Source organism: Lemur catta, chromosome 24 (genome assembly GCF_020740605.2).
Source record: "Lemur catta isolate mLemCat1 chromosome 24, mLemCat1.pri, whole genome shotgun sequence".
Taxonomy (NCBI): domain Eukaryota; kingdom Metazoa; phylum Chordata; class Mammalia; order Primates; family Lemuridae; genus Lemur; species Lemur catta.
The window spans coordinates 13,918,494-14,495,209 of NC_059151.1; the positions used below are offsets into that span (position 1 = coordinate 13,918,494).

Genomic DNA, 576,716 nt, shown 5'->3' on the forward strand with positions numbered 1-576,716 from the left:
CCGCGGATGAAAGTTCCGAGTAACTGTCGCATAACCGGAGAGTTGACTTCCCCAGAACCGGCCTATGTCCATACTTCAGTTGACAGCAGTCAGTTCTGATACTGAGATTCCGGTTTAATCTGTGGCGAGACTGGAGTGTCACCGAGACAGTTAAGTGGACTCTACAGATGGGGTTTATTTTTGTATCTGGCCTGCCTGGACCCGCGCCGGGCCCTCCTGCCTCCGGCCTGCCCGCAGGGGACGGGCCCGGCTCCACGGGGCGCAGCCGCCGCCCCCGCGCCCCCCAGGCCCCGCAGCGCTGCCCGGGGCGCCCGCGCCGCTCCGGCCCTCGGGCTCCGGGAGCCCCGCGGGGGACCGCGGCCACCGGCCGCCTGGCCCAGCGCCTCGCCCAGCGCCCCGGAGGGGCCCGCGAGCGGGGCCGGCGGCGAGGCCGAGCGCCGGGCGCCCCCAGAAGCGCGGGCTTCCCCCGCCCCCGGCGGCGACCCCACCTCCCGCCCCCGCCGCGCGCGCGTGTCCGTCTGTCTGTCCGCTGTCTCGACGTCAGCGGGAATTTCCAGCCAGGAAGTGAGAGAGTGAGCGAGAGAGACGGAGAGAGAAGTGCAGCGGCGCGCCGCGCAGGAAGAGGAGGTTTCGCCACCGGAGCGGCCGGCGACGCGCTGACAGCTTCCCCCGTCCCGCCCGTCCGTCGGGCCTCCAGCGCCGCCGCCGCCCCGGGAGCCAGCGCGGCCGAGGGGGAGCCGCCCGGCCACCGCGCGCCCCGCGCTTGCCTCGCCCGCGCTGGGGACATGGCGCGGCGCTGACCCTCCCGGCCGCCCGCCCCGCGCCCGCCCCGCACCGGACCCGCACCCGGCCCGCCCGGGCTCCGGCCGGCCGCCGCCTCTTCCTCCCGCGGCCCGCAGGCCCGCACCGCCCCGGAGGCCGGACGCGCGCTCGCCACCACGGTAAGCCGCACTCGGGCAAGCGGGGGCCCCGCCGGGGACGCCTCGCACCCCTCGCAGCCCCCGTTCCAGCCCCGCGGACTTCCTCATTCCTGCGCCGGCCGCGGGGCCAGACCGCGGGAGGCGGCCGGCAGGGCTTGGGAGGCACATGGAGCTGGCGACAGGGAGAGAGGCACATCCGGACTGCGCCGGGCTGGCCGGCCGAGGGCCGCGGCCGCCCGGGCGGTTATTTGTCCTCGCGTCCCTCCCGGCGGGAACGCGAATCCGAGGGGAACTCTTGCAAACTTTCTCCGTCCCCGCGCCCGGCCCCCGCGGAGGGGCGGCGAGGGCTGGGGGCGCGCTGCGTGGCGGGGCCAGAGCGAAGGCGGCTGGCGCAGTGCGGGACCAGATTGCACCGAAGGGCGGTCCGCGAAGTGAAAGCAGAAGTGCCTGTCAGTCCCTGGGCTGGGAAAGCCCTCCCGGCTCCGCAGAACTGGACGGGGAGCCTGCGCCTCCCCCTCGACTTCTAGAACCCCCCACTCCTCTCTCTCTCTCTCTCCCTCTCTCTCTCTCTCTCTCTCACACTCACACACACGCACACACGCACACACACACGCGCGAGAGACACAATATATTCACCTGCTGTAGGACTCGTACGTTCATTTTCAAAAAATAAAGTGGGCTCGATAGTCCACAGGGCCTGGCATTTGAATTACCTACTTAGAGCACCTTTTGGACACTTGATTACGTAAAACTCTTGAACAATGGCACCATGCATGGTGCATGACCTCTAAGACAACAATAATGGTAGAAGCCAGGCCTATCCTAAATGTAAGTTTCTAAATGGTCTTTTAAGATAGACACCAGTGGAGGTGTTTGCCCTGATTGATGGGTCTGTCCTGAAAATTAAATGGGACCTGATACAGGATTTGATGATGAAGATTTAAGAAATTGTCATGAACTTAAGTGGAGGTTTTCAGCATTGCAGATTGTGAAATAACCATATTTAACTCAGAGATTTTGTTATAAAGCTCAATGGCATTACTAAAACATTTAATAGTTCTGGCATCAAAATATTCTTCTACAAAGGGATGATCTTTGGTAAATACTAAAGATTTTATTTTAAAGATCACCATGTTGGGTATTTTTCTAGAAGAATTCCTCAACTGAATATTCTTGAGCAGTTTAAACTGCATTAGTGTTTGTTAAAACTTTAAAAGGAAAATTTAATTAAAGCTCTTAGCTGAAGTATGATGTGTTCCTCATTTTAATAGTATGCTTCCTGGAGATGAATCTTTTTACTGTTTGATGCATTATAGAAATTATGTAAATAATTTAAAGCAAAGTACTTTTTTGAGCTTATGAACTAGGGTAGACAGGAAATAAAAAGATATTTGTTTCCTATAGCATTTAACATTTATCATGTAATTGAATTGCTAAAATGAAACAAAATATATATGATAAATGGAAACATGAAATCTGAAGCCATTCATTCATATTGATATGCCAGGCAACTCCTAACTGTCCTCCCTTACTTGTTCAGGTAAAATGTCTTCCTGGGCTGTAGCCTACTGGACAAATTTAAATACAAAGGAAGGCTCGTTATATGTAGATTTAATGCTGGAACTGAAATACTGCTTGCTGTGAAAAGCAAGCCATTTCTAAACTGTTTGAAAGACTTTTTAAAGGAAATAGTATAATCCTATTATGAGTTGGTGGCAATTTGAAAATCTATTATCTTTGTTTTGGAATTTCAATTTTATCATATGTTCTGCAGTTGGCACTCACTTAGGCAGAGTATACCCCCCTGTTTTTCAAACCCAGTTAGTAAATACTGGAGTATACATACAAAAATAGTTGTTCCTCTTTGTAAGCCCTGCTTTGATCTTTGCACTTCCTTTTTGCTTCTACCTCTTAAACAAGATCATCTGTGATGCTTGAGTTGCAGTTGGTTAAAGCTCAGTCTGAAATACGCAGAATTTCAGGTTTAGTGATCATATTCCTTACATTTCTCTTGTTGTTCCTTGAAAGAAATTGAAGCTAGTGTGAGAAACATATTCATGCAGGTTGTTTTTACTACACTCTTAGGCTTCCAGATATCTGATGAGGCCAGTTACTGCCTTGGCTTTCAGGGGTTGCTCACTGTGGTAGATGGATCTAGATAAGGAATTGGCAGCTACATGGATCTTGGGGTATCATTAAATCAGTAAGCCCTTATTTTCACCTAATTTATGAGAGGTATTCCCCTGTTCAAAAGAGGTGAAAGTTCTGGCTTCTGGGGGGAAGTGGTTACTTCATAACCTTCAATTGGTTTGAACTCGAGAGAAGCAAGAAAAATCCTTGACATTTTAAAACAATAAGTTAAAATAAGTCTACCTGTGTTGTCGTGTGGATTTTTGATAAAGTACACAAAATATCATCTATTCCACCTTCAGGACTTAGTAGATGAGATGTGCTGTCCCGAGCATGGAGCTGACTGCAGCAGGAAGTGTCTCTGGAGAGGCACCATACTGCAGTTTCACCAGTACAGTAAACATTTGGATGTGCTCTTCTAGTCTACAGATTCAGCAGAAATCACATTAGCAGAAATGGATGTGTATGCAAAGTTCTCATTAATTTGTCATACTTTTAGTAGGAGGGTGGTTTTATTTGGTTGGTTCTTGGTTTTCTGTTTCCAATATGAACTGTAATGCGATTGTAATAGTAGAAGAAAAGGAGAAGGAAGAACAGAATGTTAGTGCTAGGAGATACTTTGTGTTCTGCTCCTACATCTACATTTATGTCTGATCAGCATTAACTGATAATTGCTTGTTGGTGACAGTGAGCCACAACAGAGCAATTTACTCTGCTATCTGGGAATTAATTCTCATTTGCTTCTCTTGCACCTTCCATAAATGCTGAACTCACCTGGAGTGTTCTTGGAAGTGAGCAAGCAAGTCATCAGGAACATCTAGATCCCTTTGACTTGATTCTGTCACTGCTCAGGAGACCCTGGGGGTTTTAGAGGACTAGAGATACTCAGCCTCAGGGAGGAATGTGTGACATTTTGGCATAGTCCTGCAAGTCAGTTTGGCTTCTTGTCTGATTTTTTTTTTTTTATCAAAAAAGGTTAATGTTTAAAACCATATAATTTGGTACAGTTAATAGTTATGGTGACATAACCAAGCCTCTTATCTTTGTAATATTTCGTTAGTGAGTGCCTAACTGTTAGAAGAAGAAAAAAAGAAAAAAGCGGTAGCGTTTCATGATAATGAAATTGCTTCACATCTTTGGCCTCTACTATATTAGAGAGTGTTCCTGGGTGCAAATTAATATGCTGTCTTTCAGATTTCCCTATGAGGTTGGTAAATCTGGCTTTGAAGATCAGCTGATAGTTTAGAAAATAAGTTGTGAAAATCACATTGTTTCACCACAAATGATTTAAACCCTGACAGTTTTATGTAAATAAAAGTAATATGTGATTTGTTAAAGATTATGGAAACCTCAGGAGAATAGATTATGGATGAAATATTTGTTTAATTTATAGTATCAATCATAAAGATATTATATTTTAAATTTTAAAAAGAAATCAGTTGTTATTCTCTCCTTATGTTTTCTGTAGTAATTAACACAGATTTAATTACCAGTAAAACAAACTGCATCTTTTAATTTGTTGCCTGTTTTTGAAATTAGAATTATGATATGTATGGTTTAATTATCCATTACAAATTGGCTTATTACATTTCATTTATCTTTTACCATTAGGCCCAAAACCTTATAACTAGCTTTTATTCTGACCCATGCTGTCAACAGGTATTTATAGATTTAAACTATCTGTAGATCCTCTTTGTTTAAACTGTGAAAAAATTTTTGAATTATAGAGTTTTAAAGAAGAATGTAAATATTCTACATGGCTTACTATTTAAAAGAGCCAAATTTATACAAAATGAAATAGAAAGGAAAAGCTATTTGAAAGAACCAAATCTTATAGTTCTAGCTAAAAAGAAATAATATCTACTCTATAGTGACAAAAAAGGTTAAAAAAACTGATGTTTATCATTGTGCTTGTTAAATGAATGAATGAAATTAATTTTTTTTAATGGGCTGCCTTCTTCTATAGGGAACAAAAATTATACTATTTTGCCTTACCTTCTGGGAAGAAAGAAGCCAGAAACACAGTTCTTGCTTCCTAGATGTTATTTTCTAATCTAAAGAGCACTTGAAGTTTACTAGCAAGTAATGTATTAAAAGGTGCCTGGTGCCTTCCAGAAAGGGAGCATTTCATGTGCAAGAGTTTATGAACTAGAAAAAAAAATGCTTTTTAGTTTCAATGTTTTAGAGGCACTTGTCAAGCATAGTAAAAAAGTAATTGAAATGATAAAAGATGCTTGTACAAGTGAAAAATGTAACTTTTTGGCTAAATTAGAATTTCTTCACACTCCATTGAAATTGTAATTTCAACTCTGGTATCTCCAAAAAAGGAAACAATGCTACAAGCACTACTTCGTAATCCAAGGATTGTTAATGCCTATCTAAATGAATCCATCAATAAGTAAAAACAAAATATGTTATGACCTCTAGAATGAAATACTTATCACCCATAAATCTGTGACTGTTCAAAGTTACTAGATGGCAAACCTCAGGAACAAGCAGGCAGTTAGCAGGGCTTACTGTACTTTCCACTTTCTTATTTTAATGATTTTGTAACACTATAAAACCTGGGTCCTCATCTTGGCAGGGTTTGTTCATTATTTCTCAGTTGTAGCATTTTCAGAAATTTGACCTTGAAGCTCTAAATCTAACCATTGATTCTTTGTGGACAAAATTTATGAAATGAAGTATACTATCCAGACTAGAAAAGAGCGAAATGCCAACATTCCCGTCGGAGGTCCCAGTGTCATTGTGCCCCCAGGAATCCCTAAGGCAGTCTTTGTTGGAAGACAGAACCTTTCTATCGGATGCTGCTGCTCACTTCAGTCCACTCTGCTTTGCTGCCCACTTAATCCTGGCTCTGACCCTGACCTCTCTTCACGTCCCTTACAAACATACATTCAAGTGTAAGAAATTAATTGAATAGTTACAAAAATTTCTATGTATAATATTTTTAGTTGGCAACAAACTGAGGAAGAAATTAAATGTTTACATATGTAACAAGTGTATTGTAACGCTATCATTGTCGATAAGTACTCTGAAGGGGAATAGCAGCAGGGTTTGTTAGCTAAAATAATAAAATAATCCAAGCACTCTGCCTGTGGCTCCCCTCTGTTCCTACATGAGCAGTTCAGTCTGCAGCTTCCAGGCATGAAGAAAAACATAAACAAAACAAAGATAAAACTTTGTCCTACTTCTTACCGTACTAGTCAAAAATGTATGGACAACTCATAGATTTCATCTCGGGAAATAAAGCTATTGGATTGTTTTGAGATGAGCCATTTTGATAAATGAGGCTCACTAGAGTTTCTAGAATAGATTTACATTTTGTTTATTTGAACTAAAGAAAGTGCAAGATCTGCGTAAAGTTAAGCATACCTCTATAGAAAGAGTTTAACATTTTTAAAAATTTGATTATTTTAATGAATTTTATTTGTTAAAATAGCAGTTATTTCAAAAAATTATTATTTTTATTATTATTTATCATGTGATTTGGACTAAACATATTATACCATATTTTAGTATTAAGGCATATCTATCCTTTTTATCCCAGATACTAATTCTACCATATATCAAGTGTGCAAAGAAGAAAAATTAAAAATGATGACAGACTACATAATTAACCTCTTTATTGGTTCTATGCCCAAACCTGTAATTCTTTTAAATAATGAAAATAAATTACTTAATTGTCTTAGGAATTATGCCTTCCACGACAAGAATTTTAGGAATGAGAAAATGACTATTTTTGGATGTTTTAACACAGATTCCTGACTCATGTTTTATTGATATTTGCTGAATTTCTTCATTTACTAGTTCTTAACTTAGGTATATTTTTATTTTGTAGAGTTTAACCATTTATTGGTGTTTGACCATTAAGACTTAATTTATAAACTTCAGTATCTTTTCTTTTAAATAGAGTGTGGACTTGGTACTGAAGCCAAAGGAGAAGAATCCTTTGAAATTTATGGGATCTAGTACAATGCTCTGCATAGAAATACAAGCATCTTTACAACTTATAAAATTAAAATGATAATGATATGGAAGGATGGAAGAAGTATAGGTGGCTGTTCATCTAGAGGAAATTTGAAGTAGAAGGGAAAAAGTGTGAAGTTAAGAATAAAAATTAAATTAAACTTAGTTTTTTTGCTCTGTTAGAAGTTCAGGAAAGTACTTAAGGGAATTTATATAAAATCAAAACTGAAAACTGAATATAAAATGTAGGAAGTAGGAAAGTTTTTTTTTTTTTTAAATGCACTCACACTGCTAATTTAAAACTAATCAGAAAGTCTAGGAAAATACCTTTTGGAGAAGATTGATTAAAATGATCCAAAAATATAGTCAGTGCCACACCCTACTCATTTAATTCATTCATTTATTATGCTGGTAATACATAGGAAGGTATATATGTCAAGTATTATATCTGTGTACGTGTGGGTATTTTTAAACCTAAGAGTCCTTTGAAAGATTTGATCAAAACAAAGGGTAATGAAAGCACAGAGCAAGGTTTAGGGAGACAGTTCTCTATAAAATTAATTCTCAAACTTTATTATTGACTTGAATGTGAAGATAAAGGAAATAATCTAGAAAGTGAATCAGAATTCCAGAGGAAAAGATAAATTCCATATCTCATGGTTGAGAAAGGGAGGGGTCATAATGAGAGGAGCGAGAGAGTTTGCCCTTGGATAGAATATTTTTGCTGGCATTTCACGGTGGATCATCCTATTTTTGATAAATTGAAAACAATGTACATTTTTCCCACATTCTGAAAACATGTTAGAAGTCAATTGTAGTTAAGCAAATATGAGTACACCTGGAAAATTAAAATTAAAACATGGTATCTGACAATAATTTTAAATGTATTTTCTTGCTCTCATGCCATATGCCAGCATTCATTTGACATCCTGTCTTTATAGTTTCTCTCCATGTGTTTACCCAATTTCACATTTAAGACATTTAACCAAATTTAACAAGCACACCTTGGAGACTTTTAAATATTTCCTGACTCTTTTAAAACATTACATTATCAGTCATTTACCCTGCAGTTACAGTTCTTTTTTATGATGGGTGGGGAAGCTATCCTGTTCCTATTAGAAAGTCTACTTGTAATAGCCAAATAGGAGTTAGTCTGAATTGTTCAGAGAGGTAGTTGAACCCTGTGCTGAAATAGATGGGGTGATTTTTTGGAGTAATTGTGCTATATTTACTAAATATCCGTTAAATGGAAGGAGTGCAGTCATTAGAAGCAAGTCACAGAAAATAGTAATTTTATTGCTGAAGCACTTAAACGTCTTTGCATAGCTTTCCCCATAAAATGCCAGTATTAAACTTATCCTCCCTGACCCCAGGTTGCACGCCCATCAGGGAACGCGGTTGCTGGCCCCGCTTGTGGCCCATTCGGCAGGTTTCCCACGCCAGAAACCTGGCACCTTCCTTCTTACACACTCACTTCCACTTTCAGCTGATCACCAAGTTCTGTCAAGTCAGCCTCCTCCTCCTCTCCAGAATCCATCCCTTCCTCATTGAATTTCTGGCTTTTATTGTTGCGTTGTCTCCTGGTACATTGTCTCTTGCTTCTATTCCGTCTTCATTCTAGCATAATGGTCAGCTTTCTAACGCACAAGCCTGATCATGTCATTCTCTTTGTATTTCTGAAGTCACTCTCGGCTGTCTTCACAAGCCGATTCCTGTGCACCTCCCACCCTTGCTCCTCCCTCATCCCCTAATCTCAAATCCTCCACGTCAGCTTTCAGTTCCTTATCCACAGTTTTCTCACTCTGAATGCCTTTGCCTGGGCTCTCCCTGTCTGAGGAGTGCCTTTCCTCCCAAGCATCCTGCTGCAGACCCGGCCTTCAGCCCTGGCACCACCGTTTCTCCTGCCCGCCTTTCTCTTTCCTCCCCAGCCTCTCCAGAAAGAGTTATGTGTCCTCGTTCTGTATTCTCCTGACTTCTATGTGCGCTAGAAAAGAACATCTTGAGGGCAGGGATTTTGTCTTACTTTTTATTTGCACAGCACCTGGTAAGTTTGCTGAATGAATAAGTAAATAAACAAGATGTCAGGAGACCGTGCTGCCGATTAAACTGTGTGGCTCTGGGCAAGTTAATTAACTTCTCTGGGTCTCCTTTTCTCTCTGTAAAGAAATGAGAGGGTTGGACTAAATGGGCATCTACCTCTAAAATTATTTGTTTCTTTGATATAATCATATTAATTGGAAGACTTCAGATTTTCTTGCCATATTGAGATAGGGCAATTTAAGGAAAATGCATGTGAGTAGGTGTGAAACAAATTCTCGATTGTCAACATGATAATGTGAAGCACTGTACGTTTTGTGGGTGATGAGTTATGATTTTTGGTCCCAGTGTAGTTTCTTCCTGACATCCAGATGCTTCTGGGCTTGCATCATTTCGTTGTTAGTCAGTCTCTCACATTCATAAATCTCCAAAGAAATTAATGGCGAACTTGAGACAGAAATTGAATATAAAATTCAATATTTGAGTTCTAAATTGATCCGAGCTGTCACTAATTATAACTATATGTGAAGGAGGGAGAGTGGGAGGTGGCAGTAGTGTGAGCCGGGTCCTCTTCTGTTGTAGAAGGAACACAGTGTCCTAAATCAAGAAAAAAAGATATAAGTATACCCCTGGAGATAAGAAAAGAACCACTAGGTAAACAAAAAGAGAAGAGTGCTGAAAAGTCTCTCTGAAAAGGAGGATTGGAGGCTTGGAGGGTGGTAGGGGAACCTTGGCTTATTTATGTAAGCTCCTCCATCTTTGCATAGTAGGATTTTATTATTCCTCCTTGCCAGTTTTATTATGGTACAATTGGCAAATGAAATTGCATGTATTTATGGTGTACAACATGATGTTTTGATATACACATACATTGTGAAATGATCGAATCAAACTAATGAACATAAGTCAGATTTTATTTTTCTAACAGTAATTCATTTGAACATACATTGAGTCCTTTCTATGTGCCAGACACAATTCTAAGTGCCGGGAATACGGTGCTGAGCAAGGTAGGAATCCAGAACTTGGTGGAGCCTAAATCATGTCATCTTTTCAGTTTTAAACATTTGCTTTTTACATTGGCCTTTTTTGAGTTGAAAAACCTCATAACTAAGAAAAGTGCACAAATCAGAAGGGTGCAGCTTTGATGATCTGTCTCACAGTGAACCCACTTGCTCTAGGCGGTGGGAGGAGGCAGAACGTGGCCGGCACCACAGTTGCCCCTTTCTGCCCCTTCTTAGCGGGGACCCCCCACTCTCACTTAAAAGGCCTCACTGATGACTTCCGGGCCGCGTGTGCAGCCAGGGCTCGTGCTCGCCCAGAAAGACAACTGGCGGCTGGGAGCGGACCGAGTGCATTCGTTGCTCCGCGGTGCCCGCAACAAGCTTCGCCCAGGCGAGAGCGCGGCTGCGGTGAAAGGCCCTGAGGTCATTTCATTTCGGCTTTTCCTCACTGAGCAAAAGTTTTTTTTCCCCTAAGATGTTAGTAAAAATATAAAACAAATCACATTCTTATATTAACTTACCATTTATGATTTTAAGAGTGAATACCTTGTTTATTGCCAGGTAGTCAGGTTCACTGACTGTGAGACGCGGGAGAAAGATGTCTTTGCATCTGACGCTGCTGGACCTGGAAGAGAGAGTGCGATTCGCCTCTTGCTTCCCGCTCACCATGCACGGTGACATCTGCGAACCTTACAGGGTTCATCTGTCTGGGTGATCAATGGGGAAAGGGCCTCCTGGGGCCTGATTCCGATGCCGGCAAATCGTATTGATGTGTCACTGGAAGGTCTTTGCTGTGATTGTTTTTCTAAGGGGACCTTTTCCTCCCTCCGGGCTGATTGTAGACATAGAACCGAATGTCGCTGGTTCACATGATGCATCCTTTTCTTTTGAAACATAAAAGACTTATTTTTAGGGATTTTTGATGATCAATGGAATGAAAATCTAAAATAAGCCAAGTCATATTCCGATTCAATTTCTCTGTATTGGATCAGTTTCTCTGTATTTGAACAAAAGAATATTAATCTCTAATTCATAATCCATGAGCTCTGCTGTCTCCTCAATCTGCAGATATAAATACTCCAAAATGGTACTCAAAGCAAAGGCCAGACATCAAAGTTAAAATTCTGTCATACTGTATTTTTAGGGAAGAAGAAATGCGTAGCATTAGAAATGTAGAAGGAAAAGGTCAGAAAAAAATTCACTAAGTCAAATCTCTCTCTCTCTCTTTTTTTTTTTTTTTTTTTTTTGAGACAGAGTCTCACTCTGCAGCCCAGGTAGAATGCCGTGGCATTAACGTAGCTCACAGCCTCAAACTCCTGGGCTCAAGTGATCCTCCTGCCTCAGCCTCCCCACTACAGGCACATGCCACCACACCTGGCTACTTTTTCTGTTTTTTTGAAGGGCCTCTTGCTCTTGCTCAGGCTGATCTTAAACTCCTGGCCTCAATCAAACCTCCCACCTCGGCATTCCAACGTGCTAGGATTACAGACATGAGCCACCTCACCAAGCCCAAATCACTTTTTAATGCCACCTGAATGAAAGACCTCAAACCATGAGCAGATGTATTAAGTCAGTTTTTATGTGGAAATGGAAAGCAGCAATATCTCAGGAGTGACTAATTATAGTGTGTAAAGTTTTATCTAATTTATTATAATCTTTATAGAACTTCTGTAAAGATTATAGTAAATTATATAGTAAATTCTCTAGCTTTATAAATTTATTCTTGGCAGATTTCGTCCTACTATAGTATTGATAAAAATAAATTTTACTTACTTAGAATGGAGTCTGCCATTTGATATAATGACACATAATTATAATATGTTTAAAATGTGTTGGTGGGGCATGGTGACTCACTCCTGTAATCCTAGCACTCTGGGAGGCTGAGGCAGGAGGATCGCTCGAGCCCAGGAGTTTGAGGTTGCTGTGAGCTATGATGATGCCACGGCGCTCTAGCCCAGGCAGCAGAGGGACACTGTCTCAAAAAAACAAAAAAAGAAAGAAACAAAGAAAGAAAATCCCTGTCCCTGTCCCCCCTGGTTATAATGAACATGATACAGCAAGAATTTAGATGGTGCTTTTATACAGGGGAATGAGGTTAAGTTTACTAGGTTTTATTGAGCCTAAGAGGTAATTTTTTTCTCCCACAGTTTAACAGCTTAATTACATATATTTGAGGAATGTCTTGGTATTTTTCTGTTACTGGTTTCTGATTTAGTTTAATTGTGTTTGGTTAACATACTGTGCCTGTTTTCACTTCTTTGAAATTTACTGAGAATCGCTTTGTGGCCCAGCATGTGGTCTATCATGGTGCACGTTCCATGGGCACTGGAAAGAAAACGTAATCTGCAGCCATTGGGTGGCGTGTTCTGTCATGCGCTGAGGTTCATCTGATTGGTGGTGTTGTTCCTAAATCTTCTATATCCTTACTGCTCTGGTGTGAATAGGTCCCCTCCAAAATGCAGGTGCTGAAATTTAAGGGCCAGTGTGGAGGTGTTAAGTGGTAGGGCCTTTGAGAGCTGATTAGGTCCTGCAGGCTTCTCCCTTCATGGACAGGATTAGATGCCCTCTTCTAGGACGGCTTGCTGGAGGGAATGTCCCCTCTTGCCCTTTGGCCTTCCGCCAGGAGGGGACACAGTGCTCCTCCCCTCTGGAGGAGGCAGCCCTCACCAGACAGCAAATGCTGTTTCCTTAATCTTAGACTTCCAGCCTCCAGAACTGGGAGAAATAAATTTCTGTTCTTTAGGAATTACTCAGTGTCTGGTATTCTGGTATAGCAGCATGAACAGACTAAGATACCTCCTGATGTTGTTGATTTGCTTTTATGAATTTCTGAAAGAGGAGTGTTAAAATCTTAACTATAATTATGAGTTCGTCATTTCTTCCTTTAATTCTGCCACCTTTTGCTTCATGTGTTTTGAAGCTCTGTTAGTAGGTACGTGCACATTAAAATCATTATTTCTCCTTGATGAGTTAACCCTTTCATTCTTATGCAGTGTTCTTTGTCCCTGGTAATATTTCTTCTCTTTAAGTCTACTTTATCTGATAGTTTAATATAGCTTGCTCTCTTATATTTGGTATTTTTATGGTGTAACTAGCACAGTTTTCCATCCTTATATGTTTAAACTCTCTTTAATATTAAAGTATAATTCTTATGAAAAGCGTATACTTGGATCTTGCTTTTCTTTAATCCAAATAGACCATCTCTATTTTCTATAGGTGAGTTTAGTTCATTTACATTTAATATAATTATTGATTTGTTGGGTTTAAGTCTTCTATCTTGGTAATTATTATCTATTTGCGCCATCTCTTCTGTATTCATTTTTCCTCTTTTTCTGCCATCCTTTGAATACATCAAGGTTAGGGTTTTTTTAAATTCCATTTTATCTCCTTTATTGGTTATTTTCTGAAGTGGTTACTTCACCACTTTAAAAGTATTGTTTATTACAATATTTATTCTTGAGTCTACAATGAATTAGTATTATAACATTTACATATACTGTAAGAACTTAACAGTGGTATACTTCTTTTGTTCTTCTGTGTTATTATTGTTAGACATTTTACTTCTGCATATGTTATAAACCACAAAATATATTGTATTTGTTTGCTCTGAACAATCAATTGTCTAAGAAATTAAGAAACAAAAAATCAAAATCTCATGCTTACCCACAAATTTATCATTTTTGGTGCTTTTCGTTCTTTCATCTAGGTCCAAGTTTCTATTGTTTCCCTTCAGCATGAAGGGCTTTCTTTAGCAGATCTACTGGTGTTGAATATTCTTTGCTCTAGTTTATATGAAAATGTCAGTTTCGCCTTTATTTTTAAAGGATATATTAAATATTTGCTTAATATAGACTTATAGGCTGATCTTTTTTTTCTTTCATCACCTTAAAGGTACTTTTACGTAGCCTTCTAGCTTGTGTTATTTCTGATGAGAAGTCAGCCCCATGCTGATAAGTGTACACTCGCGCCCCCGTATGTGATATGTCCTTTCTTGTCCGTTGCTGCTTTTAGGATTTTTTTCATTAGCATTAGTTTTTAACAGTTTGGCTGTAATATGCCTAAGCATGGTTTTATTTGTCTTTATCCATCGTGGGAATCTTTGAGATTTTTGGCACTATGGGTTGAAATTTTTAAAAATCAAATTTGGAAAATTCTTGACTATTATTTCTTCAGACATTTTTCTATCTTTTCTCTCTTTCTGAGACTCTAAATTACAAATATGTAAGCTTGCTTGATATTGTTCCAATGGTCACTGAAGCTGTCTTCACTTCTTTTTCTCTTCACCTTTTTTTGTCTGTGCTTCAGTTTGGGTAGTTTTTATTGACCTTTCTTCTAGTTTATTGGTACTTTGTTTTATAATATTCAATATACTGATAAGTCCATCTGGTGAAATTTCATTTCAGTTCTAGAGTTTCCATTTGGTTCTTTTTAAAAGTGTTTGCATTTCTCTGCTGAGGGTCCCTGTTTGTTCACTCGTTATATCCATGTTTTCCTTTACATTATTGAACATATTTCTGTTAGCTGTTTTAAAGTCATTGGTCGCTAATTCCCTCATTTGTGTCATTTTCTTCTGGATCTTATTTTCCTGCTTTCTTGTAGGCTTCGTTAATTTTTATTGTATATAGTGGACATTACATTGTGCAGAGTTTTCATTTTTGTCTTCTTTTAAAGAGTGTTGAATTTTGTTGTAACAGGCAATAAATTTATTGGTGGATCATCTGGCTTCATTAAGGTAGGTTTAGAGTAGTCCTTATTTTAGGGTATGTCCCTAACTCTGATTGCATGATCTTCCTGGAGTCACAGCTGAGTGCTCAGAATGTTCAGTGATGTCTCTGCACCCTGGATGATTGCAACTTCAGTGTCTCTCAGAGCTGTACGACCTGTGGAATCTCCATTTGGCTCTTAGATCGCCAGCAGCTGTTTTCTAGCAGGCTTTGCAGGGTCTTGTCCTGCACTGTCACAACTTAGTATTTGGCCAATGACCAGAGGCGATCCCTATGCAGATTTCTGAGGCTCTTGCTGCTTCTGTAAATCCTTTTTCTCTGATACCCTGCGCAATGAGATTGCCACTCTCTTTTGGGGTTCTACTTTATTGTGTCAGCATGGTTTGGAAAGTGCTCTCAGTCAAAAAATGAGGGTGAAAGTGGAGCATCCCTCAAGTGCACAGCCTTAATGATGTACAGCCCAATGATATTTTCCAGCATCTTATTGCTCTAAGTATTTTTTTTATTTTCATAGATTTAGGGGGTACTAATCAATGGTTTTTGTTATGTGGATGAATTGCATAGTAAAGAAGTCTAGGCTTTTAGTGTATCTGTCACCTGAATAGTGTGCATTGTGCTCAACAGGTAATTTTTGATCCCTTACCCCCATTCCACACTCCCCCTTCTGAGTCTCCAGTGTCCATTGTGTGACTCTGTATGTACACACTCATTGCTTAGCTCCCACTTATAAGTAAGAAAATGTGGTATTTGGTTTCTTTATCCCCTGGGTTACTTCGCTTAGGATAATGGCCTTCACTTGATCCCAGTTGCTGCAAAAGACATTATTTCATTCTTGTTTGTGGCTCAGTAGTATTCCATGGTGTGTGTGTGTGTGTGTGTGTGTGTGTGTGTGTGTACACATGCTCCTCATTTTCTTTATCCCCTCATCTGTTGATGGGTGCTTAGGTTGGTTCTATATCTTTGCAATTATGAATTGTGCTGCGATAAACATACAGATGCAGGTGTCTTTTTAATAAAAATGACTTCTTTTCCTTTGAGTAGAACTCCAGTAGTGGGATTTCTGGATTGAATGATAAATCTACTTTTAGTTTTTTGGGAAATCTCCATACTGTTTTCCATAGCGGTTGCACTAATTTGCATTCCCACCAACAGTGTATAAGCGTTCTTTTTTCACTGCATCTGTGTGAACATCTGTTGTTTATTGACTTTTTAATTATGGCCATTCTGACAGGAGTAAGGTGGTGCCTCATTGTGGTTTTAGTTTGCATTTCCTTGATGATTAGTGATGTTGAGCATTTTTTTTTTTTGTATGTTTGTTGGCCACATTTCTCTTCTTTTGAAAAGTGTCTGTTCATGTCTTTTGTCCAGTTTTTAATGCAGTTATTTTTTTTCTTGCTGATTTGTTTGAGTTCCTTATAGATTCTGGATGTATAGCTTACGATATTTTCTCTCATTCCATAGATTGTCTATTTATTCTATTGATTATTTCCTTTACTGTGCGGAAGCTTTTTAGTTTAATTAAGTCTCATTTATTTATTTTTGTTTTTTGTTGTATTTGCTCTGGGGGTCTTAGTCATAAATTCTTTACCTAGGCCAATATTGAGGATAGTTTTTCCAAGGTTTCCTCTAATATTGCTTTAAGTATTTTGTATAGTTTCACAGTTGAGTATGGCAAGGAGGGAAGTTCAAACAACTGTAAAGGTCATGACTGAAACCAGAAGTGTATGTTTTGGCAAATCTGAAATTGCAATGCTTCTTACATAATGCAATGTCAACAAAAAAACTTGTGTTTACCAATTTGGCAATACAAAAAAGCAAAACTCCTGTATCTACTTTTTGAATACTTATATCCATTTAAGAAGATGATAAATATATAGGTAAAGTTAAATTGTGGTAGAACAGTATACGCTGTCCAGTATAAAATCACCAGTACGTATAAGTGTTGTAGATCTTACGTGGACTCCAGGGCTGTAGGTTACAGGGAAAATATAGGGTTTCATGGCAGAGATTGCATTTAACTAGAGCCTTGAAGAGTGGGTGATATTTAGGTAGGAAAGATGGCATTTCAGGATTCAGGGCATACTGTGAAGAAATGAACAAGATAGAAATGAGCAAAGCATTTTGAATGATCAGTCTACCTGTCCTAGTGGGTTTGGGTTACAACATGGTAATAGGTAATGCTTATAATAGGCTTATACTATAATATAATATCATTAAATAAAATAGTATAATATGCTGGGTAGTTGAGGTATGTGAAAGATCCTGAAGGAAGACGCAGCACTGCAGTAAAGGGGACAGTAGGAGGCCGTTGTCATTCAGGGGTGAGGCAGTAAAAGTCTGACCGAGGGCATGACAGTGGAGAGGGAAGGAAGGGGCAGATACAAGAAACAGCACAAAGAAAAGAACAGCAGAAATTGGTTATTGACTGGATATGTGTGAGAATGATATATTGGCAGAAACTGGAAAGTCAAGAATGGGGCTCACTGTACCAGCAGTGATGAAATCAGTTTTAGATATTAGAGAGTAGAAGGGATTTAAAACATTATTATAATAACTTTTATAATTGTGAACAAAAGTTCTGTGAAAAGGAATTTGGAAGAAAGAGACTTTATTCCAGTGAACACTTTGCAAACTGGGGAGAGCCTTTGGTGTCAAACAAAGGTACATTCCAGAGAACAAAGAGAGAATTCAGGTTTTATAGCAAACGGTGCAGCCCAGGTTCCCAATCAGGTTTGTTTATGCAAATGAAGGATTCAGACTTGCTTAGTTCCGATTGGTTGATGCCCGTGAGTTCTGATAGATACAGCTGAGCCCTGATTGGTTGATACTGCTGAGCCCTGATTGGGTGAGCTCCAATTGATTGGTTCAGGTGATCTCTGAAAGTCTCAAAGTCAAAAAAGTGTGAGTTTGCAAGGAACTCGGGTACATGTGAGACCTCTAGTCTGCAAATGGTCACTTGGCTCTATTTTAAATTTAGGCCCAGTTAGCCACTTGGGATCCGTCTTGAAGGATTGGCTCTTTTAGGTTCACGTTTGTTCACATAATGGTATCACTGCCTGAGGCTAACAGTGATTTATTAATATTTGCACTTTGAGAGTTTTAACTGTTCTGATTTTCTGTTTACATGGCAATGTTTTTAGCTACTGTACTTGCTGCTTTTGTTCAGTTTGGAACTGAATAAGTAATAGAGTAAAAACTGAGTACAAAGAGGGGCTCTGACGAGGACTCTAACAAAGAAAGTGTAATTCCTGAATTACCAAGATAATTAACCCATGCCCCACATACCCTCTGTATCCCATGGCACTTACTATGTTGCAACGTTTTTGCCTGGCTTCCTACTTACTAAACTATTGTATTAATTAGCTTTTGTTGCATTAAAAAAAATCACCACAAAGCAAATTAAAATAAACATTCATTATTTCCTCCAAGTCGGTGGGCTGTCCAGGTCATCTGGTCTGGGCTGGCTTGGCTAATCTCTGAACACTTTTGGCGATGCAGCTAGTGCTCTTGGCAGCTACTGAGCTGGTGCTAGGGGACTGCCCCTCTCTGCTGCCCGTGGTCTTTCGTTTCCCGGTGGGCTGGCCCAGGCTCCTTCCCACGGCAGCAGTGTCCCAAGAGAGCACAGGGGTCGTTGCGAGGCCTCGTGAACCTGGGTTCAGAACTTGTATTTCTACCTTATTCTTTTGGTCAGAGCAAGACACAGGCCTGTCGAGACTCGAGGCATGGAGAAATAGATATTTCCTCTTGTTGGGTGGGGTATCAAATAATTTGTGGCCATTGTTTTCAGTTTACCACAGCTGTAAGCTCTGTAAGTACAGGAACCGCGTCACTCTTGTGCACTTTGGTGTATGTGGTACCTAACATAGCGGGCATAAATATTTTTTAACGAATGACTAAATTAGTGAAAGAAGGAAAACATTCAGGTAGCATTTCAATATGCTGTAGTTTTAAATGTGTGTGTGTATGTATATGTGTGTATATGTATATGTGTACACACACACACACACACACACACACACACACACACCACGCTTTTATCATACCGTCAGTGAGTATGGTGTTTCCTATAGACATAATTCAGGGAGAATCTCTTTATTAGCCTTCTGGCTTCTGAAATTGACCAAAGGGAAAAAAAAAATTTTTTTTAAAAAGCAACTATCGCTTGAGTTAGCATTGTTTGATATTTTTACCTTCACATATCATTGTCTTATGAAGAACTCGTGTGAGTTTTGTGCACTGTCAGAATCCTATGCTGCGTTTCAGGCTGTGCTATGGGGAGACGGGCTCCGACCAGACCACTTGGGGGACATGGAGCAAAGGTGCTATATTAAAATGAATGATGTTTTAAGTCAAGGAGTAAAATCACTGCTGCCTCTTAAACAATTGAAAGAACCATAGGCTGCAGAGTCAGATTAGCCAGCATTGCACTGTCAAGCTGAGCAAATGACTTACTGTCTCCAGACCTGTTTCTTATCTGGGGCAGTATTTCTCAGGACTGATGTGAGAGCTACGTGAAACATGTGAAGCGCTAACTATAGTTTCTTACTCATGAGAGGTAGTGAGTGTAGATTCTTCTCCACTGCGAAGCACTGTCATGATGCAATGGCATTAATCAGGATTTCTCATCCTTAGCATTATGGACATTCAGGGTTGGATATTTGTTTATTGTGAGGGGCTGTCCTGTGCATCAGAGGATGTCTAGCAGCATCTCTGGCCTCCACACACTGGGTGCCAGTAGGACCACCCACCCAGCTGTGCTAGCCTAATGTCCACAGACACTGCCAATTTCCCCTGGGGGCAAAATGCAAACATTTTATCCAGCAGTGACACAAAACCACCTTAGAGAATGTGGCAATGTACCCATAAAAGTAGAAAGGGAAAGAAATAAAATACTTTATTCTTCTTAGAATGCCTAAAACTTTTGCTGTCTTTATTCTTCTTCCCGTGACTTACCGTAAACGTATTGTTTATTACACTATCTAATAAAATGACTAACATTTGCTATGGATCACTCACTGTGCTAGTAAGCTTTGCATGAATTGACTAGCTAAATGTGTATGTGTCTGCCATCCCTGGTAGATTGGCATTCCATTGTGAACAGGGCCTTTATCTTTATAAGCTCCAAACATGATTTATTTGTATTTACTATTAATAGGTAGCTATTCTACATGTTAATTGGTCACGTTGCACCCAAATGAAACAATATGGATATGAAAATGGAAGAAGTGTTAAAACATGGAAAATTAGTTTATATAAATCTAAATGTAGCGGCACATAAATATTAATTCCTTTTAAAAAACTTTCAGAAATCAGCTCTTCTGAAATAAGTAACTAATCCCACTGTCAACTTTTCTTTTATCAATGCTAAGCCAATATATTATCAGAAAGGTATAAACCAATAGCTCTTTTAAAGTTAATTTTTTTCTATTATATTTCCTACAAAGAAGATTCCAGTAGTGCTTAGAACTTTTTGACTCATTTTTATTTCATGTTTTATTCATTGTGTTATTAAAGATGTCAGTTAAGCTTTAAATTCAGAAGAGTTTTCAATTTCTCTTTTTTCTATTAAAAATATATTTCTAATTATATAATTGAGTTAGAAAATTAAAATGTAGAAATGTATAACATAGTGAGTAAAAGTTTCCATTTACTATATATAGACCTTAATTATTTTTAACAGTTGTATAATATTTAGCTTATGAATGTAGGATAATTATCATTAAACAATCTGCTATCAAAGGACATTTAGATTGTTTCCCGGTTTTTTTGCTGCAGGGATTATCCTTATACTTATTTTTTACACACTTGCTTTGGTAATTTTTTAGTACAAATTTCTGAAAGTGGAATTGTGGAATCAAAAGATAGTCTCATTTGGATGTTTCATATTATGTGTGGTGTACATATGCATACACGTTATTATATCACGTTTCCTCCAAAAAATTCCTCTATGGAAAGAGGCTTCAGCACATTCTTTCTCTTTATCAATTTATTATCTCACAGAGAAATGATGAAAGGCCACCCTTTTTCCTATAGTGTCATCTCATTGCTATCCAAGATGAGGTATTAAAATTATACCTAAGTGGTGTCTGTTGTGGCTGAATATAATCTTGAAAATAGACACTTCTCTCTCATTCTCAACTGTACCCTCTGGATGGCACCTAAAATTCTGTTTTTCAAACTGAAAATTGTTATCCCTAGTGGGTCAGTAATCAGTTTAATCAGTTTGAAAAGTTTTTTTTTTTTAATGAAGTCTAATAGAATAGAAAGAATATATTTTCTTATAGTGGGTAATAGTCAAAAAGTGTGAACGTCTCTGATCCTAGAAAGTTTCCCCAGTGACAAGGACAAGAGTGCCTCCACTCTGTCTGTAATGTTCAGAGCTTTAAAGTTAACCCACTCAGTGCTGGCTGCCTTCACCAAGAAGCTCATGTGCTGGACTGCGGTGTTAGTAGGGACTTGTCACAGATGGGCAGAAAATAACCCATTAGCATATCATAGAACTCTTCATGTATTCGGAACAGAGCTAGTTGTAACATTATGCTTTTCATGAAAAAAACAAAAAATTCACTGGGTATTTTATTTGTTGCTATCTAGCTACATTTTCTATTTTTCCTTCCATGGTGTGAAAATATTCCTAAAAATTCAGTGTTGGGGGACAGAGCTGCAGAGGCTGCCCCCAGTCAACTCAGCATCTCTCTTTCTGTTTCAAGATCCTTCCTCAAAAGCACAGAAGTGAACGAGGGAAAGTGAGGGGAAGGGCTGGGGGAGTAGGGAGGGGGAAGGGGTTTTCCCTGGTCTTTTCTAAACCTGAGGTTCCAAAGGCTTAGTTAGAGTTAGTGTTTCAACATTTTACAAATAAAACCTGCTTTTATAATTAATGCAAATATCACTCAGTGATTCATCCTTTCCAAATAATTCTTGGTTCCTTTTGACATTTTATTTTTAAATGATGAACTAACATTGACATCACCATTGGGTTGCTGTTACCTCAGCTTTTCACAGTGAACTTAACTGTCTCGACGAGGCTGTAGAAGTTCAGATTTTAACCTCACCAGAGTGTCCCTTGGGCTGCTGTTGGGCTTTTGAAACTTTGATCTTTTGGCACACGTTACTGCATAAATCATGGAGCAGGCATTGGAGGGAAGACTGTGTGTCTTTTGCCGGTTTGTCCATTGTCTACAATTTAGAGGTCTTCATTAAGATTTTAGCTACAGTAGTGATCATGATAATAACCCTGCATCAGATCTAATAAATCAGGTTTAGTTTGAGTTGTAAAAATTAGGGTGAGGGCTGCTTTATAAGTTTATACATTTAAAGATCTGCGAAACCATCCATAGGTTTAAACATATACAATCAATGTAATAGAGGTACCGAATGGGTTCTGCCAGTTTTAATAAGTCAACAATCTCACCTCTGCTTGTTTTTTTTTTTAAGGAGACCTTAGAGACAAGGTCTCTCTCTCGTCTGAGTTGGAGTGCAGTGGTGTGATCATAGCTCACTGCAGCTTCCAGCTGCTGGCTTCCAGCCATCCTCCCACCTCAGACTACTAGCATATACCACCACACCAGCTAATTTTTAAAATTTTTTTGTAGAGGTGGGGTCTCACTGTGTTGCCCAGGCTGATCTTGAACATCTGGCCTAATGCAACCCACCAGCCTAGGCCTCCCCAAGTGCTGTGATTACAGGGGTGAGCCACTGTGCCCAGTTTTTACCTCTGCTTTTGAAGACCATGGGTTGAGATTATTTGAGAAGATTCAGGAGATCAGCGCAGATTAATGGAAAGTCTAAAGGCAAAAAGATGATTTTAATGTCTTTCTTGGAAGTTCGGACTTCTGTGATGTTCTAAGGATAGGAATTTTCATATAGATTGTTGTAAATGATACTAGCACTGTATTTCAGTGTAACATTTTTTATTAGTATTCTTCATATAATCTGAAAATTATGCTAATGGTTATTTATTGGGAATGTTGGGTAGGCATTTATTAGCTAACATATTCGAAGCTCAGCAAAATTCCATTCTTTTCAAAAGTCTGTCCCACAAACAAAGGCCACAGTGAGCTTAGTTAATGTACAAGGTCACACACCCAGCAGTGGCAGAACACTTGAATTTTGAATGACTTAATTCCTTTTTACTGGATCAGGTCAATTTTCCCTTTTTAAACTGCCTGTCTTAATTGAGATTTGCTCCACTGTGGCTGTTTGTATACCTTCAATCGATAGTTCCTTGTCTTAGGCAAATGCCTCCCTGCAGCTCTGCGTGAACTTCATGTTCTGTAGAACTCAGGGCTGCCCTTGCCCTTTGGTTACACCTGGACGCTGCTCTGTGTCGCCTTAGGGATGCGTGGAGCTTCCTGGCTGTTGACCAGCCACGCAGCGCTGCGGCGGGAGAGGACTCCGGTGGAAACCAGGCTCCTCTTCAGAGGCTTTTGTGTTTATTGGAGTGTCAGGCAATGCATTCATCAGAGTGAGGGCTGACGTGTTAACAAAAAAAAAAAACAACCCAACAGCACATTGGGTTAAAGAGCAAAGTTTCTTTCTTTCTCACGTGGCCACCAGCAGGAGCTGCCTGGACGGGCAGAGCAGCCCTGTCCCATGGTGTTCAGGGACCCAGTTTCCTTCCACCGTGTTCATCTGCCCTCCTCTGGGCCGTTCATACCTGTGCGGTACAGCCAGGTCTCCTCCAAGTCTGGGTTTATCCAGCGGAAAAGAGAAAAAACACACAACCTGGAGGAAGTGTGACAAGGGCCTTAAAGCCAGACCTGGACGGGGCACAGGACAGGCTGACGTTGCCCGAGTCAGGCGGGTCAGGTGGGCAGGTGGCCGCCGCCAGCTCCAGGACGCGCGGGCACACGCCCGCCGGGCAGTCGCGTTCCCAGCCACGGCACTGTCGCTGTGCAAGAAGGGAACACGTCTTGGTGGACAGCTACGCTCTCATCTGCAGTCCACATTGTCCTTGAGTGGTTTACAGACTTCACGGAAAAAATGAGAAATTTGCCTCCGCAATTATATTTGCTTTCAGACTTTTTTTTTGAATCATCTCATTTTCATGTCACATATCTAAAATTTGATCTAAATAAATTTAAATAAAATTAACCTATATTTAATATAATAATAAGACTATTTCTTATTAAAGTAAATCCTAAATGATATGCGGTTTTAAATACCATCTTTATGTAACCACATGGTTCTTCACTTTTTGCCAGGGCCACTGGGTAACAGAAGATTGCTAGGGCCTGCAGTGTGCTAATGTCTGTCTGGGGTTGAGTGAATCTGAGACCTATAGCCTTGATGATAAGGGCTTTTATTTTTGTATTTTCTCTTTCACTTTCAACATTACAGAATTTCTATGCCCCTTTGACAGTGGCAGGACAAAGGCTTGCTTCCCTGGAGCCCCTTGGAGGACAGAGCATGGGGACATGGTAGCAGTCGTCTCCTGTGCTATGCAGAGCACTGATGAGCCCTTCTGAGCTTCTTAAGCTTGTAGAAAACTGGAAGACAGTTTTAGAGCCATCCCAGAATTCATGAAGGGGTGGAAAATAATGTACTTAGGGAGCTAAGACTATTAATCCTTAATGTCTAGAGGGTGGTAAAAAGAAATGGCCTCTAAGAATCCCAGTATACATGATTTTTTGTGCAGAGCATAAAGACCAGCTGTTCCAAACTCAGGACTCTGTTATGAGCTTAGATCATACGTAAGTGGTAATTCCTTGATTATGCAATCTCCCTGCTGTTAGGTTTAGATACCAAAAAGGAACTACACCATGTCCTCCTTCTGTGGTCTTTAAAAAAGGATTATGTTTGGTCTTACTGAAATAATACAGTTTACTCCTGCATGAATTCCATGGTGATAGAATTTTTAAGGTTCATTCTAGCGTTACAGTTTTGTTTTGCTTTGTTTTAATATACAGCTCCAGAATGGCAGAAGACGACCCCTACTTGGGAGGGCATGAACAAGTAAGTGTTATAATCTCACTGATCATTTTATTTAAATGTATTCATATTTCAAAATATGTAGAGGCAATATTAGTAATTCAATATCAGGGAAACTCTAAAATTAGTAACAATTAAAAAAATTTTTTTTCTAGTTTCTCTGTGTCTCCATGTGAGGTTAAAGAGGGCAAGACATGTAAAATAAGAATTTAAACCCTGCTATCCCACATAGTGTTGCATGAAAATTGTATGTGCTGCAGGTCAAATGGCAGACACTGTATTAGTTCCCTAGGGCTGATGGCACGAGTTACCACACCCCTGGTGGCTCAAAGCAACGGGGTGTATTCTCTCACGGTCCTGGTGGCTGGAAGTCTGAAGTCAAGTGTTGACAAGGTGGTTCCTTCTGGAATTCTGATGGAGAATCTGTTCCACGCCTCTCTCCCAGTTGCCGGCAAAATCCTTGGCCTTCCCCGGCCTGTAGCTGCATCACTCTAGTCTCTGCCGCTGCCGTCCAATGCCTTCTTCCCTGTGTCTTCGCTGTGTCTCTGTACCCAAATCTTCTCTTTTTTCCCATAAAGGCATCAGTCATTGGATTTAGGGCCCACTCTTATCCAATGTGACTTTGTCTTAACTTGCTTACATCTGCAAAGACCGTATTTCCAAATAAGATCCTATTCATAGGTACCAAGGATTAGGACTTAAATGTATCTTTTTGGGAGGGAACACAGTTCAACCCATTACAGCCCCTTAAAATATTTATTTAAAATTCATCTTTCCTTGGAGCAGACACAAAAACAAAACGAAACAAGGAAACCAAACTCATCTAATGAGGAGGCAGATCAGTGTAGTAAAAAGACCTTTGAACTTAGAATTTGAAAATCTTTATGTAACTGCTGACTGCTACTGATCAGCTCTTCAGACTTGAGGAATCATTTAGCCCCTTTAATCCTTACTTTTCTCATTTGCAAAATAGAAATGCTAGCAAATTTCTACACTCACACTCACAGAGGTGTTGAAAATACTCAGTTGGTAATGAATGTGCTTTGGGAGCGTAAAACTGTTCATTATGGTTATGTTAGCAGTTGTGAAAGCCTACCGCTGTACTTTTCTTTTTCTTTTTCTTTTTCTGCTAGCTCTTTAGTTTTGAAAAATGTCAAGCCTATGGAAATGTCGAATAGTCCAACAGATCCCCATGTTGGTTATTAACATTTTGTTCCTCCCACCTCCGCCCCCACATAGAATCATCTGAAACCAATTTTCAGATTCTGGAGTAACTGCAATGGCAATATTAAATATTTAAAATTTTTCCTTAAAAGATATGTTGGTGATTTTTTTAGAGAACATAAATAATGATTCTAAGAAGTATTTAAAACACTGAGATTTATTTATGCATCAGCTATTTATTGAAATATTACTGTATAGTAGAACATTGTTTTAGTAGGGATACAAAAATAAGTGATATATAGACTCCCATTTCAGGAAGCTGCCATTTTGACAGGAAGGACAGAGACGCCGTTTGCATTTGGTGAAAATGCTATAGTGGTCTGCACAGGGTGGGGCAGAGATGTTGAGAGAGATCATGGGTGCTTCCTTGGGGGGAGAGCAGAGTGATGGAGGACTTTCCAAAAGGAGTCTCTGTAAGCTCGATTTGAAAGATGTAGTTTTCTAGGCTAGACAAGGTGAGGGAACACCAGGCATCAGGACACTCTGGTCCACGATTCATTAACATTTTATTCATTTAAATTTTAGTGTCAACTGTTTGAAACAACGGATTTCCCAAATTTACACATACGAAGAATCAGCCAGAAAAATAAAACCAAAAGCAAAATACTTTTTAAGAGATCTAGTATCGTTTCTATGAATAAACTAGACATAGAGCATTCGCTGCCATTGGTAATGTTATGGTTAATTTAGAAAGAGTGGATATGCATTGTTTTTCACATTAAGATTCTCCTTTCTAGTTTTATTGTAAAAATGGTGATATAAGATAAATCTAGGAAAATTTTCTTTGATGGCAGTGTGACAAACATTTGGCTATTCATTCATCAAAACGCTTTATTTTGCCTTTCACTTTTAATATGCCATCTCTAACAATTAAAGGCAGCCCAAGCAGCATGAGGGTTGTTTCTGCTTGATTTTAAACCATGCCTTCCTGTCTGTGTGCAGGAAATCTTATCAACAAGAGATGGTGCTTTATGCCACACAAGAGTAAAACCTGCTGAAAACATTCATTTTGAAAGTTTTTGTCATGTGGGCATTTTTGTGATCAGCAACAGTGCTTGGGTGTGTTCTGATATTTCCATTTTTGAGGGGAGAGGTCCTTGAAATTTTTTTTCTTGTCTCGAGCTTAATGATACATATTTCCCAAAGTTTACATGTCCTCCTGGTATATCCTCAGTGTTTTAGTGTAGGCAGGAATTTGCTCTCCACCATGACCTGATGAACAATGCAAACTGCGTACAACAGCTGCTCTTCGTTGTCTAAGGCAGGGTTTGTATCTCTCCCCTAAGGTGGGTGCTTGTGCCCACTCTCCAGTCGTTTTAGCCACCTGCAAGACCACAGGAAAGGAGATTTCTCTGGCTAGGTTGTCTCTTTTGCTCTGAGACTGGCAAATAACCCTTGCAAGGTGAGGCCCATTTTTGCAGAACATTTCTCATTCCTGTATTTCCTTTTCAGCAAACAATGAAGAGCATCAATGAACTTTATCCTGAAGCATTGAAGGGGAACAGTTTTTTGTTCCTCAACTGAAACTTTGCATCCATCACAACTGGATCTGAAGTGTTCTTTATTTAAATGCTGTTTTTCTTCCTCTTGATTTAACTAGGCATACTAGATTCTTAGGTACCCAAGAACCTCTAATAAGTTACTAAGCATGACAAGAGACAAGTTGTAACACTAGCTACATAAAAACTATACTAGTTCCAGCACACTCACTGACCAGCCTATCGTAAAAAGTAAAAGACGGCTGTTTCTATGCTGACCGCAGACATTTCAAGCAGGTGCCTTCTTCAGGCTAAAACAAATAGCAAGCTCAGAAATATGAATGTAAAGTTCTGAATGAATGAACTGGGAGAAAACTTTTTGCCTTGGGATAAGTAATCAAAAGTGTTTTATCAGGATAGAATTTAATTCCAGCAAAATATATTACATGCCCACTGTGTTAGTTTTCTGTGTTAGTTTTCTTTGCTGCTGTGACAAATTATCACAAACTTATGGCTTAAAACACTAATTTATTTTCCTAAGTGTGGAGGTCATAAGTCTAAATCCTTCTGCTGCAGGGCTGCATTCGTTCTAGAGGTTCTAGAAGTTCTAGAGGCTCATTTCTGAGCCTTTCTGAGCTTCTAGAGGCTGCCCACATTCCTTGGCGTGTGCACCCCCCATCCCTCCAGCCTCCTGCTCCCAATGTCACTCCTCCCACTGCTCACTTTGCTCTCCCGAATCCCTCTTATGGAGCCACCTGGACAAGTCAGGGCCATCTTGTCATCTTAATCTCCTTACCTTAACGACATTTGCAAAATCCCTTTGGGATATAAGTAACATTCAAAGGTTCTGAGGATTAGGACGTGGACATATGTGGGGGGCCATTATTCAGCCTAAAACACCCACCAAATTCCAGATATTTTGTATTATGCTAAGAAAATAAAGGTAAAAAAAAATGAGTGTGCTCATTGCTTAGTTATCTGCTCTTTGGACTGTAAGTTAATTTTCAATTATTCTGTAAATAGTTCCAGAGCTGCTGTCTATAATTTGAGGCCTTGAAATTGGGTAGCTAGATTAGGAATGTATTTACCGCTATAATAGAAATAGAGATCTCTAGGATTATATTCTAATATTTATAAGAGAGTATAAGCTTCAAATCATTTGTCCGACAAATATTTATTAAGTATCTACTCTGTGATCAGCATACACTTGGCCCTGAAAATGTACTAGTAAGAAGGCCATACCAGGTCCTTGCTTCTGGAGACCTTATAGCTAGGTTATTCTTCTCAAATCCTTTTGTTACATAAATGTAGTCCGACCCTATACAAAATTTCATACACGTGAGAACTTAACTAGATCTCGTGAAGGTATTTTAAAATCCCGATATAAAATGTTTTCAGCTTTTTGTTTTTGGCTTTAGATTTCATTCCTGTTATTAAGTTTTAGGTGTCCCAGCTGCAAATTTTTAATATTATGTTGGAAAAATGATTGAAAGATTTAAATTTGCTTCTTTACAGATGTTTCCTTTGAATCCTTTGAATCATACAATATTTAATCCAGAATTATTTCAACCAGAGATGGCGCTGCCAACAGGTAAGGGAACTCATTCCTGTTGCCTGTTATTTTGCTTTCACGTTTTTTAAAGTTCAGTATTTGCTGATAGTTTCTTTTAGAAATTCAGTGATGTACCTAGAAAGGAAATGGTGATTTATATTTTAAAAACCAATCTTTCAATATACTTTCTTGAAATATGTTTGCACAAAACTGTTTCACCTCAGTTACTCCTTGTATGGCTTACTGCGGTTGTTAATATCCGCCAGGACAACGCAGAAGGAATTTCTTCACTCGATGTAATGATTTTCCTTTTCACCCAATCATATCATCTCTGCGTCCGTTTTCAGTCCTCTGTGCCTTGTTCCGGACACACAGGAGGCAGTCTCAACACCTCAGTTCTGTCCAAAGCGTGAATCTGAGGGTCTGCTGTGTGCCAGCCAGTGTGCCCAGCACTGGGCAACAGTGTGCAGAAATCACAAAAATCATCTCCATAGAAAAATCATGGGAAACATTTAGCTTTCCATTCTGACCAGTTGGATAAAACAATAATAATCCTTCCTTCTAACATGACAGTATTAATTATCCCCCATCAGCATTTGGTTAATCTCATATGGGTAACCAATTTAAAAATCAGCTCCTTAGCCTCTTTTTTTCAATTGATAGATTTGCATGGAAGCTCGATGTGATGGCTCTTTTTATGTTCTGTTTTGCTCTTGACATCAGTAGTTTAACATGTTCAAAAGCAGGGGGAGTGGACCATGGGGGTTCTGTACAAGACAGAGTTTGGTGATCACTGGCGTGGGCATCAGCTCTTTTATTTGCCATGGATGGACTTGCCTGTCTTCACTGGGAGACTTTACCCAATTTGTATCATTCTCATTATTATGGTTACTCTAGTACTTCCTTTTCATTTTTTAGATCAGGATGTTTTGATGCATTTATATCTTTAATATTTCTAGGAGTTCATGGGAGGGGAAGAGAGATCTGCCACAGTTTTACCTTCACTAGTGAAGCTGTGTTGCACAGGCCTTTCTCTCCTTACCTTATAAAACATATTTTTTAGGCTCCTGTGTCTGAGATCTTGTGAAGAGCTGTCCAATTTGAGCTCTAGGTCAGCTTCCTGTGAATAAGCAAATGTCTTGGTAGCGCCTGTGTTTCCTGTGAACTTTTTTGTTCTGAGGTTCAAAGTATTTTTCTTAGTATTAATGTATTACTAAAATTGTAAGAACTTGATTCTGTCCTCAAGAAATATACACGTTTCCGTTTCATGCCTTGTGAATACCAAACAGTTATCTGAAGGCAGACGTTTTCTTGATTTTTTTGTTTTTCTTCAGGTTTATAGGCACAGAAGTAAGATTATCAAAAGAACCATCTCAGTAAATATTCTGTGGTCAGAGCTTCATATTGTAGAAATTATTTTGCCATAATATTAGAAAAACTTTTAAAATTATACCTAACAATCTTATTTTCCAGTTGTTAATCCTCCTTCGTTTTTATCCGTATATTTTTCCCTCTGTTGCAGTTGGCATAGTCCAATTTTTAGAGTCCAAGATGTATGGCATGTTTCATTCAGATTTTAAAGGGATAGACAGATTATCTAAACCAACATTAATTTGCAAATCTAAGCTATTATAATTTGTAATTTTCATATAGATTTTTTAATCTTTTAGATTTCTTGAAATCTAAACCCATCAGTAGCTCTGCTACTTGCTGGAAACCGTGGGATATGGTGCCAGTTAGGTCTATGATACTATGCTGCAACTTAAATTCCTCTCCACAGGGCGATGTCACTTTTCATGGCACATTAATGTGGCCAAAAGAAGTTTGGCCTTAAAACAAACCATATGCATATGCACATCAAATCGAATTTTCTGGTTGATTTAGCTTTTGAATATGTTCCCGGAAAGTGAAAAATGGCTCCATTGACATGAAATTTCACATATTTAAAGGAAATTAAATCCTAAAGGAAAAATAATAGCAAAACTGTAAATATTTTTAGAAGAGTTAATAAAAGTGAGAGACTTTGAAGTTTAATGTAAATGTGCTCCCAACTCTTCTATATTTTTCATGACGTCTTATCCAAATGTTGCTTTCTGAGAAGTCTATCTTCTTGATAGTGTCTTTTAGTATTCTAGAGGGAATGTTTTTATATTTGTTACATTGTTATACAGGCTATATATAAATAATGTGAAAATATTTCTATTTCTAATTAGTTTTACTTCTTTAATCAAAATTAAATTCTAGCCATTTTTTGGATTTTAAAATTGCAATGACATTTCTAAAAGTAGTTTGAAATGTCAAGAGATGAATTTCATACATAAAAAAGAATATAATTTACTACATTACTACATTGGCCAGTGACTTCCCATTTTTCTTTTCTTGTGTATGTTTCACTTCAAATGCAGTCATTTTTCAACTAGCTTCCTTGTAAATTTCTTGAATAATAACAGGAAATAACTCTACCTTTGTTTTCTGCAGTTCTTTACTCTTATCCTGATTCATCATAATACTGAGAAGATAAAAATAAGTTCTCTTTTAAGTTATAGTTTATTTTTAATTTCAACCTGAAATTTTATCTCTTCTTCACAAATTTGTTTATCCATAATACTAGGTCTTGAGCTTCTAGCTGAGAGACAATGAAGATTTAAATCGACACAGAAATGTTCTCCTAGAATATTTTTATGCCAAACATCGTAATTTATATTCAAACAGATGAGAAACACCATATGCCTTACTTGTTGCAGAGCTATGGGTTATTGTAGTGTTCACATAAAAACCAGCACGGGGGCTCAGGGACTTTTCATACTGAATACATTGTATTTGTGCTGTCAGAGGATCTGATTTTCCTTTGAATGTTCAAGTCAGATACAGTTAGGGTAGGTATTAAGCCTGTAGTTTTCTATATGTTTTTACAGTAATTAATTTGCATGCGCCTATCTTCAATTAAATTATTTTCAGGATTTTATAAAATGCCTGAGCTGTTCTAGAACAGAGTTTATATGCCAGCACAATATTAAGAAATTTTGCATAAGCGTCAAGTCTACAGATTAATAAGAAAAGTTCACAATGTCTGATAGACCAAATTAAATTGAAAGGTGGGGAGGAGAAGGGAAACAAGCTAACCGGTTAGGAAATGAAGGGTAGTGCTCCTGGATTCAGATAAGGAAAGGAACAGAAAACTTAGTGTCAGGGAAACATAGTCCAAGATCACTATCTGTGTACCTCACACATGTAGGTTGCGAGCTCAATCTCTTTTAATTTCATGTTAAGCACATTCTCTTTGAAGAATGAAAGTCAGTGTCTAATGATGTGAAAGCAAAAGAAAATGTCATAGTGCCCAGGAAGTGGTTGCTGCTTTAAATTGGTATTTGTCATTTTAAGATGCTTTGTGAGGAGAGAGAAGATTGTGAAGGCTGCTGACATGGTTTGCCGGCCCTCCTGCGTGGTGCTGGGTTGGGCAGTGTGCCATCACCATCCGACCCACACTCATTTATTGTGGCTCCCTAAAACTGTGAAACTATTTTTAATATAAGGGTAAATTTAATATTTCAAACAAGGAAGAAAAATTATATCTTTGTGGAATTTTAGCTAAGGTTGATTTGAAATCTCTATATAAAAACATAATTTGAATTTTTGAATTGCTTTGCATTTTATACCGTATTTGAAGCCTCACAGTTTCTTTTGGTTTCTGTTTGTTGTTTTTGTTTTTAGCAGATGGTCCATATCTTCAAATATTAGAGCAACCTAAACAGGTAAGAAGACTAAAGGGGTGGTACTTTTTCTTTAAATGTTAGATTCCTATGTCTAATATTGAGATCTCAAGCACTGAAGAATAGTAAACAAATTTTATGAAAGAAGAAGCTTGCCTGGAAGACCAACAACCTGTCAAATTATGTAACAACTTTATTCGTTCACTTTACAGTTCTCTTGGCCATTCTTCAAACTGTCTCAAGCCTTAGTACTTAGTTCTGTAAAACTCCATTTAGTTGTAGATCCTTGGTATTCTTCTATCTCTCCCAGCTTAGCTTACCAGCTACTCCCAGGACAGGCACGGGTTATTTCTATTTATTTTTATTTACAAGGAAATACACATGCATGCGGTTCACATACACGGAATTACATCCATCAATTATGTTTGTGCACGTGTAATACTTCTTAGCCTTGCTCCTTCCTTTAGTAGCACCAGCCTTTCCTATTCTGTCTTTGGACACGTAACCTAAGCTACTAGGAGTACCTGTGGGAGGCAAAGTGTTAGAACGGACTGTTGAGTTCCCTTTGCTCTGCTGTCAGCTTTAGCCTCAGCCCCTGTGGAGTAAGGAGAGGAGTGTTTTCTTACCAGGCTCTTCCTCTTACCACTAGACTCTGCAGGGGCTTGAACTGTAATGGCCTCCTCACCATCTCCCAACTCTGTGAATGAATATTTGTTGGAAATTGAATGGGACCAGGGCTGTGAAAGAGGAGGAAAGAGAATCTTTAATTCTGCCTATAGGAGATTTTAGTTATTAAGGGATGGAAGTAATGACGTAGTCCCTCACAGAGTGAGGACAGTCAGTAAATGTCTGAATGGATGTTCTTATCACATTTGTGTGAGACTGAGGATACATATACCTGCCCTCTTACGGTTATGTTACCCAATACCTTTCATTCTTCTTATTAGCTCAGGTGAGCGTAACACCTTTGCACTATGTAACATTTAATCAATGCTAACTAGGTCATGAACCTAAATAAGGCATCCACTGCATTGTGGTTTCCAGAATATATATGTATTAGATTTGGTCAGCATTTAAAGGATATAAATATCTTAATAATTACCAAACAGACTATCCCTCTAAGGTCAAAATTAGATAACAGTTTTTATTGTGGGGACAGGAATGCCACATGAGACTTTGGGGCATTGTTCTAATTGCCTGCAGTTGGCACATCCTGACCCCACAGGCTGCCAATCAAACTTTACTCTGCTTCTGTGTCCAACTCTGTAGCAGTGATATCTCACAAGAGCTCAGCAATCCTTTTAAAGACCCTCTCACTGGAATTTTATCCCTTGAAATTTTATGCAGTGATCTGGCATCCTGAAAGATTTCCCAGCTTGTAAGATCTGGGTAATTGATGAAATTGAGAAATCAACTAAAATATTTGTCTGCATACTGGATAAAATATTTTTTCCAACATCCATTTTCATAAGTATAGCACTACATTAAGAATTCTGAAATGTGGCCAGGTGCGGTGGCTCACGCCTGTAATCCCAGCACTCTGGGAGGCCGAGGCGGGTGGATCGCTCGAGGTCAGGAGTTCCAGACCAGCCTGAGCAAGAGTGAGACCCCGTCTCTACCAAAAATAGAAAGAAATGATTTGGACAGCTAAAAATCTATACAGAAAAAATTGGCCGGGCATGGTGGCGCATGCCTGTAGTCCCAGCTACTCGGGAGGCTGAGGCAGGAGGATCGCTTAAGCCCAGGAGTTTGAGGTTGCTGTGAGCGAGGCTGATGCCATGGCACTCACTCTAGCCCGGGCAACAAAGCGAGACTCTGTCTCAAAAAAAAAAAAAAAAAAAAGAATTCTGAAATGCAATTTCTTTATCATGGGCCCAACAATCATAAGGAAAAATTGACATTTATGATTTACCTGAAGGATTAATGTAGTTCCAGAATTCATAATTTAGTTCAGTATATGTATATGCATAAAAGCGTATGTGTGTAAAACAATGTGTTTACCTAACTGATATTATTTTGACATCTGAATTCAGTGAAAGTAACAAGGTCGTATTAAGTCAGACTTTCTGATTGGATGGAGGTAGCCTTGCCTTTGAGGTTGATGACTCATTTTCAGCAAATGGAGTTACTGAGATGAATGGCTGTGTGGATTGGCAAACCTTTAATCTCAGAAAGTTAGAATCGGCAATGCGTCCAGACAATGCATTTGAAGATATCTTATCTTCCTGAAAGAAAAGTTAAAAATTTCCATCCTCAGGTTAAAAATTTGTGTAGAACTTTAGATACTCTTGTGTAGCCATGAGTAATATCTATCAAGTGTTTTTCAAACTGTAAAAAAGCTAAGACATGCTACTTACTTATAATTCATTGGACATCACTCCTAATAAGATATAAACATATACGTGAATATATTTGTCTACTATCCCAAAGGAATTTTGTGATTAAAGCAATTCATTAATTGCTTTATTAATTTTTAAGGTAGAAAAATGTTCTTTTTCTTCAGGGCCTCTTTGCCACAGATTTTCCCTAAGTCTGACAGAGATGGGTCATAGCATAGACTACTAATTTTTAGACCAGCCAGTTCTGTTGTGTGTTATTCAGTGTTGATTATCTAATATTGTGTAAAAACTGAAGTGGTGTTTAAATTTATTAGCAGTCAAGTAAATCTCTATGTTTAGCTAATTCTGGAGGCTAACTGTTGCACATGTGTTGCTTTGTCACCCTTTTAGAAATTTCATTGTTATTTAAAATAAACCAATAGGTGTTGCTTACAAAAGGTATAGGGCTAAATTTGTAACTTACTTTTTTAATTTGAGTTTTGTGAGAAGCAAAACAAAGGAATTGCCCCTAAAACCTCACCTCAGAAAGCTTCCCTGGCGTGTAAGTTTGGAATCTCCTGAGGAGCCAGGTGCAGGAGTTATTTTGGGTCTCACTTTGATGAGTTGATCGTACACTGAAGATCCTTGTGTGCCTGGAGGAACGTTCCCAGACTAGGGAGTTTGCGTCATGCCCTACTCATCTGGTGATGTATGCTTTAGGACTGATCTTTGGAAATCAGGAATTCCTCAGAGAATACGGGACAGTTCCAGATGTTTCCCAGAGATTTAAAGGATTGTTCAAGGCATCTGGACGCTCAAGACTGCAAAACCATAGTAGTAATAATGAAATGTAGTCAGTCTAAGGAGGGCAAAAATTTCACGTTGGTCCATGAGCTCAAAGCTGCGAAGACCTTCATGTTGTCAGCATTCCAAACTTGGATGAGCAAGGGGGAGAGCCCCACCAGCAATTAGTGGGTGTGGGAGCTCCTGATGGCCCGATGATTAGTCCTGTTTATGTGAAGTCAGCCCCACAGGAAAAATAAATGAAAGGTGAGGATTTTCCTTCAAGTATATTAACATATTGTTCTTTTCACCAAAGAGTGAATTTGAAAAAACGAAAACCATCTGCTCACCAACAGTTATAAACTGCTAATACTACCACAAATTGATTGACATCATTATAAAGTTGAGTCTTTCAGGAAATTCAGTGAAAATCCCTTAATACGATGGTGAGGTCCATTTGCATTATTATCCTTGTTTTAGTCTGTGTATACAAATATGCTTAATTATAATGAAGCTAGCTTTCTAAATCATAAAATGTTAGAACTGGAATAAACCTTAAAGAGGATCTGGTATAATCTTCTTATTTATGCAGATGAAAAAACATGGTGTTTATCAGCCCCTAGTAGTTTAGATATTAATAGTAAAGGCTTCTAGCTAACTCTTTGTTGATTAACTATGTCTATAAAATTCCTGGTCAGATAATATTTAAGGGAACTATCTGGTTTGGGATTCATTCGGGTCAGTTAATATTCAAGCTTGAGCTGGATCATATCAATAATTATAAAATCAAAACCTTATCCTCTGAACTGTCGAGAGAAGCTCACCAGATGCAGGGTGTAGCGTGGGGCGTGCTCCACAACACCAGTGTGGCATGTTTGAAAAGACACTGCTGTAGTTCCTCCTGCGCCAGCTGTAATCAGAGTAGATAAAGGAATTCCTTTAAGTAAGAGTCAAAGAAGCATAACGTTTGGTAATATGGCAAAGTTTGGAGCGTGGCAGCTGCCACTGGAGACAGGGAAGCTCCGGTCACACAAGCCACAAGCTCCGGTCACACAAGCCACGGCAAGTCGAGTCTGAAGGCCTCAGCCCTGCAGCAGTTTGCTCTGCTCCCGTGCACGGTGTGAGAGCTTGCGCAGGCCTGGTGCCTGGCTTCCCAGCCTCGTCTCGCTGTGCAAATGTTAATGAATATCGTTTCCAGGAAAAGACTGTGGGGAAAAGTGATTCTCATTGACAGAGTCCTCTTTCACAGTTTCACGTTTTTCTTCTCTCATTTAGTACACATAAGATTTAAAAATTGGTGTGTAACTTTGTCACAATAATTTTTAATAAGCATTTCTCTAACTTGCTGGCTCAATGTTCACCTTTGCAGAGAGGATTTCGCTTCCGTTATGTATGTGAAGGCCCATCCCACGGTGGACTACCTGGTGCATCTAGTGAAAAGAACAAGAAGTCCTACCCTCAGGTCAAAGTAAGTCTGTGGTATCCTTCTCTGAATTCTGGAAAATTGGATTTCCTAGGATTTCCAAGGAATTGCTTTAAATTAGTGCAATTTGCTTTTGCCCCTAAGCTGAAGTGTTCATATGATTATTATAACTTTTAAATAGAAATGTGTCTCTTAGCAATAGAAGTGACAGATATTAAAACTTTGCTAACATTCCCATTTAGTAAAAATGTTTTTAACATTAGCTGACAAACTTTTACTATTTCTTGATCACCTTAAAGGTTTTTAAATTGCATACTTCCTGAAACTTTAAGAAGTCTTTAAAAGAAAGGTTTGATTTTGGCTCTTTGGAGATTTAGTGAAAAAAACAAAACAAAACAGATGACTGAGTGTGTGGATTATATAGTATATTAAATATTTAAGATCATGAATTCAGATCCAGTTTCTGTTATTAGCTGTGTGGCTTTGAGTAGGTTTTCCAACACTTCTAAACCTTAGTATCCTAATGTGTAACATGGATAAAATGCAGAAATGTGAATAATATATACTTCATAAGGTCTTTTAGAGATTAAATGAGAAAATGTACGTAAGTGCTCCATAGAGAACCTGGAAGCACACTAGGGCCACTACCTGAGCAGGTGAGCAGCCACTGCGCTGTCGGTCCCTCTTGGAAGGAGCCGCCTCGTGACATGGTGGTGCTGTGTTTGGTTGCACCTTTTACCATCCTCAGGTTCTTCTTTTGTTTGTTGATTTTATTGGGAATATCTTTCTCTAAATTGATCTGAGTTTTTTTATTTTCATAATATTGTACCGTGTTTCATAGACCGATAATAAACAGACTGATACAGTTTTGCAGATAAGCCAGTCAACAACTGTAATTTAAACATTTATAAAAGTTTTTATTTGCTCAGTCATTCAAAGCTTGGACAAAACAGTTCCCACTATGTGTGTGTGCCCCGCAGGATGTAACATACTTTTGGCCTCAGTCTTTTTGTTGGTTTGTTTCAGTGAACAGGTGAAGGTCGATAGAGCAGGCTCTCAGGAAAATTGTGACATAAGGAAATTTGTCTTCGGTTTTTCCAGCATTGCATTTTGTTTCTTCTCTTTCCTCATATCCCAATTCTAGGCCCAGGCCTTTTTTAATTTTTTAGCCTTGTTCTAAAACAAAAGACAAAATGCTGTAATGTCATTCTTTACCTTTCAAGTGAAACTCACCCATATTACATAGCATGATCCTGCTAGTCATATTGGCATTTTAAGTGTCTGAACTCTAGTTGTGGAAGGAAAGATGTTTTTCCTGTTAAAGGTAACTAGGCAGATAAATAAGATGTCGTTGGTCCACAGAAGCAGACCACAGTCTAATGGCCTCAAGTCCCTTAGAGCCTGGATGAGGAATGAGGAACAGCAATAAAGAAGCTAATTAGCATCTATTAAACATCAAATATTTGCTAAGCGCTTTATATACATTAACTCTTTTAATCCTCGTAACAACTACAGTCAGCAGACTGTTGCTCACTGAACCTCTCAGGTAGAGTGTGTGCATTTGGGGTGCTGGGGTCAGGGAGATGAGGGGACAGGACATCAGAGGCCAGGGGTGCAGTAGGGCACAGAGACTAACTCTGGGGAGCAAGGGGCAGAGAGAGAGGCTGAGGTATCGGGGAGTCAGATCCAGCCCTTTTAACACAAGTGTCTGTCTGTCACATGTACAGATATGTGTATTTCTCTGTGTGTATATTTGTGAGGAGGAGAACTGAAAGACACATGTGATCAGCGTTGACACTGATTATGACAACTGAAGAATTAATTTTAAGTGAAAAACTGGAAGTTTTTTCTGGACTGGTTCTATATAAAAAAATATAAATTATGATAATTTTCATGAGCTGTTTCCTTCTCTTGCTCTAGTATTTTGTGGCTAAGTAACAGTTGTTGATACTAACTGATACAAGGCATTCATTTTGTTGTGAATCTATTGGCTAATGAAAAACTTTACATACCCTTTCATGCCCAGTCTTCGTACATCCTTCTCGAGTAAAGGGTCGCTTACTCAAAAACATATTGCCGCCTCACAGTCACCGAATAATTCAGAAATGAAACAACTTCATGGACATTAGATGTTCTTGTGGAATGACAATTTCTATATCAAGGAGTTTAATACTTAGTGGGAATTACAGACATGTGAATAACTAATAGAAAAGCAACTCAAAATATAAATGTGGAACATTGGTCATTATTAAACTTCATCTACAACCACATCATTTTACCCAATCAGTTGTTTTGTATTCACTAATTCAGTATATATTTATAAAACATTTAATCAAGCTGTAAGCAAAGGAGGAACTTGGGGTTCAGAGAATCTGACTGTTACAAGCCGTCATTGTTCCCTTAGCCTGTCATTGTTCACTGAGAGTTTAAATGGCTCTGCTGTTCCTAACAGTTAAAGGAAGTAATTTTATTTATCCTAGAAACTCTTAATCAGAAGGATGGGGAAGAGGGAAAGAAAGAGACAACTACCAGGTATTTTTTTTTTTTTTTCAGAGCTCTTCTCCTAATATCCCTTCTAATAGTCTTTTCCATAAAGGAGAGATGAGGGTGACTTTTAACTTTACAAAGGGATTTTAAATCCCTTTTCCTTGTAAAATTTAGACAGAGGGAAGGATTGCTCTCAGTGTATCTCTTTTATCAGGAAGGCTTAACAACTGTATGTGTCTTTCCTGTAGTAGTTTACTAAGCACCAAGTCTGTGTGAGGCTGTAAGAGAAACAATGAGAGCAATACATCTAGAGTGTCTCAGACTTGGCACGATTGACATTTTGGGCCAGAAAACGCTTTGTCTGGGGAGGCTGTCCAGTGCATTATATTAATAGAATATTTAGCAGCATCCCTGGCCTCTACTCATTAGGTGCCCTACGATGGTGACAACCAAAAATGTCTCCAGACACTGCCAAATGTCCCCTGGGGCGCAAAGTCAGCCCTGTGGGAGAACTGCTGATCTAAATGCAACAGTGGAATCAATCTTAGTTTTACTCCTTTTCATACTTTTCTACTATAAAGTCGTATCACATAGATTATATAGAATTGTCCAAGAATAGTATTTTTATAAGCATGTGCTTTTCCTGATTATTAATAGATATTTGTTTTCAAAATGATGATCGTGGTGTCTTTATCTCTCCTAGAATCTCTGAATTAGTGTATCTGGATATTAAGGAGACAGACAAAAAAGAGAAAAAATATACCTGAAACGTTCGCTGTTCTATGATAACTGCATACCTAGAAGTTAACGTAGGGGTTCTGTTGACTGCTGTCATTGCAGAAGAGAAAGTGAAAGTGGAGACAGGGCTTCCGTCCCGCAGTGTGTGAACAGTGGCAGCGTCTGTGAATGATGCTTCCAGGTGGGCAGAGGCATCGGGACGGTGCCCCACGCTCAGCCCCAGAATCCATTCCAGCAGGAACTTAGAGGGAGGGCCGCCACATTTCCTGGAAAGAAATGATGCTGCTGAACCTTACATTTGCTACGTATTTATTAAGTGCATTTGTTCAGGCTTAAAAATAAAACGTGGGCTCTGCCTTTTCCTTACCTACAGCCTCTCCTCCTCCATCCTCACTCCCTGTCTCCTTGCCCTGCCTGAGAGCTCCGCCAGGCTGCTGTCCTGGAGAGGCCCGTGAAAGGCTGGTAGCTCAGTGCGTGCTCAGTCATAAGGGGACACAGCATAGGGTCAGGTGCCAGCCTGAAAGCTTTGCGTGCTGACTGTGGTTTGGTGGCTGCAGACACAAAACTGTACTTATAGAACGTGTAAACCTATAACCTGTTTGAGTTACTCTCCTACTGACTGTCCTGATTTGTTGCCTCAAGTTAAATCATTTTAAAACCAACTCTAGGAGTCTACGCAAATCCTGAATTTTCTACTGGAATGGTGTTGCATTCATAAAAATCTATTTCAGATAGATGTAGGCTAGGCTTACACATCCCTCCCCGTGTTGGTATTATTTCTAGAACTTGGGCCACTGAGCCATTGGTGCTCTGCATGTTTCTTTCACATAGCTGAGAAGAAAGAATTTCTTTTAACTTTCTAATATTTTGCTGTGCAAGTCTTCATATACTTTTTTAAAAAATTAAATTATAAAATATTTCAAGCATTTAGAAAGTTTAAACATTGATATAATAGATACCATGTACCACAATGTAAATTTAATAGATCTTAAAATTTTACCATATTTGCTTTTGATCTCTCTCTCTCCTCTCAAATAAAACATAGTTACAGCTGAAGCCCCACCCATCCATCACTTTGTCCTCCTTCCTTCCTCACAGGTAAACCACTGCTCTGAGCTTCCATTCTCTGAGATGTTTCTATATTTTTACTGTGTAGGTATGCATCTGTAAATACTGGCATTTTTCAAGAAAATTCATTTTTACTAGCTTCAACCCCAATTTTCAGTTATATATCATGGCCCCTCTCCAGGGGCAATGAGGGGTAGGACTGGGCTCCACTGAAGATTAAGTGGTGCTCTTTAATCCTGTTGACTCCTCTTTACTATCTAGATAAAAATTTATTCACGTACAATGTGGAGTTTCTACTGACTCATAGGAAAATATCATATTCAGAGAAAAATCTAAGGAAAATAAATATATAGACTCTTATGTCTTGTTCTTTTTTTAAAAAAAAGTTCTTCTGTTGTTAAACACTTAATAATCTATTATACTGTCCTATAAAATTTCCCTTTAAAGTTTTCTCAGTTCTCATTTCATCGTGGAGCTCCTAATGGGAGAGGTTGGCTGAAAAGCACAAGAACCTTCCTCCAGGCCAAGCTTGTCCCTGCCTGTTTTTGACTCAGCAAGGAGTGCCCGGGAAGGCTCACTTCCCTCTGTTTCCCGAAAGTCATGCATGAATTTTTTTTTTAATCATATTGCCTTCCTCTTCACAGAGGTGTTAAAAGGAGAGGCTCCCTGGGACTCGGAAACCCTCCCCGATTCTCCTCTAGAGTGACCAGAAAGCACCCTCTCCCATCCTCAGCTGGCGTGACTTTCTTCCCTGTGGCCCACTCTGTGCAAAACAGAAATAAACAAGCACAACTTTGATTCTAGCTTGCCTGCTAGTATTCTTATTTTCTCTTTAGTTATAAATATCAGATGCAAGGGACTTGAAACACAGCTGATGTCAGGGTAACTACTACTAATCAGAGTGTAAGTATAACTCTTCTGGAAGCCAGTTCTCTCATACGCTTTCTTTCCTGAGTGTGGATGTTGAGCATGTGTGGAAATGTTCAGGTCAAAAACAGCTCTTTCGTTGTCCCCTCCCCGCTACTGATTTAAAACAAAACAAAAAGTCTCCACTCTTGGTGCCTTTCACTTAAAAATCCTAAATGTGAAGTTTCTGTCAAGGTCGAGTAAAGACTGACCTGCTGTGGCATTTGAGGCTATCGCATATCCTTGCATCACCTCCCTGTCCTCTGTATAGACTTGTCGGATTCAGAAGGGCTGCCGTTCTAAGGATCTAATTGGAATACCGATTTTGAATAATTTAATCTGACTCAGTTACTTAAAACCACAGGGGAGAAGATTAGCGATAACCATTTAGGCTTGCATATGGAACCTAGTTCATTTATTAGAATTTCCATGGACACCCCTAAGCCTGTGGTCCCCAATCTTTCTGGCACCAGACACTGGTTTCATGGAAGACAGTTTTTCCACGTAGGGGGACAGGTGAAGCTTCACGCTTTGCTCACCCGCGGCCCACCGCCTGCTGTGTGTCCCGGTTCCCACGTAGCAGGGAGGATAGTTTTTCCACGGGCCGGGCTGGGGGCAGGGGCGGAGCTCGGGCTGCCGTGTGCCAGGTCCCTAAAGTCCACGGGTCCCTAATAGCCCACGGACCGGTACCGGTACCGCAGCCCTGAGCTATTCGTTGTGCACATATGTTAAGGGAAAATAACCAAATCCCCCTGGTACATCATACCCTGAGCTCGATAACCACGAGAAAAGCTGCTTGTTGACAAGAAGGGCTTTGTAACCTGGGGTCCATGGATCCCTTTTGCTGGTTTCAGAGGGTTTTTGGACTCCTATATTTATATGCAGAATTTTACGTGTATATTTGTGCATTTCTCTGGGGAAATGAGTGTAACTTTTTATCAGTTTCAAAGGGAAAGAGTCGACTATGGTAAAGAGCCATGCTGTAGCTTATGTCACATTAACCTTTGGATAGCAGCTAATTAAAAAAAAAACAACTGGTATATGTAATGTCTTTTTAATGTTTTCCCCTTTTTATTTTTGCATTTAAAAATTTTTACACCTAAATGTTTTGTGTTTTTTAATCCATTTTAAATGAAGTGAAATGCTTTAGGTTACTCAACACTTTGCCAGTAAAGTCTTCCTTTAGTTTTCCCTTAGACGAAAGAGAGGTGAGACCTTGTATCAACAGCCAAAAGAGTTAAATAGGCTTCACTGCTTTTTCTCACTTGCTCTTCCGTGCAGTTGCTGATTAAGCATGAATCTAACCATTAGCAGTTGAAGCCAAAGAGAGGAAGCAATTTATTTCATAAATATTCATTGAGCACTATGTGTCAGGTACTGGTCTAGGCAACAGACAACACAACTCCTGTGTGTTGACAGTCCTCCCACTGTGGTTACAATCTAGACTTCCAGATAATTTTTCTTGCAAGTAGTTCAGAAGTCTTGTATTTGGTCCTAGAACAAAATACTGCCTGTAGAATGTTTTAAAACATAGCCCTCTAAATCCACTATATGTATTAATATATTCAAAGTCACCATTTTAAACTGGAGAAAGCTACTCATTGGAAGAAACTTGTAGCACAGATAATATTAAATAGCTGTGAAACGTAACCCTTGGAAATTATCAGGAGAGCCATATGCTTCTTGAATTCACAAATTGTCTGTTTTACGTTTTGTTTTGTCAGTTCTGTCTTGGTGATCTTCCTGCATTGGCCAGTCCCATTTTTCTGCCCTCTACTCTTCCCTACATATGTGATTATTCCTGGGAATATTGTTCAATCTGAAGCAAACCTCTGATGGTTTCTTCTAAACCCAGTGATCTCAGTCTGAGGATGAGATAGCATTTCCCTATTCCATTCAGGAATCCTGGCCTCATCAAGTCACACGCTGGTAATTCCTGATAAGATGAAGTGAATATGCTGAAGCACTGTGGTCCCCACCTGTGTACCGACCGCTGCCTCCTCCACAGACAAGTTGTCTTCAACCTGTCTGCAGGTCTACAGGTGAAGCTGTAAGCTCCCCTCCAGCCTCAGTTTCTTTTCTCTACCCTCCAGGTGGATTCCAAATCAGAACCCTCCAGTCCGCCCTCCCCTCGCTGAGGTCTCGTGGAGGAGGCTGGAGAGCACATGCAGACATGCACAGACAATGCTGTTCACCTTCCTGTCCCCATCCATCCAAAAGAATGATTATAAGAATGGCTTGCTGTACTTGCTTGCATCATCTCATTTAATCATCACAATAATCCACTGAGGTAGGATCCTCATTTATAAATGAGGAGATTGAGCCTAGAGAAATTAAGAAGCTTGGTTGGTCCCAGATCTTTTAGGGATGGAACCCAAGATTTCAGTCCAAGCTGTTTGATTTAAGAGTCCACACTCTTAGTCATCATGGGATGCTATTAATTGTAATATTAAGGATCTGCTTCTGCTCACAGAGGTCCTTCAGATCTGTGGTTCTCAGTCATGGGTTGGCATCAGAATCACCCAAAAACGTGCTCACCACAGAGATGCCTGGGACCCACACCACGCTTGTTAAATCACGCTGCATCATGTAGCCAATCTGAGATTCTATGATAATTCTATGATAATTTCTGAGGACACATGTCATTCTATAATGACAACATGTAACACAAATGATGGAATGGGCAAATCATGGTATAGCAGTGGAATAGAATATTATGCCACTGTTGTTTAAAAAAGTGATAATTATGAGGACTATGTACAACATGAAAAACTGCTTATACTCTATTATTCAGAAAAAAGCAGGTTCCCAGATTATTCCTACCCACTGATTGCAAATATTAGCCTCTTTTTACAAATCTTAGGCTGAATCATGTGAGTGAATTTTTAGCTTTATTTATTCATAACTTAAACTAGGTTGGCTGACACCTGACTTCACCTGAGTAGCAGGATGTTGGATTTAAGGAAGAAAAATAGACTCACATAGTGCAATTTCCAGCATGTTTTGGTTGAAGATAAGCGATGATGAAAACATGGAGCAATATTAATAAAGTTCCTCAGGAGGTCCATGGGAGAGAGTGCAATGTGGTTCTCAAACTTTCCTATGGATAAAAACCTCCTTCAAAACTTACCTAAAATTTCAATTTTCTTCTATTTCCAAAGCCTGGTAGAAGTAGATAATCCTGCCACTGCAACTACTTAGAAATGCTAGAACAAAAACATTACAAACATTTTCTCTACTTTATAATTTCTCTAACGTATCTTAGAAAGTTTGTCTAATATATAGTTTATCTAATGTGTATTGGAAAGTATGAGAAGTACTCAGGAGCCATGAAACAAAAGAGCAATTTGGGAAAACACCATAGGATATGGGGCCACAGCTACCCTAGAAATATTTGCTGACCTGGATAGTTGAGAGCTTGTTTTTAGCAGCTTCCCAGAGACGCAAGATAAGGCCTTGGGCCTTTCCAATCTGAGGAATTAGAACTTTGATTCCCCACTTAACTTGGGACTGTGGTAGGGCGATAGTTTCTGTTGACAGGCGTTCTTCCTGCAAGGAGGTGACAAGGACTTTGCATGTCTCTGCCTGGGCTCTGGGGAATCGGGAGAGATAGTGCCTCTCCTGAGAATCAGTAACTGCAGGCCCAACTTGATTCACAGATTCAGAGTTCAAGCTTATGCTCTCTGCTTAGACTAGGAAACCCCAAGTTCAGAAATTAATGTGAAGTGGTTACAGATGGGTGGTACCCTTGGAGCCTGGCAGAAGCAACCAAAAAGTATAGCTCAAACAAACATGAGCTCCTGATCAAAAATTAGAAAACATGTCGGCAAAAAAGCCACTATGATTAAGAATCAGCAGAACAATGAAAAGCAGAATTTAATCCCCAGAACCTTAGATAATTGGATTATCAATTGTTTGATATAGCGATATAAAATAAATTTGTTTACATCAGAGAAATAAAATATGGAATCAAAAATAGGCCAGGCAGAATGAAAAGAAAACCAAGTAGAATTTTCAAAATTAAATATGTAATCATTGAAATGATTTAACATAGTGAATGAGTTAAAAGCAAGGTTAGATATAGTGGAAAAAAGGATTATCAAATGGAAAAAATGATCTAAAGAAATTTCCTAGAAGGTAGCATACAGAGACTTGGAGAATCTGAAAGAAAGGATGAGCTGGAGGGTACAAGAGAAGGAGTAGCTGGGGTCTAGTTGAATTCCCGGAAGGAGGTAGTACAACTGCAGATTTCTGGTTCTAGATCTGGAGTGAGGTTGAGGTGGTTGTGGACCACACTTTTAGGGTTTAAAGCGTTGGCTCTGAAGTCAGTTGTTCAGGGCTGGGCATGATGTTGATTCCTAGTTTTGCCACTTACTAGCAGTGTGATTTAACTTGACTAAGCCTCATCTGTAGAATGGAAAAAATAATACCTACTTCAGAGGATATATGCGTAAATTGAGTTGTTCAGTGCATGGTGCATGGTAAGCACTTAACAATGATAGTTGCTGCTATTTTTATATAACTGAATACACTAATGTGAATATTGGATGCTAACTTTGCTGATTCATGGAGCTACATGAAAGCTTCACCAGTCTATTAATTTATTTTCAGTACAACCTCACTAATCAGTAATGCGTCCACTCTATTTATACCATGTCCTTCCTTCTAGCTGGAATTATTAAGGTAGGAGACTGAAATCAGATGCTGTTGTCAAAAGTTTACTTTTAGATATAACATGTGATTTCTTATGCAAATCTCATAGGTAGGAGGTCAAGAAAGGAATTTATTAAATTCTTGTTAGGCTCCTTAACTGTGTTCTCTTAGGCACTGTGCATATACTAATTTGCATGAGTATTGTACTAGTTTCCTGGACTGTGTTTCAACACATTAACTGCCGTGTGAGTCGTATTTAACTCTTGCTAGTTTTGAGCCCGGAGCCTCATGAAGCACATATAACTCACACGTTTCCTTACCGTGGGAGCCGCGTGGTGCGCAGGCAACTCACACTGCCGTGCTGTGGCACACACGTCACGTGATGGGCAGCCCCCTGGGCAAAACCCTGCAATTGGGTCATAAAAATCTTACTGATTGATGTTCTTATTGTTACAATTAATATTGACAGTTTAATTGTACATAACTCACGCACAGAAAACAGTAAAAAAAAAAAAAACAAAGTTTTCATTAAATTAGAAAGGATCATTTTGTTTTTGAACTTTTTATTCTGTTTTCATAGTAAAACACCATGGCCCCAAGGAAAAATTGTTTTTGTAGTGTGGCAGTCAATGTGTTAATTTAGGATACTTAGGATGGAGAGCATTCCTTCAATAATTAGCAGAGACGCAAGATGGAAACGGGGATTTTATTACTTAACAGGTCCTGGGGGGTCCTCTGCACACCAGGCGGGCACACACGGGGACATCAGGGAGCACGTGGAGAGAGAAAGGGACCCGTGGACCAGTCCCTTTACTGCGTCCAGGGCATTATCCAAACAGGTTTCGCAGGGGAAGTTTTCATGGGTGGATTTAAAGCAGGTAGGCATGAGTTCCAGGAGGTCACACAGTGACTGGGAGGCGTTGCTGTGACATGTGTGCACAGTCCGTGTGGGACCTGAGGGTCAGCGGGGCCAGTCAAGGCTGCAGCGAGCTGTCCCAGAGAGGTGGTCACCAGGTGGCAGTTGTAAGGTGATGGCTGGATCTGCCACACAAGCAAACAGGAAGGAGTAGAACGGGAAACTGCGTCGAGGGTGAGCCCCGCTTTTGGTGTGGGAAAGTCCAGCTTACATTCAAAATGAATGAAAAGGCAGAATAAAATTATAAGCATTCATTATAGGCTGCTGTAACAAATTACCACATGATTTAAAGTAACAGAAATTTATTCTTTCACAGTTCGGGAGGCTAGAAGTCCAATGTCAAGTTGTCAGCAGGGCCATACTTCCTCTGAAAGCTGTAGGGAAGAACCTTTCCTTGCCTGCTCCTAGCTTGCGGTTACTGGCAATCAATCCATGGCCGTCTTTGGCTTGTGGCTACATCACACCAATTTCTGCCTCTGTCCTCACCTGGCTGTCTTCCCTCTGGGTCTCTATATACAAACCTCCCTCTCCTTTCTCTTATAAAAGATACCAGTCATTGTGTTTAGGGCCCCCCATAATCCAATATGAACTCGTCTTAACTAATTATATCTGCAAATACCCCATTTCCAGATAAGGTCATGTTCTGAAGTTCTGGATGGACATGAATTTTGGGGGGACACCATTCAGCCCACAACAAATACATTATGACATTGAGCTTATAAACCAGCAGTCTTGAGAGTGTGGGATAGTGTCCGTTTCAGCCCAATGATGCATTCAGAAATTTACATATATCCATGGTGTTCCCTTATATATCATTTTTGTATGTTAATATTTAGGGAGTAGTACAAAATCTTTCAAGTTGGAGAAATTTGCCAGTGTTGTGAATAATTTATTTAAGAAAGAGAAATTCCTACGATAATTCCCCATTGAGTAGAAGATGGGCATGCTAGTAAATGTTTAACAAATGCTGTCAGGAGAAACAAAGCAAAACACCCTGATCCTGATTTGTAGCATTTGCCAATTTCCTTGGTGTAAATATTCACTGTGGTCAATTTCAAGCTACCAACGTGAAATCAGCTGGTTTGTAAAACATCTGAAAATTTAGCAGTCAATTATTGTCAGCTGGTCAGGCCAACTCCAACATACCGCTGCAAGATTTCACAAAGAAAACAGATATGAGATCACATCCTAGGTATTAACCCAATGAGCAACAGTCAGATTAAGAGAAAGTTATAAGTTGCTTTGTATAAGGCTCTTCACTCATGTGTTGCATAACAGAATTACCAAGGGCTTTGTAGGATCTGAGTAAACCCATTAAGTTACTCAAATCTCCATCTGCTACATAAAGGTTAAATAGAGATGTCATTTAATGAGCAAAACAACATACTGGAAAGCGAAAGCTAGATTTTACATCAGATTGTGCTCCTTATAGATGGTGTGATCTTCAACAAGTTGCTTAATCCCTTCAAACTTTATTGTCCTCATTTATAAGATGAAAATACAAATATCTATGTTGCAAGAATAGTGTGGGGATAAATGAAATAATTGATATAAAAGCACCTAGCGTAGTCCCTGGCACATCTATAGCATTAAATGTTGATTCAGGATGTGCTTATGTTTTTAATACAAAATCATGAAAAAGGCCAGTAATGAGATCGTTGGTTCCATGAGGACAGGGATTTTGGTCTGTGTTGTTCACTGCTATATCTCCAGCACCTGGAACAATATCTGGTATACGGCAGGTGGCCAGTCATTATTTGCATAATGAGTGAATGGTCAGCGTGCAGAAAGCTGCTAAAAGCATCTTCCTGAAGGGAACACTAGAACTATCATGATGCAGCTAAAAAGAAAGAGGTAGCATAACGTTACAATAGGTTGATACTGGAAACAGCAAGAATCCTCAGCCAGCCCTCAGGGCCCCCCCACCGCTGCTCAGTCTTGTTCTTCCATCTCACCATCTTCTTTCCCATTTGCTCCCAGCCTCACCTGACGTCAGGAGACCCGTGTCCTGGTCCCAACTCAGACACTGTAACGTAGATCTTAGGCATGTCACACAACTTTTCTGGTTGAAATGAGCTTTTCTGCCTCAGTTTCTCCATCCATTGGGATCTTCCCGTGGCAAGTGAGAAAGAAAGCCAACTAAAACAGCCTTAAGCAAAAATGGAGAGTTATTTGTTTAACACACTGAAAACTCCAAGGGAAGAGCTAGTGAACTTCAAACTCCGCTGGATTCAGAGCTGAGGCTGTGCGGTGTGTCCGTCTTCTCTCTCAGCTCTGACTCTGCTGTGTGGGTCCCATCGTCAGTGCCAGAAGGTGGCCCTGGCAGCAGCTTCAGGGTCAGTCTGGGGGGGAACCCAGCCCTGAAACAGCGTCCCCAGATCCCAGACTGGAGGCGTCTAGTCCTGGTTGGTCTGAGTGTTTCTTGGCCACCCCTGAAGATAATCGTGGGGACAGGGAGTGTGGGAGAGAGTGACTGTGTTAGCAGTTAGTCCCAAGCTCCGCTCCTGCATCTGGACGTGGAGTTAGCTTCACTGCGACACGTGGGCTGAACTGGTCACCAAGCGAAGACGTGTGTACTGGTGACATTCAGAGAGGGAGCAAAAATGACAGACACCAATTAATTTCTGCCTCCTATGTCAGAGTGAGACTTCTAAACTCCCTTCATTGCTGACATTGTGTGATCCTGTGTGCTCCCTCTCTAGAGAATGTCTGTGCCATTCCCAATGTGTAACTTTTATTTAAAAAAAATTAAAAACTAGTTTTTATTTATTTAAAAAGTATCACATGCAGTCAATAAAAATTCACTCTACATGCATAGTGAAAAGTCAGCTCTCCTTCTGTCCAAAATCCCTCTCCAACTCAGAGAGAAGCACTGTTAATAAATTTCTTGGGGAGGCTTCCAGAAAATTCCATGCATATACAAGCTTACATGTATATGTTTATGTCTGCAAGCACATATATATTTATACATCCAGTTGCATATGAAACATAAGCTATGAAGCATATGATTTATACACACACATTCTATTAATCTATAAAATACACTATCTCTTGCTTTTTTTCACTTGATGAGTCTTGGGCTTTCTTCAGCAGCTGATAGACCTCCAGGGAGGAGAGAGAGCAAAGGGATAACAGCAGATTCTTGAGTAGGCTACCCTGGGTTCAAATCCAGCCCTGTCTCTTATTAGCTCTGTAACCTCATGCAAGTTGGTTAACCCCTCTGTGCCTCTGTAAAATTGGGATAAAGCAGCTCCTCCCTCACAGCATTGTTGGGAAGATTGAAGGAATTAGCGTATGTAAACAGCCATGCCTGCCATGAGGTGAGTGCTCTGGTGGGCTAGAGCATCTCCCTCCTTCTTTGCAAAGACTCTGTGATATTTCAGTGTTCACATGCAGCTTCTCATTGCTGCTCTGGTACACACTGTCTTTTCTAGCTTCTGACTCTAATTTCCTTTCTTCTTTTCAAAGACAAACTCAAAAGACCTGCCTTGATAAGTCTGTTTGATCCGGATTTCTCCCTTATACTGAATTCTTTTAGAATGTGTTTTGTCATTGAGCTGCCTTGTGATGGCCGTGAAGTTTTCTTTTTATAAATGTTCTTTATTTCTGATGAACCGTGGGGTTGTTGTCCTGACTTTTTTCAGCTCTTTGTCATAGCATTTATTTCTATGTGTTTTTCTGACGTATTTTTCGGGGTGACCGCTCCTTCAGAAAGCCTGCCCGAGCCACCCCGATTCACCCAGCCGGGGGGGGGGGGGTGACCTCGTAGGGTCCCTCCTGAGTGGGCCCATAATATCCTTGCATGTCTTTATTTCCGCACCTCATATTGTTTCACTGTATTTCTTGAGGACAGGGACCATGTCTTACTCTTTATTGTATGTTCCCCTTTTGGCAGATGTACAATAAATGTTTGCGGAATTAAACTGAATTCCTTTTCATTCTTTGGGCACTCACTTGCTGCCTCAGTTAATCATAGAAATACACACTTAGTATAGAAATAACAAGAAAAGTGTAATGTTATTCTCACCTGTCATTTACTGAGTTCTTACTATGTATCAGTTATTGTGCCTCTGTAAGAGAGCTGGCATCGTCCCATTTTTTAGTTGAAGAAACTGAGGCTTAATAAGTAACTTGACCAAGAACAGCTTTTCTTTCTCATTTCCTTGCTCTCATGGGTTTAAATGTACATATGCACATGTTGCTGACTCCCACATTCTTCTCTGCAGCCTAGACTTCTACTCTGAAGTCCAGGCTCAGCTCTGGTTGACATCATCCTCTGGATGTCTAGTCCGAAGCTGAATCCCAATCTTCCCCACCAATGCACTCCTCCTAAGAGCTTTCACTTCTCAGAAAGTGCTTACCCCATCCTTCCCGTTGTTCAGGCTGAAAACCTTGGCATTATCCTTGCCTCCTTTCTTCCTCTCAAGCCCCGTGTGTAATCTGCCAGGTAGTCCTGTTGCCTGGGCCTTCAGAGCTTTTCCAGAAGCTGATCGCTTCTCACCACCCGCTCTGCCGACACCCAGGGACAGGCCGCCATCCTCAGCATCTTTCCCTTAATGGTTTTAGCATCCATGGATAGTTCTCTGCTAAATCAATTGTGATCAGTAATTAATTTGTGATTTTCTCTGTCATTCCTTTTACTTTGTGTTAGTTGACATTTTTCTGTTTTTTTAAAAAAGGTTTCTTTTCTCCGTATTCCTTTGAAAAAATTTTTAGCATCAGTACGCACTCGTGGATTCCCGTTTTATTCAGCACACTATGAACCACGCCTGTCGTCATTCATTCTGATACTTACGTCTTCCTAGTCTTTTCCAGTGGGGGTCTTTCTTGCTCGCTCCCGTGTCCTTTTGACATGTCCCCACCCACTTTTTGACCCTTCCTGATTTCTGACATTGTGAGATGTTCTAGGTTCACCCTATACCTTCCCTGCCCGAGTCCTGGGATTATCTGTCCCTCCAGGAAGCCCTCGTTCCTTTTAGCAGGGAAATTTTTTCTACACTCAATCGGGCAGAGCTAGAAAATTGGTTCTTTAAAAAATCTTGAATTCCTACTCTAATTCATACCCCTCATTCCGATCCAGCAGCACCGGCCTCTTCCTCCCCTCCCATCATCCCACACTCCTGTCTCCTCTGTCCAGTAATGACAGTCCTCGTTGCCAATGGCAGCGCGGTGCTTTCTCATTCTGCGCCATCGTGTATACACATACACCTTTGTAGAGAAATGGTTTTAGAATTGCTGCCATATCACTACTAGCTATTAGTACAAACTTCCTAAGTGCAGCTCAAAATTTCTCTGCAATTCTTTTGACTAAATACATTCAAGAGAAGGTATTCAGAATACTATGTTCAGAAGTTACTTGAATTAAATTTTTTCTTTCTGTGTAGTTACGTTACCATTGGGCTATAGAATTAGAATAATAGTTTTTGTTTGTTTGTATTCAACTTTAGGGGATTTCCAATCCCTATTGATTTAATTTTATTTTTTTAATATCAGTATGTATCAATCTCATATAATCTTTCATTTACATGAGATTAACTAGACCCTTCAGAAAGCATCGTAAATATTGTTTTATTACTTTTTAAAATAAGAATATAAAAATCAAAGGGATCAATCAGACCCTTGATTTGAAGTGCGTTCTAAATTATTTCAGAAATCTGAACCCATCTAAACCCAGAACATTCCATTTATTTGTAGGTTTCAGAGCCTTCTTGGCCTTTCTCCATTCCTTGCAGTCGTGTAGCATGTGTTTCTCCAGGACACACCACCTCCCAGGCACAGCGCTGGGCTCTGTGGTCCCCCAAGTTACATGGCACAGCCAGAAATAGAGACATGTGGGAAGGTAGGTAGGGTGTTGCCCAAGATTTCTTGGAGGAGAGCCTCTTCAGCAGGTGCTCTGCAGTGGGGTGTGTGTGTGTGTGGGGGTGTGGACTGGGGGAAAATGCACCTTATTTGAGAAGACCCGGCTAGATAGTCCCTCCTTCCTCTGCTTGTGGTGGAATGCTGATGGAATTTGATAGCTGTGCTTCTCAGACTAGAGATGAGAGAGCTGGATAGACATCTCAGACACCTAGGACAGATCACACCAAATCTACCTCCCTGTCTTCTTTGACAGGGTCTCTAAAATGGTAAGATAGTGAGGTGCTGGAGATCCCTGTTTTGGTAATTCAGGGACTAACAGCATTTCCCATAGTGATGATGGCAATCTGGAAAGAGATTTCCAGGCACAAGCTCCAGGGGTCTTTTCCCTAGCCACTTTAGTATATCTTATCAGTGTCTTGAATGGAGCCCTGGAAGATTCTTATCAAATTTGCAGGTGACATGAAGTGATAGATAGGAAATAGTTTGAATTCAAATTAATTTTGAAAGCCATGACAAAGGACCAAATTCTTAAGCAGTGATTTTTTTTTTTTTTTTTTTTGAGACAGAGTCTCGCTCTGTTGCCCGGGCTAGAGTGAGTGCCGTGGCGTCAGCCTAGCTCACAGCAACCTCAAACTCCTGGGCTCAAGCGATCCTCCTGCCTCAGCCTCCCGAGTAGCTGGGACTACAGGCATGCGCCACCATGCCTGGCTAATTTTTTCTATATATATTTTTAGTTGGCCAGATAATTTCTTTCTATTTTTAGTAGAGACAGGGTCTCATTCTTGCTCAGGCTGGTCTCGAAGTCCTGACATTGAGTGATCCTCCCGCCTCGGGCTCCCAGAGTGCTAGGATTACAGGCGTGAGCCACCGCGCCCGGCCAAGCAGTGATATTTAATAGAGATAAATGCATCCAGAAGACAAATTACTGACATACAGGGTGAGAGAGAGATGACTTAGTATCGGTGCATGTAAAGAGATCTAGGAATTTTGGTTAGTAACAGACTCAACATGAGCCAGCTGTGCCATGTGACTGTCACACAAGTCACTCTCCATCAGGCTGCATCGGTAGAAGCCTGGTGCACGAGACCAGGGAAGTGGTGTCTCCTTCCCCTCTCTGCTGAAAGGCTGCACCCGGAATGCTCTGCTCGCTGCTGGGCACCACATCTGTAGAGAAATAGAAAACAAACTGAGTGCGATCAGAGAAGATTGGTGATAGACTTCAGACTCTTTTCCAATGGAGAATAGTGACTGAGCCTGAGAATATTTGTAGCCTAGAGGATTTGGTTGTCTTCAAATAGTTGAATGGCTGTCATGGGAAAGAAGTATGAAATGTGTCCTGTCTGTCATAAGAGGGTGAAGTAAGGAGCAGTGACTGGAAGCCCCAGGAGAGAGAATTTTCAGTTGTTGCTGAGAGTCGGCGTTGCCGGAGGGTGGAATGTAGCATCGCAGGACGAAGTGAGTTCATGGTCAAGGGAAGACCCCGGGCAGGAAAGCTCACGTGTGTTAAGACCCTTTACAATCAGCAAATTTAATCTGTGTGCCTGTAGAAAGATATTTACTTAATAAACCATGACTTCATAACGAGGGGTAATCAAGATTTGGTTATAGGGCAATTATCATTTTCTGACAGATGCCCTAAAATAACAGAAACTAATAGCTTGCAGACTGTTTTATCCAAGCTGCAAAGTGTATGACTTATGTCGTATACTTTGTGTTTTAGTCTATTTATACAGGTTGGATGATACAAAGTTATGATGTTAAATGTCTCCTTGCAGGGTTAGAGTACTACTGTTTTCCAAATTACTGGCTGATGTTATCCTGGAACTTGTACTTTTCTTTACATCTTGGTGCGTAGAGGGCACGATGTGTTGGTTAACCTCAGTCTGACGCGTAGATTGTGTTTTCTCCTCTGCCGTATGCGTGTCTGGGTTGTCCAGTGAATAAAGTGGCACCAAGAAATCAGACAGAGAAAATTTCCCAGTTCTGCTCACTTGTAATTCTCCTCATTTAGCAGGGGTTTTCCACAGGAAATCACAGCAGAATAGTTGAAATGCTCTTTATCTCGTGTACTTTCCTTCTGAAGAAAGAAACAGTTAATTATCTTCTTCCCAAAGTGGTCCCACTTCTTGTATAGAGCAGCTGTATTTACTGTAGTACAAACAAAATCCTGCACAGAATGACGTCTCTAAGCACTTTCCCCCGGCAAGAGCCCAAGTGCTTCTCTGACCAGCAGGTTTCAGTGAAGGTGATGGATCAGATTTTCTAAGCAAGAAAAATACCTCGTGAGGGTGACTCTATGCCTTTAAGAGGAAAGAAATCAGTGATATTTAATCTCAAGTAAATTTGTATGTCACAGAGTCAGAGATATTCTTAATTATCTCCAATTAAGTTTGAGTACACAAAATGGGTTGAGAGACTTTAAAATCATTTAAAAGGAATGTTAGAAATTTACATTAATAATTTCTATTTTCAAAGAATAAATAAATCAGAAACCTAAAATTTTTATTTTGGACATACTTCAATCATACCTAATAGGTGTTCTAATCCCTCAAATTATTCTTACGTTATATATAAGAATTTGAAAAAAAAAACATTTTAGATGAAAATTTCTCAGTATGTCTTTGTTTGCTTGCCTGTTTTTCTCTCCCCTCTTGTGCAATTGAAGCATTTCCGACATATCCCCAGAATAGACAATTCTTTATTGTTAGGACTTAACTACCCAGGTCAGGGCCCTCCTTGGATTTACTGAAAACAAACACTTTGGGTACTCAATCTCAGTTTTAATGACACAAGTTGAAATCTTTGCCTAACATAAAGGTTTTTCTTTGTCTCTAAATTTTGATTTTCCATGCTATCAGAGGCCCCATTGAAACAGGTAATTTGAGTGTTGATTGTATGTTTTCTCAGTCTGTAATTGTGGTGAAATGTATTTAAAATGTTGACAATTTTAAAATTAAGTGTAAGGTTCCTTCCAACTCAGAAATTCTATGACGTTAAACATTTTTTTTTTAGTTTGAGAATGTGATCTTTGGGTATTGTCCTGTGTGTGCTGTGCATATATGACTAGGAATCATAGAATTTTAGAGCTGGAAGACACGGCAGATGCCATCTCATGGTGCTGCAAGTGAAAGCAGAGGCCCACCCTGCTCGGTGACTCACCAAGGTCATGGCAGCAACCGGTGACTAGAACTCTGGCACCAACTGGAGCACTAAAAATTAGCCCGAATGTTTTTATCTGAAAATCTGCAGACTTCAGGCCAGTCCTCTAAATAAATACATAAGAAGTGAAAAATTTTTGAGTAAGGGTAAGCTTCATATGCCATATTCAGGGAAAGACGTGCCCGACACAAATATATTTGGTGTAGCGGAGAACATTCTCCCATTGAACCAAAATGGGGAGTTTGATCATTCTCAAACTTTGAGAATTTTGAGGCATTTATATTAAGCACAGTTTATTCAGGCTCTTTATAAACCGTGCTATCACATCTATTGTTTTCTCCAAACCCAGAATCATACCTAAAAATAAATTACACTTTTGGGTAGTTTAACATTTCCCATTTTCGCACTCTCGGGATACTTTTCAGTGACTCAGAAGCACAAACTGAGGCTGTGAGGTGAGGCCTGTGTCCCAGCGGGAGGGTGACAGCGAGTCTGCGGACGCTGGTGGGGAAAGGCAGCTTGCGCGGCTGTCCTGCCGTCCGCCTGGCTGGTGACGGTGCGAGGGCAGTTGTCCCGACCGCGGGGCAGCAGCCAGGGCCCTCGGCTCCCCTCCCAGCCTCCCTCTGTCCCACCTGGATCCCGCCCGGCCGTTTTCCCCACTCTACGGCCTCGGCCACTCTCCGGCACAACTCTCTGCCTGGGAGTTGGATGTGTAAGCATCAAAGATATTTAACATCTCTGCAGCCAGTCTCTCTACAAATGAAAATTAATACTTTTCTAAGTGGAAAAGCCTGGGGGAGTACAAAGGCTTCAAAAAATAATCCTCCTAGAAATAAGAATGGTGCCAGGGTTAGGCGTTCCTAACTGTGATGTCTAGCAAAGGAGTTAGTAAAATTTCACAAGTTCATTGGCTTCACTTCCCTCTGCCTAGGACTTTTCAGAAACTGCTCAGGAGTCCCTCAGGGTTAGATAGTGAGACCAGCCCTGCCATGTGACAGGCCCTAATGTAAGGCGAGGTGGGCCCCACTCTCAGCATCTTTCCACTGCCTGGAGTGGCCTGGAGCAGTGATTTATTCATTCACTAGTTCTTTTAACAAATGCTGATTAAGTAAGTAGTGGTTCTGTTCTGCAGGTTGGGAAAATAGAAAAAATTACTAATAGATAGTGCTTTTGTCCTCAAGAATCAATTGAATAGAGGAATTAAGATATGCCCTGAATATCTGAAATATGGTGATATCCTAGTTTTAATCACCGCTGCATGACCAGCACGTGTGGCTGCCAGCTGGGAATTGCTGAATATTTTTTGAATGAAAGAATAAGTGACCCAATTGTTCTAAGGTAAAGATAAACTTCTAATAGTCAGCTAGCTGGGGTGACCATAGGATTCAAGGGAGGGATTGCATCTGGCCTGCATCTCGAGGGAAAGGCAGACATTCGAGAGCATAGATGTAACCAGACAAAATAGCACAAGCAGAAAAATTAGCAGCAAAGTCTCAAAAGTAGAAATCTCTGAGACTGAGTGGAGAATAGTGAATAATTCTGCAGGAATGAAGGGTACGTAAAAGGGAAAGGCGGCAGTAAAGCTGGAGAGGTGTGATGGGGCGAAATCGTGCAAGAATTTAGACAGTTTTTTAAGGAAATGAGCATGCAGTAGAAGTTTGCTGTAGGACTGGCGTATCATGACCAGCATTGTGCCTTAGGGATATAAATCTGGTAGCAACTACTAAAGGCTATTGGAAGGCAAAGGCCCTGGGAAACCATTCAGAAGAATTGTAGTGATTCTTCATGAGTTAAACTAAGAGTTTAAGCTGAGATGGACAAACGAAGGCAATGAGAATGGAGGAAAGGGAGAATGCTGTGCCGCTTGGCTGAAATTTGGCAACCAATTAAACGTAGGAGACAAGAAACAGCGGAGTCCAAGAGGATAGGAGGGTTTGTGTGCAATTGCTTGGAAAGCGGTGGTTCTATTTCACAGGAAGTGGAGGAGCTCTGAGCAGGAAGGTGATTAGTTCAGTCTTGGGCACGTTGAGTGGCAAAGGTGTTAGGAAGATGTCCCGCAAGGAGCTGGAAATGTTGAATGTGCTTAAAAGGAGGGTGAGGTCATGAGACTTAAATGTAGGCGTCATCGCGGGGAGCAGACGATGAAGTCCAGGAGACTAGATGAGTGTCAAAGGAGTGATCATGGTAAAGATCAGAAACGGTCTGAAGACCCAACTCTGCTCAAACGTCTCTTTGGGGCAGAGAGAGAGCGCCTTTGCCAACGCGGCCAGTGCAGTGGGAGGGAGAGCAGGCCCCCACCCCAGGCTTCAGAGAGGCCAAGGGAAGTGGAGTCAGTCATGACCTTTATGCACTTTTTTCATGTCAAGGATGGGGGAATTAGTTCCATTTGCAAAGGGCTCCAGATTAACTAGGTGGTTCAGCAGTAGTGATTAGAGATTTTCGTGCATACATGTTAGGGAGAGAGAATGGCATTCAAGCAGGTATAAGTTCCTCCTAAGAGCCTTGCTCACCGGCGTGTGGAGAAGAGCAAATGGAAGAGCAGTTCTGCATTTCTTGGTGTGGCGCCTGGCCCCTGCTAGCCTGTACGGTTGTCATCATCGTTATCAGGAAAGGGCTTTCTCTAGAATAAGGAAGACAAGTGGCCAACTGTAGAGGAAAGGAAGGAATCCTTTAAAGAGGGAGGGGAGGGTAATTCGGGGAGGTCTGGAATAAACATTGAGGGTAAAAACAGAGTGGTCAGGCCTGGAAAAGGGAACACACCTGCGTTTCTCTGAATTGGGAGGTGACATGTGAGGTGACAGGGACGTTCGGAGCCTCGGTAACAGGAGGGAGGAGAGATGGTGAGGGAGCTCGCACGCGAGGGCTTCCACCTTCTCACTGCAGCAGAGGAAATCTCAACTGCAGATAACTGCTTACGGCAGGAAGAGATAAATAAGCATTGCTGTCATTTATTTGGTGCCTGCTATGTGTCAAGAACGGTAGTAGACACTTCACATTATCTCCTTTAATCCTCATGAAGATTCAGAGATTATGGATTTGTATTCACATTTTACAAATGAAAAACAAATCAAGGATTAAATAACTTGCCCAGCGCCAGCCAGCGAGCGATGGGCGCAGGACAGAGCCAGGCGTGCCTGTCTCCGAAGCCTGAGCTCCTCCTTGCAGAGAGTCGTCAGGTTGAGACCTTGGAGGCACAGCCCTGCCCTACAGCACGCCAGGCTCTGTGGAGTGCCTACTCCTGCCAGTCCCCAGGGTGAGCGTCACAGAGGGGCCCCCTCATTTAAGGAGTAAGGGGCTGTGAAATTGGGGTGGGCCTGGATCCCCGAGGGAAATAAGACAAGGTACAGAAGAAATATTTCAGGCAGGTGCTAAGACTCAGTCCAAGAGGGAGAAGGGGCGACAGCAGTTAGGTGGGAAGAGAGAAGTCCAAGGGGGTGTCTTGAGGTTTAAGAGGAGAGTTGCTGTCTTGGTTTTCCAGGGGGGACAATTCAAGAGTTGCCTTCCCTTCCCTTTCCCACAACTTCTGGAATTCCTGCCTCCCAGTGGTTAGATCCCTCTTACCAAACTGCAGGTCCAGTGTAGCAGCCAGAGCCCCAGCCAGAAACCCGTCTACCAGCTAAGCTAGTAGTCCTCTCTGGTGTTCAACAGTCATGTTCTAATTTAACTGTCCTATGGAGATGCTACACTGGGATCTAGCTGTTTTTTTTAAAAGATAAAAATAACAGAATATAGTCACCTTAATCCCCCCACCACCTAATACAACTCTTTATAAATTGCCTTTCATAAATAACATTTTAATTGTCTTAATTATTTAATTATGCATTCATTAATGAACTAATTATCAAATGCCCACAGTATGACAAGCACTGTTCCAAGCACTGAGGATACAGCAGGGAAGAAATGAATGTCCCCAATCTTATAGAGCCTCAATTCTAATGGAGAAGATAGGCAATAATCAAAATACGTAAGATGTGATACTTAATTTGTAGAGAAAAATAAAGCAGGAAGAGGAGCAAGGAATGCGGGGATGGGAGTGATAACTGTTTGGGAGGGGTACGGTGGTCAGTGAAAGCCTCCCTGAGAGACGGCACTTGGGCAAAGCCTGAAGGTAGGTAGGAAATTTGCAGAGGTCCAGGTATCCCTGGAAAGAACACAGCAAGTCCAACGGCTCTCAGGTGCGAGCTCACCTGGCAAGTTCAAGAAGAGCAAGAGCCCGATGTGGGGGCTGCACAGGAGTAGTAAGAAAGAAGTCAGAGAGGAAACGAGGTGGCTGGATCACTAGGGCCCTGTAAACTGTGGTACAGACTTTGGCTTTTAAGATGGAGAAACTTTGAAGGGGGTGTTTGTTTTTTAACTTCTTAACATGGAAATTTTTCATCCTGTACATACAGAATAGTAGGATAGCCCCCTGTACTAATCACTCAGCTTCAACAACTTTCACTTTCGGAGTTTTGAGCAGAGGAGTGACAAGGCTTGACCTGCCCTAACTGGATGGATTGTGGGTAGGGGGGACAAGGACAGGAAACACAGGAGCAAAACTTATGAGACAGATGATGAAATGATGGTGGCTGGACACCAAGGAGCAGCGCTGACAGTGGTGAGAAGTGGTCAGAGTCAGGATACATTTTGAAGATCTGACTTATATATATGATACTTTGCTCAGAAGAAGAATTGAGAATGCTTGTAGGGTAGTAAGGAGAGCAAGGAATATGGAAGAGAAACGGTACGGGAACACTGCTGTTTGAAACTTTATTTTCTGTTTAAGAATGCGCCCAAGTGGCAGAAAGATGACGTATACATGAACATTTTGTAAGACAGTTCATCCATAAATCACAAACCATCTACCTCTCCCATATTCTTTTGCAATCAGGGATGATTAGGCTGTGCAAAGGTAAGGATTTATTTGTAATTTGTTAATGAGGTAATGACACCTATTGAGGCACAAGTCCCTAACAATTCTCAGAGTTAGCAGTGGTGTGTTATTTGATTTTCTGAAAGAAGCATGATTTATAAGCAGCTGTATCCGATGTGATAAAACTGAAAATTAAAGTAAAATGAAAAAGGAAATCCTAGGTCAAAGTATGATTAAAAAATCAAACTTTCAAAGCAGAGTGATATGCAGACAGATTTTGTTCATCTCCTCCGTGTAGTTGATGAGACCCTCTTGGCCTATTGTACTTGGTGAAGTGGAAGTTTGCTCTTCTAATCGCAGCCTAATATCTGGAGCCGTGTGTTCCACTGATCATTCAAGGTCATTAAACAAGGTGAAGGAGTGTCGGTGAATCACTGGAAATGCACGAACAGTACTGTCATTAGTTATGAGTGGGTCAGAAGGGATATTTCCCTGTCGTCCCACACCTTACTGAGAACACCACACTAACAGTCAGAAGACTGGGGAAGAATCCAACGTCCTCTGTGTCTTGGCTCTCTGACACTGGGTTATGTCACTTGTTACCCAATCTGTCTGAACTTCTGTTTTCTTATCTGCAAAGTGGGAATAATAGTACCAACGCTGCCTGCCTCACAGGGTCTTCGAGAGACCCAGGGGGGTCTTTGCAAATAAAAAAGAAGGAAAGAAACTGGCCCATCCGTGGGACCTGCCGTGTACCAGGCACTGCACAGTCCTTGCGGCCCGTGGACTCCTCGTTATTGGCCCATTTTGTAGATGTGGAGCTTGAGTGTCAGAGAGGTTATCTAACTTGTCTAGGGCCACAAAGCCAGGAGGGGGGGAAGCTACGATTTGACCCCAGATTGGATCAACTTGAAACCCCTTGCCTTAGAGAGAAGCAAGAGACTAAGGTTACCCGGCGTCCTTGCGTGCCTAATGCCATGTTAGACGTGGTTCGTGCTGTCTCGCTTAGGAGAGGTTACTCTGTCCTTCCAGGTGGCTTAACAAATCATGAACAATAAAACCTATTTTTCATCTCTGAGAAAACATACATCATTAAAATAATATATCTTTTCTTTCTTTCTTTCCCTTTTTTCCCTTTATAATCTGACTTGTAACCTAATAGAAAAGAATAAATGCATGGTTTAATAATGTCCATGGCATGATTGTTTTATGAAGGAGCCTTGCAAGGGGACAGGTGCACTTCTGCCACCTCTCACCGCCTCTGGGACCTCTTTTCTCACAGCAAAGCCGAACCAACAGGTTTGTCAGGATAACTGTCATCAGCCAACACGGTGGTGGTAGGCAAAGCAGAGCCATAAAACACTGAGGCTACTGGAAACACACAAGAGAAAACACGATCACGCCAATAGCAGCACAATGTAATGGAAAATGTGAGTGGACTTTGGAGGGGACAGACCCGAGTTCAAAGACTTGCCCGATCGCTGCATTTATAGGAACTGTGCCAATTCCCTTTATCTTTCTGAGTGTCAGTTCCTCCAGCTGTGGCACGGGGCTCCCCGCCGAGCCCTCAGGCTGTGGGGGGATTGGCTGAGTTAGTCTGCCCCTCCCTTCCATAAAACAGTCAGTTAGGAAGCTAGATTCGCAGCTCTGGAAATTCAGCAAGGAAGAGAAGTACGACAGTAACCCTTTATTTGCCAGTAGGTTTTACCATCTTCTTATTGTGATAGATTGCATGTGATTTTCCTACATTGTCCCTCCAATCACATTCCAGAAAAAAGGGACAGTAGTGGAGCTCTGTGGGCCTAAGTGGTGAGGAGAGTGTTGCGGAAGACTGAGATTTAGGCCTTCCCCTTGAAGAGTGGGTGGTTCTCTACAGGGGAGAGAAGGGACTGGCCAGGGGTGTGGTAGGGTGAGCTGGGAAACCCTTGGAGAAGGGGCAGTCAGGGTTTGAGGAGGTCACAGGCAGTTCTCGCACCGCAGAGCCTTTGCACTTGCTGTTCCTGCGCCGGGAACATTCTCTCCAGCTCCCCACCCCCCCAACCTTCTCTGCTCTTCTTTCAGATCTCAGCCCTCGTTACTCTCAGGAAGCTTTCTCTGACTTCCTGACCAGGTCAAATCTCTATTAAATATCTCCTTTGTAAGCTCTTCCCGGTTATGCTTCTACATTTATTTGTGAGATTATTTGATTGGTATCAGTCCCACTGGCTAGTTCCCATAAGAGCAAGGGTTGTCTGTTCCACCCTCCACCACGATCGCCGCCCTGACTTACTGCAGTGCATAGAACAGAGAAAGGGCTTCGTAAATACTCATTAGATGAGTGGGCAGATTTTGGTTATCAGTGAGGTAATAGACTCAGCGGGAGGGAAGATTTATATTTGAGATCGCTAATCCCACATGGTGCCAAGCACTGTATTATCTCATTTAATCCTGAAAACAACCCTGTGAAATCAAGTGTATTATTCCTTTAATTTTAAAGATGGAGAAACTAACCTCCATCTCTCCCTGTTGACACAGCTAAGTGGCAACAGGTGCCCTTGAGCCTGGCAGTCTGGCTCTGCGGGACCTAACCACAGGTTCTGCCACTTCGTGCAGTGCAGGACAAAGTCAGGTGCCTAGGTCAAGTCAGGATAGATTTGTCTGAAAATTGTGGATTTTTTCCCCTCCTCTTCTTTATTATTATTATCATCATCACTTCACAAGGAGAGCTGAGCAGAAAAGAACTACTTCATCTGTCACATCTTACATTCAGGTTGACTCTACGTCCCCCCAAAGTGATTTGGCCAAATTTACCCAGAGAGCAAACTGGACGTTTGAAGTGATGATTCCTAGAAAATCCTAGACTGCTTCTTTTACCACCTTTGAAGCCCCAGCACGTACTTTGCCAAAGTGTGACAGAGTTGTTTTCAGTAAACGGAGGTGATTTGACTAAGTTTGGTATGATTTGAGACCCTGGCCTTCTACGTCTTATTCAAAAAGCACATCTAGCCTTTGATCAGCAGGTGTTGAGTCATAAAGTTCCTGGAAGAAAGTCTTAAATTTCATCGAGGGAGGGAAGAAATCCTGAGTATCCTCAAGAATAATAGCTGTTTCTATAACAGCATGATTATTACTAGAAAATTAACAAAGACCAATAAAATATGGCACTCTGGAAAAAAGACTTACCCTAGGAATAGAAGCAACCCGAATCAGTCACTTATTCCAGCCACCTGCTTTTAGACAAGATTTTTAAAAAATAATCTCAGGACAGGTGTATTACTTATAGATCTCTAGGTAGAAGAGCATGTTACTGTAATAAATAATAGGTAATGCTTGTATGCTGATATTATTTGCCAGACACTGTTCTAAATACATTTACATGCGTAGTGTATTTAGTCTGGACAATTACCCTTTGAGCTACTATTATTATCCCCATTTTACAGATGAGGAAAACTGAGCACTGCCAAAGTCACACAGCTGGTAAATGGAACTGTCCTCAAACCCAGCTGGGTTTGCGCTTACACTGTCCCTGGGTAGCCAGTTACTCAGCTTTGTCACCTTTGTCTCCTTGACTCTAATTGAAGGCTTCATTTGTGTTTAAGCCATTAATGTGTGTTAAGAGCCTGCCATGTTCAGGCTCTGAGAAAACCCTTTCTAACAGATACAGTTGCTCTCTATAAACTTAATTTTCAGGGGAACCACTATTCAGGGAAGCAACAGGAAGGCTGGATAAAAAGAATTAAATTCTCCATAGAACAAACGAATTTCTGAATTGCTTGCAAACAGTTGTCAGTCCTCGTGGCATTTTGTGAAGCATGGTCTTCTCCATGCTACAGTGCCAGTGTCTTCGTGTGCCATGTAGCTGGCAAACAGTGTCACCTTTTTCAGTTCCCACACGTCAGCTTTCTTCTTTCAGTATTCTGGAAAGTCCACAAAACCCAGGGGCCTCCCTGCCTTTTGCCCTGTGGTCTGTGTAAAAACCAGATGATGCCATGCTGACTTGGGCGCTTTCAAATGGATCAAACAGCACATTAGTCACTGGCAAATTTTTCAGCTCCTGTGCCTCAGAGAATACCCAGTTCCTCATTCTCGCCACCCGTCGGTCATGAAATAATGGCACGAAAAATGCGTGGGTCCTTTCTCAGGACACCCCCCCACTCTGTCCCTCAGTGCCAGCGACTGAGTCCCCCGTGGCGGTGACGCCGAGGGGTCGAAGCGTCCGAGGGATTGGGCTCTGGCCACAGACTGCTCCTGCCACCCGGCTGAAGTGGATCCACGTGCAGCGCTGCCTCCCGCCTCCCCTGCTGCATTCCTGTGCTCATCATCACTTAAACGTGTACTTGCATGGTTTATTTAGTGCTGTTCCGCTGTTCATTTATTGCTGAGGAAGCCCCTGTGGGATATGTCATCATAACAAAGACTGATGTCAGATGTCGACACCAAGACGCAGAACTGGCATTAGCAACCCCGGGAGAATCTAGGGACAGCAGCCAACTTTGGAGCAAACCCAGAGCTTTTGTTCCCCATCCTGTGCTTAAGGGCAAAGGCTTTGTGCCTGGTGGAAAGGGAAGCTAAGTCCATAATTAGCTTTATATCTAGAGAAGTTTTTTTTTTAAGTGCTATACCTGTTTAAGTAATTCTTTTTTTTTTTTTTTTTTTGAGACAGAGTCTCACTGTGTTGCCCAGGCTAGAGTGAGTGCCGTGGCGTCAGCCTGGCTCACAGCAACCTCAAACTCCTGGGCTCAAGCGATCCTCCTGCCTCAGCCTCCCAAGTAGCTGGGACTACAGGCATGCACCACCATGCCCGGCTCATTTTTTCTATATATATTTTTTAGTTGGCCAGATAATTTCTTTCTATTTTTAGTAGAGACAGGGTCTCGCTCTTGCTCAGGCTGGTCTCGAACTCCTGACCTCGAGCGATCCTCCCACCTCGGCCTCCCAGAGTGCTAGGATTATAGGCGTGAGCCACCGCGCCCAGCCTAAGTAATTCTTTATTTGTGATTTGAAGTAGTCAAAAATCAAATTCAGTCCTAAACCCTCTTTGGGATTAGCTTGCTCTGCAAGGACTGGAGGCCCCTCCTGCTGGTGGCCCTGCTCCTAGGGAGGGGAAGGGGACTAGAGGGTGCGGAAGTAACCCTTTGCAGCCGCTCGGAGCCACGGGTAGGCATAGAGGCCCTGTGGTTCCCAGCTAAGCTGCGCAGTTGATTGGAGGGGAGTCAGCCCCGTGTTCAGGGGTGAAACTTCTCTCTTCTCAAACCCTCTGGGGAATAATGCCAAGTCTGATCAGCTTCTCAACTCTTGTGATGAAAGATTGCATTGGGAAAAAAATCCGTATTAAGAAAATTCTATCAGAACTTTCCTTCAATGATGATGTTTATCATAAAAGAAGTCTGGTTTAAAAGGATTATGTCTCTTTCCAAGAAGTTGTATTGGCAGGTTAAGGTTCTTCCTCAAATTTCTATCAGAAGGACTTCCATCAAAGAGCCATCTGTAGGTGTGATTCCCAAATACTGTCTTTTTTTTTTTTTTTTTGAGCTGTGGGCTCCTTGTGCAGATTTATGCATATCTAATGATTGTATATTTGGGAGATCCTGGATTTCGGTCATGCATTTCCTCAAAAAGTACAATATGAGCTAATGAGACAGGGTGACCAACTCATCTAGATTTGGTTCTGAAAGTCCTGTGTCCAAAAATCCCCCTTAGTGCCAGGCAAACCAGGACCGTTAGTCACCTTTCGAGGAGGTCTGGTGCATTTCCAGCTATTTGGTTGAATTTGTCACAGGGTTCTGACTTAACAGGATTCAGGAGGGTTAATATAAAGCCATTGGTCTTTTCTGTTAGTGTGGTTTTAGTCTTAGGGATTTCTTGAGGAAGGAATTTGGTCTGCTACAGGGGGCTAAGATGACCAACTAGAGAAGAAAGAGTGTCCAAATTCTCTTTGCTTAAAATGTCATTTTCTCCATGATATTTCCTTTTTATTGCTGTTGTCATTTTAAAGATATACCAATAAAAAAGATACATTACTTGAAATGGAAAAACCTGATTTTATAACTGGTGACATCTAAAGATTTGCACTTAGGAAGTGCACTTTTTGGATTTAAGAAACTTACTATGACCTGAGCGTGTGTAATTCCATTATCAGGACTCATTGCAGAGAGGGCTGCTACAGGATCACATATCCTGCGGGTGATTTGCGTGTCCACAGCGAACCTGAGAGCCAGGTCCCCGGACAAGAGTCAGGCTGTGTTGTTGCTGCTCATCTCCCTCCTTCCCTGACGCCCATCAGTCACCAGTCCCCTTCTCACCAGTCACTTATCCAGCTTTTGTGACCAGAAACTGGGCAGAGGAAAACAGGTTCTTGGCCAGTAGAAAGGGGAGGTTTCACGCAACGCGTCCTCCGAGGTGTGCAGTCCCAGCTTTAGCCATGCGTGCTGTGTTTTCAATGGCCTGCTTCCTAGAGTGTCTCTTCCCATGACACAAAACAGCCACCACGAACATTTTAATGTATTTCCATCCTGTCATTGATTCATCGTATACTTTTAAAAACAGAGCTGTGATCATATATATATATATATGGAAAATTTTATATCATACTTTTTATACTTACTGGCTTATCATAGACATTGTTCAGTGTTGCTATTAGTATGTGGTCAGATGTGCTAACTTGTGAAATGTGCTTCTTACGTAGATCTGCAACTATATGGGACCAGCAAGGGTTATTGTTCAGTTGGTCACCAATGGCAAAAGCGTCCACCTGCACGCCCACAGCCTGGTGGGAAAGCACTGTGAGGACGGGATCTGCACCGTGAACGCCGGGCCCAAGGACATGGTGGTCGGGTGAGTGAGGGCGCGTGACGCTGTGGACGGTGGGAGCAGACAGCGCGTGGGACGCAGGGACTTGGAGTGACAAGGCCCTTTTCATCAGGGACCTTTCTGAGACCCTCATCTGGCCTCAAAAAAAAAAAAAAGCCATGAAAACCTGTGTTCTTCCTTGGACTCCAGGGAGTGAAGTGACCACATGTCTGAATTTGCCTGAAACAGCCCAGTTTGCAGCTGGCTATTTATTCATGACACCCTCTTCCCCTCGCAAGGGTGGCCCCGTGGGATGATCACTCATATATGGTCCCTTGACCTAGGAGGCATTTGTGCCGCTGTCGATAATATTTTACTTCTTCTAGAAATAAAGATAAGGACAAATTAGAAGCAATCTAACTATAGCAAAAATCGATACTGTATGGATGGATTTACATTCTTGATGAGTCCTTTAATGGATTTATAGTGTGAACGTTTGGGGCATGAAGTGGATAAATAAATATTGCTTCAGCTTTGTGCCGTTGGGGAGTGTGAACAGAAAAGAAGCCATGGAACGCAAATGTATGTTGGCATTCGTTAGACTTGAAATGTACATACAAAGTGACATATTCATTTAAAGATTGGTCAGATACAACAAGCAATTTTTAATGAATGAAGTTTCATAGAAATAACTTCAATCCAAAAAATTAAGACATGTTTTCAACAAGACATTTATTATTCTAAAGAACAAATTGCATTTGTTATTTTCCCAAAACACTAAAATAGCACACAGCATAGTCGTTTAGCACCCAATGTAAACTGATACATGCAATCAATAATCTTAAAAATGGTTGTTTTAAGTCTTGCTTTGGGATACCTTAAAAACAGAAGAAGTAAGAAATTTTTAATTAATTTTGTTTGATTTTTAAAAATATTTTTCAGGGCTTTCTAATCCTGGTTTAAATAGATTGTGCTAAAATCCCAGTTAATCTGGGCTATTCACTCAAAAGAAGGGATTGTTTAAATCAACTATCATAAAGCTGATGGTTGCATTTTGGGCTTTGAGTTCTGATCAAGTTTCAAGTTGGTTGTTATTGGGGAGGTAGAGCTTTCATGTTCCTAGGTATTTCTTTGTTTGACTGTAAAAATATTTAAGTGTGAAAAACCTAGAGAGAGGGCTTTAAGTCACTAAAATCTGATTCTTTTGATGTTCAAAAAAAATCTCGAGATTGAAGGAAGAAGCTTACATTGATTTGAAAAATTCGATTGTGCTTTATATGAGGTTGTTTCAACATCCTCTTGATAGATTGGCCTGTTTGCTGCTGTGGGTCACAGTGGGTTTGCCATGCATTTTGGAATACCCTTCCAGTTCCTGGTGGGCCTAGGAGAGCTTTGAAATGCAGGGCAATTTTCACAGTTTGAGACTAATTGATCACTTAGCATTTCTGCAGATTTACTTCAGTAGACTCCTGTCAGTTTGAAGTGTTTATTTTCTTTGGTCTTATTTAATCTGTGTGATAATCATATCCTTTAGAAGAAACTATAGGTGAAGTTTTCAACTAATAATATTTGTTATTGTGAAACTTCCAGTATGTTGTCTGTAATTTGATTTCTGTGGTTTGGTTTAGTAATCTTTCAGGATTTTAGAGAGAACTAATGGTTATTTAATTTGGGACCTAGGTCCAGGAGTAGAAGTAAATGCTCTGTCTCCAAGGAAGTGAGGGGTTCCTTTGCTCTCTTGTAGTGCAGCGGGATGTGGGGTTCAGTAGTCGGGAAAACCCCTCATTGCTTCATTCGTTTAACAAACATTTTGAGCATGTCAACTCCTAAGTTTGATCATTATGATGTCTGTTTGGTTGTAGTGCTGTGAGATTTTCTATACTTACACAATTTCACTGGGAAATTTAATCAAGAAGATGCCACTTGAGGGTTACGATAGATGCTAATCTTTCTTGTTCAGATTGTTCTATGAATCATTGGTACTCCCTTTCTGATTTTTAGCTGAGAAATTTTTGCTTACAGTGTTTTCGAAGATACACTGTTACCTTCATAATTCATTTGTCTCTCTGTATCTCTTTATTTTTTAAGTTTCCAATGTCAAAACCTATTACATTCTTGTAGAAAGAACATCATGCTAGCAGTCTGGAAACCAGAATTCTATTTCCAATTCTATCACTCTCAACAGTAGGACCAGGGGCAAGTCACATGACTTCTTGGGGACCTTCGTCTCTTCCCTCATAAAATGAGCGGGTTGGGCTACATAGTACTTCTTTAGGCCCTATACGTCTCCCAAATTCTAGACTGAACTAACATTAGCTAATATGAAATAACATGAGCAAACTTGCCACATACATATTTATGATATGACATCGATTATTGTTTAGTTCTGACTTGTAGGCAAGAATATCACAGAGAGAAATTTAGGCAAATAGCCAAAGTTATTCCTTAGACTTGTCAATACTAGAAATGGAACCAAGATAACCTGTTTTCAATCATACAGATTAGGCTAAGAATATAAGGGCACTGATCCAACATGTCAAAAAAGATGTGCAAAAACTGACACCAAGAAGATAAATAATTTTTGAGTGAGCAAAACAAAAAGAAGAAACTTTTCTTTGGAGTGTTTCCCTTCACCTTTCTGTGAGCTTGAATTCTCAATAAACTTAGTTTCTATTTTCAAAAGTATTTTATCTATATCATAAATAGTCATATTTTAAATAACCAAGCCTTGGTTACAGGCTTGATTGCTTTAATTTGGGAGATTTGTCTTTTTAATGTTTTTTAAAGTTAGCTTTAATTTTGTCTTTTTAACTTCTTATTCATTTGTATAGTTAGTGTTTACTACCTTTCTTGACAAAAAATAATCTTAGTTTGGTATTTTATTTTAGATACTGAATATCAGTAATTTGTTTCAACATTTTAGTTCTTTGAAATCGTCATTGAGTGGAAAATATCTATATTACTTGACTTTGCTTTAGGCCACTTTCCTCACCAACAATCACCACACCCTCTGTTTGCTTCCTGGCAACCCTGATTTAGAGAGATATGTAGTCTTTTTTTCTTTCCCAACTAAAATATATAGTACATACCAACTGGTAAACACTAGGGATAGATACATAAATATAAAAATACAAAGGAGAAACAGAGCTAGTGTAGACCATATTAAGTTGCTGTTTTTATAGGTCCAAAAGCAATTAATTATTGGTGCTTTCATATGGTTGAACCTTAATACACAGCAAAGGAGCTGATTGGAGAAAATCGGTGAAGTGTGATCTGAGGTTGGAAATATCCAGCTTCCAAATTAGAGTGTGCATGGTGAGTCAGAGGTCGCTTTGAACCCTGTGAAATCAGTGTTTGAGCCCTGAGAGGAAGAAAGGCCAGATAGAGGGGCTGCTTTCGAATCCCAACCCAACGGGGATTCAAACGCAGCAGCCAGGGGACAGCAGCAGGTCCCAGACGGGTGTGGTGATGGGGACACCTGGCGCAGTGCGGAGGGCGACCGCTGGCTGCTGGCACCCCTGGGTCGCTGTGTAAAACCGCTGCTGCTCCCGGAGATCCTGGTCTCCTTGGGTGGAGCAGCGTGGGGCGGTAGTTCTCCAACTTCAGCAGGCATCAGAATCACCTGGAGGGTTTCTTAAAACATGGATTGCTGAGCCCAACCCCCAGAGTTTCTGATTCATTGGCTGGGGGGGATGTGTGTGCAAAATTTGTATTTTAATGTAATGCTGATGCGGCTGGTTCGGAAAACCACTTGTGTAGGAGAATATAGCATTTTGAGGTAGTCCCAGTCCCATTACTAGCTATGATAACCATCCTTTTGTAGAATTTTTGTTGTTTATTGAAGTATAATTTAAATACTATTAAAACTTAGCCCTTTAAAGCATGCAGTTCTATGAGTTTAGACAAATACTCGTATAACCACCACAATGAACATACAGAATTACTCCACGACCCTCGGAATCCTGTGTGCCCCTTTATAGTGAACTCCCCCTGCCTTCGGGGTCCTGGCAACTACTGCTCTGTTTTCTGCCCCTAAAGTTTTGCGTTTTCCAGAATGACAGATAATTGGAGTCATACAATATGTAGCCTTGTTGAGTCTGTCTTTCACGTACCACAGGGCAGTTGAGATTCCTCCATGTTGTTATATGTGTCAGTTTATTCCTTCTAGTCACTATGTAGTATTACCTTCTATTGATGTACTGGTTTGTTTATTTATTCACTTGTTGAAGGACATTTATGAAATGGCACTCTTTCATCTTTATATTCAAAGTAAATATATACTGCATATATTAAATAATTGGATCTTGCCCTCTGACTTAAAGGGGATGTTTAGGCCATTTATATTTAATATTATTGTTGTGGCTGTGTTTCAATCTGCCATCTTGCTATCTTTTTTCTACTTATCACACCTGTTCTTTGTTCCTCCTTTTCTCTTTTTCCTCCTTGTTATGGATTAATTGATTATTTGGTTGATGTCATTTTGTCTCCTTTTTGTTTTATACCTCTTTGTATATTTTAGCAGTTGTTTTAGGATGTATACTGTACGTCTTTGATTGTTACAGTCTACCTTTAAGTAACATTATGCCTCTTCATGTGTAGTATATGAGCCCCAGAGCAACATACTTGCGTTTCCCTCCCCCCACACCATTGTGCTATTATGTCATATATTTTGTATCTATATATGTCATAAATCCCATAATATATTATTTTCTATTTTTGCTTTAAATAGTCAATTATCTTTTAAGGAAAAAAATATTTTATAGATATTTTATATTTACCCACATATTTACCACTTGCAGTGCTCTTCATTTTGTTTTGTAGGTCAAGATTTCTAACCAGTGTCATTTTCTTCTGCCTGAAGCACTTCCTTTAACTTTTCTCATACTGCTGATCTGATACTGGTGAATTCTTTCAGATATTGTATGTTTTAAAAGTCTTTATTTTATCTTTGTTTTTCAGAGATCATTTTGAAGAGCGTAGAATTGTAGGTTGACAATATTATTCTTTCAGGTCCTCAGAGTATGTTGCTCCACTGTCTTTGAGCTCGCTTTGTTTCCAGCAGGAAGTCTCCTGTTAATCTTGTCTTTGTTCCTTGGTACATAAGGCGTCTTTTTGTTTTATCTCATAGCTTTTCAGATTTTCTTTTCAGGGCTAGTTTTAAGCAATTTGATTATGGTGGACTTTAGTATAGTTTTCTTCATGTTGCTTGTGGCTGGGGTTCATTGAGATTCTTGGATCTCTAGATTTATAGTTTCAGCTATTATTTTTTCAAACATTTTTTCTGTCCATTCCTATTTTTTTCTTCTTTTGGAACCCCAGGTACACATATATTTGGCCACTTGAAATTGTCCCACAGCTCACTGATGATCTGTTCTTTCTTCATCTTTTTTCTATGTGTTTCCTTTTAGATACTTTTATTACTATATCAAGTTCACTACTGTTTTTGTTTGTAGTGTCTAATATTCTTAATTCTATCTAGTGTATTTTTTCTTCTCAGACTTTGGGATTTTCATCTCTACAGTTTTGTTTGGGGTCATTTTTTATATCTGCCATGTTTCTCCTTAACATACTAATGCTTTCTATCTTTTTGATCATATGGAGTATATCTTATTTCAATGTACTTGTCTACAAATTCTGTCTTCTGGCTCATTTCTGGATCTGTTTCTATTGATTTTTTATCCTAATTATGAATTATGTTTTTCTAATTCTTCCCATGCCTGGTAATTTTTTATTGGATGACAGACATTTTGAATTTTGTATTGCTGAGTGCTGGATTTTTTTTTTTTTTTGCCTTTAAGTATTTTTGAGGATTGGGATAAAGTTACATGTGGGAACAGTTTGATCCTTTCTAGTCTTACTTTGAAGCTTTGTTAGGGAGACCAGAGAAGCCTTTACTCCAGGGCTGATTTGACATCATGACTAAGGTGGTACCTTTGTGGATATTCAACCTACTGCTGCAGGTATTGGAGGCTTCTTGAGCTGCTCCGGCCGTGTGTGAGCTGCAGGGATTGTTCTGCCTGTTCCTTTACAATAGTTCTTTCCCGGCTTTGGGTAGTTTCCTTACATACGTGCTCTGATCATTCAGCTGAAGACTCGAGTAGATCTCTGAGTGCCTCTCTGTGTGCAGCTCTTTCCTCTCTGCTTCTCTGGTTCCAGCCTCCTTTGCCTCCCAAATGTTCCACTGTGTCCCCTTAACCTCAGGGAGGTTGCTGGGCTCTGCTGGGGCTCCCCCTTCCTGCGCTGCACCCTAGAACTCTCTCTAGGCATTAAGCCAGAGTAATTGTAGGATCCTTATTTATTTCCCTTTTCTTAAGGATCGCTATTTTGCACTGCTCATTGTCTAGTGTCTGAACACTGTTTTTTCATATGATTTTTAGTTCTTAAAGGTTCAATCCAGTCTATGTTACTCCATCATTACCTGACACAGAAAACTGACTTCTGTATTGTTTCATTTATTACCAGAATAAATCATTATTCATATAATAGATTAATATGGGTGATGTCTTTCTCACAGGGGCTAAATTAGGTAATATACACAAAAAACATGCCATAGGTGGTAAAGTGTACAGTGCTGCACAGATATCTGTCATTGCCCTGCCTGGGAGAGCCCCGTTTCCCTGTCGCTGTGGATGTTCTGTGTAGGAGTAAGGCCGGAGCAGCCAAAGGATGGAGGCATTGCTTCCGAAAACCTGCCTGCACCTCCATGCGCATCGGTGTGTCGTTTTCCATATATTTCTGTGCCTTATTAATTCATGCATTTGTTCACTCAACAGACATGCATTAAACACCCGTATGTCGGGCACCATTTTAGGCCCTAGGAAGCCCTGCCCTCGAAGAGCTCGTGTCCTAGTGGCGTATTTCCTCCTGCGCGTGTCTCAGCCGTCCTCGCCCTTTCAGTCTCTGTGTGCAGACGTGACTCGCTCCGTCTGCGGGCTCCGTGTGAGTGCGTGTTTCAGTCTGCCTTCACCGCTTCTGTTTTCCTTCCCGCGTTCGTCTGACCCTTCCACATTAGCTTGATCCCTATTTCATTCAGTCTTGTTGTTATGATATCGCTTTCTTTCCTCCAGTTACCATTCATTTTTCCTTTCTGAGTAAAAGAAAAGCCCTTATAAAAGCTTACACGGTGCTTACAAGTCTTGAAAAGATCCAGGCCCCCTGCTTCCCTCTTTGCACTCTGCCCATCACTGACCCCTCGTGCACTTCACTCCAGCCACGATGGCCCCTGGCCGGTGTTATCTTTGCAAAACACCAGCGTGGTCCTGCCTCAGGGTCTTTGCACTTGCAGTTCCTTCTGCCGCGAATGTTCTTCACTCACACGCCCGCGTCTTCCCCCTCACTTCTGCCACCCTTTGCTCAGGACTCGTCTTTGCACTGAGGGTCCGTCCCGGCCTGTCCCTGCTCTAAAGCGCTGTGCCTTTTCCTGCTGCTGCTCCCGTTCCCCGCTCCCACCTTTCCTTTCTTGGTGATGATTATTACCTTCTAAATTATATTGGATAATTTAGTCCTTTCTTTTTTCCTCTCTGTTGTCATACTAGCATGTAAATTCTATGGAGGCAGAGATTCTTTTACTGCTGACAGAAGCAGCCAGGATGCTGCCTGGCCCAGATAAGAATCTGCGTAAATGTTTCTTGAACAAATGAGTCTCCTTGGTGAAGTCCTTCTTGTATATTTACTGAATATACATCTTTGCTCCATGCACTTTATTTAAAAAACGAATGGCTGGAGCATTTTGTATATTTTCTTAAAATCCCTTCAATTGTTCTATTTACCTTATTAACATATTTGATTCTACAAGTGTGTAGCCTTCCCAATAAAAGGTTCTCCATCTCTAATTACATGTCTACTTAGCTGACAATTCTCATGGTCATAAATAATTCCCACAACCTTACAGATAACCCAGGAGGAAGGGGGATTCCAGGTAGACTTTAAATCCCGTTCAGAAACCCAAGTGTGATTCAAAAGAAAAAATCCGCCCACATATAACATTCCTCTTATTCTTTAAAAAAAAAAAAAGGTTAATACCGTATTTGGAATTTTAAATTTTTTATACAAATTCCATAGAAAATACTTTAAAATGAGTCCAGGTAAAATTTCTTATTAAGATACACACACACACACACACACACACACACACATCCATATATCTCCACTCTCTTAATCACAATTTGGAAATCTAATGAGCTCTGAAAAACCAAAAGTTTCTTCGAGGTTTACTACAGACTCATTTGGTAGTAAACCCAAACTGACTGGATGGGTAGCTTTTATTGTCTTTATTTTTCCATTTGGTGAGGCTAGTTATGTTTCACTACAGAAATATTAGGGCATTTGATTAGATTGTGTGCCCAGACCCGCTGAGAGTGTTATTCAATGCGCAGTATATGCCATATATTACCTTTCTAACATGGAAAAAAAAACCCTTGACTTCTGAAATGCATCTAGCCCCAAGGGGTTTGAATGAGACTTTGAGGACCTATGTGTTTTTTTAAAATCCACTTTATTAAAGTGAAGCCAGACTCTCTGGTCATTCACTGACTGCCTAACTTTTGGTTGTTGTTGCTGCTGTTACTGTTTTTTCTCCAGCTTTGCAAACCTGGGTATACTTCACGTGACAAAGAAAAAAGTATTTGAAACACTGGAAGCACGCATGACAGACGCGTGTATAAGGGGCTACAATCCTGGACTCCTGGTGCACCCTGACCTTGCCTATTTGCAAGCGGAAGGTGGAGGGGACCGCCAGCTCACAGGTGAGCATCGCTCTCCCAGCCTTGCTCCTCCGAGAAGCCCAGGCTTCGGTTTTCTCGTGTGCGGACTGTGCTCATCTGCATGCCTCCTAGTCTAGCCCTTGACACTCCCGAAACCTCTGATGGCATCCTGCCACTCCCACAGCGACACCTGCACCTCCGCAGCCTGGTGCATAAAGCCCTCCCAGTCAGCTCCAGCTCCTTCCCGGCCTCCTCCAGCCCACTCTGCACCCACCCCTCGCCATCATGGCTCTCCGAACACCTGGTGCAGATTTGTGCCTTTGTGTGCGTCTTCCTCTACCTAAAACGCCCCACCCTTCCCTTTGCAACCTGTCAAAACTGATGCATAGTTCCAGACTCAGTCTAAAGCACACCTCTGTTATACCTCCCCCAGCCCACCACGTTGTAATGCAGCAGAAGAGGCATTTGCTCTGTATCTTGAAGGAATGGTAGAATTCGAGCATATTCGTATAAGAGAGTGGATAAGGTATTGAGAAATGTAAAAATTAATTATTTAGATCTGCCCAGAGCTGGCCCAGTCTGCATTTCCAACGCTGTTTCCCACCATGCCCCTTCGTGTGGAAGTGAGTTACTCTGTAGGGGCACCGTGATTTCTCACGTCCCTGCCTGGGCACAGTCTTTCTATTCCTGCTGTCTCCTCTTCCTGGAAGGCCCTTCTCCACCCTCTTGCATGAATATGCTGAAATTCTACCACTCCTTCAAGATACAGAGCAAAGGCCTCTTCGGCTGCAAAGTCTCCAGGCTCTGCCCTCCTTTGAAATTCCATATTGCTTCCTCTATAGCTCTCTTGTGGTACTTATCAAGTACTTATTACCTTTTATGGTATTATAAATTAAGTATGACTATAGCCATCAGCAAGAAAACTCCAGCAGGAGGGAAGGAGCCAAACATAATTGAGCTATTCAATTCCTTCAAAAGTACTTTTTGAGCACCTACTATGTACCAGGCTCTATGCTTGGCACTGAAACGAGCACAGGCCCTGTGCTCAACAAGCTTTCAGAATAATTAATTTTTGCATTTCTCATGCAAATCTAAACTACCATGAGATATCACTTGTCCCCAGTGAGAATGGCCTTTATCAAAAAGTCAGTGTGGATGCGGAGAGACAGGAACACTCATACAGTGCTGGTGGGACTGCAAACTAGTGCAACCTCTGTGGAAAGTAGTATGGAGATACCTCTAAGCGATACAAGTAGACCTACTGTTTGATCCAGCAATCCCATTATTGGGCATCTACCCAAAAGAACAAAAGACATTCTATAAAAAAGACATACGCACTCGAATGTTTATAGCAGCACAATTCACAATTGCAAAGATGTGGAAACAACCCAAGTGCCCCTCAATACATGAGTGGATTAATAAAATGTGGTATATGTATACCATGGAGTTCTACTCAGCCACAAAAACAGTGGAGATCTAGCACCTCTTGTATTATCCTGGATAGAGCTGGAGCCCGTTCTACTAAGTGAAGTATCCCAAGAATGGAAAAACAAGCACCCATGTACTCACCAGCAAATTGATATTAACTGATCGACACTTAAGTGCACATATAGTCGTAACATTCATTGGGTGTCGGGCAGGTGGGAGGGGAGAGAAGGGGATGGGTATATACCCACCTAATGGGTGCGGTGAGCACCATCTGGGGATGGACACGCTTGAAGCAGTGACTTGGGTGGGGCAAAGACAATATACGTAACCTAAACATTTATACCCCTGTAATATGCTGAAATAAAAGCACAATGAAAAAAATTTGCATTTCTCAGCACAGCTGGTGCTTACTGAACTTATCACACCCCATTCTGTCACATCCTTTGTGCCTTTAACTCCTATTGCAGAGAGAAAAGGGAGAGGTGGGGGGAGCGTGGGATGGGAGAGGGCAAGTCTCACATGTGGAAGACAGTGTTTACTATAATCCAGAGCAAATGCAGGTCTTCTTTGATGCCTTTAATTTTGGATGACAGAAGTGAGATTGTTTTTTAACATTTTGCTAGCAATATGAAGAGGAAAAAAAATGAGTTTTAATTGTAAGGTTTTTTTTTTGTTTTTTTTTTGGTTTTTTTTGAGACAGGGTCTCGCTGTGTTGCCCAGGCTAGAGTGAGTGCCGTGGCGTCAGCCTAGCTCACAGCAACCTCAAACTCCTGGGCTTAAGTGATCCTCCTGCCTCAGCCTCCCCAGTAGCTGGGACTACAGGCATGCACCACCACGCCCGGCTAATTTTTTTCTGTATATATATTTTAGTTGGCCAGATAATTTCTTTCTATTTTTTAGTAGAGACGGGTCTCGCTCTTGCTCAGGCTGGTCTTGAACTCCTGACCTCGAGCAATCCACCCGCCTCGGCCTCCCAGAGTGCTAGGATTACAAGCGTGAGCCACCGCGCCCGGCCTTAATTGTAAGTTTTTATACTTATAAAAAGTGTGCTATTTTCAATGTTCTCCCTGTCTGCTTTCCCCGCCTGTGAATGGCACGTGCCGTGTGGTCCTAGACCGGGAGAAGGAGCTCATCCGCCAGGCGGCTCTGCAGCAGACCAAGGAGATGGACCTCAGCGTGGTGCGGCTCATGTTCACGGCTTTCCTCCCGGACAGCACCGGCAGCTTCACCAGGCGCCTGGAGCCCGTGGTGTCCGACGCCATCTACGACAGCAGTGAGTACTGGACTTCCCGCAGGACGCAGCGTGGTATGGTGCCAGGAGCAGACTTGCAGCCCTGCCCCACGTTTGCTTGCCAGCTCCGAGTCCCCGGGAGGGGACCTGAGTCGCTTTGAGCCTCGGGCTTATCCTCTACAGAATGTGAGCACTAAAACCTAGCTTGAGAGGTGGACGTCCAGATTAAATGAGATATTTTAAGAGGTGCTCAATAAAGGTAATCGTCTTTCCTCAGATGTGCATTTTCTAGTCTTTTACACGCAATACCGAATCTCTTATTATTTGTGAACACATTGCTATACAGATGCATTATTGGTACTCTTAGAAGGGAAAAGTATGCCAATATTTTTCTTTGGGGCTCTGAAGAGAAGTTAATAAAAGACAAGTATAATTTTTATCCATCTTCATTCCTGCATGTTACCAGCTTTATCAAGATAGGAACTGTAGGCTAATTGAATGAGTAGTATAGATAATACGTGACTTTAAATTTCTGTTTCAGTTTATAGTTCCCAGAACTTTTTACATGTTTTATGATCATCTTCAGCACTTCCCATGCAACTTTCTTGCTTGGTATGCATGGGATTTATTAAACAGATATTTCCAAAAAGCCTGCAAGTACAGTACTTGGGCTCATTGAAAGTTTATATAGTATTTGGTATAAGTAGAAAAATCCACGCTCTAAGTACAACAACTATTTCTCTAATTTAAACGAGTTTGAAGGGAAGTGAAAATGTTATAAAATGATACAGACTCATGTACCACAGATCACCTTCAAATGCAGCTGGTTAGAGCAAAAAAAAAAAAAAGGAAACTTTATACTATCACCTCATGAAACTTTTGCCTCTTCCCCACACTGAATCCTAATTTAGTTTGGGAAAAAGAAATGTAACATCTCCATATTTCTTCTTTTTAGAATAAATTAATGGCTAGTAAAAGGAAATTGTGCTTTTCCTAAATTTTTTAGGACTTTTATAAATGATATAGCAGTATCATGAAAACAGGTTTGGGGTTAAAGTCCTCGACCTAACTGAAATCCCAGAAATCCATTGGCTTGGTACTTCCTGAAACATCAGAAAAACTCTCTGTATCAGTCTCTCTTTCTGTGTGGGAGGAGAAACAAATACTTGTTCGTTTCTACCTCATCTGTTTTGATGACAGAGAACGATCCATGCCTAAGAAGTGCTCTGAGAACTTTGGATGCCATTCTTATTTTATCTGTGTCTTTATATTTTGTTTTATTTGTTTCATCTTGTAATATGAGTAGAAGCATCTCTTTAAACTCTGGGGAGTGTGTGCTCAGGGCAGACTTGTGAAGCTGAGGTTAAACCAGAATATTGGATGTTTTTCCCCTGTGAACAGAAGCTCCCAATGCATCCAACCTGAAAATTGTGCGAATGGACAGGACAGCTGGCTGTGTGACCGGAGGGGAAGAAATCTATCTTCTCTGTGACAAAGTTCAGAAAGGTAGGTATCTGCTCTGATCTCAAGATGCGAGATACAATTCTGAGTGCGTTTGTGAGTCATAGTTTTGGCAGCAGACCAGAAGTGTCCCCATTTTGCCACAGAATGCCTTAAAAACATTTAAATTTTACCTCTTCCAAATGTAAGTGGTCTGTGTTATTTTTTTGAAACCCAACCAATTCATTTCTAAATTTCCCACAAAAGTAAAGAGAAATAAGAAAATAGTGATAATTACAATCCATGATTTTCAGGTTTTTTATACTTTAAACATTGATATCTGATATCTGTGCTCAATTAAACTAAATGAGTATTAGCCCATGCTTGACACACAAACACAGAGAGAGAATAAATAATAAGTTTTACATAGTGTAAAATTGTTTGAGTCTGTTTATTTTGCAAGGCTTTGTTCTAACACTTGGAAGCTTCTCGAAGCACTTCCATTTGACACTGTAATGTCAGCTGAGAAAAGGAAAGAGAAAAAGGAACATGAGGAAATTCCCAGAGCACATTTCTCTCACAGTTTTCACTCTGAGAAAAGGGTCTTGGCATTTATCTCTTATTAGATATAAGATTGAATAATTAGTAAAAGCTGGAGAAAATTATGTGTCATTTTCTCAAACTTCACTCATTTTTTAAATAAAATGATAGAAGGAAACTACACTATAATAAAGATCTATTTACTACAAAGTGAGCATTTTTAAAGTAAGCAGAAGCCTTGCTGGAAATATAAATAAAATAAATAAATAAAGGAAGTATGGCTATTCAAAAAATTCTCATTTGAGGTTAAATGCTCTGAGGTATAAAGTTAGAAAAAATGGGATCATATTTTAAAGTAAAGATATATATTTTTTATCCAAAAAAGTTTACAATTCCTCTTACACTGGTGTTGGCCTTCTTCCAACCCACTCTATCCAAGCAATAGGCGTTTCCAGGTTCTTGGGTGTGTGTACTATGAGTGAGCAGGATCTGTGTGCCTTTTGTTGTAAATGCAGTTCTTAGTCATTATTACAGTGGAATGGCTTGATGAGAAAAGCCTTGTACTTGGCCTAAAGAATCTGAAGAACTAGGTTGAGGGCAGTCCTCCCTGAAGGCAAAGGAATGCACTGGGAGTGATGAGATTGTTTTAGCCATCCCTAATATTTCCAAAATTCTATTTAAATAGAAATACAAACTTTGTTTCATAAGTCATTAGTAAGCTCCCTCCTATGAAATGGAAACTGAAGCCAGGGAGATGCCAGACTGCCATCTTTCTGCAGAAGTAGCGTCCATGACTAGAGTGTGAAATGTACACATTCTAATTTAAACAGAAGGGACCTGGTCATCACAGTATTTTGACCAGTTACTCATTATGGACTAATAAAGTATTATAAGGAGGCAATACGGTAGAGTGTTTAAGAGCCTAGATGCTGAAATTATAAGGTTTGTGTTCAAATCCTGGTTCCTTCACTTATGCACAGTTCAACTTTAGATAAGTTCTGTAGCTTTTTTGGGCCCTAGTTTCTCTTCTGCAAAATGAGAATAATAAGAGTACATTGCAGGGTTGTTGTGAGAATTAAATAAGTTGATATATACAAATAAAGCAATTAGAATAGCATCTTCCATATAGTATACCATATATAAATTCATTGTTATATGCATCTATATATTGAGTTGAACCACCTTTGGGGATTCTAATATGCCTCCACCATCCTTCGTGTTTCTCAGGATTGAATTTTTTTTTTTTTTTTTTTTTGAGACAGAGTCTTGCTCTGTTGCCCGGGCTAGAGTGAGTGCCGTGGCATCAGCCTAGCTCACAGCAACCTCAAACTCCTGGGATCAAGCGATCCTCCTGCCTCAGCCTCCCGAGTAGCTGGGACTACAGGCATGTGCCACCATGCCCGGCTAATTTTTTCTATATATATTTTTAGTTGGCCAGATAATTTCTTTCTATTTTTTTTTTAGTAGAGACGGGGTCTCACTCTTGCTGAGGCTGGTCTCAAACTCCTGACCTCGAGCGATCCACCCACCTTGGCCTCCCAGAGTGCTAGGGTTATAGGTGTGAGCCACCGCGCCCGGCCAGGATTGAATATTTTTTTAACAATGAAGAAGTGGTTAGGTCAAAGATTAGGAAAAGATTCAGATTGATTAGGTAAATCTAGTATTCTGTCATTGTAAGTTAAACTTGGGGCTCATTCCTGTGGCAAATAATAAAAAAAAATCAGTGATTTGTGAAAACTCTAAATGACTCTAACATCTATTTCATATTTTTTTAAAGTTTAAGTAGATAATAGGTAGAATCTTGAACCAGCTTTATTTTCCAGCGTGTTTATAACTATTATTACACTATGTGGAATGTGACTGTTTGCAGATGACATCCAGATTCGCTTTTATGAAGAGGAGGAAAATGGTGGAGTTTGGGAAGGATTTGGAGATTTTTCCCCCACAGACGTTCATAGACAAGTAAGTAGATTATTATCATTATCATTTTATATTTTCTGCCTTGTTGAAATTCAGTACTTAGTTTCCGTATATGAAAAAGAAAAAATCATAACTATCTATTGAACTTTCATAATACAGTACTGTTTTTAAGACTCTGGCAGATCATCCAGAAAAGTTGCCCACTGTGAAATTGTGGACAAGATTTCATTAGACTGTTGGCTCTGAGATGTTGGCAAGACACTTCGTCTGGTGTCTGATCCCCTCGCCCATAAGACAGGGGCCCCAAGGTCCTTTTGTGAAAATGTTCTAAATGTTCTACCAGAGTAATTATGGTGAGACCTGTTAAAAGGGGATTCTAAGTGTTGAAGGTGTTGAAAGCAGGAGTCTTCTAATTGAAGCTAAAGTCATCCTCATAAATTAAGATTTCCCAGTGACAATTGATTATATGACTAAGAGATGACAACACTGAACCCCCACCTTAATGGTTACTCTCCTGTTCATGAGTGATTAAGGCATACTGTTTTCACAAAAAAATTGGGAAAGATCCAAATGTTCATCATTAAGTGGTCGGTTAAATAAATTATGGTATAACTAGTTGATGGAATATTGCATAGTTATTAAAAATAATGAGTACTCTGCAAACTAATATAGAAAGGCCTCAAAGATATGTTAAAATATTTTAAAAGACAGGTATGGAACAAAGTGTATATGAAAATGGTTCTATGTTCATATTTGCATATGCATAAGGGAACTCTGGAAGGACACAGACATAAGTAATTAACAACAGTGTTTACCTCTGATGAACTTGCACACTGTAGGAACTGCATGAATGGGGGTCAGGGATGGCAGGGAGAATCATCCACGTTTACCATTCCATACTTTTTAATATTTTACAAAATCTTCATCCCTGTGAATATATTGCATAGTCCAAAAATCAAACTAAAAATGTTAAAATGCCTAACTATTCTAGCACCACCAGGAATTAATGTGGTACAATGATTTAGTTTCCTCTTCCTATCACCAGCCTTCAGCCATCTCTCGCTTTGCATACCCAGTCCCTCTGATGTTACTATAAACAACCTTGCAGGCCGTTCAGGCTTATTTGGAAGAGAAGAAAGAAGTGTAAACAGTGAATTTTATATGCATGATATTTACAACTAGAAGACATTTGAAATATTAGACAAATGAAATAATAAATATTTGCAATACATTAGCGTAGTGTTGTATTTCAGTTTCACAGTGACAATTTAATAAAAATGTATGGGTATAGAATTCTGAGTTTGGAACTTTCTCCAGGGTGCTGTGTTTTGTAGTACACTGGATATAAAGAAAAGCATAAGGAATTTGTTTAATGAGTAGCATTGCTACAAAAAAAAAAAAACAATGTAGTCCTACATCAACATTTGGCTCTTTGTATCCTGCAGTTTGCCATTGTCTTCAAGACTCCCAAGTACAAAGATGTCAACATTACAAAACCAGCCTCTGTGTTTGTCCAGCTTCGAAGGAAATCTGATCTGGAAACCAGCGAACCAAAACCTTTTCTCTACTATCCTGAAATCAAAGGTAACTTGGTTGTTTACACTCTTGTGCTTACTCTCTTTTTTTTTTTTCCAAAATATTAAGGGGTACAAATGTTTTTGTTACATGGATTGCTTTTGTACTCTTTTAGTCACAGCTACAAGTGTGCCCGTCACCTGAATAGTGCTTGTTCTGGTAAGAGGACAAGCTGACGAGAAAAGATCAATTAGTCACCTTTTTTGAACAGCTTCCTAGTAATTGGCTCCTGAATCCGTGATACTCATTTTTTAGAGACGAGACAGGCAATAGACTATTTTGAGGTCATAACACTAGTCTAGCCTTTTAAAATAGTGTTATTTTCCACCAAACTTACATGAGATTTAGACATTTGATCATTTGAATCTGAGAGTCTAACATTTATCGAGTAACTCAGGGTTCAGGGAGTTGAGATAAAAAGGTCAGGCTTGATGTTTAGGAGAATTAGCCCCTTAGCCAGCCTCAGGCAGCTCAACAGAAAACTCAGCCGCTGTGCAGTGCAGAACTGTCAAAATGAGTAAGACGTCATTCTTTCCTCCACAGCAGGAACTTTAAGAAAGGGAGTGATGACCTCCTTAAATAGTTATCATGCAAATCATGATTTTAATAAATACCAAACGTGAAGCATCCATAAGCACATCTGAGAATGTTGAGAAGAGAGCCCCTGACCCTCGATTCTGAAGAAGGCTTCTCCAATGAGCTGTCACTTGGTGCTTATGAATGGGGGTGTGTTTGAGCAGCTGGGTATGAAACAGAGAGGCTCAGGTCACTTGAGGAGCCCAAGGACAGAGGTAGGCAGAGTCCGTGTGTATTCGGAGAGAAGTGAGCATTATGGGCGCTGGGATGGACTCATGAAGGCCAGGGCAGGTAAGGAAGGCTGTGAGTGGCAGCTCAAGAATTCCGTATTGATGCTGGGGAGGGGTGGCCAGGCCTGCCTGGGCTGGGAATGGCGGCGCTGACTTCTGTATGTTGGGAGGCAGACGAGGAGTGAGAAGAGTGCGGCAAGAATCCAGGTGAGGAATGGTGAGGTCAGGACAGGTGTCAGTGCTAGGAGTGGCAGGAGACGCTGGGCTCGAGAGACAGCGCAGGGCCGGTGTCGAGAGGCCCTGGGCTCTGGCTGAGGTGGGAGGTTTGGGAGAGACCAGGAGTCACGGGTGGCTCTGAGATTCCTGGTCTAGGAAGCTTGTGATGTGTCTGAGTCGATGCAGGGAACAAGGGAGCAGAAGTAGGTTTGGGTGGGCACAGAGGGAGCTCCGTGTAAAACATGCTGCATTTCAGGTTCCTGCAAGAAATTCAAGTGCAAGTTCCTCACAGGCCGATCAAAAGGGAGGACTAGCACTTAGGAGAGGGCAGGTGGCAAATTCAGCGTTGAGAATCACCCTAGAGTGCGACGTAACAGGCACCCAAACTGGGTAATCGTTCCAAGGTGTTTCCTAACCTAGGAGTCCACGGATGGAAATGTACTTTAATATCATTAGCTTCTTCTGCAATCCCATTTTGTATTCTGTGTGTTAAACACCATGATTCTGAGAAGAGATCCGTGGAGTCCTCCAGGCTGCCTCAGGGGCTGTGGCACCAACGAAATTAGAAACCCCTGGAGGAGAAGGAAGTGAGACTAGCGAGGGGTCAGGCAAACGAGGGTCACGGCTGTCAGGGGCACCCAGGTCCTGGCTGAGGTTGCAAACCACAAAGGTGCGGCGGCCGCGAGCTGCAGGGGCTGGGTCCTGGGAGAGCGAGATGTGTGCCGGGGATCTTTGAAGAGGTTTTGCCTTTCCTCGAATTCATGCTGCGGCAGAAGTGTCTAGAAAACGGTTTCTGTGAGTTCTTGTTTCTTTTCTGAGATTGTGACCTTCCACTGCTGGGTCAGATGTGTGGTGCGTTCTCAACGCTGGACGGTCGAAAACACTGTCGGCTCAAGAGACGTGTCGCCCTCGACATGAATGTCATGCACAATCCCAGCGTGCGGACGAGGTGGCTCTGGTGGGGGCCCTGTCCCCTCAGCCCCCTGCCTCCTCTCCCCTCCCTGCCCAGGGGCCGCCCGGGCTCTTCTGGACGCTTCTGCCTGCACAAAACCATGTGAAAATCAGAGCTTTGGTTTAAATTTCCTTTTTTAAAAGTAGATACAGAAGAGAAATGTGGCTAATTTGGGGGGACTTTCTGAGGAAAAAAAATATTTTTTTCTCCTGAAATGTATCTTCAAAATAATGTCAATTTTTGCTAACACCGAGATTCATAAAAAAAAAGACAACACATGTATGAACCTGAGACATTCAAAGCTTGGTTTCTAAGGCTGCTGGTGTACCTTGCCCAGTGGTATCGGTGCATCAGAAAAAGTACGACATAGCAGGGCTGTGTGCGGATGATTGCTTTCATTGCCAACCCACCATAGTGGGAGATCTCTCACACTGGGATTAGAGAATGGCGCTTCCTGAAAGTTCAGAATCACACCTGTGTACTTCAAGCACACACCTTCCAGGCTATCATTAGTTAAAAGCTTCAACAGTGTAAGAACCATGTCCAAAAGTAGCAGAGTGAGCCACTGAGCTCCAAAGAAAGAATGGCCAACACATGTGTATTGTGACTGAGTCATTACGAGAATATAACTGTTTTATTGAGGATAACAAATTACCTTGCTCTATAAAACCTTCTGGATTATAAAAACTCAAAGTAATAGGCCCAAGGAGAAATAATGTCACCAGGCACTGTGACGGGTCAGAAAAGTAGCAGGACATTTAGCATTAGAGAAAATATATGGCAGTGAATCCAAACTACACAACCCAGGGAATCATTGTGCACACTTCTGAGAAGTCATTGAACACCCGTTCCACTACCCCTCGTCCCTGCAGGCACTCCCTGTCTTGTTGCCTAATTTTATGTTAGTTATTATTTTTATCAATATGTAAAATTAGCTACTTACTTATCTATTGTCTTCCTCCTACCCCAGTAGGAAGAATCTTCTTTAGGTCCCAGACTTGGTCATTTCTGTTCACTGCTATTGTTTTTAGCATCTAGAGCAATGTATGTCCTTACATAGTAGATGCTCATTAAATATCTGTGGACTGACTTATTGGTTGTCCAGCCAAGTTACCACCTTCATCCATAAGGTGAGTGGCATGTCGGGCACCATCAAGTAAGGCATTAGACATAGATATAAAATACTCTCCTCTCATTATACAGAATCATTCAGCCCTGAATCTATGGTCACTGGCATTGTACCTCACAAAAACTTCACGGAGATGGTTGGGTCCGGGGGTACAATTAAAATCATCAAGAGAAGGAGCATTGGCAAGGGAAGAAGGTAGTTGAGGAGCTGTTATGTGAAAGCACAGAAAGATCATGATGATTTTCAAGTCTAAAAAGATGGAGAATAGGAAGAGACACAATCATAATCTTTAAATCATGGAAGGTATGGTCAGGACAAATGCAGCATCTTTACTGGTCAACTAGGACTGGAAGAGGGAGAAGGAGGTACTTTTAAGCTACCTCCTTAAAGTACATGCACAAGAAAACATGGTAGAAGCTAAAAGTTTATCTGCATTTGTGAATTAAACTATTATCTAAAGTCATTAATTATTTAAAGTCATTGATTATTATTGTACAAAGCCATTTGGGAATGTTTCCCAAAGAACGACAGCCTCACACGGTGGAAAGATCACTAGTCTTTGGATCTGCTTTTCACTCCGCCCTGACCTCGGAGGTCACGTAACCACCCTAACTTCAGTTTCCTCTTCTGTAAAAGAGAACTTGTAGCGAGAAGCCACTTAGGTCCCTTCTAAAATAGGTTGATGTTTCGCTGCACATTCCACAGTGCCACTCCCAACGGCAGACCACAGGGGTAAATGAACCCAGTGTGGAAAGCTCCACGTTCAATTCCACGGAGATCCGGACTCCAGGTTCTTTCATACAGCTCATGTGGAATTTTCTGTCTGTTTCTTGTCGTTGAAATATTACTGGCTGTATTATACTTAATATTTTTGAAAACTCACCCTTAAAAATTCCCACTGTACAGTGAAATATAACCAGTGGACATCTCTCTGCTTTAAAAGGCAAAAGGAGTGCCTGGAAGATACTGATTGGTCTCTGTGCCAGAAACCATGTTAAATAGATAATATTTTTCTGAAGATGAAGAAGTTATCTGCTTCCCTCTTGGGTTCCATATTTCTATAGTGAACTATTTTATGTGAGAGCAACAGTTTATAGGATGAGTAATGATTATAGCTATTAATTAGTTATGATATAACTGACATAGAAATTTCATAAATCTGTCCAAAAATCTTTGCTAAGGAAATTGTTTGAAGTTTCTCCACTTCAAGGTCATTGCCTTCTAAGTGGAAGCATATTTTTCTCAAAATCTGCCCACTTTGGCTTTTTTCTTCCTAAGAAGTCTGGACACGCTCGGTTTTTGAATGATTAGTTAAGTGTGCTTTGTTAGCCTACTTCCCCTGCTTTATCTTTCCACTGCAATTAGATGATCTTGAGATAACCAGTAAATAGTGGCCTTTCACCTAGCCCTACGATGACTGCGACAACCGTAGCATTAGACATAAGTGAAGAGGCCGGGTGCGGTGGCTCACGCCTGTAATCCTAGCACTCTGGGAGGCCGAGGTGGGAGGATCACTCAAGGACAGGAGTTTCAGACCAACCTGAGCAAGAGCGAGACCCCGTCTCTACTAAAAATAGAAAGAAATTATCTGGCCAACTAAAATATATATATAGAAAAAATTAGCCGGGCATGGTGGCGCATGCCTGTAGTCCCAGCTACTCAGGAGGCTGAGGCAGGAGGATCTCTTGAGCCCAGGAGTTTGAGGTTGCTGTGAGCGAGGCTGACACCACGGCACTCTAGCCCAGGCGACAGAGCGAGACTCTATTCTCAAAAAAAAGAAAAGAAAAGAAATAAGTGAAGATCTTTCTGAACTTAAACAATGATAAAAACTGAATTGAAGATTCAGAAATAGGAAAGCTGTTAAGTTTTGGGCTGCTGATTGTAAAAAGAATACCACATTGACTGTGTATTTAATTAAAAAAAAAAAAAAAAACCTTCTTTCTTCCTCTAGCCCAAAAGATATGGGAGAAAAATCATAGAAGAGAAAGAAAGGGAAACAGAGAAGTAAGAACACACAGTGGGCCACAAAGGCAGAGACAGGACTCGGAGGGGACACTGGGCCTGGCAAGAAGCAGAGATGGTGGGAAGCAAAATAGAAACAGCAGCCGTGTGAGGTAATGAGGGAGAGTGGCCCGAACAGCACCTAGACCCGGACCACCGAGAGACCCGGAGGGCCTCGCTGTATTTCAGTCAAGTGGAGGTCTCAGAATTGGAGCCCTCCGTATCTCAGCAGAGGCTGCGGGTCCCTCTTTCCCTGTGTTTCTGGGGTCCACCCCATTGTTATTATCGTGGTGACCACTCAGGAACAGGCCTCTGTGACCTCGTGTCTTCACTGTCTTTCCTCTCACTTTGAGCCTTTAGTGTGTCCTACACACAAGTGACATATGACCCTTCCTCAAATGCCACCCTGTGCACATTATTCCCCTGTTCAGAAACACTCAGCAGCTCTCCTGTCTGTGCGTTGAATTGCTCGGGTTCGTATTTCAGGTGCTGCATGGTGTGGTCCTAATCGCACCCATTTCTCCAGGTTTCTTATACAGACATACCCCTTCTATTGCACTTCGCAGATGCCACATTTTTTTTACAAATTAAAGGTCGTGGCAACTCTGCGTGGAGCCAGTCTGCTGGTGTCATTTCTCCAAGAGCATGTGCTCACTTCATTGTCTCTGTGTCATACTTTGGTAATTTCCTCAGTATTTCAGATGTTTTCATTATTATTGTATCTGTTATGGTGCTCTTTGACCAGGGATGTTACTATCGTAGTTGTCTGGGGGCACCATGAATGCACCCTCCTAAGATGACGAACTTAGTCAGTAGGTGGGTGTGTTCTGACTACTCCACCAGCCGGCCAGTCCTCCATCTCTCCGTCCCCTCAGGCCTCCCTGTTACCTGAAACACACCAATATTGGAATTAGCCCAGTTAATAACCCTACAGTGGCCTCTAACTGTTCAAGTGAAAAGAAGAGTCACGTCTCTCACTTTAACTCAAAGGCTAGAAATGATTAAGCTCATGAGGAAGGCATGTCAAAAGCAGAGACAGGCTGAAATCTAGGCCTCTAGCACCAAACAGTTACCCAAGAATGCAAAGAAAAACTTCTTGAAGGAAATTAAAAGTGCTACTCTAGTGAACACACACATGATAAGAAAGTGAAACAGCCTTATTGCTGATATGAGGAAAGTTTTAGTGATCTGGATAGAAGATGAAATCAGCCACAACGTTCCCTTAAGCCAAACCTAATCCAGAGCAAGGACCCGACTCTCTTTAGTTTTATGAAGGCTGAGAGAGGCGAAGAAGCTGCAGAAGAAAAGCTGGAAGCTAACAGAGGTTGGTCCACGAGGTATAAGGAAAGAAGCCGTCTTCATGACATAAAAGAGCAAGGTGAAGCAGCCAGGGCTGATGTGGAAGCTGCAGCAAGTTCTCCAGAGGGTCTAGCTAAGGTAATCGGTGAAGGTAGTGACATTAAACAACAGATTTTCAGTGTCAGTGAAGCAACCTTCTGTTGGAAGAAGATGCCATCTAAGACTCCACAGCTAGAGAAGAGAAGTCAATGCCTGGCTTCAAAGCTTCAAAATACAGGCTGACTGTACTGTTAGAGGCTAATGCAGAGGGTGACTTAAGTTGAAGCCACTGATCATCTACCATTCCAAAAATCCTAGGCCCTTAAGAATTATGCCTGATCTACCCTGCCTATGGTCTATAAATGGAACAACAATAAACCTAGATGACAGCACATCTGTTTATAACGTGATTTAATGAATATTTTAAACCCACTGTTGAGACCTACTACTCAGAAAACAAGATTCCTTTCCAAATATTACTGCTCACTGACAATGCACTTGGGCACCCAAGAGCTCCGATGGAAATGTACAAGGAGATTAATGTTGTTTTCATGCCTGCTACAACATCCATTCTGTAGCCCATGGGCCAAGGAGTAATTTTTACTCGAAAGTCTTATTATTTAAGAAGTACATCCCACAGGGCTGTTATGGCAGTGATAGTGATTCCTCTGGTGGATCTGGGCCAAGTAAGTTGAAACCTTCTGGAAAGGATTCACCATTCTAGATGTCATTAAGAACATTCATGATTCATGGGAGGAGGTCAACATATCCACATTAACAGGAGTTTGGAAGAAGGTGATTCCAACCCTCCTGTTTGAGTTGAAGGAGTTCAAGACTTCAGTGGAGGATGTAACTGCAGATGTGAGGGAAATAGAATGAGAACGAGAATGAGAAGTGGAGCCTGAGAATGTGACTGAATTGCTGTAGTCTCATGATCAAACTTTAATGATGAGGAGCTGCTTCTTATGGATGAGCAAAGAAAGTGGTTTCTTGAGATGGAATCTACTCCTGGTGAAGACGCTGTGAACGTTGTGGAAATGACAACAAAGGATTTAGAATATTACATGAACTCGGTTGATAAAGCAGCAGCAGGATTTGAGAGGATTGACTCCAGTTTTGAGAGAAGTTCTACTGTGGGTAAAATGCTATCAAGCAGCATCGCATCCTATAGAGAAATCTTTCATGAAAGGAAGAGTTCGTTGGTGCGGCAAACTTCACTGTTGTCTTATTTTAAGAAATTACTACAACTATCCCAATCAGCCATGAACATCAAGGCAAGACCCTCCACCAGCAAAACATTATGACTTGCCAAAGATGATCGTTACAATTTTTTAGCAATAAAGTATTTTTAAATTAAGATGTGTACCTTGTTTTTTAAACATAATGCGATTGCACACTTAATAGACTACAGTATGGTATAGACATAACTTTTAGATATACTGAGAAACCAAAAAAGTTCATGAGACTCCCCTCACTGCAGTGTTCCAGAACTGAAGCTGCGATCTCTCGGAGCTATGCCTGTGCTAAAGTTTCGCTTTAGCCAAACCGACCTACTGCTTTTCTCCGAAGCTCTCCATACACATCTGTCCTTCATTACTGCGTTCCCTCCGTATCGCCTTTCCAGAACACCCTCCTTTTCCCTCTTCTTATATGAAAGTGAATCTGAGAAGCCTTGTCTGAATTTCCCAGCCCTGAGACCCCCTAGAAGTCCTTCCTTGAACTCCTAGAACACCGGTCTCCACCATGAACTTGACATAGTGTCACAGCTAAGTCTTCCCCCCGCTACGTTGGATTATGCTGAAGGGCCCTTGATAGAAAAGACGTTCATCATGTTTCTCTTTATTTCCAGCATGCATCTCATTGTGAGTGCATGATAAATGTGAGCTGATTAGTAATACGCAGTTGTTCTATGTGGCCAAGGAACAGGGCTCAATAATTTTTTTTTATTCTGTATCTTCAGTATCTTAATTTTTGACAGGCAAACTAATCTCTCACTAATTTTAACAACATCTGGGACTTGAGAAACTGTTGCAGGGTGGATTTGGGTGTGTACGGCTCTGTGGTCTCCCCGAGGCCAGTGCTCGGTCTTCGTAGCCCGTGGAATAAACACAATGCTTCTTGAAATTGGGCATCTCTTCCTCCTTGAGTGCTTTCTGTTTCCCTCTAAGACGTTTAAAAATACCATCAGAATCAATAGTTGTATCTGTGGCCGGTGGTGGAACCGAATCAATCTTTTCTCCTCTGGTTTCTCTTCCTTTAAATGCAGATAAAGAGGAAGTGCAAAGGAAACGGCAGAAGCTCATGCCCAATTTCTCGGACAGTTTCGGCGGCGGCGGCGGCGGCGCGGGCGCGGGAGGCGGAGGCGTGTTCGGCGGCGGCGGCGGCGGCGGCGGCGGAGCTGGCGGCGCGGGTCCAGGTACGGAGGGTCCGTTCCTCCTGAAGCTCGTTCACCCTGGAAGGGGCAGCATTTTCTTTTTCCTAGGTTTCTGAGCATGCCTGCGGGTTGAGCGACCGTGACATTTTTTTAGTATATTAATTAAAATTTCTTGACAAATTTAAATTTATTTTTGGAAGAAATGCCTGTTCATTTTACAGTATGAACATAATCCTGAAAACTGTAAGAAGAAAAAAAGTCACCCAAGGCCACTTATCGAAAGAATACCTCCCTAAACATTTTGGTGTATTTTCCCCTTTACTTTTCTTTTCTTTCTTTTTTTTTTTTTTGATATAGTTGTCATGTTCTTTGGAAACATTGAAAAGATTTTATATTATATATACTTCATTGTAGGTATATATTATACCACTCTATCTACTACATTGTAGAAAATTTGAAAATACATAAAATTCTGCCATCAAAGGTTAACTATCTCTAATTCTTTTCATGTATTCATTATAGTAGATATTTATGAATTTCCTCTGAATATGTCTGTGATCATCATTACACATATTACTTTTTTTTTTTTTTTGAAGATAGAGTTTTGCTCTGTTGCCCGGGCTAGAGTGAGTGCCGTGGCATCAGCCTAGCTCACAGCAACCTCAAACTCCTGGGCTCAAGCAATCCTCCTGCCTCAGCCTCCCGAGTAGCTGGGACTACAGGCATGCGCCACCATGCACGGCTAATTTTATATATATATATTTTTTTAGTTGTCCAGTTAATTTCTTTCTATTTTTTAGTAGAGACGGGGTCTTGCTCTTGCTCAGGCTGGTCTCGAACTCCTGATGTCAAGCAATCCTCCTGCCTTGGCCTGCCAGAGTGCTAGGATTACAGGCGTGAGCCACCGTGCCCAGCCTATTATGCATATTACTTTAATCCATTAATTTGTGTTAGTTTTTTATTATCATTGCACCATGACTGTCTACAAAAAGTCATGTATGCCACTGTTACCTAATGTGTTAATGTAAGCATTTCTCCATGGTAATGTAAACTTTATGTGAGCATTATTTCTAAGCATCATTTTAATGACTTATAATATTTCATCAAGTGAACAAATCATGAGGTAGCTTACTTGAATGTTTCCTGTTTTCTGTATAAAATGCTGTACTGAACTCCTATCCATATCACTTTTCTTTTATTCTAGATTATGTTTATAATCTAGATTCTTTGAAGTAAAATGACTGTGTCAGAGGGTAGGACTTATAACGCCAGCTGCGTCCCCAGAGAGTTTTAGCCAGTCTGTGCTTCCACCAGAAATGCGTAAGAATGAAAAATGGGGGCCATTTTCCACTGAGGAGTCAGTATGTTTTTCTGTGATGTGTTTAGTTCATGTTTTCCCTCCAGAGGTTATTTTAGTGTCTTCTACGTAAGCCAGTCTGAGTTTGAGTGGTGACGGCTCAAGGTCAGCCTCTTCCCTTCACGCGGAGTGGTGACTTTCTCCATCACAGTTCCTCTCCCAGTCTGGGCACTGTCTGAGCTGCCAAAATGTGAACTTGGCCACAGTGGAATCATGACTGCCCCAGGGCCCCCAGATGTGCCCTGCTAACTCTCAGCGGAAGCGCCGCGAGGGGGCACAGCACTGTCCCCCCACACCTGCACCTGTGCCCACGTGAGGGCCGTGCACTAAGGCTTGCTGCGTCTTTGCAAAACATCTGCATGATGTTTCCTTGCTGTGCTTGCTATTTCAGGGTACGGCTTCCCAAACTATGGATTTCCTACCTACGGTGGAATTACCTTCCATCCTGGAGCCACTAAATCTAACGCCGGGATGAAACATGGTAAGTCATGCTTTTCTTAATACTAAGGTGAGAAAAAAAGTTCATGCCAAAAAAGGGTTTTTTAATCATTACTTATCACAACAACGTTTTCATCTTGAAAAAACTGATAAATGCAAATAAACTAAGAAGGTACTTTTCCAAAAAGATATTATTTCCCGTGGATGGTGTAAACTCTATTTCTGAAACTTGTTCATATTTATATATTTACTTTGTAAGTGGCATCGAATAGGGGAAAGAAAAGAGCATTAAAAAGAGACAGAGAGACCTGACCGTTCAAACATTAAAAAATCACCAAACTTATCCATCGTCTGTCTTTTTTCTTCAAGTACTACACTTTTGAAATCATTCTGAGTTTTGCAAGGTTGGTCTTTTCCTGTCCAATGCCTGCCCTGAGTAGCGGTTGTTAGACATGTGTCCCTAGTTTCTACGGCGCGTCCATTCTAGTGTTTCCAGCAAAGAAATGCTACTGCAGAGTCTTCCCATGTCCTGAATGCCCGCTTCGTGCCAGGTGCTTTCGCATGTCTTAACTGTAATCTTCGTGACTGCTCTCTAAGGAAAATGTTAGTATCTCTATTTCATGAACGGAAGGCATCGAGATTCAGAAAGGTCCGTTCACTCAGTAACGGCGCATGGCCGTAAGTGACAGAGCCAGAACTGGAAGCAGGGCCAGGTCCCCTACTTAGTACCCGTCACACAACGTGGCTGGGCCTGAAAGAGCAGGGTCGGGACTAGCGCAGTGGGTGTAGCTCCCTCATGCGCCCTGTGCGTCGAGAGCGTGTCTTTAGGACTTGCTCTGTTAATGAGGGTTAGGGAAAAAAATAACTGCTCTGCTTTCAAGAACTTAAAAAATTCCACATGCCTACAATTCACAGAAGCGCTTTATTTCACTCTTCTCCTTTACAAATAAGCAAATGAGACACTTAAGGTTTTGGAAGTATATTAAAAGAACACTTTTTAGAAGTGAGAGTTTAAAATAGCTCCAAAACATGTCATTTATGATACTGTGATGTGGCCATTTTAAACATCATTTTAAATTCTTGTTTTTCTTTTCCCTTTGCAGTAAATTTGCCTCTTACATTTATCTGACCTACAATGCAACAGTGATTTATAACTTAGTAGATTTTACTAAGAAAAAGGTGATGTTTTTTGCGTTTACCTTAGGAACCTTAGACGCTGAATCTAAAAATGACCCTGAAGGTTGTGACAAGAGTGATGACAGAGAGACTGTAAATCTCCCTGGGAAAGTCACGGGACCCACAGAACAAGGCCAGGAGTCCCACCAGCCCAGCAATGGGAGTGACGAGGCTGCTCCAACGCACACAGCGGGAGTGAAGGCCGAGAGTGCTGGTAGGTTCCAGGGTGAGCGGGCACACAGGTGACGACTGCATTGCATCGGTGGGCCGCCGAGGGGTCAGTTGTGGGTACGGAAAGCAGCTTCCAAAAGACATGTTTACCTTCTGCTAACCTAAAGACGATGTGTCAGTATCTAGTTCAATATGTTCTTCAAAGTCCTGTACATCTCTTGAAAAGCATATGTCCAGTCATTTTATTCACACTGGTGTTTTCATTTTCCCTCTGTTGTCTTAGCATATAAAGTACAGAAATTCACATCTCCAGTCATCATCATGTAGTTTTATGGTATGGTGAGAGATAATCACCTCTTTTTTCTGGTTCCACAGATAATAGAGAACAGTTTCCATAAGCTTAATTGTCACTCTGCTCTAGAATCTAGCTTAACTGTCATATTGAAGGGGGACTTTGCTTGAAAATAGGAACTTGTTTTTATCCTGTTGCCCTCTTTGAAGAAGTAGGATTAGGAGGAAATGTACTTTTGTGTTTACTTTGAACCAGCACTCACTAGTGAATGTGTCATGATTCTAGGACATCCTAGACTGTTCTTGGAAAACTCCTTCTATAAAAGGAAAGGTAGTAAATGTTTAAACTTGGTGGCCACACACAGTTTCTATCACCATTCTTTTTCTTTTTTAATACCCCTTTAAAAATGTGCAAACCATGCTTAGCTAGGGAGCTACATAAAAACAGATCATCATGCAAGAGGTTTGGCCTGAAGGCCACAATTTGCCATCTCTTGAAACTAACAAACACCATGGCTCAGGGACATTGATGTACCTATGGCAGACATGTGTTTATTGACACGTTGCCTAGCAAGGTAGTTGTTAAAGATTCCAGTGAAGGATTATTTCACCAAGAGATTGCTTGTTTAAAATTATGGCAAAATCCAACATTGCTTTAGGATTGATCGTTCCCCTTAAAGTAACAGACATTTTTGAACTTTTTCCCCCAGCAAACCACAGGTTCTTTTAGATCAATCTCTGACCATATTTTTCATTGAGCCAGTGTCCAGTTGTGCTTTTTCTAGTGAACATAACCCCAAGCACCAAAAGAAGCCTTTTTAACTAAAATGCTGTGTACTGATCCATCAGAACACATGCTGGTGGTTGGGACCCGAGCAAGCCCCGCCTGCAGAGCGAGTGTGCGAAGCTACGACTGTGCTCATTGCCTTGCAGATAACCTCTTCCTGGAGAAGGCCATGCAGCTTGCCAAGAGACATGCCAACGCCCTCTTTGACTACGCGGTGACAGGGGATGTGAAGATGCTGCTGGCTGTCCAGCGCCATCTCACCTTGGCGCAGGATGAGAACGGGGACAGGTAAATCAGGACTTTGTGCGCCAGGGGTTGTTTTAGGGTAGGAGAGAGGAAAGCATTGTGCAAAGCATACAGGCTAGGGATCAAAAGAATTGCTCAAAGCTATCGGGTCCTGTAGCTAGAACACTCTCCCAAGGACAATAGCGTGTCAAGAAGGTCGAGTAGCACAACTTGCTTCTATTGCCGTCCCCTGTGGGACTCCAGGGAGCTGAAACGCTCATCTCTCTGGGCGAGAAAACTAATGTGCTTGTAGGTAGTGGTGCTTTTTGAAAATCCTTGCTTCATTTATTAAAATAATATTTGGAGACTTGTTGAGTCCTACCAAATCCCTGAAGCATGTTTATCCCAACTGCATTTTATAATGATACCATACTCGAAAAGAAGCCCGATAAAGGCAGCAGCAGCAGCAAAATGATTGAGACAATTGTCATTTTTTCCCAGTTACTGGTTTCTTCTCTACTGCCTGTTAATGGTCACCAGCCTGTGCCTGGCTCATACTCTTGTGACTGTTCCAACCCATGTTGTGTGGGAGTCTAACATTCCAGACACGATGCCTCCCATTCCTGCTACTTACTGAGATTATATTTGCAAAGCCACCTGGCTTCTTTCTAAAACTGTCCTCTTAGTCCTTTCATTGAGACTTCTAAAACGATCTCAAAAGCCTGTAAAAATAACAAGAGGCAGAAGCCATCAGATTCGAGTCAAGTGCCTTATCTGAAACCTTCCCAGAATAGCATCGGCACTGAGAAGTCCCTTTCTGTGGAAGAGCTCTTGGGTGCTGTGTTTTAAACCTCAGTTTAAAAACTGAACCGAACGCTGTAGGAAAGTGCCAACCTCAGGGTTTCAAGCAGAGACCTTTGTTCTCCTTCCTTGCAGTGTAACCGAGGATGTGGTATAACCACTGGCCTTGTTATACAGTGGGAGAGGAACCGGTACAGCCTTCTTTGTCTAGGCCATGAGCAGCAGAATGTTTTCTCAGGGTTCAGTAATCCAGTTAGCATTCACTAGCGTATAGCCCCAAGAAAAAGCAGGTAACCGAGACAGGTCAGCAGTGTTGTAAGCGATGTTTTTAGGGACCTGCTGAACTGCTGAGTCCAAGGGGAGACGAGCATGTGCAAGTTAGAGAGGGGACGCCGATGCCCGAGGGGCTCGTGGAAAGGTGTGCAGGGCACGTGAGTCCCCCTGCTGCGTTGAGGGCGAAGCAGGGAGCCATGTAAGGACCCTGAATGTACACTGGCTGAGGAGGTGGCCTTCCTTATTAAAGCGGGAAATGAATGATTAGAATCCCCTTCTAGAACCCAAAGACACTCGCACACACTGGCTCAGGGAAGCCAAAGAGCTGGGACGTGGGGAGACCGGAGAGGAGCCCTTGTCAGAGCGTAGGCAAATCGCAGCTTTCGGCCATCACAGCTCAGACCTGTTTTCACCGAGCGTGTCACATGTGGGCAATAGTCTGAATCCTGTGGCCATTAGTCATCACAGAAAATACAATAAAGAAAAAAAAAAACTAAAACCTTCTGGTATTGGGGAAATTCCCATCAGGGTGTGAGGATTTGAGAGGGAGGGGACTGTCCTTCGGCTGCGAAGTGCTGATCTGCACGTGGGAATTTTTAGGCCGGTTTTGAAGTGTGCCCTGTTTCTTGGTACGTGTGCATCACGGCCGTGCCGACGCCCGCCCGTGGCAGGAGTCTCCTCCAGCATCAGCTTTCAAGGGGCGACGGTGAAATCATCCACTTAGAAATCTCTCTCAACTAGTCAAATCACGATTTAGCTTTTTAGGCCCTTCTGTGCCTAAAATAATCCCAAATAAAATGTGCTTGCTGTTGCTGAGAGAGAGGCCTGAGTAAGTGGCACCCGACACTCCCTGAGGATGTCACGTGCCGATGCCGTGCCACCGCGCGGTGCCCGTGTGCTCTGCCACACTCTGAAGGCGTCACCCCCGGGTGTCCGTCTGCAGCTCCAAGGAGCAGGGCACGTGTCCCTCACTCGGGACAGTTTAAGACAGCGACGGCTTTGGAGGAACACAGGCCTGGGCCGAATCCAGCGTCACCACTTGCTGCCCGTGTGGCCTCGATCGAGTTGTGTTGCACCTGTAGGTCTCAGTTTCATCATCCCAAGAGCGAGGATGATGCTACCTGCCTCAGAGGGGGGTTGTCATGGTAAATAAGACAATGCCTGCCAGGTGCTTACCAGAGTCTGGTAAATAGCAGCTCCTAACAAATAGTAGCTACTTTTATTATTGTTGAGTCATTTCAAATTAGTTTTAATAATAACTTTTTTAATAATTACAAATATTATCTTCTTAGGAATGATGTTTTGGCCCCTAGGTTTCTTCTGCCATTTTTATTTCCCTGCCTGTCCTGCATGCTAGGGCTGCAAAGCCGACTGAGACACAGAACTTGCCAGAGAGGGAGAAAGACGTATAGAAAAAGTTGCATAGCCACACAGTAGATTCGAGAGGGACACCTCCCGCAGCCCGGAGAGCTGAGACAGTGTCCTCTGAGGACGTAAGGGCTGGGCTGGGTCGTCAGGGATGACAATGGTCGTCATTCCATTGTCTAGGCAGAGAAAAGGAGCAAAACCACTGCGGGCAGGGTGGGTGTTTGCCAAGTGCCGGGTGATGGGGAATATGATTACTTTGTGTCTTCAGAAGTTTGCTTCAAGAATTTTCTTCCAATAGTTAAAAGCCCGACTCTATTTTTCCCTCTGGGGATCTTGGAAGATTTTTTAAAAGCCACCACACAGTGTTTTGGAGGAGGGTAGCAGGGCCAGGTGAGGGTACTAAAATTTTTCTGAACAATTAACAGTGCCAGGCATTCATTTTACACACATCATCTGTTTGTTAGGGAAAGTCCAGGAAAAGGTAAAGGAGAAAGCACCTGAAATCATGGTACAGAGGTAGAATTGGGATTCGAACTTGGGTCTGTCTGGTGTGGAAGCTGGGCCCCTTTACATTTCAAAGGAGCAAACACCACAGGGAAGCCTAGCAGCCTTGGGTGGGCCAGCCTCAGAGGGGCAGGTCCTCTGGAGGTAGCAGCCCCCTCAAATTCCAGACATTGTATAGGTTCAAAACATTTTGGGGTCAAATAAAACTCGGTATGAGAGCCAGATTCGGTGTGTAGGTCTAACCGTATCTTGGGTCTCTTTCTTTTTCATTAACATTTTAGTTGATTATTGCCACTGTATTTTCATTCCAGTGTCTTACACTTAGCAATCATCCACCTTCATGCCCAGCTTGTGAGGGACCTGCTAGAAGTCACATCTGGTCTGATTTCCGATGAAATTATCAACATGAGAAATGACCTGTACCAGGTAAGCAGAAATCTCCAGGAGTCAACTGAAGGAAAATCCTTGGTGTCTTTTTTCTGTACACGTGGGTGCATGTTATTTTAAGTAATGTTAACAGCAGTAAAAATAAAACAAACCCTTTTGTAGGTAATATCCTAAAAGCTCATTAGTTGAGAATATTATTTGATCCGTGAGGATCCTTTGATCCGTGAGTGTGGATGGCAATCAAGCCACAGCGAAATTCAGCAACCTGCTGGTGGAAAGCAAACTTTAACCTTTAGAAATGTAAGAGCTGATCCATTTTAGAGGGAGAACCTAGAGTAAAAATGTCACTTCTGTCAAGAAAAATAAAGTCGAAAAAAATGAAGTTAGAAAAGCCAATAAGAACGTTGAAGTCTACTGAAACATACTTTGGCAACATCCAGATTAAATGCCCGTCAAATAAAAATGCTGACGTCCGAACACAGAAAGGGAAAGGTTGCTTGAGGAGGAAAAGGTGTCTTTCAAAAACAGAGTGACAGCTCAAAGTGAGGGAAACCGGGAGTGCCGGAGTTCTGCCCAGGCAGGCTCAGGTGGGCTGACAGCCCGCTGAGGACGCTGCGGAGAGAGGGTGGCTGGGGGCTCAGCAAGGCCCCTGCTGGCACATGTGGGCTACGGGGCAGTCGGGGGGACACAGGTCGCTTGGACAGAAGCAAAGCCCGGCGCCCTCACAGCCTCGCTGGCCAAGGGACTGCAGTGGCGCTGCCAGGCTGGGGTCCTTCCTCTTCCGTCCCTCTGTCCCCGCCCCACTGCCCAGCTGTGTGAGCCTCCTGGTTCTGCCCCGTCTCAGCTTTCCGCCTTTCCCCTTCCCGTCACCTGACCCAGAGTGTCCTCCCTGTCCTTCACTCAGACCCTGACTCAGACACATCTCACTCCAGATACGGGGCCAAGATTTTCTGTAACTATTTACTTGCCAAAGGTGCCTGTTCCAGCTCTCAATTTTTACAGCAGGTAATATGAACCATTTTTATTTCCTCACTTTAAAGGAAACTTCTAAAAATTACTTTAAAGAAATCAATTTTTGCTGGGGACGGTGGCTCACGCCTGTAATCCTAGCACTCTGGGAGGCTGAGGCAGGAGGATCACTCGAGGTCAGGAGTTCAAAACCAGCCTGAGCAAGAGCGAAATCCCCGTCTCTACTAAAAATAGAAAGAAATTAGCTTGACAACTAAAAAAATATATATAGAAAAAATTAGCCATGGTGATGCATGCCTGTAGTCCCAGCTACTTGGGAGGTTGAGGCAGGAGAATCTCTTGAGCCCAGGAGTTTGAGGTTGCTGTGAGCTAGGCAGATGCCATGGCACTGTAGCCTGCGCAACAGAGTGAGACTGTGTCTCAAAAAAAAAAAAAAAAAAAATCAATTTTTAATTTTCTTTAATAATAAAACTTAATTTCCTTTAATTTTAAAGGAAACTATTAAATTATTCATTTGCTTATTTTTATTTCCACACTTTAAAATATGCTTTATAATACATTTAAAGCAAAAGTACTAAAATGTTTCTCTGTAGCTCTTGATAGATTTTTACTTGTGAACAGGTAAAAAGTAACAGGCTTTCTGATAGGGAGAAATAACCATTTCCCATTCAGTACAAGCCATTACCCTTCTTCTTTGGGTGTCCTGCTTAATGCCAAAGTAAAAATAAATTTAGAGACTTTTCACTGACTCATAATATAAAATGATTAGGATGAAGTCTGATTTTAGGTTTATATCTAAAAGATATCTTTGCAAACTTTCATATCATTTGGGGGGGTTGTTGATATTTGGAAAGTCATTTGGCCCATAAAGCTTGATTCTCTCAGACTTTTGGACTGGTCGTTCCTTGTAACCATCACGAGTATATGAATAAAACTAGGAATGGGACATTGTAGCTTCTCAGTCCTCCTTTCAAACACTGTTTAACTCCATTGCCTGTAGGTCAGATTAAAGGAATTACTTGTTTTTCTGTTTATAAATAGCATCTGCAAAGGACACAGCGCAACAGGATTAGCAGCTGTGTGGGGTTTTTTTAATGCACTTAAACTCTTTAGTGCATCATTTGGTTACATATATTGAGACTCGCCAATGTACTAGAGACAAAAGTCCTCAAGCCACCACCATTGACACTTCTGCCCCTCCTGATCTGGGGGCTCTCAGAAAGATCCAGGCCCGTTTTTCCCTGCCCTACCTCCACTCTCGTTAATGGACAGGGGTGCTAGATTCCCCAGTGTGCCTTCCCTGTCTCCAACATGCACCCGGTGGCAATTTTAATTGAGAACTAGAAACTTACAGATTTGAACTCTCGATTATCTCATTGTTAAGGTTCTCTGATAACTGTTCTTGATGGAAAATTATACAGTTCTCTAAGTAATTTGGATTATTTGGCAATTATTTTAAACATTCTCCCCAAATACCTTTCACTAATCTTAGTACATTGCTGTGACCATCTGTCATGATCAAATCCTTCTGCCCACGCACCCTCTAGAAACACACTCAAAATAGTCCAAGTGCACAGAGTTAGGAGTTTTCTGAAAATACTCTCTTTAAACCTTTCTCTCCTCTCCCATTCTCCTTCCCCCAACATAGACAACATTCCAGTGTGTTTCGTATGGATCTTTTTGCGTATGTTCCCATAAAATATTATTGGGGGCTGTTTTGCATGTATTTTTCTTTTATGTTTTTGAGTATTATAAATATATATTTATAGTTTTTAAAATGGTATAGAAGGATATGCAGTAGACAGTTGCCCTCCCTAGCTGCACAAGTTCGCTAGCCCAAATGTAACTAGTGCATTCGTAGGTGTTTTTCCAGGTATTGGCTACATATACACATGTAGCTGAAATACATAGATATTTTAGTACACTCTCACATACAATCCACATCATATTATACATATTTCTCCTGCTTGCATTAACCTTTTTCTTTAATGTTTAATTTGATATAATTATAGATTCATAGGAGGTTGCAGAAGTGTACCAGGAAGTCCTAGGATGTTTACTGGGAGGGAACTGGAGATTCCTTCACCCAGTTTCCTCCAGTGGTGACAACGTCCTGCATAATTACAGTACAGTATCCAAACCAGGAAACTGACGTTGGTGCAATCCACAGATCTGAATCAGATTTCACTAGTCTCGTATCCACTCATTTGTGTGTATCTATGTAGTTCTTCATGTAATTTTTTTTTTTGAGACAGAATGTCACTTTGTTGCCCGGGCTAGAGTGAGTGCCGTGGCATCAGCCTCGCTCACAGCAACCTCAAACTCCTGGGCTTAAGCGATCCTACTGCCTCAGCCTCCCAAGTAGCTGGGACTACAGGCATGTGCCATCATGCCCGGCTAATTTTTTCTATATATATTTTTAGTTGTCCAGATAGTTTATTTCTATTTTTAGTAGAGACGGGGTCTCGCTCAGGCTGGTCTCGAACTCCTGACCTTGAGTGATCCACCCGCCTTGGCCTCCCAGAGGGCTAGGATTACAGGCGTGAGCCACCGCGCCTGGCCTTCATGTAATTTTTAAGTGCATGAGTGGCATTGTGCTACATGTCACTATATTTCTGCCTTTGCTATGTATAGGATCTATTCATGCAGTTATGTGTACTGCTAGTTTGTTTCTCTGCTGCTGAAGAGAGTTCAGTAGTGTGCATCTTCTGTCCGTAAAGTACTTGTTTCCCATTAGTAGACACTTAACCAACTTCGGACTTCCTGCCTCAGTAGATGGTCCTGCAGCGAGTGTCCTTACCCGGGTCCCCTTGTGGATTTGTGTCAGAGCTTCACTCAGATATATTAGCATGTGAGGAGCTGGTTTACTGGCATGTGCAGTCCTGGCTCTCTCTCACGCCCACCAGCACAGCATGAAGGTTCCTGGATCCCCACGTGGTGTAATTGCTGAAGATACAATCCTGGGGGTTAAGATCTAGAAGGCTGGAATATCCCAGAGAACTTTTGATTGGATTGTGGGAGAAAACTTTTTTTAAAAAAAATCTCTCTTACTCATGATGAAAGATTTTGTATGATATGCAAAAAAATTAAAACTGTAGATAATTCCTAATTCCTGAATGGTATGCTGTCTTATGATTTCAGATCCTCCTTTTTCAATCTCATTCTCTCTCCTTTTCCCATCTCCCCAAATAGCGTCTCCAAAAACACAGATTAGTACGCACAGCCTTTTTTGACTTAGTTATTTTTTGAGAGGAAGGCTCGTGGCAGCAGCACGTAAAGTTTTGAGCATATCATTTAAGCCCGGTGATAGTCCTAAAAAATGAAAGAAATAAGGGAGAGTGATAATTCGGCAAAAAAAAAAAACAATCCTATCTTGTTTCTGCTTTATTAAATAACCACTGGAATTGAGATTTAAACAACCCGCCAGTTGTCGTGTGCTGTGGTCGCCTACACCAGCTGGATGTCGGTGGCCCACCTGCTGCCGCTGCCACAGCCAGGAGCTGCTCGCTGCAAGGGACTGTAGGCAGATCATGGCCACACGGGCTGCATCTCACAGTTAGACTCCTGTGCAGTAGATTTGTGCAAAGATATATTGCTGTTCTCCATCAGCGATCTCAGTTCTTCGAAAGTTATTTTTGTGGTTGTGTTTGTTTTGCTCATCTTTGAAAACACACAATTTTCACAACAGCTGATTTGTATTTGCTAGTCAAATGGACTACTTAAATACCTATCAGGTATCCACAACTCGGCTTTTTGGTTCGTCTGAGATAGCTGTAGTATCCCGGTTATGTCATTGAAAACCCTTTTATGAAATGAAATGAAAGTAGGAAAGTTATATTGATTGTTTTCATGGAGCCGGTCCATGGAATGGTATTTTTTAATTTAGTAAATTTATTTTCCGAGTCAATATAGGCTCATGGCACCTTTGTTAATTGGTTTCTGTTGAGTAGTAGCTTAAACTTCTACAGTGAAACCATAGCCTTGATTTTTTAACATCTGGAATTATCCGCTGAAGACAGATCCCTACTAGAAATTTAAGAAAGATAAGTTTGCTACTAAACGAATTCAAAAATTAACAGTCAGTAGACTGTGGTGAGAAACAAGAGAGCTATTAAGAGTTGTAAATATAAAAATAATCCCCCACAAAGAAATGATAAGTCTGTGAGGTGATGGATTTGCTAATTAGCCTGATTTAGTCATTCCACGTTGTGAGCATATATCAAAACGTTCCATTTTACTGCATAAATACATACAATTATTATTTGTCAATTAAAAACAAATTAATTAAATAATAAAAACAATCCAGATTGTTCAGTAGCTAAATGTTGGTTCAGTACACACACGTTATTAGCATGTGGTGTGGAACAGGGAGTAACATGTGTACAAAGGTCAGGCATTACTCTGGGGTTGAGAAATGGCCCTGCCCTTCGACCCCCACCTGGTGCAGTGACAGCTCCCAGGCTGTGGGTGATAGGCGCTCACTGCTGACCGCCTAATCCCCTGCCCTTGTCCCCGTCCCAGACGCCCCTGCACCTGGCAGTGATCACCAAGCAGGAAGAAGTGGTGGAGGATCTGCTGAGGGCCGGGGCCGACCTGAGCCTTCTGGACCGCCTGGGTAACTCTGTCTTGCACCTCGCCGCCAAGGAGGGACACGATAAAATTCTCAGCATCTTGCTCAAGCACAAAAAGGCAGCGCTACTGATCAACCACCCCAACGGGGAAGGTGAGCAGCATCACAAGTCATGGGTATAACCTTCTCTATCCACTTTCTAAATAAGGACTAGGCATTTCATAATGTGTGTTATTTGATTTAGCCCCTGAAGTGCTTTCCTTCGTCTGCCGGAGTTCGTCGTCTCTTGTGGGTATTTCTGTTGCTCACCATAGCGAGTTCCTTTAAAGATGATTTGGAATAGTTCGTTAGGAGGAGGGAAAAGCAGAGGCCTGAGCCAACACGGGTCTTGAAGTGGGAAAAGCATCATTTATTTGGAGAATGCTTATCTACCCTCCGTGTCTCCTGAGCACACAGTAGGAGACTGTGGGTTTTAAAGGCAGAAAAACAGACTCAGAGTGGCTTGAAAGCGTGTCTTGCGTAGAGAGAGACTCAGCACCAGAAGTGCTGAGTCCTGGCAGCTCCCCCTCCCTATGATTCGTGTGTTTTGCCATTTCCCTCAGCTCCCCCAGGCCCGTCTGTGCGCAGCCTCCCCCCGTGACTGTCCCTGTGCTTGGCCGTAGGTCTGAGTGCCATCCACCTGGCCATGGTGAGCAACAGCCTGCCGTGCCTGCTGCAGCTGCTGGCCGCGGGGGCGGACGTCAACGCGCAGGAGCAGAAGTCGGGGCGCACGGCGCTGCACCTGGCCGCCGAGCACGACAACATCTCCCTGGCCGGCTGCCTGCTGCTGGAGGTGAGGCACGTGCGCTCCTGCCTTCGCGCCACGTCCCAGGGAGGGTTGAGGGAGCCTTCCCGAAGAGTGAAGTCAGCAGCAGCTCTTCTCCCTGCAGTCGCTCTGTGTGTGCAGCACCGTGCAAGGCCGCGGACGGCACCGCTCGGCCTGCCTCCCTCCCCTCGCCCAGCATCTCGAGCTGGGGATTCCTCCAGGGACAGAGCCAGCCCAGAGAGGCAACACAGCTAGTCATGTGACCGAGGGGGCGGGCAGACAGCAGGGGGTGGGAACAGACGGGCAAGGGAACCTCCCACTAACCCCTCCCTCTGTGGCGGAGTTTAGGGTGATGCCCACGTGGACAGTACCACCTATGATGGGACCACGCCCCTGCACATAGCGGCTGGGAGGGGGTCCACCAGGCTGGTGGCTCTTCTCAAAGCAGCAGGTAAGGTGGCCGGTGTGGCTGGTGGACAAAAGTCATCAGGAAAGCAAACCCAGCGTCAGCAGAGCAGCCCTGTCGCCTTGGGCTGGAGAGCATGGACGAGTAAGAATCACGGGGCCAATCACGTTTAAGTGCCGCAAAGGCCTGTTGGAGCCAGTAATCCGGCTCCACTCGGATAGTACTGTCAGATTCCACTCTCGGAGTCATCTCTTTGTTTTGGGTTTTATGCTTTTTTTAATTTTTTTTTTATTTCTATTTTTTTTGAGACAGAGTCTCACTGTGTCACCCAGGCTAGAGTGAGTGCCGTGGCGTCAGCCTAGCTCACAGCAACCTCAAACTCCTGGGCTCAAGCGATCCTCCTGCCTCAGCCTCCCGAGTAGCTGGGACTACTCGCGCCACCATGCCTGGCTAATTTTTTCTCTATATTTTCAGTTGTCCAGATAATTTCTTTCTATTTTTAGTAGAGACAGGGTCTTGCTCTTGCTCAGGCTGGTCTTGAACTCCTGAGCTCAAATGATCTACCCGCCTGGGCCTCCCAGAGTGCTAGGATTACAGGCATGAGCCACCGCGCCCCGCCTGTTTTGGATTTTGACTGTTTAGCTTGACCCCCATGACAAGGGATCTTCTTAAAGTTTAATTCCTTATAGAATTCTGAGTGGTACCATTCTCAGATCACATCAGAAGTCCCCAGAAGAAAAAGATTATTAATTTTTCTTTTTTAAGAGACAGGGTGTTGCTCTGTTGCCCAGGCTGGAGTGCAGTGGCCTAATCATAGCTCACAGCAGCCTCCAACTCCTGGGCTCAGGCGACCCTCCTGCCTCAGCCCCCCAAGTAGCTGGGACTACTTGGTTAATTTTTGTTGTTGTCGTTACTTTTTGAAGAGATAGGGTCTTACTGTGTTGCCCAGGCTGGTCTTAAACTCCAGGTCTCAAGCAATCCTTCCTGCCTTGGCCTAAGAAAAAGATTATTGGTATAAGAAATAATTTAAATACTTCCTTTTGAAAAGAGGTCTCTTAGCAGTTGAAGCAGTAGGAAAAGGCAAATGGACCATGTATTCAGTCCTATCATGTGCAAGGCTCTGACAATTGTGGGCATTTTTGACCTCACTATATACCAGGCACTGTGCTGGGCATACTTTACATGCACTGCCTCATTTAATCTCTTCTAATCCCCAATAGCGCTTTGGGACAAGTACCATTATTATTATAACCATCTTATAGTCAAGGAAACTGACTAGAGAGACCACCTGGTCCCCCTTCAGGGTCCCTGTAAGTGGCAGAGCTATGAATCACCCCTTGGCAGTCTAAACTTCCAGACCTTATTCTCTCTACTGTGTTTCTCTCCCCTGCTTTGCTCATGGGCTTGCAGGTGTTAATCCATTTAATTCTCTAGTCCTGCGAAGTACAGAAAATCACTCGTCATCTCTGAATTTCCAGTACCTTACATGCTTAGGACCTCAAAAATTGCTTAATGAAATTGGTATCTCAAGCCTGCCCTGACATACCTTATTTACTTTAGAGGTTATTAAAGAATTTAGAAGGTAAATGCTTTATAAATTCAAGATAACAGAGCAGGTTAAAGTATCATCTTAAAAGTATAGGAACTTTTTCTTCAGGGGCACCGTACTTTTCTGACAAGCAACATCCTATCCCAAACAAGCAGCAGCCTTTTCTTTTCTCCTTTGTCAAACCAAACTATTTCTTGAACAATAGACTCTGTTTGCAGTGTGTATGGGTAGTTTTGGAAGTCACTGCTTATAATTAAGAAATGCCTTCAGACAGGAAGCTACAACGCTTTCAGAAATGCTTTCTCTTGAATTCTCAGAATCCCATGAAAGGTGTAGCAAGTAACAGTTTCTCTGATATATGAAGGAATAAACTCTGATAAAAAACCTGTCCTGGGCTCACAGTCATGAAAAAGGTCACTTATAGCGAGGCCCCTCCAGCCTTTGCTCCTGTAAATTATTCATCTTAATTTGTCCGTTGTTTTCATGGTCGGGTTACGATCACTGCCTCATGGATCAGGCTAGGACTGGGGGAGTGAAAATCAAGAAATAGCATGAAGATTCTTCCTTGGCCATCATAGCACTGTCTTATTATCGAAGCTGGCCCAAATCTAATGTTCTTCCAGCAAGACAAAAACAGGTCCCTCCTCCCAAAAGGTGTGCTGGGCTGACTATTGCTCACCAGACATCAGCCTATACCCTTCATACAGAATCTCTAAGCCTTTGGGAAGTAACTCTAGCTCTAATCTTTGAGTTACTTTTGGTGGCTTTTTTCCCCTGGAAGCTAAAGAACAAACTAGATTTCCCAAATTCGTTAGCCCCAAATTTTTCAATAACTACACATGCTAATAATAGAAGCATTTTGTTTGTTTGTTTGTTTTGGAGGGCTGTTTTGATGTTTGGTTTTTTGTTTGTTTGTTTGTTTGCTTTGAGACAAAGTCTCACTCTGTCGCCCGGGCTAGAGTGAGTGCCGAGGCGTCAGCCTCGCTCACAGCAACCTCAAACTCCTGGGCTTAAGCGATCCTCCTGCCTCAGCCTCCCGAGTAGCTGGGACTACAGGCATGCGCCACCATGCCCAGCTAATTTTTTCTATATATATTTTTAGTTGTCCAGATAATTTCTTTCTATTTTTAGTGGAGACGGGGTCTCGCTCTTGCTCAGGCTGGTCTTGAACTCCTGATGTTGAGCGATCCTCCAGCCTCGGCCTCCTAGAGTGCTAGGATTACAGGCGTGAGCCACCGCGCCCGACCTTTTGATGATTTTTATTTAAGGATCAGGGCCCTGGCATTGCTGTGCCCAGGAATAAAACTGACCATTCTGTCGTTAGACATCAAACATCTTTTGCTCTTGTGAGCATGTGAGAAAAGAGCTGAGAGAAACGCATCGGCAGGCATAAGCGTAACGATTTAGGACCTTAATCCGGAGGGTGCACCGTAGTGTCTGTAAGCTGCTGTCCATTCGTCCTCAGATTAAAGATGTGTCATTCTATTGAGAACTATCCTAATAGGAGCTAAATGTGAAAGTCAGTATTTGGAGTCTGTTGTTTTCAGTTGTATCTTTGGCTCTATAGGATATCATAAGACACCTTTGCAATCAAAGTAAATTAAAACTTGGAAAGAATGTCTCTGGATATTTCAGTAGAAACATGTTTTATGCATTAAAAGTTATCCAGGTGATTGCCTCTAGCAGCCCCTGTGCTCTGGGAACCTGAGCCCTGCAGGCAGCTGGAAGCCGACAAGATCTGGGTTTCCCTAACGCTGTGTAACCTGACCTCACAGGCGCGGACCCCCTGGTGGAGAACTTCGAGCCCCTCTACGACCTGGATGACTCTTGGGAAAGTGCCGGAGAGGATGAGGGCGTCGTGCCCGGAACCACTCCTCTGGACATGGCCGCCAGCTGGCAGGTGCGTGCCGCTCCGTCTGTCCGGGCTGCTCCTGCCGGAGCCACGGGTCAGGGACGTGCGGACAGGTGGCCTTCCTGGTGCTTCATTCCCCCCAGAACACGCCTTTTGTTTTTAAGAACGTCTGTTTGTCAAGAGGCATATTTATCTTGAAAACCCCTATCTGTGAAAGATCTAGGTCAGCTGAGTTCTGAGTGCAAAAGTGTGCGCCTAATCAGATCCGAGCTGAGATGGGAGACAGGGTCAGGAAAACACAAAATGCACACAGAACTTACCCATTCCGAGCTCGCACCGGAATCGTGCCATCTTGATTTCTGAAGCTAAGGTAAGTGTTATTGTTTGCTTGGAACTTAGGAAAGTGATTTCTTTTTCTTTTTTTTTTTTGAGACAGAGTCTCTCTCTGTCGCCCGGGCTAGAGTGAGTGCCGTGGCATCAGCCTAGCTCACAGCAACCTCAGACTCCTGGGCTCAAGCGATCCTCCTGCCTCAGCCTCCCGGGTAGCTGGGACTTACAGGCATGCGCCACCATGCCCGGCTAATTTTTTCTATATATATTTTTAGCTGTCCAGATAATTTCTTTCTATTTTTAGTAGAGACGAGGTCTCACTGTTGCTCAGACTGGTCTCGAACTCCTGAGCTCCAGCGATCTGCCCATCTCAGCCTCCCAGAGTGCTGGGCTTACAGGCGTGAGCCACCGCTCCTGGCCAGGAAAGCAATTTCTGAATGTAAAAATAAACTAGGAATTTTCCTGAGAGTTTCAGCAAATGTAAGCAGCGTCAATAGATTGAAAGCCTCCCCAGACTCCACTGACCTGAGGTCTGAAGGGAAAGCAGCTACCGGGGAAGAACGGAGCGAGGACGCGGGCGGCACGCAGGGTTTCCGGCATGACAAAGTGGACATTTGCAGAGGCGAGAGCTGCCCTGCTTCTAGAAACTTCCCCTCTGCCTCCTCGCAGCCCCTTACGTTGAGCTGGGTGACCCTGGCCGAGACCCGTGGTCCTAGTTACGTGAGCTCCCCATTTCCGCAGACGGCCGCAGAGCAGAGACAGACAGCCCCTGCAGTGGCCCCGTGCTGCCCTTGGCCAGGTCGGCCGCAGCAGAGGGACTGCAGGGAACCCCCGAAAGGCCTCCATGGCCGCAGAGGTGATTTCTTTTAACTGGAGACATTTCTGGACTCTCGGTTAAAGTGGAAATGGTGCCAGAAGGTTAACACCAAGCCTGTGAGCATGTATACACCTCAGTTTGAGCAGGCTTACGAAATTCATTCTCACAGCCTTTTGCCAGGGAGGAGGGGACAGCCAGGGGACACAGCTTCCCAGCGCTGAGTGAGCTCTGCCCTCGCCTTGGGTCTCTGACCGAGAGGTGGCTGACTCGGTGGCCTGGACTGCCGTGTCCCGCAGGAAGGCTGTGACTGTCAGTGTCTGCGTGGTCGGGCTGGGTGTCCTGGGCGCCAGGCCCCGGCGCCAGAGTCCCTGGCTGCTCGCGCCTCGAAGGGCACCGCATGCCCGGGGGACAGTCTTGACGCCTCTTGCCTTTGCCCCGTCTCTGAGGTCCTGGGCCTTGCTGAGGAGGACGTGCTCCGTCGTGGTCCCCTCAGTGTATAACATGTTCCGTGTTTTCTTCCCAACAGGTATTTGACATCTTAAATGGGAAACCGTATGAGCCAGAGTTTACATCTGAGGATTTACTGGCGCCAGGTGGGTCGCGGTGGAGCCAGGCTCTCCTAGCCGCTGGTAGCCTCAGCCTGTCACATAGAGGGAGAGGGGACAGCAAGGGTTCCCCGGGTCCACTGGGAAAGGCACAGTTCTTGTGTCAGAATCAAAAGACGCAGGAGGTGTGAGAAGGAGAATACCCGGTCTCATCCACCGTGGATCCGCCTGTGGCTTGGTTGGTGTCACCGGCCGGCAGGCAGGGTCGCCGGCTGCTTCCGCGGGAGCCGGAGGACAGGCGGGGTGGCGTGGCCGGGCCCCCCCCCCAGAGTGTCTCTCTCCGGGGGGGTTAGGACAGTCGCGTTCCCTCTTCGTTGCCTTCAGGGGACATGAAGCGGCTGACCGAAGAGGCGAAGTCGCAGCTGTACGAGTTGCTGGAAAGTCCCGATCCCGACAAGAACTGGGCGGCCCTGGCCCGGAGGCTGGGGCTGGGGGTGCTGAGCGGCGCCTTCCGGCTGAGCCCCGCGCCGCCCAGGACGCTGCTGGACAACTACGAGGTACCGCGTGCCGCCCACGGGGACGCTGTGCCCTGGGCTGCCCGGCCACACCACTGGCCGGACGCTGTGCCCTGGGCTGCCCGGCCACACCGCTGGCCGGACGCTGTGCCCTGGGCTGCCCGGCCACACCGCTGGCCGGACGCTCTGCCCTGGGCTGCCCGGCCACACCGCTGGCCGGACGCTGTGCCCTGGGCTGCCCGGCCACACCGCTGGCCGGACGCTGTGCCCTGGGCTGCCCGGCCACACCGCTGGCCGGACGCTGTGCCCTGGGCTGCCCGGCCACACCGCTGGCCGGACGCTCTGCCCTGGGCTGCCCGGCCACACCGCTGCCGGACACTCTGCCCTGGGCTGCCCGGCCACACCGCTGGCCGGACGCTCTGCCCTGGGCTGCCCGGCCACACCGCTGGCCGGACGCTCTGCCCTGGGCTGCCCGGCCACACCCTGGCCGGACACTCTGCCCTGGGCTGCCCGGCCACACCCTGGCCGGACGCTCTGCCCTGGGCTGCCCGGCCACACCCTGGCCAGACACTCTGCCCTGGGCTGCCCGGCCACACCCTGGCCAGACACTCTGCCCTGGGCTGCCCGGCCACACCCTGGCCAGACACTCTGCCCTGGGCTGCCCGGCCACACCCTGGCCGGACGCTCTGCCCTGGGCTGCCCGGCCACACCCTGGCCAGACACTCTGCCCTGGGCTGCCCGGCCACACCGCTGCCGGACGCTCTGCCCTGGGCTGCCCGGCCACACCGCTGCCGGACACTCTGCCCTGGGCTGCCCGGCCACACCGCTGCCGGACGCCGGCTCGGCTCCGTCCCTCTACTCGGAGGGCAAAAACCAGTCGTTGCCCGAGGCCTGGGAGGGTGACCCGGGCCGAGATGGAAGCCCATTTTCCTGAGAATGCTGTTTGCAGATACCTTGAGGTTTTCTGTTTTCAAACACCTGGAGACTCTTGCTGTAAAAATGCGACTTCGAGGGTCAGGATTGTCACAGAACTTTAATCCCCCTGAGCAAAGGACAGACGGTGATCAACACGCGCCTGTCTTCAGGGCCGGGAACACGCCTTGATCCCGTGCCAGCGTGAGGTCGCGCTCCGTGGGCCGGCTCACGTGCGGGGGGGTTCTGTGCTGCTGAAAATGTCACCGTTAGCTGTCACTTCTCTGTGGGTCTCAGAGCGTCATCTCACGCAAGGAGACCGTGTAGACGTCACTCCAGGCAGCGGCCCACTGCCTCAGTACCTCTCTCCCTCTGTCTCCCTCCCTCCCTCCCTCCCTCTCTCCCTCTCTCCCTCTCTCCCTCCCTCTCTTTCTCTCTCTCTCTCTCTCTCTGCCTGTTTACTACATGCTGCTTCTCTGTGATTTCCTGAGTGGTCTTTGAGGTGAAGCAGGAAACCTGATCCAAAGACCGTGTATTTTGTTGTTGTTGTTGTCACCTTCTCCGCCCTTCCCGGGACCAGCGGCGCTCTCTGACTCTCCGAGCGGAGGGGGCCGTGTGGCAGGGGCTGGGTGCCCTGGGCCGGCACACGGACCCCACACACAGGGACCCCCCACACAGGGACCCGCACACACACAGGGACCCCCCACACAGGGACCCCCCACAGGGACCCCCCACACAGGGACCCCCCACACAGGGACCCCACACACAAGGACCCCACACACAGGGACCCCCCACAGGGACCCCCCACACAGGGACCCCCCCACAGGGACCCCCCACACACAGGGACCCCCCACACAGGGACCCCCCACACACAGGGACCCACACACACAGGGACCCCACACACAGGGACCCCACACACACAGGGACCCACACACAGGGACCCACACACAGGGATCCCCACACACAGGGACCCCCCACACACAGGGACCCACACACACACACAGGGACCCCACACACAGGGACCCCCCCACACAGGGATCCCCACACACAGGGACCCCCCACACACAGGGACCCACACACACAGGGACCCACACACAGGGACCCACACACAGGGACCCACACACACAGGGACCCCACACACAGGGACCCCACACACACAGGGACCCACACACAGGGACCCACACACAGGGATCCCCACACACAGGGACCCCCCACACACAGGGACCCACACACACACACAGGGACCCCCCACACAGGGACCCCACACACAGGGACCCCCCACACACACAGGGACCCACACACAGGGACCCACACACAGGGACCCACACACAGGGATCCCCCACACACAGGGACCCACACACACACACAGGGACCCACACACAGGGATCCCCCACACACAGGGACCCACACACAGGGATCCCCCACACACAGGGACCCACACACACACACAGGGACCCACACACAGGGATCCCCCACACACAGGGACCCACACACAGGGACCCACACACAGGGACCCCCCACACACAGGGACCCACACACACACACAGGGACCCCACACACACAGGGACCCACACACAGGGATCCCCACACACAGGGACCCCCCCCACACAGGGACCCCACACACACAGGGACCCACACACAGGGACCCCCCCCACAGGGACCCCACACACAGGGACCCACACACAGGGATCCCCACACACAGGGACCCACACACACACACAGGGACCCCACACACAGGGACCCACACACAGGGACCCCCCACACACAGGGACCCACACACACACACAGGGACCCCACACACAGGGACCCCCCACACACAGGGACCCACACACACACACAGGGACCCCACACACACAGGGACCCCACACACAGGGACCCCACACAGACCCTGTCGCCCTTCCCTTCTTCCCGCAGGTGTCGGGGGGGACGGTCCGGGAGCTGCTGGAGGCGCTGCGGCAGATGGGCTACACGGAAGCCATCGAGGTGATCCAGGCGGCCTGCGGCCCGGGGAAGGCCACCGCCCGGGCCCCCTCGCCGCCGCTGTCGCCTCCCCCCACGAGGCCGCAAATAGGTAAAGAAAACGGGCAGGAAACGCGGCGGGGAGGTTCGCCCGCCGCCCGCTGGGTCTTCAGCTCGCCCTTTCCTCCGTCATCTTCTCCGCGTGTCTTCCCGGGTGTCTGTCTGCCCGCTCCCCTGTCCCCCCGGCACTGCCACTCGGCTGAGGGCGCCCACCCGGACCCCAGGCCGGCCACACCCGCCGGAAGCACAGCCCTCCTGCAGGACGCTAAGATGCAATGTAGGAACGCCCCGCGGTGCTTCCGCGCTCATCGCCTCTGCCAAGTGCCCCTCTCGCGACAGCCACCAAGTCCAGTCCGCCTCCCGCCCCGCCGAGACCCCGCAGTGCCTCCTCACCAGTGTCCCCCGTCCTTCCCGCCTGCCTCCCTCCCGTCTCTCTGCCCGACACACGGCACAGTCCTTCCTAAACTCAGGGAGAGTCTGTGACGCCTGCTGTATACTCTCCGCTTCTTTCACTCAGCCAGCGAATCCTCATCCAGCCCGCACTGCGTGCCTGGCCACGTCCCTGCTTCACCATTCTCTCTTCTCTCTTTTCGAGACAGACTCTCGCTCTGTCACCCTGGCTAGAGTGCCGTGGCGTCAGCCTCGCTCACAGCAACCTCCAACTCCTGGGCTCCAGCCATCCTCCTGCCTCAGCCTCCCGAGTAGCTGGGACTGCAGATGTGTGCCACTACACCTGGCTAACTTTTTTTATTTTTTAGTAGAAACGGGGTCTCGCTCTTGCTCAGGCTGGTCTCAAACTCCTGACCTCGAGTGATCCTCCCGCCTCGGCCTCCCAGAGTGCTGGGATGACAGGCGTGAGCCACCGCGCCCGGCCAGTTAGCATTTTGATTGATGTTTATTACACATCTGTTTCCGTGGTCATTGTCTCTCTATAGGAAATAGTTCGCCCTGGCTGGATCCCTAAGGATGCTTCTCAGTAAGGAGTATTCAACCTAATTTTCCAGTATAGACTCATTTCCATCAAAATCACCTTACATTTTTGTTACCAAAAATGTTTTCGAGACAGTGTATGCTGTTTAATAGCACAGGAGGCCCAGAGAGCGATCTCCGCTTTAGTTCCTCCTTCTGCTACCAATTTATCTTGCCTAGGTCCAGCAATTTCTGCAGCTATAAAATAAGTCACAGAGTGGTTGGAAAAAAGACAGCTGATTTCTAAGGGGAAAATAGGTGCACTATGAGTCAAGAGAATTCAGAAAGGATTCTCATAAACACAGGATTGCAAGAGAAAAATGTGAAAGCATTTGGCCAAATCCGATGTCCTCAGTCTGTACGTTAGGCAGACCTCCTGCCCCTGTCCCCACCGTGAGCAGTGGTGGCGGGGCAGCGTGGGCGGGCCGTGATGGCCAGTGGATGCCAGTGGGCAGGAGTCGTCCACAGAGCGGGTCTCAGAGCCCTCAGGGCCAAGCTCGGAGCCCGGCTGGGGCGGACGGTGTGCGAGAGCGAAGTCTTTGCCTAGCCCCGGCAGGGCCCATGAATCTCTGCTTTGTCCCCACAGACGAGCTCCGAGAGGACAGCATCTGTGACAGCGGCGTGGAGACGTCCTTCCGCAAACTCAGCTTCATGGAGTCCCTGACCAGCAGCAGCCCCTTGCTAACCCTTAACAAAGTGCCCCCCGATTACGGGCAGGAGGGACCTCTCGAAGGCAAGATCTAGCCGGCTGGCGGTCCCCACGCCGCGTAAACCAAAGCCCTGAAATTCCACTGCGCTGCCCGAAGGAAGGAAGGTAAAGTGCGTCCAGAGGTGCTCAGAGGAAAGCCGGCCGGCCTGGATCATTCTCGATTTAACGCAAGGCCTGGACACTTGGCTTCCTTCCTTGGCCCACAGCTGGGTTTAGTCTGGTTCACTCGCAGCCAGCACCTGGCAGTCGCCGCCGGCCGGGCCGCTGTCTGGGATGGGGTGGCTGATTGAGCTTCGCTGGCTGCTCCGGATCTCGGTTGCTTCTGTTGTTGCTGCTGCCCCTGCTGCCTCCTGCTGTCATTAAACGGTGTCACTGTCCCCACTCTGTTCTCTCTAGCCATCCACAACATTCAGCTTAAGGATAAGAAACGGGATATTTTAAAATGAGAGTCACTTGGTGTGCAATAAAAAAGGCTTATTGCTTTTCCTAAGGTGATTTAAGAAAAGAGAACATGTATTTGTCAATATTTAAACATGGTTACAATCAGTGCTGAAAATGGTATTTTCCCCTTTTTCTGCATTTTGCTATTGTAAATATGTTTTTTAGATCAAGACTTTAAAGAAAAAATGTTGGATTTATAAATGCTATTTTTATTTTACTTTTATAATAAAAGGAAAAGCAAACTGATGACCTCGCCTTGTCTGATCTCTGCAAGCACTTTTTCTACGACGATGCCTTCTAACCGTGGGATCATTCCATAGCCTGGTGATCACGCTCCCGTTTTCATTAGAGTCAATTTTTTTATCTAGAAATGAACAAAAAAATTGTCAAAAGAAATGTGTTTTCCCCTAAGATGAAAGCTCTGAGCGGGTGAAAGCCTTGCCCGGCCCGGCCCGTTCCCACAGCGTCCCCTCACGTCCCCTGCCCCGTGCCGCAGTGCACCTGCCGGCGTCTGCGCCGTGTCCCCGTGTCCCCGGGACGCACGGAGCGCCGACATTGCCACGCACCGGGGGGACAAGGAGCCGTCCAGCTTGACGCTCTGCCGAACTGCTCTCCACTCAGAGTTGAAGAAAAGGAAGAGGAAAAAGCAAAAGTCTCTTAACGGGGTGCTGCGGGGAGCAGCGTGGTGTGCGGCCGAGACCCCTCTCGACAAAGGTCGCGTCTGCTCGGAGCGGGGACCCCCCCTCCCCCCGCCGCGGAGCCACCTCCCCGGGCCACGCCCATTTCCGCGGTGGCCCGTGCAGCGCTAACCGAGGTGGCACCTGCGAGCCTGTGTCACGCGGGGCGACGCTGAAGCGCTGCGTGAGCTTCGGTGTCCCGGGAGGCCGCGCCGCGCCCGCCTTGTCCCTCTGCCCAGCCCGGCCCCGTCGCGGCCTCCCGGGGAGCCCCGCCTGCGTGGGTGCTGGGGACCCGCTGGGCGACTCCGTGCATCGTGTTAAGTCATTAACCTCGAGCACAGCCCAGTGGGGTCTGAGATATTCCTTCTCCATTTACGGAGAGGGAAACTGAGGCTTGGAGTCCCGGCAGGCCACACCGGCTCTGTCTCTGAACCGTGAGCTGGGGCAGCATCTCGGGACGATAAGCAAGTGGGTAACAGTAATCAATGGAGTCCACCAGTGGAACCCAAGTCATACGGGAACTTCGTGTATGGTAAAATTACAAATCGGGGAGGAAAGATGATTATTTAATAAACAGATGTTCCAGCTTGGAAAAAACGCGATCTGAACCCCAGTCTCGCTGTTCATCAAAATCATTTCCAGATGTATCCAAAATGAAACCTAAAAAATACTAGAAATCGTAGGTGAATATTCTTGAAGTAGGGAAAGGCTTTCTAAGCAAGACTTCATCCTCTGGTATAAAAACAGTTTGAGTCGTTCCGGCTACGAGGGAGGCTGAGGCAGGAGGATCACTGGAGCCCAGGAGTTCAAGACCAGCCTGGGCAACATTGTGAGACCCTGTCTCTAAAAGTTCAAATAAAATAAAATAAATAGTTTGGGTTCTTCATTTTACAGTGTGTCCCAAATTAATAAAATCTTTTCTAAAAAAAAATTCTACTTGTTTTCTGTCCCAATGCTGTTCCTTCACCCCTATCCACCGCCAATACTCCAGTTTTCAAAAACTGTGTAAAGTGGAAAAATACAACTCTGACTGTCCTTAATTATCAAATCAGCCGCACGTGCCTCCCTTCCTCCGCCAGTTCCGCTCTTGGAAGACGGTTGTCGTCCAGCTGGCGACAAGCTCACCCATCTTACGTGATGCTGGCTCCCCCCCCACTGAAGGGAGGGACGTGTGTTCTTGCTCTAAGGGTGGCAGAGATGCCAAATGACTTCCAAGGTTGGGTCGTAAAATGTAATGCAACTTCTGCCCGGTCACCCCGGTCACTCCATGCAGAGAAATCAGGTGCAGGTGTCTGGACAGCAGCCTGCTCTGAGATCCCAGCCGGCGCCAGCGTCAGCTGCAAGGTGTGGAAGGGAGATTACACGTCTTCAGAAGATTCTAGTGCTCGGCCATGGAGTCACCCCATTTAGCCTTCACACTGTCGCAGCCCACGCTCCAGAATGGAGACAAACCACTGGCTGGGCCCTGCCTGAACTGCAGATCCGTGAGCGAGTTAAATATCGGCTGAGGTTGAAGCCCTAGGCATGGGGCGGACTGTCCCCATTCTTCAGGTCTCTGGCGTGGCAGCCCCAACACCGGTGTTCCTGGGCCAGAGACGCTGACTCGAGGAGGAGCAACCGAGTGACTCGTGCTGAGTTAGAACATAAGGTCCCTCTTACCGTGTAAGAAGCCCCATTTCTCTGCCGTCCCAGAAATTACTCTTCCTCCTCCCAGTGCTGGTCACGCTGGCACAGGACGGGCGCTGGGCAAGGAGTGTCTTCGTGCTGTACCAGCAGATGGGGACAAAGGACAGACCGAGAGGAATGCAGAGACCAGGTGGAAAGCTACAATAGGCCTGAAATAAACCTTCCCAGAAAGCGTGTGTCACAGCAGGGGGCCGTTTAAAAATAGCTTCCTCAGAAGTTTAGTCATCCTCTGAGGTTTCCGTGCTGTGCGGGCAGAGCCCAGACCTGTTCGGGATCAGCGGTCTTTGCTCTCAGCAGGAGGGGCCCTGCCCGCGTCCCCGAGGGGCTTGGGTGTGGCACAGACACTCTGGGTCACCGCAGTGTGCAGCCCCACAAACCGGACCTTGTGAATTTCAGCACGAGGAAGGAGGAGGCAGAAGAGCCAGCCAGACTGGGGCATCTGTCACCTGCCCCTGGGATGGATGATGTCTGATGACAGCTCTCAAGACATCCGTGGGAGGCTTGTGTCTGACCCCGCACACAGCAAGGAAACATGACTGAAGCTTAAATAACTCACCCAGATTCAAACCCAGGCCTGTCTGATCTCAAAGACTTTTCTGTAGGACGTCTGTAGTCTTTGACAAAAAGATGCTTTATTTAAAAGAGAAAGAAAAAATGCATACAGATCTGTACAAAGAGGATGGTACCATGGACCCACCCAAAATGCAAAACGACCCCAAGGGATCCCTAAGAGGACATACTGCTTGGTTAAAATGACTTGATTTCCCCTCCCTCTGCCAGCAACAGGCGAAGATGCTTAAACGTGAATTATTCATTGACTGGAGGTTGTTGCGTCTCTTTCTACTTCCTATTTTGCGCTTTTGGGGTGAATTTTCTTTCTGATCTGATTTGTACTTCCCCACGTAATGGACATGGGGAGGCCCAGGAGTCAAGAGAGGATGAAAACAAAATTGTTTATCTTCTTAAAGATCACAGAACTTAGGGTTGAATAAGATCTCAAAGATCACCTACCTGGACAGATCATTGGGACTTTTGTCTTCGTATAAACACCGGCAAGGTGGGAGCTCCTCCTCCCTGCTGGCCTCCCTGGAGCTGCTGCTGCTTGGAAACGCCCGTCTCGGGGACTGCAGTTCCTGTCCCTCGGTTTCCCAGGCTCGTCGTTTGGCTTTGCCACTGGGGGAGACACTGGAGAGGGGATTGACATTAAATGAATGGCATTCCGTTACTATGGATTCCATTATGTGTACAACAGCCTCCTTCTGTGACCCCGGACAAGTGAGTATTTTTCCACAAGTTGTTCAACCTTAGCATGAGAGGGAGGAAGGGGCTGAGATAGCATCTTCTTGCTTCTGTCAACAAGTTCTTTCGTGTTGATACCTCTCTCCAAAATAACTATTTCATTGAAATAATCAACAACAACCTGCAAGGAATGAAGATGCGTATTCGACCAAGATTTCTTGGGCATCTTTTGCGTGCCAGACGCCACAATGGGTAGTCATCATTCGGCAGCGCTTATTACTTGCTCAAAAAACCTGAGGGACGTGTTCCGCCCCTGTTTTACAAATGAGGAAACTGAGGCACATAGGAAGCATCACTGCAGGATCTCCTGACGTCAGTAAGTGTTTTAGTACAGCACTCTTGCGGGGGGCAGGAGGCTGAGCTGTCGCCCACGTGGCCATGCCGGGGGGCCAGGCTGACAGTCACTCTCCCTCCAGCACTCGGCTCCCAGGTCTGGCTGGGGGGAAGGCCGCAGCTGGCTGGAAGGGAAGCACCGTGACAGAAGTGCACGTGGGAGTCAGGGGTGTGTTCCTTCCTCTCGTGTTGTGCCAGAGAAAACTTCAGTCCCACGACCACACTCGGTAGAGGGTCTACTTTTGTTCCCGATATTAAGGGGCTCTTGATTTTGGCGACACAGACCATAATCCCTTCCCTGAGTGAGGCTGCACCCTGAGGTTCTGTCCGGCTCTAGCTCATATGCAGGCGTGCGCTCTGAACGTCCCCTGCGGTCGTGGTAGACGCCATCGCCAATGCAAGGCCGTTTCTCAGGGTTAGGCACGAAGGATGCACTGTAAGGGCAAGGTCACGGTTAATCTTAAGGAAACCCTCTTAGGTGACCAAGGGCATGAGGGAGGGGAGGGTGGGGACAGTCAGAGCAGCGCAGTCCCCTTGTCCCTGCCCCAACTCACGAGACTCCTGCCGCCCCACCCTGGCGCCTCCTGAGCACATCACCTGCCCTGTGAGTTGTACTTAACTCACGCCAGTTTTGAGCCCGGGGCCTTTTGCGAAGCAGACGACAACTCAATTCTCCGAAACAAATGCAGTACGTATGTCGTGAGTCACGTGCAACTCAAGTGCTGGGTGTGCAAACGTGGATTCTAGCGTCGCCCGAGCTGCATGTAAGCCATGCACAGCAAACAATAAAAAAACAGATTTTTCGTTAAGTTAGAATCGTTTTGTTTTCGAAGTTTTTATTCTATTTTCGTCATAAAACATCGTGCCCCCCCGTGGAAAAAAACTTTTTATTCTAGCTGGGCAGTGAGTGTGTGACACGCTGCCCAAGAAGCCTTGGCAACGCCGGTGCCACCGTGAACCGTCCTCGAGAGGCCACAAGGGGTGGGCACGTGCATCTTTGCTGTGGTCTGCAGAGCATCGGCCTGACCTTGGCTTCCAGGTGACATTGGAGAAAGGAGGAGACGCTGGGGCTTGGGGAAATAACACTCTCTTTAGGGCAGACGCGTAGCAGACAGAACCGAACTCTGGAAACTCCTTCACCCAGGATTCCTTCCTGGCACCCAGGAAACCGGGTGGACGGTGAGGACAGTGAGCTGGATCCGTGAGGAGCACGATGGCGCGTCAGACGGGGGAGGCTGCACGTCGATGCCGAGAGACAGCCGGGTGACCCACCGGGTCTGCGCCCTGGCAAATAAAGAGGGATTTGCTTCATTTCAAAACTGTTCTCCAGTTCCCTGGCCCTTTCCTAAGGCGACAGTGCACAACTTGAGTTATTTTTTGTTAAAAAAATTTGAATGAAAAACTTCATGCCATGTATCCCCCCATCTGCAGTAGCCCTGCTCACCGCCGTGTGCAAATGCGAATGTTCAGGCCACGAGGTGGCTCAGGCCTGTAATCCCAGCACTCTGGGAGGCCGAGGTGGGAGGATTGCTTGAGCCCAGAAGTTTGAGACCAGCCTGACCAAGAGCAAGACCCTGTCTCTACTAAAAATAGAAAGAAATTATCTGGACAACAAAAAACATATATAGAAAATATTAGCCAGGCATGATGGCGCATGCCTGTAGTCCCAGCTACTTGGGAGGCTGAGGCAGGAGGATCGCTTGAGCCCAGGAGTTGGAGGTTGATGTGAGCAAGGCTGATGCCACGGCACTCTAGCCCGGGCAAGAGTGAGACTCTGTCTCCAAAACAACAACAACAAAACAAAAAATGCAAATGTTCCCTTATGCTTTTGAAATACATTTTTTTTGTAATTTTGAAAAAATAAACTTGCAAAACAACAACAACTTTAACTGAGTGCTTTCATTTACAAAATATTTCCCAATGTTTATGCTGATGACAATCTGAGAAGTAGCCAGGCAGGGGTTTTAACTCCTGCCACTGTCCACAGAAGGACAGAGGGCTGATGTGCCCAGAGGTCCCTGGTCTAGTGTGAAGGGCAAGCGCCAGGCAGGACGCGGCCTTCACCCCCCACACTGTGCTCCCGGCCTCGCCTCGCTCTGCAGCGGGTCAGGAGCTCACGGTGGCTCCCAGGAGAGGGACGGAGAAGCTTGCTGGTGCCCTGTCCCCAGCAGCTCGAGCCGGGGCCTCCAGAGAGCCACCCACGGGCAGCCCTGTTGATGTAGGATCCTGCCTCACCGTGGAAGCAGAGGCTGGACCAGAGAGGCCAAAAAGGACCAGAAATGACATCCTGGTGAAGACCCACTGCAGCTCCACAGGCAGGTCCTGCCACCAGAGCAGGGCTGCCAAAAAGAAACATTCTTTTTTTTTTTTTTTTTTGAGACAGAGTCTCACTCTGTTGCCTGGGCTAAAGTGCTGTGGCATCAGCCTAGCTCACAGCAACCTGAAATTCCTGGGCTCAAGTGATCCTCCTGCCTCAGCCTCCTGAGGAGCTGGGACTACAGGCATGCACCACCATGCCCGGCTAATGTTTTCTATATATTTTTTGTTGTGCAGCTAATTTCTTTCTAATTTTAGTAGAGACAGGGTCTCGCTCTTGCTCAGACTGGTCTTGAACTCCTGAGCACAAATGATCCTCCCACCTCGGCCTCCCAGAGTGCTGGGATGACAGGTGTGAGCCACCACGCCCGGCCAAAGAAACATTCTTATCTGGTCTTCAAGGCCCCACAGCCCCCGCCCCTCCCAGCACCGCCTGGTCCGCAGTAGCCGAGGTCACTCTGAAACTGTGTGTGCTCAGAAACTGTGTGTGCTCATGGACGCGTCGGCCTCGCAGCCCGGTGGAGACGCAGTCTTAGCACCCTTCTCCACCCTAATTTTGATCTGGAAAGGTCAAAGCCACCATGTGGCCCTGCCTCCCTTGCCGCCTGGCCAAGTGCACATCTTGAGTGAGGAACGGCATACGCACACCGATGTGGGCCGGGGACCGTTCTGGTCCCCTCCGTCAGCGGAATGCTGGTCCTGCCCCCAGAGCATGCCCGTCACTCAGTTTCGGTCCTTCCCTGATTGCTTTGTTACTGTGCCTTTTAGCAGCTCATCCGACTTCTCCCCCATCAATCATCCAGTCCGAGGCTTGGTGCCAAGTGTCTGTAGATCCACAGTGACTAAACTGGAATTCGAAAGCATCCAGATGCCACCTTTCTGCCAAGGTAGCAAGGACAATGGACACGCAGGACACGTGCTCCTCGCCTGACGGGGAGGTTACGTCCTGACACACCCATGCAAGTGAAAAATATCCCAAGTTGAAATGCGTTTAATAAACCCATCGTGGAGTTGAAAAACCAGAAAATCGTAAGCCCGGGCTCATCCTTCAACTAAAAAGCAGAGAGCAGAAACAGCTGCTGTGTGTGTCTGTCTGCACCTCGGATCAGCCAGCGCTGCCCGGCTGTGAGCCCGGAGCTCAGTCAGGGGAGCTGCCCCCCTTCCTCTTCCCCCCACTCCTCCTCTCCCCTCCTTCCCCTTCTCTCTCCCTTCCCTCTGTCCCTTTCTCTTTCACTCTTTCTTCTTTCTCTTTCTGTCTCCCCCTTTCTCTCTCTCCCTCCCCACTGTCTACCTTCATCCTTCCCTTTTTCCCTCTTTCTTTAAAGTAGTGCCAGAGTCACACATTCCAGGGCTCTGGCATCCCAGAAGGAGAGAGGGGCCGGGGGCCCTGCAAGCTCTTGCTCAGCCAGCCCGGCCAGGGCTGTCCCTCCACCGCCCCGGCCTCATTTCCTGTGCACAGGAGGCCTCTGCTGGAGGAAGCAGAACTTTGCACAGTCACCCAACAGCTGGCGTGTCTCTGCTACTTTAGTTTTCTTTTTCTTTTTCTTTTTTCTTTTTTTTTTGCTTCTATAAAATTGCAAAGAACCTTACAAAAAAGGAATTAGAAACTTCTTCAGCTGTGTCTGAATTTTTCTCCTTCGACTCAGGTCATGAAGCCCGGTGATTATTTTCCCGTAGCAGAGAAGCCCTGCATTGCGCTTCCACTTTGGCACCCCCAGGCCTGATCATCCCAGCCGCCGCCAGCCTCGCCCTCCGCGGAGCTGGCCCTCAGCCCGGCGCGCCCTGGCCTCTGAGTCGCCTTCAGACTTGCTCCTCCCCGCGTCGCTGTGAGACAGGTGTCGCCATCAGCTTCACCCTTGAGAGCAGGAAGCTGAGGCTCAGAGGTTAGCGCCGGGCCCAAGGCCGGTGCATACGTGTTGGAGCCTGAATATCGGAGGTTCACTGTCAGAGCACGCGCCTGTGGCCACCGCTCCATGCACACACATGTGCACGCACACATGCACACACACACATGCACACACACACGATTTGGATCTTTTTTTTTTTTTTGAGACAGAGTCTCGTTCTGTTCCCCAGGCTAGAGTGCCGTGGCGTCAGCCTAGCTCACAGCAACCTCAAACTCCTGGGCTCAAGCGATCCTCCTGCCTCAGCCTCCCGAGTAGCTGGAACTACAGGCATGCGCCACCATGCCCGGCTAATGTTTTCTATATATATATTTTTAGTTGTCCATATAATTTCTTTCTATTTTTAGTAGAGACGGGGTCTTGCTCTTGCTCAGGCTGGTCTCCAACTCCTCCTGACCTCAAACGATCCACCCGCCTCGGCCTCCCAGAGTGCTAGGATTACAGGCGTGAGCCACCGCGCCCAGCCCCAATTTGAATCTTTGACCAGGCAAAATCTCATTCGTTATGTTTGCAAGTTGACCAGTTAAAAATCTTTTAGTTCAACTATCAAAACTGTGGCTCGGGGAGCGTGCCAGTCACCCAGCTGTGGCTTGAGATCTCATTATAAAAGAGCCTGGGTCCTTCCTTACCCCACCGTGGCAAGGACTGTCCCCACAGCCGTCCTTACCAGAGACACCGTGGCCACTGCACCATCCCGGTGCAGGGACGCAGGTGACCCGGCCCCTTGGCTGGGAGGAAACCCAGGTGCCCTCACTGCCCAGGTGTCTCACCTCAGAGCCCCGGGCCCCAGCTGGGGGGCTGCCTTTGGTTACAAAGTGACAATACCTGACAGCGATGGGCAAACAAAGGCTTTAAAAAAACATCATCATAAGAACACCAGCGCTAGACTGATAGTTTATATGACACCTGCCCCTATTTAAATGTTAGCATGCAATTCAACTTTTTTTTGAGATAGAAAAAATTTGTATTACTAAAAATAAAATAAATGGAAATATCACTGAAAAAAGGGTTATAGACTGTCTGATTCCATTTATACACTATTCTTGATGTGACAAAATCATACTGGTGAACAGATCTCTGATTGCCAGGAGTTAGATTTGGGGGTAGGATGCGACCATCAAGGTGTAACTCAAGGGAGTTTCACTGTGGTGATAAAACGGTTCTGCATCCTGACCGTGGTGATGGTTGCGCGGGTCATAGAACTATAAACACACACACACATACACACACATGCACACACACACATACCACATGAACACACATGCACATGCACACGCATACACACAGGCACACACATGAACACACATGTACACACATACACACATGCATACACATACACACATGCATACACATACATGCATACACATGCACACATACACACATATACCACATGCACACATGCACACACATGCACACACATACACACACACACGCACACACATGCACACATGCACACACATGCACACACATGCACACTCACACACACATGCACACACATACACATACATGCATGCACACACATGCACACATACATACACACATGCACACACACACACATGCACATACCACAAAAGAAGTCCACGTAAAACCTGGTGAAATCTGAGTAAGACGTGTGCCTTGGAATGTATCATACCATTGTCCGTTTCCTGGTTTTGACAATGTTCTCTGGTTGCCTAAGATACTATCAGCAGCAGCAATTGGGTGAGGGGACAAGGGACCTGTCTGTACTATTTTTGGAATTTCTTGAGTGAGTCTAAAACCATTTCACAATAAGAAGTTATAATTTTTAAAAATCAGTTGTAACAAATTTTAAAAAACGTCCTAGTCTCCAGCCTGTCTGACGTCAGAGCCAGACCCCATGACGGCCACACGGCTCCAGGGGGAAGCGCCCGTGTCCCGGCACAAACGAGGGGCTCTTGCAGCCACTGGAGATTCCTTCTGTCTCCTTAGACCCGAGAAGGAAAAAACACAAAGCAAGAAACAGCTGATTAAGATAACTGTGACATTTGAGGTGGGATAGTTGTAACAGATTTTATATACTGTTTCAACTCTTTTAGGATAAATCCCACTTGTTTTTTGTGTAATGGTCCCAAAACACATTAAGAATTCTCCTTGCTAGACTTTTACATCTGTATTCAGACATCACCTTTTTAAAACGCAGTTTGGGGCATGATTTGCTGGCGAAATAGGACCTACATCTTCAAGATGCCCAGGCAGGTGGAGGGGACCCAGGTCCCCGCCTCCCCTTCCTGGCACTTGTCCCCAGCTCCCTGGCAGGGCCTGGTCACAGCCACCACCAGTGCTGCGCAGGCTCAGCTCTGCCACCTCGAGAGGCGCTTTGATGGCTTAACACGGAGGCCACGACGATTGTAGTCGTAATAGCTCACATCTGCTGAGTGGTGAGTGTGTGCTGGCAATAATCTTCCCGATTAACCTGTGAGGCCGGTACTGTTATCACCCGCACCTTTTACAGACCGACTGCGCGTGAGTTGTGTTTAACTCAGGCTAGTTTTGAGCCCGGGGCCTGGGGAAGCAAAACCCTGCAGTTGATGTGTGCAAACCTTACTTGTTGATATTCTTATTGGTACAATTAATATCAACAATTTAATTCTAAAAATGTGGATCGCATTGCATACAACTCACATACAGAAAACAATAAAAAATAACACATTGGAAAGGATCGTTTTAATAAAACACCGTGGCCCTAAGAAAAAAAAATTTTTGTAGTGTGGCTGTCAGTGTGTTAAAGAAACTGAGACACAGACTCAGGGACTTGTATCCCATGTAGCCCCCCAGGGGTGGATCTGGGACTCAAACACGAGTGAAAGGGGTGGGTGGTCTTGTCGTCTTCTTGCCCGGGGCCTTTTTGAGTAACCCTGGAACAACTCTTCTGTAGCGGCAGCCACTGTTTGAGAAGCTTTTGTCCTTCTGTTCTCAGGCTGCGTCAGTCCCGCTGTCCTCTTCCTCTCACCTCTCCCCCCCGCCCCCCCACCGCTCCCCGCGGTCATCAGAGACCTTCAAGGCCAGGTATAAAGTGCGGCTTGTGGAGTCTGAGGCCCCTTTTCAAGTTTCCGGAGTTTATGCGGAATATTGGGGCCGACTGGGAGATGAAGTGTTAGGATGGATCGTCCCTTTCCTGGGATCAAGATCGAAATTAGTAAAGAGGCGAAAAGTTTCAGACAGTTGCAGAAGAAAAAAGCGCTGGATTTTCATCTTGGCTGCGAGTGAGTTACGCCTTCTGGCCCCGCAGCCTTCCAGAAGGTGTGCAGGCGGGAGGGGCTTCTGGAACAGCCGGCCACGGCGAGACAGAGAAGAGGAAGGAGGAACCGGAAATCCGAAAGAGAAACATCTGGAAAGGGAAGGCCATGGGAGAGCCGGGGGAAGGAGTGGCATGAGGCAGGCAGGGAGAAGACCAGAAAGTCCAGCAAGTTTAGAGAAGCTTGAAAGTGGAGGACGTGAGACCCTTTGCCGGCCAGCGGGGACAGGGTCCGAGCAGTGGGGTCATGATCAAGCGATCCATTCTCGGGCCAAATTTCCTGGTTGTGTAACTTACTAAACATTTGGATTGTTGGTCAGTGAGTCCCAAAGTTCCAAACAAATGTTGCCCATGTATTCACCGAACGTTTGGGATGGGGTCAGCGAGTCCCCAAGTTCTGACTGCAGGTTGAAAAGGATGCTTTGGGGGTGGTCATATGTTCCTGTGTCACTCTGGGAGGGCGTCCCCAACTCAGATGACTGCTGGAGTTCTGATCGGCCCTCAGGCGTCCCCAGAAACCTGAGTCAGACCAGAACCTAGTGATCTGGGCCAGAGAGGGGCGTCCCCAACCTCTGACTCGGACTGTGTCCTTGAAGTCTTCCCCAGAGCGGGCGTCCCTGGGTCTGGATGAGGACCGAGGGGGACAGTGTCCCCGGGAGAGGGTCAGGCCGCGCCCCTCACGCCGCCCTCCCGAGTGCCGGACTCCGCGCTGGTTCCCCTTGACCAGAGCTTCGACTCTCCGCCTTGCGCCTGTGACCAGTCCCAGAGTTGCCAGAGACCAAGTGTGACTCACCGAACGCCACGGTTTGAAGGCACCAAGAGGGACGTCCTGGGAACTGCAGAGGGAGCAGTTTCAGGACTGAAGCAGCTCCCCGTCCAGGGGCAGAAACATGAGAGACTGAGACTGTCCCGCACGGGCGGAAGGTGACGTCTCCCTGTGTGGGGGCAAAGTGCTCCTGCGGCCACCAGTCCCCGCTGTCCTCCCCCCTCTGCCCCCCTTTCGCTCTCTCACTCTGTCCTTCCGAGGGGATGAACTTTTTTCACTTTTCTGTATCTCAATCTCTGAGTGAGAAACCTTTCCACCTGCCGGGCTCTCCACCCTAACAAGTGTCTGGCTGCCAGCCCTGCACTGTGACTGCAGGGTCATTGAGGACGCTTTTTTTTTTTTTTTTTTTTTGAGACAGAGTCTCATTCTGTCACCCTGGCTAGAGTGAGTGCCGTGGCGTCAGCCTAGCTCACAGCAATCTCAGACTCCTGGGCTCAAGCGATCCTCCTGCCTCAGCCTCCCGAGTAGCTGGAACTACAGGCATGCGCCACCATGCCCGGCTCATTTTTTCTATATATATTTTTAGTTGACCAGCTAATTTTTTCTATTTTTAGTAGAGACAGGGTCTTGCTCTTGCTCAGGCTGGTCTCGAACTCCTGACCTCGAGCGATCCTCCCGCCTCGGCCTCCCAGAGTGCTAGGATTACAGGCGTGAGCCACCGCGCCTGGCCAAGGATGCTTTGGATGTAAAATCAGAACACCTGGTTACAAGTGCATTAAACAAACAGGGCTTTTTTTTTCCCCGCACATTATAAGCCCAAAGTTGGACGGCTGCAGGGTTAGTTTAGCAGCTCAGGGTTTCTGACATTCCCTGTGTGTCGACAATGTTTCTTCAAGGTCACAAAAGGCGAGTAGCAGGTCCTCGGACAGCGGCGTCTGCACTTCCCCCGACGGCAGAGGGTGGCTCAGCAGGTCCGTCTCGGCCCGGCAGGGAAACCTTCCTGCAGAGACGCCGTGCTGGCCGCCAGCTCATGTTGCATTGCCCGAACCCTGTCCCAGGCCCAGCCCCACGCCGACCACGGGCGGAGGGGCACAGGGTCAGTGTACAGGCCCTGACGCAGTCCCCAAGGCCGGACACGGCCACCTCCGTGCGCAGAGCAGGGTCTGGCCAGCAGGCGGCCGCAGGGAGGTGCCCACCCCAACTACCGAGGGTGTGGGGACCCCCGCCCAGGACCCTACAGAAGCCATGGTGAGTAACAATAACAAAACAGGAATAAGAGTGTTGTTCCCACATATGTTATGAGGCAGGAATGAGTACTAGTTCTCAAACAGAAATGTCTGTGTTCCAGAATGTTCCATTTCCTGAGAACTCCAGGTGACTTGGGTATGACTGCGTCATTGTACTCACTCACTGCGGAGCGGGATGTGGCACCGGGGGCACTCGGTCATCTTGCTGAAAGGCTGAGACCGACCTCAGGGGTGAAGCTGCATTACGCTGGCACCTTTCCTGTCATGGCAGGAGGGACGTCTGTGGGACACGGGACAGTGACGCCAGGCCCTTAGCCCCCCCGTCCAGTGGGGACCGCCCAGGCTGAGCCAGCCTGGCTGGGGCACTGTCCCCTGCTTCTCCTTCCTTATGTGTTAGACACAATGAAGGTCTTCAAAGACTCGTTTCTCAACTGAAAAAAGTTTTTCATTTATTAACATAAACTTTCCAAAAAGACTCTCCTGAAGTGTTGAATGCAGTGGCCTTATCTAGCGCAGCTCCCGACACTGTCACCTCAACCTTGCAGGACTCATCACCAGCCGGAATCGCCCTATTTGTTCACCTCCTTGTCTCTCTCCCTACAGCAGACGGTCCACGAGAGCAAGGACTCGTCTGCCGTCCTCACTGCCATTCCCCGGTGACAAGGACAGTACCTGTAGGACAGTGGCCCGCAGTAAACGCTGGATACACGGATGAATAAATCCTTGTTAGAACATAAATGCATCTTAACACCTGTCTTACCTGTGATTCTTAGGGTTTTGTGCATCACTCTGGCTCCTACTTCTGATGAACCAATTAAGAAACAAGAATCCCCTCATTCACTTTTCTGCCAAATGCTTTTGATTTCGTGTGTTTATTGAATTGCTAAGATGGCATTCAGTCTCTGGGAATATTTTCAAATGCTAAGAATCTCCCACACAAACAATGCCTACTTGTTTTTCCTCCTTGAATCTTACACGATAGGGAATAAGTTTCATATCTGAGAGCCAGAGGTAGCCCAAGAGAACATTCTTTCTGTCTTCAGGTCTTTGTCCCTTTAGGAATGTTTGGGAAACATCTTTATTTCTCCTGCACTCTAGTTCACCTTCATTCCAACAGAGGACAGAATCTATTTATTTTCCAAGTGACTTCTAGGTTGAAAATATCTCACAATGAAAAGTCAAGTAAGAAAAAAAAAAAAGAGAAAAAATCAAGAGTTTTAGTGTACGTGAATGAGAAATGACCACTTCTGTTGTTCTCTCGGTTCTAAAACAGGCAGAGACAGTCCTGTGAACTGACCCCTTCCTCTCTCTGCAATGTGCTTTGCAAGAGACCTGCAGAGGACCCGATCCTGGTCTTTCCGTTCTCTCTGTTGTTTGCACAACTACGAACAGAAAAACCTCAGAAACCGCAAGCTAAGAGCAAGTGTATCAGACTCCAGTCCGGTAAATGTGGCAAAATAAATCTATTACGGTGGTAGAAATGATTAATGTCACTGCCACACAGGGACTGTGGGGAGCGTTTTGACTGGGGTCCTACAGCAATACTAACGTGCGTGCACAGCACAGCCCTCTCGTTTTATAACTTGTTGTCAGCATATATTTATGTTCATTCATTAATTTATTCTTCCTCTACACATTATTCCTTTCTGATCTCTTTTTCAGAAAGAATTTGCCCTTCAGACTTTATCATTTGCCTGTATTTGCTTCACTTTTACTGTTGCTTTCAGGCACTAAATCGGTGATGATGATGATGTTAAAAATACAACCACCACTGATTGAGCATTTGTTTTGTTCCACACCCTATTTGTTTAGTCCTCACAACGACCTTTGAAGGTGAGAGATTGTCATCTCCATTTCATAGCAATTTATAATTAAATAATATAAATAAAATGATTTAAGCTCAAGCTCACGGGAGTGCACCTTGCTGCCAGGATCAACAGGTTAAATCCAGTTCGTGGGCTTTGAATGAGGAAGCTCATCCGCTCCGCCCAGATCTGACGCCCACACCATCACAGGTGATGACGCCCCAAAACCTCCAAACTGACCACACTGACGTCCATTTCCATGTGAGCTTAGTTTTCAAAGAAGGATCACTCAGACAGCCTTTTAAAAAAGTTGTTATTGCTTAAAGAATATTTTATAACAAAGCCCACAAATGAAAAAAGAATCCGACTCAAAAAAGTAATCAAATGGCAACAATCAACCCCCCCAAACTGCCAGCGTGGCCACCACCCAGAAACTGCCATCGTGCAATTTGAGCCTCCTTTCCCTCCAGAAATAACAAAGCCCTTCATTTTAGTATTCAGCATCTCTCCAAGCTCACGACGGAAGGCCCACGTCACCTTAAAAACCTTCCATCTGGTTCCGCAGATCCTGCCACGGCCACATGCCCGTGACTCCCTGAAGGGCCCTCTGGTGACAGTGGGTTCGTGGGCTGCTGATGCGGGAGGTCCCGGCACAGATGCGAGAAGGCCCGGGCACAGGCTTGCTGAGGACGTGCCCTGCAGACACAGCCGTCCCCGGACGTGCTCACGGCTCGGATGCGTGGCCACGAGCGTGCGGGCCTCTCGGCCTCTCCAGCCTGTCCCCGGTTGTCCTCCTCTCCCGCCAGGGCTGTGGCAGTGGCTCATCCCAGCGCCCCCGGACACGCAGCCTGGGGTCCCTCAGTACAGGTCCGCCAGGGAGGTCACCTGGAAAGACCGCTCCAGCTCACGCTTGCTGGTGGGCCCCCAGGGGTAAAACGACACGCGCCGCGTCTTCTCAGTCATGAGGAAACCGTTGTCGCTGAATCTCCCTGGGACGCTTCCCACATCCAACCAAACAAAGGGAGCGACCGCTGAGGTTTCCAGATCAAAAACAAACGTGTCGCCTTGCCGGGAGATGGTGGCCTGAAAGAAAGAGAAGCGAGGGCTGAGGGAAGAGCTGAGGCGTCGGCGGATGTCACCTGCCAGCGGTCACGTGGCACGTGAAGGACGCGCTTCCCGCAGCTGTGACTCTGCGGCTGCCGACCCCACGGATTCCCCGCAGCCCTGCAGGGCCGAACACCGCACGGAAAACGATCACACGCGTGGAAAACGACCATATTGTAGTCTCAAGCCAAGGACGTATCTGGTCTCCGATTATTAAGGAGAACATTGCACAAGGAGCCCAAAGCTTGCTCTCCTTTACGGTTTTTCTCCGAGTATCATCGAGACAGGGACATTTTGCAAAGGGCTGGGTGGATTCAACGACTTTCTAAGGCTCCGTCTGGACGCAGCTGCAAAGCGCAAGGGCGGAACTTGCATCCGCGGCTCCTGAGAAGCTCCAGCCATCTAGAAAGAGCCGGCCAGGCGTCTGCAAAGCTCTGCTGGGACAGCGTCCCTTTTGTTACACAGCCCAACAGTCACATCGTTGGCAGTTTCAGCCTGTGCAAACCCACGCAGCATCGGCAGCAAGCGGGCGCGCAGTTGAGACCAGAGAGTCCCCGCTCCACGAGTGACCGCGGGCCAGCACCCTGGCCTGCCACACCCTGCACACGCCACGCCACGCGGCTCCCGACCCAGACGCCACCCCGTGGGGCTCACCGTGTGCGTTACGTGTGACATGAAGAGTTTCAAAGGGCAGTTTTTACTATCTATAATTTAGCCTTGCACACTTGTATGTTTATCATTCAGGACTCTGAGTTATAAACAAGAAAACCTGTATTGCTAGAAGAAGAAAAGAAACTTAATAGAGTGTATCAGGTAGCTCTTGAGGGTCAGAGACCCGAGCTTGAGGTCAGACGTCGAATCACACCACCCCGCTGTTCCAGCGAGGACCCCAAAGCAGCCACACGCGTGAGGCTCATGTGGTTCACCCCGGGATGCTGATCAAGCAGCCTCAGCTGCTGCTACTCCAAGGTCAAGGCCAGAAAGGACTCTTTGGAGTGGAAATCTCATCTTGTACGTGTAACTGCAGAGCCCAGGGTTTAAGTTTGTACTCCCCGGCTTCAGGGAGACAGGCAGAGCAAGTTTCTGGCATCTCTTTTGGGATAGTATAGCAGGTACCCAGCACCTATTAAGCCCAAAATAAACGTTAACTGACATTATTATTACTATTATATCTCATTAATAACAAATCTCATTGAAACCCAAATGAGGTAAAACAAAGAAAGAAGCCATACTTCTCTCCCACCTCCAACTATCTTGAGGTAATGAAGGGCTAATTTAAGGGGAAAAAATTGTTTTTAGACAGGTGTGGTGGCTCACACTTGTGATCCTAGTATTTTGGGAGACCAAGGCGGTAAGATTACTTGAGCTCAGGAGTTTGAGACCAGTCTGAGCAACAGCGAGACCCTGTCTCTACAAAAAATAGAAAAACTAGCCGGGCATGGTGGCACACAATATTGTCCCAGCTACTTGGGAGGCTAAGGCAGAAGAATCACTTGAGCCCAGGAGTTTGAGGTTGCAGTGAGCTACGATGATGCTATGGCACTCTAGCCTGGGTGACATAGCAAGACCCTATCTCAAAAAAAAAAATTTGTTTTCAAAATCCTAAGTTTAGAGACCACACATTTCTCCAGTACATTTTTCTGGAAAAAAAAATACATGTTAGTGTATGTCATTTCCTTCAAATCTGTTCTATATCAGTTGTTACAGATAACAGATTTTTATTATATGACTATTTGGCTATTAATTTGGAAAAAACATAAGGTTTCAGTTGCTAGGCTTCTTTCTAATAAAATGCCAGGATTAGGTGTGTTTATATGATTACGTCAAAAGTAAATGTAGAAAATCTTTTTCAATGCAGTAAAAGTTTAAAACAAATTTTAAATTTGCTAAAAACAGGGAATGAAACTTCATAAAAAAAAATTTCCCATTACTGTGTGCAGAGGGAAAAGGAAGGAAAGGTTTTCAATCAGCTAGACAAATTTCAGATTCTCTGGCTACACAATGTTTATAACAACACGTGCTGGTCGTCCCAGTTTTTTCCCAGCAAGCATAAGGAGAGTTGGTGGTTGAAGCAATAAAGCAAAGCAAGCAGAGTGAGTGTCAACAGACCCGACTGAATCAGAGGCAGATGCTTGTGCCGTGCGCAGGTGACCCGGCTATGGGGACTGGGGCTCAGCGCTTACTGTCCCGCACGGGTCCTCAGGCTGCGATGCCCCAGGCTTGCTGTGGAAATCGGGGACTACTCAGCGCAGCACCTAGAACAGAACCTGCCCCCAGGTGAGGTGCAGTCCGTGGTGACCCGCCACTGTGCCAGCCACCAGTGAGGGGGTGGTGGGCAGACGAGTGGCAGCCCCTGAAAATGCTCACAAATCCTACATTAGCAATAAAAACCATGTGGTCTTTGCCTTTAGTGGGAAAGAAGCCAGTCTTCCCCAGGCTCGGGTAAGCTCAGTGCCGGGGGAAATGCGTGCAGGGCAGGGTGCGGGGAGCCGCCCCAGGGGCAGGGGGGCTCCGGGAAGCCGCAACTGCAGCCGCCCCCCGCCCTGCGCTTACCGTGATATTGGCCTTGCGGAGCCCCGAAGCCTCCTTCAGGGAGGACAGGAAGTGGTAGTTGACTGGGCTCAAGAGTTGAAGGTCAGCTGAAAGGTAAAAGGCAAGCACGCATCTTTCTCGCGTGCAATTCCCGCATCTCAGCAGTGTAGACACGGGCTCCTTATAGAGGACAACAGCCTGCCCGGCCGGAATCACAAGGCGTTTGGTCACACGAGAGCACAGAGGCTGCAGGGAGCTCCACGCGTGGACTCTCACCTGGGGAGAAACAAGACAGAGTAAAAACAGACATTCTCGGCGACTATTTGTTTTAGAGAATAATAGTAGCAATAATAGCCGAAGTGGTGACGAGACCATGAAACCCGAGTTTTAATCCTGGCCCCACGGTTCTGTGACCGCATTAATCCACTTCCCCGTTTCCATTGCTCCGTACTGAGAACGAGGACAGTAACAGCATTAATTGCACAGGCTGCTGTGAGAATTTAAACTAATAATCCGTGGAAGGTGCGGCCCCTTGTACACGGTAATCATTCTAGAAATGCGCCCTATTTTCAGTGTTATTCGTGTCTTCCAAACTGTAGCCACCAAAGACTTTGAGTTTCTACTCTTTCTTTTTACTTAAATTTGTTTCAAATACAAGTTTATTCGTCCACATCCCCATTCTGAATAGTTTTACTGACTTAGACTTTAACATACCATTTTGCATCATTTCTTTTTGCAAACTTTGGACCCCTTCCAGCCTCCCATAATTACAAATAACCTTACATTTAAGTGGTACCTTACAGTTTATCTAATTTGCTGGCATCTATTTTATTCGCTATGCATAGAAATCCTTTAAAAAGGTAGGCTGCTATCATTTCACAGAGGAAGAAATGGAATTGCCAAGACATTAAGGGTTTTGCTGAAGGCCACATAACAAACAGCAAGAGCTCTAACCTGAACGTATGGATTCTGGCTGCAAATGGATGTCTCTGTTATTTTTCCCAGATGAAATATAACCAAACAACTGAGGAAATAATCTAAAAGTCTCCCCCTATTGTAGATAAAAAAAGATCCAAGGAACTTACCGTGAGTGTCACTGTGCGGTCAGAGTGAAGGTCTGACACGCCGTAGACATAGAACACACTTTGATCCTCAAAGCCCACTGGCAACAGGGGAGCAAAGAAATGGCGAGCAAAGTAATGCAGCATTTTCCACTTTCCTCCGTACTCTGCAAATGATCGGGAGCGTTAGGAGCCGGCCGGGGCCAAGCGGTCAGAGGGCCCACGTGGCCCAGCGGGATCCGCGCGCGGCTGTCATGATTCCAGGGAGCGAGCAACAGTGGGACGCACCCGCGTTTGTCAAGGGCTCTCAGCGTTCTGGACACTGTGTCCACCCCAGCAGGGTGGGGCAGGCACCAACAGCCCACTTGACACGGGAGGAAATGGAGGCAGTTGGTTCCGACATGCTGGAGGCAGGATTTTGAGTCCAGATCCGACTCCTACTAGCCTTTCCCAAACGCGATTCTGCTTTCAGGAGCTCAACACACCAAGGTTCCTTTTTACTGCACATGCATGAGGCAGGAAACCGGCAGCGGTAGCACCAGCAGGGAACACTTGTGCCAGACGTCCATTCACAGGACTGACTTAGAACTCAGAGCTGCCTTTTCCCACAGGCGTCAAACCCTCTGAGCAAACCACAGCAGCCACTGTGCAAGCACGGCTGGCAAGGTCAGATGGAGGAAACCATGGAAACCAATGACAACGACAGTTCCACAAATACAGTTAGAAGTTGTCAAGAATCTGTAAAATTCTGTGTCTTACTGACACATCTAGTGTGCTAGACCCATTAACTTAAAAATCTTTCAACATCTCCTTTTCTCAACATTTCCTCTATTTCAAAATGATCCTTCCCCACAAAGCACGGCATCACCAAGTAACTCCCCAGAGAGAGAGAGGCAGAGAGAAAAGGGGAGGGAGGTGCCAGAATGCATCGTGCAAGTTGCTGAGATAGAGGAACGTACTTTTGAAGTTCAGATAAAACTAATTTCTTTAGAGTTTTGCAAAATACCAACTCTCGGCACTTCAATCCCAACCCTCAGGACTTCCTCAAACGACGACGGGGCTGTGATGTGGTGTGGGGAGGCCTTTCCCACTGGATCTACACAGCGAACTAGAACTTGCATTTCGGAAATTTTCTCATAAATGGAAGACGGCTCAGGCCTGAGGTGACTTACACACCCACACGTGTGACGGCCCATGACGGGAGGAGACTTCAGACGTGTGGTTCCGGAGGTCAAGGCCACAAACAGAATACACTCCAGTGAACAGGAATGGAAGCAAAAGGTCTCCCTGACACATACCTGCTATGGTTTGAATGTCTCCTCCAAGACTCGCGTTGACATGTAACAGCCATCGTGATGGTGTTGAGAGGTGGGGACCCATTCAGAGGCGCTTAGGCCATGAGGGCTCCACCCTCCTGTAAATGGATTAATGTCCTCTTTGCGAGAGCAGGCTCATTATGAGGAGAGTGGCTTGTTATAAAAGCAAGCTCCGCCCTGTCTTACTGTCTGACTCCCTCAAGCTCTCTTGCCTTCCGCCTTCTACCACGGGCCAGTCAGTGGGTGCCCTCACCAGAGCCAGCGCCATGTTCTTGGACCTCCCAGATTCCAGAACCATTAGCCACATCAATTTCTGTTCGTTGTCAATGAACCAGTCTGTGGTATTCTGTTATAGCAATGGAAAACAGACTGGAACACCAACCTAAGGTAGTAATCAATAATAAAGTTGGGATACCAACAGAATACTCTTCATAACAGGCTAAAAATATCACGTGATTTCTGGCTTTACCATTAGCTCTGTAACTGTCCAAGTTTACAAACCAAGCAACATTCCCAGGTGGGCTTTTGTATTTGCAAAATTATAACCATAAACTTAGACTAATTTTTAAAAATAAAATACTGTCATGTGTCCCTGCTTAACAACAGGGATACATTCTGAAACATGCATTCTGAGGCAATTCTGTCACTGTGCAAACATCACAGAGTGTGCTTACATGAACCAAGACAGTCTAGCCTACTCCATACCTAGGCTACAGCCCATTGCTCCCAGGCTACAAACCTGCACGGCATGTTACCATACTGGATGCTGTAGGCAACTGTAACACCATGGTAAGTGTTTATGTAGCTAAATATATTTAAACATAGAAAATATACAGCAAAAACAATGCCATTGGCCAGGCGAGGTGGCTCACACCTGTAATCCTAGCACTCTGGGAGGCCGAGGCGGGAGGATTTCTCGAGGTCAGGAGTTCAAGACCAGCCTGAGCAAAAGTGAGACCTCGTCTCTACTAAAAATAGAAAGAAATGATTTGGACAGCTAAAAATATATATAGAAAAAAATTAGCTGGGCATGGTGGCACATGCTTGTAGTCCCAGCTACTCAGGAGGCTGAGGCAGTAGGATTGCTTAAGCCCAGGATTTTGACATTGCTGTGAGCTAGGCTGACGCCACGGCACTCACTCTAGCCCGGGCAACAGAGTGAGACTCTGTCTCAAAAAAAAAAAAAACACAAAACAAACAAACAAAAAAAAAACAATGGCATTATAATTTCAGGAGACCACCGTCATATATGTGGCCTAGCATCGGCTGAATGTTACGCGGTGCACGAGTGTATATGAGAGCTTACGGATTCTAAGTAGCTACTGATCTTGCTGCTATCACCATTTCCGGTGATAAGAGATGGCACATACCGCCCTCACCTGCACACACTGGAAGCAGTGGATTTATTCAGCCAATTAAACAGGCTACCTAGGGACTATGAGGCTGCCCAGAGCAGGAGCAGCTACAGCGTAACTTGTCACCGCTTCTCCCTGGTTCCTGCTCTCTAGTAAGTACAGGGAGCTGGTGACCCTCCGTGTGCAGCCAGGGTCCTGCCAGAGTTGAGAAAATGGCCAAACTCTCGATCTGCCGTCATGCCTTTATGCTGGGGTCTGCCTACAGTGATATTATGATATATACTGGGTTTTGTCCAGGGTTCCTGGCTCGTAACTCCCATTGCCCTTGCTACAGTCTTTTGTTATAACGTCGAGGCACTTAAGCAGGAGTCAGAAAACACAATCTGCCTCTCTGACCTTCTCCCTCCCTCCTTTCCCCTGCCCAAGGCAGGATTCTCATCTGATTACGGTCCTCAGAGTCTCATTTCAGAAGAGCTCCTGCCCCGTACCCTAGAGGAACAAACGCTGCACAGAGAGGCCAAGAAGAATCTGAGCAGACAGGACTTGCCAAGTTTCTCCGCTCAGCTGTCAGCATTACACCACACCCCTTCTGTGCAATCACGTTTCCACACAGCTGTCCCTCAGGCCTATCCAATGACGCCTCCATACAAGGCCCAAGAGACAGGGTTCGGAGAGTTTCTGGACAGCTTCACAGGGGAGGCCGGCAGGAGGGGGAGCAAGAAGTCACCCGCAGGCCCGGAGGGCAGCACCCCAACTCCACTGCGCTCAGGGCCCTGCCAGTCCTCACCCTCCATCTCTCTCCATCTGGCTTTTCACATGTATCTTCTAAAACACCTTTGTAAGAAGCTGGTAAACCTAAGTGTTTCTCTGAGTCCTGTGAGCCGCTCTAGCAAACAGTGGAACCCAAAGACGGGGCTGTGGGAACCCCAACTTGCAGCTGCCCGTGAGAAGTTCCGGAGCCCCTACTGGGAACTGCCGTCGGGGAGGCGAGTGCTGCCTCGTGGGACAGAGCGCTCAGCCTGCGGATCTGCCGTCCCCCGGGGGACAGCGTGGGCTGGAATTGGAGGACACCCGGCTGGTGTCACTGCAGAACTGCCCGCCTGACAGTGGCGCGAGACCCTCACACACTTGGCCACAGGGACCTTCTGTGTTGATTACTGTCGTGGAGTAAGGGGACACAAAAAGCACTTTGAGTTTGAGAGGTTTTTCCACAGACCTACCCTTCTGCAAAACTCATTAGAATAATCTGTTAAGTGCCTGCAACCATTTAAAGGAAGATCGACAAAAATTGGGCCCCTCCAATTTCTTGAATCAAACTTAGCTGCAAAGATCCAGAACTTCATCCACAGACAGAAAGCAGGGTCGGTCTCCAGGGGTCTCTGAGCAGTGTCTCCGGCACCCCGGGCGGCTTGTCCCCACAGCCCACCCCGATTCTTACTCGGTGCTCTTGCGTCTGCTTGGTGCAAAGAGCTCGGTCAGAGAAACTCGAGCACAGTCCGACGCCCGTAAGAGTCGCCCATTTGGCACCAGCGAAAGCACGTCTGGAATGAGCTCCTCTGGGTTTGCATTCGCAGCTGGTTTAAGAGCAAAATGGCCTTTTACTTTATGGCCTTGCCTCATTTTTGACTCAAACTATTGCTTATATTATATTATTAACTGAGCTTTGCTTCAGATAAGCTGTAGTGAAGGCCAAAAACTAATTATTATTCCTGAAATTTTTTTTTTTTTTTTTTGAGACAGAGTCTCGCTCTGTTCCCTGGGCTAGAGTGCATCAGCCTAGAGTGGCATCAGCCTAGCTCACAGCAACCTCAAACTCCTGGGCTCAAGCAATCCTCCTGCCTCAGCCTCCCGAGTAGCTGGGACTACAGGCATGTGTCACCATGCCCGGCTAATTTTTTCTATAGATATAATTTTAGCTGTCCAGATCATTTCTTTCTATGTTTAGTAGAAACAAGGTCTCGCTCTTGCTCAGGCTGGTCTCGAACTCCTGACCTCGAGCAATCCTCCCGTCTCAGTCTCCCAGAGTGCTAGGATTAAAGGCATGAGCCACCGCGCCCAGCCCTGAAATATTTTTTAATGTGCCAAAACAGATGGGATCAGTGAAATGCAAGCTCCACGCCAGCATCTCGCCTGCGGCTGAACTGGTTCAGCAGGTAACCTTTCCCAGTTGGGTTCTGACGCTCCTACCTGTCCTCCCAAAGCTAAATGGGCATCATAGAGGTGACCTCAGGGACTTCAAGGGGAGTCAGAGAAGGGGCGTGCACACTGAGCCGGGCTAACCTGCGCGGTTGGATTCTCCAACACAAAACAAGGGATGCTTAATCCATAATCCTTGGCCCTGGAAAGTCCTCTGAAATATTCAGACTTCTACGCAGTCATAGCAAGATGCATGGCTGATACCTTTGTGCATGAATCTATCCCCTTCCTTGCCTGCGGCTGTGACTCTGCACAGCACTGAACTGGTACTGGGCATCTCTTGGGCTCACGGGAAGACAGTCGGGTGGGCGGGTGGCCGCGGCTGCAGACGGGCTGTCCGACCCCAGGCCCTGTGCTCCTAAGCCCTGTCCCCGCCGCCATCGCCTGCTCTAGCTCGCACATGACGCTGAACACTCACCGAGAGAGGCCCAGGAAGGAGCCTGCCAGATGTCATTCAACTGCCAGTACAGCGCCCCCATGGTGCGCCCTCGCCCGGCCACCACCTCGCTTCGACTGCGCAGGTAGAACTCGGTCTCGGCCTTGACACACTGGGCCTGCACCACCTGGGTGGGGGACACAGTCACACACAGGCGTCACTGTTTGCTGGTCTAGAGCTGAGAAAGTCACAGGCTTGAGTTCTTTTAAAAAAACCAGTCTGATAAATTAGGGAATTTGACGAGCATTAGGAACATCGTTATTATACTAGATTTGTAACTGGCTCATTAGCGGATGGGAACCGGTTGTCTGTGACAGCGGGCTTGTCCAGGAGGCTTGGCGTTGCATTTGTTGTAACAGTGAGTGACAAAGGAAACACGACGGGGTGACAGGTAGTGCAGGCAATGAAGAAAAACAAGGATTATTATTCCAGAGCAGATGCTATGTGTAGTCAGACACTAAGTTTTTTCAATGATGGATTTTGCTAAAACATTCATAGCTATTTAAAAAACTTTTATTAGAAAAATTCTGCAGGAAAAATAACATTATTATTATGAATCTGATGTTATCCAATCCCTGACCCCTTTTTTCTAATCAAACAATTGTTTTTAGATCATGATTTCTGGTAATGTAAGATTTCTCATAAATGCAAATCCTTCATTATAGCAGGACAGATGGTAAACTGTAGCAATGAGACAGGGAAATTTAGTTCTTATTAAAGAGGCACTAAAGAACTTTACGCAGGACCCTTAATTACTGTCGTCATCACTGAAAAACCAGTCTCTTTTACTGCTGCTGTTCTGACACTGTACGTGTCACGTGCTCTTAGCTTGGCGTCGCACTTGGGAGGGTCTCGTGCACGGGCCACTGGGGAGCCCTGAGGAGGTGGCCAGAGGGGCAGGGATTTCAGCTGGAGGGCAGGCTGGCCTCAGAGTGGGCACAAATAAACTCAACTGTCAACAGGAACAGCACTAAGGAGAGGAGCGCCGTGTTAAGCGTCCACAGAGTAGGGAGTGGCCTGGCTGAGGAGTGAGGACTGGCCTAAAGGAAGAGGAAAGAGCAAAACAGAGAGGGCAGAACCTTCCAGCCAGGAAGGACGAGGTGGGGTGAGAGGAGACTGCGGGGCCGGCTGAGCACTAAGCAAGGCCCAGAGAGCCTGGCCCGGGCGGCCGGGAGCGACGGAAGAGACCCGGGGTGGGGGGGCCTTGGAGGCCACGCAAGGCTGGTAAAGGTGTCCCTGTGCATCCTAAAGGCAACTGCACGTCACAGAGAGCTTTTCAGCTGAAGGGTGATGTGGCCAGATTTGCATTTCCAAAAGCTGACTGGGACCACTGAGTGGGAGTGGACTGGAGGGGCTGCAGTGGGTGCAGGGAGACCACCTGACAGTATTAAAATCTTCCAGGCAAGAGGTGACATTAGCAGGTCGAGAGACGCTGTCTGGCTCAGGAACGCGACCGCTGGCACCACGGCGATGCCAGCTGCAAAGCAGCCCTGCAGAAAGCCAGATTCCCACGAGGCCAGAGGCAGAGCTGCCAGCTCAGAGTGACCACAGGACACGGCCCGAATGGGTCAGTCCAAAACCTGCGTCAGGGGGATGAAACAGGGAAGCAGACCTAAGAGCTGTTCTCTGGGGCAGTCAAGCTGATGCCAGCCAGACTCGGGACCTCCAGCCAGGCCCTTGTTAGAGCGCCAGCCTTGTCTGAACTGAACCAGAGAAGAGAGAGACGTATCTACTTCTAGGCCCAGACAGGTAGGCACAGAGCAATTCAATCCCTCGAGTAAGAACTCACATTTTGTTGAGTTGTACCAATAAGTGTTGTAGAGCAACTTCTAGAAAGTTCAGTGAAGATGAGGCAGCCAAGCAGCGAAATCTCAGTAGAGACAGATCTGGAGACTACACTGATTTTCAATCTGTGCCCCCTAGAGAGGTTCACCTCACATGGGCACGGGAAGTTACCCACTTATTTGTTTGGAAGATGTGATAGCATCTGGACTCATTTAAATCACCCCGAGCCTTCCAATCATGCCCCATCAGCCAAGCTAAAGGTGGCCTCTGGGCACAAAATCAAGCCAGGAAACCGTGCCAACCCAGCGCATACCCCCAAAGCTCCGAGGAACTGGAAATCTCTGTTCTCTCCCAGGATTCCTTCCTGGACAGTGAGCCACTGCTGCAGGGACCGTGTGTGACGGGCTCACTGGGGAAGAGCCAGGGCACCCCGCTGCGCTGATGAGGAAGAGGAGGGCAGTGAGGACTCTGGTCACCACACAGGGAGCGCTGCCGACCCAGCCCGGACAGGCCCGGACAGGCAACAAACGGCAACCACCACAACACCTGCTCTGGCTGCCAGCCCACATTCCGGAACTCCCAGGGCCCAAAATACCCCCAGAGTTGGGCCATTCCTGGTACACAAAAGAGGCCAGAGAACCTGCGACTTTTTGATATGACCCCTGGGGAACTAGGTTCAGCTCCGACTCGCGGGGGGCATGGAAGGAGGGCTCACTCAGTCTGCGACTGCAGGCACCTGCCCTGGATCCAGGTTTATAAAGCAGGGTGAGTAGGAGAAAAGCAAAAACCGGAATTCTGATGTGGGGACAAAATATCAGTGTATATCAGAGCAGGTCACGAAGTCATCTCTTTCAGGCAAAAATGAAAACTTCTAGGACAAAGTCACAACCTGTCGATAAAGTCATGCCTGTGCTAATCCGAGAGACAACTACATGCTTTACTGATGGCCTTAGAGGAACCAGCATTTTCTTCCTCTTCCTGGTAAACTTAATCTACTTTTCAGGGAAAAAACAATCTGATGAGCACCAAATCATCTGCATCACTCTAAATCCTGTTCCAATCTTTGTTAACACACATTATAATTCATATGCATTTATTATTTTGCATTTATTATTTATTATATTCCAGGTTTTTTCTTTAAATACAAGCACTAAGAACATTTTCTGTGCATATTAACTTTTTTCCCTCTGTGTTGTTTTCTTGTTTATTTGTTTGGTAAGAGTATATGGCAAAGCTTAAAGTCCTTGTTGCATATTTCCATGTCACGTTCCAGTCAAGCAAGCAGTTGCCAGAAACTGGAAGCCCCCAGGCTGAACTGGGCCCCACACTGGTTTTAACTGGCCCACACAGTGGACGCTTTTTGTTTCTTGTTGACGTGGTTGTTATTTATCGTCTTAAGTCAGGGCCAGGATGCTTCATTTGCCAGAACCCCAAGGAATCATCCTCATCATCCTCTCGTCTATTTAAATTACTTGCCTGGCCCCCCATAAACATTTGAGATTTCATTTCTCTAAACCACACCAATTTTCAGAATCTGGAAGATATAAATGTTTATTTCTGTATTTCCCCTCTAACATTAATCTCCTCACTGTAACTTATCTTTTCTGGTTTAACAGGTAAAAACTATTAATCCCTTAAAGTTTTCAAACTTTAAAAAATGTTTAAAAAGCAAAAGGACTCCTAACCCTCACTAGCAAAGAAAGAAGAAGGGCACTAGGTTGGCTCTATCTAGTTGCCTCTCTTACCTGAAATTAGCATGTAGGAGGATGACCAGCCTCCAGCACAGCACGGCACCCCCCCACAGACAGACAGCACCACGCCCAGCACGTGGCTGAGTCTATCCCAACCTGGGGTACCAGTCAAGGCTAATGGATGACACCTTTGTTCATAAAATGCACAAGGCTATTGCCCACTGCACTTTTTAAAGAGGTGTTGTACAATCCTAGTTCCCTGGGGGAAAATCTCTAGAACTGCCCCTTTCCCTTTAAAAACTGTACCTATATTTACACACCCACGCATCCTTTCCTAAAGAGGGCAATCTTTACATAGAAGAGGGACAAATGCGTGGTTATTTCCTAGGTTACTCGGTATCACTGTTAGTAGACAAATATTATTTCAGTTTTAAAAATATGCCTAGGCCGGGCGCGGTGGCTGGCCCTCTGGGAGGCTGAGGTGGGAGGATTGCTTGAGGTCAGGAGTCCGAGACCAGCCTGACCAAGAGCGAGACCCCGTCCCTACTAAAAATAGAAAGAAATTATCTGGACAGCTAAAAATACATGTAGAAAAAAAATTAGCCAGACATGGTGGTGCATGCCTGTAGTCCCAGCTACTCGGGAGGCTGAGGCAGGAGGATCGCTTGAGCCTAGGAATTTGAGGGTTGCTGTGAGCTAGGCTGATGCCACGGCACTCTAGCCCAGGCTAGAGAGTGAGACTCTGTCTCAAAAAAAATTAAAAAAAATATGCCTATTCTCAGCAGCTTGCTTGATTGCACTTAGGAAATCAGGCTCCTTAGAGGGACAGAGAGTGTGGTGAAAGGAAACTGACCCCGACACCAAGACCTACGTCCCAGTTCCAGCTTTGCCACTGGCGGCTGCTGGCTGTCTTCCAAAACCCCCATCCCCTTCTCCAGCGTGATGGAGTTCTAGCTGAGCTACGTTTTCCAGAAACACACCCCTCACCCTTGAAAGTAGGAGTAGCCATGTGACTAAGTTCTCCCAATATCTATATATTTTACTTACGTAAATTATCCTGACAATAAGAATCTCCCAATGAAGCCATTTTTGAAACTGGGATATAATTCACTTGCCATACAATTCACCCGTTTAGAGGTTATAATTCATTGGTTTTTAGTATGGTCACAGGGTTGTGCAACCTTCTTCACTATCTAATTCCACAATATTTCCATCACCCCAAAATGAAACGCCATACTAATTACCAGTCACTCCCCATTCTCCCCTCTCCCCAGTTTGTGGAAACCACGAATTTACTTCCTATTGCTATGGATTTGCCTATTCAGGACATTTCATACAAATGGTATGACACAATATGTGGTTTTTGTGACTGGCTGCCTTCACATTTTTCAAGGTGATTTGTTTTCAACAAATGGTGCTGGAAGAACTGGATATCCACATGAGAAAGAATAAATTGAGACCACTACCTCATACCATAGACAGAAATTAGTTCAAAATGGATCAAAGATCTAAATGTAAGAGCTAAAACTATAAAACTCTTAGATATAAAACATAGGTATAGATCTTATGACTTTTGATCTCACTTATATGTAGAATCTACAAAAGTCAAAGGTTCCTCCAAGCACATATCAGTACCTCATCCCTCTTTATGTCTGAATAATATTTCATTGTATGGATATGCTACATTTTGTTTATTCATTTGTCAGGTGATAAACATTTCGGTTGTTCCCACCTTTTGGCTACTATGGAAAATGCTATGAACATCTGTGTACAAGTTTTTGTGTGAATAGGTTTTCAGTTTTCTTGAGTATATATATGTAAGAATAGAATTGTTGGATCATATGGTAACTCTATGTCTAACTTTTTGAGGAAATGACAAACTGTTTTTCACAGCCGCTGGACCATTTTGTATTCCCATCAGCAACATATCAGGGTTCCAATTTCTCCTCATTCTTGCCAATACTTTTTATTTTTCTTTAAAAAAAATTGTAGATATCCTAGTGGTGGTATCTCGCTGTGGTTTTGACTTGCATTTCCCTAATGACTAATGATGTTGAGCATATTTTCATGTGTTTAATGGCCATTTTCTTTAAAGAAATGTCTATTAAAGTCTTTACCAATTGTTTGAGTTGTTTGTCTTTCTCATTATTGAATTCTAAGAGCTCTTTATATATTCTGGATACTAGATTCCTATCAGATATATGATTTGTAAATTTTGTTCTCCCATTCTGTGGATTATCTTTTCACTCTCCTGATAGTGTCCTTTGCCATACAAAGTTTTTATTTGATGAAGTACAATTTATCTATTTTTCTTCGGTTGCTTGTTCTTTAGGTGTCAAATTTAAGAAACTGTTGCCCAAACAAAAGTCATAAGATTTACACCTATGTTTTGCATCTAAGAGTTGTATAGTTTTAGCTCTTACATTTAGATCTTTGATCCATTTTGAGTTAACTTTTGTCTATGGTATGAGGTAGTGCTCCCAATTTATTCTTTTGCATGTGTATATCCAGTTATTCCAGCACCATTTGTTGAAAACACTATTATTTCACCCCATTTTATTGTCTTAACTACTGGGAAGGTAAATTAATTCAGCTATTATAAAAGTATAACAGTATAGAGGCTCCTCAAAAAATTAGAAGTAGAACTACTGTATGATCCAGGAATCCCAGTACTGGGTATACATCCAAAGGAAATGAAATCAGAATGTTGAAGAGATATCTGCACTCTCATGTACATTGCAGCATTATTTGCAACTTCCAAGATGTGGAATCCACTTAAGTGTCCATCAACAGATGAACAGATAAAGAAAATGTGGTATATATACATAACGGAATACTGTTCAGCCTTAAAACTGAAGGAAATTCTGTCACTTGCAAAACATGGCTGAACCTGAAGGACATTTTGTTAAGTGAAATAAGCCAGGTACAGAAAGAAAAATACTACATGGTCTCACTTATATGTACAATCTACAAAAGTCAAACTCATAGAAGCAAAGAGTAGAACAGTGGTTACCAGGGGCTGGGGCGGCTTGGGGCAGGGAGAATTGGAGAGATACTGGTGAAAAGATACGAAATTTCAGTAAGATGGGAACAACAAGGTATCTATTGTACAAAATGGTGACTATAATTAAAACAGTGTATTGTATACTTAAAATTTGCTAAGAGTAGATTTAACTGTTTTCACTACAAAAAAAAAAAAACTATGTGAGGTAATGCATGTGTTAAATGGCTTAATTTAGCCATTCCATAATGTATATATGTCAAAATATCATATTGTAATCATAAATATACAATTTTCATTTGTCAATTAAAAGAAAATAAATACTTAAAATTTGTTTAAAAAGAAAAGAAAAAGGAAAGCAATTGATCATAAATGTGTTTATTTCTAGACTCTCAATTCTACTGAATCAATCTATATGTCTAGCCTTTTGTCAGGACCACACTATCTTGATTATTGTAGCTTTGTAGTAAGTTTTGAAACTGGAAGCATGAGTTCTCCAACTTTATTCTCCGTTTCCAAGATTACTTTGACTATTCTGAGTGTCTTGTATTTCCATATGAATTTTTTTTTTTTTTTGAGACAGAGTCTCACTCTGTTGCCCACAGGCTACAGTGTCGTGGCATCACCTTAGCTCACAGCAACCTCAAACTCCTGGGCTCAAGCCATCCTCCTGCCTCAGCCTCCCGAGTAGCTGGGACTACAGGCATGTGCCACCATGCCTGGCTAATTTTTTCTATATATATCTTTAGCTGTCCATGTAATTTCTTTCTATTTTTAGTAGAGACGGGGTCTCGCTCTTGCTCAGGCTGGTCTTGAACTCCTGAGCTCAAACAATCTGCCTGCCTTGGCCTCCCAGAGTGCTAGGATTACAGGCGTGAGCCACTGCACCCAGCCTCCATATGAATTTTAGAATCAGCTTGCCCATTTCTGCAAAAAAAGGCAGTAGGAATTTTGATATAATTACATTAAATCTGTAGATCAATTTGGGGAGTACTGCTATCTTTAAGTCTTCCAATCCATGAACACAAAATGTCTTTCCATTTTTTTAAATCCCTTCAACAATGTTTCATAGTTTTCAGTGTGAAAAAGTCTTGCACCTCTTTGGTTAAATATATTCCTATTTTATTCTTTTTGATACTATTGTAAGTGGCATTATTTACTTAATTTCATTTTCAGATTGTTCATTGCTAGTGCAGAAAAATACAACTGATATTTTTATATTGATCTTATATCCTGCAACCTTGCAGAATTCATTTATTAGCTCTTAATAGTTTTTTTGTGGATTCTTTATGGTTTTCTATATATAAGATCATGTCATTGGCAGATAGAGATAGGTTTACTTTCTCCTTTCCAATCTGAATGTCTTTTATTTCATTTTCTTGCCTAATTACCCTGGCTAGGACCTCCAATACAATACTGAATAGAAGTGGCAAGAGAGGGCATCTTTGTCTTGTTCCTGATCTTCAGGGGAAACCTTTCTGTCTTTTCCTATTAAATATATGATGTTACCTGTGAGTTTTTCAAAAATTCCCTTTATCAGGCTGAGGAATATCCCTTCTATTTTTAGTTTGTTGAGTTTTTTTTTTAATTATTATGAAAGGATGTTGGATTTTGTCAAATGCTTTTTCTTCATCTATTTAGATGATCATGTGATTATTTTTCCTTCATCCCACTAATATGGTGTATGACATTGATTGGATTTCGTATGTTGAACCAATCTTGCATTCCTGGGATAAATCCCAGTTGGTTACGGTGTATAATCCATTTTATATGCTGCTGGCTTTGGATTGCTAGTATTTTATTGAAGATTTTTTTCCATCTATATTCCTAAAGGATATTCATCTATGGATTGCTTTTCTTGAAATATCTTTGGTTTTGGTATCAAAGTAATATTTGCTTCACAGAAGAAGTTAGGAATTATTTCCTCCTCTTCCATTTTTTTGAAGAGTTAATGAAGAATTTGTATTAGTTATTTAAACATTTTTAGAATTCACTAGTGAAGTTGTATGTTCCTGGACTGTTCTTTGTAGGGCAAGTTTTTTGATTACTAACTCAGTCTCTTTACTTGTTATAGGTCTATTCCGATGTTCTATTTTTTTCTTGAGTCAATTTTCACAGGTTGTCTCTCTAGGAATTCACCCATTTCATCTAGTTTATCTGATTTGTTGCCATACAATTGTTTATAGTACTCCCTTATTGCCATATTTATTTCTGTAAGGTGAGTAGCAATATTACTTCTTTCATTTCTGTTTTTAGTAATTTCAGTCTTCTCTCTTTTTGTTCTTGGCCGGTTTAGCTAGTTTTGTTAATTTTGTTGATCTTTTCAAAGAAATAACTTTTGGCCTCACTGGTTTTCTCCAGTGTTCCAATAAGGCCTTTATTTAATGTGCCAAATTTCTGATGCTTGCTTTACTTAATTGCTGAAAATTAATGTTATAATTCAACCGAACACCTCAGTAGTTATGGAACTTCTCTTAACTGTGGGATGATAGAATACTATAGCTTAATAAGCAGAAACCCTGCTCGCTCCATTCATTGCCCTGAGTCCTTGGGCAAAATAGTTAACCTTTCTGAGCCTCTGTATCCTCATATATAAAATGGAAATAGCCATAAGGGCGTCTGGAGATATTGGAGAATCACATGAGAAGGTACACAAAGCACTGCACGGCCAGGGCCGGGCATTTAGCAGACCCCCAAGGAATGTTGACTGTCTGCTTGACATCATACGCATGACGTCTATACAGGCTTCTAATATCTAACCTATGATATTAGCAATCACTCCTTCATTCTCCTCCTGTGCCTGCCCTACCCCCATCTTAAAAGCTCAGTATGGTTCAAATCTTCCTCATGTCTCATGCTGCTTACTACACAAATAACTAGTCGGGGGCCTACAGCACAGCCTACCCCTTTTCCTGAGTTTTTTCAAGTTGCTTTCAGCATGGGGAGATAAAATGGGCCCCTAAATAGTATGTTTCTCAAGGATATCCCCAAGCAATCATTAGATGCTCAATGAATACATGAAGGATAAACAAAAGCACTAGAGAGGAATGTAAGCTAAGGAGCTGGCAGTGAATGTCACTAGCCTGGCTTCCTCTCTAAGTGGACAGTAAGAGGCCACGCTGGTGGGCAAGTCACTTAAAGGTTAGTTTAGACGTGATAGTCCTTAAACTAGGGAGTGAAACCTGTGTGGCCCAGCTTAGGGGAGCGTGCCTAGCGTATGGGCTATTTGGAATATGACAGACTGGGATGGGGCAGAAGGGAAGGTGCAGCAAGATTATGCGGGAATGTAAGGAGGGTTAGAGAGGGAGAGCCTGGCAGGGCGCCTTTGTGGCGATAAGATAAAGAGAAGACAGGGAAGGATCTAAGCACAAGAAACCTATGCGCAGCTTTGTCAGCCAAGACCTTTCCAACAGCTGCAAAAGTTGCTTAATTAATCAAGTGACTAAAGAGTGGCCCACGGGCGAGCACCCTGTTCTTCAGAACTGCACGAGAGACCACGAGAAAAAGAACAGGGGGTGGGCGTGGGAACAGAGAAAATGGACCAGAGAAGGATTTTCTTCTAACACAAGGATGATTGGTCTAATATCAAAGCAATAAGGGGAAAAAAAAAAACCCTTTTTTACCCTAACATTTCCTGTCTGTACTTCAGTTAAGAAAATCTGACGCTAAAAACAAAATAAAACAATCGTAATTCTGATTTCTTTTATCACAGATGCCATCTAGTACGCTAGAAAGCGCCCAGGTAGAAAATAACAAGCCGCACAAGGACACGTCCAGTTCTGGGCCAAAGACTGACAGGCCGCCAGTGCAAAGTTGTCGGACAACACCCGGCACCCACAAAAACCGGCAGCAACTAACCCCACTTGTGTGCCCAGCTCCCAGCTGTGGACCTCGAATGCTGATGAGTTCGGGAAAGAACAATTATTTCTGTCAGTTCTTTGAATGTGATTTTGAGGAAAAGAATAAAGTAATAAAATGAACACCTGGAAGGAGGAGGGCCAGCGTGAAAAACAGTAGCTGAAAAGGTTTGCACGCACAAACACACACACACATGAATAAGGATCAGTGTATTTTACGTATCAAAACACTCTAACAGAATATTGGATATGAGAATATTAAAAGATGAGCTGCAATACTTTAAGACAGTGTCCCCAACCTTTTTGGCACCAGGAACTGGTTTCATGGAAGACAATTTTTCCACAGACAGGGGATGGGGGTGGGGAGGATGGTTTCGAGATGATTCAAGCACACTGCGTTTATTGTGCAGTCAGACCTCTCTGCTGATGGTCATCTGCATTTGCAGCCGCTCCCCAGCGCTAGCATCACCGCCTCAGCTCCACCTCGGGTCATCATTGGATTCTCATAAGGAGCCGCAACCTGGATCCTTCCATGCACAGTTTACAGCAGGGTTCACGCTCCCACGAGAATCCAATGCCACCGCTGATGAGACGGGAGGCGGAGCTTATGTGGTGATGCAAGTGACAAGGAGCGGCTGTAAATACAGATGAAGCTTCGCTGGCTCACGGCGACTGACGTCCGGCTGCAGCTGGTTCCCAACAGGCTGTGGATGGGTATCGGTCTGCAGCCAGGGGGTGGGGACCACAGCTTAAAGGGACAGATATCAACATTACCTTTAACCTTGTGTTCGGCTAAGTTCATGAGTTACACATCACACTGGCAAAACTTTCCTAACTTATAAGCTTATAGTTGAAAACATTAAAATTCTCAATCATTTCCTCACCGTCTAAAAAAGATTATCCTTTCAGCTTACAGTTGTCTGCTTCAGCTTCTATTCAGGGGTTTGTGTTTTCATACAGAAGGAAACTGATGAAAGCGAGCATGAGTTTGGATAAAAACTGTTACATTTTTAGATGCTAAGATAGGAAAACTTAAGTGAGATCATGTTTAAACAAAAACTCCTCATCTATTTCAGATCAACTCACACGGTCGGGATTAGGTTTCTACCTTCTCTTTCAGAACTTGAAACAAGTATGACAAAAATATCAGGTAAATTAGCAGTGGCCTTAATATAGTTTTGAGTGTGTGTGTAGTCACAGGTTTATGAAATAAAATAAGCCCAAAAAATTAAAATGGAAACATTAAGATGAAAATATTATCTAAAATTCAGTTTGGCAGTGTCTTAAAAAGATGAACATAAATTTGCTGTACAACTCAGCAATTCCATTTGTATATTGCTACTCCTGAAAAAGAAAATATATGTTCATACAAAGATTCATGAGTATTCATAACAGCATTATTCACAACAGTCAAAAAAAAAAAAAAACCGAAAAGCGTGGAAACAATCCAAATGTCCAACTGATGAATGGGTAAACAAAACGTGTATACCCATACAACAGAATGCTATTTGGCAAGAAAAAGGAATGAAGTACAGATACATGCTATGACACGGATGGGAGTCAAGAATCTTACTCTAGATACAAGCAGGCATGGTGGCTCACGCCCGTAATCCCAGCACCCTCCAAGGCTGAGGTGGGAGGATCACTTGAGCCCAGCAGTTCAAGATCAGTCTGGGCAGCATAGCAAGACCCTGTCCCTACAAAAAAAAAAACGAAAAAAGAAGCCAGATGCAAAAGAAGACTATGTAGTGTATGAATCTATAGAGACAGAAAATAGATTTATGTTTTCCTGGGGCTGGAGGCAGGAAGGAGTGACTGCAGATGGGCACGAGGGATCTTTCTGGGGTGACAGAACTATCCTGAAATTGGCCCATTTTGATGGTTGCACAGCTCTATAAATATACTAAAAATCATTTAATTGTATATTTAAAATGAGTGAATTTTCTGGTATGTCAATCATATCTCAATAGAACTATTTTTAAAACACACCCTATAAGGTGCATGCTGCAACTTATGCAAATTTCAATACAAATTCCAATAGGAAAGGAATCGATACAGTATGTGCCCTTTTATGTCTGGTTTCTTTTGTTACTGAACATAGCGTCTGTGAGACTCGTCCGAGTTGATATTGATATCAGTAGTTTATTCTTTTTTGTTGCTGTGGAGTATTCCATTGTATGACCATACCTCAATTTGTTTATAAATTCTCCTGTTAAAGGACATTTAGGCTGTTTCTCATTTGGAGCTATTATGAATCATGCTACCGTGTATTTTAAATGTTTGCAGTAGGACATATGCACTCATTTTTCTTAGGTACACAGCTAGGAGTAGAAATGCTGATTCAAAAGGGAAGCAAGTATTTAGCTTAGAAACTGCCATAAGGCCGGGCATGGTGGCTCACGCCTGTAATCCTAGCACTCTGGGAGGCCAAGGCGAGTGGATCGCTCGAGGTCAGGAGTTCGAGACCAGCCTGAGCAAGAGTGAGACCCCGTCTCTACTAAAAATAGAAAGAAATTATCTGGCCAACTAAAATATATATAGAAAAAATTAGCCGGGCATGGTGGCACATGCCTGTAGTCCCAGCTACTCAGGAGGCTGAGGCAGGAGGATTGCTTGAGCCCAGGAGTGTGAGGTTGCTGTGAGCTAGGCTGACACCACGGCACTCACTCTAGCCCGGGCAACAGAGCGAGACTCTGTCTCAAAAAAAAAAAAAAGAAACTGCCATAAAATTTTCCAAAATGTTAAACAAATTTACACTCCTACTACCAATGTCTAAAATTTCCAGCTGTCTCACAATACAACTGACAACAGTTGGCATCATCAATCTTTTTAATTTTAGCCATTCTGCTGGGTGTGCAGAGATGTCCTGGCATGGCTTTAATTTGCATGTCCCTAGAAATGAGATTGAGCACATTTTCATATATTTATTGACCCTTTGGATATCTTCTTTGGTGAAATGCCTGTTCAAGATTTCTGTCCATTTCTTGACAGGCTGCCTATATTTTTCTTATTGCTTATAGAAGTTCTTTATTCTGGATGTAAATCTTTTATCTGATATATGAATTACAGCTACTGGCCCCCAATCTGTGGCTTGCCTTTTCTCTCCCTTAGTGGTGTTTTAGTTATTTGAAAGTCCATAATTTTAATAAAGTATAATTAATCTTTACATTTTCTTTTATAGTTTGGTCTTTTTATGTTCTGTTTAAGAACTCTTTGCCTATCCCAAGATCATGAAGACACTCTCCTGTGTTTTCACCCCGAAGCTTTATTGTACTACCTTTCACATTCGAGTCTTTCACCATTGATCAAATTAATATTTATCTATGGAGTCAAGGTTCATTTATTTTCCCAGAAAGGCATCCACTTTTACAGCACTGTTTATTGATAAAACTGTCTTTTTCACACTGAACTGTGTTGGTACTATGACCATGAATCAGGTGAGCATTTTACGCATGAGCCATTTCTGGACTGTCTCGTGTTCCATTGCTCTGTTTTATCCTAGGGAAACGCCACTGCCTAAATTACTGAACCTTTATAGTAATCTTGAAGTAAGGAAGATTTGAATGTACAATTTATTTTAGAACTTTCTGAGCTGCTCTTGTAAGAGAAGCAAATGCCAAAAACTAACTACTTTAAGTCTTACATGTCATCATATATGTAGTTCAAAGAAAAGAAATTCCTTAAGCAATAGAATAAAAACCTGAACATTTTTCCCCACATAAGGCCTGCAAAACCTGCATGATTTCTTATGTTTTTTTTTTGGTTTTTTGTTTTGTTTTTTTTTTGAGACAGAGTCTCACTCTGTTGCCCGGGCTAGAGTGAGTGCCGTGGCGTCAGCCTCGCTCACAGCAACCTCAAACTCCTGGGCTTAAACGATCCTCCTGCCTCAGCCTCCCAAGTAGCTGGGACTACAGGCATGCGCCACCATGCCCGGCTAATTTTTCTGTATATATTTTTAGCTGTCCAGATAATTTTTTCTATTTTTAGTAGAGACGGGGTCTCGCTCTTGATCAAGCTGGTCTCAAACTCCTGAGCTCAAACGATCCTCCCTTCTCGGCCGATCTCTTATGTTAACTGCAGGGAGCTGTTCAGCTCTGGACCGAAAACGACTCACCTGCGTAAGGTAGATGGTGTCTTTAAACGTGCGCACGGGGTCTGTGCTCTGGGGGAGTTTGAAGTGAAGTCTGGCCTGATGGAGCATCTGACTGTTACCATCTGGATGATGTTGGCGGTGGCGTGAAAATTTGCTATTGAAAGACCAGTCCTCTTTAGATGAGACCTTTTGAATAAAGAACAAGAGTTATAAATTTGAAAGTTGGCAGTAAAACTACTTTTCTGTAAGTTCCTGACCAACCTGGAAAGTACATACTGGAAAAGAGCTCAAGGCTTGTTCTGTGGCCCTAATTTCATAAATGTTTTGCCATCGTGCTTGTTACTGACAACTTGTGAAAAGTTAAAACAGAAAACCAGGATTCGGCACCTATATCCTTCCTTATTCAAACCAAGAAAGTTACATTTTGGTGTTTGTCTAAAAAGCCTTGCCTTATCAAAATGTACTCCTAGCTTTTAAAACACTCATTATGTGTATTTTAAAATATCATTTTATCTGTTTAGGTAAATGTCATTTTACCTGTTATTAGTTGGTCAAAACCGAATAATATAATGCAATCAACATTCTTTTAAAACTGTCATAATTCTTAAATAGGAACAAAACACCACTATTAAAAGCCATTGCTTCAGAGCTTGCTCATACTGCTCAATTGTTTCTCAGCGACTACTGAACACGCTTGATAAACGTATGTTTAATTTTTATATAGCTGAAGACGCAAACCAAATAATGATAGTCCTCTCCCCTAAGGACCAATCTTTTTTTTAGAGCCAAGAACACTTTATAGGATCTTTATTTTATCCCTTTTATTCTAATTTATAAGATCTTTTTTTTATCATCAGTTCAAAGTAAAAGAGTAAAAAATTCACACATGTGGGAGTGTACCTTTTACAAAAAAAAAAAAAAGCAACAATTCAGGCTTCTAGGCCTATAATTTAATACAGTGTTAATGTATGAGAAAGCTGTAAGACGATTGCTGGCTATGTCTCAGAATATCTGGAGTTTTAATCCAAATTACACAGAGACTTTGAAAAAACTTACTCTGCACCCCCCACCCCAAAAATCTGAAACTTCAAAAGCTTAATCCCTGTTCATAAAATATGACCGATTCCCAGTAATCAGGCAACACACAGGCCAATCGCCTTAAAAGGAAAAAGTTACTCTTTGGGAATTGATTCATACCAAAATATAAGAAATGTACATTAGCCACATTTAATTTGGAAGTTTTTCCATGTTATATCTATTTTCCCAAACTGCCACCATTTAAAGAACACTACTCCTATTATCTATTTAAAAGAGGCATTCACATTTATAATCATCTTGTACACGTTTTGGATACACACACCTTTACCAATAGTCTTCTTTCTGTTCTTCCTCCTTTTTATTTATTTACTTTTATTACTTCTAATTGACACAATAATTGTACATATTTACGGGTTACAGTGTGACACTTGGATGCTTGTGTACAATGTGTAATGATCAAATCAGGCTACTCAGCACAGCCATCACCTCACACATTTACCATTTCTTTGTGTTGGGAACATTCAAAATCTTCTCTTCTAGCTATTTGAAAATATACAGTAAGTTATCATTAACCATAGTCGCCCACAGCGCTATAGAACACTAACGCTTCTTCCTCCTGTCTAGCTGTAATTTTTCATCTGTTACCCAACGCTTCCGTACCACGCCTTCACCCTTCCCACCCTCTAGTAACCCTGTTCTACTCCCTATTTATATGAGCTCAACTTTTTTAGCTTCCACATTAAGTGTGCTTCTTCCTTTTTAAAGTCTGAAACAGCTTTGGGCCTCTCAGCCCTCTGGTTGGTAATGATTTGAATCTGTCCCATTATCAGTAAACCTGATCTTTAGTTATATGGGCAGCTCTCCACCTTCTTATAACTATGGTTTGGAAGTCTGTTAAATTTCAGCTATAACAGCGTTACCAGAAAGAATTGGAAAGGGCTGTGCCAAGCTCTAATTGCTTTAAGAATATTAATTCATGACAACTCATAACAACTCTATGGGTAGGTACTATTATCTCCCCATTTTAGAGATGTGAAAACCAGGCACAGAGAGGTTAAGCAACTTGCCCAATGTCCCACGTTACTTAGTGCAGTCTAGCTCTGGCCCTTAATTCACTAAACCTAGAAGGATGTGAAGAAAACACAACTTTCATGCAAATCATATGGCTAGAATGCATTACTTTAACGGGCTCTCAATATGTGTCAGGAGCCGTGCTAAGTGCTTCAGTGGATTAATTAATTAATCTCCACACACGAGCACACCCACACATGCACACACACCCCCTATGCGGTATTTACTATTAACCCCAATTTACAGATGATGAAACTGAAATTCAAGAGATTAAATAATTTGTCCAAGGTGATACAGCTGGTGCGTGGCAGTTCTCATATTCAACCCAGTTCTGTTTATTCCAAAGCCCAGATTTTTAGTCACTGTGCAATATTATTATTTTACAAAAAAGTAATGTATCACAAATTAAAGAGAGACATTTTAATAGATGTGTCAAATACATGAAAAAACTTCTAAATAAAAGAGCCAAAGTTTTATGTAAAGTCATTGTTTTGGTTTCTTTTATTTTCCCAATTACCTATTTAAATTCCCAGCTAAGAAGTGTAGCTTGAAAAGAGGTGATTAAATCAAGAGATAACAGACGTTCATAATGAGCAGCACTTACCTTCCTTCCCGGTTTCCTATTTTAAAATACAGTTTTTGTATCCCTGAACATCAGCAGGCATCTCACAAAAGCATGCTAATTCCATTATTTAAAGGAGGTGAATAGAAATGTTCATAGAAAAGGTTGAATAATTTCTAACACTGACCTTTCTAAAGTATAGTGAAAAGAAAATCTATCAGCTTTGGAGGCAGACGGTAAGTGTGAATCCAGACATGTACCTGCTACCTGGGCCCGAGGACGGAGCTCCCACCCTGCAGGGCTTCAGGGTCCCCCTGGGCCTCAGTCAAAGGGGAGGGGTGGATTATTGTTTAAAAAAAAAAAAAACGGGTACCTAGTCCAGAGCACAGGCTCAGTAAATATTCTTGCTTCCTCCCCATTCTCAACCCCTATTCCTACCTAAGTCAGGACACTGACCTTCATCTTCCTTCATTTTGACAAAACAGAATATCTAAAAGATTGGCCCCATAATTTTGGAGCAATAAAACAGACAAGTGGTACGGGCATTCCACAATGCATATATGTTTCAAAACAGCATGTTGTACACAATAAATATATGCAATTTTATTTATTAATTAAAAACAAAAAAAAATTTAAAGTTTAAAAAACAAAGGGCAGAACTAAGGTTAGGATATTATTTACTAAAGTTAAAAGTATAGGCTGGGCACGGTGGCTCACACTTGTAATCCTAGCACTCTGGGAGGCCGAGGTGGGTGGATCGCTCTAGGTCAGGAGTTCGAGACCAGCCTGAGCAAGAGCGAGACCCTGTCTCTACTAAAAATAGAAAGAAATTATCTGGCCAACTAAAAATATATATAGAAAAAATTAGCTGGGCATGGTGGTGCATGCCTGTAGTCCCAGCTACTTGGGAGGCTGAGGCAGGAGGACTGCCTGAGCCCAGGAGTTTGAGGTTGCTGTGAGCGAGGCTGACGCCATGTCACTCACTCTAGCCTGGGCAAACAGTGAGACTCTGTCTCAAAAAAAAAAAAAAGTACAATATAACTTCAAAGTGTAGAAGCAAATATAGTTGTGTTAAGGTGGTAAAATTGAGGAAGATTTTGAAATTGTCTTAAAATATTTCTGTGGTTACTTTACACAAGTGATGGGGAGGAGCAAACCCACATAATCATTTCAGTAGAGGAAGAAAAAGCATTTGACAAAATCCAACATTCTTTCATGATATAAGCACTCAACAAACTAGAAACAAAAGGGTATTTCCTCAACCTTAAAAAGGGCATCTACAAAAAAACCTATAGTTAACATCATACTATAGTTACAAAACCTACAGTTCACATCAGATAGTAAAAGACTTGAGTTTCTCCCTGAGATTTAAAAGAACAAGTCAAGGATGTCTTTTCCCACCACTTCTTTTCTACATCGTCCTGGAGGGTCTAGCCAGGGCAATTAAGCAAGAAAATGAAATAAAAGACATTCAGATTGGAAAGGAGAAAGTAAACCTATCTCTATCCGCAGATGACATGATCTTATATATAGCAAACCCTAAAGATCCCCCCCAATACTATTAGAGCTAATAAATTAGTTCAGGCCAGGCGCGGTGGCTCACGCCTGTAATCCTAGCACTTTGGGAGGCCGAGGCGGGTGGATCGCTCAAGGTCAGAAGTTCGAGACCAGCCTGAGCAAGAGCGAGACCCCGTCTCTACTAAAAATAGAAAGAAATTATATAGACAACTAAAAATATATAGAAAAAATGAGCCAGGCATGGTGGCGCATGCCTGTAGTCCCAGCTACTCAGGAGGCTGAGGCAGGAGGATTGCTTGAGTCCAGGAGTTTGAGGTTGCTGTGAGCTAGGCTGACGCCACGGCACTCTAGCCTGGGCAACAGAGTGAGACTCTATCTTCAAAAAAATAAAATAGGCCGGGCGCGGTGACTCACGCCTGTAATCCTAGCTCTGGGAGGCCGAGGCGGGTGGATCGCTCGAGTTCAGGAGTTCGAGACCAGCCTGAGCAAGAGTGAGACCCCGTCTCTACTAAAAACAGAAAGAAATTATCTGGCCAACTAAAAATATATATACAAAAAAAAAAAAATTAGCCGGGCATGGTGGCTCATGCCTGCAGTCCCAGCTACTCGGGAGGCTGAGGCAGTAGGATCGCTTAAGCCCAGGAGTCTGAGGTTGCTGTGAGCTAGGCTGATGCCACGGCACTCACTCTAGCCCAGGCAAGAAAGTGAGACTCTGTCTCAAAAAAAAAAAAAATAAAATAAAATAAAATAAAATAAATTAAATTAAAAAAAGTAAATTAGTTCAGCCACTTTGTGGGATACAAGCTCAATATGTAAAAATCAATTGTGTTTTTATACATTAACAATGAACAATATAGAAATGAAATTAAGACAATAGTTCCATTTACGATAGCACCAAAAAAAATAAAACACTTAGGAGTATGTTAACCAAAGAAGTGTAAGACTTGTACGCTGAAAACTATAAAACAGTGTTGAAAGAAATTAGACATCCCACAATCATGGACAAGAAAACAATCTTGTTAAAATAGCCAATACTCACAAAATGATCTACAGATTGAGCAATCTCTCTCAAAATCCCAGCTAGCATTTTTGCAGAAACTGGCAGGCTGAACCCAAAACATGTGGAACTACAAGGCACCCAGGGTATTCAAAACAATCTTGAAAAGAACAAAGTTGGTGGACTCACACTTCCTGATTTCAAAACGTACTACAAAGTTACAGCAATCAAGACAGTGCATAGTGGCATAAAATACGCCACTGGAACAGAATTGAAAATTCAAAAACAAACCCTAACTTTTATGGTCAATTGATTTTGGGGGCAAAGAGAATTCAATGAAGGAAGAAACAGTGTCCTCAATACATGGTCTTGGAACAACTGGCTATTCACATGAGGAAGAATGAACCTGGACTCTTATCTCACAATATACATAAAAAACAACTAAAATGATTCATAAACCTAAACACAACAGCTAAACCTATAAAATTCTTAGAAGCCAACATAGGAGTAAGCCTTTGTCATTTGGGGTTAGGCAATGATTTCTTAGATACGACAACAAAAACACAAGAAATAAGAGATTTTCTAAGTAGGACTTCATCAAAATTAAAAATTTTGGGGAGCCGGGCACGGTGGCTCACGCCTGTAATCCTAGCACTCTGGGAAACCGAGGAGGGTGGATCGCTCGAGGTCAGGAGTTCGAGACCAGCCTGAGCAAGAGTGAGACCCCGTCTCTACTAAAAATAGAAAGAAATTATCTGGCCAGCTAAAATATATATATATTAAAAAATAATTAGCTGGGCATGGTGGCGCATGCCTGTAGTCCCAGCTACTCGGGAGGCTGAGGCAGTAGGATGGCTTGAGCCCAGGAGTTTGAGGTTGCTGTGAGCTAGGCTGACGCCACAGCACTCATTCTAGCCAGGGCAACAAAGCAACACTCTGTCTCAAAAAAAATAAAATAAAAAATTTGTTTGGGCCGGGCGCAGTGTTTCACGCCTGTAATCCTAACACTCTGGGAGGCCGAGGCAGGAGGATCGCTCAAGGTCAGAAGTTCGAGACCAGCCTGAGCAAGAGCGAGACCCTGTCTCTACTAAAAAAACAGAAAGACTTTAGCTGGACAACTAAATATATATATATATATATATATATATATATATATAAAATTAACCAGGCATGGTGGTGCATGCCTGTAGTCCCAGCTACTCGGGAAGCTGAGGCAGGAGGATCGCTTGAGCCCAGGAGTTTGAGGTTGCTGTGAGCTAGGCTGATGCCATGGCACTCTAGCCCGGGCAAGAGAGCAAAACTGTCTCAAAAAAAAAAAAAAAAAGATTGGGAGAAAATATTTGCAAAGCATTTATCTCTGATAAAATCTTATACCCAGAACATATTTTAAAAACCTTACAACTCAATAATAAAAAGACAAATAACTCAATTTAAAAATGGACAAAAGATTTGAATAGACATTTCACAAAGAAGTTATACAAATGGTCGATAAGTACATGAAAAGATGCTCAACACAATTAGCCATCAAGAAAACATAAATTTCCTGTAAATGTAAATTTCCAGGGAAATAAAAAAAAATGGAAAATAACAGGTGCTGTCAAAGATGGTAGAGAAATTGGAACCCTCATACAAAATCATGCAGTCACTACCGAAAACAATTTGACAGTTCCTCAGAATGTTAAACACCGAGTGACCACACAGCCAGCAATTCCACTCCTGGGTATACATGCAGTAAAACTGGGAGCACATGTGCACACAGAAACATGTACACAAATGTTCACAGCAGCATTATTCATAACAGTCAAAAAGCAGAAATAACACAATGTCCATCAACTGATAAACGGATAAACAAAATATGCGGCCATGCAACAGAATATCACTCAGCAATAAAAAGGAATAATAAAAATACATGGCACAACATGGCTGAACTTTGAAGACATGCTAAGTCAGAGAAGCCAGTCTGGAAAGGCCACATATTGTATTATTCCAATCGTGGAAATGTGCAGAATAGGCAAATCTACAGACACAACAAGTAGCTTAGGAGTGCCCAGGGCTGGAGCAGGAGGCACGGGTGGGCAGGGAGTGACTGCTTGTGAGTTCAGGGTCTCTCTTGAGTGATAAAAATGTTCTAAAATCAGACTGTGGCGATGTTTGCACAACTTGGAACATACTGAAGACAGCTGAATTGTACACATTAAATGGGTGCATTGCATGGCAAATGAATTATATCTCAACAAATCTATTTTAAAAAGAATACACACAATGCTGAAACTGAATCTTTAGGAATGAAGAGAGTGAAAATCCACACTGAAAATCAAATGCACCAACATCAAGAAAAAGGAGGAGGAGGAGAAGCAGATGGAGGAGAGGGAAGAGGAAAGAGAAGGAGAGACACTGTCACATTAGACAAAGGTTTATTTATCTCCCTTACTGTGGTGAATACCCAGCTCGGAATACCCGCAGATGGCAACACAGTTGCAAGATGTACAAAAACCAGCAAGTTAAGAGTTACTTTCATGTGTGATAATAGGCCAGGCCTAGGCGACCACTGGCTCCCATTTCATCTGTAAACGCTTCTGAAGAAACGCAATTAAAAGCAATATAGAAGAGTTATAATCCCCAAAATAATGATTACAAGAACTTAGCTCCCCAAAGTTTAAAGGGAAAAAAAGTTCTTTCCTTTCACCTTCTTCTCAAATCTTCATTTAAGTAAGTAGATGTCCCTGGACTTTCTGAGCCACTGCTCGGAAGTAACATGTGCCCGCAGTGGGACGTTGCGAACCCTGCAGAACCAAACAGCGTCTTACCTTTTCTAAGGTGCTGAAGGAAGGCCAGGACTGGTATCCATACTCAGACGCAAATCGAGCTTTTGGGAAAACTTTCCAATTCCAGCAATCACTGCTATAGTCATAAAAATGTACATCTCCGAAATAATTGCTAAGAGGGTTCTTAGAGAGCCAGCCTTCTGCAATGGTTTCCGCCCCATTTGTAGGACTGGACGGAATAAAAGGACGACTCTGATCGCTCTGGAACCAGAAATAAAATGATTTAGAGGAAAATATTTTCATACAGTACAGTACATATCTTTCACTTCTTTAAAAGTACTAACGAGGCCTAGAAATGCGAAGAAGCTGAGAGAAAATTAGTAGGATCATTTACCTCTCCCTGTTCAACAACCACCAGCACCTTTCTGCTCCTCGCTGTATCTTACCTCTTAATTAACACTTAGCTCACCCCTGTTCCTGATCGCCCCAGTCCTGTTTCGCCTCCACTCCCATCCATCATGGGTAGCGCACAGTTGAGGCCAGAGTTTCTGGCCCCATGGCCATCGGGGGCTGGGTACGTTTTTGGTGGTGGTGGTGGTTGTCTACTGCAGTGTAGGACATCTGGCAGCATCCCTGGGCTCAGGGACCCCCTAGATGCCAGCTGTCCCCTCACCTGGAAGATGCCTGCAGACATTACCAAATGTTCACTGGGGACAAAATCACCTCCACTGGAGAGCCTCAGATCTAGTGGGTAAGAACAGAAGCTCCTGAGTTAAATCCCAAATCAGAAGCTTAGTATTTAGGAATAAGCCTAGGTAGTCTTATCTGTAAAATGAGGAGAATAACAAGCACTTTTTCACAGTGGTATTGCAACTAGTAATGACTCATAGGCGGAGTAGATGGTGCCGTGTCCACCAAAATCCATGTTCCCATTTCCATAATATAGAGCTGTCCCCAGAAGTGGCTTCCCAGCCCTGTGTGGGGCCATGTGCCTCGTTCTCGCCCTTTCCCCCATGGGGGGGTGAGGGCCCGGGACAGCCGTGGCTGGAACGTGGAAGGAGCCCACGGTTCTGCAAGGAGACCAGGAACAGCCGTTGTGTAGCATCAGCAAGAAGTGAAGTCTCTCATGCAAACCGCAGAAACAGTGTGGTTTACTTGTTCCAGCCGCTAGCACGGAAGTACTTAATGCAGTGCCTCGCACACAGGCAGAACTCAAAATGTTGTCACTTTTGTCATCTGGATACATGAGCTCACTTCCTATTTCATCGAGAAGATTCATCACTTAGCAAGGGCATTTTCAGCACTGCAGAGAGCGGCGGTTGGGGGATCCGCGACCTCGTCCAGCACTCACTCATCCGACCTGAGAGGAGACTGCAAACCAGGCACATGACCCCCACCCCCCCACCCCTGTCTGTGTCCCAGAAGCTCAGGGAACAGACAGATACGGGACCGGCCATGAGAGAGAGAGAGAGTGGCTTGCAATCCAGCGGGGAAACCATACAGGGGACAAGTCATTGTAAGTGTGACGAATGTTTTTAAGGAAATGTACCGGGCTCTTTGGGAAGGTCAAACATATTATAAGAAGGCCAGGAAGGCTTCTCTGAGAAACCGAATAGACTTGCAGAGAATAATTTTTTCAACTTTTCCCCATTAGGTTTCACTTTTTCTTTTTTTTTGAGACACAGTCTTGCTCTGTCACCTGGGCTGGGATGCTGTGGCGTCAGCCTCACTCACAGCAACCTCAAACTCCTGGGCTCAAGCGATCCTCCTGCCTCAGCCTCCCGAGTGGCTGGGACCACAGGCGCACACCCTGATGCCCGGCTAGTTTTTCTGTTTTTAGTACAGACAAGGTCTTGCTCTTGCTCAGGCTGGTCTCGAACTACTGAGCTCAGTGATCCTCCCGTCTCAGCCTCCCAGAGTGCTGGGATCACAGACATGCGCCACCGCGCCCGGCCAGGATGCCCCTCAATCTAATGAAAGTTCCCTGGACCCCTTGCACTCCATCAGATTTCTTTACCACCCACTCATTTCTCAGGCCCTGACATTCAATTCCCGAACATTCTGCTCCACTGAAGTATTCTTCAAAAACTACCCATGGACTTCTATTAACCAAATAAAGCAATTCTTTCAGTGCCCACCGCTTCCCTCTCTGGTGTGCAATAAGGACCCTATTTACACTTTGCCGCAAAACTCTACTCCGCCTTTAAGGTTTGGTGTGACTGTCACCTTTCATTTGCAAGCCTTCTCAGATTCTTCCAGTTAAAATTAATGGCTCTTCCACAGTTTCTAACACTTTGGAACTACATTGTTAAAGCACTTCTTTCACTGCCCTGTAGAACTGGTAACTCTGTCCGTGTTTCGCTCTGACAGCAGAACGTAGCCCCACGAGGACAGCAGTGTCTTCACAGCCTCCAGAGCAAGGCTTTGCTCTGGGTAATGCTACGCAGTACATGCTGGTTGCATTTCAAAACATTAAAAATCCCGGTGAGATTATAGGTAATCTTAAATTTAAAAAAAATACTCTGTTATAATGGCTTTGAAGTAAAATGGGAAGAGAAACCCAATCAATTGGCCCCAATGGATCAAGCTTAATCAATTTCCCTCTGTTCCTCCAGGATCTTGAACAATTCGGTAAGCTCAATCAATCAGTAAATTACTAACGAGTCTATGCCTAAAAACATCTACCCTGGATGATGCATTACAGTTTCTAGATTTATCAATCATTTATTCTTGAGCTCTAGTTTTTATTAATAGTTAACAATCTCACAGACGGCCTTTTTCCAGGTCGTGACCTTCAATACTTTTTTAGACCGAGAGAAACCGTAAGGTGAACCAAGAGAACAGCCACCAAAAGAAAGCGTGAATTGCAGTGAGAAACCAGTCATTACAGTTAGGGTGTAGACGGATCAATTTATGCTTCCCTTACTGCCTTATGCTTTGGCAGAAATAACAACAGTAGTGATTATTTAATACTATCCATCTTCAAAGAAATTTCCAAACGTCAATTATTGCTCACAGCTCATTTTAAGATAAACAGATCCCTTGTGAGAAAGGCGTATTTCCACTTCCGAGATGGAGAAGAAGTGGCACAAAGAAGCTAATTTTTTTTAAGTTCAAGAATATAATGTTAAAATTGGTGATCAATCTGTGTTAAGTATCTGAATACCTACCTTGCTGAATAAAGCCAACAAGGATGGTGATGAGGACTAGCATGAATTAAGCGGTTCCCGTGTGCTGTCTGTATCATGTACCTTCCACCCAGTGTCTCACCTAGTCCACATACAACTCCTGAAAGGTAGTTCCTATTTTTAACCCAGTTTTATAGATGGGAAAATGGAGATTAAGTAACTTGCCCAAGATTACAGACAGGAAGTGGTCCAGCCAGGATTTTAACTCATGAGCACTTAACCACTATGCTATGAAATTAAAATCCTCAGATATTAAAATTCATTTCTTAAATCCATCAGATATGAAAAGCATAATACAGTGAGTAAAAAGATTATAAAATAAACATTCTATAAATATTAATTAAAGCTTATTCCGTCACATTTTGTGAATAGAAAAATTCTTCATGACACATGACTTAGTATAGGGTAAGCTATAAATATGAACCCGTGTTTTTCATGAATTCTCAGTGAAGTTATTCTCATAAATGGGAACAGTATCATCAACTGGGCATGTTTAGGTGCCAATACCATGTACTATTTTTAAAAATGTATCCCTTTGCAAATTGCTTCCAAATATGTCAAGATATTTAAAACATCTAATTACAGATATAAAATTGTAAAGACAACCAGATTATTGAATTACATGTTAAACATTAAAATATTTTAAAAGTTAAATCTTTTGAAGGTGCTACTGAAAAAAAATGTTACTTCTCACAAAAAAGGCGAGTTTATATTAATGTATGTCTGTCTAATATGCCTATCAGAAAAACAGTGGTGCCAAGAGAACTGCCATAGAGGAAGAGCCCTAAGGTGGAGCTGGGGGTGAGCTCCCCTCCTCCCCTTATCCCTTCAATCACATACCAGCACATTCATGTATGATATGCATAACATTCTACTTCAGCACTTAGCATGACAGCATTGCCAAGGGGCGTAGCAATAAATCACCTAATCTAGAGAGTCTAAACCTTTGGGGATCCACAGATGGACTTCGAGGAGCGTGTGACAACCTGCAGCTGCAGCACAGCACCGGTGCGTGTGTGGGGAGCCCCACAGAGCAGGTGGTTCTCCAGGCTACAAGCCATGACCCTCTGCCGTGCCCCTGCATGGCCACGCAATGCCCTGTGTTCAGACGATCCCGTGCAAGACGGCCCTAACACGGGGCGTAAAATACGCTACACCAATATTCAAACTTACCCATTTTAAAGACACTTTCTTAAATTCCACTGCATTAAAAATCATTACTTACTGCCAAGACCATCTCTCTGATGTTTTTCACGTAGAGTGTCACATAGTCATCGATGTAGGTTTGCAGGTCGGTAACATTGACATGAAACCAATCCATGCTCAGTGCTGCTTCATTTTCGTTATTGCCACTCCATATGATCACAGAGGGATGAGATTTCAGTCTCCTGATCTGAAATTTAAGAAAATATAAAACAATCCCAAATATTAATACTTAATATTAAAAAAATCAAGACCTATAATTATTCATAAAATTATAACCATTGCATTTCTGCACATAAATTCTTTCTTTTCATTTCAGAGTATTATGGGGATACCAATGTTTTTGGTTACTTGGATTGCTTTTGTAATGCTCGAGTCAGGCTTAGACATGTGCCCGTCACCCAGATAGGGTTCATAATGTGCCAAAAAACTCATTGGAAAATGGCCTAGTCACATTAGCTATGGGAATTTTAAGCAATCTCCAAGATTGTTTATAGCTAGATTTTATAAATACCAATAAGATAGGGATTCTCTTCTCTACTGTATAAAAACTGAAGAAAATGTTATATAGTCCCTTTTTATAAAAAAGAAAGTAAGAAAAAGAAATCAACCTTATCACTATCTGAATTGACACAAAAAGATTCCACTACAAAAAGATTGCAAGAAATACAAAAGGCAGGAGCCATTACAATACAGGGGTTAGTTCCCAAGAGCAAGCTGGAGTTTTACGTGACGAAACAAATGAGGCAGAGCAAATGCTCCCACTGGAAGGGGGATCGAGGTTGCCATGCAGTCTCCACTGAGATCAGAAACCCAGAGGGAGAACTAGAGAAGGTTTTACAAAGCGAGTGAGGGCTAGAGGTACGCTGGAAGCTACAGACAAACGTGGAATAGTCTACAGGAAAACTGATTACGGAAATGCAAACGGTGTCTCCTGAAATAGCTATCAATGTCATGTCCCGAGAAACCCATCAATGTTATGTAAGTTACTGAATATATCTAAACATAAAAGAGGAAATTAGAGAATCTACCTGAAAACCATGCCACGTGAGGCCAACATGAACTGGGCTCACCTGGGCCTGCCCAGCATAAAGGCACTGGTTGTGTTATGCAGGGGACAGCCTCAAACACGGCTCCTTCTTCTGACACACTGGGGTGTGGGCCCCGCAGAGGAGTGTGGTGTGATGCAAAGTGTGTCCCTGGAAGACGACTTGGGCAGCTCTCCTGAGTGCGCACTCATCGTGGAAGATCAATTAGAAAACAAATGCAAGGGCCGAGGGGAGAGAAAATGAGGGTCGGAACTAGTGTAGCAAGTACAGGGACGGGAAGGTAAGTACAAATAACAAGCAACATCGGTATCAAAAAATTGGCTGGGCCAGGCGAGGTGGCTCACGCCTGTAATCCTAGCACTTGGGAGGCCGAGGCAGGTGGATCGCTCGAGGTCAGGAGTTCAGACCAGCCTGAGCAAGAGAGAGACCCTGTCTCTACTAAAAATAGAAAGAAATGATCTGGCCAACTAAAAATATATATAGAAAAAAAAATTAGCCAGGCATGGTGGCGCATGCCTGTAGTCCCAGCTACTCAGGAGGCTGAGGCAGGAGGATCACTTGAGCCCAGGAGTTTGAGGTTGCTGTGAGCTAGGCTGATGCCACGGCACTCATTCTAGCCCGGGCAACAAAGTGAGATTCTGTCTCAAAAAAAAAAAAAAAAAAAATTGGCTGGACTTTAAAACCAGGTGGATGTGGGAGATGAGAAAGAAGTAGCAAAGATGACTCTCAATTTCCCAGCAAGACGAGAAACGTTGGAAGAGTGCATTGGCTGAAAGATAAAGGACTTACTTCCAAGACATGCCAAGTTAGTGGTGCTAGTGGGACAGTTAGTATTGGTTAGTGTTTCTTTTGTGTTGCTTACGTGGATGGTCCTGATACACCTTCAGAACAGCTTCGTGAGAGGAGCAAGGTCACACCAGTTCTACAGACAGAGAAACTGCAGCTCAAGAGGTAAAGCAGCCTGACTCGGGGGTCAGACTCAGCGTTCAAGAAGAAATCAACACTGTCTGTCAACACTGCAAACAATCTGACAGACAGATGGGTACGAGAAACTGAGATCAGGGTGTTAGGAATAATTCGCATAATGGCTTTACCTGAAGTTACCAAGAAAATGAATTTGTTCCCTTCTTTGACATGTTGCAGGACAGTATAAAATCTACTCAATGTGTCTACACAGTCTTGCAAACTCTAGAAAGCAGGGATGATCTTCTGGTCCAGCAATCATTTCTAATGATTACTAATGAGCTACTCCAATGAATGTCTCAGTATTTTGCTAACATGTGATACATTCACGAGTTAGTTCCTAAACTGTATTTTAGGAGTTCATCATGATTCAGCATTTTCTTATATTGCCAAAAATGCCTCTCTGGTTCTACGTGGAAACCCATGCCATACACTTAAGATGTTGGGGGATGGATAATGTAATACAACCTGCATTTCAAAGCACAATCACCCCCTAAACAGACCTTCCTGCAAAAATAAGTATATTCAGTACATAGCTGATAAGCCTTAGATCTGTGAATGAAGCTATCAGTTGATGATTTTATAATAAACACTATTAGTATTTTTAAAAAAAAAAAATATTCCAGGATCATCTAATAAAATTTCTATCCCAGATCTCGAATCAGTCATTCTCTAAGAAACTTTTCTCTTAATGGGAAAAATTATTTCAATATAAGGATACTCAATACTACCCGGTTGGCCATTATTCCTAGGCCTTTTCAGTGGACAGAGATAGCATATAATCACTTTCATGCGTTTTTATATCTATGAATATAAATACAAATGTGACTATGTGGAATGCAAAAGAAATCAAGGAATCAAGACTCGACTGAAAATTTTGTCCTGAGCAATTCAAAGAGCGGTGCCGCTAAGGTGGGCAAAACAGCAGGAGAAGCAAGATTGGGGGGGGTAACGTCGGTTTGGTGCGTACATGTCACATGTGAGACGCCTGTTAAACCTCCCGGCAGAGGCTCCAGGCAGGCAGTGGGACACAGGAAGGGGGAAGTCGGCAGAGAAGTCAGGACATCGCTGGTATTAAAGCCATGACATGTGGAACCGCCTGCAGTGTCAACTACCTGACAGTGTAATTCCATTTTTCATGAAATTTGGTAGAAAACAACAAAAAGAAAGGCGGAGAGATTTACCAAAAGGTAAAACTACAACATATGCATTTTCTGTCTTGGAATGTCAGTAGCATACCTGGTTAGCAACTTCTGCTCTCACCGACTCAATGAAGCCTTGATCGGTGGGATAGAGGGCACAGGCGAACATAAAATCCTGCCACACCTGCCAAACCAAACAAAAAGCAACAAAGCACTTCCATAAGGTTGACCGCACAGAAAGTCCTCATTCTGAGCTCATTTGAGCGCCACTACTCGCAAAGGCGCTCCCAGACCCAGCACTTCCCAGAACTACACAAAACTCTATGGAAACCTGAGAAGTGAAAATGTTAGGTAGGAAAGAAAGGGAAGAAAGGAGAATTCACGAAGGGAAAGATGAGCATAGCGAGGGAAAACAAAGTAAAGCTTCCCCCAGGCCCTCCTCACTCCTAAGTCAGTGGAAGTTCCACCAGGCTGTTAAGAATCATATTTCATTTACAAAGGCATGAACTTCTCATGGCCACAAGGATTACTACATGCACGTTGTAGTAATGAGGCCATGGGAGTCGCCGCCCAGGGAGGCTGCGCGACGCGGGGAGCAGAGCACAGCCCCCCAGAGCCTGCCGGGTCGGGGTCTTGATCCTGTGTGAGTTGGGGCCAGGTATGTGGCCTCTCCGTGTGCCAGTTTCCTTATCTGTCAGTGGGGATAGAGGACAATGGCAACGACCTCATTAGACGGGCAAGAAGAGAACATAAAATACGCAGAGCACCTAGAACAAGGCCTGGCACTCAGGGACTAGTGTAGAATGTTGTCATCCGTGTGACCATCAGCGTCGTCATTATTGTAATTCCTACTCTTCTGTGGCACTCTGTATTTTAGAACTGTACTGTATATTTCCTTTGCTTAATCCTCACCATTGCAAAACGTGTTGCAAGTACTTAAAAACAACATTAAGCACACCTTTTCTTCACTTAATTTTATTATTTTTCTTCTCTGTAGGTTTTGTCAGAGCTCCTTCAAGTTAAATTTTTTTAAATATGTTATCTTCTTTTTTTATACAGACCAACGTATCACAAAGAAAATTCCAAGGAAAAGTAGGCAGATAGATACTTAGATATAACTAATATGTAGAATGTCTATCATTTAAAAATCATGAAATAATTATGGCAGTTGCTATCGACCATGGCTCTGGGTTACAAGATGCCGTTTATTGCTTTAGCTAAAAACAGAGCATCATTCCTGGCTCTGAGCAAAGAGGTGAGGAGCAATATCATCCACTCAGAACATGGGAGGTCAAACTGAGGATATAGGAACTTAGCCGGATATAAAATGCTACCAACTACTCACCATTATTCCTAGTTCATCACAAAGTTCATAAAACTCATCCTGCTCATAGATTCCTCCTCCCCAGACCCGGAGCGTATTCATGTTGGCATCCACGACAGACTGCAAAAGGAGCCGCAAGCTACAGAAGAAATTGTACAAACAAATGCTGGTTTGAAAATTTTGGAATTTCTATTAAAAGATTTTAAAAAACAGATTGTGATACATAAACACATTTCTTTTTTTGGGGGGGGGACAGAGTTTCACTTTGTTGCCCAGGCTAGGGTGCTGTGGCGTCAGCCTAGCTCACAGCAATCTCCAACTCCTGGGCTCAAGCAATCCTCCTGCCTCAGCCTCCCGAGTAGCTGGGACTACAGGCATGCACCACCATGCCTGGCTAATTTTTTCTATATATTTGTAGTTGTCCAGATAATTTCTTTCTATTTTTAGTAGAGACGGGGTCTCGCTCTTGCTCAGGCTGGTCTCGAACTCCTGACCTTGAGTGATCCTCCCACCTTGGCCTCCCAGAGTGCTAGGATTACAGGCGTGAGCCACTGCGCCCGGCCAATAAACACATTTCAAATCTCTGTTAGAAAAACACATTTTAAAATTATGATGGTTTCCATATAATGCAAATTAAAGAAAGTGAGATGAAATTATACATACATTAACTGTAACCACATAAAACAAATAGAAAAATTATGGGTGATATCTTTTGTCTGCTTTCTAAATTTTCAGTAATATTATACTACTTTTTCTTCATTTTTGTTTTTAATTATTATGGGTACAATACTGTACTATTTTTAAACTAAATTTTTGTTTTATGCTCATTCCTATGGAACAATACAGTGGTAAGCCTTGGAAAGAATGCGCCAGTTTTATATAACCATTTCAGTACTTCTTTCTCAAGTAAACTTCCTTTCCACACATTCCAATTCCTATTCACATCGCCCTTGGGGTAATCTAGAAATGTGCAGGCAGTTTGAGGACATGGACCCTCCCTGCACCCCCAGGCCATGCCTAGGAATGAATTATGGAGCTGCATAAGGGGCTGGTGGGGACCCAGAGCACTTGGTCTCACCAACTGCTCCAACTGCACCGGCCACGGCCAACCCAGCCCGAGGGAAGAAGAGCATTCGAAAAGGAAAAGATAGAGCAACTCATCCTGCCTCTGTGTCTGGACAATTGCATTTTCTTATAAAATCTAAAAGAATATGTACATTGTGAAGTAAAAAGGAAATGACTACAACTTTTGGCAAAATGAGGGTTTAGTTACTAACCACATTTATATAATACACACCAAATAATATATGACAATGCATAGTTTTACATTTGTAAATGAGTTAAAATGTCATTTAACTTTAAGGATAAATAAGTTAAAATATGTTTATTTTTCAATTCACAGTTTAGTTTCACTCTCACAAAGATAAAAATGTATAAACCCAATTAGTAAATATTATTTTCTTCTAAAGTTCTATTCTCAAAGCCTCAGAAAAATACTTTTTTTTTCCTGGATCTAGAATTTTCAAGAGTTTATCTTGTTTTTAAATAAATGTTATTGTGTATATTTAAGGTATACGGTATGATGTTATGGTAAAAAGTTTACTATGGTGAACCAAATTAACATATTCATCATCTCACATAGTTACCCTTTTTGTTGTTGTTTCTGTGGCAAGAATAGCTCAAATCTACTCATTTAGCATGAATCTCATATACAGTACAATTTCTTACAGTCCTCATGTTGAACCTTAGATTTCTAATACATCTGCTACTTTGTAGCCTGTGACCTACTTCTCCCTCATCCACGTTTTTTTTTCTTTCCACCTATTTTTTGTGGGAGAAAAAGGCTTTTTTTAGTTCTTTAGTTAAGGTAAAAATAAAAGAATATGCAGGCTGGGCACGGTGGCTCATGCCTGTAATCCTAGCACTCTGGGAGGCCGAGGCGGGAGGATCGCTCAAGGTCAGGAGTTCGAGACCAGCCTGAGCAAGAGTAAGACCCCGTCGCTACTAAAAAATAGAAAGAAATTATCTGGACAACTAAAAATATATAGAAAAAATGAGCCGGGCATGGTAGCACATGCCTGTAGTCCCAGCTACTCGGGAGGCTGAGGCAAGAGGATTGCTTGAGCCCAGGAGTTTGAGGTTGCTGTGAGTGAGGCTGACGCCACGGCACTCTGGCCAGGGTGACAGAGTGAGACTCTGTCTCAAAAATATATATATATATGCAAATATCTTAGCATAAAAAGGTAAAAATGTATTCCCATCTTTTAAAACCATGCTCAAAAATATCTAAGGTACTCTCTGAAAAACTGAAAAAAGTTTAATAACATTTTTTTTCCAGGAACCAACTATCTGAAATATGAATTAGTCATTTCCTTATTTCTTCAGGGTAAATATATAATAGTTTTCTGAAAACTGGATAGCTCCAGCAATCTCAAATAGTTTGGCTGTAAGACCGTCTATATAGCCCAGGAGAATGGAATATATGATTTTAAAATTCTGTCCATTCTAAAGTTTCTGTCATCTAGATTTCTATACTACCTCTTAGTTTCTTCCTCTGGGACTAAAGAACATAAAAATGAGTAAACTTTTTTCCACGCTTGTTTTTTTTTTTTTTAATTTTTTTTTTGAGACAGAGTCTCACTCTGTTGCACGGCTAGAGTGAGTGCCGTGGCGTCAGCCTCGCTCACAGCAACCTCAAACTCCTGGGCTCAAGCGATCCTCCTGCCTCAGCCTCCCGAGTAGCTGGGACTACAGGCATGCGCCACCATGCCCAGCTAATTTTTTCTATATATATTTTTAGCTGTCCATATAATTTCTTTCTATTTTTAGTAGAGACGGGGGCTCGCTCTTGCTCAGGCTGGTCTCGAACTCCTGACCTCGAGCGATCCGCCTGCCTCGGCCTCCCAAGTGCTAGGATTACAGGCGTGAGCCACCGCGCCCGGCCTCCACGCTTTTTTAATTTCAACAGATCTAGGGGGTACAAGTGGTATCCCCCGCTGTATATGCTGAAGTCAGGGCTTTTGGTGCACCTGTCACCGGCACGGTGTACAGACTCTTCAGCCGTGTGCCACTGCTAATTAAAAGAGTGACAAGAAAAAGAAGACGATAACTTACACATCAGAGGTTACTCGATCCTGGAAAGAATCTGCTGGGATCCAGTTCGAGCCTTTCAGAAATATGGGCAATCCATTAATTTTAAAGTAGAAACTCAGACCCGGAGACCCTTCTATGGGCTCTTCTATAAGTTCCACCGTCCTAAAATAAACCTGTCATGAGCAGAATTAAATACAACATAAAACATAAGCAAAATAGATTAAGAAAAAAAAAGGAACCAACCTTTTTGAAAAACTTACATGAGCAGAGTTTAATGTTAATTTTCCTGTTTACTGTGAAGCACTTAATATGGAAAAGCACATTTCAGAAAATATATATATACGTATATATAAATTATTGTTGGTATGTTATTTGTCTTTTAAAGGAAAAATGTAGAAATTAAAGAGTAAAATATATTGTGGTCTTCACGAAATAGGCATTTGCAATGGTACCACAAATAATAAAACAAAAACTAATGCCATTTCACAAAAATAGGTAAGAAAAAATGCCATCAGTTAAATTGATACATCTTTGAAAAACGCATTCTCATTTCAGTGTTCAAATGTGCCAAAATGTGCATCTTAGAATCAAAGAAATACAGCATGAGGTATCTCCTAATTTAACTGGTTTCCAATCTTAATAGCACATTGCTATAAAACCACTTTCTTTGGTGGGCAATTGAATCCCAACTAATTGTAACATTAAACACAGTGTTTCAGCGAGCTCTGGTTTCTCAGACGAGCGAGAGCACACGCCACCATCATTGCTCCGTGAGAGGAAACTGAGACTCTGTCCATGTCACAGTCTAGCCAGGTTTTCCCACAGTTAAGTACGGGCAGTAAGACCTTCCATAGAAAAGCTCTGACATTCTTACCAAATTCTTCATTCTTGCCAGCTAAAAACTGAATCGAGGAATAAGATTCTATACCAACAAAGCCTAGCCTTGAACCAAAAGCACACGCTTCTTTTCCAATAAAAAAGACCAGAAAATGAATTAGTCAACTTATTTGATGCAATAAAAGTGTGGTCCACCATTCTTTCACTTTCTTACCCTGGCCCTTATTGATACGGTGTGACAAAAGACACCAGAATTAAACTTACGAGAAGACACAGATTATGGCGTGGATGAGGAGGATCCTGACACAGAATTATCATTCCCACTTTAGGGCTGCAAAGTGTAAAGAATGCAGAGTGATTTTCAGAGGTGACTTTTAGAACCCCTTGATGGTGGGCTCAAACATCTACAACAGTGAGTGGTCCTGTAGGGTTGGCCTGGGCACTCAGGGGGTCCCTTGGAACCTTCCAGGGGGGTCTTTGCATTCAAAACTATTGTCATAGTAAAGCTAAAACAGTATTTGCCTTTATCCCTCCCACTGAGTGTGGGGGGAATTTTCCAGAGACTACAGATGTGTGATGCGTTCACCACTCTGGCGGCTCACGGCAAGAGCGCTGTGCATTCTGGTGTGACCTAGTTCTCAGGGAGACATTTCAGGCATGAAAAAGCAGTTTTTAGAGATTAACTCATTACTTGTTCCCACTACTTTTACTCTTTGCTTTTATTTATATTTACTAGCTGTTTTTGGTTATTCCTGCTATAATCTCTGTAATCTCATCGTCATTCAATAAATTCTTATTTTGAACCCCAAAGTTTTCCTTAAAATCTACACAGAAACACAAAAGGACTAGGTATTGTTTGCTAATTTGTTTCTCAGTAATATTTAAAGTTTTTAAATTCAAAAAATTAATTTTAACTTAAACTCATTTTAGAGTTGAATATTTCAACTCATTCTAAAAAAATTTACTCATACTTTTTCCTAATTTATGAGTGAATTGTTCAAATCAGATTAGAAGGCTTACATTTTCAACCTACAAGTGCACTGTCTACATGTAAAAATGCTGAAAAAATGAAACTGACATATCAGAGAGTTTTTTGACTCATGCAAGGAAAGAATCTACTCCAAAGAAACTAGAGGATATACTTTGAAATAACTAAAAGAGTGGAAGTGGAAAATTCCTAACACAAAGAAATGATAAATGCCTGAGGTGATGGATACCCCAATTCCCTGATTGGATTAATTCACATTGTATGACTGTATCAAAACATCACATGCACCCTTACAAAGATATACAACTATTATGTACCCATAATAGTTAAAAATACAAAAATTTAGAAAAGAAATTGGGTGAAATTATAAATAAGAAATGAAATTATGATGAAAGCCATTTTCCCCTCAGCTTTATAAATGTTAATAATTTACCTTCTTGGCCGGGCGAGGTGGCTCACACCTGTAATCCTAGCACTCTGGGAGGCCGAGGCGGGAGGATCGCTCGAGATCAGGAGTTCGAGACCAGCCTGAGCAAGAGCGAGACCCCATCTCTACTAAAAATAGAAAGAAATTATCTGGCCAACTAAAAATATATAGAGAAAAAATTAGCCGGGCATGGTGGCACATGCCTGTAGTCCCAGCTACTCGGGAGGCTGAGGCAGTAGGATTGCTTAAGCCCACGAGTCTGAGGTTGCTGTGAGTGAGGCTGAGGCCACGGTACTCACTCTAGCCTGGGCAACAAAGCAACACTCTGTCTCAAAAAAAAAAAAAAAAATTTACCTTCTTGTGTCTTATGCAATGGAACACTATAAAATATTTATACTGCCACTTATGTTGTGAGACCCATTATTCACAGTAGAAAGTATAAAATAAATTCCCATTGAGACCAATCATTCACAGTATAAAGAAAAACGAATTGAATATTTAAACTGAGACATGATAAGCTCTTTAAAAGCCAAATATTATTTATGACATCTTTTCAAACCAGGAAGTGAAAGAGCCACAGAAGCATCCCCCAGGGTCGGTCACACGAGCTGAAGACCCTCGTGCCGGGGGCAGGGGGCAAAGCCAGAGGAAAGGTCGGTAAAAGGCACCACAGCGCTGCCACTTCGCAGTGACCCAGTAGCTCATCCAACTAATAGATTTAGCTCCAATGTGAAGACTGAGTTGATATCTGAAAAATCATACTTTTTCTTTAAAAATGGCTGAATTTCCCAATATTGCTAGACTTGCTATTTTGCTTGTCTTTGCTATCAGCACAATAAATCATCAAAGATCTCCTTTGACATGAATTTTTGACAACAAAGTACAAGAGGGGCTGAACTATTCAAAGTGCTGAATCACTTTCTGGATCTCAAGGTCAGCCTGCGACTACGACATTTGCGCTATGTCACAAAGGAGGGGAGGGGACCGCTGCAGTCTCCGCAGGAATCCAGGCAGCAGCTCCACGCTGTGCCAGCAGTCGTTAGCCAGCTGCACTTAAGAATGCCCTTCACAAAGCAGTCAAAGCTATTAACTTTATTAAATCCCAGCCCTGAGTACCTATCATCTCAATACCGTGTGTGATGAAACGGGCAATACCACACAGCACCATGCATGGCGCAGGGACGTCTTGAGGACAAGCCTCGGGCCCCCATCTGGGCTGTGAGCTAACCAGTCCTCTCGCTCATGAGACTCCGTGTTTGCTGGAGAAAAGGACCGACACACGAACCAGGGTTACTCAGACTTGGATACCTGGCAGATATTTTCTTCAGAATGAATAAGTGAGTCTATCACCTACAGGAAAATAACTGACAGTATTTGTGACCCAGGATAAAATTCAAACTTTCAAGTAAAAATTAGGATTTAGGGAAACTTGTGTCCACTCCCACAGCTTGAGAGCTTCCCAACACTTCAAACCTTTTCAGATGACATCAGTGGTGATAGCAACAAAGTGATCCTGCAGAATGAAATCGTTCAACATTTGGAAGATCTGTAAGTCTCAGGAAACCAACATTTTTCAAATGACAATGTGTGATATGGGTAAAAGATCCATTAAACGTGCAAGACAGACCAATGGATTTTAATGTAACAGAGGCTAAAAAGTTGATTGAAATGGCTTCCGAGTTCGCATTGCAACTAACTTTTAAAAAAATACCACTTGTTAAGTTCTAGTGTAGTACCAAAGAATATCTGGCACACACGATTATCCGAAAAGACTTTTAAAGTACTCTTCCTTTTCAACTATATATCTATGTGAGGTCAGATTTTCTTCATGAGTTTCAACCAAAACAGCATACTGCAAGTTGGCTGAATGCAGACGCAGGTGAGAATCCAGCTGGCTTCTATTCAGCAAGACATTAAAGAGATTTGCAAACATGTAAAACAATGTCATTATTCCCACTGAATTTCTTATTTTGTAAATACATTTATTTTTCATAAAATAAGTCAAATATACTAACATGCCATGGGTTTATTATGGTGATTTAAAATGAATAAGTAAATATTTAATTCTCAGTTTGAATATTTAATATGGTAAATATCAGTCCAGATAATCTACATAAACAAAAGCACATTGTGGTGCTCAATAATTTTTGTGAGTGTAAAGCAGTTATGAAAGCAAAAAAACTTTGAGAATCACTAATGTAGATAATAGAACTCATTGATTTCTTCATATCTATTAATGCTACAAAATAGAATTCACTATAAAACACAACATCTTTCAACATGTGTTTTTCTCTGTATAAATTTTCTTGTGAAAAGACACCTCTCCACGTCCCCCAGCTCCTGCAATGACAACTTTATGACCCGGGTCAAAGTGAACCCTAAACCACCTGACGGAGCCTAAGGGCTGAAGCCACAATTCCCAGCCCGCTTCCCCTCTGGGCATTCTGTGACAGGTTAAAGGCTGGCTCATCTGCTTTAAGTGTCAGTAATTCTCTGTCCCCAGGCACTGCTGACAGTGACATAGAAGCCTTCTTCTACAACAGGTACTTTCCTTCAGAGACAATAATGGGCTCTGAAAGAGTTTTTTTTGAAAAGAACCCTGAGTAACACGTATGTGCATCCAGAGTAAATATAGCATCTTTCTATGAGACTAAAATTTTGTTAAATAGCCCAACAGAGTAAACTGCTATCTAAAAGTAGGGAAAAAAGTATAAATACCTAAGAATCAAAAAAAACGTGTTTAAGTCAAGCAGCTTGAAATTCAAATTTTTTTAACTTACAAATTTTTCTACCTATTGTTGCAAGTCCTATCAGTTCCTCATTAGATCCCTTTTTTATCAGCTTCATAAAAGAAGCTAAAATAATTTCTAAAATAGAAAAATTAACTTACAAGTGCACGATAGCTAAATGCATTCTTTCCAACGAGAGTTAGGGTCATCTTAACTGAAGGGCTTCAGAGGTGCCAGACTTGCTAAGTGACTACCATCCTCCTCAAATTCTCCTCTGGGCCAGACCAGACAGGTGATACGTAGTGAGTCACTACGAGCACCGAGTGCTGCTGCTCAGCTGTTTGTAATCAGATACGTGCAAAGCTATCATAGCATCACTAGATTTTCAACGGGTAATTTTCTTCTTTAAAAAAACCCACTTACTTCTAAACATTGTCAAATGTCAAAACTTCTAAAATCATTTCACATCTATTATGATGCATTTTAGAGACTACCAAACACATTTCTGTCTTTGTTCTGAAAGTGCTCTAACACGTAGAAGTATTCAGACAATAAGCTCTGGGTCTCCAGAAATAGCTCTTGTCAAACAGGCCTGTACAGGACAGAGAAGTTCGCTCTGTTGAGCCTTGCAGTCCGCAGAGGGCACAGCCAGAAGGTAACAGAGTAACGTTTCTGTCAGCACAGTTGTCTGATATCTTTGGAGCCAGATGTGTGTCTCGTGTATCTGACACCAGGTAGAATCACTTTTAATACAGTGTCTTCTATATGACAAAATTATTGTCAGTAGCAATAATGAAATGAAATGAACAATGGTAATGGCCAAAAAGAAATGCAGACAATGAAATTTTCTTTTATTGAACTTTGTTCATATAATCATGGCAGTTTTTTTTAAAAAGTAATATAAATATTATAGTACAAAAAGGGAAAAAGTAATGGATTCGTGTTTTTATTATTTTAATATGTTTTCAAAAAAAATAACATACTGGGACATGGTGGTTTGTTTTAGTAAGGAATAATACTGTTTGCTGTTGTGAGTCTTACCTTGGAAAAATCTATCAACTTTCTCAAAATTGATCTTCTTTGCTTATATATGTTCAGTACAGACTATAGCCAGATTTGTCAGTCGATCTTGGCAAAGCTGGTGGAAAAATACTTTTGTAATATCAATTTTAATTTAGAAATGTTCTTTCAAGTGAAGCCAAAGATACACAAATATTTTGGAAAAGCATTAAACATAAGGATGAGTTTGGCAGAGATTCACAAAAATCCCACTTCACGTTAAATTTAAAAAAATGCTGTAGTACCCAAGCCTTTGTTTCTTTGAGAGTCATTCAAACTGCTTACAAGTGCCTCTGGGGTCAAAAACTGCCACTCCTCAAATATTTCTTCTGCAAAATCAGAGCAAATGGCTGAATGACAGTGTGTCCACATTTTCTTTAGATTACACAGCACTTCAAAGTCGAGATTAACTTTTCAAACTTCATCTCTACTGTGCCCCAGTAGGACCTTCCATCTTGTCTAGAAAAGATTTTCTGCAGCTTTTTCCATCAATGAGGTGAGATTAGAAAGAATGAATAAAATTTTTCCAAAGTTCTAAGAAATATCACACAGAAAAAAAATTTCCAAAATAGGGAATTCCACAAAGTTCGGAGAACGATTTCCAGGAGGCAGAGATCAAATTTGGGATTAATTTCTTTGATTGCACAAACTCTACAGTGAATATTGGCCACACAGGCAGCGTCTTTTATCCTGGACCGTGGCAGAGGTTTATGAAACAATGATCCAGTTGTGTGAAGTTCCGTGAGTTCTGCAGCAATGTTTCCAGAAATACAAGAATGACTTCTTTATTTCAATTCTACCGCCTTCTACATGGGCTTATCTGACTAACTCACACATCTGATCTCTGTTTGAAGCATTCACAGTGCTTTCAAAAAGAATTCAAACGTATTTCGTTTTTTTTAATATCTGCATACCACTGATGTCACATTTTACTTTGATTCTTTCTTTAGTTTTAAAACAATTAACAGATTTAAAAGAATAAATTTCAATTATAAAAATACTATTAAAATTAGAATATTTAAAGTATGAACTAAAATAGACACTTACCGAGCAAAATATTACATTTTACATATACCTTATGGTTCACATTTTTCTCTATTTTTAATTTAAAACATTAAAGTAACTCCAAGAGATAACATAGAAGGACAGAATTGAGGTAATTCATGGTAAGTTTCTTCTTTTATATAATCACTGTGCTACTGTTGCTTATTTCTAATGGACAGTACTTTTAAATGCAGGGATATGTAATAAGCCAGGCAGTGGAGACATAAGCCCTGTCCAAAGCAAACTCAGATAATTCCAAACTGTCATGAACTTGCTTCAAAACGACTGTACGAAGCTGTGTCTTCATGTCACTTGGGACGACTATATAACCAAGAGTTCTCCAAATTAACTTCCATGTAGAATACAATGTTTATTAAAGGATTAATAACAAAAACATGCTACATCAAAGCCTACATATTTTATTAAAACTCAAGAGTAACTGCACACACAGGTAAAACTTAGACCAACAAAAGATGGGGGAGGGGTGTTCTATCAATGGCATCGTTCAGAATGGCCAGTACATAGTAATATTAACAACCAGGCAACATGCAAGCTACACGCAATGTACCCACTTACAAGCTGCATCTAGGGCTGACTGTTCCCCAGACCCATCCTGGGGAAGCTACCGTCTACACCATTTTGGAAATCTTTAAACTTTAGACATGAAGAAGGACAAAAGGAAAGTGTACTGGGTTGAAGTCCCCTGAAAATTCATGTCTACTCTGAAACTCAAAATGTGACCTTATTTGGAAGTAGGGTCTTTGCAGATATACTTAGTTAAGTTAAAATGAGGTCATACTGGGCCCTAATCCAATGGCTGGTGTACTTAAGGAAAAGAAAACTGAGACACACGCAAGGAGAAGGCCACATGACAACATGGACAGACACGAGAGCATCGCGTCCCCGAGCTAAGGAACGCCAAGGACTGCCGGCAACGACAAGAAGCTGGAAGAGGCAAGGAAGAATTCTGCCGCAGAGTCTTCGGCAGGAACACGGCTCTGCCAATACCTTGATCTGGGGACTTCTAGCCTCCAGAATTGTGAGAGAATAAATTCCTGTTGTTTTAAGCTACTCAGTTTTTTGTAATTTGTTATGACATCCCTAGGAAACTAAAACAGAAGGGGACACACTTCACAATCTCTGTGAACTCCCAATACAGAAGTAACATCTCGATTATTCTGAATTCCATATGCTTTGGCTCTGTACTTTTCAGGTCTTTAGAAAGTCAAGAGTAGCACTCACAAAAGGCTCCACTAGTAGTCCTATGTTCTTTTTTTGCCCTGTGGAATTTGCAAAGATGAAAACAGGAATTTAAGAAACAAAGAACAAAATGAAATTTTAAAAAACAGAAAAATAAAAACTTCCAGTTGTTTTTTTAATTGTAATAGCTATTAGCAATCTTTTACCTCTTCTGGCTTGAGAACTGTGAAATACCAGTTCTAACTGATTGTAGAATACATACTGTTATAGTGTTTTATCTGTATCTATTTTCCTACAATAATTTAATTGGAGAATCTAGATGCCAGGGTCAAATATAAGCAGCCATCGCCTCCTATCACTTTTAGCAAAATGATTTACCTTATGCAGGGAGACTTTTATAAAATAAGTTATGCTAAAAAGAAATATCAACTAATTGATTTCCTATTTTTCCAGAAAGGCAAACCATAATAGCTATTCAAGAATATTTATTATGCCATCAGCACACATTACCTCGTCAATTCAGTATAATCAATTAGTGAGATCAAAATACTCAATTAACCTGGGCAGAAAATGGCACAAACAGTGACTGGGCATATTTCCACTCTGTTTATCCACAGCGTCCTCTACAGAGGCAGGTGCCTCCCTCCCAGGCGCCCGCGTCCCCTTCCCGGTCCCGCAGGCTTCTGCAGCCATGAGCTGCATTCAGAATCTGCAGCGTCCCCAAGGCCTCTGTCGGAGTCAACCGTGCTGCAGCCTCGTGACATACTCAGCAAACACAAAATTAAAACACCTGTCTCGACCCAGTGGCAGAGAGGAGAGAAAGCTGTAAAACTGAAGTCAGATGGATTTCGAAGGGCTATTTTAAAACTAGGAGTATTTTTGCATGAAGCAAGCCCCGGGGAGCAATAAAACCATCAGGAAAGAAAAGCAACAGAGGCAAGATGATAAGGAGGGGCCAGCGATGAGGAAACGGCGGGTGACGTCCCGTGTGACACGGTGCCAAGTGTGGGTGAGCACGTGCAGCAAGGGCGACTCCCCGATACCCGCTCTGGAAGGCGGGTTAGCATGATCTGTGAAAGCCGAACCCACGTGCACCGTCGTCCTCCCCGTGTCGGCAAGAGACTCACTCCGAGACCTCGGTGGACGCTTGACACTCTGGGTACCAGACCCTGTACAGACTGTGTTTCCCACCTGACAACAGAGGAGGCCGCTAAGTGACTTAGAGGGCAACGTACACAGTGAGGGTGCGCGGGACAAAGGGATGATTCACAATTCAGGAGAGAGCAGGACAGCAGCAGAGCTCAGCACCTCGGAACTGTGAGCAATTTAAAACTTATGAATTGTTTATTTCTGGAATTTTCCATTTACTATCTTCAGACTGAGGTTGACCACCGGTAACTGAAACGGCAGATAAGGGCCGGCTACTGTATCTAAATGTCACAAGCACAGTGTTGAGCCAAAGTAGCCAGACACAAAAGAACACACACTGCATGGTTCCACGCATATAACGTTCAAAAACAGGCAGAAATCAACGTGCGACAGGTGTCAGGACAGGGCATCTTTGGGAGGGAGAGGGTGGGCGAGGCACGAGGCGCTAGTAACCTTCTCTTCCTTGATCAGAATGACAGTCACATCAGTGCTCACTGTTTTGATAATTCATTAAGCTTTTACTTATGGTCTGTGCGTTTTTCTGTATATGTGTTATATTTCACAATAAACAAAAAATAAAAAACAATCGCAGTCCGGCACATTCCCACCAGAGGAAGGCTGGAAAGAAGCAAGCTAAGAGACCCTGCCAGGACGCGGGTGGTGATGACAGGGGACAGTCAGAGCTCTCGCTTGCTGAGACACCGGCAAGTCTGAAATCATCTACAAAGATTAAGAACTTTAGGACTTGAGAAATTGAATTCCCTGGAGGAATTTTTTCCACCCTGGATGGAAACAAAGGTGAAGTAGGTGTCATCGTTCACTTAGCGAATTTGGCACGAATTTCTAAACTTCAAAAGCACACGCTGATTCCCGAAGCTTGCAAAGCGCTCGATTCTTCCCGCACTCTGGTGTCCTTGTCACTCTGGTGTCCCCCACCGGGCAGTCGCGGAGCGGGGGAGGCACAAGCGGTCGTGCGATCCAGCCCCCAGCACCCCAGTCAAACGGACAAACGGACACAAATACTATTTCAAAGCTCCCACAGGTGAATTCCAACATGGCCCTCGGTTTGCTTTCTAGTGGAAACAGCCCTGACTCCCACAGAGCCGACCCCATAACTAAACTCAACCTCACATGCTCTCTCCAAGCTCACCTCCTCGTCCACTCCACCCTACCCTGGATGAAGGAAAGAACATCACAGATAACAAGCTAAAGAACCACCAACACAGCCTCTGCCATTCTTCACGTGGAATTATCTTAACCCTTTGTCCTTTCTTCCTTTTAATCGCCTTCACGGCTGCCTTCTGAACCTTCTACTGACCAAAATACACAACTGATGGAAATGTTTTAATGAGATTTTAGCAGACTAAATAAAATAGTACCTTCAGACTCTTATAGGACAGAGAATTATTGCTCTTATTACATTTTAGAAATAAGAAGGTAATTTCAAAAACTGTAGCATTAAACCCACAAATCTGGAAGCAAATAAGGTAGAAAGAGATCGTATAGCCCTAGATTCAGCCCTAAAACTCTGAAGTCCTGCTCAGATATAAGGGGCTCAGCTGGCAGGGGTATAAGCAGAGGAGGTGGAAGGCCCAGGAACCAACCCCAAGGCATGCCACGGATCACAGTGCCTTGCGAAACATCTAGCAACCAGGCTAGCGTGTCACAACCAGAAATCAACATTGTTTCAGAGGAAAGGTATTCTGACTCAGATAAAGAGATTCACGGTCTTCAGCCTTCGCTGGGCCTCAGTGCTGCCTGACAATCCCACCACGTTGCCTTAGCCCTTCCTAAACCTTTTTCTAGAATGGCTATCTCAAGCCTTCACTTTCCTCAAATTTCTTTTTTTTTTAAAGAAATGTTACCATTTAATCTGGTGATAATGGAATTAGAGAAGACTTTTACTATGTTTTGTTTCACTATCTTTATTTGCTACAGTGTCCAAGTATTACTTCTTTTTTTTTTTTTTAATTTTTTTTGTAGAGACGGTGTCTCGCTATGTTGCACAGGCTGGTCTTGAACTCCTGGCCTCCAGCGATCCTCCTGCCTTGGCCTCCCAAAGTGCTGGGATTACATGTGTGAGCTACTGTGCCCACCCCACTTTTCTCAAATTTCTAACTTGCCCATCATGCTCAGCAGACATTACTTCCTAATTCTCAGGAGAGAAAAACAGTTATTTGACCAGAACTCCTTAAACTTTCTTTCTTAGGTTCACTTTTTCCTCTTAAAACTCCACTGAAAGAAGAGTTTGCAAGTTCCACAGAAAGAAAATATACTTTAAGTGGTCCTAGAGACCTTCAAAATTTACCTCCATCCTCAAGCTTCATCCTTTCCTCTACATAAGTGATTTTTTTCATTTACCCCAATTACAGCAGACACAGAGCCCCTCGTCCCACAGCAAATCCATCCACTAGCAGGGTGGACGCCGTCGCTCTCGTCCACCATCTCCTGCTCTTCCATCTCCTCAGCCTTTCCCTTTCTACCAGCCTCTCCCATCACAACTTTGCTGTTGCTTTTCCTTCTCTTAATGGCATCCTTTTTTACGCTGAAACCACTGCAAACTTGCGGAAAAGCTGCAACAAGGGTACACAGAACTCCTGCATACCCCCCAGACCCCCACTCGAGTTTCGGCAGCTGCCCTAATGACATCGTAACAAAAAGGTCACACACGCTGCACCCAGTTGCTGCATCTCTACAGTCTCCTCCAGCGTGGAACAGTTCCTCGGTCTTTCATTGACAGTTTTGAAGATTGCAGAAGATTTGAAGATTTTAGCAAATGGGAATGGCCTGTTGCTTCCTCGTAATTAGATCCAGGTTACCTGCTTGTGGCAGCACAAACAGAAGTGATGCCATGTTCTTCTTGTGGCAGCTTATCGGATGGACACGACGTCACTTTGTCTCATTGGTGATGATAATCACTTAATCAAGACAATATCTAGTAGGCTTCTCCACTACATTGTTTTCTCCATTCTAATTAATAACCATTTTGTGGAGCGATGCTGTGAGGCTATAGAAATACCCCATATTTCATGCTACTTTGCCCTCTGGTTTTACTCTCTCTTCATATTTCTTGCCTGAATTACTTATAACCACGGTAGTAGTCAAATGGTTATTTTTCTAGTTCCATCATTCCTTCTACATTTATTAGTTGGCATTTCACTTCAAGGAATAACTTTCCTTTCTCTCCCATTTATTTCTTTATATCAGTGCATACTCAAAAATTTTTCTATTTTGTTCAATGGGTTATAATCTTTTACTATCATTATTTATTTTAATGTTCACATTTTCCCAGATTTGGCCAGTGGGAGCCCCAGTATGATGGCTCCTGTGTCCTTTCAAAGTGTCGGTCTTTTTCTTTTTATTTTTTTTTCTGAGACAGAGTCTCACTCTGTTGCCGGGCTAGAGTGCCATGGCGTCAGCCTTGCTCACAGCAACCTCAAACTCCTGGGCTCAAGCGATCCTCCTGCCTCAGCCTCCTGGGTAGCTGGGACTACAGGCATGCACCACCAGGCCCAGCTAATTTTTTCTATATATTTGTAGCTGTCCAGATCATTTCTTTCTGTTTTTAGTAGAGACGAGGTCTCACTCTTGCTCAGGCTGGTCTCGAACTCCTGACCTCGAGCGATCCACCTGCCTTGGCCTCCCAGAGTGCTAGGATTACAGGCGTGAGCCACCGCGCCCGGCCTGTGTCAGTCATTCTTGAGTGCCTCCTCACTTCCTGGCACAGCAAGATATTCCAGGCCCCAGCCTCGGATCAGTCATTTCTCCAAAGCCTCTGATTGCCTTAGCAGAAAGTGGTATTCAAAAGTCAAGCTGTGGGAACTAGCTCTATTCATTGCTGCTAAAGTGCCCCTCTTTCTAGAAGCCAGGAAATGTGTGGGAAAGAACTAGGAAATGTGTGTGTGTGTGTGTGTGTGTGTGTGTATTTCTGTATCTATTACTATCTAGACATACTAAAATGCATACATTCACCGTATTGGCTTCTCCTCCATCTGTGAACAGGCTGGCTCCCAGTACTTCACTATATTTACTTATCTGTCCAGTTGCTTGCATGTAGCCAATCTCCTGACCCCAGCTGGCCACCATAACCGCATGGCTCAGGCAGGGTTCCCAGCCAAACATTTTCCCAGAGTTGCCTGTATTCACCGTCTCTATTTCCTCACCTTCAGCCATTCCTCGACCCACTGCAATTTGACTTTCATTTTGGTCAAAGTGACTAGTGATCTCCTTGCTGCCAAATCTAAAGGATCTTTCTCAATTCTTTTCCAACTTGAGCTCCCTCTCAGCACTTGGCAGTGTCTGAACATGCCCTGCTTCTTACAATACTCTCTCCCTGTGGCATCTGTGACCACCCCACTCAAACTGGTTTTCCCTCCCCTTCTCCAACCATTCCTTCCTAGATGGCTCTGTGGGCTGCCTCCCCTCCCGCCCTTACTTGTCATGATTCCTTGGGGTCCAGCCTAGCGCTAAGTCCATCCCCTCCCAAGGCTACAAGGAACTACATTCGGCTGACTCACACATCTCTATCCTTAATCCTTCATCCTATATAAGGAAATGCCCATCAGATATTATTCCTTGGCTAACTCTCAATCACTCCACGCAAAATGCATCTAACAGTGAAGTAATTTCCACCCTGCCCCATCTCCCAAACCTGTTCTTCTTCATGAGTAATTCAACTCAAAGAACAGAACTGCTATCTATTAGGCAGCCCAGACCAGCAACCGAGGACACATTCTTAACTCCTTCTTTTCTCTCACCCCCATCTCCTCAAGCCTGATATGTTAGCTCTTAAATCTCTATTTCCTGAGCAGTTCCGTGGACTGAGCAGTCATCATTTTGTGCCTGAATGACCACCACAGTCTTCTAACTGGCTCTCCATTCTCGCCATTCGTCCAAACTGATTCGCACAATCTTTGCAAAGTCCTTACAGTCCTTCCTGGAATGCCCCCGCTTTGGGGATGGTGCTGGTTCCCGCACGTGGCTCACCAGGCCCGCAAGAGCTCGCCCTCGCCCACCTGCCCAGCTGCACCGCTTGTTCTTCCACGCCAAACCCGCAGAGTCGCGATGAAGTGTCTACACGTCCACAAACACGCAATGTTCCTTCGAGTCTCTGGGCCTTCGTGTGTTCTTTTCCTTCTGGCTCTTTCTACGTTGCTTGGCCAAATTCCACTTATCCCTCTGACATAGATGTCACCTTCTCCAGTAATCTCCCCGGAATGCCCCTGCTCTGTGCCTCCACGGTGCTCTCCGTGCCTCGAGGGTGCTTGTCACGCATTATTGCGGTGGCTCTTCTAATGATTTAACCTCCACGCAGATGATGAGCTCCATGACGGTCTCAGAGAGAAACGGAGGCAGTGTCGTGCTCACAGCTCCGTCCCCAGGGCCCAGCAAGACAGCTGGAACGCCGTGCAGGTGCCCTCAGTACTCACTGAATGAATGAGCCACAAAAACATCGAACTCGGCAGCAGCCGCAGCCAGAAAGCGCAGGTCGCACGCACACCGCCCGCCACTGCGGCTCCGCTCAGGAGCTGCCAGCTTCGTGTGTGACGAAAAATGAGGCAACCACATCAGCCTGAATGAAACAAAAGTATTTCCACAAACAGGAAAAAAAGTGTTTCTTCTTTCTCTGCAGTAAATGAGAATGGCTCATAAATTTTTACATTTTCATGAAGACGACAAGGCAATTCAGCACGTGAGCGAGCACAAGTCCTCTGCTAAGAGGGTCAGCATGAGAGTGAGCGCTTTGGCCCTTTGGACAGGCCGGACGCCCTCCCTGTGCGTGTGCACACGCACACACACACACACACACACATGCACATGCACACACTCACACACACGCACACACACACACGCACACACACACTCACATGCACACTCACACACACGCACACACACACACGCACACACACTCACATGCACATGCACACATGCACACGCACATGCACATGCTCACATGCACACGCACACACACACACACACTTGCACATGCTCACATGCACATGCACACACACATTCACACTCATACGCACACACATGCACACACTCACATGTACACATGCACACATGCACATGCACATGCATGCACACATGCACACACTCACATGTACACATACACATGCGCACATGCACATACACACACATGCACACACATGCACACACATGCACTCACACACACACACCTGTATACACTCACATGTACACACACATGCACACACTCACATGTACACACATACACATACACATGCACACACATGCACTCACACTCACATGCACACACACATACACACATGTACACACATGCACACATTCACATGCACACATGGACTCACACTCACATGCACACACACTTAACACACACTTGTACACACATGTACACACACATGCACACATGTACACATGCACACACTCACATGCACACATGCACACACACTGACACACATGTGTGTGCACACACAGTCACAGTGTCTCAGAAAATACGTAGTAGGACTGAACAAAAGAAAAACAGGAAATGAGCTGCCCCCAACCTCAGCATGCTGTCTGGCCTACAGGACAGGTAATGCCAAACGTGAGAGGTGACACCAGAGTGCGATCCCCAGCCAACTGTGAACACCAAATATGGGTGTTGGGAAAAGAAGGAAATCTATGAAGCGGATTAGTACTCCTTCTACTGACTATACACTATAAGCCAAAGCCAAGTTATCTCATTTTTACTGTCCCTATTTTACATATTTTGAGATTAAGCAGCCTACAGCTAATAAATAAGAAAGACCAGTTCTTTCCAATTCTTAGTGCTGTATCCCAAATTAGGCAGGACTGAAAACTTAGAAAACACCAGTAGAAGCATCTTATTTAGAAAATGAGAAGAAATAAGTAAACATTAAAAATTATTGGTTCTGGGGAGTAGGAATAGGAAGTGTTGGGCAAAGGATCTTATTTTTCATATGAACCTTCTAGTGATATTTGAGCTTTAAAATGATACATATGTATTACCGTGATATAAAGTACAATTTAAAAGCATAGCAGGAGAATATTTATTGACAAAATAATACGTAAAGTCTGATCCATTAAAAATATAAATACACACAGATACAGAGAAGCTTTTGAATGTTGTTACTAGAAATTATCTCTGAGTGGTGGGGTTATAAGAGTTTTGTTGGTTTCTTCTTTTCCTACAAAGATCTGTATGCCATTTGAACAAGAAATATAATTTTTCACAAAATATTTTAAAGCGCTTACTTACCTTTGCTGATTTTTCAATATTTAAGCCTCCATCTAGTTCAAAAAGAATTGTCATGTTGTACCCGGTCTGGTTTCCATGTCCGTGAGGCCACCAAGTTCCTACAGTAATATTCTTTTCAGACATAAGATAAGTCATTTTAAGTAATGTGTCCTATTTGCAGCAAAATAATATGGTTCAGAACATTCTACCAATTTCTCATACAGTCAAGCACAGAAACTCTTGGTTCTAAAACACTATAAATCTCCCTATCTATATCATGCCAAATCATACCAATCCATTGATAACATTTTAAAATCCACACCCAAGGAGTTTAGCATACATTAATATATCAACAGGGAAAGGAAAGAACAGAATCACAGGCTGTTCAGAAAAACAACTCTTCCTGTCTCTAACACTCAAGCTTATATTTATTCTACACTCTTAACACTTAGAATAGGACTTCGAAGTTTATTCTTCTTTCAAGCCAAGAGCTAGAAATCATTTTGAGTTTTCCTTTATCTGGACAGTGACTGAATGTTATTTTGCTCCATCCTTTCCAGTTCACGATCGTCAGTTGGAGGAACAGGAAAAGGAAGCAGCAAAGGTAAAATCCATCCCGCTTCAACCTATGAAAGATCATGAGTTTAGGAGTAGAATTTTACATGTAGAATAAGCACCGATATTCAAATAATTGACAAGTACCAAAAATAATGGCTGCTATTTAACTATACTGCATAGAAGGTATTTTGGATTCAGGATACTACAAATACTGTCCAAAAAATTAAAACATAATGATAAAAATAAAACAAATGAAAAGGGTTACCAAATTAATCACATAGTCTCCATTTTCTTAATCTTAAAATTTGAGGAAAATCATTCCTTATCTCATACTCAAACTAAATATATGAGAGGTTAAAAATAGAGGAGAAGAAGAAAAATATAAATGGAGAAAGCAGATTTTTTTTCTTTCATACTCAGTCCACTCTTTCTATTTCTTTTGAACAGGTATTGCTTTTCATCTAGTGGTTCTCAGAAAGTATCATCATTCACCTTGTTAATTTTCAGAAATAGCTTAACAATCTCTTCCCCGGGTTGAAGTTCAATCTTGTATGTCTGCTGTGTTTGCAATTCAGGGATGGCTACGATCACTTGACCACCAACTGGCTTTGAGCTGACAACATCAAAAGAAGACTGTATTTCAAGATGCCACTCATTGGCTGTGTTATCTAAAGGATAAAGAGAAAAAGAAAAATGTGTATATAATATGCTGAGCATTATCCCTGCACATCCTAAGGACTCATTGAAGGTAAGACCAAGGCAACTTCTAAACCAGCAAGTGCTCCATGATGCTATCATAATCAAACTTTCAGTGGAAATTTTCTTTTAATCTTTAGAGTTTAATCCTTCATTCTGAAGGAGAATAACCAACATTATATATTTTATATAGACTTTCACTCTAAACACATTATAAGTCATTAAAACTTTATAAATAGGGCATAAACCTAAAATGACAAATGCAAAGACAACATAAATTTTCCAAGAATAATACACATCTGTTCCTTTTTCTACAGTAAAGAAAAAATATTGAGGTTTTTAAAGCTATGTAATAAACTGTAAATTTATATGTATTAGAAGTAATCAAATGTGAAAAAATAGAGATATATTTTAAATGTAGATAGTCTTTCCAAGAAATATTTACTGAGAACTTTCCATGTGCCGTGTGCTTTGCTAAGTTTTGGGGATTAAATGGTGACCAGGACAAACGTGGCCCCCGCCCTGGTGAGCTGAGAGTCAGTGGGATGCAGACAAGCACAAAAGTGGGACAATGCCAGGATGGTAGAGAAGGTTGCTCTGGGAAACAGACATATGAAGTGAGGGAGCATTTCTAGCACAGAGAGGGCGAAGGAAGCTTTTGCTAGAAAGCAGCGTCCACGGAAACCAGAAGAGGGTCTCACTCCCTGCAGGGGAAGCGACGAGTATTCCGGACACAGAGAGGAGTGTGAAGGCCGGTGAGTGAGCACGAGCCACATCGCCACAAGGAAGCCAGGCAAGGACGGAGCCGGGAAGGGGGCTGGCCTGACTGAAGAGGGAAGCAGGGTCCAGATCACACTGGGTCTTTCAGGATCACTGAGAAGTTTGGCAGTCACCCTAGACCAATGGGGAGCCATTGAAGAGTTCCCATCAAAACGCACAACATGATCATGCTGCATTTTACAAGAATCACGAGGGGCCCGGCCCAGGGACATGCCAGTCTGCATAGGGAAGAAGCAGAAAGCACGAAGTCTCTGTCTGTGCAAAAAGATGTGGAAAGTGACACTTGGAAAATCCAGAAATAGAGAGGAGGCAAAGAAAACTGGTGGTCGGGAAGAAGAAGGTAGAACAGGACTGAAGGGGAGAGTTACAGGGAACAGAGACAGATGAGGGAGCGGCCCTGAGGAATGGAACTTTGGGTGCGGAACTTGGGGGGAGGGCAGAATGCTTCACGAGAGTTTTAAAGTAGAGTTTTATATATGTGCAATACAACCCTTTCCTCCATCTCCTGTTAAATTTACATTGTTTAATGTCTCTGGAATTGGATTTGTGTTTGGTTTTGATTTTTAAATAAGATAGAATTTGGGCAAGAGCAGGGTGAAAAAAAAAAAAGACACTTTTTTCAGCTTATACTGAATGAAGGAAACAGTGATGAGATTCCCCAAAAAGGCTGGAGGGACAGGGAGTTAGAGCCAGCAGGGAAGGTTCTCCTTCTTTCCTGCCACAGAAAGGAAGGAGAGGCCGGGCGCGGTGGCTCACTCCTGTAATCCCAGCACTCTGGGAGGCCGAGGCGGGTGGATCACTCAAGGTCAGGAGTTCGAGACCAGCCTGAGCAAGAGCAAGACCCCGTCTCTACTAAACATAGAAAGAACTTATACAGACAGCTAAAAATATATATAGAAAAATTAGACGATCATGGTGGTGCATGCCTGTAGTCCCAGCTACTTGGGAGGCTGAGGCAGGAGGATTGCTTGAGCCCAGGAGTTTGAGGTTGCTGTGAGCGAGGCTGACACCACGGCACTCTAGCCCGGGCAACAGAGCCAGACTCTGTCTCAAAAAAAAAAAAAAGAAAAGAAAAAAGAAAGGAAGACGAAGAGCAGCGACTGATGCAGATACACTTGAGTTTGTATGATTTGTGGCAAGACGCGGAGGGAGCTCCTGTTTAGCAGCTTCTATTCTTCTCTCTGCAGATGGGGAGGGAGAAGATTATTGGCTGAGAAATATCTTACGGACTCTTCTGCTACAAATAAGGAGGGGACTGATAATCATGGCTTTGCTGCAAAGTAAAGAAAAGATAGGTTTATACACTGACCAGTGACCAAAGACTTAATAACTGGCAGTGGTTATAATGCAGCCCCACGCCAGGCCTGTCCTAAAGATGATCACGGGGTGGCTCAGCGTTTGTATCTCCCATCAGCCAAAAGTACAGATGGATCTCATGCACACTCAAGTGAAATTAATCCTGGACTTAAGAACTATTTTTATTTGTTAAATGATTCATTCTGAGAAACATTAGTCAATGAGCCCTGAATTAGGTTTGTTCTGATCCAGCCAATTTTGCAGGTCACCCACTCACAGCCTCCAGGTTTTGAATCTATCAGCTGATACATCACCGAGTCTACTCTCACCAGTGTTTGATTCCCTCTGTATAACAGGCTGGCAAACTATGGTCCTTGGGCCAAATCTGGCCCACCTTCTGTTGTTTTAAATAAAGTTTTATTGGAACACAGCTGCTGTGGACTAAATTGCATCCCCCCTCCTCGATTCATATTTTGAAGACCTAATCCTCAGCTTTTTATGCGGTAACTAAGGTTAAATGAGGTCATAAGAGTGGGGCAGTAATCTGCTAGGACTGTGGCCTTATAAGGAGAAGAGATCTCTTTCTCTCTCTCCACCCCCCACTCCCCCCTACACACCGGGAAGGACACAACAAGAAGGCGGCTGTCTGCAAGCCGGAGAGAGAGCCTCACCGGAAACCAAACTGGCCAGCACTTTGATCTTGGACTTCCCAGCCTCCAGCACTGTGTGAAATCGTCTCTGTCATTTAAGCCACGCTGTATATGATATTTAGCTAGGGCAGCCCAAACAGACTAACAGAACAGCCACATTCATTTGTTTACGTATTGTTTTGTTGCCTTGCACTGTGACAGCAGAGCTGAGCAGCTGCCACATGGCCCCAAAAGCCTAGGTCTAGTTTGCTGATCCCTGCCCTAGAATATTCCACCCAAAAGGCCATTCTAACCTTTCTTTAAACACCTCTAATGACCACAAAACTCTCCCTCACAAAATACCCTTTCCATTTTTGCTAGCCTTGGCTATTGTAAAGACCTTCTTTATACTGATTTGAAATTGACTTCTCTTTAATTTCCACCTAAAGGCTTTAATTCTATCCTCTTAGCACCTACCAAACAAGCCCGCTCCTTTGCTGTTTCCTGTCACTTCCTCTTCTGTAAGAGAATCAGCTGTTGGTGACAGCCTCTGGCAGGAAAATAAATAGCGCAATACCAAAGTTCATTGGCAAAATCCCCCAGTTTCTCTTGCTTTGAACATGGAAGGTTCTCAAGCAAACCCACACTCCTCTGGAGCACACAATGAAAAAACTAAGGCTATAGAATTAAAAACACTACATGGGCCAGGCACGGTGGCTCACGCCTGTAATCCTAGCACTCTGGGAGGCTGAGGCGGGAGGATTGCTAGAGGTCAGGAGTTTGAGACCAGCCTGAGCAAGAGCGAGACCCCGTCTCTACTAAACAAATAGAAAGAAATTATCTGGACAGCTAAAAATATATATAGAAAAATTAGCCAGGCATGGTGGCACATGCCTGTAGTCCCAGCTACTTGGGAGGCTGAGGCAGGAGGATCGCTTGAGCCCAGGAGGTTGAGGTTGCTGTGAGCTAGGCTGACGCCATGGCACTCTAGCCTGGGCAAAAGACCAAGACTCTGTCTCAAAAAAAAAACAAAACAAAACACAACACGAAGGTCTATGAGCCTATAATGTCATCACCATACACTATACCAACATTTTTTTGCCCTCTTCTTCCAAATGGAGTAAAGCCCTTCCTTCTAGTATTAATAGCACATAGGAAACTAAGCAGTTTAGGTTCACAAAGCACAGTCTTAAATAACCACTAATTTTCCTGATAGTAATTGGTCACTTTTTTCAGTTGCTAAATTAAAAATGCATAATCCTATCTCTAGTTAAGAAGAGCTCCATCTTACAAACGAAGATCCATTTCCAGAATAGGCTGCCCGTCATGGCGCTCCCAGCATTAACAAGCTACCACGTGCTGAAGAACACGTGCCATCCCCGGCTCTCCAAGTGCAATGCCAGATCACTGCACGGGGGACCCAGTGCTGGGGGCGGGGGTCGGGGCGGGGGTCGGGGTGGGGGTGGGAAAGGAGCGCTGCATCACCCAGATTCCCCTGGGGAACTCGCCCTTCCAGCCGGACCGAGTTTTGCTGACCAAACAGTTCCAGGCCCGGGCAGGCGACGCCTCGTCATCCAAGCGGGTGTCCCGGCGAGGCTGGCGGGTCCCCCCTGCAAGGCGCGGCCCTCGCTGGCGTCCTGCGCCCGCGCGCGAGAGGTGACTGTCTGTAGCTGGTTCGCATGACCTCAACCAGGAAGGCCACCAGCGGATGGCGGAGAATGTGGTTCTAGCCCCTGACGCGTTTTAAGGTTTTTCCAGAGTTAAATGAGTGAAGTTTCTTTTTTAAAACAGGCGGTGGGGTGGCAGTGGGGGGCGAAGATGGTGGCCTAGGAGCAGCCACCAAAGACACCCAAAGTGGGGGCTATAGAGGTGGGTGATCTGCTCGGGAAGCTCAGAGGGTACCGGGGGGATGTCCACACGTGGGGAAGGGTCAGGGGACAGACCCCCATGGCTCCTAGCCGCGAGGGGCTCCCCCAGCACAGCCGGCCTCTGGGTTGGTCAGGTGGCTGCTTGGAGACTGCAGCATTGTGGCACTAGAGACCGGGCACAGTGGGGTCCCACCGGCTTCTGATACTGGGTCGCCGCAACAGCCATTCTGCACTCTCAGCCCTAGGGCACCCGGTCTGCAGAGGGTCGGCTCCGCTGTGCCACCGCCCCATCGCCCCCGCCAGGCCAGGGAGGGTGGGCACTCTGCCACACCGGGACTGGGCACCGTGCATGCCCCAACCCCGCCACCGGCTGTCCCCCGGGGATCTGAGCGGAGCAGGTGCCCACCAGCCCTCAGCATCTGCCACCGACATCTTGCCACCTCAGTAGCATCACCACTGCCACCTGAGTCGCACCGCAGCGGCTGCTGCAGTTGAACCTGGGCAGAGGAAGCGCCCCAGTCACTGCGACTCCCTGGCAGGGCGCCAAGCATCTCCACGGCCCCACTAGCTGCAGGTGGCCCACCACTGTGGCTCAACGAGCCACCCGTGGCTGGCTGCAGTCCCACAACCCTCCCAGGCACCAACCTAGACGCCACCCCACCCCCGCGCCTGTCCGGGTGCCTGCCAGGGTCCCATGCCTCACACAGGCATCCACCGATTCCTATAAACTGCCCGGCCTCCAGCTGCAGCCCTGCGAGTGCTCAGGTGCCCACCAAGGTCTCACAACCCTCCCAGGCACTGGTCTCCATCCCACAACCCGCTCAGGTGCCTGCCGAGGTCCTGCACCCCCCATAGGCACCCACCAACTTCCGACGACCCACCTCACCACCAGCTGCGGTCCCACAATGCACCCAGGCACCAGCCTCGGTCCAACAATGCGCCTAGGCGCCCAATAAGGTCCCACAACCTGCTCTGCTGCCCGCTGTGGTCCTGTGATGTGCCCAGGCAAGTGCCAAGATCCCGCAATATGCCACGCCACCGGCTACAGTCCCATGACATGTCGAGGCATCCACCAAGGTCCCGTGACATGGTCTGCCACTGGCTACAGTCCCGTGATGCAGACAAGCACCCACCAAGGTCCTGCAACCCTGCCCAGGCACCAGCCAAGGTCATGCCATCTGCCTCCATGGAGAGGAACTTCCCCAGTCCCCTGCCTGAGCTTTCAACAGTGCTCTAAGGACCAACACACCAATCCAAATGAATATCCCCCAGCACTAGGTTGGATTGTGACAACCACATGGGAACAAGATGACACAGGAGAACAGCTGTGTTACAGACTCTCAGTATATCTCCCCCTCTCCACCCAGGTCCATCCTCCAGAGTAAGACACAGAAGTGCTATCTAGGGATTTCTCCTCCTTCTCACCAAGTGGGAGAGCAAGGAGATTTGATATCCCAGCAAAGGAAAATGGGTGTGCTGCAAATCTATCAGCCCTAGGCTGAGAGAAGTTTCAGATGAGAAGAAACCCTGGGAGATTGGCACACTTAAAACATCGACTCAAACGGTACAAATGCAATTTATGTAACCAAAACATTTGCACCCCCATAATATTCTGAAAAAGGAAGGAAGGAAGGAGAATGAGAGAGAGGGAGGAAAGAAAGAAAAGGAAAGAAGGAACGGAGGGAGGGAGTGAGAAACAGAGAAAGAAAATGAATTCTGGCAACATGAAAACACAAGTTAGTTTGAAACCCCCAAAGGATAGATCCATAGCAATGAACACCAACCAAATGAAAACTGTAGAAATATCAGAAGTGGAATTCAGGATGTGGATGGCAAACAAGATGAAAGGAATTAAAGAAAAAGTTGAAAACCAACACAAAGAAACCAAAAAAATATTTCAGGACATGAATGAAAAAATATGAAAAACTCACTAAACAGATAGACAACATAAGAAAGAATATAACAGAACTTAAAGAAATGAAAGAGTCATTTAGGGAATTATAAAACATAGCAGAAACCTTCAACAACAGATTAGGCCAAGCAGAAGAAAGAATCTCAGAGCTTGAAGACAAGGCTTTTGAACTAACCTGTAATTCAAAGATGCAGAAAAAGTCATAAAGAAGAATGAACAATCACTCAGAGAAATATGGGACTGTGTGAAATGAGCCAATATATGAATTATAGGTATTCCTAAGGGAGAAGAAGAAAAAGCAAAAACCATGGAAAACCTATTCAAAGAAATTATTGAGGAGAACTTCCCTGGTATCACCAGAGATTCAGACATTCAGATACAAAACAGTCATTGAACTCTGAGAAGATTCATAGCAAATAGGACATCCCCAAGACACATCACCATCAACCTGGGCAAAGTCAAAATGAAGGAGAAAATCATGCAAGCTGCAAGATGAAAGCAACAACTAACCTACAAAGAAAAAACCATTAGGCTAATACCAGACTTCTTAGGGGAGACCACACAAGCCCGAAGGGATTCAGGCCCCATTTTTAGTATTCATAAACAGAACTGTCAGCCAGGAATTTTGTATCCTACAAAACTAAGTTTCATAAATGATGGAGAAATAAACACCTTTCCAAACAAGCAAACACTAAGGGAATCTGTCACTACTAGGCCTGCCCTACAAGAAATGCTCAAAAGTTCATTATACATGGAATAGGACAATAGATACCAACCAGTGTTGGTTGCTATGTTTTGTAATTCCCTAAATGACTCTTTCATTTCTTTAAGTTCTGTTATATTGTTTCTTATGTTGTCTATCTGTTTAGTGAGTTTTTCATATTTTTCATTCATGTCCTGAAATATTTTTTTGGTTTCTTTGTGTTGGTCTTCAACTTTTTCTTTAATTCCTTTCATCTGGTTTGCCATCCATATTCTGAACATCCAAAAGTTAAAGTTCACAGCTTTTATAAAAGAATAGCAGAAGAGGGAAAATAAAATAATAAGATATCATCCAACATGATGAACAGAACAGTGTCCCACATATCAATACAAACACCCAACATGAACAGTCTGAATGCCCCACTTAAAAGACACAGACTGGCTGAATGGGTGAAAAAACACAACTCAATTATTTGCTGTCTCCAAGAAACACATCTAACCCATAAGGATGCACATATACTCAAAGTTAAGGGATGAAAAAAAAATATTTCACATAAATAGAAATCAAAAGAGAGCAGGTGTAGCCATTCTCATATCAGATAAAATAGACTTTAAATTAACAATACTAAAAAAAAGATGGTCATTATATAATGGTAAAGGGAGCAATTCAACAAGAAGAAATAATAATTCTAAATATATATACACACAAGAGCTGCCAGATTCATAAAGCAAATTCTGTTAGATCAACAAAAAGAAATAAAGAGTACCATCTTAATTGCCAGAGACTTCAACACCCCACTGACAGAACTGGACAGACCATTGAAGCAGAAAATGAATAAAGAAACACTGGGCTTAACCAAGACCTAGAACAAAGGGACCTAACAAACATTTACAAAATATTTGACTGAAAGACTACTGAATATTCATTTTTCTCACCAGCAGATGGGACATTTTCCAAGTCTTAGCAAATTCAAAACAATTAAAATCATACCATGTATCTTCTGAGACCACAGTGGAATAAAACTAGAAACCAATTCCAAGAGAAACACAAATTCTACACAAAGTCATGGAAATTAAACACCCTGCTACTAAAAAATCCTTGGATCATTGATGAAATTAAGATGGAAATCAAAAGACCACCTAACCTTAATAACAAAGGGGACACAAACTTTGAAAATCTATGGAATACAGAAAAAGCAGTCCTAAGGAGAAAGTTCATAGCCTTAAATGCCTACATCAAAAAGACAGAAAGATCACAAATTAATAACCTATTCCCACATCTCAAGGAGCTAAAAAAAAAAAAAAAAAGAACAATCCAAACCCAAAGCCAGCAGAAGAAAAGAAATAACAAAGCTCAGAGCAGAACTAAATGAAATGGAACCCAGAAAAATAATACAAAGGATCAATGAATCAAAAAGTTGGTTCTTTGTAAAGATAAACAAAATCGATAGACCACTAGCCAGATTAACCAGAAATAGAAGAGAAAGAACTTAAGTAAGCTAAATCAGAAATGAAAAAGGAGACATTACAACAGATACCTCAGAAATACAAAATATCATCCATGAATACTATGAAAACCTCTATGCAAACAAACTAGAAAACCTAGAGGAAATGAAGAAATTCTTGGAAACACACAACCTCCTAAGCCTGAATCAGGAAGAAATAGAAGACCGGAACAAACCAATAATGGAAGCGAGACTGAAGCAGTAATAAAAACCTTTCAACGCAACAACAAAAAGAGACCCAGACCAGACAATTCACAGCCAATTCTACCAGACCTACAAAGAACTGGTACCTATTCCACAAAAATTATTCCATAACATTGAGAAGGAGGGAATTCTCCCTAATTCATTCTATGAAGCCAGTATCACTTGATATCAAAGCCAGGAAAGGACACAACAAAAAAAGAAAACTATAGACCAATATCTCTTATGAACATTGATGCAAAAATTCTCAACAAAATACTAGCAAACTGAATTCAACAGCACACCAAAATGATAATTCACCATAATCCAGTGGGTTTCATCATGGATGCAAGGATGGTTCAACATACCCAGATGAATAAATGTGATTCACTGCATAAACAAAAGTAACAAAAAGACCATATGATCATCTCAATAGATGCAGAAAAGCATTCACTAAAAATTCAGCACCCCTTCATGATAAAAAAAACTCTCAACAAACTAGGCACAGAAGGAACATACCTCAAAATTATAAAAGCCATATATGACAAACTCAGAGCCAACATCATACTGAATTGGGAAAAGTTAAAAGGATTCTCCCCGGGAACTGGAACAAGATAAGTATGCCCACTCTTACAACTTATATTCAACATAGTACTGGAAGTCCTAGCCAGAGTAATCAGGCAAGAAAAAGAAATAAAGGGCATCCAAATTGGGAAAGAGGGGGTCAAACTATCTCTCTTTGCTGATGATATAATCTTGTATCTGGAAAACACTAAAGACTCCACCAACAAACTCCTGTAATTGATAAATAAATTTAGCAAAGTCTCAGGTTACAAAATCAATGTACACAAATCAGTAGCATTTCTATATAATAATAACAGTCAAGCTGAGAGTCAAATCAAGGACTCAATACCATTTACAGAAGCTACAAAGAAAGTAAAATACCTAGTAATATACTTAACCAAGGAGGTGAAAGATCTCTACAAGGAGAACTACAAAACACTGATGAAAGAAACCACAGATGACACAAACAAATGGAAAAACATTCCTTGCTCATGGATTGGCAGAATCAACATTGCTAAAATGTCCATACTGCCCAAAGTGATTTATAGATTCAATGGAATTCCCAATGTCTTATTTCATAGACCTAGATAAAAAATATCCTAAACTTCATTTGAAACCAAAAAAGAATGTGAATAGCCAAAGCAATCCTAAGCAAAAAGAACAAACCTGGAGGCATCACATTATCTGACTTCAAATTATACTACAAGGCTATCATAACCAAAACAGCTTGGTACTGGTATAAAAGTAGAAACATAGACCAATGGAAGAGAATAGAGAACCCAGAATTAAAACCATATAGCTACGACCAACTGATCTTCAACAAAGCATACAACAACATACATTGGGGAAAGGAAGCCCTATTCAATAAATGGTGCTGGGAAAATTGGATAGCCACAAGCCTAAAAATTAAACAGGACCCCTATCTCTTGCCATATAAAAGAATTAATTGAAGATGGTTTAAAGAATTAATTGTAAAGTATGAAAACATAAAAATTCTAAAAGAAAATGTAGAAAAAACTCTCCTATACTTTTGGCCTAGGCAAAGAATTTATGACTAAGACCCCAAAGGCAAATACAGCAACAACAAAAATAAATAAATGGGACTTAATTAAATTAAAAAGCTTCTGCACATGGCCAGGTGCAGTGGCTCACGCCTGTAATCCTAGCACTCTGGAAGGCCAAGGCAGGCGGATCATTTGAGCTCAGGAGTTCAAGACCAGCCTGAGCAAGAGTGAGACCCCGTCTCTACTAAAATAGAAGGAAATTATATGGACAGCTAAAAATATATATAGAAAAATTAGCCAGGCATGGTGGTGCATGCCTGTAGTCCCAGCTACTCATGAGGCTGAGGCAGGAGGATCGCTTGAACCCAGGAGTTTGAGGTTGCTGTGAGCTAGGCTGACGCCACGGCACTCTAGCCTGGGCAACAGAGCGAGACTCTGTCGCAAAAAAAAAAGAAAAAAAAAGCTTCTACACAGCAAGGGAAATAATCAACAGAGTGACTAGATAACCGAAAGAATGGGAGAAAATATTCACAAACTTTATATCCAACAAAGGACTAATAACTAGAATCTTCAAACAACTCAAACAAATCAGCAAGAAGAAACAAACAACCTCATCAAAACGTGTGCAAAAGACATGAACAGAAGTTTTTTTAAAGATAGAGAAATGGCCTACAAACATAAGAAAAAATGCTCAACATCACTAATCATCAGAGAAATGCAAATTAAAACTATAATTAGATACCACTTTACCCCTGTCAGAATGGCCATTACTAAAAAAGTCAAAAAACAATAGATGCTGGCATGGATGCAGAGAGAACGGAATGCTTATACACTGTTGGTGGGACTGCAAATTAGTACAACCTCTATGGAAAACAGTATAGAAATTCCTCAAAGAAATAATTGTAAACCTACCATTTGATCCAGCAATCCCCCTGCTGGGTATCTACCCAAGGGAAAAGAAGTCATTTTATCAAAAAGACACCTGCATTTGAATGTTTATCACAGCACAATTCACAATTGCAAAGATGTGGCACTAACCTAAGTGCCCATCAATTCATGAGTGAATTTTTAAAAAGTGGCATGTGCATATACACACATACACACACAAACACACACACACACACACATATACACACCGTGGAGTATTACTCAGCCATAAAAAAGGAATGAAATAATGCCATTGCAGCAACTTGGTTGAAACTGTAGACCATTATCTTAACTGAAGTATCTCAGGAATGGAAAACCAAACACCATACGTTCTCACTAATAAGTGGGAGGTAAATGATGGGCACACATGGGCACAAAGAGATGTAAAAGTCATTGAAAACCAAGAAGGGGGATGGTGGGAGGGTGGGAGGAGAGATGTGGGATGAAAACTCACCTATTGGGTACAATTAACAATATCTGGTGATGAGCCCACCCAAAAGCCCTGACTTAACATTATACAAGATATCCATGTATTAATAACAAAAACATTTGTTCCTCCTGAATATTTTGAAATAAAACAAAACCAAAAACTAACAAATGAATAAAAACACCATGTTTTGACCTGGATGAGAATTTGTAGAAAGGGTAAAAGCAGCTACATAGCCCAGATCAACATGTGTTGTTCCTTCATTCAGAGAATCTTCAAGACAACTCTGGTTTATGTAGATGTGTCTACACCTTTAAAATCTTCTAAAAAATGCCAGCTTTTTCATATTCCTATACAGCCTAATCCTTTGTCAAGATGTGGTTGGGGAAAAAAATAAAGAATAAAGGTTGTCTAGGGGAAAAAGGTATCAGAAGAGACATGAAAAGCAAAAAAATAAGATGGCTGAGTTACATTAATTCAAATGTGTCAATAAGGAACAGGAAGACGTACTCTCAAACTCTATGCCAAGCCTTGCTTTAATTGATTGTAACAAAGCCTCAAGAATCAATGTCTTCATCCGGTCATATGATGTCTAGTTTCAAGAAAAACTGAGTCTTCCATACTTATATTATACCATCTTACATACAAAGGAGAAGAACCTTGGAATGTTAGAGGCAGAAGAAACTTGGAGATCTCCTAGTCACTTTGCAGATGTTTCTGGGGCCCTAACTACAGTTCCTTTCTCCAAATCTCCTGAGCCAATCAACAGGAAGAGGGCCCAGGTTTCCCAACTCCAGTGCTCTCTACTTCCTGTAGGCCTCTTGCAGGGGAGCCTTCCAAAAAGAATGACATTAGCAAGCACACACGGATTGACAATTGTACATGACTGATGAGCAAAAAAGCAAAAGCAAAGGTACTGTTTGCCTTTCAGAGCCCTAAGTCCAAATATCCAATTCAATGTGCAACAAAGCACTCTGGGGGCATTGCAATAATAAAACGTTAGCCTCTTAATCAGAGGGTCTTTGTCAAAAAGAAAGAACACTGAAATCTACAAACAGAGAATGTGTCTGACCCGCCACTAAACATGCAATTAGATGGTGCCACAGTTCCTCCACTTGTCAAACACCATCTTTGTAACCTAGACTACCTGAGGAGAGCATTAAAACAGTTACAGGAGCATGTCTGTCAAATAAGTGAAATCTATTTCTTGAATAATTATTCTCTGTCAACCTTAATGGGTACTATAAATTATATCCCAAATCAAAAAGGCAAAGATGATGTTGCTGCTGACTCTCAAAATGTATTTAGAAAACCGAAATATACCCAAGGTCACAGTTAAGAAACAGGCTGGCATCCCGGGGGTTAAGGACTAGCAAGGACATGGGAGTTCAGAGACGGCATCGGAGTCAGCATGCGATGGATCTGCCAACACTGGTAGATGCTTATGGAAGATGCAAAAGGTGCTTGAGCTCCCTCGGGGAAGAGCTGTTCACAGACAGCAGCCTGGATCAGCTCCGCCTGCTGAGCCGCTGCATCTGCAAGAGGCAAGGGAGAGCCGCAGGGCGAAGGCAGGCCTGGCATTGAAAGACACAGCAATGACACCACGCGGAAACGACCAAGCCACCACGGAATGTGTAAATCAAACATGAGACGCTTTGCTGTCCTACTAGAGTCACAGGACAGACCTCAGCGGCTGCTTTTCCAAGAGCTGCGCACTGCGCTGGCCAGCACGGCAGTGACCAAGCAGCAGCAGCTCCGCGCCTGCTCGGCAGGACAGGATCCTCCAAAATAAAATCCAGGCAAAGGACACCCAAGGCAAAATCCCCCCCACAACAAGGATAAGTTACTGAGCTCCAGAGAAAAAAACTCACTTAACAATAAGGCAGCTGGCCGGGCGCGGTGGCTCATGCCTGTAATCCTAGCACTCTGGGTGGCCCAGGCGGGTGGATCGCTCGAGGTCAGGAGTTCGAGACCAGCCTGAGCAGGAGTGAGACCCCGTCTCTACTAAAAATAGAAAGAAATGATTTGGACAGCTAAAAATCTATATAGAAAAAATTAGCCGGGCATGGTGGCGCATGCCTGTAGTCCCAGCTACTCGGGAGGCTGAGGCAGGAGGATCGCTTGAGCCCAGGAGTTTGAGGTTGCTGTGAGTGAGGCTGATGCCACGGCACTCACTCTAGCCCGGGCAACAAAGCGAGACTCTGTCTCAAAAAGAAAAAAAAAACAAAAAACGATAAGGCAGCTAATCAGAGGAAAGACTATTCAAGCCACCGAGCTACCCATAAAGCTATGTTCAAGGATGAACAGGGAAAGTAAAGTTGAATGAAAAAGTGATTCAAAATGAATGCATGAAAAAAGCAAATGCATGCTCATCAAATAAGGTGCTAAGTAAGACTGACGAATCTTTGCTATATTTCAATACCATATTCTCCAGATTCGGCTGTAAGCAAAGGGCAGCGACCCCCCGTCACCCCACAGGGCAGGCCCGGCTCAGCCGCACCCCGTCCCCACCCGGGCCACCCCGGAGGAAGGAGGGGGCGCTTTGGGTTGAGGCAGCAGTAAACTGGGACAGTCTGGGGAAAGAGCATCTGTGAGGTGGTGGCAGCGTCCCTGGCACAGGGCAAAGGATCACTGCCCATGACAGCTCCAGGAAAGGAGGCGGGAGAGCAAGGGCATGTGTGTGGGGAAAAGCTTCGCTTCTTTTCTAACTGTGATAACAAAAGATTGAACAGTGTATGGTTTCAACACAACATACCTATTGTACACTTGAACTTAATATGTTTACATAACAACCATAGGAAAAAGTCATGAAACTAGGCAAACATCCCTTCCTAATAAACCTATGGCCCAGTATGAATAATTCATGTCAGATTATAAATATGACAGACCTAGAATGAATAAGATGATCAATAAATGAATATATCTCTGTCTCTCTCTCGCTCTCTGTCTCTGTCTCTATCTGTCTGTCTGTCTCTTACACACACCCCTCACCACCACCCAGGACCACAGTTAAATGAATGTCTGTCTCTCTGTCTCTCTCTGTCACTGCCTGTCTCTCTTTCTCACACACACACACACACACACACACACACTCACACACACACACATCCCACCACCCAGGGCCTAGAGTTTGAAACAGATTCTTTACTTTAAAATATCTTTGGCTGGGCGCGGTGGCTCACGCCTGTAATCCTAGCACTCTGGGAGGCCGAGGCAGGAGGATCGCTCGAGGTCAGGAGTTCAAGACCAGCCTGAGCAAGAGCGAGACCCCATCTCTACTAAAAATAGAAAGAAATTACATGGACAACTAAAAATATATATAGAAAAAAATTAGCCGGGCATGGTGGCGCATGCCTGTAGTCCCAGCTACTCGGGAGGCTGAGGCAGGAAGATCGCTTGAGCCCAGGAGTTTGAGGTTGCTGTGAGCTAGGCTGACGCCACGGCACTCTAGTCTGGGCAACAAAGTGAGACTGTGTCTCAAACAAACAAACAAACAAAAAAAATCCTTAACCTTTGGAATTGAGGCACCTTCCCTCACCAGTCACAGTCTGCCATCTCCCCTCCTCACACACCACGATCGTCCATGCCCAGCCCAGACTCCCCCTTCCCTCCCTGAGCAGACGGGGTCAGTAGAGATTTGCTAGGTTTCCACACTCACTAAAAAGCACCCAAGTTTCCCTTTTCAATATCAGAGCCAATCTTTCACTTTTTAAAAAATTTGTTTAAATTTTATTTTTTTTTTTACAGACAGGGTCTTACTATGATGCCCAGGCTGGATTTGAACTCCTGGACTCAATCAATCCTCCTACCTTAGCCTCCTGAGCAGCTGGGACTATAGGTGTATGCCATCATGTCCAGCTACTTTTTAAAATACTAACAATATGGGTATCCTACAATAGTTATTGCTATTTAAAACCTGATTAGAATATTTTAAGGCTAAGGATGAATCATTCAAATAAATATTTGCTAATGAGCTTTTAAAGAAATTCACATCAGGCTGGGCGCAGTGGCTCACGCCTGTAATTCCAGCACTCTGGGAGGCCGAGGCAGGAGGATCGCTCAAGGTCAGAAGTTCAAGACCAGCCTGAGCAAGAGTGAGACCCTGTCTCTACTAAAAAATAGAAATAAATTATCTGGACAACTAAAAATATATAGAAAAAATTAGCCGGGCATGGTGGCGCATGCCTGTAGTCCCAGCTACTCGGGAGGCTGAGGCAGGAAGATCGCTTAAGCCCAGGAGTTTGAGGTTGCTGTGTGCTAGACTGATGCCATGGCACTCTAGCCAGGGCAAAAGAGCAAGACTCTGTCTCAAAAAAAAAAAAAAAAAAGTCACATCAATGAATTGGAATTTCATAATATCTAGAATCACAAGAGTCTTAGAGATAAACAGCAATAACTCCTGTTGTCAGTATTTTTTTCCAAATATAAATTTATTATTAATTATCTTAAACATTAAGAATATGTGAAAACCATTTAGGAATCTAAAGTTAGGGCAAAATCAAACAAATGACCACAGGATATTAAAAAGTACAAAAGTTAAAAAAAAAGGTACAAAAGAAGCCACTATTATAAGGATTGAAAAATACAGAAAAATATACACACACACACATATCACACACATACATATTTTTATATCTACTTATAAAGTAAATTTATATAAATTTCAAGTTAATTAATTAATTATTTATTTAAGAGATAGGATCTTGCTGTGTTGCCCAGGCTGGACTCAAAGTCCTGGGCTTAAGCCATCCTCCCTCCTCAGCCTCCTGAGTACTGGGATTACAGGTGTGTGCCACTGTACCTGGCTTTCAAGTCAATTTTTAAAAGTCTAACAGCCTTCTCTCTGTCATACTGAACACAATTAAGTTGGGGAACTATCCTTGGTTCTTTGATCTTCACGGGTAAACTCACTAATTAAAAAATAAATTAAACATTTGGCAAAGCAAAAAGATTATCGTACCTCTTTCTAGCCTGAACAGGGAAAAAGCAGAATGTATGTATCCCACAGACAAATTAGTTTAAACTTGCATACCTAATTGGCTGCAATTACTAGATTACTATGTTTAATAACTGCTTTTACCCCTTACTAAATATATGACAGAAGCTCAATATAGAAACTTAGAAAAGACAGTTAAATAGGAGAATAAAATACAAATCATCTGTAATCCAACAGAGAAAACCACTGCTTGCATTAGTTTTGACCAACCTCATTTCACACTTAAATTTTAAAAATGAATACATTTGATTTTAAGTAAAAATCATATGTATCTAGCTTTGACTATGAGCTAATCTTCTTTTTATTTTCAGTAACTGCCACAGTGCCTGCCTCAGAGCAAATACCAATGAACGCTAAAAGCATCCAGACTACGTTATCTTCTTCTGTTATTATTTGTCAACTTTTAAATATCTAATGATATCAGTGATAACTGCTTTCTTCCAGATAAAACCTGAATAGAAAAACAAAGAAATTCTGAACAAACTCCTAAAGGTAGTTCTTCTTCTAATGTTTTCATAACTTTATGCTTCAACCTTCTTTATTACATCAAATAACCAAACTGATAGCTACAAAATTAATGAGAAATATAAGAATTACTGCTTAACATGCACAAAGCACATCTTCTGAACAGGAAACATATTTCCTCTGTTACAGAGAAACTCTATAATTATGTTAGAGAGAAAAACATATTGCAGTTATGACGCTTCAAAAATGAGGGGGGTTCACGATGGCCAACTAGAGGCATCCTATGCCCAGCTCCCCCATAAAGAAGAACCAAATAGTGAATAGATAATCACACTTCGAATAGATCCCCTAAGAGAAAACACTGGAATTCAACAGAGAAGTGACAGGAAACATCTAAGGCAAAGAAGGAGAAGGGGTGAGGCAGACAGCTCCGAGCAGCTGGAAGCCTCGAGAAGCTTCCCAATGAAGGCAAAGTGAGCAACCCCCAGCGGTCCACTTCCCACCACAGACTCCTGCAGTCCTGGCTGTGGGAGAGCCCCCCAGACCCTCTTGGGCCCGGAGACTAACAGGGAGCTGCCTGGAGACCACAGGAGTGCATCGCTCCAGAGAGGGAGCTCATGCCTGGCCCCACGCACTTCCCAAGTCCTAAGAAGCTACAGCAAAGCACCATTTTGAAATCCCAGCCTCCACCAGACCACATTCCACCCTGGGGACCATTGACATCTCCCTCATGCAGCCAGGTAGCACTGGATGCTCAGCTGCCAAGGCAGATGCGTGAGCCATGGGTAGTGACCCCAGGAGCAGGGCTGCCAGGCATTTAGAAGCACTCTGGAGAAAGGCTACCCCACTTACAGCCGCCACCTGGGGTCGAAGTGCACACTTCCCCGCCATCTATGTACAACTGCAACTTTGGCCAGCTACTGCCATCACTGGGGCCTAAACTGGTCCATCTGATGTCCCCATCTCCAAGAAAACTTCACCACACCCTCCACTAGCAACTGCACCCTAAGCCACTGAAATACAGACACTACTGAGCCTGTTTGCAGCCAAAGAAATCATACAGAGACTACACTACTGGAAACACTCAGAGTCAAAACCAAAGTGCCCCACCCAACCAACACCACAGATACATCTCTGGGAAAAAGCCCTCCCCTACAAAAGCAAGTTTAAAAAATCGGAAGAAACAACTGTTACACCAGATGTGCAAACATTAACGTAAGGACATAGCAAACATGAACAAGCAAGGATTATGGCAACTCCAAAGGAATACAATAATTCTCCAGTAACGGATTCCAATGAAAAAGAAATTTATGAAGTCCCAGATAAAGAATTCAAAACAGAGATGGGGTGGAGCAAGATGGCCAAATAGAAACCTCCAGCAATCGTGCCTCCACATGAACACCAAATTCAACAGCTATCCCTGCAAGCAAACACCTTCAGAACAACCAAAACTCAAGTTAGCCATTATACCACCTGTTTTTTAAAATTATATCAAGGAAAGAGGCACTGAAGAGGGCAGGAGAGACAACTTTGCATTGTCTACGCCACCCCTCCTCTGTCCCCAGACAGCGCCATGCCAGCATGCCCAGTGGAGACGGAATCTGTGTGCCCGAGGGAGGGAGAGGGAAGTGACTGTGGGCTTGTCATTGAAACTCAGGGCTGCCTGGCACAGAGGAACAAGGCACAGAGCAGAATTCTGCCAGTGCCCACAAAGGGTGTATCTTGACAGGCCTGGCCTGAAGGAAATCCTCCACCCCAAAACCTGATTTGGGGCTGGCCCTACTGCCAGCTGATAAAAAGCAGCCTGCGGCCTGGACTAAATTTGTGAGGCAGTTGGGCCACAAAAGCTGCAGTCCTTGGGCAATTCTTGTGGCTGTGCTGGCTCAAAGCCAGTAAACTCGGGGTGCATGTGACCCAGTGAGACTCCAGCAGCTGAGGCCAAGCCAGTGCCTGTGTCACCCCTTGCCCAGCCACAGGCAGTGCACTTTGGGGAGTCTTCTTCCACTTGAGAAAAGGTAGGAGCTCAGAGGACTTTGTTTTGCAATTTGGGTACCAGCTCAGCCACAGTAAAACAAAGTACCAAGCAGACTCATAGAGTCCCTGAGGTAGCCAGCCAACAGTCACCAATGGCTTTGAGTGAGACTCAGCTGACTTCAGGGATAACCTGGCACTGGGGGCCACTAGGGAGTGCCCACGTCACTCCTCCCTCAACTCCAGGATCCCAACAGGAACAGTAAGGGAAGAGAGTGAGAGACATTGCCAGGAAATTCTCCCATATCTTACCCAAGTCCACCAAGGCACTATGCAAAGGAGTCTGCAAGAGTCAAAGCATTACTGGGCTTGGGGCCCCTGCAGTGCTGATATGGCTACAGTGACCAAAGACTAAGATTGCAACCCTCAATCCCCTTTGAAAGCCTTCTCAAGAAGGATGAGTTCAAACAAGCCCAGACTGTGAAGATTAAAATAAATACCTAACTCTTCAATGCTTAGACATCGACTAACATCCGTAAAAATCAAGAACATCCAATCCAAGAAGGCATGACCTCACCAAACAAACTAAATAAGGTACCAGTGACCAATCCTGGAGTGATGGAGATGGGTGACCTTCAGACAAAGAATCCAAAATAGCTGTCCTGAAGAAGCTCAATGAACTCCAAGACAACACAGAGAAGGAATTCAGAAGCCTATCAGAAATTCAACAAAGAGATTGAAAAAATTAAAAAAATCAAACAGAAATTCTAGAACTGGAGAATTCAATTGATAAACTGAGAAATGCATCAGAATCTCTCAACAGCAGAATTGACCAAGCAGAAGAAAGAACCAGTGAGCTTGAAGGCAGGTTATTTGAAAATACACAGTCAGAAGAGAAAAAAGAATAAATAAAAATGAAGCATACCTACAAGATCTAGAAAATAGCCTCAAGAGAACAAATCTGAGTTACTGACCTTAAAGAGGAGGTAGAGAGAGAGATTGGGTTAGAAAGTTTACTCAAAGAAATAATAACAGAGAACTTTCCAAACCTAGAGAAAGATATCAATATTCAGGTATGAGGAGGTCATAGAAAACCAAGCAGATTTAACCCAAACAAGGCTACCTCAAGGCATTTAATAACCAAGCTCCCAAAGGTTGCAGATAAAGAAAAAGTTCTAAAGAAATCAAGAAAAGAGAAAAAAAAACAACATATAAAAGAGCTCTAATATGTCCAGCAGCAGACTTCTCGGTGGAATCCTTACAGGCCTGAAGAGAGTAGCATGACATATTCAAAGTGCTGAAGGAAAAAAACTTTAACCCAAGAATATTAAGTCCTACAAAAATATCCTTCAAACATGAAGGAGAAATAAAGACATTCCCAGACAAACAAAAGCTGAGGTAGTTCATCAACACCAAACCTGTCCTACAGGAAATGCTAAAAAGAGTTCTTCAATCTGAAAGAAAAGGATGTTAATGAACAATAAGCAATCTCACTCCTAGTGGGATCTAAATATTAAAAATAATTGATCTCATAGAGACAGAAAGTAGAATGATGGTCACCAGTGGGTGGGAAGGGTAGCAGGGAGGGAAGGATAAAGTAAGGATGGTTTATGGGTGCAAAAATATAGTTAGATAGTTAGAGAGAATGAACAACATTTGATAGCTCAAAAAAGTGACTATAACCAACAATAACTTAGGGGTGCGGTCCCCAACCCCCAGTCTGTGGACCAGTACTGGTCCGTGGCCTGTTAGGGACCCAGAGGCAGAACTCTACTGTCCCCCCTCCCCCCGCCGTCCCCTGTCTGTGGAAAAATTGTCTTCCATGAAATTTAGGAAGGGAGGGGCACACAGCAGGTGAGCTGCAGGTGAGTCAGAAAAGCTTCGCAGTTCCCCATCACTTGAATCACTGCCTGAGCTCTGCCTCTGTCCCTGCCCATGGCAAAACTGTCTTCCATGAAACTGGTCCTTGGTGCCAAAAAGGTTGGGGACCTCTGAATTAGGGTATATTTTAAAATAACTTAAAGAGTAGAATTGGAATGTTCCTAACACAAAGAAATGATAAATGCTGAGGAGATGGACACCCCAATTACCCTTATTTAATTAATTTACACTGTATGCCTGTATCAAAACATCACATGTACTCTATAAAGATATACAACTATTATGTACCCATAATAATTAAAAATAAAAAAATATAAAAAGAATTCAAAATAATATTAAAGAAGCTCAGTGAGATATAAAGAAAACTCAGAAACACAATACAAAGAAACTAGAAAAACAATTCAGGATAGGAATGAGAAATTTATCAAAAGGATATCATAGGTCAGGCGCGGTGGCTCACACCTGTAATCCTAGCACTCTGGGAGGCCAAGGCGGGTGGATCGTTTGAGCTCAGGAGTTCGAGGCCAGCCTGAGCAAGAGCGAGACCCCATCTCTACTAAAAATAGAAAGAAATGATTTGGACAGCTAAAAATATATACAGAAGAAAATTAGCCAGGTATGGTGGTGCATGCCTGTAGTCCCAGCTACTTGGGAGGCTGAGACAGAAGGATTGCTTAAGCCCAGGAGTTTGAGGTTGCTGTGAGCTAGGCTGACACCATGGCACTCTAGCCCGGGCAACAGAGTGAGACTCTGTCTCGAAAAAAAAAAAAAAAAAAAGGATATCATAAAAAAAGAAACAGGAATTCTGGAACTGAAGAATACATTGGAAATACATTGGAAACTTCAACAATAGACTAAATCAAGCAGAAAAAAGAATTTCAGAACTTGAAGACAGGTCTTTTGAAGTAACCCAGTCAGACAAAGAGAAAAAGAAAAGAATAAAAGAGAATAATCAAATCTTACTGAACATATGGAAACCATAAAGCAACCAGATATTTGAACTTTCAGTGTCCCTGAAAATGAAAGGGATAAAAAACCTATTTAACAAAATAATAGCAGAAAACTTCCCAAGTCTAGCAAGAGATTTAGATATCCAGATATAAGAAGCAGAGAGATCAACAGATACAATTCAAAAAAGTCTTCTCACAGAGCACTGTAGTCAAACTGCCAGAAGTCAAAGACAAAGAGAAAATTCAAAACACAGCACAGAAAAGCATCTAGTCACTTATAAGGGAGCACCCATCAGACTAACAGCAGATTTCTCAGTGGAAACCTTACATGCCAGGAGAGAAGGGGACAGAGTGCTAAAAGGAAAAGCTGCCAGCCAAGGATACTACACTCAGCAAAGGTAACCTTCATAAATAAGGACAAATAAAGTCTTCCCTAGAGAAGCGAAAGCTGAGGGAATTTATCACCACTAGACATAAAAAATGCTTAAGAGAATCCTAAATGTAAAAGTAAAAGGACAATATCTAGCATCATGAACACACACAAAGGTATAAAATCACTGGTAAAGCAAACACACAAATGAAGAAGAGAAAGGACTCAAATGTTATCACTTCAGAAAACCATCAAACCACAATGATAAACAATAAGAGAGAAAGAAAGGAAGAAAAATACACAAAACAAGCACAAATTGACTGAAAAAATAGTAGTATTAAGCCCTTACATATCCATAATAACCTAGAATGTAAATGGATTAAACCTCCCACTTAAAAGAAATAGACTGGCTGAGTGGATTGAAAAAAGAATAACCTAACTATACGCTGCTTACAAGAATCTCATCTCACCTCTAAAGACACAGACTAAAAGTAAAAGGATGCAAAAAGATATTCTATGCAAACAGAAACCAAAAATGAGCAGGAGTAGCTATACTTATATGAGATAAAACAAACCTTAAGTTATTATAGAAACAATAAAGAGACAAAGAAGGTAATTAAATAATTATAAAGGGATCAATTCAGCAAGAGGATATAACAATTCTAAACATATATGCACCCAACACCAGAACATCCAGATATCCAAAGCAAATATTGTTAGATATAAGGGGAGAGGCAGACTCCAGCACAATAATTGTTTTCAACTCCCCACTCTCAGCATTAGACAGATCACCTAGACAGAAAATTATCAAGGAAACTTTGGATTCAAACTGCACTTCAGACCAAATGGACCTAAATGACATTTACACATTTCATCTAACAGCTAAATAATATGCATTCTTCTCATCAGCACATGGATGTTCTCCAGGATAGAGCATATGTTAGGACACAAAACAAGTTTCAACAAATTTTTAAAAAATCAAAATCATATCATTATCTTTTCACACCACAATGTAATAAAACTAGAAATCAATAATAAGCGGAATTTTGGGAACTGTGGAAATTAAACAACATACTCCTGAATGACCATTGGGTCAAGGAAGAAATTAAGGAAGAAATCAAAAATGTCTTGAAACAAATGAAAATTGAAACACAACATACCAAAACCTATGGAATACAGAAAAAGCAGTGCTCACAGGGAACTTTATAGCAATAAATGCCTACATCAAAAAAGTAGAAAGATTTTTAAGTCAACAATGCACCTCAGTAAACTAGAAAAGCAAGAATAAACCAAACCCAAAATTAGTAGAAGAAAAGAAATAATAAAGATCAGAGTAGAACTAAATGAAGACTGAAAAAAAATAATACAAAGGATCAATAAAACAAAAAGTTCATTTTTTGGAAATGTAAATGAAATCAACAAACTATTAGCTAATCTAATCAAGAAAAAAAGAGAGAAGACCCAAATAAACAAATTCAGAAATGATAAGGGAGACATTACACTGATAGAACTGATATATAAATAAAAAAGATCATCAGAGACTATTATGAACAACTATACACTAACAAACTGGAAAACCTAGAGGAAATGGATAAATTTCTGGACACATACGACCTATCAAGATTAATTCAGAAAGACATAGAAAATCTGAACAGACCAACAATGAGTAACGAGACTGAATCAGTAATAAAGTCTCCCAACAAAGAAAAGTTCAGGACCAGATGGCTTCACTGCTGAATTTCACCAAACTTACAAAGAGGAACTAACACCAATTCTCCTTAAACTATTCCAAAAAATTGAAGAGGAGGGAGTACTCTCTAACTCATTCTATAAGGTAAGAATTACCCTGGGGCCGGGCTCAATGGCTCATGCCTGTAATCCTAGCACTCTGGGAGGCCAAGGCAGGCGGATCATTTGAGCTCAGGAGTTCGAGACCAGCCTGAGCAAGAGAGAGACCCTGTCTCTACTAAACATAGAGAGAAATTATATGGACAGCTAAAAATATATACAGAAAAATTAGCCGGGCATGGTGTCACATGCCTGTAGTTCCAGCTACTCGGGAGGCTGAGGCAGGAGGATCGCTTGAGCCCAGGAGTTTGAGGTTGCTGTGAGCTAGGCTGACACCACGGCACTCTAGCCCGGGCAACAGAGTGACACTCTGTCTCAACCAAAAAAAAAAGAATTACCCTGATACCAAAACCAGATCAGGATGCAACAAAAAAAGAAAACTACAGGCCAATATCCCTAATGAACATAAATGTAAAAATCCTCAAGAAAATACTGACAAATTGAATCCAACAGTACATGAGAAAGACAATACACCACAATCAAGTGGGATATATGCAAGGATAGTTCAACATACATGAATCAATAAATGTGATCTATCACATGAAGAGAATAAAGGACAAGAATCATATAATCATCTCAACTGGTGCAGAAAAAGCATTTGATAAAATTCAGCACCACTCCATAGTAAAAACTCTCAATAAATTAGGTATATAAAGACCATGCCTCAACATAATAAAGATCATATATGATAAACCCACACCCAACTCATAGTGATCAGGTAAAAGCTGAAAGCCTTTCCTCTAAGAACTGGAACAAGACAAGGATGCCCACTTTCACCACTCCTGTTCAACATAGCGCTGGAAGTCCTAGCCAGAGCAACCAGGCCAGAGAAAGAAATAAAGGAAATCCAACTGGAAAAGAGGAAGTTGAAATGTCTCTCTTTGTAGATGACACGATCTTATATCTAGAAAAACCTAAAGACTCTACCAAAAAACTCTTAGATCTGATAAACAAATTCAATAAAGTTGCAGGATACAAAATTGACAACTAAAATCAGTAGCATTTATAAACACCAATAATGAACTAGCTGAGAGAGAAATCAAGGAGGCAATCCAATTTATAATAGCTACAAAAAAATAAAATACCTAGGAATAAATTTAACCAAGGAGGTAAAAGACTTCTGCTATGAAAACTACAAAACTGTGATAAAAGAAACTGAAAAAGGGACAAATGGAAAGACAACCCACGCTCATGGATTGGTAGAATTAACATCATTAAAATGACTGTATTATGCAAAGCAATCTACAGATTCAATGCATTCCCTATAAAAATATCATATCATTTTTCAAAGAAATAGTAAAAACAATCCTAAAATGCATATAGAACCAAAAAAGATCTCAAATAGCCAAAGCAATTCTGGACAAAAAGAACAAATCTAGAGGTGTCACACTACCTAAGTTCAAAATATATTATAAGTCTATAGTAACCAAAACAGCATGGTATTGGTATAAAAACAGACACATAGACCAATGGAACAGAATAGAAAACCCTGAAACAAATCCATGCATTTATAACCAACTTATTTTTGACAAAGGCATTAAGAACATACATTGGGGAAAAGATACCCTCTTCAGTAAATAGTGCTGAGATAATTGGATATCCATATGCAGAAGAATGAAACCGGACATCTATCTCTAACTATATACAAAAATCAATACAATATGGATTAAAGACTTAAACAGAAGACCCAAAACTATAAAACTACTAAAAGAAAACACAGGGGAGACATTTCAGGACATTGGTCTAGGCAAAGATTTTACAGCTAAGACCTCAAAAGCATAGGCAACAAAAATAGACAAATGGAACTATATTAAACTAAAAAACTTCTGCAAATCAAAGGAAATAATCAACATGGTGAAGATAAGACCTGTTGAATGGAAGAAAATATTCATAAACTATTCATCCAATGAGGTACTAATACCCAGGATATATAAGGAACTCAAACAACTCAATAAGGAAAGAAACAAATAATCCCATTAAAAAGTGAGCTAAGGACATAGATAGACATTTCTCAGAAGACATACAAATGCCCAATAGGTGTATGAAAAAATGCTCAATGTCACTAAACATCAGGGAAATGCAAATCAAAACCACAAAGAGATATCATCTTACCCTACTAGAGTGGCTATTATTAGAAAGACAAAAAATAACAAATGCTGGCTAGGATGCTGAGAAAAGGGAACTCTTACACACCGTTGATGGAAATGTAAATTAGTACAGCCACGATGGAAAACAGAGTGCAGATATCTCAAGAAAACTAAAAACAGGACTACCATACGATCCAGCGATCCCACTAATGGGTATTTACCCAAAGGAAAAGAAATCAGTACACAAAAAAGACACCTGCACCCCCATGATTACTGTAGCACTACTCACAATAGTGAAGATATGGAATCAACCAACCTAAGTGACCATCAACAGACAAATGGATAAAGAAAATGCAGTATATATTTACACAATGGAATACTTTTTGGCCATAAAAATAATTAAATCATGTTATTTGCACCAACATGGATGAAACTGGCTGTCATTGTGTTAAATGAAATAAGCCTGCTACAGAAAGACAAATTTCACATGATCTCACTCATATGTGGGAGCTAAAAAATTGGTCTCATGGAGGTACAGAGTATAGTGACAGATACCAGAGATTGGGCAGGATGTGTGAGTGGGAAGAGGGGTTGAAGAGAGGTTGGTTAATGGGTGCAAACATACAGTTAGTTGGAAGGAAGAAGTTCTAACATTCCATAGCAGAGTAGGGTAAGTACAGTTAACAACATGTTGTATATTTCAAAATAGCTATACAAGAGGACTTGAAATATTCTCAACACATAGAAATGATAAATACTCAAGGTAATGGATACATTAAATACCCTGACTTGATCATTACATGCTCTATGCATGTAACAAAATATCACATGTACCCCATAAAATATGTACAAATGTTATGTATCAAGAAAAAAGCAAAACCTTCAAAAATGTAGTTCATATGGGGAATTGTTTACACTGAATCTAAGTTGAATTTTAAGCATCATTTAAATTGACTTAATTCATATAAAATTTACCCAGTCACTAGAGACTAATAAACTGAACTCCACATAATAAACTCATATTCAGGGAGAGATGTTTAGTTTCATATTCAAAGTTTTAAATTAAACTAGAGCAGTGTTATTGAAATTTTTTCAGGTATAAGGGTTCATGAAACTTCTAGTAGTTTTTGCAAACCACCTAAAACACTGATTAAGCTTCAAAATCATTAAGTAACTTTTTGCTAAATCAGACCACTGAAGGAGTCTGATTATATTGCATACACCTGAGAAAACCTATAGGTGTGGATGGTGGAAGAAGGGAGAATGAACCATTATTTGATTTTAGTAGCAAAAATCTTCAGTTTGGGTTACATGTGCAATTTGAATTAGATCTTTTAAATTAGATCTTTTTAACCTTTGAAAATATCAGCAGCACCATAACCTCCTCAGTTACCAACCATCTCTCGTTTGCCTTTGTCTTCTACTTTCAGAAAATACAGATTTGGCTCAATTGAATAGCAATCTAGGGTCACCAGGGCCCTAAAGATGACAGAACTCTTGTGCTGACATTCGTTCCTACTGACTTCACCTAGCTGGGCCTCCACGCAATGGAACTGAACGTTGTGTGCTATCGTTTAAGATCTCACTGGCCTCCACCTTCACCCTTGATTTCCCTAACTTCTCAGATCCTCACAGATCTTTGATTCTCTGGCTCTCATCCTGGAAGACTATTAATATTACACACTCCTGTTTTATTTGGCAATTGTTTCCATCTGCCTCCCCACGACAGCATGCAACACGGGAAAGCATGCGTGCTCCTACTCGATTTCTTTTCCACACTCAACACGCACAGTGCTAAGCAAAGAACTCAACAGATATTTGACCAGCTTTTAACTGATTCAGTGACATCTGTGGGATTTCTGAGGTTTTATCTCAACGCTTCTTGATAGCAAACAGTTCTTTCAACTAAAAACGTTGTGTTCTTCACCCAGACACTGTCTTTATGCCTCGCAGGGACTCCGGTTTATTTTCAACTCTTCACAAGGCTTGAGCATCAGGGCCCTCACAGGGGTGCTCCTAATTATGAAGAACATGCGCAGGGACAGAAAGTCCCCTAACGATTTGAGCAAACCAAGAATTCGACACCAACAGTGACTGCAGAGGCAGCATGAGGAAGCAGGATCTGGCGAGCCCAGCTGTTTCAAGAGGGAACACTTACCTTAGAAACCTTGAAACCTTGCAGTTACTCTGTTTGCCTTCATTTTCTTTTCTTTTCTTTTTTTCTTTGCAAAATATGCTAAAAGGTATCTATCTACCTACCTGTTTTATATTGTCCATTTTCATGACAAATCAGTTTGTATCCATTTTTCACTTTTATAAATTAAATGTAAAGAAAACTAAATCCCTGAAAATATATCTATATATTCCAATTATAAACCCAATTTTTATGACGAGGAGGAGACTTAAAGAAAAAAAAAAACAAGAAATCACATCTCTTAGCTTACCGTATATTGGGGAAAAGGTGAAGTAGTTCAGATGACAAATATTATAGGCTTCAATTCTAACATCTTTCCAGATTCCCTGGGTAGGAAAGGAAGGCCCCCAGTCCCAACTAAAAGAACATTGTTCCTGTAATTTCAAGGGGAAAACAGAAGATATATTCTGATTACTATGAAATTTAAACATTATGAAAAACATTTTCTTTTAAAATGTTATATATATATATATGTATATATATATATATCAGTCTGCTACAGCTGCTATAACAAAATACCACAAACAGAGTGGCTTAAACCATGGAAATTCATTTTCTCGCAGTTCTGGAGGCCAGAACTCCAAGGTCAGAGTGTCAGCAGGTTTGGTCCTTCTGAGGACTCTCTACTGGGTTTGTTGATGGCCACCTTCTCACTCTGTCCTCACATCATTTTTTTCTGTGCTCAAGCGTCCCTGGTGTCTCTCTCGGTTCTCTCCGTTGTTCAAATTTTGCCTCTGCACAAGGGTGCCGGCCATGTTGGAATAGGGTCTACCCAACCACCTCATTTTAACTTCATCACCTCTTCCAAGACTTGATCTCCAAATACGGTTACATTCTGAGGTCTTGGGAGTTAGGGCTTCAACACACACATTTTGGAGGGCCACAAGTCAGCCCAGAACCGTGTGTGTGTGCCCTACCCCCATGTACAGCCTCTAACGTGGCCCACAACGATTCCCTTCTGGTGTTCAGGCCCTTGTGGAATCTCCTCGCCTTCAGTATGGGTTGGACCTAGTGAATCACTTCTAACCGACAGAATATAGCAAAAGTGAGGTTACTTCATTAATTATGTTATCAAAGACTATGCCTTCAGGTTTGAGCCCTCTCTTGGCCAAGAGGGAGGCCTGCTGCTGGGTCCCAGAGCAGCTAGCTGAGGCCTGCCAGTGACCACAGGTGAGCTCACCTCAGACACTGCAACCCGCAGCAAGCGCTGAGAGGTCTGCAGCCCTGGCCGACAGCTTGACCATAACCTCACTGGGAGATCTGGAGCCAGAGGCACTCTGCTAAGCTGCAACTCAGAATCCTGACTTACAGAAACTACCCTAATAAATGTTGCTTTAAGCTGATAGGTTTTGGCATAATTTGTTACACAGCAATAAGTAACTAATACAATAACTAATATATCAACCATGCAACATAGTTAAATCTGGCAGAAATGTTCTAAGAACATAAAACCTAATTTTGAAGAGTTGCATATTTATTCTTCAAAAGCACATTATACTGAAGCAACACAACACCGTTTAGACTTTTCCAAAATATCTCTGAAACTAACCATTGTATTTATTTATTTATTTTGAGACAGAGTCTTACTCTGTTGCCTGGGCTAGAGTGCTGTGGCGTCAGCCTAGCTCACAGCAACCTCAAACTCCCGGGCTTAAGCCATCCTCCTGCCTCAGCCTCCTGAGTAGCTGGGACTACAGGCATACACCATCATGCCTGGCTAATTTTTTTTTCTATATATATATTTTTTTAGCTGTCCAAATCATTTCTTTCTATTTTAAGTAGAAACAGGGTCTCGCTCTTGCTGAGGCTGGTCTCAAACTCCTGAGCTCAAAGGATCCGCCCGCCTCGGCCTCCCAAGTGCTAGGATTACAGGTGTGAGCCACCGCGCCCAGCCTAACCATTGTATTTAAGCGTAACAACTATATATAACACTTGAAGCTCTGACTTGGGGGTGGGGGTGGGCAGGGACAATATACATAACCTGAACATTTGTACCCCGGTAATATGCTGAAATTAAAAAAAATAACTATATATAAAGAATATTGTATTTAAATGTAATAATTATAAAGAATGAAGAAACATTCAGATAAAAATTTTTTGCCAACCCCTACTTCCTTGAGTAAGAATTCAAAAGTCCTTGTTTCCAAACACAGAGGCCAAAAACATTCAGTTCAAACTTTAGACACCGACGTAGGCGGCCAAGGCAGAATTTTTATCAAATCTTATTCACCCTGGCTACTTGTCTCTCCCTTCATGACACTAGACGTCCACATTAACATATAAAGGTTCAAATTCACAAATAGGACATGGTACATTTAAATCCCTTTCAAGCAGATTTTTTTCTAACTTCTACTTCTTTTTTGTTTGTTTTATTTTGCTTTGTTTTGAGACACAGTCTTGCTCTGTTGCCTGGGCTAGCGTGCGGTGGCGTCATGATAGCTCCTCAAACCCCTGGGCTCAAGCAGTCCTCTTTCCTCAGTCTCCCAGACAGCTGGGACTACAGGCGTGCGCCACCACGTCTGGCTAATTTTCTCTATTTTTAGTAGAGACGGGGTCTCGCTCTTGCTCAGGCTGGTCTTGAACTCCTGAGCACAAATGATCCTCCCACCTCGGCCTCCCAGAGTGCTGGGATTACAGGCGTGAGCCACCACACCGGTCCACTTCTACTTCTTAAAAGAAAAAAAAATATTTTCAAAACCCAGCTAATTAAAATGTGTGAGGCTACGGGTTCTGCTTTGTAAAGGGAACAAGCAGCAGAGGAAGTACTAAGATCCTTCTGAATGGAGGCATTTGGGGAGGAGAGCCTGAGGATGTCACCAAACTGCTCTCAGTTAAGTATAATTTTCTCAGCTCTGTGTTTATCTAAAATAGAGATAAATTTGTTTCCACTACAAAGAAAAGCAAACTAAAGCTGCTTTGTAGAACTGCATCTGTATCTGTCTAAATTTGCCCCTTAAGTATCAGATACTCACAGTCAGGATGAAAACCATCTTGGGGACGTTTGTCGGAGAGTTTGTAGGACACACGTGTAATTCTTTCGTTGGAGAAATGGACAACGGGGAGAGCAGAATATTCAGCGTCATGTAAGACAGACCCTTTGCCCATCAGAGGCTACAGATCACTCTCACTCACTCAGCCTCTCCCAATGAGCGTTTTCACTGATCCGGGAAGCGTTTCTGCAGTGTTTGCTGTGTTTCGGGCTGGGAGTGGATCGACATACAAGACAGACACAGCGCTTCTGCTTATGATGCGCACCAGTAGAGCGGGAAATTCAGGCATTGAATAAATGATTACAAGCATGAGTTTTACAAGGGAAATAAACAGGGAACATACAGCCAGTGGCTGTGGGTGGAAGGTGTGGGTGTCAAGACAAATTTCCCCGAAAAAGAGTGACTTTTATACACGGGCTCGAGGGTGGGCGCCATGTGCCCACTGGGATTGGAGGAAAGGCAAGCAGAAGCTGTCCCTGCAGATGGAGCGACATGTGCAAAGGTCCAGAGGTGCAGGACAACACGCTGCCTTCCAGGAGATGAAGAGAAACAACGGGAAGCGGTGGGGGAAGACTGCAGAGGTGGGCATGGGCCGGACAGAGCTAAGGACCTTGGACCTCGGCCTAAAGGCACTGAGAAGCTGCTGAAGAGTCTGAAGGAGCGCTGTGGTCACTTTCGTCTGACAAGACCATTCTAGCTGCTCTGTGGACAATCAATTAGAGGAAGGCAAGTGAGGCTGTAGGGATGCCAGTTGGGCAACCAGGGCAATGCTTCACGCAAGAAATGACTGAACTGGAGACACAGTAGAAGAAATGGAGCACGGGCTGTTTCTAGAGCCATGGAAAAGGTCCCATTCACATCATCAAGAGGACTTAGCAATAGATTGGAGGAGGGGAAGAAGAGAGAGGGAGGTATCAAGAATAATCCTCGGGCTTCTGGCTTGAGCGACTGTCGTGGGTAGTCTTCCATTCAGCAAGAGCGGGAATTTCGGGAGAAGGGTTCAGATCACGAATGCAGTGCTGGACATACTGAGCAAGTGACAAGGCCAAACAGGCATCTGGGTACTGTAGAAGGCCAGGAATTGATGACGGATTGGACTGAAGATTCAATATTGGGAATCATTGGCAAATAGATCAGTTTTTGAAGAAATGAAGCTAAATGAGATATCCTAGAGAGGGTATAAAACAAGAGCAGAAAAGTGGCTAGAACAGAGAGGGGCCTGAATAACACAACTTTTAAGAGAAGGAGGATGTGCTGGGCCCGGCGCGGTGGCTCATGCCCATAATCCTAGCACTCTGGGAGGCCAAGGTGGGCGGATCCCTCGAGGTCAGGAGTTCGAGACCAGCCTGAGCAAGAGCGAGACCCTGTCTCTACTAAAAATAGAAAGAAATTATCTGGACAACTAAAAATATATATAGAAAAAATTAGCCAGGCGTGGTGGCACATGCCTGTAGTCCCAGCTACTCGGGAGGCTGAGGCAGGAGGATCGCTTGAGCCCAGGAGTTTGAGGTTGCTGTGAGCTAGGCTGATACCACGGCACTCTAGCCCGGGCAACAGAGCAAGACTCTGTCTCAAAAAAAAAAACAAAAAAAAAAGAGAAGGAGGATGTGGATAAAGAGATTTAGAAGGAACAGCCAGAGATGGAAGTGGAAAACAAGATGAATGGTGTTGAACACTGGTTAAGAACATAGCTGAAGTGATGGATCCCACCATCTATGCTGGTTGGAGAAGGAAGCAGAGGAAGCGGGGATTTATGTGGATATGGAGAAAGTGGAGGAATCAAAGAATCGGGGAAGGAGAGGAACATTTTTCTCTTAACACTCTACTTCCCACCTCTACTCCACTGACCTCACAGAAGCTAAGCTGAGACATTTCATTCATTGCAAATTTAGAAAATTGTAATTACAGTACTAAGCCTCCAAAATAGTTACTATCACCACTCTACTTCTTGGATTACTGTATAGCACTTTACAGTATTCAAAGTCCATTTATCTTATTATTTCACTGTATCCTCACATAACACTATCAGGAAGGAAGGACAGGGAGTATCAGCTCCATGTACAAGTGACAGGCATGCCCAAGGTCACTCCATGTTTCTAATGCCAGAATTCAGATTCGAGACTCCTGACTTGGTCTCCAACTCAGGTTTCTTCCCACTGGACCTTGTCAATCTAACCAGAAACACCAAGATGCATTTGCGATTGTTCTGGAAATCTGCCCAAGGTTACTGTCCCATACATCGTGATAGCAGAAAACTAGGTCCGTTTCCTGATTTCAGTGAAAAGGGGCTTTGTTCTAGTTATTGTAGATTAATTTAGAGTATGTTTTAATTGCTACAAATTGAATAGAGGGCAGAGGGAAAATACCACATGAATATAGGTGTAACATATATATTCCCTTTAATGACAACTTCAACAGTAACTTTTCATAACAGGATCCAGGATAGTCCTGGTTTTGATAAAGGTTAAAGAAGGAAGTGGAGGGGGGAAGGTGCAACCTCCAACATTCAGATCACTGTGTCATTTGAAACCCAAGACAAAAAAAAATAAAAATAAAAAGATGAATCTTAGAAGTATACAAGTATTCCACAGACTACTTGCCTGCTGAATGTTGTCATAGCAACACTCTGAGACTATTCAGTTACAGTAAAGTGAACAAATGGTTAATGAGTCACTGACACAAATTTGGGTAGGCTGAATCGAATAAGAGAAGGTATAATTTTAACCCTAGTGCTTATCTTAAGGAAACATAATTTATCCTAAAGAGAGCCACTTAATCAGAATTTATTCGCTAATTTAACACTTTTAACTAAAGAGTGTTAGAAAAACATGCTTAGTATCTTCACAATGAACCCAATGATTACATTTGTTAAAAAATAAATGTCAAGGCCAGGCGTGGTGGCTCACGCCTGTAATCCCAGCACTCTGGGAGGCCAAGGTGGGAGGATCGCTCGAGGTCAGGAGTTCGAGGCCAGCCTGAGCAAGGGCGAGACCCCGTCTCTACTAAAAATAGAAAGAAATTATCTGGACAACTAAAAATATATATAGAAAAAATTAGCCGGGCATGGTGGCGCATGCCTGTAGTCCCAGCTACTCCGGAGGCTGAGCAGAAGGATCGCTTGAGCCCAGGAGTTTGAGGTTGCTGTGAGCTAGGCTGACACCACAGCACTCACTCTAGCCTGGGCAAAAAAGCAAGACTCTGTCTCAAAATAAATAAATAAATAAAAAATAAATAAATAAATGTCTATGCCTCAAAAATTTTAAAAATGAAATTATCATATGGTCCAGCCATACCACTTCTGGGTACACATCCAAAAGAACTGTAAGCAGGGTCTTGTAGAGCTATTTGTACACCGTGTTCGTAGGGAGCATGATTCACAATGGCCAAAAGGTGGAGGCAACCCCAGTGCCCATCAACAGAGGAATGGATAAACGAAATGTAGCATATACACAGAATGGAATATTATTCAGCCTTAAAAAAGGAAAGAAATTCCAACATATACTACAACATGGCTGAACATCGAGGACATGGTAGGTGCAATAAGCCAGTTACAGAAGACAAATGCTGTATGGTTCCATGCATATGAGACACCTAGAAGAATCAAACTCACAGAAAAGAATAGGGAAAAAGGTTGCCCGGGGCTGGGGAGGGAGAAATGGGAGCTGTTATTTAATGGGTATAGAGTTCCAGTTTTGTAAGATGAAAAAATTTTAGAGATTGGTTGCACAACAGTGTAAATATACTTGCCACTACTAAACTGCATACTTAAAAGTGGTTAAGATAATAAATTAGGCCGGGCACAGTGACTCAAGCCTATAATCCTAGCACTCTGGGAGGCCGAGGCGGGAGAAGTTCGAGACCAGCCTGAGCAAGAGCGAGACCCCCCCACCCCATCTCTACTAAAAATAGAAAGAAATTAGCTGGACAACTAAAAATATATAGAAAAAATTAGCCGGGCATGGTGGCGCATGCCTGTAGTCCCAGCTACTCGGGAGGCTGAGGCAGGAGGATTGCTTGAGCCCAGGAGTCTGAGGTTGTTGTGAGCTGGGCTGATGCCACAGCACTCACTCTAGCCCGGGCAACAAAGCGAGACTCTGTCTCAAAAACAACAACAACAAAAAGATAATAAATTATTTTGTTATGCATATTTTACCACAATAAAATTTTTTTTAAAAATGAAATAAACATTAAAAAACTAAATATCACATAGAATAATAATTTAATCAGTATAAATCCAAGTCCTCTAGACTGGATCAGACTCAAAGAAAAATAATCATCTTTGTGGATTTTATCTTTTTGTTCGATTTTATGAGAACTTAGCAGTAAAATATAAGACTATGGCAGCAAATACACTAATTTTTCAGAAAGCTTCATAATGACAAGGATCACCGATACATTTTTAGAATCTGGTGAAATTATGATAAACATAAATGTCAAAAATTAATTTGCAAAGTTGCATTCTCAGCCTCGTGCGTTTCTTCTTTTTCTGGGGTTACTGAGCTCCGAAGCATGCTGCAGAAGAAAACTTAGAAAGATGACGCTTTGCCACAAAAATTCTGATAATCTTCGGGTGCTTATTTCAAAGCCCATTAAGGAACCAGGAAAGAGACTCCCAACGTAAATGCCACTGGGGTCTGCAAACAGGCATCTCAGACGCCAGCGCGTCCCACCCCCGGAGGTCAAGCCCGAGCGTTTGGGAGCCGTCACCTTGCGAACGAAGTTGACGTGGCATTCGCCCCTCTGCGCGGGCGGGGGGCAGGCGGGGGGCACCGCGCGGCCGTGGGCTCCGCTCCGCTGCCCCGCGTACAGCACCGCAGACTGGAACCGCAGCTCCACGCGGTTGGTGGCTCCGACCGCGCTGGTGACGTCAAAGCTCTGAGTTCAAGGGAACCAACAGACAGACACACGATGCGGACGCGGCCTCGTGTGCAAAATTTCAGATAAAGGCAGAACGTATGACTGATGCGGAAAACAATGCAAATCTGGGTTTAGCCTTCCTGTACGAGGAAGCATCTCTTACAACTTAGTTGCCCACTTTTAGTTAAAACTAAGCATATTTTCCTATCTCTAAGTTTCTCCCTCTATGTTTCCTGATAGGAGGATAGTCTTTGGGAAATTATAGAGCAACAAAATATCTTCACCCCACTCTGGCCATTCACACGTGGCCTTGAACTGCCAGGGACGTCCTCCCCACCGCAGGACAACCGACTCTGCTATGAGCAGCATGTATTCTAAGTCCTAGTTATTTCTGTTTTGAAAAGTCTACCTTTGAAAGGGAAGCATGATCGGCATATCACCTCTGAATTTAATTATGCCAGGGAGAAAGGAATATTTTCTTTTAAAATCATTCGTCGATTGTCATTTCCCATGAAACTCTGTATCATCAAACAACAGAGAGGGGATCAGCATTCATTGAACACTTCCTATGTGCCAAGAACTTGCCAACCACTTTATATAATTAGCTTAGCAAATCCCCACGGTAAGCCCATGCGGTTTGTAGTGTTTCTATCATTCTACAGATGTGGCAGCTGAAAAATAAAGTAATTTATCCAGTGTTTCATACAGCCTGTGCTTTTTGCATGGCCAACTATGCATTAACCTTTCGCTACTCAGAAAAACAATTAACATAAACACACATAAATGGGTTTTTTAAAATGTGACGTCATTATATACTTACGTATCTATTGAACATGTTGTCTGTCTTCCCAATAGTGACATTATTGAACAGGACTTTTGAAACTGTATCTACTCCCTCAAAAATCAAATTTATTTTTTGCCATTTGCTAAAAAAAGAAAAGATTTTTAAAATAAGATCTATAAAACATTAACCTAGATAAGTCTTTTTTTTTTAATTAGTTAAGAACCAAAGGAGTAAATATTTCCCAAATATATATATCCTTAAAGGGCAGTTTCCAATGAAATTTTCAGAAGTATTGGTTTCATACATGGTTATGTTCTTTGAGTGATCCAGCTTTTCTCCATAATCTATCAATAATCACCATAAAATCAAGGACAAAACTTATAATTTCCAAATACATTAATTTTTTTCTAGTTACTTCACTAAGTTCTTAAGAGAACCAAGATAAATAATAGACACAAAACATTTTCACAAACTGTAATATTTACTATCTAAGAGGACACGTCACCCAACTAATTAGTATCTATGAGTGAATATTACGTGCTCAGTGCTCTGCTAAGCCTTACAGGAAACTGTAACAGGCTCTGAATGTACGGAGTCTGCAGTCTGGTTGGTATTTGTTGGCTGGTTGCCAATCTTGTTGGACAACTACACGTGCTATCAGACTTCATCTCATAAGAAAAGACTTCAAGAAGAACAACTTAGAGAAGAGAAAAATAATAAATAAAGTGTGTTATAGCCATACCAAAAAATATTCTTCAACAATAAAAAGGACTGAAATGCTGATACATTCTACAACGTGGATGAACTTTGAAAACGTGATTATGCTAAGTGAAAGAAGCTGATCACGAAGGACCACACACCGCATGATCCAATTTCCATGAGGCATCAAGAACAGGCAAATCCAGACAGTCAGAAAGTGAATGAGCGGTTGCCTATGGCTGGAATGAGAAGGGGGAGGAGGAGAGGTGGAGAGTGGGGAATGACTGCTGATGGCTCTGGCCTTCCTCAGGGGGAGTGAGGAAAATGTTCTAAAGTTGATTATGGTGATGGTTTCACAACTCTGTAAATACACCGACGACCACTGAATTGTACACTTTAAATGAGTGAATCATAGGGTATGTGAATTATTTCTCAATAGAGTTGTTATTAAAAAAAAAATGGGTAGAAATGCCTGGGCAGAGGGTAGACCACCCCCTATCACCACCAAGATGGGACAAAACCAAAGCAAGGAGGTGCCAACAGCATCGATTTCTTTAAGGTAAAAGACTTGATTCATAGGCGTAACCGGGCGGGGGAGCCAGGTGGGAGGCAAGCTGGACAGATCTGCTGGGTAGAGGGACACAAGCAGTGCCACATTCAGCAGTATTTTCACAGACGAGCAGAGAAGTTTATATTTGATTTGCCAGCAAAAGAAAGACACTTGCTATTGTTGAGCAAAAACCTGCCATGGCAAAATCAATATTTTGGAAAGATGAATCTAAATCTTCTACATAGAAAAGACTGGAGGATAAAAGAACACTAGCACTCTGGGAGGCCGAGGCAGGCAGATTGTTTGAGCTCAGGAGTTCGAGACCAGCCTGACCAAGAGTGAGACCCCGTCTCTACTAAAAATAGAAAGAAATTATATGAACAGCTAAAAATATACATAGAAAAAATTAGCAGGGCATGGTGGCACGTGCCTGTAGTCCCAGCTACTCGGGAGGCTGAGGCAGGAGGATCGCTTAAGCCCAGGAGTGTGAGGTTGCTGTGAGCTGGGCTGACGCCACGGCACTCACTCTAGTTCAGGCAACAGAGTGAGACTCTGTCTCAAAAAAAAGAAAAGAAAAGAAAAGAAAAAAAACAAAGCAAGAAATTTTATTAGGCAGCTTTGGTCTTATTCAGGCACTCACCAAAAAGGTGGAAAGTTGGAAATGAGAAAGAAGAGGCTGAACCAAGAGAAACGTTCAGCAAAAATTTAACATATCTTAGAAACAGACTGAATACAGGGAGATGAAAATATTGGAAAACACTGTTACATTATGACAAACAATGAGGCTGTTAGAATATAAAGCCAGTTTTGAGAGGGAAAGTCAATTGGTTAAGTTTTGGGCATGTTGAGTTCAAGGTGAAATGGGACCATTACAGAAGATATTTTAAGTATTGATATTACCTGGAAATAAAACCCTGGAGCACAGCAGTAACTCCACAATATTGAGCACAATATTCTGGCTTTATTTTTTTTTTGAGACTATTAAATAATTACCAAAAAATTCTTATAATAAGGACAGGATTTTTTTTTTTCATTTAGTAATAGTGGTGATATACGTATTTGGGTTCCTTCTACCTCATATTTGCTTACAGTGACATAAAACATACTGAAAACAATACCGTGCTTTACCTCATGGCCTCACAATGCAGTGTAAGGCCAAGTTCATGGTCTCAGTAGTTGGTTAGCACCACACAGAGCAAATGATATATCTCTGATCCTACTTAAAAATATTTTTAATATATATACTCTATTGATTACTAGGGGGCAAGGAGGAAATATACATAAGAGAACCAACTAGGTCTAGGTCACTTATCATAACCGCTGGAAAAATGACTCAATAAGACACAATTTCATGGCACCATCGTCATATACAAAACAAAACATAAATCCAATATTCACTTTTATAGAACAAGGTTTACATCTTACTTAGCTCTCTGATATACAAGCTATACAAACAAAACAAAAGGTTATTACCTAGACAGAAGAAAAGTTCAAATAATAATAAATATATAGAAGCACATACACACGTACCTAAAGTCAAAGGGGATTTTGAATTTCTTGCTATAGGTCCAGTTATCCAAGGAGATCCATCTGTAGTCAAGGTCATTGAATCTATAGTAAGGATCCTATTGATACAAGATAAAAATGATTATGCTAGTTAGCTAAATATGCAAAAATAAATCAATGAAATAAATTATTAGTAACAGCTATTTATCACTTAAAAGTTAATGAACTCTTGGCCTAGTAGCATAAAAAGTTCAGATCATTAACACTGAAAAATGTAGGGAAAAAATTCCAACATATTACCTAAAATGAAAGTGTCCCAAGGTATAAATAATACAGTTTCATTATCAAAGAACTTGTGTGGAAATTAAGATTGGTTTCCCGGCCGGGCGCAGTGGCTCATGCCTGTAATCCTAACACTCTGGGAGGCCGAGGCGGGAGGATCGCTCGAGGTCAGGAGTTCTAGACCAGCCTGAGCAAGAGTTAGACCCCGTCTCTACTAAAAAATAGAAAGAAATGATTTGGACAGCTAAAAATATATATAGAAAACATTATCCGGGCATGGTGGCACATGCCTGTAGTCCCAGCTACTGGGGAGGCTGAGGCAGGAGGATCACTTGAGCCCAGGAGTTTGAGGTTGCTGTGAGCTAGGCTGACGCCACGGCACTCTAGCCCAGGCAACAGAGCGAGACTCTGTCTCAAAAAAAAAAAAAAAAGATTGGCTTCCCTTGCTGAAAGCAAACAGAGAAGCTCCAAAGTCTCAGCAGAGAATCAGAAAACGAGCCCGCGGTCTCACTGCCCTGCGCTTCTTACTCTACTGCCGCCGAGCCCCGCTGGCCTCTGGGGGGACACTCCTTCCCTGCTGCCCAGCACCCCTCAAGACTGCCTCCTCCTTGGATGCATTTAGCATTTTCTACTTTTCACTTAGCTGTACTAAGCACAAAAAGGATCTCTACAGAGAACACACAGACAGCACAGATACTGTCGAACTCACAAACTTCAGACCAGCAAGCTGAGAGAGAATGACGTGTGCCCATAAGCACAGTTTTACTGGGCACAGCTATGCCCCGTCCTTCACATGTTATATGAAGCTACTCTTATGCTACAGTGGCAGAGCTGAGTAGACATGACAGAGACCGCAGGTCCCACAGAGCCAAAAGCATTTACTATCTTGCCCTTTACTGCAAACATTTGCCAGCCCCTGCCCTAGAAGCCTGCCGAGGGGCTCAGAGATGCTGCTGCCCCTGAGTGTCCAGCCCCTCCTCCTCCCTGCCATAGTCCTGAGGTCTTTCTCCTCCTGCCCGTTTCCCACCGGTTCTCTCCCAGGGCAGGGCTCCCAGACAGGAGGCGGAGCAGAAGGCGGTAAGCGGAGCTTTCCTGTCCCTCTGTCTGTGAGAGGCACGCAGAGGGACACAGAGGGCAAGTGTGCAGGCACGGGGGGGCTTCCCCTCCTCCATCAGTGACAGGGCCGAGGGTCACTTGCTTAGGGACTGCAGCTCCGGGTGCAGAGGGAAAAGCCAGCTTTGTCCCCATTGCACGCAGGTAGGAGCTGGGTGAGCAGGGCGGGCTGGCAGCGGCCGCCCGGGGCACACACCTGTAAACGCTGCGACAACATCGCGGAGCGTGCGACAAGATGAAGATAAGCATCTGCCGGAAACTGCTCCTGACTGGCAGACAGATTCTGATAAACAACTAGGGGACAGAGTGCCTGATGAGACTGCAAAACCACAGGTAGCCGCCACGCTGGCTTTAAGGCTGGTGAATGGAGAGGTCTGTGCTGCCCGGCGGTGCGTGCCAGGCGCAGCCGACCCGCTTCCTTCTCCGCCCTGTCGTCACGCAGACCCGGCCTGTCATGAATCAACATGCGACAAATACTTAAGGACGCGACTGAAGTGGCACCTGATGATCAGCGTGGCCACGTCTCTCCGCCCAGCCCTATTTATAACCACACTGCGGCTCCGTCCAAGGCAGTTAAAAATAGCACGAGGAGGAAGGCGTGAGGGCAGCTCAGCCACGTCGACACCCAAGCCCGGGCGACCGAGGACACCACCGGCGGGCAGGAGTCCCCTGCCTGTCCCCCAGCTCCCCGAAGGACGCTGTATGTTGGGTTTGAGGGGCAGCCTTCCCAGATACATTTTTTCTAACCAGAATTTACAAGTTAAAATTTTTCTCTTATTTGAAAGAAGCCGATGTGAAAAAACTACATACTGGCTGGTTTCAACTGTATCACCTTCTGGATGTTAAACGAAAGTTGCAGGAGGCCATTGTTTTGGGCTGAGCCCCTGCACTAGGCCCGGCAGACCAGACCAAACCAAAATGGAGCCAGTCATGCTAAGGATCAGTCCATCAAACTGAAGCTTTAAGAAACCAGGTAGAACCCCACAGAGACCCGCTTTTCCTGAAAACAGGAGATTCCAGTGGGCCCCAGTGAGGAAGTTCCTCTGCTTTAACCCTTACAAGAAAAGTAACAGGAAGTAACCTTGTGAATCAATCAGACTTTTCCCTTTTGTTCTGTTTCCTTGTTCCCACCTTACATAACCCACCGTCCCACCACGGCCCAGTGGGAGCTCGCACTCTCTTCTGCAGAATGGAGGCTGCCCTGATTCGTGAATCATGAATAAAAGCCAACTAGATCTTTAACTAAATTTGTTGTAATTTTGTCTTTTGACATGTAAAACGCAAAACTGTCGGGACAGTGAAAAAAATCACAAGTTACCATGGGTTACGGGGGAGGGAGCGATAAATAAGCAGAAGGCACAGGATTTTGAGGGCAGTGAACCCATTCTGCATGACACCACAGTGGGAGATGCATGTCGTTATACACCTGTCCGAACCCATAGAATGTACAACCAGGAGTGAGCCCTAAGGCGAAGTGTGGACTCTGCGTGATAGCAATGTGTCAGTATCAGTCCCTCCATTGTAACATACGAACCAGTCTGATGTCAGACGTTGGTGACGGGGAGGCCACACGTGCAGGGAGGCAGGAGGCGTATGCGAAACTCCCTGCGCTTTCTGTTAATTTTGCAATGAACCTACAACTGCTCTAAAAAATTAGTCTATTAAAAATTTTTCTCAGCCAGGCACAGTGGCTCACGCCTGTAATCCCAGCACTCTGGGAGGCCGAGGCAGGAGGATCGCTCGAGGCCAGGAGTTCGAGACCAGCCTGAGCAAGAGTGAGATCCCGTCTCTACTAAAAAAAAAAAAAAAATAGAAAGAAATGATCTGGACAGCTAAAATATATATAGAAAAAATTAGCTGGGCACGGTGGCGCATGCCTGTAGTCCCAGCTACTTGGGAGGCTGGGGCAGAAGGATCACTTGAGTTTGAGGTTGCTGTGAGCTAGGCTGACGCCACGGCACTCTAGCCCAGGCAACAGAGTGAGACTCTGTCTCAATAAAAAAAAAAAATTTCTCTTACTAAAGGAAAATACCTTACCAAATAAAAAAGTTGCAAAGGCTTAGATTACCGATAATTACTATTCCAAATGCTAACCAACTTAATTTGGTTCCAGGTTGGTCTGACCCCCTTTGATCACATTAAAATTCTGAGTCCTGTTTAAAGCAAGCAGCAGCTCGGGGTTATCTCTCATGACTGAGAACCCAGGGAAGTTGCTGAGTTGTGAAGCAAACCCATGAACCCTAAAACCAGTAACAGTATCATTTACTGACAATTTACGATATATCAGCCTCTAAGATAGGCCCTCATACACACTTATCTTCCTAATAAACATGTGCAGCAAATGCCATTTTATAGAAGAAGAAACTAAAGCTTCAAGTGAAGTGACTCTCTTAAAACCCCACGACTAAGCGAAGTATGTACAGCCAGCCATGAAACCATCCCAGCCTAACACCGAGGTCTGCATTCTTTTGACTACACCACAGTGCCTCCTGCTACATATATTTAATGCTTACACTTTATACCAGATGATAACTGCAGGAACAATAATACAATAGCTAAAAGTGACGACCTGTGACTCTCCTGGGGTAGGTACCATTATCACTGCCATTTGCTAACAGAGTCCAAGGCTCGAGGTCAGATGGCGATTAGGTGGTGGCGCACTGACTCAGAACCAGGGACTCTGGCTCCAGAGTCCGCATGCTTAGTCATTACCTAACACGACCATTAGTGTCACAACACCATCAATAGTCACAGTGCTACTTACAAAGCAGGAACTATGAGGTAAACATGCCACGTGTGTGCCCCAGCCAGGCATTTATAATTGATACTTACTGTACATCAACAAATCAAGTGTCACCAGAGCATGTGAATGACAGTACCATCCGTCTCACTTTCTCTGTGAGCTTCTGGACTCAGTCTGTTTGATCTGTTTATACACGTGTACGACTTCACCACACAGAGCTTTCCGCCCCCCAATTCTGTTACTTTACCCCAGGCAGAACTACCTCGAGCGGATTTAAATGCAGAAAGCCTTTATAATGGCATCATTTCCAGGCATCGTTTTCTTAGACACTTAGGTAAAAATAAATAAATAAATGCTAAAACATTTATTCAAAAACAAGCAAAACTCTGATTAAGACACATAGCTATTTGGGGCAGGGCGCGGTGGCTCACACCTGTGATCCTAGCACTCTGGGAGGCCGAGGCCGGAGTACTGCTTGAGGTCAGGAGTTCGAGAGCAGCCTGAGCAAGAGTGAGACCCCATCTCTACTAAAAATAGAAAGAAATTATCTGGACAACTAAAAATATATATAGAAAAAATTAGCCGGGCATGGTGGCACATGCCTGTAGTCCCAGCTACTTGGGAGGCTGAGGCAGGAGGATCGCTTGAGCCCAGGAGTCTGAGGTTGCTGTGAGCGAGGCTGATGCCACGGCACTCTAGCCCAGGGTGACAGAGCAAGACTCTATCTCAAAAACAAAGAAACAAAAAAAAACCCTTAATTTGTAAAAAGCAATAAAATGATAATTCGGAATAGTGGTTACCTTTAGGGGAGGTAGGCAATGGCACTGGGAAGGTAACTGCAATGATATTATGACGTGCAGGCTCATGAATTAGGTCTCGGGTGCAGGGGTATTTGTTTAATTACTGGACTTTAAAATTTATAAATGCATGGATGTCTATAACTTTCCATGTATCAAGTACTACATATTAGTAATAATAAATAAATCAAAGAAAATGTTCACGGGAAGCTAGGCTACCCTAAACTGCACACAGGTACTTGTGTGTTCCGTTCAGAAGCAGCTGCACTCTCCAAACCTCAGTTTCCCCATTGTCAAATAGGGTCTTCCGCTATGAGTCTTACTTCAGGGGTGCACAGTTACGAGAGCTCGCCAGCCCATGAGTCAGGCAAAACCTTTGGGTCAGCCTTAACATCACCTTTTCCTAAACTCCTTAAGTTAGTAAATACTGCTTCCCACCTCACCCTGTTCTAGGTAAAAAGAGCCGCAATTTGAGGAGACTCCTCATTTTCTGACCAAAGAGACTGCAATTTAAAGGGAAAACAAGACAAACAATCTGCTTAGCCCACTTCTAAGTCCCAGGCCTTGAGAAGGGGCTTCAAGGAGACCCAGAGACAAATGACACCTCACTGCAACACAGCAGTGGGTTTCCGGGACTGGCATTCATGACAGGTGAGGACAAAGGCCTGGAGAGGGATTCTTAGCTGACAGGAGGGGTCGGAGGAGGAGCTCACACTCGCTCAGGGAGTGAGGCTGCGCAGCTGAGCGGTCCCCCGGGCGAGACGAGGCCATCGGGCAATGGCTTTGTGCGTGTTTGGGCCCCAGCTTCACCTCCCACCTGGGGGTCCTCGTGCAGCTCAGCAAACATCTCTGCACCTGTGTTTTTTCGGTTCTAGAATGGAGATACTAATCGTAGCAATCACACCTACACGCCTCACAGGAGCAGTGTGAAGACTGCAAGAGACAATTATGGCAAATGCTTTGAACTGTCCCTGGCACACAGCAAGCCCTCTGTAATGATACTGTCATCGCTGTCATATGTACTGATAGGAAGTGATTTCTAAGATAAATTAAGCTCAAGACAAACGTCAGCGTAAAACAATATATACTCTCACCTGTGGAGGGGAAATACATAAATCTCTATACGGTATGTGTCTGTATATGTTTATAACATGTATGGAAGAATACACCAGAAACTGGCCACCAGCCGTCATCTCTATGGAAGGGAGACAGGGAAGGGGACACTTGGTTTTCATTATATAGCTGACCTGTGATTTTTTTTTTTACTATTTATATCCATTACCTATTTCTAACTGACCTCTTTTTTAAAAAGAAAACAATAGGCCGGGCGTGGTGGCTCACGCCTGTAATCTTAGCACTCTGGGAGGCCGAGGCAGGAGGATCGCTCCAGGTCAGGAGTTCGAGACCAGCCTGAGCAAGAAGGAGACCTCATCTGTACTAAAAAATAGAAAGAAATTAACTGGACAACTAAAAATACACAGAAAAAATTAGCCGGGCATGGTGGCACATGCCTGTAGTCCCAGCTACCCAGGAGGCTGAGGCAGGAGGATTGCTTGAGCCGAACAGTTTGAGGTTGCTGTGAGCTAGGCTGATGCCACGGCACTCTAGCCCAGGCAACAGAGCAAGACTCAGTCTCAAAAATAAATAAATAAATAGAAAAAGAAAACAATAACCTGGCTTGATAGTAGTAGAAATGATGAGGAGGGAATTGTTATAAGAAACCGTAGGATGGACCTACAAGATCCAGTATCTAACAATAATAGAACAGGTGAGACGAAAAAAGACAAAAACAGAACTGAAATTCTGGGTCTAGCTCACTGGGAAAATACTCAGGCTCTTTATCAGAAATAGGTAAAATAAGAGAAACTAAGGATTGGGAGGCTTGAAAGAAGGGACGTTTGGATATACTGAGTTTCGTATGCCACGAGGACATTTCATTTCCAGCTGGAAATCAGGTGAGACGCAGGGGTCAGAGACAAGGATTTGAGCAACTGTGGCACAGACAGGATGGGTGAATGAAGACACTGCCAAGAGACAGAGAACAAAGAAAGATGTGATGTGGGAATTAACTGTGAGGTGTTTGCATCTGTTGAAAATTTTCAGCAAATGAGATGTTTGAGTGGCATATTTTGAACAACAGCATGTGGTGCTCATCTTGATTTTCACTGGACATCTTTAAACTAAAACAATAAGCGTCCCCTTTGCTTCATATTTCCTCTTCCCGCCCAGAGCCAGTGTGGGATGGCGAGAGAGTATCTGGGGGTGAATCCCTGCTCCCCACTTACTACACACAGGACTTCTCTGGGCCTCAGTCACTGTATTTACACCTTCTCCGCAGGGCGGTTGTGGAAATTACACGAACACGTGCACATGAAAGGGCCAAGAACAGTCATTGCACATGGAAGACGTCAAATAAATATTATAATGAAAATGAAATTGGTAGCCTAGGTGAACGACCCATACTTGCATGTGAGAAGGACCAGCCAGCACCCACCTGAAAATTCAACCCTCAGACGGTCCTTGGATTGTCAGCGCTGGGCCACGGGAAGCAAACCCTCCCATCCCCCGCGCACACCTTGTGTGGCATCAAACGAGAAAGAGTATGTACAGGTTTAAGAACCAGGATTTTGGGCCGGGCGCGGTGGCTCACGCCTGTAATCCTAGCACTCTGGGAGGCTGAGACAGGAGGATCGCTCGAGGTCAGGAGTTCGAGACCAGCCTGAGCAAGAGCGAGACCCCGTCTCTACTAAAAAAATAGAAAGAAATGATCTGGACAACTAAAAATATGTATAGAAAAAATTAGCCGGGCATGGTGGCGCATGCCTGTAGTCCCAGCTACTTGGGAGGCTGAGCCAGGAGGATTGCTTGAGCCCAGGAGTCTGAGGTTGCTATGAGCGAGGCTGACGCCATGGCACTCTAGCCCGGGTGACAAAGTGAGACTCTGTCTCAAAAAAAAAAAAAAAAAAAAAAACCAGGATTTTGTAAATATCTTTTTTTTTTTCAAATGAGGGCTTAAAGACCTCACAGTTCTCTCTTCCCAGAAACTGAGCAACATTATTACCTGATGACAATTTCTGTTTAAGTTTATACTTCAAATGCAGAGTCATGAGCTAATTGATCTCCTTAATGTCACACTTGGTTTAAGCAGTCAGACTTCAGAAGACGACCTTCGGATCTTTAAGTGGGTCTTTTCCTAAAAGTTTTTGAGATCATTTCATATCATAAAGCCAAACGTTCCATTCTTAAAAGTCTTTAGACCTCTGTGGAAGGTTAGTATAACAACCAGAAAGCGCCTTCTGTTTTAAGAGTAAATTTAAGTTTAGTCATTTTGGACTATAATCATGGGACTTCCTTCTCTGACACACAACTATTCCATGAGTGATAATGGTATTGTGGTTATGTTTAAAAAAGAAAGTCCTTACCTTTCAGAAAGCCGTACTGAAATGTTTGTGGATGAAATAATGTGATATCTGGGATTGCCTTAAAATAATAAAGGGTGGCAAAGTGAATGACAGAAGAAACAAATTAGCCATGAATTGATCAATGTTGAAGCTAGGTGATAGGTAAATGAGATTTCATTTTGCTATTCTCTTTAGCTCAGTGTTTGAAATTCACCACATGGAAACTGCTTCTTTGCTACTTAAAGATTGCAAACATACAACGTACCCTGATGTAAGAGTCTCATTAGAATGTACTTATGGCCGGGCGCGGTGGCTCACGCCTGTAATCCTAGCACTCTGGGAGGCCGAGGTGGGAGGACTGCTCGAGGTCAGGAGTTCGAGACCAGCCTGAGCAAGAGCGAGACCCCGTCTCTACTAAAAATAGAAAGAAATTATATGGACAACTAAAAATATATATAGAAAAAATTAGCCGGGCATGGTGGCGCATGCCTGTAGTCCCAGCTACTCGGGAGGCTGAGGCAGGAGGATCGCTTAAGCCCAGGAGTTGGAGGTTGCTGTGAGCTAGGCTGATGCCACGGCACTCACTCTAGCCCAGGCAACAGAGTGAGACTCTGTCTCAAAAAAAAAAAAAAAGAAAATCTAGATGACAAAATACCTCATTAATAAATGGGAAATTTTTGGAAATATATAACAAGTAGGCCGGGCGCAGTGGCTCACGCCTGTAATCCCAGCACTTTGTGAGGCCAAGGCAGGAGGATCACTTGAGGCTAGTTCTGACCAGTCAAGGCAACATAGTGAGACCTCAGCTCTACAAAAAATGTAATATTAATAATAAAAAAAATTAGCCAGGTACAGTGGCCTGTGCCTGTCATCCTAGCTACTAGGGAGGCTGAGGTAGGAAGATGACTTAAGCCCAGGAATTGAGCCTGCAGTTAGTTAATGATCACGCCACTGCACTCCAGCCTGGGCAACAGAGCAAGACCCTGTCTCAAAAAAAAAGAAAGAAGGAAAGAAAGAAAATATGTAACAAGCAAAGAGGTCTTACAAATCTATATTAAAGATGAAGAGCCAATGGAAAAATAGACAAGATGAATAATAAACCCCAAATCACATAAAATAAACATATAAAAGGTATTTGACCTCACTATAAAGTAAATTGTTTTTGTTTTTGTTTTTAAATAATATTCAAATCTAGCACCTAAAATAAGCATCTGATAAAATGATGATGGCAATGTAGAACTGGTACAACTTTTACAGAGAGTAGCTTAGAAGTGTATATTAAAAGACTAAAAAAGTACATACCCTTTGAATCAGCTATTCCACTTCTCAGTATTTGTCTATGAAAATAAGGATGTATACTAAAATCTGGTTAAAAGAATATTCATCAAAAAATAGAAAAAATATGGGCAAATCTAACTATCTAATAATAAATGATTAATTACAAGTGATGGTAATCATGTATAATGGAATTTTAAAAGAGCCATTAAATCTGGTTCATAGAAATACATTTACTGCATTTAAGAGCATCACAAAATGTTAAATACAAAAAGTTGTTCAACTTCATATTTAAATATTTATAAATGAGTATGCATAGAAAAATTCTGAATGGATATACTGTATTTTCTTTTATGTTAATAGCGGTTATCTATGAAAGCCAAGTTTCCAAACTTTCTTCTTCTTATGCACCTGTACTTTCTAATTTTGGTATACTGAGACTATCTTTTGAAAAGCAAAATAGGTTTTCAAGACTTACACCAGTGGGGAATTGCATAAGAAAGCTGAGAACATATCCAACAAGAGTTCCTTTACCTATGCACTTAACATAGCCTGTGGTAATAAATAACTAGGTTTTCTGCCTCACTAAACGTGACTTCCCACAAAACAGGAACTCATGTCTTTTTTATTCCTAGTGCCTTTTGTAGTCTGTTGCATAACAGTAGGCTGAATGAATAGCCCTTAACAGGGAGGCCAAAAGGCCTTCCAAGCAACCTAAGGTTCAAATTCTTTTTTCTTTCTTTCTTTTTTTTTTTTTTTTGAGACAGAGTCTCGCTCTGTTGCCCGGGCTAGAGTGAGTGCCGTGGTGTCAGCCTAGCTCACAGCAACCTCAAACTCCTGGGCTCAAGCGATCCTCCTGCCTCAGCCTCCCAAGTAGCTGGGACTACAGGCATGTGCCACCATGCCCGGCTAATTTTTTCTGTACATATTTTTAGTTGTCCATATAATTTCTTTCTATTTTTAGTAGAGACGGGGTCTCGCTCTTGCTCAGGCTGGTCTCGAACTCCTGACCTCAAGCGATCCTCCTGCCTCGGCCTCCCAGAGTGCTGGAATTACAGGCGTGAGCCACCGTGCCCGGCCCTAAGGTTCAGGTTCTGTGTAGGGAACCCAGACAGCCACCTGTGAAACAGCCCAGGCTGGTCACGCAGCCTCTCGGTAAACATAAATCCCATTTTCCCAGCACCTCAGATCAAAAATCCTGATGTTTTCCTCGAGTCTCCTTTCCCTCACTCCTCACACCCAGCCCATAAACAGATCCAACGGAACAAATCCTGTTGCTGCTACATCTAAGATGTGTTCTTACAACCAGTCTCACCATTTCACTGCCGCCACCCTGGTCCCAGCCAGAAACCACCTCTTGCCCACAGACCTGCAGTGGTCCCCTCGCTGTCCCCATGCTTCCACTCCTCACTGCCGCCTTGGCACAACAGCCAGTGTGACATTTGAGAAGGCAAGCCTAATCGTGCCACGCTAAGCCGCCAAACCCCCATAACTTCCCTTCACATGTAGAATAAAAGTGTTTTTATCTGCCAAAGCGTTTCTTGTGGCTCTCAAGCCCTTCATGGCCTGGCCTAGACGCCGCTTTGAACCCCTCTCCTTCCCTGCTGGCCCGCAGGGCCCCAGCCCCGCGGCTGCTTACCATTCCTGGAACTCGCCTGGCACCCCAGGGCCTCTCGCTCCCAACTCCCATCCTTTTTTCCCTCTTTGCTGGGAATGCACTTCTCCTTAAAAGTGACCTTATCAATAAAAGTCTCTGCTTAAAAGTCAACTTATCAAAATGGCTATGCTTAACCACTTTAAAAAAAAATATATTGCAATCCTTTCCAATCAGTCTTCACTCTCTTTCTCTAATTTGCTTAATATTCCAGCCTGGGAGACAGAAAACAAGGTACTTAAGTTTGCAAATGATTTACTTTAAAATATAGATCTATTGGGTAGTGGTCAGCGTCATTTACAGCACTTACTTCCTTTTTGATATATATGTTGGGGGAAAAAACCTGAGTACCAGACCAGAAATTCTGCGCGACCCTAGTTGACCATCCTGTCACTGAAGTAAATTGAGAATGATACTCTTGAAAGTCAGCCACAGTGCTGCCAAAACACACGATTTTTCAAACAACCAAGGTAAGCACAGCATACTATAGAATCCAGGCTATGGAGTTGGGCCCCGCTGGGTTAGATGTCTATTTCTGTCAACTTAGTTACTTATGATCTTGGTCACGTTCTCTAACTTCTCTGGGCTCCAAAACTCCGTATCATCCACAAAATGCAGATAAGAAAACCTGCTCTGTAGAGCTGTCACGAGAACCGGGACAATGCACAAGCACCTCTTGGCCCGAGCAAAAAGATGTGAGAACAACGTGCAGCTAATGGAGCCGCAAAAGCAGTGGAGGATGGAAGTCACATTCCACGTGCCCTGAGAGCAAACAGCACCTTTCTTCATATCCCAGTGGGCCTTGAAACTTATTTAGCAATGACACCAGCCCTGACAAACCCAGCTTTGCTCTTGCAGGTATTCTCCTCAGCCTACGTGCTGCGTCGATCCCACATCTGACTCGCTTAAAAACGAAAGTGAAAAAGCGACACATTACTGCACGGAGTTAACCCTTGCGTGGCAAACGGCTGTGGTCCCCTGCGGCGCGCAGAGGGTTGCGATGGCAATCGCGACATCGCCCCTCCGTGCGCGCGCCCCGGCTGAGACTCCGCAGTCAGCAAACTGCCCGCAGCAGTGGTCTCCGGGTCTAAACCTCCGCTTCGCGCAGTGGCTGCTGTCCCGGCGTGGGTGGCTCGGTCTCCGTCTGGCCCGCACCCCACTCAGACCGCAGATGCAAACGGGAAGTTAGCGCCAAACCGACGGCACCGGCCCGGGCCCCCCGCCCGCCGGGCTCGGCCGCGCGCGGTACCTGGATCAGGCCCCGCTGGAACAGGGCGCTGTGCACGCAGCCGGGGACCTCCCCGTGCAGCTCCAGCGAGCCGTTCCCGCTGCGGAGGCTCCAGCTTCCCCGCAGGCTGTAGCTGCGCGCCCCGGCCGCGGAGCCCGCGCCGCACACCGCGAGCAGCAGGAGGAGGTGGGGGCGCATCTCGGGCCGGCGGGGGAGCCACCCATCCGCTCGCGAGGAGCCCGGGCCCCGGCCGGCTGTCCCCGCCCCGAGACCCGGCTCCGCCCCCGGTCAGCTGAGCGCGCTCCCCGCGCCGCAGCAGGCGGGTGACGGCTGCAGTGGGCGCCGGGACCCGCGGGAGGCGGGCGTCGGGGCGCGGGAGCTGCCGCCCTGTGCACGCTGCGGGCTGCGGGGCCCTGAGGCCGGCGCCTCCCGCTGCGGTTCTTCCCGCTGCTGCGGCAGGTCCGGCGGGAGGCGAGAGCCCTGCACGGGGATTGGGACGCAGATCCCCGGGCGCGAAGTGGCGCAGAGCGGTGGGAGATCGGGACCGACAGCGTGTGGACATCGCGACTAGACAGGCTCCTCGCTCCTTCAGGGAAGCAAAGCGGGAGACAACCCACCGCTTCGCTTCCCCAAAGCCACGCAGACCCGGGTCCGCCTGCAGGAGCCCGCGCGGCGCAGACACGCCCCGGAGGCACCTGATTCTCGGGCCCCGCGCGGGCCGGGAGACGCTGGGCCCGCAGAACGCACCGCACGTTCGCGATTGCTCGCAGCTGCCGACGTCCCCGGGCCTCATAAAGCCCCGCGAGGAGGCTGTGAGGTCCCCGGACCTGCCGGATGCGCAGGTGAACTTACCAGCCTCTGCGCGCCCCGGCTGCGGGACTCGGGCAAGCCGCAAAATCTCCGACACCTCCGCTTTCTGCACTCGAAAATGTAGACAGTTACTCCCTTTTCAGGTTATTATAAGCATAAAGTGAGTTAACATAGGTGACCGTCCCTAGCGGTGCTACCGTACCCAAGAAATACCGCAGTGATTTCGGGTCTTGCAGTCAAACGGTCCACCCCATTCTTGGATAGGATGTAACAGTGGTCCTAGAAAGCTGAGAGGGAATGTCACGCTGGGTAAAGCAGACTGATTTATTCCCGTGTTGATATTTGCCTTATTTTTATGCCTGGGAAAAGTCCTCGAAGAGAAGTTCTCCTCTCATCAAATCCAAGCTGTGTTTGCCTTATAACGGCCCTGCGATCCCCTGGCTGTGTCGGCACAGAACTGTATTTTGCAGGGTCAGCATCTTGGCCTTAGGAACAGTATCCAGGCCAAGCCCCCGGCTTTGCAGCCCAGGGAACTGGGCCTAAAGAGGTCAAGTGACTCGCCTGTCGCACAGTGGCAGACAGGATGGGAACCCTCCTCTTCTGGCTCCTGCTCTCCTTGCGGTGGAGCCCCCTGACATGACAGGGCGAGGGCTCCAGCCTTCCTCGCTCCGGGAGCATTTTTGCCTTTGACGGGAACAAAGCTCTCAATTCAAGTAAGATGTCACAGTTCACGGCCTGCAGCGGCCAGCGTGGTCTGGGCAGCGCTGATAGCCAGTCTCGCAGCAACGGCAGCGGCGGGGGATGTTTCCGTATGTCCCAGAGAGTCTGTTAAGCCAGATCACAGGCTAACACATCCTAGCCCCTATGTGTGGATACAGTCTGTTGTTCTATTAAGAAACACTGAGCAGAAATCATTTTTTAGAATAAAAGCAAGGATAGAGACTTATTGCTCCTTTCATTTCAGGATACAAGGTTACTTCACTTTGAGAATAGAGAACATTCAAGAAAAATCAAAATCCTCCCGGGCGCGGTGGCTCACGCCTGTAATCCTAGCACTCTAGGAGGCCGAGGCAGGAGGATCGCTCAAGGTCAGGAGTTCGAGACCAGCCTGAGCAAGAGCGAGACCCCATCTCTACAAAAAATAGAAAGAAATTATATGGACAGCTAAAAATATATATAGAAAAAAATTAGCCAGGCATGGTGGTGCATGCCTGTAGTCCCAGCTACTTGGGAGGCTGAGGCAGGAGGATCGCTTAAGCCCAGGAGTTTGAGGTTGCTGTGAGCTAGGCTGATGCCACGGTACTCTAGCCCGGGCAACAGAGTGAGATTCTGTCTCAAAAAAAAAAAAGAAAGAAAGAAAGAAAAGAAAAATCAAAATCCTAATAAATGCTCTTCCTAAAATTGGTATTGGCACAGATGACATTTTGAAGTTTTCATTTTGTTATAGGATAATTTTTTGTACACAATTTCCTGGAAGAATAAACCTCATTTTGAGATATTCATAAAACTTTTCAGTTGAGCACAGTGACTCACGCCTGTAATCCTAGCACTCTGGGAGGCTGAAGCAGAAGATCTCTTGAGGTCAGGGGTTTGAGACCAGCCTGAGCAAGAGCGAGACCCCGTCTCTACTAAAAATAGAGAGAAATTAGCTGGACAACTAAAAATATATAGAAAAAATTAGCTGGGCATGGTGGCGCATGCCTGTAGTCCCAGCTACTTGGGAGGCTGAGGCAGGAGGATGGCTTGAGCCCGGGAGTCTGAGGTTGCTGTGAGCTAGGCTGACACCACCGCACTCTAGCCTGGGCAACAGAATCAGACTCTGTCTCAAAAATAAATAAATAAATAATAAAACAAACTTTTCAAAACTTCTCAACTTACATATAATTTAAAGTCATAATATCAAATATAATTTTAAAAATAGTAACAGTTATCTTTAACCTTACACTATATAAACAAATTTCATTTTGATCATCTCATTTGATGCTTCCCAAAATTTGAATTATTTGGGTCAAATGATAGTTCCCTGGTTTAAAAAGACAAATAATGCCTACAGAAGTTAAATGTCAGGATCCTGCCACAGCAGGCCAATGTGGGCATTTGGGCCTTTGCTATGTGACAATACTTTCTTCCTCTCTAAATAAAGTTGGTAAATTCATTAGAACACCATGATATACCAAGGCCAAGCATGCTGCAATCCCATGAGATAGTGGGAGAACTGATAATAAGTGAAAGAAAATGAAAGAAAAATGGGGTGTTGAATGGGTGTTTTCCTTTAGATTTAGAGTGTCTCGTTAATCCCCAAAGCTGGGGAAAATAGGCCATAAGTATCCCGCTCAAAGGTTCCACTAAGAGGTGGCCAAACTAGTCCTTTGGTCTTGGCTCTCACCAAGCCATGAAGCTTAAACAATCAGACGTTAAGTCTATAGGCTTAGAGGGAGAATGCCATGGTTTTTCTCAAGCCACCTGGGGAGAAGAGGTCCAATAGAACTACTCATGCAGGTTAGGGGCCTACGACAGGAGGAGTCTGACAACTCACTCCTCAGCCAGATATTACAACAGTGAAAATTCCTAAGCCCACCAAGAGTTCCAAGAACAGAGCCTGGTCAGGGAATGCTTGGGAAATCTTGACATAATCCCCTAGAGTTTGAAGCCGCAAATGTTACAGCAAGGAGAGAAAGTAGCAGGAACTGTTTGCCCTTCTAGAATTTGGGTTGTCAAGGATGCATGACTTTCCTGTAAGCCAAGAGGATACTGTAGGAGGTCACCAGGCTTAGGCCAGTATAATGGAACCCTGCACAAGAGAGACCAAGAATTCAGCCAGGGGACACATGTCCTATGTCAGCAAACTGTGCAGTATAGTATTCCCCTGGGGGAGCCTCCAAAGAGATGCTTGATCTCTCATCAAGCATCACAACCCACCAGAGAAGGATGGGAGACCCAGAGCATTAGAGGGAAGAAAGGTGTGTAAGGTCAAGGAGGGCAGTAAAGAAAAGACCAGTCCTTCTTCTCCAATGCAATCACCAAGCCATAGGTTAATCCTAGGCTGGGTGAGTAGGGGAGAGAAGTGTTTGAGTTGGATGTGTTAACAGAAAAAAAGCCAAACTCTGTAAAGTAGTTTTATTTTATTTATTTATTTATTTTTGAGACAGAGCCTCACTGTGTTGCCCAGGCTAGAGTGCCGTGGCATGAGCCCAGTTCACAGCAACCTCAAACTCCTGGGCTCAAGCGATCCTCCTACCTCAGCCTCCCAAGTAGCTGGGACTACAGGCATCCGCCACCATGCCTGGCTAATTTTTTCTATATATTTTCAGTTGTCCAGCTAATTTCTTTCTATTTTTAGTAGAGATGGGGTCTTGCTCTTGCTCAGGGTGGTCTTGAACTCCTGACCTCGGGCGATCCACCCACCTCGGCCTCCCAGAGTGCTAGGATTACAGGTGTGAGCCAGTTCGCCCAGCCTGTAAAGTAGTTTTAAAGAGATTTATTTTGAGCCAAATTTGAGGATCATGACTCGGAGCTACGCCCACGAAGCCTTGAGCAAGTGGACTCCCCATGGCCGGGTTACAGTTTGGTGTGATACATTTCAGGGAGACAGGGGTTACAGGGAATGTCATAAATCAATACGTGGGAGGCATACGTTGGTTTGGCCCGAAAAGGTGGGCCAGCTCGGGGTGGGGGCGACTTACAGGGTATAGCTGGGTTTGAAGATTCTTTGGCTTATAATTGGTCAAAGACATGAAGCTTTGTCTAAAGGCTTGGAATGTTTTAACATAGTTGCTGTTTATCAGAGATGAGCCACTGGACATATATTTGTTTTGCAAATTGAGGACCTGTACGTTTGTCCTGCATACCCTTAGGCCTATTAATGTGTTATAAAGGATGACCCAAGAAGGGAGGGGGCATGATAAGGCATGTCTGACCTCCTTCCTCCTGGCAGGCAATTTAGTTTTAGGATATTCCTTTGGCCAAGAGGGAGTCCAGTCAGCCGGTGGGGGAGAGGGGTGAGCCTTAAAATTTTATTTTAGTTCACAGATGTGAGACTAAAATTTTAAATTGAACCAAACTGGACTTTTTTAATACCTGAAGATAAGTAAAATGTTGTGAAATCTGACTGAAATGTCAACAGGCAGGAAAGAGAAAATCAAACACATGTATGAACTGAAGGTGGTACATGAAGAAACTAATTACAGTAAACTGGTCATAAGAGCATAAGTCTTTTATGTTGAAGTCTCTCGTGAGAACTTTGCCTGTGAGCTATATCGTAACATTTCTGGTAACATAAGGGAAGCTATCTCTCAGTGACTCAAATGGGAAAAGGCTATTTTCATTTTAATATTGTCACTGTCAATGTTCTTGGATCATCTGGAGGTGAGGATGCGGAGCAATGATCAGTTACGGACCACAGAGCTTAAGATATGAACCACACAATTAAAACTCTTATATCTAACAGGCAAAAAGACCTCACTGCACCTGACACCATGTTTTTAGGTCTTTTTTAGGTCAACATGGAAAAAAAGTTGGCCACATACCAAGTCACAGACAAAATATCAACAAATTCCAAAAAATTGATAACACAGAAAGCAACATTCTCTGCCCGGAGTGTAGCAAAATTATAATAACAAATGGTAAACAAAACAATCTCATTTATTTGGAATGTTAAAAAACATAGTTCTGAAAGCTCCACGGGTCAAAGACTCCCAGTTTCTGGTTTGGCATGTAAGGACCCTGGAAGTCACCACTGCACCGTAAAAACAAGTAAAAAGCTGAACAGACTAAACATAGGCAACTGTTCTTAATCTGACGGGGAAGTGAGGTCACAGGGCAAATGATTGCCCCCAAAATTGGAGAAGTAGACAGGTGGATACAGACAATCACAACTTTCCTGAGCAGAAACCCAGCTGAAGTCTCTGTGGGAGCCCTTGGGTTGGAAAACCTGAGCTGTAATTAAACTACTGGAGGATCAGTGTGGACCAGTCTCAGAGTTAAAAATTTCAATGGGGCTCAGCCTTAGGGGGTCATTGACCTTTTTTGTAAGTTTGCCTCCAGGAGCTCGACAAAGTTCTGACAGTGAAGATAAGAGGAAAAATCCCATCAGACTTCCTGCAAGGGAGGGGCAAAGTAAGCATTTTGAATATGCCAGAGAGTCTGTTCTTCTTAACAAGATCTACTCTCAAAACAAACTATGTTTCCAGAGCTGAACCAATTGAGGTTTCATCAGAGCCTAACCAACCGGGGGGAAGGTCAAGTACCCAACTCCAGGCCCCCTGGACATCCTGCCCCACCTAACGGGGTGAAAACACTGAGAAGCGCTGGGAAGTTCCCAGTGCAGGGAAGGGGGGGGGCACTAAACGCCTGACTCCTAATCAAAGCACAACAGAATGCTTCCCTCCCCCCACATCTGCCCGGCACATCGCTGAAGACCTATTTGCTGCAATTCTTTTCACCCAGGGCACCATGTATGGCCTTCAACAAAAACATTACAAGGTCAGAGACACAATTGGAAATGACAGGGATGAAGTGTCAGAGCCAGACTCAGGGATGTTGGAATTACCAGGCTAGGAATTTAAAATAACTACGGTTAACATGCTAAAGGTTCTAATGGAAAACATAGACACCATAAAAGAACAGATGGCCAGTGTAAACAGAAACATGGAAATTCTAAGAAAAAATCCAAAGACAGACTAGAGATGAAATCACTGCAAGAGAAATGAAGAACGGCTTCGGTGGGCCCCGCAGCAGGTGGGACGTGGCTCAAGAAAGAACCTCTGAGTTTAAGGATGTGTCAACAGAAACTGCCGAACGTGTGTTCACACAAAAACCTGCACATGGATGTTTACTGCAGCTTTAGTCATAATCGGCAAAACTCGGAAGCAACCAAGACATCCTTCGGGGGTGAGTGGGTAAACTGTGGTCCATCCAGACGGTGGAATAGTATTCAATACTACAAAGAGATGAGCTATCAAGCCATGAAACAATGTGGAGGAAACTTAAATGCATGTTACTAAGTGAAAGAAGCCAAAATTCAATGGCTACATTCTGTGTGACTTCGACTACACGGCACTCTGGAAAGGGCAAAACTACGGCCACAATAAAAAGATCGGTGGTTGCCAGGCACTGTGGGGAGGGAGGGAAGAACAGGCTGAGCACGGAGGATTTTGAGGGCAGTTAAAATACTCTATGATACTCGAATGGTGGATCCATGTCCTGATAATTTGTCCGAACCTATAGAATGTACAACATCCAGAGTGAGCCCTAACGCGAAGTCAGGACTGTGGGTTGCAATGATGTGGCAGTGTAGGTTCACCAGTTGGGACGAAGGTGCCTCTCCGGTCAAGATGCTCCCGCAGAGTCTGTGCGTGTGATGGAAACTCTGTACTTTCCACTCAATTTTGCTGTGAACCTAAAATTGCTCTAAAATATAAAGCCTATTTTTTTTAAATGAGCAAAGACTTTGTATAGACATTTCTCCAAAAAAGATTTATAAATGGCTGGCAAGCATGTGACGCTCAACATCATTAACCATCAGGTTTCTTAGTCCATTTGGGCTCCATGACAAAATGTCATAAACTGAGTCACTTTTAAACAACAGAAATTTATTTCTCACAGTTCTGGAGGACAGGAAGTCTAAGAGCAAAGCAGGCAGATTCGGCGTGTGGCACAGGCCACTCTCTGGCTCAGAGATGGCGCCTCTCACAGTGCCTTATGGTGGGAGAGCAAAGGAACATTCTCAGGCCTCTTCTAAAAGGGCACTAACCCCATTCACAACTCTGCCCTCATGGCCTAATCGTACTCCAGAGGCCCCACCATGCCCTAACACCATGACTTTGGGGGTTAGGATTTCAGCATATGAGTGTGGGGGACTCACAAATATTCAGACCACATCATTAGGGAAATGTGAATCAAAGCCACAATGGTATACCACTTCACCCCCACTACAACGGCTATAATAAAAAATATGAACAAGTGTTAGGACGTAGAGAAATTGGATTCCTTGTACATTGCTGTGGAAATGTAAAATGGTGTTTCCTCAAAAATGTAAACATAGAGTTACTATATAATCCAGTACTTCCAATCCTAGGTATATACCTAAAGGAATTGAATATATACGTTCATACAAAAACGAGTACACAGGGCCGGGCGCGGTGGCTCACGCCTGTAATCCTAGCACTCTGGGAGGCCGAGGCGGGCGGATAGTTTGAGCTTAGGAGTTCGAGACCAATCTGAGCAAGAGCAAGACCCCTGTCTCTACTAAAAATAGAAAGAAATTACATGGACAGCTAAAAATTTATTATAGAAAAAATTAGCCGGGCATGGTGGCACATGCCTGTAGTCCCAGCTACTGGGGAGGCTGAGGCAGGAGGATCGCTTGAGCCCAGGAGTTTGAGGTTGCTGTGAGCGAGGCTGATGCCACGGCACTCACTCTAGCCCGGGCAACAGAGCGAGACTCTGTCTCAAAAAAAAAAAAAAAATCTAAAAAAAATTTTTAAAAAATCTGCTTCTTCCATCCCCGGGCCCCTCACCACTGCCTTCTAAACTTTACAACTTCCGCAAATGCATTAGAACGTTGTGTCTGTATTCTGCAAGGTCTTACGGGAAAGTATCATTCAAATTACTGCATGATTTTCACTGGGACCTCAACCGTTTGGCTACCGCGCCCTAAGCAGCTTAGCCGAGTTATTCCTTCCCGAGAGGGTGCAGGTCACAGCCGTGGAAAGCAAGAAAGCTCGTATGTGACCCTAGGCTGCTTCCTCCCTCTCTTGCTCTTTCATCATCTGCAGGAAACTTCCTCCCGACATTCTGCAAAACATCATGCTGGTCTATTACATGGATGTTATGATGCTAACATGACTTATGAGCCAGCAGTGGCAAATACCCCAGATTCCCAAGTAAGACAAAGATGTAGCACATGGTGAGAAATAATTCCACAAAGATTCAGAGGCCTACCGTATTGCTGAGATTGTTAAGAATCCAGTGGTACAGTGTATCTGTTATAGGGTAAAGACAAGTGGCAAGATGTTATGCCATCTGTGATAAAGAAGGAGGCATAATACTTGCTGGGCTTCTTTAAAGTTTGGAGGAGGCACATACTGTATTGGGAAACACTGCTCTTACCCACTGCGCACTTGAAGGGCTGCCAGCTATGGGTGGGGACCTGAATCATAAGCAGGTCAAGACAGTGGTGCAAGCTGTCTGGATACTTGTGCTATAAAATCCAGCGGATCTGCTAGTGCTGGAGATACCTATGGAGGATACATGGAGTTTTTGCCAATCTCCAATAGAAGAGTCAGCGCAAATCCTTATACTTTGGAGCAAGACTATGCACCCCACCACAGAGAGCTGCTCTGTTCAAAAAATGGGTGCTGGTATGGCAGCGGGTTCTGGTAGAGATCAAACATCTGACCATGGTAACCAAGTGACTACGTAACCTGAACCGAAGATTAGTAAATCAACCAGTCATAGAGCTGGGCAGGGCCAGCAGTGTTCTATAGTGTGTAAGGAGTGGTACGTTCAGGTTCTGGCGAAGTCCGGAAGACCCAGGTAAATTACATGAACAGGTGGCAACCTGTGTCACACACCTCTGCCGCACCGAGGACCACGCTGATGGTCTCACGGGGAGTTCCTTATGATCAAGTTACAAAGGCCTGGTTTCTGCTTGAGCTACTAAAGGACTGCTGCCACATTGCAGCCCCACTTCGCAGTGGTCCAGGGTGACACTGTGAAGGAAATCTCCCCGTGGAAGAGCTGTGAGACATACGTTTGATTTTTCCACTTCATGGGAAAGGAGAGGTGACCTGAGTTACAATTATATACTGACACCTGGGCAGAGCCAGAAGTCCTGTTTAGTTGGTCAGGGTCATCGAATAAATAAGGCTGGAAGACAGGTGCCCTGGAGGTCTGGGGAGGTAATACGTGGATGGAACTCACAGGAGTGAGCACAACACACGCTGTTTCTTTGTGTCTCGTGTTAATGCTCACGGGAGAATACATAGCATAGACCAGGCTCTTGACAACCAAGTAAACAAAAAAGATGGTCCTATGGATTCTAGCCAGCCCTTCTACATGACATTACAGTACTTAACCTTGAACCCATGGACAGAGTGGCCATAGTAGCAGGGACGGAGACTGTGCAGGGAACCAACAACACGGGCTTATTCTCCCCAAGGGCGATCTAGTTACTGCCTCTGCTAATTGCTCACCCGACCCGCAGCAGAGACTGATGCTGAGCCTTGGGTACTGACACCATTCGTCTGGAGGACCAGCCAGCCACCTCTTGTCACAGGCTTACACTGGGCCCCTTCCGCCTTGGTGTGGGCATCAAATTGATTTACTGGAATTAATTCATATTCTGAATAGGTTCCGGCTTTCCTGACTGCAGTGTCTCTGCCAGCACCATCTGAGAGTTTACAGAATTATTTATCTATTGAAATGGTGTCTCTACAACATTGCCTTACAAACAGACCCACCCGACGTCAAAGACGTGAAGATGGGCTCATGACCACGAGAATTGCTGATTTTACCCGTGCCCCATCATCCAGGGGCGGCCGACCTGGACAAGCAACGGGCTGGCCTGGGGAAATCTTAGCTTAGGTGTCAGCTTGAAGAAGCACCTTGTCGGTGGGGAGCATTTTCCTGCAGGATGCAGGATATGTGCTAAACCGTGGCCATTATATGGTACTATGTCCCTCAGAACTAGAATACACAGGTATGGGAACCCCAATGTGGCAGTAGGAATAGTCTCTCACCACCATTCTCAGTGACTCACTAATGCCATCTGTGTTTCCTGTCCCTGAGGCTGCTGACTCCGCTAGAAGTCTTGGTTCTAGGAGCGGATAAGGTACAGGTTCTACCCAACTGCAATTTGTGACTAATACTTGGAGTCACTTTGGATTTCTCATTCTATTGGACAAGCAGGTAAACACTGGAGTTAATGTACTGGCTGGGGTGAGGAACCCTAATTAGCAGGTGAAGCTAGAGTTGCTACTACTTTATGAAGGCGGGGAAGATTCTGCCCAGTCCCTAGGGGAGTCAGTGGAGCATCTCTTAAAATTTCCATGTCCAGCATTAACTGTCATTGGAAAATTGCAGTCACCATAATCCAGCAGGGACAAGACAACCCACCATGGTAAGAGCCTCAGCCAGCACACAGGCCTAACCTAATCAGTCCCTTTGTGATTTTGGTCACTGTCATCCCTTGCAATCTCAGATGAAGTACCATGCCACAAACAAATGGGATCAGGCTTCCTCAGTATCTGCCCAAATGTTCTTCCCCTCTTTCTCAGTCTCACTTCCCTTTTCGCACACTCTTATTATTCTGGGCTTGAACCTCCCCAAAACATTAACAATAAAGCTTTGCTTTCATCTCTATTTTCTAGGGAACTCAGGCAAAGGCAATAATACCCTCTTCCAACTTCTATTGCTTTGGTCACTCAATCATTCCAGGGCTGTCAGATAAAAATTAGACAATCCAGAGCTATTCAATAGAAATACGATGTGAGACTCATTTGTAATTTTAAAATTTCTAGTAGTCACATTTTAAGAAGTAAAAAGAAAGAGGTGAAACTAATTTTAATAATTCATTTTATTTAAACCAATATATCAAAAATATTGCTATTTTATTTATTCAATATAATTAGTACTGAAACATTTTATACTCTTTTTCATACTAAGGCTTCAAAATCTGTTGTGCATTTTATACTTAGAGCACATCTCAATTTGAAGACTAACTCTTCATTAGCTATACTTCATCTATAAAATATTTTACAAATTTTACAGTAAAAATGATTCACATACACAGGTATGGGAAACAGATTCTCCACGGGTCTCTCAAATTTCTGAACATTTTGTGAGCAGAGGCACCGACTGTCTTTTGAAAGATGTGTATCCAACAATGTCGGAAGATTGACACGGCACCTGCCCCTGGAGCAGAGGGCAGGCATGCTTATTGTCCAGTGTCATAAAGTAAGTGTGCCCCTGGGGAGCAAAAGGCAGCCATGCTTGTAGGACAGCTCTCCAGGTAGCCTTGGACCAACAGTTCTCCATTCTTATTTCTAGTTCTCAAGAATAGCTATAGAATATTCTGGGAATGCAACATCCTGAGATTGGAGAAGGATTACCCAGGCTGTGTTCTAGTTCCCTCTCCTCTGCCTCTCAGAATAGGATGTCCTTCAAAGCTCTAGCCCAGTGAGTCCTATCACCCCAAGGGATATCACCTGGTGTGGGCTGCCTTTCAGGCTCCCTCAGCTGTGGTGCAAATGGGACACACACAGTCAAGACTCTGTCTGTTCTGGGCAACTTTCTTGAGCTTAAGGGGATGGGCTCACAATGTTTCCTAGGCTTCTTTTGTTGCCTATCTGTAAATACTAAATCTGCTTCACGTAACTTTTTGTGTATATGTTCTGTCTTTCCTGACTCAGGCAAGTTGGTAACCAGTGCACAGTGAGTCTGCTTTGCAATGCTTACTACCGTTGTAAAATATCTAGGTTCCCTTAACTAAGGATTCCTTACCTATAAGGCATCCTACTGTGCATACAAATGTCATTTGGCCTTCTTTGTATTCTTATGTGAAAATTAGACAGGAATTGGTACAAAGAAATACTCTGACTATTGCTATTTCTGTGATTAATACACACCTTTCTGTTGAACCCAGAAGTTCCATGCCTTCCACCAGCATCCATAAAACTGTACAAAGGTTGATTTGTTAGCTTACGAGCAGGGTACAATTTCAGCCAACTTACAGTTTTGGTTTTTTTTGTTGTTTTGTTTTGTTTTGTTTGAGACAGAGTCTGGCTCTTTTGCCCTGGCTAGAGTGCCGTGGCGTCAGCCTAGCTCACAGCAACCTCAAACTCCTGGGCCCAAGCGATCCTTCTGCCTCAGCCTCCCGTGTAACTGGGACTACAGGCATGCGCCACCATGCCTGGCTAATTTTTTCTATATATTTTTAGTTGTCCAGATAATTTCTTTCTATTTTTTTTAGTAGAGACGGGGGGTCTCACTCTTTCTCAGGCTGGTCTCGAACTCCTGACCTCAAGGTATCCGCCCGAACTCCTGACTTCGAGCTATCCGCCCACCTCAGCCTCCCAGAGTGCTAGGATTACAGGCGTGAGCCACCGCGCCTGGCCCAACTTACAGTTCTTAACATAGAAATACTTAAAAGTTTTACAGTAACTAAATTGAGTACCAGAAAAAAAAATCAATTTCCTTTAATATTCACATCAACATCAAAAAAGAACTGGTTCATATTTTTTTTGAAAAAATTGATTTGACTTTGAAGCAAAAGCATACCGATTCAAAACTATGTCTTTCCAAGTTAAGTAAATTTGGTAAATCTTATGTTGACTCAGTAGCACTGACATTAAATTCAAAAAGTTTATTGCAGAAAGATAACCAATTAACAACCTCATGTCACACTTCAAGGAACTAGAAAAAGAAGAACAAATCAAACCCAAAACTAGTGGAAGGAAAGAAATAACAAAGTTGAAAGCAGAACTAAATGAAATGGAAACAAACAAAAAAAATACAAAAGATCAATAAAAGAAAACATTGGTTCTTTGAAAAAATAAACAAAATTGATAAACCTCTAGCTAGATTAACCAGAAATAGAAGAAAAAGGACTCAAACCAGCTCAATCAGAAATGGAACAGAAGAAATTATAACTGATAGCACAGAAATACAAAATATCATCTGTGACTACTGTAAAAACCTCTATACACACAAACTAGAAAATCTAGAGGACATGGATAAATTTTTAGAAACACATGACTTCCAAGCTTGAATCTCAAAGAAATCAAAATCCTGAGCAAACCAATAATGACTAACAAGATTGAAACAGTAATAAAAAATCTCCAAACAACAACAACAAAATCCCCAAATCAGACAGATTTACAGCCAAATTTTACCAAACCTACAAAGAAGAACAGGTGTCAATTCTACTGAAACTGTTTCATAACATCAAGAAATAGAGAATCCTCCCTAACTCATTCTACGAAGCCAGTATCACCCTGATACCAAAGCCAGGAAAGAACACAACAAAGGATGAAAACTACAGAACAATGTCCCTTATGAACATAGATGCAAAAGCCTCAACAAAATACTAACAAAACAAATTCAACAACACATCAAAAAGATAATTCAGGCCAGGTGCCGTGGCTCACGCCTGTAATCCTAGCACTCTGGGAGGCCAAGGCGGGCGGATCGTTTGAGCTCAGGAGTTCGAGACCAGCCTGAGCACTCTAGCCTGGGCAACAGAGTGAGACTCTGTCTCAAAAAAAAAAAAAAAAAAAAGATAATTCACCATGATCAAGTGGGATCTGTGCAGGGATGAGAGGATGGCTTAATATAGATAAATGAATAAATGAGACTCACCACCTAAAGAGAATTAAAAATAAAAATCATATGATCATCTCAGTACATGCAGAAAAAGCATTCAATAAAATCCAGAACTGCTTCATGATAAACACCCTCACTAAACTAGTCATAGAAGGAACATATCTCAAAATAATAAAAGCCATGTATGAAACCCATGGCCAACATCATACTGAATGGGGAGAAGTTGAAAACATTCACCCTTAGAAATAAAACAAGACAATGATGCTCACTATCACCATTTCTATTCAACATAGTACTGGAAGTCCTAGCCAGAGCAATTAGGCAAGAGAAGGAAATAAAGGTTATCCAAATTGGGAACAAGGAGGTCAAACTATCCATGTTTGGTTATGATATGATCTTATATCTATAAAACCCTAAAGACTCCACTAAAAGACTCTTAGAATTCACAAATAAATTCAGCAAAGTCTTAGGTTACAAAATCAATGTATATAAATCAGTAGCATTTCTATATATCAATAACAGTGAAGCTGAGAGTCAAATCAAGGACTCAACACGGTGGCTCACGCCTGTAATCCTAGCACTCTGGGAGGCCGAGGCGGGTGGATCGCTCGAGGTCAGGAGTTCAAGACCAGCCTGAGGAAGAGCGAGATCCCCGTCTCTGCTAAAAATAGAAAGAAATTATCTGGCCAGCTAAAATATATATAGGAAAAATTAGCCAGGCATGGTGGCACATGCCTATAGTCCCAGCTACTCGGGAGGCTGAGGCAGAAGGATCACTTAAGCCCCAGAATTTGAGGTTGCTGTGAGCTAGGCTGACACCATGGCACTCACTCTAGCCTGGGCAACAAAGCGAGACTCTGTCTCAAAAAAAAAAAAAAAAAATAAAAGAAAAGAAAAGATTCAATACCATTTACAGTAGTTACAAAGGAAAGAAAATACTTAGGAATATACTTAACCGAGGAGGTGAAAGATCTCTACAGAGAGAACTACAAAACACTGATGAAAGGAACCACAGATGACACAAACAAATCCATGATACTGCTCATGTATTGGCAGAATCAACATCCTTAAAATGTCTATACTGTCCAAAGTGATTTACAGATTCAATGCAATTTCCATCAAAATGCCAATTTCTTATTTCACAGACCTAGAAAAAAAATAATCCTAAGCTTCGCTTGGAACCAGAAAAGAGCCTGAATAGCCAAAGCAATCCTAAGCAGAAAGAACAAATCTGGAGGCATCACATTACCTGACTTTAAATTATACTACAAGGCTATAGTAACCAAAAGAGCATAGCACTGATATAAAAGTAGACACATAAAACAATGGAAGAGAATAGAGAACCCTGAAAGACAACAATACAACTATGACCGACTCATTTTTGGCAAAGCAGAAAAAAACATACACTGGGGAAAGGATGTCCTATTCAAGAAAGGGTGCACGGAAAATTGGATAACCACATGCAGAAGAATAAAACTGAATCCTTGTCTCTCACCATGTACAAAAATTAACTCAAGATGGATTAAAGACTTAAATGTAAGACCTGAAGCCATAACAATTCTAGAAGAAAATGTAGGAAAAACTCTTCTAGACATTGGCCTTGGCAGAGAATTTATGAGTAAGACCCCAAAAGCAAATACAGCAACAACAAAAATAAATAAATGGGACTTAATTAAATGAAAAAGTTTCTGTACAGCAAAGGAAATAATCAACATAATAAATAGACAACTTATAGAATGGTAGAAAATGGCGCACAAACTATACATCTGACAAAGGGCTAATACCTAGAATCACAAAGAACTCAAACAAATCAGCAAGGAAAAAACAACCCCATCAAAAAGTGGGCAAAAGACTTGAACAGACTCTTTTCAAAAGAAGATAGACAAATGGTCAACAAACATACGAAAAAATGCTCAACATCTTTAATTATCAGTAAAATGCCAATTAAAACCACGATGAGAGAATACCTTAGTCCTGTCAGAATCATCATTATTAAAAAGTCAAAAAACAATAGAAGTTGGCCGGGCGCGGTGGCTCATGCCTGTAATCCTAGCACTCTGGGAGGCCGAGGTGGGAGGATCACTTGAAGTTAGGAGTTCGAGACCAGCCTGAGCAAGAGAGAGACCCCGTCTCTACTAAAAAATAGAAAGAAATGATTTATTTGGACAGCTAAAAATATATATTAAAAAAATTAGCCAGGCATGGTGGTGCATGCCTGTAGAAGCCCAGGAGTTTGAGGTTGCTGTGAGTGAGGCTGACGCCACGGCACTCTAGCCCGGGCAACAGAGCGAGACTCTGTCTCAAAGAAAAAAAAAAAAAAAACAATAGGTGTTGACACAGTTGCAGTGGAAAGGGAATGCTTATACTCTGTTGGTGGAAATGCAAACTTGTACAACTGCTATGGAAAGCAATATAGAGATTCCTCAAAGAACTAAAAGCAGACCTACCTTTCAAACCAGCAATCCCACTACCGGGTACCTACCCAGAGGAAAAGAGGTCATTTTAACAAAAAGACACCTGCAACCAAATGTTTATTGCAGCACAATTCACAGTTGCAATGATATGAAACCAACCTAAATGTCCTTCAACTGATGAGTGGACAAAGAAAATGTGGTGTGTATATATATTAATATATATTTAATATGTGTACACACATACACCATGGAGTACTACTCAGCCATAAAAAGGAATGAAATAATGTCTTTTGCAGCAACTTGGATGGAACTGGAGACCATTATCCTAAGTAAAGTAGGACAGGAAATGAAAAAACAGTTATCACATATTCTCACTTATAAGTGGGGGCTAAATGATGGGTACACGTAGTCATATAGTGGTGTAAAGGACATTGGAAACTAAGAAGGGGGAGGGTGGGCAGGACATGAGGGGTAGAAATCTACCTATTTAGTACAATATACACTATTCTGGTGACAGGTACACCGAAGGCCCTGACTTCACCATGGTACAATTCATCCACATAATAAAAAACCTTGTACCCCTAAATTTTTGGAAATGAAAAAAAATTGCAATCACAAAAATTATTAAAATATAATTTAAGAATTATTAAAATAAAAAGGATTATTGGATAAATTGAAAGGATATTGAAATTTCTCAATATTAAGTGTTGTTCAAATTTTTCTTGTAGTTTTTGTAGTCTATTTACATAATATTTTTAATTTAGTTAGTATTGCCTATATACTGATTCATGGTAGAATGTGTAAAATTATTTTAAAATGTGTAAAATCATTATTATTGATTTGTATTATCAAAAATTTAAGTTCCAACATAAATTCTCAGGTTACAAATAATCTTTTCCTTTCCTTGGAGCTTCAAATTTAGTTCATTCACAATGCACTGTGGTATTGGTGAGAAAGCATAAATCACATTGCCATATTTTTCTCTTTCATTATTGAATATTTGTATAGCTTTATGTTTATAGGATTTTTTCCATAACTCAACCAAAGATGATTGAGAAAGAACACAAGATAAATTCATTGTCTTCTATTTCTTTCAACAGTTTCACAAACTGACAATGATTCATAGAATTTGCATGGATACACTGAATAATTACAATCACTGTATCCATGCTACTCTTCTAGTTTTTGTAGAGACAGGGTCTCACTTTTGCTCAGAATGGTCTCCAACTCCTGGCCTCAAGCAATGCTCCCACCTCAGCCTACCAGAATGCTAGGATTACAGGCGTGAGCCACCGCGCCAAGCCTGATCTTAGATATTGTTAAAAAGGTGTTGCATTCTGCAGGCACTAGAATCTGATAATTTAATTGAAGGTCTTTTACTTTTTAAAAGATATTGTTTTTAGTCTTTTCTCCATAATTTTCCAATGTTGCCATAAATGATATAATAGTGTCTTTTACGATCTTGCCATCTAAAAAAAAAATTTTAGGTGTGTGTATGTGTGTGTGTGTGTGTGTGTGTGTGTGTGTGTATAAAAATCCAAGCCCTTTTATAGCTTATCAAATTTACAAACTCTGATCCTGTTAAATATCATTTAAATATTTTGATCGTACTTTTAATTCTGAATTCAGGCAATTGATTTGATCAATTCTTTTTGACTGTTGAGAGGAAACTTCTTATGATATTTACTACATTTTTGCTAAAAATGTCTCTCAATACTGTGTATTTTATGAGGTTAATTGTTTTATACAACAAATAACCTTTTCAGTTTGCTCTGCCCTAACAAACTGCAATTGCCATTCATTGGGAATTTTGTAACATACCTTTTTATAGACTCTTTGTTTCAATTGTAGTAGTAGCTTCTGTATCTTCACTGAATGCAAGTTATTTATTTATTTATTTATTTTGAGACAGAGTCTCACTCTGTTGCCCGGGCTAGAGAGCCATGGCATCAGCCTAGTTCACAGCAACCTCAAACTCCTGGGCACAAGCAATCCTCCTGCCTCAGCCTCCCGAGTAGCTGGGACTACAAGCATGCACCACCATGCCCGGCTAATTTTTTTCTGTATATATTTTTAGGTGTCCAAATAATGTCTTTCTATTTTTAGTAGAGACGGGGTCTCCCTCTTGCTCAGGCTGGTCTTGAACTCCTGACCTCAAGCAATCCTCCCGCTTCGGCCTCCCAGAGTGCTAGGATTACAGGCATAAGCTACCGTGCCCGGCCCTGAATGCAATTTAAATTTTAAAATTTGTCCATATAATTTTTAAGCTAGAGAAAATAAATTGATTATATTATAATTGAAACAAGTATTTCAATTTTATTACCAATTACAATTTACATAAATCTCTTTGTAACTTATACTGTCTGTATAAACATTCAAATAAACATATCACAGTGTTATACCAGTGCATAGAAAAAAAATATTCAAAGTGAATCAATCTGTTGGTAACTGGTGAAATCGGTGATATGTGTATTATAATACCAGAATTGCCCAACACGGTCAACATGCACTCTATAATATAACAACAATGTCTGTCTTATTGATGCAATGGTTAAAGTGAAATGTGGTCCTACCAAAACAAAAAAGTTTGTTTGATGAAAAATATGTTATTTTTCTTCAGTTTTAAAATTTTAAAATGTGACACTAGCCACATTTCAAGTGCTCAAGTAGCCACATAGGGCTAATAACTACTGTTCAGTTCTAGGCAATAGAGATTCGTCAGTGAACAAACAAGATAAAAATCGCTCTCCTCCTGGACTTCAATTTTTCTGTCTACTTATATTTTGTTTATCTTCTAAATAACATAGAGCTATATTTTTGAATTTTTACCCAGTCAGAAATCTTTGTGCTTTAATTGGAAAATTTAATCCGATTACTTTTTTTTTTTTTTTGAGACAGAGTCTCATTCTGTTGCCCGGGCTAGAGTGAGTGCCATGGTGTCAGCCTAGCTCACAGCAACCTCAAACTGCTGGGCTCAAGCGATCCTCCTGCCTCAGCCTCCCGAGTAGCTGGGACTACAAGCATGCGCCACCATGCCCGGCTAATTTTTTCTATATATATATATTTTTTAGCTGTCCAAATCATTTGTTTCTATTTTTAGTAGAGACGGGGTCTCACTCTTGCTCAGGCTGGTCTTGAACTCCTGAGCTCGAGCGATCTTCCTGCCTCAGCCTCCCAGATTGCTCGTAATCCAATTACTTTTAAAATAATTACTCATCCATTTGGACTTCTAGCTGTCATATTTGTGCCTTCTATGTGTCCTGCTGTCTCTGGTTCCCTCTCATTTGTCCGTTTCTTCCCCTCTGTCCATTTTTTTCTTCTCTTCTAATTTGCAAATTATGCACTCCTTCAATTCTTTTAGTGTTTACCCTACACTTTAAAAAGCTTTTCATTTTGAGATAAGTTTGGACTTATAGAAGCATCACAAAATTAGCACAGAGATGTCCTCTATACATGGCAGCCAGATTCCCCTAATATTAACATATTATATAATTAGGGAAGAATAATCAAATCTAACCAATCAACATTGATACAATACTATATTAACTCATCTATAGACTTTATTCAGGTCTCACCAGTTTTTTTCATCATTAATGTCTTTTTTCTGCTGGGGGAGCCAATTCAGAATTCCATGTTTCATATAGGTGTCATGTTTCCTTAGGCTCCTCCAATCTGTGACATTTCCTTGGTCTTTCTTTGCCATTTATAACCTTGACATTTTTGAAGAGTACTGGTCAGTTATTCTGTGGAATGTCTCTTAATTCGGGTTTGTCTAAGATTCTGCATGATTAGATTGAGGTTGTTTATACATTAACGAGGATTCCACAGAGTTGAAAAGCCCTTATCGATACACGATATTGGGTGTAGATGATGTTGATATGCATTACTGGTGACACTAACCTTGCTCAGGCTGTTTAAGGTGGTGTCTGTCAGGTTTCTCCACCATGAAGTTACTGTTTATCCCTTTGTAATTAACAAATACTGGCAGGGAAGATATAAATATCTTGTTTCTGCTTCAGCTTTCACCCACTAATGTTAATTTCTACCAGTGGATCTTGCCTGGAGCTACAGTGGAGTTTCAAGGGTAATTTTCCATTTCCCTCATTTCTTCTATATTTATTAGTTAGAATTTGTCTGTAAAAAAGATATGTTTCTTTACCCTCCAACTATACATTTTTTTTTTTTTTGAGACAGAGTCTCGCTCTGTTGCCCAGGCTAGAGTACCGTGGCCTCAGCCTAGCTCACAGCAACCTCAAACTCCTGGGCTCAAGCGATCCTCCTGCCTCAGCCTCCCGAGTAGCTGGGATTACAGGCATGTACCACCATGCCCGGCTAATTTTTCTATATATATTTTTAGCTGTCCATATAATTTCTTTCTATTTTTAATAGAGACGGGTTCTCACTCTTGCTCGGGCTGGTCTCGAACTCCTAAGCTCAAGCGATCCTCCCACCTCGGCCTCCCAGAATGCTAGGATTACAGGTGTGAGCCACCACACCCAGCCAAAGTATACATTTTAACATGCCTATTTAACTCACTAAATTTTAAAATTAGTGAATTAATTTTATTATTATTCCTGAAAGATATTCTTCTTAACATAGAATTCTATGGTGATAGTTATTTGATAGGAATATTCTTATTGTCTTCTATTCCATTGTTGCTGTTAAGAATCTTTCATTTTTACTCAAGTTAATCTACCAATTTTTTCTTTGTGGGTACTCTATTATACTTCGCTTGTTTTTCCTTTCTATTTGCTTTAAGATTGGCCTTTTTTCTTTGGTATTCCGTAGTTTCACCATGATGTGTCTAAGTGGTGACTTTCTTTTTTTCTTTCCATTTTGGGATTCAGTGGAGTTACTCAATCTGTAGCTCAGGATTTTTAATCAATTTTAGAAATGATTAGCCATTATCTTTTTCAAAGTTGCCTCAGCTCATTCCCTTTCTCTTCCTGAACAGTCTGGGTCCAATCAGGAGAGAGGAATAATACAGTAGGTTAAACAGGAGAAGTTTAATACAAAGAAAGATTAACTATGATAAAAGAGTAACTATCTGATATAAGGAAACTCTGTATAGCACCCTAGAGTGGAGAGAGAGTATCTAAGGAAAAATAAGCTTGGAAGGGGTTCAGCCCTTACTGGAAAAGGTATGGTTCAGCCTACTGGATAGCAGAGAATTTTGCTGAATTGGTATCTAGAGTTTCTGGGCAGGAAATAGGCCCCCTCTAGAGTTCAGGCAGGGAGGCAGGTGAGCAGCAACTGGTGAGGGAGGCCTACAGCGGGGGTCCAGGTACGCCTGGAGTGGGAGGGCTTTAGAGCATTAGGCAGCACAAGAGCTTGCAGAGGGCACGGCAGCTCTGTGGGGACCAGTGGGCCACAAATGAGCTGTGCAGAAGTTGTGCAGAAGCTTGAAAAAGCGGTGACTGCAGGTGTGTGACGATCCAGGCCACAAGGCAGCCCCGTGCAGGCCAAAGCAGGAGCTTTGGTTTCTTTGTCAGTAGGGCTGTAAAGAGGTAATCATCACGCCACGGCTGCAGAGTGGAAGATGGATTGTGTTCTGGACCTGTGGGTATTTGCTGGTGTCTTCACTCCCACACCAGCCAAGCCTCAGCCCAACCGGGAAGAGCAAGAGAATTTCTTCAAGCTCCTGCAAGATCCCCCCAGTGCCCACTTTACTGAGAAAGCTGAACATCAGGCCGCTTTGAAGGAGAAATTCTTAAAAGAATTCAGTTGTCACAGAAGATACACAGTACAGATGCTCCTTGACTCATGACAGGGTCACACCGCATAAACCCATTGTAAGTCGAAAATACCAGACATGTTTAATACATTGAACCTCCTCAACATCATAGTTTACCCTAGTCCACCTTAGATGTGATCTGAATGCTTACATTAGCCTACAGCTGGGCAAAACCATCTAATACAGAGCCTATTTTATAATAAACTGTTGACTATCTCATGCAGTTTGTTGAGTGCTGTACTGAAAGTGAAAAACACAATAACTGTATGGGTATCCGGTTGTAGAAACCATCGGGTACAGTTTCTACTCAATGCGAATCGCTTTTGCACCATCATAAACTTGAAAAATCCAAAATCAAATCATCACAAGTCGGGGACAATCTGTAGTCCTCCCCTCTCTGCAGTTTCACTTTCCACAATTTCTACTACCTGTGGGCAACCATAGTTTGCAAATATTACACTACTCTTGTGCTTTGGGGCCATTAAGTAAAATAAGGGTTACTTGAACATCAGCACTGTGATACCACCACGGTGCATCAATAAACAAGATGGCTCCTGAGTGACTGATGGCCGTCTGGCCAGGAGGGGGCAAGATGGCATGAGATTTCCTCACACTACTCAGTATGGTGTGCAATATAAAACTCATGGATTATTTCTGGAATTTTTCAATTATGTCACAATGCCTACATCATTCACTCCATTTCATCTCATCACAGGCATTTTATCATCTCATATAATCACAAGAAGAGGGGTAAGTACAGTACAATAAGAGATTTTGACAGAGTCCATACTCATGTAACTTTTTATTACAGTATATTATTATGATTATTCTATTTTATTATTAGATATTATTGTTAATATCTAACTATGCCTAATTTATAAATTAAACTTTATCATAGTTTTGTATGTATAGGGAAAAACATAGTATATGTAGGGTTTGGTACTATCCATGGTTTTAGGCATCCACTGGGGGTCTTGGAATATATTCCCCAAGGATAATGGGGAAGTAATGTATTGAAAGGTGCATTTGGAGGATAGAGGCTGTAAACCAAACTCAAGCTCCAATTAGACATGTGTTAGACAAAGTCATTTCTCCATGTTTCTTAAAGTCTTTCCTATTTTTTACCTCTTTGTGCTACATTCAGAATGATTTCTTCATATCTTCCACTTCTCTAATTCTTTATTCAGATGTGTCTACTAGGCTATTAAACTTATCTTCTAAGTTTAATAGTCTATTTTTTTTATTTCTAGACATACTGCTTTTGATGGTTTTTCAAAACTGGTCATTTTTATAGTCTCTTGCTCTTTATTCATATTTTAATCTTCTTTTATTTCTACCATAATGGTTAAGAAATAAGATCCTGAAACTCAATTACCTAGATTTAAATCTCAGCCTTTGCCATTAGATGAGTAACTCTGGGCAAATCATTTCACCTCTTTTCCCTCAGTTTCCTCATCTATAAAGTAGAGATAATAATGTAAGCATATAAAGAATACATGTATAGGCCGGGCGCAGTGGCTGATGCCTGTAATCCTAGCACTCTGGGAGGCCAAGGCGGGAGGATCGCTCAAGGTCAGGAGTTCGAGACCAGCCTGAGCAAGAGTGAGACCCCGTCTCTACTAAAAATAGAAATTATCTGGCCAACTAAAACATATATATAAAAAACAAAATTTAGCCGGGCATGGTGGTGCATGCCTGTAGTCCCAGCTACTGGGGAGGCTGAGGCAGGAGGATCGCTTGAGCCCAGGAGTTTGAGGTTGCTGTGAGCTAGGCTGATGCCACGGCACTCACTCTAGCCCAGGCAACAAAGCAAGACTGTCTCAAAAAAAAAAAAAAAAAGAATACATGTATAAGTTTGTTATGAGAATTAAGTTAATATATGTAAAGAACTCAGAACAACACTTGACACCTAAAAAGTATTACAAAAATATGGTTATTACTGTCTTCTGTGGATGTTTTTCATTGAGATGAAATTCATGTAACATATAATTAATTATTTAAAAATGTATAATTCCATGTCAGTTAGTGTGCTCGCAGGGTGGCACACTCACCACTTCTGTCCAGTTCCAAGACATGTTCATCACCCATGAAGGAGACCACATGCCCACTAAGCAGTCGCTCCCCAGCCTCCCCTCCTCCTGGTCCCTGGCACATACCCATCTGCTTCTGTCTCGATAGATTTATCTATTCTGATGTACATATACATGAAATCATACCATATGTGACCTTGTGTTTGGCTTCTTTCATTTAGCCTAATGTTTTCAAAGTCTGTCCTTCTTATACCTGAATAATACGCTGCTGTGTGGAAATCCCACAATTTGTTCATTCATTCATTCATAGTTTCCATCTTTTGACTATTGTGAATAGTGCTGCTATGAACATTCATTTACAAGGTTTAATATTTGTTGGAATATCTATACCTATGAATCAAACTGCTCAGTCATATGGGAATTCTGTTTAACGTTTTGAGGAACTGCCAAACTGCTTTCAACAGAAGCTGCACCACCTTACATTCCTACCAGCGATGTACAAATGTTCCAGTTTCTCCAAATCTTCATCACTTATTATTTTCTTTTTTTTTTTTTTTTGAGACAGAGTCTCCCTCTGTTGCCCAGACTAGAGTGCCATGGTGTCAGCCTCACTCACAGCAACCTCAAACTCCTGGGCTTAAGCAATCCTTCTGCCTCAGCCTCCCAAGTAGCTGGGACTACAGGCATGCGCCACCATGCCCGGCTAATTTTTTTCTATATATATTTTTAGTTGGCCAGATAATTTCTTTCTATTTTTAGTAGAGACGGGGTCTCGCTGTTGCTCAGGCTGGTCTTGAACTCCTGACCTCGAGAAATCCTCCCGCCTCGGCCTCCCAGAGTGTTAGGATTACAGGCGTGAACCACCGCACCCGGCCTACACTTATTATTTTCTATTTTAAAAAATTATAGCCATCCTAATGGGCATGAAGTGATTATCTCATTGTGATTTTGATATGCATTTCGGTAATAACTAATGATGTTGAGCATCTTTTCACGTCATGTACTTGCTGGACATTTGTATATCTTCTTTGTAGAAATGTTTATTCAAATCTTTTGCTTGTTTCTTTTATTAGGGTTATTTCTCTTGTTGAATTTTAAGAATTCTTTATATATTCTGGATACTAGACTCTTATCAAATATATGATTTTCATATATTTTTTTCCATTTTTTCTTTTTCTTTTTTTTTTTTTTTTTTTGAGACAGAGTCTTGCTTTGTTGCCCGGGCTAGAGTGAGTGCCATGGCGTCAGCCTCGCTCACAGCAACCTCAAACTCCTGGGCTTAAGCAATCCTCCTGCCTCAGGCTCCCGAGTAGCTGGGACTACAGGCATGCGCCACCATGCCTGGCTAATTTTTTCTATATATATTTTTAGTTGTCCAGATAATTTTTATTTCTATTTTTAGTAGAGACGGGGTCTCGCTCAGGCTGGTCTCGAACTCCTGACCTCGAGTGATCCACCCGCCTCGGCCTCCCAGAGGGCTGGGATTACAGGAGTGAGCCACCGCACCCGGCCTTTCCATTTTTTCTGTAGGTTGTTTTTTCACTTTTAAAATGTCCCTTGACACAGAAAAGTTTCTAATTTTAATGAAGTCCAATTTATCTAGTTCTTTTTCCTTTGGTTGCTTGTGCTTGTAGTATCATTTCTAAATATTGCCAAATCCAAGGACATGAAAATATACTGTTTTCTTCTAAGAATGTTATGGTTTCAGCTCTTACAGTTATGACTTTGATCCATTTTGAGCTAATTTTTGTATATGATATGAGCTAGGGGTCCAAATTCATTCTTTTGAATGTAGATATCCAGTTGTCCCAGCACCATTTTGTTGAAGAGATTATTCTTTCCCTATTGAATGGTCTTGGCAATTGACCATACACGTATATACATGTACGAGTTGACTTCTGGACTCACAAGTCTATTCCGTGGGCCTGTACATTTATACTTAGGCTAGTACCACACTGTTTTGATTACTGCAGCTTTGTAGTAAGCTTTGAAGTTGAGAAGTATTAATCCTTCACCCTTTTTAAGGATTGTTTGGCTCTCTGCGGTCCTTCACAATTCCATATGAGTTTTTAAATCTTCTTTTCCATTTCTGCAAAACAGTCGTTGGGATTTTCATAGAGATTGACTCTGTAGATTGCTTTGAGGATCACTGCCATCTCAATATTTAATCTTCTAACCTATGAACACAGCATGTCTTTCCATTTATTTAGGACTTAATTTCTTTCAGAAAAGTTTTGTAGTTTTCATTGTATAAATTTTGCACTTCTTTGGTTAAATTTATTTCTAAGTATTTTATTCTTTTTGATGCTATTATAAAATGGAATTTTCTTAATTTCATTTGATTGTTCACTGTTAAAAAAAATGCTGCTGATTTTTGTGTGCTGATCTTGTATCCTGCAAATTCATTTGTTAACTCTAAGTGTTATTTATGAATTCTTTAGAATTTTCCATATATAAGATCATATCATCTGTGAGTAGACATAGTTTTACTTCTTTTCCAATTGGGTTGACCTATTTTGTTTGTTTTGAGATAGGGTCTAGCTCTGTCAGCTACAGTGCAGTGGTGTCATCAAAGCTCACTCTAATCTGAAACTCTTAGGCTCAAGTAATCCTCCTGCCTCAGCCTCTAAAGTAACTGGGACTACAGGTGCATGCAACCATGCCCAGCCAATTTTTCTATTTTTTCAAGAGATGGGGTCTCACTCTTGCTCAGGCTGGTCTCTAACTCCTGACCTCAAGGGATCCTCCCGCTTCAGCCTCCCAAAGTGCTATGATTACAGGCATGAGCCACCGCACCCAGCCTATTTTTAGTTTGAAATTTGTGCAAATTGGCTGACTCCCACTACTTAGGATGCTATGTTTCCTTGTACTTTGCTCACTGCTTTTTAACTGTGAGCCATTATTCAGTTCCTGCGGAGCGTTTGCCTCTTCCAGCAGCTGGAGGATCTACTAATTTGGAACCACTTTAAAAGTTAAATCCTCTGCTTAAGTTTTTTGGACCACCTATGTAGTCAGATTTAAGGCTGCAGATCCTCACAAAGGCTAAACTATTACTACAAATTCTCAGGAAAATATTATGCCACAGAACAACAAAGTTCAAGATTGGGAGAGGTTGAGCTTGGTGGCTCGTGCCTGTAATCCTAGCACTTTGGGCCAAGGAGAAAGGATCGCTTGAGGCCAGGAGTTCAAGATCAGCCTGAGCAACACATTGAGATACCATCTCTACTAAAAAATAAATACAAAAATTAGCTGTATGTGGTGGTGAGTACCTGTAGTCCCAGCTGCTTTGGAGGCTGAGGCAGTAGGATCACTTGAGCCTGGGAGTTTTGAGGTTGCAGGGAGCTAGGATGACACCACTGCACTCTAGCCTGGGTGACAGAGTGACATTCTATCTCTTCCTTTTTCACGGAAGAATAGGTCAGGGTAATCACTCACACTGACTGAAACTGAAATGTGTTCTCAGTCACAGTGGTAGTACTTTCCTTACAGTAGTCAAGAGTAAAGAAGGTTCAACTATTAGCTTTTTACTGTTAGTGTATTAAAGTATTTGTTTTTGTTCTTTTAGGGTTAGAAACTATTTTAAAAAAGCAAGGAGTACTTTTGGCAAAGACTACCATTGGGTCATGGTCACTTGTGCACTACCTATCTGACCACCTACAATATGCCAAGTAGTCATCTAGTCAATTCATAAATACAATAGAACAAAATAGACAAAAATCTCTGTCCTCGCAGAGCTGGGGCGGGGCGGGGCTGAGGGCAGTCAGTGGTCCATGTCACCTGTCAGATGGGTGATGCTGCATGTTACGATGCCCTCTACAGTGGTGCTGTGTTGGCACGTAGAATAGTCAAGAAAAATCACTTTAATAATGTGATATTTGTAGAGACCTACAGTTAGGGACAGGAAGTCATATGGTATGTGGGGTAAGATCAGCTTAGGCAGAGGAAGAACAAGGCAAACATCTTCATGCGAGAGAAAGTCCACTGTATTCAGTCTCAGCAGAGTCCTGTGTGGACCGAGGGAGCTGGGGTGGTGAGTTAAGAGTGAGGAGAGATGAAGCGGAGGCAAAAGGAGGTGAGAAGTCACTCATAGCCTTGCAGATTACTTTTAACACTTTGGCTTGTACTCTGAAGGAGATGGGAAACCATTGGGAGGTTCAGAGTAAAGCCATGGCGTGACCCGACATTGCTCACAAGGGTTATGTTGCGTGAGTGTGGGGTAGATTGCTGCAAGGTGGACAGCAGGATCACCCAGGAGCCTAATGCAGTAATTCAAGCGAGAGATGACAGAGCTTTAGACCATTGTGGCAGCAGTGAGTAAGGTGAATGGGCAGATTCTGAAAAAATTTTTTAGGTAGAATTGGGAGGACTATTGTTAAACTTGATTGGAAGTGGAGAAGTCAAATTTGGATCAGTGCAGCTGGATGTTTACATTTACTGAGACTAAGAAGAGGTAGGAGTATGTAAACATATGACCAGTTTTAGACATTTTAAAGACGACCTCCAAATAGCCATTTGGATAACAGGAAGCTCTATGAGTTCAGGAGAAATGGTTAGGTCAGCAGAAGATGATGGTTGTCCTAAAAACCTATGACGTGAGAGTACTTCATTGCTCAGCTCTGCTTCAAATTTGATATAGTAAACAAGGAATCAAGAAGTTAGGGATCAGTCCAAAAGTATGTAAAAATGACATTTCACAACAGTTTTCTACAATACAGAAAAAGAGGGCTCTTAAAATTAAAAAAATTAATCTCATTCAGAAAACGTACAGCTTGGGAATAACTGACAATGGGACCTTAACTAAAATGTATTCCAAGTAAAAGGACAATTAACAGAAACTTTGTATACCTATGTTAATCATAAAAAATTCTTTGAAAATGAGGCCATAAAGGAGCAAACAGTTACAGGGCAGCAGGAAATAATGCATAATAGTAATAATTATATTACTAATAATTACTGGGAACTTAAAACATTCAGCTAATTTCAGTCTTTCTAGACTTCTGGCAAACATGGTTCCTCCTGTTTTTTTGCCTGTCATTTTAAAATCCCGTTTCCCAACACCTTTGCCATTTATTTTTCCACTACACTGGACAGTACAAAAATTTTAATAGCTATTGCGGGTATATTTAATATGTCAAATTGAAACACTGCAAGCACCCTTAGCATGACATGATGTTCACTGCAGATGGGGGTGAAGATGTGGGGGAAGTTGCCTAGTGCAGGATCACAGAATGAGAACTGGTTTCAAATCTTTGTTTAGCTAGTAGTTTCAATCACTTAGCAGGTAGATTTTTGTACCTAATACTTGACCATTGGTTGAATGATATATACCAGTAGATTGTTTTTCAAAATTAGTTAACTGTAGGATGTTAATGTATCTTAATATTTGAAGTATAAATGTGGAAATCAACTTACATAGTTTTACAACTCCAAGCACTATTAATGTCAGGTATCAGAAATTTAAATAGGCAGACAAAACACATTCTCTACAGCCACAAATACCAAGAGTGGTAAAATAACCACAGAGCCAAAGGATTACTGGTCTACACAGCCTGTCAACAATGGAGTGCTAGAAAGATTTCTAAAAATGGTTCTCAATCTTTACCATGTAGAAGCACTTGGAGGGCTTCTAGCTACAGACCACTGGTCTTCACACCATAGTTTGATTCAGGACTAGGGTGGGACCTGATAATTTGTATCTTAAAGAATTCCCCAAGTGATGCTGAGGTTGGTGGTCTGAGTCACATTTTGAGAACCATCATCCCATTTCTTCATAGTTTTCACTATTCGAAATCGAGCTCACAAACAGTATCAAGTTCGTGTGGATTTCATGTTAGCTGGAATTACTGAGTAAGACCAAAGTGTCTTTAAACACAGACTTTAATGGTAACAATTCCTTTAAGCTCAATTAACTTTAGCTATTACAAGTCTTATGCAGATGTCACTATTAGACAATATTTAGTGACTTGCACTGGATTCCTCATAATAGAAGACAAGTTCACTTAAGTGTAATCAACAGTCATTTAACAGTTTTGTTATGTCAAGACAAAACATGGCTAATTTGAGTTGCACCCCCCCCAACAGCACAGCATGATCAGTACCTTAAGTATACTTCAACTAAGCCATTAAAAAAAGTGAGTGTTTCACTACCCCTGAGACCACTAGTTAACTGTGGTTCATACTTTAAAATGTGAGTACACCCACACAAAAAAAGCAAACTAGTTAGCTATTTAAAAAAAACCTGATTATCACATTGCAAACCCGCCCAAGAAAAAAAATTGGACAACTAAAATGCAAATTTACCACTAACAGGTGAACTGGACCTTCTTTTCATGGGCTAAGAGAAACTGAAAATTGGCCTATGCACCGAAACCACAGGAAATACACAGGAGACAAATCAGCCCTTCAGTCTGGTAGTATGCACTCTCAGCCTACACATGGCACTGGCAACGGCACGTTACTGGGTGGGGTGGGGGTAAGAGGGCAAATTCAATTTTGTCAAAGCTTTCATTGCAGATGATCTCAAGCCCAGTGTCCCCGCGTTCAAAAACGATGGTTTTCCAGGTACTTTACCATTCTCCTAAACCTGGAGAAGCCTCTATGGCTTATTCCCTTAGAAGTGACAAATGAGATGTTGTATAAAACATCAAGTCAAAGATAAAGAGAACTGGACACATCCACTAATTATGACAATCAATGGTTTAAGGACGTCATCTCTGTAAATACCTAAGGGTTGTCTAAGGCTAAAAAGGTCTACTTGAAAGCCATTAGGGACCCATTTTGTTTTATAAAAGTGTTATACATGTTTGGCTTTCAAGGAATGATATGCCTAGTATAAAGCTGTTAACTTTGAGAGTATGAGTCTCAGAAGTAATTATTCTGAAAATAGAGCCAAAGAACAGTATTTCTTACCTTGTGGAGCCGTATGTAACTAACGTCTCATTCGTAATTTGAATTCAAAAAGGTTTTGCCAGTATGACATCTACCCTGAAGGAGCCATTACTTTTTAAGCAAGACAAAAATGAAAAAGATCACTCATTGGAAAAATTGTATAGCTGGATATTTCCCAATGAAATGCTTATTACAGAATTAACAAAGCCAAAACATCTTCAGAAGGCATGCATTTCACTTTCAGCTTAGAGAAGAACCTTAAGTCAATAAATCATGTCCAAACTACATATTAAAATGTTTATAAAAATTAAGCTTTAACATTTATTTCTAGCTTTCCACATCTGTGTGCAGACAAGAAGATGATTGCACGTAAGTGTAAGCAGTGAACAAATGTGGATGTGAAGTCACAGATGTGCTAGAAACTTAACACACAAGTCTGGGAAATAAAGCAATGGACAGACAGATCAAAATAAATCAGGAAAAAAGTAAAACTATAGGGTCAGAATTAGGAAGGGTGAAGAATGGTAATGCCCTCATTATTACAGAAGTTTTATTAGTGGCACAGATAGCACTTGTCAAACAAAAAATAATCCAATAGCATTGACTTTTATTCATTCATGTTAAGTCACCTGAAATGATCTGTCGCATTTAAATGCTCATTAATGTAAATGGCTGAACAAATCCATTTCAATGGATACTCAATATCCCACATAGATAAGTCACTTCAACACAGCCTCATGACAACTCCCACACCAAGACAGTACTTTATTTTGTAAATTTTGACCCATTATCACTCCCATGTTATGGTTTTTTTTTCCCTAGCTGTCAAGTGTACAAGGTGAAGAGAAATTTTAGACGGGGGCTGCACCTGGAAAATAAACTTTTTAAACTCCATATACACGTTTCAAAACTGCTGGGTCCCAAGTCCATCTATGAACTCCAGGGCTGCCAGTATCATGTGCAGCACATTAAAGCTACACTATCCAAATAGCTTATTAATTCTGCATAAATCAGGTCAAGCAATGTGTCAACCTGTAACAGACTGTGCACTTTAACTGAACATGGCAAAATATTCACTCTTTTGAACTTTACATCATCATTTGATGTCAAACAATGAAGCAATTCCCAACAGTATATACAAAAAACAGCTTTGCATTTACAAAAGATTGTTTCCCATACTGATGAATCCAGGCAGCTAACTCATTGGTTTATGCAACTTTATTGAAGAAAAATAAATCAATTACTAGCAGAGCTATTAGTTGATCACTCATCCATTGACAACTTGCATCATTTATTCAGTGCTATATTAAACAGTGTATTGGAAGATAGATTAACTAATAGCTCCAAGCCTCCTAACAATTTAAATGAAAATTACAAAATGTTTGAGACCCTATTTTGGAATACAAAGGGTGTTTGACTTCCAATTTCCATTCTCTGTAGAACAAGAACAGGTCATTCCTTTATTGACATGCATAAAATACATCACATTTTCTGTTCTGCTGATGCTATAAATTCAACACCAATTCTCCAGCCACATCAGTTATGAGCATAAAGTATATCATGTAACCTCAAATCTCTAACAGTGGAAGGCTCAAACAAGAATGGATGCTGCTAGAATAATGCTGCTTCCTGGATGTGACAACTGAGCATCCATCTCCCCCCCCCTCAGACGGTTTCTTCAGCATGTTAGAGCAGTGAGGAATGTTTTAGTCTCATAACCAAATTAGAGTGAAGACATTGGCCACATAATACACATGCTCCATTTTTTAAAAAATTCTGAGTCTTGGGCAACTGTTCTCTTGTAACTACTTTACAGTTTCTAAAAGCAGTTATTGTCCAAAGCTGGAAGAACTTAAGTCTTCTCAGATGAGCATGTGAATGAATGGAGGGAGGTAAACAAAAAATAAAATTAAAAAAGATGAGGTCTGATAGGGGAGCAGCCGGATAAGAAAATCAAAAAAGGAACAGTAATTTAAAGTTTATTCCAGCTATAATGCAGGTTATTCTGACTTTAAGGTAGCATCACATGGCATACTTCTGAGTCCATTCCCGAGATATTCTGTTGTACCTGTAAATAAAAAAAGATGTTATTTAAAAAGTTAAAGTGAAAGAATTCCTAATACTTTAAAGGGAAGGAAAAGATTTCTATTTTACACCTTCAGATATCATCATGATGTCATCTCTAATGGCTACTGGAATAAAAGCCAATAAGGGAGAACGAGCAGGGGTACTCAAAGCAATGTGGGAAATGTGAGCCTTACGCTTTGAAAGCAGTATTACACTTTAATAAACCTAACAAAAATCAAAGACCTTTTCTCTCCACCACTGCTGAGCTAACTGTGCTCTATCAGAAACTCTAAAATCAGTATCTGACAAATGTTAACATTACAAGAATTTTATAATTATGAACATATGTCAGGAGAGTATATATAGCAATTTCCATCAAAGCCAGAACCAAATATTTACTAAAAAATTTTATCTGAATCCTAGACTTTGCACAGTTACTTGGCCTTAGGCATTAATCAGAAGAGAAAATGCCTTTGAGACTCAGGCAGAGGCAGAAGAGGAAGACATTGGGCAGGGTGATAAAGAACAGTAATTTTCAAGAGGGGGTTGAGTGGTTGTGTTAATCAGAACAACATGTGTTCTTTAAAGAAGTGTGGTAACTGGAGCTAACAAGCTTCACTGGGACCTGCTGAATGAGAATCCTTTGGAGTAAAACAACCAGGACATCTTTGTTTAATCAACAGGTAATTCACACAGGGGCAGGGTTATTACTGAGGAAGATTACTAATATTGATAAATACTATCAATTTCTCCCTGGATTACATTCATGCCATAGGCTACTTACCTCAACAAAAATACAGTGATAAACCTTAAGAAATGATTTAATATCCAAAGGGTAAAGAACTTTTATATTTACAGTTTGAACTTTTTAAAAATATTGACTAGCTTCATTTCTAAGAAAGAACTAAATATGGTTCAACTACTTTTCTACACTTTAAGGTTGTTTTTACCAATTCATGGCTATCTGATTTAGATACATCCTCTCAAGAAGCCAGAGCTTTACAACAAAGGCTGTATTTAGCATACAGGGAGCCACAAGTAGAGCTGACATACTAATGCATGCTTGTCAGTAATGAACATTTAGTTTAGATGCTTAGGCTTAAAAGTGTTTATCCCATACACTACTACCTCCTGGCAAAATTTCAACTAAACCACCACATTCCATGAAGTATTGGTATAAAGTCTCAAACTAAAATTCAAACACCATAATAGTTTGAAAAAGATACTACTTAAATTTACACTTCTTACTAGTGCTATGTAACTGCTTTGCCATGCAGTAATACTCTTAAGCAGTAATGATTACTAGGTATATACTTTCACACTAAACAGATCAAGCAGTTAAAAGTAGAGTTCTCAAAAAACTACCACATCTGTTACCTTTGTTAGTTAATACAGTGCCTTACAGCATGCAGCACCCAAGTGCTGGCAATACCATGAATAAGCGCACCATGGAGTGCAGATCCTCTTACCCTACAACATAGCGTATTTCTCTGTCCACTCTCTTGCTAACCTATTGTACCTAATTGAACAAGTACACTTAGCATTAATTATAACATATGAAAGTTATAATGGTTAAGTCGAACATAATTAATTCAAATATTTGAGAAATTTAGACCAAATTTTTACAACAGGAATACTTTTTTAAAAACATTAATTGGGGTAGCGTCCTACTCCAAAACTTGAGAATAAAGTGACAAAGTATCTAACAAGTTAAGATAAAACAAAAACATTTAAAAGGGGTTATTCATTGTTCACATAAGCTAAAACCTAGTAAATTTTTTTTTAAAAATTGCATTTCAGTAACTGGCTTTGTGTACTTTTAACTATCTTACTGAGTATCAACTCTTCTTGGCATTGCCACAACTTACAGCAGAATTTAAGCCTATTCATTGAGTAAAACCACTTTCTATAACATTTTCTTAAACTACTACTTACTTATCTCTGTCTGTTTTATAGATCCGTGCAATCTCTGGCACTAGGGGGTCATCTGGGTTTGGATCACATAGCAGTGAACAAATGGATAAAAGAACTGCAAGAAAATAAATATCTGTTACTCAGCATTGGGAGTCTGGGTAAGTAAGTGTCAAGATTATTTAAAAACACATATAACCATCAGTCCTCAAAAACATGTTTACTAGAATATATTTTAAACTCAAATGAGATAGTTTTGCAGAGATTCTGCACTTTACAGAAGATAAGCTCCTGGTAAATAAGGAGGGCTTTGTGGCATCAACTTCAGTGCTGACTAGCTATAAAACTACCGACAAATTCAAACTCAGAAGTTTCTAAGACAGTCAAAGCAAACAATGCCATATTAATTTTTTTTTTTAAAGTATAAGTGGCATTAGAATTTAACAAGTTTCCTGGTAGTGTGTGTGGGGGGGTACTTTAGTAAGTTTACAGGTAACATCCATGCCATATTTGTAAGGCATGATGAAAAAATCCATTCTCTGTCCCTGGAGGTTTGAGAAAAACCTCCAACCTGCTCCACTGAATGTTTTGCCTGCTTGAATTTCTAAGTTAGAGACCATATTCCCAGAGTACTGGTTAAATAAAACAATGCCAAAATCTCTTTAGTACTAAGTGAGCCTTCAGCTCTAGTTCTTACCCCGAACTGTTCAACATACCAACTTAGAGGATGCCAAGTATCACAGAACATAGACCTCATTCATTTTGAGTGCCTGCTATGTACCAGTCACCATACAAAATGTTGTAAGAATTTTATAAATGCTTGAAGTGGTTGTGACAATCATTCAATGAAGAAAAACAAAAAGGACATAAAAAGACAACATTGTCACATTAACAGTGACAGGAGCAAATACAATCTCAATCCTAAATGGGGGGGCAAATATAAAATTACAGAATAAATCTGACTTGGTTACAAAGTAACTCACAGAAAAAGGGTAGAGAGCTTCAGGTGTGCCCGCTAGTTCAGTACGTCAGCAAATATGGCTGCCAAGAAAAGTCACTTTAAAAACAAAACACCATCTACTCAACTTATGCGCACAGTTTTCAGTATTATTGTAGTGCATTCCCAGCAATAGTAAAATAAAATCAAAAAACTGGAAAACTGGTTATTTAGCTATGAGAGCATGATTTGAAAATAAATTAGAATGTATCCAAGATGATGAAAAACAGAATTTTAAAAGACTTCAAACAGTTACAGCAGCATTTGCCCAAATTGTTTTTGTTTCTCCCCCACCAAAAGTGATTCAAGTCTAATAAAAATTGGAAAATGTTACATAGCCCCTCTAAGGGATTCAAATGCATTATATAAGCATATGAAAGCCTTTATATAACGTCCTGCCTTAAAAAACAAACAAACAAAAAAAACCCTTTCACTTTGCATTTACCAAACTCATAAAATCACTTTACCGAAAACACTTTGGGTAAGACTGTTATTTCAAGAAACAATCTGGGAAATGCTGCACTTAAGTATTGAATTAAAAAAATGAGAACGCTTAGAGTTAGAGATGTGCTATCCTCAATATCTGAAACACTGTTATATAATCAGCGACATTAAAAACGAATTCTGTGTACCTAAGAATGGTAAGCTGATACCAAAAACTGACAATTACTAGAAGGCAGACTTTCTTCCCATTAAGCAGTTTTGTGTGTGATTTAATTTGTGAGAGGAAGGTGACACACAAGTCACCAGAGTCATTCATAAAGGAGAAGGTGATGAAGAGAAATTTCATCTCCATCTGGAATATTTATGTAGAGACTGGAAAACCTGTTGGAGAGATCTAAATTGGATACCTATTAAAAAGCAGCAGACCAGAATTGATCTAGAGACCTTTCCAAGATTCTGCAATTTTAGACTGTTACTAGGCAGGAAAAACCTACAATGGTTATATAATACCTGACTAAAGATTTGTCTAAAAATAAACACAGGAAAGCAAAATCAGAATCTTCCTAGAGCAGAAATCTCAAGATTTAAAAGGTCAATGAAGTTTAGGTATATTTCAGCATCCTTGATAAAAAGGCAACAAGCAAGTATGAGATCTGCAAGTGATTGGGGATTGAAAAGTAACAGAAGTCTACAATAGATTCTGCTTCTTTGTGACAAAGGTATAACACATTAGGCAAATAAGGCCCCCCCACCTCAATTTGAATTTTAACTTCTTTCCATAAAATCTTTTTAATCAATACTGTTAAGAGCAAAAACACTAAACTTTATTCCTTCCTACTTCTTACCAAAAAGTTAAAATAAAGATTCAGATAAGCAGACTGAAGAATGAAAACACCTTTAACTATTAGAAAATCAGAGCAACTCAAGGCTATTTCACTAGAAGTATTTTACCTTTAGAAATAGTTAAAGCAGGAGACCACTGTGATCTTAGAATATCGAGACAAATGCTGCCATTACTGTTAATATTTGGATGATAAATTCTTGTTGTAAATGCAACCTAAAATAAACAAGAAACCTTTAGCTATTTCATTCAAATAAAATAAACATCCAAAACTTAAGTAGAGAACTTTTATGCTTTGCTTTAAAAACCAAGCCATAATTAAAAAAAAAAAAATTCAAACTCTTAAAATATGTTACATATATACAAAAGTACCAAATTATACAGAAACTAGTTTTTACATTCTGACCATAATCCCCCTGGGGGCTCTCTCTGTTTAATTAAAATGGCTTTGGGGCAAAAATTTCATTACTGCTGTATGGTGGACAGTTACAAAGGTTATTTGGTCCTACCCATATCACAAGTATTCAAGGGCAATTTGAATACTTTGTAACACATCCATTAAAAAAATAAGGAACTCCTGGATGTAAACAACTTTTGTAGACCAGCTCATTTAAAATTTCATTAAGTTATACAGGTACATGTATAAGTCTGCATTTCTACTTACATAAAATATGAACTTGAATCAATCACAAGTGTTTCACCTAAAAGAACCATCACATTGCACCCATAACATGAGTGATGACAGTTATGGTGATGTGTCAATGTCCTACATGTTATCGTCCATAATTATTCAGACAGGTTGAATTTCTGTTAATGGCTCTGAAAAGTCAAGAACCATTTGCTTTTAACACCTAGACACTAGTCACCTCAGTGCACTAAGCAACTGTTTTGTTAAATTTATACAGTTATGTATACAAAACCAAAATGATTGTAATCTATCTAAACTGGGACACTTAGTATAAGTTGTAGCAATATATGCAAATATATAATGAAGTTGAACATTTAGTGCCTATTATTAAAACACAGTAGGGTTGAATGATTGATCTATGTAAGAATAAAGGGGAAAAAAGCTTCCACAAGATATACAACATTTAGAAAAAGGCAAATTGTATCCTCATTTTAAAAATACACATCAAGGTCTAATTCTTTCACCTAAAGGTTAAAAGTTAGCATTTCTATCTCACTGACTCAACTCACTATAGTCAGCCTCAGTTACACAGAACCCTAATTTTTAAGAATGCTCTAATGCCTCTGAAATAAAGTATAAATCTGTACTAACAGATTTTAGGGGAAAATACTTGCCTTAGGTGGTTTGAAGGGGTAGTCTGTAGGAAAATGAATTGTCAGAAAGAATACACCGCCTTGATATGGGCTGTCATTCTGTAAAAAGAAAAGTATGCTTAACCTTGATTATTTAAAATACTATTGCTAAATAATCTATGTAACACTTCTATTTTCTAAGCATTTCTCTAATCAGAACCAAAATTACCTACTATTTACACTGCAATAAACTAAACTCAGTTTCTATGAATAGAAAAAAAACAATCAAAATTTAATACACAGTAATGAAACCTAATTTATTAAGATCCAATTTTACATAATTCACCAAGTTTTATAAAAAATTACCCAGAAACAGTGTTTGAGATACCAATTCTCACAAATGAAAAAAGTACACTTAGCAATGAAGTCTACATACTGTATCACATATCAGTTAGATTACAATTGAAAATAAAATTTTAGATGTGTTGAATATTTTAAAAGCCAAATGTGTGTAAATGGCTTTGTATCTCAACAGCCATTCTGCCCAATGGCAAACCAAAATATTAGCTACTCCAGGGAATACACAAAATTACCTTCAAGAGGAGAAGCAGAACAAAAACAGTAGGTCTTTTAACAAAGTTTTTCATTTTAATTTAACCAATACCAGAAAATAGATAAAATTTGTTCCTATTTTATAGATGACTAAAATGAACATTCCTATTTCATGAATGGGCCTTAAAGTAGCTCAGTCTAGTGTACAAACGGCAAATGATAGAGCCAAGATTCGAACATGTTCTCTGAAGACCACTTAATACTAATCAAAGAATGACAAAAGATACTGATCTAGTTGAGAATTCTAATATAAAATTGTCTAAGTGCCTCTGGATATGCAAAGAGCCAATCTGAAGACATTTTAACATTTATAGGAATGTGGTTATTACCAACATTCATTCCTTTCCATAAGAAAGGATGTATATATAGAAATATATGAGCCTCCCTCTTTGCCAATTCTGAATGTCCGGCAAATGAAAAAAAACTTTCACAGGTCTGACAGTTCAATGTAGCTCACTTAATCCTGATTCTTCCGTAAAATAATTAAACAAAATCTAAGACTGCAAACTGTGTCATCTAAGAACTGTAGAAAACAAACCAAGGCACCAGAATGTGATCTGAGTTTTATGTATCTTTTTAAGGTAATACAGCTATATTAAATGAGAACAGATGCTTCAAGTAACGTGTACTTTTACATAATCAGATAGTACAGAAGGTATGTTTTTACTGTGTACAATTAACCATCTAAGGGTAGTCCTAAACATTAAAGTCTTTACAACTAAAAATTCTGGAAGCTCTGCTTAAGCTTAAATTTCAAGTTTCATACAATCAAGTGGTATATCTGACTGGTTCTGAATAATGGCAATCCACTGAGATTTAGGCAAAGCCAAATTTCCTTTCACCTGTTCAAAGAAAGAAATTAAGGGGAAAAATATTTCAGTGCTACAATTTAACACTAAAAACCCACTGTATCAGAGGAAAAACTGTAAAACTACAAAATTTAGAGGTAACAAACTAGGTCATATAAAAAATTGAGGCCTTATGATATCAAATTTACTTATAAAGTGGCAGCAAACTATACTCCCTCCCTCTCCCCAAAGAAAAACCACAGACAAAAGAACCCCAAGCAAAAAGGAATACTTTGACCAGCAAAATAGCCCAAATCTTGCAAATCCAGAATTTACATCAGATCTAGATCTCTTCTTTAGAAACCTTCTGTCCTGGTTTTGCACCCATCAGTCCAAGCTGCTCCCTCTCAGTACCTGTCACTCCTCTGTAGCAACTATAACATGTTGGTATTCCTTATAGATGCATTTTCTGGCTCCATGGCCCCATGTAAAGTTTCCAAATTCTTAGATTTCTCTCTGGTGTAATTATTCATTCTAGGGCATATATTCAAATGTCTACTGAATATTTCTACTTAGATTATCTCATTTCACACCCCTAAAACATTAAACTCTTTGTCTCAATCCCATTTTTCTTGTTTACCAATAGTAAACCACAATAGAGAGACATAAACCAGGATCTCATTGTTGATTCTTCCTCTCTCATTTCCTGAGTAAGGTAGTTACCCAATCTTAAAGATCTTTAAAATTTCTTGAATTAGCCTCTCCTTTATGTTCACTGCCAATACTATCTTAGTTCATGATGTTATTATCTTTTGCCTACAATTATGACTATAGCGTACTAGTAATGCTTTTGCCTTCAAGCTGACTTCCCCTTCCAAATTATCCCACCATCCTAATGATGAAATGGTCTTTTTAAGATAAGTTTGTCTTCTACCTAAAATGTACCACAGCTTTAAAGATGAAATTCAAAATCTTAAGTATGAATGTGCTTTATGATCTGGGTTCCCACCAATCCAGTTAGTTCGATCTTCTACCTCTTCTCCAGAATATACTCTCTACTCCATGTAATTACAGGGATAACAAGTTTCACATCTTTCTCTTTCCCCTACTTGGAATATTCTTCCTTTTAATACAGCCCTCCCTTTAGTCCAATCTGCTAGCTGACCTGTTACACTTCTTTATTTATGTACATAGTTACACCCATTACCTATCATATTTAAAACTTTTCCTTATATTTTCTTCTTCTACTAGACTACAAAGTTCCTTAAAGAGTAAAGAAGAAGTTGGGCATGGTGGCTCATGCCTGTAATCCTAGCACTTTGGGAGGCCTACGCAGGAGGATCACTTGAGCCAAGGAGTTTGAGGTTACAGCAAGCTATGACGACTCCACTGCACTCTAGCCTGGGTGAGAGTGAGACCCTGTCTCAAAAAAAAAAAAAAAAGGCATAAAAAAAGAAAAAAGCTTTCATGCATCACTAGTGAGTTGACATGATACTCTTAGTGAGTTGAAATAAATAACCCTATGGACCAATAAAATAACATCTATGACCAATTATTTTACTTCAGATGGTTTTTCTAGTTGATTCTGCCCAGGCCAAATATAGCATTTAATTTCTTCTCATTGAATCAATTCTTATTGGGAATGATCTTTAATACAAAAAAAAAAAAAATTCAATGCCACTCAACTAGCAATGCTTTTTGTCAATTCTTTCAAAGGTTTACCTTTTATTAATGTTTGTCTCCCAAGTAGCTTACTTCCAGAAAGAATAAGCCAACAAACATATACCATTATTAAAACCAAGCAACTGTGTTGCACAACTTTAATGATCAAGAGCCATTTCCTGACTACAGCTCCTTAAAATTAGTTACTCTTTATTGAAACTTAAAATTAGATGTTACATTCCTTAGAAAGTCAGGAATCTTTAGTTCTGTGGCACTAGCATCACTCTGACCTCAGAAGTACTCTAAAGCAAAAGTAATTTTGTTACCTTCCAGTTCTCCCAGTACATCCGTAGTTTATGGGCTGTTACACAACCACTGGTCCTATTATCTTGAGCCACAACTGCATGTCACATATAGGTGACCACACTCAAAGTAATTATTTATCTTATACTGTGAATGCTGTTATCAGAGATGCATTCAGAAGCCAAAAAAGAACATTCGTTTCATTCATGCACTCCATAGTAAGCATACAGTTAACTATCTAAAAGTTAGCATAAAAATTAAGTGCTTACATATGCAGAAGATAATAAAATCTGTACTTTGGGTACATTTTTATAACCTCTGACTCCTTCCTCAAATTATCCAACAATGAGAGTTAACCTTTATAGTGCAAAACATACATTTCAGTGAATACTGCTACCACAGCAAAACTATGCAGTTTGTGGTATAAACTTTTTGCTTTTGTTAATCAGTGACTATTTAAATAGTTCTGAAAAATCAAATGTTTGTTTTTAAAAGCAGAAAACTGCTAGTCATTAATATACATTAAAAGGTTCCTAAAAAATTTTAAGCAAGGAATAACTATGATCTGAAATATATGTGAGACAAAAAAAAAAAAATTTCTGGAGATAAAAGCAATTTCTTTTTTTTGGAGACAGAGTCTCACTGTGTTGCCCAGGGTAGAGTGCCGTGGTGTCAGCCTAGCTCACAGCAACCTCAAACTCCTGGGCTTAAGCGATCCTCCTGCCTCAGCCTCCCGAGTAGCTGGGACTACCAGCATGTGCCACCATACCCAGCTAATTTTTTCTATATATATTTTTAGTTGTCCAGCTAATTTCTTTCTATTTTTTTAGTGGAGACAGGGTCTTGCTCTCGCTCACACTAGTCTCGAACTCCTGAGCTCAAATGATCTGCCCACCTTGGCATCCCAGAGTGCTGGGATTACAGGCGAGAGCCACCACAACCGGCCTTAAAGGCAGATTTTAAGTAAACTAAAAAATCATCAGGATAAGCAATCATTGTATTTCCTAAAAACTTTCTAGCCTGTATTCCTCATTCATGGTTCCCTTTGATGTACTGTAGGTATATTCTTTGCCTTCTGGGGAAAAAAATGTATTACTCAAAATAGTGGTCTCAAAAATCAAGCAGAAAACACTATTAAGGAGTTGGTTATTCTGCACACCATCCAGTTAGAAGAAGGCACAGAAGTCATCAACCCTTTTGTGCTTACTGTTGACAATTTTTGTGAGACCACCCTCAAGTACCCTCTGAATCAAAGATGAGCTTTATTTGGTACAGACATGGTAGGGTATTGTATAGACTTCTTTCCTTTGCAAACTGGCAATCCATATGTGAAAATTCTAGAGGCTGCAAAAGCAACTGCTTACAAAATCTAGGTAGATAATATGAAGTGGACCTGGTAGGGACCATGGCAGACACATAAACGATAAAAAGGGGAGGCAGCTGTTACTCTGTCTGGAGCTATTATTGCTTTTGGAATCAGGGCCTAGTCAGACAGTTTTTATCCAAAGATTATCAACTTTTAAAACATCGTGTGGGCCAAACTGGGTAAGTCAACATTTAACTGTGTGTGTTAAAAATATAGTTTTGCAGCCGGGCGCGGTGGCTCACACCTGTAATCCTAGCACTCTGGGAGGCTGAGGCGGGAGGATCGCTCGAGGTCAGGAGTTTGAGACCAGTCTGAACAAGAGTGAGACCCCGTCTCTACTAAAAATAGAAAGAAATGATCTGGCCAACTAAAAAAAAATATATACAGAAAAAATTAGCCGGGCATGGTGGTGCATGCCTGTAGTCCCAGCTACTCGGGAGGCTGAGGCAGGAAGATTGCTTGAGCCCAGGAGTTTCACGTTGCTGTGAGCTAGGCTGACGCCACGGCACTCACTCCAACCCGGGCAACAGAGCAAGACTCTGTCTCAAAAAAAAAAAAAAAAAAAAAATATATATATATATATGTATGTATAGTTTTGCTACTAAATTGAGACAAAAAGAACACTTTTAAACCAAAATAAAATCTGAAACAGTAAAAATAGTCCCTGAGATGCACAATTCTGACTTCGTAGCTTATTGTGATAATTGAGTGCATTTCAAAGGGTTAAATTTAATATCTGTCCCTTCACTACAATTTGTCTTATTTTCATTCTCGGTTTCCCTTACCTTTAGGTTGTAACACTTCACAATTACTCTCCTATCCCTGTTATAATTTTCTACTCAGCACTTCATTCACAAATCACTTAATTCCCACCTTATCACACTTGAATCTGCCCCAGATTTCCCAAAGACCGACAGGGATGTCTATTATATTTATTTGTATCCTTATTTCCCGGCACATAGCAGGTGCTCACATGTGAGAGAGAAATATGAATTTAAGATTATTAAAATCAGAATTTCTGAATACTTGCTGATCCAACCTATCCACTGGCTAACTCTTCCAAGGGCATTTTCTCCTTTAAAATTATAAACATCTACTTAATGACCATTGTTTTACCTGGTACATTACTGCCATTTATATTGAGACAAAACCACCAAAAAGGGAAGAAAGCAGAAAGTTTTCAGAAAAATACATATATAACTTAGAATAGATATCCTAAGGTGCCTTCCAAGTTTAAAAAAGGGGGGGGGGGAGAAAAAAAAATGTAAGTATTTGTTCAAGATAAGTCTTACCCCAGGATGTTTTTAGTGCGTTCTAATTCTCTGAAATTCTTAGATGGTATCCATAATTCTGAATATTCAATTATCCAGCATATAGTTTCTTATCTACCCAGGATAGAAAGGAATTTTGCTATATTCAAAATATCACTTTCTGCCTAAAAATATTCAAATTTTGCATAAAACTAAGGTTCTATAAAGAATTGAATATCAAAACAATACAATTAAGCTAGATTCTTGGCAGCTTTAGGAATAGAGTAAGATTTTTAAGTAACAAAACTGATGGTAGGGTCAGAGTCAGTAAATTTAATCGTCTCTAAGTAACAGGAAGCTCATGACAATGCTTTACATTGCTATAAAGAAAAACTGGATTGAGGTAAAGTATTATTTGGTAGGGCACAGAGATGCTACACTCTATAGAACCTGAACACAGGGACAGACACAAAGTACATGTAACAACTGACTAAGTCATTATATTCTGTTTCCTTCAAAAGCAACACAACTATGGCATACCCAAACAGAATAACTATGTTATATAATAAACCCACAGACTAAGTTAGAAATTACAACCAGATCTATGCTAGATCTTTGACTACAACTAAATTTAAAAATTCTTAATACTTACAGGTCCCATAATTGTGGCTTGCCAATGAAACACTAGAAAAAGAAAAAAAAACCCTGTGGTTATCATCTAAAAATGCACATTTTTTTTTGAAATGAGGCATAAAAATCATTTTCAAAGTTACTTACTATCATCCCCAACTGGACCTGCAGAACACTGTGCTGGAGGGTCCCGGGCCAAATCACTAAGTTCCTACACCAAGACAGAAAAGTTTAAGTAAAAAGAGTCAACTGCTTCCAGTTACCTTGATCCCACTCTTTAAAGGACAGGCAATCACAATTTACATAACAATACAGTCCATTAAGAGAGAAAACCAAAGTAACCCTACTCCAGTTACTTCTGGAACATGCAGGCGTAGTTGTCTAATGGACACATGCTGAGACAATCATTTTGGCTTAGGGTTCACAAAAGTATTTATACATTGATGTAAGAATTTTTATCACATGAACAAAAGCTGATCTCTCAAAAACTGAAATAGCTGTAATCAGGTGTTCTCATAACATAAAAACTTAGATAAGGCACAGCTTAACATTCTTGTTGTTTGCTGAACTTTCAGACCATTTCAGAGGCCTTTATTTGCTTTTAAAACTCTTTTTTCCTGAACCATAACCTTCCTCCTAAAATCCATTGACCCCCTTTTTTCCACCTGAAAAGAATCTCCTGGGACTAAGTATCCTTTTTGTTTTTTATCTCCTTATTCTCAACTCAACCTTATCTTTTACTCAACATCCATTTTAGCTCTTTTTGAAATCCCAACTCTGAAAGAACTTTCTTCGCTAGGTAGAAAGTAGTTTGCTCTTGGCAAAACATGGCAGTTTGCACAATTCCACGTGAATTAATCATTTCCAACAAATATGTATTTAACCCTTCCATGACTTGCACATAATATTGATCGTCTAATATGAACAAGTTGTTTCCTTACTAGAATTCTGTTAAAAAAATTTAAGACAGCACAGCCCCAACCTTACCAAATAGGTAGCCAATGTCAAATCATGGAAAATTAAAAGTAAGATAAACAGAACCAACGTTAATGCACTACCGCCTTCAACATTTTCAAATTACCTTTGTCTTAAGTTCAGTCTATGGCATAAGAGCCACCCATTTAAAAAAAAAGAAGAAGAAAAAGAACAAATATGTAGTCTAGGGATTGTTGTAACTTATTTATCCCTTTTTTTTTTGTCCAAACATGGAAACAATGATCAAAGGGTAATGTCTGGAATTCAGTTTGAACAAAACAGCTGAACACACTCATATACAAAAGACCAAGTACTAGAAAGCAGAAGAATGGCTGCCTAAATAAAAAAGATACAATAAAGAATAATCCGGGCCTATAATCTTAGCACTCTGGGAGGCCAAGGCAAGAAGATCTTTGGACACCATGAGTTCGAGACCAGCGCCTGACCAACACAGCAAGACAACCCTGTGTCTACAAAAAATAGAAAAATTAGCCGGGTGTAGTGGCACATGCCTGTAGTCCCAGCTACTCGGGAAGGCCAAGGCAGGAAGACTGTCTGAGCCCTAGAGTTTGAGGTTGCAGTGAGGTATGGTGCCATTGCATTATAGCCCAGGCAACAAAATGAGACCTTGTCTCTCCAAAGGCGGGGGGGGGGGGGGGGGGGGGGATCTAGCCAGTAGCGACAATCTATCATAATATTAATGCATCTGTAACATGTAGCTCCGAGACAATCATTTAGTCTACCAGAACAATTTATTCCCTACAACTACAGGAATTCAAAAATGAAAACAGAGTTCCACATTGGCACATTCATTTCCTTCCCTCAACTTAGATTTTTGCTTTTCAGTGCAAAGTCAAGGACATAAAACGCAGAATACTATAAGCCCTTCCCCAACAGAAAGGCAGAAAGGTACACAAACAGGAAGAGGAGTTAATTTCAATTAAGCTGCGTGTAGGGGGGCACGTGCCTATAGTCCCAGCTACTCAGGAGTCTGAGGCAGGATTGCTTGAGACCAGGAGTTCGAAACTGTAGTACACCAAGACTGTGCCTATGAATGGACATTGCACTAGAGCCTGGGCAACATAGAGAAGACCTCCTGTCCTTAAAAAAACAAAAACAAAAAACAAAAAAAACTTAAAAGTTTCAGAATAAAACTGATTTGTGGGTATTGTAGCACTAATATAGGAAATGAGCAGGCTGTAAGACCACCATGGAAGACTAACAAATTGTAACTAGCATACACACACATACCGTGCCCCCCTTACAACCAGATTCTGGAAAACCAGATACTTTTTATACTTTCTTTACACCACTGCATAAAACAGTCTTATTCTGAAGATTGTATATATGATTGAAAACATTTGTACACTCAAGTCATTTATTGAAACCCCATGTACTCGACACTAGGAACATAAAAACGAGAAGACTCCAAGCCTTTGAGTGTTATTTTATCTACACACTCAATGCCTTAAATAAATATATTATAATCAAATAGCTTTTAGTAAATCCTAAATTGAAATTCCAATGAATTTAAAGGTACTCCTAAAGTGACCATTGGTCCTTGTTTGCCTAGGAGAATCCCTATTTTCACCAGTCATCCTGACAAGCTATCTGGTCTACCATTTGTTCCACATTTGTCTTTAAGGTAGGGATTAGCCACATTAAAATAAGCCATGATAGGTTAAGCAGACCATCACTTTATACACTTGGGAGATTCTGCTTTGGCCTCACTTTACTAAAATGCACGTGTAAAATGCACACACAGTGAAGAGTTCCCTTTAACACATGATCAAATCTGAAAAACTTGCAAACCTCTTTTTGGTCCTTTTCAGACAAAAGGTAAACCACCTTTTCAAGGACAGCACAAGGGGCTCACTGGTAACAAAGTATGCCCAGATATGAAGGCCTCATCAGCCAATCCTCCAATCTTTAGTGAACGAAGTATGAAGCGACACTGCCGTTTTCTGCTGCCTACTTGGTGTATACCAACCAGGCATGCGTGACAGTGGCCTCTGGATTGAGAGTTGGCAGTGTTTTGGGTAAATACGGCAAATTTATACGCACAAGGGAAACAGAGGTTGAGCAGCACTCTCTTCAAAGTCAATGCTCTGACATGGTGTAACAACTATTTCATTATTTGGTAACACTGAAGTTGACTGCAGTTTTATATTAATTCCTTTAAGTTCTCTTGTGATTACATGAAAAAATTAAGTAACGGGTGTGATTATGTAGACTCGGTCAAGTAGAACAAGAACTTTACAAATAGTTAATGTAATGTCAGTTTTACACCAATTCCATATGCTTCAAACAGGCAATTTCATTCCTTTCATTCACTACATGGAATCAAAACTTTTCTAAGACCATTCTGTTGAAGACAAAACACCTATTGTAACCCTATTATAAAATGAATTTAACAATGAAGATAAAATTATTTAAGTCCGGATGAACAGAATGTTATGGTAAAAACAATATCTGAAGCAGAAACACTCCTGGAATGGTTGTAGTACAAACCAATCAAAAGAAATTCAGTGGCTGCCTAAAACTCAATTTAAAAAATACTTAGTACACTATGAAATGTGTGAAAATTTTAGGTTTAGTAATAAAAAAAAAATTCAGCTGTCTTTAGGATTTCAGTGTTTGAAGAACTGCCACGTGAATCAATAGCTGGGTCCCACCCTGATGGGGGAGGGTGTGAAAGGGCAAGGTAAGTCCTCTAAATTAATTGTTCATTTTGTTCCAAATCCATTGGAAATCTTTTTTTTTTTTTAAGAGACAAGGTCTTGCAGCTCCTGTTGCCCCGGCTGACTGCAACTTCACACTCTGGCTCAAGCAAACCTGCCTCAGCCTCCTGAGTAGCTGGGACTATAGGTATGACCCACGACACCTGGCCTGACATCTTTAAAACAGGCAAACTGGCAAAAAAGTTTCATCTTTTGAAGCTTTTAGCATATTGGAATCATTGAAGACACACCTTGAAAATTAGTAAAATTTTTCCCTACAGAGGAAGTGAACAAATTAAATGATGTAAACTCCAACAGCACAGAAGTCTGTAACTGCTTTAAATATTTTGATTTGTGAGGAAGCTCTTTTGATGGAGCTCTCATTTTAACTTGGTAAGTCTGTATTGTTTATCAGCATGGAGTAAAACTGAGATGGTTTTACAACGCAGAAACATTCAAATTTGATAAAACACCCAACAGAATAAAGACTAATCACATAAAGGGTTTCTGCTTTGTAAAAAAAAAAAAAAAATTTGCTAAAAGGCAATCTGAATCCAAACGTAAAAATATCTGGGCTGAAATACTTGTACATATCAACAACAAAAAAAGAATTGAGACTATCCTCGATTTGTCAGGATTTGTTCTAACTTTGTAAAATACCTTAGCCCCTATAGAGTATTTTCTCATTAAAAAAAAAAAAATCAGTTTTATAGACCAGAGTCAATGGAGGTTATTATAGCTTAAATACTATTAACCTCAAAAAAGTGCTATTTTCAATAAAATTAAAATTAAGGCTATTGAAGGTATCAGTAAAACAATATTGAGAGAGGGCTAAGAAACTACAGTGAATATGCACTAGGAATTAGTTTGCCTTTTAAAGTTAAAATGACCCATACAAAATATTAACTGTTCCAATAGCGTGTTTTTAAAGGAGTTTCGAAAATAGCTATTTAATAGATCCACTAAAAAACAAAACCAAAAAACACCATGTGTGATTTTTTTTTTTAAAGAGACAGGGTCTCACCACGTTGCCCAGGCTGGAGTACAGTATCGAATTCCTGGGCTCAAGTGATCCTCCTGTCTTAGCTTTCAGAGTAAGTGAAACTATAGGCATGCACCACTATGGTTGGCAATTTGGTCAATAAATATATTTTAAGGAATTTTTTGTTGACTGACTCCATGCAGAATAAAGACTTTTGAGCTAAGCAAACAAAGCCTGAAATCTTCACCTGAAGGTGAAGCTTTTAGGTGGACGTAGAAATACTATTTAGACCCTCAAGGAGAGACTCAACTAGAAAAGTACACACACAAGCCCACATTAGGAAAGACAGGCTGGAAAAAAAATATTAAGTATCATTAGGTACACAGAAGATATTTATAGCTGTAAGTCTTGGTGAGAGCACTCTGATAATGGAGAAGAAGGTCCTAGGAGAGACCTTCAAACTAATTCAACACTAAAAAAGAGAACGGGTACCCTGAAAATTAAATGAACAAAAAAAGGAAAAAGTAGCAATCAACTGTATCTAATGATAACACAGCAAGACAGACCTGCCCACAATAAACAATGCAGAAATAACTTCCAAGTGTTTGCCTCTCTTATGTTCAAAATACACTTGAGAAAACAGTCAGTTGTTCAGGAATGGTCAGTCTAGATTAACTCTATTTTTAAAAAATGCTGTAGACAAGTAAGAATTGTCCTGATATGCCCTGCCAATTCACTTTTGAAACTCATCACAACCACTCACAAGGTTGGCAAACAGCGAGAGATCCCAGTATTCACAATTTTAAGATAGATCAGACAAGACCTATGGTTGTCTACATAAATATACCTAACATATTCAAAAATGGGAGAAAATTTATTCCAAATACTTTTGATAATGATCAGTAGGAATTACAGAAATTCTTATCTCAGAATTAAACATTTTCTTAAAAGAAATTATGTATGGTTTTTACTTTCAAAAAGCATTACTAAACGGAAACAAACTTAGCCAAATGAGTATCTGAAAAATACATTTTTTGCAACTGGAATTAACTATCCATTATTAAGCAAATGAATTTTTCATAAATCAGGTCTCATATGGTAATGATTTGCCAATTCCATAATCACCCTTATCTTTTATTCATTATAATGGCAATCTATTTTAGCACCATTAGTACTTTATGGGTGCAAAACTATAGATAGAATGAACAATATTTGATAGCACTAAGTGACTATAATCAACAACTTAGGGTTATCCTTTAAAATAACCTGAAGAGTGGAACTGGAATACTTCTAACACAAAGAAATGATAAATCCTGAGCTGACAGACACCTCTAGTACCCTGATTTGATTAGTTCACATCGTATGCCTGTATCAAAACATTGTACGTACCCTATAAAGATAGAACTCTTATGTACCCATAGTAATAAAAAAAGACATACTTTATCATCCTTAAGAATCAAACAGTCTGATATGAACAAAGAATTTTCCCATGTTCCAAAACTTATATAACCAGTTCTGCTGTTTAATCGGTTACCAAAAAAAGATAGACCAGAAGCTAAAGAACTTGTGCAGCTCCCTTTCTTCTCAAGGAGCAATTTAAAAGTCTATTTTAAAGCTGGGCATGGTGGCGCATGCCTGTAGTCCCAGCTACTCCGGAGGCTGAGGCAGGAGGATGGCTTGAGTCATGGACTTTGAGGTTGCAGTGAGCTACTATGACTCTACTGCACCCTAGCCCATGAAATAGAGCAAGACCCTGTCTCCAAAAAAAAGGTCTATTTTAAGTTTAAAAACTAATTTTCAAACCACCCTATCTCCCCTTTTCCCACATAACAAAGAGATCTGAATTTTCAAAAATACTGTTAAAACCCAAATGCAATTTAACATACGCAATGCAAATGCTCAAGACAGCATTATGAAATAAAGACATGAGTGTCTCCTCCAATAACACCAAGTATGGAGACTCACTTTCAATCTAAGGCCCACTGTTAGGCTTATTTCCTCACCTCTAAAATAGGAATGTCTATTTTTATAGAAGTTTTAAGAAGATGAATGAGACTTAAAGCACTCTAGCACACTACCTGGCACATAATGTACTAGGTACTTAACAAGTAGACTATCTGTAGACTGCCCATCTTCAAGGCAAGATTTCTTAGCTAAGGATCTCCATTTATAAAAGAGGAGCAAAACAAAAGTGCCACATAATATAGCTTGTTTAAATCTTTGGCCTGTGTGACAAATTTTTATGCTTAGCTGTCTAAAAATGTCTGGCAAGCATTTCAATTCAAATATTACTGAAATAAGAGTTAAAAGTTGACAGTACAATTCAAGTTTCTTACGTGTATCTACCCCAAATCACCTCCTTAATAAACATACACATTTTGAATCTAGTAAGGCTTATTAAAATGTCTGAAAAAAAATATTGAGCTGTTATTTTTAAATAAAAATCAATTTAATGATGACTGGTCTAAACAAAATACCCAACGATGTTGAAGTGATCATAAATAAAACTAAAGGTCAGAAAGCTGTAACGTTGACCTGGAATATAAACCCAGTACCTGAAAGTTACACATCAGAATTAAGAATGTAAGAAAGTATTTCTTAAAGAAACAAGTTTTTCTGCACACTGGTATTTATGAATCACTAAGCCTTTAAATGCTAGCATTATCGTTCCTTTAGAGTGAAGGTATAATTTAAGCTAGTTAATTCTGATTTTCAGCTCTTCACTCCCATAATTTTAGGCTCTTGAAACTCTCAGCTCATTTCTAAACACCTTATTTTCCAAGTTGTCCATGACCAAGAAACCTCTTTAGTAATAATAAAGGATCTAAAATTAGGCCAACAAGCTCACACACTGAAGTTTTAAATTCAATACAGAAAAATAATCTAGGTAAAGTATTTTAAGAATCAAAACAAAAAGTCTTTTTTAAAGATAACAATCCTATTCTAGTTTTACCATTTTTCTTTCTCATGCTTGAAATGGTAATCAAACCATGTACCAGTACTTACCTTTTGAGATATGAAATAATCTTCATGACATTATTATGCCCACAGAATGAGCAAATAAGACATATCTTAGCAGAGGAAAAAATCAGAGGAACAGAATAAATCACTGCAGACGCCCTTCTTTGTAGCAGATACTTTACTCAATAAACCATCTGACCCGTGGAACTGCTTTTCCCTTACTCCAAACTGTCAGCTACCATTAACCAATTATTTGGACGTGGCTAATCATACAGCTTTGTTGTCTTCAGCCTTAGTGATTAGCTCAAAGGGTTGGAAAGTAACCTAAGCTTAGACTTGACGTTAGTCCATTGTCCATCCCCGAGTTTTTCCAAATCGAAGCTGGAAGGGACACCCCCCCCTTCTATAATCAGGAGCTATAAGGATCCAGAACTGTTGGCAGGCATGTGTCCTGGAATTACATGGTTAAGCCAGAAGCCAAAGAAAAACAGAATACAATGTGCAGCAGAGATAGCAAAGAGCTGACTTGGCATATAGATGTGCAATTTCAGTCTCTGAGGTTGTAGCTTGCTCTGGTTCCCATGGCTATTCCTTTGATTTTTTAACTATTTCCTTCTAATAAATCCCTTATTTGATCTGGGTTATAGTAAAAGAGGAAAAAAGTGGGGAGAGACTCATTCTAAGAAAAGTGCTACCCAGCACCCTTTACCAATTTTGCAAATTTTGCCCAAATAAAACAGTTCATGCTTGAGTTTTGCTGAAAAACACTTAAATCTAAATGAAGCAAAGTCAAAATTAAATTAGGGGGAATAAAGTCAACTCTGAATCTATATATGACAGACACTAGAGGTTAATTTAAATTTCTAAAATGAAAGTATAATGTCAAAACTATTAGCTAGGCCGGGTACGGTGGCTCACGCCTGTAATCCTAGCACTCTAGGAGGCCGAGGCGGGTGGATCATTTGAGCTCAGGAGTTCGAGACCAGCCTGAGCAAGAGCGAGACCCCGTCTCTACTAAAAATGGAAATTATCTGGACAACTAAAAATATATATTAAAAAAAAATTAGCCGGGCATGGTGGCGCATGCCTGTAGTCCCAGCTACTCGGGAGGCTGAGGCAGGAGGATTGCTTGAGCCCAGGAGTTTGAGGTTGGTGTGAGCTAGGCTGACATCACGGCCCTCAGCACTCTAGCCCGGGCAATAAATTAAGACTCTGTCTCAAAAAAAACATCTGTTCATGCATACAAACGTTGCCTTTTGGTGCCAAGCAGGCTAGGTGTGAAAACACCTAGATAAGATGAACGTCTCCCCAAATATACTGAGCTTACAGAAAGGAGGCAGACAAAAAAAATATATATATACTTCAAAAACCTGCTTAAAATAAAAGAATTCAAATGCTTTGTTAAGTCCTGAAAAAGTAACCACTACCTTTGCCTGGGTTTAAGACAGTGACATTTGAGCTTAGTGTTGATGGAAGTTAGATAGGGCGGCATTCACCAAGGGAAAAAAAGAGAAGTTTCCCAAGTAGAGAAAATCATTTCAAGTCAGGGGTGTGAAAGAACATAGGTTATAAAAATTTGCTTTAAGAACAAGTACTGTAGTTTGGGAAACCACAGACAAAAGGTACAGGAATAATGGCAGATGTAGCCAGAAAGGCAGACCAGGGCTTGTCTTTTAAGAACCCTGAATGTTAGTTAAGACTATCCCAAAGGCAATGGGAAGCCACTGATAGCTTTTAAGCAGATATAAAACAAATCAGGCTTGTATTTTTGAATGTACTGGCAGTAGTGTACTAGAAATGATTCTTTAACTTTCATATTTTTAAAATTAAGTCATATCCTAAAATCACCTATACATCAGCTTGACCCAAAGTTAACATTTACTATACTTCTTCAGACTTTAAGAAATGTTACAGATATAATAAAGCTCTCTCATATACTCCTTGGGTTGCCTTCCCTGCCCAAGAGGTAACAGATCATCCCCCCTTTTTTTCTCATTTATACACGGGTATTACTTAAGAATGCACAGCACTGTTTCACAGGTTTTCAAATTTTAAATGGTACAAAACCATTTAAATACTATTCAGGAACGCTGACTCAGCACTATTTTTGATACGACTTCTAAGCTTCTGGTGAACTACTGGCCCTCTGACCCCCAAATACATATATACCCACACAACATTTTACTTAATCTGTGGGGTATCACAGACTCTCTTCATCCCATATTGTAGGAATCCCTACTATAAAGGACAGATGAGTATATAACTAAATTAGGAAGCTATAGCAGTAACTTAGGTGAGAGAAAAACATGAACTAAGTCCCTGGGATGAAAAAGAAAAAAGATCTTAAACACTGAGCATTTTGCCCTTACAACCACCTTACAGAAATGGGACTCATCTCTACTGTACAGTTGAGCCCCTCAAGAGGAGAAAGAAATGATGAGTTCAAGTGTAAGACACATTCAGCTTTAGGACAGGTAGGAGAACACAGTGGTCCACCTACTAGACGACTTGGTATAAGTTCCCAAAAGATCCTTTCTTAACGGGGTGTCCTTGCTTCTAAGTTAAAGAATTTGACGTGGTATTTGGCAAATTGAAGAAAAAAGTTCAATCACACCAATCCAACTCTCCATTACTCAATGTATGAGTGCCCCAGATTGAATACGATACGGAAAACTGATGTTTATTATGATCAGTTCCCCCTGAACCATCCACCACAGTGCACCTCACTATACTTAGTGAGTCTAATTGTTAACGTATTTTTCAAGGTATACAGCCTTTAAATGAAAGCCAACTTGAGAAAATTCTGTTGCATTGCAAAATGCAGCTGTTTAACTGGACTTTCCAATGATGCACCTACTCAGAATTTTCAAGAGTAATTTTGTCTATGATTTTCACCTCATGAAATAACTTTAGATCCTAAAAGTTTCACAGGCTTCAGGAACAACAATTTATAAAATTATTTGAAGAACTGAAATTGTCGGCTCATTGCTTCCGAGTAGTTAAGGGAAGAACAGCAGAAAGGACCACGAAGAACAGCTAACACATGGCACCTGTAATATCTTCATACACTGATGACCACCCCTTCCCAAGGGGGAAAAACATCATATTAAAACCACTATTAAAACCACTGAACCAGGAAAATAGTTGGTGGGGAGTTGCTAAAGGCTCCGCTCACCTTTAAAAGACACCAAGATGAACCAACAACATACAATTAAGAGTACAATGCTAAGAAACTATACTGGCTATGAAAGAATACAAGGTTGGGCATTTCTTTCCCATGCTGTGGTTCTTTTGGGAAAATTTTTCTTAGGATTATTTTCCTCTGAATTGTTCCACCTGAAACTTTCTGCACACCTGGCTAGTGTTAATCCAGCCCTTCTCATGTGGGGAAAAAATGCTTCTCTTTAAAAGCCTAAAAAGTCTATAGCAAAAGATGTCAACGAGACTCCCCTCTGCCTTCCTTCTACTCTAGGTAAATGAGATCCTCAAAGTTCTCATATGGATTAGATAGTTCACCTCATCAGGTTAAAATATTTGAAACGAATTGGGTACAGCAATGGATTTTACACACCTAAACTGTCTATTTCCTGAAGACCTGGCAGGGTACCATGGTCAGGGACAGGATTCAGGGAATTTACTCACCAAGCAAACCTCTCTAAAAGGCAACCAAGAGGTAATGCTTAGGCAAGTATTCTCATCCAGAGGTACAGGATTAAATAGTAAGGGTTTGGCCACTACATCTTTTATTCTGAAAATACTCGTTTTGTGGGATTTTAAAGAAAGCCTGCAAATGGTTTGAGGAAGAGCTTTACTTCAATCATTATTGGATACAGGATCTCTTTAACAGTAGTTTGTTGAAGGTAAAATATAAAAAGGCTGACCCTATCCTAAAAGTCTAAACATACTGCTATATTTTTTTGCTTCTCTATTCTCTCTACGTCTTCCTCAATCAATGAAGGGTGGTACTAGCAGCTAAATGACCAACCACAGATTACAAAGAACAGGAGGCCAAGGTACTGAAAACACTGAAGCCCTGAAGGGATGCTAAGTGTAAGAAATGATCCATGCCTTCAAAGACCTTACAAATTGGAAGTACTAAAACAATTTAATAATGAAGCTATAGAGCAGCCATGTTAGATGAACCTCTAATAAGATTTGAGCATTCTATAAACTTTTCCAGTGACAACCATTGTTTCTGTATCAGATCAACATAACCAAAAAGGCAGCACTTATAAAAAAAGTTTGTTATCAATCCTGCTATTAAAGTATAACCCCATAAAAAACTTATTCTAGTTTGTTCCAGTCCAATCATTCCCCAAAGGCTTGTCAAAATTTAAATTACTTGGTTACAGTGGTAATGCCAAGTTCATGGATTCCACCTTGAAGTATAATAATTAATCACCACTGTGTTCCATAATCATTGTTGTCCCAATCTCTGCCATGCATCTTGCACATCATCACACAAAGGTCATGAGGACAGAATAAGGTAGCATGGGTTCATTTCCTATCAGCACTTTGGGGAAAACTTAAAAGCTTATGCCATTAGTCAAAGTTAATTTCTTGTATTTTATTGAAAAGTCCATTTCTTTCAGAACTAAGTTTGACGTGATTTAAAGACAAAATTGACATGACTGTGAATCACTATTATAAAGACAGCCTTTGCCTCAAACCTATACTGAACAGCACAAACACCTTAGGGACTGAATAAAATAAGAGCTCCAGGAGTGCAGCAAAGGGAGTAAGTGCCTTTACAAAAAGCTGAGATAGGAATCACCCTAAAAGAGCCTTTATAATCTAACAAAAGATTCAGACCAATGATAGAGGTCACAATGTAGTACAATTAGCTGCCCATCAGGCAGGCAATAACTACTATAATTGTCCATATAAAGTTCACATTTACTACAATAAAAAATTTTAATTTCTATATAACACATGTAGCTACAAATATCAAGGAAGGAAACAAATTTTTCAGAAATGTATGGTTACCAGCAGTTATTTCAAGAGAAGGATGTTTGGCAAAAAGATTTTAATTTCTCAACAACTCCACGGAACTCTAGACTTAAACAGAATAGTCCTTTAAAACTCATTTTTATAATTTCTAAGAAATCCTGAAAGTTTTTATCGTAAGGATTAACAGGTAACTGCTGCAGTGTCTCATTATACCACTGACAAAGTATTAACTTCCTGTTTAGTTGTAATTACAAGCCGGACAAGTATGCTTGTTCATTAGACAAGCTACTAAGAATGGCTTGAATGAATACCACTATAATTTTTCTTTGTATCATCACTGAAGGTAAAGTCACTTAAGATTATTCACACCTATTCTCTTGTAAGCATTACCTGAAATAGGCAAGCACAACCAAATTTAGGTTCTACGCTTTGACCCATGAACAGGAAATAAGGCATTTTATGGATATAAAAAATAAAAACAGCATTCCAGTGGAAAATATCCACTTAGACATCAGCCATGAAATTATAGCAAGATTAGAATTAATGTGCATTAAGTATTCTATCCTGAAGTAACCAAGAAATAGTATATCTCAACTCAGATACACTCAAAGGTTAAATATGACAAATTTAGCTATGAGAAGTTAGCTGGGGTTCTCTGAATGACACAAAAGATGATGCTGAAAGCTCGGAGATAAAAATCAGATATTTGAACAAGTATAGAAACACTTCAGTGTACTCTTCCCCTCCCCACATAACAAGGTTGAGGGTATAGTTCTGAGGATAAATCTTATCTAATAAGATAATGTGGCTAATAAGATACTTAGTAAATGCATCCCTACTTAATTACAATATTCAACTTTTAAGTAAGATCATTGCTATGGTAGCAAGACCAAATCAAGACTATAAACTTTCCAATTAAAGAATGAAAACAGATTAATTTTGCTAATTTCAACATACTGCTTTTGGCAAGGGGAATTAAGTTGCTGTAATAAAAGCCACATTGTTAACAATAAAATGTAGCGAAGATATTTAATAAGCAAACCTGATTATATGTGAATACCAAGATTCCCTTAATTTCTTTTAAACAACTCTTCTACTAGATCTAATATTCTTGAAAGGTTAACTCGTACAAAGTGCTGTACACCAGTTCATGTATTTATATACTTGTTTTCTCCATTCAAAGCAGCAACTTTCATGGACAATAACATTTTCCCTCATTTTTTTATTCCCTGGGACTAGACTATTAGGCCTAACAGATTACGAACTTAGTTTAAATATTGATTATATGATTACTCTCCTGTATCTGTGTCGGTCTTAAACAGGGACTTCATAAATCACCTAGGGAACGCTGAAGCAGAAATACTTAGTATTTCAATGTTCAATATTTCTAGGTCTGTTTGCAGAGAAAATGATTAAGTCTAAGACCCCATGAACGTAGCTATAGTCTTTAAAAATTCTGAACATTCTGATACACAAATTTAACCCAAAATGTCAAATATATGCCAAAATCCATTTATACAACATAGTATTACAATCAGTTCTTAACATATACACTAATGGATAAAAGAAATTGCTATAAAAATGTAAAGGCCAATCTAGGATTTGAGAATTTAATCTGAAACATTTATCTCAGTGTTAGGAACCCAGTTTATTCTTTAATAGAAAAACTGTAACAAAATGCTTTGGAAAATCTTCAAGAATTGATTGTATCTTGGATTAACAAGGAGCACCGGAATCCAGGAGTTAATATATTAAGGCTTGACAGAGCAATCTAGTGACATATAGTGTCACGGTCTTCCTTTTTCAAATTAAAATAGTGGTCATCATCCTTTAGTCACAACTGTCCTACATAGTAAAGTCAGCTAGTTACAGACAAGCCTTGAGGGCACCCCCCCAATACCACCACAGGCAAGAGTCTATCCAGCCTATCAACTAGTCGGGGGACGAGAAGTGTATTTTGTTCAAGATACCCCTGGCACTTCACTGGCACATGGTAGTTTTGAGTCCCTAAACAAACTACCCAAAAAGAATTAAATTCATTTTTACTTTCAAAACATTAGTTAAAATCTGAATTTATAAATTAGCTATAACCTAAAAGTAAAGCCAAATTCAAATTATTTAAATGTTAAGTGGGAGGAGAGAGCTTATTTCAGGCAGTAAAAAACTAAAACCACACTCATTAATAAAATAGGAATTGAAATGGTTTAAAAAAGAACCAGGGCCCTTGAAACCTCACTCCTTACGTGAATCTCAGTCACTTACTGGCTGTGTGGTAAGACAAGTAATTCCTCTGTGCCTGTTATCTCATCCATAAAGTTCTCACATCTATCTCACACGGCTCTCTTGAGGACTACATGAGTTACTACTACGGGGCTTAGAAACAGTGCAGGGTGCACAGCAGAGGCTATGTTAAGGCTTAGCTAGTATTAGCAGCAGGCAAAAAACAATTTTTTTAAATGATAAAAACCTAAGAATATGAAAGTATAGTGGTTAAGAACACACTCTGGAGCCAGGAGGCCTAGGTTCTAAACCCAACTGCCACAACATGAACCTGGGTCTATGCCTTAGTTTTCGAATTTCAAAATGGAGATATAATTGTACCTACTTTTCTAGGTATAAGATTCAATGAATTAACACAAGTATTTCAAATAATTCAGCACATTGCAATGACAACATGAGTTATTCTTTTAGGCCTGGTTCACATTAAATTTTATGTAAAGTTCTCCTCAAACATCCCCAAAACATATGTACTGTAGTTGCTTTGCTTAATGAGTGCTAAAATTTGTCTTACTGAACACTACCAATCAAGTACCACTCTGACTCTTGTTTAATAGCCTTATTTAAGACCATACTACAGCTTGTCCAAATAAAGCATACAGAAAAACCACCACCACCACCACTAAGGTTGATAGGCCTAATAGTCAAACTTACTGTAAGAACATAAGCCGAAGGGAACAAGGTTTAAATTAAAAATCCTGATCAAATAACTACTAAACGTAAAATGTATTCCAAAAAGCATTTCAGTAACATTAGTGAAGAATATGAATATACCTAAATATTTGAAATTTGGGGGCTTCAAACAATAAATTCAAAATAAATAGGTACATGACCATGTAATATTGACATCAATGGCTATTTCACCCCGTATTTCTAGAACTGAGGTGCCTAAACAAAGCATTCCCCCTCAGAGCTGTCCCCTCACTAGAATTCTGCTTGGATTGGGGATGTTGTTTTTAAAAGCTTTCTCATGTGATTCTAACATTCACAGCTGAAAACCAAACCTCGTGCGCATGTCAAGATTTTCTGTAAGGCAAATCAATGTCTCACAGAACCACTGGTTTCTCCAATTTGGAAACTGTTTTTATGTTAAGTCTCTTGTATTACAGTTGCCTTTTGCTTGTTGTTGAGACAGTGTCGCCTGGGTAGAGGGCAGTGGCGTCATCATAGATCACTGCAACCTCCAACTCCTGAGCTCTAAGCAATCCTTCTGCCTCAGCCTCCGAGTAGCTAGGACTATAGGCACGCGCCACAACACCCGGCTTTTTTTTTTTTTTTCCCTTTTTGGTAGAAACAGGGTCTCAGTCTTGCCCAGGATAGTCTGGAACTCCTGAGCTCAAGCAATCCTCCCGCCTCGGCCTCCTAGAGTGCTAGGATTACAGGCATGAGCCACCACACACAGCCAAGTCTCTGTATTACATAAATCTTCAAAATAGTTACAACAGAAGAAAACCTGGTATTAACTAGGAACATCAGACTAGAAGTCAAAGTTCTCTAGTAAAAGGAAGTTGAGGATTATAAATTCTGATATTAAAATAGCAGTAACAACTTCAAGTGTCATGTACCGAGGGCCTCTTCAAAGCCACAAATTAACCCATTTAACCATCATCATAAAAAAAACCAAACAGGAACTTAAAACTTATTTTGCTCACTGTTGCCATCTCGATGTCTAGAACAGTGCCTGGTACATGTTAGGCACACAACCATCTATTGTTTGTATGTAACAAATATCCATCTTAAAGAGGCATATACATGAATTTGCCCAGAGCTAGAATTCTAACTGGAGTATTTTTGCTCCTATGTTCACACTCCTATTGTTATACTGCCTCGCTAAAGCTTTTATATCATTAAAGTGGTGTCACAGCAGCTGGGTATCACCTGTAAAAGAAAAACAATCAATGAGACCTTCCTTTAAAGTGTCCTGTTCCACATGCACAAAAAGCTAAGGATTCGGAATTATTCTACATCTTCGTGGCCTGAACTAATTGCCACAGATAAAAGGTTTTAATTTGTACTGAATGTCAGGCTCTTCCTATTAAGTGTGTTGCAAAATACAACTTTGCTTCTCCACTGTGTTGCTGGCCTTTAAGGTGGTCACAGAAAGGAGTTATTTAAAAATACCTTTACTTTCAGTCTTATAAAAGTTTTTCTTCTTTTCCTTCATCTCGCAAGTACAAAGATTTAAATTTGTATTTCAAATAACCCACAATGACAATACAATTATGGCCTAGAACAAAATTTGAGATTTCATCACCAATGTATTAACAGTGAAGATTTAAACCTTCACCTTTCATAAAACACCGGTTTTGCCAAATAAACTCCAATGTCATACTTATTAAATAAGTGCAAATTAGGCAGCATTCAGTACCATTTTAGTAGAGGCAAGTTCTTGCTATTCCTTCCATAGAACTCTTTAAAAAGTAACCCATCAAAACCAAAGTTTCTAACCTACAACACCCCCTCCATTTTTCTAGTAAGGCTGAATTTATTCCATGACATTTTTTTCAAGTTAGCTGTAAATACTCCACCCTTCTGGATTGTGCAAGAACCAAACACACCACACATACACAAGTTACAAAAAAAAAAAAAAAGGGAAATACAGTCTGAGAGTCTCAATTTAGATAAGTCTTGAGCAGAGGGTCTTAGAGCAGTGCACAACTTGATGTAAGAAATTAACATTTAACAAAGAATATTATTTCACATTATTACGAAAGGAGAGGCCGGAAAGAGCCTGAACCAGTTAAAGCAGCCGCCATCTTAAAATGCGGGACAGAAGTTAGAGCAAGAAAATGAGACTAAACCACCGGAGGTGGAGGTTCCGCTCACTCCCAGAGCTCCAAAAAATCCTCGTTTTCAACTTAAATCGATAATTTACTATCAAACCACATTTAAGTAGAGAAACAATCTTCCTCGAAGGTGTTCTTAAATAGGATGAGGCAAAAATAGGTACACCTAGCTTTCCCTTACTGCCATACCACCCTTTCTCCCGCCTCCCCCAGCTAAGAAAAAAAAAGGAGCTTCCAGAAGGCTTTTACATCAGTTCCCGGTGTGCCTGATAAAATAGCTTCGGGTGAAAAGCTGCAACTACAAAAACAGAGGAAGTGGTAACATTGTGTCATTCCACCTCCTCCCAACCCCTAATTCTTGTGTAACCTGCCCAGTGTCGATGAAGTTTCTCACTAGACTCATTCACGATCTTTCAGTAGCCAAGACCTTTCTACCCCGACCCTCAGTAAAGTTCGGAACCCGTCAGATTTCTTTGACCTTCTCTCCTGCGAGTTTCCTTTCTTCCGCATAGAAGGCCGAGAGCCTTAATCTTGTAATTAAAATAAGTTTTCAAGCACCGAGAACAGAAAGCGCCGTGACATCTGCTGGAGCGTCTCTCCGCAATCCTGACCCCCAAACGGGGCTCCCACCTAACAGCAGAAAACCGAGGCGCCCGACGGCACTCTCCCCCACCGGCTCTAACACGCACCGATCACACTGAGGCACACTCAGGGTCACCTCAATCTGCCCCAAGTGCTCCGCTTCCCTAACTTTAAACTTCACTTCTTGATAAAGCACAGAAGCGTTCTCCATCCCCCAATGGAAGAAGTGACCCAAAGAGGTATTTTGAGAATTATACTTCCCTCCCGCGCCCACGCTTTCCGTCGGGCCCGAGCCTTCCTTTCCTCCCACGACCCCATTCCTTCCAGTCCCCAACAAGTTACCTTATTAATCCGTTTCAGCGCCATAGTCTGTGCTTTTCGCCTGGCTCCTCACTGTATCTCGGTGTGTGCTCAAGTGTCCGGCCAAAACTCTTGATTATCCGGGCGACGGAGGAGGACTGTCTCGTCTCCCACCGGCTCTGCCAGACACAGGCGCCTTTTGCAAAAACGGAGCAGATCAGCACTCGCACAGGCCCCGGAGACACCCCGACGAACCACGTCCCTTAAAACTGTCGCGATCCGGGGTGGGTGGGGTGGCGTGGCAAGGCAAAGCCACCAACAGCCTCTGTGCCGAGCTTCGGCCCAAAAAGTGGGGGCGAGGGTGACAGGAAGAGCCGAGGGGTGGGCACAAGTTTAACTTCCCGGCCTCTCGGAAGGAAGAGACCGGGAGGGAGAGGAAGAGGCGTGAGAGGAGGGTGGGTGCGGGGCCGGGCCGGCAGCAGGGGCCGGGGCCTAGTCGGCGCTGCGCCGGCGTCACCAGGGCAAAGAAAGGCAGGGGGAGGGGGAGCAGGAGGCTCCGGACCGACGCCGGGCTGCTTTCGATTTCTGCTCAAAGGTGCGCCCAGGGAAGGAAAGGAAATAAAGACAGGCTTTAAGTGTGTCGCTGTCCCCGCAGCCAGAGCTATTCTGTGTCGCCCCTGACGCCACCGTACACTCCGCCTTCCAGCGCGCTCCCGCCCGGCCACCTCCGCCACGCGCCCGGGCTGCCCCCGAGGCTCCGGCTCCGGCGCGAGGACGCGCCCCTCCCCCTCCCCCTCCCCCCTCCGGCGGGCCCGGCGTCCCCACCCCACCCCACCCCGCCGGCTGCCCACTCAAGCCACCCAGGGCCCGACTGTCCCCTCTTACCCGGCCGGCCACTGGGCCAGCCTCCCTTCCCTTCCCCTGGCTGTCCACACCCACGCGTACAGAGGGGCCGGGGCCTCCCTCAAGCTGCGGCCTCGGCCTCCCCGCGCGGCAGCTGGTGCCTCCCCGGCCCTACGGGGCTCACGCGCACGACACAGCCACAAGATGTCCGCTCTGACGGAACTACTGCCAGCTGCCACGCTCCGCCCCTCCCCCCCTCCTGCCTCTTCACCGCCGCGGATCAGTCCGCCAACGCCGCCGTCGCGAGCACCGCGCGCAGCTAAGGCTGAAGGAAGACGGTTTACTTCCCACGTCTGCGGCCGAGGGAGTTTGTGCCGCCGGCTTCTCCCTCTTTTCGGAACAGCACCTTATTACTAAACAGCCCGGAGATTGGACTGGGAGGGCGGGGGACAGAGGCGGGTCAAGGGCTGGGGGAAGGGTAGCCGAGTGGCGGAAACCCTTAGGCTTAGAGAAGCATCGAGAACCGGAAGGAGACCATGGGAGGAAGGTAACAGAAGCGGCAGCTGCGTGGTCGAGCCCCGTGCCCCTCCCAACAGCGTCCCCCCGTTTCCTCACTTGGTATTGAGGCGGCGAATCTCGCGAGAACCTCGTGGCTGGCGAACCGGAGCTGCGGCTCCGCAATGACTTAAGGGCAGTTTTGTGCTCTCTTCCCGACGGGGCCCGCCCCCAAATCCGCAGATTCTCGCGAGATGCGGTGAGGCACCGGCTCGGACTGGGGCGGATCTCCGCCGGGAAAGCACCGCCCCTGGAGGCTAATGCCGGTGGGCGGGAGAGGAAGTGGAATTCCCCGGACTGGGGCGGGCGCGCCGCCGCGTCCCCCGCGCGCCCAGTCGGGAACGCGCGGTGGGAGGGGCCTGGGGCGACGACCGGGTCGCGTCAGTCGAGGCGGAGCCGCACGCTCGGGTTTCCGGCGGGGCAGGTGAGCTGCGTCTGTCCGCCTGCCTCGGGCGGTCCGCCGGCGGGGGAGGCGCCTCTAACCGGGCACAGCGGTTTTAAATAGACCCGGGCCGGCGGCCGCTGGCGCTGCCACGTACCGCGATCGAGGGCGTTTCCGAGCCGGGAGCGCCGCTGCCTGGGGAGAGCGGGCCCGCGACGGCTCCCGGGGCAGAGCAGCCTCGGAGCGACTGTGAGTTGGCGAGGGTGGCGGGGCGGGCAGCTGCTTCCTGGCTCTGGGGTCAGTCGCCACCATCTTCCAAGATTTAGGTGTGCGAACAGGCTTCATATCTTAGGATCTTTTTTCTCCCGTTGCGATGTTTCAGCTCCTGAGCCAGAAAGTGGCGAAACTCGATCAAGTAGAGTTTAGGGTCAGAAAACTCAATACAGTGATTCCTGGAACATCGGGGACGGGGGAGGACTGACACGGATAGGACTGGCCTGTTTGAGTCTGCCGGGTGTCAAGTACGGAGAGGGCGATTTTGCTCTCTAGTGTATCCTTCAGGCAAAAGGTGTTAAGACTTTAATTTTTAAAAGGAATTTAGAGGCGAGTAAGCACTGACCAGGTTAGGGTTGTCTAACATTCCTTAATAATCCTATTTACCGACAGGGAGATCTATAAGAATTACATGGAAGAGTACACTTTTTAAAAAGACTGTTCCAGAAAGTATTACCTGTTAAAAACTTCACAGATTAGTGATAAATGGTCTAATACATACTGTTCTAGTGACCGTGTAGTGTGACAATAGCAGTTAGGGAACCTGTGCCTCCCAAACTAGCCCATAGGAACCACCTGGGGTTTCGTTGAAAACGCAGTTGTGATTAGCAGGCTGGTGGGGCCTGAGGCGCTGCGGCTCTAACAAGGTCCCAGGTGATAACAGATTTTTCTAGTCTGAGCCACCCTGTGAGCAGCAAAGTACCGAAGAGCTCACCTCGTGGCTTAATGAACACCTTGCCCCCTTCCTTTTCGCTGAATAATCTTCCCTTTGTTCTCTGTTCGAGCTAGCCAAGTATATTATATTAGAAGCTCAGGATTAGGCATCGGGTTGAAGGGTGAAACCCAAGTTCTGTTCTTGCTTGTTGCTTCTCATTTGTGTCATACTGGTCTGGTTACTTCTGAGTCTGTTTGTTCACCACTAAATGGGGTGTAATGATAACTGTCCTTTGTCACAGGGTTATTGTGCGGTTCAAATGTCATAATGTATGTGAAAGGATATTGTAGACTCTTCAGTGCTGTATGAATGTAAGTTATTAAAGTAACCAGACATTAACTGGCCATAGTGTGAGACAAATGTAATAATAAGTTTAGGTAATATTTGTGGAACTTACCATGTACCAGGTACTGTGCTTATTAAATTACTTTTACAAATGAAGAAACTGAGGCACAGAATAAGTTACTATCCAAAGTGACACAGCTAGTAAGTGGTAGAAGTAGAATTTGAACCCATGCAGTTAACTTTGGAGTATTTATTGAATGGAGTTTCCCGTTCTCTCTTAATTTACAAAGCAAGAGAGTGGGATGTTTCATAGTTCTACTTTAAGTGTCCCATGAATCTAATTTTATTGGACTGACTTCTCCTTTTATTTGTTTTGTTCCTTCAGAAGCCAAGGTACAAGGATGGTGGGAAACATTCCTACCTACTCAAAGGGAACTCAAATTATCCAGGGAGGCCCATGAAGAAAAGCCTCAGAGAAGCCAATTTCTGTTAATTTAAACAAGCTTCAGTGTAAAAGCATATTGGAACATTAGTGCTATGGATTAACAGAGTACAGCAGGCTGGGACAAATTTGAGGTCCGAGTTCTTAACTTTTGGTGCCACAAACCACTTTGGCAGTCTAGTAAAGCCATGGACCAGGAATGGGGAAACTTTTCATGTTGGAAGTCCACATTGATTTAGCTGTAATCTAGGCCAAATTCAAGAAACTTCAATTAGATATACTTTAAAACGTATATTATTTTGTAAAAATCTAACTACTATGTACTTAATAATTTCAAAAAATAAAAACTATTAATTTTAAAGTTAACTAACCTTTTAATGACATTGTTGTGTCTGCTTTTTGTTGGAAAACATTGGACTATTTGGTTGCAGCAGGGAGGTCTGCAGTTTCGGTTGGTCTTCTAGATGGGTATCAGTGATTGGGAACCTTAAGAGTATCCTGATTTGGGTTAGGTAGGAGAATGTAGATTCGCAGCAATAAGTGGCTGAAAAACAAGACAGCGTTTTTCTGGCATGTTGCTGAAGGTGTGGGTGTTCTGCATTTTTCCATATTTCAATTGGATCTTTGTTAGCATCAAACAATGACTTTGAAATGTCATCTACTGAGAGCTCAATCAATTCCATCTGTAGTTCTTTAGGTGCCTTGGTGATATTAACTAGGTGAGGCTGAAATGCTAATTTGAGTGTGATGTGATTATTCTCAAAGTCAGTGAACCTTTCATTGTGTTCTCCAATTAATAGGTCTTTAACAGCTGCCTATTCTTCAGATGATTCACATATATCATCCTGCTCATCAATGACGTTTGCTAACTGGGGAAAATGTTCATCTGAAATTTCCTTTTGAAGAAGTGCTTTGGAAACAGATAACTTTTTTCCAAATGCTTGGATTTTTTGCCACATATCATATATAGACTTAGTTTTACCTTGCAAAGAAATATTAATGTATTTTGATTTGACATATCACACAGAAATGCTGCATTCATATAGAAATCTTTTAATAATTCACAGTGCTGATTCTGTTCTTTTTTTTTTTTTTTTTCAGACAGAGTCTCACTTTGTTGCCCGGGCTAGAGTGAGTGCCGTGGCATCAGCCTAGCTCACAGCAACCTCAGACTCCTGGGCTTAAGCGATCCTACTGCCTCAGCCTCCCGAGTAGCTGGGACTACAGGCATGAGCCACCATGCCCGGCTAATTTTTTTGTATATATATTTTTAGTTGGCCAGATAATTTCTTTCTATTTTTAGTAGAGACGGGGTCTCACTCTTGCTCAGGCTGGTCTCGAACTCCTGACCTCGAGCGATCCACCCGCCTCGGCCTCCCAGAGCTAGGATTACAGGCGTGAGCCACCGCGCCCGGCCTGATTCTGTTCTTCATAAAATTTATCTGTTCTCGCAGAGATAAAATTTTGGCTAACACTTGTCCCTGTGATAGCCAATGAACTTTAGAATGATATGGCAAATCCACACTGCATATTCCATCTTTCAGGGTATGAAACTGACAATGCCATGTCGCATTTGCACAAACATAGTTAACAATACTTATAACTGGCCGGGCACTGTGGCTCACGCCTGTAATCCTAGCACTCTGTGAGGCCGAGGCCGGTGGATCGCTCGAAGTCAGGAGTTCGAGACCAGCCTGAGCAAGAGTGAGACCCCCCCCGTCTCTGCTAAAAATAGAAATAAATTATCTGGCCAATCAAAAATATATATATAGAAAAAATTAGCCAGGCATGGTGGCGCATGCCTGTAGTCCCAGCTACTCAGGAGGCTGAGGCAGTAGGATCAGATTAAGCCCAGGAGTTTGAGGTTGCTGTGAGCGAGGCTGACGCCATGGCACTCACTCTAGCCCGGGCAACAGAGCGAGACTCTGTCTCAAAAAAAAAACAATACTTATAACTTGTTGCCAAGTGTCACTTAAAATAGTAGCTTTAACACAGAGATTTTGCTGATGCAAGATACAGTGAAAGGAATTGAGAGCATCTGGATCTGTTAAATAACTTTTTTTATCTATACAATGAACCCTTCATGTTTTGCTGTCATGAAAGGTATATGTCTGTACATTCACTAAATTTACCAAACTCAGTCCAACTTCACGACACTTATCTTGAAAGTTATTGCAGATACCTATTCCCTATGTTCTGTTCACAATAGTGTCCAAAGCGAGTAACTGTAGCAAGAAAATCATGTTATGACCTGCATGAAGTATAAAACCTGTGCTGAGTCAGTATTATCAGTTGATTCATCCAAAGTGACTGAATAATATATGTTTTCCTTTTGAAATATTGCAGGAAGTTCTGCTAAGTTGAAGGTTAATTCATGGTGCCGATCAGTTATAGTTCTCCTTGAAAGAGGTAGTTTTTTTGTACTTTGGAATGTTATCAGGTTCTAAGCATCCTACAACTTTGACAATGCATTCTTTCACAATTTAGATATCACTGAATGACTTCCCTTTTTTCCCCCAGTGTATATGCTACTTTATAAGTTGCTTCAGTGGAGTTATTTCTTGGTTTTATTGCTGCTTGAAAGAATTGTCTTTGCTTTTGCTTTTCATCTTTTAATTTCTGCAATACAACCTTTTGCATCTCTCCCTCTAATTTAAAATATTTGTGGTCCTTATGAGTGTCATAATGCTGATGAGCATTGAATTTCTTTAATGTTGATATTGCAGTATCACCAAGCAAGAAAATAATCTTGTCTTTAGCAGAAACAAGATAATATTGCAATCCCCAATTCTCATTAAAGTGTCTGTTTTCTTCCTTCAGCGTTCTCTTGGTCTTCTTTGACGTGGGCTGTTAAGCAGACAGAATTAAAAAATACTGTCAAGCTGTGCAGCTATTCACAAATTCCACTTCGAACAGAAACACAGTGCACTGTTGTCAAAAGCTGATAGGCTAGTAGACTGGCATACTTGACCCCCATAAACTCCGCCTTGTGTGCCTGGGGAAATTAGAACTAAATCATGAAACTTATTTTATCCTTTGGTAGTTTAAATATGTTCATTTAAAATATAAAAATATAAAAGATGAACAAAAATGTATTAATAAAAGTAAAAGGATTTGTGCTGTAAAATTTGAGTTCAGTCACATGTGGCCTTAAGGCTGCAGGTTCCCCAACCCTGCCATGGACTCTTCTGAGAATAATGTTTTATATGTATAAAATGAAATTTATTGCATTATAAAATAAAACATTTGAAATACAGTTATCAAAATATTAAGGATAAGTGTGATATAGGTATGTATGCACTTTATTAACACAATAAGTAAGATCTAGCGATGGATCTAATAAAGACCAAAATTTTGAAATGATGAACATAAATGACATTTCCAGACTTTGCAACAATCGTAATGTTATCTAAAGCATCTACGCTTTCTGTTGGTGATACAGGAGTAGGTACAGCTAATTCTACTCTTTGTTGCCCACATTCATAATTTGAAGGAATGCTAATTTTTAGTTAGAGATTATTAAAAAATGTCATTTTTTTTCCCATCCAAATTTACACACCCTCTGACTTCTATTCAAGGACTTCAAAGAGTCTTGGCCGGGCATGTGGCTCACGCCTATAATCCTAGCACTCTGGGAGGCCGAGGTGGGAGGATTGCTTGAGCTCAGGAGTTCGAGACAAGCCTGAGCAAGAGCGAGACCCTGTTTCTACTATAAATAGAAAGAACTTAGCCAAACAACTAAAAAAAATAGAAAAAAAATAGCCGGGTGGGCACGGTGGCGCGTGCCTGTAGTCCCAGCTACTGGGGAGGCTGAGGCAGGAGGATCACTTGAGCTCAGGAGTTTGAGGTTGCTGTGAGCTAGGCTGACGCCACGGCCCTCTAGCCTGGGCAGCAGAGTGAAACTCTGTCTCAAAAAAAAAAAAAAAAAATCTTAGAGTCTTGAATGGATTGTGAAATTTTAATTATAATTAAATTATAATTGTGAATTATAATTGATATTCATAATGATAGTGATTCATCAAGAAAAATTTAATTGCAATGAGTATACTCTCTTTAAGAAGGTATGGAAGTGTATAATAGATTTAGGAAATAGTTTTCTACCATTTGTTGATTTTTTTTTTTTTCTTTTTTGGTGTACCTGTAAAGCTATCCTGTGGAAAATTTATCTAGAATGTTTCATTTCCCAAGCATTTTGGATAGCTTTGGTTTTACTGTATCACTTATTTATTACATGCCTTTGTAAATAAGATATGGTGGAAGAATTACAAAATGAAAACAATCAAGGATGAAAGAAATTAAAATACCATATATTTAAAATTTTTAGTGGGTTTTTTTTTTTTTTTTTTTTTTTTTTTTTTTTTTTTGAGACAGAGTCTCTGTTTCCCGGGCTAGAGTGCCGTGGCATCAGCCTCGCTCACAGCAACCTCAAACTCCTGGGCTTGAGCAATCCTCCTGCCTCAGCCTCCCGAGTAGCTGGGACTACAGGCATGAGCCACCATGCCCAGCTAATTTTTTCTCTATATATATTTTTAGCTATCCATATAATTTCTTTCTATTTTTAGTAGAGATGGGGTCTTGCTCTTACTCAGGCTGGTCTCGAACTCCTGACCTTAAACAATCTGCCTGCCTCAGGCTCCCAGAGTGCTAGGATTACAGGCGTGAGCCACCGCGCCCGGCCTTTAGGGGGTTTCAGTAATATTTAAAGTACCTACTATGTGCTGGGTCCTTTAATTCATTATCTCATCAAATCCCCGTTATACAGCTGAAAACACTCAAGGTTATACACTTAATAAGTAGAGCCAGGATTTAAACCTAGGCAGTCTGACCTCAAAGCACACACTTTTAACCACTAAACTGATTTTTAGTCCTTCAACTATTGGCCACTATTAGTTTTCTTATTAGTGCAACACATATTTGCTACTTCAAAATGTTTGTGTACTTCTTAGTATTCCAGGTAAAATTCCACTCAATGACTAGAAGGGATTTTTAAAATTCTTCCTTTGCAGTAGTATTGATTATATCCAATACCTCTTTTAAATAAGTGGGCTACCAGTTGGGGTTGGAAAATAGTTTTGTTTTACAGAAATTTGTTGTAATAGAGTTTTTGCTTGAAAAATGAAATCCACCTACACCTTTACCTGCCCTCCAAACATACTTTCCCATCTGGTATCTAAACCTTCATTTTATCATAGTGCCACTACATTTTTTATATTGACTACTACCAAGATTATACATAACAAGTGATTTATAAATAAAACCTAATATATAGAGTTCTAGATTATTCCTGTTATGGAGGTAAGTGATTATATAATCCCAAATTCATTTTTGTTAGGTACTAGAGTGAATTCATTGGTTGATTAGCCTTTTTGATTACTGTACTTGTTTGCATTTGCATCAGTGAACTTATATTTCTGTTCACACTTTGCTAAGGTTAAAATGAAAAGGAACATAGCCTAGAAGCATTTTGATGCCTTAGGATAAAGCAGGCTAGGATTACCTCAAATTTTTAAACCCTGTTTACATATCTGCTGTTATACAGAGCATACTTTACTGTTAAAAATAAAGTTGAAACATTTTCATTCATTTAACTTATTTGAATTATAATGGTGGAAATGTCTCCATCTGGAAAAAGAAAGGAAAATAATCATGTTTTTTATATTTCTGTCTGGAATACACTAAAAAATGTTCTGGTTTTATATATTGAAAGAACATTTACATTCAGAAATCAATAAAGGTACAAAAATGTTAAAAGATAACCAAAAACAATCTAGAAAAATTACTGGATAATTGTTAATTAAACTACAAATCTGAATAATGACGGTGTGCCAAGGTCCTAATATTACATGAATTCTTCAGTGAGGGGCCACATTATTATAATAATGAGTACAGAGTTTAATTAAAATGTATTTAGGAATAAATATAATTAACATAGATTAGTATATGTACTTATTAATGTGTCTATATTTTCATATATCTTTGTAACTTTGTCACAGAATTTTATAAAGGATACTGGCTCTAGTACTGTGTATACCATTTTACCACTTTAATTAGATTGTAAGTGCTGTTGTCCAGATTTTATATCTAGAATGCACATTTATATATTCTGCCTGGAATAAGTAATTTGGAGCCCAAGTCAACCAAATGTTATTTTATATTGTTTGCATAAAAATCAAGTTAGTTTCGGCCAGGCGTGGTGGCTCATGCCTGTAATCCTAGCACTCTGGGAGGCCGAGGCGGGAGGATCGCTCAAGGTCAGGAGTTCGAGACCAGCCTGAGCAAGAACGAGACCCCTGTCTTTACTAAAAATAGAAAGAAATGATTTGGACAGCTAAAAATATATATAGAAAAAAATTAGCCGGGCATGGTGGTCCCAGCTACATGCCTGTAGTCCCAGCTACTCAGGAGGCTGAGGCAGGAGGATCGCTTGAGCCCAGGAGTTTGAGGTTGCTGTGAGCGAGGCTGACGCCACGGCACTCTAGCCCGGGTAACAGAGCGAGACTCTGTCTCAAAAAAAAAAAAAAAATCAAGTTAGTTTCTCTATACTTACCAGTTCAGAATCTCATCCTTATTAAGTCAAATTAATTTGGTTTAAGAAACTGTATGTTATTTCACACTAAGAGCATCATTTTGTCCTTAATAAGATTTTTGGCATGTAATGAATTATGCACAAATCTTTGAGATTAAAATAAAAGCATTGTTCCTCACAAAAACTTATATACACAGATGTTCAGAGTGGCACTATTCATAGTAGCCAAAAAGTAGAAACAACGTAAATGTCCATCAGCTGATGAATGAACAAACAAAATGTAGTATATTCATATAATGGAATGGTATTGATAACAAAGAACAAGGTACTGATACATGTTACAACATGTATCTTGAAGCTTGAAAACATTCTGTCAAGTGAAAGAAGCCTGCCATAAAAGGCCACATATCGTTTGATTCCATTTATATGAAATGATCAGAAGAGGCAAATCGTAGGGACAGAAGGTAAATTCCTGGTTGCTGGGAATTAGGGGTAGGGGAAATGGGGAGTGACTGCTAATGAGTATAGAGTGTTTTGGGGGGAAGTGATGAAATGTTCTAAAATTAGATAATGGCCATGGTAGCACAGCTCTGTGAATGTACTAAAACCTTTTGAAAAGTTAATTTTATGTTATGTGAATTATCTCAATATAGATGCATTTTTTTTAAAAAAAGTAAGAACCAAAATGTGAAATCATTTTGGTGGAAGCTTGTTAAATAATAAGTTAAAATAATAACTATTTTAAATATCTCATAATACTTTTCAGGTTACTGATAAATATAGCATCCTTGTAACACTGTAAATGTGAAAAATTTACAGCTAATTAGAGGCTTTTCAAAACTTCAGTGTAAACAACAATGTAATTTAGATTTTTTTTTAATAAGTGTTTGCTGTCTAAAGTCTTAAAAATTTGGAGGTACAGTTGACCCTTGAACAATGCAGGGGTTAGGAGCGCCGAACCCTGTCCAGTCAAAACTCTGAGTATAACTTTTGACTTTCCAGAAACCTGTTAATAGCCTATTATTGACCTGACCAGAAGCCTTACCAGTAATGTAAACAGTCAATTAACTCAAATTTTGTATGACTTATATATTATATACTGTATTACAATTTAAGCTAGAGAGAGAACATTAAGAAAATAACAAGGAAGAGAAAATATATTTACTATTAAGTGGAAGTGGATTATCATAAGGTATTCATCCTTGTCTTTACAGTGGGGAGGCGAAGGAGGAGGAGGGGCTGCTCTTGCTGTCTCAGGGTGGCCGAGGCAGAAGAGGTGGAGGATGTGGCAAGGCGGGCGGCAGAGGCAGGCACATTCGGTGCAACTTGTACTGAAAAAGATCTGTGTGTAAGTGGACCCGTGCAGCTCCAACGTGCTGTTCCAATGTTCTCATTAATATTTGCTTAATAAAACATAGTGATTGAAAATGACCTTTTAGGCTGGGCGCGGTGGCTCACGCCTGTAATCCTAGCACTCTGGGAGGCCGAGGGGGGAGGATCACTCAACGTCAGGGGTTCGAGACCAGCCTGAGCAAGAGGGAGACCCCGTCTCTACTAAAAAATAGAAAGAAATGATCTGGACAACTAAAAATACATAGAAAAAATTTAAAAAAATGATCTTTGAAATAGTATTATATTTTATTGAAAACAAATATTCACAGTTATGATCAGAAATAGAATATATTTTATTTTGGTATACTGTAAATATGAAAAATTTTCTTTAAAATGTCAAGTGAAATTAAATAGGTTAAAAATTTGGGGAAAATCATCAAAAGATTTGGGGGAGTAGGAACTTAACTAAAAATAAGGAATTAAAATTAAAATTACTTCCAAACCATAACTATGATCTTTCTTGTTCAATAATATACAAAATCTAAAGGAAATGGAGGGATGATGTCATTTAGACCAGATATAATCACTATTTTTCCAATATTGGATTTGATCATTTAAATATCTATGTGAGAATTCTTTAATAAGATACTGATGATAAATATAAAATTTTTTCTATTAAAGAACTTTAAATTAGGAGTGATTATGTCAATGCTGTACATAGTGGTTCCAAAGGATCAGATGATGGGTCTATAATCTAAAGCAGCAGTCCCCAACCTTTTTGGCACCCGGGACTGGTTTTGTGGAAGACAATTTTTCCATGGATGGGGACTGAAGGGAATGGTTTCAGGATGATTCAAGCACGTTACATTTATTGTGCACTTTATTTCTATTATTATTACATTGTAACATATAATGAAATAATTATACAACTCACCATAATGCAGAATCAGTGGGAGCCCTGAGCTTGTTTTCCTGCAACTAGATGGTCCCATGTGGGGGTGATGGGAGACAGTGACTGATCTGACAGGAGGCGGAGCTCAGGCGGTGATTAAGCGATGGGGAGCGGCTGTAAATACAAATGAAGCTTTGCTCACTTGCCCGCCGCTCACCTCCTGCTGTGTGGCGGATTCCTAACAGGCCAAGGACTCATACTGGTTCACGGCCTGGGGGTTGGGGGCCACAGATCTAAAGGATCATGGTGGTATCTAAAGGATACATGGTATCTAAGTGACAGTGACTTGATGGAGCCACTTAGGTGAGGTTTTTAATTTCAGATACATACTATATAGCACCTGTTCAAGATTTTTTCATTGCACAGGAATGGTAATTTACAACACATAGCACTAGAAGAAAGAGTGAAAGTTACCAAGAAGTGTTCTGCTACATCTAAAAATGCTTAATCAAAGAATTTAGCTCATTAGGTGGTGAAGAATGTGACAATTTCAGATGCCCCATTATTAAAGCATATTTAATTTCAAATCTTGAAATAATAGTAATGAGATTGAGCTTTCTCATATATACCTGGTAAAGGAATAATGTGATACAGATTTGCCATCTTACAAAAAGACCCATACAAAAAGAACCTTGGGCTTTACAATGCTTGAAATTCAACTCTTCAAGAGAAATTTAGACAGAAACCCCCAGAGTTATTAGGCATTCATAGATTTGTGTGACTTCAGCTTTTCCTTGTGTTCCTTTTTACTGTTCTGCAACAGTTAAGAGAAGGGGATGATTAGTATTTTAGAGGTAGGGCTAAATGCCTACCCCTGGCTTGGATGGGGCTGTAACTATGGACAAAATAAAGACATTGGAGGCTGATGAGGAGGAATGCAGAAAGGAGTGGAAGGAAAATGTCAGAGGCAAACTTAAACTGTTCTTGGGGTGAGCCCTGTAACCTGGAATGAGGAGAAAACCTGTTTTCTTCTTCCTCCTTGTCATGAGTATTTCCTCATTTCGTTAAAAATACGTTTGTGTGTATATAGACATATATTAAGCAAATAGCTTTGTTTTCTTTTCTCTCATTCCCTTATGTAGCATAAGATGTGTTGACTTTATATCAGTATATAAGTATTGTTAATTTTACATAATAGTATTGAAGTTATGGGATAGGAAAAAAGTAAACATCATTCTAGGACTTTACTTCCTTTTCTGGGGAAGGGATTAGTGCCTGGGGATAGTATCATGTTAGGCAAAATTATGGCCAGGTTACTGTTTCTATTTGGAGATTAAGTATGGTTTAAGGACATTTGTATGGGTGCCAAATTGACAAGGAGTGGACTTGTGATGGTTAATTTTATGACTGGGCTAAGGGGTACCCAGATAGCTCATAAAACATTATTTCTGGCTGTATCTGTGAGATTATTTCTGGAAGAGATTAGCCTTTGAGTCAGCGGACTGAGAATAAAGAAGATTGCCCTCAAGAATGTGAGCAGACATTATCTAGTCTGTTGCAGGCCTGAATAAAAATAAAAAGGCAGAGGAAGGGTGAACTTGCTTCCTGTTTGAGCCGGGACATCCATCTTCTGCCCTCGGACTTGTGCGCCTCTTATTCTCAGGATATTGGTCTCAGACTGTGACTTGAGCCATTACCTTCTCTCTCCTTCGGTTCTCAGGCCTTTGGACTTGGACTGAATTAGACCAGTTGCTTTCCTGGTTCTCCAATTTGCAGATGGCAGGTTGTGGGACATAATTTTTACATATATCTCCTATGGGTTCTGTTTCTCTGGAGAACCCTTATCCATGCTCTGCTCTTTGCTCGAACGCTACAAGATCCTTACCCTAGAGCACAGAATTCAGGCTAGCACCAACCATTATAGTGATTCTGTTTCATATAACTTAACTGGCTTTTTAAATACTCGCTAGCTTAAAATCTTGTCACTGTAACATTGTTCATATATAATAGAGCATTCTGCCTTCTGAAAAGCCTGTTTATTTATCTAACACGAGATTGCTTTTGATGTAGGGTGAGGCAAGGTAAAGAGATTGTCGTTCAGTTTACCAGTGACGGTAAATAGGTCTGAATAGGCTAAGTGGAGGTCTTTCAGGTCTAGGCCAAAGAATTTTAATGTAGTGGAGATCTGTTTATAGAATCACTCCTATTTTCTTTTATATTTTATTTATTTTTTTTTGAGACAGAGTCTCACTTTGTTGCCCAGGCTAGAGTGAGTGCCGTAGCATCAGCCTAGCTCACAGCAACCTCAAACTCCTGGGCTCAAGCGATCCTCCTGCCTCAGCCTCCCCAGTAGCTGGGACTACAGGCATGTGCCACCATGCCCAGCTGATTTTTTCTATATATATTTTTAGTTGGCCAAATAATTTCTTTCTATTTTTAGTAGAGACGGGGTCTCCTCGCTCTTGCTCAGGCTGGTCTTGAACTCCTGACCTCAAGCGATCCACCCACCTTGGCCTCCCAGAGTGCTAGGATTACAGGTGTGAGCCACTGTGCCTGGCCCTATTTTCTTAAATGTTCATTTATTAAAAAAAAAAAAAATCTAATGACAATTATGTGCTTGTTGCTGTGCTAGGTGCTGAAGATACACAGAATGAAAGACCCAAATATCACCTATAAGAAAGTCTTTTAAGTGGGGAAGTCGGTAAGTATCAGACCATAGGGTGCGTTCAATGACATAAATGTGTGCACAGAGCAGTATTAATTTACCTAACTCAGCTGGGGGTGGTCAGGGAAGTTTCTCTGAGCAACAGAGTTATGTTAAAATGAAAAAAGGGAGGTGAAGCTGGAAAAGAAAAAGGAAGGCTCCTAGGCAGAGGGAACCACATGCAAAGTCTCAGAAGGTGACCTGGCATGTTTTGGAAACTGCAAGTACTGTGGCTGCGGTATTGGGCGGGGCGGGGGGCGGGGAAGGTGGAAGGGGCAAGAGGAAGAAGACGTGAGAAAAGATGAAAGACATCAGTAGAGATCTCGAGGGCCTTTCATTCTGAAGGGGAGGGAAGAGGGGAATTGAATTTTTAACATAAGGGCTTGCTCAGATTTTAATTGAAAAAGGGAACTAGGATAGCAATGTAGAATATGTATCCGAGTGTGCATTGGGGTGGAGACCGGAGGCAAGGAGAACAGTTAGGATGGTCATGAAATAATCCGGACGAAATGTGGTTGTGAGAAAGACCTGGGAGAGTGGCACTAGGAAGAGACAGGGCAGGCAGCAAATTTAGTGTGTGCACTGTGTAGAGCTTGCCTGAAACAAGTTTTTTGAGGATTCCCCCTCCAGTTAATTTTATTAGAATGTTATAATCAAATCATAGGTATAAAACATTATAGTAAAATACAACATTTTAATAAAAATAACTTAAAACATAATGCTCGGTATGAATTTCCTATATTCTTAAAGGACTATGAAACTAAAGTTTACATATGAAATGTGGAAAAATATAAACTAATAAAATTAATATCTATGTGGTGCATGATTTTTATTTTTTGCAAGTTAAATCACCTCTTGAAACAAATGTAGGACTAACTGCCACAGTTTAGTTTCTTTTAAATTTGGCATGTGTGTACTAACTATTGTGTTCCATGTGTCTCAATTCTCTTACCACTTTACTAGAATCTTTGGGAGACCTTTGTTCATTTTTTGACTAATGTCATTTGGCTTTCATGTGGCCAGAAAGAATAATTTGTTATCTATTTCTGTTCCATTTGCTTAAGACAAAGTACTATTATGTGCTGCTAATAAGATCATAAACCTAAATAAAACACAGGTTCTGAACTCACATGGTGGTACTTATTCGTAAGTGGGAATCAAGGTGATTGGGACTATGCTTGCAATATTATAGATTACTGAAATCACAAAATGGAAAAAAAATTCCTGCAGAGGATTCAAAGAATCTAGTTTGAAAAACACTGATGTAGATAGAGGTTATTTAAAAATCCTTTTGTCACATACCTAAAGTGAAATTTGTTGAGTATGACGAATAGAGTCAAGAAATGCGAGGCAAGTGGGACACATAAATATAAACCCGATTCTAACATGGAAGTAAAAGGATAAAGGCTTTAAAGGGTTTAGATGCATTTTAAGGTTCATTCCTATTCTGGAACTCAGGACATAATTTCTTACAGAAAAGTAGTTATGTTTGTAGGTCAGCTCACAAAGGGCTTTTAAATCCACCCTCCCTATATGTGTCACACGTTTGAGAAAATGCCCCAGAGAGTTCCAAACTGATATGGCAGGACCCATCTACCCTCTGCCCACCAGACCTTTCTAGCTGACCTTTCTAGCTTCAAGTGACCGGAGTTACCTCCTGTGGTTTAGGGCAAGTACTCAAGCAGAGTGGGAAGGATCGACTGAGGATAAAATCATGTTAAGTGGTTGGATGAAAGCTTTAGACAGTTGGAGAACAGTAGCCAAGGAATCTGGCTGTACATTTAACCTTCTTGACTGTCACTCTGTCTTGGGTTGGCTCTGGGATCCCTGTTCTGTTTTTCAGTTCACTCACATTTCTCTCCACTACCATTATCAGTTGCTTCCTAACAGGAACCAGCAAGTTCCCTTTTCTACACTTTTCTATGGAAAAGGGCAATTTCACAGGATTCTTTTCCTTTTCCTTTTGTTCCTAAAGCAAGTATGCACCCTGTTAAATTTTCATGAGTTTTTATTTCTGGAAGTAGGACTTTAGTGTGTATATATGATTATAAGCAAGCAGCTGGCAGTGTAAAGGTCAGTGAAAGAGTGGGTAAAGGGTTAAAGAACTCTGATTGGATCCTGGTTTTCTTCATCCTATGACCTCTATCTATGATTCCCACCTAAAAAATTAGACTGAGTAGAAAAAGTCACCAGACTCTACTATTTTTTTTTTTGAGAAAAATTAGAAATAATCATAGCAATAGTTTCTTTGATGTAACAAATTAGCACAAACTTAGTGGCTCTTACAGATCTGGAGGGCAAAAGTCTGACATGGATCTCACTGGGCTAAAATCAGGTTGTCAGCAGGGCTGCATTTCTTTCTGGAGATTTTAGGGCAGGATCTGTTTTCTTGGCCTTTCTAGCTTCTAGAGGTGACAACATTCATTAGCTCATGACCCCTTTCCATCTTCAAAGCCAGCAAATGGCTAGTTGAGTCTTCCTCGCACCTTAGCACTCTGACACTCTTCTGCATGCATCCTCCTTTCACTTTTAAGGACCCTTGTGATTACATGGGGCCCACCCAGATAATCCGGGATAATCTCCCAGAAAGGCTAGATTAGCAACCTTAATTCTTCTTTGCCAGGTGTCTTAATCTGTTTATAAAGTAATACCTGAAGCTATAAAATAATAACCTGAGGCTGTGTAATTTATGAAGAAAGGTTTATTTGGCTTAGATTCTGCAGGCTGTACAAGAAGCCTGGTGTTGGCATCTGCATCATGTGAGAGCCTCAAGCTGCTCCCACTTAGGGTGGAAGGGAAAGGGGAACCAGTGTACGCAGAGATCACGTGGTGAGAGATGAGGTCAGCAGGAGGGGAGGGGGGAGGTGCCAATGCTTGTTTTTAAACAACTTGCTCTCGTGGGAACTAATAGAGAACTCACCCTTGAGGAAGGGCATTAATCTATTCATGACAGATCTGCCCCCATGACCTAGACACTTCCCATTAGGCCCCACTTCAAACATTGGGAACCAAATTTCAGCATGAGATTTGGAGGGGACGGACATAAAAACTGTATCACCACGTAATGTATTCACAAATTCCAGGAACTGGGATGTGGACATCTTTGGCAGGGTGGACAGAGGAGGATATTATTCTGGCTACTACAGCTATTTGTAATTTATTGGGTTCTCTTGAGTTTAAGAGCAACTTCTTCTCTTTCCTCTATCACATTCCCACTTTATTCATTCAAAAAATACTTGACCATCTACTCAACGTATCCAATGTCAAATGGTACAGAAAATTCAAATACACTAAGGATTAGAAAGAAGTCTTGGTTTTGTCGGCTAAATTTTGTTGTTGATAACTCAAGACTTTCACTGTGGTAGTATTGACATATTTAAAATTTTGTTTTTATCCAAAAATGTTTAGTTTATTGGGATGGTTTCCCATTCATTCAAGCAGGATACTGAGTGCTGCTTCCTTCTGAAGGGACATCCTTCTGTAAGCCTTGCTTTTCCTCCTGTGGGCTGGCAGAGGACAGGAGAGCAACCAACACACGAAACTACTGTTGTGCATGGCTAAACACCGTGGTGATTTTATAGCATCCTGGGCACTTCATCCGTGAAGTAGGAATTTGGGCTCTGCACCAGGCGCTTCTTCTTGTGTTTCCTCTTCTCTTCTGGAGAGGAATGAAGGAGATCCTTTGCGAGAGGCATGTTCTCGTGGGAAGGCCGTCACCGCCGGAAAGGGCGACATATTTTAAATTTAAGTAGGTTTAGGAGTGAATGGAAGGTGGAAACTGGAGAGCTTGGCCATCTATGAGTATTAGAGTATTAGCTTAGAGGATGTTTTTTAACAACGGGAGAGCTTTGAGTGAGAGAGATGAGATATAGGACAGGGATTCATGGATGGAGCCAGTTTCATCAGGAGGTGTGAGGCTCTAAGTAAAAAAAAAAAAACACAAGGTACTTGATTTTGAAAAAGGAGAAGCCCCTTAAGAGACTAGAGGAAAGATTAGAATGGGTAAAAATGAAGATAAATTTTATGTGGGGGTAGGCAGAAAGTTAACTATTCATACTTGATATTCTCAACTTTCTTAGCAAGGAAGGAGAGCTGTGTGATCATGTTTAGGGGCGTGACAAAAGTAGGAAAGTTTGGAATCACTGCAGAGGGAGAGTGAACAACTAACCAAAGAAAAGAGAAAAAGGCCTATTAAGGTCCCAAGATAGGAGATCATGAGTTTATAGAGGCATTTTCACCGGCGGTTGTATGATTCCCACCCGTCCCCCACCCCAGCATTTAGTGGCCTTAAATATATGTGGGTGTGTGTTTCATATCCACAGGATTTGTTAATAGAGACTTGCATTGCTAGTGAATGTGTGAATAAGTACATAAAATCAGTGCTTTTCAAAGGTACACTTAATACATTCTATTGGTACTTTTTTTTGGTGTAAAATAAACAACTCATAAGAAAATCTTGTTCCCATCTCAAGAAACTCAAATGAGCAAGGCTCAGTGGCTTGCACCTACAATCCCAGTTACTCAAGAGGGTGAGGCAGGAGGATCAGAGGCCAGGAGTTTGAAACCAGCCTGAGCAATACAGTGAGACTCTGTCTCAAAAAAAAGAAAAAATTCAAATGACAGAAGAAAAGTTTATATGCCAAATGAGAATGAGAGGGCAGTGCAGAAAGAAATGAAGGGATGAGAGAAGCATTTAAAATTTAATTAAGACTCATTCTGTAGATAGTTATTGAGCATCTCCTGTATTGTCAGGCTTTGAGTTGGGTATTGTGGATAAAACTTAGATGCTTTTCATACTTTGGTTTTTTTTCCCTAAGAGTCCTTAGTCTGTAAATCTAAGCTTTTGGGGTTGGAGGCCAAAACCTTTCCCACTCAGATTCTTTATCTCTTTCCCTCCACCTCCAGTCCACTCCCACTCAGGATACCCCTGACGGGTCTGTGCATGCCCTCACTGTTTACTCAGCACAGTGTCAAAAACCAAGTCTAATGAATATTAATATTTGAAATTATAATGAGGACGCCTCATTATAAGAGTAATACTCATGTGTAAAACAAATACAGTTGGCCCTCAGCATCTGTGAGTTCCAAATCCCTGGATCCAACCAACAGCAGATCAAAAATCCTTAAAAAAATTACATCTGCATCGAACATGTGCTGACTTTTTTCTTGTCATTATTCCCTAAACAATACAGTGTAGCAACTATTTACATAGCATTTACATTTCAGTAAGTATTATAAGTAATCTAGAGATGATTAGGGTATACAGAATGATGTGCATAGGTTATATGCAAATACTATGACATTTTATGTCAGGAACTTGAGCATCACTGGATTTGCAGAAGGTTCTGGAACCAGTCCTTCATGGCTACTGAGGGATGACTTTACTGTGAAGTATATGAAGGGATAAGTGTAAATACAGGCACTCAGATGAGAATCTGGCTTACCAGCAGACATTCGATAAAAACACGAGAATTTCGTTGCCTGGCATCGCAGTGTAGGCAGCAATGATGATGGCTGCCCAAGGAACCTATGTACGGTTTATCCTGGAAGAATGGAAGTATGTTGTCCAGAATAAAGCAGTTGCCTTTTCCTCATCTCCACCAGTCAGACCACAGCTAGATTACGTTTTTTAAGGAGCTTTATTGAAATATAATTGACATACAATAAATTGCACATACTTAAAGTATACAATTTTGTAAACTGACATAGGTGTACACCCATGAAACTAAAACCAAAATCAGGATAATGAATTTTACCACAAATTTCCTTGTGCTCTTTTATAGGTCCTTTCTCTTGTTCCTTCCTGCTCCTCTCTCTCCTTGCCCACAGGAAACCACTTATCTGATTTCTGCCACTGTAGGTTAGTTTGCATTTTGTAGAATTTTCTTTAAATAAAATTATAGTATGTCTTCTTTTCTTGTCTGTTTTCTCCACTTAGCATTATTTTGAGAATTTTTTATATTACTGTGTCTCACAATGTTCATTTTTTATTGCTAAATAGTATTCCACCGTATGAATATGCCACCATTTCTTTATCTGTTCAGCTGTCATTGGACATTTGGGTTGTTTCCAGGTTTTGTCTTACTGCAAACACAGCTACTGTGAACATTCTGTACAAGTGTTCGTATGGACATATGCTTTCATTTCTCTTGGATAAATAGCTAGGAGTGGAATGGCTGGATCATAGGGTAGGTATGTGTAACTTTTTAAGAAGTTGCCAAGCTGTTTTCCCAAGTGATTATTCCATTTGACATTCCCACCAGCTGTGTATGAGTGTTCCAGTTCCTCCTGACTTGTTAGGATTAATCCAGTTTTAGCCTTTGGAATACATGTATGGTGGTATTTCATTGCCCTTTTTTTTTTTTTTTTGAGACAAGAGTCTTGCTCTGTTGCCCAGGCTAGAGTGCCGTGGTGTCAGCCCAGCTCACAGCAACCTCAAACTCCTGGGCTCAAGCAATCCTCCTGCCTCAGCCTCCTGAGTAGCTGGGACTACAGGCATGCGCCACCATGCCCAGCTAATTTTTTTCTACATATATTTTTAGCTGTCCAGATAATTTCTTTCTATTTTTAGTAGAGATGGGGGTCTCGCTCTTGCTCAGGCTGGTCTCGAACTCCTGACCTCGAGCAATCCACCTGCCTCAGCCTCCCAGAGTGCTAGGATTACAGGCGTGAGCCACCTCACCTGGCCTCATTGTCCTTTTAATTTGCATTTCACTAGTAATTAATGATGTTCAGCATCTTTTCATGTGTAACTGTGCTGTTCACACATAATCTTTGCTAAAATATCCATATTTTCTCCTCATTGTTTATGGGATACCTTTTGTCAGCATTTATTTACAGGTGACACACATTAGAACATTAGATTAAACAACTACAGTGGCCTTTTTTTTTTGTTTTTAGAGATGAGGTCTGGCTCTTTCACCGGGACTGGAGAGCAGTGGCACATTCATAGCTCACGGCAGCCTCGAACTCCTGGGCTCAAGAGATCCTCCTGTCTCAGCCTCTGGAGTAGCTGGACTACACGTGCCATCCATGCCCAACTAACTTAAAAAAATTTTTAAAAGCCATAAAGTCATAACAAGGTAACATATGCATGGAGAAATATGAAAAAGGTATGACAGACTACTCTGTGATATAGCAAAATTTAAGGGTTGATTTTAACTATTAAATCCATTTTTTTTAATCATTAGCTGGCAGAACCATCTCAACACAAATTGGCTAGTCCCTACGTCACTTCCAAAATTAAGAGTACAGGCAGTAGTATGCTAGAACTGGCTTATACTGGCTTATAAGTACCAATTTAAAATTTTTTAAGAATTTTACAGGCTGACTGTTACACAGCCATTATTAAAAATTAATTATATAAACTGACAGTTATTAATATATTAAAATCCAGTGTATGAGACTCAATAATAAACATTTAAAACTCACTTCCTAATCATTCTACTATAGACGTGCTTCATTTCATTGCACTTCACTTTCTTGCATGTCACAGATACTGCATTTTTCACAAATTGAAGGTTTGTGGCAACCCTGCATCAAGCCAGTGTATCGGTCAGTGCTAATTTTGCAAGAGTGTGTGCTCACTTTGTTAGCATTAAGTATATTCAGTGGTTTTGGGGTAGAATGTTCTGTAAATGTCCGTCAGGCCCATTTGTTCTAGAGTTCTGTTTAAGTCCATTGTTTCTTTGTTTATTGAAAGCTGTGTAATATTTTATAGGATGCATGAATAAGAATTCATACAGCCATTTTTATATTGCTGAGTTTTCATTTTGTTCCCTTTTTTGGTCACTATGGGTGATGCCCTAATGAATATTTTTATAAATAGACCCTTATGTATTTTATTTCTATATGACAGATTCCCAAGAATGGTATGTCAAAGACAAAAGGTATTTGTAGTTTTAAAATTTTTCATACAGGTTGCCAGGATGTTTTATAAATAGGTTAAACACGTTCACATTTATCCCAGTAATGGATAACAATATCCTTTTACTTGAACCACCACCAGCCATAGGTGCTATATAGATCATTTAACACTTTTCCCAGTCTAAAAGGTGTTTCGCCTAACTCATGCCAAGAGAAATGCATAGCAAATAAAATTTTGCTGAGATTAATCATTTCCACTTGTCAGTCCCAAATCCAAAAGCTTGAATAGCATACCCAAATGACAGTGTTGTCAGGGCACTATCATCTGTTGTTTATACAGTACTTACAAAAGGAAATTTGGTAACAGCTGCCAAAATTACACACAAATACATTTTTGTATCTGTTTAATCGCAATCTCATTTCTGTGAATTTATCCAACAATCTTGAACATGCAAGACAAAATTATGTACACTATTATTGATACATTGTTTTTAAAATCAAAAGACTGAAAACAATGCAAATGTACATCATAGGGGCTAGTAAAACAAATTCTGGCAGTTTTGTAGTGGAGTACTATGCAGCTGTTAAAAGATGAGCATTCTCGTTATGGAACTATATAACCACTTCTAAGACGTATTGTTAACTAATAGTGAGATGTGGAACAGTGCATATTATGCTAACTTTTGTTTTAAAAAGGGGAGAATAATATAAATTTATAAATACATAAAAGTTCTGGGAAGATACACAAGAAACTAACAGAAGTAGTTATGGGATGGGTGATATTGGCATGAAAAATGAGTGGCTGGGAGATATGGGGGAGAGATTTCAATTCAAAACATTTTCTTTTTTCTTTTGGAGACAGAATCTCGCTCTGTTGCCCAGGCTAGAGTGCCGTGGCATCAGCTTAGCTCACAGCAACCTCAAACTCCTGGGCTTAAGCGATCCTCCTGCCTCAGCCTCCCAAGTAGCTGGGACTACAGGCATGCGCCACCACACCCGGCTAATTTTTTCTATATAATTTTAGTTGTCCAGATGATTTCTTTCTATGTTTTAGTAGAGATGGGGTCTCGCTTTTGTTCAGGCTGGTCTCGAACTCCTGACCTCAAGCGATCCTCCCGCCTCGGCCTCCCAGAGTGCTAGGATTACATATCTGCACCACACACACACACACACCATGTAAAGGAATTATCTATCCAAAAAGAAAAATAATTCCCATAGAGTGAATTCCATTTTCTCTATGTGAATTTAGTGACCCTCCCTTTCTTCATCTGTAAAAAAGGTATAAGGTCTGCTTCACAGTACTTTCTTTCTTTGTTTTTTTTTTCACAGTACTTTCTGGCGCTGAATGAGAGGTATGCTTAGCTCAGTGGCTGTCGCACAATAGGCACTCAATAAATGGTAGTTCAATTGGCAAATTGTCAGCCAATCTGTCAGACTTAATTGGGTTTCTCATTATTATCTTAATTTGCATTTTCCTGATTTCTCCTAATTCTGAGCATCCTATCACATTTGCATTTACTCTTCTCTGAATTCATATTCTTTGCCTAACCATTTTTCTATTGAATTGCTTATTCCCTTGATATGGATTTGTAAGAGCTCTTTGATGTTAAACCTCCTTGCAAATGTTTTTCTAACTTTGGTGTATACCTATTAAATATGTTTATATCTATTTGCATATAAAAGTTTTTATATAGGCAAATGTGTATCTTTTTGGGGGAGAATATGTATTCTACATCAATTAAATCCAGTTGATTAATGGTACTACAGTTCTATTATATTCTTACTGATTTTCTGCCTGCAGAATCAATTACTGATAGATAGATGGTGATGTCTCCAACTCTGATAGTGGATTTGTCTACTTCTCCGTGCAGTTCTATCAGTTTTTGCCTTACGCATTTTAATGCTGTTGTTAGGTGCATACATGTTAAAGATTGTTACATCTTTTTGGAGAATTGAGGCCTTATCATTATGTAATGTCCCTATTTATCCCTAATTACTTTCTTTATTCTGAAATCTGCTTTGTCCGTAATTAATACAGCAACTCCAGGTTTCTTTAGTGTTAGGACTGGAGATCTTTCTCCTTTTCTTTACTTTGAGTCTATCTATGTCTTTATATTTAAACTGGGCTTCTTAGGTATAGTTCCTGAGAAAATGAAAAGCTAGTAAGGGCTGTTGTCTTCCTTCCTCCAAATCAACCCTGGGTTAACAACAGAAATAAAAAGGAAGCAAATGCTTGAGGAGTAGTATCAAAAACTGTGAGGAAACCCTAGTTAGTTTTAGGAATAAGTTTTTAAATACTGTTCCTGCCATGCTCCCACACTGCTTTAGAATAATCAGTGCCAGACTACTTATTGCTACAGAAATAATTAGCAAATCAGGCTTCCCAGTGTAGGATAACATAAAGGATCTGTTGAAGTGAACTGCCAATGAACAGAAGTGGAGCTGACCAGATAGTTTAGAATATTGGGGCATTTACCCCTCCATTCCTTCCCCAAACTTTCAGGGTTTTGGTGGATTAAAACAGCCTTTTGCTGCTGGATAAAGGATGTCAACACGAATCCTTACCAGAGAAGCAGCAGCAAACAGAGAGAGCATCACTGCTCTTCTGTGATGCCTCGAGCTGCTGCTTGCTCCTCTTTAAACTTGAGGGAAGGGACAATAATTGTGGTCTACCCTTTTACTCCAGTGCCATCTCCACTATTAAAAAGGGCAGTAGATAACAGTAGGAGAACATGAGCTTGTGAACCAAAATATCTAGATACCTGAGGAGTGTGAGAATTATAGGAAGAGATATACCAATACATTTAATAATTCAGTTGTGCATACAACAGATTTTTATCGAGTGCCTACCAAGTGTCAGGCATGGATAATTCATCACTGAACAAGACAGACAAAAATCTTTATTCATGTGGGAAATGTCATGGGACAAAACATACAGAGACAAAAACATACAAATAACTAATTAACTAACCAAGCAAGTAGTAAACCATTTCAGATGGTAATATTATATTTGCTATAAAAATAAAGAAGAGTAAGGCAGATTGGGATTGATGAAAAGGGTTGCAATTGTGAAGTAAAATCAAGCCTAAAATAGGAGTTAAGAAGATGCAGGGTTGTGGGGGAGGTTAGTAATGTGTGAAAAATAAGATATCATAAAATAGCCACGTGAGATTAGGTATGGAAAATATGAGTAAAAATGAAGAATGTTGTAGATGGATAGACAGCAGCGAGGATCAGATTTTATGATGCTTTTGAGGTATAGAATTTTAATATTTTTATGCAGTTAAAAATCTCTAAATGTTTTCTTTGTGGTTTCTGGTACTTTCTTGCTTTGAAATAAAACTTCTTTATCCAGAGATAATTTTTTAGTTTTATAGTTAAAATATTTTAAATCATAAAATATTTGTTGAAAGAAATTCAAACAAAACAGAAAATAGAATGTAAAAGACCTCATCAACTCTCTCATTCTCCTTTTCTTAGAATTTATCATTTTTCTAGGTATTCTTCCAGAAATTTTCTATGTATATATACATAGTTCTTAAAATTTATAAATAGGATACTATACATACTTTCTACAACTAGCCATTTCTATTCACACATATAGCCCTGCTCCAGAGATTATATATATGCTTTTCAATCATAATCTTTTTCTTGTCAATGATTGCAAAAGTGATATGTCAGTATACACTCAGAATTATAGAGTGAAAAGTTTTTTCAAGGGTCACTCTATTCTACCATGTGTCTCTTAAGAATTTTATAAACATAATTCTATATACTGCTTGTTTTTAGCAATGCAAAGTATTATGGGAAATGATCTTAAAATAGTCTCACCATATGGTATTGATTGACAGATCTCAGTTTTGTTTCTTTAATTTTGCTTTTGTTTCCAGTTTGCTGCACTTCCTCTTAAAACTGTGGGTAAAGCCAGGCAGTTCAAATGTGATTTCTCATAAATAAAGGGGAAGTATAATGTAAGAATGCCAAATACCAAAGCTAAAATACTCTTACTCTTAATGTTTCTTCCTTAAAAATGTTTGGATAGATTTAATAATAATTCTTTTAAAAAAATTTGCTTAGTTTCTCATGTAATAATCATTAATTTAACCCCAAATTATAGCCTAGGGTAAGTATTCTGTCAGTTCACTAAAACATATTACTTGTTCCATTAATTTCATTGACTCTTCCAATCTATCAATCTGATTCCTTTTATCTCTCCCTTATTTTGGGTTTCTTATTTCTTTGATCACATGTCCTACTTTTTCTTAGTGTATTCCTCATTTAGGAAGAACACATCCTCCATTAGCTTCTTGAGAAAGGATGCACAGAATGTATATTTTTTGAGACCTTTTACATTCAAAAATGACTTTATTCTAGTCTCATAATTGGTTGATAGTTTGGCGTGGTATAAAATTCTAAGTAATTTTTCTTCAGAATTTTGAAGACCTACTCCATTAGCCTTTAACTTCCAGAGTTCTTGTTGAGAAGTCCAATATATTCACTTTTGCATACATTGTACAAAATCCATTTTTTCTCTGTATAAACTTATATAATCTTTTAGGATAGAGTAATGGGGAGAAGGGGGATACATAGAGAAAGAGCTGCAGAAATCTGCCTGGGGTTCTCTTAAGCATTTTATACTTATAAAAATCTTAATTAAGTACTCAATAGCCATATGTGATTAGCATTGACACATGACACTATCAAACTGACCAGATGGCCCTTCCCCAACCATTGTAAAAAACAAAACAAGGTATATAAAGAAGATGTGTGGATAGTCATGTAAAAAATAATGATGATGATGATGAAAGAAAACACTGTGTATGTAAATGTACCAGGTACTATTTAAATTGCTTTATATATCTTCATTTGCTGAATCAGTATATATAATACAACCTTAAGAGGTAGGTATTATCTACATTTTCATAGGTTATATAATTTACACTGGCAGAGTCAGGGTTGTAGTCCAAACAGTCTGGCTCCATAGTCTGTAGTCTTAAATATTATGCTATACTTCCTTGCAGTAGTAGTTTTTTGTTTGTTTTATTGATTTTAAATGCCCTTTCTTAACAAAATAAAAAATTGGCAAACCTAATTTTCCCAACTAAAAAAATGTATTGGTTGGTAAAATATAAATGCCTAGAAATCATCCATTTATAAGGCCAGTAGAGAACAAGCAAATGAAAATTTGAGAAGGTAACCAAGTAAGGTCTTAGAGGAACTGAGCCCTAGAATGCAGGAAGCAGTTAGACTTAGAGGACAGAAAGGAAGCTGAGTATAGGAAGAATTATGACCAAGTATAGAGATAATGGTGAGGAAAGCTTCTCTGGTAACTAAAACTCAAGGTCATCTGAGCTCCAAATAAGCCTGGTAGTATTAATAGGAGGCTTAATTATTAATTAATGTAGAATAGTGAAGATTTGGAGCAACTTTTGTGAGAAATGGGAAAAAATATAAATCCAAGAATGGGCTGACAGGGTAGAAAAAATAGAGATGATTTCAACACTAAATATTTGATGAAGTCAAATAGTAAGTTTAGTGGAATTAAGATGGTGGAAAATGTACAAGAATATGAGGTTGACATTGTGGTTAGAGATAGGATTTCTGAATTTAAGATATCAAAGCCAGAGTAAAGGTTCATTGATGATGATGATGACGATGATAACCATCCACTGAGCACATTAGAACCATCCATTGAGCACATCCATTGAATACCTAGTCATAATAATCATTAATATCACCATATCACAGAGGAGAAAACTGAGGCCCTAATCAATGTTCAATAAAAATCTTAAGATTTTTCTGTTCAATTTGACAAGATGACTCTGAAATTCATATAGAGGAGTAAAGGGCCAGGCATTCTCAACGCAATTCTAAAGAACATAGGTAGGGAGGCTTATCCTGCTGGATATTGACACTTACTATAAAGCTGTAGCAATTACGAGAGTGTGGTATGGTCATAGAAGTTATACAAATTGAGCAAGGGAAGAGAATAAGCAACCCACAGATGTATGGAAACCTGAGTTGAGATAGGTGACATTACAAACAACGAAAAAAGGAATTAAACTGCTCAATTGTGTTAGAACAATTAGTTGTTTGTATATAAAATAAAAACAAAACTAGATCTGGATTTCAGGCACAAAAAATAAATACTAGGTTGATTAAAACCCAGATATAAAGAATAAAAGTTTAAAACTTACAGCGAAAAAAATAGATGAATATCTTTGTGATTCAAGGGTAGGAAAGGCTTTCTTAAATAAGACTCCCAGAACACATTATAAAGGAAAATAGAAATAAATTTAACTACATTCAAACTAAATTTTGATATAAGATACAATAAACAAAAGTAAAAGAAAAGACATAAACTGAGAGAAGACAGGCAACCAAAATAACCAACAAGGTACTATTGTCCAGGACACATAAATCAGTGAAAAAGATGAACAAAGCAATAGCAAAATGGGCCACGATGTCAAGAGGTGCCACTCAGCATTTTGGATTAGCAGTACTAAAGATGTCTGGGCTGGAAATAGAGATTTGGGCTATATCAAATTATTGATCTTATTTGAATTCTTGGGACTAGATGAGCTAATGGGAAGAAAGCATGTAAAGAAATGAGAGACTTGAGCCTACACAGGTAGAGGAATGGTGATCCTTGCTCAAGTGCTTCAAACTAAACAAACACTCCTTTAACTGTATTTGCATATTGATTATTTTGTCTTGACTTTTCTGACCACAAAGTTTCCTTATGTGTTTTTTTTTTTTTTTTGAGACAGAGTCTCACTCTGTTGCCTGGGCTAGAGTGAGTGCCGTGGCATCAGCCTAACTCACAGCAACCTCAAACTCCTGGACTCAAGCAATCCTCCTGCCTCAGCCTCCCGAGTAGCTGGGACTACAAGCATGCACCACCATGCCCGGCTAATTTTTCTATATATATTTTTAGCTGTCCATATAATTTTTTTCTATTTTTAGTAGACACAGGGTTTCGCTCTTGCTCAGGCTGGTCTCGAACTCCTGAGCTCAAACAATCAGCCCGCCTCGGCCTCCCGGAGTGTTAGGATTACAGGCATGAGCCACCGCGCCCGGCCTGTATTTCTTTTTTTTTTTTATGGTCTCTGTCACCCAGGCTGAGTGCAGTGGCTCAATCATAGTTCACTGTAAGCTCAAGAGATCCTTCTGCCTCAGCCTTCCAAAGTGCTGGGATTACAGGTGTGAGCCACTACACGAAGCCTCTTTATGTCTTTTAAAGATGGAGTCTAAAAAGAAGAAATAAATGCTAAAAAAAAAAAGAATTTGTTGAAGACTACATCCTAAGATGGTCACATAAGCCTGTCATTTCCATTTAGAACAGTATTTCCTTCAGGCCGGGCACGGTAGCTTATATCTGTAATCCTAGCACTTTGGAAAGCCAAAGTAGGAGAATGGCTTGAAGCCAGGAGTTTTAGACCAGCCTGAGCAACATAGCAAGACCCTGTCTCTACAAAAAAAAATTTAACTTAACCTGGCGTGGTGGTACACACCTGTATTTCCAGCTACTCCAGCGGCTGAGGCAGGAGAATTTCTTGATCCCAGGAGTTTGAGGTTGAAGTGATCTATGATGATGCCACTGCACTCTAGCCTGGGCAACAGAGCAAGACCCTGTGTCAAAAAAAAAAATATATATATATATATTATATAAAATATCTTCATACCCTCTGTTTCATGTACTGTGAAGAAAGCAGGGTTGAGGAAATTAAATACAAATTTAAACAAGATTTAAAATAAAGGGAATCTAAGAAAATATCCCTTATAAATGCACAATAATGATTTTTTTTATTGGTGAAGAACTCTCTGCTTTTATACATTGACATAGCTTATGTAATGCATCCGAATAGCTAATTTATGAGCTATACCTCTTTAAATTTTAAGCACCTCCCTCCAAAAAAAAGTTTTATCCTTATAGACTTACCTTCAACTACATTTCTTCAACTTGAAAATATAGAAACCAGCTATCTACATAAAGTGGTAAGGGGAAGGCAGCCTGGCACAAAAACTATATACTGTATAGTTCCTTTTATATGAACTTCAAAAACATGCAAAGACAAACTAGCGGTGGTGGTAGTGGACATAGTTAGAAGGGGCACAAAAATGCCCTCTGGGATATTGAACATATTCTCTATATTGATGTGGATGGCGGTTACATGGAATTATACATTTGATACTTGAGCATTTTACTGTATTAAAGTATATATTTTTTAATTCCTTAAAGACAGACTGCTTAGAGGGCTTAAGAATATCACTAAATGCAGCACATTTGCCCTTGTCAAGATGGGCTTCTAATTGAGATTAGATACAAATAGCTAATGGCCTTTTCCAAGCTTTTCTTTCCCTAATGCACCCCACTTCTAACCTACCTCTACCTCAACCATCTCTCCAAGGGTGCCTCTATGCTATATCAGCAAAGATTAGAGATGACAGCCAACAGAACAGTCCAGAGGACAAGAATGTTTGAGTTCCCTTATTTTCAGGATAAACAAGCTCCAGGGTCCTCTTCAAACCAAAAGCAAGTTCTCAAAAGGAAATCTTAATGTAAACACCAACCTTTTAATCGTCACTTTGTGTATCATCTTCTATATTGCCCTAGCTGATATGAACCTGTACTGTAATTTTACTTTGACAATTTAACAGGTTAAAATGATAGTTGTTTTATCTAGATTTTGATTAACTCTTACTGATGGTGGTTATTTTTCTCAGTGAAAGATAATCTCAAACATTAAATTTATACAGTCCAGAGCATTAAAGTTTGCTTTAAAAAAATTCCTTCCTTTTCTCACTTTAAAAACACCAAGGGAAAAATAAAAAAAAACATTATTTATTATAACTGGCTGTTACATACAAAATGAAATACTGGCTCACGCGCAGTTCGTTACTACATGCTGTTGGTCAAGCAGAGAACGTTAAATAATAAGGAATGTTACAGAGTGCTGGTTTGATATTTTGACTTCAGCCAAACAATGAAACAAAGCCATGGCAGGAAAGTTTCAAGGGACTGCAACTGTCTCCTTTCACCCTTTAAATCTTTAGATTTAATAAAAATAAGTAAAATTTAAAAATCTTCACGAATACTTGAGATTTTAGCGGAATCCCTGCAACACAGGAAAACTGTAAGACTTTATTTTTTTAACCGAGGACAGAGACGACCCTGCAGCGAGCTGCCCGTGTCCAGGCACGGGCTACTGCGGGTTCGTCTGAGCGGCGGAAGCCGCGGGACCCGGCGCCGGGGCCGCATCGAGGGGCCGGCGCGGGGCTGGGAGCGGGTCCCGGCTTGCGCAGCGCGTTCTCCGACCGGTCCCTTCCTTCGTGGAAGCCCGGCCTGGGGGCGAAGCAGCGGCACTCGGCACGGCGGGCGGCCGGGGAGGCTGCCCCGAGGGGGGCGTGCGCCGGGCCGGGCGAGGGGCCGGGGAGACGCCCGGAGAAACTCACTCCAGGCAGGCGCCGTCCGGCTAGGGCGCGCGCCCGCGAGCGTCAGTCCTCGCCGCAGGCCCTTCCCGCGGCCCCGCCGTCTCCGCGAGGCGTCCCCGCCACGGAGGGTCCGGGGGCCCCGGGCCGGCGCCCGCCGCGCGCGTCACGCGTCACGCGCTCCCGCCAATCGGCGCGCGGCAGGTCGCGTCTCCGCCCGGCCCCGGCGACGAGCGCCCTCGGCCGCTTCCGCTCCGGGCGCAGGCGCGGCGGCGCGACCGCGGAGGGGCTGCGGCAGAGCGGCGGCGGCCAGGATGGTGCTGGAGAGCGTGGCGCGCATCGTGAAGGTGCAGCTCCCCGCGTATCTCAAGCGGCTCCCGGTCCCCGAGAGCGTCACCGGCTTCGCCAGGCTCACAGGTAACCCCGCGCCCCCGCCGGCCCGGCCCTGCGCGCTCCCCGCCGGGACACGGCGTGAACCCCCGGGCGCGGCGCGGGGCGGGGCTGCGGCGGCGCGTGACCCCGTGACCCCGTGACCCCAGCGCGGAGGGAGCTGGGCGCGCGCGGCGGCCCCGGGCTCGCGTGGGGCCTCGCGTCCGTGGCGTCGCGGCGGTGTCCGGCGCCCGACGGTGGCGACGGGCCGGGGGCCTGCAGAGACCGTGCTGGGTTGGCGCCCAGCCCGTCCCTGTCGTCTGTCGTCCTGTTCGTCGCCCTCCCGCGGGCGTGCTCATTTCGAAGCGGGCTAAGTCACGGTTGTCTGAGGCGCCGTGTCACGGGCTGTCCTCGTCATCGGCTGGTGTGACCCTCAGCATGCGGGTGCCGTGGCCGTGTGGCAGAGAAACGCGGACACACGTACGACACGTATGCGGCTGTTCTGTTTAGCAAGGAGATTAGGAAACAAGCTGCTTTCCTGCAGGCTGGAGTTGACCTGTCGTGGGGCCTTTGAGGTCGCCTCCGTTCCCACGGCCCTGGGGGCGGCCGAGGCAGCTGTGCTTGGAGGGAAGATACCGCAGCCAGAGGGTGTTCGTAGGCCGGGTCGCCTGGTGGGTCGGACGTTGGAAGATGAAATTCGAAGAATACATGTAACATCCAATGTTTAAGTTCCCTCCTTTCCATAAAATAGCCCACACCTCAGGGTTTCACATCTAAAGGATGAAAATCTCCGGAATGCAGTCGACACTTGCAAGATTTTTGTTGGGTTCTGAGCCTTTCATTGTAGGGGACAGTTCTAAACCAGCCTCAGAGACGGAGCAGGACACGGCAAATCCTGAGCTCCTCTGTCCTAGGTGTCAGGGAACGCAGACATGGATGGGGTAAGCAGGGTTGCCTAGCCTGGAGCCTGCTGGGGGTCCACAGTAGCTGACCTAAAATACAGCCATTGGAAGGCCGTCTGGTAGGAGAAAAATAAGATTTGTTCTCTGTAGACCAAAAAAAGAACTAGTACCAAATAGGTGAAGGTTATTTGGAAGTGGATTACAGCAATTATGTGGATCTTTCTTTCTTTCTTTCTTTCCCTCCCTCCCTCCTTCCTTCCTTCCTTCCTTCTTTTTTTTTTTTTTTTAATTGAGACAGTGTCTTGCTCTGTTGCCGGGGCTAGAATACAGTGGCATCATCATAGCTCACTGCACCCTCAAACTCCTGAGCTCAAGCGATCCTTCTGCCTCAGCCTCCCAAGTGCACATCACCACTCCAGGCTAATGTTTCTATTTTTAGTAGAGAAGGGGGTCTCACTCTTGCTCAGGCTGGTCTCTCTCTTCAAGCCATCCTCCTGCCTGGGCCTCCCACAATTATGTAAAATTTTGACTTTTCCCCCTTTATCATTTCTTTTACTTAAGTACTTTACGTATTGTAATGTAATCCTCATTTGCCCTAACAACCATATAATCTTATTTTGGTTTTAACGTTACAGTAGTTCTAGCCACTCCCTTGCAGCTGGAAATTGGGAATGTTTCTTTTTTTTTTTATTCATAATGTAATAGTTCAGTGCTGAGTAGCCATATACCAGTTGTCATTTTTCCCCATTCGAATTATACTCGTGAATGTATTCACTAAATTGGTACTACTAGGCCAAAAGGGTATGATCTTTTTGTGACATTTGTTGCCTTTTGCCAGTTTACCTTCTTAATGATTTGCATAAGTTAACTGTTGAGTTTTTAAGAGTCAAGAAAGGAAAACGTCCCCATACTCTGATGCCAGTCCAGGGTAACCTGAATTACATGTGTCGATTCTGATGATGACTGCATTTTTATTAGTTTGAATTTTCTGTAGATAGAGTATAATTGAAGAAAATTAGAAAGTAAGATAATGGATTTAGTGGTTAGAAGATTTTAGAAGTATGTTTTCTTGAAGATCCTTATTGTCAACACATATTTAATTCCTGTTTAAAGACATTAAAGAAACTTAACCAAGATCTTTTCCTGTTAAAATCAATAATATTTAGTAACTTCCTCTTTAAAGTTGTTAAATATTTAACGTGAGGGCTGATTCTCAGAAATAATGGCAACTCTAAGTATCTTTTTTTTTTTTGGAGACAGAGTCTTGCTCTGTTGCCCGGGCTAGAGTGAGTGCTGTGGCGTCATCCCAGCTCACAGCAACCTCAAACTCCTGGGCTCAAGCGATCCTCCTGCCTCCCGAGTAGCTGGGACTACAGGCATGTGCCACCATGGCTGGCTAATTTTTTCTATATATTTTTAGTTGTCCAGATAATTTCTTTCTATTTTTAGTAGAGACAGGGTCTCGCTATTGCTCAGGCTGGTCTCAAACTCCTCAGCTCAAATGATCCTCCTGCCTCGGCCTCCCAGAGTGCTGGGATTACAGGCATGAGCCACCGTGCCCGGCCAACTCTAAGTATCTTAACAGCACATATTTAAACTTAAGTCTTGTTACAGTGTGTCTGCAATTGAGTTTTTATTCTTTGCTTATTTGTTCAGGAAACATGAACATACTTGTAATAACTGCTTTATGAAAAAAGTGAAATGATCTGTTTTGAATTGGACAAAACAGTTGCAGGGCCTGTTTTGGAGTACTGTGGAAGAAAAACCTTAATGGCCATTTTCCACTCAGTCTCCCCTTCAGAATAGATTGTAATAGTTAGTGACATTTGGCTTTCTTGAATGAGCTACTTGTAGAATCCATAATGTAGACTTTTGTTGAAATAAAAACCTGGAAGATAACTTTTCAGCAATTGTTTAAAATGTCTAGGAGACCAGAAAATATTTCCATCTTCTATGAAAATTAGAACAAAAAATGATAGTTCATGTTATTGTTGCTTATATTTCCTTCCCTATTTAGATCTAGCTGTTTTTTAAAGCAATTGACTTTCTCATGATGACTCTGCATTCTTAGAAAACACATGGAGGTTCTTAATTACCACATACTAGTTAAATGTAGACAGTTCTTATCTGTGAGAAACAACCTATCTATCTTTGTTCTTGTCACATTTTCTAGTTTGAGGCTTTCAAAATAAATTGGTGTGCTTGTGTCCTAAGTCGTCAGCCCTCTGTATCTGTGGATTCGCCCACCACAGATGAAAAATGTAGTTAGGCCTAGGATGGTTGCATCTGTATTGAGCATGTACATGTTTTTTTTCTCATCATGATTCTCTAAGCAATATGGTGTGACAACCATGTAGCATTTACATTGTATTAGGTACAGTGAGCAATTAGAGATGATTTACAGTATATGGGAGGATGTGTATAGGTTACTTAAACATACTGTGCTATTTTATATCAAGGACTTGAGCATCCTCAGATTTTGGTATCTGCGGAGGTCCTTGAATCAATCCCCCTCGGATACAGAGGGATGACTGTATGGTATATTTTGATACTTCGACCTTTAAAAAAGCTTTCCCTATCATCAAGTGGACTTTTAAAATAGAAAAACAAAAAATTTCCCATTCAAAAGTCAGGAGATGGTTTATTTCCAGATTTACTAGTTAGCTATGAAATTTTGCCCACTTAAACTAGTTTACTTCTTTGAAACGTAAAGATGTTACTGTTAAAGACAAAGCAATGTCTGAGACTTTAAAAATATATTTCCTAGAGTAACACAAACATGCCAGAGCTGGCAGCTGTAAGGGCATTAGTTTTATTAATATTTATCCAGAAGGGGCTAATTTTGAACTGAGAATTTAAAAGTAAAACAGAGTTGAAAACACATGCACAGAAAGAATGCTTGTGCAAGCATTCTTTATAATAGCCCCCAGACTGGAAGCTACCCAAGTACCTACCTACAGGAGATTAGATAAACAACTTATGATATATTCATAGAGTAGAATACTGGTCAGCAATAAAAAGGAACGGATTAGTGGTTGCTAGCTAGATAAGTCTCAAAAACTTTATGTTGAGTGAAAACTTTGGTTAAAGAAATCAGTGGTGGGTGGGGCCAGGTGGGGTGGCTTACACCTGTAATCCCAACTCTTTGGGAGGATTTCTTGAGGCCAGGAATTTGAGACCAGCCTGGGCAACAGAGCCAGACCCTAGCTCTACCAAAATATTTTTAAAAATTACTGGGATACGGTGATATGCGCCTGTAGTCCTAGCTACTTGGGAGGCTGAGGTGGAAGGATCACTGGAGCCCAGGAGTTCAAGATTGTAAGAGCCAGACCCTGTCTCTAAAAAAAAAAAAAAAAAAAATTAAAACTAAAAAAGAAATCAGTGGTGGGAGAATAGAGTAGAAAATATCTGGATAATACTTTCTGTGGTGATGGAAGTATTTTACGTATTTTTATGAATATATTTTTACACATTTTCAGTGGAGGCTACCTAGGCTACTAGTACCTAGTTCACAACTCAGAACTAGGCACTTAAGATCTGTTCATTTTATCATATGTAAGTTATTACCTAAATTTTTTTAAAAGAAAGAAATGGAACAATAATGAGTTTTCTTAATAGGAAAGCATAATAAATGATTGAGTTCAAATGAAAGAGTTGCATTTATTAACATGTAAATGATAAAGGTTAATTCTGAAAGATGTTTTATTTTAGAAAACTTTTTTTGAAAATCTGGAAAAATACATAGTTACTCCAAGTTGTAAAAGTTTTCTTTCTTCTCTTCCTAGTTAGATCAATTATATTTAAAAGTCAGTGTAATTAAGGATTATATTAGCCTTTGTGGAGAATAGTTTGGGTCTTGTTTAAACATTTTCTTCCAAATAGCTATTTTGCATTTAAAGTTTCATAAGTCAGCAAATATTTATTGAGCACGTACTATGGGCCAGGCAATGGTCTAGATACTGAGACACTGTTCGTAACAGTGAGTAGAAAAAAGATTTTAAAATTGATTACTAATTTCATTTTATTGGTCCTTCAGTCCTGAACATAGTTTATGTTAGGTTTTAAGTGGTGATAGTAAAGCCATCCATTAAAAATATTTTACTTTCACCTTTTCTACAGTTGAGAAATAGAAATCATTTGTCTTAGCTATAAATGATACATAAGAAAATATGTTATAAACTAACAGAACCAAGTTGCCAATATTATTTTTATGGTAGCATTATATGTTACCTTTTGCAAATTTGAAAAGGAAAAATTCGTTCTAGTTCCTTAGAATATGATTCCTCGTTGAGATATGTGTGTGTATATGTACTTTAAAAAGTGTTTTTTATAATGAGAGTATTTATTTTCATATGCTGACCAGGAATAGGAGTCATAGCTAGCCTATATCACCATATGAAAGACTGAATCTTCCCCTTCTATTTCCCTAAGGAGATACTTTGTTTTTAACAGTATCTAAACTTCAAGAAAATTTATATTAAAATTGGTTGCTACTTAAGTTGCTTTTACATGTTCTTTTCTGTCTCGGTTGTTTCTCTGATGGTGGATCTTTCTTTTTACCTTCTCAATCTAATTATTATTTATCTTAATAGTGGGACACAAAAGTCAATATGAATATTAGGAACCCGCTCAGTGTTAACAGTATAAGTGCAGTTTGATTTTTGTTTTAATTAGAAACGGGATTTTCTTCTTTAAATTAGAAACAGGAAAGCTTCACTGACAGAGGAAGAAGTGAAAATGTTTAATTAAGGAAAAAAATTTAAGAAAGTTCAACTCTTTTACATTCCAGTGAGTAAACAAAATGCTGCCTAACTCGGTACTTTTCAAAATGGACTGAACATTGAGGACAGCCAGTTCCATCTGTGTGACTTAACTATAGCACAAAGGTATCTTTCTTCAACCTTTAATCTTATCTCAAACGTTCATCTTCTAATGCTGGTGTGTCTCCTAAAACCCTTGGTATTTCTCAGAGAGCCTCCTCCTTGCCCTGTTCCTGAGGAAACCATTGCCCCTGTAGCTCTGAGTCATGTCTTTTTCTCTCCCTCCTTGTCTTTCTGGGACAGAGAAGTTGGCACCTTCCAGCTGCTTCCATTCCAGAACCTATCACCCTCCCACAGAAAGGTGTGTCGTCCTTTAAACCTTCTGCCATCAGTCAGTATTGCCGCCCCCCTTTTTCTGTTATCTGTTGACCCTTAGTTTTTCCCCTACATTCTTTTTCCCTTTCTCTTACGACACTGCGCTGTTCTTTGCTGCTTAAAGCTGCCCTTCTTATATGCTTTTCTGGGTGCTTTTTGTTTTTATTAGAGACCAGAATCTCCATTCATCCACGTAATGAAACCAGAAACCTAGGAATCATGAAGGAGCTTCACTTCCTGTATTTATCTCATGTTTCACACCTAATCAATCACCGAAGCCTATTGATTTTACTGCTTGAGTTAGTGGTTCTTAAATTTCAAGGGGCGGGGATTGATTACAGCTCTGAGGTCCTAGTGAAAGGTGTAAACCGTCTCCTCAGAAAATGTAAGCACACACACATTGTTCTAGGCAGTTTTAAGGAATCGCAATAGAGACTATTTCTCACACTTCGCTGCTTTAATGGCCACTGCCTTAGTTTAAGCTCCTGTTATTTTCTTCAAGGCTGTTTCAGTGGATTTCCAACAGGTTGTCTTGCCTTTTGTTCTCCTACCATAAGCCCTCTCTGCTCTTCCTTATGGCCCTCCTTTAACCCATCTTCCATCTGATACCAGAGTGATTTCATAAGTGAACAATTTTCCAGTTACATTAATATTCAAATACTTCAGTGGTTTCCTCCTATGCATAGGGTAGATTCTTACCTACGTGTTGCATGTCAGAGCTTTTCATCATGTGACGCCTGGTCACGTCTATAGTCTCCTCTCCTCTTCCCTTATATTCCAGCAATGCCGTGGTGGTTGGTTTCCCAGACCTTTCGTGTGTGTCATGTCTCTGTGCCCTAGCCTGTGCTGTTCCCTCTGCTGGAATGCGGCTCCTCCTCTCGTCTGCCTGTGAACTCTGCTCTTACTCATCTGTCAGACACCTGATTACCTAAACCTGGCAAGTGTGTGCTCATCTCAGCAAAGAGTTAATCACGTCTACCTCTGTTTTTGCTTGTGTATGATTGCTCATATTACACATAACTATCATCATTTTTTATAGATTTATATTCCTTACTAGACGGAAAGCTCCTTTGTGGTGGGGACCGTGTCTTATAATTTTTATATCGTCAATACCTGTCCCATCACCCGACGTGTCAGTGAGGTGTTACAGTTTTGGAGAGTGGTGCCGAAAATTTTTTTCTTAAATATTTTAAGCAGTCTTCCTATATTTTAACTTATCCTGTTATCATTCATAAGCCATGAACAAAGGCAAACAAGTCCGGACCTTATAGGAGTTATTTCAAATGTCAGTTAAATGGAGTACAAACTCAATTCAGCTAAAATTTATCGAAATCTTGGTTTATGTAAGTCTCTCTTAAAGGGGTCAGGGATCTTTTTTGTTCAGTGAGGGAGAAAACAGATATTTACATAATTGTAGCTTTAGGGCAGAGTGCATTAAGAGTTTCTTTTTGAATAGTGTTCTAATAGTTTTTACTGAGTGGTTTCCTACTTCATTTGTTGTGCCTATCAATCTTATGAAGTTGGAAGATTCTTTGCATATATTCTTCCCTGTGCCTTGAAAGTTCTACTCTCCTGTCTTTGAGCCCCTATCTTCTCCTCATTCTTTAGGTCTCTGCTTAAATGTCCTTTTTTTCAGAAACTTTCTCTGATCTCTCACCTCAAGTTGTAGCCAACCTCCTGCTCTAGCCGTAGATTAGTCTCTTTTTCTCTTACATCGTCCTGTTTATTTCCTTCATAGCTCTTACTACAGTCTATGATTATCTTGTTTATTGTCTGTCTCTTTTGAAATGTGTGCTGTATGCGAGCAGGGGTCTTATCTGTCAGCCTCTGTCCCTGCTTAGTGCAGTGTCTGGAGCGTGGTGGGTACTCAGTAAATATTGTTGGACAAATGAATGAATAATTGTTATTCCTGTTTTACAGACTAAAGAAACCTGAATCCAAGTGTATGAAAATCTGGATTTATACCACAGATAAACTGTGAATTAGTTAGTTATTGAGATCCTGCTCTGGCAAGGCACTGTATTAAGCAGTGGGTACATAGAGACAAGTAAGGCAGCCGCTGTACTTGCCTTTCCCACAGTATCTACGTAGTAGGTACTTAATAATCATACAGTAAAAAATTGATAGTTTTTATAGTAATTAATAATTGCATAGTAAAAAATTGAAAAATTGTTTAACAATAGGAAATTGATCAGATTTCTTCTTTCCGAAATGTTTAATAAACACTTAATGATAAAAATCAGAAAGGGGATTGGCGGGAAAGGTACAAGAGCAAACTTTCTGGGATGATGACAGTAACGTTAGGTTTTCGGTGGTCTGTTTATATGTCCTATATGTTTTAAAACTCATCGAACTGAACACTTAACACAAAGCTCAACAAACTGAACTGTAAATTATACCTCAAGAAAAAGTAAAGTAAAGGCTGGGCGCGGTGGCTCACGCCTGTAATCCTAGCACTCTGGGAGGCTGAGGCGGGAGGATTGTTTGACCTCAGGAGTTCGAGACCAGCCTGAGCAAGAGTGAGACCCCATCTCTACTAAAAATAGAAAGAAATTATATGGACAGCTAAAAATATATATAGAAAAATTAGCCGGGCATGGTGGCGCATGCCTGTAGTCCCAGCTACTCGGGAGGCTGAGGTAGGAGGATCGCTTGAGCCCAGGAGTTTGAGGTTGCTGTGAGCTAGGCTGATGCCACGGCACTCTAGCCTGGGCAACAGAGTGAGACTCTGTCTCAAAAAAAAAAAAAAAGTAAAGTAAATAAATTGAGCCAGGCATTATTTAGGCACTGGGGACACAGTGGTGACCCAGACAAATAAGGTCCCTGCCCTTATATATCTTATATTGTGATTAGGGGACATGATAGGTGGATATAGCCATTAAAATTCATGCTTCAAAATGGTATTAAGGAATTGGGAAAATGATATGAAAATCTGATATACTATTAAGTGGAAAGGGTACACTATGAACTGTATATATAAGATAGTCTCTTTTTTGTTTTGTTTTGTTTTTTTTTTAAGAGACAAAGTCTTGCTTTGTTGCCCAGGCTGGAGTGCAGTGGTGATTATAACTCACTGCAACCTTGAACTCCAGAGCTCAAGTGATCCTCCTTCCTCAACTTCCTGAGTAGCTGGGACTACAGGCATGTGCCACCATGCCTGGCTAATTTTTAAAAATTTTCTGTAGAGATGGGGTCTTGCTGTGTTGTCCAGGCTGGTGTCAAACTCCTGGCCTCAAGCAATCCTGTCTTAGCCTCCCAAAGTGCTGAGATTACAGATGTGAGCCACTGTGCCCAGCCTATGGCCTTTTTTTTTTAAAGCAATTATGGTATATGTATTTACATCCCGCCCCCCCAAAAAGACATAAATACACCAAAATGTTATCTTTTGCTTTTAGGATTATAAGTAGCTTTATTTTTTATGCATTTCTAGATTTTCTAAATTTTATATAATGTTTTTTATAATTCTAAAACAATAAAAGTAAATGTATGCTGTGTTAAATATATTACTTTATTTTATACATTATTTATAGTTAGGTAATATTTTCCCCTTCAAAGTATCTAAAATATCTGCAATGGCTAAACATATATCAAACAAATTCATAGGAAATAGCCTGTCTTAAAAGATTTTTTAAAATTTCTTGCTTGATTCTTCTGTATTTTATATTTCTTCACTAAAAATCAGCCTTAATTCACCGGAAGACAAATATTGCATGTACTCACTCTCATGTGAGAGCTAAAAAAGTGGATCTCATGGAAGTAGAGAGTACAGTGGTAGTTGTAAGAGGCTGGGAAGGCTGGTGGTAGGAGAATGAAAAGAGGCTGGTCAGTGGGTACAAAAACACAGAAGGCATAAGTTCCAGTGTTCAGTAGCATAGTAGGGTGACTATAGCTATCAATAATTTATTGTGTATTTTGAAATAGTTAGAAAAGAAGATTTGTAATGTTCTCAACACAAAGAAATGATAAATGTTTGAGGTGATGGATATCCGATTACCCGGATTTGATCATTATACATTGTATGCATGTTTCAAAATATCTCGTGTACCCCATAAATATGTATAATTATTATGTACCAATAAAAAATCAGCCTTAATAAATATACTCAAAGTGATTCGAATTGAGCTGTGCAGGCTATATTGCTTACATTTATAAAGCTTTTCATTAGTTTAATTATAGTTGATCATCTTTAAAACATAGATTGCACTAAGACTTTTATAAGTTATTACTTTGTTGGGGGAGGTATAGTACCCTCTCATTATTGTATTTTTTTAGAGTAGTGTGAGTCTGAAATTAAGGTTTTTGTCTTTACATTTCTATTCATTTGTTTTGGTAATTTAACTTCTTGTGACTTTTTAATATTGTAATGTATAGAATGACACTTAATGTTACTGTACATTGAGCAAACATTGAATGACTATTATTTCAGGTACACACTGGATGCTGGGGCCAAATCAAGCTAAGACAGCCATTGCCTGATCTAGAAGATACGTGTAAATACAAATTACAGAATAATGTGGGGTAGGCAGGTGGCTGACATTTGTGCTTATTCATTCATTAAGTGACTCATCAGACGTTATGAGCCTCCGCTTGTGCCGGGAAGAGGGGAGCGCAGCCCCCTTCTCAGCCTTAGGGAAGAGTCGACTCGGGAAGCGAGTACTTTCACCGCAGTGTGACGGCAGCAGCATGAGGAAGGGGGCTTGGAAGCGCAGGAGGAAGTGATTAATTCCGCTTTGTGAAATTGAGGAAGACTTCAGGGAGAAGAAATATTTGCCCTAGTCTTTTGAGGGGTCCACACAAATCGGTTAGGTAAACCAGAGGTAGAAGAAGCGTTGCAGGTAGAGGGAACTGCGGAGACCCGCAGGGCTGCTCCTGGGCGGAACTTCGCGGAGGGGGTTCGCAGGAGCGAGCGGGGAGGCCGCCTGGGCCTGCTGCTGTCGCCGCCCTGCAGCGACTGCGGTCGCGGGGGGTATGGCAGCCGCTGGCCACAGATGGCCGCTGAGCCCCTGAAGGGTGGCCAGTATGTCTTAGGAATAGAATTTTGACTTTTACTTAATTTTTTTACATGTAAATAGTCACGTTTGTTTTGATCATGTTTTTTTATTTTCTGTAATTTATGATGCTTTGATATTTTGGGGGCCTTGCTGGCTGCAGAGAAACTGCTCCTCCCAGGACTAGCTAATTAATTTCTAGAGATATTAAACTACTTGCCTGTGAGCTTGCCTTTCATATTGCCAACCAACCAATCCAAAGCCCATACCCCCACCTACCTCCTCTGCTTCCTCTATCTAACTCTTACACACCAAGCCAGTATTCTCGAGCTCTAAATCACCCCAGGGATAGGTACCAGTAACTGGCCAGCCCTTTATTTAGCTCAGAGTCCACTGAAATTATTCAAGCTAGTCAACACCAAACTGTTTACCTTTACTCTGCCTTGCCTTTTCCATGGTAACCACAATAAAAGCCTGTGCTCTTGATTTTCTAGCACCTCTTTCTTCCTCTTAACCAACCTGGTACTTCCCCATGTGGCCCTGTGTTGCGTGGTGTACCCTCCTCTTGAGAACGATAAGTAATAAACTCTCCTTTTGAGGCAGTTGTCTACATGTCTGTCATCCTGTCATACCTGATTAAAAGAAAAGCTTGGGTACATGTCTAAACAACAGCTAGTGGCTCCCATGTTAAATAGTACAGATCTGTACGTAGACCCCTTCTCCCTTAAGGAACAGTTCTGTGTCATCTCCAGAACTTTAATTCATTCAAAGACTCTATGTGAAGTGTCCCCACTTTGTTTATGAGAATATGACAGCCAACATGACGAAGGTCCCTACCCTTGCAGAGTTTCTTTTCATTATGATGACTAAAAGATTACATCTTCAAAGATTTCTACCCAATAGCATTGTCAAATTGATTTGGCAAAATATTTTTTCAAAAGAGTTACTACTACTTCCATAATCCCCATAATCTCTTAATAAAAATTACCATTTATTGTGTATCTTCTCTGTGTCAGGCACTCTTACAGGTGTTGTATATGTGGGATATAAATAGATTGTTTCATTTAGATCTCCTTGCACAGTGCTGTATCAAAAATAATTTCATTTTGAAAGAGTTAGCATTAACGCTTTCTTCCAGTAAATAGTAAGAACAATTATCTCATGAGAGTAGTTTTACCAAGAGAGGAACAGATTTAATTTCAGATCTGTGGATTTGATTCATGATAATTGACAACAGGCTTTGGATTTAGACTGTCCTAGACTAAATCTGCACATATAAAATGGGAATAGTAATGATACCTACTTACTACAGTTGTACTCGTAGCATAGTCTGAGAGTACATATTCCTTTAATAGACTGCTATGAGTACAGCTGTGCTATCTCATTTAACACTGTGTGAGCTCAAACTACTGTGTATGGTAGGTATCAATATTATTCTCATTTTACATTTATTTTTAACATTTATTAGCATTCTTTGGCACATTCCTGTTTTTCTCTTTTTCTCAACTAAGCTGTTTCTACATAGTGCCTAGCAAGGCATTAGGCATGCGCTCAGTGAAAGCAGTAAAATGATAACTCTTTAAGAACAGAAAGGATTCCCCATAGAGCCCAGCAGAGAGGCAAGGCACTAGCAGACGTTTGGTAAATGTTGAAATGTTTATCTTGGTTTCCTGGAGTATTTGTCTCCATGGGCAAAGGCATCGTTTCATGGATATCACTTATATTCTCTGTCCTCTTAAGACAGACTGAGCACCACAAAAGGCTTTTAACGAATGGTTATGGAATGAGATGTATCTTAACGTTAGAACATTAAGTATGTGAAAGTTTCAATTTGTTCTTTAAAATAGTAGCTTTTACACATTTCCGTGTTCTTTAAGAACAGTTACCAAAAAATGTAAATTAAAGCATTGAAGACAAGTTCTGTCTGAAATTATAAATCAGTGGTAAAAATTTTCCAGGTATTCTGTTGGATGAATTTGACATGATGTTAAGGAGAAAAGAGTGAAAGTGTTTTCTAAACCTGTGCAATACATCACACCTTGAATTTTGTTTATAATTATAGTGATCATAATTCCTGAAACGTAGACAAACACAAATAGACTTGTTGTGGGTAAGATAGGATATTTGAAATTTCTGAAAATTTAGGTTTCCAGTTTCCAAAGTCTCAGATTAGCCCATAGATAAGGTGGTCCTAGGTAGAGCTGGCTTGATTGTGTTATTTATTCGTAGCTTTACAGATGAGTTAAGAAAGGAATTAATGTGAGAAGCAACAGATAAATAAACTCAAGGATGAAAGCAGACATGCTGTTGTCAGTTCTTTTACAGGAGCACTGCAGATTCTCACAAATCTGTACATGTTTAGTTTCAGAATGGCTTCGGTTACTGCCTTTCCTTGGTGTACTTGCACTACTCGGCTACCTTGCAGTTCGTCCATTCCTCCCGAAGAAAAAACAACAAAAGGATAGCTTGATTAATCTTAAAATACAAAAGGAAAATCCAAAAGTGGTGAATGAAATAAACATTGAAGATCTGTGTCTTACTAAAGCAGCTTATTGTAGGTGTTGGCGTTCTAAGACGGTAAGATACCTGTTTTCACATACACAAAAATTTTGTAGTTGTTAGAATTGTGCTTTTTAAATCTCCAGTTTTGAGGTTCTGTGAGATAAGAGGTTTTTCCATAGTATTTGGTATTGGAAGTCCATATTCCTAAGTTAAAGTTTGCATGTCATGATTGACACTATTTGTATTAGAAAAGTTAGAGCAGCAAGGAAGGATGGAAATCTCATGGTTTCACAACGCTCAGCATTTGTCTAGAGTACTGTGTATTTTAAAATACACTTATTGGCCGGGCGCGGTGGCTCACGCCTGTAATCCTAGCACTCTTGGAGGCCAAGGTGGGCAGATTGCTTGAGCTCAGGAGTTGGAGACCAGCCTGAGCAAGAGTGAGACCCCATCTCTGCTAAAAATAGAAAAAATTAGCTGGGCATCCGAGTGTGTACCTGTAATCCCAGCTGCTCAGGAGGCTGAGCCAGGAGGATCGCTTGAGCCCAGGAGTTTGAGGTTGCAGTGAGCTACAAGGATGCTACTGCATTGTACCCAGGGCGACAGAGTGAGACCCTGTCAAATCAATCAATCAATCATACATACATTACACTTATTTTTTGACAGAGGACATAAGGTTGAGTGGAAGGAGCTTTAGAGTAAGAATAGTGTTCAAATCTGATGTCTGTCACTTACAGTGTGATTTTGGTTGGGGAAGTTACTTAATTTTTAATCTCTGACCTTCATGGTTTGGTTTTGTTTTTGGGATAGGGTCTCGCCCTGTCACCCTGGCTAGAGTGCAGTGGTGTCATCCATAGCTCACCTCAACCTCAAACTCCTCAAACACCTCAGCCTCCCAAAGTGCTAGGATTAGAGGCGTGAGCCACACCACACCTGGCCTATTAGAAGTTTTAAGTACAATATTGTTCATCACAGCATCCTTTGTAATAGCAACATTTTAGAAACTAAATGTGTGATAATAAGGAATAGTTATAATACAAATGATGGGATATTAGGAAGCCATTACAAATAGTGTTTTTAAGGAATATTTAATGACATGAGACCCTGATATAGGACAAGTAAGAAAAGCATATTATAATATGATCCCAATTTTGTTTTTTAAAAAATGAATATGATAAATACATAGGAGAAAATATACCAAAATATTAATTATTGTTACCTATATCTGGATGGATTATGAATGAATTTTTAAAAATATATTTTAATTTTTTTCAAAAATTTTATACATGAGTTTTACAGTAGAAACAATTACAAAATATTAATAATTTATTTTGAATTTAAATATCCTTTCTTTTTAAATTTAAACAAGTTAAGAAATGAGCTTGAATTTAGAGCTCCACAAAAGACCAAGAGTTTATGATTCCCTTTTAAACCTATTTTAGTCACTCAAAAGTTTTTATTTAAAATCTAACTCAAATAATGAAGTAACTATTCAAATTGTTGAAATTTTGCTGTGGTATGGGACTATGGTTGGGTTAGATGTAGAATGTGTATTACTCAGGAAAGCTATCTGATGAATTTATTTTTAGCAAGTGATATGCTTTCTTTAGGACAGCATTTCACAAATATTTATACTTAATGAATCATGTTTTTAACATAATACTTGTCACCTTTTTTTCTTTTAGTTTCCTGCCTGTGATGGGTCACACAACAAACACAACGAGCTGACTGGCGACAACGTGGGTCCACTGATACTGAAGAAGAAGGAAGTATGACAGTGACGCGTAGGGATTGCGTTCAGTTGTATAAACCTTCTAACAACACTTTCTCATTCTTGATGTGTAGAAAATTTTGACATGGTGGTCTTAATTATTACTACTGGTTGAGTAATTATTTCTGTCAGTTTATCTACTTGCTACACTACTGTTTATATTTGATACTTTATATATTCAAATAGTCACTTATGTAGACATTAAATTGTCAAGCCTCTTATTCTGACTTCAAAGAATTAATGTATCTTCCAACAATAAAATCAACATTTCTGGTTTTAACTGAGAAAAATATAAATTTTGGCAATGTGTCCAAAACTGTTTTCTTGAAAATCATTATTTTCAACAGAATCTACATTTTGAAATTTTCCCTCCACACTGTTAAATATATTATTTTTTCATATCTCTTTTGATAGTTTGAAGTATTTATTTTTCCTTTTGGCCTTCTGCATGCCACTGTGTTTAGATGAATTACGAAAACTATTGTAATCAAGAATTACTTGGCCGGGCGCGGTGGCTCACGCCTGTAATCCCAGCACTCTGGGAGGCCGAGGCAGGAGGATCGCTCGAGGTCAGGAGTTCGAGACCAGCCTGAGCAAGAGTGAGACCCCATCTCTACTAAAAATAGAAAGAAATTATCTGGCCAACTAAAAACATATATATAGAAAAAATTAGCTGGGCATGGTGGCGCATGCCTGTAGTCCTAGCTACTTGGGAGGCTGAGGCAGGAGGATCACTTAAGCCCAGGAGTTTGAGGTTGCTGTGAGCGAGGCTGACGCCACAGCACTCACTCTAGCCCGGGCAACAGAGCGAGACTCTGTCTCAAAAAAAAAAGAAAAAAAAAAAGAATTACTTGTTTTCACAGACATACATTCTTTGATTTATAGAGATTATTGTCTAATTAATATGAATATCTCAATTTCAGAAAAGTAGTAAAGTGGATATAAAAAGTTCTACTGAGAACAGTTATTTACATTATAAAAGATTTATTTACTTTACAAAAGGTTTGCCTGTGTCTCTTTACTGTGTGTGTGTGTGTGTGCGTGTGTGTGTGTTGAGCTGTCCGGCTAAGTGGCAGCGGGCTGGCTGGAGTGGCAGGAGTACAAGCTAAACTCAGGGGCTGCTGCAGTTTGAAGGTCAATTAGAAAGAAAGGGTATGTGAATTCATATTACACTGGTTAAGTATTTAAGTGTTCAAAATTGTGTTTATATGAACATTTTTATCCTTTAACAATTTAACCATGAAAACAAAATACAGTCGTCCTCTGGTATACAAGGAGGGATTGGTTCCAGGGCTGCCCACGGGGACCAAAATCCATGCTTGTTCAAGTCCTCAGGGCCATAAACCTGCAGAAACGAAAACCTGGCCCTCTGCGGGGGCTGGTGGGGCAGTTGTCGCATCCCGGGAATACTTGCCCAAGTTTGGCTGAAAAAAGTCCATGCTTAAGTTGGTCCATCCAGTTCAAACCCGTGTTGTCCAAGGGCCAACTGTGCAAAAAAGTTCACAAAGAAAACTTACCGGAGATTCTTTTAAATGTTATTAAAAGTCTTTTTAGTTTCATCTTACATTGAATATTAATAGCTGTCCTTAAGTCTGTCTGTGAAAGGCACAATTCATTTAGTTCACTAAGCTTCCTTTTTATATGAAGGTATAAGAGGCAGACATAGTTAATCATTCTTCCATTAATACAGCTAATAGTTATTGAGCGCTTAGATGGTACAAGACACTGCACTAAGCATGGTACTTGGGTTTTTATTTTTTATTTATTTATTTATTTTTGAGACAGAGTCTCACTCTGTTGCCTGGGCTAGAGTGAGTGCCGTGGCGTCAGCCTCGCTCACAGCAACCTCAAACTCCTGGGCTTAAGCGATCCTCCTGCCTCAGCCTCCCGAGTAGCTGGGACTACAGGCATGCGCCACCATGCCCGGCTAATTTTTTCTATATATATTTTTAGTTGTCCAGATAATTTTTTTATTTCTATTTTTAGTAGAGACGGGGTCTCGCTCAGGCTGGTCTCGAACTCCTGACCTCGAGCGATCCACCCGCTTTGGCCTCCCAGAGGGCTAGGATTACAGGCGTGAGCCACCGCGCCCGGCCAGTTTTTAATTTTTATGTGTAATTTCAATAGGTTCTACTATGTGAGCTTTACTTTGTCGTTTCCAGTAGCATGAATTTTAGAGTTGGAGCGTAGTCTGTGGTTTGGAGGAGTCTGACAATGTATGTGTCCAGGATTGTTGCCCTTTCCTCTCTCACCTGTCAATGGGGAGAAGTACAAGGTGGCTCTCACTTCTTTGGCTCTGGGTATTTTTGCTGAGACTGTTTCTTTAACACTCTTCATGAACTTCACTGTCAGAATAACCAATTATTTTTTTCCACAGTAGGTCGCGAGACTTCGGGAGAAATCCTGCTCAGCAAAAGTTTGGATATCTTGATCTGTGCTCATGAAATACTTTTCTTTTTGTAAAATCATTTACTGCAACTCAGCAACGTGTTTTTATACATGTTCTAGTGGTTCCCATACTTAGATTTCACAGGAGGTAAATTTACCGAAAATGTGGAGACTAAAATTATCAACTTTTAATTTTCTCAAATGTGAACACTTAAAAAATTGAAAACGAATTCTGGCATAAAAGGTAATTTTAATACCAAAATAACATGTTTATACTCTCAGAATAAAGATTTTTCACCCCTCAACATTTTCAATTGTTAAGATAAAGAGCTATGCCCACACACTTTCTTACTTGTGCAAATTTTTCAGAAGCCTGGGATTGGTAGCAAGCTGTTCTAATAATTCCTTTACATAAGCATTATTATCAGTTGCCATCACTTCTTGTAAATTCACAGAATTTTATCATGTCTACTTTAAAAAGTAGCTGTCTCATAACCAAATGCATCTGAATTGACAGCTAAGGGAAGTAACTTAGCTCTGAAGTACATGGCCTGGGTTTCTAGAGCCTTCAAGAAACAGCCCTGTTGTAGCTGTGCCACGTTATTGTTTTGAGGGCTGCTTCTCCTGCTTACCTAGGAACTAATGCCTCACTCAGCAAGTGAGCACCACCATTACGTAAATATCAGTCATCCAAAAATGTTAGCAGGCTTGAGTTATTAATGATTCATTCTTATGCGTAATTAAGCAAGTTGTATTATGAAAAGCACATTACAATTCAGCTTTGAGTTCAGTGCCTCATAGGATGATTCATTAAATTGCTTTTGTATTTTGTAACCCACTTTGTTAATAAGTTTATGGGAAGCCATTTAAGCCAACTGCTGATCTATATAGTTCCACTTTCCTCATCGAGATCCCATAGGTTTCCTTCCATTAGAAATGTGCTCTCAGACTCTCTTCCTCTACAAAGAGAGTTTGGAAACTCCACTGTTTGTAACAAAGTTCCTAGGAAATTATGGTGTGTGTTTGATTTGATACCTACCAGAAACATCTAACTATGGGCACTTCACCCATTTAGAATTCAGCTGTGGCAGCATCACCATCTAGAAAAGACAAAGAGAGATGTTGTTGGTGCTTGTACTTTATTCAGAAGGGAGTTCCTCAGGGCCCCATCTTCAGAGTCTATTTATTCCGACTTCATACCCAGTTCTAACAAGCTTGGTTATCTGGTTTCTGCTCCTGAGCAAATCACAAGTGTTGAAAGGTCCTGCAGAGGTAGGTAAACAATAAAATATGACAGCTGACAGCGGGGGGTGGGGGACAAAAAGGGACAAAAATAAATTTACAATGACATTGAAAGCATAGCAGCTTGAGACAATTTAATATAGGATCCTGCATGCCACAGTCTCTGAGAACATCACTGTGACCAAATTGTGCAAGTGCTGCTCGGTGGCGGCTGTGAATCGGGACAAGCAGTGAGAGAAGGCAGAGTGTGCGTTGCCTTCAGTAACACCAATTTCCACTTCAAATAGTTAAAAGCTTCGTGCTTAACATGGTGTATGCAGGTGGTAATTTTATACAGAAAACATCTTGACTCATTCCTGGATATTTGGGGGCTTTATGGCAGGAAGTTATTCCATTCAATTGAAACATTTTTTCAAGTTTAATGACTGTGACTTACTACATAATTTAATTTGTTAAAGTATGAGCAAAACTAAATAAAACAAGAGTGATTTAAAGCACGATAAATTGTGTTAGCCTCCATTTTAGGAAAGATTAAAACTCATGTTTAAAAATCACGTGAGCAGCATTTCTGTGACTGCCTCAGTGCCCTGCCAGCCGGGTGACCCCTTCGTACCACAGAGACGGGATTGTAGACGATGCCCACAGCCGTTTTGTTTTGTTTTGTGTTTTTAAACTATGCTGCGTCATCTGAGGTTGTCTTTTACTGTAAACTATATTTTATCATGTTCAGCAAGTCAACTAGTTTTATTTTTGCAGAAATTGAGTTTAGTAAAGTCATGTAGCAAGCATCATTTTAATATAAAAAGTAAACAGGGTACATTATTAGCAATTGTGCAATTTTATATTAGTTATGCTCTTGAATGACTTGAAAATCTGCTCAGAAATACATACCTGTGTCTTTCAGCCAAGGATGAAATCACTCTATCTTTCCTTTGGTTTAAATGTTTGATTCTCTGCTTCCAAAATTTCTGTTTTGAGTAATTATGGTGAGAGAGTATATTTGTGACTCTATTTTCTTAGAACACTGTTGTCAGATCAGCCACAATGTTAACAAATTCCTGAGCTCTATTATAAGGCTGTAATTTTCCAAAATAATACAGAAAAAGGCAAAATTATAGTCAATTTCATAATTACAGAGATGAACCCTGTGCCAGTGAGAAAAATGTCAACAATTTACTAAATTTTCATATTACCTGTAATTTTCCATTAGCATCCATTATACATTTCTCTGTACAGTCACACTAAAGATATGAATTAATCAGATCCATTCAACAAATTTAAGAAACTCAAAACATAGAAATATAGAGTCTTCAACTCTGTAGAATGAATGCTACCAAGAAGTTAAGTAAGATGAAGATAGAAAAATGTTCACTTTAAAATGCTGCATGCAACTACATAGCAGTACATTGGAAAATCTAGAGGGAATGGATAATTTTCTAGAGAAACATGAATGACCAAAACTGACCCGAGAAGAAATTTAAAATGTTAATAGCCCAATTACAAAGAAGAGAATGAAAAGTGATTTTTAAAATCCATAATTTAGGAAGCACTAGAGTTGGAAGAAGCGTAAGTACAGTGTGATTTAAATTATCCCAAGTTCTTAAAAAAGGAAAAACTCCCCAATTCATTTCATATAACCAGTAGAGCATTAGTATGAAAACCTGCTAAACAAAACAAAATAAAACCACAGACCAAAAACCACTCTTACCTATATGTATGAATGAATATTCTAAATAAAAATCCAGCACTGTTAAAAAAAGAGTAGTAGGCCAGACATGGTGGCACATGCCTGTAGTCCCAGCTGCTTGGGAGGCTCAGGCAGGAGGATCGCTTGTGTCCAGGAGTCTGAGGCTGCAGTAAGTTATGATCGAGTCACTGCACTCTAGCCTGGGTGATGAAGCAAGACCTTGTCTCAAAAACAAAAAAAAGCAATAATGCACTATGGCGAAGAGCATTGTTATTTCAGGAGTTTAAGGGTGTTTCAACACCAGTTAATTTATTAATGCAATTACATAAATGAATTAAGGAGAAAACATCATATCAATAGATAATTGCTAAGATTTAAAAGCCATTCCTAATGAAGACTTGTGAGTAAAGTAGAAATTGAAGGAAAGTATTTAAACATAAAGGTTACTTATGAAAGGCCTACAACAAATATTTTAAATTGTGAAACAAAACATTTCAATTAAAATCAGGAACTACCAGGAATGGCTATTGTCATTATTTAACATCCAAGATAATCTTGGAGGACCCATGAATGTAACAAGATTTTTTTTTTTTTTTTTTTTGAGACAGAGTCTCGCTTTGTTGCTCAGGCTAGAGTGCCGTGGCATCAGCCTAGCTCACAGCAACCTCAAACTCCTGGGCTTAAGCTATCCTCCTGCCTTAGCCTCCTGAGTAGCTGGGACTACAGGCATGCGCCACCATGCCCAGCTAATTTTTTCTATATATAGTTTTAGCTGCCCATATAATTTCTATTTTTTTTAGTAGAGACAGGGTCTCGCTCCTGCTCAGGCTGGTCTCGAACTCCTGACCTTGAGTGATCCTCCTGCCTCGGCCTCCCAGAGTGCTAGGATTACAAGCATGAGCCACCACGCCCAGCCGTAACAGGATTTTAAAATGAAACAATCAGCACAAATATAGGAAAATAGAAAACTTTATTGTTATAATTATATTCCTAGGAAACCATAGAGATTAGGAAAAACAACTTTAAAATATTTTTAAGAAGGATTTTGGTAAGCTAGTTGAAAACAAGATGAATATGCAAAATTTGTTAGCAATAAATGCCTTGAAGTTTTAGTGGGAAAAATATTTCATTCACAATAGCAAAAATAATAAAGGTAAAATAAATTTACTGAAAAAGGTATGAGACCTATAAGAAAAAAACTACAAAAATGTTACCAAAAACAATTAAGACTTAAACACATGAAAAGAATACTTACTATTGGCCCGGTGCGGTGGCTCACGCCTGTAATCCTAGCACTTGGGAGGCCAAGGCGGGTGGATTGTTTGAGTTCAGGGGTTCGAGACCAGCCTGAGCAAGAGCAAGACCCTGTCTCTACTAAAAATAGAAAGAAATTATCTGGGCAGCTAAAAATATATGTAGAAAAAATTAGCCGGGCATGGTGGCGCATGCCTGTAGTCCCAGCTACTCAGGAGGCTGAGGCAGGAGGATCGCTTGAGCCCAGGAGTCTGAGGTTGCTGTGAGCGAGGCTGACGCCACGGCACTCACTCTAGCCTGGGCGACAGAGTGAGACTCTGTCTCAAAAAAAAAAAAAAAAAAAAAAGAATACTTACTATTGTAAAACATTAATCCCCTAAAATTACATACATAGTCAATAAAATTCACATTAGAATCATAAAAACATTTAAAAATTTGATTAAATTATCTTAAAGTTCCTGTGGAAGAATAGTCAGAAAATTGAACCAAAAAAAAAGACTATGGAGAGGAATTTTTCTCACCAGGTATCAGCACCTTCTAAAAAGCTTATTGGAATCAAGTCAGTATAAGAAAAATAATTGTATTAATTAAGAATAAGCAAGAATGGTAGAAAAGAATTGAGAATCTAGATATAGATGAAAATTTAATATATGACAAATGTGTTGTTTCAATTCAAAGAAAACAAAATTTGTACCCTCAATTTTACACTGAAGATTTTGATGGGACACAAAAAATGATTTTTAAAATTATTTAAATATACATAGAGAGAGGGGGGACGGAGAGAAGGGCGAGGGAGAGGAAATAGGGGACTAAAGACAAGGGAAACCTGTGTGACAGAAAGTTACAGTAATGTGACAAAAAGATGAAGTCAGCTATCAGTGATACATGATAAATACTGAGGAAGTTATGCGGTTTACAACAAAGGGTTAATAAACACAATAAACAAGAAAAGGAAAGAAAAATACTAAATTCCGTGGATGATCCCAGTTTGAATTTTTATGCACGTGTACACACAGTAAGAAAATTTGAAACATTAACTGGACTTGGTGACATAAAGGGCACATCAGCAACCCCACCCCGAGGGGTTTGGCTGAAAGGGGGACGGGAAGGGCCGCGATTCCCGTCCGAGCAGTTTGAATGACGAGGACGTCGCGGACGTTGTAGCTGCCCACGACAAACTGAGATACCATCTACCAAATAATGTCAGCAAAAATAAACCTAAAAAATGAGGAAACTATAGTCAACAGCTGTGAGCACAAAGGGATGAAGCGGGCCCCTGCGTGCGATGCGAGGGGACCAGGGCGGCCCCGCTGTCCCCAGGGCGCTGATTTTGGCTCCGGGTCCCGCGGGCGCCGGACTTCAGTCTCACCGCACCGACTGCGGCGACAGCCCAGACAGGCGTGGCGGCCACTTAGAGCCCGACCGCCTGGCATGGCCCGTGACACTGGGCCCGAATCTGCTCGTCACCCTGCAAAATCAGCCCTGGACCATGGAGGCCCCAGGCCCCTGCTGCCCTGTGCAGTTCCCTGCCCCGGGGACACATGCGGCGCTGGTGGCTGAGGAACACGAGCCCCTCTCTGGTCCTCCTTCCCCCAGGCGTTCCCTTGCCCTCCTCCCCGGCGGGGTGGTGGCCCCTGTGCCTCGAGCTTCTGCCCTGTCTCTCGCGGCCACTTCCCTGGGAGGCAAAGCTGTCCCCCAGCACCGGGTACAGCCGTGCGCCCTGCTGCCACCTCGTGGTCACATCGTCTTCCTTGCTCGGAGCTGAAATCCTCCAACCTACCCCCTGCACCGCTACTAAGGATAGTAGTAAAAATTCACCGGGAAGATACATCAATTCTGAAATTGTCAATACCTAATAATATAGTCTCAAAAAAGCCAAAATTAATAGAATTGCAAAGAGTAATAAATCCACACATACAGGGAGAGATTTTAACACTTTATTCCTAACAATTGACTAAATGGACATAAAATTAGGTAGACGAATCAACAATTAAAGAGTTACTAGTCTTTTCAAGCACACTTGAACTGTTTATAAAAATTGACCAGATATTAGGCCAAAGGCAAGGACTTTACAAGTTTTTACACTGGCGACAGAATAGAAAGCACTATTAGAAATCAATGACACAAAGTTATCCAAAAGAAATCCATAGACCTTAGAAGTTAAAAACTGCTTTCCAAATAATTCATAGAACCATGAAGAAATTATAATAAAAGATCAGAACATATTTAAAATTGAAGAAAATGAAAAGTTTACAAATCACTATGTATTTAAAACAGCTGAAGCAGCACTTAGAGGGAAATTTGTCAAAAGCAATTCGCATTCACGGGGAGGACAACAGCACACATTTGGAGTCTTGTCCAGAATCTATATTAGTTCTACCTTCTGTCATCATACAGTCCAGAGACCGAGGCTGTCTGGACATTCTGCAGAACACCACATTTGTCCCTAGTATTTACCAGTTAGAATAAACTGCAAGTAGGAGGCAGCATGCTGAACATCCCGGTGAGACACATCCTGAGAGTGAGAGAAAATCCTCTGAAGATTAGAGGACCTGCCACATCAATGACAATTTTAGGAGGCCCAGTGGTTAGGGGTATGTCTACAATAAGGGACGCATTATTGCATCTCCCATTCCCACTGAAAAAAGAAAGCACAATGCCTCCTAGGCCTCTTTGGGCTTTGAAGGCAGTATGTTCTATTACTTAGGGATACTGCTGTGACGTATTTGCTGAGTGACATAGAAGGCTGCCACCTTGACAAAGTGTAGGGCAGGAAGGAGCTCTGCATTGGGCCCAGGCTGCAGTGCAAGCAGCCCTACCACTTGAACCATACAGTCTAGACTATACGGTATCAGAGGGATGTGCAGTTGGAAACACCATGTGGAGTTTATGGCAAACCCCAACAGGAGAATCACAACACAGTCCCGTGGGTTTCTCTGCCAAGGCTATGCTAATGTAGACAATTATGCATCTTAATAGCTCCTGACATGCTGCTGGACCTAGGGAGAGATGGACTACCTGCCAAGGGATAGGACCATGTGTCTAGAAGTTCCCACGATGAGCTTGTTTTGTTAGATCTACCACATCATGAGGACAGGCTGGCCCAGCAGCAATCTGTAATAAGGCAGCAGTAGCACATGAAAAGTTGGGCATAAGAAGGACTAGAGGACAAAATTGAGCAACATAAGCAGGTGGCCCAGGTCCCCATGTCATCAAAAACTGTGGCACTAGATTCTGTCCCACAGCTTACAATTACAACTGCGTGGGAGTTCCAGTATTGCCAAAAGAGGAGAAGAGCTAAGCCTGGTTCATTGACAGGGTAGCTCAGGATGTCGCTGCAGGCCAAAACTGGATGGCTGCCTTCCGTCAGCTCTGAAAAGGGAGCAACAGATTAAATTCTCCCGAGGATGGTTCAACATATGCAAATCAATAAATGTGATACACCGCATCAACAGAATGAAGGGCAAAAATCATCTGAACATCTCTACCGATGCAGGAAAAGTATTTGACAAAACTGAACATCCTTTCATGATAAAAACTCAACAAATTAGGTATAGAAAGCAGGTACCTCAGCACAATAAAGGCCATGTATGCCAGGCCCACAGCTAACGTCATATTCAATAGTGAATAGTGATCTTTTCCTCTAAGATCAGGAACAAGACAAGGATGCCCACTCTTGCTACTTCTATTCGACATAGTACTGGAAGTTCTAGCCAGAACAATTAAGCAAGAGAAAGAAAGAAAAGGCATTCAAGTCAGAAAGGAAGAAGTGAAATTGTCTCTATTTATAGATGACATGAACTTATATATAGAAAACCCTAAATATTCCACCAAAAAACTGTTAGAGCTACTAAATTCAGTAAAGTTGTAGGATACAAATTCAACATACAAAAACAAAAGCGTTTCTATGCACTAATAATAAACTATCTGAAAAAGAAATCAAGAAAACAACCCTATTTACAAAAACTACAAAAAATACTTGGGAATATATCTAATCAAAGAAGTGAAACACTTGTACACTAAAAACTATAAGGCATTGATGAAAGATATTGAAGAAGATACAAATAAATGGAAAGATGGCCCATGTTCATGAATTGGAAGAATTAATATTGTTAAAATGTCCATACTACTCAAAGTGATCTACAGATTCAATGCAATCCCTATCAAAATTCCAATGACATTTTGCAGAAATGTGAAAAATAATTCTAAAATTCATATAGAACCACAAAAAACCCCAAATAGCAAATCATGAACAGTGATATTCCAGTAACAGTGATCATCCCTAACATCTAGACTTTAGTTTCAAAATACCTATCCTCATGGAAAGGTACCTGTGGTTTTTGGAGAAGGCTGATTACAGGCAGGTCTGGGGTTGGAAAAAATATAACACAATATGAGCCTGGGACTGCTCATTGTGCCTGAAAGGAATGAGATATTCAAACATTAAGGCATCTTGCCCAAAGAGTACAGAAACAAACATGAAGGGACTCAAGGACCATATTTGGGACCATTTGAGAATCAAAAAATAATGACAGGCTAAAACACAGTGTTGCAGTTTGTATAGACCGTAGTGAATAATTCAGTTGAGGTCTCAAGATGGTCATTTCCTAGGAATAAGTATCACATCTTTGGGGAAGGGGTTGCATTCTAGAAGTACAAAAAAACTAAACCAGATTTGCACTAACAAAACCTAAAACCACCCCATACAGGATTAAGGTAATCTGCCTTTAACTGAACTGTATTCCAGAACAAAATAAACACTCCTTAGAGGAAAATAACAATTTAAAACCTCCTAAATAGGTCACTTACAATGCCCAGCATACAATGAAACTACTAGGCAAGGTAAGTTTGGAAATGGTGAAAGCCTAATTTTGAATCTCCTCAAACTTGCAACCACCCCTCCCCCATCAACAAGTAGAACAAATAAAACCATCCAGGACCCGTATTTTCAGCATACCTGGGAGACAGAACACACGACTTCCAAAGTACATGAAAGTAGAGAAAGCAAGAAATTCCAACAGAGCTCCCGCTGCCTTCCCATCCCCGTAAGCCTGTGGGTGCAGAGACTGGGAGAAGGGAGGCTTACAAGATAAAAGGACTTACAGGAAGCACAGACAATAATAACCCCCACAAAGAGAAATTACAACAAAATGCCAAAATACTGAGCACAGTTGGGAACTTGGCTGGGGGAAGATGCTCAAAAGTACCAGGACCAGAATTAGCAGCAGTATTTCTGGGCGAGAATCAGATATTTAATATATATATACATATTAGATATATCACATATATATAAGAAGGTACCCCTGGAGATGGGGCGATGAAGGGAAAGTTAGGCAGTGAAGGGAAATAAAAGGGGGAAAATAGGATTCTGCAGAAATGAAAGAGAAATGACACATCAACCCTTCCCCCCTCCCCATCACCACTAATATCAGCTATAAAAGAAACAGAAGGGTCTAGAACTCACTGGGGAGGGCACTCTCAAACTGGAAACACTACCATGAAATGAATAAGAATAGTTTTTTAAAATACACACAATATTTATTCAATACTACTGCAAAAAAAAAAAAAAACCAGAAAATGTTTTTGAAAAGTCTAAACTTCTTTCCATCCTCCCATCAAAAAACAGTCACTAAGGTGAAGAAACTGTAACACAACACTCCAGAGTTAAATGTCCTAAAACAAATATTTGGTGATATGAAAAAAAATACCTTGAATCAGAAATACAAAAATTAAGAACAGAAATGGACAAAAATAGAAAGAAATGAAGATGGAATTGATTGACTCGGGAAAGAAATAGAAGAAAAAAGACAAAATAATGTTAGAAATAAAGCCTAAATCACAAGGTGCCAGATGGAGAATAAATTTAAATGAAAACAGAAGAGAGAGAGGGAGAGAGGTGGAGAGAGAGGAAGGGGGAGAGAGAAAAAGGGAGAGAGAGGAAGGGAGAGGGGGGGAGAGGGAGAGAGAGAGCACCAGAGGGAAAAAAATAAATTCAAATGAAACAAGAATAAAGGACACTGAAGATCAGTAGGAAAAATGACCAAGATAATTAAAATGATAAACAGAAAAAAGAAAAAGGGTCAGAAAGGAAGCGGTTGAAATGGAAGACAGGAAGATGAAGTTGAACATATGTTAAGAAAATGATGGAATAGAACAAATATTTAAAGTTACAATACAAGGAAATGTTAGAGACATAAACTAAGACCTGACTATATATTGAAAGGGCCTACTGCATACCAAGGAAAATTGTCCTAGAACAATCAATTCCAGTATATAACCTGGAAAAACTATTAGATTTTGAAGATTTAAAAACATGTCCATGGCTGGGCGTGGTGGCTCACACCTGTAATCCTAGCACTCTGGGAGGCCGAGGCGGGTGGATCGCTCGAGGTCAGGAGTTCGAGACCAGCCTGAGCAAGAGCAAGACCCCGTCTCTACTAAAAATAGAAAGAAATTATATGGACAGCTAAAAATATATACAGAAAAAATTAGCCAGGCGTGGTGGCGCATGCCTGTAGTCCCAGCTACTCGGGAGGCTGAGGCAGGAGGATTGCTTGAGCCCAGGAGTTTGAGGTTGCTGTGAGCTAGGCTGACGCCACGGCACTCTAGCCTGGGCAACAGAGCGAGACTCTGTCCCAACAACAACAAAAAAGCATGTCCTCATAGTCCCTAGGCAAAAAGATTAAAAACAAAACAAAACAAAACAAAACAAATAAGCTAAAAACTTACAAAGGAAAGAAAATTAGATTAGCATCAGATTCCTCAAAAACAATATACAAAGCAAGGCAACAGTCAAGCAGTATTTTCAAGAATTTTAGAGAAAGTGCAAACTGAGGATTTTATATCTAACCAAGCTGAGGTTCAGGTGTCAAAACCATAGAAAAACAATCTTGAAGGTGACAGAACTCAGGAAACACTGTACAAATCAACCCTCCTGAGGAGTTTACTAAAGAATGAGCTTTATCCAACCAAACAAATAACTGGTAAATGTCACAAAAGGACTTACAGTGAACAGTGTGTATATTTCATTAAAAACATAAGCCTAAAATAAGAGTGGGATCATGGGTTGAAGAATGATGTGTAAATATAATATATCCTGAAAAAATTTTTAAAACACAACTAAAATGTAATTAAGGATGCTATAAAGAGTATTAGTACAAAGGTAACCCCCAGTTCATAACACAAACCTTCTTAAATACTAAAAAATTCAGCTGGGCGCAGTGGCTCACACCTGTAATCCTAGCACTCTGGGAGGCCGAGGCAGGAGGATCATTCAAGGTCAGGAGTTTGAGACCAGCCTGAACAAGAGTGGGACCCCCGTCTCTACTAAAAATAGAAAGAAATTATCTGGACAACTAAAAATATATATATAAAAAATTAGCCAGGCATGGTGGCGCATGCCTGTAGTCCCAGCTACTCGGAAGGCTGAGGCAGGAGGATCGCTTGAGCCCAGGAGTTTGAGGTTGCTGTGAGCTAGGCTGATGCCACGGCACTCACTCTAGCCCGGGCAGCAGAGTGAGACTCTGTCTCAAAAAAAAAAAAAACAAAAAAAAAAACCAAACTAAAAAAATCTTTTAAAAAGCAAAGAAGACACACTTAAAAATGAAAGAAACAGAAAAGCTAACATTATACACCATAATTACAACATCAGATATTATGGCCAAATTGAGACCAAACATAATTGTTATGTCAATAAATATGAATTGGCTCAGCTGACCTATTACAGGAAAAAAATTTCAAATAGTCTTACAAACAGGGTTGCCAGGCATCCTGTATATTCAAGACATGTACTGCATTTCATGATTTTGTCCTATATCCTGTATTGACTTTTTCAGAACTCTCTAAAAGTCCTATATTCACCTTCATTCAATAAATTACAAAAATTCAGCAGTTAGGGCTATTTTTCTGCCACAGTAATTGGCACTTAAATCACTTGAATGGCAATGCTAGGCGAAAAGCATACCTCCACACATCAATATTTCTTATGGTCTCTCCTGTAGGTTTGGCTGAAGGAAGACCGAAAGGGGGAACTGAGAATTTAAAGTATTTAATTTTCATATCCAAGAAAGGAAAAGACTGTTCTTGGCCAAAGTACCAAGCCACGAAGAAGTAACCACTGTTAATTAGAGGTAACTTTGGATCAGCACACATGTGTGAAAATCAGCAGTCAGCAACAGCCTCACTGCAGTAACTACTGCTGAAAGTTATTATATTTAACAACAAATTGCAGATAACACCCAGTTTCTGAAAGCCAATCAGTGGCACGAGTCTGTGTAACAGCCAATCGGCAAGAGCCTCACTGCGGTTACTGTACCTTTGAAAGTCAGTGGGTCGATACTGTCCTACTCTGGTGGTCGCACTAACCCCGCCGCAAGTCTGTCCGTCCATCCCTAACATTCCCGCGTCTTGAAAGTCCACCAAGTCCTGAGTGTCAGGCTCCCCAAAAGACCATCTCCCGAGACCAGCATGAGCAAGAGCGGGACCCCGTCTCTACTGGAAATAGAAAAATTAGCTGGGTGTCGCGGTGTGCGCCTGTAGTCCCAGCTACTGGGGAGGCTGAGGCAGGAGGATCCCTTAAGCCCAGGAGTTTGAGGCTGCAGTGAGCTATGATGATGCCACGGCCCTCTACCGGGGCAACAGAGACTCTGTCCTAAAAAAAAAAACAAAAAACAACCACCACCACCAACAAAAACTCTGCTTTGTCCGGGAAGTTCACTATGTTTCCCCCCATCGGATATTGAGTCCAATTGATTGCTGGTTTGCAAGTTTGCAGCCCTTTCAATTGTTCAACATCTGTTCATGGTTGGGTGTGAGGTCCGACTTGTGAGTGACAGACACATTGAGCTGTGTCAGGTTATTAATTCTAATCTTTTCAATTTTTGTAGTGGTTGATATTACTGTATCTAATATTTATTTGTATATGTTTGAAACCCAAAATACCAAAATGCAATTGTAAATTTTGTGATAAATTTTCTGAATATTGGACATTTATTAAAGGGGAAAAAAAGCCCTTTTGAAGCTCACTGTGGAGTATGCAATACCTAAAATAGTGGAAAGTCAGATATAAACCGGCATTAACTAACAGCTACTAAGAGATCTGTTTCCTCAATTAGTACCAGTGAAAGTGATAATATAACAAAACTTTATTAAAAGATGTTCAGATGAAGATAAAATGATCGCAGTGGAAGTTGCCGTGGTCTTCCAGTCTGTATCATTCTCAGTCTTTCAGCTCGTATGACTGTTCGAAGATACTGCTATCAATAGTATTTTCTGATTCCCATGTTGTAAGCATGTTTTCGAATGCTAGGGCAAAATCTCCTGCAATAATTAAAAACGTAACAGCTCCACTTACCGTTACAGAGATTATCAAAGCTCTGAATGACTCACTTTACGTGGCATAATCATGGATGCAAGTAATCATGAAGCAGAAAAAATTTTTTTCCTTTGTGCAGTGTTTTTCTCATGAAAAATGCTTGCTTATAAGGCTGTTGTAAGTCAAGCCCTTTCCAAATGACACTTCATAAACAGCAGCAAAATTTGGCAAAGACTTTTATATTGAGTACAGTAGGTAGAATTTCTAAAATGCCACCTTCCCACAAGATGTCCTGTCCTAATCCCCAGAACTGTAAATATACCACTCCCATAAGTGTGTTATATTGAATGGCACAGTGGCCTTTAAGATAGGAAATTATCTGAGTGGGCTTGATATAATCACAGGAGCCCATTTAAAAATATTATTTCTAAAAAATTGTGGTGAAATACACGTAACATAAAATTTACCATCTTTGCTGTTTTTAAGTGTACAGTTCAGTAGTGTTAACTACGTTCACATGGCTGTGCAACCAATCTCCAGAACTCTTTCATTTTGCAAACTAGAGCTCTATATCCCTGAAACAACAACTCCCTATCTCCCCTCCCCCAGCCCCTGGTAACCACCCTTCTACTTTCTGCCTCTAGGAATTTAACTACTCTGGGTACCTCATATAAGCAGAATCATACACTATTTGTCTTTTTGTGGATGGTTTATTTCACTTAGCATCATGTCCTCAAGTTTTATCCATGTTATATCATGTGTCAGGATTTCTTTTCCTTTTAAAGCTGAATAATATTCCACTGAGCCCTTTTACAAGCAGAGAGATTTTTCTGACTGACAGCAGAAGAGGAAGTCAGAAAAATTTGAAGCGTGCGGGGATTCAATGTGCCATTGGTGACCTGGAGATGGCGAGGAAGCCACGAGAAGGAATTTTGGTAGCCTTAGGGAGCTAAGAGGAGCCCCCAATCAACAGCCAGCAAGGAAACAGGGATCTGAGCCCTACAACCACAAGGAATTGAGTTCTGCCAACAAAATGCATGAACTTGGAAGCACATTTCTCCCCAGACCCTCCAATGAGGACTCACCATGGCTAACACCTTGATTACAGACTTTGAAACCTTGAGCACAGAACCCAGTCAAGCCATGCTGGACTTCAGACATAAAGAACTGTGACCTAATAAATGGGTGTTATTTCAAGTCAGTAAGCTTGTGGTCATTTGTTACATAGCAATAGAAAATGATTTTTTTTTTTTTTGAGGCAGAGTCTCGCTCTGTTGCCCACGCTAGAGTGAGTGCCGTGGCGTCAGCCTAGCTCACAGCAACCTCAAACTCCTGGGCTCAAGCGATCCTCCTGCCTCAGCCTCCCGAGTAGCTGGGACTACAGGCATGCACCACCATGCCTGGCTAATTTTTTCTCTCTATATATTTTTTAGGTGTCCAAATCATTTATTTCTGTTTTTTTTTAGTAGAGACAGGGTCTCACTCTTGCTCAGGCTGGTCTCGAACTCCTGACCTCAAGCGATCCTCCCACCTCAGCCTCCCAGAGTGCTAGGATTACAGGCATGAGCCACCGCACCCAGCCGAAAATGAATCATTAAGTTAAAGAAAAATGTACTGTTTTGGTGGAGATGATACCAATACAAATTTTGGTGGATATTTATGTAAAGGTACAGATGGGGTTTCTTCAAAGTGGAAGCAAAGCATAACTGAGTCTGTGGAAGTAGTGGGCTGTCCTCCCCTAGTTTGCACATAGCTGTCACATAGCACCTGATGTCCTCTCTATTGCCAAGGAAATGATTGTCATAAAATTGTCCCTTACCTCAGCATTTATACTGATTTAATGATTAAAGGATTTTTTCCATTTTGTTGGACTTCAGTATTCTTCAGTTCTCTCACATTCAGAAACTTATTGACACTTTAACAAAAGCAGTTGAAAGAATCCTTTGTTTGACACATGGAAAGCATCCTTTTCTCAGTAAGGAAAAATCTTACCTTTGAAAAAAGAACTAAGTTGAAAGAATTTCATTGGTTTTGAGTCTTATATAGCTACCTTAATCAAGGCAATGTGGTGTTGGCATAAAGATAGATAGATAGATCAATGGAACAGAGTCTGGACATAGCCCTGCTCATATATGGTCAATGGATTTTTGATGGATGGCAAGGCAATTAAATGGGGAAAGGATAATCTTTTTAACAAACGGTTTTGGAAAAACTAGATAGCTATATTAATAGTAAAAAAAAAAAGGGACCTTAATCCAACACTTATCTGACACCATTTAGTTATATATACAAAATTTTACTTGAAATGGATCATAGAACTAAAATAATAGCTAAAACTACAAAACTTCTGTAGGAAAACACATGAAATTCATTATGATCATTGGCTTGGCAAAGATTTCTTAAAGGTGACATAAAAAGCATGAACTATAAACCAGAAAAAGTTTCCTTGTGTTATATACATACAATGGACTACTACGTCGCAATAAAAAGGAATGAACTATTGGTACATGCAACTACATGGATGAATCATTAAAATAAATATGCTGAGTAAAAGAAGCTGTGCAGAAAAAGAATACATATTGTGATTCCATTTACATAAAATTCAAGGAAATACAAACTGATCCATTCAGACAGATCTATAGAAATACAAACTGATTTTTTTTCCTAAGATGAAATAGAAGATCAGTGGTTGCCTGGTGCTTGGGAGTGGGGAGGAGTTGGCATGGATCTGGGGAAGGGAGCGGGGTTTGGATTGGGGGAGGAATTATAAATTACTATGAGGAGACTTTTAAGAATGATGGATACGTTTATTATCTTGATTGTAGTGATGATTTCATGGTATACATAGAAAAATGATCAACTTTTATACTTTAAATATATACAGTTAATATATATATGTTAATTGAATCCCAATAAAGCATTACATTTTACAAAATAATTCACCTAAACTAGGGACTGAATGTGTGTGTGTATCTTCTATTCTTTAGTTTTTTCCCTTCTCCTTTTCTTTTTTTTGCTGACATTTCAGTTAAGTTACTAAAGTAATGAGGAATTTACTCCATCTGTCAGGAGATTTTTTTCTAATCTCCCAACCTCTCCCAACTTTTCTCATTCAGAATTTAATGTTAACTAAGTCTTGAGTACTATGGTTAGTCTCTACATATTAGCACATTTTGACTTTTCTGTTATGAAATATTGAGATAGTTTAGAGGCCATAGTGACAAATAAAAATTTTGGATGAAGTACTAATCTTACATCAATTGAATTTTTATTTTGATTGGGGTCAAAGCATTTAAGTATTGTGGGCACCTGTGCCAATAATTAGAGCTAAATGGCTAAAAATACTACTGTCATCACATCCTTCCAATTATTGATTCCTGCTGTTTCTAGAGCCAAAGGACCCAATACAGCCTGCATTTGGGGGAAAAATGTTAAATAGTGTTAGAAAAGCGAATGGCTCCATTGAAGCAAATATGCATTCTAAGTTTGCACTTCTGGAAACAAAGATAAGACTAAAAGTGCTGAGTAATATTCATGACTTAGTCATGAGCACTATGTTTTTCCTAGCACGTAAAGTTTGAGGAAGCATGAGATAGTGATAAATTGGTGTGCAGACATTTTGGGGTTGATTTTATACCCTGTCCTCTTCGATTTTCCCATTTAAATATCTTTTTTGTGTGCTCATGTTACCCCTAGAATCTCAGGAGTTCTAACTGAATCAGATGTTTGCTTATTTGCCTCCACCATCTGCTAGTATTTTCTTGGCATCAGCAAGACAACACAAATACTAAGATCCCTACGGTTCTCTAGGATTTGTTACTCCTTTCATAGTTCTTAGTGCTCGGGAGGCAATGTGACATAGACGTCTCAGGAGATTTGGAATCAAGCACACAAGGGTTTGAGTTCTGCTTCTGCCATGAGCAGGTATAGGGCCTTGCGTGAGTGACTCAAACTTTCTGAGCCTCCAATTGCTTATCTGCAAAATGAACAACAAACAACAAGGAAGCAAACATCATTTAGCATCATTGTGCCCCCAACACACCAAATCCTTACATTGAAAACTGGTTAGTAAAGAGAAAGAATATTGCATTTATCCTGTCTTTTCTGTAGGAAATGTGGCTCAGGATAACCAGACAGCACCCGTTGACAAGAGAAAGGTATTCTTTACAGAACAATGGCAGATAATAACTGTAAAAAGAATGAAAGAGGTGTTCGCAGCCGCCGCCGTGGCTCGCCGAGATCCAGCCGAAGGAGAAGGGGTAAGCGAGGGGTCTTGCTGCCATGGCTCGTGCAAAGCACCCAGGAAGCGACTGGCTACGAAAGCCGCTCGCAAGAGTGCGCCCTCTGCTGGAGGGGTGAGGAAACCGCATCGCTGCAGGCCTGGCACCCTGGCGCTCCGTGAAATGAGGCGTTCTCGAAGTCCACTGAACTTCCCATTCGCAAACTTCCTTTCCAGCCTCTGGTGCGAGAAATTGCTCAGGACTGCAAAACAGATCTGCGCTTCCAGAGCGCAGCTATTGGTGCTTTGCAGGAGGCAAGTGAGGCCTCTCTGGTTGGCCTCTTTGAAGACACCAATCTCTGTGCTATCCATGCCAAACGTGTAACAATTATGCCAAAAGACATCCAGCTGGCACGCCGCATACGTGGAGAACGTGCTTAAGAATCCACCATGATGGGAAAACATTCCATTCTCAAAAAAAAAAAAAATTCTCTTCTTCCTGTTATTGGTAGCTCTGAACGTTAGATTTTTTTTTTTTCCATGGGGTCAAAAGGTACCTAAGTATATGATTGCGAGTGGAAAAATAGGGGACAGAAATCAGGTATTGGCAGTTTTTCCATTTTCATTTGTGTGTGAATTTTTAATATAAATGCGGAGATGTGGAGCATTAATGCAAGTCAAATGTTTCAGTGAACAAGTTTCAGCAGTTCAACTTTATAACAATTATAAATAAACCTGTTAAATTTTTCTGGACAATGCCAGCATTTGGATTTTTTTAAAACAAGTAAATTTCTTATTGACGGCAACTAAATGGTGTTTGTAGCATTTTTATCATACAGTAGATTCCATCCATTCACTATACTTTTCTAACTGAGTTGTCCTACATGCAAGTACATGTTTTTAATGTTGTCTGTCTTCTGTGCTGTTCCTGTAAGTTTGCTATTAAAATACATTAAACTATAAAAAAAAAGAATGAAAGAATTCTCATTCTTTATCCTTTAATAAAATAACTGATTCAGTGAAGGGATACCAAAACTATTAAAACTTGATGAGTTCAACATTGTACTGGAAGTCTTAGCTAATGCAAAAAGAAATGGAAATTAACGGTATACTGATTGGGAAGGAAGAAATAAAGCTGTCTTTGTTCACAAATGACATGAATTTTGATGTAGAAAATCCCAAATCATCAACAAAAAATATCTTCGAACTACTAAACTACTATAGCAAGGTTGCAGAATATCAGGTCAGCATACAAAAGCCAGTCATTTTCCAATACAGATGCCCCTCAGCTTATCATGGTGTTGCATCCCAATACATCCATCCTAAGTCAAAATACATTTAAAAGCCTGATAAATACATTATAAAGTCAAAAAAAATCAGAAGTGGAACCATTGTAACTGGAGTCTGTACATCAGCAACAAACAATTGTATTTTCAAATTAAAAATGCAATTCTATTTACATTAGCACCAAAAAAATTAAATACTTTGGTATAACTCTTACAAAATATGTATAAGACCCATATAGGGAAAACTATAAAAATCTGATGAAAGAAATCAAAGATTTAAATAAGTGAAGAGATATTCCATGTTCATGCATAGGAAGACTCAATAAGATCTCAGTTCTTCCCAAATTGATTTATAGAGTCAATGCAATTCCAGTGATAATCCTGGTAATTTATTTTGTTAATATAAACAGCTGATTCTAAAGTTTATATGGAAAGGCAAAGATCTAGAACAGCCAACACAATATTGAAGAAAAAGAACACTTCGTTGAATTGAAGGAATTATACTACCTGACTTCAAGACTTACTAAAAAGCTACAATAATCTAGAAAGTGTGATATTCATGAAAGAACACATAGATCAATAGAACAGAATAGAGAGCTGCTCCACTCTGAACTTAATTTATTTTCAGTCTTTTCAGCTTATTAATAAAACTGTTTAAAGCTGTCAATATTTCTGTGAGCACAGATTTTGCCATATGCCTTATTATGTTTGAAATATGGAGCTTTTACTGTCATTCTTTTTTTTTTTTTTTTTTCCTGAGACAGTCTCACTCTGTTGCCTGGGCTAGAGTGCCATGACGTCAGCCTAGCTCACAGCAACCTCAGACTCCTGGGCTCAAGCGATCCTCCTGCCTCAGCCTCCCGAGTAGCTGGGACTACAGGCATGTGCCACCATGCCCGGCTAATTTTTCCTATATATATTTTTAGTTGTCCAGATAATTTCTTTCTATTTTTAGTAGAGACGGGGTCTCGCTCTGGCCCTACCAGCGGGCGAGTGGAGGCGAACCCGGTGCCCCTGCTGGCCCCAGGCCTTGCCCCACAAGGGTGGCCTGCGCTTCCCCTGACCCAGGCCGGGGAGGCCCATCCTTTCTGTCTGGGTCTGTGGGGACATGATCACCTACCTGTCTTTGGGCTACAGATGCGGAATGTGCTTTGGAACACGTTTTTTTTTTTTCTTTTTTTAAGGAACCCATGAATTTTGATGTTATAAAGGGCAATCCATTACACACTTAGTGGTCTCAGGGCGATCCATCCATACAAAAGTAGAGTGGGCAAGACATTCATCACAAATTTGATCCACTGGTGATAAAGCATTGAATGATTGTATTTCTGCTTTTGGTAACAACCTTTCACGTAAGGCTTTCTGGTGAAAATGGTTTAAAGGGTTATGGATTTGTACATTTTGAGGCACAGAAACATCTGAAAGAGCTACTGAAAAAAGGAAATAGATGCTTCTAAATGATGGCAAAGTATTTGTTGGATGATTTAAGTCCTGTAAACACGAGATGGAGAACTCAGCGAAGGCAAAAGAGTTCACCAATGATTACATCTAGATTTTTGAAAAAGACATGGACGGTGAGTGCCTCAAAGACCTCTTCAGCAAGTTTGGACCTGCTTTAAGCATGAAAGTCATAACCAATGGAAGTGGAAAACCCAAACGTTTTGGATTTGTAAGCATCGGAAGGCATGGAGATGCACAAAAAGCTGTAAATGAGATGAACAGAAAGAAGCTCAATGGAAAACAAATTTATGTTGGTTGAGCTCAGAAAAAAGTGGACGGGCAGATGGGACTTGACTGCAAATTTGAACAGATCAAGCAGTATAGGATCACCAGATACCAGGGTGTCAAGGTTTATGTGAAAAGCTGAACATTTCCAGAAATAATTTTCTCTGTTTGATACTGTCACTAGTGCACAGGCTATGACAGAGGGTGGTGGCAACAAAGGGTTTGAATTTGTTTCTCCTTTCCAGAAGAAGCAACTAAAGCAGTTACAGAAATGAGCAGCGGAATGGTGGCCACAGAGCCATTGCATGGATGTCGCAGCATTAGCTCAGTGGGAAAAGGAGCCATGAAGAGCACCAGGCTCAGCTCCTCAGCCAGTGGGGTATATACAAAGAATGGCCAGTGAAAGAGCTTTGTCCAACCTGGTAATCTGTCCCTTCAGGTGACTTCAGGCAGCTATCCCACAGACTGAGGGTCATGCTGCAAGTATCATCCTAGCCGAATCCCTCAAGTAAGATCAAGTCCTCCCTAGACTGCTTAGGGTGCCAGACCTAAACCCACCCAGTTGCTCCTAGACCGCTGCGTTTAGTACCGTGAGACTAGCTTCTTCACTGTTTCCATGAGTCTTGTCAACACAGCATGTTATAACACGACAACACACAATGGGACCACATCCTGCAGCAGCTGCTGCTGCTTCAGATACTCCTACTGTTCTCACCATTTCATGGTATAAATATGTCGTGGGAGTTCACAACCCCCAACATCTTAATGTACAGCCACAAGTTACCGTTCAGCAGCCTGCTGTTTATGTACAAGGAGTCTTTGACTGATTCTTTGTTGGCATCTGCCCCTCCTCAAGAGTGAAAGCAAATGTCAGGTAAATGTTGTTTCCTCTTATTCAAGCCATCCACCCTACTCTTGCTGGTAAAGGCACTGGCTTGTTATTGGAGATCAATAATTCAGAACTTCTTCGTATGCTTGAGTCTCCAGAGATTGTAATGAAGTTGATGACCCTGTAATTGTACTACAAGCCCACAAAGCTAAAGAAGCTGCCCAGAGAGCAGTTAACAGTGTACTGGTTTTCCAGCTATTTAAATTGATCAGGGACCGCAAAAAGAAAGTCGTGCCTCACTGAAGAAATGTATCTAAATATCAAAAATCTTAAATACTATGGAAAAAGTTACAAAGTATAAAGTAAGTTTAAAAAGAAAAGCAAACTTTGAGCCTATGTACCAAACAAACGTCAGCTCTAACAAATATAATGCTAGTCCTAGGTTACTTATTGATATGAAAACAAAAAATCCCCCCAAAATAGTAAAACATAAACACATCTTAATGTTTTATTACAGACTCTGGAAAAAACAATTTTCAGCAAAGTATAAAAATTTAAAGTATTCCTTTCATTTTGTAATTCTTTACTCTGGAAGAGCTCAGAATCACTGAGCTCTTTTAAATCACTTCTATTTTAAATAACAAAATTGATAACTGAGGAAATGTAATTTGGATTATAAAATTTTGCTTTAATAAAAATTCTTTAAAAAATAAAAAATTAATGGGTAAACAGACACACTTGTTAAATTTATAAGGAACAGTAGCCTTGTATTTATTTGTTTAAATACCATGACCACTCAAATATTATACACATGGTTAACTGGTTGTAATTTTTAAATGACATTAATAAGGTTAATTTTTATAACTAGAAAGTTTAAAATTTAAATTAAGTACCAACACCTGCACCACTACCTTAAAAAGGAAAATATTTCACTATAATGAATATATAAAACATTAAATTTAACACTTAGAGAAAATTCTATACATAAAGCACAAAAAGAATAGGTACAACAATTTTCCTCCTAATCAAAAACAGTTCCTTTTATTAAAATCAATTTTACATTTTAAAATTTAATTCTCTTATGAATATAAAATGCTATATTGTGAATGTAAATATATATATATGTATATATATATATATATTTTTTTTTGAGACAGAGTCTCACTTTGTTGCCCGGGCTAGAGTGAGTGCCGTGGTGTCAGCCTAGCTCACAGCAACCTCCAACTCCTGGGCTTAAGCAATCCTCCTGCCTCAGCCTCCCGAGTAGCTGCGACTACAGGCATGCACCACCATGCCCGGCTAATTTTTTCTATATATATTTTTAGTTGTCCAGATAATTTCTTTCTATTTTTAGTAGAGATGGGGTCTCACTCAGGCTGGTCTCGAACTCCTGACCTCGAGCGATCCACCCGCCTTGGCCTCCCAGAGGGCTAGGATTACAGGCGTGAGCCACCGCGCCCAGCCTGTAAATATATTTTTATTTTCTTGTAAGTCATTATGATATGGCCTTATGATTTAAATTACTCAACACACTGGCACGGTTTAAATTTTCAGAATATGAGCATTAAAATTGCAAAGTTGAAAATGAGGCATGGAGTGTGCTATGTTGTAAAAGTATACAAGAAAATGCTATTAGAACAGTAGCTATTTTATCTTTTCCCAGAGTTATTAGGACTTTTGGCAGTTTTGGTGATATATTCTGTGAAAGGACTCAGTCTTAATAGGAGTAATACATAGTTTTGATTGCCTTAAATTTTAGTTGCTTCAGTTGGCAAATTTATGTATAAATTTTCTATTCTGTGCTTTTTTTTTTTTGCTATATAGATGTTACCTACTATTACATTTATTCCCATTTTTAAAATTTCAAAATATTAAAGGGGTACAAAAGTTTTTGTTACATGGATACACTGTGTAATGCTGAAGCCAGGGCTGTCAGTGTGTCTGCCACCAGGACAGTGTTCATTGTACCTGACAGGTAAGTTGTTATGACTCAGCTCCCTCCCACCCTCTCCGTTCTCGCTTTCCAATGTCCTTTATTTCTTTTTGTGCCTGTGCACTCCTTGTTTAGCTCCTACTTATTAATGAGAATATGTGGTGTTTGTTTTTCCATTCCTGAGATATTTCAGTTAGGATAATGGTCTCCAGTTCTATCCAAGTTGCCGCAAAGGACATTATTATTATTATTATTTTTTTTGGAGACAGAGTCTCGCTCTGTCACCCAGGCTAGAGTGCCGTGGCGTCAGCCTAGCTCACAGCAACCTGAAACTCTTGGGCTCGAGAGATCCTCCTGCCTCAGCCTCCCAAGTAGCTGGGACTACAGGCATGCACCACCATGCCTGGCTAATTTTTCTATATATCTTTAGCTGTCCATATAATTTCTTTCTATTTTTAGTAGAGACAGGGTCTCGCTCTTGCTCAGGCTGGTCTCAAACTCCTGAGTTCAATCTGCCCACCTCGGCCTCCCAGAGTGCTAGGATTACAGGCATGAGCCACCGTGCCCGGCCGAGGACATTATTTTATTCCTTTTTATGACTGAGTATAGTACTCTGTCACATATTAATATATATACCAAATTTTCTTTATCCACTCATGTATTGATAGGTACTTAGGTTGATTCCATATCTTTGCAATTGTGAATTGTGCTGTGATAAACATTCAAGTGCAGATGCCTTTTTGACAACACGATTGCTGTTCCTTTGGGTAGATACCCAGTGGTGGGATTGCTGGATCAAATGGTAGGTCCACACTGTTTTCTATAGAGGTTGTACTAATTTGCATTCCCACCGAAAGTGTGTAAGTGTTCCTTTTTCTCCACATCCTTGCCAGCATCTGTTGTTTTAGGACTTTATGATAAAAATTATTCTCACTGGGGTTAGGTGATATCTCATTGTGGTTTTAATTTGCATTTCCCTGATGATTAATGATACTGAACATTTTTTTCATATATGTGTTGGCCATTTGTCTATCTTCTTTTAAAAGAAAATCTTCTCATGACTTTTGCCCCCACTTTTGATGAGGTTGTTTTTTTCTTGCTGTTTTGTTTGAGTTCTTTGTAGATTCTAGAAATTAGTCCTTTGTTGGGTGTATAGTTTGTGAATATTTTCTCCCATTCTGTAGGCTGCCTGTTTACTCTGTTAATTGTTTCCTTTGCTGTGCAGAAAATTTTTAGTTAATTTTTTAAATTTGTAATTATTATGTGTATAAATTAGTTGTATATCTTTATAGGGTACATGTGATGTTTTGATACAGGCATACAATGTGAATTAATCAAATTAGGGTAATTGGAGTATCCATCACCTCAGGTATTTCTATGATTTCTTTGTGTTAGGAACATCGAATTCCACTTTTTTAGTTATTTTAAAGTATATCCTAACTTGTTGTTGTTTATAGTCACTTTGTTGTGCTAGCAAGTATTGTTTATTCTATCTAACTATAGTTTTGCACCCATAAACCATCTCTACTTTATCCGCCCCTCCCTGTTAACCTTCCCAGCCTCTGATAACCAGCAGTGTACTCTCTGTCTCCATGAGATCAATTGTTTTGAATATTTATCTCCCACATATGAATGAGAACATGTGAGATTTGTCTTTCTGTGATTGACTTATTTCACTTAACATAATGTTCTCCAGTTCCATCCATGTTGTTGCAAATGGCAGGATTTTATTTTTGTGGCCATATAATATTCCATTGTGTATATGTACCACAATTTCTTTATCCATTCATCTGTTTATAAACACTTAGGTTGATTCCAAATCTTGCCTATTGTAAATAGTGCTGCAATAAACATGGCAGTGTAGGTATCTTTTCAATATACTGAATTCCCCTCCTTCAGATGTATACCTAGCAATGGGATTGCTGGTCATATAGTTGTTCTGTTTTTAGTTTTTTGAGGAACCTCCGTACTGTTCTCCATAGTGGTTGCACTAATTTACATTCCTACCAACAATGTATGAGAGTTCCCCTTCTTTGCATCCTTATCAGCATTCATGTTTTTTTTTATTGGGCAACTTTGGAGGTTTTAAGCAGTTGAGAAATATTATTGATGTTTTAATAATTCTTAAAAATCTTATTCATGTTTTAAGATTCTTTTGGCAGGCCCTTCTGATCTGAATCATTTCCTACAACTTTTAAAAATGGTCACTGAACGGTCACTCACTTTCTAAACATAATCCTCGTGTTCTTTACTGGTCATATTTTTGTATCTTCTTCAGAACCTCATGTTATAATGCCTCCTTTGCTCCTATGTCTATTTCTCTTGGTATTTTCTGTGCTTGGAACTATCTGGCCCATGACAGTGTTAAAGGCATAGGAAATGGAATGAGAGGAGGGGTAATGGAGTGGGAAACTAACATTTTTAAGATGGGAAAGACCTGGATATTGCTGGAGAGGTAGAAGCAGTAGGAAGTAAGCAGTGGAAAGCATTCATTATTGCCTGTCTTTTTGATAAAAGCCATTTTAACTGGGGTGAGAGTAGTTTTGATTTGCATTTCTCTGATGACTAATGATATTGAGCATTATTTTACATACCTATTGGCCATTTGTATGTCTTCTTTTGAGAAATGTCTATTCAGATCTTTTGCCCATTTTTAGTCCGATTATTTGATTTCTTCCTATTGAGTTGTTAGAGCTCCTTATACATTCTAGTTATTATTCCCTTGTCAGATGGGTAGTTTGCAAATATTTTCTCCCATTCTATAGGTTGTCTCTTCCCTTTGGTGATTCCTTTGCTGAGCAGAAGCTTATTAGCTTGATGTGATCCCATTTGTCCAATTTTGCTTAGGTTGCCTGTGCTTTGGAGGCATTAGGAAAGGAGGCCTTGCCCAGACCAATGTCCTGAAGTGTTTGTCCAATACTTTCTTTTGGTAGTTTCATGTCTTAGATTTAACTCTTTAATCTATTTTGATTAGATATTTGCATATGGACAGAGATAAGGATCTAGTTTCATTCTTCTGCATAGGGATACCCAGTTTTCAGTTTTCCCAGCACAATTTATTAAAGAGACTGTTACTTCCCCACTGTATGTTTTTGGCACCTTTATTGAAGATAAGTTCACTGTAGATGTGTGGATTTACTTCTGGATTCTTTATTCTGTTCCACTGGTCTATATATTTGTTTTTATGCCAGTACCACTCTGTTTTGGTTACTACAGCTCTGTAGTAATTTGAATTCAGGTAATGTGATTCCTCGAGTTTTGTTCTTTTTGCTTAGAACAGCTTTGGCTATTCTGGGTCTTTTGTGGTTTTATATAAATTTTAGGATTTTTCTTTCTATTTCTGTGCAAAATGTCACTGGTATTTTGATGAGGATTGCATCATTGCTTTGGGAAGTATGGACATTTTTACAATGTTAATTCTTCCAATTCATGAGCATGGAATATCTTTCCTTTTGTGTGTGTGTGTGTGTGTGTGTGTCCTCTTCAGTTTCTTACATCAATGCTTTATAGTTTTCATTGTAGAAATCATTCACTTCTTTGGTAAGTCTATTTCTAGGTATTTTATTTTATTTGTAGCTATCATAAATTGAATTACTTTCTTGGTTTCTTTTTCAGATTTTTTACTATTGGCATGTAGAAACGCTATTGATTTTTTTTTTTGTAGACAGAAAACACTCTTGCTCTGTTGCCCAGGCTAGAGTGCTGTGGCATCAGCCTAGCTCACAGCAACCTCAAACTCCTGGGCTTAACCAATCCTTCTGCCTCAGCCTCCCAAGTAGCTGGGACTGCAGGCATATGCCACCATGCCTGGCTAATTTTTTCTATATATTAAGTGTCCAGCTAATTTCTTTCTAGTTTTTTAGTAGAGACAGGATCTCGCTCTTGCTCAGACTGGTCTTGAACTCCTGACCTAAAGCGATCCTTCCGCCTAAGCCTCCCAGAGTGCCAGGATTACAGACATGAGCCACCGGGCCCAGCCCTATTGATTTTTGTATATTGATTATGTATCCTGTAATTTTACTGAATTTATCAGTTCTAATAGTTTTTTTTTTTTTTTTGGAGTCTTTAGGTTTCTATAAGATATGATCATTCATCTGCATACAAGGATAATTTGACTTCTTCCTTTCCAGTTTGGATGCCCTTTATTTCTTTCTCTTGTCTGATTGCTCTAGCTAGATTTTTCAGTACTATCTTGAATAACTGTGGTGAAAGTGGGCATCCTTCTCTTGTTCCAGATCTCAGAGGAAAGTCTTTCATCTTTTCCCCATTCAGTATGATACTAGCTGTGGATCTGTCAAATATGTCTTTTATCATTTTGAGGTAAGTTCCTTCTATACCCACTCTTTTGAGAGTTTTTATCATGAAGGGATGTTGAATTTTATTGAATGCTTTTCCAGTATCAAATGAAATGATCATATATGGTTTTCATGCTTTATTTATATGATGCATCACAGTGATTGATTTATGTAAGTGGAAACTTCCTTGCAACCCTGGGATGAATCTCACTTGATCATGATGAACAATCTTTTGAATATGTTTTTAAATTTGGTTTGCTTGTATTTTGTGGAAAATTTTTGTATTTATGTTCATCAGAAATATTGGCCTATAGTTTTTGTTTCGTGTGGTTGTGTCTTTGTCTGGTTCTGGTATCAGGGTGATACAGGCCTCATAGAATGAGTTTGGGAGTATCCCTTCCTCCTTGATTTTTTGGAATAGTTTCAGTAGGATTAGTATTAGCTCTTCTTTGAGTGCTTGGTGGAATTCAGCAGTGAAGCCACTAGGTCTTGGACTTTTCTTTGATGGGAGACTTTTTATTACTGCTTCTATCTCATTACTTGTTATTGGTTTATTCAGGTTTTGGATTTCTTCCTTGTTCAATCTTGGTAGGTTGTACGTGTCTAGGAATTTATCCATTTCTTCTAGGCTTTCCAATTTATGGACATGTAGTCGCTCATAATAGTCTGTAGTGATCCTTTGGATTTCTGCAGTATCATATGTAATGTGTTCATTTTCATCTTGAATTTATTTATATGGCTCTTCTCTCTTTTTTTCTTGATTAGTCTAACTAAAAGTATGTTAATTTTGTTTATCTTTTCAAAAAACCAACTTTTTGCTTCATTGATCCTTTATATTTTTAAAATTTCAATTTCATTTATTCTTGCTCTGATCTTTATTATTTTCATTTCTTCTATGAATTTTGGGCTTGATTTTTTTCTTGTTTTTCTAGGTCTTTGAGGTGCATCATTAGGTTGTATATTTGAAGCTTTCCTACTTTTTTGATGTAGGCACTTATTACTATAAACTTTCCTCTTATTACTGTTTTTTACTATATCCCATAGGTTTTGATATGTTATTTTCATTTTCATTTGTTTTGAGAAAATTTTAAATTTTCTTCTTAATCTCTTCATTGACTTACTGGTCATTCAGGAGCATATTGTTAAGTTTCCATGTGTTTGTATAATGTATTTCTTATAGTCCTCTTGTTATTGATTTCCTGTTTTATTCCATTGTGTTCAGAGAAAATACTTGGTATGATTTCAATTTTTTTTTTTAATTATTGAGACTTGTTTTGTGGCCTAACGTATGGGCTATCTTTGAGAATGACCCATGAGCTGAGGAGAACATCTACTCTGCAGCTGTTGAATGAAATGTTCTGTAAATATCTATTAGGTCCTTTTGGTCTATCATGCAGGTTGTCTAATGTTTCTTTGTTGATTTTCTGAAGGATCTGTCCAATACCGAAAGTGTACTATTGAGGTCTCTCCAACAATTATTGTATTGGGGGGTCTATCTTTCTCTTTAGCTCTGATAATATTTACTTTATATATCTGGGTGCTCTAGTGATGGGTGCATATATATTTAGAATTGTTATGTCCTCTTGCTGAATTGACTCCTTTATCATTATATAATAACTTTTTTGTCTGTTTCTACAATTTTTTCCATCCCTTTATTTTCAGTCTATGTCTATCTTTATAGGTGAACTGTGTTTCTTGCAGACAATATATGGTTGGCTCTTTTTAATTTTAATCCATTCAGCCACTCCATGTGTTTTGGTTGGAGAGTTTATTTAGTCCATTCACATTCAATGTTATTATAGATAGGTAAGGACTTACTACTGCCATATTATTATTTGATTTCTGGTTGTTTTGTGGTCCTTTCTTTCTTTCTTCATTCCTTTCTGTCTTTGTTTGTTGAAAGTGATTTTCTCTGGTAATATGTTTTAATGTCTTGCTTTTTATTTTTTGTGTATCTATTGCAGGTTTTTTGATTTGTGGTAACTATGAACCTTGCAAAGAACATTGTATAACCAATTATTTTAAGCATATGACAACTCTGCTTACAAACAAACAAACGAGCAAAGAGACATCTAAGAGAAATTCTACCCTTTAACTCCATTCCCCCTCACTTTTTAACTTTTTACTGTTTCTATCCATATCATTTTATACTATCTATCTTTCAAAAAGTTGTTGTAGCTATTTTTGATAGGTTTTTCCTTTAGTCTTCTTATTTCATATATAAGTGGTTTATACATAGTGATTATAGCAATAGAGTATTTTGTATTTGTGCACTTACTGTTATAAGTTAGTTGCATACCTTCAGATGATTTCTTATTATTCATTAACATCCTTTTCTTTCATATTTAAGAACTCATTTTAGCATTTCTTGTAGGATAGTTCTGGTGTTGATGAAATCCCTCAGCTTTTGTATGTCTGGGAAAGTCTGTATTTTTCCTTCACGATTGAAGGATATTTTTGCAGGATACCATATTCTAGGCTTAAGGTTTTTGTCTTTGAGTACTTTGAATATGTCAGGCCACATTCTCTCCTGGCCTATAAGGTTTTTTTTTTTTTTAATTTCAAAATATCATGGGGGTACAAATGTTTTTGGTTACATATATCGATTTTGGTATGCTTGAGTCAAGGTTATAGGTGTGCTCACCACCCAGACAGTGTTCATTGTACCTATTAGGTAGGTTTTTACCCATCCCCTCCTCCTCCCTCTCCTCTCCCCTGATTGATTTCCACTAAGTTTTACTTCCTTCTGTGCATGTTTGCTCATTGATTAGTTCTAATTTAATAGTGAGTACATGTGGTGTTTGTTTTTACATTCTTTAGATACTTCACTTAGGATGATGGTCTCCAGTTCCACCTTTCTTCATGGCTGAGTAGTATTCCATAGTATACATATACCACATTTTGTTAATCCACTCATGAATTGATGTGCATTTGGGTCGATTCCATGTCTTTGCAATTGTGAATTGTGCAGCAATAAACATTTGATTGCTGGTGTCTTTTTGATAAAATGACTTTTTTTCCTTTGGGTAAATAACCAATAGTGGGATTGCTGGATCTAATGGTAGGTCTACTTTTAGTTCTTTGAGGAATCTCCATACTGTTTTCCATAGAGGCTGTACTACTTTGCAGTCCCACCAACAGTGTATAAGTATTCCTTTCTCTCTGCATCCACACCAGCATCTATTGTTTTTGGACTTTTTAATAAAAGCCATTCTAACTGGGCCAGGCTGATATCTCATTGTGGCTTTAATTTTTATTTCCTTAGCTGTGCAGAAGCTTTAGAGTTTAATGAAATCCCATTTATTAATTTTTGTTCATGCCATGATTGCCTTTGGGGTCTTAGTCATAAATTCTTTGCCTTGGCCAATATATTGAAGAGTTTTTCCTACATTTTCCTCTAGAATTCTTAGGGTTTCATGTTTTATATCTAAGTCTTTTGCCCATCTTAAATTAATTTTTGTGAGTGGTGAGAGCACATCAAAAAAATAATCCAACAGGACAAAGTTGGCTTCATCCCAGGGATGCAAGGATAGTTCAACATACATAAATCAATAAATGTGGTTCAAACAAAAGCAAAAACAAAGACCATATGATCATCTCAGTAGATGCAGAAAAAGCATTCAACAAAATCCAGCACTCTTTCATGATAAAAATCTCTCAACAACCTAGGCATAGAAGGAACATATCTCAGAATTATAAATGCCATGTATGACAAACCCACAGCCAACATCATACTGAATGAGAAAAAGTTGAAAGCATTCCCCCTAAGAACTGGAAAAGGGACAAGGGTGCCCACTGTCACCACTTCTATTCAATATAGTGCTGGAAGTCCTAGCCAGAGCAATAAGGCAAGAGAAGAATATTAACGGTATCCAGAGTGGGAAAGAGAAGGTCAAATTGTCACTCTTCACTGATGATATGATCTTGTATCTAGAAAACCCCAAAGATTCCACCAAGTCTCCAGGAATTGATAAATAAATTCAGCAAAGTCTCAGGATACAAAATCAATTTACATAAATCAGTAGCATTTCTACATACTAATAACAGTCAAGCCAAGAGTCAAATTAAAGACTCAATACCATTCACAATAGCTACAAAGAAAATGAAATACCTAGGAATGAATATACTTAACCAAGGAGGTGAAAGATCTCCACAGGGAGAACTATAAAACTCTGACGAAAGGAACTGCAGAGGATACAAACAAATGGGAAAACTTTTTCTGCTCATGGATAGGTAGAATCAATATTGTTAAAATGTCCATACTACCTGAAGTGATTTACAGACTCAATGCAATCCTCATCAAAATTTCAATGTCATATTTCACAGATCTAGAAAAAATAATTCTATGCTTTGTTTGGGACCAGAAAATAGCCCAAATAACCAAAGGCATCTTAAGCAAAAAAGAACAAATGTGGAGACATCACATTACCAGACTTCAAACTATACTATAAGGCTATAGTAACCAAAACAGCATGGTATTGGTACAAAAATAGAGACAGAGAAAAATGGAATGGAATTGAGACCCCAGATATAAAACCATCTACCTACAACCAACTGATCTTTGCCAAAGCAGACAGCAATGTACTCTAGGGAAAAGAAGCCCTATTCAATAAATGGTGCTGAGAAAATTCAATAGCCACATGCAGAAGACTGAAACAGGATCCCTTCCTCTCACCCCTCACAAAAATTAATTCAAGGTTTGTTTAATTTTATATTAAGCCTAGTTTGTGTTATAATGTGAAATTCAGCCTTAAAGATTACTTTAAACTTTCCTAGGGTATTTTCAGGTTTGCATTGTTTTTAAAATATGTAAATACTAAGAGAACATTCCATTTAATACCATTTTTATTAAATTAACTTTGGAATCAAAAATTAGAGGAAAGTCCTAGAGTGAAATCACATATTTACTCAATCCTGGGTTCTGTGTCTACTGTCTCTACATATTTATACTTTAAAATTTTTCTATCATATGAGATAATTCATTAAAAGAAGCAGGCAGGTAATGACAAATAAACATTTTAATGATGCTCGAGATGTGACAATTGCAGTTTTATTTCTGTGGGATCATAATGACGTGTAAGTATTTTGGGCCCCAGTAGGCCAATAAATAGAGCTCCATTTGGAGCTGTGACCAAGATGGCTAAAAATGCTAATGTCATCACATCCCTTGAATACGATTCCAAATGGGGCGCAGAGACTCTTGCTGTTTCTAGAGCCAGAGGACCTAACACAGCCTGCATTTGGTGGGGGCGGGGGGGTGGAGAGGGAATGGAGCATAAAGAAAAATATTAAAATGGGTTAATATATAATAAAAGTATATTGCTCTACTAAAATAAACAAAACCTAGTACTAGATTATTAGGAAAAAAGATAAGACTAAAAGTGCTGAGTATTTTTCATAAATTACTCACCAACTCTATGTTCTTCCTAGCAAATATATCTGGAGGAAGAGTGCAATATGACAAACTAGCATGCAGAAATTTTGGGGCTGATTCTGCACTTTTGTCCTCTCAGCTTTTCCCTATTCAAATATCTCTTTTGAGTGCTCATATTACCCTCAGAACATCAGGAGTTCTATTTGAACCAGAGTTTTGCTTAGTTGCTTTTACCATGTACCACTAGGTTCTTGGCTACAATAAGACAATATAAAATACTTAGGTTTCTTATGGTCTTCTAGGATTTGTTGCTCTTCTCATTGTGCTTCCTACTTTTTGGGCAGTATATTATAGCAGAATTGACAAGAGGTTTGGAATCCAGCAAACTGAGTTTGAATCCTGTTTTTGCCACAACCAGGTTAGTGGTCTTGTACAAGTGACTTAAACTCTCTAACCTTCTAATTACTTACTTGTAAAATGAACAACAAAATACCCACCTCACTCGGTGGTTGTGAGGATTAAATATGAGAATGTAAGAACACCTGGCATATAGTAGGTCTTCATATCATAGCAACTTTCTCTCCCCTGCCCCACTCTTCATCCCCTGCCAGTCAGGGGATGAATTCTTTTTCCTCAGTTATCTTCTATCATATTTATTTATTTTTTATTTTTTTGGAGATAGAGTTGCGCTCTGTTGCCCGGGCTAGAGTGCTGTGATATCAGCCTAGCTCACAGCAACCTCAAACTCCTGGGCTCAAGAGATCCTCCTGCCTCAGCCTCCAGAGTAGCTGGGACTACAGGCATGCACCACCATGCCCGGCTAATTTTTTCTATATATATTTTCAGTTGTCCAAATAATTTCTTTCTATTTTTAGTAGAGACGGGGTCTCGCTCTTGCTCAGGCTGGTCTTGAACTCCTGACCTACAAGTGTGAGCCACCGTGCCTGGCCTATCATATTTATTTTTAATAATATAAAGCAATTTCTTACCCACACTCTTTCTTTGTATTTACTAATCTAGGCATGATATTACTTTAAGATTTTTATGGGTTAAACATAAATATATAATATATCTTCTATGGAATTGCAAAGTCACAGCATAATGGTAGAAGCAGTACCTCTGATATGGAAAATTATGGCAAAAGAACCCCTCAAATTAATATCATTTTCCACATCCCAAATCAATGATTAAAAGTGGCATAGTTTTTATATAATACTTTCTTTTATATTTATTTTTTGAGACAGTATCTCACTCTGTTGCCCAGGCTGGAGTGCAGAGGTGTGATGGTAGCTCATTGTAACCTTGAACTCCTGGGCTCAAGCAATTTTCCTGCCTTGGCCTCCCAAAGTGCTGGGATTATGGGCATGAGCCACTGCACCCAGCCCAGCTTTGTATAATGACTTTTTATTTACTAAACACAAGCCAATGTGCTAGATGCTCGGGAGAAAAAGATAAATCAGGCAGAAAACCAACTCTAAAGAATCTTACAGTTTAGAAGAGCATTTGAGCATAAAAGAACTGCCAAAAAAACGTTGACTTTCAAGACATGATGATGATAATAATGGTGAAACTAATAGTAAGATTTATAGAGTACCATTCTTAAAGCTTTCCATTTATTAACTCACTTAATCCTTATGACAATCCTATTATGTGAGGACCATTACTAGATGACAAATGGTTTCCACTTGGTGAATGAGATTTAATATTATTTCTTTAAAAGAATCCTATTAGCAAACTGATCTTACGTTTGTGAAATAAGTTCTTTAATATCTTAATATCTTCCATTTCCACTCTAATTTTCCTCAGTATTTCTAAACTGAGGAATAAGAGAAAGAATTGAAGCTTAGTCAATTCTGTTTAAGCAGCAGAGAACGGAGCAAGGAGATAAAGGTGAAAAGTTCTTAAATTTAAATTTAAAATATTTGTTGATCCAAGTCATTTATGACATTATTGTCATCTGTTGTTGCTGCTGTGACTGTCTGCTTGCATAAATAATTAATTTCACATGTCTTGCCACTCCCTGAAACCAGCGCAATATTCTTCTTTATGCAGAAGACAGCATGGACCCAGTGGGCAGACACGGGCAGAGGCAGAGTAATATTGCAGGACTTGAGTGGGTGGTCTCTTTCCTCATACCTGCTTTTCTTTTTTCCTTGATTTATGAAAATTATGAAATAATAAAACAAAATTGTATGTGTATTGTTGGAAGGAGAGAGAATAGAGGGATGATAGGTACTACTTTTGTAGATTTATTATTCCTTACAGTAGACATTAAAGACAAAAAGTTATTATCTACATTTCTTGAAGGTAAAACAATAGCATTAACTGAGCACCGCCATATTCCAGAGACTGTGCTAAGCACTTTACATGGATTATCTCATTTAATCCTCACAACATCATGATGAAATAGATACTCATAGACCTCATGGTAAAATGAGGAAACTGAGGCACTGAGAGACTATGAAATAACTTGCCTAAGGTTACAGGAAAGTAATATGGTATTTAAAGGAGGCAGTCTGGCCCCGTGAGCCTGCTTTTCTAATCATGACAATAGAGAATTTTGTTGCATGGAAATTTAGGAGTTTCTGTTTTGGAATAACAAGAAAAGAATCCTAGAAAATTAAGGTATGATGCTGCCAAGTTGAACAGTCTGCAATAAACAGCATTGTCTTTCAGTAGGAGGAGAATATCATTGAATAACAGGGCAAAATTATAAAGACTCTCATTCATTCATTCACTATTGTAGGCATATTTATTGTAGACATGCCATGCATATTTACCTTCTGTGTGCCAGGCACAGGGGAAAATAATGGAAAAAAATGCAGACACTGTCCCTGTCCTTCCTATATAGTTTATGGGAGGATTCAGTCATTAATCAAATAGTTAAAAATAATATATGTACATTTGTGTGGTGGAGTGAGTGACAGGGGTAAGAAATGTGTTTTTAAAAAAATCAATGTGTCTCTAAAATCACAACATTTAGCTCCATGACATTCAGTAAAATATAAAAATTCCAATATTGAGATATACTCTCATATTTTGGGAAAATATAAAAAAAATTTTATAAATTTAGGAAGGATTTGTAGTTAAAAGTATACATTTCAATTTTAGAAGAATTTCTTTCAAAACTGAGGTTTAAAAGTTTACATTAATTTTATAAATAGTTACGATCAATCAAAAATTTTAAGAGTAAGGCTAAGAGCTCACATTTTGTGATTAGAGTAACATTCTTCATTTAGAATTTTAAAAAAATCATCAAAACTAAAATATTAGAATGAGTTAATATATTGTTACCTGGACTGTAGCTTTGGGCATCCATGATAAAGCAATAAATATTCTCTCCTTAAAACTAAAGCCAGCAAAAGACGTCAATACAAAAGTGGCTAAAATTCGAGCACATAATGCCAAACTCATTGTAGCAACACAAATGCCTATAACAGATACAAATAAACATAAATAACAAAACATTGGGATGAAGTGATTCTTTATACCTAGAGTTATGATTTCTAAACCTTTGAAAGCATTTTAAGGCTATTGCCTCTTTATGTCTTTATTTTTTAAGTAAAAATAATAATTATAAAAAATACAAGTATGAGTGAGGCTTCTAGGCAATGTGCAAGAGATCGATGGTGGAGGTACCATGAAAAATAAGACAGATGACATTTGTTCAATTCTAAACTAATAGATGTTTTTGGAATACTTTTAAATGAAAGTATTCAAAAGGTACTGATGGTATCTAATATTTCCCCTCTGAAATGAAATCTTATATCTGTTTCCTCAGATCACTCAGGGAAGATAGTCAGTATTGTCTTTGTTACCAAAAAAAGTACACAGTGAAAAGGAAAAGCAAATACATGCTATTGTGTCAACATGTGTTTCTGAAGGTCTTTGTTATCATTCAAAGATAGATTGTAAATAAAAATTAAAATATTCATAGTTTTCTTAAATATTTTTGAACCTTTTACTTTTTGTGCTCTTATTCTTACCAATAGTATTTGATTCAAGAGCTGAAACAGATACTTCTGATCCAACTAAACCAAAAAGAAGTGGTTGAAAAATATTCCATGTATTTGAAATAATTTTTTGGACTCCAATCTGTGGAAAAGATAAATACATTTATAGTTACTGCGGCACATTAAAATAATTACATTTCAGAAATTTAAAGTCACTTTTTAAAATCTTTAAAAATTATTTTTATTTTTATATTTTACTTTTTTTTTTTTTTGAGATAGGGTCTCACTCTGTTGCCCAGGCTGGAGTGCAGTGGCAGAATCTTAGCTCACTGTACCCTAAAATTCCTGGACTCAAGTAATCCTCCTGCCTCAGCCTCTTGAGTAGCCAGGACTATAGGCATGTGCCACCATGGCCAGCTAATTAAAACTTTTTTAGAGATGGAGTCTTGATATGTTGCCCAGGCTGGTCTCGAACTCCTGGCCTCAAGTGATCCTCTCACCTAGGCCTCCTAAAGTGCTGGGATTACACGTGTGAGTCACTGCACCTGGCCCGTACTTTTTAACATCTAATAAACTTAAGATATTTTATTTTTAGGAGAAATGTTAAAACCTAATTAATAGAAATTGAGCAGGTGAATTCCTATACTCAAACAGGTAGAATTTGATTAAAAGAAACTTGTGAAGCTAGAAAATAAACAATATCATTTGGTCATTTTGACACAGAATAAATGAGGTCTTTGGAATTCCAGACATTTTTAATAAGAGTTTTAGCTTTTGTCTTTAAGGTAACTGAACAGGGATAGAACTACATCATGCCTGATGAGAACATACTCAGCTCATGCAAACGTCTGTGTTCTCAGTAGGGAGTTGGGAAAACTTCCACGAACAATTATCCTGGAACCCAATTCTATGAAAGTGAATCCTGATGTGTTATAAGCTACTAGGAAAACAATTTTGGTAGTCTGTTAGGCCTGCTTCCAAAGGACCCATGTTGAATACTTCAAAGTTACTTTTTCCTTAAAACTAAACCAAAAACATATTCAATTCTTATTTGGTTGCCTGTTAAGCTTCCCTTTCTGGGAATGAATCCCTCCCAGTGCCACTTCCCCTACTAAAAGCTACAGGAATGAGCTCTCTTGGCATGACAGTATTCTGGCTCTTCTCTAGGAATTGGTATGAAGGGATTTTAGTCTCAGCCTGGGCTTATCTTTTTTTTTTAGAGAACTTTGATTACTCTTGCTTAGGGCATAAACTATCTTTATAACTATTTCCCTTATGACTGTGTTTTCTGATTGTAATTTATAAAAGTAAAGTTAAAAAAAGGGGGAAACAGCGTTACTATATCTTCTTTACAGCACATTTTCCTATTTGTTTCTTTTAATCTTTGAAACCTATTTATTCTAGTTTGTTTTATTTTTTCATCATTTAAAAAAATTCTAGTACTTTTCATCTTATTTGTCTGATTGTATTTTGTTCATTATTGACCATTTACTTTCTTTTATAATTATAATTATATAGGAATACTAAACAAAATGCCATGATGATTTTTGGTTAGGGAAATTCTCAAGCTGATTCTAAAATTTATCTAAGAAAGAATGTGGGCAGGAACAGTCAAGAAATACTTTGAAAAGAACTATAATGAGGGGGTTCTTTCTATATTAGATTTTGAGACATAAAACTTCAGTGATTTAAAAGAGTAGCATTGGCATAGGAATAGATAAGCAGTATTAAACACTAATAGGTTCTAGAACTTATCTACATGTGTGAGAATTTAGTTCATGTTAAAAGAGGCATTTGAAATAACTAAATATTAGTGGATTGATCAATAAATAATTTGACAAAAATTGACTATCTGATTTATACACATTTTTGTATGTACACATCTATTATACGCTAGTACATATGTGTGTCTATGAGTACATATATACACATGCGTATGTATTTATGTATATCTTTATATCACGGCTCTCACAAGCATAAATTCCAGATGAATTAAAGAATTAAATGCAAAAACAAAATAAACAAAAATGACTAAATTATTAGATGATAATATAGAAAATATTATCTTTATAATGTTTATAATCTTATAATATTCAGTGAGGAAGTCCTTCTTAAACAAGATGCAGTATCTAAAACCAAAGAGGAAAAATTAATAGGTTTGGCTATAGGAAACTATACTTCCATACAAAAAAAACCATAAGCAAAAGTGATATGCGATATGCACATAAGAAAGGATCAGTAGCCCTAACATTAGAGAAACTATAAATTACAAACAAAAAGGCAAATAATCCCATAAAATAGGCAAAGATTAATAGGTAGTTAAAAAAGAATATATGAAGATTGTTCATCTGAGGAAGAAAAAAAGAATATACGAAGAGAAGCTTAATCCACAACTAATCAGAGAAATGTAAATAAAGACATCATACAGTTGTAAGAAACTATATGTAAGAATCAATGACTGAGACCATCCAATAGTAAAAAAAACAATAGAACTAGTGATAATATCCAGTGTTGTGGACGGGTGGAGGTATTAGGCACTCTTCTACACTGTGGACAGAAACTAAAATCTTTTGAAAGGATAATTTGACAGTACCTATCAAAATAAAAAACAGACCATTTCTTAACCAAGCAATTCCATTTCTAAGAATCTATCCCTACAGAAGTACTTGTACATATGCAAAAAGACACATGACAAGACTGTTCATGGCCGCACTGCTGTAATAACAAAAAATGGAAAAAAATATAAATGGCTATGAATAGAGGACTGGTTAGAAGAAATGATTAATTCCGGAAAGGGGGTTTAATATTTAGGAGTGGTGTGGGAATGGAGGAATCTTTTACATTTTATTCTATGTTTTAATCTTTATGAGCATGTTTTCATGGATTAATTGTAATAACTAAAATTTTAATGAATAACATAATTAAATTGATAAAAGTTATATAGTCATATTACATAAAACTTAGGAAAAAAAGAAGGCTGATGTGATAATTCAACTTCTGATTGTATTTTAGTATATCTCCAGGTGCTTTTCCTAAATATTTTATTTCCTTGATTGATTCATATGTTTCCTTGAGGACACAAAAACTTTGGGAACATCTTCTTACTAGAATGAGGGGATTTCCTAAATATCCATTCTAGATGTAAAACATTCAGTTATTTTATCTTTTAAAAAATTAGTGTATTAAAAATATTCACCTTTTCTTTGGACCATTTTGTCCCTGCAATGAAAGTCAACATTAGTGTGCATAATCCTCCAGATGCATGTAAACCAATACGTTGGCTGCCTAAGACGGCAGATACACACATACTCAAAACAAGGAATGCTCTCTTTGATGGAAGTTTTTGCTAGAATTAGATAGATATTTAGAAATTAATTTACATTAAATATATAAGATTTCACACTATCTTTTGTTTTTGATCCTTTGATACCATGTCTCTAAATGTTATATTTAATAATGTCTAAAGCTTTGATTTTCTTTCTCACCAAATATTTTAGCAGACTCGCTACAAGTAACAAAAGTTGCCATTATTAAAGTTTCATATTCTCCCACATCTCTGATACTAATATCAATAAAATAGTTAAAGTATTGTTACTTTAACTGTGAGGATGACAGTAGAGACCCAAAGAACCTTCACTTCCAAATAACGAATGAATTCTTAAAAATAAATTTTTGGATATCTCCATAGTCAAATAATTGTTTCAGGTAAATTATGATGGAAATTATAGAAATACAAAAGTAATGTCACATTCTTTAAGGCAGGAAAGAGTTCAATTTAATAGTGTTGTCTTTGTCAAAGAAGAGTGGAAGAAAATTTAATCCGAAAATATGCAGAGATAAATGGAAATCTATCTCCTCCAAAAATGTTTAAGGGAAAGTTTGGCAGAAAAGATTAGGAAATTGTCAAACATCAATAGGCAATTTAGTAGAGAAAAGGATGGTATAAAGCAGAGAAATACTCTGAGTTAAGTACATTTTTCTGATTTTCCTTATTTGCTAAATCAGGAAGCAGAGACTGCAGTGAAAGCCATTGATCCACAGAAATCACTGCTGAGCTCAGTTTTAGGTACAGAGTAGGCATCTGAGGCCACTTTTGGGGAGAGAGAATAAAGTATTGAACTTAATATTTCATGGATCTTCCCAAAGTTCAAATTTTTTTTTTTTTTTTTTTTTTGAGACAGAGTGTCACTTTGTTGCCCTGGCTAGAGTGAGTGCCGTGGCATCAGCCTAGCTCACAGCAACCTCAAACTCCTGGGCTCAAGCGATCCTACTGCCTCAGCCTCCCAAGTAGCTGGGACTACAGGCATGCGCCACCATGCCCGGCTAATTTTTTCTATATATATTTTAGTTGGCCAGATAATTTCTTTCTATTTTTTAGTAGAGACGGGGTCTCGCTCTTGCTCAGGCTGGTCTCGAACTCCTGACCTCGAGCGATCCACCCGCCTCGGCCTCCCAGAGTGCTAGGATTACAGGCGTGAGCCACCGCGCCCGGCCCAAAGTTCAAATTTTTGAAAGATATGTCTAACACTACACTTCTACAAAATAGATTAATTTTTTATTTACCTGGTCTCCACTTGGGAAATATTGAACAAAAATTCCCAAAATAATTCCTACCAGCACACCAATAAATACGTCCCGTACAGAGGATAGAACAGTACTAATTATACCACCTGTAAGGGCACACAATAAAGAAAACATTTCAGAGAGAAATATTTTCACATACACTACACATCAGAAAATCAAATCTAGGTGTTCCCAAAGAAAGGTAAGTATTTTATAGAACAAATGTATGAAAATGGACATTTAATAGTGACATATGAAAATATATAGATCTAGTTAATAAATATGTACTCTCAAGTAATCTAATACATACACAACTCAAAAATGTTCATTGTACAAATAGGCCAAAAAAACAAAGAATTAATAAGCTGCAATGTGCTCCTCTTATGCACCCAAACTAAAAGACCAGGTGAGGTAGAAAAACAGGAGAGACTGACAAGAGATGACCTGTGACACTTAGCACATGGCTGGTAAAGGCTATATTAATGATTCTTCTCTGACGTAAAAAAGAAATAAATGATTTAAACATAAAAAGAACAATTGAACAATAGCAGCATAAAAACTTTTATTCCAGGGTCAACCCTAGAAATATCCAAGGGTCAATGAGTTTTTAATATATTTTGTATTCATGAATATTAGTATATTCATACTTATGGTTCACTGTAATAAGTTAAAAACAAAAAATAAACAAAAAACTGATTCTGAGTCATAAAAAAGTTCAGTTATACTCTGGGTATTTGACTCGCTAAAGTATCTAAGTATATTCTTAGACATATTTTCTAATAAAAATAGTATTAATAGAAACAAAGTGTCATTGGCAAGAAGGCAGAATGAGAAGCTCCAAACCTTGATTCCCCACAGAGACACCAACTGAACAACAATTTGGTATAAAAGCCTTTATGGAACTCCATAAACCATAAAGAAGTTGCAGTGCTACCTGCAAATGCAAAGCCAAGAAGAGTGGCATTGAGCAAGGAAGAAAAGTTGCTGTGTTACACTCATGACAGCCTTTCCCAAAGCTGGAACAGGTTGGTGCAACAGGAAGAAAACATCCAATCTGTGGTTTTTTTTCATTATGAGGAAAATGGAAGATTAGAACATTTTTGGGATGTTTCCTGAGGTACTGGTCTCTATCTCGCCTGACTCTGAATCTGCATACTTTGGATTCCTGGGGGCCACTGAGAACAAGAGAGAGGTCAGAGACATGTTGCCCCATCAGAGAACCTGCAGTACCATAGGCAGACACCAGAGAAAGAAAGAGCTCCAGAAAAAGAAACTGGAAAACCTCTGTAATCAGGATATTGCATGTATCAACCCAGAGAAGATGTATCTCCCCAGAAAAAGTTTCACAGGACTGCAGAATCTATAGAAAACTATAGACCAATATCTCTGATGAACATAAACATAAAAATCATTAAAAAAATACTAGCAAACTGAATCCAACAGTACATCAAAAAGATGATTCATCATGATCAAATGGGCTTTAGCCCAGGATGGTTGAACAAATACAAGTCAATAAATGTGATTCACTCATAAACAGAATTAAAAGCAAAAACCATGTGATCATCTCAATAGATGCAGAAAAAGCATTCAATAAAAACTAGTGTCCCTTTATAATAAAACCCCTCAAAAAACTTGGTATAGAAGGAATATACCTCAAAATAGTAAAAGCCATATGTGATAACCTACAGCCAACATAATACTGAATGGGGAAAGGATGAATGCATTCTCCTTAATAATTGGAATAAGATAAGAATGCCCATTTTCTATTCAACACAATTCTGGAAGTCCTAACCACAGCAATCAGGCAAGAGAAGGAATTAAAGGGCATCCAAATTAAAAAAAAAAAAAAGAAGTCAAATTATCTTTGTTTGATGATGATATGATCTTATACCTAGAAAACCTTAAAGACTCCTCCGAAAGACTCCTAGATTTGGTAAATGTATTCAGCAAAGTCTCAGGTTATGAAATCAATGTATAAAAATCGATAGCATTTCTATACACCAATAATGTTCAAGCTGAGACCAAATAAAAAACTCAATCCCATTTATAATAGCTACAAAACCCTCAAAATGCTTAGCAATAAATTTCACCAAAGAAATTAAATATCTCTACAAGGAAAATTATAAGTCAGTTATGAAAGAAATCATAGACAACACAAACAAATGGAAAAACATCCCATGCTCTTGGATTGGAAGAATCAATATCGTTAAAATGATAATAATGCCTAAAGTAACCTACAGATTCAATGCAATTTTTAGTAAAATACTAATGTCATTTTTCACAGAATTAGACAAAAAAAATTCTAAAGTTCATATGGAACCAAAAAAAAAAAAAAAAAAGAGCCCACATAGCCAAAGCAATCCTAAGCAAAATGAACAAAATTGGAGGCATCATATTACCTGATTTCAAATTATAATACAAATCTATAGTAAGCAAAATAGCCTGGTCCTAGCATAAAAGTAGACACATTTATTATTGGAACAGAATACGGAACCCAGAAATAAAACCATATACGTACAACCAATTGATCTTTGAGAAAGCACACAAAAACATACACTGGGGAAAGGTCACACTCTTCAATAAAATTGCTGGGAAATGCATCACTAATGAAAATTAAAACCACAATGATTTACCAACTCTCTCCAAATAGAATGGCCATTATTAAAAAGTAAAAAAATAATAGATGTTGGTGTGGATGCAGTGAAAAGGGAACACTTACACACTGTTGGTGGGAATGTAGATTATTACAACCTTTATGGAGATCAATATAGAGATTTCTCAAAGAATTAAAAGTAGATCTACCGTTTGATCCTGCAAACTCACTACTCAGTATCTACTCAGAGGAAAAGAAATCATATCAAAAGAATACCTGCCCTCATATATTTATCATAGTACAATTCAAAGATATGTAATTGAACTAAATGCCCAGCAAGTGATGAATGGATTAAGAAAATGTGGTATACATATACCATGGAGTACTACTCAGTGATAAGAAAGAATGAAATAGTGTCTTTTGCAGCAACTTGGGTGGAACTGGAGGCTGTTATCCTAAGTGAAGTAACTCACCAACAGAAAAATAATGCCACCTGCATGTTCTCACTTACAAGTAGGAGCTAACCTATGGCTACATCAGGGCACACAGAGTGGTATAATAGAAATTGGAGACTCAGTGTGGGGGTGGGATGGGGTGAGGGATGAAAAATTACCTTTGGGGTATAACATACACTACTCAGGTGATGGGTACAACCAAAACCCAGACTACATCTCTACACAATATATACATGTAATGGAATTCAACTTGTACTCCTTAAATCTATTAATAATAATATATAAAAACAATTTTTTTAAAAGTATGCTTTGTACCTTCACACACACACACACACACACACACACAAAAGAGATAAGTGTGGGTGAATTTACATCAAAAGTTCGGAAGGAAAAGATTCTTTTCTTCTGGATGTGACTACCACAGATTTTATTATATTTTCCTTTTTCCTTTTATTTATTTGTATTTTTTGATTTTAAGAGAAACTATACATATTGCTTTTCAAATTAAAAAATATTTTGGTATTTCAATAATACAGAAGACTCAATTTAAAACATTGCCAGTAATTAAAGCATTACTAAGTGTGGAAATATTTACTTTCACAATGTGTTGCAGTGACATTCAAGACCAGATATCACCCTGGGAGTCAGAGCTTGGTGTAGGATCTTGTCCCACCACTACCAAAAAGCCACATGGCTATCCCAGCTCGCTCTCTATAAGCTGTCTTAGAGCAGCCAGTTATCTATGAGGAAAGTCAAAGAAGTATTATACATGTCAAAAATACCTATTAAAATATTAGTAGCACTAATAATACTGCTGCTTAATATTTTCTAGTGGGAACTGATAAAATTCCAAAGCAACATAAGAAGTGAAATAGTAATAATAGGGTTCACCAATTAATTTAAACACATGATAATTAAAATGAAATCATTTGTATTAAGTAGTCGTTTCTTAAGCCACTGCAGCCATTGAAATTTCTTCCCTGGTCTAGAATGAGCTTTATATGAAGAATAAGCAGACATTACATTGAAAAGTGTTGATTAATAAATGAAGAAGTAAAGCCAGAAACCTTGTTTAAAGAACTAACAAAAAAGGTCATGAATGATATGGTGGTGGTTGTATTTTCTTGTTTACCTTCTGAGAAGACTATGCTCATGCATGTATTGAACCCAGTGATAGCCACGATGTCATCTAAACTGCTAGCAGCTATCAGCAAGGTCGGGATGCCTTTTTCAACACCATATCCATTTTCTTGCAAAAGGAGCATGGAAGGGACAACAACAGCAGGAGAGACAGCACCTAGTACAAAACTGAAAGACAGACTTTGAAAGCCAATTTTAAAACATTCTTTTAATCAAACAGTGTTTTATTATAAACTTTGCAACAAATATATTAATGTTTATAACAATTTGAAATTTGAGTGAATGCTATTTAATGGTTATAAAACTTTTCATGCATTCTTTAGTGCTGTCTAAAATTTTATAGAGATGCAGTTCAAAATGTTGGGCTGAGCACAGATTGCTCCTCTCTCTCCATCCCTAAATCCTTTGAAATAAAGATGTGAAAGTATAGGAAAATTCATAGCCTAACTAGAAAACAAAAGGGGATTTCTCAATGGACAAGAAACTAAATGTATCCCAGGAAGATAAGAGACAGTGTAGGATTTAAAGAGAAAACCAGAAGCCAAAATGCGTATAAGTAGAGATTGCTACAAAAGATGTGGTGTACTTGTAAAGGTGCTCCAAGCTGAGAAATGACAGATGCTAGGAGCAGGAGAGACTTCTGGGGAAAACAAATGGTTGATTATTTGGAGTGTTACTGTAGGAATGGCCAGACAAATCTACCTTCCACATAATTCCTGCCTCCTGAGTAAGTAGAAAAGGAATAGAGGTATCTGCCCAAAAGAAAAAACCAATGAGCGTGGGCAACTAAGTTACAAAAGCAAATGAGAAAATGTACGCGGTGGTTGATGACACCTATGAGAATGGGGAAACTCGTGTCCAGAATCCCTTCTGCTGGCCTGTCTCATCCAGAACTTTGCCTCATCTCTTGCACATTTCCTTTATAAAAGCTGCAGTACACCCTGTGTGGAGATGCTCTGGGTGCTCCCATAGATCCCAGTTACCAGGCCAGTGAAGACACCATCCAGCTGCTGCTTGTAGGCTGCTAACTGTACACACCCGATGGCTTCCCGGAGCCCTGCCCTGCTGACAAGGTGCGGACCTCGAGGTGCCAGGCAGCTTTGCCCCCTTCTGCCCTTCCTCCAGAAAGCTTCTGCCAATGACTGACTGACGCGTCTAATAGTTTAGCTCATTTGCCTCTGGCTCTACAACCTCTGTGGTGCAGTTTATACTCCAGATTTCCCTGTGGAATCATGAAAAGACTAGACTTCTCCAAAACCATATATTTGTCTAGTTCAGTGGTTCCTGAACTTTGCTGCACATTGGAATCCCCTGGTGTATTATTTTTCTTTTTTTACTTAACAAATAATGCCCAAACATAGCAGCTTAAAACAACAAGTATTTACCATCTCATGACTTCTTTGGCTCAGGAATCTGGGTATGACTTAGCTGTATGCCTCTGACTCCAATCTCTCGTGAGGTGGGTGGGAGAAGATCTGTTTCCAGGTTTAGTCACATAGCTGTCGGCAGGCTTGAGTTTCTTCCCACGGGGACTTCTCCGCTGGCCTGCCACAGGACATGGCAGTGATCAAAGAGAATGTGAGAGAGGACATGCAAGACCGAAGCCACAGTCTTCTGTAACCTAATCTTGGAAGTGGTCTCTCATCGATTCTGTTGTATTCTGTTCGTTAGGAGCAAGTCAGTAAGTCCAGCCTACACTTGAGAAGGGGATTTTACACAAAAGTATAAACATCAGAAAGCAAAGATCTCTGGATGTGATCTTCGAGGTTGTCTACCATGTACTTGGGGACCTTTAAAAATGCTGATGCCTGGCTCCCATTCTGGGACATTCTGATTTAATTAATATGGAGTGTCACCTGAGTACAGAGGAATTTTTTTAAATAATTGTGGTTGAAAACCATAATATAAAATTTACCCTTTTAACCATTAAGTGTACACTTCAGTAATGCTAAGTATATTCACGTATTTGTATAACAGATCTCTAGAACGTTTTTGTCTTGCAAAACTGAAACTCTATATCCATGGAATAATAGCTCCTTTTTTCCACCTCCACCCAGTCCCTGGCAACTACCATTCTACTTCCTGTGTTTATGAACTTGACTATTTTCAATACTTAACATCAGTGAAATCATACAATATTTGTCTTTCTGTCTCTGGCTATTTCAATCAGTATAATGTCCTCGAGGTTTATCCATGTTGTAGCATGCAACAGGGTTTCCTCTTTTTTATGGCTAATATTCCATTGTATGTTCATACCATATTTTCTTTATCCATTCAACTGCTGATGCACATTTGAGCCACTTCTACCTGTTGGCTGTTGTGAATAATGAATAATGAACATTAGTGTGCAAATATCTCTTCAAGATCCTGCTTTCAATTCTTTTGATATATATACCCTGAAGTGGGATTTCTGGATCATATGGTAATTCTTTTAGTTTTTAAGAAATCTCCAAACTGTTTTCCATAGTGTCTATACCATTTTACGTTCCCACCAGAAGTGTACCAAGGGTTACAGTTTCCTCACATCCTCATCAACACTTATTATTATTTTTTTTGATAGCAGCCATTCGAATGGGTATGTGGTGACATCTTACTGTGGTTTTGATTTGTATTTCTCTAATGATTACAGATGTTGCACATCTTGGTCATGTGTATATCTTCTTTGCAGAAATGTCTGTTCAAGTCCTTCGCCCGTTTTTTATTTAGGGTGTTTGAGGGTTTTTTGTTATTGAGTTTCAGGAATTCTTTATATATTTTAGATATTAACTGCTTATTAGATATACGGTTTGCATTCTTTTCTCCCATTCCAAGAATTGCCTGTTCACTCTGTTTCCTTCGCTGTGCAGAATTTTTTAAGTTGGATGTAGTTTAATTTGTCTGTACTTGCTTTTGTTGCCTGTGCCTTTGGCATCATATCCCATAAGTCATTGACAAATTTAATGTCCCACAGTTCTCTCTCATCTTCACTCCTTTGCCTGTGGATATCCAGTTTTCCCACTACTGTTTACAGAAGAGACTGTCCTGTTTCCCTTGTGTGGTTTTGGCACCCTTGACAAAGATTATTTATCCATTCATGTTAGGATTTATTTCTGGGCTGTCTATTCTGTTCCATTGGGTCTGTGTATATATCCTGTACCTTCTAATACATTTTTATAAGTCATTCCATAAGTCCCTTAGGCGTTCTTCACTTTTCTTCATTTTTTTTTCTCCTCTGGCTTACTGATTTCAAATAACCTGTCTTCAAGTTCTCTAATTCTTCTATTTGCTCCAGTCTGCTGTTGATCCCTCTAGTGAATCTTTCAATTCAGCTATTGTATTCTTCAGCTCCCAAGTTGCTGTATGGTTCTTTTTAATAGTTTCTCTCTTTTTTTGATATTCTCATTTTGTTCATGCATCCTTCTCCTGCTTTTGTTTAGTTGTCTGTGTGTGTTCTTTTAGCTCAATGAATACCTTTATGATGATTATTTTGAATTAACTGTTGGATAATTCATACATTTTCATTTGTTTTGGGTTGGTTGGATCAATTTTGTTGATTGAGCTATGAATCCCTTTTCCTTTGTATGCTTTTTATCTTTTTTTGAAATTTGGACATTTTGAAAAACAGCTACCTCTCTACTAGTCTTTATAGACTGTCTTTGTGCAGAAGAAGATTTTCACCAATTGGCCCAGCTAGAAATTCTGGGAGCCTCTCAAAATTTCCTGGGGAAGCATTTTCTTTGTCTTACATTTATCTCTCAGCTAAAGAGATTCAACTTTATCTACCCAGAAGTTCCCACAGTGGACCTCTATGGTACTGCAATCTCTTTGATGCTGTAACAGCCTGCAGGACTCACCTTTGTTCTCAGTGGGATTCAGGCATTCAAAGTGTACTAATTCCTTTCTTGTCAGTGCTCTTAGTCAGTGAGATGGAAACCAGTCCATTAGACACGCCTCAAAAAGTGAGAACATGGGTCACGTGTTCCACCCTTTTCTTTCCCTGCCAAAGGAGAAACTGGGAACTGGGGTTTTTCACCCATTCTCTCTGAGCTGCGCGGGGAGGTAAATGAGGTATGGTGGTTAAGTGCACCAGAATTTCCTAACTGCTCCAATATGTCTCTTCTTGGCCTTGTGCTTGCCTGGGATGCTGTAATCTCTCAAGCAGTTTCTGGAGTTCTTACAAAAGCAACATCGCCCATATATTGTTGCTAAGTTGGTTTCTCTGTGAGTGAAGGAGTGCCTAGATCTTCCTATTCTTCCATCTTGCTGATGTCACTCCTCTGAGTGCTGGGACTTTTAAAAGTCCCACCCCACATGATTTTATGTGCAGCAAAGTTTGGGAACCATTGGCTTTTCTCCCAGTCCCATCTGGCCTCCTTCACTCATAGGTTTCTACTGAGAGCTCCCTCAGTGATAACTTGCATAAGAATCCAAATCTCAGTTTTTGCTTCTAGGGCACCTAGGTGCCTTGCTTGGTAGCAGAACTAGCCTATGCTCTGCAAGAAGACAATAGTATAGATAGCAATCACAGGTTACTAGGAAGTCCAACTACAAAAACAAGCACCCATTAAAGTATCACCAAATATTATGGGAAAGTCAACATTTCAAATTGAGGGACCTTGTTCATTAAATGGAAAAATCTGAGGAAAGAGACATACCAGAAAGGGAGCAACCAAAACATGACTTTAGAATAATTATAAATATCCTCAGAATTATGAAAATATACTGTATCTACCCATAAAATTTTAACTTTAGTTCTTAGAAATTTGGCAATCAATTGCCAAAATTTAAATAAGTAGATGATATGAACATAGCTGAAGAGTGAGTTAGTAAGCTGGAGGATTGATCAGAGAGAATTTTCTAGTATGTACTGCAAAAGGATGAGCAAATGAAAAGTATAAAGAAAACCTAATAGTTATGGAAGAGGGAGTTAATAAAAGAGAACTGAGGAGGAAAAATATGCTAAAAAATATATCCAAGAGCTGGGAAAAAGTAGAAATAACAGTCCTCTGACCGCAAGATCCCTCCAAGTATTAAGCAGAGCAAATTGTAAAAAGACCTACCTAAATATATTAAGGAATTATTGTTAATTTAGTTAGAAAAATGCCCTACAGGGCCGGGCGCCGTGGCTCACACCTGTAATCCTAGCACTCTGGGAGGCTGAGGCAGGTGGATCGTTTAAGCTCAGGAGTTCCAGACCAGCCTTTTAGTAGACTAAAAATAGAAAGAAATTAGCTGGGCAACTAAAAATATATAGAAAAAAATTAGCCGGGCATGGTGGCGCATGCCTGTAGTCCCAGCTGCTTGGAAGGCTGACGCAGGAGTTTGAGGTTGCTGTGAGCTAGGCTGATGCCATGGCACTCTAGCCTGGGCAACGGAGTGAGGCTCTGTCTCAAAAAAAAAAAAAAAAAAGGAAAAAAGAAAAATGCCCTACATTTTAGAGATATATATTGAAGAATATAGGATGAAATAGCATCATGTCTGTAACATATTTTAAGATTCTGTAGGAACTGTTCAGTCTGAGTTAAGAATATTTGGGTGCTCATTATATTATTCTCTCTGCCATTCTACATGTTTGAAAAATTTCACTAAGAAAAAAGACCTGAGACTATTTTTTTCAAACTTTAATGTGCAAACAAATTACATAAGGATCTTGTTAAATGGCAGGCTCTGATGCAAAAGGTCTGAGGTGGGGCCCCAAGATTCCGCATTTTCAACATGCTTTAGGTGATACTGATGTTGCTTGTCCAAAGAACATGCATTGTGCAGCAAGAAACAATCTATTGGAAAAATTCAGAAAACCAAGCTTCCAAATTGAAAGAAATAGCTTAACTAAAAAAGAATTAAAAAATTAGTTTGATAACAGATTTCTCATGGGCAAAATTAATGCAAAGAGATAACAGTGATAGCTTCAAAGTATTGAGGGAAAATAATTTTGAAACTACAATTCAATTCTAAGCCTAACAAAAGCTATTTTCAGATATTCAAGGAGAAAGTTTACTATACATTGATCAGTAGTAAAAGAACTAGATGATCAATTCATCATCAGGAAAATTTAGTACAAAAGGAGACTCCAAAGCAAAGGATATAGAAAGTGTAGTGTAGACATTAAGAATAGAGCTATAGGCCAAGCCAGAGTTTTGGATTCAAATCTCAGTTTTACCACTTATTAGTTGTCTGAGCTTAAGAAAACCATGTAGCATCTCTTTGCCTCTGTTTATATAAAAAAAATGGGGATATAATAGAATCTACTTTACAGGGCTGTTGTGAGGATTAAATAAGTTAATAATTATCATGTACTTTACTAAGTACCTGGCATATGGCAAGCACTACATAAATATTTGCTACTATTATAATTATTATGATTATCATTATAAGAAATGATGAGCAGAAAAACTTATTGATAAAGTTAGAAAAATGTTATTTATAAAAAAATCTTTAAAATATTCTTGGACTAAAATTCCAGATATATCAATCAACTAATGGGGAAATATATGAGAGAGTAGAGGAAAGTGAAAACAAACTTTAAATTTAGATATGTATTTTCCAAAATTATGGGTAATCACTAGGAGAATGAGTTTCTAGTTTCTAAATATTAAAAGAATAAACAAAAGTGGAATGAGGAAAATGCTGTTAATCTAACAAAAAGAAGGAAAAGTAAAAAGAATAAAATTCACAAGAATATATAATATTTTAAAAATGAAATAAAGGAAGATTAAGTCCAAATTGACCTATCATGAATGGGTTGGATGGACCTGTTTTAAGACAGAGCCTCTTTGACTATATTAAAAAAAACTTGCTCTAAGTTATTAGTAAGATATATATCTAAAACAAAATGGTATAGGAAAGTTGAAAATTATAAGGATGATGACCAAATCTGGTTTATTTTATGAGTGAAATTTTGGCTTTCATTAGAAAATTAATCAAGGTAATTCACTACAATAAAGTAGAAAATTCATACCATCATCTCAGTAGAAGCAAAACAATTATTTGATAAAATTCTACATCCATTCATGATAAAAACTTTTAGAAAATTAAGAAGAGAGGGGAACTTTCTTAAATCCCCTAAAGGGCAGCTACAAAAAACTTATGACAAATACAGGATCAAGACTGTCACCACAGACTGCTGTCACCAAGACTGCTATCAAAGATGCTTGCTATCAAAGATGCTTGCTATCAAAGATGCTTGCTATCACCACTTTTAATCATTATATTGAGCTGGTGCCATAAGGAAAGAAAATTAAATAAATGGTATGCATATTGGAAAAGAAGCAGTAAAGCTGTCATTATCCACAGATGACATGGTCGTTCACAGAGAAAATCCAAAGCAACTTAAAGATAAATTGTTTTAATCACTAAGTGAGGATAGCACAAGTGAGGATAGCACTGGAAACGAAAGTCATAAAGAAAATTAATAACCCATATTCTAAAGACCAGCAAGAAATAATGAGAAAATAAAAAACTTAAAGGTACTATTGATAATAGCATTAAAAGCTATCAAATATCTAGGAATAAATGTAATTAAATATAGGTAAGACCTCTACACAGGAAAAAAAAGCTCGATTAAGTAAAGTTAGAGAAATGTAAATAAATGGAGGGAGAGGCAGACCATGGGCATAGATTAAATGGATCAATATTGTAAATGTATTCCATACTCCAATTGAGTATGATCATTATACATTAAATATAATTTTACATTCAATTGAAACCATACATTCAATATAATTTCAATCAAAATATTTTTTGGTGGAAATTGACAAATTGATTCTAAATTTATATGGAAATATTACGGACTATGAATTGCAAAGACACTTTTGAAGAATATTGTAAAACTGACAGTTTTACAAGATGTCAAGACATTATAAAGCTATGATAATTAAGGCAGAAGATAAGAAAATATAACTTTGGGTAAAAATAGAGCCCAGAAACAGACCGATACATATATGGAAACTTGATTTATGACAAAGGTGGCATGATAGAACAGTGGGAGTAGGAAGAAAGATCTTTTAAATCAATAGTGTTAGGTCAGTTGGATATTTATAATAAAAAAAAGAAAAAAACTTGGTCCTGCCTCACACCAAGCACAATCATTAATTTAAGGTAGATTGTGGATTAAAGTGTGAAAAGTAAAAAAGTAAAATTTCTAGAAGATACTATAAAGGAATATCTTATGACTTTGGGCACAGAGAATGGAAGGAAAAAATCTAACAATATCTTAATTTTTCATAAGTGATATTCTATTTATTATAATATACTTTTTGACTAAAACATCCTTATCCTGACTTGAAATGTCACCTGGATCATAAATAAGTGTTATATACATAATCATAGTCTTAGCACGTGGTTGGGGGTATGAGCCCTGGAGTGAGACTAGAAGATAACTATAGTCACAAGCTGTGTGACCTTAAGCAATTTATTTAATCATCCTGTAGCTAAGTTTTCTAGTGTGTAAAATTAGAATAATATTAGGATAAAATTATCATGAGTTTTACAAAGATGAATTAACATTTGTTAACCTCATAGAAGAATGCCTGACACATAGTAAATACTCAAAAAATGTTGTTATTGTTGCATAATGGGATGTAAAATGAAACACTAACACAATTCTAGATGAGCAGTTTTGGTTCTTGAGGACTGGACCAGAGTGTCACCTTGAAGAAAGTTCTACATGCACCGCCTGTCTCAGTGAGATATGATCCTTTGATGTGATGTTCCCACTTGGAGAATTTGTTTCACTTCTTCTATGGTTAAAGGAATACAGCAGCCAATGGCTTGTAGACAAAATTGAAATCATTAGAATGTGAAAGAAGAACTGGGGTCAGATTGAGAAAAAAAGAGGGCCTAATACTAAGCCCTAAATTATTCATATTAAGAGATAGAAGAAAGAAAAGGAGAACTGTTAGAGAAGACAGGAGGAAAAAGTTTCCTGGGTTGGGAATTGTTATGGAGTGAACTGTGTCCTCAGCCCCACAAATTCATATGTTGAAGCTCTAATCTTCAATGTGGACTCTGTTTGGAGATAGAGGCTTCAAAGAAGTCATTAAGTGAAATAAACCAGGCACAGAAAGACAAATATTTCATTTTCACACTCAAATATGGGACCTAAAAAAAAATTGATCTCAAGGAAGTAGTGAATAGAATGGTGGCTACTAGGGATTGGTCAGGGTGGTGGGATGGGGTAATGAAGGGATGTTGCTGAAGGGGTAATTCTCTTTAATAGAAGGAAAAAGTTCTGATGTTCAGTGGTACAATGGGGCAACTATAGTTGACGATAGTTTACTGATATCAGAATATCTAGAAGTTTTCAAATGCTCCCAGCATAAAACAATGATGAATGTTTCAGGTGAATCTTGTCCCAGTTACCCTGATTTGATCATTGTATGTTGTGTGCTTGTTTCAAGATGTAACATGTAATCCATGAATATGTACAATTATTATGTATCAATAAAAAATAAAATAAATTAAATGAGGTCATAAAAGGTAGGACTTTAATTCAACGGGGCTCGTGTCATTATAAGAAAAGGAAAACACACTAAGGATGCCTGCAGACAGAGGAAAGGCCGTATGAGAACACAGAGAGAAGGTGGCCATCTGCAAAGCCAAGGAGAGAGACCTCAGGAGAAACTGCATCTAACTGACACCTTGATCTTGGCCTTCCAACCTCCACAACTGTGAGAAATAAATTTTTGTTGTTTCAGCCAGAAAGAAAGAAGGAAGGAAGGAAAGAAAGGAAAAATGAAAGGCAGGAAGGAAGGGAAGGAAGAAATGCAGGTCACACCCTTGAAGAAAAAAAATCACAGTACATACTTTGGACAAAAGACTGAGTCCAGAATATAAAAATAATTTAAAATTCAATAAGAATATGAACAACTCAATTTTAAAAATTGGCAAAAGATTTGAACTGATACTTTATTAAAGAAGATGTACGAATAGTTTTAGCATGCGAAAAGATGCTTAATGTCAGTAGTTAACAGGGAAATGCAAATTAAAACCACAATATGATACCACTACACAACCACTAAAAATGCTAAAATTAAATAGACACACCATGAAGTATTGGAGAGGATGTGGATACTCTGAAATATCATATATTTTTTTTGGGGGGGAATATAAAATACTATATCTTAGAAAACTGGTGATTGCTTTTTATTTTCTTAATAAAATTAAACATTCTGTCACCATATGACAGATATTTCTCTAAGAAATGAAAACAAATGTCCACACAAGACTTGAATGTAAATCTTCATACAGCTTTATTTGTAATAGCCCCAAATGGTAAAAAGGTTGTCATGCAATGAAATAATACTCAGCAATAAAATGGAATGAACTTCTAGTCGTGATATGGATGTACCTCAAAAACATCTTGCTGACCAAAAGAACCCACAAACAAAAGAGTACACACTATATAATTACATTTATTATAAAAGGCTCTATAGAAAAATCTAATCTATTGTTACAGAAAATATTAATATCATGGGTTGCCCAGGGCCAGCATTCCCTAAAGTGGGGTGGAACACAGGAGAATTTAGGGGCATAATGAAAATGTTCTACATCTCCATTGTGGTTACAATTGTGGTTACAAATATAAATTTGTCAAAACTCATTGAAATCTACACTAAAAGTGGGTGCTCATTTTGTATGAAAATTATACCTCAATAAAGGTGATTTAAAAAATCAATAGTCTTTTTATACATCTGCAAAAACTAATTAGAAAACATGAAAATTTTGATCTACCACATCAATAAAAAACACAAAATACCTACGGACAAAACTATGAAGATAATCTACACCTTTCCAAAAATTATAAATAAAATATTGTCCTTAAGACAACATCTGAATAATTAGAGAGATATTTCACATTTGTGGATTAAAAGCCTCAATATTATAAAGATGTTATCTCTCCCCCAAATTAATTTAAGTGCTATACCAATCAAAATCCTCTCAGAATTTTTCACTGGACTTGACTAGCTGATTGTAAAGTTTATTTGGAAGAATAAGAGCTTAGAATGAAAGACCAAGTCAACTTAAACAAAAGAAGACACTGTTTCTGTAAAGGCAAAATAGTTAAAACTATGAAATAGTGACATCGAAATAGACAAAATAGATTAGAAGAAAACAAAATACAAACTGTAGAAAAAAAATCTATGGAATTTGTTACATGATAAAATTGACATTTCAAATCAGTGGGGGAAAAAAAGAAATCTTCCATACATGGTGTGAGACAACTACCTACTCATGTAGAATATATAGCTAGATTTTTACACATAATAAATTCTAAGTTTTTAAGACCTAAATTTTAAAAACTGAGCTTAAAAGTAAAAGTAATAAGAATAAAATATAAAAGAATATATTTGCGACCATGGGGTAAAAGGACCTTTTGAATGACAAATACAAAGGCATTAAACATAAAGAGAAATTTTGATAAATTCAATTATTAAAATAAAAAATACTGTAATACTCAAAACCACTATATTCTGCTTTCTTCTCCCTTTTATTTTCCTTTTTGATTTTTAAGGTAAAGTGAATGGTTTTATGTACTGGCCCTTCTATCTGTTGGAAATAACAAAATATACTTTTTAGATTGAAAAAAAATCACCATAAACAAAGTAAAATATCCAGTGATATGCTGGGACAAGATATTTGCAACACATATAACATACAAATACATATAACAGATATAATTAATAAGGAAGAGAATAATAACTCAGTAGAAAAATGGACAAAGGATATGAACAGGCTAGTCACAGATAAGGAAAACAGAAAGGACAACATATATAAAGGTTACTCAAGCTCCTGAATAATCATAGAAATGCAAATTAAAGGAACAAAGAGAAACCATTTTTTAATTCACTAGATTGGAAAAAATCATAAAATTTGATAATATCAAGGATTTGCAAGGATTTGAAAGAACGACAGGTACTCTTCTGCTCTGTTGGTGATAGGGCAAAGCAGTGTGGCTGTGTTGAAGGCATTTTGGCAGTACCCATCAAAACTGAAAATAAACATAACTGAGGTAACTATTCTAGACAAACTCACATTGGTGCAAAATGAGACAAATAAAATGCTATTTGTTGTAACGAAAATAAAGTCTGGTCATGTCATACAATGTAATCTTATATAATTAAAAGGAATGAACTACATGTTTCAACATAGATAAATTTCAAGAATATTGTTAAGCGAAAAGAGCAGATTGCAAAGTGAAATATTCTTTGATATGATTAAATAAAAATAAAAATGCACAAAATAATACTTCCTTTTCTATGGTTTCACACATATATTTTTTATAAATCCAGAATGCTATTTTTAAAGGTCTAGAACGATAACATAAAAGTTATAAAAGTTGTCACTTTGGGTAGGAGTCTGGGCACTAGGATTTGAAGGCATGGTCAAAGAGCACTTCACTTTCATCTCTAAATTTCTAATTTTTCAAAAGAAAAATGTATTTGGATATTTTATAATAAAAATTAATTTTAAAAATCCGCTGGATTTGGTAGTAAGTATGTAGTGGGTGAACTTCGCTAAAATTTCAATGGAATGGGTAAGTGGAGGCAAAAGTTAGTGAATTGAAAAATGAAAAGGAGTTAGAATCTAGAAATAGTGATTACAGACTTATTTTGAGGAATTCAGACATAGGGAAATGGATGGTAGATAAAGATAGATGGGGCATTGGATTTAGGGGAAGAGTTTTTGTTTATTTGCTTGTTTTTAAATAGGGGAGAGTTTATATTTCTATAACTGTATCTATATAAAATCTCTCTCATATACATACTTACATACATATTATAATATGAAATTGTATCCACAGATAGGGTATGAAGAAGAGGCCATTAGATAGGTTAAAATATACAAATATATTACAATGCAGAACAGAATGAATAAATTGATAAAGTGAATTATCTTGGCACTATACCCTGAGAGACTATGAATATTTGCTGAGAATATGATAGATTTGGAACATAGCTCTGCTTTTGATCAACTGATTTCCAAGGTTCTTTTTAACCACTGTGAAAAAATTTTAATGAAGAGCTTGTCTGTACGACATTCTGAATAATTTAAAACTAAGCATCCTTAACTGAATAATTTAATAGGGAAAAATAAGAAAAATTACCCTAATAGAAATCCCCATTCCCAGGGAAATTTCATAATGAAGTGAGAAAAAAAAGCAGCTGAACATGCCTCTATGAGGCATGGACCCATAGACAATCTTAAACAAACTCTCTTCAAATTCTTCAAAGCCTGAAATATAAAATAGTCATATTTAGATAAACTTACAATGGCTGACAAGAAAATTATTTAAGCAAATAGTGAAATATATAGTCTTTTTTGAGTAGGAAGCTTTTATTAAACTAAATCTCATTTGGCCACGTTGTGCCCCTGGACTTGAAACTCTCACACGGCTCATTTTATATATCATCATAGATTGGGTTACAAACAGTTTCACATTTTATAAAATATTGTTGCATTTTCATTATTTAAAAAGATCCATTTCTTTATGACTAAATAGCTGTATCTACCTTCCTTAGTTTTTCTAATAAATAGTATGACAGTATCCTACAAGTTTTTCCCATCAGCTAATTTTTTGGAGATGAACTGTTTAACTTAATAATTATAAAGAGAAAGCACCAACATGTCAAAAAAATCACTTAAAAACTCTATAATTAATTTAAAAAGGGGGAACTTTTCAATTTTCTCATTGATTCAAATTTTCTACTGGAAAATATAATAAATTATCACTGACTATAATTATTTATGCTCTTGAGATATTTCCATTAAACTCATACATTTGCTACATTTGAGTAGCTATTATATTCATGGTCGTTTTCTTAAAACCCAAGTAGACTTATGATCCCTGGAGTATAATATTTTAAGAACTATTTTAAAAGGCTAAAGTTTAGAATAATGCAAAGATAATCAGGAATGTTTTTCTCTGGAGAAAAAGTCATGAAAAAAGTTACTGAAATTCTTAATATTCCTAGAAGACAGAGAAAAGCCTTTATAGGCTGACTTTATCCTTTGTTAACTAAAAAGTTAGGAGTTCTCCATGGAAGAGCCTCCCAAATAATACAAGTGCTGCATAAGGAACATTTATCTCTATGCAAGTAATTAAAGATGATCTCTAATGAAGACTTGACAGCACAGTGAGTTCTTCTCATATTATGACTAGAAATAGAAATTAAGGTAAGAATATTTCTGCAAAGCCTTGTTCTTTTATTCTTAGTTTTGCTTACAGACTCCACTTGGAAGAGCTGTAATAAAATTTTTGCCTCTTTTGCTTTTCCATCAGCCTCAAATATTTGAAATAACTTTACTCATGGGATAATTGGAAATCTACCTGTGGATCGAGTCCAAGCCCAGCTCGTATTAGGATAATGGTAAGGGCAGTGTTTCTTAAAATGGAAGACCATGTGGTATGAACTTGGACGTGGTTACTGATGAATGGAACATTCCTAACAATAAAACCAGCCAGTAACATCCCTGAGAAGGAAGAAAATAAAGATATCTGATTCAATTCATTTTTCCAAGAAGGAAAACAAACATTTAATTTGCACTCTTTCAACACACTATGTCTCTTGTTGCTTTGGTGAAGGGCAGGTTACATATGAGTAGAGGAGATAGCATGAATAAAAGAATAGGCATAAGAAAAAACATATCCCAGTGGGGTACAACACATAATTTTGTGTTGCTAAAACATAAGGGGCAAGGATGGGAGTGGGGAGAATGAGGTGGAGGGGCCAGATCATGGAAAGCTCCCCATTCCCTTTGGCAGATTAAGGCACCGCGGGAAGGTTTTAGGCAGCAAGTGAAATAATGAGTCTTGCATTTTCTATGTGAGGGTCTTAGTGAATTAGACAGGGATAAAATTGCAGAGACCAGTTAGAAGACTCTGCCATAGTCCATGCAAAAGTTGCAAACAAACAGCCTAATTTACAGCAAAAGCAAAAGTTTTGGAGAGGAGGGAAAAGATTCAATGAATACTTATAAGGCACTGCAAGAATATTAGGAACCTAGAAGGAGTGTGAGAGATAAGGTGTAGAGATTATCTCCACTGACAGTATACTGAATGTTTAGATGTGTTGAATACAGTAAGTCCTCACTTAACATCATCAGCAGGTTCTTGGAAACTACAGCTTTTAAGTAAAATGGCGTATAACAAAACCAATTTTTCCATAGCTTTATTGATATCAAAAAGAGTTAAGTTCCTACAGCATATTTATGAGCACAAAAACATCACCAGACTTCCAAATAAAGTCCCAAACACTGCTACTATTACCCATTGAAATAAATATGATCTATACATACATTCAAGAAGATTAATAGAAGTAAGAAAGATAATTATTTACCCAATTTTTGGTGAATCAATGAATGACAGCGGTCATAGTGGTGGTGGGGTTTAAATAAAGGAATAAATGTTTACAAAGTGTAACTGATCAGGAGCACCTTCTCCCACCATGCAGTTCGAAACCAGTCACAAAATGGCAGGTTCACTGAGTGCTTTCCTACCTCATTGTCCATTGTTGTGTATTTGTATGTTTATTGTATTATTTACAAAGTTTTATTTTACAATAACTTGTATTCATTCATTCATTCATCTTCCAACCCGCTTATTCTAGTTCAGGGTTGCAGGTTACTGAAGCCTATCCTGGCAGTTCAGGGTGCAAAGTGGGGACCCACCCTGGGCAGGATGCCATTCTACCACAGGGCACACTCACATACACACCCACACTCAGACAGTTAGACACGCCAGTTCACCTAATGTGCACATCTTTGGGATGTAGGAGGAAACCCATGCAGCCATGGGGAGAACGGGCCGTCACCACTACTGGTTTGTTTTCCTCATCAACATTATAAGGAAACAACCTTGAATGAAAGAACATTATTTGAGGACCTGCTATACTTAGAAGATATGAGATACCTCTAATAAAAATTCTTCCATTACTTTTCCCCTGTCCAGCTGGAGAGTTATAGAACAATGGTGACGAAGCAATAGGTATAACACCAGTGAGGCAGATGATGCACACACGGATGTACATAGTGGAGATGCCCAAACAGCTTACTCAGAAACCACAGGACCTTTTAGTGCCCTAGTCACTATAATATTTGAATCTTATGATTGTATTCAAGTTAGGTTGTTTACAGAAAAATTCAGTCTTTTCCAAATTTTTCTTTTTCTATAATACATTTAAAATTAAGTAAAAATTCCATTAAGTGATAAAGCAACAAGAATCATACAGTAAGTATATTAAAGTTATTTTAAAAATAGATTTTTGAAAAAACCTGTGTGTGTGTATATATAGAGAGGGAGAGAATAAATACATCTATAAAGGAGCTATATACACACACATATATACACATATATACAGTAAATACATATATAAAGAACCAATATAGATCATATTACATTGAAATATTTCTGAATTACATATAGTCCAAATAGAAAATGTTCAAAAGTTACATATAACCAATAATAACAAAAGGAGAGCTAATTATATACTTACCAAGAAGAGGTGGAAGTGGAGGCACTGAAGGTATTCTAATGAGTTGCAAAAGTTTCCCCCCAATTAAAGCACTATGAAAAATAATTAACAATCCAAATATATTTCCACCAGGGAGAACTTCAGAGCCCAAGACTGACCACATTACACACCATATCATAAGGGACATAACTCCTGAAATGTAAAAAAAGCGTACATCTATATATCTATATAGACATAGATGCATACAAACAAAAAATGAATTTTATTTAATCCAATATATTAATAGCCAGTTCTGTACAATCATACATGGTTCAGACTAATATTGCTTACTAGTATGATGGAAGCGATATCTGCTTAACATGTATTCCAAAGATCCTGTCAATTTATGGGATATGTTTTAAACAAAGTATGTTTATTTTAAAAAATATTTTAAAACCATGTGAACATATGTGAATTATTTAAAGGGCTAAACATTTCTTATAATATTTGACATTTTAAAAATGTCATGGCAATATGATGAGATTAACTTTATTTTATATTTTAAAATAGTCTTTCCATCAGGAATAACAGGATGATTGGCTATAATAAGAATTCTCAACTTTACTGAAGATTACAGTGGCAGGGGGCCACTTCTTTTAACAGGAACAGACTAAATATTTGAATTGAAAGGATAACTCAGTTGATATTTGGTATATATGTATTAGAGGCAGTAAGAGCTGGAAAAAAATGAACCTGGACTTTGTGGGAATGAGTGTAAAGTATCTTAGGTTATGTGTAAGAAGTAGAGGTGGACAGAGAGAGTAAATTAGTAGACATCTTGTTTCTGGCAACTCGATGCTAAGGCCCTACTCAAGGGGAATCCATAGGCTTCTGTAAAGGACTGATAGCTACATGATAAATTTCCATGGGTCAATTAAACGGCTACCTTCATTTACCATGAATCATAATTTCTAATGCTTTTCATGTTCTTTAAACAGCCTAAGTGTATTTTTTAGCTATGACCCCTTTTTGATTCACTGAAGACAGAAAATTAGAACTAAGTTTCTTGCCTGCTCACTCTTGCATTATTGCCACTCTGCAAAACTAGAAGACTTGAAGGGCTGAACACTCACTAAAAGAATGGACCAGGAAATATTCTACTGACAAAAGTGAGAAGACAAGGCAGTTTGTCTTATCTGGTCTCTAGGTGGCACAATCTCTTTTGAGAATTCACATATAAAACAGGCCTCATCTAATTTATGTTTAGGGCTCAAATTTACATGATTTGCATGGGTTGGGAATCTCAAAGTCCTAAATCTAGCATTAAAAGTCTCCCTGCATGGAACTATGCCTATGGCACTTAGTAGATGCCAATTCAAGTCATTCCTAATAGACACTTTGGATTCTAGACTGCATAAAGCCTCAAAGGTAAAATCCCAGTGAATTTAACTTAAAATAAAATAAGAAGTAATCCCCCTTGGGCAAAATGTAATAGATACAACAAAGAATGGGATTAGATATCTAAAATCTCAGCTAATAAAATCACTATATAGATACCATAAAATACGTATTTTCCGAGACTAAATATAAATTAAAAAAATTGAGAACTAAAAAAATTACTTGGGTATTTTGTAAAAGAATTAAATAGAACATCTAGAAGGTAACTAAAAAAATTGCTGAATTTAAAAAATCACTAAGAGCCTTAAATAGCAGGCTAGACACAGTTGAAGAGAGAAACATGACAAATTGGTAGATATGAGAAAATTACTTGGAGTGTAGCATAAAAAGAAAAATTAGATGAAAAATGAGAGATTTAGATTATGGAAAAGGCATAAAATACGTAGGCATAAAAGACCTAATAGTAGTTCTGGAACAGAATTGAAAGAGTGAAGAGATAATATCTGAGAAGATAATTGGCTTTAAAATTTATAGAATTGCTTAAAACTATAATCAAGTCTGTATTGATTTAAACACAGGAAGCCAAATGAGTTCTAAACAGGATTAAATAAAAATAAAGATTCTTAGATAAAATGCTGAGGAACTACAGACTACCAAAGACAAAATAAGATCTTAAAGAGTCCAAAGAGAGAATGATAGATTAGCCATAAAGCAATTAACATCAGAGCAGAGTCTCAATCCTCAACAGCAACAACAGAAGCAGAAGATAATGAAATAAAGTCTTCAACGTACAAAGATAAAACATTTAATGTTCAATTCTGTAGCCAGTTAAACTGTTATTCAAGTAAAGGACAAATTGAAGATATTGTCAAACAAAGACATCTAAGAACATATGCCACTTTTACTGAGGAAATATCCAAACCAACCATGTCAGGACCATGAAAACTCACCAAAGGTAGTTATCAAACTTAGAAGCATTTATTCTTGGAAAAAGTGTTAGGGTTTTGGGTAGGATCAGTGGGAGTCTGAGGCCCTTCTGGCTGGGGTTTCTCCCATTCCCCAGGGTCAGTTGGGAAAAACCAGCAGCCTTCCTTTTAAGGGCAGGGGATAGATTTGCTATGGAGTGGAGGGAGAAAACTCATGGTTTTGCTGGTTAAATGTGGGAGATTGGTTTGGAAATGGACAGAGAAATCTTGCAGTTTTGCTAGTCTGAAGTTGCAGTCTCAGCTGGGCAAGTGGCAGATCAGACAAAAATTTAAAGGGGAGATCCTAGGGAAAAAGAGAGTCATAGAAAGTTTGAAATAAATTCTCTACACATCTATGGCTAATTGGGAAAGTATTCAAATGCAGAAAAGACTTAAGAGACCATGGCAAAAAGTAAAAATGAAGTGAGACTCTAGTATTAGTTGCAACTTTGAATGCATTCGCCAATCCACCCACAAGATCACTTGGCAGAGAGTGGAAGCCTTACCAGCTTGAACATAATGTCTCCTCCAAATCATTGGGTGACTTCTAAGCTATGCAACGGACACAAGGGAAACCTTCTTAGATATGCTAAAATAACAACAACAAAACCTTATCAAAGATATCATCTGCTGAAAACCATAGAGCAGAAAGATTCCACAGTTTAAGTATAGGCAAATTACCAAAACAATGATAACAACAACAACAAAAAAAACCCTCAAAAAATAAAACCAAATCCAGAGTTGCTATAATGTGTAGTTAAAATGTTTGGTTTTCAACCAAAAATTACTAGACATGTAAGGAAACGCAAATATACCTCACACTCTGGAAAAAAAAAGTAGTCAATAGAAACTGACAAAATCCTGATATTACATTTAGAGACAAGGTTTTCAAAATATGTACTATAAATATGTTCAAATAATTAAAGAAAAAATATGACAGCAATGTGCCATCTAACACAGAATATAAATAAGGAGATAGACTATATTTAAAAATAGAAATCTGGCTGGGCACGGTTGCTCAGGTGCTGTAATCCTAGCACTCTGGGAGGCCAAGGGGGGAGGATTGCTTGAGGTCAGGAGTTCGAAACAAGCCTGAGAAAGAGAGAGACCATGTCTCTACTAAAAATAGAAAAATTAAAAATTGGGCATGGTGATGCACACGTCAGTCCCATCAACTCAGGAGGCTGAGGCAGGAGAATCACTTGAGCTCAGGGAGATTGATTGAGGTTTCAGTGAGCCATGATGACACTACTGCACCCTGGCCAGGGTGACAGAGCAAGACTCTGCCTCAAAATAAATAAATAAATAAAAATCTGGGATTGAAAGTATAAAAATCACTAGGGAGGTTCAATACCATGTTGGAGCATGTGAAAGAAAGTATCAGTGAACTTGTAGATAGATTAATGCAGTTAATCAATCTGAATAACAACAACAACAAAAATGAAGAAAAATGAACAGATCCTTAGAAACTTATGAGATACCATTAAGAGTACTAATATATGCATAAGGAGGAGAAGACAGAAATAAAGGGGCTAAGTTAAAAAAAATTTGAAAATATAATGTCTGAAAACTTCCAAAATTTAGTGAAAAACATTAACCTACAGATATAAGAAGTTCAACAAATCCCAGGTAGGATAAACACAAAGAAATCCACACCTAGAGATAACATTGTCAAATTGCTGAAAACCAAAGCTAATGGGAAAATCATGGAAGTAGCAAGAGATGAATTATCACATACATGGGAAGAATAACATAACCAACAGCAGCATTCTCATCAGAAAAAATACGCAGGCCAGGAAGCAGTGAAGTGACATTTCAGAAGTTCAGGGAAAAAACTGTCAATCCAGAATTCTATATTTAGTAAAACTATCCTTCAAAAATGAAGCTGAAATAAAGACATTTGTAGATAAATAAAAAGAAAGAAAATTTATTCTTGCTAAAGAGACACTAAAGAAAATGCTTTAAGATGAAAGGAAATGACACCAGATGGTAACTTGAACCAGTAAGAAGGAATAAAGGACACTGAAATGGTAAATAAATGTGTAAGTATTAAACATTGTATACATATATATTTTCTCATTTTATCTCAATTTTACAAAGCATAAGATTATTATGGGCAATAAGAATAACAATACTGTTGCGTTTATAGCACACAGAAGTATATTGGCTCAAAGTTACTGTTAATGCTGGAATTAAATCAATACTAAACTGGAGTAGATTGTGAAAAGTTGAAGATACATATTATAATCCCCAGAGAAACCACTAAAACAAAAACTTCAAAATATAGCTAAAATCAACAGAGAAATTGAAATAGTGCACTAAAAATATTTGATTAACACAAAAGAAGCAGTAAAGTAATAACAGAAAAACAAAAAGACATGACATATATATAAAAGCAAATAACAAAATTGTACATCATGTAAGTCCAATCATACCAATAATTATGTTAAGTGTGAATGGACTAAAATCAAAAGTCAAAGATTGTCATACTGGATAAAAAAAGAAGGCAAGATCTAACTATACGGTATTTATAAGAAACACACTTTAGATAAAACAAACAGGTTGAATGTAAAAAGATGTATCATGCAAATGGTTATCATGGGTCAAAGAAGAAAATGCAAGGGTAATTGTAACATATCTTAAAGTGAATAAAAATGAAAATACAACATACTATTATTAATAGGATGCAATTAAACCAGTGTGTGGAGGGAAATGTATAGCTGTAAAAACATATTAGAAAGGAAAAAATCCAAAATTGACAATCAAAACTTCCACCTTAATAAGCTAGAAAAAGATGAGTAAACCAAACCAAAAGTAAGGAGGATGTGAGAAATAAAAAAGACTGGAGTGGAAAACAATTAAATACAAAAGTGGAAAACATTAGAGAAATCAGTGAAACCCAAAACTTCATATTTGAGAAGGTCAAGAAAATGAATAAATCTTAAGCTGGATTGACCAAGAAAAAAGAGAGAAAACACAAATTTCCAAAATCAGAAATGAAAGAGAAAACATCACCATAGACTCTACCCTTACAAGGATGCTAAGGATATATTACAACAACTTTAAGGCAAAAAATTAGACAACTTAGATAAAATAGAAAAATTCCCAGAAAGACACAAGTTACCAAACTGACTCAAGAAGAAAGGGAAAAATCCAAATAATACCAAGTAATAAAAAATTACAATAGCAATCAAAAATCTTCCCATACCAAAACTCACTGGTGAGTTCTACCAAACTTTTAAGGAGAAAATAATACCAATGTTACATAAATTTTTTCAGCAAATAGAGGAGGGAAACTATTAATAATATCAAAACCAGACAAAGACATTAGAAGAAAATAAAACTGCATACGAATATCCCTTATAAACCTAGACTAAAAATTCTTAACCAAATATTAGCAAATCGAATTGAGCAACATATAAAAAGGTTATACACCATAATCCAATGAGGTTTATCCCAGAAATGTAAGATTGATTTAACATCCCCAAATCAAACAATGTAATAAACTATATTAACAGAATAAAGGACAAAACCATATGGTCATCTCAATAGATGCAGAAAAGCATTTGACAGAATCCAACACCCATATACAAAAAAAAATCTCTCACCAACCTATAATTAGAAAAGACCTTCCTCAAATGATAAAAGACATCTACCAAAAGCCTATAGCAAACATACTTAATGGTAAAAAACTGAACATGTTACCCTCTAGATTAGAAAAAATGCCAAGATGTCTATTTTTACCACTTCTATTCAACATTGCACACAAGAGGCCTTCATGTGTGCAAAAAGCCAAATTTTAAAAAGTAGAAAAGGAAGTACAACTCTTTTTTTTAATAGCCTTGTATGTAGAAAATTGTAAGGAATACATACATACCAATACACACCCAAACGCGCGCACACACACACACACACACACACACACACCCTTCTCCCAAACTTACCAGAGCTAACAGGGGGGCTTAGTAAGGTTGCAGAGTGTATGGTCAATATACAAAAGTTAGCCATATATATACTAGCAATAAACAATACAAAAATGTATTTAAGAAAACAATTCCATTCATAGTGGCATCAAAAAATAGTTATTTTAGTCTGTTTTGTGTTGTTGTAACAGAATACCTGAGACTGGGTAATTAATAAAGAGATTTATTTAGCTCATAGTTCTGCAGGCTGGGAAGTTGAAGAAGCATGATGCTGGCATCTACTCGGTTTCTGGTAAGGGCTTTGGTACTGCATCACAACATGGCAGAAGGTCAAAGGCCTTTATCAAAAAGTCCCAAAGCAATCAATGTTGGCGTGGATGTGGAGAGATAGGAACACTCTTACACGCCTGGTGGGACAGCAAAGTAGTACAACCTCTGTGGAAAGCAATACGAAGATACCTTAGACAGATACAAGTAGACCTACCATTTGATCCAGCAATCCCATTACTGGGCATCTACCCAAAAGAACAAAAGCCATTCTATAAAACAGACATCTGCACTCGAATGTTTATAGCAGCACAATTCACAATGGCAAAGATGTGGAAACAACCCAAGTGCCCATCAATATGTGAGTGGATTAATAAAATGTGGTATATGTATACCATGGAGTACTACTCAGCCATAAAAAACAATGGTGATCTAACCCCTCTTGCATTATCCTGGATAGAGCTGGAACCCATTCTACTAAGTGAAGTATCACAAGAATGGAAAAACAAGCACCACATGTACTCACCATCAAATTGGTATTAACTGATCAACACGCATAGTAGTAACATTCATCGGACGTCGGGCAGGTGGTGGGGGAGGAGGGGATCGGCATATTCACACCTAATGGGTGTGGTGTGCACCATCTGGAGGATGGACATGCTTGAAGCTCTGACTCAGGCGGGACAAAGGCAGTATATGTAACCTAAATATTTGTACCCCTGTAATATGCTGAAATTAAAAATAATTGCTCCTTAATGTTCTATTCTGTTAAAAGAAAAATTTATCTACTTCCAGAGTAGTATTGTTTTTCACTGGATCCCCAAAATTTCATTCCATCAAGGAAAACAGAAATATTTCATTTTTTGAAAATACGCAATGTTGTTCTTTTATTCATAGAGAGAAAATGCTTGAAAAATGTTCTAACACAAGCAGCATTTGCTATTTTAAAAATGAGAGTATATTGAACAAGTTTAATTACTATGTTCTTGAGGGAGAAAGTGGAATATGATAGAATTTAATTGATTTAAGATCCATAGATTCTCTGATCTGATGGTGTCCACCCAGGTTATATTTGGGGTGATAGAAAAAATGTGGGCCCTAAGGTTACTCATGAAACTGCAGCCTAATTCCTGAGAAATGAAATAAAGAGGGAGCATGGTACAGGAATGATCTAGGAGAGATGCCAACAGATTTTGTTCAGTCAAGGGCTGGACCGTAAAGATTTTTTGGCATTGTGAACCATACAGTCTGTTACACTACCCAACTTTGCCATTGTAGCACAACAGAACTTTACAAAACAGGTGGTAGGCTCGATTTGGTTGAAGGGGTGTAGTTTTCTAACTCCTATTCTATACCTGGATATAAGTAAAGAGGAGGCTGATTTAGGCAGAAAATTACTGTGAGGACCCTATGAAGATTCCTTGGTTTCTATTCTTCCTAACATCCTTCTTCTAGCAAGGTTATAAAGTTTTCCTCTGCCCCATATACTTTTCCTATAGTTAGTCATATAGCACCTCCTTTAATATTAATCTATTTGTTATCTTGTCCAACACCAAGCTGAGAACAGGTAAACTAAATGAATGAGAGCTCTGATTAAGTGGAAAAGATGAGGTAAAGTAAGAGGAGGAAATAAGAACAAAATTGAGCTAGTTCAAGATGGCACACATGACTTAACTAAAACAAAATTATACGAATACAAAAAGAAATAAATAGATCATCATGAGGAGAACAGGGGGAGACTAGAGAGTGGTTATCACACCACTATGGAAGGCGAAAGCAGATAGAAACAGGCTGAAGGATGGGACAGGCTGGAAAAGTTACAGCCTTGAATATGTGAGGTAGCTACAAAAGAAGCCCATCTGACAATGGAAATGGGAAGAATCTCTGTGCTTAGAGATAGTATATGGCTAAAGGCAAAAGTAGTGACAAAAGAGGCCAAAAAGAGGGAAATTAATCAAGAGATTGTAAATGATACAAAACCACCACTCAGCAATTCCATTCCTCTCTCCATTTGTGTGCCTATAAATTTCTAGAATTTATACTTTAAATTGAATGAATTTTATGTGGGTGACCTAAAGTTTCCGGGGTGATTGCTGGAGTTCTAAAGTGGACACATCTCATTCTGGTGTGTTGAAAGCCTACAGTCTCACAGCCAGATCTGCATTTGTTCTCTACAGCAAAGCTTTTTCTTATCCTGTCCAAGGCAAAAGACTTTCTCAGAGAAGGGAACTGACAAGTAAATAGTTCTATCCTCAGAACAGGAGAGTATATCTACACAAGGTACTGAGACCTTCCTTCTTAAGTATCAGACAACCATGTATCACCAGCACACAACAAGAATCAGCAGCATGAAAACAGGTCCAGGAAAACAAAGTGAAAAGCTGCTTCGGAAGAAATGGAATTCAGGGACCAGAATACAGTTAAGCAAATTATATTCTTGGAGAATTGAGAACATACATAAAATAAGAATAGAATATCATAGGAAAGGAAAAATTAGAGATAAAGTATGATTGCTGAAATGAAAAACTGAAAAAATAAAAGATTTAAAAATGAAGTAAAGGAAGTGTCTCAGAACAGAACAATATAAAAATAAAGAGGTGAAAAATATGAGAGAAAACCAATCCAGGATGTCCAATATTTGACCAGAAGAGAGAATAAAGGGGAAGAAGCATAGCAGAAGAATTGTCAAAGAAATAATATCAAAATTTCTCAGTGTTCAGATTGAAAGGGTCAACTAAGTGCCCACACAAAGCATGAAAAAGACCCATACCCATATTTATCACTGTGAAATGTTGTATCAAGGATATAGAGAGGATCCTAAAATCTTTCAGACGTTAAAAAAAAACTTCCACAAAAATCATGAACAGATTTGCATACTGTTTCTCAGTAGTAACTGTATATACTAGAAGATAATGGATGAACCTACCAAAATTCCAAGAAAACATATTTTACATATAAAGCTACATATCCAATTAATCAGGTATGAGGGCAGAATAAAAACATTTTCATATATGTGAGGTCTCTGGAAGTTTAGATCTTGTGTATTCTTTTTAAGGCAGTTACCTGAGAATGAGTGCTAACAAAACCAGCAGGAAAGTAGATTAAGCATTCTGACCTTGGAAACAGTGGATCCAAACCAGGAGACCACTGAAAGAGAGCCCAAGATGACAGCCCTCCACAGACGTAGAAAGCAACCACACTAGGTAGAAGCAAAAAGATGGAGGTCTCTGGGAGTAAAGTCCCCAGGAAAAAAAAGAGGATTTTTGAAAGTTTGTAAAACTATGAGGACAGAAAAAAAAAAAAAAATCAGTGGTTGCCAGGGACTTGGGGGGGGGGGGAGGGGAGGAAGGGATAAATGGGTGGAGCATAGGGCAGTGTAACTATTCTCTGTGATACCACAACGAAGGATACATATGATTATTTAGTGGATTTTAGCTACCTTTACCATAGCATGCACTTTCAATAATATTAAGTAAAAAGCCTTCCATGATATGGCTTCTGCCTACCTCTCTCATCACACTTATCTTTGGACTTTATACTTTCAGCTCCTCAATTGTGCCAAGTTCTCTCTCCCCTTGTTTCCTGTCCATCTTGTTCTCTCTGTTTCATTCCACAGAACATTAAGTTTTACAGAAGCCTTGAATTTGCAGACCAAGTTGGCCTAGTGAGGCCTAGGGGCTAAAGAAAACACAAGAGACTGACCAAAAAACTGCTATTTTCCTCTTAAATTTCATTCTTCTTTAACTCAACAAGAAATAAATACACATTAAAAAATATTCTAAGTCTTCAATAAAACACAGTATTTATATAATTCATACATAAATTTTATCCCTCTGGGAGAAAACTTAAAAGAACAAAATAATTCTTATCAACTGGAAATCCATGTAAATAGGCACATAAGAATTTTCTATATTTTTAACAAAATGTTTATTCATTTGTTCTACTTAATAAATATTTATTGAGCACCTACCTAGTTAATGTCAAATATGACAGGATGGTGAATAAGATAGAACTAGTTTTGCTCTCATGAAATTTAAATTCTAAGGTGGTAAAGCAGACTAAAATCATATCAGAAAACATTAATATGACTTTTATTAAGAGCTATGAAGGCACAAGATGATGAGCTAGAAGATAAAATGGGTGGGACTTATTTAAGATAGAACTGTAGAAAGTGGTTAACGTAAGCCCCTTTTTGTGAAAGAGGATATATGAAATCGAAACCATGTGGCTACCTTACGAGAATCCTTTAAGGAAATTAATGTGCACTCTGTTCTAAATATTTTCTATTAGCTGGTAGAAGAAGCCAGATGATTCAAAATATATAGGATATTGCAAGGAGCTAAGCAAATGCCCTCCTCTTCGCTAACTTACTATATTGAGATAAAGTTTTGAATAAGATTAAATGTAGGTATGTTCTGTTATCTATCAAAAAACACAGATTTCCTCTATTGTTGCTGTTTTTTAACCTTTCAATATAAAGACATAAGAACTTTTGTCAAGTTCTTTTATTACCTACTTAGAATATAATTCTTTATATTTGTAAATAATTATAAAATATATTTTATATCTAGAGGAAATTCATAAAACATTGCTGGGGAGGAGATGGTACATAAAGTGTACTTACAGTTAATCATTTCAGCAATAACTGAATTCAGTATTTATTTTTTCTATCTTGTTCTCAAAATTATAAAGTCCAAAATATCTTTAAGTTTTTGAAATGACAGTCAAAGAATGAACATAGATCTCTTCTGCAGAAAATTGAAACAAAGTTGAATAAGAAAATTTAAATCTCTTCTGACAGTTTCAAAGTCTAAAGCACAACAAAGAGCTGTGTTCATTACTTGCCAGGGTAATCAAAGAAGCAGACTGAAGGCTGGTGGCAGGCACCCCTCCCCTCCCTGGTGGAAAAAGAAGAAGCCCACGAGACCTGCCGAGGACAATGCCTGCAAGGCCCAGCTAAGTTAAAGGACGACCACAGCTGTATGGTCACCCTGATAAGAGTCTCGGTTCCTGGAGTCACACATACCACCAGCCCCTCCTATTCCTCAATACCCGCCCTAAAACTGCAACAGAGAAATTCCTCACTCTTTGAGCCAAAGAAACCCCCATCCCCCAAATTCTAAAAACATATATAAGCCTGCTCAAAACTTCCGGGAGGCACAACTTCTCCGGCCTCTCTCTCTCCTCTCTGTCTCTCCCTCTCTCCCCCCGCCTCTCTCTCTGGGGTCTGGAGCGCCCCAATAAAGCCTCGTTGCTTAACCCTTTCAACTCTGCTCGTCTTTCTTTCTCTGGCACCGGCCAATCCCCAAAACCTTACACAGATAACATTTAATCTAGATTCCAAAAGGTAAGAAGGTGGTAGCCATGTGACAACTGGTAGTTTGGGGGGAAGGGGAGAAGGAAAGAACATTCTGGGCAAGAGAAAATATGAGCAAAGAGCAAGAGACAGTTTGGTTATGTTCAAGGAGCCAAAAGTAGACTAGCATGACTGAAGTATAATGAGAGTCAGGATCAGTGGCAAAAGATTGAGGTTACATAGATGGAGAACCAGGGTATAGCTATATTTAGGAATTTACATTTTATTTCAAATTATGTAGGAAGCCTCCAAAAGATGTTAAGGGAGGGAATGACACATGTTATTTATGTGTTATAAAAGATAACTTTTGGTGTTATATACAGATTTCATTGAAGGCTGGCAATGGTGGAAACGTGCAAACTAGTTAAAAAGTTGTTTTACTAATCCAGATAAGATACGATGGTTGTCTACACTAAGCAGTGAAAACAGGGGATGACGGATATAAGATATATTTTGGAGATAAAATAAATAGGATTTACTGATAAATTTGATATGGGAAGAGGGAGAAAGAAAAATTAAGGATACAACTCAGGCTTCTAGCTTGAATAACTGTGTGGATATGATTGCCATTTGTTCAGATAAGGAAAATGGGGGATAAGATAAGATTGTTGGGGAGAGGGCATTAAAGGATAAGTTTGAGGGGAAATAAGAGATCTATTTTAAATATGTTTAAATTAGAAGGTCATGGGTATAATATGGTATCATGGACATTCGACATGGATAGAATGGGCATTGATTGGATCACGTAGACCAAGCATATAAACGGAAAAAAGGGAAGGCCCTGGGGTTGAGTCCTGAGTGATATTTAGAAGTTAGGAAGGAGGCCGGGTGTGGTGGCTCACGCCTGTAATCCTAGCACTCTGGGAGGCTGAGGCGGGCAGATCGTTTGAGTCAGGAGTTCGAGACCAGCTGAGCAAGAGCAAGACCCCATCTCTACTAAAAATAGAAAGAAATTATATGGACAGCTAAAATATATACAGAAAAAATTAGCTGGGCATGGTGGCGCATGCCTGTAGTCCCAGCTACTCGGGAGGCTGAGGCAGAAGGATCGCTTGAGCTCAGGAGTTTGAGGTTGCTGTGAGCTGGGCTGACGCCATGGCACTGTAGCCCCGGACAAGAGAGTGAGACTCTGTCTCAAAAAAAAAAAAAAAAAAAAAGAAAAAGAAGTTGGGAACAGAGGAATGGAATAAAAAAGACAAGAAGGAAAGAAGCAGTGAGGGAAGAAGAAACCCAGGGGCAATTGGTGCCCCCAAATTAAAAAAAAAAAAAAAAAGATAGTTTCAATAAGGAAGGAGTAGTGGTCTTTGATGTCCAAAGCTGTGAAGATCCTGCATAAAATGCAAACAGATATGTCTGCTGGATTTTGTTAATACACTCATTTATATAAAAACAGAGCCAATTGCACCAATTATGGTCCTTTTCATACTCCAGCAATGAAGGGTAATATAGACTAGCCTACATAATATTCTATGCCTTGAGTGTAAGTAACAATATTGATTTACTTTGGACTTCAAAGATATTATCACTTATTAACAGTCACCAATAATTTTCATGACATTTTATTTGAAGCAATGACTAACTGATATTGTTTCAGGTAATTTAATACATGTTTTTTGAATGACTATTTACATGCAAGGCTTTGGGCTAGGTCCCAGGCAGACATAAAGCGCTGATTCCTGCTTTGAAGGAATTTACAATTAATTTAATTAAAAAAAGACAGAAATAAATATAAATTAAAATTGCATAAGTGTTAAAGTAAAATTGGAAAATCTGGAAAGAATTCATGGGTCCTTGAAAGATGAGATTTCAATAGGCAACGAATAAGGGCTCGCTAAGTTGAGAAATAAGACAGACACAAATACAGCAATGTGAAGTCAAGAACACACTGAGAGGTAAGTAAATTTGTCTGGGTCAGGTGAGATCTTTTGGCAGGTAAGAGTGGAAAGAAAATTAGGAACCAAAGTGCCTTGAATGCTATGCCTAAGTTTAGGAGTAAAATAAATAAAGCAAATATTACAGAAATAAAACTGAAAGGGCTTATAAATAAACTGAATGGCAGTGTGAGGAGAAACACCAAGTTGAAGATAATTATAAGATTTCTAGGCTGCACAACTGAGACAATAATATAATTTTTAAAAATAGAAAGGAAGAAAGACAAAAGAAAAAATAGGAACAGCAGAGTTTTTTGGTGAGAAGATGAAGATACTTATGACCACATTGAGTCTGAGGTATCTTGACAACAGAATTACAAACAAGACTCTGGGTAAAGAATTTACTATTATGCTTGCTGTTAAGGGCAGATATTTTAGTTTGGTTCCCCAGCAACTAGGACCATAGGTATTCAACAAATGCTTACTGAATAAATGAAATTTTGACGTATCTACTTTAATGTTACTCCAGGAAAGCACCTAAACACTAATGATGAGAAGTTTTTGGGGAATACTTCAATTATGAACTTTTAGAACATGAATTATGATTTTTTTTCTAACAATCAGAAAGATTTCTTGTCCCTGATAATTCCTTTTTTTTTAATTTCAGTGTATTATGGGAGTACAAATGTTTAGATTACTTATATTGCCTTTGCCCCACCCGAGGCAGAGCCTCAAGCGTGTCCATCCCCCAGACGGTGCACACCGCACCCATTAGGTGTGAATATACCCATCCCCCGCCTGACACCCAATGAATGTTACCACTATATGTGCACGTAAGTGTTGATGAGTTAATACCAATCTGCCTGATAATTCTTTTTAATGTACCAATTTCAGAGCCCTACCTAATATGGCTAAGCAATGTATATGGGACAACTATATATTTTTTTTGTTTAATGTATGAGAAGTTACAGGTTTTTAAAAACATATTATCTTTATCTTTAGGACAATACTACAAAAGTTTTCTTAAATGAATGCTCTAAAACTTTTACTTGCTCTCTAGTATTTATTGATATGGTTAGCTTTCTAGTTTCTCAATTTACAGTACACTGTTATTATCAAAAGCTTTTTTAATATGATGAAAGGCATTATAGAGAGCAATTATATAAATAGTTCTACCTATGACAGGATAAAACCACTGAGCAAACACACTTAATTGAATGCATGACTTCCTGATAAAAGAGCGTTGTAATGTGAAACTGTAGGTGGGAACCTTGCCCAAGCGCACTGGTGTTAGAGGCAAAATTTGTGAAGTCTTTCCAACACTTACTTGCTCTTTGCCACGATTGGAATTGTCAGCAGCTAACCTGATCAGTGAGAACCTCACAGCTATTGAGCCACATCCCATGAACTAGTAGATAGGATTCCTTTGCCTCAAAAGTGAGAAATCCATTCTTCTCTCCATTTTGCACTGCCTGGATCAGTAAACTCTTCTTTTCATTTGTTATTCCTAGTGGTAAACACATGTGGATCAGGACCCCTCTAAAAGGCAGGGCTAGCAATCCATTTCTCTTCTCCACTCTCTAGTGGGCTCCAACTGCTAATGATTGCACTTGTGAGCCAAGTCTTTCCTCATAGTTAACTGCGTACTTAAAATCTGCAGTCAAAGACCAGCTTTCCAAACAGGCAAGGCACATGGTCTCTGGAGAAACTCCATACTTATTCCAGTTTTTCAAGGAGACCTTTACTTTGGGGAAGTACTGAGCCTACACTAATGAAACTATGTTCATTCCCTTTTGGCCTCTAATGTCTGTTCTCTACTGATTACAGCCCAGAAGAAATTGGGATATTATTGTGTTTTTTTAGTAGACTTGATTTTTAAAAAAATTTTAGGCTCACAGCAAAATTGAGCAGAAGGTACACAGAGGTCCCATGTAGTCCTGCTCCCATACACACACACCTCCACTACTACCAACATCTCACACCAGAGTGGTGGATTTGTCACAACTGATAAACCTATATCAACACAACACAATCACCCAGAGTCCATAGCTTACACAGTTAACTCTTGGTTTTATATGTTCTATGAGTTTTAACAAATGTATAACGACATGTATCCACCATTACAGTATCACACAGAATAGTTTCACTACCCTAAAAATCTTTGCTCTGCATACTCATCCCTTCCTCCCCCCAGTGCCTGGCAACCACTGATCCTTTTACTGTGTCCATAGTTTTGGCCTTTCCAGAGCACCGTATAGTCAGAATCACACAGAATGTAGCCATTTCATATTAGCTTCTTTCACTTAGTAATATGCATTTAAGATTTCTCCACGTTGTTTCATGGCTTGATAGCTCATTTCTTTCTAGTATTGAATAATATTCCACTGTCTGGATGTACCACAGTTTATTTATCCACTCACCTAATGAAAGACATTTTGATTGCTTCTAGGTTTTGGCAATTAGGGAATAAGGCTGCTATAAACATCTGTGTGCAGGTTTTTTGGTGGACATAGGTTTTCAGATCATTTAGGTAAATATCAAGGAGTGCAATTGCTGGATTGTTTGGCAAGAGTATGTTTATTTTTGTAAGAAGCTGCCAAACTGCTTTCCAAAGGGGCTGTACTATTTTGCATTCCCACCAGCAATGAATGAGAGTTCCTGTTGCTCCATATCCTTGCCAAAATTTGATGTCAGTGTTTTGGATTTTGGCTATACTGGTAGCTATGTAGTACTCTCTCATTGTTTTAATTTGCAATTCCCTGATGACATATGATGTTGACCATCTTTTCATGTACTTACTTGCCATCTGTGTATCGTATTTTGTGAGGTGCCTATTCCAGTGTTTTGTTCATTTTTTAATCAGGTGTTTGTTTTCTTAAGTTTGTTTGTTTTCCCCTAAGTTTTAAGAGTTCTTTGTATATTTTTGTATATAAAGATGTTTTTTATATCTTTATCAGATATGTCTTTTGCAAATATTTTATCCTAGTCTGGCTTGTCTTTTCATTCTCTTGAAAGTGTATTCCACACAGCATAAGTTTTTAATGTTAAAGAAATCCAGGTTGCCAATTATTTCTTTCATGGAGTGTGCCTTTGATGTTGTATCTAAAAGGCCATCATCATGCCCAAGGTCATCTAGATTTTCTCCTATGTTACCTTTTAGGTTTATTGTTTTGTGTTTTACATTCAGGTCTATGATCCATTTTGAGTTAATTTTGGTGAAAGGCATAAGGTCTGTGTCTAGATTCCTGTTTTTTTGTTGTTTTTTTTTGGCATGTGGGTGTCTACTTGTTCCAGCACCACTTATTGAAAAAGTTGTGTTTGCTCCATTGTATTGCCTTTACTCCTTTGTCAAAGATCAGTTGACTATGTTTATGTGGGTCTATTTCTCGGCTCTCTATTTTGTTCAATTGATCTATTTGTCTAGTCTTTCACCAACACCACACTGTCTTGATTATTGTAACTTTATCGTAAGTATTGAAGCTGGATAATGTCAGTTCTCTTGACTTTGTTCTTCTCTTTGAATACTGAGTTGGCTTTTCTGGGTCTTTTGCCTGCCCATATAAACTTTAGAATCAAAATAATTCGTTGGAATTTTGATTGGAGTTGCTTTGGATCTAGTGATCAAGTCAGGAAGAACTGACATCTGATAAGACTAGTTTTTCACGAACATGGAATATCTTTCCATTTATTTAGATCTTTGATTTCTTCCATCAGAGTTTTGTAGCTTTCCTCATATAGATCTTGTACATGTTTTTTTAGGTTTACATCTGAAAATTTCATTTTTTGTGGTGCTAATATAAATGGTATTCTGTTTTTAATTTCAAATTCCATTTGTTCATTGTGGTATATAGGAAAGCAATTGACTTTTGTGTATTATCCTTGTATCCTGCAACCTTACTATGATCACGTATTAGTTCCAGTTTTTTACTTGATTCGATCAGATCTTCTACCTATAAAATCATGTCATCTGTAAACAAAGACAGCTTTATTTCTTCCTTCCTAACTTGTACATCTTTTATTTAATCTCCTTGTTTTATTGCACCAGTACAATGTTGAAAAGGATTGGTAAGAGGAGGCATTCTTGTCTTGTTCCTGATCTTAGAGGAAAAGCTTCTAGTTTCTCACCAATAAGTAAAGTTAGCTGTAGGTTTTTAGTAGACGTTCTTTATCAAGTTGAGGAAGTTTCCACTCTATTCTTAGCTTTCTGACAAGTTTTTTTTTTTAATTATGTATGGGTGTTGAATTTTTTCAAATGGCTTTTCTGCATTTACTGATATGATCATGTGAACTTTTTTCTTTAGCCTGTTGATATGATGATTACATTACTTAATTTTTGAATGATGAACTATCCTTGAATACCTGGGATAAATCCCACTTGGTCATGGTGTATAATCCTTTTTTATACATTGTTTAATTCATTTGTTCACATTTTGTTAACTTTTGCATCTATGTTCATGAGAGATATTGTTCCGTAGATATTGGTCTTGTAATATTTTTCTCAGGTTTTGATATTACTGATGCTGGCCTTCTAGAATAAGTTGGGAAATATTCCCTCTACTTCTATCTTCTAGAATAGATTGTAGAGGAACTGTTATAATTTCATCCTTAACTATTTGGTAGAATTCACCAATGAAGCCATCTGGGCCTGGTACTTTCTGCTTTGGAAGGTTCTTAAATATTGGCTAAATTTCTTTAATAGATATAGGCCTGTTCAGATTATCTATTTCTTCTTGTGTGAGTTTTGGCAGATTGTGTCTTTCAAGGAATTGCTCCATTTTATCTAGGTTATTGAATTCATGGGCAGAGAGTTGTTCATAGTATTGTTTATTATCCTTCTAATGCTGATGGGATCTGTAGTGATGCCCCTCTTTTATTTCTGATATAAGTAATTTGTATCTTCTCTCTCCTTTTTCTTAGCCTGGCTAAAGTTTTAGCAAGTTTATTGACCTTTTCAAAGAAACATCTTTTGGTTTCAGTGAATTTCTATATTGATTTCCTGTATATATATATTTTAAGAACATGGACCTCAGGTGAGATTTCTTGTTTTTAATTTCATTTATTTCTGCTCTAAAGTTTATCATTCTTTTTCTTCTGCTTATTTTGAATTCAATTTGCTCTCCCTTTCTGGCTTATTATGGTGGAAGCTTAACTTATTGATTTTAGATCTTTCTATTTTTCTAATAAGAAAAATTATTAAATGCTATAAATTTCCTCCAGGCACTGTTTTTGCTGCATTCCATAAATTTTGATAAGTTGTATGTTTATATTCATTTAGTTCAAAGTATTTTCAAATTTTTCTTGGGATTTCTTCTGTGATTCAGTGTTATTTAGAAGTGTGTATTTTCCACACACTTTTTGGAATTTTTCCAGCTCCGTTTTGGTTATTGATTTCTAGTTTAAACCCATGGTTGTCTAAAAGTCTATACTGTATGATTTTTATTCTTCTAAATTCATTAAAGTGTGTTTTATAGTTCAGAATATGGTCTATCTTAGTGAATTTTCCATGTGAGCTTGAACAGAATTTGTATTTTGCTGTTATTGGATGAAGTAGTCTGTAGATGTCAATTACATCCAGTTGATTGAGTTCACCTATATCTTTATTGAATTTCTGTCTCTGGATCTGTCCAGTCCTGATAGAGAGCTGTTGAAGTCTCCAATTAGAAAAGTGGATTCACCTATTTATCCTTACAGTTTTATCAGTTTTTTACTCAGGTATTTTTTTTTTTAAGAGCAGGGGTCTCACAATATTGCTCAGGCTGGCCTCAAACTGCTGGGCTGAAGCTATCCTCCTGCCTTAGATTCCCAAGTAGCTGGGACTACAGGCATGCCACCATACCTGGCTTGACTCGTGTATTTTGATGCTCTTTTGTTAGGCACATACAAATTAAGGATGATCTTGTATTTTTGGAGAATTAACCCTTTTATTATTATGTAATGCTCGTCTTTATCCCTGCTAGCTTTTCATTGCTCAGAAGTCTGCTTTCTGAAATGAATATAGCTAATTCATCATTCCTTTTATTAGTGTTTGAATGGCATATCTTTCTCCAATCCTTCACTTGATCAATATGTGTCTTGTAAATAACATAGAGTTGGGTCTTATTTTTTTGATCCACTCTGACACTGTCTGTATTTTATCCAGTGTATTTAGACCATTGACATTTAAAATGGCTACTGATTTAGTTGGATTAAGATCTACCATGTTTGTTCCTGTTTGCTATTCATTGACCTTCTTTATTCCTATTTTTGTCTTCCACTCTTTTTCTGCCTTTTGTGGCTTTAATTGAGTATTTTATGCAATTCTATTTTCTCTCAGCATGTCAATTATGCTTTTTTATAATGGTCGCCTGAGAGTTTGGAACATACACTTACAACTAATCCAAGTCCACTGTCAAACAACACTATTATCACTTTACATGTAGAGCACGTACCTTATAATACCAAAATATCCCTAATTCTTTCCTCCTATTTCTTGTATCTTGCTATCACTCCTTTTCCGTATACATAAACTATAGTCATCAAATACATTGTTGCTATTATTAATTTGAAAAAACTGTTATCTATTAGGTAAATTAATCTGGGGGAAATTCTCAGCCATTATGGCTTCAAATATGTCTTCTGTTCCGTTCTGTCTTTCTTTTTCTCTTCTGGTATTCCCATTTAATGTTTGTTACACTTTTTGTAGTTGTCCCACAGTTCATGGATATTCTGTTTCATTTTTGTTAAGTAATTTTTCTCTTCGTTTTTCAGTTTTAGAAGTTTCTATTGACATGTTCTCAAACTCAGAGATTCTTTCTCAGCTATGTTTAGTCTACTAATGAGCCCAACAAAGGCATTCTTCATTTCTGTTGTATGTCTTTTATTTTTTTCTTTTTTTTGAGACAGAGTCTTGCTCTGTGGCTCAGGGTAGAGTGCAGTGGTGTTGTCATAGCTCACAGCAACCTCAAACTCCTGGGCTCAAGTGATCCTCCTGCCTCAGCCTCCTGAGTAGCTGGGAATACAGGCATGTGCCACTATGACACCTGGCTAATTTTTCTATTTTTAGTATTATAGAAATGGGGTCTCGCTCTTGTTCAGGCTGGTCTCAAACTCCTGAGCCAAGCAATCCTCCTGCCTTGGCCTCCCAGAATGCTAGGATTATAGGTGTGAGCCACAACACCTGGCCTGTTGTGTTTTTAATCTCTAGCATTTCTTTCTTATTCTTTCCGACAATTTCCATCTCTGTTTACAATATCTATCTGTTCTTATATGTTGTCTACTTTTTTCCATTAGGAACCTTAGCATATTAATCATGATTGTTTTAAATTCACAGCCTGATAATTCCAACACCCCTGGTATATCTTGGTTTGGTACTGATACTTGCTCTATCTCTTCAAACTGCAGGGTTTTTTGGGTTTTTTTTTTTTTTTTTTGCCTTTTAATACGCCTTAAAAATTTTAGTTGGAATGTGAATGTGAGCACTGGGTAAAAGGACCTGTAATAAATATGACTTTAGTAATGTGGTGGTAAGGTGTGGGGGGAGGGAACGTTCTGTAGTCCTTTGACTAGGTCTCAGTCTTTTAGTGAGCCTGTGTCCCTGAGCTGTGAACTTCACAAGTATTTTTCAGGTTTTCAGTTGGTAAAGGATGATCAGAGCGGGCTGGAGTTGGGTATTTCTCTTCAACTATGTGGAAGGCTAGAGAGGACTGGTTGGAGTTGGGTATTTCCCTTCTCCTAGGCTGGTTAGGGTCTGATAAAACCTGTATAGGTTAGGCTCTGGTAAAATACTTTCTCGTGAGGGCAGTCCTTATTAAGAAGAACAGAGTGGTGGGTGTATGTCACAATGGTTACCTTTTCCCTTCCCTGGTATTTTCCCTCTCCCCTTGCAGGTTGGCTTCAGGAGATAAGACTTATAAAAGTGTGGGTCTCTCCCAACCCATGACTGCGATCCTCCTTGAGTTTTAAACTGGCAGACTTATCCACACAGAGATTCAGCCAATTTGTTAATTACACTTTAGGCTTCCCTACTCTGCCACTGGTTTTTGCTCCTGTAAATTATGATTTTCTGAACCCTTCTATCTGTCTCTCCTGTTTTTGTTTGCCCTGTGACTCACTTCTCTGATGGATCTAAGAAGAGTTATTAATTTTTCAGTTTGTTGTACTTTTCATTTGTTGTTAGGTCAGAGTGATGACTTCTAAGCTGTTTACACGTGGAACTGGAAATTGGAAGTCTCTGAGATAATATTTTTGAACCCTAAACTTCCAAGACTACTGACTTCATAAAACTGATGATAAGATTTTAATGGAGAAATTCTGTTCCCAAGATTACTTGAAAATCATAGTTGGGTGTATAACAAAGCTTTTCTTTAACACGATGACTGCCACACTAGAAAAAAAATTTTTCTTTGGGGCCACGGTGTTTTATTATGAAAACAGAATAAAAACTTCAAAAACAAAATGATCCTTTCTAATTTGATGAAAAATTTATATTTTTATTGTTTTCTGTGCATGACTTATATGCAACTTGAAAAATAGTTCACGTGGGTCCAAAGGTAAAGAAACGTGTGAGTTACATATACTTCACGAGGCCGTGGGCTCAAAACTAGCATGAATTAAATATAACTCACATGGAAGTTAATGTGTTAATTTATTTAAAGGAAAAACAACTTCATGAAAATATATTAGTACTTTTATTGAAAATTAAAAAGACACAAAAAAGGAACGATAGCCTTGGCCGGGCGCGGTGGCTCACGCCTATAATCCTAGCACTCTGGGAGGCTGAGGTGAGTGGATCGCTTGAGGTCAGGAGTTCGAGACCAGCCTGAGCAAGAGCGAGACCCCGTCTCTACTAAAAATGGAAAGAAATTATCTGGACAACTAAAAATATATATAGAAAAAATTAGCCGGGCATGGTGGCGCATACCTGTAGTCCCAGCTACTCGGGAGGCTGAGGCAGGAGGATCGCTTAAGCCCAGGAGTTTGAGGTTGCCGTGAGCTAGGCTGACACCACGGCACTCACTCTAGCCCGGGCCACACAGCGAGACTCTGTCTCAAAAAAAAAAAAAAAAAAAAAAAGGAACGATAGCCAAAATTCTAAATCTACAAGCCTAGATTATCCATTCCTTTGGGAGTATGTGAGCCATCTCCCAAATAAGGTATATAAACAGTGTGATTAAATATAAGATTGATTTCTGTATGTGATTGAGAGTTTAGATTGCTTATTTAAATTTAACTTATATATACTGTGGTTTTGGTGAATTAACTTATTATTTATAGAGAAACTGCAGTTCTACTTCCTTTTGTAATGCAGAGTATATGCTGTTTTAAGGGTTTCTTTGGTTGTCTAATTTTACTTACACAGGGTTGTATATTATTTATTCCATGATAGAACAGAGTGAAGATTTCTAACAGTGACATGTTCTAAGCACACTCAGAGATTGGGTATAAAGGAGATAGTATGAATGTAGGGTGTGTATGTGTTGACAAAAAGAGATAGATAGATAGAAGGAGATTTCAAAAAACAGAGTGCAAGGAATATACATGCCCAAAATAGAAACATGGAAAATCTCGTTTTCCTATAAATGTCTCTAAAACTGCTAAGTCAAAAATGAAAGAAAAAGGGGGGAGGGAATGAATTACAGATCTAAGTTTAAAGTTACAATACTTACAATATTGATGTTTTAAAACTCCTCAATTTGTTCCTGAGCAAACTGCAGTGCAAACTCAGCGGATAACCTTTGGTGACCAAGACATGTCCCTATCTTTCCCAGGCTCTGGCCCTCTTTCTAACAACTACTCTATAGAAACTGCTTACTGAATAGACAGGGTCATAGGAACACATGTATATTTACAAAGGAGTCCAATCACTTACACTGGCAGATGAAGACCATTCAAATTCAGAGAAAAGCTTGATTCAGGGCCTTCAAAATACTGATGTTAATTAAAAAGCAACCTTTACTAATGAAAAATCAATGAATAAAATTTGCTTCTAAAGTTTAAAGTTAGCAAGTAGCAAATAAGAAAGTAAAACTTTAAAACTTAAATTTATTCTTTATCATATCTTAATTTTTATTCTCTATAGGCTGTATACTTTGGAGATCAAAATCTCTTAAGGTTAATCATATAGAATATTTAGGAAAAAAATCCCAAGAGAACCTTTGTAAATATTTGATGACAAGGAGATGCTTTAAAATTTCATTGGGAAAGCAAGTTTTATATAACTCTTTACAAAGTTGCAGCTGTTTTAAAACTTGGGGCCTAATTTTAATAAAAGCCATAACATCGCCAGGATTATAATGTTCTTTGTAGCTAACTTGAAATTAAATGTCAAAAATAGGTTTTAAATAAAAATCTTTAATCAATGCCTAATCTCAAAAATTTAGCATAAAAAGGCATGAAAAATAGTAAAATATAGACCTCTTAGGCAATATATTGTTTTTGTTTTTGTCTTTGAAAGATTCAAGGACATATTTCCTCTTTGTTCACATATTGTGTGTAACAGAGTTGATCATCTGTCTGATCTGCAGTATATAGATTAAGCACTGGCTTTGTTGTCTCATGTTTTAATATTCATCAGACATATTTCTCATTTTCTCTGCATTTGCATTTCTTATTTCACGTACCATTTGTAATAATTAAATTCAATATTCCTTGTGGAGGACAAGAAATGTGTTTACTCTTTTCCGTCTGTGGTTTTGTTTCTTTTGTTTCTGAGAGGACAGTTTCTGCAGTTTCTTCCTGTGCTCTTCTATCAGGAATGATGAGGATCTGAGGTAAAACAAGGAAGTCTTTTAGGAACTATACTTTCCATACAATTTTATAAACGTACTAAGCCACCAAATCTCATAATTAAATGCATATTATTGTTGTCAACATGAGGAATCACACATACAAAAGAAGATTCATGCTCTACATCAATAGGTATTGGGGGTGTCATAGTAGTGCATTTTGCAAGGCAACTTGATTTAGTCTTAATAGACTTGAATCCCTACCCTTTCCATTTACCATTTATGAATAAGTGAGTCTGTAGTGTAGGAATAATAATTAAAAGTGTCCATCCTCTGTCTACCTCCCAAAGATTATTCACCAAAACTTTTATCAAATGAAAATACAACTAAATTGGAAAGGAGGTGAAAGATAATTTTATTTGGACTCATCTCATTTGAAAAATTGTATAACTGAAAGAAATATCAGAAAACGTAAGTCACACTTTCAGAAATGCAGGCATGCTCCCACTAATATTTATAGATAACACAGTTATACAGCTCAAGGGTATACCTCAATCTTCTGTGCTTTTTAATGGTAGTTAGTCTAATTATTAGACTGCTGATTTGGAAAAAAGGAATCTTTGGTTTGTGAGAATATTAATAAGCTTCTCCCAATGTAAAAAACAAAACATAAAGGGGAACCCTCATATACTTTTGGTAGGAATGTAAATTAGTACAGTCACTATGGAGAATGGTAGAGGTTCCCCCAGAAACTAAAAATAGAACTACCATATGACCCAGCAATCCCACTCCTAGGTGCCTATCCAAAAGAAGGGAATTTAGTATATCGAAAAGGTATCTGCACTCCACGTTTATTGTAGCATATTCACAATAGCCAAGATTTGGAATCAACCTAAGTGTCCATCAAAGGATGAACAGATAAAGAAATTGTGTTACATATACACAATGGAATATTATATAGCCATAAAAAGAATGAAATCTTGCCATTTGCGATAAGATGGATGGAACTGGAGTATGTTAAGTGAAATAAGCCCAGCACAGAAAGACAAATCTCTCATGTTCTCACTCATATGTGGGAGCTAAATACTAAAAACAATTGATCTCATGGAGACAGGGAGTAGAATGAAGGTTACCAGAGGCCGGGAAGGGTAGCAGGGAGTGGCGGATAAAGTGGATAAAATGTAGACAGATAGAATGAACAATGAACAATATTTGATAGCACAACAAAATGACTATAATCACAATAAGTTAGGGTATACTTTTAAATAACTAAAAGAGTAGAATTGGTATGTTCCTAACACAAAGAATGGTAAGTGCCTGAGGAGATGGGTACCCAATTACCCTGATTTGATTAATTTGCATGTAGCCTATATCAAAACATCACAGGTACCCTATAAAGATATATAACTATTATGTACCCATAATAATTAAAAATTAAAAATCTTAAAAACAGATTTTAAAATAACTTCAAACGTTTAAAAATTGAGCTCTTTGTTTCTCCTGAAGAGGTCTCAACCTGCAGTGGGCATTCTGACAGGCTGGGAAACACCACTCCGTCCATGAGCCAGGAACACGTGTTCCAAAGGAGTGACAAAAGGAGATGGGTTTTACACTGAGCAGGGTGACTAAATATACATACTTAACAAGCCAGAGGACTTACAAATATTTATGAAGAGAAAACACACACGTGTAGTTGTGCTTTACATCTCCTATCCTGTCATGGCTGGGAACTCAAGTTTTAAGGCTTTTTTTCTGGAGTTCCCTTGGCCGAAAGGGATTGGTTCAGTTAGTGGGGGGCTTAGGATTTTATTTTTAGTTCACATCTACTTATGTATGTCCTCTGGCATTTATAAGAACAGTAAGAACTTTTCCTCATTAAAAAAAAAACCAATATAAATAATAACATCAACAACAATAACATACCAGAGTAGACTTAAGCCGGGAATAGAGATTTCCAAATTTGCCTTATGGTTGCCATGGGCATAGCACTTTGAGTAGATTGATAATATTGATACTTTGAGTGCAGTGGGAGAGAGAACATCATATTGTCACAGGAAATGGTAACAAAGGCTGGAGTGCATAGACAGATTGAGGAATGGGGGAGTTAACATTTAACGACTAGGGAGACAAAGACACCATAGCAGCTGATGGCTAAAATGAATTCTGTAGCTCTTTAAAGTCAAAGTTCTTCAGATCTGATCATGATTAACTGGTTGGAGTTCCGGTGTAGAGGCTTTTTCTAGAAACTTCTGTCACCATATAAAAGGGCTAAAGACACAATAGTGAATTTTTATTAAGGTGTGTGAAAGGTCATATAGAGTAAAACTATATTATTTTGCTTTATTATTTCAGAATTATAATAAATTGACATAGACGAGGATGACTTCTTCAAATATTTTTAGAAAGGACTTTTTTGGCCCTTAAGAACTGTAGAAATCTCTACTTTAATAAATAAGCAATTTATAAGTCTAATTATAAGCAATTATTATTTAGTAAAACTAGATCAACAAAGGGTCTAATGACTCTATACACTTATAAAAATAAAAAACTTGCATCTCTTCAAAATATGCAGCATAATATTATAATTAATTGAGACTCATCTTTACCTTAAATTACTGAGTCTTTCCTGGATGTGCCAATAAATAATAAGCCACATTTCTTCTTATTCCTAAAATCTGCACTCTTCATCTCTAAAATACTTTGTAGTCTCCTCTTTTCATTTGGTCCATTCTTTCTGATCATTTCCTAGGACCCATTAAAACTAGCTATTTCAAAATTACCACTTTTCATTTTTTAACCAGACATATAAAAGAAACTCATAGGTAAATTTTAGAAATAAATTTTAAGATCAGATTCATTTTATATCATATATTACAATATAGTTTTAAGTTTTTACCTGAGGAACTGTAGATGTTTGGGAGTTTTTATCATCCAAATGTTCATTTTTTGATTCTGTGGTGTGCATGCTAAAATTTAAAAGAAAAATAATTTGAAAGAGAAAATAGGACTATAAATCCATATGAAATCAAACGTGCTTGGAGGATTAATTTTTACTGATTCATTTGTCATAAAGTTGTATCATAGTCAAGTCAGATATCTTTATGGTGAAAACAGCTCCAAATATTCATTTTTAAAGTTATTAACGAAAGCTATGTGCACAGGTTTTAAAAAATCATCATCACACAGAAATTTACCACTTCTTAATAGTTCATAATACTGGGATGTATCTTAGAAGCATATTTCAGAAAATTCAATTCTTTATTTCATGCACTGAACTAATATGTTTGAGATAATTTTCACAGTTGATTTACTCTATCTTCATACTCCTGCATAAGGGATTCTACAAAAATTTAAAATGAAATATGATTGACTATATTAATTCCCACATCTATAAGTTACTGATACATAAGTATGTTGTTATGTGGTCCATTTGAAAGGTCTGTGGGTCCAACAGTTAAACATATCTATAAGATTTTATTTTGACTAAGAATGAGCTAGAATCACATTAAAAGAAGAATTATGTCTGGGAACTTCTGTTTTAAAATATCTGTTATTTCTCCCTTCTCTGTGATCTTTGCTTGCTCTGAATTTAGGGAGAGTGCCTTTGTCTTAAATTATCTTTGTCTCAATTCTTGAGTTACTGTTGAAAATAAAACTAAAGATTTCAAGTTTTAATTTGCAGGTAACCTAAATTACCATACCTCAAAGTGTTTCAAAAATCTATACTTTTAAAAAAGACAAGCAATTTTAATAGTGAAAATTTTTAAGAAAAAATTTCTAGGTGCTTTACATCTATTGTCTCACTGTAATGAAGTAAAATATTACGGTGTAAATAAAATCCTGTAAGGGATCATAAATGAATTTATAACTTTATTAAAGCAGAAAATAATACTTATTCCAAAATTTTGATTAAAAATTATAATCAAGTCTCTTTAAGGTGGAATTCCATTTAAATTAAAGTGACTGTCAAAATTACTACTTTGTCAATGGAATGACTACATTGTCATCAGCTGTTAGATCAGTAGCTAAGTGGTAGTAAACTAAGTACAAGGAGGGTGAGTGAATCGCTTAAGTTGTGTCATGTTGTGAAGGGACAGGCTGAGGGTTAGAACTATTAAAAAGTTTGGGCTGGAGTGCATGGGTTGTGAGGACAGGACACCAAGTTAATTCACTCACTTATTTTTCTGAGCTCTGAAGGTAAAGCAGCAAGACAAAACAAAACAAAACAGAAATACAGGTGTCTGGTGTCATGGAGATTATATTTTTGGGGAGAAGGGAAGACAATGAACATTTTCAGATTGTGATAAGTACTGAATAAAATAAATGAAGATGATGTTACAGATCAAGGTGACATTTGAACTGTAACCTAAATGAGGAGAAGCTTTGAGTCATCAGTAGGCAGATGAACTAAGCGCAGGAAAACATAAGACCAAGAATCAAACAAGCAGAGACATCAAAAACTAGGCAGCTATTTTAAAATCTATAATTATGTAATGATTAGGATAGCAGGGATTGGAATCCAGGCAAAAAGACAATGCATAAGAACTTCAAAACTTAGGTAAGGCGTCTGAATTATCAGTGTACAGGCTAACAGCTATACGAGAAGTTTGACACTCAGTCAAGCAATATTTATGACTGGCAACTACCCAATATTCTTTATATATCTGCCAGAGTGGAATTGGTACATGGTATGCCTAGTAATTCAAAAGCAAGGACTTCAGAGCTGAGATTGAAATATATTCCACTCTCCCTTTTATCTTTTAATAACTGTGGGAAGTGATTTGTCTCCACAGTCCTCAATTTCCTTATCTAAAAAATAATGATACCATAATGCTTAATTTACTGGTTACCATAAGGATTAAATGATCTGTTAATAACAACAGCTGACACAAGTAGAATTATGTTAAGCACTTTATTTATTTATTTATTTTTATTTCAGAATATTATGGGGGTACAAATGTTTATGTTACATATATTGCCTTTGCCCTGCCTGAGTCAGAGCTTTGAGCATGTCCATCCTCTAGACGGTGTGCACTGTGCTCATTAGGTGTGAATATACCCATCCCCTTCAACCCCCTCCCACCTGCCTGATACCCAATAAATGTTACTACTATATGTGTACATAAGTGTTGATCAGTTAGTACCAATTTGACGGTGAGTACATGTGGTGCTTGTTTTTCCATTCTTGTGATACTTAGTAGAATGGGCTCCAGCTCCTTCCAGGATAAAGCAAGAGGTGCTAGATCACCATTGTTTTTTTTATAGCTGAGTAGTACTCCATGGTATACATATACCACATTTTATTAATCCACTCATGTATTGATGGGCACTTGGGTTGTTTCCACATCTTTGCCATTGTGAATTGTGCTGCTATAAACATTCAAGTGCAGATGTCTTTTTTATAGAATGTCTTTTTTTCCCTTTGGGTAGATGCCCAGTAATTGGATTGCTGGATCAAATGGTAGTTCTACTTTTAGCTGTTTGAGGTATCTCCATATTATTTTCCATAGAGGTTGTACTAGTTTGCTGTCCCACCAGGAGTGTAAGAGTGTTCCTATCTCTCCACATCCACACCAACATTTACTGTTTGGGGACTTTTTGATACAGGCCTTCTCACTGGAGTCAAGTGGTATCTCATTGGTTTTGATTTGCATTTCCCTGATGATTAGAGATGTTGAATATTTTTTTCATATGTTTGTTGGCCATTAATATGTTTTCTTTTGAAAAGTTTCTGTTCATGTCTTTGCCCACTTTTTGATGGGGTTATTTGATTTTTTCTTGCAGATTTTCCTGAGTTCTATATAGATTCTAGTTATCAGCCCTTTATCAGATGTGTAGCATGCGAATATTTTCTCCCATTCTGTAGGTTGTCTGTTTGCTCTCCTGATAGTGTCTTTGGGTATGCAGAAGCTTTTTTTTTTTTTTCTTTTGAGACACAGTCTTGCTCTGTTGCCCGGGCTAGAGTGCGGTGGTGTCAGCCTAGCTCACAGCAACCTCAAACTCCTGGGCTCAAGCAATCGTACTGCATCAGCCTCCCGAGTAGCTGGGACTATAGGCATGCGCCACCATGCCCGGCTATTTTTTTCCATATATATTTTTAGCTGTCCAGATCATTTCTTTCTATTTTTAGTACAGACAGGGTCTCGCTCTTGCTCAGGCTGGTCTCGACCTCCTGACCTTGAGCAATCTTCCTGCCTCGGCCTACCATAGTGCTAGGATTATAGGCATGAGCCACCACGCCCAGCCTGCAGAAGCTTTTTAATTTGATCAGGTCCCATTTATTTATTTTTGTTGTTGCTGTGATTGCTTTTGGGGTCCTCTTCATGAATTTTTTGCCTAAGCCAATGTCTATAAAAGTATTTCCAACACTTTCTTCTAGAATTCTTATAGTTTCATGCCTTAGGTTTAAGTCTGTTATCCACTGTGAGTTGATTTTTGTGAGAGGTGAGAGGTGTGGATCCTGTTTCAGTCTTCTACACGTGGCTATCCATTTTCCCAGCACCATTTATTGAATAAGGATTATTTTCCCCAGTGTATGTTTTTGTCTGCTTTGTCAAAGATTAGATGGCTATATGAGGATGGTTTTGCATATGGGTTCTCAGTTCTGTTCCATTGTTCTATGTCTCTGTTCTTGTGCCAGTACCATGCTGTTTTAGTTACTATAGCCTTCTAGTATAGCTTGATGTCTGAAAAATTGATGCCTCCAAATTTGTTCTTTTTGCTTAAGATTTCTTTTGCTACATGGGGTCTTTTCTGGTTCCATATGAAGCTTAGAATTATTTTTTCTAGACATGAAAAAATGATGTTGGTATTTTAATAGGAATTGCACTGAATCTATAGATCACTTTGGGTAGTATAGATATTTTAACAATGTTGATTCTGCTGACCCATGAGCATGGTATGGTTTTCCACCTGTTTACATCCTCTGCTATTTCCTTCCTCAGTGTGTTGTAGTTCTCCCTGTAGAGGTCTTTTATCTCCTCAGTTAAATATATTCCTAGGTATTTTATTTTCTTTATTGCTATCATGAAGGGTATTAAGTCTTTGAGTTGGTTCCCAGTTTGACTGTTTTTGGTGTATAGAAATGGTACTGATTTCTGTACATTGTTTTTGTAACCTAAGACTTTGCCGAATTTGTTTACCAGTTCCAGGAGTCTCATGGCAGAATCATTTGGGTGTTCTAGATATAAGATCATATCGTCAAGCAAGAGTAATAGTTTGACCTCTTCTGCCCCCATTTGGATGATCTGGATTTCCTTCTCTTGTCTGATTGCTCTGGCTAGGACTTCCAGCACTATGTTGAATAGAAGCGGTGATAGAGGGCAACCTTGTCTGGTTCCAACTGCAAGCAGGAATGCTTTCAATTTTTCCCCATTCAGTATGATGTTGGCTGTGGGTCTGTCGTATGTGGCTTGTATCATTTTTGGGTAAGTCCCATCTATGCCTATTTTTTCAAGCATTCTTATCATAAAAGCATGCTGCATTTTGTCAAATGCTTTTTCTGCATCTATTGAGAGGATCATATGGTCTCTGTTTTTCTTTCTATTTATGTGGTGAATTACATTTATAGATTTGTGTATGTTGAATCATGCCTGCATCTCTGGGATGAAGCCCAGTAGGTCATGATGGATTATTTGTTTTATAACCACCTGAATTCAGTTTGCTAGGATTTTGTTGAGAATTTTTGCATCTATAGCCATAAGTGACATTGGTCTGTAGTTTTCTTTTTTTGTTGCATCTTTTTCCTGATTTGGTATCAGGGTGATGTTGGCTTCATGAAACATGATGGGGAGGAGTCCTCCTTCTTGATGTTGTGGAATAATTTCTGCAGGACAGGCACTAGTTCTTCTTTGTAGGTCTGGTAAAATTCGGGTGTCAAACCATCTATTCCAGGACTTTTCTTTTAGGAAGGTTTTTTATTACTGCTTCAATTTTGGTACTTGATATTGGTCTGTTCAGGAATTCTATTTCTTCGTGATTGAGCCTAGGGAGGCTGTGTGTTTCTAAGAATTTGTCCATATCCTCCACATTTTCAAGTTTATGTGCATAGAGGTTTTTATAGTATTCATAGATGATATTTTATATTCCCATGGTATCAGTTGTAATTTCTCCTTTTTCATTCCTGATAGACCTTATTAGAATCCTTTCTTTTCTGCTTCTAGTTAATCTAGCAAGAGGCATGTCGATTTCATTTTTTCAAAGAACTTCAAAGAACTAATCTTCCATTTGGTTTTTTGCTAACGATTTCATTTAGTTCTGCTCTGATATTTGTTATTTCTTTTCTTCTGCTGGGTTTGGGGTTGGTTTGCTCATCTTTTTCCAGTTCTTTGAGATTATTCAGTAGATTGTTGATGTGCAATGTTTCTGTCTTTTGGATGTAGGCATTTATGGACATGTATTTTCCTCTCAGGACTTTTTTAGCTGTGTCCCACAGATTTTGATAACTTGTATCTCCTTTATCATTTCATTCAAAGCACTTAACATGAATCATTTCATTCAATTATCATAAAACTCTATGATGTACTTACCATTATTATCCCCATTTTATAGATGTTGAAACTGAGAGACAGGAAAGTTAAGTATTCCCAAAGCTATACAACTAGCATCTGGCAGAGTTGCAATTTGTACCAAATACTCTTTAATATTACTCAAGTCCTTGTTAACCTTGGAATTGTCTGTCTTTTTCTTCTAGCTGTTCTGGTGATAATCCATTATGGATTTAAATTGCACTCTCTTGATGATTAATAAATACTTTTTCATATATTTATTGGCTATTTGAATATCTTTAGTAAATGTTCAAATCTCTTGCCCATTTTTTTGTTGTATTGGAGGCTATTTTCATATGGATTTGTTAAAAAGTTCTTTATGTATTCTGGATATTAATCTTTTATTGGATATATCATTAGCCAATATTATCTCTCACTCTGTGGCTTTCCTTTTCACTGTGATGATGTATTTTTAAAAATATATTTTAATTTAGTCCAGTTTATCCTTTTCTTCCTTTATAGTTAAAGGTTTTATTGTTTCAGAAATCTTTGCCAACCCTGAGGCCATAAATGTATTCTAGCATATATTCTTCTAGATGCATTATTGTTTTTCCTTTCCTATGTTAAAGGAAAAACAATAGGTCTATGGTCCATGATCCATTTGAAATTGATTTTTTGTATGGAGTATGAGGAAAAAATCAAAATTCATTTTTCCCATATTGATATCTAATTGACCCAGCACCATTTATCAAAGAGATCATCCTTTACCCACTGCATTGCAACGCTACCTTCAGTATAAATCAGGTGACCACATATATGTAAATTTATTTTTAAATTCAATTCTGTTAACCTGGCCCATTGTCTATCTCATGCCAACATTACACTGGTGCTTGTACAATAGGTATTGATATATGGTGTTATACATTCTCAGTTTTGTTTTTCTTCATAGGTGGATTGACTCTTTGGCCCTTTTAATTTCCACATAAATTTTAGAACCAAGTTGTCAATTTACACAGACCACATACACGTGTACACACACACACACACACACACACATGCTGCTGGAATTTTCACTGAAGTTGCACTGAATCTTTAGATTAATTTGGGGAGAACTGACATCTTAACAATATTGAATCTTTTAATCCTTGAACATTGTATATCCCTCCATTTATTTAGATTTGCTTTGATTTGTCTTAATAATATTTTGTAGTTTTCACTGTAAAGAACTGCACATTTTTTATTAGGCTTATTTTTAGGTATTTGATGTTTTTTGGATGCTAATAAAAATAGTATCATTTAAAAAATTTATTGTTTTTGATGGGATATAGAAATACAAGACTTGTTCATTTCACTTTGTATCAGGCCTTGATAAATCCACTTAATTCTAATAGTCTGTAGGTTCTCTTGGATTTTCTGAGTACATAAATATGTGGTTGGCAAATATAAGTTTTACTTTTTCCTTTTAAACTTTTATGTACTTCCTCTGTTTTTCTTTCTTTATTGTTCTGGCTATAACCTGTCTTTAGGGGAGGGGGCTGGAAAAAAAAAGAAAGGAAAGAAAGAAAGAAAGAAAAAGAAAGAAAGAGAAAAGAGAGGAAGAGAAAAGAAAGAGAGAAAGAAAAAGAAAGAGAGGAAAGAAAGAAAAAAAGAAAGAAAGAGAAAAGAAAGAAAAAGAAAGAAAGAAAGAAAGAAAGAAAGAAAGAAAGAAAGAAAGAAAGAAAGAAAGAAAGAAAGAAAAGAAAGAAAGAAAGAAAGGAAGGAAGGAAGGAAGGAAAGAAAAAGAAATATAAGCTGTCTTTACTGTTGCTCTACATTCTTGATAATCTTGGTATTATCTGTCTGCAGCATTTTTTTTCCTTAGCTCCCCACCACAAAGAATTAAGCATTTATTTTAATATAGATCTGTTGGTGATAAATTATTTCATTATTTCTTTGGCTGAAAATGTCTTTATCTCATTGTCACTTTTGAAAGTGATTCTCCTTGGACACAGAACTCTAGGCTAGAATTTATTTTAAGCACTTTAAAGATGTTCCACTGTATTCTGGCTTCCATAGTTTCTGTTGAAAATTTAGCTGTCATTCTTGCCATGACTTCCTTGAAGATAACATTTATCTTTTTTTACTTTGGTTGATATTAATCATAGTTATTTAAAAAAAATTTATTGTGATAAAATATACATCAAATTTATCATTGTAATCATTTTAAAGTGTACAGTTCAGTGGTATTAAGTACGTTCACACTGTTAATCATCACCACTATCCATCTCCAGAACTTTTTATCACCTCAAAGAAAAACTCTGTATGCATTAAACAATAACTCCCCAATCTCCCCTCCCCCAAGTCCCTGGTAACTACCATTCTACTTTCTGTCTCTATGTATTTGACTATTCTAGGTACCTTATATAAATCATATATTTGTCCTTTTTAGTCTGGCCTATTCCACTTACCATAATGCTTTCCAAGTTTATCCATATTATAGCATGTTTCAGAATTTTCTTACTTTTACAAGGCTGAATAATATCCATTTTATGTATATACCATATTTTATTCATCCATTCATTTGCAAATGGGCATTGGGTTGTTTTCACTTTTTGCCTATTGAGAGTAATGCTACTATGAACATGAGTGTACCAATATCTGAGTCCCTGCTTTGAATTTTTGGGGGTATATACCTAGAAATGGAATTGGTGGATCAAGATAATTTATGTTTAATTTTTTGAGGAATCATCAGACTGTTTTTCACAGCAGCTATATCATTTTACATTCATGCCAGCAATGCTGAAGGGTTCTAATTTCTCTACATGCATGCATACCCTTGTTATTTTCTGGTTTTGATAATAGCCATCCTAATGTGTATAAAATGGTATGCCATTGTAGTTTCAATATGAACTTCCCTAATGATTAGTGATGTTGAGCATCTTTTCATATGCTTATTGATATTTGTATATATTTTTTTTGGAGAAATGTCTATTCAAGCCCTTTGCCCATTTTTTAATTGGGTTGTTTGTTTCTATGCTGTTGAGTTGTAGGAGTTCTTTGTGTACTGTAGATATTAATCTCTTATCTGATATGATTTGCAAATATTTTCTCCCATTCTGTGGGTTGCCATGTCATTCTGCTGATAGTGTCCTTTGTTATACAAAAGTTTTTAATTTTAATGCAATCCAGTTTATCTATTTTCTTTTGTTTCCTGTGCTTTTGAATCATATACAAGAAATCATCGCCAAATCCATTAAGCTTTCCGCTTATATTTTTATTTGAAGAATTTTTACAGTTTTAGTTCTTACAATCATAGTTATTTTAACATTTTAACTCAAAAATCTGGATCATCTTTGAGTCTGTTTCAATTTTCAATTTTCTATCTTGACTTAGGATCATATAGCATTGCCTAATAGTTAGCAGGGTTAACAGTAGTTGCTGAAAGCTTGATGTTGTATATTAAAAAATCCGTACAGTCTTCCTCCAGAGAGAAATATTTGGAGTAGCAGGAGTGCTAATCACCTTAAGCAAATCAGAGACTGAGCTCAGTTGAGACAGCTTTGTAATATTCAGTTTTACTTCAATTTGTCCTGGTTCCTTGGGCATAGTCCTCCAGGGGTTTTGCCTAAGATGATGTCCTCAATAAATAAGGGTCACCTAACTTGTTTCTCCCATACCAGGGATACCTTATCATTTCACTTTGGTTCACTCTGTCCATGCCTTCCTATCCTCGATGAGCTGAATTAGCTTCTCCAAGGTTACATAGCTATAAATAAAGGTGTTGGGGTCAAAATGAGGCAGTCAGACTCTAGGGCCCATGCTCTTAAAACTAAAGTGCTTACAATGTGTCAGGCACCATGCCAGACATAGACTAAAGCTCTCATAAAAGCTTAGATGTCTATATTTAGAAAATGGCCATGAAAACTTAGCTATAAAAGATTCCATGGTTTACTGAGAAGAGTGAAAAAATGTGTCAAAAAACTATCTAGTTTTTTAGCTTTTCCAGTTTTGAAAAGAACTATTACAAACAAGATCCTTAGGAAATAAAAAAAAAGAGCCTTAAGAAAAACTTGAAAATAGAAAAAACAGTCATAGAAAAATGAAATTATTTAGAAATAGCTCATTGGATATCAATTACAAAGCTGTTAAGACCACTGGCTATCATGCCAATAATGCTATTCCATTGCCTCTGACCAGTCCTCTACTTGGTCTGCACCTCCTAAGAGCTTTTGCTGAGAACTCTGTAACTTTTGTTAGACAATTATCAAACTCTCTTATATTCTCAACCCCTTTTCAAAGCATGCTCTCAAATTCTGTGCCCTACATGAAATGAAGCCCTTTCTTTAAGGACACTACTTTCCCTATAGTCCCCTTACATAATAGCTATTTATTTGCTAGCATTCTTTCTGACACCCCACTGCTATTTCTAAACCTTCTTATGTAAAAACAAAACAAAACAAAATCCTTGCTCCTTTGAAACTTTTATAATTTGATAATATCATGTTCTCCCTCTTCTCACTGTCATTTACTGACCTCATTTTGGTACCTTTCCATTATTCACTGAAACATTAACACCTGACCCAAAAATCTGTAATCTTTGTGAGTATCTTATACACTTGGACAAGTCATCTGCTACTTGGTTCCTCAGTTCTTTATTTCCTTTCCAATAAAGGAAAGGCCATGCTGAACCCTTCTCCGAAATGCTTTATTATCAATAATCACTAATTCAAGATCTACCATTGTGAATGCTTCATCATTTTTCAGTTTTCTTATCCAATTACATTTACTGAATTCCCTCCAATTTTCCTTCAATCTCATCAGGATGTGCAGTACAGTGACCCCTTTATCTCAATCCTTAGCCCTTTTCCTTCTTTACTTCTTTTTATATTCAACATATGTGATCCATCATCCCCAATATATTGTTATCAATATCCTAAATTCTCTTGAAATATGTTTAATTATTGCTTTGTTGTTGCACTTTTCTAGAAAAACCTCAATCCTATACCAACCCTATTATCCCACTTCTCTATTCACTTAATTGAGAACTGAAAACTGCTACAGAAAGCTATATTAGAGTAACCTGACATCACTATAAATACGTAACAGCCAAGTGGGCCTTTAAAACATACTAATCCTAGCATACGTTTTCTGTCAACTTACTTTCCCCAACTAGTATTCCAAACCCTTTCCACTCTTCTCAAACCACTAATCTTCTACATATTCCCCTTCATTTTCAGTAAATAACCTTACCTTCAATTTCCATCTATAAACCTATCCATCTCTCCTTCTTTCTTCTTCTTACATTAAAGGAAGTGTCCTCTGCCTATCTAAGACAATCAGAGAGCACTTGTGTTTTGGATCATTCCTGAATTTTCAAGAATTTTAAACTACCAATGATCCTTCTCTGCCTGATCAATTATCCTTCTTTTCCAATTTCCTTTCAACCAGATTATTCCCAGTGACTTTTAAAGGAGCTCATTTTAACAAAATTTCCCAGAAACTCACATCCCCATTCATTATTGCTCTGTCTCTTTCCTTTCACTGATAAACTTTTTGGAGAGTTGTTGGTTCTCATAGTCTCCTTTTCCTCATTCCTCAATGTTCTCCAGTTGAGGTTCTACTCCTTTCACTCCACAAAATAATTCTAGCTAACATCAAAACAAGATTCCATGTGAATACATGGCATGATGAAACATTCTTCTTTTGGCTCTTGTTAAATCACACTCTCATTTCCTCCATCTTTCTTCTTATTCGTTTCCTATTACTTTTTTAGGCTCATTCTTTAATCAATTGCTAAAAGTTAGGGATTGTGAAGTCCCTCAATCCTCCACTAGTTCAATGGTTGGGTTCCCCAATATTCCTTACTAGCTTTAAGATATAGACAAAATTATTTAACATGACCTACGGGATTTTGTACAATATGGTCCCTGGCTCCCTTTCTAGCCCAATTTCATGCCATTTCCCCCTCTTTTTTTTCACTATGAGCCACTCCTACATTCTTTCAGTTCCTTGAAATTACAATGTTCCATCTGCAGGGACTTACCACTTGCTTTTCCCCTTAATTGAAACACTCTCTACTACCTCTCCTCCTTTCACTTGATTAACTCCTTTATAATCCCTTAGATCAAGGATCATGTCTTCAGAGAACTCTATGACACCACCTCTGCCTCTAGACTAAGTCAGGTTCATGTGTCATATGTTCATATAGAACATTGATCATTTTCTTCAGTTTGTAATAATGTATTCATTAGAATGATTGTTTAGTATGTCTGCCTCAATAGGCTGTAGACTCCATAAAAGTGTCCTCTAGGCCCTTGAGGCTCTGTTAATTTTATTTTTCAATACTTTTTTGCACTCTGTTCTTTAGATACATATCTATTTATCTATTATCAAGTTCACCAATTCTTTCCTCATTCATTTCCATTCTTCACTGAACCCATTAAGGAATTTTTTACTTCAGATACTATATTTTCTACTTCAAATTTTTCACTTGTTTCTCTTTTACAATTTCTGTTTCTCTATTGTGAATGACTATGTTTTCATTCATTACAACTATGCTGATCTTCACCACATGGAACATAGTTATAATCGCTGCTTTAAAGTCTTTGATAATTCCAGCATCTGTGCCATCTTGAATTGTTATCTATTGATTTTCTCATAATTATTGTTTCTCCTAAAACAATAATTTCCTGGTTCTTTATTTGCTGAGTACTTTTGAAGTATATGCTGAACACATTGTTGTGTAGACTCTGGGTCCTGTTAAAATTTTCTGAAGAATATTTAATATTTAAAATTTTTTGTTTTAGGAGGCAGTCAGCTTCTTTAGGGGTAGATCACAAGTTTGTTCTTATTTTCTATGAGCATCAGTTCCAATCTCAGTTGTTTTTAAAGCCTTTGCTGTGCTGCTTTGGGACTATCTCAAGCATACACACCTCGAGGTGACCCAAGCCATTTGGTTGGGTTCATACACAGAATTAAGGAATTACCTTATCCAGCTCTCTTCTCCTGAATCTTCTCCCCACCCCAAACACATACTCCTTCTACCTCTCAGGGTCTCCTTTCTGGTTTCTTCTAGTGAGAAGATGGGATTTTCCTCTTGAGTTTTAGCTGCCCATAATGCCATAAATAGGGCCTGCCCTCAGGGAAGAGCCATAAGAGAAAAAAACAATAATCACCGCAAACAAGGATTCTTCACATTATCTTTGGACTACAGGGTCTATTTCCCAGATCTTCAGGCCAGAAAAATGTGTTTTCTATTGTAGTTCTGGTCTCCTGTGCTGCCCTTGCTTAGCTGCATGACTGGAGCTTGTCTCCAGGTTAAAGCTGTAAGACAAAGAGAAATTCACCCCTGTAGCTTGACTCCTCTTCACAATCCAGCTACTTTTGTTCATTTTTCAGAGTCCCCCGGTAGCTGCTATTTGCATTTTATTCAGAGCTTTCGGTTGTAAGCAGCAGAAAAGACAGGTTGTTGTGAAACTATTCCATCTTGTATAGAACCCAGAAGCCTATGGGCTCCATGAGAGGAAGATCATTCTGATTTTACTCTTCATCTACACAGTGCCTGGCACATAGTAGGCACTCAATCATTACTTGTGGAATATACAGTGAGTGAACTGAGAATTTAAAAATGCCAGACTCTCAAAATTACAACAAAATCATTTCTACATGGTTAATAAGAAAAGCATTTTTTGTAGAAGAGTAAGAGATTCTAAAACTGAGAATAGGTATTTCAAATACATTAAGAAAAAGGAAGCAAATTATAAAACAAGTTAGATCCTTAATGATTATTCTGCAAAGGCAGACGAGGAATGAATGTACAACTTAGAAAAAGGTTCTGCTTCTATAGAACAAAAACCTAAAGAGTCAGAATTTTGAAAGACTAGGACCCTGGCTAGTAGACAACTTTGGCACAACTTCAGGTGGAGGAAGTTGCAGAAAAACCAGACACCTGAGTAATGCAGGGATCAGAAGCAGGCTGGGTAGAATGCATGGGCCTTAGTTCTCATCCCACGGCCCCTTTCCCTCTTTTTTAATACTATGCCTGTCCCCTCTCTTTGTTCTAGATGTCTCCTTATCTGTATCTTTCTTTGGACTTATCTCTTTCCCTGAATGTCTGTTTCTCTCTTATCTGAGCAATTTTTAAAATGGCTATTTCCTTAATATTCTATAAATTTTGTAATTTAAAATGTAGATAAAATAAACTCATGAACATAAAATGAACTCATGGATTTTATCTTTCCATAGCTGCTTTTTCTTAGGATTCAATCTCTTGACAGAAAAACATCTAACAGTCTGTGCAATTGTTTGAAAAAAATTTGACGTAAGCCAAAGCCTACCTGTGTAATTCAGAGGTGACTGTGGTAGTCCAGGTGCCTAAGGGTTACAGTGACTGCATCCTATTAGCAGGCCTCTCATTACATGTTTGGATAGCTGGCAGAATGGAGAGAATGAGGGCTCTGAAATCAGAAATATAATAGCTGTGTGATCTTGGGTAAATTACAATCTCTCATCATCTTTTAATGGGCATAGTAATATCTACTTTTCTTATTTTGTGTTCACAGATAGGGAAAGCACAGTGAAATTTGAGGACAACCAAATACGAGTTTACTGGGCAAGTTTACTGGAAATCATGGCATGCTTTTTGTATACTAACAAAAGTAAGACTTCATACTGGTTTATATTCCAGTATCTTACATTTATGATCATGTGTTTTAAAATTTTTTATGCTATATTTATTTCAACCAGTTTCTTAAAATTCTTTTTGAAATGAGGCAGAGTATAAATATATCCATACATATATACATACCTTGCTATTATGGGAATTGAGATGTTTGTATAACTTATAACAAGAGCTACAGTATTCAAAATTTCTATTAGAAGTATGTAATGTTATAATATCATCATATCACTAGGCTTTGCTTTAAAGTAGTAAAAGATTTTGATGAATTTAGAAGTTCCATTTTCACCTTGTTTTATTAGAATGTCTGTTTGATTATATATGTTAATAATGGACACAGTGTGGTATTGTAAAACAAACTGGGCAATCTAAGCTCTCTGCTTTTCATTTGCTACATAATGTTGAATAAATTTCTTGTCACTGCATCTCTCTTGCACAATTCCAAATCTATAAAGTAGGGTAGGGAGGAAGGATCTTAGATGATCTAAATACTTTAACAGTTTTAAGTTTATGATTCTACTCTCCAATGGACCCACTAAGAAACAGGGTAAAAGAATACCAATACATGCTTCTTGGGAGCTTGATTTCTTAAATAAATATCATGAATGCATATATGTATATCACTTAATATAAACAACTTCTTATCTTTCCCTGTTGTGTTCATGTACAATACTATGGGTTTATTCTTTTGGAGCAATGTTGTATAATAGTGACATCTACTGACTACATCACGGACCATTCAGCAAAAATTATGGCCAACTCTTACTCTTCTTAATGTGGATGATTCACTTAGCTAAATACTTTAAAATAGTTCTTCACCTCTCCCCTTTATAGATTTAAGAAATGCCAATTAAATTTGGTAGTAGTATTGATACTAGAGTAAATAACAAATTTCCATAAAAAATCATAATACATATAGAGTTCAGATTAACTTATGCTAAACGAGACTACAACTTTTTTCCCTTGAGAGTATCAAAATGGGATTTGAATTCCAGTGCGTTTCAATATGTAGTCCATGCCCTTATACACTATGCATTGCTGACATCATAGGCATTTAACATATGTTTATTCAATTAATGTTAGGTAAAACATGTGTGTCAACATCTGTGTTTGTGAGTATGCATTGCTTTAGAATTTTTGGAACTATTGCTGCCTTTCAAAGAACTCTTCTTGAGGATAGATCAAAGATCAACAGATAAAAATAACTACAGTATAAGTCTTTCTGAACAAATGAATTTGAGAGCTACATCCACAAAGAGAATACTCTTTATAAAAAGCATTCAAACTAGATCAGTTTCTTTTTAAGGTAACAACTAGCTGGCATTATTATTTAATCAGAACAATACAAAGCTGGGCTAAAATACTACTACTACAATTCAACTTAACTGCCACTATTAAAATTCCTATAGTATTTAGGGTTTGTTTTCATTAATCAGGTATTATCTTGATTTTTTAAAAATTCTTTTCAGGTGCCTAGATCGTGTTTCCACAATAAAATGATAAGCTGTCTGTCTTAGGTCATTTTGTGCTGCTGTAACAGAATACCACGGACTGGCAATTTGTAATAATCAAAAATTTCTTTCTCACAGCCCTGGAGGCTGGAGTTCAACATCAAGGCACCAGCATCTGGCGACGTCCTTCGTGCTAGGTTCTCTGCAGGTGAGGAAGGCTGTGACCTCAAATGGCAGAAGATGTGAGGGCACGAGAGGCCAGAAGGGAATGAGCTTGCCCCTTTTACAGTGGTGCTAATACCACCCACGAGGGCAGGGTCCTCCAGGCCTAATAACCTCTTAATACTGCTACAATGGCAACTGAATTTCCACACGAGTTTTGGAGGGGACAAACACGCAAACCATGGCAGTATCTTAGCCCATTTGTGCTGCTATAACAAAATACCTGACACTGGGTAACTTAAAAATAACAGAAATGGGCTGGGCACAGTGGCTCACGCCTGTAATCCTAGCACTCTGGGAGGCCGAGGCTGGAGGATTGTTTGAGCTCAGGAGTTCGAGACCAGCCTGAGCAAGAGAGAGACCCCGTCTCTACTAAAAAAAACAAATGAAATTATACGGACAGCTAAAAATATATATATAGAAAAATTAGCCGGGCATGGTGGCGCATGTCTGTAGTCCCAGCTACTCAGGAGGCTGAGGCAGGAGGATTGCTTGAGCCCAGGAGTTTGAGGTTGCTGTGAGCAAGGCTGACGCCATGGCACTCTAGCCCGGGCAAGAGAGTGAGACTCTGTCTCAAAATAAATAAATAAATAAAAATAACAGAAATGTATTTTTTTCACACTTCTAGAGCCTGGGAAGTCTAAGATCAAGGTGCTGGTAAGTTTGGTGTCTGGTAAGGGCCTAATCTCTACTTCTGAAATGGTGCCTTGAATGCTGCATCCTCCGGAGGGGATGAATGTTGTGTTCTCACATGATGGAAAGGCAAAAGGGGCCTAGCTGGTTCCCTCCAGCCCTTTTATAGGGACTTGAATCCATTCACGAGGGCTCTGCCTAAAGGCCCCACCTCTTAATTCTATGCACTAGGGATTAAGTTTCAACTTGAAATTTGGAAGGGGACACAAACATATAAACCATAGCATTCTGGCCCTGGCCCACCCAAAATTCATGTCCTTCTGACATATAAAATATATCCATTCCATCCCAAAAGCCTCCAAAGTCTTAACTTGTTTTGACCTCAACTCAAAAGTCTAGAGTCCAGAGTCTCACCTAAATCAGATATAGGTGAGATTCAAAGTATGATTCATCCTGAGGCTGTGAGCCTGTAAAATAAAACAAGTAATGTGCTTCCAAAATACAGCAGTGGACAGAGAGAGGATAGACATTCCCTAGAGAGAAACAGAAAAGAAGAAAGGGGTAATAGGTCCCAAGTAAGTTCAAAACCCAACAAGACAAACACTATTAAATATTGAGGCTTGAGAATAATCTTTGACTCCATGTCCCACCTTCTGGACACAATGGGGACGAGGCCCCAAGGCTCCTGGCAGCCTTGCCCATGGCTTTGCTGGGTGCAGCCCATGCCCCAGTTCTCATGGGAGGGAGTTGGGCGGCTGCAGCTCTGCTAGGCTGGTGTTGCACACTGTTGGGTTTATGGGTCTAGGGTCTTGGGGATGGCCCTACCCCGTGGCTCCACTAGGCACTGCCCTAGTAGCAACTCTCTCTGGAGACCTTGTACCTCTGGCAACTTTCTGCCTGGGCCCTGAGGCTCTCTGCTACCTGTTTTGAAGTCTAGGTGGAGGCAGCCATGCCTCCATAGCTCATTCACTCAGCATGCTCACAGAGTTGGCACCACATGATGCCACCAGGTGTTTACTGCTTGTGTTCTCTGGAGCCACACCTGGGCCTGCTTGTGCCACAGCAGATGTGGCTAAGGAGTGCCGTGCAAAATGTGTGGAGCAGAAACTTGAGGTGGCCTTGGGAAGTGAGCCCTGGGGTTCCACGGGCAACTCTTGGCCCCTCCCTTTACCACCATTCTGCCCTCAAGACCCTGGCATTCTGGGCCTGTAATGAGAATGGCAGCCTCAAAAACCTCCGAAATTCCTTCTGGATCATTCTTCCATTGTCATAATGAATAGCATCTGGCTTCCTTCTACTCACACTAATCTCTATCAAACATTCACTTGGCCACATTCTTGGTATTCTCTCCTGAATGTACCTTTTTAGTCTTTACAACCTGGCCAGGCTGGAAATTGACAAACTCTTTAAGTTCTGCTCCCCTTTTGAGTATAAATTCCATCTTGAATTCATTTCTGTTTTTGCATTTTACTAAGATCAATGAAAAGAAGCCACACAGCACCCTCAACACTGCTTAGATATTTCTTCCGCTACATATCCTAGTCCATTGATCGCAAGTCCTGCCTTCCATAAAACATTAAGACTCCGATGAAATTCAGCCAAGTTCTTTGCCACTTTATAACAAGGATGGCCTTTTATCCAGTTTCCAATACGACATTCTTCATTGTTGGGGTTCCTCAGAATTCTTACCTATGTCTTATTCTCTTCTCACTCTATACACATTTCTTAAGCAATCTATTCTACTATTGTGGCTCCAATTATGACTAATATGCTGATGAGTTTGGCCCACAGAAGCTCTTTTGAGATTCTATGAAGTGCATCTAACTACTTATTGAATATATCTACCTGTCTTACAAGCATCTTAAGTTCAGTATATGCACAGCTGAACTCAAAATCTCTCCCCACCAAATCTATTCCTTCTCAAAAGAATTTCCCATCTCAGAGAATGAAGCCTACCTAGTTACTCACATTAGAAACTGAGAAGTCATTCTTTCTCTCCTCTTTTCCTTTCCTGCCAATATCCAGTGAATTACTAAATCATGTTAATACAAGCTACTAAGAGTTTAAAAATTTTGTCCACTTCTTTCCAGACAAATTGCCACTACTCCAGTCCAGGTCATAAGCATTTTCCCCCTAAATACAGAAATGGCCTTCTCATCTGTTCTGCCCAATCTCCACTCTTGTTCCTCCTCAACGTAATTTCCACATTACAGAATAATCCTCTTAAATGTAAGCTTGATTATGGCAACTCCCTGCTTAATATTCTTCAAAGTTCTCATAGAAGAAAAACATCAAAACTCCTTAAGCTCAGCTTACAGAGCCCTAATCTTGACCCTGCCTACCTTCTCATTCTTCACTTGACACTCTAAACTTTAGACATACTACATTTTAGTTCTTCAACCTTGCCATGCCTCATGGTTCCAACGCTTTTTGTATGCTGTATTCCAACACTAATGTCCCTGCTTTTCACCCAGATAACTCTAATCAGTTTAGAAGTCATTTCTTCCAAAAGCTTTTCTGAAACTCCCTTCAGTTTGTATCCTTAATATGGAATCCACCTCTTATCATAGCATTCACTCCGTTGTAATTGCTTGTTTAACTAATATTCATTGAGAGCCCACTATATAAGGGATACTGTGTTCTCCTCTGTATACAGAATTTAGTCAATACAGGGTATTGTAGAAGCACAGCTAGGATGTAAAAGAGGTCTAAGAAATGCTGTTTAGTGACTTGTGTTGCCATCTATTTCCCTATAAATCAAACCAGAGCCAATTTCATAATCATTTCTTGGCTCTTTGAAATTATCTAACATAGTAGAAGATAGAAAAATATTTAATCTCATTAACTGTTGGATTTTAAACACATACAAAATATTTTTGGCATTGTAATAGGACACCGATCATCCACTACTTTCAATCCAGCAGAGTTTTTCTTTGACATTCACTTTGAATATGATGGAGCGTAAAAAGCAAAGAGGCAAACTACTATAGTGGAAAATATGGGACTTAGAGTCAGAATACTGTGATTAATAATTCTGCCACTTACTAGGTATGTGTCCTTGGTCAAGACCCTTAATCTCTCTGAGCTTCAATTTCCTCATCTGAAAAAGGCAGTTACAAAAATGAAATGAGATGACAAAATAAAAGTATAGCATAAAACGTAAAGGGCTATCCAAAATACTGTCTGTTCCTAGCACTCTGGGAAGCCGAGACGGGAGGATCGCTCGAGGTCAGGAGTTTGAGACCAGCCTGAGCAAGAGCAAGACCCCATCTCTACTAAAAATAGAAAGAAATTATCTGGACAGCTAAAAATATATATAGAAAAAAATTAGCCGGGCATGATGGCGCATGCCTGTAGTCCCAGGTACTTGGGAGGCTGAGGTAGGAGGATCGCTTGAGCCCAGGAGTTTGAGGTTGCTGTGAGCTAGGCTGATGCCACGGCACTCTAGCCTGGGCAACAGAGTGAGACTCTGTCTCAAAAACAAAACAAAACAAAAACAAAATACTGTCTGTTATTATTAAATACTATTGTTATTACAGTCAATACAGATCAAATTTCCCTATTACTGGTCATCTTGGCTCTATAAAGCTACAGCATTTCCAAATTTTATCCTTCATCTTCCCTTTACCATCTAAGAGATAGACTTGTGTACTTTAATAAACACATATTAATAATGGTTAAAAATCACAAAGAAAAACAAGCCAAAAATGTAATTAGTACATATTAATGTATGAAAAGGACAAGACAGAAGTACCAGCCTATGAAAGTCTAGAATTTGAATCAGCCACAATTTTGTTTTATGTTGACTGGAAGGGTAGATGGCACAAAAGAGTAATGCTCACAACCATTTTTCAGTAAAATGGTAACCCAGTGAGCTGGAAAGTCAGGATAACTAGGTTCAAAGACTAGTTTAGCTGCTAACTTAACCACTGATACCCAGGCGGTCTACCCACCAACACTCTGGTCTTTCAGTTCCTTGATATCCTTGGCTCCTATCATCTTTTTCTTTCATCTTATCTCAGCCACACACTCACAAGGAAACAAGTCTCAAATGGCCACTCAACTTTGCCCAGATGTGTTACTATGCTTCTCTAGTCTGATTGCTTTCCATCCTCCAACATGTTTTATACCTTCTCTTCTCCCCTTAAACCTCCTACCCAAACATTCCCCCTCACCCCTTATTCAACTTGCCTCATACCTTATAATTCATTGAGAAAAAGAGAATCAGTATCAGGCAGAAATTCTTTTACCTTCTGACCACTGACTCTACCCATCTATTTGCATCTCTACCCATACTCACTGATTTTCTTCTTATTACTAGAAATGTTATGTCCCTGTTCCTACCCAAGGCCTACACCTCTACATACTCCCTGGATGCCATCCCCTCTTGTTTTCTCAAATGCTTCACTCCTAAAATACACATACTCTTTCTTATGCCATCATTTTCCCTATACCCCCATTGGATCATTCCCATTTGTTTAAAAATATGCTTAAGTATCGTCATCTTTAAGAAGCCTTCATTGACTACACATTCCTCCATCTATTTCCTCCATTTTTCAGCTCTCCTTCACAGTAAAATATCTTGAGATGTCTATAGTACTATGTCCATTTTTCACACCACATTTTCTCTTCATTGTGTTTGTCAAGGCACAATACTATACGCTGCCAAAATCCAGTGCACAGATATCTTTATTTTACTTGATCTCTAAGCAGGATTCAATACCACTGGCCAGGTTCTGTGGTTTTGGCTTTTATATCACCACACTCTTTGGTTTTTCTTCCTGCTTCACTGGCTATTCCTCCATCTCCTTTGCTTGCTTCTTTTCCTCTGCTTTACCACTAATCATTGGAATGTTCTCTATGAGCATACTTGCCCTACATAGTTTTTTCCACATGTTGGTGACTACTAACTTTGTCTCTCTGGTCCCTTGTCCTCTGTACAGAGCTTAAGACTCAACTTACCTTAGATTTCTAATAAGCATGTAAAAATTAAGATAAGCAAGATAAAACTCCCTCCCCCTCATTTTTCTTCCCTAGTCGTTTCCATTTAGTAAGTGGCACAACCATCCACTCAAGCTCAAGACAAAAGCCTGGGAGTTAGGTGTGACTTCTCCTTTTTCCTCACCCCTATATTCAAAACATCACAAAATCTGTAGGCTCTGTCTCCAAAATATATCTCCCATACATTCACTTCTCTGCCACTTTATCTCAAACATCTGTCATTCCTTCTTGGATTTCTGTAATTGTCTTCTGCTACTAATCTTGTTCTCCATCTCCTATGATTCATTCACCTCATAATGGGTAGAACAAACCTTTTTACAATGTAAATCAGATATTGCTCCCTTCCCAAAACTCACTACTGGATTCTTATCAGACTCTAAATAAATTCCAAATTTATTTCATAGTAGATTTCCATGGCCTATTCCAAGCCCTGTGTGGTGTGGCCCCTATTATCTCCAGGCTCATCTTACACTGTTTCTACATTCCAGCTACAGCAGCCTTTCTTTCCTACCTTAGGGCTTTTGCAATTGGAGTTGTCTTTATCCGTAATGCTCTGATCCCAAAGATTTCCATGGTTGGCTTTTTTATTTCACTGAGGTCTCAGCACAAATGCTAGCTTTTTAGAGAGGCCTTCCCTAGCCAATCTACAGTAACCCCTCTCCCAGTCTCTCTCACTTCACACTATTTTACTTCTTCACTGCACTTACCATAATCCAAAATTCCTTGTTCATATATCATTTACCTGCTTATTTTCCTTCTTCCCTCACTAGAATTTAAACTTCATGAGGACAAGGTTCTTGCTAGTCTTTCTTACCATTGTATTCACAATGCCTAAAACAATGCCTGGCAAGGTAGGAGATTCTCTAAAAACATTTGATGAATTCCTATCCCTAAGCAAGTCCCTCAATTTCTCTATTTAATTCACATTTGTGGGCTTCCTATTGTTAGACTTAGCTCTGGGTCCAGGAAATACAACGTGCCCAAGGCATGGCTCCTTCGGAAGCTCATGCATTCATTCCCTCAACAAACATTTACTGACTGTGTATTATATATGCTATGTTCTAGGTACTGCTCAATCTCAGTGTTTAGTTCCCCCTCCCCAAAATGGAGTTGTGTTAACCATCTATCTCACACAAGTGTATAAACAGGATGAGTGTGAAAAGAATGTGCAAAATGAGAAGTGCTACACAAATGGTACTTTGTTACTATCACTGCACTTGCCTCTTTCCTTTTGTTTGGTAATGGGCAGGGGCTTGTGATACGAGCGCACTGAAAAACAGCAGTATAAATTCTGGTGCGCACACAAGGCAATAAATACGAATGCCCTTCACACAGGCACATAGTGACAAATGTTTCCAGCATGAATTCTCTACGTGTGATAATAATATGTTAATGTTTCGCACTTCTGTCGCACAAGTAACACCTCTGTTTACCTCAGTGGGAAATCAGGGGGCGGGGTGCGGCCCCTCGGAGCTGACTGGGCCAATGTCCCCTTCCCGCCGCCCGAGCTGGTCTTCCCGGCGCCGGCAGCGGCGGTCGGGGACCTGCCAGGGCCCCGCGGAGCCCGGCGGAGACGCGCGACCGCGGAGCGCCCGGCGGTGGCACGTACGCGACAGCCGCCCTGAATCCTCCCGGAGCCGCGGCCCGCGCTGCGCCCCGAGACGGAGCCGACGGGAACGGACGCGCGGGCGGGAGGCGCCCTCTCCGGCAGCCCACGCTCGCGTGACAGCCCGCGCTTAATCAAAGGGATTTTGCAGCCAGTCCTAACCGACCTGTCTCACTTGCGAGTGTCTGCGAGATAAGAGAAAAGCAGGAGGAGGAAGGGGGAGAAGAAAGAAGGGCGCAGTGGGATGCGGGAGTAGAGGAACCAGCCGGGAAAAGGAGAGACGTCGGCGGCTGCGTCCCCAGCGTCCGGGCAGGGAGCCGGTGTGTCCCGCTCGAATGCAGGGAGGAAGGCGTTGCTGCGGCCCGAAGGGGAAGTGACTGCGGGAGACGACGGACTCCCCAAGGGCCTGGAAGGGACAGTCAAGAAAAACGGGCCGTACCTCCAATTCCTCTCGCACCCCTCGCCGGCCCGGAACAGCACAGGCGCGCAGCGACCGTTGCGCCAGCCGCGCCGCGGGGGCGGGGCCCCACGGGGGCGGGGCCCCACGGGGGCGGGGCCCCACGGGGGCGGGGCCCCACGGGGGCGGGGCCCCACGGGGGCGGGGCCCCACGGGGGCGGGGCCCCACGGGGGCGGGGCCCCACGGGGGCGGGGCCCCACGGGGGCGGGGCCCCACGGGGGCGGGGCCCCACGGGGGCGGGGCCCCACGGGGGCGGGGCCCCACGGGGGCGGGGCCCCACGGGGGCGGGGCCCCACGGGGGCGGGGCCCCACGGGGGCGGGGCCCCACGGGGGCGGGGCCCCACGGGGGCGGGGCCCCACGGGGGCGGGGCCCCACGGGGGCGGGGCCCCACGGGGGCGGGGCCCCACGGGGGCGGGGCCCCACGGGGGCGGGGCCCCACGGGGGCGGGGCCCCACGGGGGCGGGGCCCCACGGGGGCGGGGCCCCACGGGGGCGGGGCCCCACGGGGGCGGGGCCCCACGGGGGCGGCCTTGCGCTCACGTGGCGTCGCGGCCGCTGGCGCCGGCCCGGCGGGGGTTCTGGGGCTCTGGCGACAGTCTGGTGTGTTTTCTGTCGGTCTATTCAAGGCTTTCCTTTCGACCTATCTTCTGATACTGACCTACCGAGATGTGAAAGTCCAGGGACAGAGATGACGTCACTGCGCATTTTAGCCAAGAAGCAGTGCCAGGGACCGCATGTGCCAGAGGTGACTTGTCAAAACTCGGAGCACGTGTCCCCTGAAGGCAGCTTAAATGCGGTGCAGCGGGTAAAAGAGCGTGGTCTCTGGGCTCGGGCTTAGAGTGTACACGGCCACTCGGTAGTCACGGGACCTGGGCAGATACATCGTGTCCCTCAGCTCGTCGACTACGCGGTGGCGGTGGCGGTGGCGTGAGAGTAAACGGGACGCGGCGAGGGTCTGACGCGGGGCTTGGCACGGAGTAAACACTCAGTATGCTGTTACCGGTATAAAACCTCTGTGGGTTCTTTTTTTCTTATGAAATCTGATGTGGAAACTTTTATAGGAAACGAATGGGTGCAGAGCTGCTCGGGTTGAAGGTGGGTCCGGACCCCTGGCTTTTCGGCCGAGGGCCGTTCTGTCATTAGGTTCCTTCAGTGGAATCTGCAAGCTTCCTCACGTGGACGGCAACAGCGCAAGTCCAGACGTTTGAGAGAGACAAACCGCCCTCTCCTGACACTCAGAACGTTTACTCCCGAACACTGTATTCCTTTTTGCCTCAGTGTTTTTTTCTAAAGTTATTTCCCAACTTCCTCCTTTTATTATTCATCACTAAAGATCTAATTCAAATTACAGCTTGTTCTTGGGTGACCAGATAGGAAATTATCTTTTTATGGTAACACCCTCCCACCTTCAGCGTGGTGTCGACATCTCTCAGCAAGAATCAGGTTATTTTCTTCCTCGTTTTAGAAAACTAGACAGGGTCTTGGCGATCATAGGGTTAAGGAAATGCTTTGCGCTCGTAGCATGGAAGGGAAAAGTAGGTAGATCCCCAGGATACTTACTGGGAGGAGGGAAGAACGGTAGAGCCGGGCAGCAGGGCCTTTGCTAGGGCTCCGCGGGCTGCCAGGGCACTGACCGCCGAGTTAGGTGCGTTAGGGTCCATCCAAGGAAGATGGGGGCTGGGGGACTCAGCAACAAATGGCTTTCGGAATTCTCACCAGGTTAGAGGGCTCGGGCTAGATTTAATTTGAGTCAGTCAACTATACAATGTGGTATTACGTGTTCCCAAAATGGCATGAACCAATTCCCATCTATTACAGAGAACTACATAAATGATTCATATAAAAATATAATATTCTGAAACATTTGAAAAATAATGTCCTTCATTTATTTAGACAATATAATGAAAATTTAACAATATTTTATTTAAGAAAACATTTAAACAGCTGATACCTTTTCTTGTAAAAATTAATAGTAATTTAAAAATAATTACATTTATTCTATTTGCAGCAATGCCACAGAAAGCAAAAGCTTTTGAGGAACAAGGAGAACCTCACTCATGACAACATTTTTTCACTAAATTTGATATGATAAAAAGTTTTAAAAATATCTTCTACATAAATGGTTTTGTACTTCTAAAACCACTTCAATAAAAATAAAAATCTGTCCAATGAATGATCTAGTTAGTATGATTTCAGTGCCCATTTTCTGTTCTAGTCTTCTGTCTCGTTAATTCTCTTTGTCAATCTGAAGTACTACTTTCTATGCTTCAGGGTTTACTGTTTTCACAACTTTGCTAATATGCCAGCCTTCTACTTAGTAGTTCCCACCTTCACCTTACTCCCTAATATTATCCCATCCATTCAAATCCTCTCGACTCTTGGAGGTCCAGTTGAAGTATCACCTCCTCTAAGAAGTTTCCCTTAACTTCCTCACTGAGAACACTTTTAAATTATTCATTGGGATTATAGCTATCTATACATATTCCTTCTAAGGTTCTTAAAGGAAAGTATCATGTCTTGTCCATATTTTTATTTCCCATCGTGTCAATATCCACTAGAATTCAAGTTACATTAAAAACCAAGCCCTTGAATATCTCGTTCATCACTGTATTCCCCAGTACCTAGCTCAATGCCTGGCATAGAGTAGGCATATTATAAGTGTATTTTGAGTGAGGGAATTGAATGGATTTTAAAACAAGCTCCATGAAGGCAAAGATTTGTCTGTTTTATTAATTGCAAAATGAATATTTGAATATTACCAGATGAATAAATGATTTTTTGAAGGCTTAGCATTCATTATATACACCAAAAATTCTTCATTCTATGTATCTTCACAAAAGTCAAATATGACATATTTATGTTGCCTTTCACCCAACTAATTCAGTAGATAATATGTTTCTGAAAATAACACAACTCCCATAACTACAGAAGCAAAATTTAAAAGAATGAAAATAATATGGGTGTTTATATTAGTTTCAGTTTTCTTCCTTGTACTTTTCTGTGTTCTAAATTTTCTGCAATTAAATTGTACTATTCTTTAATCAGAAAAAAATAATCAGTGCTATTTTTAAAGAATGCAATGGATAAGATCATTTGCAAAATTATGGCTGAGGAAATTTTGAGGACATCAAGTTCAATCAAGGTTATTTGGAGTTAATACCAGAGAGAAAAATACTGGAATGTGACGATAACTTAAAGAGCTTAAACCTAATCAGTCTGTCTGGAAAAAATACTTCTCAGAAGAGAGATGAGTAGCACAGACCCTAGAAAAAAAGAACAGTGAAGAATAAGAATTTAGGGTTTTGTTCCGCACAGTCCATAGAAAATATGACACTTCTGTCATGGACTGAATTATGTCCTTCCAAAAAATTCATACGTTGAAGCCCTAATCCCCAGTGTGATGGTATTTGGCTATGGGGATTTGAGAAGGCAATTAGGTTTAGATGAGGTCATGAGGTAGGGCCTCATGGTGTAATGAGAGTGCCCTTATAAGAAAAGGCATGAGAGAGCTTGCTTGCTCTCTCTCCATCATGTGATGACACAGTGAGAAAGTGGCCATTGCAGATCTCACTGGGGCCAGACCATGCTGGCATTCATTCTGATCGTGAACTTCCAGCCTCCAGCAGAAATAAGTTTCTTTTGTTTAACCTACCTAGTCTATGGTATTTTGTTATAGCAGCCCATGCCAAGACAGACTAAGAGGTAGTTTTCTGATACTGGAAGATCCCCTCTCTGATTCAGTCAGTAAACATTTATTAAAGGCCTACTGTGTTCCAAGCCCTGTGCAAAATGCTGAGGATTCAAAGATGACCAAGACAAGGCTCCTACACCTAAGGAGCTGATTTAATAAGAGACAAACATGTAAACATACTGAAAAAAGTATTATATGTGCTCTGAGAGAAGTATGCTTAGGGGACCCAAGGGTTAGAGTTTCTATCTGTGGTTGGAGTGGGGTAGGTTTGGTTGGTCACTACTCTATCAAGTTAACTCTAAGTTAAAATTAGCTGGGTGTGGTGGTGCATATCTGTAGTCCCAACTACTTAGAAGGCTGAGACAGGAGGATTGCTTGAGCCCAGGACTTTGAGGTTACAGTGAGCTATGATCACATCACTGCACTCTAGCCTGGGCAACAGACCAAGACCCTGTCTCAATTAAAAAAAAAAAAAAATTGGCTCAATGTCATAGAACCAGACTCTAGTCACTGGTTAAGTAACCTAGGTAAGTCAGGAGTTACGGCTTTCAAGGTGGTGACAAACCTGAGGCTTCACATGGTGAACCCTACTGGGTGGTCAGCCTTTTCCACTCTGACCTCACCATCTCCACTCTCTACAATAGCAACACAGTCTAGCAATGAATAAATTCCTACAAAGGGTTTCCATTAATAGGCACAAATTTCAGATATCCAGTGGAGGACGTCAAAAGGCCAGTACTGGACAGTCATAGAGATTCAGATGGTGGCTGCCTCCGGAGCGGTGGGAAAGAACTTGCTGCATGCCCTCCAAAGTGGAATTGGCCTTTGGCAGTGGCTTAATGTGCCCTTTAATCATTTCTATACTTTGTGGATTTCCATTTCTAATTCTTCTTTGGGACACTGAATATTTCTTTTTTTTTGGGGGGGGACACAATATTTCTAATAGCATTCTGATTTAGTTATACTAACTGTATTTTGTATAAGTTCGTAAGTATTTATTTCATAAGTTTTCATTTTTAGTTGCCAGCTAATTTTTTCTATTTTTAGTAGAGAGGGGGTCTCGCTCTTGCTCAGGCTGGTCTTGAACTCCTGACTTCAAACGATCCTCCTGCCTCAGCCTCCCAGAGTGCTAGGATTACAGGTGTGAGCCACCACGCCTGGCTGAGATCCATCTTTAACCAATGTCCTAAGCTAGGGCACAGCAGAGCTTCATGATAGAAAGACATGGGTTTCTGAGCAGACCTCATGAGCAAAATAATCCTGTCAGCATCAACTAACCAGCCAGTCTCATTAGAGGGAAATAAATTCTATTTTCTTTTAAGCACTATGTAATTTATTTATTATAGCAGATTATACTGCTCTAATATAATATTCATGAGGCTGGTATAGATTTGAAAATTAGCTATCTCTCACCTAGAGAACGGGAAGGGCCTGAAGATGTGGGTCACAAGAAATGAATCAGAAAGGACTGGATCGGGTCACACTGTACAGGGAAGCAGACTCAGATGGGCCAGTGAAATGGAGGACTCGTGGTTGTCAGCCAGGAGATAGGATAAAGTCTTTCTACATCTGGATGAGGCAAGAGGGTGGATCAATGAAGACACTCCATATACGTTAACATTTCGGAGGGACCAATCAGTTACAATAATTCACAGAAAGGTAATAAGAGGTAGAAAGGGAGACCAGGCACATTGACAGGGAAAGGGAGGGTAGAAATTGATGAGGGACTGCACTGAGGTGTGTAAAAACAAAGTCAAAAGTAAGAGAAGCCAAAAACAATTCAAGGAATTAGAGCCTAGGTGACTGCAAATCATGAAACGGTGACAGTTTAAAGTACATTCAAGCAAGCTGTTGCCTAGCTGAAGATAATGAGTTGGTCTTTCCCAAGCTATTTTTAAACTGTGGTAGTACATTAAAGTAGATATGTCCTTATATAAATTAAGAAATGTGATGAAAGGATATTTGGGGGAAAAGGTAGACAAATTGGGCTGGAGATGTTAAACGTTGCCACTCATATGTTAAGTGCAAGGGCTAAAAATGCTGTTTAAAGGAATAGTCACACTTTTGGTTCTATCAGATTTTAAGCTTAAACATTACATACTTCATTATCCATCTTGATAAAAGTAGCAGCTTTCTAATCATTATGTTCAGCATTCTCTCCTTTCATCTCTAAACTTGTGCAGAAGTCTCTCCTTGAACTTCTTCATCTTTATTTTGATGTTCAGCTTTCTGGAGAAGCCTGGGGCCCAGTAAACCAATAAGCAGACTTCCAATTGGTGCTGTGATAAGGATGGCCAAAAATGCCACTGTCAACACGTCCATTCCGTATTCTTCTAACTGTTTCTCTCCATGTAATCTTGCTGTGTCCAAAGCCACAGATCCTATTGCTGCCTATAAAAGTTTAGGGGTCAAGTTTGAAACATGATCAAAACAAGTACTTATTAAAAAAGTGACTTTTTTTATCATTTGCAAAAACAAATTGCCTATTCTTTTGGTCAACTAAGAAAGTTATATGAATTTTCTTTCAAAGTGTACTACAGTTGGTTTTTGACTATCTAAAAATTCTCCCTGCCCTTGCATGGGGACAGCCTGATGACTCGTGTGTACCTATTTGCATAAGGTAAGAGTTATATAAATATCAGGCAAACACCTTTCAAAACACAAGTCAAATCCAGACCCACAATATTAATTAAACATAACATGAAGTTACAGAAACTAAGTTTCTCCTGAGAAAAGATGAAAGTTACTAGACATCTCGTTCTTTTGTCTTTAGGAATTTGGAATTAAGAAACGACAAGATAAAAAATACAGTGATACTTACTGAAGATGGTGAAGTTTTAAATTAATATGTATTGCTTAGAGGCTAAACTAATTATCAAGCACCGCGAAACATGAAAGTGGTGAGCACCTTGAACGCTGGAAGTTAATCTTATTAGGTATTTGGTTACCTCTGCCTCAGGAGTTGGTGAAAAGATTTATTTAAAATTTACCTATTGGAAAGTATGCAAATTCTCACTTTCTTTTAGAGGCAAAATACAATATTATCAGTGTAGATGGAGAAAAGGTATTAATTAATCTGGTTATCCCCTTGTTCCACAGAGCGGAACAATGTTAGCCTCTAAGACAATGAAACAGAAGAGAAAATAGTATCCACCAGACACAATGGCAGAGACTGCTAGTTGCCGACAAATACCTGAGTCTCCTTTCCCCGTTATAATAGAACTGGGTTCAGATGGTCACACTGCTGTCCAAACAGATTTTCTTTTGTCTTTTAAGCCTCTTTTGCTACTAGCTGTAGCTATATATCTAAGTTCTGGCCACTGAGTGGTGAGTGGAAACGATAAATACTACTTGTAGATTGTTCCCTGAAAAGAAATGGACACAAATACCTCCTTATTTTCCCTCTTTCCACTAGGTGAGAAATGGTTAAAGTTAAACCAATGGATGGAGGGCACATACCGAGGATGCTGGTCACCCTGCCAGGACTGAAATGCCCATGCTTGAGTGGTGATGAGACAGAAACAAAAATCTATGTCATTTAGTCCCTGTATTTGGAAGCTCTTTGTTATTGCAGGTTACCCTGTGTCTTAACTAATTCTATTTTATGAATTCATGGCAAGAACTGAATATTTTACATTATAATGTATATTTCTCTTTTAGTTCTCTGTTGTGTATGTATATATATGTGCATGTAGGTTTTAGGGTTTATATGTATGCTGAGTTGTGATTTAAAATATATTTCTTATGGAAATATATTCATGGACCACAGGGATTGGAAAACACTAACATAGAAAAAAATATGCGGAAGGTCTTCTTTCTTGTGAGTGCCAAAAGAAGAAAAAAGAAAATTCTATACAATATTTGCTTCCACTGGTATACATTATCCAACACATCCTAGATAATTTATTCTAAAATTTGCTTTGAAGGTAGGAAAGTGTGATCTTTCAAATTTTAACATTTAGAAACAAATCTTTCATGACTAAGCCATTAGAATCATTATTTTGATATTTACCTACTAAAGTCACCAGAAGTGTGGAAGTTGGAGACACTGTGAGGGAGAAATTATTCACAGTACCCTTAGCCATTATGTCTCAGACATCTTTGAAAGTGTGATGTGAAAAAAAAACAAATAAACACAAAACTCCACACTTCTCTGGAATACTGCCCACGCCCACAGCCACCCCAAATCTGGAATATAAATACAGAGCATACACATCCCTAAAGTGTCCTAAATTAAGAACACTGGATTTTCATTCCATGAAAATAGAAATTTACATATTTAAATAATTACAAAATAATCAGGGACAGAACAGTTAAATCTTGTTTGATGTAGTTAGCCTGAAAATATATAATATAATCAGGGCTATATTGCATTTGTAACAAATCATAATCTATACAATTCTAATCCTAATTAGCAATTATAGGTATTCTACCAAATGTATGGTCAACAATTTCAAGTACCTATCTAGAAGTGCTTTCTTTATCACTTGTTGATTCGAGTGACACAGTCTGGGTCAAGTGATTGAGATATTTGTCAGAAGGCTCAGCTAATTTTGGATAATTAATACTAACTCATAGTCTAGAAAGTCAATGAAGGATTTTCTGGGTTTTTTTCAATAAATCTTTTCTCTATTACATATAAAGGCTCTGGTCAAGCATAATTGATCATAAACCTTACTGACATTAAAATATTTTTTCCAAACATTAAGCAGGGGCATACTATTTCTGTTTTGCTCTCTTCTTGGAAGATTTATTGAATTTTTAATTGTGTCCTGATAAGCTAAAGAAATTCAAATAAGCCATCACATTTAAGCAATCAATATACCAAAAATATAATTTTAAGGAATAGATTAGGATAAACTCTTCATAAATCCAACTTCAATTATTTATTTTTACCAAATTTACATAAGCACTCTTATTCAGTTTTCCAAGGTGTCACATAGAAATAGCAGTTAAAATGCTACATCATCCTGTCCATCGTACCTGAACTGTGGCCTTCGGAAGCCACGCAAAGGAAATAAATATCTTTTCCTTTATGTTAAAGCCAGCAAAACACACCATCAAAAATGTAGTCAAAACTCGTATCAATACCGCAATGCCCAGGGTGGCAACACAAAGACCTGTAAAGAAATACTCAGTTTTTAGAAATAAGGAACTACCAGGGGAGAAACTGCATCTCCTGGTTACTAATTCAAAATCCTATCAACAGAAATAATTTTAAAAGCATTAAAAATTTTAAAATATAAAAATGGTTAGGCATAATTTACCAAAACAATCAATATTAAGGATTAATCACACCACTTGTTTAAAATAAAGGGTTTCCCCTAGCTTAAAACCAGAAATCAATTAAACATATTTGAATTCTTATATAGGAGATTTGAATCTTATAGATCTCTTATGATTTCATGTGTTTACTTAATAAGAATTTATTAAATGATATGATATATGACAAGCTTTAAACTAGGTACGGGGTACACAAAAATGTCTAATGGCTTTGCTTCAGTGGGCCTCGAAGTCAGAGGAAGACATAAACAGCTAATTCATACTCTATATGGTAAGTGGAGTATAGACAAACTGAGGGCATGAAGGAGGGAAAAATAATATTTTCATCAAAGTAGTTGAGAATTCCTTACAGAGCATAGAGGTGATATGCAAAATATTTATCAGCCAATTTGGAGGGAACCAGCCAATGAGACAGAGCTGGCTGGGTGCCGACCAATCAGAATAGGCACCGTCTCACCATGGTGATGCGTACGGACCACACGGTATCCCTGGATGACACATACAGCGACTTCACTCAGCCCTTGAGAAACCTTTGATGATAAAGACAAGTTCACCCTGGTATGAAAAATAAAGGATTGTGACTGGTGTACTAGACCTAATACTGGCACAGCTAAGCTGACTCCTGAGTAACATTTATTGAGTGTTTACTCTGTGCCAGGTACTAAGCTTTAAGTGCAGTGTTTTACTTAATCCTTACAACCTGTGGGATGATTATTCTCATTTTACAGTTGAAAAACTGAAGTTCACAAAGAATAAATAACTTTTCAAATTCAAAGTGTTTGTAAAACACCAGATAGACATTGCGGGAGGGTCTGTTGTGAATCTGCAATATGGTTCTTTACGTAGAAGTTTTGTGGCTCTCTGTGGAAGGGCATCTCTCCCAGGTGGGCAGGTATTCAAAAGCATCTGTTGCGAGGAGTACAAGATACAAAAGAGTTGATACCATTCCCAGAAGGAAACAATTCAAGGTTTGAAGAAAGGATGATTATTTTAGACATATAGAGTTTGAAGTTCTGACAGCGGTCCCCAACCTTTTTGGCACCGAGGACCATTTTCATGGAAGACAATTTTTCCACAGACTGGGGGTGGAGTGGGGTGGGGTGAGGTGGTTTCGGGATGATTCAAGCACATTGCATTTATTGTGCACTTTATTTCTACTATTATTACAGTGTAATTATAATGAAATAATTATACAATTCACCATAGGTTGGGGCCCCCTGGACAAGTGGTGATGTCCAATCAGCAATTGGATATATTGATTTAGAGATAAAGATTTTGGAATTGGATAGTTTATAATTGGCATCACTGGTGTAGATAAAGTCATAGAAGTGATACAGAGTGAGAAGCACAGAGACCTTGGCAAGAACTTTGATGAAAAGCAGTGTTTAAGCTACTTATGGTGTAAAGAAACTCAAAAAGCACTAATCCTCAGGGAAATGCAAATTAAAACCACAATGAGATATCACCTTACCGCAGTTGGCTTTTATTAAAGTCCAGAAACAACAGATGCTGGCATGGATGCAGAGAGAAGGGAATGCTTATACACTGTTGGTGAGACTCCAAATTAGTACTACCTCTATGGAAAACAGTATGGAGCCTCCTCGAAGGACTAACAGTAGACCTACCATTGGATCCAGCAATCCCACTACTGACTATTTACCCAAAGGAAAAGAAGTCATTTTATCAAAAAGACACCTGCACTTGAATGCTCATTGCAACACAATTCACAATTGCAAAGATGTGGAATCAACCCAAGGGTCTATCAATTCATGAGAGGATTAACAAAATGTGGTATACGTACTCCATGGAAGACTACTCAGCCATAAAAAATGATGGATTAATGCCTTTTGCAACAATTTGGATGGAACTGGAGACCACTATCCGAAGTGAAGTATCTCAAGAATAGTAAAACAAACACTACATGTACTTACTATTAAATTGGAAAACTACACTACATGTACTCACACACACATGCACAGAGGGAAGTAAAACTCAGCAGAAATCAAGCAGAGGGGAGGGGACAGGAGGGAATATGTAAAAAACCTACCTAAGGGGTACAGTGAACACTATCTGGGTAATGGGCACACTTGTAGCCCTGACTCAAGCATTACAAAAGCGATCCATGTATCCAAAAAAAATTGTACCCCCATAATATTTTGAAACAAAAAAAGGCACTGGAAATTATGAAGTTTCAGAACTCAATGTAAAAGAGTGTTTTAAAGAATTCAATTGCCTCATATGCTGCTGAGAGATCAAGTAAAACAAAGACTGGATTTAGTAATATAACCCTGGTGAGAGTATAATCGGTTATGTGATGAGGCAGAGGTGGACTGAAATATACGGAGGAAGGCAACAGGAGTTGAAGAGGGAAAGGGGAATGTAGTTACCTCTTTAAAGAGTTCACTGGCTTTTGAATGTATGAATGAATAACAAAATGAATGAACAGCCAAGCATTTCTATTCCATTCTTTCATATTACAGAACTAGCTATCAACAGTTATCTTTAAAATCCTGGCCTTCGACCAGAACAAGGCTAGATGAATGTTCTTATACTTGGAAAAAAATTTTAAGCCCTAAATTTTCTAGATAGTGGTCAGCAGTGTTGCTTTTATGTACAAGGAACAATATTAAAGATAGAAAATTCACTGTCTTAGATTAACAAGCATTATATTCCAACCAATGACTCTAAAATACTTAGATCATAATTAACTTTCTGTATAATTGTGACAATGGGAACCACTGTACACATACCTACTGAAAATATTTCAATTGAATATAAAAAGTGGATTTTATTGGTGAGCAGTTTAACAAAAAAAAAATAAGTGAATTTTAGCAAAAGTACCACTTTGAAATTCTTACCAACAGTTTCTGGTCTGAGAGATGCAATAGATACCTCTGCTCCAATCAGTCCAAAAAGAAGGGGCTGAAAAACATCCCAGGCAACTGCAATTATCTTTTCAACCTCCACCTAAAAGAAAAACAAACAAAACACACACACACACACACACACACGCACAGATTTTTACTATGTGAAGTTACAAATACCAAGAATTTTACTAATTTGAAATTTGAATCATTTGACCTGGGATAGGCTTTATTTCTGTGGCTTCTATAACTAAGAGGTTAGCTCAAACAGAGCAAAAAATTTCATGAACACATGTCTAATACAGTTAAGATATATGAGGTGCTAATTTAGCATACTAAATATTGGTTTACAAATGGATGTTAATTATAAAGATTCTTACAACCTTACGAGTACTGCTTCTAAAGACACTGTATATGTGCATGTGTGTGTGTACATATTGTTATAGTGGTGTTTAATAAAAGTTTATGTTAACTTTCATTCAACAATATGATTGAGAGAGTTCACAGTATAGTCACATATATCTGGATATGCACCTCATTGTTGCTGTGTAGTAATCTACAGTTTGGAGGACCATAGTTTTTCAATCATTTCTTTACTGATGTATCTTGAAATTGTTCCAATTTTATTTTGTCTTTACAAAAATCTTATTTTATCTTTTGTACATGCTACTAAATCATGCACAAAAATAAATCCAGGCTAATAAAGCATCGTGCCAGTTATCAATTTATTGCCCCTTGGCTCCAATTTCTCTTTCACTGTTGCTCTACAGACAATGGAGCTGGGCCTTTTCGACATTTCTCCCCAGCCAGATAGCAGCATGTTAAACCTTGTTAGCAGACTGTGCTGAAGAGAAATTGCAAGCAGGTGTTTTTTCCCCTGGCTTTTGTGGCTCCTCCCAGCGGGATCCTGCAGCACTCATTGTTTTCTTCAGCACTAGGTTCCTGCATCCCAGGTGGCTTTCCCCAGTAGGGGCTCCTGCAGTTCACAGTACAGCAGTACCTGGTGGCGTCAGCTTCCACGAACATACCCCTGGGGCAGTTTCCCAGCAGACTCCCTTGGGCAGGATATCTCCCCACGCACCCTAGCAGATGGATTTCCCACAAATGTGGAGCGTGGATTTTCACCAAATCCTGCCAGCACAGCACCGCTGTGACTTCTCTACCCTCTGGGAGCCAAGGCTCTGACAAGGACTGGATCTCAGCCCTGCAGGCAGGATTGGGGAGGGGGGTGGTGGAAAGGATGACCTAGTGTAGCCTTAGGGATTTACAGCTGTCATTCCCATATGCTCTAGGCTGTCTCTTCGCATCTTACTCTTACAATACCTTGTTACTCTGATCCCTGGCATGGCTAATAATAAACTTTCCCTATTCCAATTATTATATAATATCCCTTTCCTGACAGGACCGTAATTGATATAAGTACTAACTTTATAACACATAGTGCAAAAGACTCTAGGAAAAGACTGGCACAATTTACTATAGTAAAATCAAAATGTTCTGTGGCAAAAGAAACCTTAAACAAAGCCCCCAAAAGTGACAAACTAGAAGAAAATATACACACCATGTATAACAGAATAAAGAGTATTAGCCAATCAATAAGAAAAAGACATAGACCCTAAGAGAAAAAATGGGCAATACATATGCACAACTAATTCACAGAAGAAACGCAAATAGCCAAAAACGTTAAGATGCTAAAACTCAGTAATCAATGAAACAAATTAAAATGATACATGTTTTTTTTGAGGGGGGAAACAGCACATTGGAAAAAAAAACTGAAGAGTTGTAATAATAAAAAGTATGCATGAGGACGTAAGGAAACTTACTAATTGATAGGAAAGCAAATCCATAATGCTTTTTTGGGAAGGGTAATTTACAGTTACAGTGTAACTGTACACTGCTACAGTGTCTAAGAATTTACACTGAACAGACTTTTTTTCAATTAACTAAAAAGAATCTATATTTTTGGATGACATTTTTATGCTTACAATTAAATATCTTTAAGGATCTGCAATTCCATATATATACAGCAGGTCCCCAAACAATGTCGTTTCTTTCAATGCTGTTTTCTTATAACCTAGATGAAGGGGAAACAAACTGATTCCCGCTGGGGCAACTGTCTGTGTGGGGTTTGCACATTCTCCACACGTCTGTGTAGGGTTTGCTCCCACCACCTGCGACCTGGAATAATTGGGTAAATAATTATCTTACTTGTTTTTAATTTATCACTTTTAAATGTATGTATAGCTTGCACTTGTTTCAGTCTTTAATACTAGAAGTGTTTGGGTCTTTATTTAGAAGTTTGGTGACGTTATTGTGACCAAAAATATGCCATAGAAACTTAACTCTTGTATATATCAATTAGCTTATGGCAAAATTGGTTTCATTATATATCTTTTTGCTTAAAGTCACACTTTCCCAGAACCTATGAGAACATATCGTATTCATCAGTTTGGCAAAGGAAGATTACATTGTTTCTCTATTTATTTTTATTTTTTCTAGTATGTTTATTAGAATGAAGATTCTATTTAGCTTATAAGTGTTGAAAGACAGTGCTTAGTTGAGGGCACTGGATGGTTTATTTAATGGTTCTATGGCTACGGCATGCAAAAAGTTATCTTTTCACATCATATGACTTAGGCTCAAACCTGCCACCCACTAACTGCAAGCCACTTGGCTCTCAGCAACTCATCTTTCTCCTGGGTAAAATGAGAAGTTCATGTTACATAACATCTAAGATCCTTTATCATTTAATGACAGTGATTAGTTCTGCCAAAACTAGGGTCCATTTACCAGCCTTCCACATATCTTTATATTTTACTTTTTAACTTAGTTTTAGAGTCTATTAGACCTAAAGCTCAGACTTTAGTTGGTACCCATAGCAGTAAAGAACAAGAATCAACCCTATTGATTTTAGGTTGCTCAGTCATTTGTTGCCATGAATAATTGTTTACAAGAAAGTCCTCAAATATATTTCATATACTCAGAACACCAATGAAAGTGGAAGGGCTGAAGAGTTTTCTATATCGAATTATTTTTATTTCTAAACTGTAGACAAAGGCCACAATTTGTTTTTTGATTATAACACTTTAGACCACCAGACATAGGCTTATTTATATATTATAAAACTGAAAAATGGGAGTGTATGATCATGTGGCTTTTTCATAATGTCAAAACTAAAATGAATTTGTTTACAAAGAAAATGAAGTCATTGAATAGGCTATAGATAAAAGAAGATGAGCCCAAGGTGGTGAAGACTGTGTTTTCCATTGAAAATTAAGACCACTTTACACATGTGTATGCACCATTAGTAAGAATCTTCAAAAATATAAATCACTCTCAGGGATGGACAGAAGGAGAAAGTGAAAACAAATGGAACTTTCATCATGAGTTAAAAACCTACTTAACTTGACTCTTCTCTTCTTGGAGAGAACACGTCAAGATTCAGAAAATCCGAAATACTATATCTCAGGAAAAAATTCCATAACTGTAAAAGTCATTAGAAGAAATACTGGATTTGAAAAGAGATGAAAAAATAGAAGAAGCTTTAAAAAGGTGAGCACATTTGAATAAAAAAATGGCAAGACTAATGATTATAAGGAAAACCAAGTACAAAGTATACAATAATGTCAGAAAACTATAGAAACAGAATTTTATAAAATACTTAGCTTTTCAAAGTGTAACAACTCAACAATGTTGCTATAGCACTGTGGAGTTTACAAGTGTGTTATTTCCATTTTCCCACACAATAGTTATGACAGTTTTTTAGATATTAGTATTGTCTTCAATTTACAGTTGAGAAAACTGAGCATTAGAGAAGGCAAATGACTTTATTTGGATTGTACAACTAGAAAGTGGTAAAACTTGGATTTGGCTCCCAATCTCCACATTTTAAGTGTTACGCACTTTTTATTCTATCATGCTGCTCGGGAAGGAGTCATGAAAATAATGAGTATTATTATTTACTGAATGTATTCTGTGATCGAGCACTTTGCTAAGTGCTGCATACGGACGATTTCACTCAATCCTCCACTCTATGAACTTGTTGCTATTATCACTCCTCATTTTAGGGAAAAGGAAATTGAAATCTGAAGTTAGATAACTTGTACATGGTCATACACCTAGGAAGTCATAAAACTGAGATTAGCCTGAGTAGTCTGAGTTCTTAGACCTGATGCTATAGAAAAAGAGAAGAAGAGAATCCAAATTGCACTCACTGGTTTGATGCTTCCAGAAATAGGAACTTTCCTGAGTACTAAATCAGAAAAGATGTGAAGCGTACCTGTCACATGATAGATTCGATGAACATGAGTTTTCTTTCCTTTCTCTGCCACTTACTTCTTTTGACCTTAGGTCAAAGCTTTTAGACTTTATGCAATCTATTTAATAGCTATAAGACTTACTGTCCTCATTTGTAAAATGGGCCTAATCTCTACCTTTCAAGGTTATTGTTACGAATAAATAAGATAACATATATACTAATTTCACTGAGAAAGATAACTTTAAGAGGATAGCTCATAATAAGAGATTGACAAATCTGACTACATGAAAATATAAGATATCTGAATCTTCAAAATGAACAATATAAAAATGCCCAAAGGGCTAATATCATTTATATAGATGTATCTTACAGATCAATAATCACATTATACTTCAGAAGATACTGAACAAAAGATCTGTCAAAGAAAAAAATCAAGTAGCTAAATACATGAAAAACTGTTCAATTTCACTGTTAGTCAGAGAAGCATAAAAGAAACAAGATACCACTTTTTACCTATCAATATGGCTAAAGACTAAAACCAATAATATTTTAAGCCAGTGGTTCAAAATGCCCCAGATTCAGCAGCATCAGCCTCCCCTGGAAATGAGTTAGATGTGCAAATTCTCAGGCCCCACCATATAGTCTGTAACAAAAATCAGAAATTTGGGGTAGGGCCCAGAACTCTAATTTCACAAGCCTTCCAGGTAATTCTGCTAAAGTTTGAGAAAACTACTCTAAGCTGATGAAGTTATAATGAAATAGGTGCCTCATACAGTACTGGCGGAAAAGTAAATGGACACAACTCTAGAAAGCAGTTCGGTAGTATGTGTCAAGAACCTCAAAATGTTCATATTATTTGACTCCCAAATTTTACTGGTAGGAATCTGCCCTGAGGAAATCATCAAAAATGGGATTTCAGCATAATGTAAAATAGTGGAGACTGGAAATAACCTAAATATATAGGTATGAGGAAATGCTTGAAAAAACCAAACTATGATGCATCCATGTGTGTGTGTTTGTGTCTGTGTGTAGACAAAGAGATATATTAACACATAGGAGAGTTATTGGAGGTAAATATATAAAAGGTGTTAATAGTTCTACTTCTGGGTTGTGAGATGACATTGACCTTCTATGTAATCTGCTGCAGGAAGTCAAAGAGAGCGATGGTTTGGTTTATAACAATCTCTTCTATATCACTCATTATAGTTTTCCTGAAGAATCATGTAATTGGATGTGATCAAAGTTTCCCTTTCCCTCCTTTTTCCTTCTGTGCTCATAGTCAAATGCCCACTGGCGTAGGCATCGGTCTCCTCTTGATTTCCCCGTTGCTAAAACCACTCTTTTATGCTCTATTCCAAATGAGATGGCTCCTTTTCATTGTTTATTCTTTTTTATCTTATCATTTATGAATTCAGAGACAATTTTAAATTGCGAAGTTTAGAATTATGATGTTTTAAATACACATGGTACGTGTTACTCAAATAGATGTCAAGATATAAAAACGCCACGCACGATAACGTTGCAGTTGTATTTTGGGGTAGTACAAGTTGCACTGGAGTCAGATAAACCTGAGCTTGAATCTCAGTGTGACTTTCCAATTTTCTGGCCTTGGGCATGTTATTTAAGTCTTTCTGACTTATAGTTTCTATGCATTGGAAATTGTAATACTTTTTCAAAGCCTTTTTTTGTGTGAAAACAAAAGGAATATCCACTTAGTGCCTAACACAGGGCCATACAGAGTAGCAATAAAAATTTATGTGTTCCCTTCCCTCTTTTACCCATGATAGTATAATATAATGAATTGGTTTTAATTTTTAAAGATTTTCTGAGAGGTGACAACAGGAAGCATTTACCTGTTAAATTTAATTTGAAAAAACTTAATACAAGTGTATTTGAGAACTTTCCTGTAGAGTAAATGAAATAAACCAAAATATTTAAATCATTACAGAGCTATTGGCTTTAGGTGGTAGAATTACAGATAATTTTTTACTTTCCCTTTCTTTCTGTCTTAAAAAAAATTCTAAATTTCAACAATGACAATATACCACTTTCATACTCAAACATCAACTTTATTTTTTAAAAACTCTCTTTGTTAATTTTTTTATAGTTTTTCTTTTAAAAGTCTATCTTTTCTTTCTTTTTTTTTTTGAGACAGAGTCTCTCTCTGTTGCCCAGGCTAGAGTGCCATGGCGTCAGCCTCGCTCACAGCAACCTCAGACTCCTGGGCTCAAGCGATCCTCCTGCCTCAGCCTCCCGAGTAGCTGGGACTACAGGCATGAGCCACCATGCCTGGCTAATTTTTTCTATATATATTTTTAGCTTTCCACATCATTTCTTTCTATTTTTAGTAGAAATGGGGTCTCGCTCTTGCTCAGGCTGGTCTCGAACTCCTGACCTCGAGCGATCCTCCCACCTCAGCCTCCCAGAGTGCTAGGATTATGTTAATTTTTTAATGCTGAAAAAAGGTTACCATTAGGAAGTTAAGGGGCAGTTTATAAAATGCTAATGCCTGGCGAACTTTTGAGATGTTGTACACGGCGCGTCAACGCAAATGTGCTCGCATCCCGTCACTAAGCGAAAACTGCCATCTCTGTGCCGGGGCAAAGAGCAGACCAGAGTGCCTCAAACAGCAGGGCACGTTCGCCAGCAGCCCGGGCTAGGAAGGTGGACAGACAGACGTTGAGTCCTCGGAGAGAATTAAGGGAGCCAGCATGCCTCTCTGTCCTGAGCTGGGATTGGACAGAAGACCAGGGACGTGTGACAACCTTGCCTCAGCGCCCACAGAAAGTGAAGCCATAAAAGAACAAATGTTTTGATAAGAGCAAATGCTTGTGAGAGAGAAGGGATGAAGCAATTTCTCTTTTAGCTTTGCTCTTGTTGGATGTTAAGTTACTTAAAGTCAGAAAGTAGACTTTCATTATAGGTGCTGCTAAGAATGAAATCAGCCTGGCAGCCAAGCCTCCTGACGGGGCAGCGAACCCAGGTGCCCACCTGGTGTCTAGAGCAGGGTTGAAAAGCGATTCTTCCCTTTACCCCGCAAGACCATCCACCTAGCACTTTCCCGGACCTCATTCTCTTCTGGACACAAAGCTCCAGGCAGCCTCTACCAATCCATCCTCTGTAAAATGCAATGCTTCACGGTCACACTCGTCCTCGCTTTAGAACCACAGCCCGACAGAGCGACAGCCTCCCGCTTGAATGCCGTTTACCCACAATGGAATTCTGTCTCTGGCTAATCCCCACAGAAATTCACTTGAGCCTGATTACAAATGTAATCTCAAGATTTATAACCTTCATGTATTTTCCATATGGTATTATGTTAATTACTTACTTAATTATTTTAATTATTTAAGTGTAATTATTTTGAATACTCTTCAGTTGTTATAAGATTATTCCAGAATGATATAGCTACGTTTAGTTTAGGTCACCATCTTAATTTCTTCATTAAGCAGAATAGCATATGATCCTGTCAAGTCTATAAAAATGCATCTGGAAATTAAAATAAGTAAGTTACAACCAGAGAATTTCTATAATATATATTAAGAAAATGAATATTCTCAATGATCTTAAAAATCAGTAAGAAAAATCAAAACAACCTTATAAAAATGGGCTTCTGAATAAACTGGCTAGTAATCATATAAAAAGATGACTAGCTTTCCCCATAAAGAAATGCAAATCAGTTCAATAATAAGATACATTCTTTACCTATCTGATTATCAGAATATCTGAAGACTTAAAACAGTTGGATTAGAAATACAGATACTCGCACCTACTATTAGTGGAAATGTAAATTGGTACAGCTTCAAAAAGGCAAATTAATACTGTCAAGAAGATGAAGGTACATACTCTTTCACAGAGCAATCCTATTTCTAGAAATTTATCCTATAGAAAAACTCAAAAATACTCTATATTTTGTTGATTTTAAAATACATATTCTCACATTTTAACATTTCTGCAATTAGGATGTGTCATAGTTTTAATTGGCAGGATTTTCTTTTTTTCTTGGTAGCATGTAAAATAATGGTGACTTTTAGAATTGATTGAGTTTAAGAAATATGGAATATGTAAATATATTTTATTGAAGCACTGTTTGTCTTGGCAGAAAACTAGAAACAACCTAAATATCTGTTAGTAGGAGACTGGTCAAAGTATGGTACAGCTATACAATGCAATACTCTGCAGCCAGTACAAAGAATAAAGAAGGCATCGTGGTAGTAAGACCATGGTGTATATATATATATATATATATATATATATTTTTTTTTTTTTTCCAGACAGAGTCTCGCTGTGTTGCCCGGGCTAGAGTGAGTGCTGTGGCGTCAGCCTAGCTCACAGCAACCTCAAACTCCTGGGCTCAAGCGATCCTCCTGCCTCAGCCTCCCGAGTAGCTGGGACTAACAGGCATGTGCCACCATGCCCGGCTAATTTTTTCTATATATATATTTTAGTTGGCCAGATAATTTCTTTCTATTTTTTAGTAGAGACGGGGTCTCGCTCTTGCTCAGGCTGGTCTGGAACTCCTGACCTCAAGCGATCCACCCGCCTTGGCCTCCCAGAGTGCTAGGATTACAGGCGTGAGCCACCACGCCCGGCCACCACGGTATATTTTAAGTAAAGACATCAAGTTATACATTGATATGTAAGGGAAAAAAAGATGTACATTGGGTGCACATTTGTGTATGTACAGAAAATACCTTTTATAATTAAAAATTGCATTAATTTGATGTTAAGAAAGTATCTGGAAAGAAAAATTAATCTGATCAGAAAAGAGTCATGAGTAGAAGAATTTAAAATGAAGTTCACCTTTTTGCCGGCCCATCCGATGCCCGCGAGGAAAGCCATGACCAGAGTGCACAGTCCTCCCGATCCCGGGAACCCCAAGTTCACACTGCTGAACACAGCCAGCACAGAGAACCCCAAAACAAGGGATGCTCTCTTATACACAAGCTTGTCCTTCACAAGGAAAAAAATGATTAGCTCAACGATTTCAAATAATTGATTTTTAACGATTAATTTTCCTATATCCAGAATTTAGAGGAAAATAAAAATATCTGTGTAAACAGACAAAATAAATGCATGACATAACACTTCCTTTCCTTTCCTTAACAAAAGCAGAGTTAGTACATGTACAAATGTAGGTTCCTCTTTTAGGAACACCGATTCACTTCCTCTGCAGTTATCAATGAAGAATTTCACAGGGCTTAATAAAGTAGCAGAAAAAGAGCATGAGCTTTGCAGCCAGACAGACAAAGGTTAAAATTATAGGTTTTTTACACCATTGGCCTGTGCAGTGGCCACATTACTTAACCTCTCCAAGCTTTGTTTCCTCATCCCTGGAAGCATTTACATTATAGTATTATGACATTATAGATACCATATCTCTTATTATTTTCAGGCTCTCAGTTTACTCTTTTTAATTTAATGCTCCCTTGGTTTTTCTTTCTTTTTTTGAGACAGAGTCTCCCTCTGTTGCCCGGGCTAGAGTGCTGTGGAGTCAGCCTAGCTCACAGCAACCTCAAACTCCTGGGCTCAAGCAATCCTCCTGCCTCAGCCTCCTGAGTAGCTGGGACTACAGGCATGCGCCACCATGCCTGGCTAATTTTTTCTATGTATTTTTAGCTGTCCAGATCATTTCTTTCTATTTTTAGTAGAGACAGGGGTCTCGCTCTTGCTCAGGCTGGTCTCGAACTCCTGAGCTCAAGCGATCCTTCCGCTTTAGCCTCCCAGAGTGCTAGGATTACAGGTGTGAGCCACCGTGCCCGGCCGGCCTCCTTGGTTTTTCTTTCTAAATCTGTGAATACCAAGAAGCTTTAAGAGGTTATAGACTGAGAGTAGTTTTTTATTGTTGTTGTTGTTTTAAAGTCTAAGAACTGTGTAGTTTTCTCCCTTTACATTTCCCTGTTTAGCTCTTTAAACCTCTTGGTCATTTTAGAAAGTGGGTCATAAAAGTGCTTGACTTGGAGGCATGCAAGCTCTGGAGGTGGATTACCTGAGTTCATTCCCAGTTATACTGCTTTCTAGCTATGTGATCTCGTTCAAGTCACTTCTCCTGCCTGAGCCTCAGTTTCCTCATCAGTAAAATGGTCATATTAATAGTACTCTATAGACTATTGTGTGGATGGGACTGGAGCAGTGCTTCCCAATAGAACATTCAGTGATGACAGAAATGTGCTGTATCCGTGTGTCTACAGACATGTTCTGTGTCTGCCATAACCACATGTAGCTAGTGGCTGCTGTACCAAACAGAGTGGCACTAGCGGATGACTTACATACATTCATTCGTTCATTCATTTATATGTTTAGAGATGGGGTCTTGCTATGTTGTTCAGGATGGACTCTAACTCCTGGACTCAAGGGATCCTCCTGCCTTGGCCTCCTGAGTAGCTGGGACTATAGACATTCACCACAGTACTTGGCCAGAGGCTAAGGTATTTTAATATTAAAAAGAGGGACCAAAATAGCCATTATACATTTTGGTTTAGTTGAGTATTATGGTTTTCAAAAACTTGCATATCCTATTAATTTGGAATTGATGTTATTTGTTTTGCAGTGAAATTTGAAATGTACAGAATATAAAATAGAAAAATTTGAGGACTGCATTGAAATCTTCCATGTTTAGCCGTCTTCACGAATCTCATGAATAGCACTGGTATAGCAGAAAGCAATTTTAAAATGGGGAACCATTTTCTCAAACACATCCTTCATACCCAGCTGTAAGGAAAGTGTTCTAGAATGTTTTTCTAATGATATTTTAGAGCATGATTTTCCCGCAGATTATTTCTTTTACCTGGTCACTGCTTGGAAAGTACTGAATAAAAAATCCAAGAAGAGATCCAGTTGCCACACCAATTACCACCTCCAAAACTCCTCTGAGGACATTAAAAACTGTGGAGCCTGAAAAATCCACAAAAAGAAAAACTTCAGACAGAGGTTTAAATCTGATAAACACACAAGCTGTATCCCACAGTCACCAACATAAAGCATCTAATCACACAGAAGGAAAATTTTAAAGACAGCTTCTGCTTTCCACATTCTTAAATATACGTAACTTAAAATGTCTAATAAAGTGGGCCTATTTTATAAGAAAAGTATACATATTATTGGAGACAAATTTTTAAATAGGTATAAGGCATACTCTGTATGTTTACTTCAATAAAAATCTACTTGAGAGGCCTTAAGAAACTACGAAAGACAAAAATCCATGATTCATAACTAAGCTGTCCTACTATATTCTATGTATAGGCTAGGGGAATAGATAACATTTAGTTAGGTTTTCAAATTACCATTTAAGAGCTTGCGTTTTTAATAATAAAGTACATTGATTTTAGTAGCTCTGGTATGTACAGAATAAAACAACTTAAGAGTTTGGCAATTAAAATCAAGAATCTTCTTACTGCAATAAATGCAAAGGACTTAGTCCTTCTGAAATTGATTATTCCAAAAGCAAATCTGAAAACAAATTATTTTTGAAATTGCACTTAGAAGAGTCTTTATTTGTTGCAATACATAGGTAAGTAGAGCCTACATTTCCCGCCATAACACACAGGATTTAGGAAACTTAAAAAAAATTTTTTTATTAGCACACTGTGTAGAAAATTGTATTAAAATTGCTACACAAATAAAGCCCTTCTTCACAGACTCTTCTAAGAAAAAAATGTACTAACTAGTTTTTTTGGTTTCTTGTTATTATAGCAATCATCTCTCTTATTTAAAAAAAAATCCCTCTGAAGTTATTTAATTTAGCTAGGCTAGCTCTTTGCTGGGTAATGATGTGACTGTCAAAAGCATCTGGCTGTGCCAGGAGCATTACACGCAAGCTGTTACAGTAAGTAATTTACCCGAAATATGCAGAAAATAGCTAATTAGCTTTAGTCTCTGGTACAGTAGGGTTGTTTTAAAGAAAAAAACTTCTTGGGCAGGGTACAGTGGCTCACACCTCTAATCCTAGGACTCTGGGAGGCTGAGGCGGCAGGATTGCTTGAGGTCAGCAGACCAGACTGAGCAAGAGCGAGACCCACCCCCATCTCTACCAGAAATAGAAAAAATTAGCGGGGCATCCTGGCGTGCCTCTGTAGTCCCAGCTACTCGGGAGGCTGAGGCAGGAGGATCGCTTGAGCCCAGGGGTTTGAGGTTGCTGTGAGCGAGGCTGACGCCATGGCACTCTAGCCTGGGTGACAGAGCAAGACTCTGTCTCAAAAAAAAAAGAAAAGAAAAAAGAGAAGAGAAGAGAAGAGAGGAGAGGGAAAAGGAAAGGGGAAAGGAAAGGAAGAAAAGAAAAGAAAAAAACTTCCTGAGTCCCACCCTAAAAATTCTGATTCAGTCACTCTGGCAGGGCTTAGATCCAGGACCCCCCTTAGCTGGTCATCACAGAGTCAACTAGGAAGGTTCTTCAAGCTATCCACATCCTCCCCACCCCCCCACCCCGCCAGATTATGAAAACTCCAACTGCCTGTGTTCGTCCTCCTTTCCCACCATGATTCGAAGGTAAACTCTGTTGCTCTAAAGCTGTGGTTCCTAATTCAGGCTGCAATGGGTTCCATTCCCACAGGTTCTGATTCAATTGGTCTAAGGTAGGACCCACCTAAGAGTATTTTTTAAAACCCCCCAGGTAATTCTAGTGTGCAGCTAAGGCTGAGAACCATCATTTTGGAGGTGTATGCCAGAAAGTGGTAAGAATGTTAAGTTTGGATAGGGATCGCAGAGTTAAAATAAAGACAACAGCATAGGTTTGACCTAATAGGTAACAGAATCCTCACTGGTTCCTGAACAAGATAGTAGCGTTACGACAACAATGTTTTGACAAGAGTAATTTACCAGGGACTGGACAGAAGGCAGACTCTGGAGCAATGGGAAACGTCGGGGTTCTAGGTAATCAGAATAAATCACATATAATCGTAAAATGAGAATATAACTACAGGGGCTGGAGAGAATGAGAATACCTGACTTTCCAAGAAGGTGTGTTCCCACCAAAGAATCTGAAGCTAAATTTAGGCTACAATTACACTTTGTCAATGCTATGGAGTTGCAAATTTTATTCCCAATTTTGGATTTAAGATTAAGGAATGAACTTACACTTGTGCTGTGGCAAAGGATAATAAAAGTGTTGAATCACTTCTGGTCTTTTGGCTAAGATCAAGTGGTGTAATCTGTTCTTACTAGTTTAAGAGAGGTGTTGAATAATACTGGGAGGAAAAAATGCCTTAAGTTCCTTTTTTATTACTACTTGAAACAAAATATATCCATTTGATACACTGAGTTTGAATGACACCCACTAAAATCATTGCTGTTATTACACATAAAATATTAGAGATGAGAGAACAGAAACTTTTCCTGTTTTTAAAGCATGCTGTTCCTTCCACTTGGACTGCTCTCTGTCGTTTGTGCTCATTGAAAAACCTTCTTACCCTTTGTGTGAAGTTTCTAGCACTAACCTTTCCCAGATCAACCCAAGCAGAAGCAGTTCTGCTTCTGTAAACCTCACTGCCTTTTTCCACCCCCCTTACTCACTTCCCACGTGCTCCCTGAGCAGTCTGTTAACATACCCAGAGGGAGGAAGGGGGCAAAGAGAGGTAGCTTCTGGTTCCTCCATAGGTACAGAACCCTTGGTGTTGTTTTCCCTGTTTTTCATTTGCCTTAATTATCAAGCAAACATGCCGTGCTTACAACAATTTAGCCTATGTCTGGAGAGCACGAGAGAACAGCATGCTGTGAGCTGATGAGTTTACCTGTGGAAAAGGCCATGCCCAGACACGTGTTGAAGCCTGTGATGGCCAGGATGTCATCAAAGCTGCCGGCAGCCATAAGCAAGGTCGGGACGCCCTTGTCCACACCGTAGCCTGCTCCCTGCAGAAGGAGCATGGAGGGCACCACAACGGCTGGAGAAACAGCACCTAAAACAAAGCTAAGCAGGCAGCACTGTAAACACTCACGGGAGTCTCTTACTCATTATTATTTTTTAATTATAATAAGCTGCCCTATTTTAAAGGTTACACTTTGGACAACTACAGTCTTTCAATAGTAGGGAAGCACCAAACCAGAAACATACACGCACAAAAGTTCTGACGGTGTGTGTTTTCAAAGTGTGGTTTGGACAACCTGCTTGGGAACCATTTGGCGGCCTAAGAATCTATATTTACGAGTGGTATAGACGACCTCACGGGGCTGAGCCCAGACACTGCCTTTGTTTTAAACAAAATATTTATGTTGTGAGGTTTCTAAAACATTGCCATGGACTTTCTGGATTGGAACCTAGGGATGGTGGGCCTTCGTCCAGGGCTTGGGATACACAGTGAGACAACAGATTAGAAGGAGAAGACCACAGTGACAGTGACAGTGAGACCAATAATGACAGCAGTTGTAATAGTAGAAAATATTTTATAGTGCTTACTGTGTACCAAGCACCGTTTTGAGCACTTTACATATATTAAGTAACTTAATCCCCATGAAAACCCTAAGAGATAGACATCACACATCTACCTTCATTTTGCAAATGAGGAAACTGAGGCACAGAGAGATTAAATAACCTGTCAATGATTGCATACTGGAAAATCACAGAGCTGGGATTTGATTCCAGGCAGTAGAGCTCCAGATTCTTAACTATGAGAAGTAAGAACTTCTTTTCTTTTTCTTTCTTTTGCTTTCTTCAGTTTTCTTTCTTTCTTTTTTTTTTTTTTTTTTTTTTTTAGAGACGAGGTCTCGTTATGTTGCCCAGGCTGGAATGTATTAATAGTGGCTATTCACAGGCATGATCATGGCTCACTAGAGCCTTGGACTCCTGGCCTAAGCGATCCTCCCACCTCAGCCTCCCGAGTAGCTTGGACTGCAGGCATGCCCTACCTGAGAAGTAAAAATTTCAATCTTCTTGCCCACTTATTAGCACTAAATTCTTAGTAAGTCTTTTCTTATTTATTTACTTCTCATGGCTCTTAACCATTGGAGGTAAAAAACAGACAGTGGAAGGAAGAGACAGCGCAACCACGGAGTCATAATACTCTGGTGACAGCAGGAACACAATAACAGCTTTTGCTAGTGCTGCTGTGTTTGCTATTCTCTGTGCAGACTTTGAGGTGAGATGAGGCAGCTCTCTCACAGGCATGGAATCAGGTGTAGGCAAAAGACCATGACTTCTTCGATAGTTTGAACAGTAGATGCTAACATTTTTATTTATTTATTTATTTATTTATTTATTTATTTAATTTGAGACAGAGTCTCACTCTGTTGCCCAGGCTAGAGTTAGTGCCCTGGCGTCAGCCTAGCTCACAGCAACCTCAAACTCCTGGGCTCCAGCGATCCTCCTGCCTCAGCCTCCTGAGTAACTGGGACTACAGGCATGCGCCACCATGCCCAGCTAATATTTTCTATATACTTTTAGTTGTCCAGCTAATTTCTTTCTATTTTCAGTAGAGAGGGGGTCTCGCTCTTGCTCAGGCTGGTCTCGAACTCCTGACCTCGAGTGATCCTCCTGCCTCGGCCTCCCAGAGTGCTAGGATTACAGGTGTGCGCCACCGCGCCCAGCCTGACTTTTATGGTTAGTACCTACAAAGACACAGACTAAATTTGGAAGTTAGAATACTTAGATTATGCTTGAACATCTACGTTGCATTTTCTGGAGTCCTTAAGAAAATTCTACTATGCATTCTCTTGTGATTCCATAATCAGTGAAAGTTCTAAATGTCTCTGCATATTTTTATACGATAAAGAAACAGTCATTACCCCAGTATAAATCCCCACTGCCATGGCAAACCCAGCAGGAAGTGGGCAAGGAGAGCAGACGTGCAGGCCTCCACGACACAGGGACCCATGGACAGTCTGACACAAACACCCTTCAGCTTCTTCAGGGCCTGAAACAGAAATGGACACAACAGTACAGTTCTCCAAAGACACGCAGAGAAGACCTTCAATGCTTTCCCTTTAGTGTTCAGACCACGCTTGGGTCTGCATGGATTGTCCAGGTGATGAGTTTTATTTAACAGACAGTTCAGCATTCTAAGTATTTTGGAGACAGCTTATTCAGTCCTCATAGCAACCCTATGAGATAGGTAATGCTATTATCCGCATTTTTAGATGTCCCCATCTGAAAAGGCGACAGGTTAGAGTCATTTGCCCAAGATCATGAAACTGTGAGTGGCGTGGCCAGGACTGAGCCCAGGCAGGCTGCTAAGGAGTCTGTGCTCATAATCCCGCACTAGCTGATTTAACCCTCTCCGTAGCAGTTTTATGTATAGTTTGTGGTCCCAAATGGGGCCAGAGTGAAGTCTCATCCCTTAAGAACATTCATTGCTGCATTCAAAAACATACATGAAAAAAAGCATTTTAAAAAAATCATAATTGAGACTCCTAAATACGAGGCAGTTTCCTAAGCCAGTAGAGTTAACACCTAAACACTTGCACAGGGCTTTGCACACCCGGAGTTTGTTGCTTTCTTCTTCACGACCATTATTCATGACCAAAGCCTATATCTCTGCCAGAGAAAAGGGGGGGCCTTTATTCTTGGTGCCGTCCCGACAGGCAGACTCCAACTTTCTCCAACAAAAAGGACAGGAACATCTTTTGGGTTCTTGTGAAGCACAAGGTCCTATTTGCAAAACTATCCTTCATGAGATAAATTCTGTTCTCTTCCTGAGAATGTCATGCAAAGTATCCAAATCCATTTCCTAAATCTCAGCGATTCTAAATGCTTGGAGTATTGGAGGAACAAAATTCCTGTTCAAGAATTAGAAACTTACACTTCATACCTTTGAATCTAGACCCAGGCCAGCACGAACCAGTATGATAGCCAGGGCTACGCTTCTCAAAGAGGAAGACCACTTATGCTTGATCTGTACGTTATCACTGATGACTGGAGTATTTCTGATGAGAAACCCAGCAAGCAGCATGCCTCGAATACAGAAACCAAACAAGTCTAGTTAGTTTTCAAATACAGAAAACAGTTTTCAGCACTTTAGATGTGAAAGAGACCACTACATAAACCTAGGTACCACTTCCCTTATGCTTGGTCCTTAGAGGGAATGAAGTTGAACTTTTCACTCAAAAAAATTAAAATAATATGATAAATTAGAGGATCTAAGAAAAGACTTAAATGGGCAGATAAAAGGACGGATTAGAATAATTAATATTCCCAAAATAGCCGAGCCTAAAAGGGAGAAAAAAGATGCAGCCTTTGGATAGAGTATATGGTCAAATTCTAAATATAAAATATTTTAAGACAATGCCAGTTCAGTCATCCCTTTGTACGCAAACAGCAAATAGATCTTGAAAGTATTTGCTATGTCAGATTACCTCAAATATCAGTAAAACTTATGTGGGTTCTGCGTTACCTTCAGACTGGATATTTAATGAGAAGCACACATCCTACTTAGCAAAGTATTTAGCAGTGAGTTATGGTGAAACGGACATTTCCTTGTCACGTCAGCTGGTGACTCTTGTTTCGATCGGCCATTCAGCGCCCCCAGAATGGCTTCAGTATGTGGGCACCGGGGCAGGTACTGGGGACACAGTAACAGGCCACGCACCGCACCTCGACAAGCTTTCAACCCCCGGGGAACAAAACAAACAGACCGAGACGGGAAGGGAGGGTAAGGGGCCAGGGGATGGCTGGTGGAGCTGAGAAGTTTCTGGAAGAGACAGTTTATTCAAAGGTGTAAGACAAAGTCACACATTCTAGAAACTGCAAGTAGTTAAGGAGAAACTGAGGAAACGGAGTAGTTGGTGAGGGAATCTGCCTTTGTTGGTGCCACACGCCCGTGCGAAGGGAAAGATTTCTGTCAGGGACTGAGGCCTCTGCCCTGCAGGCTGCTCCAGCCGGACCCTCTTCCCCCCACGTCCCCGCAAGCACCACCCTGCAAATGACTAAATATGCTAAAGTCAGCGTATTTTGTGATGCGAGATCTGAGAACAGAGACAAACTGCAAGCAAAGCTGTCTGTGACTCGCTCCGGGCCCCATTAGGCATGAAAGCGTCACTTCCAGGCCCCTCTCCTCACTGCCATTTAATCCAGAGAAAGTCTCTAAGTTCTGAATTCTGTATTGATGGTCCTTCTAGAATGTATATTGGGCAGTAGTGTGAACGTGCCTGTTTTTAGAAGAAATAATGGTAAGAGTAATATATGCACGTGGTAAAATCAAAACATTGCTGCCAGAGGTACAGGCTGTGCCCAACCGCAGCTTCCCAGTCCATGTCCTTCCAGAAAGTTTCTGTCCCTAGTCAAGCATGCCCTGTGTGTACGTGTGCCCATGCTCTCTCTGCTGGACACACATAGGAGCATATGTATGCCATACTGTGCAACTCGCTTTTGTCCCCTTAATAATATATCCCATAGAAGCACACAGATCTTTACTTTATCCTCTTTTTTTTTTAGACAGAGTCTCGCTCTGTTGCCCGGGCTAGAGTGAGTACCGTGGCGTCAGCCTAGCTCACAGCAACCTCAGACTCCTGGGCTCAAGCGATCCTCCTACCTCAGCCTCCCGAGTAGCTGGGACTACAGGCATGCGCCACCATGCCCAGCTAATTTTTTCTATATGTTTTTAGTTGGCCAGATTATTTCTTTCTATTTTTAGTAGAGACGCGGTCTCGCTCTTGCTCAGGCTGGTCTCGAACTCCTGAGCTCAAACGATCCACCTGCCTTGGCCTCCCAGAGTGCTAGGATTACAGGCGTGAGCCACCGCGCCCGGCCTACTTTATCCTCTTTAATAGCTGCAATGGTATCTCACCATAATTTTCCCACAGAAGCACACACTTACTTTATTCTCTTTTAATAGATGCAATAGTAGCTCACCATAATTTTTGGACCATTAACCTATTCATTAGTAGATTCTAAGGAACTTTTCAGATTTTTCATTATAAACAGGACTGAAATGAGCACATTTCATACATCAAATATTTATTAAGTGCCTATTACATGCCGGCCCCATCAAGATCGTGGTAATACAAAGGTGAGTTAGACCAACATGGTCCTTGTCCATATGCAGCTTATAGATTTGTAGGTCTATATAAGTATATCCATGTGATTAATTCCTAGCAGTGGAAACATTAAGCCCCACAGTACAGGTGTATATAATTTTTATAGACATTGGTGAGTTACCAGCCAAAAACATGCTGCACTAATGTTTACATTCTGTTAATATGGCAATAACTCTTCCCTGAAATTTAAAATGTAGATCTAAACCAGATCTGAATTGATTACACCATATAACAACCTGAAATCAAAAGGAACAATAATCTAACAAGAACTCAACCTATTTTAAGAGGATTTTTGTGTAGTTTTGGCAGGGATGAGGGAGTATTTTTTCATTCCTGATATGAACATGGAAAGAATTTCCCTGGGACACTGTTTCCTTTGCCAGTGGTCTGGCTTGATGTGATGTGACCACTTGATTTTGATTTAGCAGCAATGAATATTTATGTTCTCTGTTACAACTTCTCAACTCTGCTGGTATAGACAATATGTAAATGAATAAACATGGGTGTGTTCCAATTAGTATGTTACTGATAAAAAGAAGTGGTTTGCCAACCCTTTATCAAAGCATATTGGTATATTTAGAAATAATTCATTTTAACAGTAATTCAATTAATAACTTTAGAGAACAAAAAGCACACATGAGAAATAGTATGAATTAAGTAGAATATCTTTAGTTTTACCTAAAATTAAAAATATATTGTGAAATAATGCATAGGAAGATGTAAATAATTCTACTTTTTTTACATTTAGCTTTAAATGCTGACCACAAATTCAAAAGCAAATAATTTTGGTCTAGGTTAACTAATCCTGACTGTTCTCACAAGTACAGCTAACAGAAAAAAAAGTTTGTCCAGGAAATGTATGCAAATATACATGCACGTGTAAAAGGGAGATGGTTTTTTAACAAAACTGAGTGACTAATAAATATATTAGAAATGGACACAAAATGCCTTGTGGTGAGTTAAAGTTTTGTAATATGAAATTCTTTAAAGAAACATTATGGATATGATGGCTAGTTTTAAGACTAATTTGCATCTGTGTCTTGTTTGGGCAGTTCTTATTGCCTCTGGAAGAATATTTTTGGGTAAGTCTTTTAACAACTGTGATATTATATTTTAAATATACCCAACAGTGTGCTGGTAAATGCTTTACTAGTGGGTCTCAAAAAAAAACACTATGCATTTTATATATGTACATATGTTTCTTATAAATTTTCCTGACATAAAGAATGGGCAGTACCCAGTTTACAAATACATAACGATCTTCACTGTAAATTCTGTATAGTCAGTTGATTCTCACAGAATGCTTTCATTGCCTGTTTGCCAAACTTCTGTGTCTATAACCAATTATGGTTGTAGCTCAACCAAGATTTGACAAAATCAGACTATAAATAAACGCTTGGTTACTATGTGATTCACTCACATCACTGATGAGCAAGTGTAGTGTCACCATGAATGTTAGTTGATATTTTTGCTTATATTAATAAGATGAAAATGAAACAATACAAATATATGTCAGAACTTCACTCTTTGTCAATGATGTGAGCAACTTACAACATAACAAGCCTTGATTTGTAGCATTTGCTGATTTTTTGTTACAGATTCTTCTACCATGGCTAATTTTAAGCTACCAACATGATGTCCCTGAATGTGGAGCTGGGGAGAGAGGGCAGTGGCCCCCCATTCTACAGCGTGTCCACAATCTCAAAAGCATAGACAAGGAGAAATGTGGAAAAAGAATTACGAAGTGATAAGTTTTGAGTATTAAATTGCTCTTGTTTTTAATGTAAGTTATTGAATTGTCAATTTATGTGATCTATTTTTTTTTAATTGCCATGTTTAACAACTGGCTCACAAAACTCAAAATTGAGCAACCGGCTTGTGCTCCAACACTGCAAATACAGAAACAGTTTTTCCTTTATTTTCCAAAGCTTTCCAAACTACTATGTTAAAAATATGACCTACTTGGAAGAAAACATGAAGTGTTTAGCACTTACCAAGAAGAGGAGGCAGTGGAGGCAGTGTAGGTAACTTAATAAGCCTCAAAAGTTTACCTCCAAAGACGGCACAATAGAATAGGATTATAATTCCAAATAAGTTTCCTCCGGGAAGACATTCGCTGCCAGTCATTGACCAAACTACAGCCCACAGAAGAACAAGGATGGTGACTGAAATAAACCAGGAAAACTAGTTACTATCAACACGTTATCATATGCAGGTGCTGACATAATCTAAAAATAACTTTTTAAAACAATTATTGAACACATATGCAAATATTTATAATCATGTTTAATTTGTAAAGATCATCATGAGCAAGTGCACAATCACCAACCATCTTAAAAAATAGATTTTTACCAGTACTTCTAAATCTGCCTATGCGTTCCTCCCTATCCATTCCCCAGCTCCCTTTGTGCTGCCAGAAGGAAACACTATCTTGAATTTTTTTTTTTTACCATTCCCTTATTTTTCTTTATAATTTTACCACACAAGTATCAGGATTTAACATCATAAAGAGAAACAATCGCTGTCTTTACCCTCTTCACAGGAACGTGAGAGTACCTGAACTATAATCACATTCCAGTATTTTAGTTCTGCCTTGAATTCAACATGACTGTTTCTTCTTACAGTCAATGTTTATTTAGAATTACCTACGTACGAACCTTTTTTTTTTTGATCATCATTCATTATGGCATCTTATAGCTATCATCTTTAGTAGAAGCATTTCTATTAGAATACGAAGTATGTCCCCGTTTGAAAACTTGTAGGCTAAACATAGAAAGTCTCATGGGAAGAACAGTTGGGGTAGACCACTCAAAATTCAAAACTTGTGACCAAAGCAATGCTTGTTAACAGAAGCAACACTAATGAAAGTACTAGCACAGTTAACTCCCCACTGACGTCTGTGTCCTCTACGAGCAGTCGGTCCTTTGCAGCGTAACCCTGAGACCACAGGTCCCGCTTCCAGACGTGGATGCCCCAGGGCGTGTGCTTTACACAGAGAGCGGCGCACAGGAATCTGGTCCACACTGCAGCCCGCTCCGCTAATTAAAAAAAAAAAGTTTTTAAACAAAGGGGAAAGTGTTGGCAGTTTCTGAATCTATACTCTTAGCTGCTACCTCCACGTGTGTAATCTCGCCAGATTGCTTCACGTTGTGGGATGTTTAAGGGTCCCTGAAGCCCCTAAACCCGCTGCTACCTGCACGAAAAGAGGCACTTACAGGGGTTTCAGCTTTTAAACGGTCTCACGTGAGGAAGGCGTTACCTTCAGTTGTAAGGAAGCACATACCAGATCCTTTCGGGGGGGTTGCCTTCACTTGCTATTGCTTAAGGCTACAAAATATTAAGGTGCCAGGAAAAATTATACATAAAAATGCAAATTTGACTTTATACTGACACAGTTCCCCCACTTAGCATTGCAGACGAGCTAGTCCGTGGTGTGGAAACACGCTGCTTCAGAGCCTGCTGTATTTCTCACAGGGATCTGCTGGTAGTAAATTCTTTGTTTTATTGTCTGGAATTATCTTTATCCTCATTTTTATTTTTTTTTTTTGAGACAGAGTCTCACTCTGTTGCCCGGGCTACAGTGCTGTGGCGTCAGCCTCGCTCACAGCAACCTCAAACTCCCGGGCTCAAGCGATCCTCCTGCCTCAGCCTCCCGAGTAGCTGGGACTGCAGGCATGCGCCACCATGCCCGGCTAATTTTTTCTATATATATTTTTAGCTGTCCAGATCATTTCTTTCTACTTTTTTTAGTAGAGACGAGGTCTCGCTCTTGCTCAGGCTGGTCTCGAGCTCCTGACCTCCAGCGATCCTCCCGCCTCGGCCTCCCAGAGTGCTAGGATTACAGGCGTGAGCCACTGCGCACGGCCTATTCTCATTCTTAAAAGATAGTTTTTCTATGTATACCTCAGGTTTACCTCAAAGTCTAGGTTGACAGTTATTTTCTCTCTGTTCCTTGAAAATATTATTCTGTGGTTTTTCTGGCTTTCATTGTTGCTGTTGAGAAGTCTAATTTCAGCTTTTTAAAGAAATTCTTTTTGACCATTTTAAAGATGTTTTTCTTTGATTTTCTGCAGTTTCAGCATGATGTGTTTAGGTGTGGCTTCCTTCTGTTTTGCTTAGGATTTATGAGGTTTCTTTTTTTAATCAGTTCTGGAACATTCTTAGTCTTTATTTCTTCAAATATTTCCTTTTCCCCATCTTCCCCACTATGATTAGGCAGTCACACTCAGTTTCCATGTTGCTAACCCCAGTTTTCTCACTTTTCACACTGTGTAAGCTGCACTCATTCTCGATGATCTGTTCAGATCTATCTGCCAGGTCACCAATTCTCTTTTCACTTAATCTGTTGCTTAGTCTATCCGTTGAGTTTTTAATTTCAATTACTCTATCGTTCATTTCTAGAACTTTAAGGTGATTCTTATTCAGATCTGTTCATTTTCTAAATATCACTTGTTTCATACTCATATTTGCTACCTCCTCTTTAACTTCTTTATATATATCAAAAATATTTTACATTCTGTTTTCTGATGACACACATTATTGAAATCTCTGTTTTCTGTTTCCTTGTGCATGCTGTGAGTTTTAGTTTGTTACAATAGTGAGCTCTTCTTTGGAACCGTATCTGTGGGTTTGTTGGAGCCTTAGACTGAATGAAAGTTTTCCTAGATAGGATTTGAATTTGCTCCTACCATGTGCTTAGAAGCTTGCAATCCGGGACCATCTGAAAATGTTACATACATTTTCTGATTTTTTTCTGTGAAATTGGAGCACAAATAGGGATGAAATTATACATTTTTAGTGGAGATTCTTCTCCTGCCCCAGCCAGCCACTACAGTTGAGAGAAACAGGTTTAGTCGAGGCCCCATCTGCAGGACAGGGTCACCTCAATTTATCATCCCACGGGGTTCCCACTTCGTGTGAGTAAAAGCGAGAATGGCTTCTCCTGTGATCGGTCTCCCTCCGGGGCAGGCTCCAGCTTGGCCTTGCGCCTGGGGCTCTCCAAGTCAGTCTCAAGTTCACTGGGCTTTGGCAGAAACGTCCAGGGTGAAAGCCAGCTCCAGTGCCTGTTCACCACTCCCCGTTTGTTTCTGGTGTCTAATGATTTCCTGGTTTTTTGACAGATCAAAGGTACACTTACAAATTTTTAAACTTTTTTGGATGTTTTCCTTGCTTTAAGTGACAGGATTGTTCATAAAGTTTTGTCTACCATGTTGCTAGAGACTGAGTTCGATGTCCCTTTTTCTAAACCCTCATAGAATTGTTTCAGATTTTCTAGGCTTATGATACTATTGCAATGAAATAACTAAGGGGCCTTCAGTATTTTTCAGTTGGCTATAAGGGGTGAAATTTCAATGCAATATTGGAGGTAGAATGGGAAAGTAGGATTTGCCAGTTACGAAATTCTACTTTATCATAGCATAAACCCAGCTTTATGTTAAATTCAACAAGGCAGAATTAAGTTTTCATTTTCCCATTTCAAGACCACTTTTTAAAAAATCTCTAACTCTCCTTTTTTTCCCATACTTGAAATACAATTAAATACAGAGCAAATGTATGGTTATAAAGTTTCTCTAAATCACATTTTAAATCAGTTAATAATTTACTTCTCATTTATGATTTTGGAAAATCATATTTTCACATGTAAGATTTACTTTTTAAGAAGAACACTTACATGAGCACAAGAAGGAATATAGGACAAAAGTAGTCTTACAAACCTCAGGAACAGAAGTACAGGAAAGTAAATGGTGGGGTGTTTATCTACCACGAACCCCATTTTTCAGGCAGCTTTATGAATAATGATTATAGATTTTTTTAAAATGAGCCTCAAAATCACATCATTCATTATTACCCTTATATTAATCTATATCTTTTATTCTAAATATTTTAATTACAAATGTGCTATATTTTGAATAATAAAAGTTTTTAAAAATAATAAAAAGGACAGAAAAGGTATTAAGTTTTCTGTTGCCTTATCATCTAGTGTATATTTTGGAATCTGATTTTCTCCATGTATTCTGAATAAGGTTGAGATTTTCCTCCACGCTAGTTCAGAACTTTACTTGATTTCATTAAAAACTATCTAGAGTCTAAAGCATAACAATCTATGCTTGGCTTTCACTGTCCCAGCTGAAAGTGGTGAAAATGTCTTCTAGAGCTCACAAATAACATGTTACTATAAAAAATTGAGTCTTATTTTCAGTAAACATAACATCTGCGGGGGTCCATGTATTTACTTCAATGATGCTATCATTCCTTGACAAAATTTTTGAAATTGTCTTTAAATCTGACTTTATAGTAAGACCCAAAACTATGACACTATTGGAAGAAAGCACTGGAAAAAAACTGTGTGACACTGGTCTGGGCAATGACTTTTTTAATATGACCCCAAAAGTACAGGCAACAAAACCAAAAGTAGACAAATGGATTACATCAAACTAAAAAGCTTCTGCACAGCAAAGAAAACAATCCACAGAGTGAAGAGACAATGTATGGAACAGGAGAAAATATATGCAAACCATACACCTTACAAGGAGATAATATCCAAAATACATATAAGAAACTCAAACAACTCAATACCAAGACAACAAATAACCTGATTTAAACATGGGCAAATGGAACTGCAAACTAGTGCAACCTCTATGGAAAGCAATATGGAGATACCTTAAACAGATACAAGTAGACCTACCATTTGATCCAGCAATCCCATTATTGGGCATCTACCCAAAAGAACAAAACACATTCTATAACAAAGATATCTGTACCCAAATGTTTATAGCAGCACAATTCACAATTGCGAAGATGTGGAAACAACCCAAGTGCCCATCAATACATGAGTGGATTAATAAAATGTGGTATATGTATACCATGGAGTACTACTCAGCTATAAGAAACAGTGGTGATATAGCACCTCTTGCATTTTCCTAGAAAGAGTTGGAACCCATTCTAAGTGAAGTATCCCAAGAATGGAAAAATAAGCACCACATGTACTCACCATCAAATTGGTTTCACTGATCATCACCTAAGAGCACATTTAGGAATAACACTGATCAAGTGTCGGGCAGATGTGGGTGGGGGAGGGGATGGGTGTATACATACATAATAAATGCGATGCGTACTGACTAGGGGATGGACACACTTGAAGCTCTGACTTGGGGGTGTGGGGGGGCAAGGGCAATATACGTAACCTAAACTTTTGTACCCCCAAAATATGCTGAAAAAAAGAAAAAAAATGGGCAAACATAGCAATCTATCCTTGAACAAGAAAAAAAAATTAAAAATAAATGGGCAAAGTACTGAACAGACATTTCTCCAAAGAGAATATACAAATGGCCAAAAAATATATGAAAAAAATGTTCAAATACAAATTAAAACCATTGTGAAGTATCACCTCCCACCTGTTAGAATGGCCATTACCAAAAAGACAAAAGATAAGAAGCATTGGTGGGTATGTAGAGAAAAGGGAACCCTTACATGCTGTTGGTGGTAATATAAATTAGCATAACCATTATGCAAAATAGTATGGAGCTTCCTCAAAAAATTGAAAATAGAACTATCGTATAATCGAGCAATCCTAATACTGAGTATATATCAAAAGGAAATTAAATCAGATCTCGCTCCCATGTTCATGGCAGCACTATTCACAACAGCCAAGATATGGACTCAACCTAAGTGTCCACCAATGAATGAATAAAGAAAATGTGGTGTGTATACATATGGAATACTATTCAGCCATAAAACAGAATAAAATCCTGTTATTTGCAACAACATGGATGAACCTGGAGGACATTATTATGCTAAGTGTAATAAGCCAGGCACAGAAAGGCAAATACTGTATGTTTTAGCTCATATGTGGAATCTAAAAAAGTTGATCTCACAGAAATAGTGAATAGAACAATGGTTACCAGAGACTGGGGATGAGAGGGGATGGGGTTATAGAGAAGGGATGGCCAAAGGCTACAAAGTTATAATTAAAGTGCAAGAGTATGTTTGGTATCCTATTGCACGGTAGGGTGACTATAGTCAACAGTATGGTATTTTGTACCTCAAAATAACTAGAAGAGATAATTTTCTGTGTTCTTACCACAAAGAAATGATTAATATTTGAGGTGATAGATATGCTGATTCATTTGATTTGATCATTACACAATGTATACATGTACTGAAACATCACATTCTACCCCCAAATATGTACAATTTTGTGTTAATTAGAAATTAAAATTAATTAATTAATTAAAAAGTGCTCATGGGCTGGACATGGAGGCTCACTCCTATAATCCTAGCATTTTGGGAGGTCGAGACAGGAGGATTGCTTGAACCCAGGAGTTAGAGACAAGCCTGGGCAACAGTTAGATCCCATCTCTACAAAAAATTTTCAAAAATTAGCCAGGTATGGTGGTGCATACCTGTAGTCCCAGCTACTTGGGAGGATGTGACAGGAAGATGATCTGCAACCAGAAGTTTGAGCCTGTAGTGAGCTATGATGATGCCACTGCACTCTAGCCCAGGCAACAGAGCTAGACCCTGTCTCGGAACAACAAAAAAAAAAGAAAGTGAAAAATTGTGGCTAGATTCCAGGCATTCAAGGAATATCAGGGGCACAAGAGTCAATGCCTTGACATGTTGCTACTCTCTGTAGACCTTATATTTGAAGATATATATGTGTGTGTGTGTGTGTGTGTGTGTGTGTGTGTGTGTGTGTGTGTGTATATATATACACATCACTCAAATATATAACCCAAATTTGGGTTGCTGGTCAAAGGATACAAAATTTCAGTTAGACAGGAGAAATAATTTCCAAAAATCTGTTGTACAACATGGTGACTGTAGTTAATAATATGTTGTATTCTTTTTTCTTTTATTGGTATATAATATTTTATATATTTATACATTTTACATATGTGAGTATTTTTTACATGCACTGAATGTATAATGATCAAGTCGGGGTATCTGGGGTATCCATCACCTTGAGTATTTGTCATTTCTGTGTATTGGTTACACTTCAAGTCCTCTCTTCTAGCTACTCTGTGGTGTACAACATTTGGCTGCTAACTGTAGTCAACCCTAGTCTGCTATGGAACATTAGAACCATGTTCTTGAAAAATGCTACAAGAGTGGATATAAGGTGTTCTCACCACAAAAATGATAACTATGTGAGGTAATGCATATGTTAATTAGCTAGAATTAGTCATTTCACAATGTATATATACTTTATAACATCATGTTGTACATGGGAAATACATACTGTTTTATCTGTCAATGTAAAAATAAAATAAAACAAAAATTTTAAATCTCTCTTATAAAAAGGAATAATATCTTCTTAAAGAAAAAACTAGACTGGGCACAGTGGCTCACACCTGTAATCCCAGCACTTTGGCAGGCCAAGGCAGGAGGCTCGTTTGAGGCTAGTCAAGCTGGGGGTGGTCATGTGCACCTGGAGTCCCAGCTGCTACAGGAGGATCACTGGAGCCCAGGAGTTGGAAGTTGTAGTGAGCTATGATCACTCCACTGCACTCCAGTCTGGGCAACAGAGGAGACTTTGTCTCAAAATTAAAATTAAATTAAATTAGCTGAATTGCAAACCAACCCCTTTACTTATAAAATGACAAGTTTTATTTGGAAGTATAAATGGTGCTGTGTTTGCTCAAATATTAGTTGCATGAATTCACAGTAATAACGACCAACATTATGTAGTGCTTTCTATAGCCCTAAAGTAATCCTGTGAAATTGATCAGATATAATACAGGAAACAGCCCTTGATCTCTGTCCTCTTCCCCTTCCCACTGGCTTAAACGGTGGAGACTGCAGTGACTCTGGAAGCTGGGTTGAAGGTGGTAGAGCCCTGTCAGCCTGGGCCCGTGAACGTGTAGAGCAGAGCCAGCTACCGTTGGGAATTGTGCACCGAGTAGTTTTCATGTGCAATAGAAGTAAACTTCTTTTTGTCCTTTAAACCATATTAATTAGACATCTCTCATTAAAACCACATCATCTTTTACCCTCTTTTTCTGAATCCATCCCTACCATTTACATACCGTTTGTTATTACTCTGTCCGGTAAACCATGAGGAGGGCAAGCCAATGTCTGTCTCAGTCTTTGTAAGTGATTTGATTCAGTGGGTGTTTCTTGTAGCTTTTTTTCACTGCTGTTCAATAGGTTACTTCCCTCTGTTGGCTCATTTCCATCTGTACCTTTGAGGTTCATAATTGTCTCCTCCTGTATTTAAAGCAATTTTTAAAATCCTTAAAATTGTATGTTTGCAACACTTTAATAGTTACTGAGTCATCACATTACAATTCAAATTTGCATTACTAACATCAAGGATAGTACTTTATAAGGAAAATACATAATTTTATTATTAGCTATTCAGCTAGTACTTGGAACAAGAACTATGTTAGGAGTATTTAGCACCGTCACTCTTTTTAGTACAGGTTAAGCATCCCTAATCTGAAAATCTGCAATCCAAAATGTTCCAAGAGCTGGGTGCGGTGGCTCACGTCTGTAATCCTAGCACTCTGGGAGGCCGAGGTGGGAGGCTCATTCAAGCTCAGGAATTCGAGACCAGCCTGAGCAAGAGCAAGACCCCATCTCTACTAAAAAAAAAAAAAAAAGAAAGAAACTAGCTGGACAACTAAAAATATATATAAAAAAATTAGCCAGGCATGGTGGCATGTGCCTGTAGTCCCAGCTACTCAGGAGGCTGAGGCAGGAGGACCGCTTGAGCCAGGAGTTTGAGGTTGCTGTGAGGTAGGCTAATGCCACGGCACTCTAGCCTGGGCAACAGAGTGAGACTCTGTCTCAAAAACAAAACAAAACAAAACAAAATATTCTAAGATCTGAAACTTTTTGAGCACCAACATGATGCCACAAGTGGAACATTCCACACCAGACCTCATGTGACTGGTCAGAATCAAAATGCAACTTCGTTGCATGTACAGAATTATTAAAAATATTGTATAAAAGTATCTTTAGGCTATGCATATAAGGTATATATGAAACATAAATTAATTTCATGTTTAGATTTGGGTCCCATTCCTAAGATATCTCATTATGTACATGCAAATATTCCAAAATCCAAAAAAATCTGAAATCTGAAACATTTTTGATCCCAAGCATTTTGGATAAGGTACATTCAACCTGTATTATAAATGCTTGTGTGACACAAAATTTCATTATGTTTTGTAATGCTGAGTTTAAAAATCAGCATATTTAACATATAATTCAGGATATAGTTGGCCCATATACCAAAGTGGTTCAGGAAAAGATAACTAACTGTGGTGAAAATCAATTCACATTCATTCATCTACTTGAATTTAAGCAATACAGAGAGAAGGAAGAAACCAAAGCCATTCTAGGGATTAGGCCAGGAACACAAAGCATTTCAATTTTTCCAGTCTCAGATAGGGCCAGCTGGTAACATCATTAGCTGGGAAAACTGGTAGTCTCACCTTCCCTGGACTGTATGAGTTTGGGGATTAAGAATGGGGAGAATTGTTAATTGAGAGGTAGAGAGTGTAGACACAATTCTATCATAGCTTGAAAATACAGCCGCTTCCTTAAAGAAATGACTGGGATGTTATTTAATGTACATTTGACTATAGATTTACCTGCGTTTCTTGATGCACAGAGGCTGTGTGACTCATCCCTGTGGACGGTTCTGAATCTTCACATTCAATTGCTTTGTCTTCATCCCTCATGATGTATAATTAAGAAGATGATAGAGGGAAGAGGAACAAGATCTGTTTTGAAAGAGAAACAGTATAGATATAGAACAACAATTTGAAAATCTTTGGATTTCAAAGATTTGGGACTATATTATTTCTTCCCTTAGAACTCTGAATGGCTAAAATATTTTTCAATTAGACTATTTTTAACCTTCAATTGCTGATCCTTTGTTTGATTCCAATATATTATCCTCGTTCTTATCTTAGTTCTTAGAAACTACGATCAGGGCTATGGTGGTCGCTTGCTCGTCAATGTGGGCAAATCAAAGATTACCAAAACACAGTCTTTGTCTTCCATAGGTTTACAGTATACCAAGAAAGGTACAATTATACCAAGTGACTAAAACGCCTATAAGGCAGATAGGTTAGCTCAATAAACACCTACTTCAGTCTCTTCTCCGGTGGCTTTCCATGCCAGAGAGGCTGCAAGCCAAATACAGTGCTCTAAATCCTAGTCACTTTTGCAGCTAGAGGTGGCCATATGTCATGGTTCTATGCATGAGACATAAGTGGGAGTCCCTGAGGAGGCCTTTAGAGGATCAGACTTTCTACTCTTTGCCCGCTAATATTTCCTTTTCTCCTTCCTAGAATGTAGATACTGTGTCTGGAGGGCCAGCAGCCATCTTTCACCCATGAGAACAAAAGTCCTATGCTTGGGATAGCGGGTAAGTGAGACAGGAGAAGCTGATTCCTTGATGACATCCTCCAGTTGCTCCCTTAGTCTTGGACTGCCAAGCTTGGAGGTAACTGTTTAAACCCTTATTAGTCAACTTTTTCTTTTTACTAGTAAATAAACTTATTCCTAATACAACAAGTGCAATGAGCATTATGATTAGAGGTACAAACTACAAACTGTGGTAGAACCAAAGAAAAATTTATGTGAGAGAAAGGGAAAATTTAATACAACACATTCGTGAGTGCCTAATATGTGCCAGGCACTATACTAGGCCATAAAGGCAAGGATGAATTGTTTAATAGATAGGACCCCTGCTTCAGGCAATCATTTTCTCAGTTCAACAAAGTGGTAAAAAGTTTGCATTTAAAATTGCAAAGAACATCAAACTCTTTCCACCACTACTACCACCTCCACCTCCACCACCATTTTTCTTCCTTAAAAAACACAATGACAACCAGAATGGCATCTTAAAAAACCTTCAGTTTAGATTGGGCACGGTGGCTCACAAAAGCTGCTCCAGAGAAGAGGGCAGCCCTTGTCAATGAGGGACCTCCTCCGGTGACATCAGTGGTTTCCGGCATGAGTATGCCGCCCGGACCTGGCCAATGAGAGTCAGCTTGGGGTGCTTACTGGAACCATCAGGAAAGAGCTCTCTTTCTGTCGGGGTGACTAAACCTAGACTTGCTGTTGAAAATCACTCTGATCCCCAGGAAAAGGCTTTCAAAGAATTAAGTGACCACAGAGCAAAGCAGAGTTTCACTATGAAAAGAGAGAGAGAAAACTCCAAACTAATAACCACATTGTTGGTACATCTGGAAGCAGCTACTTTTGAGTTAGGTGGGCCAATGAATTCCTTTTATTAAGCCGGTTTGAGTTGGGTTTCTGTCACTTGCCACCAAATGAGTCCTCAGTAAGAACCTTCATAACTGAATTGGCCCTGAAGGATCTCCTGGATAATAACAGATGTTTAGAAAGGTGATTCTGCATCTTCAAGAAAACTGAAAGAAAAAATTATGACTGTATTTTCTGTTTTAGAAGGCATTAAAATACACAGTACAATTTAGAAATTTTCTTTACAGAGGATGTTAAACTAAACAGAAATTTTGTATTCAATAAAATGGGGTCAGTCATCCAGAAAATTAATTTAGTGAAATGTTTTGTTTTTCAACAGTGCTGGTAAAACGAAATATTGTAGGTAATGTACATTAATTATTTTTTCATTGTATTCATGGCAGTCTTTTAAAATCCAAACACTAAACTACTTCTTTGATACTGGGGAAGGTTCAAGACAGCTATTAAGAATTTATCTGAGATGTGGGGTGTCTGGGATGGAAAAATTGAAAAGTGGGGGAAATACAGAGAAACTAGATGATTTCTAAGTAACTAGGAATCATAGATTAATGTAATAATAAAAGTTGGGAAGGCCTTTAGAATTTACCTAGTCCTATCTCTTTAATATTCAAATGAGAAAACTAAAGCCTAGAGAAGCTAAATATTAATAGCTCTTCTAATACAGCCAATATCAGCCAAGCTTCATAGTAAAACTGTATAAAAATTTGTAAAATGATAGTTCTTTAATCTGTATCTTTGATTTCATGCCATTTCTAGCAAATCACTACGTATTTTTCAGTTTCTGCTACAATATTTTGTTCAAAATCCCATTCAAATATGCTTATATTCAATTGTAAGTTTGAAAACACATTCCAAAAGCAAACATGAGTATTTTTATTTTCTACCTTACATCATCTTTAGCTTTACTCTCTCTATTGTTGCAAATGTTATGGAGTTTATTATAAGCAAAAAAGTTATTAATCCATTTAGGTTGTATAACATTGGTGGAACCGGCAGCTTTCTGATTTCAAGATTGTTCTTTTTGAAGCACCAAAGGAGGCAAGAAAAGCTTCGTCTTTCTCTACTGCACCCCTTTTAATAAAAGGATTTGTTCTGTAAAATTTGGATTCGGTCAAAAGGCTGTACTTAAGGACCTAGCAGGCCACACTTGGCCTTAAGGCCGCAGGTCCCCACCCGCACAGGAAGGCATGAGTTCGTGCCCATACACAGAAATGATGGATATTTTTTTCTGCTTCTCAATCAAGATAGTGCCTTATTTATTTATTTTAAGACGGCATTAGTTCAATAAGGACTCAAGAAGATACACAGAGAAGCCTGGCGAGAAGTCCTCAGTGTGACTTGGGGGTGGGGTGCGGGGGCGAAAGAGGCTGCAGGTGCGGGCCCAGGACAGGAATGCAAAGGGACCGGGGCACACGGTTTGGATCGTGGGGAAGACGGACGGCTGGACACAGCAGGAGAGGCTGGATTTCAGGACGCTGCCTCCTCCGAGCAGGGTCTGGAAGGCGCGTTTTCCCAGGGGCCGCCCCGCACCGGGGACGCGGCCCGGGCTCCGGGGGGACCGTGACCGGCTCTCGGCGGCCCCTGCCCTGCGCACGGCCAAGGACGCGCCCGGGACGGCATCGGCCCACCCTTGGCCTTATTCTCGGTGCCGTCCGGCCCAATTCTAAATCTGTCAACTTTTTCTCCATCCACAACGCTTAGTTTCTTTGCCAGCAGCGCGGGGCCTGGAGTCTCGTTGCGTGTTCTGCCCGCAGGACGCCTTCCCCGGGCGGCGGGACGTGTCTCCGCCCCGCAGTTCCACGGTCACCTGCGGACCCCCCGGGCACAGCTGGCGGAAGCCGGCCCTGGGCCGTGCGCGGACCCAGGGGGTGGGGACGGCCCTGCGGCCCAGGATTCCCCGGCAGAGTGTCTGCTCGGCCTTGGCTGGGACGTCCTCGCTGGGGCTCGGATGGAGCTCCGAGTCTAGGTGGCAGCTGGGACAGTGTCCAAGATAATGCATGATTTAAACTCATACACAACCCTTATTAGAAGAAAAAAGTGGCCCGTTTCAAATGGCAAAATCTTGTAGATCTCATGAATTCAGTAAATAACATGAATTTAATCAAAGTCGTATAACTCAAACACAGATTTCGGTAGAAGAGTGAGGTCTGACCTAAGTTAAGGGACTTGGCTGTTATGACTGTTGGCAATGCCCACTCATAGGCTAGTAGGTCAGGTGTTTTCTAAAAACATATGCAAAGGCTGTAGACCATTCATGCTCTTCTTCAGTATACCCAACATTTAGAATTTCCTACGGGACTGATTCACATACTTAGAAACTATCTTGGCTTAATTTGAACTTTATTTTCCAGTATTAGGGACATATACCACCAAAATTATAAGCTGTGAACTTGAAAAAAATTTCTTTAATCTTTCCTCCACACTTGAGAGAAAACTATACTTAACAGATCAAGAATATGAGTGGTTTTCTGTAAGTAAACAGAAAAAAAAGTCTGTTACCAGTAGTTGCCTTTGGGAAGGGAAATGGAATTGCAGTGGTTGGACTTTCATTTTTATTTTCTGTATTGTTAAGATATCGTAAGATTTTCTGGCCGAGCACGGTGGCTCACGCCTGTAATCTTAGCACTCTGGGAGGCCTACGCAGGAGGATTGCACGAGGTCAAGAGTTTGAGACCAGCCTGAGCAAGAGCGAGACCCCGTTTCTACTAAAAATAGAAAGAAGTTATCTGGACAGCTAAAAATATATATAGAAAAAAATTAGCCAGGCATGGTGGCGCATGCCTGTAGTCCCAGCTACTCGGGAGGCTGAGGCAGGAGGATCGCTTGAACCCAGGAGTTTGAGGTTGCTGTGAGCTAGGCTGATGCCACGGCACTCTAGCCTGGGCAACAGAGCAAGACTCTGTCTCAAAAAAAAAAAAAAAGATTTTCTTATGCAATTTTAAATACATTTAAAAATAACCTATGCAGTTCTTAAAGCTTTAGAGAAATGAAATGATCTAGGTTTCCTTGCTAATATTTTTCATAGATACATTGTAGTGATTTGATTTGAGGTAACTTAATTCTACCTGCCACAATTTAAGGTCATTTTTTGTTTTTGCAGTTTTTGAAAAAGATGGAGAACTGCCTAGAATCATCTACAGTAGTAGTTTTTAGATATTTTTAAGCCAAATATCTTTCATCAAATCCTACAGATGGAACAGATGACGGTGGAACTGCAAGAGCCCTGTAAATCCAACGCTGTTCCCGGAAACACTTCTGTAAATATGCTTTCACACACAGGAAGATATTCGTTAAATCAGCCTTCTCTTTTTCAGGTTATCTTACTAATCTAAATGTTTTTAAATGCTTTCTGTAATATTCCAGAGGAAATGAAAGAACTGTCAATTTGCACATGTCCACAGGGTCTTAGTCAAGTAAAATATGCTTACTGCTTTCCTTTCAATTACGGCTAAAAGATCATTGCACGGATAAAGACTGGTAATGCTTGTTATTTGTTGTTTGTAATACGGACAGACTGACATTTAATGGGGTAATCTTATTAAGAATTTACACATACTGCTTGCTATGGTTTGAATGCTTGTGTCCCTCCAAAATCCCTATGTTAGAACTCAACCCCCAAGGTGAGGGTATCAAGAGGTAAGGCCTTTGGGGAAGTGATGAAGGCCGCAGGTTCCCCACCCCTAAGAGAAGGCATTAGTTTGTGCCTATACACAGAAATGACAGATTTTTTCTACTTCTCAATCAAGGTAGTGCATTATTTAAACTGATACAGAACACTTATGAGAAAAAAAACTGTGGCCTGTTTCAAATGGCAAAATTAAGTCACCAGTGCTTCACCTTCATGCAGGGAATTAGGGCCCTTATAAAAGAAGTTGAAAGGGGCCGGGTGCGGTGGCTCACGCCTGTAATCCTAGCACTCTGGGAGGCTGAGGTGGGAGGATCACTCAAGGTCAGGAGTTCAAGACCAGCCTGAGCAAGAGCGAGACCCTGTCTCTACTAAAAATAGAAAGAAATTATCTGGCCAACTAAAAATATATATAGAAAAAATTAGCCGGGCATGGTGGCGCATGCCTGTAGTCCCAGCTACTCGGGAGGCTGAGGCAGGAGGATCGCTTGAGCCCAGGAGTTTGAGGTTGCTGTGAGCTAGGCTGACGCCATGGCACTCACTCTAGCCGTGCAACAGAGCAAGACTCTGTCTCAAAAAAAATAAATAAATAAAAGAAGTTGAAAGGAGCAGCCTAGGCTCTTTTGCTCTTTCCCGTCCATGTGAGGACATAGCCTTCAACCCTTCCTCCACGTGAGGATGCAGCAAGGTGCCAGTCTGCAAGCAAAGAGCAGACATCAAATCTGCTGGCACCTTGATCTTGGCCTTCCCAACCTCCAGAATGGTGAGAAATACATTTCTATTACTTATAAATTATTCATTTTGTGGTATTTTGCGATAGTAGCACAAATGAACTAACACATTGCTGGAGTACTCTACCTGCTGTATTCATGCCTTTGAAAAAGCATCACCATGATTGTTCATTAAATATTCTATGAGGTAATAATAACAATCTCCCGCCTTTGGTGTTCATCCTTTCATGTGTTGAAAGTATAAGCTTTCAGTCTCATACTGAACATACTGAACATATAGAAACATTCTAGCTTCTGGATTCTGCTTATCAACTCTGATCAAATGCTCATTTCCTGAAAGGAGCCCCACGCAGCAGTAAGGAATTCAGATCAGGCTGCAGAGCAGGGCTTACAGCTTTTTGTCAGAAGTAAATTACTGAAATGACTAAGAATATTTCCCTGAATGAGAACTACCTTATCTGAGAGTGTTGGCTGTGTCAACTGCAGGGGCCAAGTTACCAAACAACTGCTATTTTATTTTGTTAACTGACCTAGTGATTTGGTTGACTCACCATGAAGTAAAACACTGTATAATGAGATATGAATAAAAGGAAATTATCCCTAAGAAGGGACCCAGTACTTGCTTCACTCCTTTCTATTCTCTCTGCCTACTGAGGGCAAATGTACTTATTGAAAGTTTAAAATATTTTTTCTAGGCCTACTAAAATCAGAATCTCCAGAGATGGAATTGCCCCTGTGTGTGGCAGACATGACTTATTGCCTACCTAAATGCCATTTGTTCAGGTATGCCAGTGGGTCCCTTCCCCAGCCCTAGGGATATATTATGATTGGTCTAAATCATTCTCTGTCACACCATGCCTCTTTGCCACCTGTTGGTTTAGGGATGAGCATGCTTCAATTCTTGCCAGTGGAATTTGTCAGCAAGGCTATTGGGGGCCACTGGGTAAGATTTTCCTTCCTAATAAAAAGACAGAGAGGGAGGAGGAAAAATCTCCCCTCTTCTGTCTTCAAATGCTCATGTACGTGTGGTGGGGGAGAGGACTTGTGGTTGTGGACCGTACTTCTCAGAAACAATCCTAGCAGCCGTCATTCACCTATGGAGAAAAGTTAAAATTAGGTAATCACAGAAAGCAACCCACAACCCTGCTGTCACTGAACTGTTGAACAAACCCTGGACTCACTTACTTTCAGACATCTTGTTGTATGAGAAAGTAAATTTGTATTTTTGAAGGGACTTTTGGTTGAATATCCTATTATTTGCAGCCAAAAGCATCCTAACCAATATAACAGGTGACTCTGATGCAGAACCAGCTCTGAGAAGCTCTGATGAGGAACCTCTGCCTTCTCTCTCCCTAGCTTCTCGGTATGTGCAGAATCTTCACAGAGAATGAACAATCAGAACAATGCTGCTGTCTTCGAATTTCTCAAAAATGTCCAGAAAATAACATTTTAGAAGCTAAATATTAGTGCTGAGGTTTTCATTGCCATTCTTTTAGTCAACAGAAATTATATAAATTAAAAGATTACATATTTCTCCTCCTCTACCCCCCAAAGTTCAATTGTAATAACTGAACTCGGACCCATAAACATTTGATTGTTTTCTAAATTTCTACTCATGAAACAAACAAAACAACAACAATAACAAAGCACCACTATCAATGCTGCCTGGAGTTTCATTTTTCGTTTTTTCCACTTGGTGAAATTCTATTATTAATAATAGTAGTCATTCAAAATCGAACCTTCTCAATTAGTCACCTTCTCAGTTAGTATTACCTAACTCCATACAGACAAACTCTCTCCCTCTTTTCTCTGAGTATTCATTCATTCATTTAATAAACACCTAGTAAGCTCTTGCTATGTTCTAGCCCTTGTGCTGGGGATTCAGAAGTGAACAGTCTTACATAGTTCCTATGCTCAGAGCTTGCAATCTAGTCAGAGAATGCTAGAAAATTCCTAAGCAATTATAATAAATTATGGGAAGTTTCAATTTTAGAAACCTGAGATGGCAACCCCATCCCTTAATAATCAGTGAAGTGTACTGAACTTTGCTGGGTTTCTGTGGTGTACAAGGGACAAGAGATACAAAGATGACTAAGATGCAGTCTCTGTCTTTCAAGGGAGGGACAGAGAAAGGTATGTGTTCACCAAACTAGTTTCCTCTGCTGCCCAGGCCCGTGGGTGACACTTCCCAGTTTCCCTCGTAGGTCAGTGTGGCACGCGACTGAGATCTGGCCAATGGGATGTGGGCATAAACGATGACTGTAATTTCTAGTCCTTGTCCATGAGAAACCCCTCACATAATCCTCCATATATGCTCTCTTTTTCTGTCTATTGCCTGGAAACTAAGGACTTCAGAGTCTCAGGGGATGGCAAAGCCATAATATAAAAGGAATTTGGGTTCCTGAATCTCTAGGTAGAAGGCCACCAACCGAACACCTCACTGGACTTGACATGAATAAGAAATAAGCTTGTGCAGTGTTTAGCTACTGAGATTTTGGACTTTATCTGTTGCAGCAGCTAGTACTGTCTTAATTTAATTATGATGTGAGAAGTGTAGGCACGGAGTTAAACAGGAGTGGAGGACACATTGCCCTGCGTGGCTGGGGTCAGACGATGCCGTGATCAAGATCTGAAAGATGAATTACACTTGTAAAGAAACTAGAGAAGACCATTCCAGGCAAAAACAAAACCCCCACATAAGCCAAGAATAAGCTGTGAAAAGGAAGGTACATATAGGGAATTCTGCGCACATTTGTATTAACTAAAGCATAACATGCAAGAAGTGGCACAACGGGAAGAAAACGCAGATGAAAACCTTCAGTGTAAATCTTTGAGCTGTTGCTTCCTAGTTGGGACATTTGGGACAAGTTTCTTCATCTGCAGAATGGCAACAATGCCCGTGTCCCCCAAATCTTAAGACAGTGCCAAGTACACCATGGATTCCCAACATAGTACCCCAACTCCTTTATTTTCCTTTTATAAGACATTCTTTGAGAAAGGCACCATGCATGTGCTACACTGAAGAGCAGCGGTTAGGGACACTAGTAAATTCAAACTCTTCAGTCTGTCATATAAGGCACAGAAAAGCAAATTAAAAATTAATTTCTTTAAAAAGGTAATTTTATTATGTTGATAAGACATACTTAATAATTTTATAAGGCTGTTAAAAATTCTAGAATTTATCATAATTGTAGTTTCCTTAACTTTTTTTTTTTTTTTTTTTTTTTGAGACAGAGTCTCATTCTGTTGCCTGGGCTAGAGTGCCATGGCGTCAGCCTCGCTCACAGCAACCTCAAACTCCTGGGCTCAAGTGATCCTCCTGCCTCAGCCTCCTGAGTAGCTGGGACTACAGGCTCAGGCCACCATGCCTGGCTAATTTTCTTTTTTCTATCAGGCTAATTTTTTCTATTTTTGGTAGAGATGGGTCTCACTCTTGCTTAGGCTGATCTTGAACTCCTGAGCTCAAGCGATCCTCCCACCTTGGCCTCCCAGAGTGCCAGGATTGATTACAGGTGTGAGTCATTGCACCTAGCCTCAACATGTTTGACACACGCCTATAAAATACGGAGAACACTCCCTCATTACACAAGTGCATATACAGACAGCTCCATTTTCCCACATACTGTGTGTCCCGGCTTTGTGTGACAAAGGTATAAACCCCTTCCCCCAGAGGAAAAACATGTTCTATCACTGAAGTTTGTATTGTACCTAAGAGAAAGCAGCATACAGATTATCACCAGGACTAATAAATAATAGGTTGACAATCTCATGTTACAGAAAATATTTTGTAAATATTTCTAAAGGAAGAAATGTTTCACATTATACTCGTAAAGCAAGAGACTTTCCAGATCTAGTCTCTAGGTAATAAACAAATGCCTTCAGGGGCCAGGCAGGCAGTAGGCAATGTGGGACCTGTGGCAAGTGGAGGGGGCCTCGCCAGATTAAAGGCATTCGAATTACCACGGATCTCCAGATCTAATCTCACGGTTTCATTTCCCAACTAAAGCAACTGAAGACATTAGGTTTAGGTAACTCTTAGAGGCCACATAAAAGCACATTAGTCAGAGTCAATGCAGAAATAGAAACCATTCCAGGTATTTTAAGCAGAAAGAGATTTTATACAGGGAATTAAGTGCCCATGAGATTGTTAAAGGGCTAGAAGTATAGGGCTGAGGCTGAGCCCCCAGGAATGACTTCTAGAACACTAGCAACTGAACCATCAAGGAATGTACCATTTTTGCCACCATCAGGAAACTCCACAGGCAGGGCCTATGGAGTTCAAGAACACCACTGTAGCTGTGACCTAGAAACTGTTTAGGCAGCGAACGCAGAATATGTTCACCACCTCCCTCAACTGCCTCCCGACAGCCACAGGGCTGGTAATTCAACACAGCAGCGCTGGGTCTGGCTGTCCCCGCTGCTGAGCAGCCCCCAGCACACACAGTTCTGGAGACTAGACAATGGCATCTCCTGCAGAAAACAGCCAAAAAGCCAGGAGGACAGCCTCTGCCTCACCCTGCCTCTGAAGTCTCAGGGAAGTCATCTACTTGCCAGACCCTAATTTTCCATCCAAAACTCTAGCTGGAAGGGAGTCTGGAAAATGTTTATAGCTTTCCAATTTCTGCTGTACAAGAAGATGCACTAGAAACAGGCAGGAATAGATGTGAGTGCCAACTTCCACATTCAGCCCAGGACTAAGATCTAGATCACCGACTGTTTTCTACTTATTCTGTAATACCTTCTACAGAAGTCCTCAAAAAAAAAAAAAAAGGCAACGTGTAGTCAACAGGATTATAATTCCAAAGACCTTCATTATCTTAGAAAATGGACTACGTGGTTCAGTCACCGTGCTCACGGTATCAGTGCAGCATGAATCGCACTACCTAATTACTGCACCTGTTTAGGTGTAACTCTGGTCCGCTGGATTCTGAACTCCTGTGTGATAGAAACTGTATTTAATTCATATTCGCATCTCCTGTCCCCATGGCAACCTGGCACAAAGAAGACACACAGGCACTTGCTTAATGGAAATGTTTCATTCCTGACTTTCAGGGAAAGTGAACGAGAATTTCACGGGCAGCGGCAACGACTGCGGGGTGGAGGCCCCGTACGCGGGGGCTGGGGAAGAGGTTTCAGCCTTCCGGCGGGAACAGGCTGATTTCTTGCCAGGAGGGTAGAGGAAAGAGCGGCTTCCTGCTGCTGACCTCTTGCGGCAGCAAATCCCACCCGAGTCTAGAGTGAGGCAAGGCTGAGATAAGCGGGTCCCGGTAGGTGAGAGGCCGCCGCCCCACCGCGCGCTCTCCGCAGGCGGCGCTGTCTCCGGGCAGCAGGGTCCGAGGCGTCTCCGAGCCTCCAAAAGCAAGCCCTGGGGCTGCCTTGAGAACCAAAGCACAGGCAAACGGGAGTTACTCACCCCGGCATCTGACGACAGCACACACACGCGCGCACACACGCATGCACACACGGGCAGGGCCGGGTCCTCGCCCCGCTCTCCGGCCCCCCGGGGCGTGCAGGGTTCCCGCCGCGGGCGCCGCTTCCTTTACCCTCGGCGTCTCCGGGGCTCCCGGCGGGCAGTGCCGGCGGGGTCGGCTCAGCTCCGTCCTGGCGATTAGGAAGCGGCACAAAGGCCGGCAGAGCTCGGAGGCTGCGACGGTCACAGATACCCGCGGGAGCAGCGGCGCCGGGCGTCGGCGGCCCCGCCTTCCGCGCACCCCCGCCCGGCGGCCCCGCCGCGGGAGGTCCGGCCCGCAGGGGCCGCGGGAGCCGCGGGGGCCTCAGGGGCGGGCCCGGGCCGGTCCCCGCGCCGCGGCTTTCGGGTCGCGCGGCGGCGGCACGGGGGGCGCAGGGCCCACCGCGGCACAGTCCCCGGGACCTCGGAGCGGCACCGCGCGGCCTTCCAGGTGCTGCTTCTGCCTGAGCGGCCCCGTGGACCCCCGGCGCCAGCACGAGCGCGTTCCCCGGGCGGGCGCGGCCCCGCGCCGGGCCTGTCGCCGTCGCCGCGAGCCGGGGCGCGGGCAGCCGCGCGGCCTCGGGCGGGTCCCCACCGCGGCCGCGGGCCGTGCGCCCCCCGCGTAGCCGGCGCGGCGGGAGGCGGCGTTCTCTCCTCGGGTGGCCGGGGCAGTGAGACTCGTTCAGCCCCTCTCACCGTTTCTTTAACACGTGCCTTCCCTGCTGTGTTGTTTTAGCTCTCACACCTTCCATGTGCAGTGTGACTACTTTAATTTTCACCTCCATTTTTGCCCCTTCCCTTCCTGCGTCCCCCTGTGCGTGCACCTGTGTGTGCGTCTTACCTGTTCACTCCTTTAACCAAGTGCCAGATTTAATCACCGCCCTTCAGGCAAGAAGTATTGGCCTCAAATACATTTCTCCGCCAGACAGAAACCGCTCATCCTCCTCTCTCAGGCCCTCCCTTGTGCTGAACCGAGGTTCCAGCCAACACTCTTCTTCAGAGCATCTAAACGGTGTATTTTCCTAAACCAAACTTTTCCTCTCCTAAAGCTTGCAAAAATTTCTGCGGACGTCCAGCTTCCTCTTACCACAGGAATGAAATATATTTTTCCTTTTCTTTCAGTCTTATGATCTTCATGATGCATCACTTGATTTGATTAACCTGACTTTGGAGAACATTGATTTTTTTTTTTTTTGGTTTAGGTTCTACTTTGCTTTTATTGCTTATGTTTATAAAGTTTTATAGTCTATGGTTGGCTCTGAGAAGACTCAGAGCATTTGCTAATGTTAGAATCCATTTTGTAGAGTTCACTGTGTGTTTATTTGAAATTCATTTGTTCATAGCTGTACATATACACGTATACCTGCTCACAGCATAAAGTATTTCATGATAGACTTGCAAGCTTTAGTGTTAAGAAACCCGTCATTCAGCCCAACTCCCTAATTTCATAAACCAGAAAATTAAAATCCAAGATAAGTTGGGTGACTTGGTCTATGTCACAAATGAAGCTATCCATGATCCAGTAGTGGAATACCTGGTCCAGCACTCCAGAGCAAATTTTATAATCAATGGAATCTTCCAGAATGCTAGTCGAAGTATCCTTTGCTGTGAATTTTAACTCACCTTCAGAATCAACTGTGTGATATTCTTCCTCAGATATGAAACATTATCGTTCTGTCAACGGAAAAAAAGCCAAACTATTTTAAAGATTATTCTGAGCCAAATTTGAGGACCATGACCCGGAGGCATGCCCAAGAGGCCTTGAGCAAGTGGACTCGCTGTGGCTGGGTTACAGTTTGGTTTTATACATCTCAGGGAGACAGGGGTTACAGGTAAAGTCATAAATCAATACGTGGGAAGCATACATTGGTTTGGCCCCAAAAGGTGGGCCATCTCCGAAGCAGGGCTTCAGAGGTTATAGGTGGGTTTGAAGATTCTTTGGCTAAAGAGGTGAAGCTTTGTCTAAAGGCTTGGAATGTTTTAACATAGTTGCTGTTTTTCAGAGATGAGCCACCGGACATATACTTTTACATATACTTGTGTCCTAAATTGAGGCTCTGTAGGTTTGTCTTGCATACCCTTAGGCCAGTTAATGGGTTACAAAGGATGTCCCCAAGAAGGGAGGGGGCATGATAAGGCATGTCTGACCTCCCTCCTCCTAGCAGGCAATTTAGTTTTAGGATATTCCTTTGGCCATGAGGGGGTCCATTTAGTCAGCTGGTGGGGGGAGGGGGGGAGCCTTAAAACTTTTAGTTTACACTTCATTGTCCATTTCAAAATTTTCCTTGTTAACGTTAAGGTTCTAGGAAAAAAGGCTAAGAATAACTGCTTATTTATTGAGTTTCTTTCTTTCTTTCTTTCTTTCTTTTTTTTTTTTTTAGCCAAGTGCTCACTCTATTGCCTGGGGTAGAGTGCAGTGGCATCATCATAGCTCACTGCAACCTCAAATTCCTAGGCTGAAGCGATCTTCCTGCCTCAGCCTCCTGAGTAGCTGGGACTACAGGCTCAGGCCACCATGCCTGGCTAATTTTCTTTTTTCTATCAGGCTAATTTTTTCTATTTTTGGTAGAGATGGGTCTCACTCTTGCTTAGGCTGATCTTGAACTCCTGAGCTCAAGCGATCCTCCCACCTTGGCCTCCCAGAGTGCCAGGATTGATTACAGGTGTGAGTCATTGCACCTAGCCTCAACATGTTTGACACACGCCTATAAAATACGGAGAACACTCCCTCATTACACAAGTGCATATACAGACAGCTCCATTTTCCCACATACTGTGTGTCCCGGCTTTGTGTGACAAAGGTATAAACCCCTTCCCCCAGAGGAAAAACATGTTCTATCACTGAAGTTTGTATTGTACCTAAGAGAAAGCAGCATACAGATTATCACCAGGACTAATAAATAATAGGTTGACAATCTCATGTTACAGAAAATATTTTGTAAATATTTCTAAAGGAAGAAATGTTTCACATTATACTCGTAAAGCAAGAGACTTTCCAGATCTAGTCTCTAGGTAATAAACAAATGCCTTCAGGGGCCAGGCAGGCAGTAGGCAATGTGGGACCTGTGGCAAGTGGAGGGGGCCTCGCCAGATTAAAGGCATTCGAATTACCACGGATCTCCAGATCTAATCTCACGGTTTCATTTCCCAACTAAAGCAACTGAAGACATTAGGTTTAGGTAACTCTTAGAGGCCACATAAAAGCACATTAGTCAGAGTCAATGCAGAAATAGAAACCATTCCAGGTATTTTAAGCAGAAAGAGATTTTATACAGGGAATTAAGTGCCCATGAGATTGTTAAAGGGCTAGAAGTATAGGGCTGAGGCTGAGCCCCCAGGAATGACTTCTAGAACACTAGCAACTGAACCATCAAGGAATGTACCATTTTTGCCACCATCAGGAAACTCCACAGGCAGGGCCTATGGAGTTCAAGAACACCACTGTAGCTGTGACCTAGAAACTGTTTAGGCAGCGAACGCAGAATATGTTCACCACCTCCCTCAACTGCCTCCCGACAGCCACAGGGCTGGTAATTCAACACAGCAGCGCTGGGTCTGGCTGTCCCCGCTGCTGAGCAGCCCCCAGCACACACAGTTCTGGAGACTAGACAATGGCATCTCCTGCAGAAAACAGCCAAAAAGCCAGGAGGACAGCCTCTGCCTCACCCTGCCTCTGAAGTCTCAGGGAAGTCATCTACTTGCCAGACCCTAATTTTCCATCCAAAACTCTAGCTGGAAGGGAGTCTGGAAAATGTTTATAGCTTTCCAATTTCTGCTGTACAAGAAGATGCACTAGAAACAGGCAGGAATAGATGTGAGTGCCAACTTCCACATTCAGCCCAGGACTAAGATCTAGATCACCGACTGTTTTCTACTTATTCTGTAATACCTTCTACAGAAGTCCTCAAAAAAAAAAAAAAAGGCAACGTGTAGTCAACAGGATTATAATTCCAAAGACCTTCATTATCTTAGAAAATGGACTACGTGGTTCAGTCACCGTGCTCACGGTATCAGTGCAGCATGAATCGCACTACCTAATTACTGCACCTGTTTAGGTGTAACTCTGGTCCGCTGGATTCTGAACTCCTGTGTGATAGAAACTGTATTTAATTCATATTCGCATCTCCTGTCCCCATGGCAACCTGGCACAAAGAAGACACACAGGCACTTGCTTAATGGAAATGTTTCATTCCTGACTTTCAGGGAAAGTGAACGAGAATTTCACGGGCAGCGGCAACGACTGCGGGGTGGAGGCCCCGTACGCGGGGGCTGGGGAAGAGGTTTCAGCCTTCCGGCGGGAACAGGCTGATTTCTTGCCAGGAGGGTAGAGGAAAGAGCGGCTTCCTGCTGCTGACCTCTTGCGGCAGCAAATCCCACCCGAGTCTAGAGTGAGGCAAGGCTGAGATAAGCGGATCCCGGTAGGTGAGAGGCCGCCGCCCCACCGCGCGCTCTCCGCAGGCGGCGCTGTCTCCGGGCAGCAGGGTCCGAGGCGTCTCCGAGCCTCCAAAAGCAAGCCCTGGGGCTGCCTTGAGAACCAAAGCACAGGCAAACGGGAGTTACTCACCCCGGCATCTGACGACAGCACACACACGCGCGCACACACGCATGCACACACGGGCAGGGCCGGGTCCTCGCCCCGCTCTCCGGCCCCCCGGGGCGTGCAGGGTTCCCGCCGCGGGCGCCGCTTCCTTTACCCTCGGCGTCTCCGGGGCTCCCGGCGGGCAGTGCCGGCGGGGTCGGCTCAGCTCCGTCCTGGCGATTAGGAAGCGGCACAAAGGCCGGCAGAGCTCGGAGGCTGCGACGGTCACAGATACCCGCGGGAGCAGCGGCGCCGGGCGTCGGCGGCCCCGCCTTCCGCGCACCCCCGCCCGGCGGCCCCGCCGCGGGAGGTCCGGCCCGCAGGGGCCGCGGGAGCCGCGGGGGCCTCAGGGGCGGGCCCGGGCCGGTCCCCGCGCCGCGGCTTTCGGGTCGCGCGGCGGCGGCACGGGGGGCGCAGGGCCCACCGCGGCACAGTCCCCGGGACCTCGGAGCGGCACCGCGCGGCCTTCCAGGTGCTGCTTCTGCCTGAGCGGCCCCGTGGACCCCCGGCGCCAGCACGAGCGCGTTCCCCGGGCGGGCGCGGCCCCGCGCCGGGCCTGTCGCCGTCGCCGCGAGCCGGGGCGCGGGCAGCCGCGCGGGCTCGGGCGGGTCCCCACCGCGGCCGCGGGCCGTGCGCCCCCCGCGTAGCCGGCGCGGCGGGAGGCGGCGTTCTCTCCTCGGGTGGCCGGGGCAGTGAGACGCGTTCAGCCCCTCTCACCGTTTCTTTAACACGTGCCTTCCCTGCTGTGTTGTTTTAGCTCTCACACCTTCCATGTGCAGTGTGACTACTTTAATTTTCACCTCCATTTTTGCCCCTTCCCTTCCTGCGTCCCCCCGTGTGCACCTGTGTGTGCGTCTTACCTGTTCACTCCTTTAACCAAGTGCCAGATTTAATCACCGCCCTTCAGGCAAGAAGTATTGGCCTCAAATACATTTCTCCGCCAGACAGAAACCGCTCATCCTCCTCTCTCAGGCCCTCGCTTGTGCTGAACCGAGGTTCCAGCCAACACTCTTCTTCAGAGCATCTAAACGGTGTATTTTCCTAAACCAAACTTTTCCTCTCCTAAAGCTTGCAAAAATTTCTGGGGACGTCCAGCTTCCTCTTACCACAGGAATGAAATATATTTTTCCTTTTCTTTCAGTCTTATGATCTTCATGATGCATCACTTGATTTGATTAACCTGACTTTGGAGAACATTGATTTTTTTTTTTTTTGGTTTAGGTTCTACTTTGCTTTTATTGCTTATGTTTATAAAGTTTTATAGTCTATGGTTGGCTCTTTGAAGACTCAGAGCATTTGCTAGTGTTAGAATCCATTTTGTAGAGTTCACTGTGTGTTTATTTGAAATTCATTTGTTCATAGCTGCACATATACACGTATACCTGCTCACAGCATAAAGTATTTCATGATAGACTTGCAAGCTTTAGTGTTAAGAAACCCGTCATTCAGCCCAACTCCCTAATTTCATAAACCAGAAAATTAAAATCCAAGATAAGTTGGGTGACTTGGTCTATGTCACAAATGAAGCTATCCATGATCCAGTAGTGGAATACCTGGTCCAGCACTCCAGAGCAAATTTTATAATCAATGGAATCTTCCAGAATGCTAGTCGAAGTATCCTTTGCTGTGAATTTTAACTCACCTTCAGAATCAACTGTGTGATATTCTTCCTCAGATATGAAACATTATCGTTCTGTCAACGGAAAAAAAGCCAAACTATTTTAAAGATTATTCTGAGCCAAATTTGAGGACCATGACCCGGAGGCACGCCCAAGAGGCCTTGAGCAAGTGGACTCGCTGTGGCTGGGTTACAGTTTGGTTTTATACATCTCAGGGAGACAGGGGTTACAGGTAAAGTCATAAATCAATACATGGGAAGCATACATTGGTTTGGCCCCAAAAGGTGGGCCATCTCTGAAGCAGGGCTTCGGAGGTTATAGGTGGGTTTGAAGATTCTTTGGCTAAAGAGGTGAAGCTTTGTCTAAAGGCTTGGAATGTTTTAACATAGTTGCTGTTTTTCAGAGATGAGCCACTGGACATATACTTTTACATATACTTGTGTCCTAAATTGAGGCTCTGTAGGTTTGTCTTGCATACCCTTAGGCCAGTTAATGGGTTACAAAGGATGTCCCCAAGAAGGGAGGGGGCATGATAAGGCATGTCTGACCTCCCTCCTCCTAGCAGGCAATTTAGTTTTAGGATATTCCTTTGGCCATGAGGGGGTCCATTTAGTCAGCTGGTGGGGGGAGGGGGGGAGCCTTAAAACTTTATTTTAGTTTACACTTCATTGTCCATTTCAAAATTTTCCTTGTTAACGTTAAGGTTCTAGGAAAAAAGGCTAAGAATAACTGCTTATTTATTGACTTTCTTTCTTTCTTTCTTTCTTTTTTTTTTTTAGCCAAGTGCTCACTCTATTGCCTGGGGTAGAGTGCAGTGGCATCATCATAGCTCACTGCAACCTCAAATTCCTAGGCTGAAGCGATATTCCTGCCTCAGTCTCCTGAGTAGCTGGGACTACAGGTACGAGCCACCACACCCAGCTAATTTTTCTATTTTTTATAAGAACAGGTCTTGCTATGTTGCTCAGACTGGTCTCCAACTCCTGGCCTCAAGTGATCCTCCTGCCTCAGCCTCCCAAAGTGCTAGGATTATGGGAGTGAGCCACCATGCCTAACTTAGTTATTGAATTTCTCCATGTACATCATACCATATGGTCTTTTGAGGTTGCAACAAATAAAAAATAAACATAAAACCCTTAAAATAAAATTTAAAAAAACTTCTCCTTACCAATGTTATAGAATTAGTATCCATAAATTTACTTACCCTTTTTCTTGAAAATTTTCTTTTCCTTAATGTCATTAGTTTCCTGTTATATAATTCATTTATATTTATTTATCCAGAGACTATTTCCAAATTTTATGTACTCTTATCTCTTATCCTGGAATTGCGTGAAGAAATCTGTACTTAATCTAAAAAAAAAAAATCCCTCACACTGACAATGTTGTCAGTTAGTTACCTATTTCTTAGGCCCATGTCAAATATCATTGCTTATTTTAATAAAGATTGTTTAGACTAAGAAACTAGTCCCTTAATTAATAAGGGATGACATCGAATAAGTATAACCCACTGGATTATTTTTATTTTACATAACAGATCAATAATATAGGTTTGAATCTAAACTCCTTTTACACTAAGTTATTGAAGCCAAACTCCTTCCTACCTTTGGTGTTCATTTTTGATGGTGTAAAATTTTAAAATTAGGATCCACATACAGAACACTGCAGAATTGTACAAAAATATTTGATTAAAAAACAATAGGCTGGGCGCGGTGGCTCTCGCCTGTAATCCTAGCTCTCTGGGAGGCTGAGGTGGGCGGATTGTTTGAGCTCAGGAGTTCGAGAGCAGCCTGAGCAAGAGTGAGACCCCTTCTCTACTAAAAACAGAAAGAAATTATATGGACAGCTAAAAATATATATAGAAAAATTAGCCAGGCATGGTGGCACATGCCTGTAGTCCCAGCTACTCAGGAGGCTGAGGCAGGAGGATCGCTTGAGCCCAGGAGTTTGAGGTTGCTGTGAGCTAGGCTGACGCCACGGCACTCACTCTAGCCTGGGCAACTGAGCGAGACTCTGTCTCAAAAATAAATAAATAAATAAATAAAACCAGAATAAAATAGAAATGACTCTCTTTTTCCTTAAAAAATTCTTTTTTTCTTTATATTCACATTTTAATTTTATATGCTGCTATGGACTGAATGTTTGTATATTCCAACCCTACCCCACCAAATTCACATGTGGAAACCCTAACACCCAGTGTGATGGTATTAGCAGGTAGGACCTTTGGGAATTAGGAGCCCTCATGAATGGGTTTAGTGCCCTGATAAAAAGATACACGAGAGCTTGCTTTCTCTCTCTCTCTGCTCTTGCTTTGTGAGGACACAGCAAGACGACCATCTGCAAACCAGGAAGTGGGCCCTCACCAAATACTGAATCTGCCAGCACCTTGATCTTATACTTCCCAGCCTCCAGAATGTGACAAAAACACATTTGATGTTTAAGCCAGCCAGTCTATGGTCATTTGTTACAGCAGCCCAAACTCACTAAGACAGATGCTTACAAATTGAGGTTTATTTTCAAAACTATTCTCTTGGAATGAGTTCAATATTTTTTATTTCATTTACTTACAATGATTTCAGAACAGATTACAAAGAGGTAAATATATTTAAAGAATCAGACTCTTATGAACAGTGACATTATCAAAAAGGGCTTGTTTTCATTAATATGTCATTAATAAGAAAGAGATGATTGGTGAGTTTTCTTCATAACCAGGTTCACCGTGGAGAGGAAGGGCCTGCCTTCCTTCCCACCGAGGAGTTGCTGAAATCACAAGCTCCAGCCTCCATCAATGATGACGGGGTTTCCAGTCACGTAGGCAGACTGCGGTGATAAACACAAGGAGACAGAGCAATTAACCAGGTTTGACACAGGCTGTGTTTTCTAAATTTTCCTATGACTAGGATAACTAAACAATTTTCTCTTGTGCTAACAGGAAACCTCACTTAAAAACTCAATTTAGAAAAATCCAAATTAAAGTTTGGGTGATTTAGAACTGCTGAGTGTTCTTGTGACTCAGAGCTAAATGGCCTCTGGCTGGTGTCTGGGCATGTGTCACATTCTAAGCAGCGTCTGTTAGGTTTGGTCTCAGAATCACAAAATTAAGGAGCAGTGAGGTACAGCCATTCCCCAAATTAGGATAAAAGTATAGGCTAAAATAGCACATTTTCAGTTTGAAACTCAAAACTATTCAAAACTAGTTGAGTTTTATGCCACTGTTAAACTTTGAACATAAGTGTGTCATAATAAAGTGGTCGTGTTAATGACCAAACAGATTATTTTTTAAAAAGATGTCTTATATTTAGTTGATCAATATACACGGGTAATTCTAGGAGCTGAAGCATACTAAATCTGTTTTTAAAATTTACATGAATAATGATAATTATAATCCATTAAGCTATGAAAAATTCTATACTGTTTCAGACATCCAAATGTGTATAAAATTACAAAAGGATTTAAGAAAATAAGTACTGTTTTATTCCCACAGATTTGTCATTTGTCAAAGAATTACAGCTGATCCTTTTGGTAGAAGTTTAAAACAATTTAACTGAAAATGGATAATAAAGACTCAAATTTGTGTTCTTAGTTCTAAATTCATCTAAAACCTAAAACAATTGAAGAGGCAGGAAGGAAAGACATCATAATATGAATACAGAAACTTTAAAAGTTCAGTATATAAAAGCTGATAGATAATATACGGTAGATAAACTAGGGAGTTATTAGTCACCTTACCAAAGAAATAATCCCAATTCCCCCAAGTTCTTCTAAAAAACAAGTTGTGACACAGACGGATTCCTCGTTTCCTCTGAAAATCCAAAGGTCCTTTTGTTGCACATTTCAAGCCAGAACATTTCCAAATATTTGGTAACCTAAGCTCTGGCGAAACAAGGGTAACTAGCTTATCAGCAGTACCCCAAAATCAAACGAGCTCTTCTGAAGATATGGATTCAGAGAAACCATAAAGGCTAATGTGCTTCTCCATTAGTAATTATCTAGCAATTTCCCCAGCTATTAACAACTGCTGTTAATGTATTTGTCACATTCACCGGTGTGCACAAAGTTACTATAAAGAGGAGACAACTGATGAGTATGATACCTCCTCACTCTCACCTACTTCCCTTTCCTTCTCTCCTCTCACACATTACAGTTCCCTGTTTATGCAGGACTCAAGACCTAACACAGAGGACCGTGTTCTTGTGCTCTGTACCTTATAAACATAGTTTCTGCTTTCAGCTCTATGCCACTTAAAAACGTACAATAGCCGTTAAGGAAGAAACTGGTTACTAAACAATGCAAAGTGGAAGAGATGGGATTGGGAATTTCCATACATGCTGACAAACAAGAATTAATAGAAAAAAAGGAGCCGGTGGAATTCTCCCAAACAAGTCACTGGGAAAACTACAAACACCACATGCCAATTCTGTGTCCCCTGGACACAGTTAAATCTGCCTAACCCCTCCCATCTCACCTGAAGCTCTTATAATCCCGGAGGTTCATTTGTTTGACTTACATTTAATCAGGGTTTCCCAGTGGTAATTTTTAAAGTAACCGTCTCTTGGAAAATTGAGAACTTTAATTTTTTCAGTTCTCCATTTTGTTTGTTACAAGAGTTTGTAACACGTGAAGCTGAATGAGGAAAAGTCTGTGGTTCAGCTCAAAGTGGCCTTTCTATGAGCAAACTGAATCAGAACTTATCCCTATTTTATAAATGTGGCATCTTAGCACGTACATGCCATAAACTCTCTAAAATGAAATTATTCTGATGAGCAAATAGTAGCCAAACGTGATTGAGGATAATGAACTCCTTGGGAAGAATAGTGCTTACTTCATCAGACGCCAAATACACACAGAGCATGGCTACTTCTTCTGCAGTTGCAAATCTTCCCGTCTTTTGTCTCTTCATGAAATCCTTCAGCGCCTGTGATCAGAGACCACAGCAAACATGAATGATGTGAGCTGCCATGTGTGCTCACCTGTGTCTCCTTCAAGGGGTCCAAAGCAAGAGGAACCACCGGCTTGTTGCCTTGACAAATCATCAAACAGGGTTATGGTGACTCAAGATACTCAAACTATTTGTGTTATACTAAAACCCACAGACATTGCGACAGATCGGAAAGTTGATTAATTAAAGATGAGGTCATTTTTTTTTCATTTTGAAAAATTGTGGTAAAATACACATAACATAAAATTTACCATAATAACCATTGTAAGTGTACAGTTCAATAGTGTTTAAGTACATTATGTTGTTGTGCCACCATCACCACCATCCATTTCCAGAATTTTTTTCACCTTGCAAAACTGAAACTCTACACCCACTAAGCAATAACTCCCTATTTCCCCCTCCCCCCAACCCCTGGCAACCACCATTCTACTTTCTGTCTCTATGAATTTGTCTACCATGGGTAAGGAAGAGGGCATTTTTTAACCAAAAAGTTTAAACACATTTAAGAAGCTAGATATACCTCTTCAGGATTTCCTCTGGCTTGTATTCTTTCTTGCAGAGATGGGGTATCAACCGTTCCTAAATCGAAGGGGGACACATTCAGCTTAGTTACTTACTTAAACTGAAAAAGAAATGGATAATTAAACTTTAAACTTCCTTTCTTTATAACAACAATCAGTGAAATCCTTCTCCTTGACTTAAATGATAATTTCACCTCTGTCTGCCTGACCTCTTATTGGATAGGCTTATAACTTCTTTAATAACATTGTTGTGATTTTTAAGCACACAGACTAGGATTGTTTGAATCACCCAGCATTCTCAAGGACATACATTTTAGTCACATTGCATTGCATATCATAAAGCATCTGATGTTTTATGGATTTTCAGCACTTTTACATGTATTATCTCAGCTAATCCTCGCAGCCCTGAGGTATAGATAAAATCATGCAAGCACTTTATCAGTACAAGGGTCCAGTCTGCCCCCAAGGTGTCAAAACCATTCTCTGCTGTCAACAACTCCATAGCTGTCATAGTCCTCTGTAATTTCTGTGCCTCTAAATTTTCCTCATCACCTCTTGCCTGTTTTCATTGATTTCAAATTCCTATTTTTAACCACTGTTTCAAGTTTCTAATAAAAAATTTTTTTTAAGTTATGTTACTTTAAAAAAGAAAAATAAGACCGACATTAAAAGATTTTAAAATCCCATTTATTTCTCATTCCTCTAGAGCAAGTGCCCGACTTTTTTGTTGAGTCATATAATCTGAACATTCTCTTTCGAGGTCCTTTTCTCAGACTGAATGATTTTATTAACACAGCCATACCCTCAGCTTCATCTTTAGACCATGCTCCTGAATGTGTTGTAGATTTGATCTTTGCTCAGAAATCATTTCTTAATTTTAGCATCGTCATTTTTTTGGAGAGGCTATGAATCTTCAAAACCAGACATCGTGACCCCATTTTGGGGCCCTTTCTTTAGGTTATCTCTCTCTTCTCACATTTTCTATCAGCCAGGTGCAAATTGCCTTGGCTAGATCACAAACTCATAAGGAACATTTTCTGTCTTCCCATTACTGCAGGCAACAGTGTTGATAAACTCGCAGAAACTACATAACAAAGATTCCTTTTCATCCAGTTTCTAGTAATATTTTCCTCACTTCCTTCATCAACAGCCTCCTTAAAGTCCAAAATATTACCAACAATGTGCACTTGAAGCTTTCACGTACACTCTCCTCAGTTTTAACAGTTCCTCCCAGTGAGGCAAATGAACATCACATATTACATATGGCTGGTACTGATGTCCATTAAATGAAAACTGTAGAGCAACCCCGTGCCTTTGGATGAGCTCCGTTGTCCCTGGGCCCTGCTGTGTCCATGGCACAGGCTGACATCCCGGGCCACAGTCTACAGAAGTCTGGTTGGAGGTTCCTGAGTATACAGTCGGCAACAGCGTCCCAGACGCGCTCATTCCTCCACAGGTTTTCTTTGGTGACTGGCTCAGTGAGTCATAGCTAGTTCCTTGTCCCACAGAGTTTGCTAACATATTTTCCAATCTTCTGATAAGTTCAGCTGCTGAAACAACCACATTTTCCAAATCATTTTGCCATTTATTCCAGTAGGTAAATGGCACCAAGAAGAGCTACACTCAAGTGCCACCAGGGTGTACATCAAAACCCAGCAACACTCTCTCCTGTATTCTTCTTTTTCTTAGTGTACCTATGTTTAATATTTCTAGTCCAAGAAAAATAGAACATCTCAATCACTAAAATTCAGTAGGTTGCAGCATATTTAGTTTTCCCCCTTTAAGTCAGTGGTTTTCAACCTGAGATTCAGTCACATCTCCTGGGGGACTTTCTAAACGACGCAATTCTTTCCATCAACTCTTTCCCTAAACTCTGGCATGTGCTTCATGCTTGGAAAGGTCCCAGGGGCAATTCTGAAATACGTCTCCTCCACAACCCACAACAGCAGCTGTGAACTACTGAGGGAAACCTTGACCCTGGACATGCAGTATCTAATTTCTTTTCAGAGGACATTAATAATCCTTACTAGGCACCCTATATTCATTTTACATTGATGGAACCAGGTAAAAGTGCGTATCTATTTAATAGACACTCCTACAGCTATTAAGAAAAGGAAAGTTCTGCTTTTCTTCTTTCCTTTATATGAGGAATCAGCACACTTTTTTGATAAGGAGCCAGATGGCAAATATTTCTGGCTTTGAGAGCCATTTGATCTGCTGTAACTACTCAACTCTGCCAGGGCAGCATGAAAACGGCCCAAGGCAATGCATAGCAAATTGAGTGTGAATGTGTCTCAATAAAACTTTATTTACACAACAGATAGTGGCCCACATTTGGCCCTCAGGCCACAGTTTGCTGACCCCCTTTTTAAAGCATAAAGGAAGGTCCATGCCTCCTTTGTATTTACGGGCCACCCCAGGTGGTTTACATGACTCTAGTAACTCCTGTGTTCTGGGAAGCTCCCCTTGCTTTCTGCCCGCTATCCTGTGGGCCTAGTCTACTCTCCCTCTTCCCCCTAACGAGGTCATCCCTGGTCTGCTTCCAAAACACCACGCCTGGGCCAATCAAGTCTCTTAGCTACTTGATTCCGAATTGTCCCACATACCCGAGTAGCAAACCTTTGCATCTGTGGCTCAAGCCCAAGGACTTAGGACTTCCTTCCCCACTCACAGCTGGACTCTTATATCTTAACAAGCCCAGATCCTTTTTCTTTTGAACGTTTCCCAGTAACAGAAATGCAACAAAATGTGGCAAACAAGCTTAGGTAGCTATCTTTCCCAGTGGCAAACCTGATGTCAGCAGGGACAAGTTCACAGCCCGACACTGCCTAACTCACCTGGGCACACACAGTTGCACCTGATACCCTGCTGGATGAAATCTGCAGCCACGGACTTTGTGAGGCCAATCACCGCTGCCTTGGTTGTGCTGTACACGCATCTGTTCACGACTCCTGAGGGTGAAGGCAAGGTTCGACAATTGAAGGAATCAAAAACATAGTGTCCTTTAGAAAGTTAACACAAGTAAGTTTCCCCAGTAGCCATTTCATGCTTCCTCTCAATTTCCTCCCCTTTTAAAAAAATTGATATGAGGTTTTCTCCTTTAATAGGGCCAGTTTCGGAATCTAGGAAAATAGTATCAATATAAGCACAACTTCATTGAGAGCTGGGTGTTGAAATGCTTGCATTTAGTTTACATCAGTAGTCTCAGTTTTTCATTCTCAGTTGGTATAATCCCTAGGCAGATTCTAAAGTAAAGTAAGAACTAAGAACAAAACAAAACAATAAAACAAGAGGCCTAGGCACTTCTTACACTCCTCTCTTATGCATGCTTAATGTGTATATCGTTGCAATGAGAAGGACTGTTATCTCAGCAGTAGCTATTTCATTTCAAACTCACAAATCCATCTGTGCCAGACTGACATTAGCTACACTTTGCACTGCTATCCTGGTTTTTCAGCTGTATTTCTCACTCATGGACCAGATCAATTGTCTTAGTGAAGTGTTCCAGAATCCCACAGGCAGAGGGACTTTCCCTGGGTGACAGCTCTTGTATAAACCTAAGTTACGACACCACCACACTGCGGAAGAAGATGTTTGCCTGCCTTGCTCCCCCTTTTGGACCGTGAATTCTTTTGGGGGTAGGGGCACACGGTGGGTGCACAATACATTATTTTTAACTAACTACATGACAAATGTTTACTTCTCTAGTTCAATGGTCATTTTCATATCCACTAGAAGGCATTACAGAAGGAAAAAAAAAAAACCAAATTTTTATTTAAATTTTATCACAGGCTCACATTTAAAGTGAAAGGTCTAACGGCTAAGGAACTTAATGCTAATTTTTTAAAAAGCAGGTTTGAAATTATGTGTGGATTTAATGATCTCTGCTCTGCTTGTTCCCAAAACCCATAGCTGTTACTGGCGTGTGCGTACAAGCACCATGGTCCTCAAAGGGAGACAGACCTACCTACCTTTGATGCTGGATGCCACAGAGGACATGTTGATAATATTGCCAGATTTCTGAGCAAGCATCTGCCAAAACAAAACAAATGCAAAAAAAAAAAATCCACTTTGCAGGCTAAAAATGCTATCTCTTTAAAAGATGTGCATTTACTTATGGTTTGCAGAACCAATTTAACCATCTTATTAGTTACTAATATTATGCCCAGTTAAGCAGAGTTAACAGCGAAGCCACACTCCTCACCAACCATGGCTGGGAACTGATGGCATGTGTACGCCTGTGTTAGATTTCCCAGGATTACCACCTTCTTGTGACACAAGGACATTGGCAAGACCAAGAATGAACTCCGAGTGAGCTAAATGAAACGTGGAAGAATGTTAACCGTTACCGTGTGTTCCTGATGTTGGGAAACCATTCCTCCATTCAACACACATTTATCAAATACCTACTATGGCCACGTCCCGTGCTAGGTCCAGGAGATCCAGAGATAAGCAACACAGTCCCTGCCTTTAGGCAGCAGCCAGCCTGACTGCAGTGGCTGGCACAACCGGCATCCAGCGATAACAGAGCCCCTCCTAGGATCTAACTGGAGGGTGGGGCAGAAAGACCAATTCAGGTTGGGGGACACGCAGAGGGGACCTCCTGAGAAGGAAGTATGTGGGCTGAGTTTTGAAAAGTAGAGTACTAGTCAGAAAAATAAAGGGTGTTTCAAGGAGAGGTACCACATGCATAAAAGCTCCCTCAGGAACTGAGGAGGGGATGGGTCGGGCTGGAAGGCAGGCGTGGGAGGAAGGAGGCTGCAGTCAACAGAGGCTACATTTAGGAGCTTAGGTGTTACCCTGAAGGCAATGCAGTGACGTTGAAGGATTTAAAGCAGAGGAATGACACGCTCAGATTCGGGGATTACCAAGATTACTCTGGTGCCACGCAGAGACCAGGGGAAGCCGTGCAGGGTTCAGAGAAGGCATGATGAAAGCAGAGACGTCCGTGGGTGTCGGAGGGGGAGACGGTGGAGGCAGGATGGACAGGACCTGGGAGACCTGCACTGCGGGCAGCCTCACCCATTTACGGCACCGTTTCCTAAGATCACCTCCTTCAGAATTCCCCACTGACAGGTGAATTTATTAAGAGGAGGGTCTTTGGGCTGTTTTGTCCTCCTAGACAGCATACACAGCAGGCAGTCAGTAAGTTTTGATGAACCAGGATCTCCTGAGGTGCTAGTTGAAAATGCAGATCGCTAGGCCCTGCCCCAGATCTAAAGAAATACATAATGAAAAAAGCTACTATGAATTACAAAGTCCTCAAATGAACTCACCCTTTGTCAATTATAATGTGTAAGTATGTTTTCAAGATAATATAAGTACATGCAAGGGCACAGGCACCGCGAATGTTCTGGAGGAAGAAACAGGAAGTTGAGAGAATTCCTGGCTACTGGGCAGTAAATTCTCAGTGCGACCACTGCCTGGGCAGAGGACCACAAAGAACAAGGTAGGAGACGGCGGAGTGCGAGGGAGCAGCGAGGGGCTAAACTCACCGGTGGGGGAAATGCAGGACCACAAGCCAGAAAACAGAAGAAGGAAAGCCAGGATGTGTATGTGTTATGTGTTCAGAAAATCGAGCATAAGGAAGGGTTTCTACAGGGAAGGAGTCTCAACAGCCAGTGTCAAGGATTAGAGAGAAAAAAAAAATCAGTTCTGTTGGGGTGAGTTTCTTCAGCAGCTTTCAGAAAAAGAGGTGTAGGAAAGGGGAAGGTGAATGACCGATGGACCCAGGGCTGGGGTGGCCAAGGTGATATATTTCCTTCCGGTATTCTTCTCACTTTCTGTCTTCATATTTAGCTACCAATTGTAGCCAAGAAGAGAGTCTAAATTAACCCCAAGGCATCGTGCTGAATGCACTAAGTGGATACAAGGAGATGTTGACATGACCCAACCACATCAAGAAAGAAAGCAGGAGAAAAAAAAATGTAACTCAACTGTGTTTTTCTACACAATAAAGGGGATCATAATGAAATGGGGTCCCCATAAAAAACATCAGGAATGTTGGTAAAGTATAATGGTGTTGAAAACCAAGTCTTACAATTGTTCTGTCTCATCCAATCTAGCAAATACGTAACCCATTTTTCATACATATGAGATATATATATCGCCATTTAACACGTAAGGATGGGTTACCAAGCACATTCAGGCTCCAGTCTTCTGAAATGCAGGAATTCCTGAGGCCAAACCTTCGAATACAGCCACCCAGGAGACGCTGGCTCTGCCTAACACTGGCCATTCCCCCAGGTCCCTCCGCGGCCTACAGCCCAGTCCCTGTCTCCTTCCGTGCTGCCCTCCCAGCCGCAGCTCAGGCCCTGCCGTCACGGCGTGACGCTCTTCCCGCCTCCCCACACCGCAGCACTCTGGCAAGTAGGACTGGGAAGTGAAGTGCCTGATACACAGTGACGTCGTATGGGACTGATCTCCCCGAAACTCGGGTGGGGGCTAGAAAGACCCCAGCTGTACCCAGTTAATCTTACTCTGACCCAACCTTTCAGTCCCCACTGGCCAGAGCTCAGCTGCTAACATTGGCAGACGCTGGCAAGCTGGGTCTCCGATGGTTCAATGCTTGACCTCCACCTGGACTGACAACCTTGATTCATTCATTGATTCAAATGTTTGCTGAGCACCTCTGTGTGTTAGGGACTCTTTTAAGATATAGCAAGAGGGGGTGGGGGGCAAAGCAAGCAAACAAATAAACAAACCCAAACAAAGACATCCCCAATTCTTTGCCCTAAGGAATTTTCCCTTGTAGTGGACCTTGGATTGTACATTAACTTCTTACAGTATTTTCAACTTTTTCTCCATCTTTTCGCTGATCTTGTAGTCTTGGAATGCTTTTCCGTGTATCTATCTATGAACAAAAATTTCCTACAAGTGTTCGTATGTTCTGACCACCTGACCTTTCAGATCTGTCTGGACCCCAAATCCTGGCTTCCCCTGGAAAGTTCTAACCTGGTATATGTGCGTCATAGTTAATGACACAGAGGATCTTAGACATCAGGGCTGGAAATGATTGTGTAATCTATCACCCTCATTTTTAGATAGAACAAACAGACACTGAGGGTGCAAGTGCCATCTCCCGGGTCACATGGCCAATTAGGGACAGAGCTCAGATGGTGCCTAAGGACTTCTGGCGACCAGGAGTCAAGTCAGTCGGGTCACTTTAAACAAGTGGCACTGAAACCTGATTCCACATCCCAGTCATTAGTATCTCTTGGGATTGTTTTTTACAAATGCGTGTTATTAGCAAAATGGATCACTGTTAAGATGTTTTAAATCATGGGCAAACTCACTAATTTGCAAGTTTTTATTTATATATTTTAAAGGTAATATTTGCTTATAAGTTTAAATTTCACTCCACTGTACCCCACCTGTACTTCCTTAACTAGTATTTGTAAAGTGCTTCAGACATAAACCAAACTGGTTTTGTAAATGAGACTGGTACGTGTGCAACAGTCTCACCACAGTGACCTAAGCCTCCCCTATACCATGGCCTCTGCTCCACCACCATACCCCACGCTAAAGATCTGTTTTCAAAAAATATATTCAAATTCCAAATAATACAGACTCTCATAAACTCCAAATAGGCAAAAAAGGCAATGTATGATTTTTAAAAATTTGCTAGTTCAACATTTTGTGGAACCACCCAAAGATCCCTTCTGGGCACTAAACAGGTAGATTTGAAAAAAAACATTCCTTCATTACTAAGTCAGTTTCTCTAATTTTCCTGTTAATGTTCATCTGGATCCTTCTTGACATTAGGTTGAATATTCAGCAAAGTATTATCTCTGCTGTGCCATTTCCTCCTGCCCTGGGCTGGACAGCACTCAGCACTGTCAGTCTCTAATCTGGCTGGGATGGGAGGGAAAAACGGCTCTTCTGCATTTCACGAGGGTGCAGTTTACAACTCTGAGCTGGGCTCGTTCTGTGCTCAGTCAACCCCTTCAAATGTCTGAGCCTGTGCTGTCTGCCACTACTGGCTTATAAGCTCAAAGTCATTGACATTCCTCAAGTACGTTTCTCACATTTATACCTCCGACAGTGGCTTATATAGTGCTTTATACCAAAAGGCACTTAACACTTGTTTGTAAAATAAAGTCAAAAGCACTGATGAGTTGTGTGAAGGTTTGAGAACTCAAGAGAAGCAGGCCCAGAAGGAATGCTCTCTTTAGCACACACCGTGTCTCACCTGTCCAGGACTTCCATGGCTCAGCTAAAAACAGGAGCAAACGGAGAAGCTTCAGGGCGAAGAAAAGCAATGGGTGTGCCCACGTAGGGAGTGTGTGCCTAGACACTGACATTCACGGAGGGGCTGAACTTCCAGGCTTCGAATCTTGGTTCTCACCACTTGCTAGTTGTGTGGCCTTGGGCAAGTTACCTAACCCCTCAGTTCCATCTTCTGTATGGTGGGTGATAAAACAGTACCTACCTCATAGGATCACTCCAGTCCCACAAGCTTCCTCGCTGGTCCCTTTGCCTGGAACCCTCTCCCCAGATACAGGGATGATCAGCTCCCTCACTTCGTTCGAATCGCTATGAAAATTTCACCTTATCCAGCAAAGCCCCGGAGGGCCTCACTGATACCCTAGTTTCTTTTTCTTCATAGTACTTATAACCAGCCCATGTATTATGTCTATTTACTTATTATCCTCTCTCATTCCCAATAAGGCGACCTCCCTCATAAAAGGGACTTTGTTTAGTTCACTAATGTGTCTTCTTTGTCTCAAATGGGGCCTGGCACTAGAAAGTGCTTAATTAATATTCCCTGAATGCTGGGCATGGTATGGTGGCTCACGCCAGTAATCCCAGCACTTTGGGAGGTCAAGGCAGGAGGATCACTTGAGCCCAGGAGTTCCAGCCCAGCCTCAGTGACACAGTGAACTCCAAGTCTACAAAAAATAAGAAAAATTAGCCAGGCATGGTGGCAGGTGCCTGTAGTCCCAGTTACTCGGGAGGCTGAGGCAGGAGGATCCCATGAGCCCAGGAGGCTGAGGCTTCAGTGAGCTATGATGATGCCACTGCAATCCAGCCAGGGCAACAGTGTGAGACTTTGTCTCAAAAAAAAAAAAAATAAAAAAAAAAAAAAAAAAAAAAAATTATACGCGTGTGTGTGTGTGTGTGTGTGTGTGTGTGTGTGTATTCCTTGAATGGATGAACTAGAAGGTTAAGTGAATTAATTTATGTTAAATGCCTTGATATAAATGTTCAATGCATGTTAGTGATCATGTTAACACCCGTGGGGACCCTTTCTGGGTGCCCAGCATGGAGGGAGACCTAATGTAGTGCTCATCCTATCGGTGGTGGTCGTCCTACCTTAGGAAGGAATGCCTTGATCATCAGGTACATGCTGCGGACGTTGAGATTCATCGAGAAGTCCCAGTCTTTCTCTTCACAGTCCAGGACAGTTCCATGATGGACAAAACTGGAGATGCCATTAAACAGTGGGGGGGAAATTGCCATTAAAAATTTCCATTTGCTCATCATTTCTATTGTCATTTATTGATTTAATCCATTGTCTGGCTTATCAAGACTTTTAAACAATTCAAACATAGTATTACTTAGTACACTAGGTTAGTAAGAATCCCAACAACTTAAGGTAGAACATGTCATCTGAAAATAACATCCTTCTTTGACAAGAAGGCAAGAATTTGGGGTCATCAAACATAATAAGCTCTTGATCAACTTCAGTGGAAACCTCAATGCCCTTAAAAACATACAAATAAATGAGGACAGGACAGCTGCCTTATTTGACTCCTATTTCAAGAGCAACAGTGCCCTGGGGTGGCATGGCATTAGCATTCTGAAGGGAAATCAAAATTGCAGGGAAAACAAGTGTCAACATCTCAGCACAGTGAAGAAAAATTGCTACTATGTAGTTCTAACACACCTAGAGATGTTAGTATGCTACATAAGAGATGTTAAGCTGCACAAAACAAACCCTTGAAATGACCTTCATTCTTTCCAGTCACACCTCCTGAAGGAAGCTTCCTAAACACTAGAACCCTATCGGTTTGGTCCTCTGGACTAAATGAATTATATAATTAATTATAAAATACTGTTGACTGTGATTCCCATGTACCACAGTTCTTCTAGTTCAACCAGAATGCCAGTTTCCTGACAGCAGGCACCACATACTATAATTCTACATCGCCTACACTGCTGAAAATTTAACAGTTGCTCAAAAACTAACTTTGCTAACTATTTTTTTTTTATGTCTCTGGGTGTATTCTTATATGAGGATGGGCAGATTATTTACAAAATAGATCATCAGAAATTATTGCTTTAATTTAATTTCCGTACACTGTGACACATGATACAGCTTCGTATCAGGACCAGTTGTCTTGAGTAGACCTCAACTAGACCCCAGATCATTCCAACCTCTATCGCTGTCTTACCTGCTGAATCTCATGTGTGATAAAAATGCTGTCTGATTCTAGCCGTATTTCCCAAGGAATATATCATGGTTCACAGTGAATAATTTTGCCATATTATCAAAATTCTTGTAATAAAAGTCATAGAAAACTTTCTACAAGGAAAGTAAAATAAAAAAGTTACAAATTACCCAGCAACATTAAAGAGAACATCAAGTCTCTCAACTTCATTGGCAAACTCATCAATTTGTTTCTTCTTTGTGACATCAAGGACCCGAATCTGAATACCTGGAAAATAAAACGGAAGACACTATTTACCTATAAGCATAAAAAACATTTAGCTTTGAAGATGGGCTGTTTTGAAGTCTGAAATGTGAAGACTGCAGGACCTATCCAGTTAGGCCTCATGGGACTGTTGACCTAATTACTAGGGTTAAGAATCTGCAGAATCTCATTATAAACTTAAAGTCCCATCCTGACTCCCCAATAACACACCACCCCTCTTCCTCTCTCTGTGTCCATTTTGTCAGCTGAGGAACAAGGGGCCTTTCCGAGTAATGACTTTACAGTGAAGTCTGACTGTCTACAGATATTTCTCAGCAAGCCGGCAGTGCTAACTGAAAGTGGGCCCATCTTGGCCTACGCTTTTGCCCAGAGATGGAGTTGCGGGTACCTGTACAGTCATCTGTAGTTTGTCTGAAGGGTGGGGGAGGGCAAGGGCTGTGGGAGCTTCACCTTTATGTCATTTCCATTATTTATTAGAAATGACTCTGTTAGTCAAAGGTATCAGCATGTATTTCTGGACTAAAGTTTAATCACAAGAAGAAATGGCGGGTCAGAACAAGGGATGAAACACTTGCAGGCTAGACATAAGATGAGAGATTCACACTGTACTAGTTACTAAAAAACCCTGAACGTTCTCTAGTAAAAGCAGCATTTTAAAAAAATATATGGTTTATTGACTTTTTGGACATTGAAAGACAAGATTAATAAACACAGAAAGGGAAGACTGAAATTCTGTTTCAGAAACACCTCTTTGCCTTTGAGCTTTCCCAGTGCAGCAGCTTCACTCTGGCTCTCGTTGGAATTAGAATTTAACATACTCTAATTCAGTTAACTGATTCAAGGGCTAAGTTGTGCTTGATTATGTAACCTGCTCTGTTTGGCTGGAACAGTGATCTTCCAAATGGGTTCTCTGTTTTGATTTCTGTCGGGGTAACTGTAACTAAAGTCCTTTGATGCTGAAGTTAGGGTCAGTGTGGTGCAGAAAGTGGTGGTACACACCTACATAATTTGGGTAATTTCAGGGTTTCTCATCAATATGTGTGATTTTAGGGCTGAGCTGTCTCCAGTGTGTAGCTACTAAACACCTGTGGCTATCGAACACTTGAAATACAGCTAGTCTGAACTGAAATGTGCTATAAGCATAAATACACATGGATTTTAAAGATTTAGTATGAAAATGTTGAGATATTGGTCAAAGGTACAATCTTGCAGTTACAAGATAGATAAGTAAGTTCTGAAGACCTTATATGTATAGCTGTACTAGTTACTAAATTCTTAATATTAACTACAGCATATTGACTGTAGTTAATAATAATGTATTATATACTTGCAATTTGCTGAGAGTAGCTGTTAAGTATTCTCACCATACAGACACACACAAAGGTAACTATATGAAGTGATGGATGTGTTAATTAGCTTGACTGTGAAAACCATTTCACAATGTATATCAAAACATCATGTTGTATACCTTGAATATATGCAATTTTTATTTGTGAATTATAACTCAATGTAGCTGAAAAGAAGAGAAAATTAATGATGGAAGCTTGTAATAAAGTTCTAATAGTTTACATAAAAAGATTAGTATAAAAGAGAATATAAGATATTCTCTCTCTTTTTCTTTTTTTTTTTTTGAGACAGAGTCTCGCTTTGTTGCCTGGGCTAGAGTGAGTGCCATGGCGTCAGCCTAGCTCACAGCAACCTCAAACTCCTGGGCTCAAACAATCCTCCTGCCTCAGCCTCCCAAGTAGCTGGGACTACAGGCACATGCCATCATGCCCGGCTAATTTTTTCTATATATATGTTAGTTGGCCAGATAATGTCTTTCTATTTTAAGTAGAGACGGGGTCTTGGTCTTGCTCAGGCTGGTCTCAAACTCCTGACCTCAAGCGATCCACCCGCCTCGGCCTCCCAGAGTGCTAAGATTACAGGCGTGAGCCACCTCGCCTGGCCAAGATATTCTCTTAATAATTATTTATATTGAGCACATATTGAAATGATATTGTAGACAGATTAAACAAAATACATTATTAAAATTAATTTTACCTTGTTTCTTTTCACTTTTTTAATGTGGCTGCTAGAACACTTAAAATTACACATGTGGCTCACATCATATTACTATTGGACTAGAGGAGGAAGGAACAGAAGTGAAAAGTTGTTACCAAAAGTTAACAAAACAGGCCGGGCGCGGTGGCTCACGCCTGTAATTCTAGCACTCTGGGAGGCTGAGGCGGAAAGATCGCTCAAGGTCAGGAGTTGGAGACCAGCCTGAGCAAGAGCGAGACCCCCGTCTCTACTAAAAATAGAAAGAAACGATTTGGACAGCTAAAAATATATATAGAGAAAAAATTAGCCGGGCATGGTGGCGCATGCCTGTAGTCCCAGCTACTCAGGAGGCTGAGGCAGGAGGATTGCTTGAGCCCAGGAGTTTGAGGTTGCTGTGAGCTAGGCAGATGCCACGGCACTCTAGCCCGGCAATAGAGTGACATTCTGTCTCAAAAAAAAAAAAAAAAGGTAACAAAACAATTGTTAAATTTTCACATGTAACTTTGTAACTAGGAACTGAATCCCTCAACATGTTGCCTAAATAAAAAATTTAAGTATACATCTTCAAATTTTTTTATACAATTCATTAGGCCGGATGCGGTGGCTCATGCCTGTAAGCCTAGCACTCTGGGAGGCTGAGGCGGGTGGATCATTTGAGCTCAGGAGTTTTAGACCAGCCTGAGCAAGAGCGAGACCTCATCTCTACTAAAAATAGAGAGAAATTATATGGACAACTAAAAACATATACAGAAAAAATTAGCCGGGCATGGTGGCGCATGCCTGTAGTCCCAGCTACTCGGGAGGCTGAGGCAGGAGGATTGCTTGAGCCCAGGAGTTTGAAGTTTCTGTGAGCTAGGCTGACGCCATGGCACTCTATCCCAAAATAAATAAATAAATACATTAGATTTTTATGTGTAGGGTCACAGAATATAGATTTGATATCAGACAGTCAGAATATAAAGAGAAGGCCAACGGAGCTAAGTAGCTAAGGACGTTTCTTCCAACACGTGAGTATCATTGCTTTATAATACCTTGCAGGTTCTGCATCCCAAGTTCAAGTTGCTTACCCGGGTACTTTTCCAGTTCCTGAAGTTTTGACTCATTGATATCTGTGGCTATGACTTTGGCACCTTCTCTTGCAAAAGCCTGGTAGACACAAAGTACAGATAAATCCTTTGTTTATTTGATTAAACTGCTCTCATGAACAGAAAGTCATTTAACCCTTTTCTCCTTTATCTTATTTCCACTGTATTTTTTCCCTATAAAATAGGTGGAATTTCAAACTCTTTAGTGTCATTCCTGTCCCGTTGTTACTATTTTTATTTCTTTTTATCATTAATTAGAACATGACATACATTGTGCTTGCCATCTGATTTTGTCCCTTTAAATATCAAACAAAATTGTATTTTTTAAAAGCCATAATTCTGTTTTTAACACCTCTCAAAATACTGCTATTCTGTGAAGAGTATATGCATCTCTGAGCAGGTGACTAAACTCCAAATAATAAGAGAAAAATGGGTTATTTCAATACTTTTCCTCCTAAGGGCATACTAGTGCTTGCATAAATGTCAAACCATACCTTTCTATTATACTTAAGGTGCATCATGAGCTCAGGTGGGGGGTATAATGTGGGAAAAGTTGATATAAACCAGGAGAAAAAGATAATCTGACCGTCTCATAACTCTGGCATCCTATATCTCAACTGACATGATTTCAGAACACTATGCAGCCCTGTAAGGGCCCTGCAGTAAATTTATAATGATGCAGAGAAACTGAGGCAGAAAAAATAAGTTTCTCAGAGTCAAAGGTTATTACTGATGTCACATAATAAACATGTGAGGTATTCATTCCTTCATCCGCCTGGGGTCAGGAGTAGTGATTTATTTGTTTACTTTATAACTTAAGACGACAGAAGCAAAAAAGTAAAAAAAGAAAACAAGTAGACTAGAATTAAATAACTATGGCATAAACCCACATAATTTAGTACCTCAAAAGTTAATAAGCAAACAACAAAGATAATAACTTACTAAGGCAGCTGCTCGCCCAATCCCCTGAGCAGCAGCAGTCAGGACAATGACTTTCCCATCAAGTCGACCCATAGTGGAACCTGCAGTTTAATCTAAAGACACGTGACTTTAATGGGTTACACTGTAGCACATGGTCCCGTGCACGCAGTAACACTTAGAATGAACAGTTCAATGTGCTCCTTTAAGAACTTGAAGACAGCACCTCTGTGCAAGTTGTCCCATCATCTGAGTTCTCCAAGAATGACTGCTCTAGATACCTAGCATTGAGTATCAAAAACACTTACCATAACCCACTGAAGTGAGGACTGGCACGACAGGCATTGGACTTTAGCTCACCTTTTGCTTCCTTCGGTACCCAGAGAGGACAGCCTCTGACGCTGCGACAGAGCTCACTACCACCACCGTCCTCCCCACTGCCCCCACACACATTGCTATGGCATTGCCTGTGTTCTCACTACTCTGGGCTGCGTCTTGATTAACCTTCTAGAAACTTTTGTTGAGGTTTGCACTATCAATCCCTTATGGTTCTTCTTGTCCCTTGAAAAGATTTCACAGATGGCTTCAGTGATTCATTGAACAAAAGCGATGGAAATCAAATCATGTCCAATACCCTCATTTTACAGTTGAGGAAACTTCTTGGACCTGCCCAAGGTCATAAAGCCAGTCAATGGCAGAGCCAGAACAAAACTTAGACTTCCTCACTCTTTTGCTATGTGAACGATGCTGCTGATCCTCTTTTAAAGTTTAAACATGCAGTAGTAACACTTTAACAGAACATAATCAGTAATTTCCAGAAGAGGGAGAATGAGAAACTCTGGACACAGGGGGAATTTGATGTGCATAAGATAATAGGTCAGTGCCTGAATTGTAGATCACACGGTGAGAGGAATGGCTAGTGACGTGGCTGGGGCTGGGGAAGAGGAAAATGACATCAAATGAGGCGGTCTTCAAGGACACAGGCTCCTTCTCTTGTTCAGCTCCGTCCTTGATGTGTGCCTCTGACCTCATACCACCAGCTCACAAAGTGGCTGCTCTGTCCCAAGGCGTCACGTCTGTATTCTACACAAAAAGAAAGGGAGGAGCAAAAGCCAAAAGCCTTTCAGAGACGGTCGCCTTTCTATTCAAAAAGGAAGAAGCCCTCCCCAGAAAGTCTGACCTACATTTCATTGCCCACCTCTGTACCACGGAGCAACTCCAGCAGCAGCCAGGCGAGGCCGGCCGACAGCGCGGAACGCAGGGGCGGTGAACCGGGGAGCGCCGGGGGACCCAAGTCACAGGACTGCGCACGCGCGGCCGGCCGACCCGCCGCCCTGCCTGCCCACCTGCCCGAGAGGGCACGGGAGCCAGCCTCGTCCCCACGGCTCGTGCTACCTCATCCTTTCCTTTGAAATTTATCTCCAATTCTCTACGGCTTTATTTTATCTTTAGCAGCCTGAGGATGTGAGGTATAAGAGCTAAAAGTTTGGTTTGGGGTTTTTTCTTTTGTTTTGTTTCTCAGTTTTCTGTTGTCGTTTGTTTGTTTTGTTTCGTTTTGGGACAGGGTCTCCGGGGTCGCCCAGGCTGGAGTGCAGCCTCGAACTCGGGTTCAAGGGCGCCCCCCACCTCGGCCTCCCAAAGCGCCGGAATTACAGGTGTGAGCCGCGGCGCCCCGACTCCCCGCCCAGCTTGTCTTTCTTTCTTCTTCCTTTCCCCTTCTTTTTTTTTTTTTTTCTTTTAAGCCTGCACACTTTGGTCCAAGGTCCACATACCGAAGGGCCAGTTACTCCCGTAGGCAACGGGGATTGAAGACATTATGCAAAGGGCGTGACACGATCAAACGTAGCTGCCGCCGCGAAGACTGCCCTGAGGCCACCTTCCCCGGCGCCGCTCCGCGCCGGCACTGGAGTGCGCATGCTCGCCGAGGCCGGCCCGCGGCGGGAGACACCAGGCCCCCAGCGCCGCTCCGCGCCGGCACTGGAGTGCGCATGCTCGCCGAGGCCGGCCTGCGGCGGGAGACACCAGGCCCGCGTGGCCGCCGAGCGGGGGCCGCCCTGAGGAGCGCAGCGCGCCCGGGGGCGCCGCGGTCTCGGACGGTTCCGCGCACTCCGACTTCCTGCTCGTCCTCCCTCGCCCCGGGGGTGCCGCGGGGTCCTACGGCTGTCACAACCGCACCTGGCTCCCGCCCCGGTATCTCTCGCACCAGTTTCCCCAGGAACTCCGCGCATTTTCACCCTCCCTGGGAATCCGTCTCGCAGGACCAGCCAGCGCCGCCGCGCTGCGACTGGCCCCGGGGACCGGCCCGCGACCCGGGTGCTCCCCAGGGTGCTCGCGTCTGCCCGGCGGTGGGGAGCTGGGCTGTTACGGCGCCCGACCGACTCCGAGGCAGTGACGTTGGAGTGGTTTTTTCCCCTTCTTACAAGAGAGAGAAAATTTCACTTTAAACGTAAAAAGAGTTGAGAGAAATTCAATATGTGCTTTAGAAAAAGACTCCAATCATCTTCACCCCCCCAGTCCTGAACGCGCTGTATGAAAAGCTGCTGTTTTACAACACGGCCCTGTGATGTTGGGCGTGTGGACCTGTAGGCAGATGGCAAAGGGTTGGCGGGAATCTGACCCCCAGAGAAGCACTTCCTGCAGCACAAAGCAACCTTTGTGCTCACTCGGCACCCTTAGTCTTTCTGGGACCAGATTTTAGGGCGAAAGCCTTAACATCAGATAAACTGCATTCTCAAACTAAAACGAATCTTTTTTTGGAAAAATGAGTTGCAAGCGACTTGAAATGGTAAAACGAGGCAACTCAATAAATCCATGGCGTTCCTAGTGTAAATACTGTAATCAGCACGTTAATTTTTGATTAGCAGAGACACAAGCAGAGCATGTTCGGGAACTCTAAATGTTTCCATAAGACAAGAAGAAAAACGTTTACTTAGATACTGTAAAGATCCTCTTTTCTTTGGTGAAAAACTTATAAATATGCCAGAGTTTCAGACTTGTTAAAAACCCAGGTTTATCCTGATCTAACTACTAAGGTTAATCCTGAAATAGGCAAAGTTCATAACAAAGCAACATCTAAAAATTAGGCCTCCCCTTCTCTCCAGTCCAAAGTTTCATTTAAAAACGATTAGGAAATCTTACTTTAAAGCAGCGAGTGCATGGCGTCCAAGGGATCCTCCAAACTGAGACCTTTGTGCAGAAGTCAGGCGCTTAATCATGCAAGCTGGGATTTGTAGTTCAGGCTCCTTCTGAGCTTACCGCTCAGCTTCTCTCCAAGTGTCGCTGTCCCTACACTTTATGCGTGTACGTGTGCCTTCTAGTGGAGCTCTGGCGGAACTGTTAACTCCAACAAGGTGAAAGTGGAAAAGCACTTTCCTGAATACAGCTTAATTTAGGATGCGGAAATCCTTTCCTTCAGCCCAAGTCTCTGTCATCTGTTTGTGCCTACTATGTGCTGTTCGGGGGCAGTCATGATTTTATGAGCTGGAAACTGCATGTGGAAGATAGCAGAGCAACAAGGTAGAAGTAACCTGGCACACTGGATTCTGGAGACTTCCTGGTGCTTGACCTAGATTGTTTTGAGGAAGAGAAATAAAAATTCCCTTGTGTTTAAGGTGAAGTTTTGATGCTGTTTAGTCGTGCTTAGCCTGTTCTAACACCAGTGCAGGTTTAGTAACAAAGTGCAGGCCGCCTGACTACACTAGGGGTAGGGCCAGGGAGCACATGGAGTTCCAATGAAAGTGTGGAGGCTGGAAAGGGAAGAACATGTTGGGTAATAGCAAAAAACCATGTTTGGCTGAATGGTACAGAGATACAAGGCCAAAAAGAAAGGACTAGATCTTGTGAGCCCTCTAGGCTAGGCTAGTAACTCTTGTTGCAACCACAAGAGGGTTTCAGTCTAGGTCTAGTTTCTTGTCACACAAAGATTTAATTATTGAGATGAGGACTGTCAAGGAAGAAAGGAATTTTTAATAGGACAGATGTCTTGCTGGGAGAATGGGAGAAGCTGTCTCAAACCCGTCTCTCTGCCTCTCGACTAAGGGGAGATCATGGGCTTTTAAAGGCGAGGCTATGTGCATTGTGGGCAGGTTGTGAGGGATGGTGAATCTTGACCTCAGGGAGTCTGCCCTGAGGCCCTTGGAATCTCAGCTTCTTTGTCTTGCAGAAAATCTACCATTTGGGGGAAACAATTCAAAAGTCATGCAGTTAGTTAAGGGAGAGGATTAAAGACAGGTCATTGAAATTTGTTCGATGGGAGCCTGGCTTTACATGTACTTTGCTTAATGTAATTGAGCAGAGTACTGTGTAGGTTATTTGTACAGGTACTATACAAATTGATTTACTCAACACCCATCCAACTCACTTTCCCCTTCCCCTTTTCATTATCAAGGCTAGAAAACAACTCTCAAATGCCTAGTCTCCTTTGCTCTGGGGTGGCCAAGTAGCACAGATCTGGCCAATGAAACAGGTTGAATTTTCTGAGGAGGGCTTCCTTCTTAAATAAAAAGGTGAGCTCTCTCTGAAAGGCTTTTGGCTTTGCTCCTTCCTTTCTTTTTGCTTTGAATGCAGATATGACATTGTGAACTAAAATAAAATTTTAAGGCTCACCCCCACCCCCACCAGCTGACTAAATGGACCCCCCTGTTGGCCAAAGGAATATCCTAAAACTAAATTGCCTGCCAGGAGGAAGGAGGTCACACATGCCTTATGCTCCCTCCCTTCTTGGGGACATACTTTGTAACCCATTAACAGGCCTAAGGGTATGCTAGACAAACCTGCAGGTCCTCAATTTACGCAACAAATATATGTCTGGTGGTAGCTTATCTCTGATAAACAGCAACTGTGTTAAAACATTCCAAACCTTTAGACAAAGCTTCATGTCTTTAACCAATTACCAGCCAAAGAATCTTTAAACCCACCTATAAACTGTAAACCCCAGCTTCCAGAGGGCCCACCTTTTCGGGCCAAACCAATGTATGCCTCCCACGTATTGATGTATGACTTTACCTGTAACCCCTGTCTCCCTGAGATGTATAAAACCAAACTGTGACCCAGTCCACTTGCTCATGGCCTCTTGGGCGTGGCTCCGGGTCATGGTCCTCAAATTTGGCTCAAAATAAATCTCTTTAAAATTATTTTACAGAGTTTGGCTTTTTTTTCATTGACAGCATGACGCTTTGGGACAGAGCCACCACTTTGTGACCTGGTGTGAGGTCAGAAGTACACTTTAAGGACAGAGCAGAGCAAGAGAAGGAATGTGTTTCATGGGAGACAGCTGCAAGGCAACGGCCCTGGACTAACTCCTCTGGGCTTCTTAGGTAGGGAAGTAAACTGGTTTAGGCCACTGTTTTTCAGGTTTTTTGTTACTTGGAGCTAAGCGATACCTAACAGCCACAGTGGTTAAGAACAAAGACCGTGGAGTCAGAAAGACTAGGGCAAGTCCCATATCTTTCCCTCACTGGCTAATTGAGTAAGTTGCTGAAATCTCTAAACCTCTCAAGTTTCTTTTCTGGAACAGACTTTTTATAAATGTGAGAGTTCTCTCATCAAAGCCAGCTGCAATACTTCTTCTTGACGTAGCTTCTTTGTACAGTGATCGTCAACAATAATGCTTACTCTATGACAGCCTAAGTTACTTGTGTGGCAAATATTTATTTATCCATCTGTATTGTGGACAGACTAAATTACTTCAAGGGTAGGGACCATATTTTTTACCCCCTTACACTGTGATCAGCTCATAATAAAAGTATATTAGTTATTTGTTTGTTTTCTGGTCTGCAATATGAGTTTCACATTGGCAGTGCCTTTGGTGCCTGAAACAGTGATCAACACATAGTAGATGGCCATTAAAATATTTGCTGAGTGAATGATAGGTTTTCAATAAGTTTCCTGAACATAATCCTGCCAGATTCTCAAGAAAATGTGATTGTTAATGTTAGGTGTCAACTTGACTGGATAGGTGATAAAGTGTTCTTTCTGGGCATGTCCGTGAGGGTGTTTCTGGAAGAGATTGGCATTGGACCCCATGGATTGAGTAAAGGCAGCACCATCCAATTAGCTGAGGGCCTGGATAGAACAAAAAGGCAGAGAAAAGATGAATTCTCCCTTCCATCCTGGAGCTGGGACGCCAACTTTCTCCTGCCCTTAGGCCCCAGAACTCCACATTCTCCAGGCTTTGGACTCTGGTACTTACACAAGCCACCCCCAGGTTCTCAATCTTCAGTCTCAGGCTGAGAGTCACACCATTGGCTTCCCTGGGTCTCCAGCTTGCAGATGGCCTATTTTGGGGCTTCTCAGCCTCCATTATTGCGTGAGCCAATTCCCCTAATAAATCCATGACATAAATAAAATTTGAGGAGCAAATATGTGCGAGTGTGTATACATATATCTCCTCAACTTACAGTGGAGTTATGTCCCCATAAACCTGTCGTAAGTTGAAAATATTGTTAGTTGAAATGCATTTAATATACCCAACCTACTGAACATCAGAGCTTAGTCTACCTTAAATATTGTCAGGTCATTTATGTTAGCTGAAAATTAGGCAAAATTATATAACACAAAGCCTATTTTATAACAAAGTGTTAAATGTATCATATAATTTATTGAGTACAGTACACTGTATAGGATCAGTTGTTTGCTCTTGTGATCCATCCCATGACTGACTTGAGAGCTACAGCTTGCTGCCACTATCCAATATCACATGAAAGTGTCTTACCGCATTGAAAGGTGGCCTTACTAATAACCTATCTAACAGAGGAAAATAAATTATCAAATAGAAAGTAAGAAGAATAAACTCACAGCACATAATTGTTCCTTTAAGGAGAAAACTCACAGCACAACTGCCCTTTTTTGTTTTAATTAAACACCTGTGGCCTAACTCATTATCTCTAAGAGTTTGTTTCATAGCCTTGAAGAGCCCTAAGTGGACAGTAGGGGTATGAACTCCCCGCTTCAGTTCTCACCAGCACCAGACTCCAAGGACTCAAAGAAGCCGGCCTCACAGAGAAAAGAGAAAAATAAATGAAGAGTACCTGCAATAGCTTTGCAGCCACTTCTGTTATCAGTCTACTGAAGCAGAGAAAAACAGAGCCATTTTTACCCTTCAAAAACATCAAGCCACTTCTCCTTGGCAGCACAGCCCTTTCCACCTTCCTTCTTGCTGTGCCATTTTCCTTTTCTCTTTCTGTCTTTCTCTAACCCTCTCTTTCTATCTTTGTTTTTCAAAAAAATAAAATAAACTTTTTACTATTTACTCTTCTATTCCTGGTGTGAGAATTCTTTCTCTAACCCACACCGTAAGCACCTCATGAGTCCACTCTCCAGCACACATAATGCTAGCCTGGGAAAAGATCAAAATTCAAAATTCAAAGTACAGTTTTTATTGAATATGTATTGCTTTCACACCATTGTACAGTCAAAAAATTCTAAGTCAAAACATTTAAGCTGGAAACCATCTGTATATATTCTGCTGATTCTGTCTCTCTGGAGAACCCTGATCAATACAGATTTGGGTGCCAGAAGTGGCCTTAGAGGAACAGAATTTTAAGGATAAGTTTCCTGAATTGTGTTAGGGTTTCTGGAATCGGCTCTCTAATCTGATTAGATTAAAAATGCTAAAGGCTCACTGATAGTCCATGGCATGAACTGTTTATAGAGATACGCAAAGTGTCTGAATACTTTTAATCAACCACTTATAAGAGGCAAGGAACTTAGTGACTCTGTATTTGATACTTTTGAATATTTGTGAACAATATATAATGATGTTGATTGGTTGCTACTAATGTCACTAGGCCAAGTAATGAAAGAAACAAGTGACCCCAGAAATTCAAATTTCCAGCTCAAGCTCCACATAAGTAACCTAAGAGCGTCTAGCTTCACCTTGAGGAAAACTTTCTCTCCTGTATCCAGAAATTGCTGAAAATAAAACAGAAGTCTTCATCATGTGATTGGCTGAATTACAGTGAAAGTTCAACTCTCAGCCTCACAGTATCTACTGGCAAAGTGGGGACACTGGGAGAGAATGGGGTCCTGTAGGTTGGGATGGGGATGTGTGGACAGACCCTGGTGAAGCCAGGGACGCTGAGCTCCTACATTCTGATGAGCTTGTTTTGTTGTTTTGGTTTTTCCAGAGGACGTGCCCCCCCCCCCAATGGTAGTGGTCTTTCCACCTTTATCTCCATGTGAGGGCATTAACCCTACATTGCCTGAGGAAAGGACATGGCCTCCATGAGGCAGATGCCAAGAAAGATAATGCTGAGTCTCCTCAGCCACCTCCATCACCCCTCTGTACTTCTAGACTTATGACTAGACTCAAGTCCTAGCAGGCCCCTAGAGGTGACGTACAAAGTGTGCCCGTGAGGAGGTGCACTACTCTCCAAAGAACTACTTGAGTTTCCTAATTTATATTATACAAGCAGGGGAACATGTGTGGGAATGGATATTAAGGCTGAATTTATTGATATGGGCCAACTAAGCAGAGATTCTGCATTTAATGTTGCAGCTCAGGGAGTTAGAAAGAACTTAATTAACAATTTGGTTGGCTGACCAGCTGGAGCATGGATCAAAAGACAGCTTACTGTGAGTAAGATGGAGATGCCTGGTCTCCCTTGGCTTAACACAGAAGAGGGGATTCAAAGGCTTAGGGAGATTGGAATGCAAGAGTGGATTTGTCACTCAAAACTTACCCACACCGAGAGGTGCCAGAACATATAGCTCTCACCCACCAATGCTCTGAGAAACAGATTTGTGAGGGGAGCCTCAGCATCCCTGAGGAACTCTGTGATTGCTCTTCTTTTTTTTTTTTTTTTTTTTTTTGAGACAGAGTCTCACTCTGTTGCCCGGGCTAGAGTGAGTGCCATGGCCTCAGCCTAGCTCACAGCAACCTCAAACTCCTGGGCTTAAGCGATCCTACTGCCTCAGCCTCCCGAGTAGCTAGGACTACAGACATGCACCACCATGCCTGGCTAATTTTTTGTATATATATTTTTAGTTGGCCAGATAATTTCTTTCTATTTTTTTTTTTTTTTAGTAGAGACGGGGTCTCACTCTTGCTAAGGCTGGTCTCGAACTCCTGACCTCGAGTGATCCACCCTCCTCGGCCTCCCAGAGTGCTAGGATTACAGGTGTGAGCCACCGCGCCCGGCCTGATTGCTCTTCTTGGTAGGCAGACCCTGCAGAGGGAACTGCAGTCACTCAATGGGAAAACTTCAATCCAAGGAGAATAATTGAGTCCTGGGGTGGCAGGGACCAAGTGATGGCACTCAACTGCCAAAGTGGGCATAGTTACCATAATGGACAGCAGAGGTAGAGTAACAATTAGAATAGTTTGACTCATGTAGATCTATAGCATTGGCTAGATAATTGTGGTGTTCCTAGAAGTGAAATAGACAGGAATCCTACTAAATTCTTATAAGCAGAAAACTTCCAAGTCAAGTGAAAAAAGGTCTAACTGGAATCATAAAAACAGAATCATGGCCCCAGAGTTAAGCCGGTTTATAGACCCAGTGCCCCTTGAATGAAGAGGAAGCCAGGTCCCCTCAAGAAAGGACCCCAGTACACTACTGAAAATTTATACTGGTAATCCTTCCCCCAGCCTTCCCCAAGGGGACCTATGGCCTTTTACCTGAGTTGTAACTGCGCATCAGGGAAAAGGAAATAATCACATCATTCAGGGACTACTGGGCATTGGCTCAGAACTGCCACTAACTTCAGGAGACTCAAAACATCACTATGACCCTCCAGTCTGAGTAGAGACTGATGAAGGTCAGACGATCAATGGAGTTTCAGCTCAAGTATGACTCACAGTGGGTCCAGTGGGCCCCTGAACCCACCCTGTGTTCATTTCCCCAGTTTTAGAAAGCATAATTGGAATAGATACACCTGGCAGCTGGCAGAATCCTCACATTGGTTCCCTGACCCATGGAGTGAGGGTTATGATGGTAGGAAAGGCTAAGTGGAAGCCATTACAGTGGCCTCTACCTAGGAAGGTAGTAAATCAAAAGCACCACTGCATTCCCGGAGGGATTTCAGAGATTAATGCCACCATCAAGGATTTAAAACCTGCAGGGGTAGTGATTTCCACCGCAGTCCCCATTCATCTCTCCCATTTGGCCCGCGCATAAGACAGATGACTCCTGGAGAATGACAGTGGGTTATCAGAAGCTTAATCAGTGGTGGCTCCAACTGCAGCTGATGAACCAGGTGAGGTTTCATTGCTTGAGCAAATTCACACATCTTCTCGTGCCTGGCATGCAGCAATGGACCTGGCAAATGCGTTTTCCTCATCCCTGTGCATAAGGCACGCTACAAGCAGTTTGCTTTCAGCTGGCGAGGCCAGCAATACACCTTCACCATCCTTTCCAGCCCTAGATCACAATTCAGTTTGCAGGGATCTTGATGGCCTTCCCTTCCAGAAGAATCCACTCTGATCCATTACATCAATGACTTCATGCTCCTTGGACCTAGTCAGTGAGAAGTGGCAACTGCTCCAGATTCGGTAAGACATTTGCACGTCAGAGAGTGAAAAACAAATCCAATTAAAATTCATGGGCTTTTTACCTCAGTGAAATTTCTAGGGGTCCAATGGCGTGGGCCATGTTGAGATATCTCTTCTTTTTTTTTGAGACAGAATCTCACTCTGTCATCCGGACTAGAGCGCTGTGGTGTCAGCTCACAGCAACCTCAAACTCCTGGGCTCAAGTGACCCTCTTGCCTCAGTCTTCCGAGTAGCTGGAAGTATAGGTGTGCACCACCACACTTGGCTAATTCTTTTGCTATTTTTAGTAGAGACAGGGTCTCACTCTTCCTCAGGCTGGTCTTGAACCCCTGAGTTCAAGCGATCCTCTTGCCTTGGCCTCCCAGAGTGTTGGGATTACTGGCGTAAGCCATCACGCCTGGCTGAGCTATCTCTTCTAAAGTGAAGGATACGTTGCTGCACCTGGTTTCTCCTACAATCAAGAAAGAGGCACAAGGCTTAGTGAGCCTATTTCAGCTGTAGAGAAAACATCTGGGTGTGTTACTCTATTTACTAAGTGGCCTGAAAAGCTGCCAGTGTTGGGTGGGGCAGGTCCACACTGCTGTGCAAGCTTCTCTGCCACTTGGGTCACATGATCCAGTGGACACCATGGTACTTGCAGTGTCAGTGGTAAATAGGGTAGCTGTTTGGAGCCTTTGGCAGCCCCCTATAGATAAATAGCCTTTAGAATTTTGGAGCAAGGCCCTGCCATCACCCACAGATAACTATTTTCCTTTTAGGAGACAGTTCTTGGCCTATTACTGGGCCTTGGTTGAAACTGAATGCTTGACCACAGGCCACCAAGTTATCATGTGACTGTAGCAGCTTATCATGGACTAGGTGTTGTCTAACACACCAAGCCATAGAATTTGGGCATAAACAGCAACAGTGCATCGTCAAATGGAAGTGGCATGTAAATGATCAGGCCCGAGCAGGCCCTGAAGTTACATGAAGAAGTGGCCCACGGTCACCACTCCTGCTAAACTGCCTTCTCTCCCAGCCTGCGCCTGGGACCTCATGGGGAGTGCTCCATGATCAGTTGACAGAGGAAGAGAAAACCAGGGCCTGGTTTCCAGATGGGTCTGCGTGACACGCGAGCACCGCCGGAAAGCCACAGCTGCAGCACTGCTGCTCCTTTCTGGGACATGCCTGAAGGACAATGGTAAACGGAAATCTTCCCAGTGGGCAGAATTTAGAGCAGTGCACCTGGTTTTGTACTCTGCTTAGAAGGAAAAGGGCCAGACATGCAATCGTATACTGATTCATGGGCTGTAGCCAACGGTTTAGCTGAATGGTCAGGACTTGGAAGGGTTATGATTGGAAAATTGGTGACATATGTGGAGAAGAGGCTTGAGGAAAGATGTAAAATAGAAAGAAACACAGGTATTGATTTCTGCCCCTAGTTTCGGACACATAACTCCTAAATCCCTTGGGCGACAGGTGCAGGGATCACTCAGACCCCTCTTTTGTTCTAATGAGGCAGCTTAGTGGGCTCCTGGACAGCCTCAGACTGGGGGCTGGTCAACAAGGGAACCAACTATGTGACTAGAACTTTCAGCCTGACCCCCCTGACCTCCAGGGAGGGGAGACAGACCGAGGGTTGAGTTAATCACCAGTGGTCAATGATGTGATCGATCACGTTTATGTAATGAAGCCTCCATAAAAATCCGAAAGAACTGAGTTTGGAGGCCTTCTAGGTGGCTGACTGTGTGGGGGCTCCTGGAGGGCGGCCCACCCAAAGGGGACGTGGAAACTCCGGGCCCTTCCCGCATACCTTGCCCCCTGCGTCTCCTCCATCTGGCTGTCTCTGTCAGCACCTTTTGAACACCTTTGTAATAGACTGGTAAATGTGTTTCCCTGAGTTCTGCGAGTTTGGGGGCACCTGTGGCAGCATGAGGCCACCCCCAGCTCGGAAGGGCCCTCAGCCCCCACGGGCCCCTGCTGCTTCAGAGCCTCGTCCCAACAGGCCGCGGTGACCTGAGGAGCTGGCCCAGCACACGCTGTTGGGGTGATGTGCCCGTGTGCACCCAGGATGCAGGCATGGGGCCAGCGGGGCCATCGCGGGTGGGTGCAGATGCCCAGTTGGGGCAGTGATGACCAGCGGGGGATGCCCAGGGCCAAAGGCAGGGTGGATGGGCTGCATTCAGGGAGGGCTTCCCGGAGGCGGTGTCCAAAGTACACTGTGAAGGCTGTGCTGAGGAAAGACTCTACTGAGCCCCAGGGCCACAGGCACACGGGATGGCCCCAGATGTGGTCCTCTGGCTAGAACAACAAGAAACGAGGCTACAGGCACCTCCCTGGGATCAGGCGGGGCCAATGTGGGGAGAAAGCGGGAGAGGTGCGCAGGCTCCCTTGGCAGGGCCTGGAGGTTCCGGGGGGCCCCTGAAGGAACAGCTTCCTTTGGCCCTGGGCCAGGGCTGCCCAACAAGCCCGGGGCCACAGGGAAGCTGCAGCCCCCAGTCCTGGGCTGGTCGGGCCCCCAGCTTGGCTCAGCACTGGAAGGACCCATTTTCCAGTCTATCTCCCCCCAGGGCCCCGATGGCAGCACTGGGTCCCAGCTCGTTCCATGCCACCTGGCCCGGGCCTCAGTGGTTGGGGGCCAGTCAGTGGGTGACAGGGCAGAGCCCGTCCTGGGACGGCACTGACTGTCAGATGTTCTGGGGGCTGGCTTTGCTTGGTGGTGGGGGCACTGTCTGGCCACCTGTCCTGGCTGGACATCATGCTGTGGGGACTTCCCCGGACTTTGTAGATCTGACAGGCAGCTGCAGCCAGCATTCCTTCCCCTCCCTCCCTGACAGAGACGAAGGCTGTCCCTCCCTAGCTCTCCTGATAAGGGCCAGAGCAGAAGGATGGATGTGACTGGGGCAGTGGGGTCATAGGAGCTGGCTGTTTGGAGAAGAATTTACTACAAACAGCTGTTCCGCCCACTGTCCTCTGCCACACACGCACTGCACGTGGCGGGAAGCAATTCTTCCCGTGCCAGTTTGGCCCAGAAACAAAGAACTGAACAGGGCAGGTAGGAGGGGGTCGGCTATCCCCATTAATAAAAACTCCCACAAAACCCTCCTCTGTGCGGACTTTCATCCCGGCAGTTGCTTAATCAATGAACAAACACATCTCAAGTCTTTCGGGATCTCACTTGAGAGTGGGGGTAGAGGGAACCCCATCTGGGGATGAGAGAAGGAGGCTGAGTTTTTGGGGTGCTTTGCCAGAGAACAGGAGAGACTACTGGCAGCTCAAAGGAGCGGCCAGTGTAGAGGCCAAGCGTTTTCCTGACGGGGGACCTGTGGGTTTAAAGGCAGGGCTGGGCGAGGGGAGGAACCAGTGAGCAGGAGAGATGGCTGGCGCTGGGGAGGGGACAGGCACCTGAGGAGGCAGGAGGAGGAGGGTTGGCCCTGGCCAGGCCAGGACAGCACTTTGAAGACTGGAGAGCAGGAGAAGAGGAAGAAGAGGGATCCAGAAGGGCCCTGGAGGTTCTCAGCAGAGCAGGGCTGCGGCTGGATGCAGAGCGGCGCTGGGAGCAGCGGGGACTTACAGCATGGAGGGTGGGGCAGGGGACACAGACATACTCACAGGGGACCCGACAGTCCCGCGGTAACTTCAGTTAAGTCCGGGTTCGGTCCCGGAGAGGAATCCCAGGGGACAGGCTGGTCGCCCCTGAGCCTGCTCAGAGGAGGGGCACTGCGGGGCGGGGAAGGGCAGCTGGGAGGCGGCAGTGCCCGGGCTGGACCAGCCTGGCAGGGGCAGATCCACTCCCGGGATCGGGGAAGGGGGTTCTGAGAGGGAGCGTCTGGGGGACTGGGTGGGGGTCCCCGGAGGTGACTTCCGGGACAGGAAAGTCGGGGCGGGCTGCGAAGCGTCAGGAAAGGGACTGAAATGATGCGCTTTCCCCCTGCTGTCCGTTCCTCGCCCACCGCCCGAGCCCTGGGGTCCGAGGTCCCCGGGTCGGGGGTTCAGTGGCGCGGGAGGGCCCAGGGCGGGGCCGAGAGCGGCCTGTCGGGTCCCTCAGGTGGACCTGGATTGTTTGAAGGAGGCCGTGAGCTGCGGCACTGAGGGCTTCGCGCGCCCAGCGAGAGCCTGCCCCGCCCCTGCCCGCCCCGCCCCCGAGTGGGCGGGGACAGCGACTGCGCACGTGCACTGCTCATACTGTGACGCCACCGCATCTGCCGGCCCCGCCCCCCGCGGCTCTCTGGCCACGCCCCCTTTCTTTCATCTTTCTCATTGACCAATGGGCTGGGAGCATTTGGGCCACGCCCACACAGGTGTTTCCCTAGTGTTGCCCTGGCAGCGCCTGCTCTGGCTCAGTTGCACTTTGTGGGGAGCCGGAGCCGCTACCCAGTGCTTGGTGCAAGCGAGTTCGCAGTGGTTGTGGGGATCTCACTGTGCAATCCTGTAGATCCCGCGTTTACCCTGCCCCCACGGGATGTCGGCCGACACCGGACAGCAAGCATTGGCCAGGGCCAGGAAAAGTAAAACGCGCCGGGTCGCGGTTCCCGACCCAGCCCGAGGCTCCCTCCCATGGCAGGACGATGGCCACAGTCTGAGCCACTCCTGACACACGCAGGGCTGTCCCCACAGCGCCCCTTGGCTCCGCTCATCCAAGTCTTCTCAGACAGCCCCGCCCCTTCAGCAGCCCAGCCCCCGCCCTGGCCAGTTGCCCCACGGTGACTTTGGGCTGGGGACCCCCTGGGCTCCCTGCTCTGGACTCAGCCCTGGCCTCCTACTGCCCCAAACCCGCCCTCCCTGGGCTCTGGGGTCTCCAGTCTCCAGGGACCTGGGTCCTGGCCCTGCGCTCCCCTCCCCCACCGCAGAGCAGAGACTGGGGCTTAGGGAGGGAGGATGTCACAACCCCCCTGGGAACTGTCATTACTGTGGAGAGCCTGGCCTTTGATCTTACCACCCAGTGTGCCTCTAAGTGTTTTCACTCCCTTTCTAGTTTCTCTGTAACACAAATTTCCAGCTGGAAGGGGACTAAGGACTATGGAATTTAGGACTGAGAGGTTTCCGCCTCCCTTACTCCCTTAACTTAGACATTGGCAGTATGAAAAGCCTACATTTCACCAACAAGCTCAAAACGTTGACAGTGCCTCTGGGTGGCAATGGGGGAGCAGCTTTGGTTTGGTTTTCTCCCAGGTTTCCCTCTCCACAGAGACTTTACAATTTTTTCCCGAGTTCTCTACCTCATGTTCACTCAGTGCTCTCTGGCATGAGATCTACTTACCTTCTGTAGAACAGATCCTGGGAAACTGAACTTCACAGCCTTGATCTTCCCCAAATCCCTTCTCAACCTGGGGTTCTCTGAGTGCCACGGGATTAACATGGGGTATCTTTCTGAAGCATCAGTTTTGTCTGATTTTCTTGAGAGAGAAAAAACACTAATGTACTTAAGGGTGGTGTTTGCATAGATTTGTAATATTATAATAGTCTTGTCTCTGAAATGCTGCTTGGCTTGTCCTGGATTCACGAGGGGTGTGCCTTCACCATCCTCTGCATTAGGATACATTGAAAAGTTGGGGACGTCCTGGGGTGCAGCCCTGACAGATGTGTAAGAAAGGGCCCCGCTGTCTGATTCCAAGCCACAGAAGGCACACTTCCTGCCTACTGAATGCTTGCTTTCTATCTCTGCCTTTGGTTTTGCCCCCTGGCTGCTGCAGATTCATGGCAAAAAACCCTGGAGCTTGGTGTCAGAAGAATGAATTTAAATTCCATTATTGCCTTTTATTTAAAAGCCCTGTTATCAGTCCATTTCGGTCATACAGTGATCATTGCAACACCTTGTATGGCTGTGGGTGGCACAAAATCAGATGGCGTAAACAATGAGAGTCTTTTGTAAAAACTGCAAAGTAAAAAATGAATAAACAAATAGCTGTAAGGTAGGATGGGACTTTATAGGCTCACGGTCCTCACAAGTATTACTGCTTTTCCTTCCCACAGGTGGCGGAGTATCAACTGAAGCACAACGTCCCATCATCTTATATAAAGAACAAAAAGAAAAAAGTTAAAAATGGTGGTAGCTCTGAAACAACTGCTCCTGATGCTGGTTGCTGCCCGCCTGAGGATGTGAGTCTTGGCTGGCCAGGCCCCCGGGGACGGGGCTTAGGGGAAGGAAGTAAGAGTACTGGTTAAGACTGTGGAAAGAGTGTCGGGTACTGGGTGAGAATTCTGTGTTTGAATCCTCCCTCTCCCTCTGCTAGGAGTATGATTTAGGGAAAATTGTTTGGTCTCTTTGGGCCTCTCCACACCTGTAAAACAGGGGTAATGTTCTACTTACACTTATAGAAACTTAGATGATTATTTCTTTGTAGTTTTTATATTAATTCCTAGTTCAGGGCCTGGTGTAGAGTAGACATTCAATAAATGGTAGTTGCTATTTGATTTTCCTCATCCCCAGCCTCAAGGGGAAGTGAGGCCAGTGAGAACAGCCACTTGCCATCTCGCCCTCCCTGTCTCTGCAGCAGGGTGTGGTGCAGAGAGACCCAGGCACTAGGATTAGGAGAAGATCTGAATTTTGAGACCATTTTTGCCACCCCCTGGCTGGGTAACTTCAGAAAAATCACTTCTTCCCCTGGGCCTGTTTCCTCCTGTGTAAGTTGATGTTGGATTCAATCAGTGTCTTTAAAACTTACTTTTTAGCTGTAGGCCCCTTTGTTCAAGGGAATCCTCACGGGGAAGGCTGGTTTTAAAATGGAAGTGAGGGTCTGGAGCCCTGCCAGATTTCCTCCGCACCTGGGCCTGAAGAAAGGGCCCCATGAACTTATGAGGAGCTGCATCACTCGGAGACTTTGCCATCTATTTGTTTCTGCCTCTGGCAAAGCAGCAGGTAGCCCTTTGGAAGGATGGTGCAGGCCCCGGGATTGATCTCCTCCCTCCTTCAGCATTTTGTTTCCCTGAGCCCACCTCTTCTTCCATGCCTGACCTTCTTGCCTGTCTCTAAGCCACTTCTTTCTCTCCTGCCCTTGTTTTTCCCTTTTCATCTCCTATAGATTCAGGACATTCTGAAGGTGCTAGTGTCCAACCTTAACCGTCCCAATGTGGTAGCACCTCCCCCACTGGACAAGAGGAAGCTGAGACAATGCCGAGACCCCTCTCCGGCTTGCTCTCTCCTGGCTGTGCATACGTCTGAGGCTTCTCTGCCTGGGGGATACTTTGCTTCTGGCTTACTCTGTGCTGCTGCCATTAATCCCTTGGCCTGTCTGTCTCCTTCTTCCCCTGCCTCAGTGATTGGGTTTTTTCACTTCCCCCCGTATCATTTATCATCTTGTAAAGGTGAGACATACCTTGAAGGTTCAAGGTCATTTGGGAATCACTTTTGGAGCAGATGTGTGGGATTTGGGCTTTTAAATGGTACTATCAGACTAGGAGGTATTTTAAAAAAACCCAGAAAACCTTTAGGTCTGGCCTTGTAGGCATCTCCCCGAAAACCAGTAGACCACACAGAAGTTTGTGATTTTTTGAGTTGATTCATTTTGATTTGAGAGTAGAGAACATACAGTTGCAAGAAAGAGTTTGGATTATAATTGTGGGAATTGAAGTTATTTTTTCAGAGGAACTAACTGTAAAGGATGTGAAGTTAAGCAAACAGATGAGTGACCAGGACATTCTGCCCCTAAGTGCTTTTAAAATATCAAATGGACACTTAGCCATATGCACTGGGCTCTTGGCAGCAAAGGCCCCTTGCTAAGCAGTGGAGAAAACAGATGAGGAGGTGGGCGGGCTTGCATGCTGAGGGAGGCCGAGTCCTCAGAAAGAGCCAGCGAGACTGTAGGAACGTTCCACATTCTCAACTGCAGGAAGGTTGGTTCCAAGTGGACTTGAGGCTGGAGGAGGTGACATTTGAGGCCAGTTTGAAGGTTAAAGGTGGGTAAGATTCACCCGTATGGAGAGTGGGGGAGGCAGAGGGAGCAGTGAGGTCATGGCCAGCATTATGAGCTCATGGAACATCTCTCAGGGACGCGGGGAGCTGGGTGGGGGCAGGGCATCGGGGTACACAGGGCTAGGAGGTGACCTCAGAGTGTGATGTTGGCACTTCCTCCACACCCGACTTGCCTGGGGGCCTCTGCCAAGCCAGAGGAGCAGGGCTTGACATAGAGCCAGATCCTGTGGGAGGTGGGCATGGGGAGACACTGGGGACAGGGCCCGGTAGAGAGTTTTCAGTCATCACAGCTGTTTCCCGCAGTCAGTCAGGTCTGCCCCGGTGCTGTGACTCACCTTGGTGGCTCAGAGGAGACACTGAGTGGCATGGAGAGGGAAGCACAGGCCTGGAGGAGTCCTGGGACCATGTATGAGGCTTTTGCTTTGCCGGTGGTCTCAGTGGTTAAGGGATCTGGGGCTTTAGTTTCCTCGTGAGAAAATTATTAGTCTGTTGCGATGCTCTAAAATTTCTGCCCAGCCCAGCTCCCTCTTCTCTGGAAATGAAGGCCCACGTCCTGATCTTTCCTTCTTACTGTGTTTAAACTCTCTATGTGAATAACTATTTCTCAAGTAGCTTTTGTGTTGCAGGAGTGCAGGGCTGAGGTTGCAGGATCCTCAGTAGAGCTGATAACATTTCCAGAAACAGGGACTAGTGGAGAGAGAAAAACATTTTTAATGGGATGGGGCATTTTGATGAGAGTAGGCATTTTTTTAAACTCCAGTCTTAGTTGCAAGACTTAAAATGATGAAATAACTTGGTTGCTCACACAATAATCATGGCATATGTATTCAAAAGTCCTCAGAAAAATCCTTTTTTCCTGCCCCTGGCCCCTGAGTGTTCCTGTGTCTAATTCTAGAGGTCAGTGGGAACCCAAGATGCCAAGAGGGACCCAGAGCCTGCCAGGGTCCCCTGAAGTCTCCTGCCTGGCACACTGCTCAGTCTCTGCTCTTACCTGTTGGATTCAGC

The 576,716-nt window shown here is 41.0% G+C and overlaps 7 protein-coding genes, 1 long non-coding RNA gene and 2 pseudogenes across 23 annotated transcripts; 3 read left to right on the top strand and 7 right to left on the bottom strand.

The window, feature by feature from the left end:
- The first annotated feature begins 877 nt into the window (after positions 1-877).
- On the top strand, positions 878-119,685 carry NFKB1 (nuclear factor kappa B subunit 1). Of its 2 annotated transcripts, none has more exons than XM_045536646.1 (24): positions 878-941; positions 24,690-24,735; positions 28,929-29,004; positions 32,677-32,717; positions 37,146-37,244; positions 68,502-68,650; positions 77,186-77,349; positions 79,850-80,008; positions 81,368-81,472; positions 83,817-83,908; positions 85,312-85,450; positions 94,150-94,299; positions 96,006-96,095; positions 97,257-97,442; positions 98,624-98,765; positions 101,960-102,074; positions 107,526-107,727; positions 108,237-108,406; positions 108,728-108,830; positions 112,110-112,234; positions 113,860-113,926; positions 114,263-114,435; positions 117,220-117,376; positions 118,880-119,685. In XM_045536646.1, the coding sequence occupies exons 2-24, from the start codon at positions 24,697-24,699 to the stop codon at positions 119,035-119,037; spliced, it is 2,901 nt and encodes a 966-aa protein (XP_045392602.1). In that variant the 5' UTR covers positions 878-941; positions 24,690-24,696; the 3' UTR covers positions 119,038-119,685. The 2 variants fall into 2 exon arrangements, with proteins under 2 accessions (XP_045392602.1, XP_045392603.1); XM_045536647.1 differs by having other exon boundaries at positions 32,680-32,717.
- Positions 119,686-135,028: 15,343 nt separating this feature from the next.
- MANBA (mannosidase beta) lies at positions 135,029-249,656 on the bottom strand. 2 transcript variants are annotated; one of them, XM_045536648.1, is made up of 17 exons: positions 249,435-249,656; positions 236,945-237,039; positions 234,202-234,307; positions 233,232-233,399; positions 225,785-225,908; positions 196,775-196,950; positions 195,746-195,856; positions 179,094-179,245; positions 176,001-176,118; positions 174,753-174,839; positions 171,524-171,691; positions 167,153-167,371; positions 159,181-159,345; positions 144,715-144,859; positions 139,454-139,596; positions 138,390-138,644; positions 135,029-135,815 (listed from the first exon to the last, which is right to left on the bottom strand). In XM_045536648.1, exons 1-17 carry the CDS (start codon positions 249,609-249,611, stop codon positions 135,591-135,593), a joined length of 2,634 nt encoding a protein of 877 aa, XP_045392604.1. In that variant the 5' UTR covers positions 249,612-249,656; the 3' UTR covers positions 135,029-135,590. The 2 variants fall into 2 exon arrangements, with proteins under 2 accessions (XP_045392604.1, XP_045392605.1); XM_045536649.1 differs by lacking the exon at positions 233,232-233,399.
- Positions 249,657-281,197: 31,541 nt separating this feature from the next.
- UBE2D3 (ubiquitin conjugating enzyme E2 D3) lies at positions 281,198-314,963 on the bottom strand. Of its 7 annotated transcripts, none has more exons than XM_045536652.1 (8): positions 314,735-314,963; positions 313,319-313,472; positions 294,891-294,954; positions 294,766-294,797; positions 288,175-288,252; positions 286,983-287,088; positions 284,615-284,708; positions 281,198-282,680 (listed from the first exon to the last, which is right to left on the bottom strand). In XM_045536652.1, exons 2-8 carry the CDS (start codon positions 313,340-313,342, stop codon positions 282,635-282,637), a joined length of 444 nt encoding a protein of 147 aa, XP_045392608.1. In that variant the 5' UTR covers positions 313,343-313,472; positions 314,735-314,963; the 3' UTR covers positions 281,198-282,634. The 7 variants fall into 7 exon arrangements, with proteins under 7 accessions (XP_045392608.1, XP_045392613.1, XP_045392611.1 ...); XM_045536657.1 differs by having other exon boundaries at positions 314,383-314,739; XM_045536655.1 differs by lacking the exon at positions 314,735-314,963 and adding an exon at positions 314,526-314,708.
- A 16,515-nt stretch (positions 314,964-331,478) lies between these two features.
- Positions 331,479-331,939, bottom strand: LOC123627211 (annotated as a pseudogene).
- Positions 331,940-345,745: 13,806 nt separating this feature from the next.
- Positions 345,746-361,486, top strand: CISD2 (CDGSH iron sulfur domain 2). The gene is made up of 3 exons (XM_045536659.1): positions 345,746-345,940; positions 359,280-359,494; positions 361,105-361,486. The coding sequence occupies exons 1-3, from the start codon at positions 345,838-345,840 to the stop codon at positions 361,192-361,194; spliced, it is 408 nt and encodes a 135-aa protein (XP_045392615.1). The 5' UTR covers positions 345,746-345,837; the 3' UTR covers positions 361,195-361,486.
- A 732-nt stretch (positions 361,487-362,218) lies between these two features.
- On the bottom strand, positions 362,219-365,768 carry LOC123627212. Its single transcript, XR_006731184.1, has 3 exons — positions 365,712-365,768; positions 364,618-364,842; positions 362,219-362,676 (listed from the first exon to the last, which is right to left on the bottom strand). It is a non-coding gene; the product is annotated as an uncharacterized LOC123627212 (long non-coding RNA).
- Positions 365,769-381,273: 15,505 nt separating this feature from the next.
- LOC123627272 lies at positions 381,274-382,099 on the top strand (annotated as a pseudogene). Its single transcript, XR_006731230.1, has one exon. The product of XR_006731230.1 is annotated as a histone H3.3-like (transcript).
- A 14,280-nt stretch (positions 382,100-396,379) lies between these two features.
- On the bottom strand, positions 396,380-476,911 carry SLC9B1 (solute carrier family 9 member B1). The gene is made up of 12 exons (XM_045536650.1): positions 476,847-476,911; positions 453,249-453,318; positions 450,248-450,392; positions 425,912-426,082; positions 423,748-423,890; positions 422,524-422,651; positions 409,432-409,607; positions 405,252-405,358; positions 403,885-404,034; positions 400,722-400,830; positions 400,030-400,166; positions 396,380-396,595 (listed from the first exon to the last, which is right to left on the bottom strand). Exons 2-12 carry the CDS (start codon positions 453,315-453,317, stop codon positions 396,380-396,382), a joined length of 1,551 nt encoding a protein of 516 aa, XP_045392606.1. The 5' UTR covers position 453,318; positions 476,847-476,911.
- Positions 476,912-481,927: 5,016 nt separating this feature from the next.
- Positions 481,928-531,033, bottom strand: SLC9B2 (solute carrier family 9 member B2). 3 transcript variants are annotated; one of them, XM_045536660.1, is made up of 12 exons: positions 530,934-531,033; positions 519,520-519,651; positions 517,948-518,128; positions 509,914-510,084; positions 505,696-505,838; positions 504,674-504,801; positions 502,687-502,862; positions 499,749-499,855; positions 497,765-497,914; positions 488,698-488,806; positions 485,540-485,676; positions 481,928-482,947 (listed from the first exon to the last, which is right to left on the bottom strand). In XM_045536660.1, the coding sequence occupies exons 2-12, from the start codon at positions 519,607-519,609 to the stop codon at positions 482,726-482,728; spliced, it is 1,614 nt and encodes a 537-aa protein (XP_045392616.1). In that variant the 5' UTR covers positions 519,610-519,651; positions 530,934-531,033; the 3' UTR covers positions 481,928-482,725. The 3 variants fall into 3 exon arrangements, with proteins under 3 accessions (XP_045392616.1, XP_045392617.1, XP_045392619.1); XM_045536661.1 differs by lacking the exon at positions 530,934-531,033 and having other exon boundaries at positions 519,520-519,653; XM_045536663.1 differs by lacking the exon at positions 481,928-482,947 and having other exon boundaries at positions 485,434-485,676.
- An 8,666-nt stretch (positions 531,034-539,699) lies between these two features.
- On the bottom strand, positions 539,700-560,599 carry BDH2 (3-hydroxybutyrate dehydrogenase 2). 5 transcript variants are annotated; one of them, XM_045536667.1, is made up of 11 exons: positions 560,467-560,599; positions 558,213-558,411; positions 557,353-557,444; positions 556,393-556,471; positions 553,189-553,285; positions 551,940-552,048; positions 546,596-546,656; positions 545,462-545,575; positions 542,624-542,682; positions 541,987-542,079; positions 539,700-539,984 (listed from the first exon to the last, which is right to left on the bottom strand). In XM_045536667.1, the coding sequence occupies exons 3-11, from the start codon at positions 557,422-557,424 to the stop codon at positions 539,931-539,933; spliced, it is 738 nt and encodes a 245-aa protein (XP_045392623.1). In that variant the 5' UTR covers positions 557,425-557,444; positions 558,213-558,411; positions 560,467-560,599; the 3' UTR covers positions 539,700-539,930. The 5 variants fall into 5 exon arrangements, with proteins under 5 accessions (XP_045392623.1, XP_045392624.1, XP_045392620.1 ...); XM_045536668.1 differs by having other exon boundaries at positions 557,689-558,411; XM_045536664.1 differs by having other exon boundaries at positions 557,637-558,411.
- Between the last annotated feature and the right edge of the window lie 16,117 nt (positions 560,600-576,716).

Bases quoted from the DNA above. Each gene is read 5' to 3' on its own strand.
- SLC9B2 (XM_045536660.1), bottom strand. From the start codon at position 519,609: ATGAGGGATGAAGACAAAGCAATTGAATGTGAAGATTCAGAACCGTCC. The intron at 510,085-517,947 runs GTATGTAAATGG...GGTTTATTTCAG, and splicing joins GGACAGAGTAATAACAAACG to TCACCATCCTTGTTCTTCTG. The intron at 482,948-485,539 runs GTACGATGGACA...AAACTTTTATAG, and splicing joins TTCCGAAGGCCACAGTTCAG to GCAGCAATAGGATCTGTGGC.
- UBE2D3 (XM_045536652.1), bottom strand. From the start codon at position 313,342: ATGGCGCTGAAACGGATTAATAAG. The intron at 284,709-286,982 runs GTAAAATACTTC...ATTTTCTTGCAG, and splicing joins TGCTTTAACTATTTCTAAAG to TTCTTTTATCCATTTGTTCA. The intron at 282,681-284,614 runs GTAAGTAGTAGT...TTTTATTTACAG, and splicing joins TATAAAACAGACAGAGATAA to GTACAACAGAATATCTCGGG.
- NFKB1 (XM_045536646.1), top strand. From the start codon at position 24,697: ATGGCAGAAGACGACCCCTACTTGGGAGGGCATGAACAA. The intron at 77,350-79,849 runs GTGAGCATCGCT...GTGTGGTCCTAG, and splicing joins AGGGGACCGCCAGCTCACAG to ACCGGGAGAAGGAGCTCATC. The intron at 96,096-97,256 runs GTAAGTCATGCT...CGTTTACCTTAG, and splicing joins TAACGCCGGGATGAAACATG to GAACCTTAGACGCTGAATCT.
- MANBA (XM_045536648.1), bottom strand. From the start codon at position 249,611: ATGCGCCCCCACCTCCTCCTGCTGCTCGCGGTGTGCGGCGCGGGCTCC. The intron at 174,840-176,000 runs GTGAGTAGTTGG...TTGGTTTGGCAG, and splicing joins GTGATGAACTAGGAATAATG to GTGTGGCAGGATTTTATGTT. The intron at 167,372-171,523 runs GTAAGTAATGAT...TTCTGGTTCCAG, and splicing joins TCAGAGAGATGGTCTTGGCA to AGCGATCAGAGTCGTCCTTT.
- CISD2 (XM_045536659.1), top strand. From the start codon at position 345,838: ATGGTGCTGGAGAGCGTGGCGCGCATCGTGAAGGTGCAGCTCCCCGCG. The intron at 345,941-359,279 runs GTAACCCCGCGC...GTACATGTTTAG, and splicing joins CGGCTTCGCCAGGCTCACAG to TTTCAGAATGGCTTCGGTTA. The intron at 359,495-361,104 runs GTAAGATACCTG...TTTTTCTTTTAG, and splicing joins GGTGTTGGCGTTCTAAGACG to TTTCCTGCCTGTGATGGGTC.
- BDH2 (XM_045536666.1), bottom strand. From the start codon at position 557,424: ATGGGTCGACTTGATGGGAAAGTCATTGTCCTGACTGCTGCTGCTCAG. The intron at 552,049-553,188 runs GTAATTTGTAAC...TGGCATCTCCAG, and splicing joins GTTCTCTTTAATGTTGCTGG to TTTTGTCCATCATGGAACTG. The intron at 539,985-541,986 runs GTAAGCACTATT...TTATCACCGCAG, and splicing joins TGTATTTGGCGTCTGATGAA to TCTGCCTACGTGACTGGAAA.
- SLC9B1 (XM_045536650.1), bottom strand. From the start codon at position 453,317: ATGCACACCACAGAATCAAAAAATGAACATTTGGATGATAAAAACTCC. The intron at 422,652-423,747 runs GTAGATTTCCAA...TTTATATTTCAG, and splicing joins GGCTTGGACTCGATCCACAG to GCTTTGAAGAATTTGAAGAG. The intron at 400,167-400,721 runs GTAAGAATAAGA...TATCTGTTATAG, and splicing joins TCTTGAATCAAATACTATTG to GCATTTGTGTTGCTACAATG.